The sequence below is a fragment of the Budorcas taxicolor genome, chromosome 10 (genome assembly GCF_023091745.1).
Source record: "Budorcas taxicolor isolate Tak-1 chromosome 10, Takin1.1, whole genome shotgun sequence".
Taxonomy (NCBI): domain Eukaryota; kingdom Metazoa; phylum Chordata; class Mammalia; order Artiodactyla; family Bovidae; genus Budorcas; species Budorcas taxicolor.
In genome coordinates this window covers 49148057-49652516 of record NC_068919.1, presented here as the reverse complement: position 1 = coordinate 49652516, position 504460 = coordinate 49148057, and the positions used below count along the sequence as shown (strand labels likewise).

Here is a 504460-nt window from a genome sequence, read left to right as displayed (position 1 = left end):
CCATGTTCTTTGTTCTTCCTTTGTGGAACTTCTGCAACAAATTTTACCTCTAGGAATGGTCCTGTATAACTCTTACCTTTTCTCTCATATTTCTTTCCTTTTTTGCCTTATATCCTGGAAAATTTTCTTCCTTTTATCTCTCAAACTTTCTATTGAATTTTAATTTTAGAAATCATCATTTTAGTTTCCAGCCATTCTTTCTTGCTTTTATCATCACATCTTTTTTTTTGTTTTAAAGTATGCAGTGTCACTTTTAAAAAATATCTGAGGATATTAGCAGGAGGGTTAAAATATTTTCCCTCTCTCTGTGTTAAATTATCTCTATCTCTGCAGTTTTTCTTAATGTTTAACTTGATCTCTTTTGCATTACAGGTTTTTCTCAAATACCTAGCATATCTTGGTTTTCAATAAATGTTTTAAAATTATGTAGTATAAAAACTAAATGTTTAAAATTATATAATATAAAAACTTTAATGTGTAAAAGGATGATGTCTACTGCCAGGCAGATGTTGGCAGATGGACCTTTTAGTATTTAAAGTGAAGTAGTTAGTGTAACGGAGAAGGCAATGGTAATCCACTCCAGTACTCTTGCCTGGAGAATCCCGTGGACAGAGGAGCCTGGTAGGCTGCGGCCCATGGGGTTGCAAATGTCGGACACGACTGAGCGACTTCACTTTCACTTTTCACTTTCATGCATTGGAGAAGGAAATGGCAACCCACTCCAGTGTTCTTGCCTGGAGAATTCCAGAGATGGTGGAGCCTGGTGGGCTGCCGTCTCTGGGGTCGCACAGAGTCGGACATGACTGAAGCGACTTAGCAGCAGCAGCAGCAGTTAGTGTAAGCTATCACACCAACTACTTAACTAATTCAATCTGTTTTTTCTTTTTTTTCTTTTAGATCTCCCTGCCCTTGTTTTTAGCCTAGGACTTCAAAACCTAGATACTATGCATTCTATTTTTTAAAATATATTGTATTAGTATTTATTTGGCTAGGCAAGGGATCTTTTAATTATGTCATGTGGGATCTAGTTCCCTGACCAGGGATTGAACCCAGGCCCCTGCATAGCGAGTGAGGTGTCTTAGCCTGCCTGTGTGCTAAGTTATTTCAGTCGTGTCCAACTCTTTGCGACTGTATCGACTGTAGTCTGTCAAGGTCCTCCCTCTATAGGATTCTCCAGGCAAGAATACTGGAGTGGGTTTCTATGCCCTCCTCCAGGGCATCTTCCCCACCCAGGGATAGAACCTGTGTCTCCTATAGCTCTTGCATTGCAGGAGCTTAGCCACGGGACCACTGGGGAAGTCATGCTGTACATACTTCGTGTGCTGAAGAGAGGCATAGAGAGTTTTCATCGTGCCACATGTAGACTTACTCTCTTAGTTTTCATCTCTACATTTTTTTTTTTTTTTTTTTGGCCTCTCTTGTCTTTGGCCTGAGTCCGTAGTCTCTGGTGTATTCGGCAAGGTGCACTAGCTGCCTAACTAGTGCAGCCCCTCAGGTAGTATTTCATGGTGTAGATTTTTCTTCACTCTGCTCAACAGTTAACAGCTCTCGCTCTGATTTCTGTCTTCCAGATATTTGGTGGAATAATTTGCTTGGTGATCACCTGCTCCCACTCTTGTTGTTTTGGGTTTGTACCATTTTGATTCCTTTGCCATTTGTTAGGTGATATTGGGCACGATAAACACACATGACTAGTCTGTTATTCTTCTACTAGGAAGAAATATTTAGTTAAATAACTTTTCAGAGGGTATTTTCTGTATGAAAAGTCTCTAAAATGTACCTCTCTGATGCTAGAACTTTAGAGGTTCTGAGAATTGAACTTAATGTTGAGGTGTTTAAGTATTTTTGATTCAGTAGGTGGCACTCTTTACTAGTTTAACTCAATCCTAAATTAATGTTTGAATTTCAGTTCAGGGTAGAAAGATTTTATTTATCCTTATAATCCAAATAAATATGTTTTCAGAATTGGGTTATCAACTCTGACCAATTTATATTTTCACAACTTAAAATGTTTGAGTTAAATTTCAAAGTAAAGATCTGAAAAAAATCAAAAACTAAAATCTTCAACATTTCCAAATTTCTAAAACAGTAGTGTTAATAGTGACTTATGCTCTATCAAAAGTTAAAAATAATTAAAATCTTACCAGAAGTACTGAGTACTAAAGACATTCAGATTCAAGCTGTTAAATATTTTTATTAACAGGTTCATTTCATTCTCTTTTCTTCTCTATCCTTCTTTCTGAATATTCCCCCAATGTATCAGTGTTTTAAATGTACTGATATATTTGTACAATCTGTAGAGTAAACAAAGCACAATATCTGTTGTTGCTGCTGCTACTGCTGCTGTCGCTTCAGTCGTGTCTGACTCTGTGCGACCCCATAGACGGCAGCCCATTAGGCTCCCCCGTCCCTGGGATTCTCAAGGCAAGAACACTGGAGTGGGGTGCCATTTCCTTCTCCAATGCATGAAAGTGAAAAGTGAAAGTGAAGTTGCTCAGTCGTGTTCGTTCGACTCTTAGCAACCCCTCAGACTGCAGCCTACCAGGCTCCTCCGTCCATGGGATTTTCCAGGCAAGAGTACTGGAGTGGGGTGCCATTGCCTTCTCGTACAATGTCTGTTAACAATCCTATAATCAAAAATCATAGTCAGGATACATGTTGGCAGTTAAGTAAATACTAATACAGTTTAGGGAAACATTGAGTGCTTTTGGAAAACTTTATATATTCTATTAATAACAAGAAAGTACAGAGAAACATCTTTACTTCCTGTTCCGAATTTGCAAATAATTTACCAGTCTGGAAATCATTCTTGAAATTGTAATCTTCAATGTTCACATAAATCTTATTAGGTCTGAAGCAAACCATGAAATTTTAGAGCTTTAAGGGACTTCGGAGAGCGTAAGTCTAACTTGTTTTATTTATTACTTACAAAAGTGAGCTCTTTAAAAACTATGGTTTTCAACAACATTGGAAAAATATTCTAAAAAGAGTTAAAACAACTTACTGTAAAAGTTCACGGGTAAATCTGTGACCAGCTTTGACAAAATATGTAAAAAATAGTAGTAGTGAGAAGACTAAACTGCTCTGAGAACTATTATCAGTCTGTCTGGAAACCTCAGTGTGATGCTAGGCTTACGTAACCGTGGGTGAATGGTGACTTTATCTTTTATTTTTCTACCATTTTATTTTAAAAATATATTGTTAGGACTTTCCCAGTGGTTCAGTGGTTAAGACTCTGAGCTTCCAATGCAGGGGTATGGGTTTGATCCCTGGTGGGGGAACTAAGATCCCACATGCCACATGGTTTGGCCGAAAGATTAAAATAAATAAAATTAATATGAAGAGGAAATCTTAAAAAACTAAAAATAAATAAAGACACTTTAAAAATACATGCTGCTGCTAAGTCGCTTCAGTCGTGTCCGACTCTGTGCGGCCCCATAGACAGCAGCCCACCAGGCTCCCCCGTCCCTGGGATTCTCCAGGCAAGAACACTGGAGTGAGTTGCCATTTCCTTCTCCATACATAAAAATATACTTTCACAGAACCACGTGGCCTTAAATATACACAGAATTTGGCCAGATAGCCAGAAATATTTCAAGATACTTTAAGTTTCAATTGCTTGTCTACAAACTTCCAGGCATATTATGTGTCCTTGTTAGTCCATAATTTGTTACTTTTGTTTTTCAATATCTGAGCCACACAGATAATATTAGTATTTGACCACTTCAAATATATCTTGAAGGTTGCATTCCAAAGACAATCAGAGAAACTTTAAAAAATGATAATACTCATGAAGATTATTCTATCTTTTGAAGTTATCATTCCACCAAAGAGCTCCCCAAGTTTTCAAAATTGATTCCATCGACTTCAGAACTGTTTAGTAGTAAGAAATAAGTGGAGCGCCTAATGACTCCTTACCTTCTGTTCCTATTTTTCTGTCTCTGTCTCTCTGTGTATGTATAATAAAGATTGTAATCTTCAAACTAACCACAGTCTGTTTGCAACCTTATTGTCTGAAATCAAATTATATATATAGAATTTTAATGACGACTTGCAATGCCTTAGCTAAATCAGCAGTGCTATGGAATTTATAAAATTTTCCTTTTAGTTTCAGATTCCAGTGATCCCTTGGTGCATCAACAAAAAAGTAGAATGTTGTGAATCAGTAAATGTTCTGATGAGTGCATCTCTTAGATCCTTTTAATTCTTCCCAAAGCTTTTTATCTGAGGAAATATTTTAGTAAATATTTCAACAAGTTCCCCTAACCCCCTATCTCATTGCATTAAATCTCCAATCTTTGCTTCCTTTTTTTTGAAAGAGCTCACGAAGCTGACCACATAAGCATACTCTCACTTTCAAACTTTGTCCAGTTATGAAGTATTTATGCAATGGATGGCGGGCATACCAGCCTTTCCCTCTGACTTCAATAATTTGGAGAAAATTTCTTTTTTCCCCACTTATTGCAGCTGATCCATTAGCACAGTTCAGTATTTCCATGTTTAGAACCAGCTCCTCAAATTCTTATCTACCAGATATTACGCACTACTAGCCCATCTGTGCAGGCTAATTTGGTAAATATAATTTTGCTGCAGTTCCTGACAAACAGAATTTGGTTTGAAATGTATATGTTGGATAGCCCTGATCTTTCCATAGAAAATAAAGTTAACTTTTTTGGAAGAGTTCAAAGATTTAAGACTAAAGATTTATGTTTTCTTAGTGTGAAACTGAGACTAGGACCCCAGTCTTCTTTTTTTTAAATTTTTTATTGAAATATAAATTTTTTTTAATTGAAGTGTAGTTGGTTTACCACATTGTGTTAGTTTCTACTTTTGTGTATATATGTAAGTGTGTATATGTGTAACTGTGTATATGTATAAGTGACTCACTTATACATATATATATATACACACTTTTTTCCATATTCTTTTCCATTATAGTTTATCACAGGGTATCGACTCTACTTGCCTGTGCTGTACAGGAGGACCTTGTTGTTCATCCAGTCTATACACAATGGTTTGCATCTGCTAATCGCACACTCCCATTTTAGCCTTCTCCCAAACCCTCTCCTCCTTAGCAACCACAAGTCTGTAGAACTCCAATCTTCTTATTCAGTAAGTTCAATAAATATTTTAATCTTAGTTTTTTTGGGACAGACACATGTCTGTATAAATAATTATAGTACTTCTAATAGAAATATATGCAAAGATTGAAGAGAGTACCAAAGTTGTAATGATTATTTGGTCTGTTCTGGGAGTGAGGAGAGAGGTATGGCAATGTTTCATGAGGAAGGCTTTGAGGAATGGGTAAGAGTTTGGTGAGCAGATGAAAGTGGGGGTGGGGTCGGGGAGAGGGTGAGAATATTTTGAAATAATGGATAGTAGGTGCAAAGGCCGGAGAAGGCAATGGCACTCCATTCCAGTACTCTTGCCTGAAAAATCCTATGAACGAAGGAGCCTGGTAGGCTGCAGTCCATGGGGTCGCTAAGAGTCGGATACGACTGAGCGACTTCCCTTTCACTTTTCACTTTCATGCATTGGAGAAGGAAATGGCAACCCACTCCAGTGTTCTTGCCTGGAGGATCCCAGGGACGGGGGAGCCTGGTGGGCTGCCATCTATGGGGTCGCACAGAGTCGGACACGACTGAAGTGACTTAGCAGCAGCAGCAGGTGCAAAGGCAGGAAGATACTGGAACTATATATTTTTTCTACAGAATGCAAGGAGTTTGAGAAGTCTGCTTAAGTCTAAGTGTGGACAGGGAGTAGGGTCATAGAACGAGGTGGTGTGAAATGACCCTGGAGAATCTGGATTTGGAAGAGTTTTATTTGCCAAGTTAAGGATTTTGGATTTTATCTTGAAGCTGATGGAGGGTTATTGAAGAATTTTAACTTAGTGTCTCAGTTTCTGCCACTCTGATAGTGGTTGAAGGTGGAGGCGATGCTGGCAAGAGTAGACCCATAGAAACCAGGAAACTATTGTGTGTAATTCAGATGAGAGATACTTCCCACCTCTATGTGAAAATCGCTCAGTCGTGTACAACTCTTTGCAACCCCATTGTTTATACAGTTAGTGGAATTCTCTAGGCCAGAATGCCAAAGTGGGTATAATCTGCCACTATTCCCTTCAATACAACCCCTGGCACCTGTCTTTCCTGTCAGTCTCACCCCTTTTCTGCTCTGGGCTTCCTGCCTTTGATCTGTTGCCTCTATTGTCTGCCCTGCCATCATGTTAGTGACTATTCTGAGTTTTTTTTTTAAATCTCTCTCTTCTAATTACTCTCCGTTCAGCAATTTCCAAATCTGATGTCTTAGTAGATGGCCTTACTTCATGTTTTGCAGAGCTATCAAGTCCATTCTTTGAGCAAGCCCTCAACTTGTTCCCTGAAGCTAACAAACTTAATTCATTTATACAATCACTTCTCCCTCTTCCCTAACTGTTTCAGTGAAAGGAATATCCCTTCTCTTATCCAAGGCTAATTCTCCCATCTGAGCTTTGAATCTCATTTCTTCTGCCTCAACTGAAAATTTGTTTATTTCCATTCACCTTTCTCATTTCTCCTTTCCCTTCAATTACCAACATGATTCAAGTCTCCCCTTTTTAAATTCCATATGCTGCTAGATATGTATCTTTCCTTTCCACTTACTACAAATTTCATTAAAAAGTACTGATTCTTGTATAATTACCCCATTTCATCCTTTCTAAACCAGGACTTCTAAGTTGGAATATTATTAACATTTTGGTTTAGATAATTCTTTGCTGTGGGAGGCTGTGCTGTGTATTTAGCATCATTCCTTGTTTCAGACCACTAGATGTCAGTAACATCTACCTAGTTGTGCTTATCTCCTGCTGCTGCTAAGTCGCTTCAGTTGTGTTCGACTCTGTGTGACCCTACGGAAGGCAGCCCACCAGGCTCCCCCATCCCTGGGATTCTCCAGGCAAGAACACTGGAGTGGGTTGCCATTTCCTTCTCCAATGCCTGAAAGTGAAAAGTGAAAGTGAAGTCGCTCAGTCCTGTCCGACTCTTCGCGACCTCATGGACTGCAGCCCACCAGGCTCCTCCATCCATGGGATTTTCCAGGCAAGAGTGCTGGAGTGGGGTGCCATTGCCTGCTCTGAAAAATATCTCCATATAGCATCAAATAATCCCTGGGAGTGAAAACCAACCCCAGTTGAAAACCTCTGTTCTAAAATGTAGACAAGTTGCTGAAACTGCTCCTACTTACTGATCTCCATACTGTGAAACTAACAGACATGTCATGTCCCTCACCGTTCACTTCTTTATTGAAACTTTTTTCCTCATTGGTGCTGTTTGTTACATGTTTATCCCTTTCTTTCTGGCCCACGCATAGCCTTGTGGGACTCTTTCATTTTTCAGCTCTTAAAATGTCAGGCTTCTCTGTCTCCTCTCACTTCTACTCTGTGTGGCCTCATCAGAACTATTCTGGCTGTCACACTCTGCGTGAATGAGTCCAGATCTCTGTCTTCAGCCCAGACCTCTCTCGTAAGCTTCAAACAGCTTATTGGAATCTTCACTTTGGGTAAATTCAACTTGCCCAACATAGGAAGTAATACTTTCCTTTCTCTCAACCTCCTCCCTTATCCTAACTAGTTGAAAGGTCCAGACCCCAAAGTTGGGTTTTTCAAGCCTTTGTCTGTTTCTTGAATGGTGCCACCACCCAAGCATTCACCATAAATCTGGAAGTCTCTGAGATTCCCCTCCTTCACCTTCTATAACCACGTAGTTATTCATTCTTCTTATTGTTTCTGTCCCTGCCTGCTCATTTCTACTACCCGCACCCCTTTTTACCTGCAATTCTGACTGGTCTTTGCTCCTCTCTTCTTGGCCTTCTCTGTCTGTCCTCTACTTGCCTTATAGAATGGTGTCTTTAATCAAATCTGATTATTTCTCCTCTGATTGATACCCTTTAACAGCTTCTCATGGTTTGAAATATAAAATAGTTAAAATTCCTTTTCCTAGCAAAAATCTTAATACATTTCTGTCTACTTTGCTTCCCTTATCTCCTGAGACATTCTTTGCAGGATACATTCAGTAGATCTTAGTAGAGAATTTGTTTCACGATGTTTCAACTAGAGGATTCTGTAGCTTAGCATTGCTAATTTTTCTGTGGGCAATGCCCTATTTTGCTTTATGTAACTGTCTTATTTATGTTGCAAAATTTAAAGGTTACCTTCTCTTGGTTTGACTACAGTATTCTGTCTTTGTGTTCTCAGAGCATGAGTATGTCATCCTATACCTTCCACATTATATTGTAAATAGTGGGCTTGCTTTCTGGGTCTTCTCAAATACTTCAAGTAAAACAGTGGTCATGTATCTAGTACTCACAATGCTCAGCACAATGTCTAGCACATAGTAAGTACTTGATAAAGATTTGTTATACAAATGAATAATACCAAATATACGAAAGACCTGAACTGGTACAGAGTACAGAGAGGAATGGGTGGATTTTCAATATTTGAAATGTTTCATTGGCAGAATTGGAAGTACTTACTGCCTGATTAGAGGTAGGGAGTGAGGAACAGAGAGTTATCAAATATGACCATTATGTTCCTCATTAGATAACTTGGTCCTATTGAAAGAGACAGTGAAACCTGAGATGGATGAGATTTAAACACTATATATGTACATTCATTTATTTATTTTGGACAAGATGCATTAGAATTGCCTGTGAGACATAACCAGTAAACAGCCATATGGGTCTGGATCCCAGTTAGCACTGTGCAACAGAAGTATCACATGAGTTACTAACATAGTTTAAAATTTTTAACCTGCTTTTGATTTTTAAAACTTGAGGTATAATTGACATTTTCTTTCTTTTCTCCCCCACCTTCCTTTCTTTTTGGAAACAGATTTACAAAGTTCAAATCAATTAAACACCTGCTATTTTCATCACCGAAATTTTTTTTTAATTTTTAAAAAATCACTGCAGATGGTGACTGCAGCCTCCTTGGAAGAAAAGCTTTGACCAACCTAGACAGCACATTTAAAAACAGAGACATTACTTTGCCAACAACGGTCCATCTAGTCAAAGCTATGGTTTTTCTAATACTCATGTATGGATGTGAGAGTTGTACCATAAAGAAAGCTGAGCGCGAAGAATTGATGCTTTTGAATTGTAGTGTCGGAGAAGACTTGAGAGTTCCTTGGACTGCACGGAGATCAAACCAGTCAATCCTAAAAGAAATCAGTCCTGAATATTCATTGGAAGGACTGATGCTGAAACTGCAATACTTTTGCTACCTGATGCAAAGAACGGACTCATTGGAAAAGACCCTGATGCTGGGAAAGATTGAAGGGAGGAGAAGGGGACGACAGAGGATGAGATTGTTGGATGGCATCACCTACTTGATGGACATGAGTTTGAGCAAGCTCCAGGAGTTGGTGATGGGCAGGGAAGCTGGGCATGCTGCAGTCCATGGGGTCACAGGGTTGGACGTGACTGAGCGACTGAACTGAATGGAAAGATTCTTTTTCCATATAGGTTATTACAGAATATTGAGTAGAGTTCCCTATGCTATTCAGTAGGTTCTTGTTGGTTATCCATTTTACACATAGTGGTGTGTACATGTCAACCCCAAACGCCCATCTATCCCTATTCCCAACCCCTTCCCCTAACCTCTAAGTTCACTCACTGGAATTTGAAAGGAAGTTTTACTGATTCCAAGGCCTACATCCCTTTTGCCTACAGCCTATTAATGCACGTAATGAAGCATCTGTTGTCTCCTGATTTTTATAAAATAAGAAAACATATGATTGTACAGTTAGTTCCCAGGATATCTATTACCATTTTTTATCTGATTTTGAAAGCAAATTCATCTCAACGGTGATGATCTCATTGGTAAGGATGATTTGAGTACCATTTGCTGTGACAGACTAAACCATGGCGTTTTTGTTCGTTACCTTAAGTATAGTTATTAATTCTGTGGTTGTAACTTTCAGTTATGAAAAAAATCAACCAAGATGTAGTCAATATTTTGTTTAATACTGAATGCATTTCACAAATGAACATAAAACGGGCTTTATGACTTCGTTAGGTTTCGGCAACAGACTGATAAGGCGAGTACAAAGGGGGAGGGCCAGCGAAGAGGGAGCCGGACGGTGAGAAACAGGCATCTGAGCAAGCGCAGAAACAAACATGTTAATGGAGGATTGAAGGCTACTGCGCTCTCACTTTGCGAACTGTCGTAAAGCTGTGAGTGTCGTGCTTCCTCGGTAGAGGAGGGATTGGTTAGGCGGCGGCGACTGGAGAGCAGCAGCAGTGGCGGCGACGGTGGCGAGGTGTTCGGTCTGCGCAGCATAGAAACGCCCGCAGTTTCGGGGAACGAGTTCCCGTGGGACCAAATTAGGCATTCTGAACCCAAGCCGGGTCAGCTGGGCCGAACCAGGCGCTGCCGCTGGTACAGTTTTGGTGGCGGTGACAGACGCTGCTCTTGACCGTAGGGGCCTCTTAGGCCAACATCTGAGGCGCAGATCACTGGCTCTCGACGCATCCTCTTCCCCGCTCACATCTCCTGTCTTCCTTCCTGGGCCAGCGATTCCCAGAGCCTGGGAAGAGGGTGGCTAATGATTCAGGTGAGGGGGCCGGGGGGAGGGGATCGATTGGAGGCCGCGCGTGCGCGCAACGGGGGAGGGGCCGGGCTGGAGGGGAGAAAGAGGAAGGGCTGCGGCCGCGGAAGGCTGGGGTCGGCGGCCGGCCGGTTACTGCTGGCTCCGTTGTGGCTTAGGGTCGAGGTTTCCGCGGAAGATTTAATTGTGTTTGACAGAGCGTTCGTCTACAGACACACCCACCCTCCTCAGTAAAGGACGGTGGGTGAGGGGATTTCTTTCCCCTTTTTGACTCTCTAGAGTCTTAGGACAGGGGCTGAGGACTGAGGCGTGGGAGTGCGATTTGACAATGGAGTGATGAAGGTAACCCGCACCCGGGGAGTTGGAGGGCGCTAAGGCAGCCCTGACGGTTAGGGAGTTGCCTCCTTCTGTGATCAAGGAAACGTAGACCGCAGAACAGCAGAAATACAGACGCGTCAGATTTTGTAAAGAGTTGGTTGGCTGGCCATTAAAAAAGCTTAATATTTTTATTATTATCATAATTTTTTTTTTACAGAGTTTATCAGAGCCGGTAGCAATGTTGTTGTGGAAATATTTGTTCTGTGCTGCAGAAATGAGGTTTGTCACATAGTTCTTAAATAGGTTAGAGTAGATCTTTACAGATAAGTTCTTAACTCAGGTCTAAGTTTTAACATTTAAAAAAATACCAGGAAGTATAGGGTGTTCGTTTAATTTGTTCGTGTTTGTAGTGTGGGGTGACTCCATTGTATTGCATGCTTTCCTGTTTCTTGATTTACGTGCAGGATGAATTTAGAGCTCTCTGGGGAGATAAGATGCCAGCTGACATAGATTTCATTTTATAGTTCATAACGCTTTTTGTACCTGAGTTAATCCAAACTTATTTCATTTGGTGTTTTATGTTTAATTTTCTTGTTTTAGGGATCTCTTCAACCAAAAAGCACAGACTGGGAAAAAGATAACTAAGGTTCCATTTCCTTTCCCATTTGTGTTTTTTTTTTTTTTTTGTCATTGCTTTCAAATGTTAGTATGTGATTTGGATATCACATAGAAGTTTTAAAATACTAGTTTCACTAGAGTGAAAGTCTACATTTTGATACTTTGTTACTGTATGTTTTTGGTAAAAATTTTCATGTCAGTGTAAGCAGTGTTGTTTTTCATATCAAACAATAGCGTTTAGTTGTGTTTATGAGACAGAACAAGTAGAACCCTTTCACTCGGAAAAGAATCTTAATTATTTTTTCATGCCTTGCTTTGTTTTACTCCCGTCCATCTCTTGTCATTTTAACCTTGGACAAATGACATCTGTCCTGTGCATTTATTTGCCTCTACAATTCCTACTAGTATTCTAGGAACTGACAAGGGTATTTATGAATAGGTCTGAATAATATTGTAGGGAAACTAGGAAGAGTAGAGCCTCTTCTTGTTTATCAGGGTTGCTGTATCTTATGTGTATGGATCTTTCTGTCACTTTCCCCCTTAGTGTCTTTTGGTCACTTGCATGTTCTTCACTGGAGTTGGTTTTTGAAGAAAGATATAGTAAGAAATAATTTCGTTTTGAATGCATCATAGTGGAAGTTTCACCTTCACAGGTTTCACATCAGTACTCAATTTCTGCAAGTAGTTGAAAAATAACTATACTGATCTTTAATATAAGAAGTCAATAATTTACTTGTTTAAAATGAAGGAATGATCAGCAGATACTTCTAAATAGTTATTTTCACTTTAAAATGTAAACTGAAATAGAAACTTGATTGAATCAAACCAGTTAGTTTTTTTCAGACGTTTATTGTATTATTTTGTCAAAAAGGGGTTTCTATAACATGCTTTACTTAGAGTATAATTATAGGTGTCCTTGTTTTGACTTTTCCTCTGGTGACTAGGATTTCAATAGGAAAAAAAAGTGACATTACTAAAAATGATGGTAAAGAATATTATAACTTGATATTAGCATTCTATGAGTGACATTATCTTATGAAAGAGTATAGGGTTGGAGACAGGAGATATGGATTTTAGATGTAGCTTTGCTTTCTGTTCGTTAGGTCTGTGACTTTGTATGACCACCCTGGGCCTCAGATCTCTCTCAGCTGTCAAATGAGAAGTGTGGGGCAGATAACTCTAGTTTTCTCCAGGTCTCAAATTTAATGGTTTGCATTTTTAGTTAGGTGTTTTTAGTATTAATTGTATTCATCATGACCCATTCCCCAGAAAGAAATGCTATCTGAAAATGTAAAATTCTTCCATGGTATATGTATATTAGAGATGGGGTGGGGGAGGGAGAAGAAAAAAAGCGAGTGAGCTGTGGTCTAAATAATACTTCTGTCACGTTGTAGATATTAACTCCTAATTTAATAGCTCTCATATGATACTAAAAAACATGAAACTTTATTTTACTCCTGGTAATGTGCTTTAAATCATTCTGAATACATTTTCTTTCAGAAACCTGTAATCATTGTTCAGTAAAAGTCCAGAAATGCTTTTGAATGCTTTATACCTCTAATCTTTATTTGCTGTATCCCATAGTGTCTTGGTAACAGCTGGCCTGGGTTTCTGCAGGTACTCAATTTATATCATGATGTGAGCAGTGAGCTACAAATGTTTAAAAAAATACTAAACTGAACTTTTACTGCTTTGCTATTTAATCATTAAGTAAGTATTATTGATTGTCTCATGTTATTGACATTATTCTTGGCCTTCAGTGAAGCAGGCACTCTGCCTTCTTGAAGTGGATGTTGTATTAGAGGAAATAATAAACAGAACAGCATTATGTAGTGGTAAGTGCCATGAAGAAAACAGGGGCATATAATGGAGAATGAATGAAAGTGGGACTCTACTGTGCATTGAGAGGTTAGAAAGGGCTTTTTTTTTTAGAGGTAATATTTGATTTGCAATCAGTGATTAGAAAGAATCAGCTATAGTGGCAATCTGGAGGAAGATGGCTGCAGACAGAGGGAATAGTAAATGCATTAGATTGGGTTTGATTCTAGAGAATCTACAAGTGTGAATTAATTAATTGGTTTGTCTAATAGAGTTTTTCACAATTACTAATAGACAGTAGTAAAAAGGTTAAAAATATTTATGTGTAGTGACCAAATGTAATGTGTTGACATTATTTAAGTCCTGACTCAAACCAATTGTAGAAAGTAATTTCTGAAACACTTAGGAGGAAATTTGAATGTAGATAGCTGTTAGATGATATCAAGGGATTATTGTTAGTTTTTGTGAAGGATACTAATGGCATTATATTTGTATAAGAAAATTCCCATTTATAGAGATGAAAACTGAAGAATGAGGAAGAGAAATAAGATGTCTGGTATTTGTTTAAAAGTATTTCAGAGCGAAAAAAAGATGTGAGAGATGAGTGCAGATGAAGCAATTGTGAAATATCCTGATAATTGTGTTGGAGTGGTAGGTATATGCATAGTAATATTCTGTGCTTTTGTGAGGTTTGAAAATGTTCATATTTTAAAATGCATTTAAAGTAATTGATAGCCTATTTAGATGTCCTCTCCTTTTCTTTCTCTTTCTCTCAATTTTGAGAACATGTAGACTTTTATTTCTCTTTCTAAACATTGATCATTTATTCAACAAATATGTCTGCTGTATTTCAGGCCCTGTGTCAACGGTTGAGTTAAAACAAAGAGCAGGACCTTAAGGCCTGCCTGCAAAGGAGCTTATGGTTTGCTGGATGAATGGAGAATCCCTCATTGTGGTCTGTGTTGACATGAAGTCATAGATTTCTGTGTTTTCCTGAGGGTATACAGGATCAGCATCTTAGTGTTTATGTGGTTACTTAAAAAGCATCTTTCTTAAGACTTCCTTGGCAGTCCAGTGGTTAAGATGCCACACTCCCAATTTGAGGATGGGAGTTGGTGGAACAAGTTCGATCCCTGGTGGGGGAACTAAGATCCTACATGCCATACAGAACTGCCCCCCTCCCTCTCAACCCCCCAAAATTTGTTTTGTTTTGTTTTTCTAGAGAATTGAGAGTTTAGGAAGTTCTATATGCAGCAGTGTGCCAGTCTGAGTCACTGTTGCATTCATTTCTCCTGTTTGTATGTGTTATAGGGCGTCAGAATAAATAATTTTTTAAACCACCTTTTGACATCCAATATGCCTCTATTTAAATTTTTTAAATTTTGAAATAATTTCACACTTAGAGAAAAGTTTTAAAAAATGGTACTGAGAACTCTTCAGTATTCTTTAGTCAGATGTACCATTTTTAAAATTTTGTCTCATTTGCTTTAGTGCTCTTTTCTGAATCATTTGAAAATAAATTGCGTGTATTATAACCATGTCTCTAAATATTATTCTTTGTGTATTGTATTCTTTTGCATTATCACAATACAGTTAATGAGATTCAGGTAATCTAACATTATACTATATCATTATCTAATCTCTAGTCTCTATTCCTGTCTTGTCCCTTTCTCCCAGTAATAGTAGCATTTGTACCATTACACCATTGGCTGAGACAGTAAAGAATCTGCCTGCAATGCAGGAGACCTGGGTTCTATCCCTAGGTTGGGAAGATCTCCTGGAGAAGGGACTGGCTAACCACTGCAGTATTCTAGCCTGGAGAATTCATGGATGGAGGAGCCTGCCAGGCTAGTCCATGGGGTCGCAAAGAGTCAGACATGACTGAGCGACTTTCACACACACACAGCGTTTCCCCCATAGGATTTGCGTCAGGATTGCCAGCTGCATTTAGTTGTCATATCTCTTCAGTCTCCTTTCATCCGGAACAGTGTCTTAGGCTTTCTCTTTCATTGTGTTAACATTTTTGAAGAATAGAGGCTTATGTATGTCATAGAATATTTCTCAGGTTGGATTTGTGGATGTTTCCTCATAATTAGTTTTGGGCTATGCATCCCCAACTGGGGATTTTATATCCTTTCCAGGGTATGATTTTGAAGTACATGCCGTTGGCCTGCCCCTCAGTGGTGATGTTAGTTTTTTAGTTTCTGATCATGGTGGTGTTTGGTTTCTTCACAGGGGTGTATAGTTATTATTTTTCTCTTCACCTAATAAGCAATCTTTGGGCATAACTTTGAGATAGTGCAGATATCCTGCTACTAATCAGATCTGTATCTTCATCAAATTTCCCTCCTGTATTAACATCCATTGATGCTTCTTGCCTGTACTGATGTTTACACTGATGGTTGCAGAATGATTATTTTCTGACTGTTTCTTTTATGTCAGTAGGCATTCTGTTTTAAGGAAGAAAATCCTTTTATCTCATTGATATGGACTTATGTACTTCCTGTCTTACTCAATGGTTTATACTCTGTTACTGCCTTTATTTATTTTGTTGCTCCGATTGTCTTGGATTTGCCCTGTGGGAGCCTTTCTTCCCTGGCTTCTTTGTCTTTTTGATATACTCATTTTTTCTGGAGTATATTCTCTCTTTTTGCACAGCAAAATGTTCCAAGTTTAACTTAACATCTTTTCTATCTCAGTCCTGGATTCAGGCATTCTCCAAGGAGCCCTGGGTCCATATAGTGGGGAATGCAGTTTGCTTTTGAGTTACCTATTTTATATGTAGAAATAATCACTTCTTCTGATCAGGACATCTTATGAGACACTATATTTAACATTGACTTTGATAGTGGGTTTATGAAGTAATTACATAAGTCAATGGCACCCCACTCCAGTACTCTTGCCTGGAAAATCCCATGGACGGAGGAGCCTGATAAGTTGCAGTCCATGGGGTCGCTAGGAGTCGGACACGACTGAGCGACTTCCCTTTCACTTTTCACTTTCATGCATTGGAGAAGGAAATGGCAACCCACTCCAGTGTTCTTGCCTGGAGAATCCCAGGGACGGGGGAGCCTGGTGGGCTGTCGTCTCTGGGGTCGCACAGAGTCGGACACAACTGAGGCGACTTAGCAGTAGCAGCAGCAGCAATTATATTTACCATAAAGCTATTCTTTTATTCTTTTATTTTCTTTTTCAAATAAATAAGTTATGATTTGATTTTAATTGTGGTCAAATGAAATAGAAGGAAAAAATGAAAGATTATTTTATGTTATTTGTGTATGTGTGTGGATATGGATATGTGGGGGGAAGGTTTAACCACTTAACTGTTAAAAATGACTCAAGATTTACATACTTAACTGTTTTTAACTGAGTTAGACATTCTGGTCTAAGGAAATTTTTGCTTTTGAACTAAGCTTTTAATTTTTTTAAACTAGCTTTTTAAATGAAAATATTTTTGTTATAATACACAATAATATTTATATAAGAGTGAAAACTCACAGGCACATTATTCCAGGCATTTGCTGTTACATCTTGGTGTATTTCATAGCCATTCTGTCACCTGTGCCTAGGTATTTGCTTTATTTGTCTTTTTAGCTTGTATTCTTCCATTCAATATTTTGAATGATTTTTTATTTTTGAACCAATTAAAATGTACATGTTTAAAAGTTCCAAATGGCTTATAGTGAAAAAACAGCAGTCTCCTCTGCCACTTCTCCCAGTCTCCTAGTTCTGCTTCCTAAATGGGAATATTTTCAGCTCTTAAAAAAACTTTTTTGCGTATATTGACCTTTATATTTATATAATATGCTTATATATATACTTAGCCACTGTAAGATGTCAGTTTACATTTAAAGAAAATAATTTTCTAATTTTTTAAGATAAAATACATACAAGGAATACCAAATTCACATAGTACAAAGGGTATACAGGGAAAGATGTCTCCTTACCATTCCTGTCTTCCTACCATGGAGTTCTTTCCCCTGGAGATTTAGTTCCTCTTTTATTTTATATGTATCTCCAGAGCAGCAGTTCTCAAAATGTGGTCTGTGAAGTCTTGAGAGGATCATCAAATGTTTCAAATTACCTGTTGGTTTGAAACTATTTCATAATACTACTAAATTATTTGCTACTTTACTCTGTTGACATTTGAATTAGTGGTACAAACAGAGTGATGCATAAATCTCCTGGTCCTGCAGTGCATATCAAGACAGTGGCAAAAATTGTACCAGTAGTCATATTCTTCATTGCTTTACATTTTTGGTTGGGGAGGGGAAAGCTGGTTTCATTTAAGAATATCCTCCATGAAGCAGTAGAGGTTGTTAATTTCATTAATCCTGATGCTTGAGTAGATTTTTTTTTAATATTTGTTGTGACAAAATGAGAAGAATGTTATAAGACACTACTGCTGCATACCAAACTATGATGTTTGTCTTGAAGAAAAATATTTGTGTGATTGAGGTGTGAGCTAAACTAGCTAGCTGGTTGTTTTTTTTCATGGAACACTATTTTTACTTGAAAGAGTAACAAACTATAGTTATTTAAACATGGATATTTGTACCTGTTTTCTCAAAAACAAATGAAGTGAGCCTGTCACTTGGACCAGCAAAATTTATTGCCATATAAAATTAAGGCTTTCAAGCAGAAATTAGAATTTTGGAAAACATATCTGCCACTATGATCTTCGCAACTTCTTAGGACCTTGCTGATGAAATTGATGATATTAACATGTGATTTTTTTTTCTTTGCTATCTTACAGTGAAGTGTGTCAGTGTTTGGAAGTGTGCATAACGCAGTGGACCATCTGTTTTCAAAAGGTCCATGCATGATATTATAAAATGTTGCGGATGTAAGACCTACTTAAGTGAAAGATAGAGCAATAGATTTTAAGTGAAATGGTCTGAAAAGTTTAATTGATAAGGTTGCAGAGTCCACTTTGCAACTTACTGTTATAGAATTACACTTTTTAAGTTTTGGCTTAATATCAAAGAAGGATAATATCCACACTTACCTGAAAATACTATTAAAAATATTCTTCCTTGTGACTTTCCTAGTTGTCCAGTGGTTAAGAATCTGCCTGTCAATGCAGGGGACAGGGATTTGATCCCTGGCCTGGGGATATTCAGCATGCCTTGGGGCAGGTAAGCCAGCACTGCAACTGCTGAAGCCTGTATGCCCTAGAGCCTGTGCTCTGCAATAAGAGAAGCCACCGCAATGAGAATCCTGTGCAATTAGAGGGCAGCTCCTACTCACCGCAGCTCGAGAAAGCGTGCACACAGCAGTGAAGACACAGAGCAACCAAAAATAAATACATAATAAAATTTAAAAAAATTCTTCCTTTTATCAGCTACATATTTGTATGAAAATAGATTTTCATTTTAGATTGAATACAGAAGCAGATATAAGAATCCAGGTTTCTCTATTGAAGAGATTTACAAAAATGAGCAGCAGTGCCACTCAGTTTTTTTGGAAAATATATTCATAAGTGTTACTTATTAGCATGGAATGGGTTTATTGCTGTTTTTAGAATTAAAATTTTAAAACATTTGCCAACTTTTATAATATTATACTGAAACATACAACCCACATAATAAAAGCTCTTTAGGTTCCTCAATTATTGTGTAAAGGGGTTCACAAGTCAAAAAGTTTGAAAACTGCTGCTACAACTGGTTAACGTGGAGGATTAAGCAGTTTTTTTAGCCTTTTTTTTAGAAAAAATTTGTCTACATTGGGTCTTAATTGTGGCATGTAGGAGCTTTGTTGCATCATCTTCCGTTGCGGTGTGTGGACTCTCTAGTTGTGGCTAGCAGGCTCAGTAGTTGTGTTGTGGCTTAGTTGCCTCGAGGCATGTGGGATCTTAGTTTCCCAACCAGGAGTCAAATCCACATCACCTGCATCGCAGGGTGAACTCTCAACCACTGGACCACCAGGGAGGTCCCAGTATTAAGCAGTTTAAAGCCTTACCTTTTGACTGCTTATGGAAAAGGAGTTTACACTTCTTTCTTTACTGTTTCTCCTAATATAGTTGAATCACAATTTTAGATTATTTTGCTTTATTGTTTTTGTTTTTTTAAGAACATACTTCATATTCCCTCTTTTATTGTATAAATATCAGTTTAACCTTTTACCATAAGAATATAAATGTTTTAAGAGGACAAAGGCGGACTTCCCTGGTGACTCAGTGGTAAAGAATCCACCTGCCAATGTAGGAGATGTGGGTTCAGTTCCTGGGTCAGTGAAATCCTCTGGAGAAGGAAATGGCAACCCACTCTAGTATTCTTGCCTGGGAAGTCTCATGGACAGAGGAGCCTGATGGGTTGCCGTCCATGAGGTTGCAGAAAGTCAGACACAACTTAGGAACTGAACAACAACAGGGCAAAGATAGCAAGGGTTTATGTCCTTCGATTTTAGGAAATATTTTTATGTTAGCTTTCATAACTTCTTAGTCGTTTTTTCCTCTTCTGTTTTTGTAATTGCTGTAAAGTCAGATGATTGTGTTTTGTTGCTTTTCCATACTTGTTGTTAGTTTTGTGTGTGTGTGTTTTAAAAAATACTTTTACTGACAGTTTAGTGGGGATTGCATGGAAATTTGAGATACATATATGTGTATAATTTACCATGTTTAAATGTGAACTTTTACTTTGGTAAATAATAACAGTATTACTAGGAGCAGGTTATATTGTTGGTATGCAAATGGGCTTTTTTCTTAATTCTATTGGTTCAATCATATTTAAATATATGAATAAATAAAGCTTTTTAAAAATATATGCAGTAAATATGTTCATAAAACCTTTTTCTACTTTTAACATCTGTATTCTTTAATACAAAGTAGTCTTATTAAAATCACGTGATAAAAAATTTTAATTACAGAATTTCTGCAGATTGTGATTCATTTTCAAGGATTTAATTGTAATTTCTCTGAAATCACATTTCTTTAAAGACCTATATATAATAACAGATAAAAGTGGTCATTTTATTTTCATAACCACCTTTCTGCCTGCCATTCCTCTATTTGCCATTATCCTTATTCTCCACTTCAGGAAATCTTATTTTTGCCTGTGTGCTCAGTCATGTCCGACTCTTTGCAGCCCCATGGACTGTATAGCCCACTAGGCTCCTCTGTCCTTGGGATTTTCTAGGCAGGAAAACTGGAGTGGGTTGCCATTTCCTTTTAAGGACCAGCTCTTAAGCTTCTGTGGTTTCTCCTCCAGAATCTGTATCCTTTCCTTTTTTTCTTCTGTAGTATTTTGTGCTTTTCTTATCTTTATTTAGCAGTTATTTCATTTTATTAAAACTTAAGCATTCCCTCACTTTGGAGGCTGAGTTCTGAAAATCTTCATGATAAAGAGAAGAAATTGTGGTTGAGTAACTTGGCACCTCACTCCAGTACTCTTGCCTGGAAAATTCCATGGACGGAGGAGCCTGGTAGGCTGCAGTCCATGGGGTCGCTAAGAGTCGGACACGACTGAGTGACTTCCCTTTCACTTTTCACTTTCATGCGTTGGAGGAGGAAATGGCAACCCACTCCAGTGTTCTTGCCTGGAGAATCCCAGGAATGGGGGAATCTGGTGGGCTTCCGTCTATGGGGTCGCATAGAGTTGGACACGACTGACGCGACTTAGCAACATAATGATTATCGGAGAAGGCAATGGCAACCCACTCCAGTAAGTACTCTTGCCTCGAGAATCCCATAGACGGAGGAGCCTGGTAGGCTATAGTCCATGGGGTCGCTAAGGGTTGGACACGACTGAGTGACTTCACTTTCACTTTTCACTTTCATGCATTGGAGAAGAAAGTGGCAACCCACTCCAGTGTTCTTGCCTGGAGAATCCCAGGGACAGAGGAGCCTGTTGGTCACATAGAGTCGGACACGACTGACATGACTTAGCAGCAGCAGCAGCAACATAATGATTATATGTAAAAATAAGATCTCAGAACTGAAGCATTGAGTGAACATGTAAAAGCCCTCATAACAATACATTTAGTTTTTAAAAAGAGAGACCAAATCCAGCAATTTTTGTAGGAATTAAGATCCAAGTGTTTGTGTCAGACCTCTTTAGGCAAGTCATTTGACTTCCGTAGTTCTCAGTTCCCTGGAGATAATAGTTTTTAGTGAGAATAAAATGAAATAAAAAGATGGCCTGTAGTTTCTTATTGGCTTTATCTGACCTGGCCCTTGACCACTTCTGATTGCCTTGTATGTCATCCTCTCTGGTTGATCCCACTCCTGTTCTTTGTACATGTTAAGTTTGTTCCTGCCACATGACCTTTCCTTACTATTCCCCCTGCTAGGAATGCTCTTCCTCCAGAGCTGTGTAGCTTGGCTGACTGGTGGCTGGTTCCTTCTCATGATTGTGTCTTTTAGCTTCTTATCTAAGACACTGTTGATAGTTAACCTTTACTATTTGTTTTGTTTCCTTAAGAGCACATATTTCTAAAATTATCTTGATTATTTATTTTCTCCTTGTGTCTTGTTTGTCCTCATTTGCATGCAGATTCCTTAAGAAACTTTCTATATTCCATTCACTGCTGATCCCTGTGTCTAGAACTTGTAATGGGCTCTCAATAAATATTTATTGACTGACCACAGTACATAAGTAAATGGTAACTAATATACTATCAGTGATATTGTATCTCTTAACATGTTAATAAAGTGCTCTAAATTTCATTTCTGTTACTTGGGAGTTGTTTCCAGATCCTGATCTGCTTCCAGATGTTTGGAATTTAAAAGTTTGGGTAGCCTAATCTGTTATTATCCTGAACTGAATTGGTCTTCCTAAAACCTTCTTCCTAGACTTGGGTTTACCCATTTTATTCCTGTGTAAGTGAATATTTTTCCTCATGGATAGCAGTTCTGGGTAGCAGTTCTAAGGCCTGGACTTATTTTTCAGTCATCTGCCTTTATTTTGAACAAATTTCAATTTAAAAGATTTTTGTTCTTTTGCCTTCCGTCATCTTTACTGATCCCTAGTTGCCTCTCAGTTGCCACTGTCTTCCATAACAGGAAGAACTCACAGTTTACGTACACTAAAGCTAAAATCCTGAAGATTGCCTCAAAAGTATATGCGTAAGTGAAGTTTAGACTTAACATGTATGGGAATCCATATTAGGGTTAGGATTTCTGTGTTTGTAGAATGTGAAATTCTTGGAACAGGGTAGTGTTTTAACTATCTTTTAAATTATCACCTTGAGCAGTTACTGGTAGCAAAAAAAATTCAGAAGGTTCTTTTGAGTAAAGTGACTGACATTAGTATACTGGATAGTAACTCCTTGGTTTCCCCAAACCAGTACTCTAGGATTATTTAATAGCTTGCTAGTTTTGCTTTTTGCCACAAAAGATTTTCACTTGCTATCTGAATGCACAGATTCAAGGAAGACGAAAATGTCAGTTAGTCCAAATAACCTTGGAAATCCCTAAAGTTGCCCATAAAATGTAAAATACAGATACACAGTCTCTAAAAGCCCCAAACATCCTATTTTTCCTTCAGTATTGGAACAAATTGTGTTTCATTGTTAAACACCAGATGAAGTAGTAGGCTGTGTTTATGGTCCATGTTCTAGGAAAAATAAATGGCTCTAAACATTAGAATCTGACAGCACAGCAAGATGCTTAGATCATGAGAGGCGCATGGAAAGTGAGACCAACTAGAAAGAAGTAAAATGTTTCGTTTTTGTGTCCATTTTGGGCATTTACTTGTTGAGCAGAATAGCAGGCATGATCTACATGGTCTAATTTCTTTTTCTTCATGAGGTTCAGTTTATATGATGTACACTCTAGAGGTGTTCCCCCATCCACTTTTCAGCATGTCTTTACCTTCAGTTGTAAAATGTCAGTTTTTCTCTTATGACTCTTTTTCTCATTCTTGAGAACATCATATTCTTTAATGAATATTCTCCAGGTTCCATATTTTGATCTAGATCACATCGATAAAGCAGAAACAACTTTTATCAAAGTATATATCTTGGAATTCGCTCAGGGAGAAATTGTACCCTTGGATACTGTTGCTCAGGATGTTAGATCTTACATTCTCAATGCAACGGACATCTTTTCTAATCTAGTTTTCTGTTTTATTTTGTTACCCCAGTCCTTGTTTTCGGGCTTTAACAACTCAGGGTTTCAGTCTGATCAACGAGGAATTTGAGGTTCTCTCAAATAAGACTGACTTTTGAGGTGGGTGTACCTACAGAATTGAAGGCCTGCAAAAGAAAAAAATCATGGCAGGGAAAGATTGTGGACTTTTTCTGCCAAGATGATTGCTTAACATTTACAACAAAACTTTGAGGTAAATATTTCCATTATTTAGGTGAGGAAATTTAGGCACAGAATGGTTAGTAATTTGATGAAGGCTCATAGCAATGATGCGGTTGAAGGGATTTAAGTTCATTAGGTTTTGAGTCAACCTAAGAAAGGAATTCCAGAATTCAGGAGCTTAACGTGTATTTCTGTATGGCCTTTCAGGAAAACATTAAGCTGTATTTTTTCTCCGCTGGGCATGGCTGTTGTCAAAAGAGAAGGAAAGATGGTGTGATTATGAGGGACTTAATTTTTCTGTGCTTTTTCTGTGTATTTCAGATTTTTTATAGTGAACACATTTAAAAAATCAATTTAATTGAAGTATAATTTTATAAAAGTATAAGGTACATATTTTACTGTACAGTTCAGTGAGTTTTGGCAAATATATACATCCATGTAACCAACACCCGTCAGGACATAAAACATTCCATTACCCTAGAAAGTTCTTTCTTGTTCCTTTGCTGTTAAGTCATTCCTAGCTCCTGTCCCAGGCAACCACTGATCTGATTTTTGACATTATAGATTAGTTTTGTTTGCTCTAGAATGTCATATACATACGAATTATATAATATTACTATTTTGTGTCTGGCTTCTTTTGCTCATCAAGTGTTTTCTCGCTAGCATTTTACTGGGGAAAATTTCAAGCATATTAAAGTTAAAAGAATTGTACAGCAAATGCCCATTTCCCTATTACCTAGATTCTACAGTTACCAATTTGCTTTTTTGTTTTATCACATATCCTTCCGTCTATCCATTCCTGTAATCATTTACCATTCAAGTCAATTGCTGTTTGGCTTTGTATTTTAAATTAAGTTTCAAACAGTGCATTTTACCCCTAAACAAATTCAGCTTCCATGTCATTAACTAGAGTTGAATACTTATATATAGTTCTTTGTTTTTGAAGTAAAATTTACATATAGTTAAATGCACAAATATTAAGTGTACCATTTAAGTCTTGTCAAATGTATACATTTGTGTAATCAAAATCTTATGAAGAGAGAGTACATTACCGTCACCTCAGATAAGTTCCTTCATGTACCTTATGTTCAGTTCTTTCCCAGTCCTTTGTAGAATACAACCACTGTTTTGATTTTTATCTTCCATTAAATTTGCCTAACCTAGAACTTCATGCAGATGAAGTTAGTATAGGTATTTTGTATCTGATTTCCTTCCCTTGGCAGGATGTTTTTGAGATTCATCTATTATGTTTACTTGTTTCAGTAGCTCCTTCTTTGCTGCTGTTACTGTTGCTGTTTGGTATCCCATTGTACCTATATATCGAAATTTGTTTATCTTTTCACTACTTGGAGATTTGTTTTTCCCACTGTTTGGTTATTATGAGTGAACATTTGCATACAAACATTTTTGTATACCTGTATTTTCCATTCTAGGTGTGGAATTACTGAATCATAGGTTAGATCAATGTCACTTTATTTGAAGCTGCTTTGAGTTGTAGGTGGAGTTCCAGTTGTGCCACGTCCCTTAACACATGGTGTTTTGGTCTTCTTAGCCTGTTAGCCCTTTTTGGGTGTAGAGTTGTATCTTGTGGTTTTAATTTGCATTTCCCTGATAATGGAAAGTATTGAGCATTTTTTTGTGTACTTACTGGCCATTTGTATATGTATATGTTTAGAAAAATGTTAAATATTGTTTATCTGTTATTTGGTGGGCTTGTCTTACTGAGATGTAAGAGTTTTACATATATTCTGGATTCAAGTTGGCTGTGTATTTGTGTGCTACATACATGTAAATTATGTGTTGTTGTGTTGTTCAGTTGCTCAGTCATGTCCGACTCTTTGAGACTCCATGGAATATAGCACACCAGGCTTCCCTGTCCATCACCAACACCCAGAGCTTGCTCAAACTCTTGTCTACTGAGTTGGTGGTGCCATCCAACCATCTCGTCCTCTGTCATCCCCCTTTCCTCCTACCTTCAATCTTTCGCATCATCAGGGATTTCCAGTGAGTCAGCTCTTCACATCAAGTGGTCAAAGTATTGGAGTTTCAGCGTCAGCATCAGTCCTTCCAATGAATATTCAGGACTGATCTCCTTTAGGATTGACGGGTTTGATCTCCTTGCAATCCAAGGGACTCTCAAGAATCTTCTCCAACACCACAGTTCAAAAGCATCAGTTCTTCGGCACTCAGCTTTCTTTATAGTCCAACTCTCGCATCCATACATGACCACTGGAAAAACCATGGAATTGGAAAAGACCCTGATGCTGGGAAAGATTGAGGGCAGGAGGAGAAGGGGACGACAGAGGGTGAGATGGTTGGATGGCATCACCGACTCAATGGACGTGGGTTTGTGTGGACTCTGGGAGTTGATGATGGACAGGGAGGCCTGGCGTGCTGCGGTTCACGGGGTCACAAAGAATCGGACGCGACCGAGCGACTAAACTGAACTCTCATCCATACATGACTACTCTAAAAGCCATAGCTTTGACTGTACCGACCATTGTTGGCAAAGTAATGTCTCTGCTTTTTAATATGCTGTCTAGGTTTGTTATAGCTTTTCTTCCAAGGAGCAAGTGTCTTTTAGTTTCCTGGCTACAGTTACCATCTGCAGTGATTTTGGAGCCCAAGAAAATAAAGTCTGTCACTGTTCCCATGATTTCCCCATCTATTTGAGGTGAAGTGATGGGACCAGATGACATGATCTTAGTTTTTGAATTATGTGTATGTACGTGTAATTTTATCTGTCTTAAGCTTGCTATCTTGACTTTTTTCTTAATGGTATTAATGGTATCTCTAAAGAGTAGGTTTTTATTTTGATAAAGTCCAGTTTATCAGTTAAAATGTTTAGTCTTTTTTGTGATCTATGGAATTTTTGCCCATGGTGTCGTTATGTACATTTTCTGCCCATTTCTTTTCAAAGTGTTAGCTTTTAGGTTTAAGTCTGTGATCTGAGTTATTTTTTTGTCTCATGTGAGGTAGGAGTTGAAATTTTCCCCATGTAATTCACTGGTTGTTCTACCACCATTTGTTGAAAAGACTGTCTCCTTCCCTATTGTCTTGGACCTGTTGTTGAAAATCATTTGATGATATGTGTGAGGTTATTTCTGGACTTGCCAGTCTATCCGTATGCTAATAGCACCCTGTTTTGATACAGTTGGCTTTAATGTCATCTTGCTGTTTGTTTTCCACTTGTCCCGTCTCTTCTGTTCCTTTTTCTCCCTATTGCTTACCTTCTTTTGACTTTTTTGAGAGTCTGCCTTCAAGGAATAATAGTTTATTTCACGTATAATACAAGAAACTTAAAATGGTTTATTCTGTTTGCTTCCCTCCTGTGCTTTGCACTATTATATTGACCTGCATTTTACTTTTGCATGTTATTAGTTTGGGGAGAATTTCTTTGTTGAAATTTGGGAGTGATGTCTAGAGAATTATCCTTGTGAAGGTGAGTATCGATGAGGAAAATGCTGGTAGAACTCACTTTTTCTCATTCTACTTTCATAAAAGTGACCACACAGTGATGATTTATGAAAATCATGAAAAATTTAAATTTGATCAATTCAGAGCAGAAAACTTTCACATTTAAGGCCCCAAAAAAGGATGGTTATATCATATATTCTTTTTGTAGAACTAGACCAGAATTACACCTTGGAGCATTTGTAAGTGACTGTCTCTGAATTATGCAGTTATTGACTTTAGGGAAATTATTCGGTGAAAAGTGTAAAAATTCCTCTCCTATGTTTTTAATCTATATATAAGGTAAACTTAGTTGTACTTAATATTAAAGTTTTTACTTTTAAATAATTTTGCTCATCTCATTCTAAACTTTTATTTTCAGGTCTTTATTTTTGTTAGTCAGTTTATATTTAATTCTTTTTCAGCTTTGTGTCACTTGAGACTAGGGTGAACATTCCATTTATGTTTTCATGTGAAATCATTGCTGAAAACAGCTTTTAGAATTCATGGTGTAGGCTAATTTTTAATTATACATCTCATTTTATGTTGCTGATTATCTGTACATTTCCAGACAAGTTTTGGGACTGTTCTTTATTCTGTTTTAAATGTGTTCTAGCTTACAGTTCTTCTCTGTCTACTGAAGGGTAATGAAGTTGAGACTGTGCTGCCTGATGAGAGTGGTAGGGAGCTTAGTGTTACAGGTAGAGGTTAAAGGAGAACATAGGGCTTTAGTTCTTGTGAGGTAGATTCCTCTGTCTCAGATTAAATTCAGAAAACTTCTGGGAGAAATTTTGTAATTCTGTGGACCTTTGTCTCTTCTTTCATATGGTGATAAGTATCCCAAGAAGTCATCTTGGACTTCCCTGGTGGTTCAGTGTTTGAGAATCCATCTGCCAATACAGGGTATATGGGTTCCATCCTGATCTAGGAAGATCCCACATGCTGCGTGGCAGCAAAGCCCATGTGCCACAGCTACTGAACCAGAACACTGCAGCTACTGAAGCCCTTGTACCTAGAGCTGATGGTCCACAACAGGAGAGGTCACCATAATGAGAAGCCCAAGCACTGCAATGAAAAGTATCCCCTGCTCACCACGACTGGAGAAAATCTTTGTGCAGCACGGAAGACCCAGCACAGTCATAAGTAGATAAATAAATGAAGTCATGTTATTTTCTTCTTTTATTCTTAACAGTATTAATAATTCTAGACATAATTGTTTGAAGTGAAATGGCATCTTTGAAGATTATATGCTGTCTTTCAGAAGATCATGTGTTGTCTTTCAGATCACTGGTTTTTAAAATTTTGTAGGTGTACTTCATCATTAAGTATGTAGTTCATTCAGAGAACTTCTACTGTGGAAAATAGGGTAATCAAGTCTCATTTCTTGCCATTTCACTTTTCCCTTTTATTCTTCTGAAAAACCTTCCTTGGTACAGCCTCCCCTTCAGAATTGAATTAGATTCTGCTTCAGTGTGTTCCAGTGCATACCTCCTTCATGACATTGTATTTTAATTACTTACTGATAGGTTTCTCTGTCTGCTGCACTTTTCTTGGGCTCCAAAATCACTGCAGATGGTGACTGCAGCCATGAAATTAAAAGACGCTTGCTCCTTGGAAGAAAAGCTATGACAAACCTAGATAGCATATTAAAAAGCAGAGATATTACTTTGCCAACAAAGATCAGTACAGTCAAAGCTATGTTTTTCCAATATTTTTCCAAAGTTTTTCCAGTAGTCATGTATGGATATGAGAGTTGGACCATAAAGAAATCTGAGCACTGAAGAATTGATGCTTTTGAACTGTGGTGTTGGAGAAGATTCTTGAGAGTCCCTTGGACGGCAAGGAAATCATAACTCATCAATCCTAAAGGAAATAATCCTGAATATTCATTGGAAGGACTGATGCTGATGCTGAAACTCCAATACTTTGACCACTTGATGTGAAGAGCTGACTCATCAGAACAGACCCTGATGGTGACAGATTGAAGGCAGGAGGAGAAGGGGACAACAGAGGATGAGGTGGTTGGATGGCATCACTGACCCGAAGGACATGAGTTTGAGCAAGCTCTTGGAGTTGGTGATGGACAGGGAAGCTTGGTGTGCTGCAGTCCATGGAGTTGCAAAGAGTTGGACATGACTGAGCGACTGAACTGACTGAACTTCTTAAGGACAAGTCTATGTCTTATTCATCTTTTGGGACAGTCTAGCACATTAAGATATTTAGGAGAAGTTTATTGCATGGTGTATTTGTTTGCTACGGCTTCCATAACAAAATACCACATTCTGGGTGACTTAAACACCAAAAATCTATTTTGTCACAGTTCTGGAGAGTAGAAGTCCAAGAACAAGTGTGTCCCTATGAGTGTTCAGATTTCCTCTTTTCATAAAGGACACTGGTCAAATTGGATTAGGGCCCACTCATAATGACCTCATTTAATCTTAATTGCTTCTAAAGAAGTAAAAGGGACCTATATATAGTCACATTTTGAGATACTGTGGGCTAGGATTTCAACGTATGAATTTAGATGGGACACAGTTCAGTCCATAACACATGAATTCTTTGATTTGGTATACATTCTAGCTGAAGAAGATTCGTTATGGTCTAACGCCAAACCAAGCTTGTCAAGGTTGGGACCAAAGATTTCCTAGTTTGCATAAGAAGAAATGGCTTAATTCTGGTGTTTTGTCTTAATGTATTGTAGTATCTATTTAATGATTAAGACACTGCAGTGTTTAGTACTTGGAAGTACCACCTAACTGTTCTCCTGTAATAAGTTTTCTTTCCTTTATTCTTTATATCACAAAAACATGATAAAACACACAGTCACACACAGTATATACTTAGTGATTAAGACACTGTAACATTTAGTGCTTGGAAGTAGCTCCTAGCTGTTTTCATGTGATATGATAAGTTTTCTTTCCTTTATTCTTTATATCACAAAAGCATATTAAAACACAGTCACACACACATCTGGACACATGTGTGCTTTGTGTATGTATTGATTGTTAATGTATGGTTGCTGAACACTTGAAGCCAGGAGATACATTTATTAATTGAAGTATTTGGCTTCCCTGGTGGGTCAGTGGTAAAGAATCCGCCTGCAGTTCAGGAAACCTGGGTTTGATCCTTGGGTCTGGAAGATCCCCTGTAGAAGGAAATGACAACCCACTTCAGTATTCTTGGCTGAAGAATACCCGGGACAGAGGACCCTGCCAGGCTATAGTCCATGGAATCACCAAGAGTTGGAGAATCGGATATGACTGAGAGGCTGAGCATGCACTTGGTAGTGTCTATGTGTGTTGACTTTGTCTCCTGGTGTGGAGTTACAAAAGCAGCTTTTCAAAAGTACTTCTAAGTGTTTTTTAAAAACTTAGAAAGCTTTAAGGCAGGCTTGTTGTAGGGCATCCAAATAGGGAAGAATCATTAGGTTCTTCTGTTCTATTCTGAACTTAAAAATGAACTCTCTGGATGCAAAAAGAAAGGGTATCATCAAGAAACCTGCAATGGACAAAGAAGTGTGTTTGAGAACGTCTGCTTACAGACATTGCAGTCTTCTTAGAGCCTGTTCCTCTCCATCATTTTCATCTTTGTTGCTGTCATCATCAATAATATTTGTATTATTTTGCTGTAACTGCTGTTATTTCAATCTTTTCTTTTCCATAATGCTGAAATTTTGGGTAATGATTTGCAGACTGTCAGGGCAGTTAAAAGATTAGGAAGGTTGGAACCTTTTTCCAAATTGCTTTTGCTGGACTTGGGTTCCAAGTAATGGAAATTGGAGCTTTTAAATCTATTTCTTCCTTGAAACTTTATTAAACATTTTAGAAAATGGATGCACCTGGATCATGCAAAGAGTTTATTGTTGAATTATCTTGGAAAACCTGATTTGAAATAGTAACTGTAGCTCTCTGAAAAGGTTTTAGTCAGAACAGCAGAGTTCATCCTTGTAACAGTTAAAGAAAGAGTCAGTGATACTCACAGGTTTTCTGAACTCTCCAGTTTCTTGTCTTAAAAATTCTATAGTTCAGCCTTTGTTCTCCTACTTATACTTAGCAACTTAAATCTGAGGAATGATACCCACTAGGGATTAAAGTTTTTAAATAACAAAGCTGAATCTCTTTCCTTTTTTTTCTATTTGGTTATTTTGCTCTCTGAATTTCTCAAAAAAAGACATTATAGATAGAAGTCACCTGTGTTTTCTTTATCATTTGAAAATTTGCATTTATGAATATAGTTTCATATTTTGAAGATAATTTGTATTTTTAAAAACTTTATGCTTTTACCATTTTTGTGAATTTATTTGCAGTTTTTTTTGTACTATTGACATTGTCATCTTGTACATTTTCAATAAAAATTAAGATATTGTTAGTCACAGTTGACATGTAACCATGTTAACCATGGTAAGCAACTAAAAATTACCCATATTATTATAAATATGTCTGAAACTATGCTTCTTTTATTGAGAACAGTCTGTCTTCTGGAGGGCTCAGAATCATGATTTAGAACATGAGCTTTTATTCTTTGCTTTATTTCAGTATTGCCCTCAGAATCTTTTCACATAAATAATGTTATTTAATCTAGACAGACTGCTGACTCTTTAGTTATTGGGACAAGTGCTTTAGTTCTTCTGTCTTTTCATTTTTAGGTGCTGCCACCAGTATTACATCTGTTAAATCCAAACAATACTTATTAATATTAGCTTATTAGCATTTAATATAAAATAATATAAAAGCTTATTAGTATTAAATATGAAACAATAGTTTCTGAGTATTTAATTGCCTGTGACCTTCCTGATAATTATTTTTAACCTTCATAGAATCTCTTCCCTTTAGGTTCTGTTCTCAGGAGTTAAAATTACTATAAATCTGACTTCCAAATAAATGGAGTATTTATTTCTGCCTTATAGAAAGAGAAAAGGGGAGTTATTTCAACATGATAAAACTTGAGTATTTTATGCAAAGGAATTATAAGTTACTGAATTATAAAAGATATAGCATATTTTAACATGAGTATTTGCTTGGGTGGGAGTATGAAATTTAGGACCAAGTGTGGTATCAGCAAAAAACAACATTCATTGCAAAATAGCATAATTCTGTAGTGTTCTACAGTTTGTGGTTCTGGCTCACTTGTTGACCAGTGCTCTGAAAAAAATGTTGAAGGCTTCAAGGTCATATTTTGGTATTTTGACTCAAGTTTGGTTGATGCTAGATATGCAACCCTTGTTTTGGTAAATAAGTTCTCCTTCCTTCACATGACCCTCCACTCCTAAAACTACCTTTTGCCCCCATCACTGCAAAGCATTCTCCCTGGTCTCTTTTTGTTTTCCTTACATGTTTTTTATTGTTGTATCTTATTTATATTCTGCCCACAGAACCATAAAGCCCATCATAGGTAGTGATTCTTGTGTATGCACTTTAACTGGTCATTGCATTTGCCTTTGACGTAGACTTCTAGTCATTCTTTAATTAATAGAATAACTGGGCATACACTGTATCAGTGAGAAATTTTCATTTTGACTTTCTCAGCCTACCATCATTTGAATCCACCCTACCTATCTTAAATAGTATTTCCTGCTTCTCACAAGGATGTGCTCACTGCTTTGTTGAGGTTCTCTTCAAAGAGTTTTGCATAAGTTACAGTAATTTTTATTTTTGTATTTTTTATTTCTCCTTCTTTGGCATCATTCAACATATGTGACTGTTTATTCATAAGTAAAAGACCAAATCTCTTAAAATTACTGACAAAAATTAGTTCAAAATGTTAAATGTGCTCCGATGAAGATTTCAGATCTTATTTAGCAGTATAGTTTAATTCTACATTTAGCTCTTGCATATTATTAAATTTTGATAAGATATTAGGCAAGTTAAAAGCAGATATCTTTCCACTTGTATGTCTTTTTGTTGGCCTCTGTCACTTTAAAAAATAAAGAATTCTCAATTCACCGAGTTCCAATCGCCAAGGAAACCTGGAGGCCATTTGAAGTTCAGTTTTGGAAAGTGAAAGTTTAAATAATAGTAATCTCTAAGAGTAGTTTGTAAATTTGAAGCCTTTTGAAAGCTGACAGATTGATTACTTGAATGCAAGATTGTGGAGGTTTGTTTTCCTTGCACATTTTTTGACTTTTTACTGATACTTTTCATTTAACTCAATAATAACAGTTATTATACTTTAATTGGTGAAAGATTTTGTGAAATGCTTTGATGATGGATTATTACTTTCCAAGCATGAAAATTTTCCTCATAGAGATAAGTTCAGAAACAACATGCCTAGGACTGTAGAGTAGTATCATTAACTAAAAAGGATAATCAATTCTCAAATTTGACAACTTCATTCAAATTTGCCAACAATTAATTAATTGCCATCTATCAGTTTCTGCCTTATTTTGTTATTAAATCGTCCAGGACAGGTGGTCATTTCTGGTCACTAAAGAGAAATTTTATGCTTAGCCAAGATTCTCATAAAAATCATACTATCATATATTTGATTTATATAGAAATCTGCTAATAACAAAGTTGTGTCCTAGTCTAGAGGAAAAATAGAATATAGTCAGTTCTTATTTTTCACTCCTTTAAAAATTCTTGTACTTTGGTTTCAAAAGTGGCAAATGATCATTTTATAAAAATTCAAACCGTGCAGAAATTTGTAACATAAAAATACATATGCTCCTAACCCGTGCTTTAAATCTCCATCCACAATTACAGTCCCAAACTAAGTGTATATTTCTCTGTATTTTCTCCATGCACGTATAAACATAAGTTGTTTTACAAAAAAGGACAGCATTTTAACAGACTTATTTGCAATCTGCTTTTAAAAAATTATCGTACAGAGGCTGCTTCATTTTCAAAGCCTGCATAGCAGATTATTTTATCAACTTTAAAATAATGGCTGTATTTCCCTGTGCTGTACAGTATATCCTTGTAGTTTATTTATTTTATATAGAGTAGTTTGTACCTTTTAATCCCCTATGCTTGTCTTGCTCTCCCTCCTTCCCTCTCCCCACAGGTAATCATTACTTTGTTCTCTGTATCTGTGAGTCTTATCTCTATTTTATTATATTCACTAACATTGTTTTATTTTTTAGGTTCTACATATAACTGATAACAGAACATACCCTAATTTTGTCTTTGTTGTAAAATTATTGCTTGATTTTAGAAAAGGAAAAAAAAGTTTGAGTTCAGATTTGCCCTTTTACTTCTACCCTCCTTAGTTACACACATAGCCATATAGTTGCTATTATTTTTAATTAAATGTTATTTGAAATTTCCAGTGAGCAAAATGATGAGAAACTGAATGTAGACAGTGTGAATTTGAATTAATCTTTAGGTAAAATTTTAAAAATTTATCTTCTAATTTGTAACAGAGCCAATTTGGAGTGTTTGCTCATTTAGAAATGTGGTTATCTCTCCACTTACGAGGAGTGTGTTGTACAGTTCTATAGTTTATTGCATATAGGCCTTTTTTTGTCGATTCTTTCATTTTTTTCTTGATAGAATATATTTTATATAACAGGTAATTAGCAATATCTTTATATCTCACATTTCATGTTGTAATAAGAATTCCGGAGTCCCAGCCAGCCATGTTAGACATTTGTGCATTGTACCCTATAATTTGCAATACTGCCTTCCTAACCAGTTGAAACTGACTGCCAGATACTCTTCAGACTTGGCAGGGTAGATACACCCTACATTTTGCTACTGGCCATAATAACACAATCATGACTACAGCAGTAGACTGTCTATAATATATTGAACTCCACCCGGTTTGTACTGATAGGAGACCTAAATAGGTCCTAGCTGATTTTTTCTGTGATGACTAATACTTAGGGATTTTAGAGTACTTTAAACAAGACAAACAAGAAAATCATTAAGTTCACTGAGTAATAGAAACCTATTATTTGAAAGACATTTAATTTCTCTTTTTCCAAAAGTAGTATGTCTTGTATTAGAAATTAGGGAGCTGAAGCATCTTGCTCCTCAGCTAATCCTCCATAGTAAAGGAGAGTTTCAAATATTTTTTTCTTAAATTTATTTTTTAACTGGAGGAAAATTGCTTTACAGTATTGTGCTGGTTTCTGCCATACAGCATCATAGAATTTTTAGCGTTCATTGGTTTTGTGCCAAAAAATCTTTGTCCTTTTTTTCTATACTTTAAGGTTCTGTAGGAACAGATGATTTTATGCCTTTCTTTGACTCTGAGGATTTCATTTATTTTTGCTTATAAGGGAAGACCTTAAACATTGTGTACCTTATGTGTATAACTGCTGCTCTGAAAAAGGAATAACAGCCATTATGCTAGGCACTGTGGTAGGTACTCTCATTTAACCCTTAAAAGTACTTTCACAAGGTCAATACTACTATTGTCCCAATTTTATAGAGGAGAAACAGTGTTAGTTTAAATAATATGCCTTAGGTTACACAGCTAGTCACAACCAGAGACTTGAATCCAGGTCTTTGTAGTACACAAATGAAAACACTTAATTTTGGTTGACTATTTACTCCTTTTTGTCAGTGATCCCACTTAAATGTGGATTACAAGCTTCCCTTTCACTCAGTATCTTTTGTTGTTCAGTTGCTAAGTTGCGTCCTATTCTTTGTAACACCATGGATCGCAGCACGCCATGCGTCCCTGTCCTTCACTATCTATCTCCTGCAGTTTGCTCAGACACATATCCATTGAGTCGATGATGTCATCCAACCATCTCATCCTCTGTCATCTCCTCCTCTTCCTGCCTTCAGTCTTTCCCAGCATTAGGGTCTTTTTTAATGAGTAGGCTCTTTGCATCAAGTGGCTGAAGTATTGAAGCTTCACCGTCAGCCTTTCCAGTGAATATTCACAGTTGATTTCCTCTAGGATTGACTGGTTTGATCTCCTTGCTCTCCAAGGGACTCTCAAGAGTCTTCTCTAGCATCACAGTTTGAAAGCATCAATTCTTTGTCACTCAGCCTTCTTCCTTTGGGCTTCCCTGATGACTCAGCTGGTAAAGAATCTGCCTGCAATGTGGGAGACCTGGGCTCAGTCCCTGGGTTGGGAAGATCCCCTGGAGAAGGAAACATCTACCCACTCCAGTATTCTGGCCTGGAGAATTCCATGGACTATACAGAGGGTCTCACAGAGTCAGACATGACTGAGCAACTTTCAGTTTCAGCCTTCTTTGTGGTCCAACTCTCACATCCATACATGACTACTAGAAAAACCATAGTTTTCACTATATGGACCTTTATCAGCAAAGTAATGTCTCTGCTTTATAATAGACTCTCGGTTTGTCATAGCTTTTCTTCCAAGGAGCAAGCATCTTTTAATTTCATGGCTGCAGTCACCGTCTGCAGTGATTTTGGAGCCCGAGAAAATAAAGTCTAACTGTTTCTATTGTTTCCCCATCTATTTGCCCATGAAGTGATGGGACCAGATGCCATGATCTTCGTTTTTTGAATGTTCAGTTTTAAGCCAGCTTTTTGATTCTCCTCTTTTCACCTTCATCAGAGGCTCTTTAGTTCCTCTTTGCTTTTTGCCATTAGAGTGGTGTCATCTGCATATCTGAGGTTATTGATGTTTCTTCCAGCAATCTTGCTTCCAGCATGAGCTTCATCCAGCCTGGCATTTCACATGATATACTCTGACTTCCCTGGTGGCTTAGAGGGTAAAGCATCTACCTGTAAATGTGGGAGACCCAGGTTCGATCCCTGGGTCGGGAAGATCCCCTGGAGAAGGAAATGGCAACCCACTTCAGTACTCTTGCCTGGAAAGTCCCATGGACGGAGGAGCCTGGTAGGCCACAGTCCATGGGATCCCAAAGAGTTGGACATAACTGAGTGACTTCAGTTTCACTTTCTTTTCACTCTTCTAATAAGATAAATAAGTGGGGTGACAATATACAGCCTTGACATACAGCCTTGGCATACTCTGTTGTTCCATGTCTGATTCTAATTGTTGCTTCTTGACCTGCATACAGGTTTCTCCAGAGGCAGATAAGTTCAGTTCAGTGGCTCACTCGTGTCCGACTCTCTGCGACCCCATGAATCACAGCACGCCAGGCCTCCCTGTCCATCACCAACTCCCGGAGTTCACTCAGACTCAGGTCCATCGAGTCAGTGATGCCATCCAGCCATCTCATCCTCTGTCGTCCCCTTCTCCTGCCCCCAATCCCTCCCAGCATCAGAGTCTTTTCCAGTGAGTCAGCTCTTCGCATGAGGTGGCCAGAGTACTGGAGTTTCAGCTTTAGCATCATTCCTTCCAAAGAAATCCCAGGGCTGATCTCCTTCAGAATGGGTTGGTTGGATCTCCTTGCAGTCCAAGGGACTCTCAAGAGTCTTCTCCAACACCACAGTTCAAAAGCATCAATTCTTCGGCGCTTAGCCTTCTTCACAGTCCAACTCTCACATCCATACATGACCACTGGAAAAACCATAGCCTTGACTAGACGGACCTTAGTCGGCAAGGTAATGTCTCTGCTTTTGAATATGCTGTCTAGGTTGGTCATAACTTTCCTTCCAAGGAGTAAGCGTCTTTTAATTTCATGGCTGCAATCACCATCTGCAGTGATTTTGGAGCCCCCAAAAATAAAGTCTGACACTGTTTCCACTGTTTCCCCATCTATTTCCCATGAAGTGATGGGACCAAATGACATGATCTTCGTTTTCTCAATGTTGAGCTTTATGCCAACTTTTTCACTCTCCTCTTTCACGTTCATCAAGAGGCTTTTTAGTTCCTCTTCACTTTCTGCCTTAAGGGTGGTGTCATCTGCATATCTGAGGTTATTGATATTTCTCCTGGCAATCTTGATTCCAGCTTGTGTTTCTTCCAGTCCAGCGTTTCTCATGATGTACTCTGCATATAAGTTAAATAAGTAGGGTGACAGTATACAGCCTTGACGTACTCCTTTTCCTATTTGGAACCAGTCTGTTGTTCCATGTCCAGTTCTAAGTGCTGCTTCCTGACCTGCATACAGATTTCTCAAGAGGCAGGTTAGGTGGTCTGGTATTCCCATCTCTTTCAGAATTTTCCACAGTTGAAGCGGACATAGATGTTTTTCTGGAATTCTCTTGCTTTTTCTGTGATCTAGTGCATGTTGACAGTTTGATCTCTGGTTCCTCAATTTGATCTCAGTATCCTTTCAGTATATCTTTTTCCTTAATATTTTCCTGAAGTTCTTAAATTCATTATAACTTTTTTGATTATTAGTGTAATGCCTTTATTTCCTCTAGCTTCCTAGAATATTTTGGAGATATAAAATATCTTTGTGTTGAAATGTTCCTCTTGGTGGTTTGGTTAGTTGGTTAGTTCTCTACCCTAAGTCATTTGAGGTCAAGTTTGTACTGGGAGGGTGGGGCACAAGCCTTTTGCATTCACAGAGTAAGCCTTAGATGAGATAGTCAGACTGTGTGAACTCTTAAATGTAAACTTGGTGCTCTCTGCGCTTCCTGGTTCCTCTTTACCCTTTCAGGGGAGATAGTGATCCTGAGCAGACCTCTCCTAAGGCAACTTTCAGAGTCTGACAGTTCTAAACTCCATTGTCCTATATCTTCATTATCCTATATTGCTTTCCTTTTTTTTTCCCATTTAATTATATGAAAGGGGCTGCTGGGCTTCCCTGATAGCTCAGTGGGTAAAGAATCCTGCAATGCAGGAGGCCCCAGTTCAATTTCTGGGTCAGGAATATGCACTGGAGAAGGCTTAGGCTACCCACTCCAGTATTCTTGGGTTTCCCTTGTGGCTCAGCTGGTAAAGAATCTGCCTGCACTGCCAGAGACCTGGGTTGGGAAGATCCCCTGGAGAAGGGAAAGGCTACTCACCCCAATATTCTGGCCTGGAGAATTCCTTAGACTGTAAAGTCCATGGGGTCACAAAGAGTCGGACACGACTGAGCGACTTTCACATATGAAAGAAAATAAAGAGCAAACTTGTTTCTAGTTCATTTTCTGAAAACTTCTAAAACTTTAATAGAAAAATCAAAATTATCTTATGTATTCCTTTTAAAATTTTGTTCCTTTAGAGTTCTGTAAAATTATTTTTATTTAAAAATTTAAAATATTCTGTTAATCATAAAAAAGTATATTTATCATTGGTAGTGAAGGTTCGTACCAATAATGATGACTCTTTCTAAACTTTATCACTGTGTTGAAGTAACAGTTCCTAAAAGTTGTATTGATAAAATTAGTGGGTTTTTACCCCCATTATTAAACTTATACCGTCACATAAACTTAATTTATAATGTAAATTGCCAAATCCTAACCCTAATTTTTAGTTTTAAAAGTTAGCCTTTTTAGCTGTTATCTTCTTTCATGCAGGACTTACTACTCATTCTGTATCCTAAACTAATATCAGGAGTAATTGGTATGCTGCTGTTATGAATAGCAGTAAAGTGATTAAATCAAACCAGTACAAAGAAGAACTAGTATTATGGTTTCAGTATTGAAACACTGTATAATATCAAACCATACATAATCGGGCCAAGGAACTAGATATATCTAGTACAAAATTACCTTTATAAATTAGATCAACCAATAATTTTTACAGAAATAAAATACTAGATGGTAACCTTATTAAATAAGTAGTTCAGAGCATTCTTTATTGATCTTTTGTGTCAATTTTGTTGCTTTTTTAGTTAAAAGATATAGAATTGATATTTATTTCTTTTCCTGACCTTGCTCCCCTTCTTTTTCTTAGTTCAAAGTAGAGCATACATTTGTACTCCCTTGGTGGGAACATCTTAGGTAATAGGGAGTGTTAATATTGCATCTAAGGACTGCGTGACAGTGGAGAGAACAGTTACTGGCAAACAAATGCACATACCACGTGCTGCACCATACTTACTTCTCTCCCTTACTCCCTTCCCACCTTGAGTTGAGCAGACAAAATTCACCAAAAATCAGAGCAGAGTTAACATAAAGAGTTAATTATTTTGGCCTTGGGGCATAAACTAATGGAAAAGAAATTGAATTTAGTAAATTATGCTGTGAATCATTTCTTTGTAACTTCTCCTACGGATTCCTGTTCTCAGAATTTATCTTGTTCTTTTGGCAGATTTTTATTGCCTCTCAGGATCTGCTTTACCAAGACCCAGAGGGTGATTGTAACAATCTGATGGCTTCTTAATTATGGCTTTACTTTTTGACAACAGCTTTATTGAGATATAATTCACATACCATACACATCTCACTTTAAGTGTACTGAACTCAGTGGTTTTTAGAATATTCACTGAGTTGAACAGTCATCAAAGGAGTCTTTAAATAAGTGGTCTTCTATGACTTTTTTTTTTTTTTAGCATAGTGTTTTTGAGGTCCGTATAATGTTGTAAAGTGAATCAGTATTTCATTTCTTTTGATGACTGAGTGTTAATCAATTTTGTGGACTTCCTTATTTATCAGTTGATGGACATTTGTTAACACTTTTTGGCTCTTGTGAATGGCTATAATGGTACTATTAATATTTGTGTATAAAGTTTTGTGTGGATATATATTTTCATTTCTCTTGGGTTATGCCTTGGAGTGGGAGTGCTGGATCATATGATAACTCTGTGTTTAATCTTTTGAGGAACTGCCAGACTACTGTTCCAAAGTATATGTACCATTTTACATTCTCACCAGCAATGTGTGAGGGTTCCAGTTTCTTTACTTCCTTGTCAACATTTGTTATTATCTGTAGTTTTTATTGTAGCTCTCCTAAGGAACCTGCTTGAATCTTGAATCATATATACCTGTGCCTTACTGTGACTTGTTTTTCTTGCATTTAATTATGGTGATTCTTGTATGACTGGCTGCCTCTTACAGTTTGCTCATTGCTCTACACATATGTAAACCCATCTTTTGTTCCTCCTTTACTGCTGATACTGCTGAATTCCGGACAGGGCTTGATTGGATACAACACTACCTGCCCTTGAAGAAGATAGAGATTTTGATAGCTTCATATAGAAATAGGTTATTTCAATTTTTAATCGCTGTCTTCTCTTCATCTATTTGATAATAGTTACAAACAAAAACATATACCTGTGACATTGTTTATTCCTGTGACTGTCAATTGTGGAGAAGAAAACTCTTGCTACTAAGTATCTATCTGGTTTTCCTCTTTTTTCTGGAAGTAGTTTACAAAGTGGGTGTTAAGTACAAAAATCCATCTATGGTGTTAGAAGTTAGGATAATGGTTAAAACTCTTGGTGGGTGGAGTGACTGGAAGCGGATTTCTGGAATGCTAGTTATCTTATGTTTTTTGATCTTGGAGCTAGTTACATAAGTGTGTGAGAATTCATTGGCTGTAAACTTAGAATACATGTGTTTTTGTTATACTTCAATAAAATCTTAAGTTAAAATTGTTAACATTTTTTAAATCATTTTTAGCACTAGTAAAGATCTTCATTTGTATTAACTACCTTTTAAATGAGTATATATACGTTTTAAAAAATTTATTTGTTTTCAATTGAAGGATAATTGTTTGACAATATTGTGTTGGTTTCTGCTATAATCAACATGAATCAACCATAGGTATGCATATGTCCCCTCCCTCTTGAACCTCCTTCCCACCTCCCATCCCAAGAATGTATTCCATTTTGAGTCATGATATTTAATACCTTACATTATCACCATTCTTGTATATACACTGCTTTGGTATAGATATTTTAATTTCAGGTTCTCTTGTTAGGGCTTCCCAGATGTGCAGCTCATAATTTTAGAGATACAGTGATTTAGGTTTTTAGATTGGCTGTAGAGAGTTTGATTTTTATGTTCTGCTGTGTTGCTTTAACTGAGTGATCTGAAGCAACTCAGTCCTGGCTTTTTTCTTTCTATATGTATCTACAACTTCATGAAATGTAGTAGTTGTGCCTGCTGTCTGTTGGTGAGTTGAATCTCCTTAAGATACTAGAGTAGTGTGAAGGAAAGAACCATGAAAGAGAAGCTATATTCATATTCATTATTTATAGTAATCCATCTATCACAGTAACCATCAAGATGTACAGAAAGTATTTGATATAATTATAATTTATATATTATATAATTTATATATTATAATTTAAAATGTGATACCAAAAGAAAAACATTGACTAATCAAAGTCTTTTGAATTCTGATCTTTTTATCTGTTTTTACTATAATAGGGTTTGGAGAAGTTGTTTGATTTTGACCAAATACATTATGCTGATGATGTTAGGAAGATACAATAAGATCAGCTTTTTTGATATAAGTTTTGAAGTGGACTTATGTTCTATGGTCTTTACTCTGTTTCTAAAAATTGGATCTGTAAGAAGTATCAGAGAAAAAAGACTTGTTATAGCCATTTTATATCCTGATGAGAAAAAGGCATTTCTGCCCTGTTACAGGAATATTCGTGCTTCCCAATTGACGCTTGTGATAGAGAACCTGCCTGCCAATGCAGGAGACTTAAGAGACGTGGGTTTGATCCCTAGGTTGGAAAGATCCCCTGGAGGAGGGCATGGCAACCTACTCCAGTATCTTTACCTGGAGAATCCCATGGAGAGAGGAGCCTGATGGCTACGGTCCATGGAATCACAAAGAGTTGGAGAGTCAGACATGGTTGAAGCAACTTGGCACGCATGCACAGGAATATTCTCAGTGGAATATGAGAACTCTTTAAATATTCTAATAAAACACATTAACAATCTTTTAAATATCGTGTTGTGTCTTCTAGGCCTTCCTTAAAGTTTCCCATGTCTCAATGGACTCCTGAATATAACAAGCTGTACACCTTAAAAGTGGATATGAAGAGTGAGATTCCTTCTGATGCACCAAAGACACAGGAGAGTCTGAAAGGGATCCTGTTGCATCCAGAGCCCATTGGGGCAGCCAAAAGTTTTCCTGCTGGAGTTGAGATGATTAATAGTAAAGTGGGGAATGAATTCTCTCATTTGTGTGATGATTCTCAAAAACAAGAGAAGGACATGAATGGTAACCAACAAGAGCAAGAAAAAAGTGTTGTTGTGAGGAAGAAACGCAAAAGCCAGCAGGCTGGCCCTTCATACATGCAAAATTGTGCTAAGGAGAACCAGGGAATATTAGGATTGAGACAACACCTAGAAACACCAAGTGATGAAGATAATGATTCCTCTTTTAGTGATTGTCTGTCTTCTCCTTCATCTAGTCTACATTTTGGAGATTCTGATACTGTGACTTCAGATGAGGATAAAGAAGTCTCTGTAAGACATTCCCAGGCAATTTTGAGTGCTAAAAGTAGAACTCACAGTTCACGGTCCCATAAGTGGCCTCGGACTGAGACAGAATCCGTTTCAGGATTGTTAATGAAAAGACCCTGTTTTCATAGCAGTTCATTAAGGAGACTTCCATGCAGAAAGAGATTTGTGAAAAATAATTCCTCACAGAGGACACAGAAACAAAAAGAGAGGATATTAATGCAGAGGAAAAAACGAGAAGTGTTAGCCCGAAGAAAATATGCATTGCTCCCCAGTTCTAGTAGTTCCAGTGAGAATGACCTCAGCAGTGAATCCTCTTCCAGCTCATCAACTGAAGGAGAAGAAGATTTGTTTGTTTCTACCAGTGAAAACCACCAAAACAATCCAACTGTTGCCTCAGGTAAAAATTTTGTTCCTTAAATTTAGTATAGCATGGAAGCTATTGGATTGTGTTTGTCCTTATTTTCTTCTACATTTGGTGATTTCATTATATTTAAAAGGAATATGAGGCTCTATTTTATGTTTAAGCTGTACAAATAACCAACTTTATTTAGTCATGACTCCTCTTCTGAGATACAAATGTTTAAATTTTCTAAAATTTTAAATAGAAAATTGTATATTTTTCAATTTTTCTGACGAAAATGAAGCAAGAGATTTTATTGAGGGTTGTTTTGAAAAAATTTTCATTTTATACTTATCAGATTTTATTTTATGAATTGTTGATTTATGGTACAGTTTCTTTTTTTCTTCTATAGTGCATCTTTAATATGATTACCTTTTATGAGTGCCTTTTTAGATAGCTATGTGACAGATTTCTTTTACATTCAGCCACAGTAGGGACAATTCTGGTCACTAAAAAAGACACTTATTTTTCATTAAGTACTCTATTCTTACTGTTTACTATTCTTTTGTCGTGTTCTTTATAACCAAAAAATAATTTCAAGCATTTGAGAGGTAGCTTTTATTGTGATACTGAAACACAAACTTTTAGTCCTGACAGTGCTCAGTCAAGCCTGTGATTAGTCCGTTAAAAATGGATTAATCATTATCTAGAGTGCACCCCTCACCACAGTAAATGTTACATTTAATTGGAATAAGTTTATGTGTAGTCTCTAAAGTAAATGTTACATACAAACCATTTTTACACTTCATAGTCACTTAAGGTAGTTTGATGAAGTGAGCATTGAAGAGTGAAGTCTGAACTGAAGTAAAAGATTACTTTCTTGTGAAAGTATAAGGAAAATGTGATTTGAGAGAGCTTGATTTTTATGGGGCAAAGATCATGGTTTCCAATTACTGGCAGAACTTTCCCAGTCTTTGCCTGGTGTCTTCCTGTTGAGAGCAAAGCCTGCTAGCCTTCTCTGCAGATGACCATTTCTCCCCCTTCTCTCCTATATGGGTCCCTTCCTTTTTTGAAAGACTCCCTTTCCTCTTCTATGTTTATTTTTCTATCCTTGCCAGAACACTGAAATCAGCAACTTTGTTCTTAATTTTAGTCTTAGCTATGGTTAGTTCGTTATTTTTTAAAACCTACCCAAATACTTGTTTTTAAAAAATTTCATTGAGATCACCTGAAAGAAGGTTACAACAGCCATTCCTTGAAGTTTCTTGAGAAAGAGGGAAGTGATGATAGGAATTGTCTTGCTTAAATGTCACATTTTACATTTTCTCAGGTAATTGGAATGTGAGGACTAGTTTGGGGGGTAGGAGTAACATAATCTAGTGTCTGCTTGAAATTAATGATACAGCATGGTTGGTTATGTAAAGCAGAAGTTCCAAGGAACTGATATTTGTAAGGAAGCATAAGAGGAGAGTAAATGTAGGTCTGGATCAGTGTCTTTATCTAGGAAGAAAGGAGTTCGTATACCTTCAAATACTCAAGATAAATTCAAACTCTAATTCATTTAAAAATCTTGTTTAGTACTGTTGTTGCATGTGGGTTTTTAAACTTTCTTGTAAGAATTTCATTATTTTCAAACATTACCCTTAATGGTTTGCCTCTGAAAACACAGATCCAAAAGTTGAAGCCAAGTACTCCTGATGTTTTCTCGTTTCTAGACCAGAATTTTATTTTATATTAGTTTTTAATAATAATATTCATTTGGTGTGAAATTTTAGAAGTTCCAAGAAAGTATAAAGTAAAAAGTAAGTTTACCTCTTCTTAGATTCCAGTCTTGCTACCCAAAAGTAATCAGTTAGCAGTTTCTTACTTCCTTCAAAAAATGTGGAAGTACATATAAATAAAGATAAGTGATGTGGGTTTTAAAAATATCAGTATGTATAGTTACTTCATTAAAAAAAAAAAGCTACATAGTATTCCCTTTGTATATGTGTTCCACAGTTTATTTAATCAACTTATTTTTGTTGATATTTGCTAGTCATCAGTATTCAGCATTCTGCATGCATATTTTACATGTCTAAGTAAGCATATCTTAAGGAATAATTTGAAAAGTATATCACAGGGTGTATGCACTTTAAAATTTGGTAGCCGTTGTTGCCAGGATGCCCTCCAAGGAGTTTGCCTCAAGTTCTTCACTCCCCAACAGTGGAGGATATCATGATAGTAAAAATACCTAGTATTGGGGACTTCTAGTAGTCCCATGGTTGGGATTCCGCCTGCCAATGCAGGGGACACGAGTTCAATCCCTGGTCCAGTAAGATCCCACATGCCACGGGGCAGCTAAGCCTGTGATCCACAACTACTGAGCCTGCAAGCCACAGCTACTGAAACCCAGGGCCCAGAGCCCGCTCTCCGCAGCAAGAGAAGCCACTGCCACAAGAAGCCTGTGCACTACAACAAAGAGAAGCCCCTACTCGCCGCTACTAGAGGAAGCCCATGTGTAACAGTGAATTAATCCTATGGACAGAGGAGCCTGGTGGGCTACAGTCGCAAAGAGTCGGACACGACTGAGTGACTTCACTAGTCCAAATAAGTAAATAAAAATTTAAAACACACCTAGTATTTGTTGGGTATTTACTCTGTGCTGGTAATGTTCTGGGCTTCCCAGGTGGTGCTAGTGGCAAAGAACCTGCCGGCAGTATTGGAAATATAAGAGGTGTGGGTTTGATCCCTGGGTCAGGAAGATCCCCTGGAGAAGGGTATGGCAACATACTCCAGTATTTTTGCCTGGAGAATCCCATGGACAGAGGAGCCTAGTGGGCTATAGTCCATAGGATCACAGAGTTGGACATGATTGAAGCAACTTAGTACGCGTGCACAGTAATGTTTTAAGTGCTTTATATGTCTTCTCATTTAATCCTCCCACTCGTTGGAGGTAGATTCTGTCGTCATCATCTTCATATCATAGGGAAGCATTTAGAAAACCATTTTAGAATAATTTATATACAGAAGAGTTAAATATTGATAGGACTTAGCTGTATTGTCAAACATTTTTTTTCTTTTTTCCACTTTATTGTATTTTTTATTAATCTTTATTTTCTAACTTTTTATTTTGTATTGGGGTATAGCCGATTAACAATGTTATGATAGTTTCAGGTGAACAGCGAATGGTGTATTGTCAAAAATTTTTAGTGCTCTCAAAAAATTGGATTCTTTAGATTCTTTGAGGTAGGATTTTCTTCTAGATGTATTTTTAGTCCTGGCTTTTTGACTCCAGGTCTAGTGTGTTTTAGTGTGTGTAAACAATTTGGGGAGGATTTATCTCCTGAACTTAGGTAATATGATTTGTAATGTGGATGGGCATTATCTGGAGTACTGGGACAACTTTTTCATAATGCTGTTCATTAGCGCTTATTGATTATTACTGTAGTGAACTGATGGAAACAATGTTTTACATGTTAAGTCTTTTGTTTAACCTTCAAACTCTCTTAAGGCAAAACTGTTGTAGATAATTAAGGGGTTTTGCCAGATTACCAAGAATGAGTTATTTAAGTCAGTACTTTATATTGTATAACAAATTAGTTCATATGTAGTCAGCAGATTTCTGTATAATCCCTATTTGCCTTTTGCTTTATCATTATTGTCTTTTAAATTTATTAGAGCTCTCTATTCAAGCCTAGAAAACCAAAATGATACACAACTTGAGTTGTTGGACATTGAGTTATCTCCCGTTGCCAATTGGGTAGAGAATTTATACATCCTGTTTTGTTCTCAGTATTTGCCAAGAACTTCATATATTTTAAAATAACTTAGTGGCAGCTAAGTTTTAGAGAGCTATTATTCAGTGTGCCTTCTCTGAACTGCTGTTTAAATTTTTATTATATAATACTATAGGCTTTGGTTTCTCCCAATTAATTGTGCTTTTGAGGATCTCCTTATTTTACTAACTTTAAATTAAATATTTATAGATTCTATTTCCTCCAGACTTGAAGGAAATGTAAATACCATGTATGTCCCCAAATAAGAGAGCTAGAATATGTCAGTCCCACTTGCCTACTGAGGAGAAAAGTTCTGAATCTCTTGAAATATATACATTTAGGTCTATAATTAAAGTAGTAGCATATCTAAAGTAGTAGTTTTAGTCTTAAAACTAAATCACTACTAATTTATTTGCATATATAAAATGTTGAATAAATATCAGTTTAGAAATATTGCGTGTCAGTACCCATATTTCCTTATAATAGGAATTATAATAATAATAATTATTATTATTATTCACATCACACAGGCACCTTAGGTACCAGTGACTTGGTAATTGCTAGAACCACATTTTAAGTTGGACAGTTTTCAAGATCATATTATTCTCATCTTTGTGTAAGATATAGCACTTGCTGACTCCATGAGTGATGCTGTACTGGAAATTTTATCCCAAACTACATATACCTTTTTTCCTTATATTATGATTGGAAAATCCCTTTTTCGTAGGTTTTTTGGTTTTGTTTTGTTTTATATCTCATAGGTGTACACTTTATTTACAGCTTTTAAAAATGTATCCAACAGGTGTATGTTCATATTTTGTGACTGTACTCCATACTGTATTGACTTAAGGGTTTTACAAGTGTACTCAGCTTGTAAAGATGCTCAACCCTTGGAATGGTAAAGTCCTTACACTGTGAATTATATCTAAATTCATAAATATTTCTTTTCTAAAAATAGCAGTTTTTGTTGTTATTTTATAATTTTTATATGGGAATTTTCACACTTTTAATATAAAAATATATAAGTATACAATGAACTCCTACATATTCAGAATCTAACTTCAGTTTTCAACATTCTGCCATTCTTATTTCATCTCTTACCTCTCACTTTTTTTTTTAATGGAGAATTTCAGAACAGTTTCTGACATCATACCATTTAATTTGTTTTATATACTACATATTTCCTACAGATTGGTAGATCTAAAAGCTTGATTAGATTCAGGTTCAGTTTAGCAACATTTCCTTGGTGATGCTGTGCACTTTCTGTTGTATCACATGTTAAAATTGGTGAGAGGGTTTAGATTGTGTCATCCTGATCCTTCCACCATAAAATTTCCCATCAACATTTCATAAAATACTTTTAGCAGCTTTGATGATCTTATCTAGATACATTATTTCATTAAGGGTTCTAAAATGCTGACTTCCTAATTCTGTCATTCTGTTACATTTATTAACTGAATTCTCTTAAAAGGAAGAATTTTCTCTACATCAACTAATCGGTTACTCTGAAATGTAGGTCATACAGGAAAGGTAAGACAAATGCTTGAATCTTAACCTTCATTTGCTATTTTTTCAGAATAAACTCTAGCAATATTTAAAGAGATTTTTCATTTTCAAGTACCGTTTTGAGATCATGGATTTTGGCATAGTTGATGTATTGCAGTCTTCTTATTCTTTTTGATGTTCACATAGTTTCATCTTTGACCAGTGGGAGCATTTTCAAGTTGGTCTGTGTCCTTCTGATACCACTCAAGTAAACTTTGATAATTTCCTTACTCTCTGATTTCACAAGATAGTCCAGATTCATCCTTTTCATTTCCTGTCCCAAACCTGGAACTAGTCATTCCAAGTACTCCTGATTGCTTTTTATTGAGAAATGATATTTAGAAGCTATACACTGGGAACTAAAACTGTTCATTTTTCTATTGGGTTATCACTGCTTTTCATCTTTCTTAATGGATGTGGTTTGTAAAGATTATAGAAAGATAAATCATTAATTCACGTGACTATTTCCACTGAAAATTTAGGATTAGGGTTTTTATGTAAACTTGTGTTTTACTTTTTGATCTGTTTACTCTTACATTGAAAATCTTGATTCTTAACAATATTCACTTTTATTCTATACAAACTATAAATACACAGAAGTAAACATTCATATATGAATTTAAATGAAAATACTTAAAATTATTACTAACAATAATTCTGTTGAATATAATACAAAATTTTTTCTGTGTGTTTCTTTGTTGCCCTTGGCTGGTTTTCTGTGTGGTTATGCCACCAATTTAATATGCATTTAGGATCATTTGTTTCATGGTTGCTTCAAGGTTTTGTTTTTTTCTTTTAAAGGATTTGTAAAAATTTTTAGTTTTGCTTTTTAATTCTTTGAAGCACATACCTGGTTCTGAAGTCAAAATCACTGCAGACAGTGACTGCAGCCACAAAATTAAAAGACGATTGCTCCTTGGAAGCAAAGCTATGACAGACCAAGACAGGGCATTAAAAAGCAGAGACATCTCTTAGCTGAAAAAGGTCCATATAGTAAAAGCTGTAGTTTTTCCAGTAATCAGGTATGGATGTGAGAACTGGACCATAAAGAAGGCTGAGCGCTGAAGAATTGATGGTTTTGCATTGTGGTGTTGGAGAAGACTCTTGAGAGTCCCTTGAACAGCAGGGAGATCAAACCAGTCAATCCTAAAGGAAATCAACCCTGAATATTCACTGAAAGGACTGATGCTGAAGCTACCTGATGTGAAGAGCCAACTCATTGGAAAAGACCCTGATGCTGGGAAAGATTGAGGACAAGAGAAGAGGGTGACAGAGGATGAGATGGTTGGATGGTATCACTGACTCAATGGACATGAGTTTGAGCAAACTCTGGGAGATAGTAAAGGACAGGGAAGCCTGGCATGCTGCAGTCCTTGGGGTCACAGAGAGTCAAACTTAGCGGCTGAACAAAATCAAAACTTTTAAATAAGATGCATTCACTGAGGTCTAGTTTTCCATCTCTGCCCTCTTCCTGTCTTTTTCTCGCTAATAGTCATTTCACACTATTTTTGTCTTCGTTTGTTCCATTTTTCTCTTCAAAAAGATTAGCAAATGTATATATGTGTGTGTATATATGTTTACATATACACATCCTCCCCTTACTCACAACATAGCTCTTTTTTTCACTTAACAATATATTCAATTGTTAGAGTATAGAGATATAATAGAGGAATAAAAAATGGATATGATATGTAGGCTTTCATTCCTCTGTTCATTCCTTTTCATTCCTCTTTTATTTTTTCCACAGGTCCACAGTACTTGTTGTATAGTTATATCCTAATTTGTTCAACCACTCTCCTATTGATGAACATTTTGCACACTTTTGCTATTATGAATCAGCTTGCAATGAATAGCTCTTTGTATATGTCATTTGATAGTTTATGCCATTGTATCTTTGGGATAGAATTCTAGGAGGGGATTATTGGGTCAAAGACAAAAGAGTATGTTATTTTTAAAGTATGGCCAAATTTCTCTGTGAAGATTGTAACCATTTTGGATTCATCATCGTTGTATGAAAGTGCCTATTTCCCCAAAGCCTTTCCAGCAGCATCTGTTATCAGATTTTAATTTTTTGGTCCATTTGATAGGGAAAAAGTAGTATATCAGTGTATTTTAATTTGCATTTTTTTATGAGTAATGTTTGTGTGTCTTCATGTATTTAAAATTATTTGCATTTCTTTTCTTGAGATCAGTCACTTCATTTGCCTTTTTTTCTCTCCGAAAATTGGTTGTTATTCCATCCATTTTTAGAAGTTTTCTATGTATATATTAGAGAGTTGTATTCTGTATCACACATTTTCCTCAAATTTTTCTTTAGTTTTTGACTCTGCAGTGTCAAAAATTGTTTTGGATTAGTCACATTTATTGACTGTTACTGTTTCTGTGTTTTTGATCGTAATTAGTAAAGTTTTCCCCACTCCAAGTTTATAAGGGAACTAACCCATTTCCCTCTGGCCCCTGTATTGTTTACCTTTTTTTTCCCCCCTTACAAAGTGCAGATCTATTTGATGTTTACAGTGTGAAGAATGGATCCTTTTTTTTCACGTGACTATCCAACTGTCCCAAACCAAACCGTTTAAAATGTTCTTTTTCCTACTGACTTGAGATGTCACCTTTGTCGTATGTTAAATTTCCATAAGTATTTGGATCTATTTATGGAGCTTTCCTACTATTCCATTGGTCAGTCTGTCCATGCACTAGAAGCACAGTTTTAATTATAGACTCTTTCATAGTTTCCTGATTATTTTCTCCTGTTTTTTCCTCCAAGTGAACGTATAATCAACTTTTTATTTGAGGATGGTGGTAGTGGGGAGACACATGACGATATATTTTTTGGAATTGTATTTGTAGGCTAACTTAGAGTGAACTGACATCTTTAAGATTTTGAGTGTTCCTATTCCAGAGTATGGAATGTCTTTTCATTTACTGAAATGTAATTTTGATCTTGCAGGGAATGTTTTGTAGATTTTTTATCAGCTTTATTGAGGTATAGTTTACCTATCATAAAATTTATCCATATTGAGTATACAGTTCAGTGACTTAGTAAACTTAAAGCTGTACAGCCATTGCCACAGTACAGTTTTAGAACATTTCCATTAATCTCAAAAGACCCCACCTACCTGTTTACAGTTAGTCTCTGTCCTACACTTACTTCCTCATACAACCTCTAATCTGCTGCTGTCTCTATAGCCTTGCTTTTTCAGGACATTTCATAATACTATATGTGATCTTTTGTATCTGGCTTCTTTCACTTCCCTTAGTGTTTTTGAGGTTTATCTGTGTTGTAGCAGATATCAGTAATTAGTTTCACTTTGTTTTTATTTAATTCTATTCAATTTATTACTTAGTTCCTTTATAATATGCCATTGTATTGATAAGCCACATTTTGTTTACCATTTGTCAGGTGGTGGACATTTAATTGTTTCTAGTATTTGACTATTGTAAATAATACTATTTGTGAACATTTGGGTACAGATTCTTTGTGTATGTATATGTTTTCATTATTTTGAATAGATACCCAACAAAAGCTCCCTAAGAAGAAGAGTCAAAGCTATTAAAACTTAAGTAACTTTGTGACTACAAAAGACAGGAGCAGTAGCAATGGCAACTGTAACAGGAAGATTCTTTTGATAGTAACTAGCATCAGCTTGTTGAGTATGTGTTACATGATGATATATTTTATATAAAGAGTCTGAGTTCAGATTTGGAATTAGGTGTTAATTCCAAGTGTTGCTTATGTTTGTTTGACAAGTCATTTAAACTTTCTAAGTTTCAGGTTCTTATGGAGCTAGACAACGTAGAATATTAAACATGGGACAGAGTATATGCTCACAAATTGGAAGCTCTTCTTGTTATTGGCATCATACCAGACTTAAGACACAGAGAAATGAAAATAACAAGTGATATGGAGGGATTCTTGAAGAAGTCTGTGAGAGCAACCATTGTTTTTGTTACCAGTGTTACACTATCCAGGTTGTTACATTTTATTTTTCTCATGAAATACAAATAAAATAAGTAAACTTAAAAGAAACAGCTAAATCACCTGCAGTCCCATCACTTTTAGTTAAACTAAAATTTCTTGTCATTTAATATTTCTATGTGTAAAAGACAACATAAAAATGAAATTGGTTCAATAAGAAGTGACCTGTTGATTTTTTTAAAGCTTTCTTAGGGTTAACTTTATAATTTCAGGGATATTTCCTTTAAATTTTGTTTTAAATAATAGTCATTCTAAAGATACCCAAATCTTGCCTAATTGTGATGTTATTTAGTTGCATGATTTTTGTGTAGTGTGTTCAAGTAATGCTTATAAAGGTTCTTTTTGGAAAAATTACATTTAAGCAAATAGAGGAGCAGTGCCTAAATGATTTACTTATATAACTTTTAGTTATACAACCTCTATATTCATAAAAATGATACAAATTGAATTTTAATACAGTAGCAAAGCTAGCTTTGTATCATTTATCATTGGATCTGATATTTCACTTTGCTTAACTATGTGAAAGGTGTTTAATATTACCTGTCAGGCTGTAGTCCATGGGGTCGCGAAGAGTGGGACACAACTTAGTGACTGAACAACAATGTTAGGTGATTTCTTTACAGGCTTGTAAAGAAATTTCATATATACATACCATGGAGGGAACACCAATAAAGTTGATATGCAGATGTAGCTTTTCTCCATGTAAAATGGTAATGTCTACTTGATAGTTTAAAATAAGGAAGTTTTTTTTTTAGTCCATGGTGTTTTATTTTTGTATATAATACTTTTAGTTCTAAATATATGATTGCTGGGAGCTTTTGTCTTAATCTGTATCATGTATGAGATTATGAAGAATTAGAAAAGTATTTTGGAAATTGAATTGAGAATATTAAGTAGACACTGAAGTGCCGCCATTTTGTTGTTCTCTGTGTATAAGATATTTATGATGTTAAAAATACAGTTAGGGACTTCCGTGGTGGTCCAGTTGGTATAAGACTCTGCCCTCGCAATGCAGGGGGCCTGGGTTTGATCCCTGGTCAGGGAACTACATCCCACATGTTGCAAATAAAGGATCCTGCATGCCGCATCTAAGACCTGGTGCAGCTAAATAAATATATTGAAAACAATTAAAAAAAGAGAGAGAAGGCATCTCCTGGTTTCCCAAATGTAAAACAAAACAAGCAAACCAGAAACAAAAAAACATTTGACCTGAACATGTCTATGTGTATAGTCTTTAGGACTTAGAAACTACTTTAAAATTTTGCACATCTCATAGTTTTCAAATCTTAATTTTTTTTTTCTATTTAGTGGATAGAACAATTCACAAGTATTTCAAAATAGAAATGTTATGGAATATTTTTATAACTATTTCTCCAATCATAACATCTTTCATTGTCTCTATGATTTACTAGTGCTTGCTTTGTTATCCTCTTTGGAGTATCAGTATCAGAGAATATGTTATATATCTAATCATGGACTTGTAACCTCCTCCAAATACTGGCCAGCTTTTGAGGTAGTGCAGATATTTGATGATACAGCTATATTACAGATGAAATTCTAGGTCTAGAAATGGTGCCTCAGGTGAAGGAATGTAGACTGCGTAAACTCCACACTGAGAAAAATGTTGAGCCATTTGTTATCATGTGGTAAGCAAGCGTTCTGTCAAAACTGGATAAAATTGAATATAACTATCAATGGAATACCAACATACTAGTAGAAAATACAATGAGAAAAAGGTACCATGTTTACAAAATCAGCAAAGAGAATACAGTGTCTAAGAATAATCTCAATGTGAGTACATTTGGCTTCTCTGAAGAGAATTATGTAACTTTATAGAATTACATTTATAATCAAACCATATTCTCTGTTGTTTTAGGGGTTTATAATTATGATATTGGTAGATGTCAAGATAGGATCTTGGATGGAAGTATATATGTTTTAGAGATATCAGCGCTTTTAAAATGATGTCTAATGCCACCATTCCAGTCCAAATCGCAGGAGTTTTTCTCTCCCTTTGATTTACAATCCTGAAGAATAATTAAGAAAACCTGAATGTACTAGGTATCAAAATAGAATTATTTTAGTCCTTTCATCAAATGATGTTGGGACAATTATAGATCTACATGCTCAGAAGGTGAATTTAGACCTTTTATATCATGTCAGACACAGAGATTAACAAAATGGATCACAGACATAAATGTTAAGAGCTAAATTACACAATTGCTAAAGAAACATACAAATTCTCAGTCACCTTTGGTTATACAGAGGTTTGTTTAAACAGTCACTAAAAATGTGATCCATTAAAGAAATTGCTGACTTGGCGTTTCATCAAAATGAAAGACTTCTTTTCTTTTTAATTTTGTTTATTTTTTAATTGAAGGATAACTGCTTTACAGAATTTTGTTGTTTTCTGTCAAACCTCAACATAAATTAGCTATAGGTATACATATATCCCCTCCCTCTTAAACCTCCCTCCCATCTCCATCCCCATCCCACCCCTCTGGGTTGATACCGAGCCCCTGTTTGGGTTTCCTGAGACGTACAGCAAGTTTCCGTTGGCTATCTGTTGTCCATATGGTAATGTAAGTTTCCATGTTACTCTCTCCGTACATCCTACCCTCTCCTCCCTTCTCCCCATGTCTGTAAGTCTGTTCTCTATGTCTGTTTCTCCATTGCTGCCCTGCAAATAAATTCTTCGGTACCATCTTAAAATGACAGAGCTTCATAAGACACCATTAAGAAAATGAGTATATAAAGAGCTTTTATAATCCAACACAAAAGTCCAAGGTAAACATGAATGAAAGATCTGAATTGATATTTTGGCACAATGGCTAATAAGCATTTGAAGAAATGCTCAACATCATTAGTTATTGTAGAAATGAAAATTAAACCACAATAAGATACTACTATATATGCACTAGAACAGTTATAAAAAAGAGACAATAATAATTCATGGCAAAGATGTAGACAAACTGGAGCCCTCATTTTCCTGGCAAGGATGTGAAGTTGAACAGTCTCTTAGGAAAACAATTTGGTACTTCATTAAAAAGCTAAACATAAATTTATGATAGTATTTAGAAATTGCATTCCTAAGAATTTACCCAAGAAAAATGAAATCACATGTATACAGTGAAGTACATGCATTTATTTATAATAGCCAAAAGTGAGAAAAATTTAGGTGTCCATCAATAACAAAAGAATGGATAAACTGTAATGTATTCATATGATAGGATGCTTACTCAGCAGTAGAAATGAACTGTTGATATGCTAGAAAGATGAATAAATCACAAAATAAGTATACTTAGTGAAATAAGCCAGGTATGAAAGTATCTATAATATATCACTCCATTTATATTGAGCTTTTAAAAATACAAATCAATCCATAATGACAGAAAGCAGGTCAGTTGTTGTAGGGGTGGTTCAGTCACTAAGTTGTGTCCGACTCTTGCTACCCCATGGACTGTAGCCCACCAGACTCCTCTGTCGTGGGATTTCCCAGGCAAGAATAGTAGAGTGGGTTGCCATTTCCTTCTCCCTGTTGTAGGGGTGTAGGGATGCAGATAGAGGGATGGTGATTGACTGGAATAGGGCTTGTGGGATCTTTTTAGGTATTGGAAATATTTTAAAACTGGACTGTGGTGATGGTTATGCTTCATGAATGTACTAAAGTCAGTGAAATGTACACTTAAAGTGGATGAAATTTTAAGCTCTCAGTATCCTTATTATTGGAAAATTCTTATCTCAAACATGTCTTAGAAATTGTTGGCTGACCTTTAGACAGGTGTTAGTAATGAAGAGAAAAGACTATTTTAAAAAAGATAGTTTAGCCCTAGATTTATGGAAAATACAGCAAGAAAAGAAATGGAGCGTAACTTTTATCCTTTTTTTTTTTTTTAATTTGACCATCTTAACCAGTTTAAAAGGTCCAGTTCAGTAGTTTTAAGAATATTCACATTGTTGTGAAATGGATTTCTGGAACTTTTTCTTCTTGCAATCTGAAACTCCATACCTAATTAACAGCTCCCTTTTCCTTCTTCCCCCCTCAGTCCTGGTAACCACCATTCCACTTTTGAATTTGACTACTTTAGACAGTCACCCATAAGTGAAATCATACTGTGTGTGTGTGTGTGTGTGTGTGTGTGTGTGTGTGTGCACGACTACATTATTTCATTTAGCAGGGCCAAATTCTAGTAATAATCTTATCTAATGCCATAAGTAAAAATTAGTTCTAGGTGAAGTAAATACTAAGGAAACACACTGAACCCAATATAATGTCTTCTAGATAAGGAAGCACTTTCCAAGTAGAATACTTTAGAAAAGATTGTGTACAGAAAAATTAAAGATTTTGTAGCATAAAACTAAAAAGTCACTGTGTTTCTTAAAAAATACCATATCACACAAATAAAAACAACCCTGAAGAAAGTGTGCAGAGAGTGTAGTGTCTTCATTTTATATGTTAAAGGGTTACTATCTTACAGAATGTGAATATCTTACATAAGATCTTAAATGACTTCTTCCTAATATTACAGTGTTAATGTCCTTATATGATTATGCAAATTCATATGGAAACTACTGAAAGTTTGAAAGCATAAACAAAAATCATAAGAAGAATTAAAAATGAATATGTATAGATTAAGAAAGGGAATTCCCTAGTGACCCATTGGTTAAAAATCCACCTGCCAGTGCAAGGGGTTTGATCCCTGGTCTGGGAAGATCCCACATGCCTCAGGGCAAATAAGCCTGTGCTCCGCAGCTGCTGAGCGGGCACTCTAGAGCCCACATGCCACGGTTCCTGAAGCCTGCGTGTCCTAGAGTCCTGTGCTCTGCAACAAGAAGAGCCCCCTCAGTGAGAAGCCTGTGCACTGCAACTAGAGGGTAGTCCCTGCTTGCTGCCACTAGAGAAGGCCTGCGCGCATCAATGAAGACCCAGCATAACCAAGAATAAATACTAAATAAAATTTTTAAAAAAGAGTAAGTAACTTTTCACTATGTGTGGTGAATTCTGGTTTTAAATACTTTGATTTGACAGATAAAATTTTTACTTTTGTGACTAATTTCTGTCAAAATTTTTTGTCTATAAGTTAGCTGACAGGCATATGCCCTTAATTTTTAAAATTGAAGTGTAGTTGACTTACAATGTTGTGTTCGTTTCTTCTGTTTGGCAAGTTGATAACATTACACATGTATATTCTTTTTTTTCTTCTTCTTCTCCATTATGGTTTATCACAGAATACTGAATATAGTTCTCTATGCTGTACAGTAGAACTTTATCTCATATACCCTTCAAATGTATTTTCTTTCTAGGAAATATTGATGAAGATGTTGTGGTGATAGAAGCTTCCTCCACTCCCCAGATCACTGCCAATGAAGAAATTAATGTTACCTCAACTGACAGTGAAGTGGAGATAGTAACAGTTGGGGAAAGCTATCGGTAAGATTTTAATTCCTAGTTGTATATTTGAAGTTTTAAGTATAAATATTTAGACACATTTGTGCTGCAGATATTTTCATTGTTTTACTTTTTTTTTTTTTAAACCTAGTGTGAGTATGTGGTTGTTAAACCAGGCTGAGTTAGATTCATCTGGGAAGATTATAAAATACATATTGTTGCTGGATCATGGCCCAGACCAGTTGAACCAGAATCTTAGGAATCAGTATTTTTTAAGCACCCCAAGTATACAGTGAGAGTTGAGTCATTGCTCTGGATAAATATTGATTTTACTTGGTGTTTTATAAAATCGAGTTTGTTTTATGATTCAGAGTTCACAAACTCCTGGTTTCTCATTAATACCAGTGATGTTTATGCTTTTATATTAGGACAACTTTGTATGAAACCTCTTTTAAAATTTTTTTGTCCTTCACTCAGTAATTTGTTATAAGCTCTGTAATAAAAAATGAGTGGGATATCCTCATTTGTTTTGATAAATAATTGAAATGACATTGTCCTTTTGAGAATCACTTTGACCAAAAAAGAGAGAGAGAGACCCTAATACTGTATTCATTTTGGCCTTTAGATGGTTACAGATACTGGTAAAGGAAGCAGTGAACTGGTCCTCGCTTTCATTTCATGCACAAAACTAATCTATGGATGAACCTTAATTTTTGTCTTGGAATGAATTTAGAAATGGATTCTAAAATGAATTTAGAAATTTAGAATGAATTAAAAATGTATTTTAATGTTACTGATTAAAAAAAAATGTTCATGTTGCAGTCATATCTGAACTGCTTCTTAACACTTTCTCATTGGAGTACTGCTCTAATGGCATGGAAGAGAGCACTCTATAACATGTCCTTGTTTAAATTTAAATGATTTTCCCATACTTGGAGAAAAATTGATACTCCATGGTATATGCCATTGATACCTGTGACTGCCCATAGTGCTTGATACAACATTAACTTGATTTTTATGAGCTATAATGATTGTTGAAACTAAGAACCTGTTTTCTTCATGGAATTGAAGAGCTTTCTTACCATGCAGATGTTTAAATATTGAAGCAAATGCATTCACATAGTGGTAGACAGTGCTCTTGAAAAAGACATGCATGCTCATTACTCATATTTATTTTCCTTATGGTTACATAGAACACGAACTTTGTTACTTCAGGTGGCTCCTGGCCCTTCCTCTCTAAGAGAGAATGTATTCGTGTTTCAGATCTCCTTGTGTCAGGATTTGATAATTGCCACTAAGGCCTCTCTGAAACTGTCCTTATACATCAGGCTTTTTGCTGGTACTTCACTCAACATTATATTTGGAGTTAGTATATCCTGTGAAGTTTTCACCAAAGTACTGCAAAGACCTGGAAGTTTCTTCAGCTATTAACAGTTTATCAGAAATAATAGACTGCTCAGTTTCATCAAAGACTCTTGGTTTCTCAAGAATTCATTCTCCTTATCTAAAACTATTTCATCTTGAAATATTTGTTTATCCTCATGCCTTAATATGTACAATTCTTGCTGGAATACACTGTCTTTTTTTCTTTTTTCTTTTAATCTGTGTCTCAGGATTTAACCTCTATACTCCTATTACTTGAAAATTTAATTTTACAATTTGAAGTTCTTTCTAAACTTCTAGGCTCTATGATTGCTGAGGCCATTTTCAGCTCAGTTTGAACTTTGGAGTTCTTCTCTGAACTTCTCTGTATGAACTTTGAGTGATCAATCTCATACACATATGACTACATGTTAGTGAATCTGGCTCACTTTTTTCCATACATGCTGACATACATGCATAGAAGCATATAGGCAGTTTTACATTCATTTGGGGCAGGAGGAAAAACCAACTTTGTAATAAACCCCATCTTCCTAAAACATTTATTTTTTTCTCCTTGGTTCCTGAGAACTGCATATTTTATACACTGTCTCTGTACCTTTAATCCAGATCATTACAGTGAATCCTTTACAGTTTTTTAATAATAAAATATATGCCTGTAAGTAATTTAGTACAATACACATAATTAAAAGATGATAAAAGGCATTCAGTATTGAGGGTTTGTAGTTATATGCCTTTAAAGCATAAAGTGGCTCAAACAATGATGTTATATATAGCTGCCAAAGTATAGTTAGCTGCAGTAAACTAGCTACAGCTATCCTTACTTCTCCTGATAGCAGGAAATCTCTCTCGTACTTCAAATCTCTTTTAGGACAGTCCCAGAAACAACTTGGTTCTGGACTCCCAAAGCTGAAGATCATGTGAATGTTATTAAATGTTTAGAGTGTTGATATTTTTGTTACTATATCTATGGTGAATAATTTAGGTATTAACATAAAATGTAAATGATTGATTATAACCCAGGTGACTGTTCAAAGTACACCTTGAAAAGAGAGTAGCATTCTTGAAACAGAATCCTATATTTTTACATCAATGATAGGACTAACATATTTTTTGTTTTCTTAGGTCAGTTGGTTGGTGAACATTTATTAAATATTTAATTCAGTAGATGTTTATTGAGTGCTCGGCATTATGCTAGTCATAATTTAAAATTCTGTTGTGATTATCTCTCTGGAGAATTCTTGCATGAAGAATTTCGTAACTTATTTTGTAAGAAAGGCTTATGATTTCTTAGGTGACTAAAAATTTTGTTATTTAGGTCTCGGTCAGCCCTTGGACACAATAGATCTCACTGGAACCAAGGTTCAAGTTCTCATACAAGTCGACCACAGGAGCCACGGAACCGCAATAGAATGTCTACTGTTATACAGCCCTTGAGGCAGAATGCAGCAGAAGTTGTGGACCTTACTGTTGATGAAGATGGTAAGTTGGAGTGCTGCTGCTGCTGCTGCTAGGTCACTTCAGTCATGTCCAACTCTGTGCGACCCCGTAGACGGCAGCCCACTAGGCCCCCCCCGTCCCTGGGATTCTCCAGGCAAGAATACTGGAGTGGGTTGCCATTGCCTTCTCCAGTGCATGAAAGTGAAAAGTGAAAGTGAAGTTGCCCAGTAGTGCCGAACTCTTAGCGACCCCATGGATTGCAGCCTACCAGGCTCCTCCGTCCATGGGATCTTCCAGGCAAGAGTACTGGAGTGGGTTGCCATTGCTAGCAGTGTGAAATTATGAAGACAGTTTAGTAAAATGAAATATCTTAGTATGTTAGAAACTCTTATTGCTACTTATTATTGATAATAATAATATGTCAATAATATTAAATTACAGAGAAGTTGGCAGATATCCTAATGTTATTTTTCAATTGATAATATAACCCCAGTTTGTAAGTTGTGTCTAAAAGTTCTTTCTGGTTATTGTTTCACTGCTTGGTAGTTGTTTTCTTAGAAAAAATTATTTTTACAAGTGGTAGTTTGATCTATTCTCAGACTTATGTGTTACTTCGTTTATAATATTGCTGTCATACTTTACTGTGAAAAATAGAAACAGTTTTAAAATACAGAACAGAAAAGCAGTGTAACTGAGTTTAAATGATTAATACTAGTTTTTTGAGATGTTGAATTTGCTTTTATAAGTTACGTTATCTTTCAGTGTAATAATATGGTTACTTTATGTGCTGCTTAGCTTTAGCGTTTTGTTTTGACTTACAGGGCTTCTGTAGCTCAGATGGTAAAATACCTGCCTGCAATGCAGGAGACCCTGTTCAGTCCCTGGTTCAGGAAGATCCCCTGGAGAAGGGAATGGCAACCTACTCCAGTGTTCTTGCCTAGAGAATTCCATGGACAGACCATGGGGTTGCAAAGAGTTGGATATGACTGAGCGACTAAGATTTACACTTCACTTCTTTGGCTTACATACAGCTACACCCAAGTAACTGAGGAAACAATGCTAGAGTTGGAAAGCAGAGGTTAGGAAATGTGGTAAGCAGGTATGAATATATGAATACATTTGTGAATTTTCCCTCAAATTGAGAATTATCTTCAGATACTGATAGTTATATCTTAGAAGGAAATGGTTGGGAACTCTGCTTAATGAACTGTGATAACCTGAATGGAAAGGAAGTCCAGGAGGGATGAGATATATGTATATGTATATGTATGGCTGATGCATTTTGCTGTACAGTGGGAGCTAATACAACATTGTAAAGCAACCATACTCCAATAAAAAATAAAAAGAAGCCCTCAATCATAATGTCCTTAATATTTGGTAAGCTATATATGGATTGGATTCTTTACCATCCGGGCCACAAGGGAAGCCCATTAGTTTTGGCAGTTAGCTATAAATTAGATGAAGAATACATTTGCTAGGTCAGAAGAGTTAGGGGCCTTGTGAAATCAACTCTAATATTGGCTGTTGGCAGTTTGGATGATCATAACTTTCAGAGTACCAGTACTTTGGAGTTAAGGTGTTTATGAAGAGAGAATTTCTTCTCAATGTCTACATTTCAGTTAACAATGTCTTGGTTTTTATTTTGGAAGTACCATGAATCATCTGTAAGAAGTGGTTAATATAATAGGGATTTATTAAAGATTACCCAATTAAATATTGATGACTCTTTTGGAAACTTTTTGTGTTTACCCATGTGACACCTGCCATCTAAGTAACTTTTTAATCCACTTGAATTTAGTTCAAACAGAATACTTTAATGTTAAAAGTATTCCAGTGATTAGTAGACAGACTCCCTTCTCTCAGGGTAAGGCTTCCATCTTACTAAAAGTAAATCTAAAACATAAGTTTAGTGGTTCTTACCTGGTGACCGTTTTGTGTGCCTGGAGACATTTGGCAGTATCTATACACTTTTGATTCTCAGAGTGGAGGGAGAGTGCTACTAACATCTAGTGGAGGCCAGAGGTGCTGCTAAACATCTTATGATGCAAAGGACAGCCCACCTCTAAGCCACTCCCACCTCCAGTCCAGAATTATTCAACCAAAAAAGTCAATACCTCTGATTGAGAAACTGAGATAAACTATTGGCAAATAAACAGAAGTTCCTTCCTCTCCCTTTTATGTTTAGGCAAATATATTTCTTTAAGCATCTGAGATATAGGGTTCCATATAGACTAACAGGCACTATTTGTGTTTCAGTAATCAGTCTCCTGTACTGTATGGTATAGAATGGTTGTCTTCACATTCTATTCTGTATCACTTTTAAATATCTTCTTTGCAAGTCTAATTATTGTGACTATGCTTTGGACAGATTTATTCCCATTATTGATTATTAAAGTCATGTAACAATTGGAGTCTAAAATAGAACTCATTCATAAGTTAAAGTCTACCTGAAATTTCTTTCAGTTTCTACTACAGAAACTTTAATTTTTATTAGAAAGCACTGATAAAAATATTTGCAAAAAAATTGGGGGAAAACATACAAAAAGACATGTGAAAAGTTAAACATATTAAAAATCACAGCTAATGTTTATTAAATAACTTCCATTTGTAAAGCATCATCTATAAGTACTTCATATGTGTGATCTCTGTTCATCCTAACAACAGTTCTATGAAGAAAATTTTGTACTTTACTAGTTCTGTAGATGAGGAAATGGAGAGTAGTTGAGTAATTTCTCCTGGATCAATCTGTCAGTGGTGAAATCAGAATTTCTATCCAAACCGCTTGACTCTAAAATCCATAGGTACCAGAGAAAGTACAATTTGTGTGCTGTTCTAACAGCCTGTGACAATGTGTGTGAACATAGCAGAGGGACTTTTCCTTTACCTTTCTGTGATCAGAAAACTTACATGGTCCTTACCCAAAAAACTATGTTAGTCCTTTGAATTATTGGAATATGCACACGTGTTTAAAAATACAGTAACATTTCATTTTAATGTTGATTTAATTTTATGAAAGCTTTTCTTTTTAAACTATATATTTATTGTACTTACAGAGGGTTCACATTTTAAGTTTAATAGCTATAAAAATATTAACTTTCGTTAAAATATAACCCGTTGCCTAATTTGTTTTGAAATGCTAAGTAACCATTTTGTATTTTGTAGAACCTACTGTAGTACCAACCACTTCTGCGAGAATGGAATCACAAACCACAAGCGCTTCCATTAACAATTCAAATCCATCTACCTCTGAGCAGGCCTCTGACACTGCTGCAGCTGTCACTAGTAGCCAACCCTCCACAGTGTCAGAGACTTCAGCTACTCTCACAAGCAATAGTATGACTGGTACTTCTGCAGGAGGTATGTTTAAAAAATAAAAAGGGGCGGGGAGGGACTCTTTGTTAGAAAAAGAATTGTTGTTATTAAGATTTTAGCTGTGTTAGCAAGAGTATATTCTTAGAATAAACATCATATGTTAACAAAGTGGTCTGTATTAGAATTAGATTATGACTTCATATTTGAGTTTCTGTGTGCTATGTTACCAGAGTATTATAGCTCAACTGAAAGAGATGGGGGAGAATTGAATGGCTGACACCAAAAATACAGTCAACAAAAGAAGAAAATGAATAGGACTTGATCAAAATTTAAAATTATTGTAAATTAAGGGTAATTATAAGAAAGTGAAAAGATAGCCAACAGAATGGGAGAAAATATTTGAAAATCATATATTTGATAAGTATCTGGTATCCAGAATATATAAAGAACTTGCGCAGCTTAACAGTAAAAAGAAAAACAGCCCAGTTTTTAAATGGGCAAAGAATGTACGTAGCCATTTTCCCAAAGAAGAAGGTCATTCATATAAATGACCAAGAAGCACATGAAAACATTAGTTATTAGGGAAATGCAAATCAAAACCAGAATGAAATTCTACTTTACTCCTACCGGGATGCCTATAATTAAACAAAACAAAAACAAGAAACAAGAAATCAGAGGATGACCGGTGTTAATAAGGATATTGAGAAATTAGAACCTTTATTAACATCTGGTAGGAGTGTAAAATGATAGGAGACACTCTGATGGTTCCTTAAAAAGTTAACTACGAGGTTACCATAAGACCCAAAAGTCAACTCCTAAATACATATCCAAAAGAATTGAAAATAGGAGTGGGAGTTTTAAGAAGCTTGATGATGTCCATTTCCCCAGTTTTATTGTTTATTCTTTTGGTGTCATGTCTAAGAAGCTATTGCTTAACCCAAGGTTGCAAAGATTTACTCTTATGTTTTAAGAGTTTTATAGTTGTAAAAAAGGGGAGAAATAAATGCAAGAAGGGCCCTCTGGGGAGTTAAGGGAATATGATGGTGCTGATTGTGTGCAGTAGGAGCTGATGGTCTTCTCACTAGTCCTAGAACAATTTCCTTCTTGCAGCAACATGTTTCCTCCTTCATCCCTAGGAGTTTGGGATTAAAATATATACACTTTGATATATAAAACAGATAACCAACAAGGACCCACTGTGTAGCTCAGGGGAACTATACTAAATATCTTGTAATAATTTATAAGGGAAGATAATGTAAAAAAAAGAGGACGTGTGAAAGTGTTAGTCACTCAGTCGTGTCTGACTCTTTGTGACCTCATGACCATAGCCCACCAGGCTTTCTCTGTCCATGGAATTCTCCAGGCATCTGAGCCACCAGGGAAGCCCACCCACTCCACACCCCAGAAAAGAATATATATATATATGTAAATAACTGAGTCACTTAATACCTGAAACTGATAAATAAAAATTTTTTAAGAGAGAATTTTATAGTTTCAGCTTATAGATTATTTCTTAAGTTTCAGTTAGCAGTGCTATCTCTGATTCTTTCCTATCAGCTGTTTGACTAGATCTTAAACTAGTCTTTTTTCTCTCCTGAATGATGGCACAGAGATAGGAACTTGCTGTTTACTAACAGAGACATCATAGACCCTGTAGGTCGTAGATTGCCTCTATCACCAGTAATAATAGTAATCACCGTTAATAATGAAACCACCATATATTTTATATCAATTTTTTTTGCTTTTAATAATATGTTTAATTCTTATATCCTTATAAATTAACATTGAGCAGATTGGAAAACTGTGTCTGGTTTAGATCTCCCTCCCCTGGAAACTAAAGGTGAACCTTGAGGAAACAAGATTTCCTAGGAATATCTTTTAAATACTGCATTTTTTGAAAAAGAAAATGTAGGCAGAAGTGAAATGGGCTTTTATTTCATTTATAGACTGCACACTCTTTTCTGGTTGCATTCTGTACCTTGTGTTTAACTAGATGTTATGTGAAACAGTACCAACTTTATTTCAAGACAACTTTGAAACAGTCCTAACTTTATTTCAAGAAAACTTTATCTCAAAGCTTTTATTTATGTACTTATTTTTTTAACACACTTGTTTAGTTAGGATTCACATTTAATCTATTAAGTGGTAACATCATTGCATGAGTGGACCCTCTCCATGATATTTATTCTATCTTTTTATGATGGCCCTTTTAATAGACTTAATCATGTTACATTTCTCTAGACTAGGAGAATCTTTTTCAAGGCCAAGTTGTTCCTCTGTATAAATCTGATAAAAGCACATACAGATAGACTGTATTAGGGGCATTCAGTTCTGCTGGCTTCATTTCCTTCCAGGACTGTAGAATATCATTCACCTATTTTCTTCATATCCTGTCTTTACTTTGCACCTTCTTGCATATGTCCAACCTTGAATCACTTGAGCTGTCTAGCTTCTCTCTTATTCAGGTTTCTAAATGGGGCTGATAGAAATCATAGAACCATGCAGATCAGTGCCTCCTGAATTTATGGATTCAAGTCTTGGGGCTGTTGGTAATAAGTTGTGATAGTATGATACCTCAATTAGTTCCCTTCCCTTTCCTTCCCCTCAGTGTCTATTCCAAAATTGTCTTATTTTCCTTAAGATTCTCATTTCTGGGGGTGGAAGGAGGATTAAAAAAATAAATGAAGGTTCTCATGCATGAATACTTGTAACTTCTAGCCCCTTTAATAAAAACTTTTTGTATGTTTATACCTATCTATATCTCCTAACTGCTGGTCTCTTAACTCCCTTCCTGTAGCTTCCAGTTTCTTTGTCTATGCTCTTCATGCTATTCTTTTTTGTGTCCTTGACCTTGTTTTAGTCTTGCCTGTGTGTTCAGCATCTGTGCTGGTTTCATTCCTTTCATACATGTACATGTGCATTTGTGTTAAGTCTGTGTACACCTAAGGGATCTTCTTCACCTTAAACTCCCTCATTTAACTTTAACTCCTTTTAAAACAAACGTGATGTTTAAAATCTGGCAGTAAATTTTCTTCTCATCTTCTTTTCTCCTAGAACTCTATTCTCATCCCTTTTTTTCACTGATCCATCTCATAAGTGTAGGTGTTTTCACCTGCCACCAGTAGTCAATGACTCACCATTTTGTGCTTCCAGAGTGCTCTCCTTGTTTTAAACTTTCATATCCAGCTTCCCCTCCTCTGGGCCATTCTGCAATCACCTCAAACTCAGCATGCCTCCAATCAGCTTATCGTCTGTATGATTTCTCAATGTGTTCCTAGCGTATGCGTACATATCTTGTGTATTCATTTATTCAGCAAACTATTTATTGATTGCATGCTATGTATCAGGCGCTGTTCTAGACACTGGGAACACAACATAAAAAGAGCTAACAATTGTAGCGGATAATAATAGCTAACACCTGTTGAACTCATAATATTGGTTAATTATTTATAGTAGCTCTGACTTTTGTAATAACCAGGGAAGCCCCATGAGACAGATTCTATGATTATTCTCATTTTGCAGGTGAAGTAACTTATCTAAGGTTTTATGACAGTAGAGCCAGAATTCAGACCTACAAAGTCTAGCTTGAATCCTGTATTCTTCTTTATGCCAGGATATCTCAACCTTGGTATTCTTGTCTTTGGGCTGGACAGTTCCTATAGGGGCGGGCAGGCTCTCCTGTGCATTGTAGGATATTTAGCATCCTTCTTGGCTTCCACCCACTGAATAACCATTAGTGCCCCCTCCCCTCCAGTTGTGAGAGCCAGAAGTATCCCCAGTTGTTGCTGGATACTCTTTGGGGGACAGTGTTGTTCTATACTGTACTAGAACCCAGTGCTTCTGTGACAATACTGGTTGATTTCTTTTTAAATTTTCTCTGTGCTTGATGATGAGCTCCTTGAGGACCAAAGATCAGTCTTCCTTTTTTTAGCACTAAGCTGCTCCCATGCAGGCATGCCTCTTTTCCCTTGTGAGGTTAGCTTAAATTTAGCAAGTGCTTATTGATCTGCCTATGTTGTAGTTTGTTTCTAGTTGCTAGAGATAAAACAACAAAAGCAGACAATATCCCTAAATTATTTTAATGATCAAGACTTTCCTTTTTACTGTTGTATTTTCCAGTATCTTCATAGATCCTTAGCCATGTTATTATTATATGTAAGACTTGCCAAATAAATGAATAAATGCATGAGTACATCTCAGTATTCTTTCTTGAATTACAGTAAAAATACTTTAACCAGCTTGATGTCACTGTGATGTGGAGTTAATTTCTCTGATGTAGGTTTGTGATGATCTATTTTTAGTGGACACTCAGTAGGCTAATTTTAATTTTTAAAAAGGGCAGGGTTTATTTACTTAATCAGATATCTTTGTATTTCACTTGCTCTGGCAATTTTCTTTGGTTATTAACTCTTGAACAACAGGAGATTCAGTTGTCTTTACTTTGGATTTCTACCTTGTTTGAGCAACAAATAGCTTCTGGACTGTAGGAAAACAGATATTAATTTAATTGGAAGTCAAAACTGTACCCTAAGAAGTAGAGCTATAAAGTCAGTCCTCTTTTGAAGGGCATACTGTTAATCATTTAACCCCTTAAATATATATTCAGCCTTAAGGATATTATAGTTACTGTGCTTCCTCTTCTCTCACTCTGACCTTTGTTTTTGGAATAATTGAAGATCAAGAGGGCAAGTCATTTTTAAACAGATAAATGTCGTATCTATCACTTTGGTCACGCAGTCCCTAGGTCTCTTGCTCTGGTTACAGACTCATCTCCTGAGTCTTAGAGTTTTTCGATTTGTAAAATTAATGTGTCACAGCTGGAAGGAACCATGAAGGTCATTTAGTCCATCCACTTAATGGATTTAGTGTCCTAAAGGTATTTTCTTTTCTTTTCTGAAGTAACACATAATAAATGACATTTACTTGTGTAACATTTTGACATGGAGATGGAGATATAACCCCAGAAATGTTGTAGGAAGTGAAGATCGGATAATAATGATATTGCTATAAATATTACAGCCTATAGAAAATAGCTACTTTTGATTCAGCATAACTAAGATAGCTGTTGATCATAGTCAGTTTCTAGTATGCCAGTTGTGATTCTGTCCAGGTTACTCAAGAAATTTGAAATGCAAATGAATGAAAGGGATGTAGTTATCAAACTGACTTTGAATCTGCTATCATTTATGTTTTAAAAGTGAACAACTTGTTTCCTTTTTATCTTTTTTGTTTTTCTTACAAATTACTTGTGATGTTTAACCTCTCAACTTGTGATAACAAGGTAGTATTAATTCCAGGAGGCTACTGGAGATTAGTGTAATTCTTTTCTATCTGAGTTTACAGACTCCTGAATTCTGGTTCTCAGGTTAAGAACCCATACAAAAGGGCTTAGGAAATTAGCCCAAATAGGCCAGAATAGGAACTTGAGGGGGGGAAATAAAACAATATTCAGAGATTTAGAATAGAGATACTGCCTAACAGGGTTTAGGAAGAGTTTAGGTTTGCCCAGAAGAGACTCAGCAACAGCAGAATAGGACATGTTTAGGAGGGCAGACCCTGGAGAATTACAGGAAGGTGTCATCAGTCAGAGCCACCCAGATTCGTTTATGTGAGTCTTTAAATTCCCTTCATTGTTTTAGCCAGTTTTGGTTAGATTTTTTGTATTGTTTATAAATAACTATAAGATTCCTAATTGGTACATTGACCCAGAAGAGAATAGGTTTGTATTGTGAGCCAAATAGGAGTAGGGTACCCCTGGTATTGGTTATTCTAGAAATATGACTGGAACACAGGTGTACTCTAGAATCCTAAGAATTCTGAGGAGATGCCTCATGAGTCATGTGAGGGAAAGGAAGGACAAGGCTTTGGGTTTTCTATTCCTCTAATGTTTATTTTTTAAGTAAAAAATGTATCTCCATTTTTATCTTTTTTTAATTTGCACATATGTAATTTGAGGGAAGGGTGCTTTTTCTTAGGGGAGTTTGAAACACTAGGATAAACCTTCTGGGGACACATTTGCTTTTCTTCTGGCCTGGAAGAATGCACCTTCAAAGTAACTCTGGGCATGCAGCAGAGCATAATTAGGGCTCAGATGTTTCGTACCCAGAAGATTATTATCTTTTCTAAGAATAACCATGCAGGATAGTTACTGCTACATTTAATAGGTGAGAAAGAGATTAAACAACTTTCTTAAGGTCGCATTACTCAGATCAGACAGGCTCAGGATTAGAATTTAAGCTCATCTGACTTCATGCTTTTATCCCACTATTCAACTTTGATTCACAAATTTATTACAGGAGACTTTTAATTTTCAACCAGGTAGAATCTTGCCATTTCTTTTGTTCTACTGGGTTTGAGGTTAGAGACCAGAGAAAGGGAAAAAAATTGGAAGTTAGTAAGACTTAGCCAGATATGCTCTAGAGTTGGATGGTTATATCTTTTAGAAGTTAAGATTTTAAGAAGTGACATAGTAGTCTTCATTATATAGGAATGATTTATAGTATTAAGAGTATTTGTTGTATATAATGGGAGGACTCCCATGATACTTTGGAGTTTTTAAAATGCAATTTAAAACTAATAATTTATTTTTAAAAACTAATAATTTATCATGACCTAGGAAAAGGTGATTTATTGCCATATTTAAATGTCTTGGTAAATACAAGCCTCTTGAAGCTTGGAAGAAAATCCCAGTGAAGACCACTGCCTAAATTTATAGGATATACATGTTAAGAATGTGATTATATCACATTATTATTTACAGATACTTGAATTCACTAATCACTTATTATTCACCTGTTTTTACGCATTTATACACAAGGTTGCTCAGTTGGTAAAGAATCTGCCTGCAATGTAGGAGACCCGAATTGGTCCATGGGTCAGGAAGATCCCCTGGAGAAGGGAATGGCTACCTTACTCCATCCAGTATTCTTGCCTGGAGAATCCCATGGACAGAGAAGCCTGGTGGACTACAGTCCATGGAGTTGTGAAGAGTCAGACATGACTGAGCAGATAAGCACACACACGTATTTTTTACACAGTGATACCTGATCATTTAATTGATCTGTGCATTTTTTCATTTCAAGATGACTCGAGGAGAACTGCATCTAATGCTGTAACAGAAACTGGCCCTCCTGCAATGCCTAGGTTACCGTCCTGCTGTCCCCAGCACTCACCCTGTGGAGGGTCATCGCAGAATCACCATGCATTAGGACATCCGCACACAAGTTGCTTTCAGCAGCATGGCCACCATTTTCAGCATCATCACCACCATCATCATACTCCCCACCCAGCTGTCCCAGTTTCTCCTTCCTTTAGTGATCCTACTTGTCCTGTGGAAAGACCTCCACAAGTACAACCACCTTGTGGAGCAAATAGTACTTCTAGTACCAGCTACCATGACCAGGTATGTGGAATTTGATGAGTTCTTCTTAATTTTTTAAAATTGCAGTTCCTGCCGGAGAAAAAAAATCTAGTGATAAAGTTTATATACCAAATAAGTCATTCTTTTTGCCCCTGCAAGAGTGGTGTAATTTAATGATCTGTGATTTTTTTAAATTAAATATTTAGGATTTTCTCATTTTTTAAATGATTGCAACCAATTGAGGGACCAGGGATGTGGATAGTTGAATACTATTTTTTATTCTGGAATGTTTTTCAGTGTTTTTACTTAAATATAAGTGGATTTAATGTTTAGGATTTCATTTCAAAGGTGTTGAAACTGTAGTGTCAGCCTCATTCATGAGAAATTGGGGAATTCTCCCAGTTTTTTCCTCCTCTACCTCCTCTTCTGGAGCCTCCTGGTAATCTCCACTCATCTAGAAATAAACAGACTTCTCAGCTGCAAAACCATACAGGGAGGAACCTCTTGTTTCTCAGGAGCAGATTAGGTTTTTAATTTCTGGGAAATTGAAATATCAGCAGAAAAAATTATCAGTAATTTTTTTTGCTAATTAAGTAAATTGGTTGATATTATTAGTGAGTACTTAAAATGTCAATAATGTTAAATTCGTATTGGTGATCACATGGAGTAACTAAAGTGAGGTATTATGTGCTATTTTAATTTTTGCTGTGTTGTTTCTGTATATAATTGTGATGTAAACCTGGGTGGTGTATACTTTAAAAAACAAAATGGGTAATATAAAATGGTAAGTGACACATGTGTTTAAAAAAAATGGGCTAGAAAAAGTTAAAGTGAAATTCAGAGTAACTGCTCCACTGTACCCTCTCCTCTTTCCTCAAGTACTTTACTTGCTGCGTCTTTTAAATTTTTGATGATTATCTCTTCTGGTTCTGACAAATTAAAATTAAGAAAGTGAAGTGTTCCCTTAAGAAGAAGAAACTAGCTGCTGATATAAAAAAAAATGGAAAGAGTTTAGTAGGAAATGTGATTAAAGAGATTTTAGGTGATGTTTTGGCTCTGGTAACAGCAGTTTTAAGTACTAACATCTGTTGGTTGACTACACCTGTTCTACCTTTCGGGCCTAAAAAAGCACCTGAGTGACTTAATTATAGGTAGAATCTCTTTTTTTGTTTTATGTCAAATATAGGTGTAACCTACTGATCTGTTTCTCTCTCAAGTGTTAGTTGCTCAGTTGTGTCCGACTTTTTGTGACCCTGTGGACTGTAGCCTGCCGTGCTCCTCTGCCCACAGAATTCTCCAGGCAAGAATACCAGAGTGGGTTGCCATTTCCTTCTCCAGGAGATCTTCTCTAACATCTATCTCTAAGTAGAAGTATTTGGACTATACACAAACCTTGAGGAAAATCAGCAGGATCAGGCATTCAATAGTGATAATGGATATGACGCTAAAGAGTGAGGTTTTGGAGATATGAACGGTTTGAGATTCGTGTAGCTCTTTGTAGGACTCTGAAATTAACCGCATGTACATGAGATAGCCTTATATAGTCTACATTTGAGACCTGTGTGGACATAGTAGGAAGCTGAGGAGAAGGAGATTGATCTTAGAATTTATAATTGTGTGGTGTCTCATGATTGTCAGACTGTAGATAGGCAGAGAAAGATTGGGGAGGATTAGTCTTAACAACAGAGAAGTTTTAGTAGTCACTTAACTCTATCATACTACTCCTTTGGGTGTAGCTTTCTCTTTCGATAGAATAGTTTAATTAGTGTTATGCATTATTTATGATGTAAAGGGCTTCTCTGATAGCCTAAGTTGGTAAAGAATCTGCCTGCAACGCTGGAGACCCTGGTTTGATTCCTGGGTTGGGCACATCTGAGGGAAAAGGGATAGCCTACCCACTCCAGCATTCTTGGCCTTCCCTTCAGGAAGATCCCCTGGAGAAAGAAATAGCAACCTACCCCAGTATTCTTGCTTGGGAAATCCAATTGACAGAGGAGCCTGGTGGGCTACAGTCCATGGGGTTGCAAGGACTTAGTGACTGAACAGCAAAAAAGTAATGTTTGCTATTTCTGTACCATCTTGCTTAACCGCTCTTTTCCTTCTAGAAGAATTGAGTGAACTCTTAGAATTGTGAAGAAGAGGGTTCTCTCTGTTGGTTTTTTCCCTCTTTTTATTCTCTACTGTTAACTTTACCCTCGGTTGCTTCTACGAGGACCTTCACCCTACTTTACTCACACTTTGAGAGTTTTCTTAATCACTGACTGGAGAAGAAGATAGAAAATTTGCTCACCTTGCTAGTATGTTAATATTCCAGTCCATTTGCCAAATTTTAATCTAAATAGGAAATACACAAAGGATTTGAATCATCAGTAATAATTCACAATCTTAAAATATTGTTCTTAAACCTTATTCAAATTAGCAGCTGATATTTGCCAACTCAGAAGAAAGACGTCAGACATGTACTTAATTGATTGTAGACACGTAATATACAAGAGGAAAGTAGTTCTATTGTCCTTCCCTCATTCTGTACCGTCTTCCTCCTTCCCTTTTAATATCCAGAGTTTCTTATGTTTCTATTATCCTCTGAACAGGGTGGCCATTGAAACCACAAAGACCACTCTGTCTCTAAAAATAATAATAATAAAATAAATTTTTAAAATATACTAAGACCGCTATGGTTCCTCACTGGACTGAGTGACCTGGGCCTCTAATAAATGCATTACCCTAGCTTTCCTCACCTCTAGCCCCTCAGCTTTCAATAGTGAACAATCCCTACATATGATTCTGTATATAACATCTTCATTTTCTTTAATCATATTTTAAAAATTGCACCTGTACTGAACACTAAGCAAAGGCTTATGCTTAAAATACTTAAGACTATAAAGAAGCAATTCTGTTTCTGTTATCTGCTCTAGAGTAGAAGGTAAAGTGTTTTCCTTAGGACTTTTCAAAGTGCTGTAGTAGGGATGGAATTTAGACTCTTTGATTTTTCAACTTGGTAAATGATCCTTCTCTAAAATTACCTTACTAATAAAAGTAATCATGGCTTAATTTTTTTTAAGTGAAAAAGATTGTGAGGCAAAGCTAACTAATGGTTTTAGCTTGAATAATCTTAGACCCTTTGTTATCTTGGATGTTTTCACTATTTGAGTTTTAGTTGAATCCTTGCTATGTACAGTTTAAAAATGAGACAGATTTTTACCTGAAACCTTAAATGTTTTCAGTGGCATGATTATATGATTTCTGAAGGAGTCCTAAATTACCAGTGAAGAGTTTGGTGTAAAGGAGGATATCAAAGTATGATTTAAAAGTTTTTCTCTTAAGACCTAGTATATAGAAGATAAATAGATCTTAAAATAATACATTAACTTTTGTTCAAGCACTATCACATGCTTGGTTATTTAAAATTGATTATAGTTTTTAAGTGGATAAGCACTATAATTTTTACAATCCAAGATACACATAGTATATTTTGGTGCTCAGTAGGTCTTCACACTCAAAATTTTACCAGTTTCAAATTTATTGATTCTATTTTTCTAGATTACGTTGAGTACTTTTACAGTATACCATAAACAATGTTTTGACCAAATTTTAGAAAGATAAAACATAGTTCCTCTTTATACAGCAGGCATTGCCAGTAGACCTGAGCAGCAGTGGTATCAGAAGTCATGGAAGTGCTGGTTTTCATGGAGCATCTGCATTTGACCCCTGCTGTCCTGTTTCTTCTTCCCGAGCTGCAATCTTTGGCCATCAGGCTGCTGCTGCCGCTGCCCCGAGTCAGCCATTATCAATAGATGGTTATGGATCAAGCATGGTTGCCCAGCCCCAGCCCCAGCCCCCTCCACAAGCCTCACTGTCATCTTGTCGACATTATATGCCACCTCCTTGTAAGTATAAATTTAATAGGCAAAGAACTTAGAGGCACATAAATGAAGCATTGTACTCTCCTCCATTTAATAACCTTTCAGTAATTCTAATTTATAAATTTCTAGTATTTCCTTGACCAAAAAGTGGAGTGCATTTTTCCCATTTCATCCTTCCTTCACCTCATATACCTAAAGCGGTCTTCTTAAACAAAAACGGCAGATGTTGTTTTAAAAGGTCTGGGAAAATAATAAAAAGTGTCATATTTGTCTGATATACATTTTAACATTTATGTTTTAATATCTGTCTATTAGAAGTACATTGAATGGCACTTTAGATTCCTATAAAAGGAAATTTTAAGGAATTTATATCTATCCTTTAGTATTAAAAAGAAATTGGAAGGTTTAGTAGTTGTTTCTATGCATAGGAAAGTAAACTTTTAAGAATTCTGAAACTTAACTGAGATACAGGAGAAAATTCCTTGACAGAAAGTCAATTGTAGAAAGGTTATCTGTCCTCTTTTCATGCAAGCAATTAAGATAGAATCAGATATAACTTTTCTAAGAAATTGAAATCTATAAGATACAAGAAATGGGAAATAACCTTAGGCTGTGTATTTATTGCTTTGTTAAATCATAGGCTAATAATCAGATGGAAACTTATTAAATATTTAGATTTTTTTAAAAAGCACTGAAAATTCATGCCAGGAGTAAAGCAAAACATTGGCAAGGAAATTTGCTTTTGTCCCCTGATTACATACGAGGGATAATGTTCAGTTATTTATCTTCTTACAATTCTAGTCCTATAATTTCAAAAATCTGTGTCCAGCATATACAGCTAGAGTCAACCCAGAATTTGTACAGTGAAATCTGGTGATACATCATTTATCTTTTCAAGAGTGCAAGTTTTTGCAAAGCATTAACCAGCGGACGAATTCCGTGTGTGAATGCTGAAAGGATGTGCAGGCTGTTCTGTAATAGTTGTTGATATTCATCTTTCATTTATCATCTTTTATTGGAAATTCAAAATGTGTGGTTTTCTTCCCCCTCCTCTTTAAAAATAATATACTGAAGCAGTTTTTAAGTGTATCCTTTGCTTTTTTATGTCCTAATCTAAAAAATTAATGTTTTCTTTTTATCATAAAAGTAACTTGTGTACACCTTAAGAAATTCAAATCACAGAATAATATAAAATAAGAAGTTAAAAGTCCTTCTCCATTCTTCCCACTAATCCCAAAACCTCAGTGGTAGCAACTGTTTTATAGTTCATTATAAACCCTTTCAGAAATTTTCTTTCTCTGCACATGTTATTATAACACATCTCTTATTATGACATATCTCTCCTTTTTTAAAAAAAAAAATGGGATCATATCAAACAGTATTTCCCTCTTTTTCATTTTTTATTTTTAAAAAATTTAACAATATGTCTCAGATTTTTGTAAAATATAAAATTCTAGCTCATTGTTTTTAATATCCTCATAATATTCCATTGTATATTGAATTATTCCTCAGTTGATGAACATTTAAATTATTTGTAGTTTTCTACTAGTCTGTAGGGCAACTTCTAGGATTGATATTGCTGGGTTAAAGTGACATGCTAAACTTTTAAGAAACAATATCAAGAACAATTTTGTTTGTCTGTTTATTTTTACTGGCAAGAACACATAATACAGAGAAGGGAAATGGTCTGTGGGAATGCAGAATATGTCACCTTTATACAATGATTAGTAATTATTTTGTTTAGATAAACAGTGCATTATAATGATGGCTGACATTTTCACCACACACAAAAATTGGCAACTATGTGAGGTGATGTATATGTTAATTAAACTGATTGTGGTAGTCATTTCATGTGGTATATTGTGTCAAATTATCATATTATACACTTTAGATATATTGTTTTAATTGTTAATTATACCTCACTATACCTCAGTAAAGTTGAAAAATGATTAATGAAGGGTTATAATAAATTGATTCGTTCCAAAGCAAAACTTTAGCATTTTGTGATATTTTGGAATATTATTTCTTGTATAATTATTTATAGAGTTAGAGAACCTTGCTGTGAAACTGGGCAAAATGCTCTAAATTTGAGGAAGAATAGTTAACATTAGAGAACTTAGTGACTTCTTTTTTGATGACTAAGAATTACTGAGCTTTGTGACTTCTTAGAGTAAAACACTGATTTGAAAATACAACTTTTAGAAAATTAGTTTAAAAATATGTCTCACAACTTAAATTGAGCTCAGTGAAAGTTTCCTTTAAATATATGCTAACACGTTTTCCTCTGAAGTATGGCTGAATGAGTCTGTGGTTACCTAACTTTCACCCCTGCTGCACGAATCAAAGCAGTTAAAAATTGAAGGTAATCTTTCTGTAATGAAACTAGAGAAATGCTATGGCTCCATACCAGGCTACCAATAAAATCTTAAAAATAAAATGAAATTAGGGCTGAAATCCATGGAGGAGACAAACTTACTTTTAGACCTCAAACTGATGCATATCTCTTAAGAGTAAGAGAGAAAAGTATTCCTTTAAGGGACCTTTCAACAGTCATTTTGCAACATAAAGATTCAGATTGAAGAAATGGGTGAAACCATCTTGATAAAGGCTGATTTTCATGGCAAGTTGCTAGCAAATATGCCCTCTACTTAATATATAGCACAGGAAAAATAGCATGGGGCAGGGAGAGAAGTACAGTGGTGAAAATACATGTTTACAGGCGTGCCTGGGACTTGCAAGTTCCTTTCCTCTCCATAGTGCTATATAACCATTAATGATGAAAGAAAACATGGTTTATGCGTTTATAAATATATAATTTATACATTTGATTTTACAAAAGCAAAACACTTATGGCAAAGTAAAATTGCCAAGAGACAATTTGGAAAAATGTTTATACTATGACAATGTTTATACTATACTTTTTCTTATGACAAAGCTCCCATGTATACAAGGAATACTTATAAGTCAATAAGAAAAAGGTGAATTATAAGCTAAGAATGTGAATAGATAATTCTGGGAAGAAATATAATTGATTAATGAATACAAAATTTTTTTCTGATTAGCATGTAAAAAATGTGACAGTGTAATTAGTCAGGAACTCTCATGTACTGTTGATGGTAATTAATTATGGTAAACTTTTGGGAAAGGTGTTTTGTCAACTAGTATCTGAATTTAGATCAAATGGCCAACATCTGCTGGATCCTAGAAAAAGCAAGGGAATCCCAGAAAAACATTTACTTCTGCTTCATTGACTACACTAGTGGATCACAACAAACTGTGAAAAGCTCTTAAAGAGATGAGAATACCAGAGCACCTTACCTGCCACCTGAGAAACCTGTATGTGGGCCGAGAAGCAACAGTTAGGACCTTACAAGGAACAACTGACTGGTTCAAACTGGGAAAGAAATACGTCAAAGCTGTATATTATCACCCTGCTTATTTAACTTATATGCAGAGTACATCATGCAAAATGCTGGGCTGGATGAAGCACAAGCTGGAATCAAGATTGCTGAGAGAAATAACCTCAATAATCTCAGATGTGCAGGTGATACCACCCTAATGGTAGAAAGCAAAGAGGAACTAAAGAGCCCCTTGATGAAGGTGAAAGAGGAGAGTGAAAAAGCTGGCTTGAAACTCAGCATTCAGAAAACTAAGGTCATGGTACCTAGTCACATCACTTCATGGAAATAGATGGGGGAAAAAATGGAAACAGTGGCAGACTTTATTTATTTCCTTGGGCTCCAAAATTGCTGTGGATGGTGACTGCAGCCACGGAATTAAAAGCACTTGCTCCTTGTAGTAATAGCTATGACAAACCTAGCCACTATGTTAAAAAGCAGAGACATCACTTTGCCAACAAAGGTCCATATAATCAAAGCTATGGTTTTTCCAGTAGTCATGTATGGATATGAGAGTTGAACCATAAAGAAGGTTGAGCACCAAAGAATTGATGCTTTTGAACTGTGATGTTGGAGAAGACTCTGACAGTCCCTTGGACAGCAAGGATATCAAACCAGTCAATCCTAAAGGAAATGAACTCTGAATATCATTGGAAGAACTGATGCTGAAGCTAAAGCTCCAATATTTTGGCCACCTGATGTGAAGAGCCAATCTTTCCCTGATGCTGGGAAAGACTGAGGGCAAGAGAAGGGTGCAACAGAGGATGAAATGGTTGAATGGCATCATTGACTCAGTGGACATGAGTTTCAGCAAACTCTGGGAGATAGTAAAGGACGAGGAAGCCTGGCGTGCTGCAGTCCATGGAATAACAAAGAGTCGAACATGATCAACAACAGTAATCTGAATTTAAATTATTCTTTCAGACTCAGAACTGCTTATAGGAATTTATGCTATAGAAACTTTCTGTGAGTGGTGTGTATGAATGTGTGCCTTTGTGTTCAGACACTCGTGTACATGGGCATGTATGAAAGAGAGCACAAGGGGAATTATACACAGAGATGTTTATTGCAGCTTTGGTCTGCTTCCAGTTTTTATCAATGGCGATTTCTTCAATAAATTTTGGTGCCTTCTTGTAATGAAGAGAAGGAAATGGCAACCCACTCCAGTGTTCTTGCCTGGAGAATCCCAGGGACGGGGGAGCCTGGTGGGCTGCTGTCTGTGGGGTCGCACAGAGTCGGACACGACTGAAGTGACTTAGCTTAGCTTAGCTTGTAATGAAATGCTGTGAATGAAGTAAAGCTATATATATTGACTTGAGAAGATACCTATGATTACTCAAAGAAGAAAGCAGGTTGCCAAACAAGACTAAGCAGACTCAAGCATTGATAAAGTATTTATAAAATAAAATACACTAATATGTTTGTAAAGTATAACATGAATGTGTTATGGCAATATATGTTTAAGGTTGTGGTGCTTGTGCTTTTCTTACAGATGCTTCTTTGACAAGACCACTTCATCATCAAACCTCTGCCTGCCCCCACTCTCATGGAAACCCTCCTCCTCAGACTCAGCCTCCACCTCAAGTGGATTATGTTATTCCTCATCCTGTTCATGCTTTCCATTCTCAAATATCGTCTCATGCAACATCTCACCCCGTGGCACCCCCACCTCCAACTCATTTAGCCAGTACAGCTGCACCAATCCCTCAGCATCTTCCTCCCACACACCAGCCAATTTCACACCATATTCCAGCCACAGCACCTCCAGCACAAAGACTGCACCCTCATGAAATGATGCAGAGGATGGAAGTTCAAAGAAGGAGAATGATGCAGCACCCAACGTATGTTCTACGTTTTTAGAAAGATAATCACCCTTTATTCTTTGCCTTCTATTTCCATTGGCTTTTAAAACTGTGAAGTCTTCAGAAGCGATATAGCTATACTTAATCCTCAGTTCACTAGGAAATTAATTTTTTACTAACCAGAATGTCTTATCCTGAGTTGTAGGTGCTGACATAAAATTTTTATATCAGGTTATTTCATATGAAAAGACTATAAAAACAAAAAGAACTTTTTGTTTTCTTTGGAAAACTCAGGATCTGATGTTCTAATTTGGGGCAGTGTACTTTGTTGGGCTTATTCTGCCTGCCTATTAAAGTTATGCAGGAAAATGGCTACTACATTGGTTCATCTATATATTGTCTGTAGCTTCTTTTACACTACAAAAACCAAGTTGAGTAGTTAGAACAGAAACCATGTGGCCTATAGAGCAAGCAGTATTAAGTATTTGGCCCTTACAGAATGTTTGCAGACTCTTGATTTAATCAATGATCTGGCTCTTGTGTAACTTTTTTCTTTAGTTATATAATTTAAGGTTATATTTAGAATCTGTGACTATTTTTGTCATTTTAATACAGTGCCTCTTTATATAGAAAGTTGCCAATTAATATTTCTCTCTTCCAGTATCTAGAAAATTACTTGTTCTGAATCATTAAGGTTAAACATGAAAACTCTGTATATGTGTTTGAAACTAGTAGAAAATGAGAATTAAACTATAAAAATGAATCTCTAGAACTGTTTTTTTCTCAAGTGCCATTCGTTTAGAACTTTGTTACCATTTACATTTGTAAATTTGACAGACTTTAGAAAGAGAAAATATAGTAAGCTGGACTGATGAATAAAGAGTGTGAATAGAAGTAATACCAGTTTCCCAGATGTGTTGACATGTATTTGCATGTGTTTGAAGAAAATGCACAGGTTAAATTTTTTCCTTAGAAGTTTTTTTTTTTAACTTAGAAGTTTTATCCATTAAAATGGATGAGTATTATTATAGCAGAAAGATGAAGCAAGGTAGTTTCCATTTCTTCTGTTTTATATGTTTATATAAACAACTTCCTTGTGTCTGAAGCATATGCTGGAGTATTAATTTTTTAAATTTTATTTTCATTTAGTTCCCGTTATTCTATTTAAAATATCTGCCATATTATAAAGATACTGTTTTTTCCCTTGGATGATATTTGGATTGGAGACATTGAAATAAATGAGTAGTGAGAATTTGTGGGACTATGGTTTCTTGATTTATTGTTAATCATTAAGTTTATTGTTACAGAGTTAATTTCAAGACTAATCTATAGATGTTTATAATATTGATACTAGATTGTTTTTTTTCTACATTAAGAAATAACCAATTATTCAATTATTTCCAGTGGTCTTTTTGTGTTCTGTGTTTCCAGGCGGGCACATGAACGCCCCCCACCCCATCCACATAGGATGCACCCAAATTATGGTCACGGGCATCATATTCATGTGCCTCAGACTATGTCCTCACATCCTCGACAGGCTCCGGAGAGATCTGCCTGGTCAGTATATTATTTATTTCAGAGCTGTGATCAGTTTCTTGTGGTAGAAAAGGTTGGAAGAGATATTTTGTAGGGGAAGGGTAATGTGGGGACTTGCCTGGTGGTCCAGTGGCTGAGACTGGACTTTGAATGCAGGGAGTCTGGGTTCGATCCCTGGTCAAGGAACTAGATCTCACACGCTGCAACTAAGAGTTCGCATTCCGCAAGTAAAGATCCCACACGTCACAACAAGATTGAAGATCCTGAGTGTTGCAACTAAAACCTAAGCACAGCAAATAGCTAGATATATAAATTTTTTTTAAAGGATAATACAGAGAAACTGAATTACAGCTTAGCTGTGACTCACTGTCTCTGGGTGAGTCATAAGAGACTTGGGGAGGAAAGAGTAGCAACTTGAGTTCTAGGGCAGGGAACCCTGTCAAACTGGAATAGAACTTTTTTGTTGTTGTTTCTCAGAGATCTACCATCAAAGTAAAACCCCTAAATTTTTCATCGTCTTTATCCAGCACCCCCACCTTTGTACTCAGGTTTGCTGTACCTCCCTTAACCCCTGCTATTGATAAGGGAAATTCAGCCTGGATCCTCCAGGCTTGAGTTATTTCCTAGAGAAATGGAGGCAAATTTGCATTAATTTTCTTTCTGAATCTGTTGTCTATAGGTAGCTATTGAGATCTTGATCCACAGTGACTTTTCAGACAGAATATAAAATGAGAATAAATAAATGAAGATTTGATATTTACCAGTTTTACTTTCTAAAATTTTGTTTACCCTTGCTGTATAAGGTACGGAAGTATTTACTCTTCGAATTATCCTTGATGCCAACAATCCAGAGGCACTATCCAACAAACAAAAGACCTGGGGGCAATATTCATATAAACCAAAAAAGTAAACTCAATTGTATATGCTTCTTATAAAAAATCAGACTTTTAGATTGGAAGGAACCTTAGGGCCACTCATATGTCCTTCCTTTGTAAGGTGTGAAACTGGATACAGATGCCTTGCTCCTCATGGTCACAAAGTTGAACCTTTGAATTTTGGTTTCTAAAATGAACTTGAAATTATTAGTTTATCTTTTGGGCTAAATTATCTTTTTTTCTCAGCTAAGTAAGATAAGAATCTTCAGATGACATTAAAAAATGTAAACATACTCCTGCATTTCTGTTGATAATAGACACTGTAAGGATGTCTAACATTTAAACTGTTCTCCTTTGTCAGGGAACTGGGAATTGAAGCTGGAGTAACTGCAGCTACTTATACACCTGGAGCATTGCATCCTCACTTGGCCCATTACCATGCACCACCTCGGCTTCATCACCTGCAATTAGGAGCTCTACCTTTAATGGTAAAATAGGAAGATTTCAAAATTCTGACATAGTTGCCTTCAAAAACTGTTCTTCCTTTTCTAAATTATGTTTTGGAAATATTTTAAATGTATTAGTTGTTAATAGGTGTTTCAGTAGAGGATTAGAATTATTATTATTAGATTGAAATTGTGCTATAAGAAGATATTAGATACAGTAAAATATGTGTTTGTATCTGCAGTGTTACATATACTCTTCTTGATGTAAAAAATGACATTTTTTATACCAACAGTTTATACCAACATGATAATCTTTATCCGCTTTTAGTGGGATATCTGCTTTATCATCATAAATGGTAATGGGTCTGTTCTGATGCATTCACACTTTATTTTCTGATCAGTAGAAAGACTCTACTAATTCTCTGTAACTGATTTGAGCAGATTCAGATTTTGTTGATACCAGTTTGAGTTCTAAAGAGCAAATTCAGCAAAAATTGAGTTTTCTTTTCACATAATACATATTGCATAATACCGAGAAGTGAGTAGTTTTGTAGGGGTAGAAGTATTGAAGAGAAGGTTTCTAAGACACTTTACTATACATGCAACTTCTAAGCAAGCTTTGAAATTGAGAATGGTACTCTTAAAGTGACTACATCATGTAAAGAGCTTTCAGATATCATATTGCTATTGCTATTGCTATTGCTAAGTCACTTCAGTCGTGTCCAGCTCTATGTGACCCCATAGACGGCAGCCCACCAGGCTCCCTCGCCCCTGGGATTCTCCAGGCAAGAACACTGGAGTGGGTTGCCATTTCCTTCTCCAATGCATGAAAGTAAAAAGTGAAAGTGAAGTTGCTCAGTCGTGTCCGACCGTTAGCGACCCCATGGACTGCAGCCCACCAGGCTCCTCTGTCCATGGGATTTTCCAGGCAAGAGTACTGGAGTGAGGTGCCATTGCCTTCTCCATCAGATAGCATAAGCACAGGGAAATCCAAGTTGCTGTTTCTAGATCTTAGGGGTGAAGGTTACTCAGCAATGAAATATGTGCACTGCCAAGAAACTAGAACTCAGGCTTCATTGAAAGAGTAATGTCTTGATCATGTTTATGTTGTTAGAATGATTTAATCAGATTGCACCTAAATAGACCATCTCTTCAGTTGTGTGGAAAATAGGTTTCATGATGGAAGCAAGGACGCATTATAGTAGAAGAGATGAAAGTTGATGAATGCTTGAACAAGGGCAGTGGCAGTTGACCTAAAAATGATGGGCTCTGTTTGAGTAATATTTAAGATGATTCCCAGATATCTAGCTTTGGTTGTTAGGTGTATGTTTGGTGCTGCCATTCACTAATTTGGAGAATATTAGATGAGAATTTAGGGAAGGGGTTAGGTGAGTTAGATTTTGGACATATTGAATCTGAGATATATGTGTCAGGGTGGACTGTCCAGTAGGAAGTTGGGTTTATGGTCTGGATCTCCAAAGAATAAACTGGTCTTAGAGTTAAAGATAGGTTGTGATCTGTCAATATAAAATATTACATGTGTCACATGTCTGTCATATTACATGAATCCATGGAAGAGGATTAGACTTCTAAGAAAAATGTGCAAACTGATGAGAGATTGAAAGAACCTTGGCCAATAATAATAATGTATTTAAATGATAATACTGTATTTCAGGGCCTCCTGGGTGGCTCAGTGCTAAGAGGAACCTGGCAGGCTACAGTCCATGTGGTCACAAAAGAGTCAGACGCAACTTAGCAACTAAACAACAACAACAACAACAACAACTGTACTTCAAACAAATAATTCCAAGAATTGGCTAGGGTAATGAGGAGAAACAGTTAGAATAATGTCAAAATAATATGGTCAGTAGTGTTTCATCACAAAAAAGTAAAGTTTGAAAAATGTTGAATGCATTTGGCATTAGAGTGATTTCTGGCAGCTTTTGTCAAAGTGATTTCAGTAATGGTGAGGGATGGAGGCTGGGGTGCCTCTTAGATCACAGTAAGGTAGGGAAAGTTAAAATATGTGGAGATTGAATATAAACTACTTGCCTTATAAACTTGGCTGTGAAGGGAAAGTGGGAAATAGCATTGGCATTTAGTCCACGATTGATTGTTCCTTGGTGGCTCAGATGGTAAAGAATCTGCCTGCAATGCTGGAGACCTAGGTTCAGTCCCTGGGTAGGTGCAATCCCCTGGAGAAAGGAATGGGTACCCACTCCAGTATTTTTGCCTGAAGAGTTCCATGAATAGAGGAGCCTGGCGGGCTCTAGTCCATGGGGTGGCAAAGAATCGGACACAACTAAGTGAGTAACACTCTCTCACTATTAGGATTAGAGAGACAACCTGGGTTTGGAGAAACTTGAAGGTAATTTTAGGTTTAAGACGAAACAGTGGTAACAGGGAGGACTTGTTTGAAGACATACAGGAAAAGGGTGGGTAGCAGTTAAGGATGGTCCAGGTTGGGGAAACAAGAGAAAGAGGGAGCAAATGATAGAGCTCACCTTTGGGTAAGAGAAAGAGGAAGCTTATCCCTAAAAGTTAGAGAAAGGAGGCTAGAGAGGGTTACAAGAGACGTGCAGGTTTTAAGTAATTTGGAAGGCCTGAGTTCCTTTCTGATTTTTTCATTTCTCTTGGAGATGTGTAGGAAGATAGGTTATCTGCTTAGAGCTGGATACTATTGATCTTGATTATAAGGAAAGTTGCAGATACTTAAATAATAGACTATTTAAAGGGTAAAAATTATTGCTTATTTTAAATGCTTTTCCATGTGTGAACTGTCTTTTAAAGCTGTAAAACATGCTAGAAGTGTATTATGATTTAGTAGAAGCCACATAATTCTGGAGATTTGTTTATAAAAATGCAAGAATGGTCTTAGAATATCCCTTTCCTAACACTACGGTCAGCTCTTGTTATTCATGGTAGTTAATGTACTGTAGAGTTACTGTGAATGCTGACAAAATAGATATTGAACCATTATTCCCAGGGTAAATACAGCCCTAGGTTATTGCAAACCTCCAGTCCCAACAACCAATGCATAACCTTGTTGTAATGTATTTTTCTGTTTAGAGACACCTTGTTTGGTATATACTGTTGATTCATTGACATTGAGCACATGGCCAAGCTCATGATACCATAACTCATGCCTGAATGAAGCTTATGTACACATATTTTCTCCATAAGGCATGTCACAGCCTTCTTGCACTTAGGAACCCTAACTAATAATTAAGCATTATGTTTGGGGATCAGTTTAAACAACAGAATGACCTATACAAAGTACAAAAATGTGAAAAACATTGCAAAAAAGACACTTGTTTACAGTGTAAGAACTGAAACAAGTGGGCAGGGTCTTCTTCCTCAGCTGGGAGCATGTATTGGGTAACTTAGATTTTTTTGCTGCTCTGTGCAGGTCTATGAATGACTTGTGAGAGCACAACTATTGATTTTGGAGTTACAAACAAATTCTGTCAAGTAGGTGAGCTCACAAATAAGATTGTGAAGATTGACCTTAGCTAACAAAAAATTAGAAACTGTTAAACTTTCACTAATAGAACCAAACCAAAAGAGCAGCCAAAGGTGCCTTTGTTATTCATGGTAGTTAATGTACTATAGAGTTACTGTGAATGCTGACAAAATAGATATTGAACCTAGAGAAAGGGAAATAAAACTTTTATCCTGAAATTAAGTTTTGTTAGAAAATTTTATGCATTTCTATTTCTTAATACTGTATAATAAAGCTCTCTGAAATTGACCAGATCTTTTTTTAATATAAATTTATTTATTTTAATTGAAGGCTAACTACTGTATAATATTGTATGAAATTGACCAGATCTTATGAAAATTTTGCTCTGTATATGTTTAGGCTACTAAGAGCATCATTCTTAGGTTTGAGTATTCCCTACTTAGGATTCTTTGTGCAAAATAAATCAAGTAGAAGAGAATCTGTTATCTCATGGAACTGCTGTTTCTATTTTTTTCCTTCTGATGATAATTTAAAAGTTATTATAAATGAGATCATTTTTGAAGAGGAACCTGTTAACACAATGCCGTTTTAGGAGTTATGTATACTTCCTGAAGTTGATTTTTTTGAGAAGCTATGTGGAGAAAATTGAGTATCTGAATTATTCGATGGCAGCAATAAAACTTGAGCCTGTTCTGAATTCATTTAGCTTACCTGTTCTCTTCAAATAGGTTCCTGACATGGCAGGCTATCCTCACATTCGTTACATTTCATCAGGCTTGGATGGAACATCATTCAGAGGTCCTTTCAGGGGCAATTTTGAGGTATGTAATAGCATTAATGAAGATATTTGCCACAATATCTGTAATGTAAAAAGAGAGTATGTGTAATATTAATAGTTACAAGTATAGGATTGCTGCAGTGACTGAGAATCAAAAGGCAGTAACACATCTATATTGATTCTAGGGATTATTATAGAAAGATTTATTAGTAATATTAATCTTAGCATCAGAAATTACCCAAATATTGAAGAAGAGTAATTGAAAATATCTAATAATAGAAGAATGTAGAAATTTATTTAGTTCAGTCGTTCAGTCGTGTCCGACTCTGTGCGACCCCATGAATCGCAGCACTCCAGGCCTCACTGTCCATCACCAACTCCCGGAGTTCACTCAGACTCACGTCCATCGAGTCAGTGATGCCATCCAGCCATCTCATCCTCTGTCGTCCCCTTCTCCTCCTGCCCCCAATCCCTCCCAGCATCAGAGTCTTTTCCAATGAGTCAACTCTTCGCATGAGGTGGCCAAAGTACTGGAGTTTCAGCTTTAGCATCATTCCTTCCAAAGAAATCCCAGGGCTGATCTCCTTCAGAATGGACTGGTTGGATCTCCTTGCAGTCCAAGGAACTCTCAAGAGTCTTCTCCAACACCACAGTTCAAAAGCATCTATTCTTCAGCGCTCAGCCTTCTTCACAGTCCAACTCTCACATCCATACATGACCACTGGAAAGACCACAGCCTTGACTAGACGGACCTTTGTTGGCAAAGTAATGTCTCTGCTTTTGAATATGCTATCTAGGTTGGTCATAACTTTCCTTCCAAGGAGTAAGCATCTTTTAATTTCATGGCTGCAGTCACCATCTGCAGTGATTTTTGGAGCCCCCCAAAAATAAAAGTCTGACACTGTTTCCACTGTTTCCCCATCTACTTGCCATGAAGTGGTGGGACCAGATGCCATGATCTTCGTTTTCTGAATGTTGAGAATTTTATTAAATAAATATAAATATCAGATAAAGAACCATACCATTAAATGTGCTAGAAGAACCTTAATGCTTCTTTTTTTTTTTTAGTAAATGTAGTACGTGAAACTGTGCTCAGTGTTTGTGGCAGCCTGGATGGGAGGGGAGTTTGAGGGAGAATGTATACATGTATTGTATGTGCCGAGTCCCTTTGCTATTCACTAGAAACTATCACAGCATTGTTAATTGGCTCTACCCCAATACAAAATAAGAAGTTAAAAATTTTTTAAATGCACTAGACTTATATGCTTTACTTAACCCATGTGATGCTTGTAATACATTAGAATTTAGTGATAACATTCTTTCTATAAATTTACTCTTTGCAATATATCTGGGAAATAAGTACTATCAGTTTTTTGACTAGTACATTGTTTTTGATAGTTCTGATATTCTCATGGGTAGATGAATATAATTTATTTAACCATTCTTCTAGGAAAACATTTAGGTTTTGAAAATATTTTTTCTACTATAATCAATGCCTAATGCTTTTTGACTAAGCTTAGTTTTTAGAGAAGCATTGCTATAGAAAAACAAACCTAAGTAATTCAGTTTTTTGCTAAATATCTTTGAATTTTCTGGAAGAACAGATCATTTAGATATGATTAAAGTTTTGTTTCTTCATGTCAGTTTGGAATTTGGAATCAAGAATTATTGTTTGACTTGTTTCTCTATTTTACTGCAGTGACTTCATCTTCTAGATGCATACATGCTTACTGACTTATATAGGATCATGTCGTAATACGTTGCTCTAGTCTACCAAGATAACTTTGTCATACCACTTCAGTTAGCTGAGAATTAAACAGCCATTTGCCTTACCATATATGGGTTTTGAATACTCTATTTACATGGCATGTTTATAAATATGGTACTTTATTGCTTTCACAATACTGATTGTGCTGTTCAAGGAATAATAATGCTGGCTTTTAATACTGGTTATTATTCTTCTTCAGGAACTTATTCATTTAGAAGAAAGATTAGGAAATGTTAATCGTGGAGCATCCCAGGGGACAATTGAAAGATGTACATATCCACATAAATACAAAAAGGTAAGCATTTATTCTGTGAAACATCTACATTATTGTTGAAATGCATAACATTTAATATCATGGACTTTTTTCAAGTTTGTGGAATCTATCAACTACATTTTTTTTATTATTAAAACAATATATGCATACGGTTAAAAAATCTAAAACTATAAATTGAAGTCTGTTACTCTAATGATCCTAGTTTTCCTTCCCAGAAGAAAAATCATGCTTAAAGATTTCTTAGGTAATCTTCCAAGTATTTTTAATAATGTGCATATATATTTTTTTTTTCTTCCACTTTTGAAAATAACTCAAAGGGGCTAATATGCATACAGTTTTTGTCCATTTTCTTTTTATTCTATATCAGCACCTACGGATGACCTGTATTCTTACTAATAGCTTATACAGAATTCCATCCTATAGTGGTACCATAATTCAGCTAATCAGTTGTTTGGATGGGAACTTAATTGACCTACATTTCTTACATTCTACCCTTATATCCTTATGTAGCGTTACATCTAGATGATGTGCAGTAGGCATGTTAAATAAATTTCTTTCAACAAACAATGTTCTATACTGTAGAGACTAATGAAGTTTGAAAATGACTGTTCGTTGTATTTTTCACCCTTTTCCTAAGATTATTAATGGGGTATTACCATTAAATGTAAGTCCTCTCAACTGTTTAAGCTAAATACTATAACTAGCATTCATTTTTGAACATTATCTGAAACATTTATTAATGAAATGAAGTGTATCTGGCTGTGCCTCATGATGGGACAGAATAGTATATATGATCCTGATTGTGGGTTAGAAATGATAGATTTCAGACTAATGAATATGTTACTTTTAATTTTGATACTGATTATTTAAGGGTCTTACGAGAACACTTTGTTGATAATAGTCACTTAATTCATCCTTTAATTCATGGCAATTTTATCTGGGAAATATGTCGTGGGTGAATGTATGGTTTTGTTTGTTTTGTTTTTCAAATAAACACGAACTTTACTCAGTTGTTCAATAATGTCATCTCTACTAACAAGGTAACAACTGATTGGTTCTCACAGAGGAAACTGCACTGCAAACAAGATGGGGAAGAAGGGACTGAGGAAGACACAGAGGAAAAATGTACTATCTGTTTGTCTATTTTAGAGGAAGGTGAAGATGTGAGGTAACTAAACACTAATTATCTAAAATTCATTGTCAAAACTGGACAAGAGATTTTATTTGAGGGAATTCTCTTGTCGCCCAGTCGTTAAGACTCTGCACTTTGAGCTGCTTGAGGGTGCTGATTCAGTCCTTGGTTGGGGACCTAATCTCCCACAGACCTGCAATACAGCCAAAATAAGAGGAATTTTATTATAAAGCAGACCAGAAACCAAATAAAGATTACTCCTAGCGTACCCTGTTACCAGTCTCTGATATGTAGAATTGCCTTCTAATAGTGAATAAAACAGTGAAAAGATTAAGTTTCTGTATTAACATCAAAGAGAAATATACTACCTGTTTTAGGGCCACACCAAGACTTGGCCAGGGGGATTTTGTGGTCAATATTGTCTTATCTGAATCTTATAGGACGGAGAACTTGAGAGACTTTGGAGGCCAAAACGTGTATATTAATGTTTCTCCAAAGCTTACAGAGAGGGATCCAGAGTAGCTCCATGCAGTATGTTTTGCATCATCATTTATAAAGTGATCTTGTCCTAAAATTTCCTCTCAATTTGTAGGCTGTTTTCTTCTTGCAACTATGTGATTTAGAAAATGTTATTATGCTAACCAAATATTTTAGACTTTTCTTTTTATAATCTGTTAAGTAACTGTTTTGTTCCTATTCTGTTTTTGCTAATGTAACATAATCCCATATGAAGCAAGTTCTATAACATATATAACAACTGTATCCTATTTCTTCAGTTGACTAAGAGAGAAAAAAAAGTTACAAACTTTTATTGTCTACTATATCACATAGAAGGTTGTTTGGACACTGTATTTCCAATGAAGATTTATAAATATAGATAATTGTTTTTTACAGTATTGGCAATACTGTCAGAGAGTAATTAGAACACCTCTTTTTAGCTGTTTTTACAAAATATGAAATCTGAAATGTACAACAACTCAACAGTGGTGGAAGTTGAAATTGACGCTTAAGTCAGTAACCTTTATTCTACCGTTAGGTTTGATGTTAGCGTGTTAGTGCATGGAAGCTTTGTTTATTTCTCCATTTCTAATTGATAGTGTAGTGTACTAAAGCAAACATATCTCTTTAATCTGCTTTTAGAAGAGTAGCATAGTACGATATAACATGAAAATAATCTCATGAAACAATATTAATAACCTTTAATCAATCATGTACTTTAATGTGTTAAAGAGATCCTCTAGAGAGAAAATAATATTGCATATTAAGACATTCCTTAATTAGTATAATATGGCTGCTGTGTGTTTACAGAATTCTTTTGAGAGAATTAAGTGAGAATTTTTTGGAAAGTGCTTCATAAATACAGTGATTTGATATTAAAAATATATTTACAGTATTATGTTGTGGGGAACATATTGCCAACTCTAATAAATTGGCAGCTCATGTATAGAAACAAAGTTGGAATAATTGTTACTGTGGTGGTTCTTAAAATTCTTGAGATTTTATATAATTTGATTCTTTAGCTGTGACAGTTAATTATCTTGGTCATTAATACATTACATTGCCCAAAGTATTAATTTAATGTAGGTATATAATCTTGAGTAGGGAGGGTTTGTTTTTTTTTAATAACAGAAGAGAAAATGTTTAGTAACTTCAGAACATTACTGAAGTATTGCATGTATCATTTGTTTAAATGCCACTGCACTTGTCATAAAATTAACTTTTGCTTTTTGTTTTGTTTACTTATAATAGACGCCTTCCCTGTATGCACCTTTTCCACCAAGTGTGTGTTGACCAGTGGTTGATCACCAATAAGAAGTGCCCCATTTGCAGAGTGGACATTGAGGCCCAGCTGCCAAGTGAAAGTTGACACCATGTTTCAGAACTCTTCCCCTCCCTCTCATTCCCACCCTCCTGGTACTGCAGTCAACCAAAGATGGCATGACTTACCTGCGCAGATTCGGAAGCCTTGAACTTAAGAGTGCTGGCTCTGCTACATGGTACAACTAATGCTAGACCTACAGTTTATGTATACAGTTGATTTTGATGTATTTATAAAAGCTTTTTTTTTTCTAGATTTGACATTTTTCCTGTATCATTTTACTGTATTTTTGCATGGTTCCTTGTATTGCATTTCTTTGCACATATTATGGGCTTGTGACCCTAAACTTGCAGGCAAGATTAGCTGCTTTAGTAAGTAGAATTTTGTGGTCTTTTTGGTTTTTACATAGTACCAGGTCTTGAGAATTATGAATTTTTTTATCCATTACTAACGTTTAATTTAATCAATCATGTACTTTAGTTTAATGTATAAAGATCCTCTAGAAAATGATAATATTGTGTATTAAGACATTCCTTAATTAGGACAAAATGGCTGCTGTATATTTACAATATGGAGTTCTGAGTTCAATACCATCCTTGATACCGGGAACAGAATACAAACCATTTTCAATCAGATGCAGGTGGTACTCACATCACCAGAGTGATCAATAGAATTCTTCTTGGTGTATCCTTTTCCTTTTAGCACAATGCAGATAGAGTTGAATATTAATACCATACATTTAGACTGCTGTTCCTATTGTATTTATCTTTTTCCTCCATCATTTAGAACTTTATTTCCCAGATTCAATTTTTGCTGCTGTGAAACAGCTCTGATGAACACTAAATATTAATTTCAATTAGCTGGATTGTATATACTTGCAGATTTAACAAAATTTTAGGGAAATTGAAGAAGACATGTAGAATTTCATTCAGTCTTCTGCTAAGCACGCATAGTAAAGATATCTGCTTACATTGATTTTTGTAAACACATTTAGTCAGGATTTAGAATTGCAGTCATTGGCAGGTATCTATGCATTCATAGAACTTCTGAAGGTCCCAGAATCACTTTTAAAGGGATTTTTATTAGTTTAAAGATAAATAAAGTCAGCTGAATCTACATGTCTCTTGTTTTATTTCTCTTTAAGCTTGAAAACAGTAAATCTGCAGATACTGTGAGGCACAAATTATACTGTCAACCTACTGTTGCTCTGGTTTTAGACTCCCACTTCATACATTACCAAGAGTCGATCACTGATTTAAAATTTTTAATTTCTATAGTTAAGATTTACTGCATAATATAGAGTATTAAAGTTAAGTTAATGTACTAACATTTCTCTTTTGGAGAAAGTTTTAATCCACTTCAGGATGCATATTATCAAGATACTTTCATATACAGGATAGCCTAATTTTATTTGTCTAAATATGCTTAATATGCCCCAGATTGCAAATGCATCAGTCAGTAACATCACTGTCTGTATGTGGAAGACATGTTCCCATGGATCATATGTGAAGATGTCGATAAGCTTGCATTAAGCCACCTGCTTTGTAAGTGGATTGATTAATAAATAACTTATATTTCTATTGTCTTTGTGTTTCATAATTCATTTTTATAAAACTGCCTACATTGAACATTATGGGATTCAAAAACAGTGATCTCACTCAGGTTGACATTTGCCTAATTTTGTTTGTATTCATTCAGTTATGGCTACTTGCCTTTTTTTTGTATTAGTAAATGTTACACTGAGTAATTGTCAATATCAACATGCTTCAGCATAGTTGGTGTTAGAGATCAAGGGTGGATTATGGTTAAGAAAATTGGATATAAAATAATACAATTAATAATACTAGCAGCAGTTGTGGAAGGGTTGTGGGAGGGGTGGCAAGACAGAATGAGAAAGAGAAAGAGAGACTTAGCCATATTACTGGGGAGAAGAGCTAGTAGCCCATATTCTGCTGGCCTAGATGTAGGACTTTACCACTGGAAAACCTGTGGTCCAGGCCAAGGGATAAAATGGGGAGAATTCTACACAACGAAGTCCTCTTGATGCTCCCCAAAACACAAATACATACAGATTTCTCTGTTTTTTTATTACATCAGATTTAGATGCACAACTAAATTGTTGATTTGTTTAACATTTGCTACTGATTTTTAAAAAATATAAACTATCATTACTTTAAAATTTACTTTATGCAAGTATTTGTGGCATAAACCTGAACTATGTAGGAGCTTATTAAGCTACTATAGTTAGTTGCAGAAAAATGTGATCAGTGTTGAACCAAATATGGAAGGAAATTTTTAGTATTTTACCTTTTTGTGCTTTGTTTTGGTGTCTTCCATATCCTGCTACATTTTATGTCAAAGTGAAAATTTCAGTGATAGCTATCCAAATTCTTTAAAACTAAAATTCTTTTGTCAGCAAATCCTAATGTTCATTTTTGTTAATATGGAAGTGATAAAGTGATACTTGAAGCATTTTTCTTATCTGGTGATTTTTAGCTGCTAGCATGTTTCATCATTTGAATCATAACAATTTGACAGGAAACTAGCTCTGTTTTAAAAATGCTATTAACATTTGTAACATTAAAATGTTGACTCTGGACATTTCATTATTTTTCATAAATGAGAATAACTTAGTTTTGTAGCAAATGCATCTTGATTTTTTTCAATTTTCATTTTATGCTGGAGTATGGTTGATTTACAGTGTTTTGTTAGTTTCAGGTGTACAGCAAAGTGATTCAGTTATGTGTATTACATATATCTTCTTTTTCAAGTTCTTTTCCCATGTAGGTTATTACTGCATCCTGATTTCTACTTTAACTTTCCAGACTTCTGGAAACACAGTAAATTTTCTTGCTTATTCAAGACTTAACATGTCACAATATTGGATGTATTAAGGTTGAAATATTTTCTCTCAGGTACAGATTTCACTCATCTCCTTGAAATAAGAGTTACAAAAATAAATGTTATCAATTCTGTGATTGTGCCTTCTGGACACAATCTCATCTCTCTCCTCTGTATCCTGTACAGATTCACAGGCTACACAGTTGATCTTTTGAAATTTTGAAAAGAATATAGTCTTTGGTGTCAGAAAGACTTGGGCTTTGAATTGTGCAACTTTAAAAAAATTAAGCTTTCTGAGCTCCATCATTCTTAGCTATAACAGAAATAGTTTGTTATTAGAATTGAATGAGATGAGTATAAAGAGCTTTGCATATATGATATACTTAAGAAGTAAGTTCTCCCAATGCTTGCTCCGTTCCACCCTACCACCCAGATTCGCTTGCCCTTGAGAACAAATGATAGCAAAGGCAGGTGCTGGACCGTAGATCAGTGTTTACTGCAATCTTTCTCTTACTGGGTTCAACCAACTGATTACTAGATAAGAATGAACAATCCTTTTCAGCCCTTCTCTGGTAGGTTGGCCTTTTTTCTTCTACCAGAGGAATGGAAGATTCAGAGCACGTGTGCTTTCTTCCTTTGCCTTGAACTCACATGAGGCACATAGTTGCCCATAAAAACCATCTAATGCTGTGTTTTAGGTTACTGCCAGTGGATCAAACTTGGCACAGAATATGAAACCATTCACCCTTTCTGAGCTAAAAGAAAATAAATATTATGGAGAAATTAACAGAATTCCTCAATCTCTCCTAATTTTTCCCATCAAATTGTGTTATATAGAGATCTGCTGCCCACTAACGGTTAACTAAGCACACTACTGAGCCACGTATGTTGTATTAGCTGCTTCTAAGCTTTTTTCTTAGGCTGAGAGCTATGACTGTAGAAGGTGTAGGTTTCCAGGGGAAGCTTTTGATTAGCCCAGACAAACCGCATTTCTCTTGTAATCCTTTATCATCACTGCAGAGAATGGTTCACTTCAGTTCAGTCGCTCAGTCATGTCTGACTCTTTGCAGCCTCATGGACTGCAGCATGCCACGCTTCCCTGTCCATCAACAACTCCCAGAGCTTGCTCAAACTCATGTCCATCAAGTCGGTGATACCATCTAACCATCTCATCCTCTCGTCCCCTTCTCCTCCTGCCTTCAATCTTTCCTAGCATCAGGGTCTTTTCCAGTGAGTCAGTCCTTCACATCACGTGGCCAAAATATTGGAGTTTCAGCTTCAAGCATCAGTCTTTCCAATGAATATTCAAGACTGATTTCCTTTAGGATTGACTGGCCTGAAATCCTCCTTGCAGTCCAAGGGACTCTCAAGAGTCTTCTCCAACACCACAGTTCAAAAGCATCAATTCTTCAGCACTCAGTTTTCTTTATAGTCCAACTCTGACATCCATACATGACCACTGGAAAAACCATAGCTTTGAATAGACAGACCTTTGTCAGCAAAGTAGTATCTCTGCTTTTTAGTATGCTGTCTAGATTGGTCATAGCTTTTCTTCCAAGGAGTAAGTGTCTTTTAATTTCATGGCTGCAGTCACTATCTGCAGTGATTTTGGAGACCAAGAAAATGAAGTCTCTTACTGTTTACATTGTTTCCCCATCTATTTGCTATGAAGTGATAGGACCGGATGCCATGATCTTTGTTTTCTGAATATTGAGTTTTAAGCCAGCTTTTTCACTCTCCTCTTTGACTTTCATCAAGAGACTGTTTAGTTCCTCTTTAGATCTGAGTATCTGAGGTTATTGATATTTCTCTTGGCAATCTTGATTCCAGTTTTTGCTTCATCTAGCCCGGCATTTTGCCTGATGTACTCTGCATTGTTACATAAGCAGGGTGACAATATACAACCTTGATGTACTCCTTTCCAAATCTGGAACCAGTCTGTTGTTCCATGTCCGGTTCTAACTGTTTCTTCTTGACCTGCATACAGATTTCTCAGGAGGCAGAGGTGGTGTGGTATTCCCATCTCTTGAAGACTTTCCACAGTTTGTTGTGATCCACACAGTCAAAGCCTTTGGCATAATCAATCAATAAAGCAGAATGGTTAGATTCACTGATTTTCATTGTGTGCTACTCCAAGTCAGTTTTACCTTAGGTGGCAATATTCAGTATGTATGCAGGGTGGGTGGGGAGACTTTTAAAATGAAATTCTTTAGATTTTTACTGATCTATTTTGTTATTTAGAAAGAAAGAGATTGGCTTCTGCCAAGGCCTATGTGGCTGGTAGAACAGGTCAAGACACTCAGATTTCCAAGCTGGCCCATAATATGGGATGCTCCAAACCTTTTATCCTAAGGATTCTGTTTTTTAGATTCTCAGGAGCCTCTTTAAGAAGAGTTTTGACAAGAGAATTGGAAGAGATGTGGTAGTCTCCCAGCTTGCCCTTAATAAGGGATGGATGTGTTTATTGAACTATCTAGACTACCGTTCTATTAGTGTTTGCTTAGAGAATAAGTTATGATGTTCCTAAGGTTCTCCTTTACTGTTAGCTACACATGCCCCAAATCCCAAAGCTTTATATTACCTTCTATTGCTTGGTAACCATGAAACTTAGTGGCTCAACCTTAAACATTTTAGTTTCTGTGGATCAGAAATTTGGAAACAGCTTAGCTTGATGCTTCTGGCTCAGGGTGGCTCGTGAAGTTACAGTCAAGGTGCTAGCTGGGGCTGCAGTCATCTGAAGTCATTACTGGGTCGGGTTGATCTCTTTGGAAGATGGTTCACTCACATGGCTGATGATGGGAGACTTGGTTCAGTATTGGTTGTTGGCCAAGGGACCCCACCCCACTTCCTTGTTATAAGAGCCACTTCATAGGGCTGCTCAAATGTCTTCACAGCAGGGTAGCTGGCGACCACAGAGAAAGAGCAAGGAGGAAGCCACAAAGAGATTTTTCATTTAGTCTGATGTAATATTCTCATTTCTGCAATATTATATTCATTAGAAGCAAGTTACGAATTATAGCCTCTACTCAGGAGAGTTGACTGGGTTCCAAAATTTGAAGGAAGGTATAGCAAGAATTTCTGTACATATTTTTAAAATACTACAGTTAGTAACTGTCTTATCCCCTATATCAAGACCCAGTCTCCAGACCTTGGACTTCTGTGGCCAGAAATTCTATGAGACCAGTTCAGTGCTTCCTAGGCTCTCAGTTACATCTGATCCATGGTTCAGCACTAAGTAAACTGTGCCCTCAGAAAGCCAAATGCAAGAACATGGCTCAGGCACTAAAGTTTCCTGTGTGAAAAAATTTCCAAGAATAATGTTTTTGAGATTCAGCCTTTACAAATAATTGTAAATCCTACCTATTGTGCTATGTTTTCCTAAGCTGTGACACCATAGTAAGCAATAAGATACAAGACTATTCCAGCAAACAGAAAAGCTTATTTGATATAAGGATTGCGAATACTGCCAGGTAAATATATGTTACCTGTTATGTAACAAACCACACCAAATCTTAGTGACTTAGACACAGAATTTATAATTGCTCATCGTTTTAAAATGTGGGCAGAGCTGGGCGAGGATAGCTCATATCTCGTAGCTCAGTGTACTGTGACTTCTGTGTTCATGTGACTGCATTCATTTGGGAGCTCTACTGGGATGCAGTGTCGTGTGGCCTCCCTTCAATGTCTGATGCTTTAGTAGGGTTGGCTGGAATAGCTGAAGACTCACTGGGCACTTCTCTCTCTTGATGTGGTCTCTCTAGTGAGGGATAGCTAGAGCTCTGCACATGGTGGGTCAGAACTCTAAGAAGAAACCTCCAGGCTTCCTAAGACCTCAGTCTGGAACTGCACAATATCATTTCTGCCATTATCTGTGAGTCAAAGCAAGGCTAGTCCAGATTCAAGGGAAGGGGAAATAGACTGTGTCTATTAATAGCAGCAGCAGCAAAAAAAAGAATTATGAGCATCTTTAATTTATCACAGTGAGAGAAAACTTGCTATTGCTTTGTTAGAATTCCTAGTACAGACTTCCTGAACACATTTATTTTTTCCCCCCAAGTCAAAGTTTATCTTATGTGGTGGTGGTTTAGTTGCTAAGTTGTGTCTGACTCATGTGACCCCAGGGACTGTAGCCTGCCAGGCTCCTCTGTCCATGGGATTCTCTAGGCAAGAATGCTAGAGTGGGTTGCCATTTCCTTCTCCAGGGGATCTTCCTTCCCCAGGAATTGAACCCAGGTTTCCTGCACTGCAGGCAGATTCTTTACCAGCTGAGCTACGAGGGAAGCCCGACATATGGAGAAGCCATATATGCAAACGGTCTATTCTCTGAAGTGTAATCATGAGAGGAATCAGTGGTGGAGGAACTTTGACTTCCTTATGCTGATAATTGAGAAAAAGAAATTGGAGATAGCTAGGTGCTTCTTTTCCTTTGACTGCCCTATCTTTGCATAATTTAGAAATTCTTTCTGCAGTGTTCTTGATAGATGGTTATTGTGATAGTTAATTTACTGTGTCAGTTTGACTGCACCATTGAGTGCCCAGACATTTGGTAAAACATTGTTCTGGGTCTATCTTTGAGGGTGTTTCTAGATGAGATCAACATTTGAATCTGTAGACTGTGTAAAGCAGTTTGCCCTCCCTAATATAGATGGACCTCATCCAATCGGTTGAAGGTCTTAACAGAACGAAAAGACTCTCCTCTTCTACTCCCGCACCCCGTAAGTAAGGGAGAATTCTCTTCACTACTTTCAAGTTGGGACGCTGATTTTCTCCTATCTCTGCACTCAAACTGAGACCTAGGCTCTTCCTGGATTTCTAGTCTACCAGCCTTTGCGCTGCAACTACTGCATTGGCTCTCCTGAGTTTCCAGCTTGCAGACAAGATTGCAGGACTTGTGAGCTTTCATAATTGTGTGGGCCAATTCCCTATCTTTCTGAAGAACCTCAACTAATCCAATTATGCCTGTAGTTATATTCTTCCAGGGCTGATGAGGTCACTACTTATTGTAGGAGCACATTTTTTTTTGTGAAGTGTTGAAATCATTAATTATTTTAAAAAGTCATTAATTCTTTTCCTTTGTTAGGTGTTCCTACAGTGTAGGATCCTATCCTATATTTTGGAGCAGTGTAAAAATAAGTGATTTCTTGCTATATGCTAGCTCTTCAGATACTAGCCATCTTGATTGATTTGGGTCTTTTCCAAGTGGAATATCCTTAGAACCCTTTTGTTTAAACTGGATCATAAGCCTCTTATCTATTGTCACCATTTTGGGGGGTATTTCTAGTGGTAAAGAATCCGCCTGCCAATGCAGGAGATATAAGAGACACAGGTTTGATCCCTGGGTTGGGAGGATCTCCTGAAGCAGGAAATGGCAACCCACTCCAGTATTCTTGCCTGGAGAATCTGATGGACAGCAGAGCCTGGTGGGCTACAGTCTACACACACACATACAAAATGATACCTGAAAGTGATCATCACTCCAGATGTGACCTGAGCATTAAAGAAGTACAGAATTAACCTGAACTTACTCATGCTAATGAGTTAGGTCTTAGAATGGTGGTATTTTCTAAGGGTGCACAGGTTTCCTAAACAACAGGTGTGAAAATGGAAAGAATGAGTTGAAAAAGGAATACAAACTGAAGTGAAATGAGACATAGTCTTCACTCTTTCTACCTTCTGGGTGAGAGTGGGATTGGCTCTCATGTCCCAATTGGCCTGCATACCCCACAGGCACAGTTTAGCCCAGCATGGGGTTGGTTAGTGAAAAGAAAGCTTGATATGCCAGCTGGGACATTCTCTGCATTCTGTAGCTCCTCAAGATTTCACCAAAGCTGATTAGGATATGAGACAAAAATTAGAGTGTCTTACAATGTTTATCTGGAATAACAGAAAAGAGAAGATGCATGAATAATTGAACAGTATATTAAAACTTGAGTCAGTGGTTTATTATCCTCAAGGGACCTCATTTTTATACTCACCTTCTAAAGATGAGTAAATTATACTGTTATCGTTTCATGGACCTTATACCTTAAGCACCATGAAGGCAGGAACTCAGGTTTGTTTGTTTCAATCTTTTGACAGCATCACACAGCATGTGGAATCTTAGTTCCCCAACCAGCGATTGAACTGCAACCCCTGCATTGGCAGCGCAGAATCTTAACTACTGAACCACCAGGGAAGTCCCAGGGGCGCAGTTTTTAATGACCACCCTTTTTTTCTTCTAATTAGCATGCTCAGTGCCTTGCTTATACAAGGCATTTAGTAGATTAAAAGAACAAAACAAACAACAACAAAAAAGCTTGGATAATCCACAAGCTTGAGGTCCAGATTTTAAAGAATCCTTTTGAGTGGAGGCTCATAATAGAAAGGTGTTTATTTCTACCTCTCTGGGTCTCCCTGCTACTGAACAGACAACAGACTGGGACATAACCATACACCCTGCCAAGCCATCAACAGATTCAGTTCAGCTCAGTTCAATCTCTCAGTTGTGTCTGACTCTGCAACCCCATGGATTGCAGCATGCCAGGCCTTCCTGTCCATCACCAACTCCCAGAGCTTGCTCAGACTCACGTGCATAGAAATGTCTCTCATACCTGTTTTTTTTTCCTCTACATTCATACAAATCAGATTTTTAGTTACATGTCAGCTAGGAAAACTTTTTCCATAGTCCATTCTTCATGCTGCCCCAAGGGGCAGCTTTCTAAAACAAAGTTCTAAGCAAATCATCATCGTTCAAAACTTTCCATGGTTTCTCATTTTCTGGATCTTTAACATTTAGCAGCTTTATCTTTCGGTTCAGTTCAGTCGCTCAGTCGTGTCCGACTCTCCGAGACCCAAAGGGCTGCAGCACGCCAGGCCTCCCTGTCCATCACCAACTCCCAGAGTTTACCCAAATTCATGTCCATGGAGTTGATGATGCCATCCAACCAACTATTCCTCTGTAGTCCCCTTCTCCTGCCCTCAATCTTTCCCAGCATCAGGGTCTTTTCAAATGAGTCAGCTCTTTGCTTCAGGTCGCCGAAGTATTGGAGTTTCAGTTTCAACATCAGTCCTTCCAATGAACACCTAGGACTGATCTCCTTTAGGATGGACTGGTTGGATCTCCTTGTAGTCCAAGGGACTCTCAAGTCTTCTCCAACACCACAGGTCAAAAGCATCAGTTCTTCAGCGCTCAGCTTTCTTTACAGTCCACCTCTCACATCCATACATGACCACTGGAAAAACCATAGCCTTGACTAAACAGACCTTTGTTGCCAAAGTAATGTCTCCGCTTTTTAATATGCTGTCTATGTTGGTCACTTGGTTACTTTCCTTCCAAGGAGTAAGCGTCTTTTAATTTCATGGCTGCAGTCACCATCTGCAGTGATTTTGGAGCCCCCCAAAATAGTCACCAACTGTTTCCACTGTTTCCCCATCTATTTGCCATGAAGTGATGGGACCAGATGCCATGATCTTCATTTTCTGAATGTTGACCTTTAAGCCAACTTTTGTACTCTCCTCTTTCACTTTCATCAAGAGGCTTTTTAGTTCTTCACTTTCTACCATAAGTGTGGTGTCATCTGCATATCTGAGGTTATTGATATTTCTCCCGGCAATCTTGATTCCAGCTTGTGCTTCTTCCAGTCCAGCGTTTCTCATGATGTACTCTGCATAGAAGTTAAATAAGCAGGGTGACAATATACAGCCCTGACATACTCCTTTTCCTATTTGGAACCATTCTGTTGTTCCATATGTGGTTCTAACTGTTGCTTCCTGACCTGCATACAGGTTTCTCAAGAGGCAGGTCCGGTGGTCTGGTATTCCTATTTCATGAAGAATTTTCCACAGTTTATTGAGATCCACACAGTCAAAGGCTTTGGCATAATCAATAAAGCAGAAATAGATGTTTTTCTGGAACTCTCTTGCTTTTTTGATGATCCAGTAGATGTTAGCAATTTGATCTCTGGTTCCTCTGCCTTTTCTAAAACCAGCTTGAACACCTGAGGTTCGCGGTTCACGTACTGCTGAAGCCTGGCTTGGAGAATTTTGAGCATTACTTTACTAGCATGTGAGATGAATGCAATTGTGCAGTAGTTTGAGCATTCTTTGGCATTGCCTTTCTTTGGGATTGGAATGAAACCTGACCTTTTCCAGTCCTGTGGCCACTGCTGAGTTTTCCAAATTTGCTGGCATATTGAGTGCAGCGCTTTCACAGCATCATCTTTTAGGATTTGAAATAGCTCAACTGGAATTTCATCACCTCCACTAGTTTTGTAGTGATGCTTCCTAAGGCCCACTTGACCTCACATTCCAGGATGTTTGGCTCTAGGTGAGTGATCACACTATCGTGATTATCTGAGTCATGAAGATCTTTTTTGTACAGTTCTTCTGTGTATTCTTGCCACCTCTTAATAATTTCTGCTTCTGTTAGGTCCATACAACTTCTGTCCTTTATTGAACCCATCTTTGCATGAAATGTTCCCTTGGTATCTCTGATTTTCTTGAAGAGATCTCTAGTCTTTCCCATTCTATTATTTTCCTCGATTTCTTTGTATTGATTGCTGAGGAAGGCTTTCTTATCTCTCCTTGCTATTCTTTGGAACTTTGCATTCAAATGGGTATATCTTTCCTTTTCCCCTTTGCTTTTCGCTTCGCTTCTTTTCACAGCTATTTGTAAGGCCTCCTCAGACAGCCATTTTGCTTTTTTGCATTTCTTTTTCTTGGGGATGGTCTTGCTCCCTGTCTCCTGTACAATGTCATAAACCTCCATCCATTGTTCATCAGGCACTCTATCAGATCTAGTCCTTTAAATTTATTTCTCACTTCCACTGTATAATCATAAGGGATTTGTTTTAGGTCATACCTGAATGGTCTAGTGGATTTCCCCACTTTCTTTAATTTTTTAAAGTCTGAATTTGGCAATAAGGAGTTCATGATCTGAGCGAGAGTCAGGTCCTGATCTTGATTTGCTGACCAGATAATCAGATAATCAATCAGATAACCAGCCTGATTTCGGTGCTGGCCATCTGGTGATGTCCATGTGTAGAGTCTTCTCTCGTGTTGTTGGAAGAGGGTGTTTGCTATGACCAGTGGGTTCTCTTGGCAAAACTGTATTAGCCTTTGCCCTGCTTCATTCTGTACTCCAAGGCCAAATTTGCCTGTTACTCCAGGTGTTTCTTGACTTCCTACTTTTGCATTCCAGTCCCCTATGAAAAGGACATCTTTTTTGGGTGTTAGTTCTAAAAGGTCTTGTAGGTCTTCATAGAACTGTTCAACTTCAGCTTCTTCAGCGTTACTGGTCAGGGCAGAGACTTGGATTACCGTTACTTACTTGTATTACCGTTAATTACTTGGATTACCGATATTGAATCATTTGCCTTGGAAATGAACAGAGTTGAGACTGCATCCAAGTACTGCATTTTGGACTCTTTTGTTGACTGTGATGGCTACTCTATTTCTTTTAAGAGATTCCTGCCCACAGTAGTAGATATAATGGTCATGTTAGTTCAGTCCACCCATTCCAGTCCATTTTAGTTCGCTGATTCCTACAATGTCAACATTCACTCTATCCCAGACTGAGGAATCTTAGTGTTTGAAGAGTTCCCGTTTGGCAGTCCAGGCCCTAAACATTTGTGTAGGAATCTCAGAATCTGTCTCAGACTTCCTTTTGATGGTTGGAAGATACTAGGCAACACCTACCTAGAAACATAATAAGTCCTGCCAAACCAAGCCACTCACCATGTCTTCAATCATGCCAGTCCAATATTGGTGGTCTGTGCTTTTGCTTAGGGTGCATTCTATGCCTGGAATATTCTTCCACACTCCATATTCACCTGATATGCATATATTTGAAGCAGTACTTGACCAAGAAATGAAATAAAGCTAATTGATCATGTAGAATTTTACCATACTGCAAAAGACTGGCCTTCAGGAAATTTATCCTCGGTTAATTTTCTATTCAGTTCTCTTTGATGACTCTTTCAGCTTTTGCCACTCTTTCTGCCAAATGTAAATAGGGAAAGTGAAAGTCACTCAGTCATGTCCGACTCTTTGCCACCCCAAGGACTATACAGTCCATGGAATTCTCCAGGCCAGAATACTGGAGTGGGTAGCTGTTCCCTGCTCCAGGGGATCTTCCCAACCCAGGGATTGAACGCAGGTCTCCCACATTGCAGGTGGTTTCTTTACCAGCTGAGCCATCAGGGAAGCCAGTGAGAAGACAATGGTAAATACAGAGGAAAGACTTTGAAATCAGACTTGAGCACACACTCTAGCTCTGAAACCTATGAGGACTGTGATTGCAGCCAAGACATACAACTGTGCTGAGTCTTAGTTTCTTTATCTGTTAGATTGGAACACATGACAGATGTTAGCTAGACTCATTGTGATCCTTTTGGAATATATACAAATATTAAATGATTATATTATACATCTGAAGCTACTATATATCAATTATACATCAATTTTTAAAATGCCCCCCAAATTAGGATAATACTAAAAACTGGGATCTAAGGACTAAGAGGATTCTATGAGAAAGTTTATTTAAATTAGTTTATAGGAAGAGTGGTCAATGTTATCTAAGATAGACAGGAATAGGAAATAAAAATACAGGACTACAATGCATTAAACAAGAGATTGAATCAAAAAGTTTATTTGTAAGGTTCTAGGTTAGCTGCAATGAGGGATAAGCCACAAGAAATAGTACCTCTACTTTATATGAAAATACAGTATGTCTAATATAAATTAAATTATTAAATTTTAACAGTGTCAAATCAGTTTATAAAAGTGCTTTACCATTCATAACATTTCTGTTTACAAAGCCCTAAGAGTCGATAAGGATTGTTTTATAGTTGTAGCTTTTGATATCACCACAAAAATATAACAATAAAGAAAAAGTATAATTTTACTCACAACCCCAATGCCCTAAACATCTATTTTCCCTTCCCAATACTTTTTCACTGGATATCTAATTTTTAGTTTTAGGACGATGGATACATTAACATCTTCTCATGCCACTTAGTAGCTGCAATTATTTCTGTTTTACCTCAGATATTCAGATGACACCATCCTGATGGCAGAAAGCGAAAAAGAACTAAAGAACCTCTTGATGTAAGTGAAAGAGGAGAGTGAAAAAGTTGGCTTAAAACTCAACATTCAGAAAACTGAGATCATGGCATCTGTTCCCATCACTTCATGGCAAGTAGATGGGGAAACAATGGAAACCGTGAGAGGCTTTATTTTGGGGGGCTCCAAAATCATTGCAGATGGTGACTGAAGCCATGAAATTAAAAGACACTTGCTCCTTGGAAGAAAAGTTATGACCAACCTAGACAGCATATTAAAAAACAGAGATGTTACTTTGTCAACAAAGGTCCATCTAGTCAAAGCTACGTTTTTCCAGTAGTCATGTATGGATGTGAGAATTGGACTGTAAAGAAAGCTGAGTGCTGAAGAATTGATGTTTTTGAACTGTGGTGTTGAAGACTCTTGAGAGTCCTTTGGACAGCAAGGAGATCCAACCAGTCCACCCTAAAAGAAGTCAATCCTGAATATTCATTGGAAGGACTGATGTTGAAACTGAAACTCCAATACTGTGGCCACCTGATGTGAAGAACTGACTCATTTTAAAAGATCCTGATGCTGGGAAAGACTGAAGGCAGGAGGAGAAACAGACGACAGGTGGATGGCATCACCAGCTCAATGGACATGAGTTTGGGTAAGCTCCGGGAGTTGGTGATGGACAGGGAGGCCTGGCATGCTGCAGTCCATGGGGTCGCAAAGAGTTGGACACGACTTGGTGAGTGAACTGAACTGAAGAGGAAACAGGTGTAGTCATGTTAGATCCAAGAGAAGGAATTTAATTCAGATCGCTTTATTTAAGGCTCATTAGTACCTCAGTTGGAGAAGGAAATGGCAACCCACTCCAGTACTCTTGCCTAGAGAATCCTGTGGACAGAGGAGCCTGGTGGGCTGCTGTCCATGGGGTCGCACAGAGTCGGACACGACAGAAGTGACTTAGCGTGCATGCATGCATTGAAGAAGGAAATGGCAACCCACTCTAGTATTCTTGCCTGGAGAATCCCAGGGACAGCGGAGCCTGGTTGGCTGCCGTCTATGGGGTTGCACAGAGTCGGACACCCCTGAAGCGACTTAGCAGCAGCAGTACCCCAGTAACAGAGAGATAAACCATTTTTTAAAGAGTAGGAGTGATGGGAAATCTTGCTCAAATTCTTAGATGGAGCCTATCATCAGAAGTCATTTCACTACCTTTACTGTGAGCCTTTGACCCTTCCTTTCCTCTCCTCTTTCCCCTTCCTCTCCCTTTTTCTTTCCTGTTCCTCTCCCTTTTTCTTTCCTCTTTTCTTGTCTTGACCTGATCCTCCCACCCTGCTGCCCAAAGCTGGATCACGCTTCAATTGTCTTTCTCATTTTAAAATCTTCAGCACATCATAATTTATTCGACAAATATTTACTGAGCAACGATCACAACACACACGAAACAATGTGCCAGGTTCCGCAATACAATGAAGAGCTTACTTGAATCACAAGTCACATAAACCGCATTTATCATTTTTTCCCATCTCCTAAGAATCTTTGCTTTAGAGTTAACGCCACAATTCCCGCTGCTTAAGCACACGTTTGCATCTCAACCACCTAACACAGCGCAGCCCTAAATGACCCATAGGCGCCTGTTCCACGACCTCGGCAGGCCAATCCGACCTAACTTCAACGCAAAAGTTATGGAAGAAGAGGAAATATCAGAAATGGTATTTTAAGGGTGTTCCCTAGAACCAACTTCCGCGCACCCTGTACAAACGCAGACATCCGTAATTGAGGTCGCGTCAAAATCCAGACAAGGCGTCCTAAGTCTGCTTTTCCAATGAGGCGTTTTATTTTTGTTTATCTTAGGAGCCGAGATTTTTTTTAAATACACCAAGCAGAAAAAAAACCATGTTGTTATGACAACAAACGGGTCTGGAAAATTCAGCCAATCTGCATGCGGAAGGGCCTCTTGACTAGCCAATGGGAAGAGTGCGTGGTTCGTAGGGCCGCCCAATGGGGGCGCGAGCGGCGCGGTATTTGAATCCTGGAACTAGGCGACTTCTCGAAGATCCCCAGCTTGCGGGCCCGGAGCGCAGTCGTAACTGCGCGGCGGAAGCTAGTGCTCTCTGTGTCCAGTCCGCGTCCTTCCCTGGGCGGGGCCGCCACTCTTGCCTGTCCGTTTCCTCATGGCGCTTCTCCGACGCCCGACGGTGAGTGGGCCGGCGACCCTCCGCACGGTCCTGGGCCCGGCCGCGCTGCCTGCTCTGCCGACTGTCTCTTCTCTTTCTCCTCGGCTTTGAACTTCGTCCCAAGCTGCGCCGTTTTCCTCTTCCTGCGGGCGGCCTGGGCCCTAGGGCCTGGCCGGCCCTGAGGCCTATCCCCGCCGGCTGACTTCTCGCCTTGCTTCCGCTCTCCCGGTGCTGGCTCCTGGCCTGGCCGTCCCTTCCGCGGGGCGAGGGGAGTATAGGAAAACGCCTCGGGCCTGGCACTTGTCAAGTGAGTCCCTGGAGCGCTGGGCCTAGGACTGGGCAAGCGGTCCCCGAGAGCGCTTTGTTGCTGAGTTATCTAAATACAGCTGCTTGGGGTTTTCTTCCTCTTTCAGTCCTTGCCAGCTAAGGAATCAGCTGTGGGGAAGGGGAGAAAGACGAAGAAATTCCGCAGGCTGAAAAATATTTCAGATGTTTAATCAAGCAACAGCTATGGCTGTTTTTCAAATTTTGCACATTTCACTTTGTATGAGTTTCCTGTTTATTTCTGCACACGAAGTCTTACAAGGCTAAGTTCGCCAATGTATGGGCTTGCCCCTTTAAAAAAGTAATTTCCTTTACTCAAGTGTAATAGAGATATTATTTGGAGCCATATGGCAGACTGAAAGAAGGTCCAAATTCATTTATTTCATCTTTGCAAAAAACAAAGCATTAATGGTAGTTTGGAATTTTCTATGGGTTTGAATCGTACCTGGATCTGTTTTTTTCCTTGCTGAAAAGTAGAGGGCCCTGACACACCTGAGCTCCATCCTCCTGGCTGTAGGCTTGTTAAAAGCTGCTGATTTCCCCTTCCAAATGGATTGACCTAGATTACCACTTCAACCCACAGGAAATTTAAAACACTTTTTAAAACTGGCAGTGACTTGAACAGTGTGACTTTTGAGGATCCTAATAAGTTGAATACATTCTGTATTTAACTGTAACACTTTTGTGAATCTGAGTCAAACTGATAAGTAATTTTTGTCTAAACTACCCCATAAAGTGCTTTCATAGTTAAATTCCCTTCTATTCAGGTAAGGCTTGCATTTTCCCCTGCCCATTTGTCTATTCTGGTAGGTCCATTCAAATCCTCTGTTGGAAAATATGTTAAGATTAGGACCCCTGATTATCAAGAATAGTACATGCTGTTTTTTTTTCTCCTGAAATGTTTATCACATATAATAAACTTTTCTATGTAAAACTTTTCTTGTTTTTACTAACAAGTTTCTGTTTCTAAGTGCATTCTGTCTAACGCATGTCAACAATTTTTATTTCATACAATTCACACTTTCTCTGAAGTTGAGGTAAAACTATTTTACCCATGAAAACTTTTCTTTCTAAATAGCCCTAATAAAAGAGAGCTTACATGCTATGGCACCCTCACAGCTAAAAGGCTGTCTTTAAAGATGTTGCCAATCTGAGCACTTATTTGTAGAATCAAAACCTAGTTTAGGTTTTAAACGTCTGGCTTTTAAACAGCTTTTTAATATTGCATCTTAATTGCACCTGTTACTCATCTCTGTCCAGGAAGTTTTTTAAATAGATGGCATTCATATACAGGGTCCATATAGGAAGCTCTTAGTGGGATTAAAAAAAAAGTGAATGAGTGTATTTGCCTAATTTAGAGTGATGTTATAAATAGAAAGTAGCATTTTTAGACTTCCTAAAATTTACCTTTCCTTCTCGCAGATAGACCTCAATAAATTCACCATTGCCAAATCAATTCTGAACCTGAGGATCTGACACCAGCAAAGTATTGTAAATTATCTCAACTTTGAATAATTTTTTTCCTTGTGTGTGTTTTTTTTTTTTTTTCAGGTGTCCACCGATTTAGAGAATAATGACACAGGAGTTAATTCTAAACCTAAAAGTCATGTGACTATCAGGCGGGCAGTTTTAGAAGAAATTGGAAATCGGGTTACAACCCGAGCCATACAAGTAGCTAAGGTAACAACTGTGAGGGCTGCACCTCTGCACACTAGGCTGACCCTGTAGAGCACTCAGTGGCAACACAGGCTGTCTTGCCCTCTTCACATTTCTTTTTCATTTCAGAAAGCCCAGAACACTAAAGTACCTGTTCCACCCACCAAAATAACAAATGTCAACAAGCACCCGAAACCTACTGCTTCTGTGAAACCAGTGCAGATGGATGTGTTGGCTCCAAAGGTAGGAAGTTCTGAATTTACAAGCATACTTAACAGAGTAGCCAGTTTGGGGCTATGGTGTAAGGGCACCTTTATCATCACTGCCGCTTTTGAAGAACATTGATAGCAGGAGCTCTGCTTTAAGACAACAGTGTAGAAAATGAACATCTTTGTAGTAATTAACATAATGTTATGACCTTGAGTAACAAAGTTAAATACCTTAATACCTAAATAAATTTCATGATCTCAGAGGAAAATTTGATAGATTTTATTAAAAATAATTCACTATAAGAATGAACTTGGCTGCAAAGGTGGTGGAAGCTTACAATTATGAGACCTTCACTCATGGAAGAACAAAGTAATGCCAGGATGGTATCGAGAGATTGTAGTCTCCATGACTGGTTAGTTCAATTAAAGTTAGAATGGTAGTGGACGCACTGGCCTGTTCATCTTCCACCATCTTCTAGTTCATGCATGCTCTCATTCATAGATTACACAAAGTCATATAATTACAGTGAAGCAAGCACTGTTGTAAGTGCTGACAATACAACAATGACTACTCTTTCTAGTTCAAGATATTTATATAATTGTTTGCTTGAAATTTTTTGGTAAAACATTGGACATATTGGAGAAATAGGTTGAGTACTTACTATACACATCCAATTGTGCTAAGGCTGTGTTAAGACATCTTGCCTTGAGGAGACTTATCTAGAGGGGGCATTTGTACCTGAAAATTAAATCTGTAATCCGAGGGCGCGATGCTTGGTACCCACAGGCAATGGATGACTGAATACAGTGTCCCATCTAAAGGAGGGAGAGAATCATGGGGGATGGAGTGGTCAAGGCAGACTTGCTGAAGTAAGTGGGATTTTTAGGGATAGAGAAAAGCTGATAGGAAAGGTGGAAACAAAGCATCAGTGGGGATCAAGGCACCAAAGAGGGGATAGGCCTATAAGTTATGTCCTTCAGGGCAAAGAGTCAGCAAGTCTAAGTTGGATCAGAAGGTTTGTGTGAGGAGGCAGGCAAAAAGTTGGACAGAAGATCGCAGTTGGATTTGAAGGCCTTGGAATTTGGGTTATATCCCATTAGGCAGAGGGGAATGTATGGAAAGTTTGGAGGAGGAGATGAAAGCAGTGATGAAAGCAGTGTAGGGTGACCATGGAAGGGATATGTTGGGTGTCTTGGGCCGATGGTGTCTTGAATAAGCCTGGATCTCTCCTAAGTGCCCGCCCATTTACCAGTGTCAGTGTGGGTGCTAAGAAACAACCTCAACGTGCTGGGATGTCCCAGAACTCCTTTCAGGGACATCATTCTGTATTCAGAAGGAATCCTTTGGGTATGCTGCTTGGAGTGGAGTGAGACCCTTAAGCACTAGAGTAGTTAATCCTGAAATTTTGGGAGAAAACTATGTTTTTGCTGACTCATGAGGCTTTGGCAAACAGTAGTTTGAAGGAAGGAAACAGGCTTTCTGCTAGTCTCTTGTTTGCTGGGCACTGGGAAAACAAGGTGAGTGAACCAGCTTCCTGTTCCCAGGAGGCTCCCAATCAAACCCGGAACATCAAAGTGAAGGTGTGTGCTGTAATACGTTGTGGCAGAGGCAGATGCGGTCTTAGGAGACATACTAGGGAGGGGCGGCTAGAACTTCGGAGGTGGCTTTAGATTTACAAATCTGCTTGAAACACTAAATGTAGTGATGGTCATTATTCACGGATAAGAATAGTTTATGGTCTAACTTTCCCTAAAACAAAAACTATATATAAAAGGAAATGAGCACGACTATTCATATTAAAAGAAGTGTCTTTTATTTTTAATTATACGAGAAACAGGGATAAGCAAGACAATACAGACATGGTAGAGTGCATAGAATAACGGGTCAGTTCATTTTTACTATTCTCCCCACCCTCAAAATTCTACTCCATTGCATTCCCTAAAGGTAACCTCAGTAGTTGACTTCGTCTTTCTGCAACTGAGTGTGCTTGTGTATGCGTATATACACAGTTACTGCTGCAAATCGCGAACTCTGATTGGAATCAACAGGTTTTCTTGGAGTCCTTCCTTATTGCACTGAGTTGATATTATCTATTATAAATCTAGCAAATAAAAGAACCCTGGGGCTTCTCTGGTGGCTCAGTGGTGAAGAATCTTCCTGCCAGTGCAGGATGTGGTGGTTCGACCCCTGGGCTGGGAGGATCGCACGTGATGCGGAGCAACTAAACCTGGGTACCAGCAACAAGAGAAGCCACCACAGTGAGAAGCCTGAGCACTGCAGCTAGAGAGTAGCCCTAACTCCCTGCAGCAAGAGGAAAGCCCGCGCAACGAAGTCCTAGCGCAGCTCAAAGTAAAGTATAATTTTAAAAAATAACTCTGTTTCAACAAAACTTGTGTAAATACCTATATATTTGCATGTTTATATTTTATTTATTTATTTGGCTGCATTGGGTCTTAGTTGTGGCTTGTGGGATCTTTTGTTGCTGCGTACAGCCTCTCTAGTTGTGGCAGGCAGGCTTAGTTCCCCCTGGCATGTGGGATCTTAGCTCAGCAACCGGGAATTGACCCACATCCCTGCACTGGCAGGTGGATTCTTAACCACGGGACCACCAGGGAAGCCCTGCATGTGCATGTTAATCGGCTCTCTTAACAGACCGACTCATTAAATGTTGGTGCTGGGAGAACTCCGGTAGCCTTTTTTCATCTCCACACATCCTTTGGCAAAGAACCACATCTCAAGTTCAGCACAGTCTCACAACTTTATTATTTCTGAGCCTGCTTTTCAGTTGTCTCTGACGACTCACGGAACTCATTCATCACCCTAATGTGAAGCTTTTGCTCTAGGACCACTTTTGTGTTGGACAGCCAGTTGATCCATGTTATCTTTGCATGCAGCAGGCACTGGACAGTTTGGCCAGTGCACAGTTGGCTCACAGAACTGAGGTTAGTATCTCCACAGGCAAGCGAGATCTTAGAAAGGATTTTATAATAATTCAGTTACGTTGGAGTCCAAAAGGAATGCTTTCAAGAAATTCTGAATTAAGGCCCAGAGCAATTATCCTTGTCTTATCCTGGTGGCTTTATGGATATGACTGAACTTAGGTGTGCTTCTGAGTAGAAACAGGTGAATATTCAAGCTGCTAAGGCATCTGAAGTACATAACTTCTGTCTTCTTCTTCTTTAAAATTTATTTTTATTTGTTTTTAGCTGGATGATAATTGCTTTGCAATGTGTTGTTGGTTTCTGCTGTACAACAGGTGAATCAGCCATAAGCATACATATATCCCCTCTGTGCACCTCCCTCCCACCTCCACTCCACCCCACCCCTATAGGTTGTTACAGAGCGCAGGGCTGGGCTCCCTGCGTCACACGGCAACGTCCCGCTAGCTGTCTCTCTCTCCTGCATGGTGATGTGTACATTTCAGTGCTATTCTCTGTCCTGTCCTCTCTGTTCCCCCGCTGTGCCACAAGTCTGTTCTCTACGTCTGTGTGTCTGTTCCTGCCCTGCAGATAAGTTCATCAGTACCATTTTTCTAGATCCCATATTTATGCATTAATATGCGATGTTTGTTTTTCTCTTTCTGACTTATTTCACTTTGTATAACAGGCTTTAGGTTTGTCCACCTCTGTTCATCTGACTCAAATTCACTCCTTTTATGGCTGAGTATATTCCATTGTATATCTGTACCACAGCTTATTTATCCATTCATCTATCAATGGACATCTAGGCTTTTTTCATGTCCTGTTTATTGTATTAATAAGTAGAGCTGCAGTGAACATTGGGGTATACATGTCGTTTTGAATTGTGGTTTCCTCAGGGTATATGCCCAGTAGTGGGATTGCTGGGTCACACAGTAGTCTTATTTCTAGTTTTTAAAGGAATCTCCATATTGTTCTCCATAGTGCCTATGTCAATTTACATTCCCACCAACAGTGCAAGAGGGATACCATTTCTCCACATCCTCTCCAGTATTTATTGTTTGTAGATTTTTTGACGATGGCCATTCTGACTGGTGTGAGATGGTGCTTCACTGTGGTTTTGATTTGCATTTCTCTAATAATGAGCGATGTTGAGAGCATCTTTTCATGTGTTTATTGGTCATCTGTATGTCTTCTTTGGAGAAATGCCTCCAAAGAAGGTCTTTGCCAGTTTTCTGATTGTGTTGTTTTTCTGATATGGAGCTGCAGGAGCTGCTTGTATAGTTTGGAGATTAACTCTTTGTCAGTTGCTTTGTTTGCAGTTATTTTTTTCTCATTCTGAGGGTTGTCTTTTCATCTTGTTTATTTCCTCTTCTGTGCAAAAGCTTGTAAGTTAAATTAGGTCCCATTTGTATAGTTTTATTTCCATTAGTCTAGGAAGTGGGTCAGAGAGGATCTTGCTGGTGATTTATGTCAGAGTGTACTGCCTATGTCTTCCTGTAAGATTTTTACATTTTCTGGTCTTACATTTAGGTCTTTAATCTATTTTGTGTTTATCTTTGTATATGGTGTTAGGAAGTATTCTGATTTCATTCTTTTACATGTATCTGTCCAGTTTTCCCAGCACCATGTGTTGAAGGGGCTATCTTTGCTTCATTGTATATTCTTGGCTCCTTTGTCAACAATAAGGTGCCCATGGGTGCGAGGGTTTATCTCTACACTTTCTATCCTTTTGCATTGGTCTGTATTTCTGTTTTTGTACCAATACCATACTGTCTTGATGCCTGTAGCTTTGTAGTATACTTCTGTCTTCTTAAACCAGGCTTCCTGGTACTGATTGCCGCTCCTGGGGAGAGTAATGATGATTATCCCTAAAAAGGAAACCTTAAACTGAAGCTGCACATATTTATTAAAATGCACATCTGATTCCAGTCACTCTTGCTCAGTGCCTTCAGGGTATTCGCTTCCTTTTGGATGAAATCTACACTCCCTAGCCGGGTTCTCGCTCACCTTTCCAGTCTCTTTCTGTCACCTCATACGCTACGCTCTCCATTCTCAAATCAGTGCTCAGTCCCCAGACTTGCCTTTATTTCTTGGCTTCCCCTGGGACTTTGTACTCATGTGCCTTTGCCTGCTCAGTGAGTTCTGCGCTCTCTGAAGAGCTTACTGGGTTTCTCCCTAGGACCTCAGGTAACTTTTCTTATTCCTTCTAGTAGTTCTTAAATTCTTAAGTAGATGAGGTATACCTGTATACCTCTTGCTCACCTGGCCCTTCCTCAATTCAAGACCTTTTGTTTAAGAGGGAAGGGCATGATTTGAATTGCTACATATCCTGTGGCTGTTGCTGTTTTCTTCTCCAAGACTGGAAACTGTAACCGTTGAGCTTTTATGTAAGTTAAATTTGTTTATTATCCTGCCTTCTCTTTCTTTCTATATTTTATTGTTTTAATATATATTCTTACAGCCTAGCAGTCCTAGGCTATACTTTGAGAAGTACCTCTTATCCTTAAAAAAAAAAAAGTGATGGTTTATTTATGCTTCATTACTAAATGCTTGTTTTAACTCCATACAATTTAAATTTGTGTGATTTTTTTTTTTTATAATCACCCAGTCATGATAAGAAAATAAAATACTGGGTGTCTACTTGCTCAGTCTTTGCTTCCTCCTGTTTTATTCATAGGCTGGAATGTGCTTTCCTGCTTTTTCATTGTCAAATAATTTCTCAATTTAGAATAAATTAGTTGATCAGAAGAAAACATTACACTTGCTCAAGAGGGCACTGCCAAAGTGAACTATCAGTTCTAGGAATCTCTGAACCTAAGTGTCTAAGTTTCTTACACTCAATATTTACTGAACCCTACTATATGTCAGGGAGCCTTCCCAGGTCTAGCAGTGGTAAAAAAAAAAAAAAATCCACCTACCAAGAGACACAAGACATGTGGGTTCAATCCCTGGGTTGGGAAGATCCTCTGGAGAAGGAAATGGAAACCCAGCCCAGTATTCTTGCCTGGGAAATCCCGTGGACAGAGGAGGCTGGTGGTATAGTCCAGTGGGTGGCAAAGAACCAGACATGACTGAGCAGCTATGCCAACAAAAGTGTGTCAGGGATGACATAGGCATTTGAGAGGCCTTAGTGGGCAAAATCAGTGTGAATAGATGTAAGGTCATAGAACTTACATTCTGGTAGAAGTAGAAAATAATATGCATAATATATAAATAAATTCTGTGATATATTGTTGTTCAATCGCTAAGTGGTGTCTTGACTCTTTTGATCCCATGAACTGCAGCACACCAGGTTTCTCTGTCCTTCACATCTCCCTGACTTTGCTAAAACTCATGTCCATTGAGTCAGCAATACCATCCAACCATCTCATCCTCTGTTGCCCCCTTCTCCTCTTGCCCTCAATCTTTCCCAGCATGGGGGTCTTTTCCAATGAGTTGGCTGTTCATATCAGGTGGCCAAAGTATTGGAGCTTCAGCTTCAGCATCAATCCTTCAATGAATATTCAGGGTTGATCCTTTAGGATTGACTGGTTTGATCACCTTGTTGTCCAAGGGACTCTCAAGAGTCTTCTCCAGCACCACAGTTTGAAAGCATTAATTCTTCGGTGCTTAGCCTTCTTTATGGTCCAGCTGTCACATATATACATGACTGTTGGAAGAACCACAGTCTTGACTGTATGGACCTTTGTTGGCAAAGTGATGTTTCTGCTTTTTAATACACTGTCTAGGTTTGTCATAGCTATTCTTACAAAAAGCAAGTGTCGTTTAATTTTCTGGCTGTAGTCACTGTCTGCAATGATTTTGGAGCCCGAGAAAATAAAATCTGTCACTGTTTCCACTTTTTTCCATCTCTATTTGCCATGAAGTGATGGGACTAGATGACGTAGTCATAGTTTTTTGAATATTGTGCCAAGTTTTTTGAATGTTTTAAGCCAACTTTTTCACTTTTCTTTTTCACCATCATCAAAAGTCTCAAAAAAAGAAAGTCTCTTTAGTTCCTTTTCGCTTTATGCCATTAATGTGGTATCATCTTCATTTCTGAGGTTATTGATATTTTTTCCTGCAATCTTGATTCCAGCTTGTGCTTTATCCAGCCTGGCGTTGTATGGTTTACTCTGCATATAAGTTAAATAAGCAGGGTGACAATATACAGCCTTGATGTACTCCTTTCCCAATTTGAACCAGTCCGTTGTTCCATGTCCAGTTCTAACAGGTTTCTGAGGAGGCAGGTAAGGTGTTCTGGTATTCCCAGCTCTTTAAGAATTTTCCACTGTTTGTTGTGATCTACACAGTCAAAGGCTTTATTTTAGTCAATGAAGCAGAAGTAGATATTTTTTTGGAATTCCCTTGCTTTTTTTTGTGATCCAGTGGGTGTTGGCAGTTTGGTCTCTGGTTCTTCTCTTTTCTAAATTCAGCTTGAACATCTGGAAGTTCTCAATTCACTTATCATTGAAGCCCAGCATGAAAGATTTTGAGCATTACCTTGCTAGCATGTGAAATAATTGCAGTTGTGCAATAGTTTGAACATTCTTTGGCATTGCTCTCTTTGGGATTGGAATGAAAACTGACCATTTCCAGTCCTGTGACCACTGCTGAGTTTTCCAAATTTGCTAGCATATTAAGTGCAGCATTTTTACAGCATCATCTCTTGGGGTTAGAAATAGTTCAGCTAGAATTCCATCACCTCCACTAGCTTTGTTCGTAGTGATGCTTCCTAGGGCCCACTTGACTTCCCATTCCAGGATGTCTGGCTCTAGGTGAGTGATCATACCATTGTTGTTATCTGGATCATTAAGACCTTTTTCATACAGTTCTTCTGTGTATTCTTGCCACCTCTTCTTAATATCTTCTGCTTCTGTTAGATCTATACCATTTCTGTCCTTTGTAGTATCCATCTTTGCATGAAATGTTCCTTTAGTATCTCTAATTTCTTGAAGAGATCGCTAGTCTTTCCCATTCTGTTGTTTTCCTGTTTCTTTGCATTGTTCATTTAGGAAGTCTTTCTTATCTCTCCTTGCTATTCTTTGGAACTCTGCATTCAGATGTGTATATCTTTCTTTTCTCCTTTGCCTTTCGCTTCTCTTCTTTTCTCGGCTATTTGTAAGACCTCCTGAGGCAACCACTTTGCCTTCTTGCCATTTCTTTCTCTTGGGGATGGTTTTAATCACCGATCCTGTACAATGGTACGAATTTCCATCCATAGTTCTTCAGGCACTCAGTCTGTCAGATTTAGTCTCTTGAATCTATTCGTCACCTCCACTGTATAATCATAAGGGATTTGATTTAGGTCATACCTGAATGGCCTAGTAGTTTTCCCTACTTTCTTCAAATTGAGCCTGAATTTTGCAATAAGGAGCTGATGATCTGAGTCACAGTCAGCTCCCGCTCTTGTTTTTGCTGACTGTATAGAGCTTCTCCATCTTCAACTGCAAAGAATATAATCAGTCTGATTTTGGTATTGACCATCAGGTGATGTCCTTGTGTAGAGCTGTCTGTTGTGTTGTTGGAAGAGGGTGTTTACTATGATTGGTGCATTCTCTTGGCAAAACTGTTAGCCTTTGCCCTGCTTCTTTTTGTACTCCAGGGCCAAACTTGTATGTTTCTCCAGATATCTCCTGACTTCCTACTTTTGGATTCCAGTCCCCTATGATAAAGGACATTTTTTTGGTGTTAGTTCCAGGAGGTCTATGTAGGTCTTCATAAAATAGTTCAGCTTCAGCATTAGTGGTTGGGGCATAGACTTGGATTATTGTGATATTGAATGGTTTGTCTTGGAAATTAACCAAGATCATTCTGTTGTTTCTGAGATTGCACCTAAGTACTGCATTTTGGACTCTTTTGTTGACTATGAGGGCTACTCCATTTCTTCTAAGGGATTCTTTTCCACAGTAGTAGATAAAATGGTCATCTGAATTAAATTCGTCCATTCCCGTCCATTTTAGTTCACTGATTCCTAAAATGTAGATATTCGCTTTTGCCATCTTCTGTTTGACCACATCCAATTTACCTTGATTCATGGACTGAACATTCCGGGTTCCTATGTAATGTTTTTTTACAGCGTCGGACTTTACTTTCACCACCAGACACATCCACAACTGGGCGTTGTTTGCCTTTGGCTCAGCCACTTCATTCTTTTGGAACTATTTTCTCTGTTCTTCCCCATTAGCATAATGGACACCTACCGACCTGGAGGGCTCATCTTTCATTGTCATATCTTTTTGCGTTTTCATAGTGTTCATGGGGTTCTCAAGGCAAGAATAGTAAGTGATTTGCCATTCCCTTTGCCAGTGGACCACATTTTATCAGGCCCTGACTTGCAGGGACATGCCCTTCAGCCACCTCATGTAGCTGGATGACATGCCCTGTGCCCTGGTTGTCCCCCTGCTGGTCCTCATTGAGTGTGTAAACCTTCACTGGCCATTGAATGTTGGTCAATGTGCCGTCTGGGGGCCAAAGCAAAGGCCCTGCTGGAGTCGCCAGGGAGGGGCTCTGGGAAAGGCTGGAACTGATGCTGAAGGACGCCCAGGAGTGGCGGGCACCTCCACCTCACTGCTGCCATTGGCCACCCTGGGGCCGTTCCATCACCCAGGAGCAGAGGGCACCCTGGCCTCTCCTCTGTGATATATTAGGAGGTTATAGATTCGTTGGGTAAAACACTAGAGAGATGAAACGTGTTTGTGTTGGGGGGGCATTGTAGAGACAGATGGCAATTTTAAATAGGATAAATCTAATTGAAAAGGTAACACTTAAGCCAAACTTGAGGAAGTACGTGAGGGAATTACCCATGTGGCTACAAGAACTGAGCCTTCCCGGAAGAGGGAGCCTGCTTGTGGTGAGGGAGGCCTGACCAGCAGGCTGGTGAGGAGCAGACAGTGGGGAGAGAAGTAAGAGATGGATTAGCAAGGGAAGAGGGAAAGGCCTACACTGTGAGGACCTGGGTTTTCGTTTTGAGTGAAATTAGAGTTTTTTTTTTTTTTGCCTAAAGTACATTTTTAACTGAAGGATGAGACCATTTTTAAACAGAAGAGTTTATCTCCAAACACTTCATCTACTTGAATTATTCACCTCTTACTCTGAAATGTTTTTGTTGGGGCTTTATTATTTATAAAAATGCATATGATGCTTTTAAACCAGTTGCCCCTGCATTTGTGATCAAGTCTCCTCCTAAGGTAGTGACACATGCGGTTTCCCCTGTGGATGCAGGGTCCTTCTCCCACACCTCAGGACATCTCCATGAAGGAGGAGAACCTCTGCCAAGCTTTTTCTGACGCCTTGCTCTGCAAAATTGAGGATATTGATACTGAGGACTGGGAGAACCCACAGCTCTGCAGCGACTATGTAAAGGATATCTACCAATATCTAAGGCAGCTTGAGGTGAGGGGGCCTTTGTGGTTTGGTTGTACAGCAGTGTGGAATCTGCCACACAGCTGGGAAGGAAATGAAATTCGCTTTTTTTTTTTTAACTTAAATTTATTTTTTATTGAAGGTATAGTTGAATTATAATGTATTAATTACTGCTGTACAGCAAAATGACTTGGTTATATATACATATATGTTCTTTCTTGTAATCTTTTCCATTATGGTTTATCACAGGATATTGACTATGGCTAAAGCAGGACCTTGTTGTTCACCGAAGTCAGGTTTTTAAACTTTTCAATTCCACCAACAGGTTCTGCAGTCCATAAACCCACATTTCCTAGACGGGAGAGACATAAACGGCCGCATGCGTGCCATCCTGGTGGATTGGCTGGTGCAAGTGCACTCCAAGTTCAGGCTGCTGCAGGAAACGCTGTACATGTGTGTTGCCATCATGGACCGATATTTACAGGTGAGCACGCTGTGGGGACTCTGCGCAGAAGAAAAGACCAAAGGCCAATTTATGAGATGCCAAAGAACTTCAAGTGCTAGGAAAGGCTGTAGTTCAAGCATGTCACACTTCCAGGAATGCTGACCATTGCTGTTAGGTCAGCCTGCTGAAAAGTGCCCAGAGGAGATGCTGTCTCACCACAATCATTCATCAAAGGAGATAAACCAGCAGATGGTCTGAAAGTCCATCTGAAGCCCATGGTGGCTTTGGAGGCTGGTTCTCCAGGCCCACTTGCACAATTTCCATAGTTCAGTACTCTTTGGTGTTAAGCTCTCTTATATGAAAAATGAAGAGTTTTACTAGAGAACTTAATAGTTTCCAGCCAGTTGTAGCATTGAATCACTGTAGAAGAGGGAGGAGACAGTTTTCTTAAAAGGGTTGGAGGGATCTGTGGGGAGTATACTCAGAGTGTGAGGTCTAAAGCAAAGAGGAAGGTAAGAAATGAAGCTGAGAGGCAGAAGTAACCATCAAAATATCTACCAGTAATGCAAGAACACTGACTGAGAAGAAATGCCAGACCTTAACCTCTAGTGTGTTATCTACCAACTGGTAGTCCTGCAGGTAAGGATTTATTGATTTATTTTCAATTAATTTATTTGGCTGCACCAGGTCTTAGTTGCAGCATGTGGGATCTTTAGTTGGAGCATGTGGGGTCTGGTTCCCCAACCAAGGATTGAACCCAGGCCCTCAGCATTGAGAATTTGGAGTCTTAGCCACTGGACCACCAGGGAAATCCTAAGGTTTTATTTATTTGAAGTCAACATTTATAATATAGGTGTAGGTCAAATACAATGCTGCCCAAACAATACAGTAATAACTGTCTTGATAATAATGACCCTGAGAGTCTGCAAAATGCTAAGCAACCATAGAGCCATTGGTTTTCATTGTCCAAAAATCCTCAGTGGTATAGAAAGCATTGTCATATTTTTGGCAGATTTTCAATAGTGAGAGTTAAAGCAAAACACACAAATTCCTAGTTTAAAAATAAAAGTCAAGAGAAGCACTTACACTCTAGATTTAGATTTCCTCTGACACTGAAGCATCTCTGGAAGGGTCTTCAGGCTAAATAATAAGTGTACTTTTGGTGAGGATTAAAGGAATGCTTGAGGCCCCCCTTCCTTGGCCCTCCTCACCTGTTAAACGCCTGCTTTTTCGGTTGGCCTCATCATGACTCAGACCATGCTGAGTGGCCACACTGGGGCTTCCCCAGACACTCAAGCCAGGACGATGCGTGCAGAGTACTGCCTGGGAGCTTGGTCATCAGGCTAATTCTTCCCTGTTAGCAATTCACCGATCTAGGGCTGGTGTCTGCATCTCTTCTCAGGCCATCTAATTGTGAGGGAAAAAATATGTACTGCCCAGGATTTTTGTGAGGATTCCATGAGATGATTGAATCTCAGCCCTGTGCCTGGCACAGAGCGAGCACTCCATGACAGGCAGGTGCCACAGGCTGTGGTGGTAACTGTGGTCAGTGCTGAGGTTCCTGGGCTTTAAGAGAGGTGTGATCAGGGCTGATGTGGGCTTCTCCAGGATTTGGTTTCCTCTCACTTTCCTCCACCCAGAGCCCCCGTTCTCCTTGGTTAAGACTTCTGACACATTTTTCTTCGTTAGGTTCAGCCAGTCTCTCGTAAGAAGCTTCAGCTGGTTGGCATTACGGCACTGCTCTTGGCTTCCAAGTATGAGGAAATGTTTTCTCCAAACATCGAAGACTTTGTTTACATCACTGACAATGCTTATACCAGTTCTCAAATTAGAGAAATGGAAACTCTGATTTTGAAGGAACTGAAATTTGAGCTGGGTCGACCGTTGCCGCTACATTTCTTAAGGCGGGCGTCGAAAGCTGGGGAGGTAAGTGCCTCCAGTTCTCTAGGAGACTTTATTTTGCTGTTTGTCGTCTCATCCCAGAAATGATCCAATGAACGGAAAGCTTATGAGTTGATAGGAAGCATTTCTTAGATAAGTCTTAACACTTGTCAGTTCTTCAAAGACTTTATGTTCTGTGTTTGTAACATGCTGTGGAACAGAGCAGTGCCTGGGAAGGAAAAGAGAGTTCAGTGGCTTTGAGTTCCTAGGTCTTCACCCAGAATTTTGCAGGAGAGTAATAACAGCTGTGCTTCTTTCCATTTCCGGCTGTTTTTTTGTAGGTCGATGTTGAACAGCACACTTTAGCCAAATACTTGATGGAGCTGACTCTCGTTGACTATGACATGGTACACTACCACCCTTCCAAGGTGGCGGCAGCTGCTTCCTGCCTGTCCCAGAAGGTTCTAGGCCAAGGAAAATGGGTGAGTATTGAGTTTAAGAAGAAATGTATTAGCTATATTTTAGGGCCTCTTGATATGAAATGTATTAGCATTTTCACAGTGCTGTCCTTGAAACAGCTGTTAAAATTCCACAGGCTTAAAAGAGCTGCTGGAATGATGCAGGTGGAGACTGGAGGACTATGCCGTGGTATTTTACACATGTTGTGTTACAGCATCGTCAAGAGTGAGGAAGGCCACTGAGAACTGATACAATAAGATTTCTGGGTTATTTTGTTAAGTGAAACAAGCAAGTTGTCAAGCACATAAGACAAAGTAGGGCCAAGACCTGACCTTGTTTAGATGGGTAAAGATGAACTGAGCCACTTTCAGGTTCATTCAAGTAGTCAAAGATGTCATCTGCTCCTTGGGTTCTTGTTTCGAACACCAAAAAGGATAGCAGTGAAACATAGGGGGCGTTGCCTGCGGTGAGAGTCAGAGGAGCGCTTTTGTGGACGAGCCCGCTCTTGACCGCCACTAAACAGTTTTATTTATTTATATATATTTTTTAAAAGCACTTATTTATTTGGCTTCACCAGGTCTTAGTTGCAGCATGTGGGATCTAGTTCCCTGATGAGGGATCCCCTGCACTGGGAGCACAGAGTCTTAGCTGCTGGACCACCAGGGAGGTTCCTGTTAAGCAGTTTTAGAGTTCACAGACAGCAGAGCAAACACATTAGCTGAACCCAGGAGGCGATAAGACCCCATCTTATCACAAGATCACAAAGCCAAGGCAGATCCATGTGGTTCCAACCTTTGTCTGCATGGCCTGTGATGGATACGTGCAAGATTGCCAGGGCACCATGGTGAACCTGTTCCTCTATACAGTCGATAGAGTTTACATTTTACATAAGAAAGAATGGAAATAAGAGAGAGGGGTTATGTATGTGTGTGATGTATTTGCTCATTTTTCAAAAAACATATAAATGGAAATGAATGAAGATGGATACCTCTGAGTGTGGGTATCAGAGTAGAAGGTTGAGGGTGGGGAAGCAGGACTCCTGGTTGTAATTTTTTATTAGCTTGTATACAAGAGTAATGTAACTATTTTGACTTTTGAATATTCTGTGCAAATCCTGAACTGGAATTAAGCAAAAAAATGTTACTATATATTCAGAGTGGTAACAGAGAGAATAATTAATTCTGGTAGCTTTAGCATTCTGACTGTGCATCTATAGTGGGATGTGAAGGTCAACAAAACGAACAAAAAAGGTCACATATTTAAAGCTTTCTTAGGAGGTTTACTAATCTGTTAATAGGAGATTAATAGTTGTCTGTTATAATTCTGAAACTATGTTGTAGGATAAAGCAAATAAGAGTAGAGCTTCCTTGGTGTCTCAGACAGTAAAGAGTCTGCCTGCAATGCGGAGACCCAGGTTCAATCTCTGGGTCGGTAAGATATCCTGGAGAAGGGAATGGCAACCCACTCCTGTATTCTTGCCTGGAGAATTTGACAGAGGAGACCATCTATGGGATTGCATAGAGTTTGACATGACTGAGCGACTAACACTCAAAGCAAATAAACATTCATGTTATTAAGGATGAAAACTCTCACTGTAAGAAGATAAAATGTTGTTAACAATTAAAAACAAAAGGAAAACCCTATAATATTAATTCGGTTTTAGAAACATCAATAAATCCATAATGAAAGGACCAGAAAGAGTGATAACTCAGTAGCAATGAAGATGCCTAGTGCTCACATCTTGGATACTCAAGGCATGACCCATTAGGAACTAGAGCTCCTTTGAGAAATAATCTGATTTCAGAACTATGGCAGGGGGAAGTACATGGTGAGCCTAGAGCAGTTTATAACAGGTAGCAAGCAAATTCTCAAACATCAGTGGGGGTACATCAAAAGAGGACATAGAAACTGGCTTGGAAGGTTTCCTTCTGACTACAGTTGAGCATTAAAAAGAATTATGATCCAATAGATTATAATGTATTAAAAAATGCATGAGTCCATAATGATAAAAAAGGAAAGAAGGAAGATGAGGAAGGGAAGGAGGGAGTTAAAAAAAAATTCAGTAGAAAGCCAGCTAATTAGAAATAATGGTAGAGATAGAAACCCACCATTTTTAAACCCCCAGTGATAACTGATTCCAGCAAGGATCATCAATTGATGCTTATAAGCATTAAGTAAAATAATTTTGGAGAACAAGATTCATATTGTTCTCCAAATATCACCCCTCAGTTGCATAGTGATTCTGAAGAAAACCTGTATCTTTGACAACCTGACTTGACCTCCTTCTCATGCAGTAGGAAGTATGCATTTTCCCCTATAGAGAATTCATGTCCAAAATGTTGGATATGAATCTAGCCATCAGGAAACAGACAAATACAGAATGTGGGACATTTTCAAACCAACTGGCCTGGATCCTTCAAAAAAGTCAGTGTCATTTAAAGCCAAGAAAATGGGAGTTTGAAATTAAACACCAAAGACAACAACAACCAAATGGACTGTGTATACCTTGATTGGACCCTGGATATATATTTTTTTAAAAAAATCTGTAAAATATATTTTTGCAGCAATTGGCGAGATTTGAATATTGACTGTATGGTATTATGGAACTGTTGATGTTTCTTATGTGATAAAGTTATTGTGGCTAGGGAGGAAAATATCAATACTTTTTAGGAGATACTTGTGAAACATTTAGAAGTGATGTGTCACGGTGTCTGCAACTCACTTCCTTTTTATAATTTATTTTTATTTTTGGCTATGCTGGGTCTTGTTGCTGTATGCGGGCTTTCTCTAGTTGTGGTGAGTGGGGGCTACTCTATAGTTGTGGTGCACAGGCTTCTCACTGCAGTTCTAGGGTGCACATATTCCAGTAGTTTCAACTTGTGGGCTCTAGAGCGCAAGCTCAATAGTTGTGGCACACGGGCTTATTTACAACACAGCATGTGGAATCTTCCAGGAACCAGGGATCGAACCTATATGCCTTATATTGGCAGGCGGCTTCATAACCCCTGAACCACCAGGGAAGTCCTACGACTCACTTTCACATGGTTCAGCCATTTGATGGCTTAAAAAATCACATACAACTTTTGCTGAACCATGTGAAAGTGAGTTGCAGATGCTATGAGTGAGTGGCAGGGGAGGAGAAGAGGAGGAGAGGAAGTGGTGAAGTATTAAGAACTGATGAATCTGCACAAAGAATATACAGATATTCATTATTTTATTCTTTCATTTTTTCTATAGATTTGAGATTATTTGACATAAAAATAGGAGGCAAGGATGGGGAGGTGGGAGGGAGGTTTAATAGAGGGGCATATATGACATGAGTTTGAGCAAACTCCAGGAGATGGTGAAGAACATGGAAGCCTGGCGTGCTGCAGTCCATGGGATTGCAGAGTCAGACAACAACAATGGTTTATTAACGCTGTTGTATAGCAGAAACCAACAAAACATTGTAAAGCAATTTTCCTCCAATTAAAAAAAATAAAAAATAAACACACACGAAATTGGAGACAAAAAAGTCACTGGTCCATGTAGGACACATGATCTTGGTACCAGTGGCCCATTTTAGTCAATTAGAGCTGCTTCCTTGGCTCTCAACCTATCAAGTGTAGGCCTCCCTGTTTACTGGCAGTTAATATCAAAATGCCAGTAGCTATGTGTTACATCAGATTCACTCTTGCTTACTATTTTTTGCCTTTAAACTATTTTAGGATTAAGGTTATTGTGGTTTATTTATTGTGGTTTATTAAGGATATTGTGGTTTATTTTCCCAATTGTACATATGAAAGTGGTGTGTTTTAGCTTTTAGAATTTTATCACAAACTGAAATCATCAGGTTACATATCTTCATGAAAAACAAGTCTTACTCTCAGTCAACAGCTGTCTTTTTTGCTTAAGTTTTGTTCTCTGGGAGGCTGGGTGTACATGCTTCTGAGTGCTGTGGGTTTTCTCGTTCTTAACTATGAGGGCCCAACAAGAGAGCCCTGTGTGTTGTGTGCTCAAGTTGCTTCAGTAGTGTCTGACTCTTTTGCAACCCTAACCCTATGGGCTGTAGCCCGCCAGTCTTCTCTGTCCATGAGATTCTCCAGGCAAGAATACTGCAGTGGGTTGCCATGCCCTGCTCCAGGGGATCTTCCTGAACCCAGGAATCAAACTTGCGTCTCTTGTGTCTCCTGCATTGGCAGGTGTTCTTTACCACTGGTGCCACCTGGGAAGTCAGTTCTTTTGGGTTTCATAGCTTAGATTGCTGCTTATGGCCCAGTTTATTTCTTTTTTAAAAAGATTTATTTATTTTTGGCTGTGCTGGGTCTTCATTGGTGAGCGTGGGTTTTCTCTAGTTGCGGCAAGCAGGGCTACTCTCTAGTCCCTGTGCATGGGCTCCTTATTGCAGTGGCTTTTCTGGTTACAGTGCGTGGGCTTAGCTGCCCTGTGTCATGTGAAATCTTCCTGGACCAGGGATTGAACCCGTGTTCCCTGCATTAGCAGGTGAATTCCTTTTTTTTTTAATTGAAGGATAATTGCTTTATAGTATTGCCTTGGTTTCTGCCATACATCAACAGGAATCAGCCATAGGTATACATATGTCCCCTCCCTCTTGAACCTCCCTTCCACCTCCCACCCCATCACACCCCTCTAGGTTGTCACAGAGCCCTGGTTTGAGTTCCCCGGGTCATAAAGCAAATTCCTACTGGCTATCTGTTTTACATACGGCAGTGTGTATGTTCCCATGCTTCTCTCTCCGCATTTGTCCCGCCTTTTCCTTCCCCGCTCGCTGTGTCCGTAAGTCTGTTCTGTATGTCTGCATCTCCATCACTGCCCTGCAGATAGGTTCACCAGTACCGTCTGTCTAGATTCCATATGCATGTGTTAATAAACAATATTTTGTTTTTCTCTTTCTGACTTACTTCACTCTGTATGATAGGCTCTAGGTTCATCCACCTCATTAGCACTGACTCAAATGCTTTCCTTTTTATGGCTGAGTAGTTTTCCATTGTACATATGTACCACAACTTCTTTGTCCAGTCATCTGTTGGTGGATATCTAGTTTGCTTCCATGTCCTAGCTATTGTAAATAGTGGTAGCAGGTGGATTCTCTTTTTTGTTTTTTTTTTCAAATTATTTTAATTGGAGGCTAAATACTTTACAGTATTGTGGTGGTTTTTGCCATACGTTGACATGAATCAGCCACAGGTGTACATGTGTCCCCCGTCCTGAACCCCCCCCCCCCCCACCTCCCTCCCCACCCCATCTCTCTGGGTTGTCCCAGAGCACCAGCTTTGAGTGCCCTGTTTTATGCATCGAGCTTGCACTGGTCATCTATTTTACCTATGGTAATATGCATGTTTCAGTGTTATTCTCCCAAGTCACCCCACCCTCTCCCTTTCCCACATAGTCCAAAAGTCTGTTCTTTACATCTGTGTCTCTTTTGCTGTTTTGCATATAGGGTCATCATTACCATCTTTCTAAATTCCATATATATGTGTTAATATATTGTATTGGTGTTTCTCTTTCTGACTTCACTCTGTATAATAGGCTCCAGTTTCATCCTTCTCATTAGAACTAACTCAAATGCATTCTTTTTTATAGCCAAGTAATATTCCATCGTGTATATGTACCACAACTTCCTTATCCATTCGTCTGCCCATGGACATCTAGGCTGCTTCCATATCCTAGCTATTGTAAACAGTGCTGCAATGAACACTGGGGTACATGTGTCTCTTTCAATTCTGGTTTCCTCGGTGTGTATGCCCTGCAGTGGGATTGCTGGGTCATATGGCAATTCTATTTCCAGTTTTTTAACACATCTCCAGACTGTTCTCCATAGTGGCTGTACTAGTTTGCATTCCTACCAACAGTGTAAGAGGGTTCCCTTTTCTCCACACCCTGTCCAGCATTTATTGCTTGTAGACTTTTGGATCGCAGCCATTCTGACTGGCGTGAGATGGTACCTCATTGTGGTTTTGATTTGCATTTGTCTGATAATGAGTGATGTTGAGCATCTTTTCATGTGTTTGTTAGTCATCTGTATGTCTTCTTTAGAGAAATGTCTGTTTAGTTCTTTGGCCCACTTTTTGATTCAGTTGTTTATTTTTCTGGTATTGAGCTGCATGAGCTACTTGTATATTTTGGAGATTAATTCTTTGTCAGTTGTTTTGTTTGCTATTATTTTCTCCCATTCTGAAGGTTGCCTTTTCACCTTGATTATAGTTTCCTTTGTTGTGCAAAAGCTTTTAAGTTTAATTAGGTCCCATTTGTTTATTTTTGTTTTTATTTCCATTACTCTGGTAGGTGGGTCATAGAGGATCTTGCTGTGATTTATGTCAGAGTGTTCTACCTGTGTTTTCCTCTAAGAGTTTTATAGTTTCTGGTCTTACATTTAGATCTTTAATTCAAGTTTATTTTTGTGAATGGTGTTTAGAAAGTGTTCAAGTTTCATTCTTTCACAGGTGGTTGACCAGTTTTCCCAGCACCATTTGTTAAAGAGGTTGTCTTTTCTCAATTGTATATTTTTGTAGCAGGTGGATTCTTCACCACTGAAGTCCCCCAGTTTATTTCCTAATCCTGAACCTTTTTCCCTGACTGCCAGGATGGATATCTGGGCTCTCAGCTTCCCACTGGACGCTGCCAAGCTGGGCTGTTAAGTGGGGACTGAGGCGTGCCCTTATGGTCAGCCCTTTTGAGGCTGTTTATACGTGTCCCTCTTTCCTTCCCCTTTCAGTGTGGTGACAGAGGCAAGCCTGAAAGCTATGTTAGTTGAACTAACCTACTTCCTGTGCAACCTTCTTTAAAATGTAATTATTTGGGACCTTCGCCATTTGATTGAGCTGAGAGTTTTTGTAGTGTCTTAACTTAGTCCAGCTCAGAGCCAGAGTCATCCTGGGTTTACTGGCAGCTTTGTAAATACCATGATAGTGGTTGAGGCTGAGGCTGAATTTCCAGCAGGGAAGGATATTTTTATAGCTTTTACATCACTAATGTCAGCATATGTAAGATGTGCTCTCCTAAGGGAGAGGGGATTTCATCTCGCGGCTGCTTTGCGCTGTGTTCCAGAACCTAAAGCAGCAGTATTACACCGGCTACACAGAGAGCGAGGTGCTGGAGGTCATGCGGCACATGGCCAAAAACGTCGTGCGTGTCAACGAGAGCAGGACCAAGTTCACCGTGAGTACTCTTCCCGCGGCTGGTCAGACTCGAGGTTACGGGTTCAGGGTGTGAGAGGGTGGGTGTGTATGTGTTTGCATCTTCATGTAAATACTTGGGCATGTGTGTGAGTCTGTTTCACACGTTATATTTCTCTAGTAGACCAGGGGCTGGAGCATACTGATAAACCCCGAGAGCTGACGGCCTTTACAACAAGGTAGACAGGCTCCCTGTGTCCAGCCCGAGGCAGCTGTTCAGTGTATTACCCGTGTCCCACCCAACTTTCTGGGGAAGGCGCACCACAAGCCGGGAATGCTGGCCGGCACGTAAGGGCCCAGCTCGAGTGGCCCTGTGGAAGGCTTGCGTATTCGGGTGACCTCACGCAGGGCCTTTGTCCAGCATCTTTTAGGACAGTGACTGAGAGGGACTGCCCAGGTGGCACTAGTGGTAAAGAAGCCACCTACCAGTGTGGGAGACATAAGTGACGCGGTTCAATCCCTGGGTGGGAAAGATCCTCTGTTCTTGCCTAGAGAATCCCATGGACAGAGGAGCCTAGTGGACTCCACTCCATAGGATCGCAAAGAGTTGGACACAGCTGAGCAACTAACACTATACAACACCTGAACAGCAAGCCTGGTGAAGGAGGCGAGGCAGGCAGCCCATTCAGGAAGAGTCCTGGGGGCTGGCGTCTGTCTCTTTATGGCCCATCTGAGAGGAGAAACCAGGGGAGACAGGGTGCTGTCCTGTGCCTGTGTGATGCTGAATATCAGGGCTCACCCAGGGTCTGGTGACGAGAGCAAGACATCTATACCGAGTGTCCTCACGGTCAGGCGTGCGTCCTCCCTTGTAGCTTCAGCATGACTGAGCACACCAGGGAAGCAGTGTGTTTTTGGTCCTGAGTGTCCTCTGGGACCTGAGCACCAGTTACCACTCATCTTTATGGCCAGTTACTGCTCCAGTGCTGGTGAATCTGTTATGTCCCAGTGGCACTAGATAGGATAAACAGCTCCTATCTCTACCCCTTGTGAGAGAAAGCCTGCTCTCTGGACCTTGAAATCGTTTGTTCCCCATCACCTGTGCTACCAGCTGGGTTTTATCCATTCCTAGGCATGGCAGGAAACTGCTCTAGAGCAGTGGTCACCAACCTTTTCAGCACCAGGGACCAGCTTCGTAGAAGACAATTTTTCCATGGAGGGGATGGGGGGCATAATTTCGAGATGACTGAAACACAGTTACTTTCATTGTGCACTTTATTTCTATTATTTTTACATCAGCCCCACGTCAGGTCATCAGGCATTAGATCCCGGAGACTGGGGACCCCTGCCTAGAGCACTTGTGAACTTTAGTGGTTTGGCATCATCATACCCTTTGGAGATTGTGGATCTGGCCCTTTGATACTTGTAAATTAGACTAGGAATAAGGTATAAGGTTGGGGGCATCATGGGGGGCTCCTGATGTGTGCTTAACCGCAGATGACTTCTGCAGGCTGTCAAGAATAAGTATGCAAGCAGCAAACTCCTGAAGATCAGCACGATTCCTCAGCTGAACTCAAAAGCCATCCAGGAACTTGCCTCACCTCTGCTGGGACGATCCTAGGCTCCAGAGCCCTGGGGAAGAGTGTGTCGTCTGTGCACTTTGTCTTGCTGATCTGGAATTCCTGAGTTTGTATATAGTCCCCTGGTCTATCGCATGAAACCTCTTAGACCAGTTTTCTAAATGTATATTGAGGAAAAATAAAGCTATCGATTTTCTTAAGGTATCCTGTGTGTTTGTGTTTGGGTATTCTATACTGAAGAAGTCAATAGAAGCCTTGCTATGACTAATTTCTTTTTGAGCTGTTATGATTGTTATATTTAGATGTGGGGAAGATTTAAACCATTTTCTCAGAGAAAACTAGAACTTTGCTTCAGTGAATACTCAACTATTCCTAAACTATGAATATAAGAGTATTGGTTCATCATAGAAAATTTAAAATGGGGGAATAACCATGACATTCTCTTTCAAGATCATACTTATCTATCCTCTAATTCCTGTACAGGAGCACCTGGCCCACTAGGGTGATGGCTTCCAGACGTAACCCTCCTAATGTGTTTCACTCGAAGGCACGGGTTGAGACCAGGAATACCAGTGCCAAGGGGCCACAGCTGGAAAAAGGAAGCAGGCCTGTGACATCTTGTTAAAGGTGAAACTTAGGATGCTTGTTTGTTCTAACGACATTATGGTTTACTTTTTTTCCCTTTGGTGGGCATTTGATTATATTTAATACTGTTTTCTAAGAGGGAGTACATTCTCAGTCTCCAACCACTAACCTGAAAAAGAAAAAACTCTCTTATAGCAACAGCTTCCTAAACTACTAGTTCAACAAGATGATCATTGATTTTCTGAGGGACAGGAGTTAGATACATTTGGGAAACATTGCAAATTCATGTAACATTCATAAAGGCTCAGAAGCTTTGCACTAAGCTCATTTAATGTGGTTTCCTCAACCTCGAATGTGTTAAAAGCTGCCTCCTGCAGCACCGAGGTCCACAGGTGCCTGGCTCTGTGCTCAGCTATGGTGTGACGCTGCCCCATCCCGGGAGGGCTGTCTGACTCCACAGAGGCCTCACCCCTCTTCCTGGGTAGGCCAGGCTGCCTGGCTAGTAAGCCTGTAAGTTTCAAGCATGGAGAGGAACTGGGTGTCTTTATATGTTGTGTCTTAGTATAAAGTTTTATAAATATCTCTTGTTGAGTTAGTGACGCTTGTTCCCATGGCAGCCTTAGACCCACTTAGTCACTAGTGTGAATGGTGACGAAGTGAGACCTTGAGAGGGAGATTTCCTGGCTCTGAAAAGCAGTTATTTCCCAGGGACACTTCAGCTCCAACTTCTCATCAAGAAAGGATGGGTTTTTCTAGGCATATTCTAAAGACATTTTAGAACTTCTTTATTACATATTTTGCTTAGTTATTTTATTAATACCCTGACTCAGGAAATTCATACTTCCAGGATGTCATTAAAAAAACAACAACAGCCAAAAACCTTTTAAGATATTCACGTGCCAACCAGGCACCTAAAACTGAAGTGTTATAAATGTGAAATAAGCTGTAAAAGTAGAAATCATATAACACCTTAAAAACACTGAAATTAGACAATGAGATGATGGAACCCCAGTATTTTAAAAGCTAGGCTGCTTGGGTAAAAATGTCCTTAGCAGCTGTGGAACCTCTGTGCTTGTTTCTGTCTGTAAATTGGGGATACGAGCATCTACCTTAGGGCTTCCCTGGGGGTCCAGCGTCCAATGCAGGGCATGTGGGTTCATTCCCTGATGGCAGAAATTAAGATCCCATGTTTTGCCATGGTGTGGCCCCCCAAAAAAGGTATCTGCTTCACAGTGTTGTACTCAAGCATGTCAAGCAAGTATGTGGAGGTGCTCAAATGTGAGTGGCTGTTAGTTTAAGGTTGATGGTCTTGTAAAGAGATGGACTCTGGGCATTCAAAGATATATTGTACATAGTTCTTTTTAAAAATACTTTTATTTCACAATGTTGTATTAATTTCTGTACAGCAGGGAGATTCAGTTATACATATATTGATATATTCATTCTTTTTTTAATATTCTTTTCAGTTATGATTTATCATAGGATACTGAATGTAGTTCTCTGTGTTATGCGGTAGGACCTTGTTGTTCATCTTTCCATTCCATATGTAATAGCTTATATCTGCCAATCCCACCCTCCCAGTCCATCCCTTCCCCAAACCTCTCCCCCTTAGCAACCACAAGTCTGTGCTCTACGTCCGTGAGTCTGTTTCATAGATAGGTTTATCTGTGTCATATTTAGATTACACGTTTGAGTGGTATCATATGGTATCTGTCCTCTTCCTGACTGACTTCTCTTAGCACAATAATCTCTTGTTGCACCCGTGTGGCATTATTTTGTTCTTTTTTTTGGCTTAGTAGTATTCCATTGTATATATGTACCACATCTGCTTTATCCATTCATCTGTCAGCTTATTTCCACATCTTGGCTATTGTGAACAGTGCTGTTATGAACATAGGGGTGCGTGTACCTTTTTGAATTGTAGCTTTGTCTGGATATACGTGCAGGAGGGGGATTGCTGGATCAAACTATAGTTTTCTGGGGAAACTCCATACTGTTTTCCAGAGTGGCTGTACCAACCTATATTCCCACCAACAGTGTACAAGGGTTCCCTTTTCTCCACATCCTATCTAGCATTTGTTGTTTGTAGAGTTTTTAATGGTGGGCATTCTAATCACTGATGTGAGGTGGTACTTCATTTTATTAAATAGTTTTGATTTGCATTTCTCTCATAACTAGTGGTGTTCAGCATCTTTTTATATGCCTGTGGGCCGTCTGTAGACATTGAGAAATGTCTACTAAGGTCTTCTGCCTGTGTTTTAAATGGCTTTTTTTGTTGAGTTGTATGAGCTGTTTGTGTATTTTGGAAATTAGGCCCTTATTGGTTGCATTGTTTGCAAATACTTTATCCCATCCTGTAGGTTGTTGTTTTTCTTTTTTATGGTTTCCTTTGCTGTGCAAAAGCTTGTGTTTGACTAGGTCCTATTTATTTTGCTTTTATTTCTATGGCCTTGGGAGACTGACCTAAGAAAACATAGGTACAATTTATGTCAGTGAATGTTTTGCCTATGTTCTCTTCTAGGAGTTTTATGGTGTTATGTCTAATATTTAAGTATGTAAAGTATTTTGAGTTTATTTTTGTGTATGGTGTGAGGGGTGTTATAACTTCATTGATTTACATGTAGCTGTCCAGCTTTCCCAACACCACTTGGGGAAGAGACTCTTTTTCCCCATTGTATATTCTTGCCTCCTTTGTCAAAGATTAATTGACAGTAGGTGTGTGGGTTTGTTTCTAGGCTCTGAGTCATATCTGTAAGGTTTTGTTTTTGTTTTTAGGTTTCTGATTTTTGAAAGATATTGGCAGTTTAAAGGTTAACAGACTATCAAACACCTTAATATTTGTTTAATTGAAGACAAAGACTAAAAGCATAGACCTTGGGGTTAGATCAGGGTTCCAGTAGTAGCTGGTTCTAGTTGGGCATTGTCCTTGCACTTTCTCATTTGCAAAGTGGACATTTTAGGCTAAGAGATGCTGGTTAGCAGGGTAGGTAGTCCCGTACACTGGGAGGGGAAGGCATCAAGATGGGCTGGGAGGAATAAAAGTGAGACTGGCAAGGCCTTGGGAGACAAAACAAGGAGGGATGGGGGCAGCACTGCAGAGTGGCCCCCATTCTCATGACCACAAAGGTGAGGGATCCAGTGAAACTGTTAGGTCTCCACCAAAGATATACTGTGTGTGCTCTGCTCCCACACCCGGACTTTACTCCCAGAACTCCCCCATGAAACCACCCAGGAAATCACCTATACCAGAGGCAGGACAAGCCGGGCCTGCCCAGCAGCACACATGTCTGGGGAGCTGAGGGGGAATCATGTGGGAGAGGATTTGGGTTGTGTGCACGTCCTGCTCTGCAGGGAGCCTGGAGACTTAAGTTCCATGGGTGCACAACCTTGCTCTCCCTCACTTGTGCTTGTGAGCATCTCTCCCTGGAAGGAGGCATGGCTGTGAGTGAGCTCTCAGCGCTGGGCCAGCTGCTCTGGGCAGAGACTATCCCCAGCAAGAGACTCCCAACCCCTGCATCTGAGGCCACAGGACTCAGGTATGTGCATTTTGAAGGGAATGTCCTTTAAATGGGAAAACTGCGCTCCTCACCCCTTACTGCCTTCGTGGGGCAGACTTGGTGACGGGTCAGGTGTGATGGGGGAGGTGGGTATGGGTGGTTGCACCCCTGCTGATAGGGGAGCAAGCTCATAAGGCTCAGCTTTGCCCTCTTCACGGGTGTCAATCTTGCTTTCCCAAACACTGTGCAAAGTTGACCCTTTGCTTAATGTTCTCAGGAAGCCAGGTGTTCTCCCTGCCTGTGGCATCCTCTGCTTATTACCACCTCTGTCGTTCTCAAAACATGGCCATGAGGCCAAAAACTCTTCCTAATACTAGGATGTTATTTGCTTCTTTTTTTATTTTTATTTTTTACTGTTTAATCTGTCAGTAGTTTATGGTGGAATCTTCCAGAGGCTATGTGACATGTGATGATGGAATGTGTGTGTTCACTGGTGTTTTAAAATGTTCTCAGTTTGAATTTCTAGTATGGTAAACACTGATGACTACAACCCACAAAAGCAGAGGTCTTGGAGGTCGTTAATAGTACAGAAGTGTGTGAAGGAGTTCTGAGGCCCAAGGGTTTGGGAACTGCTGGTCCACTACCAGTCTGAACACCTCTGCCCTAGGGTCCAAGTTCAAGCTTGCTTCTGTGGCTCTTGGTTACTTTGTCGTTAGCTGAAGGGATCTGTCGCCTTTTCATAATGTAACAGTTTCTACTGCTGTACACACAGGCCCCTTCTCCTAAGTAGGATGACCAGTTCTAGGAGGTGGGGATGGCCCCTCACCCTCTGCATGTTTTATTAAGTGGCTCCTGTACTAGCCTCATGTCTATCTAAACAAATGGCAGGCCTGGCTGGATCCACAGATGAGAGAAACCCAAGTTTAAGTCTTTACCTAGAAACGTCAATACCGTCACCAATTCAGGCAATGCCCGAATTCCTGGAGCCTGGCCCCAGACTTCGGTGTCTGTCACCACGAGCCCTGGGCACAGCCTCGTGTGGGCGTTGGGCCTGGGGCTCATGGTGACACCAAGGCGATCTGGACGGTCCTGCTCCTAAGGAGGTGGCCTGGCCTTGGGGCTGTGGGGAGTCTGTGACGCTCCTCTGTCTCCTTCCTCCTGCTCTTCAGTGAGTCCAAGTGAGTGAAACTGAAAGTCCCTTGTGAAATACAGAGAGTGTTAGTGTCAGTAGAATCACCTTTCCTTATGTCATCACGTTACGGCTTGCTTTTCCTTTCTTGAGTGGTCATAAAATGGAACTGAAATATACTTTAAACATTGTTAGCAAATGATATTTGCTCTCTGCTCTTGAAGTAGAATTATTTGCCCCAAATTCAAATACATTTTCCCCAAATATGTAATCCCTGATAATTTTTTTCCCTTGGACCTGGAGACCCCAAAATGACAAAAAGGGACGTGCCATCAAATCCTACTTTCCCAGGAGCTTAAGACCAGCTGTGGCAACCAGGAGAAGAGGTTGTGACTGTTCCTTTGTCGGTGGACACAATACTGTTGTTTCCAACTTCTCCCTGCTGTTGCAGTGAACACTGCCTCGTGCTAGCGCTGCGTTACTTAAGTGCCACAGACCAGGTGGCTTACCCGCAGAAACCCCCGGCCTCACCACTGTGGGGGCTGCAAGCCCACAATGCAGGTGTTGGCAGGGCTGGTCTCCTCTGTGGACCATGAGGCTCTGTTCCAGGCCCTCTCCCTTGGCTTGTAGGTGGCTGACTCTTCACTCATCTTTTCCCTCTGTGTTGATCTGTGTCTAAATCTCCTCTTTTTATCAGGATGGTAGTTATATTGGATTAGGGGCCCTGCTGATGACCCCATTTTAACTTAGTCACCTCTGTGAAGACCTGATTTCCAAGTTAGGTGCTGGCGTTTAGGACCTGAACATACCTTCTCCTGTGGAGGTGGACGCAACCCAGACACAGGTCATGAAAGAGCAAGGTGGTTCACTGATTCTTTATTTTGGAGGGCAGAGGAGGAGACACGGAGTGGGGGCAGAGGAGAACTCCCAACAGGTGAGGGCTGGGAAGGGTGTGCAGGGACTGAGCTAGGAAGCAGTAACACTGATAGTTCTATAGTCAGAAAGGAGTAGTGCACATCTGTAAGTACCTGGCGTGAGTCTTGTCATAAAACCTATCTTAAGAGTAAGTACAGTGGGATACTACTTAGTACATTCATACATGTTTCTACCATCTTGAGATTTTTATATATACAGTATATGATCTGTTGTGTGTGTGTGTTTTTTTTTTTTTTTTTATAAATGTACAGCTTGAAAAAAAAAAGATCCTTCTCATAATAGATACAGCATTAAACACGAAAACCAACATGGGCCAGCCACATACCAACTGAAGACCCAGAGAGAGCCTGGCCCACAGCCCAGCCCCCGCCCTGCTGCCTGGCAAAATCAGCAGCACCCATGCACCTGTGGGCTCAGCAGGCCCTTGGCATCTGCATGGGAAGTGCCCGCTCCCGCCAAGCCCCCCTGCGCCTGCAGAGCGCGGGTCCCCCATGAGGGCAGGTGGCCGAGGACTGTGCATGTCAGGTAATGAAGAGAGGGATGAGAGAGATGTGCTCTTTAACTAAAGGCACTTGTCAGCGGCCACCCACGGCCGTTCCCCTGGGCCCGGTGAGCGAGCAGGTGCTGTTTTGATAGAGCTGGCAAGGTCTGCGTGGACCTCGCTGGTCCTCTCACCAGGTTTAAATAGAATAAATAAATCTTAGTGGGTGCTTGTTTTGCCCTCCTGGGATCCAATGGAGTGACACTCCCTGTCTCCAACCCGGCTCTGCGAAGTCCTCCACGGGCAGGGGCCCGAGGAGCTCCAGGCCTCGCAGAAGCAGCTGCTCGCTGTGGGTGGGGAGGAGGGCCCCCACACGTCCCCTCCCACGTGTGCCTGAAGCTCCTTCGTCCCTAGCGTCGGAGTCTCTGCTTGCCTCAGATCTTGGTCACGTAGTTGTTAGGGAACAGGCCCTGTTTACCACGCAGTCGCCCCGTCCACCAGCCAGAAGGATCTGTGGGGACACAGAGATCGTGAAGGTGAGTCGGGGCCTCTGTTCCCATAGCTGCTCCCACAGGCAGAGGAGACTAGGCTCCATCCATGTTCTTTCTCATGTTCTTTTAATGAAAATCAGACGTGCAGATGTGCCTCACAGGCCCCCTTCCAGAAGAACCCACTGCCCAGTTGTGAGGTTTCGCTGCCCATCTCTAGTGGTTGGCCCCGTGGGATCTTCCTGCCTGTGAGATGGGCCAGCTGCTGGGCTGGCAGACTGTGAGGTCAGCTTGTGGTCTGATGACTCTAATCCTGTGTCCCCCCTTTTCTTTCCCAACTCACCTTTCACACGCCTTATTCCACCTCACCATCTTTCTGGGAGAACTGATCTGCACCACTTCACCATCCTTACTTCCCAGCTTAATCCCAGTCCCTTACCAGTAATAAGTATTTGATATATATTCTTCCAGACCTTTTTCTATGATTATAAACACACATTCATTTTAGATAGGTCATTCTATATCTTACTCTTCTGCATCTTGCTTTTCAGTACTCAGTCATCTTTCCATGACTGCATCCCATTTTTTAAACAGCTGCATCATAAACCAAAATTTGTATACCATTCTCTTATTTTTTGCTGTTAATGCAATAAATGTCCATACATAATATCTTTATGCCCATGTGTAAGTAGTTCTATAGGATAGATTCTTGGAGCAAAGAACATGGACCTTCTATTATCCTTTAAGAAAATCTAATTTACTTTTTGTGATAGATTATCCTTTTGTACTTTTGAAAGTGCACGTGGAAGTATTAACAGTGAATCCAGCCACCCAGATCCCTTCTTGGAGGGCAAGCAGTATTACCTATTTCTTGCACTTTCTTCCAGAGATAGTTTATGTCTATAAAGGCAAGTATTTATTTGAAACAAACAACCGTTTGTATACAAATGATAGTGAAAGTGTTAGTCGTTCATTCGTGTCCGACTGTTTGGACCCTATGGACTGTAGCCTGCCAGGCTCTTCTGCCCATGGGATTCTCTAGGCAAGAATACTAGAGTGGGTTGCCATTCTCTTCACCAGGAGATCTTCCCAACCCAGGGATTAAACCCAGGTCTCCTCCATTACAGGCAGATCCTTTACTGTCTGAGCCAGCTGCACTTCTTCCAAAGATATAGTTCATGTCTATAAAGTCAAGTATTTGTTAAAAAGCCAACAACCTTTTGTATATAAATGATAGCATACTATTGTGTTCTGTACTTTAACCTTAATAATATAGACTAAAGATCATTTCACATCTGTATATAAAGAACTTCTTTCTGTATTCTATAGATATGCCCACTGTTCATATCACTTGCTTAATTTTAATTCTTGTTGGCCTCTTGTTGATTAGGAGTTTTTTTATATACTAGTGAATCTGTCACATGAGTTACAAATGTTCTTCTTCCCCTTTTTATTAACTCTGACATAGTATTTGAGCAATTGAATCAAATGATTATTTTACAGTCTTAGCTTTCTATCACTTTTAGAAATCCTTTCCCACACTGACACTATTAAGAAAACTCTCCTATACTTACATCAAGGACTTCTGTGTTTCTTTCATGCATGTAAGTATTAATTTATTTGTAAATGACCTTGGGGGAAGGGGTTAATATATAAATCCAAAGTAACAATTTTGATAAATACTGTTAAATTTCCTTCCCAAAAGCCTATTTCAGCAGTAAATAGTGAAAGAAGGTACCTATTTCCCTGACTAAACACAGACATTACGCTCCATACTTTATTTGCAGTGACACAATCCAGAAAGTTCTAAAAATTGAAAGTTTTCTATAACCCATCTGATGGCCAAACTTGACCTGAACTGACATGGGCTTGTTTATGACGTCTTTGACTGAGCGTGAAGGCTCTTAGTTTCCACAGCAGAAACTGGCTGATCTAAACTGCTGCCCTGGGAATTGGAAGGGGGGTTATATATCACATGATGTGTATCTATATTACATGATATTTATATATACTCCATTATCAACTTTGCAAAAGCTCTGATTTCTGAATCTCAGTTTACTCAAAGGATTTGGATAAGGGAATGTGGTGGGTTCTCTCACATTTTAATCTTTGCTGACATCACAGGAGGCTCTGCTGTGCACTGACTGCCCCGATAGCCGTGTCCACTCTGGGGCTGGATTATTTGTATTATTTTCATAGAGGAGTTATTTATGTATGTAAGACATTTTTTTCCCTAGTCTATTTTCTATCATTTAACTTTCCCAGTGCTATTCACCACCTAGGTTTCAATGTAGCCTTTTTATGAGGTTAAATCCTATATGGTTTTTGAGTTTGACATCTTCCATAGGAAGATTTTTCTCACCCAAAGATTAATATAATATTCTAGGTTTCCTTCTAAGACTTATAGTTTAGTCATACATTTTCAGATCTTTAATTCATCTGATATTTATTTTGTATATGAAGCATACAGCAAACTTTCTTTTCAAAATGGAAAGTAACTCTATCCTTTCCCCTGATTTCAAGTGCCACATTTATCATCTATTAAATACCTATACACACAGGGGTCTGTTTCTGGATGCTATTCTATCCCTTGTATCCGTATGTCAATTCCTGCACTGTTTAAAGTAAAGCAATACTTTATAGCATGTTTTGATAACTTTTAGGACTCTATATTTTACACAAATATATAATTGTTTTAATTATACCCACTGTGTTATTTCTTACGGAGAAGGCAACGGCACCCCACTCCACTACTCTTGCCTGGAGAATCCCAGGGATGGGGAAGCCTGATGGGCTGCCGTCTATGGGGTCGCACAGAGTCGGACATGACTGAAGTGACTTAGCAGCAGCAGTAGCAGCAGTGTTATTTCTAGAAAACTTTGAAAATATTGAGAAATGAAAAGAAAGTAATTCTGAAAAGAAAGTTCAACTCTTAAGGGAACACTATAACATTTTCTACTTTTAAAAACATTAAAAAATTTTTTCTATTCCATGTGTTTTATATTTTTACAAAAATGAGACTAGTTCAGCCTCTAATTTTTCCTTTTCATCATGAACATTTTTCCATTTCAATAAATGTTCTGTACTTCTACATCATTCACATGCATTTTTGCATCTAAGTTCACTGAGTGGATATGGCAAACCTTACTTAACTAATCCCTGTCACTGGCTATTAGGTCATTTCCCGTATTTCTGCTGAATAATGCTGGTGATAAAAATCCTGTTTGTGTCACTAAAAGTTTATTTCAATACTTATTTTTATTCCAACTTTTTGAAGACTATTAAATGGCTTAAAATATTAACACCTGTAGAAAACCAGGTGGTTAAAAGGAGATTAAAAATAACACCCAGAGGCTGCTTAGGAGGACTTTGGTCTGGGGACCTAGAATTCTCCTGGGAGTGAGAACTGGCCACCTCTTCTGGAAAGCGGCCCCTGCTGGGGAACCACTGTCCACTCGGATTGCCACTGCTCTGTCCCGACTCCTTGGATGGCTCTGCTCTGTCTTGACAGCTTAAGCCCGGCACCCAGGGCTTCCGTGACCAGGCCACTCTGGCTTCCTTTCATCTCCTGTGACATCTCCTTGGGGGTTCCTCACCGGGGTCAAGTGTCAGCTCATTTTCCTAAAATGGCCTGCTTTTTCTAGCCTCCAAGGCTCCTCTCTCTGTGCCCCCCCCCCCCCCCCCCAGATGTCATTCCCATCAGGGTACTTTTTCTAACATCCTAAGTTAGGAGTGATCTTTGTTTTTCATGCTTCCATAAGCAGTAATGTTTGTGTTAACATATCTTCTCTACCAAATTAATAAAGTATTCAGCCGCACCCACAGACCAGACCATTTTTATAGTGGATGTTACAGGTTGTCTCCCTGGCTTACATTCCATCTACCTTCAGTCTGAGAGGCCATGACATCTGGGTAGGATAGCCCTACCTACCATATCCTAGGGCAGTCCCCGCCAGGTCTAGCCCACTTAGGGTACAGCATTTGCCTTGCTACAGAGACTGATTCAGGAATGGGCACATGACCACTTTGGTCCAATCAGAGTGAAACCTAGGCTTTCTATCCAATGGCTAAGAGAAGTTTCAGAAGTAAAATGGATTTTAGACATGGTTTGATCTGTTGGCCTAGAACTGATGCAGTCTTTCTGCTACCATGAGGAAAAACAGCCAGAGGAGTGAAGAAATACAAAGGAGAGAGCAGAGCTGGCAGGAGTGTTGAAAAATTAAGCTGGAGTTTAATTCCAGTTCAATCAGCCTGAAGCCTGACCTACCTCTTCAAATTTCAGTTAGAGGAGCCCATAAATTCCGTTCACATTTAAACTAGTTTTTATAGCCTCGTGACTGTCTGCTCTTTGAGCCTATCCCAGCCAGCCATGCACTTACCTTCTTTGATAATATCGATAATGTCATTGGCATTGAAGCTGAGTTCATCTGTGTCCTGAGCATCATAGGCATACAGAGCCTTGCACTGTGGCACCTGAGGCTTGGGCTTGGGCTGGGGCTTGGGTCTGCCCCCCGCTGGGGGAGGCCGGCTGGTGGTTTGTCTCCGGGCCCTGTGGAGAGAGTGGAGGGGGTGAGCTGGGCCCCAAGAGGAGGCAGTAGCCCTGTGTGCTGGTTTGGAGCCTGGAGCCAACACTGCTCAAGTTCAAATCTAGCCCCATCCTTAGAAGGACACGTCAACCTCTAAACTTTCTTGGAGAATAAAACACCCTTCCTGACAAGGTCGGTGCAAAAACACGTAGTTAATTCTGCATAAACATTAGCTGCTGTTGCTGTGTTCTCAGCATAAAAGGAAATATGTAAGACAAGTTTATAAAATATATTTACACATCTAAATAATATGACAGCCATGTATGTCCTCCCCTCACCCCCAGCTGTGAAACCAGAACTCTGCCACGGAAGCCTACAGGTGCCTCCTTTCAGCTGCAAGCCCTCCCACAATGAACCCCTAGCTTGCATTTTATATTAATTCTGCTTTGCTTTGTAGTTTTACCATGCACATAAGTATCCCTAAACATTAGGTACAGTTTACCTGTTTAACTGTGTAAAAATCACACACTGCTATAACCTGCTCCATTTTCTACCCCCCTGGCCACAGTGCACAGCTTGCAGGATCTTAGTTCTCTGACCAGGGACTGAATCCAGGCCACAGCAGTGGAAGCACCAAGTGCTAACCACTGGGCCACCAGGGAATTCCCTCACTCGTTCCATTTTTGAGATGAACACTGTTGATGCATGTAGTTCTGACTCATTCACTCTCATGGCTTTATATTTACTATTCCATTCCATGACTATGTCACCATTTACTTATCCAGTCTACTGTTGGTGGTCATTCGAGATAATTCCAGTTTCATTACAGAAAAATGCTGCTGTGAATGTTCTTGTGCAGAAAATTTATCCAAAGTAACGTCTTAACATCAGCACTCCTGACGCTGTGGGTGTCCCGATCCTTTGTTGCAGGGGGTACCCTGTGCCCTGTAGGGGGTTAAGCATCCCTCACCTTTGCCCCACAGATGCCAGCACCGCCTCCACCTGGTGATGATCACCAGAGATGTCTCCGGTGCTGAGGCCCTAATCCAGTTTTAAATGTATTTAAATGTCTTCTAGCTTTAAATGTATTCCTTCTACAAACTATGCTTCCTCCAGTCACCATTCATGCCTTGTCTCAAAGGCATGGGCCTAGTTAGTGAGATCTTGAAACATGTCTGGAATAACTCTTATTAAATATGTTCATCAAAAGCATTTAGAGAATGCATTTAGGAAACAAATAGAGCAAACACCCCCATGCCCCTTTAAGGACTAACTAAAGCGAAGCCTATGCTCATTTGCTTCTGAAAGAAACTGAAGACTTCTAAGAGGGGCTGGACTGAACTCAACACAGTGGGGCTGGCTGTTAGGTCTGGTCAGGCCTGTTAATACCTGTGGAAGGGCGGAGCAAAAGGCAGGGTATTTCCTGGGGCCTGAGTTCTGGAGAGAAAAAGCACACCTAGTTTTGAGGCGTGCGTGTTCTGAAGAGGCCAGAGCCTCACTGTCCTCGCTGAGGTCCTGTGACAATAGATGCTACAGGGTGCTGATGAGCAAGTCAGATCATGAGGGGGTGGCTGAAGGTCGGGGGATACTGGCTGCTAGCTGTCCCCAGCAGGGGTGGGGTTCCTTGAGTGCTTCCCGGGTCTCCCTATGTAGAAGGGAGCAAACCCCAAGGTAACTCAGGCTCCACTCTTCTCACATCAACCCCCATGCCCACCTTGCCACCCTCTCCAAGCACTTTTATAGAAGAGGAAAGATGTCGTATAGATCGTTAGCATGACATCATTTCCTTCCTAGTCTTGGAAATCCCCATCGCCTGCTTGAGAAGGCAGGCTGGCTGGATAAGCAGGTTTTTAATTAAGTAACCTATATATTAGAGATGTGTCAGCATTTGGTTAATAAGAGCCATTAGCCTGGATACCAGAAGTCTTCTGATTTCCCAGCAACGAGGAATGGGGCGGGGAGGGGGGGTGTGTGTGTGCATTTAGAACACCCTGGGAGGGAGGAAGCCTGCAGCCTGGCACTTCCAGGGAGTGGGGTTGGGAGGGTATGTGTGCTCATGCACACTTGTGCACACATGTACACTCACCAAATACTCATAGATGGAGAGCTGGCCTCTTTTTTGTCCATGGAGAGAAACCTACCACCATTAATGTAGGTGGTTGGGGTGTCTGGAGGCCAAGAGTACTGGGACTTGGGTGCATTCTCTGGGCAGGGGGCCCTCAGCATAGACGCAAAGCTGAGTGACTCTCTGAAAAGAAGGGCCAGCCGGCCTGCAGCCTTCCCAGGAGTCTCCCTCCTCGCTCCTCTGCCCACCTGCCTCCAGCTTTGGCTGAGGTCACCCAGCTCCTCCCCTTCATGTCACTCCTGCCAGCTGCTTTCTTTCAAGGCTCCCTGAACACCAGCACAGTGTGTTATTAGTTTACCTCACTCTCCACTGAGCCCTCAACAGCTTCCCCCTGCCCTTGGCTTATCAAGTCCCTGCCAGGTGTGGCCCCACTCGCTCCCAGCCTCTCATCCCACTGCAGGCCACGCTGGCATCTTCCTGCCTCTCTCCATGCAGTCCGAGCCCTGGCTGTGTTTAGGAACCCTGTCCACATACTCCTAGTCTACATCCTATTTGCTGGTGACAAATATACTTTCCCCCCCTAAGATCAGGAACAAACAGAGATGTCAGCTCATCAATACGCACTGGAGGCTCTACAGCCAGGGCGATTAGTCAAGAAAAATGAAAGGCATACAGATTGGAAAAGAAGTGAAAAATACCTCTATTTGCAGATGAGATGAGCTTGCACGTAGAAGAGCCCAAGGAATACGCTACAAACTACTACTAGAATAAAAAGATACAGAAAGACTATAGAACACAAGATCAATATACAAAAATCAGCTATATTTCTAGGAACTAGCAATGAGCAATCTAGAAAAGGAACTGACAGGACAATTTCAGTTACAATACACAAAGAGAATATTACTTAGGAATAAATTTAACAAAAGAAGGATGATTCTATTTACATGAAATGTCCAGAAATAACTAATCTATTCCGACAGAAAGTAGATTAGTGGTTGCTGAGGGCTAGGGGAGGGAGGGATGACTGCTAAGGAGAAGAAGGTTTCCCTCTGGGATAACGCAAATCTTCCTAAATTAGATTATGATGATGGTTGTATACCCCTGACTATACTAAAAGCTGGTGAACTGTATTTTGAATGGCTTGATGTTATGGTATGTAAATTATATCTCAAGAAAGCTGACTCAAAAGTAAAAAAGTAAGGGGCTTCCCTGGTGGTCCAGTGGTTAAGGATCTGCCTTGCAATGCAGGGGGTTTGATTCCTGTTCGGAGAAGATCCCACATGCCGCTGGGCAGCTAAGCCAGAGTGCCACAGCTACTGAGCCTGTGCTCCATAATTCCTGAAGCCCTCATGCCCTAGAGCCGGTGCTCCACAACAAATGAAGTCACTGCAACGAGAAGCCTGTGCATGGCAACTAGAGAGTAGCCCCTGCTCTCTGCAGCTAGAGAAAGCCGGCACAGCAACAAAGACCCCACACAGCCATACACAAATATTTCTTTAAAAGATACTTGCACAAAAAATATTTTTAAAATAAGTAAATTGCATGGGCCCCTCGGGCTCTGCAGTGCACTCTAAATACCCAGAGTCAGCTCAGCCAGCTTGTGTACAAGCAGCTGCTGGATGTCCCACCCAGGAACTGGGACACAGTGGAGGAGGGGATGGAAGACCATTTAAACACCTGTGTGAACACAGCCACTGTGTGGTCTTTGATTCCAAGCCATCAGAGCCTACTTCCTCAGAATAAGTCATCAAAGTAAAACCTCAGGGATTACTGAGGCATTGGGTTCCCGTGGACAGTGGACATTGGCCTGATTGTCCCAGGCCCTGGACAACAGCTGCCATGCAGTGTAAGGTCATCTGGTCGTGTATCTCTTGGCTGAATGGGGCTCACAGTGCTCCACAGTTGGGAGGGGGAGATTCCAGAGAGCTCTGAAATGGGGCACTGTTTGCTGGGGAGCAGCAGTATCGACGAGGTGGGCTGTGCTTGATGGGGAAAGGACCTGGGGGTGGAGAACAGCTCGGCATTTTGCATCAGGAAAGGGGCTGTTTAGGCGATCCCAAGGTCACCACTGTCTGCCTCTGTAACCAGGAAAGGGGACAACTGTCCAGTCAGGCAGCACCTTCGCCAAAGTGAGCCCTCCTCCTCTCCGGTCACTTTTGCCCCATTCTCACATCTAAGCATGTCCTTGCTCTTCTTGTGAGTGTCAGCAGAGGAGGTGTGGTCTGGGAACCCCTGCCTGGAGCTCTGGGAAAGATACCATGCTGGGCATTTTCAAATGTTGCTTCATTTAGCCTCACGACACTCCCACGAGATCACTGACGTGGGTTCCTGGAATTTCCTGCTGGCTTCATCAGCAAATGGCATGATGCATACGCGGCAGGCTCCCAGAGCTCCAGCCACACTGATTTTTCTGGCCCCATGCTCCCCGGCCCACACAGAGCACTGCTAATTCCTACTCAGCCTTTGGATCTTGTTTCAGCCCCTGCAGCATCCTCTGGTAACCTGTGTCTGCTCTGAGCAGGGGGTAGGTGCACTGGGGACAGGGGCCTGGGCTACCTGTCTCCCTAGCAGGACAGCAGAGTCCATGGAGGTGGCTGTTCTCACCACAGTCATCCCTGGACCTGGTGTCAGGCCCAGGAAGACTGTGTGGCCTCAATCTGCACGTCCTGCAGGAGTAGTATAAGGGACTGTGGCTTGAATCGGAGTCGGTGCACTGGGTTTGAGGCCCAGTTCCGACACTGGCTGGCACATGACTTGGATCCATCACTTCACATCTTTAGGGATGTCTTCATGGGTTAAAAAGAGGGAATTCTGGCAATGGCCCAGGCCCTTTTCCTAATTCTAAGACAGCTTTCCAGAGTGCTTTTAAGATCTCTACTGTCAGACCAACCACAGAACACAGGACACCTGCCCCGATGGGGTGATCACTGGCTCTTTACTAACTGCAGTGCGGACCTGGAAACCATCACACAAATCAGTCAGAACAGCCCTTTTCCTGGCTGGCTTGGACTCAACTCAGACTATCTCCTTCCACCACTAGGTGGCGATCCTGTGCAGTCAATAACGAGGAGATGACGGCTCCTTTCTACCAGCTACCAGAAATTAAGGACACCTCTCACAGTCATGAAAAAGGGATTCAGACTTTCTTACCTAGCAAACAAGACCCTTGTGCCCAGTGTGCAGGAACTGGCTTCAACCCAGCCTGTGAGAGCAGGCTGTCACACTTTCAGAAATTATGTGGGTCAGTTGTTAAAAGAATCGTTAAAGATGAAATCTGTGGTGTTGAAGACTTGAGAGTCCCTTGGACAGCAAGGAGATCAAACCAGTCCATCCTAAAGGAAATCAACCCTGACTATTCAGTGGAAGGACTGATGCTGAAGCTGAAGCTCCAATACTTGGGCCACCTGGTTCGGAGAGCCGACTCATTGGGAAAGACCCTGATGCTGGGAATGATTGAGGGCATGAGGAGGAAGGGGGCGAATAGAGGATGAGATGGCTGGACTCAATGGACATGAGTTTGAGCAAACTCCAGGAGATAGTGAAGGACATGGAAGCCTGGCGTGCTGCAGTCCATGGGGTTGCGAAGAGTTGGACGTGACTGAGTGACTAAACAACAAAGATGAAATAAAAAACATCTCACTGAATAAGTTAAATTAAAAGCAACGGCAACAAATACTCAGAATTTAACCCTCCCTAACTATTTTACCACATTTTACATCTATCCATGCTATTAATGTCTGCTGCCTACATGACGGTGGGAGATTGCATCTCCTCCCAGCTCTGCGACCAGTGGGGGAGTCACCCTGGTAGCTTGAAACGGGCCACACAGAGAGGGGAAACTAACAAATGTTACAGCTCTGTCGGAAAGACTAGAAAAGTCTCTCAGAGCACACCACTGTCCCTCCTAGTCACTCACGTTTACTCGTCTGAAAGCACTTAGACTAGTTTCATTTTACAGTGAATATGCAGGATGTTATGGGGCTTCCCTGCTGGCTCAGCGGTAAAGGATCTGCCTGCCAATGCAGGAGACCCAAGAGATGCAGGTTCAATGCCTGGGTTGGGGAGATTCCCTGGAGAAGGAAATGGCCACCCACTCCAGTACTCTTACATGGAGAATCCTATAGACAGAGGAGCCTGGCGGGCTACAGTCCACAGGGGCTCAAAGAGTTGGACACAACTGAGCGACTAAACCACAACAAGATAGTTTTTGGTAGTGCTCATATTTTGATATTTGTATTCCAATTAAACCTCACCTGATTGAAAACTGTGTTACTGGGATAATGGGGGTTGGAGCAAGAATTTCTGAATCAAAACAACAAAGTTATTTTTCCTATTGCCACTTCAATAATAAAGGTTCTCTGTGTGCAGATTTGTATGGAGTTATAAAACTCCACATCACGGAGCAAATCCGGTTGTTTCATTATATGTAACTCTGGCCTAGTGTAAAGTAGCTTTGCTGTTACCATGTGACCCATCATTTCAGTGTAATCTGTATAGTCGCCCCTTCACATCCAGGAGTTCTGCATCCCAGATGCAGATACAATCAACTGCAGGTTGAAAATATTTGGGAAAAAAATTCCAGAAAGTTCTGAAAAGCAAAACTTGAATTTGCTGGGCAGGGCAACTATTTCCATAACATTTACATTGTATTCAGTATTACAGGTCACCCAGCGATGACTTAAAGTACACAGGAGAATGTGCGTAGGTTATATGCAAATACTATGTGCCTGCTCAGTCACTCAGTCGTGTCCAACTCTCTGCAATCCCCTGGACTGTAGACCGCCAGGCTCCTCTGTCCATGGAATTTTCCAGGCAAGAATACCAGAGTGGGTTGCCATTTCCTACTCCAAGGGATCTTCCTGATCCAGGGATCAAATCTGTGACTCCTGAGTCTCTTGGATTGGCAGGTGGATTCTTTACTACTAAGCCACCTGGGAAGTTATAGTAAGTATGTTTCTTATGGACCACAGATAACTGAGCAAGGAGATCTAGGCAGCCTGTCGGGCTCCTCTGTCCATGAGATTCTCCAGGCAAGAGTGGGTGGCCGTTTCCTTCCCCAGGGCGTCTTCCTGACCCAGGGATCGAGCCCGCATCTCTTGCATCGCAGGCAGATTCTTTACCGCTGAGCCACCAGGGAAGCCCTTGCAAACACCATGCCATATTATACAAGTGACTCGAGTATGCATGGATTTTTGTATCTGGTGTGTGTGTGCGTGTGATGGAACTAATCTCTGGTGGATACCAAGGGACTGCACACATTTACCACTTTACTGTGTTTATCCTTCATTAGAAAAAGCAACACATGAAGAAGCTTGGTTACACCTTGCTTTTACATCAGGTCTTTTTCTGAGTAGGGTGTTAGACATCTAATGCAGTCACAGCATAACCCACACCACAAAGTTTCCTGAGTAATCAGGCACATCACACCCAGTTGGCTTTGTGAAAACCTGCCTGTTTCAGTGCCTGGGGAGGCCAAGAGGTGCTAGGCCCTGAGACACCGGATGCTGACCGACCGATGAGCCCTTGCAGACAGCTGTCCAACCTCACAAGGGGCCAGAAGCCCACAAGAACACAAAACGCCAAGTGACATCAATGACGTAAAGACAGGGACTGTTCACACCCTTCATGGGATATGACTTGTTATGGTGACTGGAGCAAAGGAGGTTTAACTCGAAAAAGACTGTAGAATAGCATAGCACAAGAAGGAATTTTGGATTTTATTTCCGTTATTGAAACACAGCTAGTATCCACTACAGTATAGCCTCTCAGCTTTGTTCTGCTTTTGGTCTGAGGCCAGAGAGCAGCATGGCTTTACACATGCAGTGGTCAGAGAAGGGGGAGTGAGAGGGATTGTCTCCCTGACTAGTCCCCTTGTCTTGGCTTCCCTAGGTTGCCCCATCACCCCTCCCCAACCCCATTAAAGCCAGCAATTCCTGAAGCTTAGCCCCTCCGTAGCCTAGAGCTCTATGCAGGCCAGAGGGTTGAGTTCTTGTGGATAAAGCCACTGGGCCAGGGGACACCCACTTTTCAACCTTGGTAGAATATTCATATTTCTCTGTAAGATCAAATCACATGAATAACAGTCATAAGATAAACACAAATAGGACTTTCCTGGTGGTCCAGTGGTAAAGAATCCACCTGCCAATGCAGGGGACACAGGTTCAATCCCTGGTCCAGGAAGATGCCACATGTCTTGGGGCTTCTAAGCCTGTGCGCAGCCACAGCTACTGAGCTCATGCACTCTAGAGCCCGTGCTCTGCAACAAAGGAAGCCACCGCAACGAGAAGCCAGTGCACCTCAGCTGGAGCACGCCTGCTGCTTACCGCAGCCAGAGAAAGCCTGCACGCAGCAACAGGGACCCAGTGCAGCCAAAAACACAGATAAACTTTCAAGTGGCCTTATATAATCGCCACAGAACTGTGAATGGGCTTTAAATGTCTATTAACTGGTTCTATGAGCCATGGACGGAGGAGCCTGGTGGGCTGCAGTCCATGGGGTTGCTGAGGGTCGGACACGACTGAGCGACTTCACTTTCACGCATTGGAGAAGGAAATGGCAACCCACTCCAGTGTTCTTGCCTGGAGAATCCCAGGACGGGGGAGCCTGGTGGGCTGCAGTCCATGGGGTCGCTAAGGGTCGGACATGACTGAGTGACTTCACTTTTCACTTTCATGCATTGGAGAAGGAAATGGCACCCCACTCCAGTATTCTTGCCTGGAGAATCCCAGGGACAGGGGAGCCTGGTGGGCTGCCGTCTCTGGGGTCTCACAGAGTCGGACACGACTGAAGCAACTTAGTAGCAGCAGCATGACACAGATGAGGACACCAAGGTGTGGGAAGATTAAATGATACATGTGAGGTTGTCGGCCGGTAATTAGTGAGACAATCCGTGTGCCCAGCAGGTGGCATACAGAAGGCACATGGTTCAGTCAATAGTCAACAAGTGACCTAGGACTCACGCCCAGCCTTGGCTACTGTGAACCTGGCTTCCTCAAATGGCCAGGCCACATTCTGTGAGCTTCCCTGCAGCCCCCATGCCTCTGGGGCACCTGGGTGTGCCTATGTCACTGTGCCAGTGAGAGCTGGGATTAAGCTTTCAAGCATCACGTCTTTGTTCTGCAGATGTGAAATTTATGTCTCAAAATTCCAAGAAGGAAAATAATGGCATTTTATTTCATTGGCTCTTTAAAATATGCTCTGTTCCAAAAGGTTGAATCTATAAACATTACTGGAAATGTGGGAATGGATGCCAGAAATTCCTAGGCTTCGTGTCTGCCTGGGCCAGGATATGGCTGCTGCTCCTGTAGACTATGGGTTAAGAAATATTGCTATTGGACACTTGTTGGAAATTTTAAGCCCCTTGAAAAATATGACTCCATTAGGAGAATCTTGTCAGCAGACACCCAGGCAGCATTTACAGTTTTCGATCGATCTCTCTTTTGTGGCATGGCCAGAAGCCCAACCACTGAGCACTTTCAATATTTTTCTGTTTCTCCACCTTCCAGTTGGATTCATCTCTGGAGTATCTTGAAATTTCCTGAAGTGGTCCTCCCCTGAAATGGACCACAGGATTAAAAAGGCCAACAGGAAAAAAAAAATTTCCAGTCTGGGTTTTAATGCTTCCAGTAATGAACTGGAGGTGGGTTATGTACATCTCAGTTACAGGAGGGAGAATATAAGGTACACTGATTGGTAAATCAAGTGTTCCTATGGAGCCAGAGCAGAGCCCTGTGAATGAAATGTTTATATGATTCTTGTGTTACCTGTCCTCTTTTCCTGAGAATCAGGACAGATTTTGAACCTGAAACAGACTGTTGAAAAGGTATGCTAAGGGACTGTAAGATGATAATTCTTTCTATATCTTAGTTTTCTTGGATAATGATTATGACGATGACAACTAACATGGCGTGGCAAGGGTAAAGAATCCACGTGGGGTGGGAATTTAGCGAAGGTGTCATGCTCTCTCCTAAAGCAAAAACCCAGAACCCAACTAACTGAGCCCAAAACAAACTGATAAAGACTTTCTTGAATTAACTTGAGGTGCTAATTACACCATTTGATTTTATCCACATTACATGATCCAAAAGAAATGACTGCTTATATTAAATATGTCTATAAAGAAAAGTACATTGGGGCTTCCCTGGTGGTCCAGTGACTCCATTCTGTTACTGCAGGGGGCCCAGGTTTGATCCCTGTCAGGGAACTAGATCCTACAAGCTGCAATGAAGGTTTGAGGATCCCTCTTGCCACAAGCAAGACCCAGTGCAAATAAATAAAATTTTAAAGTGCATTGGGGGTGGAGGAGGGAGGGAAAGGAAAGATGAACCTAAGAGTTGAAAGTCCAAGGAGACCTAGAAGTAGCTTCCCTTTTATAGGCTGGTAAATCCAAGGGCGTCATTTGAGGCAGTGATGTAAACAGGAACTTCCATCTTTGTGGAAAGGAACCAGCTAGGGATCCTACAGTTCCCTGTTTGCTCAACAACCTCCCACAGGAAACGCAACTCATGTTTTCTTGGCAATGAAGAACTGTTAAATGTAGGTAATCACAAGGGCCCTGAGATGCCTGTCTAAGGTCTTTGGCCACATTAGAAATTATTTTAGCTTTGACTTGATGTGTTTTAGAAAAGAAATACTAAGCAAAAGCTCAGCTGTTTGATCAGGGTATGACTTCTTAAGGAAGAATCTGCATCACTGCAGATGTACAAAGAGGAGGCTGGCTGAGATGTTATAGCTATGGGACTCAGTGTGCCTCATGGGAGTTTTATACACAAGTTTTATACAGAGGAAAATCTTACTGTCTAGTAGACAGGAGTGAAGGTTCCCTCCTTCCAGCCTCACAGCCACTGCCAAAATAGCATCACGTATGCCTGATCTTTAAGCTTAAAGGTGGCAAAGGTGTGACAAGACTGCAATAGGGAACAGCACAGCTGCGGGCTGGAAGGGAGCAGCCTCGGTTAGGACGCAGTGTTCCTCAGTTGCCTGCATCTTGGCTGGCAGATGCTCCCAGCTGGCTGGTGTGCAAGTCTGCAACTTGCAAAGCAGCCTGGAAAGACGGTGTTGCTTGCCAAAACCAAAGCAAGTGGGAAGCTAGCAGACAGAGTGAAGAGATTTGGTGCATTTTGCTGACTGGTTTTAATCCCCTGCCTACTTTGGGAACTCAAACTGGGCCCGGGAAGGCTTGTTTGATTATTTTAGTTTCATCCATCTGAGTAGTGTAGGTCTGGAATATGGAGTAAGAATCCTGTTGCTGCAATAGCACCCCTCAATTCACCTTTACACAGAAACTTCCCTGTTTTTATCAAAATTATTTGATAAAAGTGGTTTTCAAAATGTGGTCCCTGGATCAGCAGCATCACCATCAACTCAAAACTTGTTAGAAATTTAAGTTCTTGGGCCCCATCCCAGTCCTACTGAATTAGAAATGCCAGAAGTGGGCCAGTAAGTTCTCCAGGTGACTCTGGAGCACATTAAAGTGTGAGAACCACCTCTTTAGACCAAGTCGATTAGGCAAACTATGATCATGAGAACTGGAGGGACAGAGCTTCATATGCAGGAGTGGTGGGAGCAGGGAGAGAGACGTCATAGAAAGTGGCGGCCACTCTCCTGCTGGCCATTTGTATAAAACCAAGGTGCTGGGACTTCCCTGGTGGTCCAGTGGCTAAGACCCCGAGCTACCAATGCAGGGGGCGCAGGTTCAACCCCTGCTCAGGGAACCAGGTCCCACGTGACACAACTAAGACCCTGCATGTCATAATTAAGAGCCAGCACAGCTAAATAAATATTTAAAACCAAAGTGCTTTCCTCTCTGAAGCCCAAATGAGGGAAGACTTGCCAGGGGAAAAGGAACGTGAGGAGAGAACCTGGTGAGATCTGGGAAAGTTCCTAAGAGTCTGTTGCCTTTGATAAGGCCTCAAGTGAATGGGTGGCTCCCCGACCAAAGGAAGGAGCTGTTGCTTCTCACCCAGCACTGCTCTAGTTTGTACATGAGTCTCCTGATCACACTCAAAAGTTCTTTATTATTCTATAGACATGGAGAGACTAGACAATGGAGGTGGGCAAGAGGGAGGGGAAGAGTGGGCTGCAGCAGCCCCATTATGGGGTTCAGCAGAGAGAACTATTCCACCACTGAGGATCGTGTAAGAGATTCTTGCCAAGAGTCAGAGATTCCTTAAAAGCCACTAGTTCACATCAACAGATAAACAGATAAAGAAGCTGTGGTACATATATACAATGGAATGCTACTCAGCCACAGAAAGAACACATTTGCATTGTAGCGAGGTGGATGACCCTAGAGCTTGTTCTACACAGTGAAGTGAGTCAGAAAGAGAAAGACAAACATTGTTTATTAATGCATATATACGGGATCTAGAAAAATGGTACTGACGAACCTATCTGCAGAGCAGGAATAGAGATGCAGATATAGAAAACGGAAAACTTGTGGGCGCAGCAGAGGAAGGGGAGAGTGGGATGAACTGGGAGAGCAGGGCTGACATATATACACTCCCATGCGGGGAACAGACAGCTGGCGAGAGGCTGCCGCGTAGGACAGGGAGCTGAGCCTGGCGCTCTGCAGTGACCTAGGCGGGTGGGGTGGGGTAAGGGGGCAGAGGCTCAAGGGGAAGGAGATAAGCGTACACATAGAGCTGATTCACGCTGTGGTACGGCAGAAACCAAGACGACACTGTGAAGCAATTATCCTCCAATTAAAAACAAATGTAAAAAGTCACTAGTTCGGCCATCATGAGACAAAAACCGCTTCATCACCACCATCACCGTCACCACCATCTTCATCATCAGGCTACAGCTGACCGAGCAGCCAGCTACGTGCCTGGAACCATGGTAGATGTTTTATTTAAATTCTCTCTAGTCCTCCCAGCAACCCTGTAAGTTTGGTGGTATTACACCAGTGTACAGATAAGCAGAATGCAGCCCGGAGAAGGTAAGAAGCAGGTCCAATATTAGTTAGCAGGGGCTGAGACAGGATTCTCACCCTTCTCGTATATGACACAGTCACTCTATAATACTCCTGTCTGTGGTTTCCATCTGCCCTGTGACTAAATACATGCAGGGACCAGGTGCTCCTTACATCCTAGGGCAGTTCATCTTTAGGCCACTGGAATGCTTGCTTTGTTTATCGGTGCCAAAATCTACTTCCTGGCAGAGTTCACTCCCTTGTCTTGAAGCCAGCCCTAGTTACATGCCAGGTGACGCCACAGGACACAGCCAACTCCTTTTCCCCCACTGATAACTCTATCTGCACAGAGTTCCATGAATCTTTACTTCTTTCAACTAAAAAGCTGGTTTCTGTCCTCCCCTCTTCTGTTCTAGAGAGGCAGACAGGCTCTTATTTTAAAGCCTTGACAGTCTGTATTCATAAACAAACCTCTACACCTCATAGAATGCTGGGATGGTACTCCTTATGTTGCTAATGACTCTTTGAGCCACTGTGTTTATGAACCTTTAGCAGAGACATAAATCAACACCCTCATTATTCCTCAACCATCCCAGAGAGCAAAATAAGTCACAGAGTGATTCAGTCTCAGGGTGGAAGGGAATCCCTTTTCTAGTGTTTCCAGGATAAGGCCTTTGACATCAGCTTGGTTGTACTTTTCAAGATGCCAACCTAGAGCCTCACAGCCCCAGGGCTGGATGAGGCTAGGTGACCACACGCAGGTGCAAAACTCATCTTGAGAATCACACACAGATGACGCCCCAAGTTCTTGAACCCTGGTATAACTGGTGGAGATGGAGGTCACAAGGGTCACTCACAGGAGGTGGCACTCTTACCCAGCAGCACCCTGGTCTGGGACCTTGAGGAAATCCAAGCTCTCCAGCACCTGTGACGCTCGGTCCGAGCCGATGGACTGCTGCTGTGGCAAAGGCGGGCGTGCCATGGATGTGTACAGGCTCTTCTGATTTGACCTCTGGTTCCCAGCAGCATAGGGATATGGCACAAACTGGTTTTTAATGACTCCATTCTGATGCAATCCTAGAAAGAGGAAAACAGAAGAAAACAAAGCTGAAAATTTCTGATCCTGTGCTAAAAGGCTCTTCAAACTTTTCCTCTCTATTAGCCAAGAGTGAGTTACTTAGCTTTGCTAGGCCTCAGTTTCCTCATCTAAGGGCATAACTGCTAATATATATTGTGAAGAATAGACCCAAGATGTTGTAAACTCCCTGGCAAATGCGTGGAACAGAGCAGACTCTCATGTGTGCTTGTTGAACTTGACATTAGAACTACCAGGTGTTCAGGATTTCAAAGCCAACGTCAAAGAAAGGTAAGCTTCTGACTAGTTGGAAGGCACATTTTTGGGTCTAAGAAAAATGATGAGGTTATGATTCAAAAGGGCTGGCAGGCAGCTGTTTAAACAGCTGGACATCCATTTTCAAGGAGTCAGTCCTGGGTGTACTCTGTGAGAGCCAGTCATGGGAGACGGAGAGAGGAGTCCGCACAGGCAGGGGAAATGTGGCCACTGGTTGGATTAATCTGAACAGAGCAAGCTCTCCTAGTCAAACAACCATTCCTAGTCAAGATCACATTATCCGGTAAGTGATAGATTACTGTGCTGGGCTCCAAACTGCACACCTTGCCTGAAAGGGGAACTGTTGTTCTATGTTATATATGCAGAAGCCCTTATCTCTTCTCTCACTGACAGGTTTGGGCAAGAATGAAGGGGAACAAGGCTCCCCAAGGAGCCACAAAACCTTTTCCATCCCAATTAAGAGAACAACTCTTTGGTACCAGTGGGATGACACTTAGCTTATAAAGGGGAATTGAGGTTCAGGTTTTGCCTGCCTCTGATAGCTACTTGACCTCGAACAAGACACTTGATCTTTCAGAATGTCAGCTCAGTTCAGTTCAGTCGCTCAGTCATGTCCGCCTTTTTGTGACCCCCATGAACCTCAGCATGCCAGGCTTCCCTGTCCATCACCAACTCCCGGAGTCCACCCAAACCCACATCCATCGAGTCAATGATGCCATCCAACCATCTTATCCTGTGTCGTCCCCTTCTCCTCCTCAATCCCTCCCAGCATCAGGGTCTTTTCAAATGAGTCAGTTCTTCCCATCAGGTGGCCAAAGTATTGGAGTTTCAGCTTCAGCATCAGTCCTTCCAATGAATATTCAGGACTGATCTCCTTTAGGATGGACTGTCAATTTCTTCATTAAAGAAACAAGGAGCTTGGTGAAACCCCACTTGCTGCCCAAGTCACCAAGGACAGCCAAGGGACATCCAGAGTGGGACATATTCTAGGGCCATGACACTCAAAGGGGGTCCCACAGATGAGCTGCTCTGTGCCACCCATGAACCAGCTACCCTTGTAAGTTCAGAAATTAAGAGCCAGCATTTAGAAATGTTCGGGGCAGTTTCACAGATATATCTCATGTCTGCTGAATCTAATAAGAAATTTTGGCTTGAATTTTGATTGTTTTTAAAATCCTAGTAGTTTTTATTATAACTTACAAAAGTATAGTTTGTGATGGGTTAAAAATTAAGGGAAAAAAAACAACACAAAAAACTAAACCAAAGCTAAAAAAAACCCCTAGCTTTTGATCCTTCACCACAGAAAGTGTAAGTACTGACATAAGGGACTTGGGTCTAATTGCCTCATTTTACTGATGAACAAACTGTCATGTACAGAGGTTGAGAGCTGTGCTCAAGGTCAGGTAGTTGATCTGAGGCGACTCTGGCCAGTGTAGTTGAGGCAAATGAACTTTCCAGGTGGTCTGGCCAAGATTTTGCACGGGTGGCTGGCGCATAAGTAGTAACACAATACTACATGGTTCTCTTAGGTTCTTTTGTGCTTGGATTTCCTTCAAGAATAAAGGCAGAGAGGAGGAAAGACAGCCGGGCCAGGCAGGATGGGGACTCCAAGAGAGATGAGAATTGGCTTCTCACTGGTAGGCACCGTTGTCCATACTGAAGCACTCAACTATGTGATTCCAGGGCAGGGGACTAAAGAAATGCTTCTTACTGCTTATTTTGGATGCTGCTACAAATAGATTGCCTTGTCTGGCATGATCTGAGTCAAGCGTGGTCCAGAGATGACCCTTTTAAGACCTATAACACTAAACTTATTAACATCAAGCATTCTGGAGGCAGTTTCCTATTAACAGAATTGTGAGCGATGGAAAAACACTTGTGAATCTGGAGAGCACTCTTCCAATACTAAACAGATTTTAAAGGGCAAAACTGCTTACATTTATTTGGGTTTGGATTTTGACTTGCATGCTATATGTTTATCAGTTAAACAATGAGAAAAATGTAACATAAGATCTAAAAATTTTTTGGTATCAATTTTGCAATTCTCTCAGATATTACTTTATTTTTTTGGAGCCAACCTCCTAGATCCTATCTGGCTAAGAATAAAGACTTTCTATTTCTTCATTCAGCTGTTAACTAGATGCAAAGTATTGTCAGCGTTTGGCTGGAGCTGGGTAGTGATGGTGGGGTTATACCTGCAAACTCCAGTTTCCATTAAGGCAGCATCCTACATCTTAAAAACTGATGACATTCTGGTTGCCATGGGCAGTGAACTCTTCTTCCTCTTACTGATGTAGGAAGCCTTTCCTAAGGAATTAATACTTCTAGGCAAATCGCTAACTTGGCTACAGTGCGGTCTCACAGGTTCATACACAAGTCCCGTGAATTTTAGGGTCACAGGTAGGGCCATCATGTTGGGAGGAGGACATCTGACACTGAGACGGCTCACGGCTGGCTAATATGTTGGCATCTGTTGGCTAATGCGTTTCTTCCTCAATGCATTTTACACATCTGGGTCTCGCCTACAGCACATGCTAGGCTTACCTGGTGGCAGAGGGGCAGCTCTCATCGGGTAGTTGGCATTGTGAGTCCTGCTGGAATAATCTCTGCTTTGAATTGTATTCCTTCGGGTAGGACCTGAAATAAGCCAGCAAGATAAGGTCCAGATCAGTGCTACTGGCTGGTTTTTATGGCTCCTGATGGATTTTTGCTGGTGGAAAACTTTTGAGAAGTTTGGAAGGCAGGTCTCTGTGGGATCTATAGGAGACTGGTTGCAGGGTAGACAGGCTCTGTGAGGGGCATGTTGTCCTGGCAGCAGCTGGATGGGAGGGGCCGGAGGATTCGCTGACAGAGGGAGAGATTTGGAATGTCAGAGACAATGGCTCTACAAAGAATTATTAATAAGCATACAAAGGGGTTTCTATTGTTGTTGACTTTGCGAAGAGACAGATGGGTCAAATGAGTGTTCGCACTCATGTTCTGCCCAGAGAGCACAGAAGCTGAGGCTGTGTTAGCTGCATACCACGGTCCCTGGAGTGGACACCGCAGCTCCCCCACCTCTGCTGTCGTCCAGAGCCTTCCTCACCAGAGTTTGTGCTCTACAGTCTTTGAAGGAAACACAGAGATGCTGAAGCGGAGAAGCAGACTGGCACCCTTGACATGATGCGCAAGCATCAGAAAATAAGCAGTGCTAAATGGAGCCCTGTGGGGCCAGAATGAGGCCCGGGGAGGCGGGGCGACTGCGGCCCAGACGAGACCTCTGCAGAGGCGATGTGCTGGAAAGAACTACAGTCAATAAGGTCTCGAGTGGGACATGAAGGAGAGTGCGATTAAGCCAGCTGGAACAGGGCTGCAGAGGAAATTCCTAGTAAAGAGGAGAGCAGGAAGCGGCAAGGTATGAACAGCACAGCGCAGAGGAGCCGGGTATCAGGTCCTGGGGTGAGGGGAGGAGGCCAGGTGTGGGGGCCCCCCTTCCTGCCCTCCCTGTCTCATGGAGATACGCTCCAACACCGTATTACACAATGGCTCACTTCGAGGCCCACTGAGCAGCGCTCTCACTCATCCTCTGGTTACCCATAGCGCTCCTTGGCCCGGCCCTGTGCCCTGGGGTCTGAGCCAGTGACTGCTAGGCTTCTGCACTCGAGTCGGGTTTGGTCGTGTGGGAGGCACTGGCAGGAGGCCGGAGTGCCAGAGGGGACAGGAGTTGGGGTACTTTTTTTTTTCAAATTTAAGTATTTAATTTACATTATTGTGTTAGTTTCTGATGTACAGCAAAGTGATTCTGAAACACGTGCTTTTTTAGATTTCTGGGGTCTCCTCTACATCCTACATCCTTAGGGTAATAGTAGCATCTTGGATTTCTCTGCCTGAGCCCTAACCCTGTTCCCTTCATCCTGCCCACATCTCTGTAAAGAGTCCTTTTATGTAAGCGTCTTCAAAAATCCCACCTAAATGTGCTGTCTTCTGCAAGTACTCACTGCTACTCAGACATACACCATTTTCTGAGTGGCTACTTTTCTGTGCTGTACTAGTGAGTTACATAGTGCATGCCAGTGTGCACTGTAGACAGAAGCCACGAAGGTCCATTTTATACTTGGCATACTCTTCATTGGGTATACATGCGGACTGTATTCTGTAAGGGTGGCATCTAAAAAAAAGAATCATAGGCCAGGAAAAGGAGTCGAACTATAGAGTGTGAGTTAGTGCGCATGTGTCTCCTAATGAAACAATTCAAAGTGAAGGAGGGAGATATTAAACGTGATGCACTGTAACGGAGCGAACCCTTGTAAGGAGTTGATAAGTGTGGTCAATGTCTTTAACACTGACACAGAGGATGAAGTTTGTATTGTTGACAAGACTGGACTGGAAAAGGCTGGGAAATGTAAAGCTGACAAATAGATTTGTTTTAAACATAATTAATACTGTAATGCCAGGAATACTACACATAACTACTAAATGATTCAGAAAAGTTTAACCTGCCCATTTGCCTTGACGTTGGTTTAGTCTGAAACGTTTCAATCAGAAGAAAACCCCAGCCGCAGGAAGCGGTCAGTGTACTGGTTCTTTGGCCTGCAGATCTGTGCAGTGTTATGAGCATTTGGTGGGAAAAGAGTTTAACTTGGAGAGAGGGTGAGCAGGGGCCAGGCAGGTAGCCCAGCGGCCCAGCAGTGGCCCCGCCCGTGGGCCCGTGCACACTTACGGGAGTTTCTGGGCAGCCCGGGTCCGATGCTGACCTGCAGCACTTTGTTGCTGGGCTTGAGGATGGCCAGGTCGCCAAAGCCTTGGTGGAACTGCACTTGCCGGGAGCCCCCTGCACTCCAGGGACCCCAGTTCTCCTTTTTCAACTTGATTTCAAGCCTGTGACAAGCGTATATGTTCAAATTAACAAAGAAAGGGAGAGAAGCAGGGAGAAAGTGGCGTTCACAGACCCCAGCCTGAAGTTGCTTTGTAAAGCAAGACAAGACTGGATCACGGGAACCAGTCTGGGGCCCAGTGGACGGGCATGGCACATGCTGAGCCACCAACCAGAGGCAGAGAATTGGGGGCCCAGCCCCTGGGAGATAATAGCTGGTAAGGGAGGTGCCCCAGTATTAGAGCATGGTCAGGTGGAGACAGATGGGGACAGAAGGAAAGGCCACCCTCCAGGCCACACCTGCTGTGCTGCCTCTCCGATTGCCCAGGTCTGTGGGTGAGGAGGACTGAGAGATGCCAGACAGGGAGCTCAGTCTCCTTTGCACAGTATGTGGCTAGTATTTTTAAGTTTTTTTTTTTAATTATTTTTTTAACTGTTTTTTTTTGTACTGGGGTATAGCTGATTGACAATGTTGTGATAGTTTCAGGTGGATGACAAAGGGACTCAGCCATACATACACATGTATCCATTCTTCCCCAGACTCCCCTCCCATCTAGGCTGAGAACGCGGCTACTATTTAATTAAGTTCTATTCCTCCACCTTCACCCCCACCCCAGGAAGGAAAGGACACTAGCAGCCAATACCCAAATAAAAGGGAAGTTTAATCACAAATGCAAAACTCCCCAGCCAGTTTTTTTATTTCCTATGTTGCCCATATGCCTACATAATGCAATTCCATATTCTGCTTTTTTAACCTTGTATTTTTATTTTGTAAGACAGAAAAACCATAATTGCCAGTAGCTGCCTATTCTTTTGAGCAGCTTGGCTTATACATATTCTTACTTTTTTTGAGTTACTCCCTTTATCCCAAATTCTCAGACAAAAATAACTGCCCCTGGTTCTCATGGCCAAATTGTTGTTTAAAAAAGCTATAATGACTTCATTCTACTTCTAGTGTCTATTTCACTTCAACCGCAGCAGGATGAGTTATGCTAAGTTCCCCCACTCCTGGAACGAAGGCTTTACTTTGGCCTTGCTTGTGAGTAGGAAGAGTGGAGGGTATCCTCGTTTTATAGATGGGGAAATTGAAGAAGAACAAAAAGCCAAATAAATCACTTGGCAAACGTGAGACTAGAAGTTCAACAGTCTGCCAATGTCTGGCACATATGACGATGTTATTAACGTAAACGAAGGTGAGCCCGGACACAGGACACTGGCCATCCACAGCCCCGTCTCCAAATGCCCCACCAGCAGGCTGTGCCATGCACTTGTCTAGGGGATTTAAGCCCCAATCACTTTCTTCTGCTTCAGCCTTACACTGTTTCTACCTGTTCTGCGAAATAAAATATTCCTTCATTAGTAAGATACAAAAATCTGCCTTTCTTGACCTCACGTTGGTGACCTTTGCCCAAGGGATAAAATATACCATTCAATGAAGTCATCTCACAGAAATGCAAAAGTAACCTTCCCAAAGTCCATGGCAATCACCCTGACTGTCCTCTGCAGGCCGTATGAGTCCACAGGAGAAGCCAAGGCCCCAGAGCTCCTTAGAGCCACCCAAGCCAGTCAGACCCCACCCCTACTCCACAGTGGACCCCAGCAGTGAGATCAAGGCCCCAGATCCCAACTTACGTGTTGCTAAATTTCAGAGGTAGTTGCTTCTGGGTTTTTTCCTCATAACGCTTTGCTAAGAGGCTCAAGAACTCAGTTTTGAAGACAGATTCAAGCAAACTGTCATATTCTTGCTCATGAAGAATAAAAAGGTCATCCTGCATAGTACTGCAAAGAGATTGTAAAGATTCAATGAAAGTTGCAGTTTTGTTGATTCCGTGATTTTTTTCCCACCCTTTTTTTAATCCTGTAAGATAGCACTAAATTTCCACCATCTTCCTCTGCTACTGAAAATCTTTAAAATAAAACACAACAATGAAGTACAAAAATAAAATCCCTAATATCTGCTTTTAAAAGAAGTTTATAGTCTACCAACAGCATAATCAAAATATTCTCTCACATGACTTTTAAAATCAGGAAATTAAGGACAATTTAGTCTGTATTTTTAAAAATCCATTTTCAAATTCAACTTCTATGTTCTTAAAATCATAAAAACCCAGAATGTTATGAATGTGGTAAAAAAGGGAGAATTCCCCTTAAGTCCCAAGTCAGCAGAATTTAGGATATGGTTGCAGCTACTGTAATACATCCTAACTTGAAGAGCCGTAAGCTCCGTTATCAAAAGAGAAACCAAAGTCCTACGCTTCATAGGCACGAGTTGGAAGCCTTTAGGTATTCAGTGCTCTGCTAATACTGCCTGCTAGATGCATAAACACATCAAACTGCAGAGAAATGAGAGACAGGTGTACACACAGCAAGCATAGTCCCCACCCTCAGGGTGGGTCAGGGAAAGGACATGCCTTTGTGGGAGTTCCTTGTTTGGACAGGGTAGGGCTGATGGGGAAATTCACACACACAGTGGATGTTAGGAGCTGCAGGAAGAATGGAAGAGAGAGGGTGAGGGGCAAAGCCAGAACTGGGGAATATGCTTAGTGGTAAGGGGACTTTTCAGACAGTTCCTCTCCAGGCCCAGCCAGAGTTTGTGGAAATCAGAACACATATACACTTGAGAATTTTTCTTCCTTAGTTGCTAGATGTATTGCTCAATTGCTCACCTGAAAGAGGCCACCACCCCAAAGGCTTCATTATATACAACCCTACCATTACCTCCTAGCAACACTGTCATACATCTAAGACAACCCTCCTAAGAATGACGTCTCATTAGGGACAGTAAGTGTTTTTCCAGGTACTAAAAACAAAGTAAGTGAACTCACTTCAGTAAACTGACCACAGAGATTAAATTTTAATCTCTCCAAGTACAGGAAATACCAATGACATGGTTCTATCAGTAACACAGGAGCTGTTCCTGTGTCCTGCACAGGGGCCCCCAGGGCTGGGGCATCAGTAGGATTATTGCACTGTGACATGACCACACAGTGAGGCGAGTGCAGAGGACTGGGGTATAAAAAATCTCTGAAAGTGAGGAGCCTTCTTCCATGGAGTCTGATCCAACTAAACAGCAACTGGGCTTCCCTGGTGGTTCCGAAGGTAAAGAATCTGCCTGCAATGTGGGAGACCTGGATTCGATCCCTGGGTTGGGACGATCCCCTGGAGGAGGGCATGGCAACCTACTTCAGTATTCTTGCCTGGAGAATCCCACGGACAGAGGAGCCTGGCAAGTGTTAGTCCATGGGGTTGCAAAGAGTCGGACACAGCTGACTGACTAAGGTTACAAAATAGGGTCTCTCTGTTCAGTCACAGGAATATGACAAGGTGGGGATGGGCAGTCCATGGGACCAGAAGTCTTCCTTGAGTAGAAAGAGCCTTTGTGGATGATCCCAGGCTTGTTAGGAACCTTCTCTCTCTGTTCCAAGGCAGGGAGCTAATGACTTGTACCTTATCAAGCCAGTAGCTACAGCCACAGCTCCTCACTCTAAACCCTCAGCCCCTCAGTCTTTCTACAAGAGCTTTTAATCCACAGGAGGAAAAATGTATAAGGTAGGACCACAATAGAGTTGGATTGCAAAGGCACAGTATGACAGCATTCATAACTGCAGGGGAGGAATGGAGTAGAGTAACAGCAAGATACCCTCACCAGGAAAGAGGAGCCCGGCCCTTCACATCCTGCTTACTGAAGACCAGTAGACCAAACAGCTCTTCCTGGATGTGAAGTCAGAACACTTCACAGGCATGTTGGGACACATAATGGCCATTTGGGTGGAGCATGTGGCCATTACTATTACCTCAACAGTGTTTCCAAATATAAGAAAAAGCAATTCAGGGCCAACATGACAGTTCTACAGTGCCTGGGAGCCAGGCGTCTACTCCTCCTCCTTACAGGTATGATCAGAAAGTCATACAAGTCATTTCTGCTTGCACCTCATTGGCCGGCATATGTCACATGGTCACACCTAGCTGCAGGGAGCCTGGGAAATGCAGTCCTTGGTTGGCTGTCAGCTATTGTCATGTAAAGGAGAGAATGGGTATTACGGGACAGCTGAGAGTCTCCACTCTACCTCCTTGCTCACAGATTTACCCATCTTTGGAGTTGGAGTCTTTTCTGAGAACAGTATACCTCAGAAGGTACGGCCACAACACTCCTATAATCCTCCTGTTTCTAGGTAGATGAAAACTCTGGAATTGTTTTAATTACTTCAACGACAGCAATTCCAAACTCCAAAAGGCACTTGTGTAAAAAGCTGCTCAAAACAACTCTCCCAAGTCATTTGGAATTAATGAAATAAAGTCCCAGTATCCTAGCGCAGGGCTACGAAGACCTCTGTGTCAGGAAGGAGAGTTACAGATGGGGAAGAGGGCAACAAGAGGCGCCGCTGTTTGGTGTATGGGGTGGAGTGAAACTCCCGTTTCAGCTGCTGGATTCACGTCTGGGCATGTCCATTTGCCTGGCTGGCCTTTAGGCGGGACAGTGATTATTCGACTGGATTATTAAAGGAGTCCAACATAAGAAACCTTGAGTGGTTTAATGTGTGCAGACTATTAGGAGTTTCATGATCAGGAAGAAATAAAGCCAGCAGGCCAACACATCAAGGTCAATTATCAGCATGAGTCTGGAAATGAGAAGAGACTGTTTGGACATTAGGACTTTAACCATCAAATTCAAGAGCCCTTCCCTTTGGTGATCGGAGTCAGAAAATCAGGAATTCTCTTCACCCAGGCCAGAGCGTCAGCTCATTCTCCTTGCCTCAGCCCAGGTTCCTAGGTCTGAAAACAAAGCTTTTACACCTTGTTTTTTCCCCCTAAAATATCAGACTTATTTTTGGACTTCACCTCCGTCTTCTTCAATTGCTCAAGTTGCAATTCCTTACAGATGTTTGACGTAGGAGCTTATGTTGAAAGAAGCTTAACTAGTCCCTGGTTTGGCTCTTGATTGGTTCTTTATCCTCTCTTTCTGTGGCTTATTGTTGTACAGCTGACCACACTAGAAATGCTTGGTTTACTCCCTTAACCAAATCTTCTTCATAAAAATGTTAGTTACAAAACCCTGGGTAAAGTTTTAAAGGAGTTTTTTCTTTTTTTTTCTTAAGCTGAAAAAGCAATTTCAGCTAGGATGGCCCCTGCTTTTATTTAAACTCTCAAAATGAAATGTTTTCTGCTTATGAAATAGATACTCCTTTAAAAAAAATTATGTTTATTTCTTTATTTTGGCTGTGCTGGGTCTTTGCTGCAGCACTCAGGCTTGCTCTAGTTGTAGCGTGCAGGGGCTTCTCCTGTTGTGGCAAATGGTCTTATTTGCATGTGGGACCTTAGTTCCCTGACCAGGGATCAAACCAGATTTGCTTACCTTTCAAGGCAGATATTTAACCCTAGACTACCAGGGAAGTCCCCAGTGCTCCTTTCAGTAAACTGAGAACTACAAAGGTAAAAATTAAAAGCAGAAGAAAACAAGCCTTATCCAGAACTCTACCACCCAGAGATACCAGGAGCACCAGTTTGGGAGCCTACTTAATTTCTCTGAGAAAGTGCAGATACATGTGGTGTCAGGCCTCCTGGGAAGAGCTTCACCCAACCACAGGGGAAAGGCTCAGTCCCATTTTTGTGTCCCAGGAATATCCTGGAAACCAATCTCTCCACACTTGTAAGCTGTGTGCCCCATGTTTACGCAGGGCATGGCTCCTCCTTCCAGAACGCCCCGAGGCAGGGACTGTGTCTCACCAACTGCAAATCCAGAGTTGAACACAAGGTTGGTGGTCAGTTCAAAAATGCAGAAAACTTCCAGCTTCCCAGAGCTCAAAATCCATAGGAAGTCAAGATTTCAGGAAAGCATCGGGTCAGCAGAGCAGATCCCAAGTGAAGGAGGCTGTTCTTATTGCCAGAGAGTTAGGACAATTAGGCAACGAACCATTTTTAGGCAAGAATGTCATGCCCAGGAGTGCTGGGGCCTCTGTCTAAAGCCCACTCCTTCTAGGCTGACTTTCCTAGTATGTACAAGTACTGGAAATCTACTGACCTACGCAGACAGCCCTGAAGCTTTTGATCTTAGGTTTCTGGGGGTCAGCTATGGGAAAGAGAAGGACTACTAGAAGCTTCATCAGAGAGAGCTCCATATAGGAGATTTTATGTTTCAAACCTCATGAGCCAACAGGAAGGCCAAGAATACAGGCCATTGTACCTCCTGACCACTCTTCCAGCAAACTGAGTTTTTCAAATAAGAGCGAGACGAGGTCAGTTCCTTGATGGCTCAGCAGGTAGAGAATCTGCCTGCAATGCAGGAGACCCGGGTTTGATCCCTAGGCTGGGCAGAGGCCCTGAAGGAGGGTATGGCAACCCACTCCAGTATTCTTGCCTGAAGGACTGAGGAGCCTGGCAGGCTACAGTCCAAAGGGTTGCAGAGTCGGATACTAAGCACACACTCACGGGCCAGTGAGGTATTTGGACAAGCAGCAGCTCTTGAAGGAGCCTGCAGAAACGATGCTCGGCCTTCCATCAGCGGTCCCCTCAAAGGCTTAGAAATATGATGCCCCAAAGGCATCAGACATCAGGAGTGTGGCACCTCCCGATATTCTCACCACATCTCCATGAAGGCAGAAATGCAGGCTGTCAGTGTTCAGCCTTTTATTTAGATAAGGAGTTCTCCTTTCCCTGTGAGTGACTGTTATCATCACAGCTCTCTGAGATATTGGGCCTAATCTATTTTTTTTTCTTGTAAATTAAAAAAAGTTTAAAAAAAATTTCAATTATAATTCAACTAGATATATTTCAGTACACTTATAAAAGGTAGAGACTTCTAAAAATATGATGTCTATTGAAGTATTAGGAAACACTTTTTATTATGGAAAATTTCAAGTATATCAAAAAGTAGAGTAGCAGAATGAACCACCACATGTCAGGAGTTTTCAACGATGATCAATCTACAGACAGTCAAATTCATCTGCAGTCTCATTACCCCCACTCCCACAACATCAGCTAGGTTATTTTACAGCAGCGTATAATCATATTATTTTATCATCAAACATTTCAGTGTCTATCTCTAAAAGATAAAGCCTTCTTAAATATAAATGACCACAATATTATTACCACACCTAAAGGAATAAACAGTAAATCCTTCATACAAAATACTTGCCACGTTCCCTGGCAGCTCTGACAGTAAAGAAGCTGCCTGCAATGTGGGAGAACTGAGTTCAATCCCTGGCTTGGGAAGATCCTCTAGAGAAGGGAATGACAACCCACTCTAGTATTCTTGCCTGCAGAATTCCATGGACAGAGGAGCCTGGCAGGCTACACTCCACGGTCACAAAGAGTGGGACACAACTGAGCAACGAACACTCATAACACACTTGCAAAATATTTAGTTATTTTACATTCCCCAAATTGCCCTGTATATTTTCTTGTATGGTTGGTTGGTCTGAATAGGCAGCTGTGAGCCAATTTGGCCTCCCCAGTAGTTATAAGAGTTAGGGATGGGCTGAAAGATCAGGTTTGTAGGACACTTTGATAGTCTGAATTAGAAGCCATTAGGTGATCATTCTAGCCAACAGTCAAGAAGTAAGTCCCATGAAGTCTTCAAAACACACATTACGACTCTCTTCCCAAAATGCAAGACAACTGTTCAAATTTTTCTCTATACTAATACTGAAATATATTGAGAATACACGTGTACACACACCCACACAGATACGTTCTCCTGGTACCACAATCAATTTCTCCTCTATGTTTGATTCTGCACACTCTATCTGATTGCACTTCTATTGGTTTAGATTACTAGCCTATCCCAGTGGCTGAAAGAAATGAGGCAATGGTTATTAATCCTGGCAAACTGGGGCTCAGTGACTGTAACACACAGAAATAACACCTTTAAATGACTCAGGCTCTTTTTCCCTCCTAGAGTCAGAACAAATTTCAGGCTAAGTACCTCATTTTATTACATCCTCCAATAAGGAAAGGCCACAAGGAAGCAAACATCCAGACCATGAATACTAAAAAGAAAGTGGAAAAAGAATCTGATCTTAACTGTAAGACACTGTATCCCCAGAAGCTGTGAAAAAAGAAAAAGAGACAGGGAAAAAACTTGAGTGTGAATATCCCACACCTTGATAAGCCTCAGAGACTTGATCAACAAGACACTGAGTGTCCAAGTGCCAGGTGCACGTGTAGATATACAAAGATCAAGCGCCGCTTAAGGCCTCTGAGGGCTGCAGACACACCTAGGCAGTAGTAACTGTGAGAACAACACTCACTCTGAGTAGTGAGCACTTGTGTCCCAGAGCTGTGACTCCTGGGCTTTCAACTGTCAAGTGTGCCCAGCACGTTTTAGCTCACTCAGCTTAGCCCAGGTATAAGCCCTTGTTCCCATGCAAGATAAAAAAAGAAGCTTCCACTTGGATTCCTTGGACCAGCAAGGGCAGTCTCGGGGCCCAGTAACCAGGAGAGTGTGGTCAGCAGGTCGTGGCCTGGTCAGTGAGCTGCATGATCAGAAAGACCTTTGTGAAACCAGACAGTGCCTAGAGTGTGTCTGTGAAATCCATGGCACTGAGAACCACCTGAGGTGTGGCTGCAAAGAGCTGCTGATGAACACATCTGCTTACCAGTTCCACCGCATCTTCAACTGAAGTGTTTTAAACACTTAACGTCACTGCCCTGCCTGGCTCTTTATCAGGAAAATTGGGAACAGACAAAATCAGAAACCACAGTGACATAGGCAAGAACAGACACAACTTAAAATCTGCTTTGGATGATCGCACTGGAGCCAGGCTTTTGTAGCCTGGTAAATCAGTTTCCTGTGTGCACAGAAACTCTGCTTTTGCCTACAAGCAGCGATTTTGTCTTGTGTGTGGAGTAACAGTGTAGAGCAGTCCTAATTCCAAGAAGACGCACCTGCAGGTGACCAGAACATCTCTAATATTTTAATACGATGGCAGCCCTAAGCTTGCCCTGGCAGAAGTTGAGGCATCCTCAGAAGGGTCCCAGGACATGACTCAAGGAGGAAGCCTCAAAGGGGCCTTTCTTCCTCTTTTCTTCGCCTTCTGTGGCGTGAGGATTTCCTCTCATCACAGGGAGGATTTGGGGAAGTCTCAGCATATGCGGGTCCTTGCCATTTTGTCCTTTACTGTGCCCATCTTTGCATGAAATGTTCCCTTGGTATTTCAAATTTTCTTAAAGAGATCTCTAGTCTTTCCCATTCTATTGTTTTCCACTATTTCTTTGCATTGTCCCCTTAAGAAGGCTTTCTCATCTCTCTCTGCTATTCTCTGAAACTCCGCATTCCGTTGTATCTTTCCCTTTGTTCTTTGCCTTTTGTTTCTCTTCTTTTCTCAGCTATTTGTAAGGCCTCCTCAGACAACCAGTCAGCCTTCTTGCAATAAAGGACAGAAATGGTATGGACCTAATAGAAGCAGAAGAGATCAAGAAAAGGTGGCAAGGATATGCAGAAGAACTCTACAAAAAAGCTCTCAATGACCCAGATAACCATGATGGTGTGGACATCCTGGAGTGTGAAGTCAGATGGGCCTGAGGAAGATTTCTACAAATGAAGCTAGCGAAAGTGATGAAATTCCAGCTGAGCTATTTCAAATCTTAAAAGATGATGCCGTGAAAGTGCTGCATTCATTATGCCAGCAAATTTGGAAAACTCAGCAGTGGCCACAGGACTGGAAAAGGTCCTTCATTCCAATTCCAAAGAAAGGCAATGCCAAAGAATGCTCAAACTACTGTACAATTGCACTCATTTCATAAACCAGAGTGCTGATGGGAAGAGCAAGGGTGCCTACCTGTGAACCTGGAGTTGAAGGGAGCATTTGGCAATGACCCCAGGGTTACAGATTATGGAGACCAATTTGTATTCCCCCTCACCCCCGGGGGAATGAGCAGGCAGAGGGGCCTCAAGGAGTCCAGAGATCCTTCCTATCAGGACAATCCAAGCTCACAGCAAACTAAAAGCAGCACTGATGACCTAGCGGCCACCTCTGCTCAGGCTTTTCCTGGTGAAATGGGCTAGGCTTTTCCTGGTGAAATGCCCTCTTCATCAGGGGCAAGGTGGGCTTGGGGGCAGGACTCAAGAATGTTGACCCCCACCTTCAATAACAGCAATTATGCCCTGTTTGTTTCACAGACTACATTTTTTTTCCCCTCAGATTTTATGGGAGCAAAGGATCTGAGTATCCCTTGACTAGAGGAGCAGATCAGAAGGTAGCCTTTTCTTGTGATTGTAGTACTGCCTGAGACCCAAGAAGATCAGCTCTTCTCAGGGAAGAAGAGAAAACTGGGTTCTCTTCATCGTCATTTTTACAACTGGGGAGCCTGACGCCGCGTCTCTCCAGGCGGTGTTTGGAATAGCAGATGGCAGTGTCGTGCAGAGGTGGGGCTCCCCGTCGCCACCCTTGGCCACCTACCTGAGGGACACAGACAAGATCCTCTCCATCTCGATCCTCCGCTTCAGTACCTCCTTCACCAGGCCTTTGTCTGGACCCTGTTTGACCTTTTCTCGTCCAATCAAGTACAAGCATTTTGGAGTCAGAAGCAAGTCTCGCTTTACGCTCTGTAAGGACAGGTGTTTTAGAAAAGTGCCAGAGTGACAGTAGTCTACACACAGGACATTGGTGACCAGGTGAAAGGAAGCCGCTTCAGGCGGTGAACTTTCACCACGATCGGAGGGGGACTCCCTTTATCATCCAACTCTTTCGAGAGCAAAAGAACATGTTACTTATGATTGTTAGGTTGACATATACAAAACTGCTGATACTTGACTCTCTTTAACTTATAAAAATGTTAGACTCACGTGGATCCACCTAAGGGATCAGGGCAAACCAACATGCAGGGTGACCCTACCAATGGTCTGCTCCAGGATGTTTCTCATAGAGGGGTCCCTCAAGGGACCCTGCATATGTAATGTTTGTGAGTCCATTAAAGTTTTACTCTTTAAAATTGATACATTTTCATTTCAATGGTAATCCTTAAAAATCTAATACAAATGTACTGTGTTATATCCAAACAATACTGAGAGACTTAACATTCATGTTTGTATTCAAACCTGCCACCAGAGCCAGCTAGCACCATATTTAGTTTGTAAGCAGTGCTTTGGTTTTGGCAAAACAACATCATCCTTCTTCTGAAATTATTATTGTTCGTTCTTTATTTTTTTCCCCGACCAAAAACCAAACAAGAAATAACTCACATAAAAAGCTCTTAATGGCCCATAATTTATTATGGCTTCAGATTTCACTATTAGGGTCAAAATTTTATTAGGCAAAAGAAAAAAGACAGATGTCTAAAGAAAGAGGTTAAAAAATCAGCTGTCCTCCAGTGGCTCTGTCAAAGCCCCGCATAGTCATTTGCCCAGGGAAAATGGATAAGAACACTTCACTTTATATTCTCAATCTTTTGATCCAATGAGTCTACTCCTAACAATTTACTCTAAAAGCATAAGTAGACAAATGCACTAAGCCATGTGAAAGAATGCTCACAGTATCCTTTTATTTATGATGGTAAAAAAAAAAAGTCACGAGAAGAAATTAAGAAGAAACTGGCTCAAAATAATAGTGAAGCAACTGTTGAATGGGATACTATGCAGGTAAACAAAACAATGTATAAATTGTTATGATATTAACATATCTATTAATATAGAAAGTTCTCCCTGGTGTATTTTAGGAGAAAACCAATGCAGAACACAAACCAGCATTAAGGTAGATTTCAGTTTTGTAAACTAAATATACAAATGTATGTCTGCATGAAAACGTTCTACAGGAGACACACACAATGTTAATAGTGATTGTTTCTGGGTATAGGTGGCTATTTTTCTCTTGGCTTATCTGCATTTTCTACATTTATCTACAATGGATATGTTCTGTTTTGGTAATCCCAAAAGCAAAATGATGAGTTATTTTTAAAACTAAGGAACCCGTTTGGTGGCTCCCAGGGCTGGGCAGGCAGCACGCACCTTGAACCTCCTGTCGTACTTGGTCACTGTGTCTGCAAAATCGATCTTCTCCCTCTTGCCCACAAACTGCTGGAGTTCCGGGTGCTCCTCCATCCCAATGTAGTCCCCAATGAAGTTCCTGTTAATACTGTTTCTCCGTCTCTCCTTCTTATTCAACAGAAGGTTGGAGGCTGCAGTTCCCAAAAGGGCAGAGAAGGGAGAAGGATCAGTTCCCTACAAGGAGGAAAATGCTCCGTGTGGAAAGACACAGAGAGACTCCTAATGAATGCAAGGCTGCAATGCTCAGTATGTGCAAAGTACAATGAACTTGTAACTTCATCTAAGCTCAAAAATATTCTTGAGATTTGGTAAATGAATGAAATAAAATGACTATAATACCCTCTTCTCTCATTTGGACATATTTCTTCCGGGCCACGAATTTCCTCCATGATTTCTGTATCACTCGAGCATACCCATCGTACTTTCGCTCCCTCATTTCTTCTAGAAGAAAGAGCTGTGAAAAGAGAGAAGACAAGTGTGAGTCAGTTCACAGGACCTGAACATTACTTTCTTGGATATTTCAAGGACACTCAGTTTAGTCAAGGACACAATGGGAAGCAGCTTCTCAGACTCATAAACAAAGGTGAAAAAAATGTATTGCTTATGGTCACTATAACTTTTACATGTAAATATACAGAGACGAGATATTTTAAAAGCTAGTTCCTTTCCGGTTGCTGGGTCTCTGCCGTTGCACGCAGGCCTTCTCTGGCCGTGCTGAGCGGGGCTACTCCTCCGTGCAGTGCACGTGCTTCTCGTTGTGGTGGCTTCTCCTATCGTGGAGCGTGGGCTCCAGGCACACAGGGCCAGTGGTTGTGGCACATGGGCTTAGCTGCTCCACAGCATGTGGGCTCTTCCTGGATCAGGGATCAAACCCACATCCCCTGCACTGGCAGGTGGATTCTCATCCACTGTACCACCACATAAGTCCTTATATATATTTTTCTACTAAAAAAACATGGTGGAAAATAGCTGGATCTGAGTGTATTCAGTCGGACCTTAATGATGGTGTCTGCCCTACCTTGTTCCTAACCTCTGTAAGAATCAAATGAGTGATTCAACACACACCCATTTATTTCCCACCTTGATCCAAAGAGGACATTAAGTGGCTAGATCAAATGAGCTCACGGAGGCAGCTTTTAGTGCTGCAATATAAGCCTCGTACTAGAATTTTCCAGCTTTTGCAGAAAGCTCGTGCTGCTGTGGAAGGAGGGCTGCCCAACTTTTGGTTCCATGAAAGTACAGACTTCCTGCCTCACAGAAATCCATAGGGAGTCATTGGGCAGAGGATAATAACCAGTGATTGGAGCTGGACTTCTGATGTGTTAATAAGGACTTGGATTCACCAAGAGGGGCTGAGGCTGATTTGGTTAAGGGCTCATGTCAGACACTGGCAGGTCTTGAGACTCAGGTCATCTTAACGATGAATACTGTTGTACATGACTCACCAAAGCTCTAGAGTGACGAAGACACCAGCAAACAGCTGTAATGCCCACAATGGATCAGGAATCATTCTAGATGCTTTACACACATTACTTCATTCAACCACTCAGCAACTACATGTACCGCGTATTTGCATTATCTCCAACTTAAAGAGAAGAACATCAGTACTAAGACTGGGCGGAGCTGGAAAGTGAACCGAGGCCTTTCAGGTTCTGCCAGGCTCCTCCTCACTTGGACATAGAATCATCTGCTTCTAATCAACTCGTAAAATGGTGGCAAACTCTCATTCACCTAGGAAGTAGTTTACATGACTCTCTAGGAATAAAAAACAGACCAATAAAAACCCAAAGTAATGATGACGGATGTCTATGTAAAAACATTCCAGAACTAAACAAGCAAATTTGGTTTGAAGGCAGCTGGGCTTGATTTGTTGTCTCGGTTTATCTGGGTTTGTACCCTGGAGCAAGTGATCTCTCCTCCTGACATTCAAGTTCTCCTTCTCACAGCTCTACCTCAAACTCAACGTATCAAGAGAGGGGCACTTCATTCCACAGCCATCAGTGCCAAACAATAAACAAAGGTGCATATTTCAAGAACAAAAGATTTTTTCAACAACTGGCCAGAATGTTTAAAAATCTGAGCCCAGCAGTTGCCTGGAAGATTATCCATTGGTGTTTTCTTTTCTGTGTTGGGTTTCTGAGTAAGTCTTGTTTTCTTCTTCTTTCCCAGAACTATTTTGAGAGCGTCATAGAAAATATACTTGTGACTCAGAAAGGATGAAGAGTCAACCAATTCCCAACTTCCTATAGACCAGTTCAAAGACGAGCTGGTTTTTAGGTTCTTTCCAAAAGCCATAGGGGTTAGAAATCAGGGAGGTTCAAGAAGAAAGAGAGAGAAAGGGAGAAGAAGAGAGAAAAGCAAAAACCACGGACACACATAACAAAACCAAAGCAAACTCTCTCATGCCTAATGTGGGTTCTCAAAGCAAACGGGTTATTTTGTAAATTCAGCACATTTAGTATAAAAGTTAAAGCAAAATCACAGGTTAGATTTTTAAAAACCTTTTTTTTGGCCATGTCTTTCTTGCGCCATGTAGGATCTTAGTTCCCCAACCAGGGATGGAACTCATGCCCCCCGCAGTGGAAGCGTGGAGTCTTAACCAATGGACTGCCAGGGAAGTCCCTAAAAAACAATTTTTGTAAAAGTGTTTGCAATGTCAGGGCTAGAAACGGATGGAAGAGCAATGCGGGGAGGGGACAGAGTAGTAATGATGGGTGTGTGTGTGTGTGTGTGTGTGTGTGTGTGTGTGTGTGTGAAAAAATGGGGGAGAGGAAGAGTCAAGTGAAGGTAAAAATGCAACTGAGAGGAAAACATGGAAAAGAAAAACCAAAAATAAATCTTGATTTGAAAGTAAAATCTCAAAGCTCTACTGAATCAGGAAAAAAAAAAGCATGAAAAACATTGAGGCTGTTTCTGTGAAAATTCAGCAAGTCGAAAAAGTAAAAACAGAGGAGAGGGTATAAAACAGAAGAGTTCTCCATTGTACCGATAAATCACTCCAGCCCGTTTTAGAAAGAACAGGAACTGTTCTGTGGGTTGCTTAATGGTGTATGACACAACATTTTCATTTTATATTTGGAAATGAAATTGCTGTGAAGCTACAAATATCTCAAAGTGGAAAATGCTACCACAAACTTTTCATATGGGTTCTATCGATGTGTGCCACTTATTATTTAACAGCCTTTAAAGTAATTCAGTTACAATTATTAGCATTTCTGATCTCAGGATGATCCTGGGAGGCAGGCAGAATAGCAGTGATGGGGCCCCTTCTAGTGGAGAAAACGCATGGCAGGACCAGAATCTGCCTAGAGTCAAGGGTTTCCGTTATGACCAACACTGCAGGTTCTCTTGGTGATATGGTGACTACTTTTGCCAAATTCACCACCAACTCTTTTTTTTTTTTTTGGCTACTCCACATGTCATGCAGGATCTTAGTTCCCCAACCAGGGATCGAAACTGTGCCCCACTGCGGTGGAAGCAAAGAGCCCTAACGACTGAACCAGCAGGGAAGTCTGTCTCCATAGACTCTTGAAAATAGTCTTGTGATTATTACAGGAACCTCAAGAAATGGTGACACCCACCCCCATTAGTTCCAGCAGTTTCTCCAGCTTGAAAATTGTCTTCATTTTTAAGCTGAAATTGTCTTCATTCCACAGCCCCAGAGCTATGGGGCAGAAGGACTGAGGGGCTGTGTTGGGTTCCTGCTCAAACTGAGAACTTCCTGTGAACAATCATTCAGCTCAGGGTGATCACATGCTCCACAGGAAAGATTAAGAAGTTCCACTAAATTAATCTGTGGAAGTCTGATAAGTTTGTAAATTGTAAAACCTTTGTGTTTTGAGTTCCTTACTGGTAAATATCTGTATCCTTTAAGACTGGAGATTTCGCCTTCTATCTGTTGGTCTCCTCAAAGTCCTTTCTGGGCTTCCTCACGGTCTTCAAAGTACAGTCCTGGGAATTCTCACTCCCAGGCTCTGCTCCGCCTTTGTGTGACATGCTTTCTTTGGTGTCAGCCAGGTGAGGATGTAGGTTAACCCAAGCCTCCTTTCTGGGCAAAGAAGTACCTATTAGCTGAGACACTACTGGACACTGAAAATAACTGCTGGGCACCTCCTCTGAGCCACTTTCCTCCTGAAGCTCTGAGTACACAAAGGCTCATAAACAGACCCTGACCTCAAGGCAATGACCACCTAGAATGGGAGGGATAAGTACTAAAGAAAGCTCTTGTGATGATAGTTTTGTATCCAAGCTGAGGACTCCAAAGGTGCTAGGGTGTGGGGCATGAACCACACAGACTCGGAGTAGCGGAAAGCCTTCTTTGAGGAACTGACATTTAAGACATGAAGCACAGGAGAAGTAAAGAAACCAGCCTCGCTGTGTGGAGGGGGCTGAGAGGGGGGCCGCAGGGAGAGGCGTGGCAGGGGAAAACTCACAGATTCGGGGGCTTTGATGAACACTTTGCTCTTCCCTAGCTGGAACTGGTCACTGTCCATGTTGACGGACTGCAGCAAGTGCAGGACGCCTTGTTTCTCATCCCCCTTCCATGAGGGCCACGTGGCTTTTGTCAGGATGGCATACCTGTGAGGAAAACAGGGAGAGAAGGATCAGGCTTGGCCTGGACGCCCCCAAAAGGCACCCGGTGCTGCTGGAGTCCTAGCCATCCCCTTGCCTCCCTTCCGAGGCTCAGGCGTAGACCTTGACAACTGCAAAAACCCACTGGGTCTGGTAGGCCCATTTCAGAGCCGCCACCTACTCTTTCCTTCTCCAACTGTTTCCATGCTAACGCCCTGGAGAAAATCTGCTTTTCCTTTCTACCACTGTCTAAAAATAGCATCGCTGAAGGTCACCAACGACACCCTTCTGGCAAAATCAAATGGTCTTTTCTCAACACTGATTTCCCCTGATTTCTTGGGAGCACTTAACAGTCAATGTGAAGAGTTTTATGGAGCTCCCCATAAGCAGCTGTTATGATTACGATGGATCGGCTTTCACCTGTGGAGCTCTCTGCATCTTGAGTCAGGAGGCCCTGGTGACTGGTCCTCAGCTTTCTCCAGTCTCATTTCTGCTTTCTCTGGCTCACCCCACTCCTGGGAGGATGGCCTCCTCTTCCTGCACACAGTCCCTCTTCAGAGGCTTCGCCCATGCTATTCTCTCTGGCAGATGTGCTGGTCTCCAAACCCCTCAGAGGGCTGGCTCCTACTCAGCGGTCGGGGTGTAGCGGGGAGGGTCCGGACTTCAACGACGCTTCCATAGAAACCTTTTTGGACAACCCACGCAAAAACTGTCCCCTTTGCTATTTTCTCTCATAGAAAATAATATTTTGCCTTCAGAGTATATATCAATTTGTAATGATAGTCATGTCTGTACCTATTTGGGTAATTTATGCCACCCCCATGGGGATAGGAGCCACGAGGGGATGTCATATCTGTGGGGCTCACCCCACACATCTGGCACCTGATACAATGCCAGGAACACGGCAGGAAAGAGTAACCTGTTGTAATTAAAGGGTGTTCTCTGCATCAGGTGTTGTTCTTGGTGCAGTAGATTCCTTTATCTCTATAGCAACCTCAGTCAGCTGGTTTTCCCATTTTGCAAAACAGGAAAGAGAGGAAAATAGAGAACTACCCAAGGCTACTGAGCTAGCAGACGTCAGAGCTGGGATTTGAACCCCAAGCTGTTTCTTTCATCACAGCAGTACATACAAGACATGGATTAGTATGCGTGTAAACCTTTCCTTCACAGATGACACAGTCTACTACATATGTCTATGTTAGAAACATGATAATTACATAGTGAAAGTGAAAGTTGTTCAGTCCTGTCCGACTCTTTGCGACCTGATGGACTGTACAGTCCATGCAATTCTCCAGGCAAGAATACTGGCGTGGGTAGCCTTTCCCTTCTCCAGTAGATCTTCCTGACCCAGGAATTGAACCAGGGTCTCCTGCATTGCAGGCAGATTCTTTACCAACTGAGCTATGAGGGAAGCCCTATTATATAAGAGGCTAACCTAATAGGGGAGACAGAAGCCCTATTATATAAGAGGCTAACCTAATAGGGGAGACAGAAGCCTACTACAGACTCGAGGTGGAAGGGAGAGAAGGATGGCGGGAAGGAGGGGAAATTAGAGGAGAGTATGGGTGAGGAACTGGAGGGTGTGTTCTATGTGCAGGCACATCTGGAAGATGAGCAATGAATGGGCCCAGGCCACTAAAGAAGCCCCCCTCCTCCTCTGTTCCCAGAAGCTACTACGAGGAGTAGACTCACTAACGGCATCAAAGGGAGAAGGGAACCTTGACAAGGAGAGTGGCTCTGCCTTCAGGATCCTGGGCTCTTTAAGAGGATACAACCAGGCACATCACGCGCACAGAGCCGGCTGGTTGGGACTAAGGGGATTCTAGGGACCCTCTCTGCTCCTCCTAAATATCCACGTTCTGCCTGATAATATAAATTTCCTTGAGAAGCAAATCCTGCTGCTGCTGCTGCTGCTAAGTCGCTTCGGTCGTGTCCGACTCTGTGTGACCCCACAGACGGCAGCCCACCAGGCTCCCCCATCCCTGGGATTCTCCAGGCAAGAACACTGGAGTGGGTTGCCATTTCCTTCTCCAATGCATGAAAGTAAAAAGTGAAAGTCAAGTCGCTCAGTTGTGTCCAACTCTTAGCGACCCCATGGACTGCAGCCTACCAGGCTCCTCCATCCACGGGATTTTCCAGGCAAGAATACTGGAGTGGGGTGCCATTGCCTTCTCCTACTGTATGTAAAATAGATAATCAACAAGGGTCTACTGTATAGCACAGGGAACTCTACTCAATACTCTGCAATAACCTATATGGGATAAGCATAGCTGAATCACCTTGCTGTACACCTGAAATTAAAACAACATTGTAAATCGACTATACCCTAACATAAAATAAAAATTAAAATAAATATATAATTTTAAAAGTGTTTTCATCTGGTATAATTAAAAATGAAAAAGTTTACTGACTGGTTTTAAAAAAATTACATGATGGAGTATGTTCAACACAACCTTTAAATTCAGAGTGTTGTTAGGGACAATTTAATCACACAAGGCCTCTGATAATTCAGTGCACACCCGATGAGAGGCTTCCAAGAAACACTAAGAGAACTTCCCTGGTTGTCCAGTGATTAAGACTCCAAGATCCCAATGCATGGGGCGTGGGTTTGATCCTTGGTCTGGCAATTAAAATCATGCACGCTGCAAGGCACAGCCAAAAAAAAAAAAGAACAAAAGATACACTAAGAATTCCTTTGATTCTGAGATACTGTGGGGCCAAGATGCCTGTAATTCACAAAAAGAAGGGCCTGCAAGGTCCAGTGAGGAAGGTGAATAAATTCCCCTTAAAAGGCTCAGTAGAATTTCAGGTACGTATAAAGTCCTTGGTGGAGTTTTGGGGTATGGTCTGGAAAACTGTCATCAAAATCCAGAATATGGCTCTGCTGCTGCTGCTGCTAAGTCGCTTCAGTCGTGTCCGACTCTGTGCGACCCCATAGATGGCAGCCCACCAGGCTCCCCCATCCTTGGGATTCTCCAGGCAAGAACACTGGAGTGGGTTGCCATTTCCTTCTCCAAGGCGTGAAAGTGAAAAGTGAAAGTGAATTCACTCAGTGATGTCCGACCCTCAGTGACCCCATGGACTACAGCCTACCAGGCTCCTCCGTCCATGGGATTTTCCAGGCAAGAGTACTGGAGTGGGGTGCCATTGCCTTCTCCATATGGCTCTAGATCATAAAATTTCTCTGATAGATTAATGTGAATTCTCCTATTCACTAATTAGAGATAAAAAGCTTAAAAAAGAAAATGTCTACCTGAAGCCACATAGTAGCCTGAGTACATTTCTTACATGGCATAATAAAGTCGGCTACACCAATTAAGCCTCATAGAAATGACTGACAGCAGAGATGCTACTGGGGGATCTCAGTGGTGAAGAAGTAGTAATGTGTCTGCAATCTAAAGGGAGGAGAAAGAAAGCTCATGCAGGGTATGGGTGCAAAGGGAAAGAGCAGACCAACAAGGTGACACGTTTCTTCTAAGAGTGTGATTTTGCTTGGCTTGATTTAATCCAATCAAAATGATAAACCAAAGTATTTTTATTGTGCAACTACAAATAGGTACCTCTTTGCAATTCACATCAATCCCCTATTAAAATAATACTGTATTTCTCTCTCTCTTGTTTTAATAGTACGGAACTTGGTTTCCAGAGACTTTTTCTTCTCCTTTTTCCTGACAAGACCTATAAGAGTTTGGGTCTGGGTAAGACATGGGAATTGCCTGTCCCTTTGACCATGGACCACTTGTGGTGGTTCCCTTTGCTTTTAGGAAGACTGCCAGCATTCTCCTCACTTCCTTAGAGACCAGAGCATAATTCTAGTACAAGGTTCTCTCACTATGTAAGTACACCCAGTTCAGTCATGTTTCTCCAGGACATACTGGTAGGAATGGGTTCACAAGGCAATGGGATGCTGCCTAATAGGTGCCTATGATAATTTTGCAGAGATGAGCCTAATGACTTACACCCCTTTCATCAAGTGGTTTCAACTTAAGACCAATATTTCATCCCAGGGCCTTTGCACTGGCTGTTGTCACTGCCTAGATTTCCCTTCCTTGCCCCTAGGCTGCAAGGCTCCTTTAAAATCTTTTAAAATGTATTTTTGGTTGTGCGAGGTCTTTGTTGCTGCTCACAAGCTTTCTCTGGTTGTAGCAAGTAGCGGCTGCTCTCTAGGTATGGTGCGCAGGCTTCTCATTGTGGTGGCTTCTCTAGTTGGGGAACACAGGCTCTAGGGTGAACGGGCTTGTGTAGTTGCGGCACATGGGCTCCCAAGCATGAGCTCAGTAGCTGTAGCCCACAAGTTTAGTTGCTCTGAGGCATGTGGGATCTTCCTGAACTGGGGATTGAACTTGTGTCCCCTGCACTGGCAGGTGGATTCTTAACCACTGCACCACCAGGGAAGTCCTGCAATGCTTCTTGTAATTGCCCAGATGACCAATCCAGTGGTTCCTCCCCAGAGGAAACACAGCCCAAACTTGTGACCTCCAGCTTCTGATACTTGGATTTAAGGATGTGTCTGACCCCCAAGGACACTAAAAAGTCCTGGGAGCCAACAGGACAGTCGCTACACTCCGTGCTTGAGATAATAAAGGTATAAACTGATTCACTTACTCACAGTGGATCACAGGATGAGAACGTGACTGTCAGACTCTGGACAAATCCTGTTACAATCCCAGACTCATACACCTTATGGAAAACAGCACTGTCTCTGGAAAAATATTCCTTGCCCACTGACAGATATATGGCCTTGTAGCCATTTTTGAGTAGGAGACTAAACACATACTTTATACTGAAAAACAAGTTTTCTTTCTGAACTCTGTATTATCCTCCCAGTACTTTCAAATCAAAACAAAACAAAAAATATGACAACATCAAGAGTCTGCTTTGTGTAAGACGGGGAAGCCCGTCTGTCTCTTCTAAAAGGAAAAGCCCACAGCAGGAGCGCTGAGCAGGAAGGCATCTAAGGATAAAATCATTTCAGAAAAAGACGCTCGACACAAAGGGCATAACAGATACGCACTAAACGCTGACTCTGGAAGGCACACAAGAAAGCACCACTTGTGCAGCCATGCAGCTAGCCTGGTACCTGAGAGAGGTCCGGATATTAGATCCAGGTCATGTCACAGCTCATTTAAGGAGCTGCTGCAAACAAGTAACGCAGCCTGCTCAGGGCACCCCAGACAATCTGGCCGAGAGCATGGACTTCCTGCTCCCCACAGAGTGGCGGAGCTCACAGCACTGCCGATGGAAGTCAGGTTTGTCAGACTGTTTTTAAATAATATGGAAGGAAGGGATCGGTTTCTTAAAAGAAAAAAAAAGTTTAAGGTAAAAAAAAAAAATCGGATCCATTTTCAATAGCAATGTCAATTAGAGAGAATCTGAAAATATCGGATAAAGAGTTTTTAAGCACAGGAACTTCCCTGGTGGCTCAGTGGTAAAGAATTTGCCTGCCAATGCAGGGGACACGGGTTCGATCCCTGCTCCAGGAAGATCCCACACGCTGCAGAGCAACCATGACCGTGTGATACAACTGTGGAGCCGGTGCGCTAGAGCTGGTGAGCCACGACTCCTGAGCCCATGGGTTACCACCACCAAGGCCTGCACACCTGGATTCTGCGTTCTGCAAAAACACAACCGCTAGGAGAAGCCCGTGCACCACAGCAAAGCGTAGCCCCACTCTCTGTAACTAGAGAAAGCCTGTGCAAAGCAACAAAGACCCAGGGCAGCCGAAAATGGATCAATGTTAAAAAAGAACTTTACATAAAAAAGAAAAAGTTTTTTAAGTCTAGAAAAAATATTGAAGGAGAATAATACTAGAAACATTTTGGAATTGTTGAGGGCAAGCCTTTTGAAATTAAAGCAAGTCAGAGGAAATACTTCTTATTCACTATGTTCTGTATTTAACTTTCTTCCCTCTTAATTAAAAAAGGATATTTTCAAAGAAGTGCAGTTCTGCGAAGAACCTTAATGATAATCTAAGCCACGGTTCTCTCAACTGACTTTGTCTCCCCAGGCCACATGGGGCAATGTCCGGATACAGTTTTGAGTGTCACAACTAGGGGAAAATAAGGGTGGGATGGAGGCGTTGCTGGTACTACTGGCATCTAGTAGGTAGAAGCCAAGAAGGTTGCTAAACATCCTACAATGTCCAGGACAGCCTCACACGAGGACTCATCTAAACCAAAATGTCAATAGCTGAGGTTGAGAAATCCTGTCCTAAGCTAGTGCCGGCCATCTGTTTAAAGAAGAGCAAAGTCTTTCATAATTAACATCTCAGGTGTTGGTCAGCAAATGGATACTGCTACAGTGAGGCAAGAGCACTCCAAATTTATTTTCTAATCTTCCTAAAGACTTCTTTTCACATTGCTGTGTTTACGCTAGAGATGTAGTGGGCCTTTTAAATCAGAGAGCCCTGATGGTGAATTTTATTCCTAGTTTAATCAGCCTCCAAAATCATCAGCAATCTTGAATGTGTGGGGAGAAAAATCAATGAAGTTTTACTGTACAGAACGATCCACCCTTTGGCCAAGCCTCTCCTGACCTTCCACATCAATGACCTTCCACAGATGATGACCCACACTGATAAGCGGTAGATTAGCCATCCCTATCTCCCAGCAGAAGAAACAACATCCTCAAAGGGAAAGCTACTCTATTAGAAATACTGGATCTCAAAGATGGCAATTAAGTTCTTCTCCTTCCTAAACCTCTTTGTCACATAAAATCTGAATTAAAAAATGTTCTTATATCCTGGTCTTGTATCATATACCAGGAAGACATAATTATTTTCTGATTAAAACAGTAAATATGGCTTCCTTCTTTCATAAAGGAAATTAAATAAATGTAGAACATCAGTGAAACTCCACTAATTTAGAATCACTAGAGAAATTAGAATCATGTAGTATTTTAAGAACACTGCAATTTTATCCTTTTTAAAAACAACACAAAGTAAGAACAATTTAGCACAGATCTTGCCAAATGTACTTTAATAGAAATATAAAAATCAGTTTAACTTTACGTTTGGACAAAAAATTTGAGGTTAAATACCTTAAGCTATTAAATATTTTTCTGAAATTGTCTCCACACTACTAATTTGCTCAGTCAGTTAAATGTCAGTCTCTCCCCATGTCACAGTTACCATGAATTTCTGAACTGATGTATCACTCTCAACAGACAAAATATTTGATTTTACTTAAAATAAATGATGCTTTAAAATGATTTATTCACAATAAATGATGCTAAAAAGAATTGTTATAACTTAATACTAGAAAGACAAGTAATTTAAAAGTGATCAGAGGACTGGACAGACATTTCTCTAACGGATAATAAGCACATGGAAAGATACTCAGCAATATCTTCCATTAGGGAAGTACAAATCAAAACCACAGTGAGAAACTACTTCATACCAACTGGGATGGCTAGAACCAAAAAGCTGGATGATAACAAATGTTGGCAAGGATGCACATAAACTGGAACCCTCAAACACTGTTGGTGGGGATGTTAAACGGTACAGCCGCTTGTAAAACATAGAGCAGTTCGTCAAAAAGGTTAAACATAATTACCATTTGATCTGGCAATGCCAGAAATAAAAACATATGCCTACATAAAAATGTGTATGTGAGCACTGATAGACACATTATTTGTTATTCATAAGAGCCAAATGTGATGTCTATCACAGCATTGTTGGATATACAACTCTATGAATATATTAAAAGCCACTGAACTGTATACTTCAAATGAGTGAACTGTATGATATGAGAATTATATCTCAATAAGCCTGTTTAAAACATAAGAGTCCCAAGTCACCAGTCTTACCTCTGCAGGAATTTTTGAAAGACACGCCGATAGGCGTAACCAGCTCTCCTCACTCGAATGTTCTCTTTGAGGCCCAGGTATTCTACTTGATGCTTTACCCTATAAAGGAGAGAGGGAGCCAGGATGGGACTGGATAATCTTTTCACCCTATTCTCCTACCCACTATACCCACAAACTCGCAATTCCACATTTCAGGGACGCATATTAAAAAAGATTATAAATTATAATAATCTGAGTCTGAGCTGGCCCTCAGGTTATACAATATCCACACATATCTGGTAAACCAAAGGGGTAGAAACCTGAGTCAGGAAAATAATTTTCCTTTTTCCCATCCTCCAAATCCCAAACTCACCATCGACCTTTTCTCCATTAAGGAAATTACACATGATGCTGTCAATTAGAGATATCTGCTCATTTTAAGTCTTTTACACAAATACTGGCTACACCCCAAGCTTTGAAGCAGGGAATGCATCACCCATTGATTCAAGAAGAAATGTTCCTTCCTCATGAATCACATGGAAAACAATGCATCTTGCGTGAAAGCATTGCTCCATTCATTACAACTTCCGTCATTAGGAAATTTTTGTCAACTGGACAACTGGTTCAAAGTATTAATATTGTGTTATGTTTAAAATTCCATGTTTTTTACATATTCCTGGAGCACCATCACTCCTCAGTAAACATCCACCAGGCTGGCAATACCTGTTGTTCTCCTGAGTAAGCCGTCTCCTCCTTTCAGAAGGAGTCCTCTTTCAAGACCGTCCTCAGCCATTAACCCAAGAAGGTTAGGGCCAGAGAACTCCACCAGGGCAGTAATTCAGAATCCAGGGCAGGCAGTTTGCCCAAAGCCAAATGAAGACACATTTCCAACAGGAAAAGAAAAATAAACTACACGCCATAAACTTGTGGAATGAGTAACCCTGTCTGCCGAGAACTTCAATTGACCGTGTGATCCCTGCCGATGAAGCACACTGCCCTTCCACGGACCCTGACGTTTCATGCTCACAGATGAAGTGAAACCAGGCGTGCTCAGTAGCTCAGTCCTGTCCGACTCTTTTTGACCCCAGAGATCACAGCCCACGAGGTTCCTCTGTCCATGGGACTTTTCTGGGCAAGGAAACTTAAGTGGGTTGCCATTTCCTCTTCAGGGGATCTTCCCGACCCAAGGATCAAACCGCAACTCCCGTGTCTCCTGCAATGCAGGCAGATTCTTTACCACTGAACCACCGGGAAAGCCCCAGAGCGAAACCATCTGTCACAGTAAACCTGAACCAAGACATGAGGGCGGATCCCAGGATGCCATCCTACTGGAAACACAAATCAACATTTGACCTAGGAACACCTTAGTCTTTGTAACACCAGTTTACAAGAGTGTATGTTAGGAAGGTCTTCACTGAAATTCAAATAAGGGATGTGATGTAAAAAAAAAAGAAAAAGCAAGCTAGGGGGGCACCATTGGGGGAAAGTCTATGAAAATTTACTGAATAAAATGTACCACTGTCTTCATTTCTCCAGTCTTTGATATTCCAATGACTCGGTTTGGATTTTGAGAAGGTGGCATCATGATTGAGGAACTTCCAACCAGCAGCTACTGCAAGATATCTGCATTAGAGAGCCTGCCAGCAGAGCGGAATACGTGGGGCAGGGAGGAGCGTGCCAGGGAGGTACTGCATGTGAGGATGAGTGAGCTGTTTTCAGTCATGATTATGTTTGCTGGGAAGGGAAGCTGGAGTGAGTCTGAAGTAGGGAGCAGGGTGGGCTCCAGCACTTCTTAGCAATTCCTCTGCTTTCTAGACTCTTGTAATTTATTTCTGAGGCTGCTGATGACACCACCCTTCTACTCGGTGTGTGTGTGCATGAGATGTGAGTGTGGGTGAGTGAGCATAGGAGTGAGGAAGAGACGGGCAGAGGCAGGATGACAGACACAGGGGAACAGATCTGGGGGTGTTCATTCTGTCTGACCTAAGGCATCCCTCTCTGGCCTGACCCTCTTATTTAAAGAGGAAGGGACTGAGGACTCAGGAGATGAAGTGTTTCACTAAAACCAGTTGGTGACAGACCAGCACAGGATACAGTTCTTCCAAATCCTAGGCTAGAACTTAGCTCTAGATCAGCCGTTCTCCAAATATGAGGCCCAGACCATCATCACTAGCATCACTTGGGGGCTTGTTAAGAATGCACACCCCCAGGCCCCACCCCAGCCTCAATGACCCAGAAACTCTGGGAATGGGGCCCTGTCATAAGCCTTCCAGAGGATATTCTGATGCATACTCAAGTTTGAGAACTAGTGTCAGAAGGCAAAACCCCCCCGACATTTTCCATCTGTTATCCTCTTGACATCAAAGGAAAAAGTGTGTAACACAGTTCAGAAAAACAGAGGGCAATTTAAGCACATCCAGAGGAATGACCAAGAAGGGGCAAGGTTGGATTCCACATCCAGCACCTTCAAAGGAATGGCTGGAGTGGCTAAGTAATGAGTTCATGGAAGAGAAGATCCCAGATAAAACGTGGCAACTGCCTTGAACTAGCAGAAGAGCCATCACACAGAAAAGCCCCAAGAATGGTTCTTATGGCCGAATAGAGTAAAACCGACTTAGAGAAGGGCTGCAGTGCCAGCTGGTGGCAAGAGGTATCCAAAGGTGAGCTGATGACCCAGGAGGAATGGGTTTCCCATCAGAGCATGAATGTCATTTACAGATAATATTGTAAGAGAGTCTTAGATTATTTTAAATCGAAAAATTTTAGTAATCCTATAAAAAAGATGTTTTAGGAATCCGCATTTATTGATGAGATTATTCAGAATATTGTCAGATAACCAAACAGAAGGCTGCCACATCCCAGCAGCACCTTAAGGTGAGAAAAAGAGTCTTAGGCTGCACCACAAAGTGTGAAAATACCAAGAAGGATTTGCAGACAGCAAGTGCTTGCACCTGGGAGTTTTCCTTCCTATTTATCTTTTCCTCCCTGGAAATGATCAAGCATTGTCTGTCTGCTGTGGGCTGGAAAGGGTCTTGCTGGGGAGATGGGAAATGAACCCTCCAGGCCCCTTAGGGGAGGTGATGAGCAGCTAGGAATTTTCATCCTGGTCTTCCCATTGGAGTTTAACCTTGACTACGTCACTTGATACCTAGAAGAGTCTATGTTTTTTCCAAGAGAGAAAAGAAAAAAGGAAAAAAGATAGGCATTCCAGCATGAATTCTAGTATGAACAGGAACACCAGTATGCTCAAGTCCATCTCATCTGGTGACGGTGGTAGGACTTTTCTCTCTAGTCCAAGTCACTCACAGGGTCCCTCTTCAGCCCTGCTTCCCGTGTTCCTATAGACAGGAGGAATTTCCCCAGCTGGATGCAAAATCTATATTCTCCAGTCATCATCTTAACATTTTCCTACTCAATCATCCCCCTTGTATCCTGCAGAGGCCACATCCCTAAATGGCAGGTGTAGGAGGAATGTGACGTAGGACTCCTCGGAAGCCAGGGAGGATATGGCTCACTGCTTACACGCCACACATCTCCCTTGAGCTGGTTCCCTCCTAGAGTCACGCTGCTCATCAGCACCGGGCTTGGGGGATTACAGAGCCTACAGCCCGTCTGCCCACATAAGCAACTAAACGACTGATCGTTTTTTAACTAGCTCTGCAGAACCCCACCTGCAACCCTGAGCTCAGCATTCCAGGCCACATCCTGTGGGTGCTGACGAGGAGCCGAGTGCACTAAGAATGTCTACACAGGGCCGAAACTAATCTGAAAACCATCCTGACTCTGTTGTGCTGAGGTTTGCTTTCTTTTTTCCATTTGCCCCCGGACTAGCCAAGATCAACATTATAAATCGCTAATTCTGAACTGAAGGGCAGCGCCAACATTTCAGGAAAAAACAAGGAGGGGAAAATGATATATACATAGGCTTCTTCCTGAAGTTAAGACATGAAGACATAAAACACATCTGAAGATGACTGAAACTGCTCCTGCTTGGAGCAGAGGCCGGATGGCCTGACTTGAGCAGTGGGAAAACAGGCTGAGGCTGCCCTTGACCTCCACCTGTGCCTTTGCCATACCTGCTTTCCTCCCAGTCTTTGGGCTTCTTGGTTTCGTTGGGTTTGATGCAGCGAATGTAGTGAGGTGTACATTTCATCAGGGTGCTCACGAGGTCATTGGCTTGTTTCTGGAAAGGAAGAATAACATCATTTAGAAACATGGAATGTGCTCTAAAGTAGATCAGCTTTCCAAGGAGACTTGTGTGCAAACGTACAGCTAGAAATTCATCCTCATGAAGGTTTGTTCATTAGATTTAACTCAGGGATACTATACTTTCTCAAAGGTCTACTGACTGTTACGGTGATCTGAACACTCACAAGTGCATTTGAAATTAAATTTTTGACAACGATGAGGCCTTTTTAGTATGGTTAATAAAATAAAAGCAAAAAAGAATCCCCCAAACCCAGTATATCCAGACACATAATTTTTAAGAGAAATAAGAAAGCATGCTAATTATTAACAACTTTAGTTAATTTCATATCAACTGAGGGCTTTTGAAAATACATTTTTCTTATAAACTCTGGAGGGAGAGGTGGGGCACAAATTATCTGCAAGAACAAATCATTAGAACCCCCTGTACTCTTTCCAGGCAATCCAACCAATGAAGAATCATCTTAATAAAATGATGGAAAGTCACAACTAAAAGGTGGGAGACACATAACAACTTCAGAATTCATAAACCTTTATTATGCCATTTCATTCATCTTTTTCCTCAGCACGTCTTTTTACAGACTTGCTGACCTGGAGCCCTTTTAGTGTAGCAGGAAACTTACTCCTTCACAAACTAAAATGTTTGATGCAAAATCATTCCTCACTACCTGCACACTGGGCACCCATAACGGAACTGGGTTCAAGCAGAAAAAGCCACATAAATAGGGTTAAAATTGCTCATGACATATTTCAAATCATGAGTATCTCAAATGAAAAACACATCAGAGCCCACATCAGTATTTCTATCCCCACAGCTGAGCACACCCCGTGGATCCAAGAACGGGGCACACACAAACTCTCATTCCAGGCAAATCAGCGTGAAGAGAGAAAACCTCTAAAAGAAAATAGAGGATCTCTAAAGCCAGAAAACCATTACCAAGTCAGCAGAAGAGACTTGCCTGCAGTAGACAACCCTCTTTCAGTTAGGACTTTTGTATTTTCAAGGGTTTGGGAAATCCGAAACCCTTGAGAAAAACTCCAGTGTATTTGAAGCAAAAGTTCTCTATTTAGATATGCAGAATATGGCATTATTTGCAATGCTTGGAATTCAGAGCAAAGGTGCAGAGGCTATATGACCAAAGCAAAGCTCCGTGATAAAAATGTAAATTGACTTATCTTCCTTGTTGATGAGAGACTGCATCTTTTTTTTAAATCCTAAACTCTTATTTTTAAGAATAACTTGGCACACTATTTAGTCCTAAGCACTTAAGAGCATCTCTTTTCAACCTAGCAAGTTGAAAACACAGGGGAAAGTTTGACTTGAGTTTATATGCCACTTGACACAGTTCTTTCCAGCTCAAAATAGTAATGTACTGAAAATGCTTCACCCTGTGGATCCAAGAACAGCCACACACAAACTCTCATTTGTAGACACATGGATTTTCTTATTTATGACTCACGATTATCATTTCCATTTTTTAGATGAGAAAACGGGGCCTTAAATAAAGTACTGCTCGAGATGACACAATTAGTAAGCAACAGCAGTGAGGCTTGAACCCAAGTCTGTGAGCTAGCAAGTTTTTCCCCTAACCACAATGCCTTCCTCCTTCCTAAGGAAGATAATGAATAATTTATTGTAATACCAAAAGGAATTAACTGGGAGGGCTAGGATTAGATAGAAGCCTTTAGGTTGTGGCATAATTAATTTGAGCAAACAAGAATTTATCTTAACCATCACAATTATCCTGTACTTAGCTATGGGTCAACTGTAGATGTCCCCAGAGGTGGTAGGGAAGCCACAGTTTGAATTTACTCTGACTCCAGACAAGAAGAGCCCATGACTTAGAACAGAAAGCTTCCAAAGCTACTTGCTGAGCAGAAGTGGCCATCAAGATATGCAGACCAAACAGTAAGCAAAGGTGACACTCCTTAGGGGGACAGCTCCTCCTTCTACCCTCCACATAGACTGTTAGCAGGTCTGAACTAGGATCCTGGCTCTGCTCTTTGCAAGCTGTCTGACAAGTCACTCAATTTCTTTGGACCACGGTTGCCCATCTGTAAACTAAGCAGAACTGGAATACTCCTACTGCCTCAATCTGCAGGTTGGAATGGATGTTCAATGTCTCTCGGTCCAATTAGCTCATGGCACTTGCGTCTCCCGTCACTCTGCTCCGTTAGCGGCCAGGCCCACTTAGATAAAGCTGCCAGTCCAGTCTACTTTGCCGACTCTGAGCTCCATTCTATCTCCCAATAGTATCAACCTTTGGCTCTAATTTCAAAACTGGTCCCTTTTAGCCATGACAACGTAGAATTTAGGAAAGCCTCAACAATCGCATGTTATTAAATGAAGAATATGCTTTACAAACAAAGATAGTGGAAGTTCTCACCAAATATTCTATAAATTAAATTCTACAGAACACTCTCACATTTTAAAGAATTAGAATACATAAAATATCCAATATTAAAACTACCTTGAACACTGTTTTTCTTCTAAGGAACGCAGGATCCTTTTAAACACTTATACCTCAGAGATATTAAGATGATATGTAGCTACTATATATAAAATAACCAACAAGGACCTCCAGTATAGCACAGGGAACTATACTCAATATTTTGTCATGATCTATAAAGGAAAAGAACCTAAAAAAGTTGTACACATATATGCGTAACAATCATTTTGCTGTACATCTGAAACTAACACAACATTGTACATCAACTATACTTCAATAAAAATTTTTTTTTAAAAGATGACGCTTAGCATCTGCAAAATACTGAGGATATGAAAGATGTAAGAGATTGGGCCAGAGCTATGCAACTCTAAGAGGTGGCTTATGAGACATAAAACAGGGAGACCCACTCTTATGTGGAGGCAGAACATCAGACAGCCAGAGGCCACATGGTTCACCAAGAAGGGACCACTGGATGTGAGAATATGTAAAGTCCAGGCTCCCTAAACAAGCTTGCTGACTCCCCCAACCATAGCAGTCTGGGACATTCTGAGTATGCCTGGAAGGGGGCAATGCTGAGCATTCAACTAGATAAGAATAAGAAGGAGCCAAAGGGTTCAAGTCTTCCAAGCAGAAGAAAAATGCCCCTGCTCCCGCCCTCCTTTTTATAGGAAATAAGCTGGACTGAGAATCCAGACCACTTGAAAGTGAGTCACTGCAGCCCTGATGATCTGGGGATGTGAATGTGTGACAGTCTTGTGACCAGAGTTTCCAGCCTAAAGCGAATCCTCTTCCAGGACCCAGAAGTGACGGCGTGAGTCAGAGCCGAGCACAGAGGGCAACATCTGGGGCTTTGTGAGAACTGCACCTTCTCTCTGCCCCAGGGAACTCCATCCAAACTCCGTCCCAGGACATTCTATGTCTCCAGTTCCTTGAACAGGATTGTCCTTCATCCCCTAGTGGACTCTATCCTCTAACTCAAGACCCAGCTTGCATCTGACTTCCTCCACAAAACCTGAGGCCCCTCTGGATGGGATTGGCCTATTGCTGCGACATTACAGTGTTTGTGTCCTCAGAGGCTAGGGAGGCAGGCTTCCATTTTCCTGAACTTCAGGAAAGAGAAGAAAAAGCCAGTGAACAGAACGGACAAGAACCACCGCCGTATGCATGCGGCTGGGGTTACCGAGAAGGGGGAGAAGGGCAGGTAGGATCTGGTTGTACAGCTGGTGGGGGGAGGACAGTCCAGGTGGGGAGTCAGCACAGGCGCATCGAGTGTCCACTGAGAATTATCTAGAGACGAAGCAGCACGGGAGAGAAGGAGGGGACAGATGGAGGATACGTAACGTGAGAGCATATGCTTTCCTGTTTCTTCTGTTTCAGGCAGTGTGTGCCTTAGATGGATTATGAAATTAATTACCACGGTATCCCCCCTGAGATCAGGTACTAAAATCTCTACCAGAGAAGGCAAAAGAAGCACTGAGAATTTAGGTAATTTTCTGGCAATCATGTAGTGAGAGATTTGAACACTAATGATGAACCCCAGGACCCTACTGTTAATCACTTGATGATCCCATTGATTATAAAGACAGGGTGGTATTTAATTGGTATGATTCTTTAAAAAAGCATTTTTAATATGCACACTACTATATGTAAAATAGATAATCAACAAGGGTCTACTGTATAGCACAGGGAACTCTACTCAATACTCTGCAATAACCTATATGGGATAAGCATAGCTGAATCACCTTGCTGTACACCTGAAATTAAAACAACATTGTAAATCGACTATACCCTAACATAAAAGAAAATTTTAAAATAAATATATAATTTTAAAAGTGTTTTCATCTGGTATAATTAAAAACGAAAAAGTTTACTGACTGGTTTTAAAAAAACCAGTCAGTAAAAACATGATGGAGTATGTTCAACACAACCTTTAAATTCAGAGTGTTGTTAGGGACAATTTTATCACACAAGGCCTCTGATAATTCAGTGCACACCCCATGAGAGGCTTCCAAGAAACACTAAGAGAACTTCCCTGGTTGTCCAGTGATTAAGACTCCAAGATCCCAATGCACGGGGCATGGGTTTGATCCTTGGTCTGGCAATTAAGATCATGCATGCTGCAAGGCACAGCCAAAAAAAAAAGAACAAAAGATACACTAAGAATTCCTTTGATTCTGAGATACTGTAGGGCCAAGATGCCTGTAATTCACAAAAAGAAGGGCCTGCAAGGTCCAGTGAGGAAGGTGCATAAATTCCCCTTAAAAGGCTCAGTAGAATTTCAGGTATGTATAAAGTCCTTGGTGGAGTTTTGGGGTATGGTCTGGAAAACTGTCATCAAAATCCAAAATATGGCTCTAGATCATAAAATTTCTCTGATAGATTAATGTGAATTCTCCTAGATTCAGCACAAAGCCATTTCCTCTTAGAAAGTAGCTGATTATCATCTGCTGACTATTAAGCTACGAGGTACTTAATATCCCTTTGGGGTTTTAGTACAGCCAAGTCAAATCCAGCTAGCATCCTGTAAGCCTTTCTCGAGCAGCAACATCACTTCTGGCCATCTTCTGTAACCAATCTGTTGCATCTCACTGACCTCAGCCTGGCCCAGGGGTATGGTTCCCGAGTCCCAGAAAATCCTACCTCTTACAGGAATCCATAAATTTCCCAAAATAGAACAAACCTTTATTTTGCTTCCGGCAGTAGTTGGGCGCCCTTTCTTGTCAGCTTGCAGATTTTCCGGAAATAAAGACTTTATAAAAGGTCTGGGGAAGAAAAGAGAGAATGGATTAACAATCAGCAAGTACCTCGGGGGCTGGAACACCTTCTTCCATAGAGAAGTGAGAGTCATCCAGAAGCACAGAACCTTGACTACAGAATGGCCACCTGACTCAAAGCACAGGCCATCAAGACAGGAAAATAAAGCAGTGGACAAGAGGAACACTGAGAAAGAATTCTAAGACAGAAACATCTTGGAAAATAAAGTTGGAAAAATAAAATTTTAAACTCTGCCTTTCATGTTTCCCCACCCACTATTATTGAGACACACCTTGGCAGCAGGACACAACAGAGGGGGCTGAGTGTGAATTTGCTGAGTTAAATAAGATAGGCCATAGCAGGAGGATGTGTGTGAACTGTCCAGATTCAATGCAGATTCTGCTTTGCTCTAAAGCAGGGTTTCTCAGCCTTGGTGCTAAGGATACTTGGGATTGGATAATTCTGTGTTGGGAACCCAGGGGTGGGGTGAGGGGTGTGCTTTACACATTATGGGATGTTTCACAGTATCAGTGGCCTTTGCCCACTAGATGCCAATAGGCCACTCTTTCTATCATCCCTTCCTTCAAGCAAAAGACCCTGACGAACTGTGCTTTTGAGTATGAGCAATTTTAAGTGAAGCTAATTCACTAATGCTTTGCTGGCTGAATGTGTCTTCATTAGGAAGTGTCACTGGGCTGCATCTGTTGATATGCCTGCCTCAAAGGGCACGGGGCAAGGACAATGTCTTAGTCACTGCAGTGCGCCCAGTGTTTGGAGCATGACCTCTACCCTGAACACAGTAGGCGCTCAATAAATACTCGCTGACTGACTGACTGATGGAATGAACGTGATCCATGTAAACTCCTCCCAAGTGACTTACTCGTAGCAGTAATAGTGCTAGTGGCTCAGTTGTGTCCGACTCTTTGTGACCTCATGGACTGTAGCCCGCCAGGCTCCTCCATCCGTGGGATTCTCCAGGCAAGAATACTGGAGTGGGCTGCCACTTCCTTCTCCAGGGGATCTTCCCGACCCAGGGACTGAACCCGGGTCTCCTGTATTGCATGCAGATTCTTTACCATCTGAGCCAGGGAAGGCCAAGTGACTTACTGGGCATCATGAATTTTCCAGGAAGTCTCCCCAGCAATAACCTACTTTTAACCTCACCAGACACAATTATAGATTTTTACAGCACATGTGTTTTCTAAACAATAGACCATGTCTACACGACACAAGTTTTAGATGGAAGCATCAATAGCTCTTGAAGTTGGCAGTAATTTTAATAATTTAAAAAAATCTCTGAAAGCATGTCTGCACCTGATTATCATAAACCCCACAAGCCAGGACTTGTGGTTTATCTGACCTTTTAAGAGCAAATAGATTTTTATGTTTTATGTTTTGAATGAAGAAATCTCTGAAGTGAGGGGCGTGAGTGCCAAGGAAGTACAAGCCTGGGAAGATGCGGGCTGGGGAGGAGTGGAGGCTGGCGGGAGGGGTAGAGGATTAAACAGAGCAGAAATTTGAACTGTGGACCAAAAATGAAACTTGATTTTTGCTTTCATAGAAGTCAGGCCCTTTCTAGAAAATAATCATGCTTGCAACTGTTGATTAAAGCAGTTAACCCTGATATTATGATATCTGAAGTAAGAGACTAAAAGGACATTATTACTTGGAGGAAGCTCTAAAACTTGTAAAAACTGGAAGACTGTGCAATATTGTATTTGTCTGGCATAGAGAGGCTTGATCATGAAAATGATGCCTGACATCCGTTACCCAGGACCATGGGGACCTTTGCAGGCAACAGGGAAGGAAAGGACATGGCAAAGCTGGTCCTAAGTGCTCTAGCAGCTTGCAAGGGGGTGGGAGGGTGGGCGGTGCGTGGTGTTCCCACTGCTTCTATGACCATAGCTTAGTCAAGGTCTGGGGAGTTAAAATGGATCTCTGAGTGTCCTTCCCTGGGTTCTCGAGCCACTTCTCAAGTGCTTCAGCAACTCAGGTTAACTTGGGTGTAGCTAAGCCATTAGCATTTTTAAAAACTGAGTGACTGAGGGGAATTCTTAGGATGATATTCCAAGGGCACAGTTTCACAGAACCAGACTATTCCACTCATAGATGACGTGGCTATCCCAACCCAATCCCAGGATGGGCACTTCTTCTAGATAAAACCATTGAACATGATGAAGCTGGAGACCCTGAAGGGCTTGCAGATGGCACTTAGAATGGGGGGTGGGACGTATTAGGGATAAGGGAGAGACTAAGATTGGGGGGATAACTATTTTAAGAAGTCAAATTGTCTAACGATAACTCAGACCTAACAGCACAAGGAAGCAAAATGATGACATTTATTTTTTATTTTTTTATTTTTAAAAAATATTTATTTCTTTGGCTTCACCAGTTTTAGCTGCAGCCTGGGGACTCTTAGTTGTGGCATGTGGGATCTAGTTCCCTGACCAGGGACTGAACCCAGGTCTCCTGAATTGGGGGCACCGAGTCTTAGCCACTGGACCACCAGGGAAGCCCAAAATGCTGACATTTAAACATCACAAGTTTGTCCTAATACTAAAAAATGATCAAACCCCTGTGTCAGATAAGGCAAACACACTTACTGCTCACTGCTTTGCATAAGCTCGATCAGATCCATAAAAAGCACATCACGGTTCCGCTCACAAAAGCCATCCATGTCATAGGATACCTTGCCAAGAATGGAAAGAAATCAAATTTTATCTTTTAAATATTTCATTGAACAAAACATCCAAGCCAGCATGGCTATCTTTCACAGAATATGCGTATTTTCAGATGTAACAAATGCGCTTTCATCCTGATATGCCACATTAAGGCTGTGCATGTTCTACTTGCTAGATGACTTAGCTGGTGATGGCCTGGAGATGCTGATTGCATACACGATCCAAAAGACATCGCCAGGCCCCCAGCTCTCACGATTACATAGTCCTTCTACAGATATACGGGTGTGTAAATAATACACTGAATTCTTTCCCTAAATTTTAGCTAAGATGGAATAAAATGAAACTGTGCACACTAAACCACTGCAATGGGCCATGTCATGTGAGGCTTTTTGATTTCTCCCATGAATGGTGTTAGATCAATTTAGCTATAGCCTCATGCTCAACGATCCTCCCTGGTTAACAAGAGATTAATTGGGATGAAGAGTGAGACCAGTGAATTTCCACAGTACTGTGAAGTCTCCAAATATCACGACCTCAGTTTACTTATCTGTGTATCACCAGCCTGGTAATGCAGTAACACAGAGTACTCATGCATTTTATAAGAACAAACCCCTGGTCCTTATTTATACTCCCAAGGAAGATGGGCAAGTAAAAAAATGCAGGCTTGCCTAAGAGGCAAGATGAACACTCATTCCTTCGGCAGTTAATATATATGCTGATTCATGCTTATGTTATATAAGGGTGATTCGTGTTAAAACACACGCAGCAGTGTATACTATCTTTTGTTTGTCTCTCCAAATATTTCATAAGCCCCATGTTGAATGAATGAATGATGGGTCAATAAAACACAGCGAGGCAGATAAAACTATATGGACACTTTCCAGTTGCCTCATGAGAAAACAGATTACAGACCCAAAGGCTTAATACAGGTAACTTCCTTTTTGTTGAACCCCTGCTCCCTGGCCATACCTTCCCAGCATAATGGTGAATAATGAAGCCTTGGTTCCAGCTGTTGAAGTGCTCATGGTTCCCAATCTGCATCTGCAGTTTCTGGAGCAGTGTCTGGTCCGCCCCCTCACCCACTGCGTGCATCGTGGCACATACATCGTCCAGAATGCTCATGATTCCAGGAGGGTTCTGATGGGACCAAGAAAGCAAAGCCCCAGTTCACTGACTGTTCTAAAACATACCATGTTCATTAGGTCCTTCCTTAAGCAAGGAAACAGCTCCTGAGACTTAAGATACCATCTTGGAAGTCAGTCTTTCCCTTTGAGGAAGGATGCTATTAATAATCCCAAATGGGAGCCACCTCTTAGATCTAATGATAGAACAAAATCCATTTTCAAAAAGAGAAGTTCAACTTCCCAAGGTTCTATTCAAAGTCATACACAGAATGATCATTATCTGCTCACTCTTATTGTACTAGGTTGATTTTTAAAACTCTGAAGAAAACCATTTTTCTTTGACCCTAATTCATTCCTTAATGTTTGTTTTCAGCTTGTTACCCATATAGACATAGATAATACAGTTACATACTGGATACATTCTATCATATATCACTTTTTCTGCATAGCACTAGTTTATAAATAATCCTCCTGCTTTACATAGTCTTTGTACTTATTATTTTGATGGCTATATTTCCCTGCTTTTGTATGCTATAATTTATTTAAGGACTGAATTCTCTATGAATGTTTTCATCATTTCCAGTTTGGGACTTTACAGTACTGTACAGATGTGTCTATGCCCTTTTATTTTCTTTTGAATAATTTCTAGGGCTAAAGTCCTAGAAGTTGTATAAATGGTCTGGAAGGCAGGGCCAATTTTGTCTCTTCATACACTATGCCATCAACATAAGTGGTAACTGTCTCCTCTTAAAATTCAGTAATGACTTCCCTTCATAAATTGACAATGTGCTTATATACACATGTATATATTAACTGTAAGAATAAAACCCTGCTTTCACACATATACGTAGAAGCAAAATAAATGTAATTGCTAAAACTCTCTGCATCAAGGATTTCCCTGGTGGTCCAGTGGCTAAGACTCCACACTCTCAATGCAAGGGGCCTGGGTTCAATCCCTGGTAAGGGAGCTCGATCCCACATACCACAACAAAGGCCAGGCACAGCCAAATAAGCAAACAAAAAACACCTCTCTTCAGTCAGAGCTCTCACTCTCTCTATTCTAATGCAATGATGGAGAGAACAAGAACTCTCTTGGTGTAAACCTGTCAACAGTGAAGAGACACACCAGACCATACTTACAACTTTGTTTTCAATGAGGTCACATACGACTTTGTTATTAAAGTAATCAATGGGTGTCCATCTAATGCCTTCTTGCACATATTCTTCCTGTAGGACAGAAAGCAGGAATTCTCATTGACTCAGTGAAGACCAGCTAGAGTTCAGCACAGATGGATATCACAGGCACATAAATCATCAGGAAAGAAAAACCTGGATCTCTTCCATAAAAACTAGCAATACTAATATTTTCTAAGAGGAAGAGGAAAAGAGAATTTCATTGCTTGGTAATTTTTATGTTTGGTTAGAACCATATAAAATTGCTTCCATACAATTGTTTTTGACATACAAAGATGGCAATTAAAAATGGCTTAACCCATAGGTCCAGTTTTGAAATAATCTCTTTGAACTTCACAGAGAACAGAAGTACAGATTAGCATCTAGGTACTTAGAAGGAAGGCCCCTCATTCAGGTCAGCTGCTCATTAACCATGAGGAACACCATCACATGCTCCTGGTTTTCCTTGTTCCTCACCAGTCCTGCTTTGTTAGCGTCCTTTGCTGGCTCTCCCCTCTACCCCCTGATCTTTATATGATGGGGGCTCTCAGGGCTCAATCTCCCAGCCTTGTCTTCTCAACCTTATGCTCTAGGTAATTCCAATCAACTCTGTGGCTTAAGATAACACCTATAGGCTAACAACACCTGAAAGTGTTTCTTTAGTCTAGGCTGGCCCCGAGTTCCAGAGTCACATGTACGTCATATCCTGGGATTCCCACTCAGAGGGTAACAGGCCTCTCATATCTACCACATTCAGCAGCGCTCTGGCCCTACATGCCTGTCTCCAGCCAACTGCTCTCCCCCTCATCTTACCGTTCAGCAAACAGTCTCCCCACTGGTCCTGTTACTCAAGCTGCAAAGGTAGGAATCATCTGCGACTCCTCTTTCCTCAGCTAATTATGTTGAGAGCAAGTCACACTGACTCATTCTGCAAAATATATACCAAATCTGACCCCCTCATTAGGGGATCATGTCCCCATCTCTGCTGCAGCCATCACTGTCCACGCCTCACCATTCTTGCTCAGTCTCCCTGGGAGTCTGGTTTTGAAACTTCCACTCTTGTTGGTCCTCCCCTGCCTCAGCCTGCCCTGTCTAAGTGCAAAGAGTCAAAGCCAACTGGTCAAAAACAAATCAGATGGCATCACACTTTACTGAAAATCCTTCAATGGCTTCTCATCATACTTCCTCTGAACTCTTCGCCATGCCCTACCAAGTTCCTCTGTGACCCAACCTTCTCCCATCTCAGTCTCCACCATGTCCACTCTTGGGGTTTGGCTCTAGCTACTCTGAGGAGTGGAAGAATTCCAGGGCAGAGTTTCCTAGGAAAACTATTGATCACTGGTGTTCCTAAGCAGACACATGAACACTTCCATGAATAAACATTCTTCAGACAGCCTCGGGTGTGTGCGGTGTGGGTTGACTGTGTCCCCCAAGATTTTGTGTCCATCTAGAACCCTAAAATGTCCAGAAATAGGATATCTGGAGATATAATTAGCTAAGAATCTCATAATGAAATTATCGTGGATTTAGGGTGACCCCTAATTCCAGAGACTGGTGTCTTTCTAAGAGAAGAGAATGAGATTTGGACACAGGGAGAAAATGGACACAAGAAGACACAGGCAGAGACTGAAGGCATGCTGCCCAAAGGCAAGGAATGCCAGGAGCACCTTGAGCTGCAAGAGGCAAGGAAGAATTTCCCCTATAGTCTCTGGAAGGAGTGCTACCCTAGCAACATCTTGATTTTGAATTCTGGCCTCCTGGACTGGGAGAGAAAAAAATTTCTATTGTGTTCAGCTATCTGGTTGGTGGTACCTTATTATAGCAATCTAAGAAATCAAAAAACAGTAGGCACCAGAATAAAAGGGAACTTGCACTGGACTTTCAGTAGGCAGTATAAACAAGGCAAGTAACCTCAAGTCAGAATTTAAATACCAGCTTTGTTAAAGACACATTTATTTTTATGTTAGATTGGGAGCAGAGCAAATCCGAGAAAACCAAGTTTTCCTTTGGAACACAGTATATGCCATAGGCAATTGGGGTTGGAATAGGTTTCCATTTGCACTTGGTCAATGAGTCATAGAGTAGTAAAAACAGCCAGTCATAAGTCCAACTTCACAGCATCATTTACTTACAGAGAAAGAAAATACAGCAGATGGTGTTTATACTTCAGACTAAAATGTCACAGTGGCATATGGTTTTTCTGCCTGACTCTATTAAGTACATTTTCTAATAAAAAAAACTATAATCTGAACCTATTACCAAAAGAGAGACATCTATACCCTTCAAAACAAATCAGAAACAGAACAAGATGAAGGAAGAGGACTGCTCACCTGTTCTGCCTTTAATGTGAGTTCAATAAAAATCTGCTGTAATTTTTCATTAACAAAATTGATACAAAACTGCTCAAAGCCATTTTTCTGAAGAAAAGAAAAAGACAAAGTGTTACTTTTATGTACTTGTTTCTGCAAAATCATTTTAAAGTCACTTCTTGAGTGATTTAGTGAAAAGGCTTAACGGAAATGTTGGCGGCATCAGTAGAAACAGCATGGTTTATATTTAGGAGATACTAATTTAGTATAGATACATGAAGAACTCAAAAAGGCAAAAGTGAGCCACAATGATATTTTTTTCATTGCCTAGAATTATTTCTTTCAAGCCAGGTAAAAAGCATTACCCTTCTTTCTCATCAATTACTCAAGCTGGTCTTACCTGAAATATTTCAAAGCCATAGATGTCTAGGACGCCAATGTTGTATTCCTGGTGGTCCTTCTCCATTGCTTTGTTGATAGACTAGAAGAAAGTAACCAGCATGGTAATTAACTCCTCTCACATTCATATTAATAATGGGCATGCATGGGGATAAGAAAAGCAGATACTACTGCCTATGGAAACAGAAGCAGACAGGAAGACAGATGAATTGCTCCTTAAAAAGGCCTCAGTGCAATGTCAAGTTTGTGGGAAAACCACCAGAATCTTAAAAAAAAAAAAAAAAAAAAGTAGCATGGTAGAAAAAGAAAGTTTGCTTCATGATGAAAACCATTCATTTCTGGCAGAACTAGTTTTTCTCAGGAAGTCTTGAGAATTAGAAAATATCATCTTGGATGAGTGAAGTAAAACCTGTTTCACAAAAAGAACCAATATTGCAGAACTTGTAAATATTCTTTCCATTAACCCCATCCAGTATAGGCATACATAAGAGATACCGTGGGTTTGGTTCCAAACCACTGCAATACAGCAAATATCACAAAAAGTGAGTCACACCCTTTGTTTGTTTCCCAGTGCATATAAAAAAGATGCTTATACTACACTGTATGTAGTTTATTAAGTGCAGTCTTTTAAGTAGCATTACATATAAAAAATGTACATACTTAAATTAAAAATTACTTTATTGGTAAAAAAAAAATGCTAGCACCTGAGCCTTCAGCAAGTCATAGTAGTAACATCAAAGATCACTGATCACAGAGTACCATAACAAAAACGGCACTGATAGGTTTGTTCAACAGAGTTGCCACAAACCTTCAATTTGTAAAAAAAAATGCAGTATCTACAAAGCACAATAAAACAAGGTATGCCCTGTAATCAATTAATGATCATCTAACATAATATGGTCAGAGAAGGCAATGGCACCCCACTCCAGTGCTCTTGCCTGGAAAATCCCATGGATGGAGGAGCCTGGTAGGCTGCAGTCCATGGGGTCGCTCGGACACAACTGAGCGACTTGACTTTCACTTTTCACTTTCATGCATTGGAGAAGGAAATGGCAACCCACTCCAGTGTTCTTGCCTGGAGAATCCCAGGGACGGGGGAGCCTCGTGGGCTGCCATCTATGGGGTTGCATAGAGACTGACACGACTGAAGTGACTTAGCAGCAGCAACATAATATGGCAGGAATGTCAACAAGACAGTCTTTATTCTCAGAGGCAACTATGGACAGTAATGCCATTAGTTAGTATTAAAGTGATGGTAATGAAAAGCGACTTTACATGGATTCAACATTCACCAGGCTTTGGGAAGGGCTTCCCAAGTTTTGTTTCATTTAGTTCTTGCTACAATCCTCTTAATGACACTGATAACATCATAATGTATAAAACCACACTGGATAAGAGGAAGGGTCTGGAATTCAATTTAAGTAGTATGATGATTCGGGTGTTCTTGACCACTGTGAAGAGAGATGTGTAATCAATGAAACAGATAATGATGGAGGTGGGGTATAGGTTAGAGGGGGTTAGTCAGGCCTGCAGGGGAGGGAAGAATGTAAGAGAAAAATTCCTGGGGATTGAGAATAACTGGAGGAATTTTTAAGTACCAGAGTTGTTTTCCAGGCAAAGAAAATGACATTCATCTTTTATCAACCAACAGGTAATGATGTATAGCACTTAGCCCAGCACCTGGCAAGGAGTCAGGGCTTAATAAACATCAGCTCCAATTAGCATCACTTACACAGGGCATCTGCCCCATTACACCACACAATCAAGGGAGGACAGAAAGGAAATAAAGTGGGAAGGCCAGCACTGGAAGGTTCACTGAACAGAGACAAGAGATGTAGGTTTTAATCCCAGTTTAGTACAACCCTCCTGCTGAATGGCCTTGGGTGAAATCACCAACACTCGAGGCTAAGATTCCCTTGTCAATATAATGATGGGCCTGGACAAGGTAAAGGCATGACTAATGTTTTGTATAACCCTGACCGGATTCCTAAGCAATCTTACCATTAATATAACCATAGGAAGTACACAGAATATTTACCCTACCCTACTCTGATCTACTCAACCCTAAATACACCCAACAATACTTTAAGCCTTATAGATGTTGCCTGGAGTGAAGCACAGACTTTTGGGATCTAAAGGCCAGCCTGTTGTCCCCTGACTGGGGTTCCCACGGGGTTCTTTCTGGCTGGAATAAATAAAAGGTAGCAGAGTGAAATAGCTGGAGATCTGCCAAATTACCTGGGTTTAATTCCTAGGTTTATCACTTAATAGTGGTGTGACCTTGGGGAAGTTCCTGAACCTCTCTGTGCCTCAGAATTAGCTTATATGTTTAATAGAGATAATAATACCTAAGTCACAGAGTTGTAAGAATTATTCTTTTTCTAAAAGACTTAGACCAGTATCTGGCACGTAGTTAAGTGCTATATAAGTGCTTGCTATTATTGTTCTAATCATTTACAAGCTACAGGGATGAACACAGACTGTCACTAGCAGTGACAGTGCTGAGACTAATTTTCAGAATCTATAAGTTATATACATATATAAATATGCATGTATATGCATATTTAGATATAATATCTGTATGCTTACACCATCATTTTATTTTATTTTTTACACCATCATTTTGAAAGTCTGTGGTAGTTTAAAAAATATATCCAAGAAGTCTTTGACACTCCTCTCCCCCCAAAATTGGAAATTAAATCTTCTGCTCTTAACCATGGGCTGTCCTTAGTCACTTGATTCGGATGAAGAGAAGCTGACAGACTGGCAATATCTGAGGCCAAGATTAGGACATCAAAATCTCTGCAGCTTCTTCCTTGCTCTTTCTCTTACGCATTCTAGATGAAATCAACTGCCATGTTGTGAGGATATTCAAGCAGCTCCAAAAAAGATGCCCATGTAGCAAGGAACTGAGGCATCCTGCCAATATGAAGATGCCATCTTGGAACCAGATTCTCCAACCTTCGTCAGGCCTTGTAGTTCTAATCAGCATCTTTTTGCCCTCTCATCCCTGAGTCAGAACCACCAAACTAAGTCACCTCCAAACAGCTGACCCACAGAAACTGTGAAAAAATAAATGCTTACTATTTTAAGCCACTAAGTTTTGGGTTAACTTGTAATGTAACAATAGATGACAAATACAACATTCCAAACCCTTAAGCTGAAAGATTACGACAGTGGGCCTCCTCTTTTTCTGGTCTGTAGTTTTAGCTTTACTAAGTATTTTGTCCACAAGAAGCTGTTACCATATTAGAGTTTTGCTGGACAATACTAGAAGTAAAAGTGGAAAAGTAAATCATGGTTCCAGTGTGAGGATAAAACACGGAGGAGCGAAGTGATGATCACATAAGGAATGAGCCAAAATGTGGAAACAAAGCTCTGAGATGTTTCACTCTTTACGTGACATTAGAATATGGAGCCCCAGCAATGTCGATCTGTGTTTACTTACATCTACCAAGAAATCAAACACCCGGGCATGCAGGGCCTTGGCAAGTGCGTCCCTGGTGTAACAGGCTTGCTCTACGTTGAGGGTCACGTGGATAGACTCTGACTTGCCTCCCCACTTGCTGTCCATCTGCCGGCTTGTGAGCTTTTCTTTCAACCGGTCCTGGTTGATCCCCAAGAGATAGGCAGGAAAAGCCAAAACTATACAAAACAAAACAAAAACATGACTGTCTTTCAGATTTTTAACAATTCCTCTCACAAATACATGACATGTGTGTGCACACATGCAAGATACCAACCACCATTAGCCTCCAAGATCTTTCACTGTAATGAAGACAGTGTATCAGAAATCTTACACACATCCATCCACTTTAATTTTTCCCAATTTTTCTATTACATGAGTCAATTCCTATGACGACGAAGACTTTCAATAATACAAATCAGTGATCCAAGAAGGGTGGCAAACCAATCCCCCCTACTGAGATCACAGCCAAATGCCTGAAATGGACATCTTTCCAAGTCTGCAGCAAGACAGCCTGGAAGGAACTAAATGAAGAAACATTTTTTTGGCTCCAAATACTGTTTTTCTTCCTTTTTGGTACAGTGTTTTCATAGAATCATCATTCCCAGCTTGAAGCACCTGATATCATCAAACTTATAATGATAACAAATCACATAATTATTGAGCGCTTTCCATGTGTTGGGGTACTAAAGACAGAGGACAGGATATAAAATACTTAAGAAATCTTGAAGACAATTTAGATGGGGCAAAGACAGTTTACCAAATAAAGAAGCCTACAAAAAGCTGAGTATACGACATGGACAGACAATAAAGCCCTGGAGGATTTAGGACAGAGAGATATTACTGTTTGCTGGGGTGGTCAAGGAAGATGTGGGATTTGCTGGGGGAAAGGGAGGGGCTAAAAGGCTGAACAGGGTTTGTACAAACGCAGAGGAAGAAAGAAGAGGGAGAGAGGGGAGTGGGGTGTGCAAAGGCAAGCATGCCGGGTAGGGGAGACACAGCTGAGGTGAGCACTGGCTGGAGATGAAGGTCGAGGTAGGTGACGAAAAGATTAGGATGAATTTTAATGGTGGAATTGAATGGTAGGGGATATTTGGTCTGGAGTCAAAGGGGGCTGGATGGCTTCTAGAGACAGATGTTACCAGATTTACCTGGGGCAGTGTACAAGCAATGGAGGGGATTGTAGTAGTCACACCACAGAATAAACACCCCATACTAAAGACATGGCAGTTGGCACAGCTTGTGGTCTTCAGATAGAAAAGGTGAGGTTCTCACAGCTCAGCAAATTGTCTCAAGCCAAGAATCTCACCAGGAGGGGGCCCAGAGATACAAACATGTTTTCTTGACTTTTTGGTCAAATTACTCTAATATGAATAAATGACAAGCATGAGATTCCTGGACGTGAAAGAATGCTCAGAATTTTTTCCAGTACGAACGAAAGATTTTTATGAACACAAATCAAAATTCTGGACTTGGATATGAATTCTCTTTTTCTGCATAAAGTTTTGCCAAAATTCTCTGATAAACGGATTTTTATTAAAGACCTTATGATAATCCTCAAAAATCATAAAGCTCCCAATAAAGATAATCTGTTTGAATTTCACAGATGGCAATGGAATGTAACAGGCTAACATTTCTCCGTATGTACCTTCCAATGAGATTAAGTCAGTGAAAGCATTTTGAAAAAGGGCAATGCCAGAACAAAGTATTTATTATCTATGTGACTGTTCCACAGAAATGCTCTGACAGGAGAGGGCTTCCTTCTTCAAAGGGCATGTGAACAAAATTAAACACACTAAAATTTGCCAATGGCCAATTTCTTTTAAGTTTAGTTTCACCACACATATGTTTAGGAATCTGGATGTGTCTTCTGCCAAAATGAAAATTACCTTGCACAGAACAAGGACATAAGATGCCTGTAAATCACATGGGCAGCTTTGTGTGAGAATCAAAAGACACTTACCAAAGTGTCTGACACCGAGGAGACCTTCATTAAGGAAAAACTACAATGTTAGTTATTTTCACTCTCACCAGGCAGACAGCATGTAGGTGAAACATGGGCTTCTCCCAAGCCCCCCAATCATGCTAAACTAGGGATGCAGTTAAAATGGTTGGTAGCAATGTTTATGGCATTACCATTATGCCACAGCTAAAGAAACACAACAATATGGCATAAGTCCTTGGGTCCTTGAGATGAAATAGACAAGACTGACAAGGAAACAATATCCTTCCAGACCTCCTATCTCTTAAGTAGAAGAGGGCAAAAGTGAAGGACCCCAGGCACTTGAAAACCAAGGCAGGGAGTTTTGGCCAAGAATCTGAGTCACAAGCTTAGGGAAACAGCTAAGAAGTCTAGAGAGGAAATCTAGTACTTGCTTTTCCAAAAAATCCATGCCATGCTTTTCAAGTATAGTAACTTCTTCAATGGTTGCCCTGGTGCTAAAACTGTAGGGCTGCTCATATTAACTTCATTCCAGCTGTGAATTTCTATGAAGGTATATGCAAGAATGGCTGGATAGGAGCGGCAGTTTGGAAGTGCAGAGGCTGGGGGAATGGGTTGGGAAGGAGAGAGCAAGGAGAAAGCACTGATTAATTTTAAAAATGCTGACGTAACTCTGGTAGAGTTAAACAGAATTATGCAGGGCATAAAAGAACCCACTAGAAAGAATGTTTTAGCACATTTTGATAATGAGGATAGATTTCTACTACTGCATTCAAGTGTAAAGCAAAGTTGGATTGAATTTTTCCATTTAAGCAGAGGGAATATAGAGAAACCAAAAAGATGTAACAAAACAAAACTCCCTGTTACAAATTCAAAAGAAATGGCAAAGTAAATGTGGTTTATCAGTCTTGGGTGCTGAGGTTCTATGTGGTTTATCAATCTTGGGTGCTGAGGTTCTATGTGGTTTATCAATCTTGGGTGCTGAGGTTCTATGCTTTCCAGCCCACTAATAACAAGGCAAAGAAGGGGTACTGTCACTTTACTCCTGTGGTTACTTAAGTAGTATTTTTATTTCCTTCAACAAAGTTCTCAAGCTAATTTGTATTTAATATTCTGCTTTAGTAGACTAGTTGCGATGAAAGTCTTAACAATTTTTTTTCCTACAATACAATAGCTAAAAAAAGGCTGCTTTCTTCCTTTATAAAAACATTGACTAAGCCTTCCCTCTATAAATGCATTCCATGTATTAAAGTCAAATATGAGAAAGATAACACAAACCAGGTTATCCACTTTAAGTAATTGGAAGAGTAACAGGAAACCGTCTTTATGTCCATCAGCAGATGACTGGCTCAATAAACTAAAGTACAGTCAGGCAGTGGAATGCTAATGCAGCTTTGAGAAGGATGGGGTTTCCTCATTTTCAGCAATGTGGATGGACCTGGATATTGTCATACAGTGTGAAGTAAGTCAGGCAGAGAAAGACAAATATATGACATTGCTTATATATGGAATCTTAAAAAAAAGGGTACAAATTACAAAATTAGAACCAGAGTTACAGATACAGAGGACAAACTTATGGTCACCAGGGAATAAGAGAGGGGGAGAGATAAACTGGGCCATTGGGATGGACATATACACACTACTACCCAGGGAACAGAACCAATCAGAACCTACTGTGTAGCACCGGGAACTCTACTCTGTAATGACCTATACAGGGAAAGAATCTAAAAAAGAGTGGACACATGTATATGCAGACCTGATTCACTTTGTGGTACACTTGAAACTAACACATTGTAAATCAACCATAAAGCAAAAAAAAAAAAAAAATTTTTTTTAAATCAAGCTTCTTAATGAATTGCTATAGAATAATCTCCAAGATACAACGTGGAATGAAAAATCACAGAGCATGTTATAAACTCCAACTAATGTAGAATAGTAGGGAAAAAAAGAAGAGATATGAGTAGTTTCTTAGGAACACAGTATTCCCCTGAAAGGAATACAAGAGATTGGAAACAGTGGTTCCTACTACAGAGGGGAATAGTGAACGTGAAATTTGTTCAGTCATGTCCGACTCTTTTCGACCCCATAGACTACATAGTCCATGGAATTCTCCAGGCCAGAATACTGGAGTGGGTAGCCTTGCCCTTCTCCAGGGGATCTTCCCAACCCAGGGACTGAAGCCAGGTCTCCCGCACTGCAGGCGGACTCTGACTAGCAAATGGGTAGATGTGAGAACTGTGATCATGTACTGCCCTGACCATGTTTAGGTATTACCAACTGGGAGAAAACAGCACGACTGGGAGGAGGACCTATTTCTCTATTCAAGCTCTTTGGCTTCAAGAATAGCCCTTCTCTGATGGAGACAGCCCCACACCACTTTCAATCAGAGGATCGCATGGCAGTTGCCAATCCTGGGTTTTACCCAGTTGGCTGAGGAGGCTTCTTGGCTCAAGCATCCAGGAAAATACTTGCTGTGTCAAAGCCATGACCTTTCCCTCCAGCCTAAAGGGTCAGTAAAGGATTGTACTATTTAAGAAAGCAACAGAATTCCAGTGTACGTGTATAGAAACTGTCAAGAAATCAGAAAGGTCGGTGATGAAAGGCAAGTGTTCATGACCCTCCTGGACACATACACACATTTGTTAAATGTGAAGGATAAAGCACATAAAGTATGAAAACATAGTTATTATTCTTGGGCTGTGCTTCTAGATTTCATGGATACCCTGTGCATTTATTGTTTTCCACCACACTCCCTTCCCTGGTAAACACAATTCATGTTTCTCCTTATCAGACAGACATCTAAAGTTAGCAGAACTTCCCTCTTTTATCACCAAAGAGAACAAAAATATAAAAAAGAACCTTATTTGGAATGGAAAGAGCCTCACTGCACTGTCAGCAATGAGTAGGATACTATTTATTACTGGGCATCTAAATTTATCATCTTGGAAGAATGCTGAGAAAGGAAGAAACATCTTCCTGGGTGGTTGAAGGATGTGTGGGTTCTGAGAGCAGCCTGGAAAGCTGACCGATGACAAAGAGGCTAAAGTCACACGCCACAGCGGCTGTAGCACAGCGGTGTACACAGAACCAGTAGTGCGCCTCTGCAGGGAGCACCTGATTCCTTCTCAAAGGGTAAAAGCGATCATCTAGGTCTTCTGACTGCTACAGAGGGGCCATTAAAGACATCATCAGCAAGATCAACACAACAGTGTCCATTTTTTACCCCCTTGTTTTCAGAAACCCAATCTAATCCAACCCATGGGGCAACTTACAAACCTGTGAGCTATCCATATTTACTTACATCCTGAGAGAAACTTCAGGTGAATATCAACCCTAAAGATCAGTTACAGAAAAGATTTTTAGTAGGAGACAATTCTAATTCTCATTAAAGTATAGCTTGATTTTTAAACCTCCATGTAAAATTCTGCCAGGTTTCCCCAAGGTTAAAGAGAAAGCAGAACAGCTTCCTCAGCAGTCCCTAGTGTGGGTGCACAGAAGAGGCCTTTCAGTTCTGCCACAGCAAGACCTGCCAGTCTCCTCAGCCTCTCTTCCTCAAAAACCCAAAGCATAGGAAAGTGGTGAGTTCTTCTGATCGGAACTAAACACTGTATCCCCTCATTTGGCAACCGTGTGCCCAAACCACTCACACTCTTCACTCTCCACGGCCGCGTAATTGCCCACTTCCTTGAAGCTGATGTTTCCCAGGTGGAGAATCCCCGCCACTATCTGTAGCACCAGCGCCTGCTCCTCCGCAAAGATCCCAATCACGTTCATGGCGTGCTGGAAGAGGGGACAGAAACGACCCAGACAAGTCGGTCACTAGCTATGGAACACATCAGAAAGAAACCAAAGCTTGGATGGGGCTGTGCAGTTACACAAGGCTTAGTCTGCGACGGCAGCTGGAAGTCACCATAAGACATTTTCACTGACCAACGCCCTCTCACACGTTCAAGTCTCAACATGGTGCTGGAAAGGCAGTTCAGTCTTGAAATTTCTTTTTTGTGGTTTGGTCATTCAGTCATGCCCAACTCTTCTGCCACTCCATGCACTGTAACCCACCAGGCTCCTCAGTCCCTGGGATTCTCTAGGCAGGAATACTGGAGTGGGTTGCCATTTCCTTCTTCAGGGGATCTTCCCGACCCAGGGATCGAACCCACGTCTTCTGCATTGCAGGCAGATTCTTCATCACTGAGCCACCAGGGGAGCCCAATAAATAACCTGCCCAGTGTGAGCATGCAATCGTCTAGAAATACATGTGAGAAGGCTCTGGAGGAAAGGTATTCAGATGCAGGGGCAGCTGCCCCGTCAACAAGTCTGTTCTTGTCTCTTAATTTTCCCCTTGTTGCCACCCTCTCCCTCTAAGGGCACCAGTCTGCTTTCCAGCCACTCCAAACTCTCACAGATTTTTCTCTTCATTGGGAGGGCTGAGAGTAAATTGTACTTGCAAAGGGATCTTGAAAAATTCCAGGAAAACCAAATAAAAACATCATTAGAAGAGCTTTGTTTCTGAGATCCACTAAATTCAAATAAAAGGAAATGAAAGGCCTGAGTCTTAGATACCCATATCTTAAGGGGGCTCTTTTCTAAGACCACTGCAGGCCTGTCTGCACGTTTTCTCCTACCTCCTCTGAGGCCATGTCGCCCCTTGATGCCACCTTCTTTCCTGATACCTGGGACACAGTCTGCCCCTTTCAAGCACAAATGTCAGCCCCCTGCCACCTGAAACTGTACCTCCAATTGCCCATTCAGTTTTCCCACTTGGTTTGGGATCCAGGCTGAGGGATGAGCCAGGCTGGTACCTGACTTAAAGGGCAGTGGTGATGCACTTCCTTGAGGCTAAATGGGTGAGCAGTCCACCTCTAGAAGGTTCTATTTTTTATTTTTAAAATTTCTTTTGGCAGCACCACATGGCATGTGGGCTCTTTGATTTCCCTGACCAGGTTTTAAACATGTGCCCCCTCCAGTGGAAGCATGGAGTCTTAACCACTGGACCACCAGGGAAGTCTTTAGGAAGTTCTAGATTGATTGAGTTAGTAAGTTGTTTCCCCAAGGATGTGAACCCTCAATAATATACCTGAATTCACAGTGTGTACCATAACGTACACAACATGTTTAAAGAATGGAGTAAGGCTTGCCCTCTGACCTGTAAATACTGAGGTGGAGATGAGACTGAAGGTGTTCTAAGATTTCTAAAACTGATTTTTTTTTTCAATATTTATTTGGCTGTATCGGGTCTTAGTTGTGGCGTGTGGGACGTAGTTCCCTGACCATTGAACCTGGGCTCCCTGCATTGGGTGCCTGGAGTTTTAGCCACTGGACCACAAGGGAAGTCCCTCTAAACCTGATTAAGATCATAATTTTTGGTTTGTCTTTGTAAGGAAACAGCTCAACAACTGCTTAGCTTTCGGCAAACAGGTATGGTAAATATATTACTGAAAATAGTTTTTATGTGAATCAGAATACCTACAGAGGGGTAATGATGAACTTTTTTATTACCCATGTTTAATCATTAAGTGGTCATCTGGCAACTGGGACGATGGCTATTTAAGGGTGTTTACATGTGTGTTTTAAGAAATGGAGCACTTCCAGCAAAAAGAGGTGATGTTTCAGGTTGCTCTTTGCTTTGTTCACCTCCCCTGCCCTTTCTGCCATAGACAATGCCTGGTCTAGATGCCAGATCATGCCCGGCCTGCACCAGCACTTACCAGGGTTTCCTGAAACTCCTTCTTGTCATCAATGCCATCCACCTTGTAAGACCCCGAGAGGCTCAGGTAGTAATAATAGTCCATGGTGGTGATGCCCAGGCCATGCTTCTGCTCTGGGGAGGCGCCCTCGATAAGCTGGAGCAAGAGAAAGTGGCATGTGTGTGGTGGAGCCTATGGATCAGGCAGGTACCACACGGGTCCCGCTACCACCCACCACCCCTGGAGTCAGGTGATCAGACCTTCTACCCCTGCTTCCTAAATGGATGGATGCTCCTGGTCTCAAAAATACGAAGGGGCTTCAGAATATCTGCTCTCTGTGCAGTAGCCCCAAATCATCTCTGCAAATTCTAGTTCTTAACTCTGATTAGACCTGCAAGGGCTGAGAATTTTCCCTTATCTGACATATTGAACTGCGCAGTTACACTGGTGAGATCCCTTGGAACAGTGGAAAGCAAGCCAGATTATCACTACTTTGTTCCTGCTCAAATTGCACATGGCTCTTTTTTTTATTTTTGGTGGAGTCAGACTCTTATTTTTTATTTTCTTAATCAGAGTATATTTGTTTTACAACCTTGTGTCAGCTTTTGCTGTACAACAATGTGAGTCAATGCACATGCCTTCGTAAAGGGCAGCTGGACTCTCCATGCTTCTCACAGCACGGTGTATATTCAAGTACAGCCTCGGGTCCCCCACGCTGGTGTCCTGTCCCTTGGCTTTCTGTTCTATCTCTGGTATCTACCTTAGTTCTGAGCAAGGGCCCTAAAGGTGTGCGAGAAAATGTTCACCAATCCATTTTCTCTCTCTCTTTTTCTGGCTATGCTATGTGCGTTTCTCTAGGTGCAGCAAGTGCAGACCTACTACCTAGTTGTGGTGCCTGGGCTTCTCATTGTGGTGACGTCTCTTGTTGCAGAGCATGGGCTCGGTGTTTGTGGCACCACGGGCTTAGCTGCCCCACAGCATGGGGAATCCTCCTGGACCAGGGATCAAACCTGTGTTCCCTGCATTGGCGCGTGCATTCTTTACCACTGGACCACCAGGGAAGTCCTCAACAATCCATTCTTGAGGTGGGGGTGAAGAATGAATGCGTAGCAATTGCTAACTTTGGTGGTGTAAATACTCCTACCACGACTGATTGCCAACTACCCAGAAACGTCACTGAAGGAAGAAATGCACACAGTCCATGCAAGCCAGCGCCAGCCACCACTGGCCCCCACCCTCATCCACACTTCTTCATCTTGGTTTAGTTCCTCATGTCATCCCAGCTTCACACCCTTAAAACAGGGAACCTCATCTCCTTTATGGAGAAGTTCTTGGTCATCCTATTATATCAGGTTCCCTTAGGTTCCCCCCATCTCCTTAAAATCTTTTTGTGCCATTCTCTTCCTTTTTCTTTCGGTTTGGTTTCGTTTTTGCTAAGGAAGAACTTCTCCCATCTCTGTCTCAGTCTTCTCCCTGCCCACATCATGTACCCCCTTCACCTGAAGGTTCAAACATCCCTTTCTTTCTCTCCAGCCTACAGTCACGTGCTTCTTTGTCTTCTTTAGAAGCTTTTCCTTGACTCTGAAATCCTTCAAGCTACAGAGTCTCCTTCCTCTCCTTCCTCATCTGGTTTCTTCCTCCCCGTCACCATTCTTATGGAACAGGCCTCATGGCTGCTTTGCAGCGGCTGAAGCCACCAGGCCTTGCTTGGTCCCCAGGCCCTTGCCTCATCCCTCCCCCCAAAGCTCTGAATATGTGATCCTGCCCTGCACCCCCAAAGCTTCCCCTGGCTTCGGTGACACTGCAGGACCTCTGACTACTTTCCTGGCTCCTCAATGCCTCCCTCATCCCACAGGTGGTCTCCAGGTCCCCAAGTCCTAAATGGGCATGGTTTTTCCCGCCACATTCACTCCCACAGGAGTCTTACCTATTTCACAGCTTCGACTATCGCTTTTACGTCAGAATCTTAAACTCTGTCTTACCCTGAACTCATCACTTCCCCAGTCTCCAGGCTGGGGTTTTCCAACTTGTGGGCAGAGGATTCTGAAGGGGGGTAGGGCTGGCATTTATAGTACAGCATCCAGGAAATAATTATGAACTTCTGTCCAGTGCTCAATAAATAATATAGTATGTGTAATACATGAAATTACTTTTCAAAGACCTGTACATGGTGCTTTGATGAATACAATTAAAAGCATTACTGAATAGACAGAAGCTTTTGGTCATTTATAGATATTTTAAACCAATAGATTCTAACCAGAAGAATTGTTTGCCACCACCTAACATGTTTATGGAATTGAAAAGACTGAAATGGAAGCAATCAACATAGCTTAACTTCCTTCAAACTGAATAATCATCAAACTCTAACAAAAAATTAAAAAAAAAACAAACAAAAACTAAGTTGCAGCCAATTCTTCAAAGAAAATCTAATGTAGGTCCCCGGTATATGAAGTACTAATACAAAAATCCATACATTAAAAAAATTGTTTATGGTATCATTATACTTTCAAATACTTAAAAAACATTCAAAACAATTATATTCCAATAAAAATCAATCACCATTAAAAAAACATTTAAAAAATAGTTGAAACAAATGATTGCTGAAGCCTGGAACATAATTTAAAAGCATCCGGCTGACTGCTCTAACATCAAACTCTCCATGGCTTCCGAGAGTCTAAGCCAAAACTTTTTGACCGGGGAAGAAATACCTCAAGTCTTTTTTCAAGTGTTTCTTCCCACAGTTCACCTTTTGGAGACCTCTACCCTTGCAATCTGGCTGCAGCCTGGCTCATTCATTAGCTTACCTGTCCCCTCCCCTCCGTCTCTCCCATCTCCCCACCTCCTCATCCCTCCCTCCTTGCTTCGTTCAGACCATCTGACTCGACCTGAGTCAACCTCTCCTCCACACCATCTTGTGCCCCCTTAAAAGCTCTCCTTATTGTCCCAGCTATATCTCCCCTCGTGATCTCCTATTTAGCCAAGAATCAAACATCCCTACTTTTGTTCTGAAGTGTGTCAACACTTTATTGATTATTTTACTTTAGGGAAATTGTTGTCTTCTCACCCCAGCTAGACCTTATTCTGCCTGCAAGTAAGGGCATCCTCACAGTTCTTTCGCACATGACTTGCACATCCTGCGTTAATAAAGACTCAAGGGCTGGCCAGACTAGACTATCTCACCCTGAGGACCTGAGGACCAAGAGAAGAACATTTTAAATGTGGAGAAGGAACAGAGAAGTAGGAAAGAAATAATATAAAGGAAAACCTGGTAAAATATGTGAAAACTCCGCTCGCCAGGGTTCCTCATCACCACGCGAGATTTTTCCAGAAGGAAGTTGGAGATCTTTCCACCATCTGGTTCCCCACCTGGACTGAACTGGATTTCAAAGTATTTTCCCTGCAAGAAAATTAGGGACTTCCTTTAATGGTCGGTGAACAAAAACATGATGTTCTAAACAGGCTTGGGATATAGCATATAATTCAAGGAAATTCATTAATGAAAGATATGTTCTGAATTATTCCCAGTTCTGGTCTAGACTTCCTCACCGTTTCCTATCAGACAATAACCTGTGCCTTTGTCCAATCATACAATTCTGTACTGAAAGAGAGAATCTATCATTCTAACCTGACTAAATATGGATACACTCACTATATTCCTTCCCCTTTTCCCTTAGTAGGTGCTTGTCTGCTAAACCAGAAGCTATAAAGAATAGGACAGAAAAATCACATGGTCCCCTTGATCTAACAAGAGTGAACTCTGCCAGCCTCTTTCAAAGGAATCAAATTTCCCCTCTGAGAGACTTATTTTCATGGCTTTGAGCAAAAGCAATTTCTTTTTATCCCAGGAGCATCTAATATGCTAACACGAAATAAAAGTACTTTTATAAGTTCTTTCCAGCTAGCTGTGGGTGTGGGGATTTTTGTCACTGTTGTTCTTGTTAACATTTCCTTTTAAATGACTGCTAATAGGGAACAAAAGAGAATAAAACCCTGGACTGTAGCTGAAAAGGTGTCCAGATTTGTTAAGTAAATAATTTTTTAAAACTACAATTTAGTTTCTCTTCAGTCCTCAGAAGGGTCCAGGAGTGTAAATTTAAATGAAGAAAAAGATGAGAATGTGGGTTTTAGGGAGTGGTGTGACCTAGGGTCAGACTGGAGAGCATGCCCAGCCTAACTGCATTCGCATTTAATATTTTTTAAATGTGTATGCTGATGAAGTGCACCATCTCAGGGATGAAGCCTGCCAAGCCACAAGTCTCCGACCAGAACCATAAACTCACTAAGGAGAAGAAAAACACACTGCGTGTTTTTCCTCCTGTGGATAGCACCTAGTACTGCTATGTTCCAGCTAAGTGAAGGTCGATTCTGGGTATCAAAAAAGCTACGAAAGAAAGCCACAGTCTAATTGTCTATATTTGTCTTAATCTGCTGACTCTTTCCTCTCCCTCTCCCAAAAATAAACCCCCAGACAAACATCCCGAGGCAGCAGACATAGAGGACCACAAACGACTGCCCTCCCGAACCACAGCGGTTCACGGCAAAGCCTGCTCAACAAGACCCCTCGTGCCTCCTTCCGTGGCCATCCTTCTCCATCCTTCCCTTTGGGCATGTTCTGCAGGGAATAATTCAGTGTCCATTTGCGTCCGACCCCACCACACCACCCCATTCCCTATCAATCTGGGGAGAGGGATGAAACAAAACAGGATGTCAAAGCCACGAAGGGCAGATTTGGTCAACGGCAAACTCTCAAGTCCTTCTGTTAATCGTTCACAACCTTGGCTGCCCACTAGAAAGATCCTGGGAGATCCTCTAAGAAATACTGCCCGATGCCATTCCAGGCAAGTAAAGCAGCTGCTAGGGCCTGGCACCCAGACACAAGCAGCTGTGAGAGGCCTGGCTGGCTTGTGTTTCTGACTGCGCTGGATCGCCACCGCCGCGTGCGCCGCTCTCCTGCTATCACCGCTGCATGCGCCGCTCTCCTGCTATCACCGCTGCATGCGTCGCTCTCCTGCTATCATCACCGCTGCACGGGCCGCTCTCCTGCTATCATCACCGCCGCACGCGCCGCTCTCCTGCTATCACCTCCGCACGCGCCGCTCTCCTGCTATCACCGCCGCACGCGCCGCTCTCCTGCTATCACCGCTGCATGCGCCGCTCTCCTGCTATCACCGCTGCATGCGCCGCTCTCCTGCTATCACCGCTGCATGCGCCGCTCTCCTGCTATCGCCACCGCCGCATGCGCTGCTCTTCTGTTGCGATGCGAGGACTTCTCATTGCACTGACTTCTCCTGGTGGGGAGCACAGGCCCTAGGGTGTGTGGACTTCAGTGGCTGTGGCCCCTGAGCTGTAGAGCTCACGCTCAGGAGTTGCGGTGCATGGGCTCAGTTGCTCCGCAGCATGTGAGACCTTCCCAGATCTAGGACCAACCCATGTCCCCTGCACTGGCAGGTGGATTCTTAACCATCGGATCACCAGGGAAGTCCACCTGGGTGTTTTTCATATGTGGCCAAGTTTGAGAATCACTACTCTAATGTAATGGGAATGCTTATGCACAACTCAAAATTGTAATTTAAAGAGCAAAAATCCATAATGAGAGATCAAAAAGTTCAGTTTTGTTGTAAGCAGCCTGAGGGAAGGAGGAAACTATATAAAGAGAGGACACAATATTTTAATTCATAAATGAAAAGAAACCTCAGTTCTTAGTAATGTTTTACTTCTTAAATTAGGTACTGGGTACCTCAACGTTCACTGTTTTATTTTAAAATAGTGTTTGAAATATTTCATAATACAGTTCTTGAAACTTGAATAGATTTGTAAGTGGAAACAGATGAATTTTGATGATTCCCACTGCAAGTCCATTTGAACTAAAATTACCCATAATCCCACCCTGAAGCACTTCTACCTCCTCCTACTAATCACTATTATAGTATATTCAAACATCGATCTGCAGATACCTTAATTATGCTTTATATAAATGAGCATTTTAAAATAAAAATGGGACCATATTATAGATATTGTCCTGTAACCTTTTCAAAAAATTAATATATTACGGATATCTTTCAAAATAAATTACTATTAACAGGGAACATGGATATTCTAACCTAAAAGTATTTTGGGTCAAAGACAATGAGCATTTTAAACTTTGATAAGAACTGCCAAATTGCTCTCCTGGGAGAAGATGTCAGTCTTTAACTAATAGTGTCTTCCTCCTTAATGTTTCACCATCTGAGAGACCGAAAATGATACATGGTTTTAATTTACATTTCTCTCATTACTAATGAGCACATCTTTTGATGCCCCATCAGATTCTGCTGTGTGTACGCCCGTGTGCATATGTGTGTATCCGTGTGTGTGTGTGTATCCGTGTGTGTATGTGTGTACTACCTTTCTGTACGCTTTTCCCACCATTCCATCAGGGTTGTATGAAATTCTGTTATCAGAAAAACAATAAATTCTGGGTATTTTTGCTTTTCTTTACAAAAACTGATTGCTATAGCCTTCTTGTCCAAAGACAAAAGAATAATTTATATTGGAAATATCAAGGGAAATATTGATTTGGTTACTTTTCTGCTCCGTAAGGAAGGCAAAAGAAGGAAGTTGGGTAGCTAGAGAGTTAAATTTGCTCAAATCCTTATAAAAGGCAGATTGAGATTGACAATCAGGGAAGAAAAGATCCAGTGAAAATTTCATTCACATCTTCTTTCCTGTTTCATTACCTAGAAACTTCAAAATAACATAGCCCTGGCATTGAACAGAAAAACTAGAGAAGAACAAATGAGTAATAGTTCAAATAGTATTAAACAGTGAGGAAAGTAAGGGCAATTCTGACAGATAAAACTCACCAGGGAGCTTAACAATTACTCCATGAAAACTGAGTAAGAATTCTCTTGGAAATAGAAGCTTCCTTCTAAAACAGAAGGATAAAAAAGAAATTGCTTTTCTCCAAAATTCTCACTTATTTATTTTAAAATGGAACAGAATCCACATCACAGATGGTTCCCTAAGTGCTTTACTGCCAGACATAATCTATGGTTGAGATAAGATACAAAATCTACATAAATCAAAGCTACTGAGCAAACATTCACTTCTCTGTAAACGTGGCTTTTTGTCAAAGGGAATATATTCATATTCATCCTTGCCAGCTTTCCAGTTCACCCCCTCGGGAGACACTCAGACAGAAAAACGTCTAACTAGGCATTCAAGGCATTCAGCTGATATTTTCATTACTTTTGGTAAGCAGGCCAGTTAGGAGCACCATGTAGGCTCAGGTCAGTCACTCTGGCATGTCATTATGTTACAAGAACATGTGAAACACACACACACAAAGCCAAGAGGGGCAGGGTAAGCAGTCAGCTCCTTCTGGCCGACAGACAGGAAGAAGTCTCTCTCTAAGGTGCCGGATCAAAGTTCCCCTCCAGGGTCCACAGATCTACGAAGCAAAACAAGGTGACAAGACCTGGGTCCTTCAATTGGGAAAGAAGGCCTTTTCTCTAGTGCCCAAAGCAAAAAAACTTCTCCAAGACCAAAGCTGACACTTCCACTTTCCTTAGGAAGGCAACTTTAAGTTGAGAACTAGCTTCAGAAATTATCTTATTTATATCCCCAAGGCTCAAAAAGGACTTGAGTCAAAGGGTGAATTGAAGCCGGACAGTTCACAACTAGAGAAAAGTTTAAAAAAGCTCAAAAAGGCAACCTCCTGATAATGTGTGAAAAACCCCTATTTCCTTGGGGACACAGAACTTAAATCAGGAATGTCAACAACACCAATCAGGTGGCACTCTCTATCACAGGAAAGAAACTCACAAATCGGCTGGAGTTGTTGTTCCGGACCGTCTTGGCATTCCCGAAGGCCTCCAGCAGCGGGTTGGACTGCAGGATGATGTCCTTGACGTGCTGTTACAGCAGAAAGACCGAAGTTAGGACGACGTGAACACCTACCCGGCAGTGAAAGGCCAGACTTGCCCGAGGACCTGGCTCCTGAATACGGTGAGGGTGGGAGGACTCAAATCCCAGTCCCTGGGATTTCCGGAGGATTTACTCTTTCCTCTCAACAGACCTGGCCCTGTTGGTGTGGTCGTGTCTTCCAGCTCCCCTGGCTTGATGCAGGATTCCCTGCAGCCAGGGGGCCACCACAAATCAGGATCTATGAATGTTCGCAGACTGGGTTTCCAGATTGGATGGTGCAGCTTTATCCTGTGCCCCCTGGTATATCGGGGAACATAAGAAGAAGGGGTCTCTCCTTGTCTTCTGATCAGATTCTTAATCATCACTACTCCTGTTCTACTCAACTTCTGTCCCCACCTATCGCATCCCCCTCTTCACTGCAAATGAGAGTTACCTTGAGGGAAATTAAATAGTTTCTCCTCTCCTAACAACATTACAGACACACACACCTGTGCTTCCCAAATTTTCATGTGCCTGAATCACCTAGAAATCGCGTTAAAATGCAAATACTGACTCAGTAGGTCTGAGGTGGGGCCCAAGAGTCCACGTTTCTAGCCCTGGTGTTGCTGGTTTTGTCTGTACAGAGCCCCATTTGAGCAACAAGGATCAACACTGGATTGGGTGGAACAATTCCTGGCCTATTGGAGGGGAAGAATTTGGTTTTCATATACCCCAATTCAGTGTCAGACTGAAAAGTACAAAACACCCCATGGGCAAGACAGCTCAACAGATATGAGTTGATGTTGGAGAAGGTTTTGAACCAGTGAGTCATTCCTTGTACTTCTAATTATTCACATGCTATGGTTAAACATGTTCCAGAAATAACAAGTCTTTGGCTTGTGCTCTTTAGCTACTGACTAATTTCAAGCCAAGAGTTCTGTATCATTGTCCTCACAGGAAAACAGGAAGAGAAAAATCAACATTAAACGTCTGCAGTCGGGCCACTAGGTCGTCGTCCATAGCAAATCAGACGAGATGAAGGCACTAACCACTAATTGACTCTGCAACAGCCAAAGTGCTTCTCTGGCACCCCCTGAACATTCTGAAGGGCAATGAGAACTGGAATTCCATCCACTGGGCACATGTCATTAGCAATGGGCACAGAGAGCAAATTATGGGTGGTTCCTCCATGGAATCCATTTCAGAGTTTAGAAAGGTATTTCTAAGCAGCCTATTTTCCTTTAAAAAACTCATGGATTTATATGAAATTTGCTTTTGTTCGTAAAATAATTTTGACTTTGTGGGTCTTCGTTAATCTTTTGTACTTGTTGTTTGCTGGCCAAACATCCCTACACCATTCATCAACACTGCACTTTCTTGTAGGGACAGAAAAAAAGAAAAGCTCGTCTTTCCCTCTTTAATTACTGACTTTTAAACTGAAAACCTTTTGCATGTATCCATCTATCTATTCATCCATCTATCCATCCATCCACTATCAAGATGGCCAACAGAATTTCGTGGCATGTGGTAAGCATACAGGGGGAAAAAAGAGCAAATTAAAAGAGCAGCCCACACACAAAAGAGTATCCTGGATTTCTTGCTCCAGGTCCATCTTCTAGAGACAGGGTATGGTCACACAAATGGAGAAAAACATATGGACTGGACCACATCAATTTAAGTCGTAGAGTTGTACTCGCTGTCCAACATGGAAGCTGCTGAGCCCATGCAACATGGCCAATCCCAACTGTGATATGCTGTAAGTGGAGAACACACACTGGAGTCCAAAGATTTAGGATGCAAAAGAAGGTAGAGTATCTCATCAATTCATTAGTAATTATAGGCTGAAATAGTATTGGGGATATAGTGGGTTAACTGAAAAATATATTTTAAAAGTTAATTTCATTTGCTTTTCACTTTTTTATGTGACTACTCAAAAATTTAAAATTATGCATGTGACACCCACCATCTTTCTATTGGACGGTGCTGCTCTAGATTTTCCTTTCATTCAGTATAGGAGGCTACTCTAAGACCTTTCTACTCTACATAAGGAATACTGGCCTCTGCCTGAAGCATTCTGATTCCCCAGGACAGAATGGAACACTATTGATTTAGTAGACAAAGCCATAGGAAGAGAATTTCGATGTGTCTTTTTAAAGTCTACAGCTGACCATGGCAATAACATCATATTAAATGATTCCAACTAAAAAATTAATCTTCAGGGTGAAATCTACCTTGGATCATGACTTCTAATTTTAAAAAAAGTTCCCAGAGGTCTGTGCAAGTGATGAGCACTGTGAGTTCGGGCAGCTCCTGTTGACCTTAGCCTTCATCACCATCACCCGCTGCTCTCTGGGGACAGGCTTCCCCAGTCCTGCTTATGCTGCTTTCACTACCATAGTGAGTAAACTAAAGACAGGCGAGGCTGCATCTGCCCCTTTCTTCATACCGTCCTCTTGAATCTGCCCCTTCTGTGCCATACTGTGTGTTAGCTGATCAGTCGTGTCCGACTCTTTGCAACCCCATGGTCTGTCCATGGAATTTACTAGGTAAGAATACTGGAGTGGGTTGCCATTCCCTTCTCCAGGGGCTCTTCCCAACACAGGGATCAGATCCGGGTCTCCTGCATTGCAGGCATATTCTTTGCTGTCTGAGCTACAAGGGAAGCCCATCCTTTTCTTTATCCCTCTCCTGTGTCCTCCTTCTTCTGGGTTTCCCCCCTTCTCCTAATGTTTTCCGTTAATACTCTAATCCTTCTTTCTTTTTTTCCTTTCTGTATTTTAAAATTTTTACAAATTTTTTAAATGGGAGATGAATTCACATGGTTCAAAAATCAAATGTTCACAGCCACTCTCACTTTCTGAGATGGTCAGCATGCTGCCTATGGAGTATATATCTTTCTAAATAAATCCACCTCTTACCTATCAATAAAATAAAAAATAAAAAGTTCACAAGGGTCTACATGGAGAAATGCCTCTCCCCTAGTCTCCCAGGTTCCTCCTGGAGAAATCACTATTATCGATTTCATGTGTATCTCCCTGGAGCTATGTTATACATATCTAAACAAATGTTTTATAAATACATGCTCTTTTCTCTTCAAATGGTAGCACATTATATACAACATTCAGAGCTTTGCTTTTCGCAATTCATGATATATCTTGGAGATCAATCCTTATCAGTACATGAAGCTTCATTTTTATGGTTGCATAATATTCTAGTCTATTATGAACCACAAATTATCTCCCGTCACCAACTGATGAACATTTGTTTCTAGTCTTCTCCATCATCAAAAATGCCACATCAAAGAACTTTATACATGTATCATTTTGCATACATTTCAAGACACCTAAATGATAAATTCTCCCAAGTAGAACTGATGAGTCAAGGGTGTCTGCTTATAGGTTTGAAAAGCTTTGCTGACATGTCCTCCACAGAAGTGCACTAGTTCATGTTCCCACTAGTAACGTGTGAGAGGGCCAATGCCCCTATATTTTTAACAACAGAGTGTTTAAACACCAGAAAAAATTTGTTATTCTGACAGTTAAGAAACAGTTTTCAATGTAGTTTTAATTTGCATTTCTCTTCCTATCTTGGGAGTGAGCATATTTTCATGTTCTGAGTGAATGAAAGTCGCTTAGTCGAGTCTGACTCTTTGCAACCCCATGGACTATACAGTCCATGGAATTCTCCAGTCCAGAATACTGGAGTAGATAGCCTTTCCCTTCTCTAGGAGATCTTTCCAACCCAGGGACTGAACCCAGGTCTCCTGCATTGCGGGCGGATTCTTTACCAGGTGAGCCACAAGGGAAGCCACGTGTTTTATGAGTCATTTATATTTCCTTTTCTATGAGATGGTTTTTATGCCCTGTGTTTATTTTCCTTTTGGATTTGTAACCTTTTCCTAGACTGTATACAATATTAATTATACAGTAGGCATCTCCATCTCATAATATGCTGTTTCTCTGCAGATTTTAAATTTCTTGGTTATAAAACCAGTGTCTTCTCTGTGGAAGAGAAAACTGTTTTCAAACAGCAAACGGAGCCTTGTCCTCTGGCCCAGCACCAAGTCTCAAAATGGGCCACAGCATTAACTCACCTGGACTTTGGGGCCTCCCCCAGACACCCTGGAGATGTAACTCATGATGTATTTGGCAGCCACTGTCTTTCCAGCACCACTTTCACCACTAAAGAAAGAAAGACAAAAAGACTCACCTATGAAGTGGCTCATGACCAGCTCCCTCTCCCCTGAAAAGACTCCCACTCCCAAACAAAACTGAAGAAGAAAATTGGTAAAAAGGAACTCGGTTAAAAAATCACAGAACTGGTTGAGACTAAATCACAACCAGTGATTTAATCACAGTTAAATCACAGCAGGATCAGGTTACCTCTGTGACTTGTATGATCACTATTAACATGGTGTGTGGGCTGGGGGCCTGATAATCACCACTGTGATGGGAGAGACCGTCCAGCATTCTAAATGCCCAATAATAGAAGACACGATTAGGAAATTACATATCAGAAGGACAGACTAAACAGATTACAACTGACAGCAAGACTGTAAACATGGGGGGTTGGGGGGTGGGAATGAAGCACATAAAGTAATGTTATGTGAAGTAAATCAGATTCAAATTATATGTGAAAAACTGTAAAGGAAAAAAATCACATTAAAAAAACAAAAAAGCCTAGAACTAGAACCACAAAAGGTTAGCAGAGGTTTGGTAAAGGAAAAGATACCCTGGGAGCCTTCTTTCAGCTCATTATTTTCTACACGTTTAGTAATCATGTATTTCTTCTTAATTAAAAACAAAAAAAAGTAGATATGCTCAGGTTTCAAACCATGTGCCATGAACTGAGAACTGATGCAAGCAACTTTATTTTCAAGTTCTAAAATTAAATGATGAGGTAATATTAATCACATCCTGCATAACAAAGACTGCTTCCGCTTGGTGGCCTTACTGCATGGGGAAAGCCTTTTGTTAGCACCATAGAGTCAGATCTTCAAAAACCCCATTTCTTCCTTCAAAATCCCCTTGAATTGATGACGACCTCAATTCAAAACAAGCTTAAGTCAGTCAGATTTCTCATCTCTCTACAGGTGGCCTTTGTGTTAGCATGACAGAATTAATTAGAGGAAAAACTCTGTATTGTGTAAAATAATGATGAAATTTAGTATGAAAAATTGAGGGTGCTGTGAGTTCAAATGACATTTTTTGTGTTTGAATTTCTTTGGACTAATATATGTTTAGTTAGAGAGATTATGGGAAAGAATAAGAGAACCATCCTCTGTGAGGCCCTCTAAAGGTCTAACTCCATCAACAAACTCATTCAGCATCCTAATATTCAGTTCCTGACTTCCAGGTCACATGAATACGGAAACCAAACTGATATTTCATAAGATATGGCGGCAAGTAGAAAGCCAGTGAGCCTCGGATGCTGTGTCACGCCGATCACAGAAGCCATGCTTACTCACAGGCACAAGTAGGTATAATAAATATTTCAGTGCCATGAGGAAGTTATCTGTTCAAATGGCCCATGTGATCAGAAGATTTATACCCCAGATCCAAGGTCAAAACATGCACTCTCACTCATTTGAAGCATAGGTTTTATCAACAATGAAACTCCATTTTCTAATGTTGTAAATAATGTGAACATTTAAGGATACTGGAAAGTCCAAGAGTACAATGGTACCACCAGCCTACCCACATCTCATGTCTCCTGCATCAGCAGGTGGTTCTTTACCACCAGCGCCCCCTGAGAAGCTCATATAATATCACACAGACATAAAAAATGAACAGAAAACTATGTGGCAACACAAAGGCAATGCAGTTACTGTTGAGTGGCAACATAAGCAGAAGACACTACCTGTGACAAAAATAATGTATGGACAGGAACCACAACGCAACAAGGCAAAAAACAGCTCTGACTTGTTGGGCAGCTGCTTTTCGGGTAACTCTTGTTTCTTTTGATGTAATTTCTCTTAATGTTTAAAGTTTTGGAAGAAGCAACTAACCACATATTTCATATTTTTAAAAACAGCATTTCCAGAAAAAGTGAGATTATACATCACAATGATAATCAACAAGATTAATTTCTTTAGATTATTTCTATGTCACAAGTGAAAGTGAAAGTGAAGTCGCTCAGCCGTGTCCGACTCTTTGCGACCCCATAGACTGTAGCCTATCAGGCTCCTCCATCCACGGGATTTTCCAGGCAAGAGTGCTGGAGTGGATTGCCATTTCCTTGTGACATAGAACCTGGGTTCGATTCCTGGGTCGGGAAGATCCTCTGGAGAAGGAAATGGCAATCCACTCCAGCACTCTTGCCTGGAAAATCCCATGGACGGAGGAGCCTGATAGGCTACAGTCTATGGGGTCGCAAAGAGTCGGACACGACTGAGCGACTTCACTATTCACTATGTCACAAGTAAACAACTTTCATATTTAGGATTCCTTAGAGAAAGCTGTGTGTATGTGAAAGAGAAAAGAAAAAAAAATCCTATTAAAATTACTGTACACTTTCATACAGTGATGCCCCCACTCTTTCTCTGGCTAATACTGTGATTAGACATAAAATACTTTGTATCTTTTGTTGAAAGGGAAAAAAAGGAAGAATAATGAAAGTGACTCGTTTCATATAATAAGTAGGCCGGGCACAATAATAGAACATCTACATTCTCAGTAACTGTGATATTTTTCAGAAGATTTAAAATAATTAGTCTGGCTGAACACTGATCGGAATTTTCATTTCTTGGTTTCAATTTACAGACCCATAAAAAGAAATTTTATTGATCAGAGGCCAGTACTTTGCTCAGAATATGGTATAAGAATGGAATGTTACATAATTACTTGAAGCTTACAATATATATATAACGGTAATTATGTTGTCCCTTTGAGAGAAAAAACTTTCTTTCCCTGGACTAAAAACCCACATTAAAAGAATGTGAAAGTATCAGATTATATAGCATACCTGAAATTATCTGCTTTGCATCTCACAACAATGAGAGCAATTTGCTCTGCTTATGATTATAAGCAACCTTTCTTAATTGTCTTCATTGGACTTTCAAAGTGGACCAAAAAATACTCTAGAAGTGTATGTGCTTTAAAATTAGAAAAATGCCCCAGTGGTCCCTAAGTCCAGTAGCCTACCACAGTCCTCAAAGTACTTAAGGAAGGGCCCATGTCTGGTCTGTCTTCAGACCTGCTGAATCCTAGTCTCCAAGCACAGGGCCTAGAAATAATTTCTAACAAACCCCCTAGTTCTTATATTGCTGGCTGGGAATCCACTAAACAAATGTAAAACAAAGTCAAGACAGACTTCACAGGAAACATCAATTCAAAGAGGAAATAATGTAATGTTTCTGTGTGCATTCAATATAGAAATGGAAACATTTGCTAAAGTATCAAAGAAATGGAAAGAATGTTCAGGGTGAGGGGGGACTATTTACAATGATATACTAATAATTGGATTCAGAGACTATATTGCTATTCTTAGACTGAAAGTTATTCTTCACTTAATAATGAATGGCGTTTTCAATTCACTTCAACTGATTCTAACAAATTTAAAAATATCTCAGCCTTATTTTGAGGGGAGACATCTCATAGAATAAGTAGTCACCCATTCTATCTCCCCCCTTGCTAGTCTCAAAAAATTTCTTCTGGTTCTTACCACACTAGCTTTTGTTCCCTTATAACTGTTCAAGTTAAAGTAACTGAAATGTTGCTCTGCCAACTTTACATGTACTTGCACTTTATAAAGGATAAAAATTTTAAACAGAAATCGTATGTGCATTTGTTTACCCAGCAAGCACTAAATGCCTCCTCATGCTAAGGGCTGGCTGGGGCTGGAATGAGATGGGTCTCCTGGAATGAGAGGAGCCTACTGCACCAGGGGAGGTCAAATGTACTGATGCTGTGGTAACACCATGGAGATACGGGTACAGTTTTAGGGATTTCTGAGTACGTATTAGGAAAAGATTCCTAAAGAAATTGATAAGCTAAGTCAAGTCACACTACTTACATCTCAAGTTAGCCGGGTAGGGGAGGGACTGAGGGAGGATGTGTGAGTAGGCAAGGATTAGAGGGTGACATTCCTGTCTAGAATGAATGGCTAAGATAATGAAGTTACGAAAATCCCCACTGGGTCCTACTTTCTTAGACCTGACTTTATATATGTGTGTGTGTGTGTATACACATATACATATTATATTAAACTTGATTCCTATTTCAGAAGGTATAATCCAAGGGTAAAAAACACAGTGATAGTTAAATTTTTTTTTGTAATTCTAGAGTTATAAAGGATAGACATATTAGTGACTAAAAGAATCTGGAGGATGAGAAATAACACAAGTTCCAAAGGAGATTAGAAAGTAAAGTAGAATGTCGCAGTTTTAGTTTGCCTATCTGAAGGTTTCCAGAGCTGGAGAGAAAGGGGTGATGATGATCTGTCAGAGCCTGTAGTAACACTGAAAAATATAAGCCTCAAGTACATACAATGGCTGAATGCATAAAATACAAAATCAAGCAGAAATGACTGAGAAAATGATAAAAACTCATTAACATCACAAGGACAAATAAGACCGACTTCTTCCAAATCAATTAGAACTGTCAAGCAGACAAAATGATCACCTAGAGCCTGCCAAGAAAATGGCCCCAGGGCAATGCTCATCTTGGCCCAGGCCTGATGCAATAGGAAAAACCCAGTGTTTAGTCTGAACATCAAGTTTGAACCCCAGCTCAGCCACTTGTTAGCTCTACAATTCCTTTTACTGTTACTACAGTAAAAAGAATTATTTATTAAAACAGATATCTTAATACATCACTCCTTAACAGTTAAAAAAAATTTTTTTTGTGTATTTCTTATTCAACAACTTTCCCTGCACTCCTCAGTGGAGGACAGGGAAGCCTGGCATGCTACAGGCCACAGGGTCATAAAGAGTCAGATACAACTTAGCAACTGAACAACATTAATCCCCATTTTGCAGATGAAGTGACTGAGGCTTGCAGAAGTCACACACTTTCTACAGAACAGAATAACGAGTTTGCCCTGTGACTCAACACCAGAGACCTTTTCACTGCACCCCATTACCATGGGTGGTAACAGATGACTAACCAGACAAGCTGACACCTTCTGGCTCAAAGCAGCAAAGTGGAGAGAGTGTAACAGTGGAGCCAGGCAGTCCTGGCTTGGTACATGGCCTTGTCACATTTCAAATGTGAGATGCTTAACATGTTTCGTTACCTCTCTGAGACTCAGTTACCTGATCTGCAATAAAGGGGGTAATAATACCTAGTTCGTTGTTTAGTCGCTCAGTCGTGTCTGACTCTTTGCAATCCCACGGACTGTAGCCCACCAGGCTCCTCTGTCCATGGGATTTCTCATGCAAGAACACTGGAGTGGGTTGCCATTTCCTTCTACAGGGGATCTTCCCGACCCAGGGATCAAACCCACGTCTCCTGCATTGGCGGGGGGATTCTTTACCACTGAGCCACCAGCAGAAGCCCAAATATCTAGTTTCCTAGGTTGTAAATGATACAAGTAAAGGATGTTAAGATACAAAGCAAGTACTTGAAAGGGGGTTACTATTATGATTATAGATAATATATAAACTAGTGAATGAGTTGGGCTTCCTGAATAACACACTTCAATTCAGGGTGGTAGGTAAGATTTTCAGGGAATCTGGGATGAAAGGATAAACTTGAGCCATAGTTCTTCAAGACTGCAGACAGAGGGCAGTCCTCACACAGAATCCCATAGTCAGGGTGTGAGATGACTGGGCCTCCCAAAGCCAGGCCAGAGGGACAGGGAGTTTCTAAGGACGCTGGTGCTGGGATAAACAAGAAATTGGAAAGAGTTCCAATGCTAACAATAAAAGGCTCCTGAAATACATCAAAGACAGGAAGACAGCTCGAGAATCCACGAGACACTTGATAGTGCTGAGGCAGACAGCAGAGATAAGACATAAGTCAAATATCAGAAGTGATCTAATTTTTTAAATTGTTTAAGTCTTTCATCTTTACTCCTGCAAATCTTAGGGATTCCAAACTCAAAATGTTTCTTGAAGCAGACATTGTCACTATTGAATCTAAGATTGCTGAACTGTCTCTTTTTCCTCTACCAAAATTCTCAAATTCAGCCACTAAATCTTATCGATGTGCCTCATGTCTTTATTTGTTCTTTAAAAAATAGTTCTTTGTCACATGTTCAGGATACAATCTAACACGACTTTGCAAACTGGTGTTAGATACATTAAGGACAGAATAAAAACAGCTGCTTAAGAGTATCTCAAGCAAAAATATTAGAAACTGGGGAATTTCCTGGTGATCCAGGGGTTAGGATGCTTTCACTGACACGGGCCTGGGTTTGAACCCCAGTCATGGAAGTCAGATCCTGCAAGCCTCACCATGTGGCAAAAAAAAAAAGAAACTGCACCAAATGTGATGCTCTCAGATCAACATCATATATATATTTAATGCACTAAGACAGCTGATGCAGGCCAAAAGTGACAGGAATTCACTTTTGATGGCAGCACTAAAGCTGCCACATAAATATTCTCCAAGATCCCATTAAGTCTTTACAGAAGTCAGTTGGCAAGGGCTCTGGCTAGAGTGCCAAGGTCTAGTCTGATGATACAGAGATAGTAGAGAATAAGAGAAAAACTTGTCACTCTTCCTTCTCATCCCGTATTATTTTATTAAGTACATTTGCATAGATGTCTCCAGTAGGTCTAAAGCTACCACAGGCATGACTCTAAAACACAAATCCAAATTCTGGATTCCAGAGCACAGAAGACTACTGGGCTAAGCAGATTTGGGTTGCTCATTTACTGGGTTCACTGGTGTCTGCCTGTGTCTTCAGGTGCTCATCGTGGACAAGGGATGATACTAAGGGAGCTATTTGTAGCTTTCTGTTGGCACTGCCTGGCATCCACACTCACTTTCTACTCCTTTACTCCTTCACAGGGTTATGGAAGATCACACATCAGTTTCCTCTTTGCCTTTCCAACTCAGGTCAGGTCTTCATCATCTTACATCTAGACCTCCATATTTGCTCAAGAGTCCCTCTCTTTTCTACCCATAGACTCATCTTTGTGAACCAGCCTCCTGTGGTAGCATGTCTCTGCTCAGAGGCCTGCAAGACATCATTGAGGCCCGAAAGCTTGTCTGTAGATTACCCAGCCTGTCATTCAAGGAGGTACATGTCACTCAATCAACCATATCTCCCCAAATCAACCAATCTTGCATTACTACACAAATGCCATATGGCTGTCATACAGAGACAGAAGGGAGAGACCCATTTCTGGCCCTCAAGTAATTTATAAGGACCATTCGTCAATGTAAATTTTCTTTAACCACCACACTGATGTCCTCCTCATGTTCTCCCCATTATATGGTTTGGGCTTCAGAATTTGTCAAGCCATCAATGTTTTCTTCATTCCACCCATCCTATATGGAAGATTCAACCCAAATCCCAACACCTTGGTGACACTTTTGCTATTTATTTCAGTCCAAATCAATCTCTCCCTTTTCTAAATGCAAACAGCACTTAGAGCTTATTTCAAGCTTCAAAATGATAAACATGTATTATATGCAACAGAGAAACATAAATTTCTAGTCAGCAAGGATTGAAAACCTACTGAAAATGAGTGCATGCAAATTTTAAAAAGTGATAATAATATTAACTAGGTGGTATAAAACTCTGAGTAGAGAACACAGGCAAGACATTCTCTGACATAAATTGTACCAGTGTTTTCTTAGGTCAGTCTCTCAAGGCAATAGAAATAAAAACAAAAATAAACAAATGTGACCTAATCAAACTTACAAGCTTTTGCACAGCAAAGGAAACCATAAATAAAACAAAAAGACTGGGAACAAATATTTGCAAACAATGTGATCAACAAGGGATTAATCTTCAAAATATACAAACAGTTCATGCAGCTCAATGTTAAAAAAAAAATCAAACAACCCAACTGAAAAATGGGCAGAAGACCTAAACAAACATGTCTCCAAAGAAGACATACAGATGGTCAACAGACATGTGAAAAGATGCTCATCGTTGCTAATTATTAGAGAAATGCAAGTCAAAACTACAGTGGGGTACCCCCTCACACTGATCAGAATGGCCATCATTTAAAAAGGCTACAGGTAACAAATGCTGGAGAAGGTGTGCAGAAAAAGGAACCTTCCTATACTGGTGGTGGGAATATAAACTGGTGTAGCAACTACGGTGAAAAGTATGGAGGTAACCTAAAAAACTAAAAATAGAGTTGCCATATGATCCAGCAATCCTACTCCTGGATAGATATCCAGAGAAAACCATAATTCTAAAAGAAATGTGAACCCCTATGTTCTTAGCAGCACTATGGCAACAAGTATTCATCAACAGAATTGATAAAGAAGATGTGCAAGTATGTATGTGAACACACACACACAATGGCATATTCCTCAGCCATAAAAAGGATGAAATAATGTCATCTGAAGCAACATGGATGGACCTAGAGAGTATCATACTAAGTGAAGTCAGAAAGAGAATACTATATGATATCACTCACATGTGGAATCTGACATACGACACAAATGAACACATCTACGAAACAGAAACAGACTCACAGATACAGAGAACAGACGTGCTTGCCAAGAGGGAAGGGAGGTAGGGGCGGGAAAGATTGGAGGTTTAGGGTTAACAGATGCAAACTAGTATAAATAGGATGGATAAACAATAAGGTCCTACTGTATAGCACAGGGAACTATATTCAATATCCTGTGATAAACCACAACGGAAAATAATATTTTTTAATATCACTTTGCTGTAGAACAGAAATTAACACAACATTGTAAACCAACTATACTTCAATATAATTTAAAAAACATATATTAAATAGGTGGAAAATTAGGGGTATATGAACTGCTACTGAAATTCAAAGGATGAAGAATCACTGGGTTGAAGTCGATGAGAACAGCCTTGGCTGGGAAAGTAACTCCAGACAGGGACAGCAATCTGGGTGAGAGACAGAAACAGCTCATGGAACTCAATATCAAAAAAACAGACAACCCGATTTAAAAAATGGGAAGAACTGAATAGATGCTTTTCCAAAGAGGAAATGCAGATGGCCAACAGGAACATGAAAAGATGCTCCACGTCACTAATCATCAGGGAAATGCAAATGAAAAACACAATGAGATTTCACCTCACACCTGTCAGAATGGCCATCATCAAAAAGAACGCAAAGAACAAGTGTTGGCAAGGATGTGGAAAAAAGGGAACCCTCGTACACTGCTGGTGGATATGTAGATTGGTGCAACCACCGTGGAAAACAGTATGGAGATTTTTCAAAAAGCTAAAAATAGAACTACTCTAATAGAATGACCCAGCAATTCCATAATTCCATTCCTGCATGTGTATGTATACATATGTATGTATATATGTGTGTGTGTATATATACATATGAAGTGAAGTGAAGTGAAAGTCACTCAGTCATGTCTGACTCTTTGTGACCTCATGGACTATACAGTCCATGGAATTCTCCAGGCCAGAATACTGGAGTGGGTAGCCGTTCCCTTCTCTAGGGTATCTTCCTAACCCAGGGATCGAGCCCAGGTCTCCCACATTGCAGGTGAATTCTTTACCAGCTGAGCCACGAGGGCAGCCCAAGAATACTGGAGTGGGTAGCCTATCCCTTCTCCAGTGGGTCTTCCCAACCCAGGAGTGTCTCCTGCATTGCAGGCAGATTCTTTACCAGCTGCCAGGGAAACCATATATATATATATGGAGAAGGGAATGGCAACCCACTCCAGTACTCTTGCCTAGAGAATCCCATGGATGGAGATGCCTGGTGGGCCACAGTCCATGGGGCCACAAACAGTGGGACACGACTGAGCAACTAACACACATATATAGATATACCATCAATTACAGAAAGCTAAAAAGATGCATGTATTCCAATGGTTACTCCAGCATTATTTAAAACTGCCAAGACACAGAAACAACCTAAGTGTCTGTCCAACAGATGAACGGATAAAGAAGATGTGGTACACATACACAATGCAATACTACTCAGCTACACAAAAAGGATGAAATTTTGTCTTTGCAGCAACCTGGGTAGACTTGGAGAGCATCATGCTAAGTGAAATAAGTCACATAGAGAAAGACAAATACTGTACAATCTCACTTACATGTGGAATCTAATAAACACACAAAACTAGTAAATGTAACAAAAAAGAGACTCACAAAGAGAACAAACTCGTGGATCAGTGGGAAGCGGGGAGGGGAAAGATGGGGTAGGAGAATCAAGGGGTATAAACTGGTATGTATAAAGTAAGCTACAAGGATATATTGTACAGTACAGGAATATAGCCAATTTATAGTAACTGCATAACCTTTAAATATTATAAATCACTATATACCTATATATATATATTACTGTACATCAACTACACTTCACCTTAAAAAAACAAACTCAAAGCCAAGACTTAGATGGAGGTCTCTGCTTGACAAAACAGCCTGTCTTTTTTCTTGATCTCTCTCTCTTAAAATTCAATTTGCTTTTCTGGTTGTTCAGGGAATTTTCTGGGGGTTCAGGGGTTAAGAATTCCATTGCTAATGCAGGGGACATGGGTTCTCTCCATGGTCTGGGAAGATTCTGCATGTCTTGGAACAACTAAGCCTGTGCGCCACAACTACTGAGCTTGTGCTCGGGAGCTTGCAAGCTGCAACTACTGAGTCCATGTGCCATAACTACCGAAGCCCACGTGCCTAGAGCTGGGCTCAAGAGAAGTCACCACAGTGAGAAGCCTGTGCACTGCGACTAGAGAGTAACCCCCCAAGAGACGAGCCCAAGCACAGCAACGAAGACCCCATGCAGCCAAAAATCTTCTAAGATAAATAAAAATAAAATTCAATCTGTTACACTGATTTCTATCCAGAAATAGTCAGCTGCCAGTCCATCCTATCACTGCATTCACCTCTTTAGAAAACATAAGATTGGGAGGAACTGATAATATTGGTTCTGTGTACAGCACTGTCCCATCTAAGAGTGTGCATTTCATGGCTCTCACTTCGTAATGTACAGAAATACTGAATCACTATGCTGTGCATCTGGATCTAACATAGTGCTGTGGGTCAATCACACTCCAATTTAGAAAAAATCGTAGGGGAGGGAGGTGGGATGGGGGTTCAGGATGGGGAACACATGTATACCCATGACTGATTCATGTCAATGTATGGCAAAAACTACTACAATATTATAAAGTAATTAGCCTCCAATTAAAATAAATAAATTAATTTAAAAAACATAAAATTTTTCTTGTTACTTGAATATAATTTTCTTTTAAAATACTTTTTTACTATAAATGTATCTGGTCTTCATTTCATTTTCTTCTATACCGAGATTTAAAAATGCATAAAATATGTATTGTCATGGAAATCCCAAATATTTCTCTCTAAAGTGAAATGCATTAAACAAAAAATATTTATATACATGCATTATTTAATAAAATGTTTAATAAATCAGATTTTAAAATAAATGAATAATTTATTTTAAAATTAAAAATAGATGAGTAAAAAATAAAGGGTATTCATTTCATCATGTGGATAAGGTCATATAGCAGGGAAATCAGAAGGTCAAAGTCTAAAAGGAACACAAGAAAGATTAGATCATCATTAATTTTTAATTTTCTAATTAAATGATACTAAAAATTCCTAGTCTCTCCAGATATGGCAGAAGCCCTTTGCATAAGGAGCAGACTTCTTTTCCAGCCTCCAGGAAGGCTGGTTTTGTTTTCTGTTCACAAATGCACTCAGGCAGGAGCCCTGGCCGAACCCACACCCAGCTCTGCCATGTCATGGCTGCAAACTTGGGTTTCTCTACCCAGAACAGTATTCCTCTGCCTTCCAGTTCCCTGAGCATTATTTGGAAGAAAGGGTTCCAAAACTCCCAAACCTCAGAGACCTCAGAAGTCAATCAGTTCACTCACAAGGAAGAGAGGACCAGACAACTGTTGAATTTGCTGCCCAGGATCACAGAGTGGGTGAGAGTGAACCATGGCATGCCAGAGGTAGCAAAGCTACTTTCTCAAAGCAGACAAAGCACAGCTCTTGGGTAATATAGAATTAACAGAGAGAGGTCAGGCTTTGGGGAGGTAATTCTCTAGGGCCCTGAAACATCCTTCCTGACAAGAGAGTCTCTATTTGCCTGGGAGATTTGGGAACTGGACAAAGGTTTATGAGAAGAGATTTTGAAAGCTGCATCTAAGTTGTGATTCCTGGAGGACATGGAGACTATACATATCAGCCCAAGTCTTCAGGAGGGGTGGAGGCTACAGGTCAGTCATGCAGGCAGTATATGACTGAGCCCAAATAAAACCTCTGGACACCAAAGGCCCAGGTGAACTTTCTAGTTGGCAGTAGTGTTGTCAGTTCCCACCCCATACCTGGAAGGATGTAACACTGTCCATGGCTCCATGGGGGGAGGAAGCCTGGAAGCCACACATCTGGACCCCTCCTAGACCTTGCCCTTGTGTCTCTACTTTTTCCTGGTTCTGCTTTGTATCCTTTTGCTCTAATTAAACTGTAACCATTAAGTCCAGGGCTCTCGTGACTTTTGTGAGTTGTTGCAGTAATGAAACCAAGGAGGTGGTGGGAACCTTGCAACCTGCAGCTGGTGTCTCATGGAGAATTGTGCCTTTCACATGTGAAGTCTGGCCTGACTTGGGTGGTTAACGTCAGAGGTCAAAGCAGCTCCCTGTCCTGCCATCTCCTGTATCTCTGCCAGCACAGAGACTGCAGTAGAATTCCCGGGGGCAGGGCTTTCAAGTCTTTGCCACCTGAACACTGAAAAGAAGGCTCCTAGAAGTGGGCACATGTCCTGCCTCAGAGCAAGTGTCTCCTGTGGGTCCAACTGAGGAGATCCGAGAGAGAGAGAAAGGTGAACTAGGAAAAATGGAAGCAGCTTCGAACTGAGGAAACTCATGCAACAAGACCATTCCTTTTCTTCTCATCTTACTAGGGGCCCAGAAGAAAGGAGAAAGGGCAAGGGAATATGTTAGAAAACTCATCCTATCCTCTCTCATTTAACCCCACCTCTCTACTGGCCAGTGACTTCCACTTGGGAACAAACAGAACCATTTCCGATTCAGCAACCAGACTCATCTCATCAACACACAAGTGTTCCTTCCGAAAGGCTTAGCCTGAAGCTAATTAAGAATTTAGATCTAACTTTCAATTTGCAGAAAATTGAAGGAAGTAGAGAAATGAGACCATGAGGAAGCAACTGGACCAATCTAAAAGGTGTCTATAGGAAAACTGGGTTGTTCTCTTAACTAAGTCAATGGGGAAAAAAAAAAAATGGGAGAAAGGAACTCTGGTAAGACCAAAAAAGTGACTCATCACCAAATGTAGCCAGTGTTCCTTGATTTACATAAACTGGCAAGAAAGGACATGTTTGCAACAATTAGAGAAATTTAAATGTGGATTGCTTATTTATTATTTAGTTGTGATACTGGTACTGGGGCTAAATTAGAAAATATTTTGAGATACATATGGAAATATTTGGAGATAAAATATTATGAAGTCTGTATCTTAAAATGCCTCAGTGTTTTATAGTTTTGACTCTGGAGCCATGTAAATAGTTTAAACAATTTTAAAACAAAATTAAAATGAAAAATTTAAACTTCTAAAATCCAAAATGAAATACAGGAACCTAATTGAAGGTCAAATTGGCATGTTAATGACACAGAAAAGTATTATGTTAAATGACTTTTAAAATCCAATATTTTGACTGTACATCCTAAGGACATAAAAGAAAAAAGAAATTTAAAAGTGAAATAGTATTGCTACAAATAATGTTGGTATTGTTATCTTAGAGCATTAATAGAATTATTTATTTGCTTTACCTCATTATTTACTGTGCAATATATCTTTTGTAAATATACACTTATTTAAGTATAAGTATATACTTAATTATTTGTAATTTTATGCACAGACATAGTATATAGCACAAACAATTCTAACAATATCATCAGGAACCAAGGTTTTCAGAATAAGAGAAATGGCATTCAAATATAAAATCCAAATAAATACAAACTCTATAATCTTACAAATGAACTGGACATTATCAGTGTGAATTGATGTTTCATATTTTTCTTAAAAAGTTCATATTCCTTGCTTTTGTCCTCTGAAAAGAACAAGAAGCACCATTAACACACAGCAGTGAGCACTCTTCATCAGTAGATTGATGGTCTCTAAATACTGTTTCCCATTCAAATGAGCCAGGGCTTTCTGATGAAATGGCTGAACCTAAGGCTTGGCAGAAAATGTACAAGATAAGCCTGGAACATCTTATACAAGAAAACTATCAAAGACCACTGGAGTCGTATCAAAGGGACAAAGGAGCCGATACAAAGGACTCTCACAAGCCAAAGTTAGGACTATTTGAACCTAAAAGAAAAACTGCAGTGTAGTTAAACAGGTATGGTATTTAAAACCCACCAATATAGAATGATACTTAAAACAAAAACATTATACTTTGGGAGGCTGCTAGGGCATCAACTTATTGCTTCAAAAATTAGTAAATAAAAATAACAAGTCAATTGGGAACGCATGTACACCCATGGTAGATTCATGTCAATGTATGGCAAAACCAATACAGTATTGTAAAGTAAAATAAAGTAAAAAAAAAAAAAATAACAAGTCAAGCTTTTTATCCAATTTTCCCATCTAGATTGTATTTTATTATAAACAAATGAAAACTCCAATTAATAAATTAATTTAGAAGGAATACAATTAGAAAATTATTTTCCAAACATTAATTAAATGATTGTGAAATGAGAATTTATAATGGATGGACTCAATGGAAATCTGAACATCACAAAAAGTTGGCCAAACAGGCATTAAGTGCAAGGCATCAGTGATGGAGCATTTTTGCTAAAAAATTGAAACTGAACCTAATCAAGCTTTCAAAGCCTGTCAATTTACAGGAAATATAGGGGCAAAGTCATGGGATGCAACTAGCTATTACCAGGTGGCAGAAAATTCTACAGGACAAATCTTTTTCTTTAACAAATAAACACCAAGAAAACAAAAAGAATAAGAGAGAAGTATTAACGATTATAAGACCTGAGAGACATACAGCTAAGTATGAAACATGAGCCTTTGAAACCCAAATAAAAATAAATCAACTGTAAAAAAAAAAAGAAAAAGAATTTATAAGACAATCGTGGAATTGGAATACCAATAATATTAGATCATACTGAAGGAATTACTCATTTTTTTTCAGTTGTGATAAGAATGGTCTTTTAGAGGTATACCCTGAATTATTGACAAATGAAATTATTTTCTACCTAGGATTGAATCAAGTGGGGGCAGAATGGGAGGACTAGGTAAAACAGGGTTGGCCACATATTAATAAATGTACAAAGTAGATGACAGATAAACAGGGCTTATTGTAACACTTTTTGTAATTTTGTGTATGCTTGTAAATTACAAACAGGATTTTTTTCCTTTAATTTTCATTTAAAAAATTAAGAATTAAAAAATTAAAGCACTAAAAAGACGAACAAAAACAACAAAATGTTAACAAATGGCAAGTTCTAAGTGATGGAAATATGGATTGCTTGTGTTTTCTGTATGTTTGAAAATGTTTGTAACAGTAAACAAAATTGTAAAAGCAGCAAAGACTCAGAGCTGGGTCAGGTTAAAAGGATTGCGAAATATAGCTGTGGATGCCTAATGCTGGCTTTGACCAGTAACGCCTTCAGAAAATTAAAAGCAAATAACAACAACAACAACAAAAAAAAAAAAACAAAAAAGTTCCAACTTGAAATATTAAGGAAAAAGGACCTAGGAAAAAAGGACTCTAGCTGACAAACTAGTGACACATGCTTACTATACTTGTAACATAAAGGATCTCCAATCCAGAGTAAAACCACAATACAATCCCAAATGGGAGGGGAAGTGTCTTGAGATTTTTATTTCCAGGCCTGATGACAATCAGAGAAAGAACCATGTGCCCTTAATGCTTCAAGTGACACGGGTACAAAAAGCAACCTCATGGAAGCCCGAAGCTTTATGATCTGAAGTTATAAAAGATACCAAGGCAAAGCTAACAGGCTACTTGTTACTCAGACACATTAACCAGACTCTGAAATGAGCAACTATTGCAAAAGCACTGCTGCTGACAGCGTCCTGTGCACAGCATGGTCTTGGGTTCCCTGGACCCAAAACTGCTCTTCTCCATACCTGATGATGACACACTGGTTCTCTCTGTCAATTATCATATTTCTGTACATATTATCTGCAAGAGCATAGATATGCGGTGGGTTCTCATACTGTGCCTAGAAAAGCAAAACAAAACAAAACCACGGTCAGACAAAAGCAACACATTTCTTCTCTTCCTTTGGAAATGAACATGCCACTGTATAGTCCCCATCTTAAAGGCTGCGTAATACAAGAATCATAAAGTTGCTAAGGTCCTGAGGTGGTACCCTTAACACAATGAAGATGGAAGGAATTTAGAAGGACTTTTCTGTAGGCCTATGAGTGATTCAGCCTTCAGACATGACCCACGGTCTTCAGGTACTCCAACACCACGCCCTTCTACCCGCAGCACGCCTCTGCAGGCCACATTCCATGTGTAAAGGTCTCTGAAAGGTATTTGGGCAACAGGTCTTAGGAGAGGCCTACTAAAAACCTGGATCTGACCTGTACTAAATCAGAATTTCTACATTATTTTTGTTTTCCCTAAGAGGCAAGTTGGAGATCTTGGGACCCTAGAGGAAACTGAGACTATTAGAATAAAAGGAAAAAAACTTATTTTCCATAAGAAGAAGGCAGAAGGTGTGGTTCTTTAGAGGGATAAACAGGACTGACCAGTTTGCTCCATCTCAACATGGAAAAACAAAAATTCCTAGCACACCAAGAGAGTGGGTTTGTACTTGAGTCTCATGGGATATCTGAGCTATGCATAATATAAATCCACCAGTAAATTCACTGTGTCAGGACGACTTCAGCCCTGCTTTCTTCCATTTCTTGGCACCACTTCTACCACTCCCACCAAAGTCACTAAAAAGAAAAACACTTCATATGGTGGAAAGCTGGAGAAAGAGCACCGCTTAAATTTAAGACTGTGTAACATAGGAGAGTGAGAAGAAAGTCACATCCAGTGTGAGAAGACATTTAGACTCTGTCTTCCCTTCTCTGGTCCCCATCTCTACAGGGGGATAACAAGGTCCACGGTATCCACGTCTCACAACGTAGCTGAGACGACGCACGGCAAAGTAATTAGCAAAGGTCAGTGAAACACAGAGGTAAAGTAGAATGTACTGCACCCCAACTTTGAGTCTTATTATACAACAACTTACTATATCATAAGGGGCCTGCCCCAGAAATGGCCACTCATCGCAAGCTCTGGCGGATCAGAGCTGAGCGACGAGGAGGAGGGGTGACTGCTTTGATGTCTGCACCCAAGTTAAGCACCGGTGTATGCAGCGCCCATGGCTCCCTATGTGTGAATAGGGGCCCCAGGAGGGAAACTGCTCAGTGAGGTCTAAAACTCATTCCTGAGACTGTTGAGCTGGATAATTCTATATAGGGACAAAAATATGTCATTCCTGCCTTCATTTCACAGTCAAGGGATGGGACTGCAGGATGCTCATTCACGATTACATTTAATACCTCTCTGGAAATAGAGGAAAAGGAAAGAGAACAAGGGAATTCCCTGCCAGTCCACTGGTTAAGACTCTGCATTTACTGCCAGGGACACAGGTTCAATGCCTGGTCAGGGAAACTAAGACCTCACATGCCACATGGCATAGCCAAAAATAAAAATAAAAAATGGAAATAGAGTGGAGTGAAAGCTGTGAGCAGTGGAGGGAAAGGAGTGGGCAAGTCATTGCCCAGTAAGGCTGCAAAGCCACTTAACTAGTTATACTTGGCCTCTATGTATCACTATTTTTCCAACTGGTTTCTCATCTCTGGGCTCATGGTATTTTTCAGCTACTGATGAGAATTATCCCTGGAGGAGGGCATGGCAACCCACTCCATTATTCTTGCCTGGAGAATCCCTTAGACAGAGCAGCCTGGTGGGCTATGGTTCATAGGGTCGCAAAGAGCCAGAAACAACTGAAGCAACTGAGCATGCATGATGAAAACTGTAGCGTAGCCATTTCCTCTACCTGATTCTGCCCTTGCCTGAAAACCCCTGAAAGTCACTGAGACCTGACTTCAGTTCCTAGCTCCAACACTCAACAGATTCAATTACTTCACCTCTATGAGCCTCCGTTTCCTCATCTGTGAAATAGGCACACATAGTAATACACAGCCAGCATCCAGGGCTGCTTTATTACTGTTGCAAACATAAACATAGGACCTGGCACTAAGTAAATACCAATTTTGCAACATTCTGTTGCCATCAGCAGTTAAAAATAAATATATTTTTTAAAATTCTAGAGCATTTCTTTAGAAAGAACTCTTCAAAAGATGAATGGTCTAAAAGGGACTCATGTGAGAACGCTTTTCAGAGAACTGGAAAGAAACAGCACGAACACACAGCGCTTCCATCCACCCTGCCTTGGCTGTCACTGCAGACTCCAAGCCAGCTCCGTCCCGGCTGCCCCAGGGCCCTCCCGATCAGGGCGCCAGGGCAGGGCCCAGCCTCTGCCGACAGTGTTTCCCTTGTGCTGGGCTCCCATAAAGGCAGCATTATCAAAGGTCTTTCGCGTGGCAGCCTCCTTCGGCTCCAGCTACCAGCACCATTCATCTGGCAACAATGGGGTGGGCTCTTGCTCTGGGTAAATTGCCTTCCACTTCAACTGATGAATTTGTGTGGGCTCCCTTTTGTTTGTTTTCCAGGGGTCAGGATTAATGAATGCTCTTGTGCTTCTGCTGCAAAGGAAAGAGGGAAGGAAAAAGATGTAGAGATGGGGAGGCCTGGGGAAGTGATGAGCCAGAGAATGAAACATATGAATTAGGATTACAGATTCTATTTTTATGTCACAACTGAAATGGCTACGGAGCTGGATCTGAACGAAATAAAAAAAGATTTGCTTTCCATGTTCTAGTCATAGCCACGGTTTCAGTGATTTGGAGAGAATGGTTCCCATTGCCCAATTTATATTTTTTACCGATTACTGAATTTTTTACTCTTTAGAGTTTTGTGACGTATGTGGAAGGAGGAAGATGCCTGAAGCTATAAGTCCTACATTCCATTAAACTAACATTGTATATAATGTTCCAGTATTAATAGTCCTATTCCTTTTTTGAGCTGTACTCTAAAGAGCAGCACATCATTTAAAAAATCAAACAATGTCACCTATTTAAGCTCCCCAATAAATAATTTATATAAGAAAATGCAAATATATGGCCAACTTCAATTGCCCATACATCATAAAAGCCCCAAACACTGCAGTAATTTATGTGGCATGTAACTTACCGCTCCTTGGTACATTTCAATTTCCTTCTCCCCAAAATATGGCATCTGTTTGAAAGGGTTGACTGAGATTAATACGGATCCTATATATGTCTGAATTTAAATCCAGTTAAGGTCTATCATTAATCTTCACAGCTACACATTTTTCGAATTAAGCAACCAGATGTTATCAAGAATTCATAATGATTGTCCCAATGAAAAGCTCATGGGCTTGTTTTCTAAAAGATTACAAATAAAGACAAAAGCAATTACCAAGTAGTTCAGGTTTTGTTTTTCAGGAAGAGTAATGAACTTAATTACCAAGGTGTTACAAAAATAAATCATTACTTTAAGTGAATTGAAACGCATTTTCTCAAGACTGGTGACATGCATGGCTAGGGATAAAAAACCAAATGATCAAGGACTAAAAAGAGCAAATATTTTTTCCTTGGTATCTCTTAGGTATACTGAGAACATATTCATTTATTTGTTTAATAAACAGAGGGATATAAGATGAACTGCACAGTCCTGCTCTTCAGAAGCCATGGAGAACTGAGTTGTACCCATAAGTAGAATTCATAGCAGAAAATTACAAATGCATATAGATCAAGTTTTGGAGAAGGAACCTGGAGAAGGCGACCCACTCCAGTCTTCTTGCCTGGAAACTTCCAAGGACAGAGGAGTCTAATGGACTATAGTCCATAGAGGTACAGTTCATGTGTCCAAGAATCGGACACAACTGAGCATCTGAGCATAGACCAGGTTTAGGGAAGAAGGTGTTATTTATGTATGGGAAATTCTGGAAGGCCCCTCACAAGAAAACGTATTACTTATGTCCCCAAAATGAAGTGCTATTATAACATACAAAATATTTCCATTTATCATATAACAACCAACTAGTTTGAATTGGATGTCTACAACTTGCCAGGAACTGTTACATATGCTGGGGATATACAGCAGTGGACAAAACAGAGAGAACTGATGTAAAAATACCATTAAAAAATGCAAACATCAACAAAAAACAAACCATATATAATACTCAAAACGGTTTCTTTTAATCAATGACTTCTAAATGTTTAGAAATTTTGCAGTTAAGAGTGTAAAGCTGGGACTTCCCTGGTGGTCCAGTGGTTAAGACTCTGCCTCATAATGCAGGGAATGCAGGTTTGATCTCTGAAAGCTGTGAGATTTCCTTCCCCAAAGGGACGTTTATATATTAGGACCTGAGTGTCAAATAGAGCAACACAATGAAGTTTGATCAGATTACCAAGCTCCCTATGCCCAGTTCTATTCTATTCTGGCCTTGGGCAAGTCTCATCTCTGAGTGGTGGTGATTAGATGATGGGGTAAATAGAACCTACTTGATAGGTTTTGTTATGAGAATTAAGCAATACAGTATCAAATGCTCAGCACAATGTCTGATATGTAGTAGAGGCAGTTTCCTTAATTCATATACTTCAAGATGCTCACCGTGTCACCTCTGAGAAGCAGTGTTAGTATTATTGAACACAAATGAGTCAAGTGTGGAATGGATCATATAATATTTAAAACATAATATTTATACATGAAGGGGAGAATGGGGAATGATTTGGCTGCAATTTTGCTTGCTTTTTCATTAAACAGAAAGATTTTCAGATTCAAAAGGGCTGGACGTGAAATAGTGGGTTGGTCAAAAAGTTCATTCAGCCAATCCAGTGGCAGTAGAGAAGATAGGTCCCTTTGCACAGCACACCCAGAGGCACCCTGCACTGTTCAGGCACAGGGGCAGACCGTGGCACTGAAAGAAAACGCAGATGAGGCGGTGAATAACTGAAAATCACTCCAGAATTATGGAAGAGGGGCCAAGAGAAAACGTGGTTCCAAGTGCCAAAGTCAGAGGAGGCCAACAACAGATTAGAAGCTGACTTTTTTTGAGGTAAGATTTAGAGCAGGTTTATTGTTGGATTTAGTAAGCAGGTCATCAGTGTGCGTGGTGTTGCAGCCAAGACTCAACAAGTGTTGATAAAAACAAACATTGATAGAACACATACATGTACAGATGGCATCAATCTAAGTTCCTGATGACAACCTGGATACTATTTTAATCCTATTTTACTAGGAGGAAACTGAGGCAAGAGAAATTTTCAATATTCAGAAAATACAGCATTGCTATGCTCACATTCATTTCAGAAGAGGGAGATGTCTACGCCGACATCTGGAGAACGGGTGCTTCTTCCTTAGCTGTAAAGGGACTACTATGAAGGCCACCTGAATGAACTGATCATTGCACTCAGAGAATAAAGAGCTGCTAGAGGGGGACTGGCAAGAGCATACTCATTGAAAAAGACCCTGATGCTGGGAAAGATTGAGGGCAGAAGAGAAGGGGGCAACAGACAATGAGATGGTTGGATCAGATTACCAAGCTCCCTATGCCCAGTTCATTGGGAGATAGTCAAAGACTGGGAAGCTTGATATTCTGCAGTCCATGGGTTCGTAAAGAGTCAGACACAACTTAGTGACTGAACAACAGTGAGGAGACTTACTTGATAGTCCCGTGGTTAAGACTTTGCCTTCCAATGCAGTGGGTGCAGGTTCCATCCCTGGTTGGGGAGCTAAGAACCCACATGCCCTATGGCCAAAAAGCCAACACATTAAACAGAAGCAGTATTGTAACAAACTCAATAAAGACTTTAAAAATGGTCCACATTAAAAAAAAAAAAAATCTTAAAAAAAAAAAAAACAACAGTTGCTAGAGGACCTGAGCCATAGCAGCAAATTTGGAAAACTCAGCAGTGTCTATAGGACTGAAAAAAGTCAGTTTTCATTCCAATCCCAAAGAAAGGCAATGCCAAAGGATGCTCAAACTACCGCACAATTGCACTCATCTCATGCTAGCAAAGTAATGCTCAAAATTCTCCAAGCCAGGCTTCAACAGTATGTGAACCATGAACTTCCAGATGTTCAAGCTGGTTTTAGAAAAGGCAGAGGAACCAGAGATCAAATTACCAACATCCATGGATCATCAAAAAAGCAAGAGAGTTCCAGAAAAACATCTATTTCTGCTTTATTGACTATGCCAAAGCCTTTGACTGTGTGGATCACAATCAACTGTGGAAAAGTCGGAAAGAGATGGGCATACCAGACTACCTGACCTGCCTCTTGAGAAACCTGTATGCAGGTCAGGAAGCAACAGTTGGCATTGGACATGGAACAACAGACTGGTTCCAAATAGGAAAAGGAGTACGTCAAGGCTGTATATTGTCACCCTGCTTATTTACCTTATATGCAGAGTACATCATGAGAAACGCTGGACTGGAGGAAGCACAAGCTGGAATCAAGACTGCCAGGAGAAATATCAATAACCTCAGATATGCAGATGACACCACCCTTATGGCAGAAAGTGAAGAAGAACTAAAGAGCCTCTTGATGAAAGTGAAAGCGAAGAGTGAAAAAGTTGGCTTAAACCTCAACACTCAGAAAACTAAGATCATGACATCTGGTCCCATCACTTCATGGCAAATACATGGGGAAACAGTGGAAACAGTGGCTGACTTTATTTCTGAGGTCTCCCAAATCACTGCAGATGGTGACTGCAGCCATGAAATTAAAAGACGCTTACTCCTTGGAAGAAAAGTTATGACCAACCTAGACAGCATATTAAAAAGCAGAGACATTATTTTACCAATAAAGATCTGTCTAGTCAAGGCTATGGTTTTTCCAGTAGTCATGTATGGATGTAAGAGTTGGACTGTAAAGAAAGCTGAGAGCGGAAGAATTGATGCTTTTAAACTGTGGTGTTGAGAAGACTCTTGAGAGTCCCTTGGACTGCAAAGAGATCCAACGAGTCCATCCTAAAGGAAATCAGTCCTGAATGTTCATTGGAAGGACTGATGTTAAAGCTAAAACTCTAATACTTTGGCCACTTGATGTGAAGAACTGACTCATTTGAAAAGACCCTGATGCTGTGAAAGATTGAAGGCGAGAAGAGAGAGGGATGACAGAAGATGAGATGGTTGGATGGCATCACCGACTAAACGGACATGAATTTGAGTAAACTCCGGAAGTCGGTGATGGACAGGGAGACGTGGCATGCTGCAGTCTATGGGGTCACAGAGTCAGACACAACTGAGCAACTGAACTGAACTGAACCCAACCTTGGTTCTCCAATAAATAAATCTGGATTGGGTTAACATAAGAACTCCTATAGGAGGCAACATTTTTTTTTTTTTTAACTGTTAATAATCTGCTATGTTGCTATGTAAAAAGACACAGTCTTGATTTTCACTAAGTAGTCTATATAAATTCTGGCAAGGAGATGTTCAGAGAAAAAAAACTTTTGGAGTATTCTAGACCAATCATGAATGAGTCGTGAATCAGATTGGAAGAAGGATTTCAGTAGGGCTTCTCATGGGAAGTATTATTTGAGGGGGGACTCCTGAAAAGCAAAGTTTGGTTTGAAATGGATAATGTAGGTCTTATCTATGCTAAGTAGCTACAAATTTACTTAAAGTAGAATGGAGACAAGAGAATTTGATTTGGAATTTAAAGGAAACAAACATATTTTTCCCACCTCCCTGTGTCTGCAGACACCTCAGCTACTTTCAAGAGGGCACAGGTCTTCTACTGGGTTGGGCCACGTTCCAGATAAGTCCAATACTCACTCCCACTCCTTGCTGCATAATTCAGGTGTGCCTTTGGAAAAAGCTGTTTCATCACTGTCTCTACCCACAGAACTTTTAGCTAGAAAGGTGTGGCCCAAGGCTAACTTTCAAATTGTATGTAGATATACAGGGCTATGATTTTTTAAAAAAGGAAATAAAATAAATGCCATCTTATTATTGCCAACAGAATATGCAAGACAGAAGAGAGCCAACAGATCTTTAATTGACTGGCTCCCAAATGTTTGTCCATGGATCCATAAGCTTTCACTGATCCGCAACAAGAATGACAAAAAGAGAAAGAGAGCCCTCTATTTTTCATAAAGTCCAATTTTTTCAGTATAAAAGCCATCCTTTACTCTTAAACTATTTCCTTTCTGTTTGGGGGTGTTGAAATATTCTTTCTTTTATGAAATGTGATGGTAGCGCTGCTTCTATAAATCTGTTTTTAATGGTCTTATAAGGAAAAGTTTAACTTTTTTATATTTAAAATAGCTCATACTCTATTTTATTTTTTAAACTTTAAACTTTTTATTTTGTTTCAGGGTATAGCCGATTAACAATGTTGTGGTAATTTCAGGTAAACAATGGAGGGACTCAGCCATACATATACATGTATCGATTCCCTCCCAAGCTCCCCTCCTATCCAGGCTGGCCCATAACACTGAGTAGAGTTCCATGTGCTATACAACAGGTCCTTGTTGGCTATTCATTTTGAATATAGGAGTGTGTATATGACCTTCCCAAACTCCCTAACTATCCCTTCCCCCTGGCAACCATAAGTTTGTTTTCTAAGTCGCTGAGTTTCTTTCTGTTTTGTAACAAGAGTTTAACTTTTTTAAAAAACATTTTAATAGCCAGTGAATTCCCTCTAACTGCCCACACTGATCTAGTCAACCTCCCTGGATTCAACACTGAGGTGGCGCAGGGAGGTGAGGTGACGTGTGAAGTCACATATGTGGAAATGATGGAACTTGAGCCCCTGGCTCTGGCCATCAGACCCACATTCATCTCACTGCGCGACATTCCCCCCCAACCCCAACATGAACTGACAGCAAAGGGCCAAACCTCACTTGGAACAAGGGTGCTGCTTTGAGCTCTGGTTGGTTCTGGCACAAGTGTCTCAAGTCCTAATTGAAGGGTTGAAAATGCCAAGCACACTTGAGTGTGGTCTTTGAGGAAAAACAAGTTTGGAGAAAGCTGGACCCAATGAGGCCATCGTGCTTTGTTCGAGAACTATTTTTGTCAGCCCACTGGCTATAAGTGATGTCTCACCAAGCAGAGAGCGAACACAACAAGGTTTCCCTCCTATATTTGAGAACTGAAATTGTAAGAAGGGTGGCAACACTTCAGAAAATAGACAGGAAATGAAACCTTCCTGGTCTTAGGATAAATAACTGAAAAAATGGATTTTCCTTGGTTGACAATGCTCACATTCTCTAAGCAGATTTTTTTTCTACTGTGGAACAAAGAAATGTGCAGTCAGCTTGAATGCTTTAACCACTGATCATTCCAAATACTGACCTTCAGCACAAGACAATGTGCTGCTATTAGATGCAGAAGAGGTCAAATGAACAATATTATAACTTAATCTAAAATTGAATCTCTTCTTGTCTTCACTATTGAGCTTAGAAGAGAGGGAGAGGAAACTCATTTACAATACCAATGGGACCCTATCATAATAATATTCCCTTGGCATTAAACTGATTTATCTCCTATTAGAGGAAAAGATTTGCAGTTAGACCCTTGGCATTATTTCATAAACATCCAAAAGAGCCACCAAGCTTCCTCAAAGCTGAAAGCTGCTCTGTGCTATTGCCGGAAAGCACACTGATGTCAAATTTCTCATATACTGAGTGGGCAGAGATTTCTACAACAGAAAGTCTATTAGTGGTCAACTAACTCATTTCCTTGGTAGAACACATGATTAGTCAGTCATTGATTCAAAGACATTAATTCAAAGACTGGGAATCAGCCCCCTCGGTGTGAGTCATTTTAGAATTCTGCTGTCTGAATATAAAAAGCAAGTCTTCATAGTCAACAAATTTTCAACAAACACTTAATATAATGCACCATGCCAAAAATGATGTGGGAAAGAAATAAACAATGCAGGATGGTGACATTTTTTAGCTAAAATTAACAAGAAGGCACATGCATATATACACATGTCTTGTTGTTTGGTCCACCAGGGAAGCCCATACATGTCTATATGTGATCAAACTGGTTAATTAAGAATATATTAAAAATATATTAGGTTAATAGGAGCAAACCTTATATGGTGGGATTCCAAGGGATTTTACTGTTCTCCTTTCTAGTTAACCGCATTTTGTAATCATTTAAAATGAACATTTATTGCTATAAAGTGGTTTTTAAACTTTAGTTTTTAAAAGAGAAGTAAAGGACACAATCCCTGTTCTTAAGGAATTTCTAGTGTTTTAGAGGTAAATGACCATACAGGGAAAAGCAAGTCTGTCTGGGTTGATGATGGACTGCTGCTGATAACCTTTTTTTTCTTTTCTAACCCAGCTAATCAAAAACCATGTCTACATAAATAATGAGCCCATGTTCTAAGAACATTCCAATAAATAATGAGTTCAACTACATTCATTGGAAATTAGCCTTTTATGGGCTTGTCAATAAACCTATCCGCCCTTTAAAAGTTTCTATGGTAAAATGCATCTGAATGTCCAAAAAGTAACTTTATAATTGAGTTTTGGAACATAATTCAGAAATATGAGAGAACTTGTACACTTGCCTTAATGAATGATAATAATAACTAACACTAATCATGTATTTACTGCATTTGTTATTTCAATTCGCCCTAAACAGCCTCATGTAGGAGTTTTTATCATCACTTCCATTTTGCAGGTCAGGAAATCAAGGAACACAGATCACAAAACTTGTACAAGATCACCAAGCTCATGCAGATTAAGGCTCAAAACCAGGCTGTCCAGATTCATCCCAACTCTTTCTGGTCCATCATCGGCCAGTTTCCATGGGTCTTGCACACAAAAGTTATTAAAACCTTTTAATGACAAGCCTAGATAAAGTGAGCAAATTTCAACTTTTTTGCCAAATAAAATGAAAACTTACAACTGCACACAACTGCTTCCATACAATTAAAGGAAGCTCTGCACAGGTATCCAGGAGTCAGCAAATGTTCCCTATAAAGGATCAGAGATTAATTAGTTCAGGCTTTGTGGATCACAGAGTCTGTTGCAAATACTCAAGTCTGCCACTGTAGCATAAAAGCAGTGGCAGACAATACGTAAGTTCAGTTCAGTCGCTCAGTCGTGTCAGACTCTTTGCGACCCCATGAATCGCAGCACGCCAGGCCTCCCTGTCCAACACCAACTCCCGGAGTTCACTCAGACTCACATCCATCGAGTCCGTGATGCCATCCAGCCATCTCATCCTCGGTCGTCCCCTTCTCCTCCTGCCCCCAATGCCTCCCAGCATCAGAGTCTTTTCCAATGAGTCAACTCTTCGCATGAGGTAGCCAAAGTACTGGAGTTTCAGCTTTAGCATCATTCCTTCCAAAGAAATCCCAGGGCTGATCTCCTTCAGAATGGACTGGTTGGATCTCCTTGCAGTCCAAGTTACTCTCAAGAGTCTTCTCCAACACCACAGTTCAAAAGCATCAATTCTTCGGTGCTCAGCCTTCTTTACAGTCCAACTCTCACATTCATACATGACCACACGAAAAACCATAGCCTTGACTAGACGGATCTTAGTCGGCAAAGTGATGTCTCTGCTTTTGAATATGCTATCTAGGTTGGTCATAACTTTCCTTCCAAGGAGTAAGCGTCTTTTAATTTCATGGCTGCAATCACAATCTGCAGTGATTTTGGAGCCCCTCAAAAATAAAGTCTGACACTGTTTCCACTGCTTCTCCATCTATTTCCCATGGAATGATGGGACCGGATGCCATGATCTTCATTTTCTGAATGTTGAGCTTTAAGCCAACTTTTTCACTCTCCTCTTTTACTTTCATCAAGAGGCTTTTCAGTTCTTCTTCACTTTCTGCCATAAGGGTGCTATCATCTGCATATCTGAGGTTATTGATATTTCTCCCAGAAATCTTGATTCCAGCTTGTGTTTTTTCCAGTCCAGCATTTCTCATGATGTACTCTGCATATAAGGTAAATAAGCAGGGTGACAATATACAGCCTTGACGTACTCCTCTTCCTATTTGGAACCAGTCTGTTGTTCCATGTCCAGTTCTAACTGTTGCTTCCTGGCTTGCATATAGGTTTCTCAAGAGGCAGGTTAGGTGGTCTGGTATTCCCATCTCTTTCTGACTTTTCCACAGTTGATTGTGATCCACACGGTCAAAGGCTTTGGCATAGTCAATAAAGCAGAAATAGATGTTTTTCTGGAACTCTCTTGCTTTTTCCATGATCCAGAGGATGTTGGCAATTTGATCTCTGGTTCCTCTGCCTTTTCTAAAACCAGCTTGAACATCAGGAAGTTCATGGTTCACGTATTGCTGAAGCCTAGCTTGGAGAATTTTGAGCATTACTTTCCTAGCGTGTGAGATGAGTGCAATTGTGCGGTAGTTTGAGCATTCTTTGGCATTTCCTTTCCTTGGGATTGGAATGAAAACTGACCTTTTCCAGTCCTGTGGCCACTGCTGAGTTTTCCCAATTTGCTGGCATATTGAGTGCAGCACTCTCACAGCATCACCTTTCAGGATTTAAAATAGCTCACCTGGAATTCCGTCACCTCCACCAGCTTTGTTCGTAGTGATTCTTTCTAAGGCCCCCTTGACTTCACATTCCAAGATGTCTGGCTCTAGATGAGTGATCACACCATTGTGATTATCCGGGTCATGAAGATCCTTTTTGTACAGTTCTTCTGTGTATTCTTGCCATCTCTTCTTAATATCTTCTGCTTCTGTTAGGTCCATACCATTTCTGTCCCTTATTGAGCCCATCTTTGCATGAAATGTTCCCTTGGTATCTCTAATTTTCTTGAAGAGATCTCTAGTCTTTCCCATTCTGTTGTTTTCCTCTATTTCTGTGCATTAATCGCTGAAGAAGGCTTTCTTATCTCTTCTTGCTATTCTTTGGAACTCTGCATTCAGATGCTTATATCTTTCCTTTTCTCCTTGGCTTTTCACCTCTCTTCTTTTCACAGCTATTTCTAAGGCCTCCCCAGACAGCCATTTTGGTTTTTTGCATTTCTTTTCCATGGGGACGGTCTTGATCCCTGTCTCCTGTACAATGTCACGAACCTCAGTACATAGTTCATCAGGCACTCTATCTATCAGATCTAGGGCCTTAAATCTATTTCTCACTTCCACTGTATAATCATAAGGGATTTGATTTAGGTCATACCTAAATGGTCTAGCGGTTTTCCCTACTTTCTTCAATTTAAGTCTGAATTTGGCAATAAGGAGTTCCTGATCTGAGCCATAGTCAGCTCCCGTTCTTGTTTTTGTTGCCAGTATAGAGCTTCTCCATCTTTGGCTGCAGAGAATATAATCAATCTGATTTTGGTGTTGACCATCTGGTGATGTCCATGTGTAGAGTCTTCTCTTGTGTTGTTGGAAGAGGGTGTTTGCTATGACCAGTGCATTATCTTGGCAAAACTCTATTAGTCTTTGCCCTGCTTCATTCTGTATTCCAAGGCCAAATTTGCCTGTTATTCCTGGTGTTTCTTGACTTCCTACTTTGGCATTCCAGTCCCCTATAATGAAAAGGACATCTTTTTTGGGTGTTAGTTCTAAAAGGTCTTGTAGGTCTTCAACTGTTCAACTTCAGCTTCTTCAGTGGTACTGTTTGGGGCATAGACTTGGATTACTGTGATATTGAATGGTTTGCCTTGGAAACGAATAGAGATCATTCTGTCATTTTTGAGATTGCATCCAAGTACTACATTTCAGAGACTATTTTGTTGACCATAATGGCTACTCCACTTCTTCTGAGGGATTCCTGCCTGCAGTAGTAGATATAATGGTCATCTGAGTTAAATTCACCCATTCCAGTCCATTTTAGTTCACGGATTCCTAGAATGTCAATGTTCACTCTTGCCATCTCTTGTTTGACCAGTTCCAATTTGCCTTGATTCATGGACCTGACATTCCAGGTTCCTATGCAATACTGCTCTTTACCGCATCAGACCTTGCTTCTATCATCAGTCACATCCACAGCTGGGTATTGTTTTTGCTTTGGCTCCATCCCTTCATTCTTTCTGGATTTATTTCTCCACTGATCTCAAGTAGCATATTGGGCACCTACTGACCTGGGGAGTACCTCTTTCAGTATCCTATCATTTTTCCTTTTCATACTGTTCATGGGGTTCTCAAGGCAAGAATACTGAAGTGGTTTGCCATTCCCTTCTCTAGGGGACCACATTCTGTCAGACCTCTCCACCATGACCTGCCCGTCTTGGGTTGCCCCGCGGGCATGGCTTAGTTTCATTGAGTTAGACAAGGCTGTGGTCCTAGTGTGATTAGATTGACTAGATTTCCGTGAGTATGGTTTCAGTGTGTCTGCCCTCTGATAACCTCTTGCAACACCTACCATTTTACTTGGGTTTCAAAACAACCAGCATAGCTGCATTCCAATAAAATCCTGTGATGGGTGGGGTTTTGTCTGTAGGCAGTGGGCTTCCACACCTGATCAAGATGCTATTATAATGTGCTTAATGAATCCAAATATATCTATTAATACTTAAAAGCAGGGGTGTAGGGATTTAACTACCCAGATAATTGGTAAAATTTCCTATGGTAAACAAGAAACAGCACCATATTGGTTAGAAATATACAAGTACCTCGGAATAATGTTTATTAGCATAAATACCTGGTAAGTTGAGCTCCTTCCTCATCAGTGATGGAAATGATGCAAAACTACTGCTGCCTATTTACGGGTACTTTTATCTAAGAGTAAGAGGAGCGGTGTAAGCAATACACAGAAGCTATGGATGTGAAGACTTTACCTCCCCGAGGTTTAGAGGTTAAAAACTAAAAGCGTATGTTACAATGGTTGCAAAGACTCCACTTTTAATGGCCATCCAGAACACCACACCCTCAGACGACACCAACAGCATCACTACCAAGAGCATAAACTTTCTGGTACTACTCTACAGATTTTCACAGACCCCTGCTGGTCTATGACCAACCCTACAATAATTATACTAAAGTAACTTTACATAGTTGCACCAAACAGAACTCCTGAATCCTGTAGGAACTTAAGCAACTATCATAGCTCTCTATGAAGTTTATAATGAAGTCAACACATTTGAATCAAATTTCCATTCTGAATGCTTTCCAGTCCTACCCAAAATGGCATCTGGCAAGCCAAGACTGAAACATATAGTACAACTCAAGAATGTCAGACATTGTCAGTAATTGATCTTAGCGACTCTTATTTCCTTTAGTAAAACATAAGAATGCAGAAAAACAGGCAAAATGGCATATTTTTTGCATGAGGCAATCTTTTTTAAACCTTTTAAGTCTGGACTTATCAGTCTCTGCTTTGCAATTAGGGAACACTACTGATAGAATTCTGCAGATCAGGACATTCTTTAGGAAGAGTGCAGGTTTTAGACACCACGTGCCTGGCTAGAGCACATCAAAGGTATGGAGCCACGGACTGAAATAGAGAATACTGGCTTCATCTTTTTGTTTTCCCCACACAGTGTGGCATTTGGGGTCTGAGTTCCCTGACCAAGGATTGAACCTGTGCTCCCTGCAGTGGAAGCACAGAGTCGTAACCACTAGATCTCCAGGGAAGTCCTTGGCTGCATCATGATTTTGATGCAGGAACAAACTTTAAACTAAAAACACCAGGAAAGTCTTTAGCCCCATAGCACTGAAACACATAATCACCATATGTAAAACAGACAGCTAGTGGGAAGTAGCTATAAAACACAGGGAACTCAACCCAGTGCTCTGTGACAACCTAGAAGGATTGAATGGGGGGAGGGGGAGAGGGCAGTTCAAGAGGGAGGTGTGTTAGTCATTCAGTCGTGTCCAGCTCTTTGTAACTCCATGGACTGTAGCCCACCAGGCCCCTCTGTCGATGGGATTCTCCAGGCAAGAATTCTGGAATCAGTTGCCATTCCCTTCTCCAGGGGATCTTTCCAACTGAGGGACTGAACCTGGTCTCCTGCACTGCAGGCAGATTCTTTATCATCTGAGCCATGAGGGAAGCCAAGAGGGAGGGGATATATGTACACTTGTGGCTGATTCAGGCTGTTGTATGGTAGAAACAGACACAAAATTATAAAGCAAATGTCCTCTAAAAATAAATTTAAAAAGGAAAAACAACTTTAGCACCATCTTTGGCCTTCCCGTAACCTGAATCAAGAAACAAAAAGTACAAAGCCACATTCTGAAATAGTGAAAATGACTTGAACACATAAGCATCAGTTTGGAATTTCAGATGGTCTCTTACTTAGATGTCATCTTACTAAGATGACATGTCCAAGGAAACCAGTAAAGGATACAAAAATGTAGTCATCCATGTATCTCTTCTTTAGATTCTCCACGATAGCATTCTCTGTGATCTTGGAGAGCAAGACCATGTCATCCACACCACTGTGCTTGACATTGTGGCTCTGCCAGTGGTACCGGTAGGCTCCTTTGCTTCCCTGCAAACGGAACACATACAACTATGAGGATGGTTTATTTTTCTCCTGGAGGGAAAAAAAATGATCACTAAGTTCCCAAATATTCCTTATATCAAATAAGAACATGCAAAGCAAACAAATATCTTGCTATCTAGATTCAGATTTCAGCTTTGCCACCTAAATGAAGCGGGGGAAAGTGATCTAAGCTTTTGTGTCACTTAAGCTTTTCTTTTTTAAAAAAAAGGGAAAAATAAGACCCAGTTCACAGAGTTGTTGTAAGGATTAAATAAAACAACATGTAAAGCACCATGCACTATCCAGAGAACGGCACAGTAAATGATCAATAGGCTTGGATAATTCCTTCAAGCTTACTGTTTTGTAGAACTGACTGACAAATAAGCAATGAAATAGAAACATTCCAGACTTGTTTTGCAAATTATATGACAGAACTCAGAAGTAGAAAGAATACATATCCCACAATAGTTACATCATGTGATCATAATTTCTCAAGCCATCTGAATTGCTTTCCATCCATAAACTTATCACTGTTGATGCAATATTAATTTTCCACATTCAAAGATCGGCCTTCCCAGGTAGCTCAGTGGATGAAGAATCTGCCTGCAATGCAGGAGACACAAGAGAGGCAGGTTCGATCCCTGGGTAAGAAAGATCTCCTGAAGAAGGGCATGGCAAACCACTCCAGTATTCTTGCCTGGAGAATCCCATGGTCAGAGGAGCCTGGTGGGCTACAGTCCATAGGGTTGCAAAGAGTCGGACACAACTGAAGTAACTGAGCATACACACACACATTCAAAAGATAAGCTACATTTTGATGACTGATCATACATGGAAATGGACCAGATGGTCTAAACATGAACACAGAATGTTCATGTTATGTCCCATGCTATGGACAGAAGAACCTCATCTGATCCCATGGCCTCCTTGGCTAGGTAGAGCCCTTGTCTGCTTACTGGATTTACAACTTAACACCAGGGGTGGCTCTGAGCACCAGATAGGATTTCCTATCACTTGGCATTTCTGTCATGGGATCCCCATGTGTTGGGCTATATGCCATGCCCTGGGGTTAAGGGCAGATGGTACATCATGGTGGCTGCACTCGGACACTAGATATTCACCAAATTATTCAAAATTTGTGCGTCAGCAACAGTCAATATGTAAACATGTGCAAAATGGGTGTTCCAGGAGTGGGTGGAGAGTCCTTTGCCCCAGGAGAGAGAGAAACCACTTCCTGGAGAAAGTGCCATGAGAAATGAATCTATAATATTTTGAATTTCCCAGACAAGACGAGACAAAGAAGGATGTTCATTATAATCTACACTCACAGGCAATTAAAAAAGCCAATGCATATGAAATAATGACAAATAACACATGACAAGTTATTGGAAGGCTCTTTCTTCCCTTGGAGTTCTCCACACTCTCTACTGGACATGTCACACACTGGACCAGGATGGTGGGCACTGAACTGAACAAGATTGGCTCCTCTCCCTCCTCAGGAATTCACTTTTGGGGGGAAGTTTACTTTTGTGGGAGGGAGTCTGAATAAAGAAGAAAAAAATTTCTGAACGAGGGAGTCTAGAAAGGCCACCTGTCAAATGTCAAAACTAGGATGAGAAAAGGCAATAGGCTCTTTGAGAGAAGGGGGAGGTGGAAGGAAACAAGATAGGTAACATTTTAAATTTCCCTTTAAAAAACTACATAATGTTTTCTCTGCTGGAGATATGGGCCCTTTGATAACAGCAAATTCTAAGAGTTTCTGGGAGAGCAATTATTATAAATCCAGCCAAGGAAGTGGCCATCATGGGAAAAGCATAGCGCCATGGGTTCAAGCTCCAAAAAGGGGTTCGGGAAGGCTTGCCACCCATGCTGCCTTGCAGAGGGAAACCATTACATGATATATTTGACTTTCTCAGAATCATATGCAGCATCAGTTCTACAAAATTACCTCAAACCTCACCACTCTCTTTCCTCTTGTGTCAAAACAAAAAGCACTGGCCACAGGATGACTCACTGGATCTCAGTCGAAGGTCCACAGTCTATTTCCAACCAGATAAAGGTTCCTGGAGACTCCACTGCCCTCCCTCCTTTTCCAGCTTGAATATTCTTTTTGGACACCTGCAAAACTTACTATGCAGAGAAAACTAAGCTCCTGGAGTAACTAACCAGTATGTATGTTTCTTTTCAACACCAACAATTATCCATGTACTTAAAAGATGGCCAAAATGTTGTTTTCTCTCTAAAAATAGAAGCAGAGTTGAACAAAACAGGAGGGCTACTAATAAGTTATAGATGTCTACAAAGGGCAAGAAATGGAGGAGCTCTATGTCACAGTGTATGTGTTTGTACTGATCCACAGAAATGCCTTCTCAATGTGATCCAAGTCCGTCTTGGAGTCCAATCTGTCTTTTCTCTCTCTGTCACTGCAGAGTGATCCATTACTGTCTGTCTCAACTCAAAGGCAGTGTCCTCTTTCTACTGGCAGTTACTCCCCAGTACAACAGAACTCCTTGTACGGAGTTTCAAATATTCCTCCACACAAAAAAAGTTCCCCTGGCTGGTTCTCCAGACTTCTATCTACAAGAGGATAAGGAACCAATAGAATGACTGACAGTTACTATTAGCAAGGCAGTGAGCCATTCGATTCGAGAGCAACACTGAGAGCGAGAGGGAGCAATCGGAGCTTTCGGGGGGAAGGCTGACCTGTCCAGAGTGCCAAGGGCAAGGTCAGAACCCAGGCATGGGGAAATAAAAGCTGGGAGAAGGCTGGGCTAGGCAGTTCTAGCAGAGGGTGAGAACTGGATCAGGGAGCCTGGAAACCAAACAGGGATGCACAGGCTTCCAGTCCAGCCCAGGGAAGCTTTCTGTTTTCCTGTAGGGGACCATACACTTTAATCACACAGTGACTTTCCCAGAGGCCTTCCTTGGAACACAGTCACTGACAGCGAGTAAGTGGGGAACAGAGTGGGAAGTGGTTGTCATCTTACAACCCTGGACAATATCCTTGGAAGCAGAAGCTGAAAGTTGCCATCAGATCACAAACTATGGTCCTCGAATTATGTGGATAAGAATGGCGCTCCTGGGGGCACAGAACCTCAACCCCTTTGCTTCTTTCTCCTGCCCCTGACTGGGAGGGGAAGGGCAGGACAGGCGGCCACACCTGCTGGGGGAGGACCTGAGGGTCGCCCCCATCTGGGTGAGGAGGGACATTTTTCCTCATGGCCAAGGTCCAGGCTACCAGGCCAGCACCTGACTCCACTTCCTTCTCTTCTATGGGCTTTCTGGGTGGGTAACACCTTTTTGTTTCCCAACCAGAAAAGGAAATATTTGAATAAGTAGGGGCACTCAGCAAGGTACTTCATTTCCTAACAGTTCTTGGTGAGTGAAGCACTGTTGTACAAAGGACAGGAATGTGGTTGCTGATGCCCCAGCTAAAAAATGATAATAATGATAATAACAATGATAATGATGATAAAAGGTTACTCCTAACCCTGACAACAATTACAAGTTCTGAAACAGAAGGACTTCCCTGGCAGTCCTGTGGTTAAGTCTCCATACTTCCAAAGTAAGGGGCATGGGTTCGATCCCTGGGGTGGGAACAAGGATTCCACATGCTATACAGTGTGGCCAAGAAGGAAAAAAATATATATATGAACGAGATACTTCCCACTAGGTAAAGATTGAGTGCAGATTTTCTCAGGTCCATAGTTACTTTCTAATTATGAATCAGCTGATTAAAAAGCACGGATTCATATTCAAGTTTTAAAACGTGGGGTTCACCCACATCCACATAATGGCCTGGTTTACTCCTCACATTTAAGAGGTGGCGCCAAGACACAGAAGTACCTCACGTGGAGGAAGAAGCCAGGGCACTGATTTTAAAAGGCGGAGTGCCATGAACTGGTGTGTGTTCAGCAGGGTGGGGACCGGGATGAGCAAAGGTGAGTCAGTGCACAAAGGCAGGTACTGTCCTGAAAGCCAACCTCCACTCCCACAAAGAGGCCCCGGGGCAGCCCTGCCCACAGCGGGGGCGCTGCCACACTCTCACTAGTGTCTCTGAGCACTTTCCTTCTTTGGTTCATCCCGGAGGGAGGAGATGATCATATAATGGGTAACTTTACTTCTTCAAGTGCCCTTAAGATGCTCAGGAAAGGGAGGCTATCAAACATGCTGAGTAAACACAACAGGCTCAGTGCTGGGCAGGGTCTAGGGGAGGGGTGGCCACACACACGCTTGCTCTCCTGTAGGGAGAGTATTTGTTGTTTGTCAGTCACTTGTGACCCCATGTTCTTCACTGTCTCTTGGAGTTTGCTCAAACTCATGTCCATTGAGTCAGTGATGCCATCCAACCATCTCATCCTCTGTCGTCCCCTCCTGCCCTCAATCTTTCCCAGCATTGGGGTCTTTTCCAGTGAGTCAGCTCTTTGCATCAGGTGGCCAAAGTATTAAGAGTTTTAGCTTCAGCAACAGGGCTTTGAATGAATATTTAGGGCTGATTTCCTTTAGGATTGACTGGTTTGACCTCCTTGCAGTTCAAGGGACTCTCAAGAGTCCTCTCTAGCACCACAGTTCAAAAGCATCAATTCTTTGGCACTCAGCCATCTTTATGGTCCAACTCTCACATCCATACACAACTACAGGAAAAAGAATAGCTTTGACTATATGGATCTTTGTCAGCAAAATAATGTCTCTGCTTGTGAATACACTGTCTAGGTTGGTCATAGCTTTTCTACTAAGGAGCAAGTGTCAATTAATTTCATGGCTGCAGTCACTGTCTACAGTGATTTTGCAGCCCAAGAAAATAAAGTCTGTTAATGTTTCAACTGTTTACCCATTTATTTGCCATGAAGTGATGGGACCAGATGCCATGATCTTAGTCTTTTGAATGTAGAGTTTTAAGCCAGCTTTTTCACTCTCAAGAGGCTCTTTAGTTCTTCTTCACTTTCTGCCATAAGGGTGGTGTCATCTGCATATCTGAGGTTATTGATATTTCTCCCAGCAATCTAGATTCCAGCTTGTTCATTCAGCCGGAGGAGTTCCACGTGGTCACGGGAAGGAATCTGTCTGTGCTGACTTGGAAAGTTCTTCAAGACCCACAGATGTGTAAAAATAGCAGTCAGTATGTGAATTAAGTATTGAATGACTGCAGTAAGTATTCAATGACACATTAAAAGACATGTATTGTAATTGTTTTCTTGAAAGATACACAAGGTCCCATCAGGCAGCAGGCCTGGGGAAAAAAGGTGACATTTACTCTTCATTTTAAACTTGGCAGCACAGTGTACTTTTTTACTGCTATTTTGAACCATATGCATGTGTAAGTAAAATTTAAAAATAAACAAGTGCTGGGGACTTCCCTGCTGGTACAGTGGATAAGAATCCACCTGCAATGTAGAGGACAAAGTTTCGATCCCTGGTCAGGGAAGATTCCACATGTCGGGCAGCAACTAAGCCCATGTGCTGCAGCTACTGAGCATGCACGTGCAACTACTACAGCCTGTGTGCGTAGAGCCCGTGCTCCACAACAAGAAAAGCCTCTGCAATCAGAAGCCAGTGCACGCAACTAGAGAGCAGCCCCTGTTCACTGCAGCTAGAGAAATGCCCCCACACAGCAAGAAAGACCAGTGCAACCAAAACTAAGTAAATTAATTAATTAATACAAAATAGAAGTGTTGAATACGATGCCAATGAAATCAAGCATTTTCTGGGGATGGTGATTTCCAAAAAACCTAGGACTAGAATGCCCCCAATGTTATAAGCAAATCACCCCCAAAGAGAGAGAAACCATATTCTTATCATCAACAACGGACAATGGGTAATGCCCTGGCCTGCGGATGAGCTTAACTTGTTTTTTAATGGGATTTTCTGACCCAGTGACTCATAACAGGAACGGCATGGACATCTAATTCTCTGGTAGATGTTCCAATCTTTTTAATTGACAGTCTGGGTATTCTACTTTTTGCAGTTCTGCTGCTTGACTGGAATAAAACACTTCCATTGCAAATGATGGAAAAATCAACCATAAATATTTGTTTGTCTATGTAGCGGGCACAGTCAGCCAGCACTGTGTTTTAACTTCATGAAACGTAGATCACTGCCCGCTCCCCCGCCTCCACACACACATACACTGTTTTGGTGGTATGAAGACAGATGTCTGAAGCAAGTATGTACCAGTGCTGAGCTGCAATGAACAAAGCACAAGGAAGGGGAGTTTCTGGAAGAGCAAGGGCTAGGGGTGAGAACGGGCAGTCAGGAGCCCACAAAACTCCTAATCCCCTCTGTCCTTAACGTAACAGGGACTGATTCTTTCTGAACCCATAAATATATGCCGAAGCTTTATGGTATCTCAATGGATTCTCACAATACCCATAAGACGTGAATATTACAATCATGCCACCACTGTTTTACAAATGGGTAAAGGGAGGCCTGGGATTATAACATACCAAGTTGCCTCTGCTTGGAGAGGCTGAGGATGGGAAAGTCCATGGGAGGTTAGCACACAGAGTAGGAGGCCCAGTGAAAGTAGATGTGTTCATTAGTTTCACTCATGTAAAGGCTGAATATTTGTGCAGCATTTCCACATACATGGCCTCAGTTAATCCCTATGACAAAGGACCAGGGTTGAGACCTGTCATGGGGATTTCTGACTTCCTTTTCTTCACTCTTTCTGCTATACCACAGCTCACTTCCAATACCACTATCAAGGCCAAGTCTGGACACTGGCTCCAGGATCACTAGATCCAGCGGTTTCTAAGCCAGGGTTGGCCAGAGTCACCCTTCCTCACTAGAGCAAACCAAGACACTGAGTGCAGAAGGGGATGCTGTTAATAATAAAGCTGGAACAAGAGGCATCAACTGGGACTGCCTCAGGCTGCATGGTTGCATCTGTGACCAACTTGATCCCAGAAAAATCACAGGCAACTCTCAGAGACCAGCCCTCCCAGCAAAATCCTCAGGGTCTCCCACAAATCACTAAGCCTCTCTGAGGCTCTCAGGGCCTCTCAGCGGTCTGCTCAGGAGAAAAGAGGTTCCTGACACTGCACTGCCCCCAGAGGATAATCACACCAATCTCAAGTCCTTCTTGGGGTAGAGTTGGCTTTACATGATGACATGATCGGGGCATAGACCAGTCTGGCAACAGTGTCTGGGCTAACTGAGTAGGGGAGAGAAAAAAAGGTTTGTAAGGAAAAAAAAAAAGGAGAGAGATGGTAAGGTGCCCAAATTTGGTTTAATTACAATCATCATATTATTAATACAGAATGGTATCTGTGTATGGAAAACAGTTGTTAAAATGATGTGGTTATTTACCTAAGTGTAGTTTCTGTACGGTTTTACTTCTCTACTGAGTACACAATTTATAAAACGTATGAATTGAAGTGAAGTCACTCAGTCGTATCCGACTCTTTGCGACCCCATGGACTGAAGCCCACCAGGCTCCTCTGTCCATGGGATTTTCCAGGCAATAGTCCTGGAGTGGATTGCCATTTCCTTCTCCAGGGGATCTTCCCAACCCAGGGATCGAACCTGGGTCTCCCAAATTGTAGACAGACGCTTTACCGTCTGAGCCACCAGGGAAGATCACATATACACACATATACAGTTCTTTTCAGTGAAAAAATTAGATAAGATGCAAATAAGGGATAAATACTTTGTACAATGAAATGAAATCTATGTATAAATGACACTTTTCCCATCTTCTCTTGTTATTCTGTGTTAGTTTGTTCATCCCAGCTTGCAGCTATAGTAAACTCTTCTTTAAATAACACTGGGCTCCCAGGAAAAGAAACACCCTTTCTTTCACTTACTCTAACTGAAATGTGGCTCCCAAAAGGATCATTTTTTATATCAGTGAACAGTTCAAACCTAACATGGTATAAAGGAACAGTTAACATATTCCATCAATTCTATCAATAAGATGCATTTTTTCATATTCTTACAATGTGACATTAGAATGTGTCCTATAACCAATGCTGTATCACAGATTAACTCTTATAATCAGGAGCATCTTAGGTTTGATAGATTATGGCACAAGACACTTCTGAGAAGCCAGGCCCCATTCTATGCCCTTTACAAATGTGGGGTCACTGTTTAAATCATCAAAGACATTATGAAGCTTTGGTTCTTCTGGAAGCATCGTACCATGTACTAATGTCATGTTAAGAACTGTGTAGAGGTTTTACTGGTGAGGCTGATCAATTGCCCAGTTCTAGAGGGTTTGCTGTGACAATTTTTGTAGCTTTTTCCCCACCCCCATCCCAAACAGGATACGGGTGAGAGTCCTGGATGACAAGCAGCTCATATTAAACTGTCCACATCAGGTCGCAAGTTTGCAAAGCAAGGTAACCTCCTCTTCAGTTTGTAAATGTATGTTAGTCGCTCAGTGGTGTCCAACTCTTTGTGACCCCATGGACAGCAGCCCACCAGGCTCCCCTGTCCATGGAATTTTCCAAGCAAGAATACTGGAGTGGGTAGCCATTTCCTTCTCTATCAGTTTGTAAAAGGCATGTTCAGCTTGGATCTCTTCCAATCTAAAAATCCCTTCAGTATTTTTTTTAAAAAGTGAAAGTGAAAACTTCCCTGATAACTCAGTTGGTAAAGAATCCGTGTGTAATGAAGGAAACCCCAGTTCGATTCCTAGGTCGGGAAGATTCCCTGGAGAAGGGAAAGGCTATCCAGTGTAGTATTCTGGCCTGCAGAATTCCATGGACTGTATAGTCCATGCGGTCGCAAAGAGTCGGACACGACTGAACAACTTCTACTTCACTTTCATTAAGATCACTGAAGCAGGAACCCTGCCTCCCTCACCACTGCCCACAAGTGGTATGTCCACCCAGGGGATTACAATGAGCTCTGGCCTTCATTCATATACACTCTACTCCAGTGTTTCTTAAACTTCATTTTCAACCCCTTTAACAACTTTCCTACATCTGCTGCTGCTGCTAAGTCGCTTCAGTCGTGTCCGACTCTATGCGACCCCATAGACGGCAGCCCACCAGACTCCGCCATCCCTGGGATTCCCCAGGCAAGAACACTGGAGTGGGTTGCCATTTCCTTCTCCAATGCATGAAAGTGAAAACTGCAGGGGGTACCAGTTCCATCCCTGGTTGAAGAACAAAGATCCTGCATGCTGAGTGATGTGGCCAAAAAATAATGAAAATTAAGAAGAAAAGTACACACATAGACACAGGGCCCTTACAGTATACCTTGCTGCTGTGTCCCTCGCATGAGGGTCCCACTGCCATTCTCTACTGAGCTTATTCCCACCAATTTCAAATCTAGCCATAAAGAATTTAAATGACTTCTACTTCCTAGATGTATTTTTCTCTGCTGTGAACAATCTCACATGGCAAGGCCAGATCCCCCTTTTGACAGCAGATGAGAGGCGAGGTTTCATTTTTACAAGTAGAAACTGTTTTGTATTCATGTTCCAAATCCCCTGCATTTTCCATCAGGGGTCCCCAGAACACTCCTCTAGTCCTCTCACCTGGGAAAACAGCCACACATGGGACATTTGATCAGTCCTCTGGAGTAATGGCTTGTCCTGAGGCTGACAAGGAAGTTCTCTCTTGGGCACCTATGATTTACTCTTTCTCTCTTGGGAAGTGCTTCCTGCAAGGATTACCTGCACTGTTCCATCCTTTTCCCCTTCAGTCTCTAGGGTAAACTAGGATAGTGGCTCTCTCCTCTGGGAAAAATACTTTTCTCACACAACAGCTAGTTCTCATTACATACTAGCACGGTTCTAAACATTTCATACATGATCATTTTTTCCCCAAGCATGTATTTTTTAACTGAAGAAAAATTGCTTCACAATATTGTGTTGGCCTCTGCTATAGATCAACATGAGTCAGGCCTACGTATACATATACATGATAATTTACTTAATCCTCACAACCTCATCAGGCAGGAGACTGAAGCACGGAGAAGTTAACTATTAATAACTTGCCCAACCGCAGCAGCTGGGCTTCAAACCCAGGCCAACCAGCTTTCTCTGCACTTAATCATTATACGTACTGCGTCTTGTAATAAGGTAAGTGACTGTTGGAAACGGCAATAATCCTAGTGTCCGTAGTAACTGTTTTATTGAATGTTTACTGCTTGCCACATATCAACTTTTTTTTCCTCCACAGAACAACATGAAGTAGATACTTTTATTATTGGTACACAGGGTACCCTGTGCAAAGCTCAGCACCTGGGAGTCCACAGAGGAAGTAGTCTGGTCATTGGCCTTGAGAGCACATCTACTCCTGGCCATGTTCCCAGCCTGCAGATCAGTGCCTGGCATGTAGGCATGCTCAATCAGTACTAGTTGGGCCAGTGAATTCCAGGCAGCTTTGGTTCATCTCAGAGCTAAACAGTATCTCTGCTGTATAGCACAGGGAACTCTGCTCAATGTTATGTGGCAGCCTGGATGGAAGGGGAGTTTGGAGAGAATGGATACATGCACATGTATGGCTGAGTCCCTTTGCTATCCACCTGAAACTGTTACAACATTGCTTCCCCCACCCCAAACTACAACAATGACAAAGTCTTTGGGGGGTTGGGGTACGGATTCTCCTTCACTCTTTTTTTGAATTTTATCTTTATTTATTTTTTAACACTAAAAACATTTTGTATCGGGGGTATAGCTGATTAACCATGTTGTGATAATTTCAGGTGAACAAAATGGCTATACTCCAATACAAAATAAAATGTTTTAAAAAAATAAAAATTAACCATAATGTAAAAAAAAATAATAAAGAAGTCTCAGCCAAGGAGGACAAATCCAAAAATAAATAAAGAACTAAATATCTCACAGCGGCAGCAGTCAGAGGGGGACAAGGTGGGGGAGAGGGGCTAGGGTGGGGGTCGGCCCCAAGTAAAAAACTTTCTGAAGCTTTCCTAATGCTCCTGGCCCAGAAGATCAAAGGGGAGAGAAGTGAAGTGAAGTGAAGTCGCTCAGTCATGTCCGACCCTTCGCGACACCATGAACTGTAGCCTACCAGGATCCTCCATCCATGGGATTTTCCAGGCAAGAGTACTGGAGTGGGTTGCCAGTTCCTTCTCCAGAAGTTGCCTCTAAAGATAATTCTCTCTTAACTGTCCACTGTCAGCCAGGTAAGGAAAACAGGCTACTTTTGACCACAGGGTGAGGACATTTCAAGCTACAGAATAAATCAAATGGTTGAAACTCCATTATGTGACAAATGCTCATTTTACTTCTGTCTCTGTTTATATTTTAATCAAGCAACCGAAGAGTCACATTGATGTCAGGCTCTGTCTTTTCAGCTGCAGCTCTGCTGGTTTGACAACATGACAAGCATTTATCAGTTCCTTCAGGGACCTACCTGTCATCACTCGTGTTTTCAAGGAGTTAATTACAATGAACACACTTGGGTTCAAGTATAGGCTCTACCTCCGTGACCTTTGGCAAGGTCAGTTTCATGGAATTTAATTCTTCACAATTCAGGTAGTCTATTAAATACACAGGTTAATGTGATTTAGTTTTTGCACCTCTACGATAGGATTTTGTTTTCTTGGTTAATGAATCTATGACCAAAAGTCCTATCAGACAATGTATCCTAATTTTTGGTTTGAAAATGATAGTCCCTGAAGCAATGGTAGCTGTTCAGTAAATTTCTTAAGCTGAATTAAGAAATCAAAGTAATGATGCAGGCAGACCAGCTAGAAATACTGGCATTGACGGCTCTTGTTCATACTATTAATTGAAATGGAAATAAAAACAGGGAGATAATTGAGCAATTCCTGTCACTTAGAAATGAACTATTACTCTGTACTATGAAATAAATTCTAATTCAAACCCTGTTTTGAGGAAAAAGAAAAATATGCAAAGATTTAAAAGACTTCAGTAGAATGGATATTGACCTGATTAAAAACAGTCTTCCAGGACTCACTATCATTCACAGCATCTTTCTGCACTGATTACAAAACATGTATTATTTATGTCATGCAAAATGGCAGAGGTATGACAACACAAGAAAATCAATTCATTTGGTGTTTTTTTTTTTAAAGTATAATTTACTTTTTCTGAAAAATGAACTGTTTGGGCATATATAAATGAGAAAACCCAGGATGAGTGTTTCAGAATGTGGTAGATGGGGGGAAGGGCCTGGAGTGTGATCAAGGGTATCTTGTGGGCGCCAGACAGTTTTTGTCATGAATTAGCCATGGGGGAGACTGAGCCCAGGATAGAAGCCAAGCTCAGGGATGAGAGGTGTCCCCCAAGCACCACAGTCACTAGCCAACAATGAAGAAAGAAATACAGAATTGAGAAATGCCTTCAGCATCTTCTCCAGGTTTTGGCAAGGGCATATCTAGACTCTTTGCCTGATCTGGCCTGACCTGCTGCACAGAGATGTCATGTTCCTCCAGGGGCAAAATGCAGCCATAAAGTGTTGGTGTAGGGTACAAACCAGACAGGCTTCCCTGATGGCTCAGTGGTAAAGAATCTACCTGCAATGCAAGAGACATGGGTTTGACCCCTGGGTTGAGAAGATTCCCTGGAGAAGAAAATGGTAACCCATTCCAGTATTCTTGCCTGGAAAACCCCATGGACAGAGGAGCCTGGTGGACTATAGTCCACGGGGTTGCAAAGAGTCGGACACGACTGAGCAACTTCACTTTCACCCTTCATCTATACATATAGCTGATTCACTCTGATGTACAGCAGAAACAACACTGTAAGGCAACTATATTCCAATAAAAAATTAATTAAAAAACTGGATGGCTTGAGTCACGAACAGATGGCTTACAGGTAAAAAAGTGAAGGGGTTGAAACAAACTACAAATGAAGAGGCATAAGGACGGGGCACAATACCTCTACATTTACATTCTGACCTGAACATTTTATAGCTGGAAGGGGCCTCGCCTATCCATCCACCAGTCCAAAGTTCTTACGTGCAGATAAGGAGGCTGAGGCCAGAGAGGGGGAACATGTCTGCGGTGCTAGTTACTTAGAAGAGAACCAGGGCTAGAATTTGGGCCTTCTGGCTCCCAGTCAGTGGTTGGCTCTCTACCACCAGCCCCTCCCCAGCAAACCTATATGTAGCAAAGGTTTTCATCACCTACAGAAGTTCCAGGAAAAACAATCAAAAGAGTCTAGGTATTTAAATATTTTAAAGCTCTCAACTAATAAACATGATCATTTGTGAACCATGACCTTTGAGCAATCAGACTGCATCAGGCCACTGGTATCCATCCAGATAGTAAATATTTAAAGAGCTTAATTTCTTCTTCGTTTTAATATTAAGGTAAATCTGAATCAAAGTTTTAAAACCTTCTCTCCAGTGAGTTACTTTGCAGGCAAAGGTGCACAGACCTCACACTTTGGGGATCACTTTCCTAGAACCCCTTGCCTTCCACCCAAGATATGGGGGGAAAAAAGTCAAAGCATTGGCTTAAAAAATTGAAACAAGTAGGTAAAGGAGAAAGGCAATCTCCAGAAAATGGGGGGAAATGACCACAGAAATTGGAAAGTTGTAATCTAACTAGAGATCCCTGGAGAATTCCATGGCACTTCTTCCAATAGTAATTTTCTTCTGCCAGAACAACTAAAATTGAAATCAAAACACAAGTTAACCATATCTGACTTGATTATGAGGTCAGGGGGAATCACACCAGCTTAAAATTCACAACTCCGTAGAAAAGTTTCTGTGATCGCTACCCATTGCTCATTGTATTCCATGAAATACACTACAGCATCAAAAAGGCAACCCACCTCATTAAAAAGTGTGATCCACAGTGTTCAGGAGCAGGGAATGAGCATGGCTTTTCTTAACAACCTACTATGTGCTAAACACTGTTAGGTGCTTCATTTCATCTGGTTTCAAAAGAACTGTAGAATTGGGGATGGGGAGTACTATGATCTCTGTGTAAGAGATGAAAAAATTGGCCAGAGACAGTCATGGAGTCCAGATCTGTACTGGTGGGTTTACAAACCCACAGCAGCTTCCATGGAGGCCCTGGAAGTCAAACGAAATGTATTCCCCACTGTGTGAAAGTGTGTCAAGGCAGCTGTTCTCTGATAACAAGATTTCAAAAGTAGCACCTGAAACTGCCTTTTAGGTCCCCCTGGCAAGATAGATGAAGGAACAGAGATCACTACTCTCAACAGCGGCGTTTTAGGCATGGATAGGGTTGACTCCCTGACTTCTCTGGTGGTTCAGATGGTATAAAGAACCTGCTTGCAATGCAGAAGGCCCAGGTTTGATCCCTGGATTGGGAAGATCCCCTGGAGAAGGAAATGGTAACCAACTCCAGTATTCTTGCCTGGAGAAGTCTACAGAGAGAGGAACCCGGCAGGCTTCCTGGGGCTGTAACGTCCACGGGGCTGCCAAGAGTCAGACACGACTGAGTGACTAACATTTTCACTTCACTCTCACAGGACTGATGGCTACAAAGATAACAGGTGTTGTGAGAGGCCAAAGGGTTGGAGCCATCCTGCAACACTGCGCCTCTGCCTTCAAAGGACTTCCTATAGCCAATTTCAAGGCCAGAGCCCCACACCTTCAGTAAGTCTTCAGGCTTCTCGTTCAAAATCCTTTGGGGAGTAGACAGATGAGGCATGGTTTCCTTGTGTGACAAAGGTGCCTCTCAGCATAGTAAGGACACTCAGGTTGAAAATAACCTCACAGAAATCCTCACTCTGACAAAATAGGCAAGATAGACATGAACTGCCAAAATGGCCCCAGCTAGGGATCCGCAGGGGAACCTGCTCCAGAGCTTCTGAAGCCAGGCGGCAGCTGCTCCCAGCCCTGCAAAGTTCTTCCTTGTCGCAGGGATGGGAATGAGGGTTTAAGGGGGCTGGAGCTGACACGTAAGTGATCCCAAAGGAGGAGTAACCAAAATCACTCTGTGCAAGAATTCAGGCAAAGCTAGGCTGGCGGCTCTCTGTTTTAGGTAGAGACGAGTATGCCCACCCGGTTACAGAGAAAACCGTGTGCTCACTTTGGGGCAGGACAGTGAATAGAAAATAGAGGTCAACATCACTGCCTCACAAAGAGGGCTATGCTCAACAACTGCCAGCAAGACCACAAGTGGATTTGCAAAAACATTTGCCTGGTTTCTGGTTGCAGAAGTGGAGAAAGGATTTGTACTATGCTTTGCTCCCAAGTGCACAAAAGTCCCTTTCTACCTGAACCCTGAGACCCAAAAAATGAGGAAATGTAGTGCCAGCAGTTCTAAGGGTCTCGCTGGCTGTGACCCCTTCTCTTCCTGGGAGTTGGGCCAAAAGCACAGTATTACTTACTGATCAAATAACCAATACCCAGAGATACCTGGGAGTGAACACACACAGCAGTGAAGGTTCATTGGAATCAAAAGCAAAATGGAATCACCATTTGCTTGATGGAGGTTGGCTGGGTTGAAGATACAGAAGTATCTTAGCTTTGCACTTAGAAAAAAAAAAATCTCATTTCATTTTTTTTTTAAATTCAGTGCAGCAAGAAGAGTACAAAGGTTAGAAAAGAGAGAAAGAGCTTGCAACCCGGAGAAAGATAAAAGGCAAATGATTTAAATTAAACATACGGGAAACATTAAAGAAGGCATGGACATAAAACAACCCTAGAGATATAAACATACAACAAAGAAAAGTTGTTTGATCAGAGGGCAAGCCGTGTGAATAAATAAAATACCATAAATGCTCTAAAGGAAAAAAAAAAATTAAGAAAGAGAAGAGTTTTCTTTCAACTTCCATTCTAAGAAAACCACAATTCTTTTTCTTGGTACAACTATAGCTCACATGCTTAATATATAAATTCAGCTTTGAAAATACCTCTGTTACATTCTCTAGTTTTTGCTTTTTAAAAACATGTAAGTGAACCAATCATTTTCTATCGCTGGGTAAATTCTGTTTGGTGGGTGGGTTTATTTTGAGTAGCTGTGAATAAAGGCAAGGGTGATTTGATTTTCTGTCATTTAAATTTTTCTCCCTTAAAAAAAATCTACAGGAGTCCAAGGCAAAAGAATCCGTTTTGAAGAGTAGTTTGAGTATTTTTAAACAAACCCACTTTGTGTTTCCTTTGTCTCTATATCAAAAGCCTGTATCACCTTTTCTCAAAGATATTTCCACAGCACTTCCTGGCCAAGTTTGTACACCCCTATGGCATTATTACTATTATTTAAACTTCCATGAAACGCACTTCAACTGGCAGGCATATGCATTGTGAAATTAAAAGTGTATTGTCACAGAAGAAACAAAACTGAAGTTGGACGCAAGGATGGACAACAATGTGCAATGCCACAGATGGCAGCGGGAGCCTAAGACACTGTGTGGTTCCTTTCTATTCTGTTTTGCCCCATTGTGTTCTGAATAGACAGAATCACTGCCCGGCTTCGGGGCCCAGCCACTGAAAGGCCCCATTGTAAGTGATATGCTTTCCAGAGCAGAGTGAAGGTTGCTGTAGTAACCTTCACTGAGAATTTCCTGACCAGGGTGATGAAAATCTCAACTGAACTGTGACAGGATTACAGTTACAAACAAGACTGCAACATGAACAGGGGCCTCTCCCCTAGAAGGGGGTCTTCTCTTATCTGAACATAACCCGCAACCTGCTGCCTAAAGCATATCCACATAGCCAAAGAAGGGACTGAATTTCTAGCAGTCAGAGCTTGAGGAGTCAACTGTACAGTGTCCTCCCAGGGCTGGGCTGGGGGCGGCAGAGGAGGGGAGGCAATGGCAGTTTGCAGATCAAGGTGGGCTACACAGTCCATGAATGCTTTAGCTGCTGTGTTTGCTGGACGGAGAATGCACTTTTCTAGTGCTGAGCAGAGAGGCATGGGTACCCATAGTCCAAATACCACAAAGAAGAAATCTGCACTTGGTTGGGAGAAAACAGTGCAGGATTCAGAGAGAGCCCCCCTTTATATGAAAAAAAAAAAAAAACAATCACCCCCAATTTCCCAGATGGAACACTAAACAAGAATGAAAACCCCAGTGAGCTCTACCGATGGCTCATTATATACCAAGCAACATTCTAAGCTCTTTTACACACACTGCATGTGTGCGTGCTAAGTTGCTTCGTTTGTGTCTGACTCTTTGAGACCCTATGGGCTGTGTAGCCCACCAGGCTCCTCTATCCATGGGATTCTCCAGGCAAGAATACTGGAGTGGGTTGCCATGCTCTCCTCCCGGGGATCTTCCCAACCCAGGGATCAAACCGCGTCTCCTTTGTCTCCTGCATTGGCAGGTGGGTCTTTACCACTAGGACCACCTGGGAAGCCCTTACATGCATTACATCATTTAATTGTCTCAGCAAACTTAAAAGGTCGGCATTATTATTAATCCTCATTTTAAGGATGAAAAAGCACAAAGAAGTTACAGCCTTTGACCCAGATTATACCATGAACAAATATTCTGCTTCCAGAATCCACACTCATAATCCCTTTTTGACTCAGCTTTTTCATATAGGCACTGGGCATTTGGATCTGGAGTTCTGGAGCTCAGGAGCAAGAAATGGGCCAGGAGTCCACCATTGACTACTATGAGTTCTCATCATAGGTCTGTGCAGGATTGAGCAGAACAGGGAGCCAACAAGAGATAAGAAAACAGAGGATGAGAAGCATTTTATCCATTGGTTCATTCATTCATTCCTCCCAATAGTTATGTGCCTACCAGGAGCCAAGCACTGGGGTAGCACCTACAGACCATTCAGACAAAACTCCAGCTTTTATCAAGCTTCCTTTCTCATTAATGAGGCAGAAAACCAACAGATAGAGCGATAGGAAAAACAAGGGGTGGCTGCGGGAAGGCCAGAAGGGCAGGCACTTGGCACTGGAGACAGGAAACAGGCAGTCAAGATGGGACTGCCCATCAGAGGGTGCAGCCCAGGTCACACAGGAAAACTGTCTTCCTTCCAAAGGGAATGAGCCCAGACTACTTTAGTCAGATCCCCATCCAGTAAAAGAAATAACACCGCCTCTTATTTGTAGGTTGCTTTCAGAGTCTCGCTACCTCTCTGCACATCATGCCATGTGAGTTCTAAAGCAGTTCAGCCAGCCAGGCAGGCAGGGAGCAGGAATAATTATCTCCATTTTATAGCCTGGACAGTCTGCAACACTTCCCTGATACTTTAGAGAACCCCAAAGGAGTGGTAGAGACACGAGGAGGACCGAAAAGTAAATTTCAGGTTGGGCTCCCCAGCTTTGGGGACTGCCCCTCTGTTTATCCGTCTAGTATGATAATGGCTATGTCATTTATTGCTGGGTTATTATTAAGCTGGGCTGTGAGTCGTTCTGTGTGCTGGATCTCGCCTACTTAAGAAAGAAAGAGGGGGCAGGAGGAGGGAACAAGAAGCAGAGGCAGAGCCAGGCTGCTTTTAACTGAGAGACAGAGAAAAACAAACAGCTCTTTAAAAACACAATCTCTCAGCATACTTAAAGGTAGCAATTCCAGCCTAAAAGCCTCTCTGCTTGGTAATGCACCACCCTTCAGAAAGGGCAAAATTATCAAGGCGTGGAAGCTCAGGAGATGTCAGGCTGCGGATGAAGGCCATTCCATGCCAACTTCTAAGTAAGACGAGGAATTACAGTCATTCAGCCCACAGCCATTTCCCATTTTAACTGATGTTTCCTGTTTTCTACGCTGGGCATCATAAGAATATTCAGAACCAGATTGGGAGTTCACAGGCCGTCCCTTCACTGGGGTACATTCTTTTCTGTTCACTCATCACATTATGTGCAACATTACAACCCAAAACAGATCTGTTTTCATACTGACCTCAGTCTGCATCCACCATTATTGTGGCTGAGAGAAATCTTGGCTCTTTGGGGCCGTGATGCCAAGAAGAACAATCTCACCTAGCAGTTCCCTGGACTTGTTGCCCTTCTGGACCTGCAGGTTGGTGTCTCAGCAGGAATTGTCCACATGTACCCATACGATTTAGGAGTATGGATGGGGGACAGGCAGGGGCTGGAAGTCGCATTCCAGCCCTTTCAGCTGATTGCTAAACCATCCCAGGGTAAATGAGACAACCGGGCATTTTGTTCAGTTTGGTTTTGATGGTAGGATGACAAAAGTATAGTTTTTAAAAACTCTTTATTTTGAAGTAATCTCAACATTTCAGAAACCATTTTTTAAAAAAGAATTCTTATACTCTATATCAATCTATAACATTTTGCCAATTTGTTTCCTCTCTCTATATATAGTATAGTTTTTTTTTAATCTACACTATTTAAAAATAGATGCATCATGCCCTTTTACTCCTTAACACTTCAGTATGTATTTCTTAATAAGGGAATTTTCTCATATAATTAAACAACTTCCAGGAATGTCACATTAATACAATACTTTTTATCCATGTCAATATCCTAATTTCATCAATTATCCCAATAATGTCCTTTGGCAAGATTTTCTTTTTCCTGGTGCAGGATCACGTATTGTATTTAGTTTTCCTATTTGTTTAGCTTCCTTTAATTTCCAACAGCTTTTCAGCTTTCCTTTGTATTTTATGATGTTGACATTTTAAAGAATTCTTATTTTATAGGATGGCCCTCAGTCTGGGTTTGTGTGATGCTTCCTCATAATTAGATTCAGCTTTTGTGTGTCCCGTGCTCTTGCGTCCTTCTCGGGATATCACGTCTGGATTGACATCATGTTTGTGGGCGGTATTCATTTATATCACTTCATTAAGTACTGTCCCATTTCTCCACTAATTTCTATTTTTCCCTCCTCTGGTAACTACTAAGGGATTTGTGGGGAGATACTGTGCGACTATGTAAATATTCTGTTCCTAATCAAATTGTGACAACCAGCTTTGACAAAATTAAAATTTCAAGCCCAGTTATTTGGCACTCAGAGAGAATGCATTGCTCTCGGAACCTGTGTGTCTCAGACAGACAAGGGCTACCGAGTATCTCTGTGGGTGTCTCAGAGACAGGGTAGCTGGCTTCCTCCCACCTGCTGGGTTCCAGACAGGCTGAGGTGGCTGACTTCCTCCACCTGTGACACCCAGTTCCACCCCCACAAGGTGTGAAATAATGCCTTCCTAGAAGCTGAACTGAAAACCAGAAGTATGAGTCGAGGTGATTCTTCTTGGCCCAGACAGCCCCATGGAAAAATACATACAAAGAAATCAGGCCTGTCCATATGCAAAGCTGCTACATGTGGGACGTGTGTCCCTGGTTCCCGCCATCAAGGTGCCCGTGCGTCTCATCCCCACCCTAATCCTGCCCCATCCTCTCATTAGCTTCAGTGCCACTGAACAAATTACTGTTTAAAAGGTGGAAGTGGGGTCAGTCTTTTTGGACCAGGGAGCTTAAAGCAAGGTGGGGATGAGGGAGTCAAGGGCAAAGAATGTGTGTAAAAAGGATGAAGTCCAACCAGACAGTTCAAAGAGGTGGCCAGCAATTGTTCTTGAGCCACAAAGAGGGCAGACCTTCTTTAGGCCTGACCTCCCATTCCAGACATTCTTGTTCCTATGAGGGAGCCTGCTTCCACCCGAGGCAGCCAACATTTTCTTTTTGCTAAAACTCACTGTGTGGAAATAATTACCCCAGAAGGCTTCCCAGGTGGTGCCCTTGGTAAAGAATCCTCCTGCCAATGCAGGAGACTCAGGAGGCTTGGGTTCGATTCTTGAGTGAGGAAGATCCCTCGGAGTAGGAAATGGCAACCCACTCCAGTATTCTTGCTTTGAAAATTTCGTGGACAAGGGGAGCCTGGTGGGCTATAGCCCACGGGGTCGTAAAGAGTCAGACAGGACTTAGTACACACATGCTCACGATTACCTCAGAGGGCTTTATTATACAAGAGCCACCAGTAGATGGCCACTTCCACAGCTGGAGTGACTGGGACAGAACCTTGGGGAGGAGCCAGAACCGTCTCTACAGCAAATTAGCTTACAAAGGAAGACCAGGGAGCTTATTTGGTGACCAAAGATTCTCCTCATCCTGTCAATATTACACAAGCTCATACCTGAAATGCACATATAGGCTAGTGATTTTTAACAATGACTGCTGAAACACCGCTAGAAAAATAAAAGTTCTACACCTTTCAGGTAAAAAGTTTACATTTAAGAATTTGCTTCTCCTAACTAGAGTAATGAGCTGTAAAGTACTGATAGATCCTTTAAAATTTCTAAAAGATTCATAAACATAAATGAGATTTGGCATCGATAACAGTAATTTCAGAGATGGCATTCTTTAGATAACAACTGCTGTGTAATCTTTTCCTTGAACCTCATCCTACATTTTTTACTTATTCAGTCATTCCCTGACTGAACCATTTTAACTCCATCTATAACAGCTGTGCCAGGTAATGTGTCAAGCCCTGGGGATACATTAATTTTTTTTTTAATATAGAAAGGTTTACAAATTAACTACCTAAGCATGCAGCAGTAGTTCCAGTGTGAAAAATGGACTTTGTTGGCACAACGTTCAATTCTTTCATTGCACAAAAACACAAAATGGGCACGTGACTACCAGAAAAAAAAGTGTGAATACACAGTACACCGAAGTGTGAAATATGACCCCTGGCTGCCAGGTAAGCTGAGAAAGGCATACAAATCATTTATCTTTGTGGACAACTGAATTCTAACCTGATGACCTCATTTCAAGAACTCTGCAATTTCATTTCAGAAACACCAACCCAAGCCTTGTCAAACAACAATCAGCTCTAACCTATTCCATTAAGTGACGTTGACCAGGTTTTTTGTAAAAATTGCTCTCTTTCACCTCAAATATTGCTTAAAAAAACCCCTCAATGCTCAGCTGTAAGACTCAGCAATTTGGTGTGAGGTATGTGATACTGTCTCTTGCCTGGCACGAGGTTTTAAATATCCTAACTGGAATCCCTAAATCTTTCATGTAAGAGCTTTGTCACATTTACTTTGTGGCCACTGAGAAGCTGAACAGGCCTTTGAGCAACTGTTGCCTACAGACCAGTTAGCTGGTTTATAATTTGTCCCCAGGTAAAGCACTAAATTAAATACCTGAGCTTTGGGTCCCCTTGAATGTCTCCTATATAACGGAGGGCAGTTCTTTCCAGCCAGTAGGTCTGGCAAGACCAGTCCTTGGAGGGAGGCTGAGAGTGACTGGGTGTTCCTGTTCTCAGGGCTCTGGCCACTCTGCCCACGCTGAAAGCTGTCCTTTTTCCTATGCCTTTACGGGCAGAAGACTACACCAAAAGTTGAAAGCATCAATGTCTTTACCACCACTCTCACCCACCCATCCTTCCCACCCACCCCTTTCTCTGACTTAATCACAGGAGGAAGTGAATCTACCCCTGATGCTGTCACAGTTTTTGAAATCTGGAAGTGGGTCACATGATGTAAAAGGAAGTTGATGCTGGCTGAAGACAATAAGCTAGCTGGCACATCTAGAAACCCGTGTTGGCTTACTAGCTATAAATCTTCCAGGGTTCTAATTTTAAAAGACATTCCAAAAAAGCTCATCTTGGGTTGGAGGTACGGTTTTCAAGAACTGGGGCAGACTTTTTTTTGAAGTGCTCATAGACCAACTTTAAGGCGATATTCAAATGACAAAATCATAATCATTAAAAGAGTAATAGAAATAAACTTTGAGAGGGCTTATTTTATACCTTCCCCCCGCCCACCCTCTCTTTTCATTTTAGCAGTGACAGCATATAAATCCTTGGGATTTCTTTAAAATTTCTCCTGAGACTTCCTTGGTGGTCCAGTGATTAAGACTCTGCACTTCCAATGCAGGAGTGCAGGTCAGAACCCTGGTCGAGGAATAAGACCCCACATGCCATGGCGCACAACCCTCCTACTTACCCCTCAATATATATGTCCTTAATTAAGGACCTACATCAGTTGATGTACACAACAGTCTAGGAAGCATTCTCTTTGGAGGAAAATGTGGCCTCCAAATTACTATGTATATTGATATTTGAGTACTTAAAAGTAGGTCAGTACCCCATTTGTATTATGGCAACCTGGCAGTCACTAGAGTTTACCTTTTCATTTCTCTGAAATGCCCTTGTTCCTAGGAAATCTTACCACAATTGGCTGCAGTCTTGAAAAGCCACCCTTCATTTGTGATGCACTCATGATCCTCAGAGATTTAACAGGAGCCTGGAAGTGGGGGAAGGCACTTAGGATCCTTAGGCAGTGTTTTCAGGGCTCAAGTTGGAGGCTCTCATTTATAATTGAGAAGATTCTCTTGGATGCTGGAAGGAATAAAGTAAGTAGCAACCACTCTCAGCGCTTGAGCCGACTCTACGGTCACTACGTCCATATTTTGCCATGACCTGGCAGAGAGGGAAAGCCCAGGAGTGGGAGCCTCAAGAATGGACTCAGACTCTTCTTCTGCCATTTTCCGGCTGGGTGGCCTGGGGACTTACTTAAAACTGTCTTGTTCCCACCATCTCAGGGTTGTTAGTGAGGGATCAGTGAGATAGAAGACAGGAAGTCCTTTGTAAACTGGTAGTGCCATATAAATGAGTTACTGTGATAACATCAAGAGAGAATGAGGATACCATTTAATTCATTAATTTCTATTTATGCCCTCACACTATAAATACTTTGCAAAATGTACCTTCCCCCCTCCTCAAACCTATTTCTAAAAAAACACGAAAAACACCTAAAAGAAGGGTAAAATTGTCCACTGCTCGGCAAAGGTAAAACTCCCATTGGAGGGAATGGGGATGGGATCTGGCTCACCCCCCAGGCAGATCCTGGGCAGAATGAGCATCTATGCCGGGAAAGGTTAGAAACGGAACACCTTGAAGTGAACAGAACATCAGCCAATGAAGAGGTCAGTTTGCTAGTGAAATAAGACTTAGTACGTGTCCAGACAACCAAGGCATTTCACTAAACGCCTGGAGAGAACAGTTAACCCCAAATTCAGTTTCTGTATAACTGTCGTCCAGGCGTTGTGTTTGATTCTTTGCGACCCCGTGGACTGTAGGCCACCAGGCTCCTCTGTCCGTTAACAGAGACGTTAATCTGTCACCTTGCAATGGCAGCATGCTATGAAAGGACACTGACAAGAAAAGAGGGACAGGGTAGTGTGTGGGGTAGTGACAGGGGGTGGGAGACGGTGGAAAAGGCCAATGTTTACAAGTGAGGTCACCTTCGCGAAAAGACCGCAGCAATCATGTAAGATCACTCAATCTCGTTTTCCTCATCCATGAAAAGAGCCTCAAAACAAACCAACCAAAATGATGATAGGACCCTTAGTGTGTTCAGTCATTCAGTCATATCCAACGCTCTTGTAACCCTATAGACTGCGCCTCACCAGGCTTCTCTGTCCATGGGATTACCCCAGGCAAGAATACTGGCATGGGTTGTCATTTCCTCCCCCAGGGGATCTTCCCAGCCCAAGGACTGAACACACATCTCCTGCACTGGCAGGTAGATTCTTTACCACTGAGCCATCGGGAATCCCCGAGCCACGGAGAGGGACGTGCAAAACCCAGGACCCATCTCAATGGCTGGGTTGGACTTGCTGTCTCAACATTTTGTTGTTGTTCAGTTGCTCAGCCGTGTCTGACTCTTTGCAATCCCATGGACTGTAGCACGCCAGGCTTCCCTGTCCCTCACCACCTCCCAGAGAGATTGCTCAAACTCATGTCCATTGAGTCAGTGATGCCATCCAACCATCTCTTCCTCTGTCGTCCCCTTTTCCTCCTGCCTTCAATCTTTCCCAGCATCAGGGTATTTTTCCAGTGAGGCGACTCCTTGCATCAGGTGGCCAAAGCATTGGAGCTTCAGCATTAGTCCTTCCAGCGAATATTCAGGGTTGATTCTTTTTTTTTCTTTAGGATTGACTGGTTTGATCTCCTTGTTGTCCAGGGGACTCCCAAGAGTCTTCTTCAGCACCACAGTTCGAAGACATCAGTTCTTTGGCACTTAGCCTTTTTTATTGTTCAGCTCTCACTGATTCTCTGACTCAACTCTGAGTCCTATGTGGTCAGGGAAATCTGTCACTTTTTCTTTGAACTTCCAGAATCTACCAAGCACAGTGCTTAGCACTCCTCAGTTCTTGATTGATCTTATTAAATTTATAATTGACTGATGAGGTGTACAGTGCATTATAAACTGAATACACAAGGTCTATGTATGTAAAGGTATGATATTGAAGGCAAATAAAAGATGTTTGCTAACCCAAAATATAAAGTGATATTGGAAGGTAAGAACACTCTACTTCTGCCCATGAGAGAACGTTTGTGGTAAGAGCACTTATAACTTTAGTCTGTCACCCTAGGCCATCTCTAAAGTGGAGAAAGGAAACACTCTCACCTGTTGTCTGGTGAGACTGGTCCTTAGCATCATTCCAAGCTACCTACCATAGTAACTGATTCTCACATAAAAGAAAATGTGACATCCTGGTTGGTTTTTCTAGAAACCAGTTTAACAGGTAAACTCTTTGCTGCAAAGAAAGCCTTCAAGACTTTCAGACTCCAATCAAGTCTAACTCTGACTGGTAGAATCAGCTGCCAACTTGATGACATCTATTGTCTGAAATATAGAAGCGAGAGGCTAGGGTGCCTTCTAGGCTTCTATCTGGAGTAAGTACTGTACTCACAGCTAGGTTATGACTTCAAGTACGGCCACTGAGGCACAAAGATCTCCTTTAATTTGGTTCTGTAGGTGGCTCGCAAGAGTGGTGGTACAATTTATCACACATGTGAATGGCACAAAATCAGCACTCAAATACAGCTTGCTATACTGAGGCAGTCCTTTGGGCCCGCTCCCAACTAAATAACACAACCAGGAATATAATTGTTTCTTTCCTGAATATATGGCACTTCACAGCTAAGAGTCTTCACATGCTCCTATTGGAGCGGTGGCTCAGGTCCAGTCAGTCCTCCATAGCCACAGATTCAACCAGCTGCAAGCCAAAAATGTTGGGGAAAAAACAATTCTAGAAAGTTCCAAAAAGCAAACTTGAATTTGCAACATACTGGCAACTATTTACATAGCATACACACTGTACAAGGTATTATAAGCAATCCAGAGATGGTTCAAAGTACATGGGAGGATGTGATAGGTTATATGCAAATACAATGCCATTTTAAATAAAGGAACTTTTTGAGGATATTAGTATCTGCAGAGGTCCTAGAACCAGTCCCCCAAGGAAACCCAAGACAATTGCAGTTGTAAGGCAAGCATCTCTACTTCCATTTTCTAAATGAGGGAAGTAATGGTCTTGTACTTGGTCAAGGTCACACATAAAGCAAAAGACAGAGTGGATTCTTACTCCATTGCTTCAGGTAACCTCTTTTCATCTCTTCACAAATCTGGGGTGATAGTGATCCTGAGAAATAACAAGCTGAAATATGTCTTGGTTCCAGAGATTTCCTTTATGCTTCAGAAGCCCAATGAAAATTTTATAAAGGTTATTAAGGAAAAGGGTTATCTTCTAATTACTTAGGTATGACACAAAATATATCATAATTTGACTTTTGCCTTTTTCATTTTCTCTATTCAAATGACTGTTGTTATCTTCTTTTCAGAAAAACTTTCTTTTCAAGAGGGCTCTGTTGAAACTGCCCTGGTTTGGATAGAAATGCCAAGGGATCTGCCTCTTGGTTAATTCCTTCGCACGTACAGATACAAGAGGACTATGAATGCAAAATTACTTACTGATAGAATTAAGTTATAAACTGAGCTATTCATTGACCCTGGCTCAAATCATATCTCAGAAAAAACAGAATTTGTCATTATTTTCCCTGTCATAATAAAAATTAAATCCCTTAGATTTGTAAAGTGCTTTGTAATTTTAAAAGCACTTACCCATATATTCTTTCACTTAACCTTCACAACCTGGTAAAGTGGATATTACCACCCTCAATTTATAGATCAGGAAACTGAAGCTTTCAGAGGTTAGGAAACTGGCCTAAGGTTGCAGTCAAGTCTCCTTTAAATGAACACAGATTTTCTAAATGTACAGGACAGTATTACTCCTTCCACTATACAATATGTTGACACCTTAAAGTCAGACGCCGCCAAGTTTATACATGGTTGCACAAGCTGGCTTCATTATTCATTGAGGGGAGGGAGAGTAGGCACCATGGGGAACAGAAGGACCTTCTCAGAAAGAAGGCACCAGAATCTCTTCCAGGATGGGCTTGTGTTGGGTGGTTTTTAGGGAGCTCTAAGGAGGCAAGGGTTTGCTCTAGACTGGGTGCTGTCAGAAAATATGGTGATTCTAGGATTGAGTATCTCAATAAATGTTATTTACAGTGAGCAGTGATGAGATGACCAAGATCATAAAATGGTAAAGTAGCAGTGGCTACGTCTATTAGTCGGGGGTGGAGGGGGCAGGGAGTTAGTGAGGATGCTTGGTGGGTATAGTGGGTTGTATAGGAAACGTATTTTGGTCTGTGCTTAGAGGAAATTGGGCAGTGGCCTTGCCTGGCCTCACTTGAACATGGTTTCAGAGAAATCTTGTCTGAGGCTGGTGCTGTGTGAACTTGTTCCTGTCCAACAGGAGAACACAGCCTCTCCCTGAGTGCCGGGCTGGCTTCAGCAAGCAGCACACAGGATGAGCTGTATCATGCCAGGAAGTCAGCACTTGCTTTTTCCTCTCTTAAACAACTGCCTCTGAGCAGCCTTCATATCAAACGGAAAGTCCAAAAATCGCTCAATGATAATTTAATTCAAATGATACCTTTCCTTGTGAAACCAAAAATACAATCAGCACTAAACTACCCCAGGAACTCCCTAGCAGACTGGGTAAGCACTGAGTCACAGTTTCTTGCATCAACTCGTCTCCTCCTCCCTGCAGATTTCTTCCCACCTGAGCCATCAGCTCCCGGGCAGACAGGAGGCCGAACTGTGTCGGCTCCTGTGATTGTTCCCCAACACGAGGCTTCCTTTTCTTGAGCAATACAGTCTCTGGCTTTTAGTTGGGCACACAGCTGCTCACAGCAAAGAATTCATTCCCAGATTCTTGTGTGTCTAGGTGTGGCAGGTGACGGAAGTGGAAGGGATGTGCGCAAGCCCTAGCACACATCATAAAGAAGGGCGCGGGTGTGGCCCCCCTCCCCCTCCCCCTCTTGCTCCAAATTGGCAGGTGGTGGCCAGAGTCCATAAAGATCAGCGCCACACCCTAGGGGTGACAGAGTGGAAAATGGGAGGGAGCCTGCACCCTAGACAGCCGGAGGGCTCCACGCCAACCCCGTACTGCCTACATCCCAGAATGTGAGGTGGGAAGGAAGTCAATACTCATACCTGTAACAATCAATAAATCCCACTGGTAATTGCATCTGTATATTCTCGGGCGGGGCATTCTACACCCCCACCAACAGTTAAATGTAATAAAATTAAATTTAACCCCAGAAGTTCTTCTAGAACACCAGAATACAGAAACTGTTTATAATAATGGTGTACATTGCTTTTTTTTCTTGCTATGCTTACTAATTGTTTTATGAGTGAACTTATGGTTTACTTTATTACACAATGTATTTCTAATTTTTACCTTTTTGTCTCATTCTTTCCCAATAATCCAGAGCCCTTTGGTTGAGGCATAAAAGGCATACACAAATATGTTTTAATGAGCCTTGAAAGACTCTGTAATACAATCGTATTTTATAACCTCTACTAACCTCTACTACTTTATCTGTTTACTTCTCATCTTCCTGTGAGATAGTCACATTTATGGATGGATGAAAATATATACACCTCAGCTAAACTGCAAACTACTATGAGATTGCTCCCCAGATTGGCAAACTCTCAAATGGAAATTTGTGAGTGCCAAGAGTTTAAATATATAAAAATGCCTTTGTTTGTAAAAGGCCTCAAAGGACTCTTTTCACATCATATCCCCTCTCACATTTGTAAAACCATCTGCAATTTAGAAAGTGCTTTCATACTCATCATCTCGAAGTCCTTATAATCAGCCTGGATATTTGTAATCTACATGTAACAAACAAGGTGTTAGAAGTTCTCAGACTGTGAGTTACTTGCTCAAGAAGCCATCCATCTGAAAAACCCTGTGGATGGCCCTTTGGGTTATGAGCAATGTGGCAGCAAGCTTTCGAGTGCCTGCATCTGCACCTCGGGCTAACATCTCCATGGGAGGGACCCTGACGTGGACCTCCAATCAGGGGCCTGACGATGGGCTGTGAGCAGGTAGAAGGGGCCCTGGGGAAGCACCGCTATTGGGGAAACGCAGGCCAGCACAGAGACAGAAGGTGAAGGGGCAGACCTCATTAAAGCATCATTCCCACTGCTTTCTAACTTCAGAGTGAAACTAAATCCAAGAGGATGTCGCTCAGGGGCCCTGCCAGAGGGACCTGAGCAGTGGCCGCACGCCAGTGTCTCGGGCAGTCCTGGAGTCCGGGTGAGCCAATGAGATCTGCAAGCAATTGCATTAATACCTTGGGAAGATGAGGTTCTGCGAATCATTTTCTATTGGAAGGAGAACAAGCAGAGGTCCAGCTGACAGATAAGAGCAGCTGGGACAGGCCAGCGTGGGAAAAGGACAGAGAGAGCAGCAGCTACCGCCTCCTCAATTTGATCTACATTCATAAAAATTATAATGCTGACATTTCCATTGCACCTTCACTCTCAAAGATTTGCTTCAAGCACTCCCAAACCCCTGATCTAGCCCTCTGGATGAGTATGCAACTTTTCATGGATTCCAGTGAGTTTAAAGCAAACCCTCTCTAGGAATTCAGTTGTCATCTATCTTGGTTTTGGTTGGGCCATGCAGCATATGGGATCTTAGTAGCCCAACCAGGTGTCAGAACCTGCAGTGGGAGCCTGGAGTTCTAACCACTGGATCACTAGGGAATCCCATAACTTATCTCTTCTTTATTTATTTATGCTTTATTTCCAGAGGAATAGAATGGCAAAGAGCTCTGGCCCCAAGACCAGAAAACCTGGAAGAAATGAACCCCTGGGTGGTTCGACGGTTAAGACTCCGCACTGCCAGTGAACACTGTCTGATGTTCATCCTCACAGTGATCTTACAAGAAGGGGGTTATTGGGCCACTGTTAATGAGAAAATGGAGCTTTGCAAAGTTGAGTGTCTCATGTAAACACTAACCCCACTCCCAGGGGGGAAAAAAAACCCAGGAGGACTTAAATTCAGTTCTTCTGACCTGTCAAGGGATTTTCCACTGGCCAAGGTTGTGAAAACGAAATGAGACGACAGATGCAAAAGTGTCTACTGAAGGGTGAAGAGAACATTATGGGGCTGATGTCAGGACCTGGCAATTATGTTCACAAAACGTCTGAGTCTCCCTGGCGGTCAGTCAGTGGCCCAGTCTCAGGCTGAAGAAAATGGCCGGGAATGGACTTGAATGAAGGGCCTTCAGGGTTGTGCCCACGTGGCAGGTGAGTGGCTGCCACGTCCTGAGACAATCACTCCCTACAGACTTCCACGGTTGCTCTTCACTTTATTCCACATCATTTCCAGTTTATTACTCTCCTTTCCAGCACAATAAAGCATCATTTGAGTTCCTTGGGAACAGACAAAGAAAAAGAAACTTTTGTTTCTAAGGCTTTGTTTATCTTTGCCAAAAGAATACATATATAATATATAGATAGATATTGAATACTTATACACATATAAAGACACATTTTCCAACAGGCTAAGAATGACACTTGAGTCGTTCCTGCCCTGACACCCAATCCTACTGGCTCTACAATGGACCTGTTCCCCCAATCTACTCGCCCCCTCTCTATTCTCACGGCCATGGCGTACTTGACCTCATTATCTCTCACTTGCAGGAGCACCCTAACTGGCCTTTGTAATCAGTTCATCTGCTGCTACTTCGGTCCTGTGTACCCTCCCTGCATAAATACTTAAGTGAACTGTTGGCATTATTGGAGGTGGAGGCAACTTTTTAACCCTCCCCAGGAACACATTACACAGGTGAGTTGACTAGCTGGATACAGCAGCAAGCCCACTGCTTCCTTGAGCCCTAAAATAATAAGAGGTAGCAAGTGTCTGCCATGGGTTGAATCACGTCCCTCTCCAAGAAAAGATATGTCAAAGCCCTAACCCCCAGTACTTGTAATGTGACCTGACTTGGGAAAGGGTATTTGTAGAGGTAATCAAGAGGAGTTGTTGTTTTAGTCACTAAGTCGTGACTCACTCTTTGCAAGCCCATGGACTGTAGCCCAGCAGGCTCCTCTGTCCATGAGATTTTCCAGCCAAGAATACTGGAGTGGGTTACCATTTCCTTCTCCAGAAGATCTTCCTGACCCAAAGATCGAATCTGCATCTCATTGGCAGGTGGATTCTTTACCACTGAGCCACCAGGGAAGCCTTACGAGGAGGTTATTAGGTGAACCTTAATCCAGGATGACTGATGTCCTTAAGGACAGACACAGCTGGGAGAAGGAGAAGGCCACGCGATGATGGAGGCAGGGACTGCAGGCTCCCCTAGAGCCTTCAGAAAGAGCACAGTCCTATCGAGTTTGGATTCTAGCTTCTGAAGATGAGAGAGAGTGACCTGTTGTCTTAGGCCACCTGGCTTTTGATAATGTCACAGCAGCCCTAGGGAACTGGAACAGTAGCTAAAGAAAGGTGAGGAGAGTCAACTATCAAGAAAGCAGCCTTCAGACTTCCTGGTGGTTCAGTGGTTAAGAATCCACCTGCCAATGCAGGGGACACAGGTTTGATCCCTGGTCCGGGAAGATTCCACATGCCCTGGGGCAACTAAACCTATGTGCCACAACTACTGAGCCTGCACGTCCAATAGCCCACGCACTGCAATAAGAGAAGAGCCTCTGCTCACTGCAACTGGAGAAAGTTCAAGTGCACCAATGAAGTTCCAGCATAGTCATAAATAAAGAAAATCTTCAAACCAAAACAATTGTTCTTCCCAAGTTTGCCTCTGCTAGTTTCTTGCTGTCTCCATAAGAAGCCAGGGGCCTCTACGGTTATGATTCCAAAGGACAAATCTGATTATGCCCTTCTTTAACAAAAAACAAACGTTTATTTTTTATAGGACAAACTCCAAGCCCCTAATACATCATACAGGGCCTTCACAGCCTGGTCCCAACCTACTTCTCCAGCACAATCGCCATCATTCCCCCTCCTCCTGACACTTCTTGCAGGCTGACCCCTCCAACCATCACACCGCCCTGGGGTCCAGTGACTGATTCTCATGCACAGTTGACAACAGGCGTGGTGATGACAACCACCCAGCTGGCCTCAAGAGTGGTCCTGGGCATCCACCATCCTGAGCCAGGCCATAATGTCCTTCCTATAAAGACCTAAGTCTGGGCAATGCTGAATCAAGCAGAAGGATCTGGGGCTTTGAGCACAGAAGTCAAAGGGCTCACACCTCAGAAATGTAATCTGGTGGGTGTCTCAGGCCGTATCAGTTGGTGGTATTCTATTTCTTCTCTGAATGCACTTGGAACCTTCACCAATCAATAAGTGGTTGAGTTATCTACAGTGTCCTTAACCCTTGCAAGGGGCAGGGACACAGAGTACATAAGGCCTGGTCATGTTCATTCATCAAATGTGTTCAGTCTCGATGGGGAAAGCACTAACAAGTAACGTGCTCATGACGCAGGCCAACAGGTTCAATTCTACAGCTCAAGGAGCTCAGAGAAGGGAAGTGACAAGTATGAGCTGGAGTAGTCAGGAAAGGGCAGGTGAAGGAATGGGAACTTAGGCTGGGCCTGCCAGATGCAGAGGGTTTGATTGGTCAATGGGAGGAGGGGTCTTTCCAGGGACAACACAAATGAAGGCACAGAAGCAGAAGGAGCAAGTCAGCAGTGCTGCTGGGGAAACCTAGTAATCAAAGTATCATTCTTTTTTTTTCAAGGTACATTTTCCCTTTGGAATTATTCATTGATCTGTAGGATGCCACTTTGACACTTTTTTTAAAGCTGCACCACACGGCTTGCAGGATCTTAGTTCACTGATCAGGGGTGGAACTCAGGCCCTTGGCAGTAAAAGTGCAGAGCTCTAACCACTGGACAGCCAGGGAATTCCCCAAAGCACCATTCATGATTAGTCTAGTTCACAAAAGAGACCTCCAGACAGCAACACCTAGAAACTTATTAAAAATGCAAAGTTTTGGCCCCACCTGAGACCTACCAAATGAGAAGCTCTGGGGGTGAGAGTGGGACCAGCAATCAGGGTTTTTATGAATTCTCCAAGTGATTCTGATGCAGGCTAAAGTTTTCTGAGAAGTTTTTTGCTCTAGGGAGAAGACATGTTACAAATAAGCTTATCATTATTTATTCCTACAGAGGAAACTTTCAAATCATCTGGAACTGGAGTTCATTTTATTTACTTTCTTCTTGACATAACCTAAATGGTGGTCCAGCAATGTGTAACAAGCACCAAGGCAGAGACTCTGTGTGTGCACCTGAGTATGTGTGTGTACACAAAGACCAATCCGTTGTCTGTCGGCAAATGACTGTTAATGTGCATCTGAGAAAGACCTAGAAAGATTATTTTAAGGAAGCAACACAGGACTGATGTCACAGTCCTATGAGACAAGAAATTTTACATACTGAAGTTGAAGAATGTGACTTGATTATGGTTACCTAGTAGCCAGGAAAATAATAGGAATATGCTAGACACAACTGCTTCCCTTGTCACCCCATTGTTCTTTTGCGATCACATGGTCATCAGCTCTTCTATTTCCATACACTGGAGATGAGATCTGAACATTCTTTAGTGTTTTAACCTTCTGTACTTGAGGGCCACTGACAATTCCCTATTTTCACCACTCCTGCCAAATGGAGGTTGGGTTTATTTTTATTTGTGTTGGGTCTGAAGCTCCTCGTTAAATAAACTAGGACCCCGTATCTGGCCAATGCATCCAAGAGAAAAACCGAAGGAATTAAAGTGAATTGTAGGGAGAGAAGGAGGGGGAAGTTCCCTGGAAGTCTAAAAGTAGGAAGCAAGGATGGTATTTTTGGCTTGGGACTTTCTGTACCACATGAAATTATGAGAATGACTTAATTGTTCCTGTGCATTTGAAACCCGAGAGAGACCATCATGGCTGGGTTACACCCAGACGGACCGGAGAAGGACTTAGACAGGGTGGCCTCCTGCCAAAGAAACCTGCTCTGCAGACAGGAGTGACTGAGTCGTTCATGTTTTCAGGGCCGGGCTGTCTGGTGACGGCTGGTTTTGCTCTCTCCCTCAATCTCCCTTGAGCAGACAGGGTGCTGCATTACCAGGGGCTGCCAGTTCAGGGGTAACTGGAAGGGCAGTGGGCTGCAAAATGCCTGGGTTCTGGTCCTTCCTCTATCTAACGGCTTTTTTTTTTTTTTCCAATATTTATTTACTTGGCTGTGCTGTGTCTTAGTTGTGGCAGGCCGGCTTTCCACTGCAGCGTGTAGGCTTCACTTTAACTGTGGCTCTACTTGGGCTTAGCTGCCCCGTAGCACAGGGGATCGAATCTGAGGCCCCTGCATTAGAAGGCAGCTTCTTAATTACTGGACCACCAGGGAAGTCCCTCTAGTCCCTCTAGTGCCCTGAGGTAGCAACCTTAACTTCTGCTTCCTCATCTGCTGAAAGAGACGGACAAACTATGAGCCTAAGCTATTTCATAAAATAACAAAGAGAAAAATAAATGACGAAACAGGTACAAAGAACATCCTTTGGAAAGTGAAGACTGTTATGCTATTGAGAGTTACACTTGGACTCTCTGGTTTCACATAGCATCTTTCGCATCCTTCTTCTTAAAATGGGCACCTATTTGTTTGCCTGACCTGCTCCCTTTCTGCAGGAGATGGCAGTCATGATAGTCAATGCCATCTTGCCACCTGACTCCAGGAGGAGACCCCTGAGCCAAGTAAGACCAATCAGATTCTCATATCCAGAAACTGATAACAGAGAGGCTTAGAGATGGAGCTGCCAGTGGCACAGGCTCATTATGCAACCCCAGTGGCTCTCATGGGGCCATTTTTCTCCACAGGGGGCACTGGGCACTCTGGATTTCGGTTTGGTTGTCACATTGAAGAAGGCATACTATTGGCATCTGATAGGTGGAGCGCAGGGATACTGCTAAACCCCCCTCAACATGTAGGATAGCCCCTCACAACAAAGAATTATCAGGACCAAAACGTCAGCAATAGCAAGGATGAGAAACCATGCTCCAAAGAGGTGGTTGAGAGGCAAATGCCTACAGGGTCCAGGTAGATAATGAAAGAATGACTCTGGCAGTGAGGAAGCTATGCTGACTGCAGGGACAGGATCTGAAGAGGAGGGCAGCCACTATGCGGCTTCTATTCACCCTAGGAAATGAAGAGTCCAGGTTGCCAGATTCCATCTTTTTCTAGAGAAGCTGGAAATCTGGATTTTCACATGAAATCTTTGATTTTTAAATTCTAGTTCTTTTTTTTTTTTAATGCATGGACCAAATGAATGCATCTCCAGGCCCAATGGAGGCTAGGGGCCAACAGTTTTCAACCTCTGACCTGGAAGAAGATCCAAAGTCTCCTTCACAGCTCTGTGAAGCTAAACAGCTTCTCCCCTTACTTCCCGGGATGTTGTGAGGCAGCACAGGATGTTATATCTGTCTCCCAAAGATTTTTACTAGTACACACCCCTGTACCTCTCTCTCCCTCTCTCACTCCTTCTGCTATATCTTTTCTAAAATGTTTGTTTATTTGGCTGTGCCAGCTCTTAGCTGTGGCATGTAGAATCTAGTTCCCTGACCGGGGATCAAACCTGGGCCCCCTGCATTGGGAGTATGGTGTCTTAGCCACTGAACCACAGGGAAGTCCCTTCTGCTTCATCTTTGACCTGATGCGCCATCTCCACCCAAATAAGAATTTGAATCTCTCAGGGTTGAAAGGAACCTTAGAAAAAAAATCTAGTCCTGACCTTCCAAGAAAAACATTTGGCCAATTACTATACTTAATTTCTTCATGCCTCAGTTGCCTTATCGGTCAAATAATAATGGTACTTCACTGAGCTGTTAGCAAGGCTGAATGACTTCATACTATCACCTCAATCTCTCCTTGAATCCTTTGCCTTTGGAAATAATCCTCCAATGCTACTGCTGCTATTAATAAAAGTAATAAAATTAGCACACCTTAGGTCACCACTAGTGGTGAAGAACATGCCTGCCAACGCAGGTAGACGTTAAGAGATGCATGTCCGACCCCTGGGTCAGGAGGATCCCCTGGAGGAGGGCATGGCAACCCACTCCAGTACTCTTGCCTGGAGAATCCCATAGAAGGAGGAGCCTGGCGGGCTACAGTCCATAGACTCGCAAAGAGTTAGAGAGGACTGAAGCAACTTAGTACACATGCACAGGTCAAGATTAATGTTAACGTTTGTCTGACGCTTAGCATAAAAACTCACATAGGGTGGAACTTGAGCATGAAATCAGACTTTCCCAGAACAAATAAGCCGTGTCTCATTGGCTTATTTGAGACACATTATGTTACTGAAACACATTCTGGAATGATGTGTGGATCTCACAGAATATTTTGTATGCTGATGCCTGGAGGGACAAGTCTTAAGGTGATTTGGCTTACGGTGATTCTAAGAAGGGGCATGAATAGCAAGAGGGAAAGTGAGCCAACAGAGAGCAGCAAGCTACCCAACCTGCACTTGCAAAAAAATAAAAACAAAAGCATACAAGAAAGTCTTGGGCCAGAGTGCAGCAATCTCTCACTGGCTAAGGAATTTAGTGAATGCAGGGCTATGGCAAATCTAACCTGTCACAGGGCTGTGGCATTCTCTGCAGCAGCCAAGTCCTTCCGGCCTGAATCCTCGCCAAGGCTACTTGACCCTCATAAAAATCCTTAACAGTGGAGTGGGCACCATTTTTTCCCTCTGCCTTTGAAAAGTTTCCTTGACAGCACCCATTACAAAGAGAACAGGGTCTGCTCTCCAGACTGGAGGCCAAAATGTTAATTAACTTTTACCCTAGTCTGCCAAAAAAAAAATTTGTGGGTAGTACTCTCTGTTTCCAGCAGTATTAGAGAAGAGAAAGAAAGGAATGGAATGGAAGTGAATAAAATCCAGAAAGAATTCTGATATTAAGACCAAATGATTGCACACGCTTTTCTACCCTTGTCCTTCCTACTTTATTTCTGATCACTTTTTGCCAAATAAACTGGTCTTTCAATGACAAAGTTCATTTCATCACGTGTATATCAAACACTGGTTCTGTTGCTTTCCACTGCAGAATTCACAAAGGATTTATGTGAGTTCTTCTGAGTTCATTAGCAATTATTTTTCATTATTTCTATGAAAGTACCATGCTAGGTAAGTAAGGTATCATATAAAGCAAATAATATACATTAAAAATTAAAACTATACTAGGAAAATAAATCTGAATTCAGTCCAAGTACTTGTTAAAGTGGATATGATTAAGATATCACTCATATATGCTAATAGTCAACTTCCCATGGCTTTATCAGTAGCAAAGCTCCCCAAATAATCTCAGGAACCCGAGAGTATTCTACAGCATTGGACTGCATTCTTGCTACAAGTGGTTTTGTCCTAGGGAGAAAAGCGCATCTGATATTTGCAACTTGGAAATGCCAAAATGCTCTCCACCAATCTTTTTAATAAATACGTATTGAGTACCTATTACATCCAGACACCTTGCTATGAGTTGGGAGATGGAGATGAACAAGACAGGTACTTCTCTCATTTCCCTTGGGGCTTACAGTCCAATGAGGCATAAAGACAGGCTAAAAACAATTCTAAGAATTTGATAAGAGTCATGTACAGTAAGGCATGTTCTTCTCATCCTCTTCCCTAAAGAAACTTGGAAGAAGGGAGCTGAGAGAATTTAATCTGATATGAATCACAGAAATAGTCCAGAGTCTTGGGGCGAACCCTAAACTCATCACTCCAAGGTAACCAACAGAGGAGATGATTTGTGAAAAAAGCAGCAACAGAAACCCTTAAGAGAAGGGGAGGCAGAAGTGAGAGACAGATTTGGGATAACAACAAATTATCTGGCTTACGAGGAGACTAAGAGTACAGAAGAGTCATGGGAACGTGCCAGGAAAGAAAGCCGATGGGATATTGGGACGGGCTTGAGAGCACTGGCATCAGGGACCTTAACTCTGTGAGGCAGGTGGGGCTTCCCTGGTGGCTCATGGTAAAGAATCTGCCTGCCAATGCCGGAGATGTGGATTCAATCCCTGAGTCAGGAAAAGCCCCTGGAGAAGGGAATGGCTACCCACTCCGGTATTCCTGCCTGAGAAATCCCCATGGACAGTGGAGAGTGGTGGGCTACAGTTCATGAGGTCACAAAGAATTATAAATGAATCAGCAACTAAACAACAACATGAGGTAGTGATGTTATTATCACTCCCATTCTACAAAAGAAAAAACTCTGAGGCAGAAGTCCCAAAATTTGTCCAAGGCTGTTAGCAAGTCATGGAGCCAGTATTCCGGCACACCCAGCCTGGCTCGAGAACATCTGTTCCACATTCCATGTGTGCTGAAGATGTTAGACATGCCTTAATAGGAAACAGGAAGCCACAGAGGGTCTTTAAGCAAGGTACTATGTAATTTAAACACTGATATCAGGAATTCACGTAGTCACTGAATGTAGAATGAACCGGACAGGTTGGGGAGGGTACCTGGCACTTAATGAATGCCTCAGGTGTGTCCAGACCGCCTCAGACATATCTTACTATTTTATCTCATTACCCAACAATCTTCACTCTGAAACAGATTCCCATCTCACTGACACTGGACCTAAGTCTCAAAGTGTCCATTCATTGCTGTATGTGGTGGAATCAGATTATGAACTCGAGTGAGACTATCATGAAAGTCCCTACTGTTCCAACCACACTGTCGGAGCAAAGCTGGAGGCAAGGAAACCAGGTGGTAGATTCTTACAACTGTCAAGATGAGTGGTCCTGAGAATTAGAGGAACAGGCGGGTAGCAGACTTGATAGCTGATCAGACACTGAAATCAAGGGAAGATTGAAGGAAAAAAAAAGAAAATGACATCAGGATTTCAAACTTCCAAGACTGGAACACTTGTGACGCCATTCATAGAAATTAAGAAGTTAAAAGTAGTAAGATGTTTTTGTTGAATATGGGAGGTAGAGAATAATAGGAGCCGACCAGAATAGTGACTAAGAATACTAACACTGAACACTTACTATTTGCCAGGTACTGTACATGTACCAACTAATCTACTTCTCATAAAACGCTTTATTATTCCCATTTTAAAGTAGAGGAAAATGAGTAAGCTACCCAAGATCACACAGTGAGTAAACTGTAGAGCTGAACTTGAAATTCAGTTCATTTCTGAGAGGAACTGGACATTTCCTGCATTTCTTCTGTCTCAGAGGAGAAGGAGGACATGATAATGGATTAGAAAGACTTTCATGGCTGGATAATTCTAGAGGAGCAGAACCAGGATGAATGGATAAATGTCATAAAAAAGTAAATTTTAGCTCGAACACCAGGTTTCTGTGGTAACCTGTAATTTATTTGAATTTTAAAAATGGATTATGTAAAATTCTTTTAAAAGAGAAAAACAAAAGAAACAGTCACCCTCACATTTCTAATAAATGTAGCTGTTCAAAAATAAATAGGCTCCCTTCTAAGACAAGTTCCTAATCACATATTTAAGAATACTGTCAGAAATTGTCAGAAGGATTTCTGGACAAGGGAAAGGAGACATAACAGCATATGAGATCTCTCTTAACTGCCTGCCTTTTTCCCTTCACTGGCTGGTCACTTCTCAGTATGGCCCTTCTCCCTGGATGATGCTTGCTGATCTTCACTGAGAAAATGGGTCCTTTATGTCACCTTTGGGCTCTCCTAGTAGCTCAGACAGGAAAGAATCCACCTGCAATGTGGAAGACCTGGGTTCAGTCTCTGGGTTGGGAAGATTCCCTGGAGGAGGGCATGGAAACCCTCTCCAGTATTCTTGCCTGGAGAATCCCCATGGACAGAGGAGCCTGGCAGGCTACAGTCCATGGGGTGGCAAAGAGCAGGAAACGACCGAGTGACTAAGTATAGCTCACGTTACCTTTACAGCTTAAGAAACTGTCACGGTGAAGCTGTATCTATACCTACAAGTGGTTTTGACAAGGTCAAAAGTCATGTCAAACGTCAAGGTCACTTGACCTTGATGAGCTGCTTTTTAGTTTTAGAAACTAAGTAAGCTATTTAGTTTCATGAGCTATTTTTTAGTTTTAAAAGGTGAAATTAAAAGGAAAAAAATCCACAGCACTTTGAGACATAAAAACCCAAACCTTTTGTGGTTAAATGGTCAAACAATCCAGACCAATTGAGAGAACAGTTAAGTGTTCTTCAAGTTCAAAGTACTTACAGAGCACAGGAGAAGGAAGTCAGAGAGCCTGTGACAGGCTGAAAGGAAACTGTCCTGCTTACCTGGCTATTTTAACAACCTAAGTAGTTCTGTCAGAGGGGAAAGTGAAATCTAATTGAGTCCTGACCCAGAGTTTATTGATTCTAAGAAGCACATTGGTGGGGAGGGGAGGGGAGAAAAACACGCTGTTTTGTTTTTGCTTTTTAACATAGCTGAAATCAGACTGTATCTTAAAATTGATGACATAACTCTTTTAAGTCAATAGCATTTTTCTTTCCTAAATATACATCTTAAATGGTGCTTCTTAAAAATCGATGGCAACAGAAAATGGAAACAGTTGACAGAAAATAAAAATCAGTTTCTTAAAAAAAATAAACCAATGGAGACTTAGTTTTGATGAAATGTGGTCATTTCTGAACATGATATATAAACAGTTTCAACATGAGAATTAAAATTCCCATTCAAGAATTAAGGGTGCTACACAGTAGGATCTTATTGTTTACCCACTCTCTCCAGAAACTATATTCAATATCCTGTCATAAACCATAATGGAAAAGAGTTTGGAAAAGAATGTGTATAAATATATATAACTGAGTAACTTTGCTATACATCAGTAATTAACAAAACATTGTAAATAAACTACACTTCAACAAAATTACAAAAAATACAAAAAAGCATTAAGGGTAGCCGTGTGCACTGCGTCAGCTCTGGTGTGTGCTATTGGGGAGCGGGACTCAGGGTTAGGGGAAAGCAGCAGGGCATTGATCTGGCTGGCCCACAAGAGTTTCTGGGAGGTTGTCGCCTTGTTGTTTTAACTGGATTATAGTTCTTTACAATGTTGTGTTAGTTTCTGCTGGACAGGAAAGGGAATCAGCCACATGTATACATATACCCCGTTTTCCTTGGATTTCCTTCCCATTTAGGTCATCACAGAGCACCGAACAGAGTTCCCTGTGTGATACAGTCGGTTCTCATTAGTTACCTATTTTATACATAGTTATGTATGTATGTCAACCCCAATCTCCCAATTTATCCCACCCCCTTCCCTCCGTGGTGTCCATTCGTTTGTTCTCTACATCTGTATTTCTATTTTTGCTTTGCAGATAAGTTTGTCCACACCATTTTTCTAGATTCCACATACATGTGTTAATATATGATATTTGTTTTTCCTTTTCTGACTTACTTTACTGTATATGACAATCTTGAGGTCCACTCGTCTCTGGAAATGGCACAATTTCGTTCCTTTTTATGGCTGTGTAATATTCCAATGTATAATGTACCACATCTTCTTTATCTCTGTTCATGGACATTCAGAGGAATACAAAAAGAAGATGTGATTGTCACCTTCTATTATTACTAAGCTTCCGGGGCTCTGGTGTTTTGAATTCAGAGTTACAAGCCCATCGTGTGCCCACTGTGACTTCTCTGACCCCAGGAGCCCCTGCTGGCTGCCTGGAGGCAGAGGAAGCTTCCTAAAACAGGATAAAAACAGAATCCTAGAGACATCTGAGGTTCAAGACATAAAGGGGCAGGAGAGGGAATCTCCCCTTGTTCCACCTGTACCTTTGAATGAAGTGGGGCATCCTTCCCCGTGGCCTTGGTCCTAGAGGGCAGGACCCACATTGACTACAAATGATAAATAGGAAAAGAAGTGTTAGATGGGAGAAGGTAGGGTAACTAGATTTTCTGAGGTCAAAGAACACAGCACAAAGCCAGACAAGTACATATATCTAGGGTTTCCCTGGTGGCTCAGTAAAAAATCTGCCTGCAATTAAGGAGACCCAGATTCAATCCCTGGGTCAGGAAGATCCCCTGGAGAAGGGAAGGCTATCCACTCCAGTATAAGGTCAACCACCCTATTTTCTTCATAGAGTTCATAGCTTGGCTTCAACATCACCAAGTCTGACACACTGGCTGAGGTTATAAAAGTGGAAAAGACTTGAAAAGATAGTGGGAAAAGACAGGACCCGTGTTGGCTACAAATGATAAATGGGAAAAGAAGGCTTGGTTGGGAGAAGGTAGGGTAACTATATTTTCGGAGGTCAAAGAACACAGCACAAAGTCAGATAAGTACTTGTATCTATGTGGACAATGAGGCAGAGTATATGACAACCAAACATTAGAAAGCCCACACTAAACTCACTATGCAGTGTCCCTAGACTGTGAACACACAGAAATGCAAGTACTGGTCAAATAAGTTAAACCCTGAATGGTAGGGGATTCCCTAGAGGCCTAGTAGACTCAGCGCTTTCACAGCTGCAGGCCTGCGTTCGATCCCTGGTTAGGGAACTAAGATTCTGCAAGCCACGCAACATGGCCTAATAATAATAATAAAAGAACTGTGATTGAAGAGCTGAAAATTTTAAAAGGAAAAAAAATGTTTAATCCTGAGTTGAGTAAGAGAGAATAATCTTAGAAAATCAGGATGTCTTGTCTTGGGAATTTGGCAGGTTTAGGGGAGCGATCAGGAGACTGGAGAATCTGGGTTGCTTCAAGGTGAGAAGTGGGGAAGAAGCATCTCAGAGATGCAGACACACAGAGTTCCCCAAGTTCCCCAAACCATGAGTGTTCTCCCTGAAGCCCAGGTAGATGAGAGCTGTGTCCTGACTGTTTATTCCTATCTGAGCAACTCACACAGCAAGCAACACAGAGCAGAGCCTCAGGATTATTGATTGACGAATGCCCAAGTGTTGCACCTGCTTCAGCCTGACTGCTGAGTAAACTTTCAGACTGAGAAGGAGTCTTATATCCTAAAGATGTTAAAAGATTCCTAGGGCTTTACTTCTATCAGGGGGCAAGGAAGGTCTTGAGGAGAATCCAGCTTATTTCAACTGCAAGTCACAAGTTTTAAATAATCCTTGGATTTGCTTTTATTTTTAGCATTCTAAGACTTTTTACAAAGATATGACTTTAGCCTGGAGAATTATTAATATCTTCCCCTTTCAGCAGGGTTTCACAATCTAAACTAATTCAGTTTTCCTTTTCTATTGGGGGGGAAAAAATCTCCAAATTACATAACCAGGGATTTTGTGGAAATGATCAAAGCTTGACTGAAGGCCTTAAATTCCTGTAGTGAGTCCCAGTCAGCAGGGTGTGAGATCAGCTGACCAGCACCCAGCATCCAGAGAAACCATGAGTGGGGACGATTTACCATTTCAACTTGGATTCCCTAGTGTCTGACAGTGCAATCTAGTAATACAGCCTTTAGAAAACCGGTACTAAGATGGACCTGTCCAATCACTGTGTAAGCTTCTTACCATGAAAGCATACTAATAGTCATTTTCAAAGCTAACCTATCATACCCTCCTTATTTTTTGGTAAATTAATAAAATTAGTTAAAATTAAACTGATCGAGGCTGGGGGAAAGCTGCTGAGTGAGGAAGCTTGGTGTCTGTTTTCACCACATCTGTCCTGACCCTGCATCAGCTTAGGCAAGTTTTTGAACTCCCGGTATCTGGCCTTGATCCTCTCTCCTGTCAAATGGGGGACATGGCTGGACCCTCACAACCTTTTCCAGCTCTGACTTCTGTGACCTGTGACCAGGGCCATCCAGGAAATCAGAATGTGGAAGCATCAAGAATCTTCTCAAAGCAAAACAACTGGAACTTCCAAGGTAACAGGAAGAAATTTCAGCACACGTTCTTCATGGTCTCAGATACATTAAACACCAAACTCTAATCAAACTCAAAGATCTCATTCCTCTTCTATTGGGTATACTTTTTTATTATCAGGTGCTTATGTGGAAAAAAGAAAAACCCAGACGGCTATGTATTTCTCTCAGTACACAAATAATTCTCACTTCCTCTGGAAAATTGCACAGAATTAGTTGGGTGATCAGACTGAACCCACCTTCCAACTTAAAGTCACAAGATGTTTTTCAACATCACATTAGCTGGTGATATCTGTTGGTTTTTAAATAATTCTCTGAGTCTAAATGATTCCTACACAATCTTACACAACAGATTTACATTTTTATGATTTTATCCTTCTGATTTTGTCTATGGACCTTGCTTTTGTGTTAAAATATGCATTGCTAGGAGTTTCCTGCTGGTCCAGTGGTTAGGACTTGGTGTTTTCACTGCCAAGGGCCCAGGTTCAATCCCTGGTCAGGGGAACTAAAATCCTGTAAGCCACACAGTGTGGCTACAAAAGAAAATGAATCTAAAATAAAATAAATAATAATAAAATATTCACTGCTACTGGTTTATTTTATATCTATGCTTTAATTAAAGATGTGATCACTGCATAAACTCCTCCCTTCAACAATATGCTAGAAAAGACACTGGAAAAGGCTTCAAAAGCATCCAGTTGAGAGTCTACCTCTACGGGCTGAGTGGCTCAGATTCTGCCCACTTCCCGTCAATGTAAAAAGGGTTTTAAGACAGCAAGTCAGGGAACTCCTTGGAGAGTAAAGAAGAGGACAGCAGGAAGGTTATAAGCACTGGGATTCGGCAATCATCTAACATACCACAGGGCTTCCTTGGTGGCCCAGTGGTAAAGAAACCACCTGCCAATGCAGGAGACCCAGGTTCAATCCCTGGGTCAGGAAGACCCCCTGCAGAAGGAAATGGCAACCCACTCCAGTATTCTTGCCTGGGAAATCCCCTGGCAGAGGAGCCTGGCGGGCTACAATTTAGTGACTAAACAACAACCCTTAGGGACCGGAACCTGGTGTTGGGGAAGCTTACTGCATGGAGTCTCAGCAGTAAAAGGAACTACCACAGCCATGGTGGCATCATCTCCCTTAGCAGGGGAAGCTGTTCTTTCACTCCACTCTTTCATGGAGCATATGTGTCTCCTCTCTGTCTTGAGAGGGGAGGGGGTGGGCCCAACAGCATGGGCACTTCGGACACGAGTGCAGGAGCTCACCCCCTGCTGAAAGGAGGCAGAGGAGGAAAGGGCAAAGCCTCCCAGAGGTTCCTACCTCTGAAGGCAAGGAAGCGTGGTGGCAGGACTGCAGGGTGATGGGCTGGTTCCAACAGGAGCAGCTGTGATGATGTCTGATTCTGTCACACTACACCCAGCAGGCAAAGGTCCAGGTGACAGAGATGTCAACAAAAAGGGTGAGAGAAAATTCACCCCTGGGTATTAATCAGGCACTAAAAGGCCTTGTGGGATTTGGCCTTTGCTCAAACCAAAGATCAGAGGTAGGAGCAGAGCCGTGCATGTGCTAACACTGGTGAAGTGGCTTCAACTTGGACATAGGCTACCTCCCAGAGCGTGGCCTGGATGAAAGATTCTGTAGGAGGGAAGAGAACTTGATCCCATTCCCAGGCTCAAACTATCAAGACTTTAGGCTCTGGAAAGGAACCGACCTGCACTGGGTCGATGATTGGCCAGACGTTGACCAGACGTTTTGGGAAGGGTGTGAGAAACTTAATTTTACAACCTCTGGAAACCCCTAGAGGTGGTGGTGTTTTTTGTATCTCTCCAACCCACAGAACATGAGGTAGCATTACTGTCAGTATCTTATGAACACAAATCATGGAAATTGAAAGGACATACACAATTTCAGCTGTCCAGAGATGAGTCTGATCCAAACACAGATATTTTGAGCCAGGTGGAGAGACAAATCCCTGGCCACTTGAGACAAATCTCAACATGGTTCTTCCCAGGGAAAGGACTGCATTAGACCTCCATACATTGGGCAATCTACAGTGGGCTCCAGTGTGGAGTCTATAGCGCCTACAGGATTAAGCAGTAGGGCATGCAAACATCCAAGAAATGGAGTAAATACTAGATTGTGTATGACCATATATTCAAGAAAACAAAGGCAGAGATATAGCACACACTTAAATTCTGTGAGAGGGCACCATTATCCCCATTTACAGATGTGAGAGTTGGACTATAAAGAAAGCTGAGCTCTGAAGAATTGATGCTTTTGAACTGTGGTGTTGGAGAAGACTCTTGAGAGTCCCTTGGACTGCAAGGAGATCAAACCAGTCACTCCTCAAGGAAATCAGTCCTGAATGTTCATTGGAAGGACTGATACTGAAGCTGAAACTCCAATACTTTGGCCACCTGACACGAAGAACTGATTCACCGGAAAAGACCCTGATGCTGGGAAAGGTGGAAGGCAAGAGAAGGGGATGACAGAGGATGAGATGGTTGGGTGGTATCACCGACTCAATGGACATGAGTATGAGCAAGCTCCAGGAGTTAGTGATGGACAGGGAAGCATGGCAAGCTGCAGTCCATGGGGTTGCAAAGAGTCAGACACGACTGAGCGATTGAACTGAACTGACAGATGAAGAAACTAGCTCAGACAGATTAAGCAACTTTGCACATAGGGCAGATCAGGATCCGAACCCAGCAGTGTGCTAACACCACAGCTGCTTCATCAAGGTTCCATCAGCAGACGGTAAAGAGGGACTCAAAATGACATTTAAATATGAAGCTAAGATAAGTAATAATAAGAATAAGAATATTATCAATAATGACTATAATGACTAACATTTACTGAGTGATCAGTATTAATTTATTCATCAGATATTTACTGAACTCCTACTGTGTGCCAGGCACTGCTATAGGCATTGGGAATACGGCTTCCCCAAGGAGCTTACATTCTAGTGGAGGAAACCTCAGGCCAAATGGCGTGAGTTATTCCTTTTAACCCTCAAACAACACTGTGATGTACATACTGTCATAACCTCCTTCAGTGAGGGAACCAGACAGACCCACCCACGGTGCCATAGTTAGAAAGTGAGGTGGAGCGAGAGGGAGAGCTCCCTGGAATCTTATTACCAGTCCAATTCATTAGATACCCCAATAGCAACCCTACATATGCACAGTTAGAAGAAAATGGACCAAAGGATATAAATATCTGGAGTAGCTCCAAACCAAAAGAGATTTTGACATCTGTTCAAAAGAGCTGCAGAAACACTTTGAAGGACATCCTAGGACATCTGCAAATCAGAGGGAGGAGGAAGCCCACCCAAACTTTCCCACAGTCTAGTGTTCCTTCCAAGTTCATGGCATCACATGACTCGATATGGAAACTGCCAGCTGTTAAGCACTAGACAGGCCTCCTTCCTGTATAACCAAGGCCTTTTGATTCTATCTTAAGGTCTTTAAAAGAGCAAACCACAGTCATTCCCTCTCTTCCCAAAACACTCTCTTGATTAATGAGATCAAATGCAGCACAGACAGTCAGGACTGGTATTTCAAACATGTAACACTGGAATGCAGATTAATAATTTACTAATGATGCTAAACAAATATTGTTCATGGGGGGGAACACACCCTCCCTTTCAAATGGGAAGTTGGTTAGAATACCTCCGTACTTTAAAAAGCACACTCCCCAAAATAACCATCTTGAATTCAATATTTATTCATGCCAATGGTTCGTTTTTGAGGAATTAATCATTCCCAGCTTCAATATTCTGTTTCAGTAGAAAGTTCACTTTAGTTTGCATGTGGATTCCTGCACTCTTTGCCCAAATAAATTAATACATATTCCAGAGTCTGGGTCTGCGATCAATGAAAAACCACAGTAAATTCCTAAGCAGTAATAGATATTCCACATGGCTTGAAATGGTTGCAGTAGAATTCTTTTTTTAAGGTTAAGAATCAAAGAACTGTAATTGAAGATCTTAAAAATCAAGCGGTGGTGGCTTCTTTTTCAAGGTATCTGATGCTGACTTCAAGGATCATTTAAGGTTAACTTTTCTCTCCCGTCCCTTTTCCACTCTTCCTTTTACCAGTTTCTGGCTGAATAGTATATAGCTGGCCTTAGGTCCATGGCCTTAATTTAAAATGACACTGCAGCATGAAAAATGCTAGGCTAAGCACATGGAAAAGTAAATACTTGAGAAAAGTAAATATTCCTAAAATCCATAGCCAGGCCTTACACACTCGGGGGTTAGGGGTGCTGACCCCTGCACAGTCAAAAAATCCACGTACAACTTTTCACTCCCTCCCCCAACCCCATCAAATTAACTGGGAATAGCCTACTGTTGACTGGAAGCCTTACCTGTTACCCATAAACAGTGGATTAACACTGGCTACAAAATTATTACAATAGTACAGGCTATGCTACAATTAATTTTACGCAGTTATGATTGAATATAGCATCTTTTTTACATTTCTCTCAAGTGCACATGGCACATGTATGGTCTGTAAGTGTGTGCATAAAGTTTGATAAATTTTAACTTTTTATAATAGATTCATGTATATTTTATCATAGTAAATGATAAAATAGACTATTATCTATATTTTATGCCTTTATGACATACCTGACTTAAAAAAAATTTTTTTTTGAAATTTATGGGCTAGGCAGTTCATCCGCAAACTTTTTCAAATTGTCACAAATCTCAAAATAATGTTTCCAATATATATATTAATGGAAAAAATATATATACCTTTCACATACTGTAAATGAACCCATGCAGTTCAAACCCATTTTGTTCAAGGGTCAAATTTATAGTGTAAAGAAATAATACTGTTATAGTCTTTTGCAGGTAAGTTCCTAAAAAAATTTTGAGTCAATGTTAGGATATTTACAAATTAATACCCAAATTAATAAATGAATTGTGTTTAACGTTATAAGTGCATCTGTTCTATCTTTATGGAAATGTACAGAACAGGGGTCAGCAAATTTCAAGATGTGAGTCAAATGGCTCACTGCTCATCTTTGCAAATAAAGTTTTATTAGAACATAGTCACACTCATTCATATGTATAGTCTCTATGGCTGATTTCATGTACAGTGGCAGATTTGAGAAGCTGTGACAGAGACCATGCTGCTGCTAAGTCACTGCAGTCGTGTCCAACTCTGTGCGACCCCATAGATGGCAGGGCATCAGGATCCCCCGTCCCTGGGGTTCTCCAGGCAAGAACACTGGAGTGGGTTGCCATTTCCTTCTCCAATGCATGAAAGTGAAAGGTGAGTGAAGTCGCTCAGACGTGTGCGACTCAGCGACCCCATGGACTGTAGCCCACCAGGCTCCTCCGTCCATGGGATTTTCCAGGCAAGAGTACTGGAGTGGGGTGCCATTGCCTTCTCCGACAGAGACCATATTGTTTACCAAAATATTTATTAGCTGACTCTTTAAAGAAGTTTGTTGGCTATCATAGAAGAACAAATTGAAATCCAAATCCCAAAAGGAAAATCCCAAAGGTATGAGTGCAGCCTTGCACAGTCCACTGTGGTGCTCAGTATGTTGTGGAAGCACTGTGGGGAGACAAATATCTGGAGAAGTGGCAAGCCTGTTATATCACAACCACCTTTCATTTTAAACTCCAGTCCACAATTAATAGAAGCACATCCCTAAGCTAAGGGAAGAACTCTGATATGTGTAATCAGAGGTCAGCAACATGTCAGAAGAGGAGTGCCTTAGAACCCAGTGATGACCCCCATATTTTAGGATGAGATGAAGCAGAGGGCACAGTTTATACAAATGGCATGAAAAAGATGGGAGAGACTTCCTCTTGGATGAATTGCAATCTATTTGATTGTCAATGTCAGCCCCAAATTGTTCCTTAATGGAAAACTGTATAGACACATCATTTCCTTATCCCCAAAAACACTGAGCTGGAAAGAAATTTGAGTCCCAAGTTATCAATACATCATATCCTCCATAATTAGAAATTTACTTAGAGAAACAGTCAAAAAAGTTTTAAATAATCCTGTTGGAGTTAGACCTGTTGGTCATTTTCAACTTAATAAGAGTTATTTTAATCCAATTGCTTTTCTCTTCACCCACAGCTAGCTAGTTCCAGCTTTACCAGTCTATAATTTCACAGCCTCACTTTGCTACTGGCAGCTCTATTTTATTATTGAAGGATACAGTGATTCTCAAAAGAGGCAGAAGCAAACACAAAAACTAATTTTAAAGTAAGGATAACACAGGGATAATTCACATGGAACGAAGCTAAGAGCTCTCTTTCATTAGCCTAGAATCTAAGCTCTCAATAAAAAAATTAATTTAAATCAAAAAGTTCCTGTCAATTTTACAGTACTTTAACTTTGACCTCCTTTGCCGTTTTCAGCACGCAAATAACCCTGTGACTGGAAGTAGAAGTAGACATTATTTCCATTATGCAGATGAGGAACTGTGTTCTCAGAGGGGTTAAATCACCTGCCTCAAAGTCACGGGTAAAGAATTCAAAGTCGCCTAATTGCTGCTACTTTTCATGTGAGACAGAGTGTGTGACAGGATTACAATGTGCAAGAATTGAGCCAATGTAGTGGAAATGAGTTCTGGGTTTTTCTATAGCTCTCACAAACACATTTACCTTCTCAAAATCAAAAGTAAACTTAATACTCCTATTATGACTCACAGACCCAAATGACTGAACACGTTGATCCAGGACTGCCACTAATGGGTTGTCACTGGGGTGGTGATGTCCCTTCTCGTTAGACTAGAGATGAGCCTGAACGGCACCAGAAGTCTAGTCATAGGTACTTCTAGTTATAGTAGTCCCTGTCCAGTAAATCCACAGCAGAACTGTCATTACCCTAATGCTAAAGTCACATAAGCTAAACTTCCCCATCACTCATGTTACCACAGAACAGAAGAGATTTCAGGAACTGCCTCTCACCCTTGCAATTCCTCTCACCCTTGCAATTCTACTCACCCTTGCATTCTACTGAATCCAGCCCATCTGATTGTCAAGAGTAGCTCCATGTTGTTTTTTAATCAAAAGTAGCTCCATGTTGTTTTTTAATCAGGTATTTCCTGTTATGTAGACAAGCCTAACCTTAGCTGTCCACCCAGCCCCCACGGGCACGCATGCCCAGTCTCTTCAGTGGTGTCCGACTCTCTGTGACCCCATGGACTGTAGCCCACCAGGCTTTTCTGTCCATGCAGTTCTCCAGGCAAGAACTCTGGAGTGAGTTGCCATGCCCTGCTCTAGAGGCTCTTCCCAAATCAGGGATCGAACCCACACCTCCTGCGTCTCCTGTATTGCAGGCGGATTCTTTACTGCTGAGCCACTGGGGAAGCTCCCCTCACAATTGTACCCTAAAAAGGAAACAAGCTGGGAAGACATACGAGTCCCCAGTTCTTTCCTTTCCATGATGACTCAGTGGTCTCATTTACCTGGACTGGCCATACATGGTAGCCTCAACAACTGAAGGACAACCTTCTAAGAAATGCCACATTTCTCTTAAATCTGAAATCCTCTCTGCCTAGCCCACATCTTGCCTTACAAGTTTCTGCTTCACCTTTCCAGCTGCATTACTATCTCCTTTCTAGCACATCCACTTACCAGTTCTCTACACTAAGACTTCCTGCTACCAAACCCACACCAACCCACACACTAGACCAATTTCCCATTGATGGCATGTCCTTCCTTCTTCCTCTGAACAATCTGGTTTCCCACTTCCTTCTAGAGGTACTCTCTTCTTGCCTTAATGTCAGCCTTTGGTTTTACTTTTTTTTTCTTTATTCCTATCATGTTATTAGTTGAAAGCTGAACCACAAGAACAACTTTAATAAATACCATGTATCTAAGCAAACACAGAAATCAGCATATCCTCATAGAAAAGGGCTACGTTTTCTTCCTCTGAAATCCCCTGGATATATGCCTGAGGTAATGGGAAAGAGGATAAAAGAGACTTCCTGCCTAGAGATCAATTATAAGGACTTCCCTGGTGATCCACTGGCTAAGACTCCACACTCCCAATGCAGGGGGCCCAGGTTCAATCCCTATTCAGGGAATGAGATCCCATGTGTTGCAACTAAGAGTTCACATGTCACGACTAAGACCTGGCACAGCCAAATAAATACATTTCTTTAAAAAAAAGAAAGATCAATTACACTCATCAGTTAACTGTATGGTAGAGAATATAAAATATAAAGACCCTCTCATCCTCAAAATTTTTGTGAGCTTACAAGTAGTTAGTTTTTAGTTACTTGAAACTCTGCTCCAATAATTTCAAAGTGTTAACCTTAGTTTAGTAACTATTCACTTATGGCCATGGCAAGCATGTAAATAGGCAAAACCTTTCTGGAAAACAATTATGAAACATCTTAAAAAAGTGCAACAGGCATGAACCAGCAAATCTTGCCTCACAGAATCTACTGAACAGGAATATTTTTTTTAAAAAAAGGAGTATTAGAAGCGTTTAACAAAAATGGAAATCATCTAAATGTCTGCCAATGCTGGGTATCTCTGAGCAGCAGAGAACAGCAGCAACAAGGGGAGGAAGTGGTGACTGATGGTGACATTCAAGACACAACATGAGAAGTGCTAGGATAAAAAATAAATTCAAAAAGTCAAAAATTTTTAATTAATTTAAAAAAGAAATGCTAGGATAGAGAAAGGATGCCCTCACTCCATCCACATCATAAACAACAACCACAAGAAGACTAGAGTCTGGGGGCTTCCCTCATGGCTCAGTGGTAAAGAACCTGCCTGCCAAAGCAGGAGACATGGGTTCGATCCCTGGTCAGGGAGGATCCCACATGCCGTGGAGCAGCTAAGTCTGTGTGCCACAGCTGTGCTCTGGAGCCCAGGAGCCTCAACTACTGACCCCAGCTGCTGCAGCTACTAAAGCCCAAATACTCTAGAGACTGTGCCCCACACCAAGAGACGCCACCACAATGAGAAGCCTGTGCCCCGCAACAGAATATCCCCTCTTGCTACTTACTAAAAGTTCACATAGCAACAAAGACCCAGCCCAGCCAGAAATAAATAAATTTAAAAAAAACCCAAAAGGCTAGAGTCCGGTGAGCTTTTCCCTATACTTCTCAGCCTTTGAAAATCAACCAACCAACCAACCAAACAAAAAAACCCATAAAATGCAATTGATTATGTGACTTGCTTATTCTTGCAGCTGCTCCCAGAATGCCTTTTCTATTTGGTGTTTTTCATTCACTCCATTCATTCATTCAACAAACTGAGCTCCTAATCTATGCCAGGTGCTACACTAAGTTCTGGGGAAAAAGTGGTTAATAGAACAGACCCTCCGTCTCCCTTGGACTCATAGAATGGCAGAACTGTAAGACCTCAATGGAAGTCGGGGTCAAAGGGACCTCCACGTGCCTTCACTGCTCCCTTCGGTTAGCTCCTCTTGCTCACTCTCATGATGGACAGTATCATTTCAACTAAGTAATCAATGCCTTGGAGCCAAGCAACATCAATAGAACGCTTTGCTCTTCAAAGTTATGACATTTTAGATGATTTCTGAGATAAGATAGGAAACTGCCACAGAATGTCAACTTTTTCCATTACAGTAATAATCACTTCCATTTTTAAGTGATCAAGATTGCTGGGAGAAATATCAATAACTTCAGATACGCAGATGACACCACCCTTATGGCAGAAAGTGAAGAAGAACTAAAGAGCCTCTTGATGAAAATAAAAGAGGAGAGTGAAAAAGTTGGCTTAAAATTCAACATTCAGAAAACGAAGATCATGACATCTGGTCCCATCACTTCATGGCAAATAGACGGGGAAACAGTGGAAACAGTGACAGACTATTCTTTGGGGCTCCTTTTAAAATCACTGCAGATGGTTGAGTGAAGCCATGAAATTAAAAGATGCTTGCTCCTTGGAAGAAAAGTTATGACCAACCTAGACAGCATGTTAAAAAGCAGAGACATTACTTTACCAACAAAGGTCTGTCTAGTCAAGGCTATGGGTTTTCCAGTGGTCATGTATGGATGTGAGAGGACTATAAAGAAAGCTGAGTGCCGAAGAATTGATGCTTTTGAACTGTGGTGTTGGAGAAGACTCTTGAGAGTCCCTTGGACTGCAAGGAGATCCAAGCAGTCCATCCTAAAGGAAATCAGCCCTGAATATTCACTGGAAGGACTGATGCTGAAGCTGAAACTCCAATATTTTGGCTGTCTGATGCAAAGAACTGACTCATTTGAAAAGACCCTGATGCTGGGAAAGATTGAAGGTGAGAGGAGAAGGGGACGACAGAGGATGAGATGGTTAGATGGCAGAACCGACTTAACGGACATGAGTTTGAGTAAACTCTGGGAATTGATGATGGACAGGGAGGCCTGGTGTGCTGCAGTCCATGGGGTCGCAGAGTCGGCCACGACTGAGCGACTGAACTGAACTGAATAGCATTTTTTTCCTGTTGGTCACATAGTGGCAGAAACTGCTTCAGGCCCAAAGCAGAATCAGATGGTAGCAATAAAACTGCTACCAACTTCATCCAAATATTCTCCAAAGCTTGTTAGGGCTCTGTAAGTTGACTAGACAAAAAATCACTTGGCAAAGGCAGCAGCCCTTTCTCCTCACACTGCCAGGTCTTTTTGGCCCAGCTGGCAAGGTCAAGAATAGTAGGGAATCTGACAGAAACTTGCCCACTCTTTAACCTTGCCTATTAGAATTATTGACTCATCAGGCTGGCACAAATAACTCCATCATCATTTTGCTCTAGCCACCCATACATGTCATCTATGGGTTATACTTTCAGAAACCTGGAAATTAGTAAGCAGACATAGGAAGTTTATTTGCAAAAAACACATCTATCAACACCTCCCAGCTGTGAACACTGCTGAGGAAGTCTTAACACATCTACTAGTATAAAGATTTAACCATCTTTAATATCTCTTATAAGAAAAATACAATACTAAGAGAATATTCACACCACAATGGCCAAACTACAAAAGAGAGAAAAAAAAAAAAAGGCACTTACGTAGGACACAAGTCTACTCAGAATAACCTTTATTCATTCCTTGCCTGGCTCATGGCTTTATACTTTTGTTATTAAACAAAGTACTTTATACTTTTGTTATTAAGCAAAGTATTTCTTTTTTAAATTTGATGTTAAAATTAAAAAAGAAAGAGCAACAAGATGTGGCACAACGTGGTAGACATAGGTACTATTCTTTCTTTGTAGTGAGCAGGTGGACTGTGAAGAGTTTGTTGAAATTACTTGAAACCATTTTCAGACACTTCACTGGCCAGCACGAACTGCTGCAGTTTGAGGTGGGATCTGCCAAATACCATCAGAACACAAGATTCTAGGGATTGTGAAAGAAGCAAGTGATGATTCAGTGGCCACATCAGGAAAGCATGTTTTTTGCATCAATAGATCTGTGTGGAATATGAATAATAGAAAATCCACTTAGTTTTGAAAGTGGGCTGCTTTTTACTGCAGTCCCATCCACATGCCACATGATGATCAGGGCTGCAGAACTAGATGACACCCAATCAGGCTTGCTTTCAGATCTTTTTGAAGTCCAGCACCTGTTTTTCCTGGCTACTTGGAGGCTAGGATGGATTTGCACTTAAAACTATCACACTCCATGCCCCAGAGCACAGCCACAGGTCAACAGCCTGAGTATTTATTTACTAACAAACTTTTGGCAAGTATAAGGGGGGGGGGGGGCAGAGAAACTAATAAATGTGAATGACTTGAGAATGTAGGGGGAAAAGTTCATCATTTGAAATGATGTATGGCCCTACTTTATGTGGAGGAATGTTCCAAGTTGTCATCTAAAATATATGCAACGCTCTCTGCACACAGGCTTGCAGTGTCTTCTCAGGCGAAAATCTGGTTCTGTGGTGTGGGAATCTCACTGATGACACAGAAGGATCAGTCCTGCAGTGACTTCTATTTGCTATTCCTCTTCCCAACTACATCCAGCAAATACCAAAAGAAAAAGCAAATCCTGAAGCTCTTTCTTGGATTGAAAAAAAAAAAAAAAACTGTTCAATGTTTACTTATATCCTTTAAAATCTAGATCTGGGAATGCCATGACAAATGTCTTTTATTTTAAAATATGTGTCTTAATAGGACTTGAATTTTGGACACATGTTGGACCATCTGGAAAATTCTCTGGTACCTTCAGTAATTCATATAGCATATTTCCTAAGAACGCTCCTGTTTTAAAGCAAATCCATGCTTATAAAATCCTTACAATTATTAAATTTTTTTACAACTTACAATATACTTCCAGATACTTTGATTTGACTTTTACAACAACTCTAGAAAATGATTTATTATTATGAATACTATGAACATTTCTACTTTACAGATGTGAAAACTGAGGAAATTGCTCTAAGATTACAAAAGCCAGGCTCCCAACTATAGATTTCCACCTAATAGTTTGTCTAACCAAATCTAGTTTGCTAGAGATATGAAAAATAAGATACACAAAGGTAAGCAGTTATGACGAAACCAGCTTTATTCAGCAAAGGGTTGTAGTATCCATATCTACAGATGGTGATCTTGATGATGGTTTTTCTAAACATGAACATCCATCAGTACCATTTTTATAATGTAAAGCACATGGTTTCATTCTGCTCTTTCACATTTGGCAGAAAATAGAGCTTTAGCCTGCTGTACCAGACTTAAAGAACATCAACTACCATAACCCAAAATATCTTGTTCATAAAGTTCTTAGAGAACAAGGTAAAACCTAAGCTTAGAAACATCTTCATTCAAGTAGTAAGGCAAATAAATCACTTACTCTCCTTACATTTCTCCATCCATGATGTGGGTAATATGGTTAAATCACACTAGCTTTTCCCCTCCTACTTAACTGAGAAATGTCACCCAAGAGAGTAAATTAATCAAATTAAGTCCTTCTGAAGGAAGTGCTGCTGTGTGATTTTGCAGATTCAGTTACTAGGTGCAACTAAAGTGGCCTCTGGCAACCATTGCATTGTGAGGTGAAGCAATAGAATAAAGTCTGGGGGAACAAACTTAGGAGATGATTTAGGAATTTGTAGCCTTGTTTATTTACATCTGAGTTTCTATCTTCACTAACAGAATTTTCTTTTTTTTAACAGTAGCCATGTAAACTAGGTCAGTGTCAAAACTTTCCTTTCGCTTCAAAGAGGAGTTGAAATGTACTCGGCACACAGTCCATTCCCGACTCCCAGGTCGGTGCCCAGCAAACTTTCTTTTTCAACCTGTCGGTCAGTGAGAGGACTGACTGTATTAAATCTCAGATGGCAAAGGCACACCATCTGCTGAATTATGAAGTGGGAATTGGGAAACGGAAAACTGTTCCCTTTCTATTTTCAGAACCCTCTCTCGAAGCACGTTCCAAAAGACACTGGGCCAACTCTGCTCCTGAGTTGTGCTCGGCTCTCACCGAGCCTGCTGACCAGAGAAAGGCAACAGGGGAGCTTCAATCCCTCCTAACCTGTAACCACGTCCCTCTAGCAGGAGGTCTATGTGTGTATGCTCAGTCACTTCAGTCACATCCAACTCTTTTCGACCCCATGGGCTATACCCCATCAGGCTCCTCTGTCCATGGGATTCCCCAGGCAAGAATACTGGAGTGGGTTGCCATGCCCTTCTCCAGGGGATCTTCCCAATCTGGGAATTAAACCCACGTCTCCTGCAGCTCTTGCATTGTAGGCAGATTCTTTACAGCTGAGCCACTGGGGAAGCCCAGTAGAAGGGGGAAGGTCCCCCAAAATCCTGTGGCTACAAACTTAGGATGCCAGAGAAAAGCCATGTAAAAGGACCAAAGCCAGGAGCGAAGCTATGAAAATCTCATCAGCATTTTTATTCCAGTTACTCTATTAATTCACCTGTGGTTTTCCTCTATATTGTGTCTGTTGACACTGTCACTACGTTCATCCATTCTTCTCCTGGGTTGGGTAATCATGTTTATGATCATGACCTTGAACTCTTCATTGGGTAGACTGCTTATCTCCACTTTTGTATCCCACTGTTTGGAACATAACTACTCCATCTCCTCATAGTGCCCAGTTCTCAGTGTTTATCTCTCCAGAGCAGGTCAGTCAGTTGTGTCTGGATCTTGGAGGAGTGGCCAGATACAGGGGCCCAGCAGCACTCTCTCCTCTAGTCACCAAAGCCATATGCTTTTGGGGTGCTCCCTGCATGGACTCGGTGGGCCCCTCTGTTGTGGTGGGGTAACTACTCTGGGTGCACTGTTGGCAGGCTGACCTCTGTGGCCAGCTGGCTCCTAGGCCTTGGGGCATAAAGGAGGGTGGGGGAGCTCTCAGGGTATGCAGCACATCTTTTGTATTTATTTGGTTGCACCGGATCTTAGTTGCAGCACGTGGAATCTTCGGGCTCAGTTATGGCCTGTGGACTCTTGGCTGCGGCAGGCGGGATCTAGTTCCCTAACCGGGGATCAAACCTGGGCTCTCTGCACTGGGAGTGCAGCATCTTAGCCACTGGATCACCCAATAATAAGGACAACACCCTGTTTTTAAAATGCCAATGGCATTTTATACATCTTAAACTGAGCACTACACTCAACTCCCATTGTATCACTCCTTGCTAGACCAAAATCTTCTGGGGTCGTCCCCTCCAGTGGGTCTAATGAGTGTTTGTGAATTAATTGTGCTCCAACATAGATTTTATGTGTAATAAGAGACATTTGTTCCCCTGTGACTGATTCTCTAACCAAATGTTCAACTAACTTTCTGGTTCCCAAGTGCAGTCAGAGATAGAAAGTAACTGGGTTACTTGAGGTGGAAAATCTTTGACAAGACCTATTCTGTGCTGCGGGCTTGGTGTTTCTCAAGTTGTAATGCTTTTCTTTGACCTCTAGGCCAATGCCTCTTCCAACAGACACTGTAGGGCGGGCCTAGGGACTTTAGGCTCCCTTCCCAGGCATTCCTTATTTTGATTCATCTATTTTTCTCTTTGCCTCTCCAGGCAACTTCCTGGTCAACATCCAGGATTTTTTCCTCCCTTAAAATATGTTCACCTGGAGAAAGATGAAATTTGAATATAGAGCAACCAAAATAAAGATGTGCATAATGGAATTCAGTGTATGGTATTTACATTAGTTGAGTGGAAATAAATGTACTTGGACTTGCAGAGTATCTTTTTTCAAAAGGAAAAAGAGGTCATTGCTATATACGTCAGAACAAGGAAAGCACCAAACTCAGTCCCAAGGACACACAGAGGTGAACACAGAAGCCCGAGGAGCAAGGCGGAAGGACAGGGAGAGGTGGACAGGGCTAAGTGGAAACATGAGAAGAGAGGGCTTCCCTTGCCTTCACATGTCACTCAAAGGCCTTCTCTGTTAAGAATCTGAAAAATCCAGCCTAACATTGAAATTAAGGAATGCAAATCTTTCACATAAAACCTGTTTCACTGAGGTTTAGTTCTCTAAAATGCTGTGTTCTTGTTGCATTTTCTCTGCATAGCCTACTTTCTGTGTACCATTGAAGGGAGGAGGAAAATTCCCAAGACAGGAAAAGGTCAGACTTTGGGTGGGTCTCTATGACCTCAACTCACTGCTTTTTTACTGTGTAGCATCAAATGAAAGGAGAAGATAATATATTTACAATCATCTTTGCAAATAACTGCCCTTTTTGTACTTCTTTCTTCTAATTTACTTGGACACTTTAAGCTAAAATTAAAGCTAATTTTATACTGTTTAATTTTTATTTGGGGACAAGAATCAAGGGAGTCTATCAGAAAAGTCTTAAAGGAACATAATATTTAGATTCAATAGATACTAGCAGCCCTGAGAGGAGCCAGTTAATAGGCAAAAAGAATCACCAGGCATGAAAGAATCAAGAACACAAACTAGCATATCATTTTTAATCTGTTTTCATACTGAAGAGCTATGACCACAGCCTGCAAAATAATTTGAAGCAATTTATTTGGGGGGAAAAGGAAATTTCTAAAATGTCTAACTTTTCATGAAGGACAATCAAGAAAAAAGAAAAAAGTCTATACTACCCAGGGCAATCTAGAGTCAATGCAATCATTATCAAAATACTAATGACATTTCTCACAGAACTAGAAGAATTCTGAAATCCGTATAGAAACACAAAATATTCTGAGTAGCCAGAGCAATCTTGAGAAAGAAGAGCAGAGTTGGGGGTATCAAGCTCCCTAACTTCAGGCCATTACTATATGGTATATATGGTACTGGCACAAAAACAGACACATAGATCAATGGAATAGAGTAGAAAGCCTAGAAATAAACCTCTGCATTTATGGTTCATTAACCTAAGAAAAGGGAGGCAAGAATACACAATAGAGAAAAACAGTCTTGTCAATAAGTGGTGCTGGGAAAACTGGACAGCTATGTGTAAAAGCATGTAATTAGAACATTTTCTCACATCATATACAAAAATAAACTCAAAATGGGTTTAAAGACCTAAATATAAGAACAGAAACCACTCAACTCCTAGAAGAAATTATAGGCAGAACACCCTCTGACATATATCATAGAAATATTTTTGGGGGACCTGTCTCCTAAGGCAAAAGAAACAAAAGCAAGAATAAACAAATGGGACCTAATTAAACTTAAAAGCTTTTGCATAGCAAAGGAAGCCATAAGCAAAATGAAAAGACAAAACTGCAGACTGAGAGAAAACATTTGCAAAATGAAACAACCAATAAGGGGTGAACATTCAAAACATAAACAGCTCATACAACTCAATATCAAAAAAAGCAGACAACCTGATTTAAAAAATGGGCTGATCTGAATGGACATTTTTCCAAAGAAGATATACAGGTGGCCAACAGGCACACGAAAAGATGCTCAACATTGCTAATCAGAGAAATGCAAATTAAACCACAATGAAATGTCATCTCACACCTATCAGAATGGCCATCGTCAAAAAGACCACAAATAACAAATGTTGGAGAGGATGTGGAGAAAGAGGGAACCTAGTACTCTGTTGATGGGAATGTAAATTGGTGCAGCCACTATGGAAATCAGAACAGAGTAATTCTACTCCTGGATATTTATCCCAAGAAAATGAAAACATTAAATCAAAAAGCTACATGCACTTCAATGTTCACAGAGCATATTTACAGCAGCCAAGGTATGGAAGCAGCCTGAGCATCAGATAAACAGATAAAGATGCAGTATATATATGGAATATTGCGCAGCCATAAAGAAGGAGTAAAATTTGTTCTTTTGGCAACAACATAGATCAGCCTGATGGAGATGATGCTTAGTGAAATAAGTCAGATAGAGAAAGACAAATACTGTATGTCATCACTTATATGCAGAATCTAAAAAATAAAACAAACATGAATACAACAAACAGATACACAGACACAGGCAGCAAACTAATGGCTACCAAAGGAGAGGGGGAAGGAGGCGGGACAAACTGGCGTAGGGGACTAAGAGGTACAAATTACTATGGATAAGATAAGCAAGTTATCCGTATACATTATACAACACAAGGAATATAGCCAATATTTTATCAGTTCAGTTCAGTCGCACAGTCGTGTCAGACTCTTTGCAACCCCATGAATCGCAGCACGCCAGGCCTCTCTGTCCATCACCAACTCCTGGAGTTCACTCAGACTCGCGTCCATCGAGTCAGTGATGCCATCCAGCCATCTCATCCTCGGTCGTCCCCTTCTCCTCGTGCCCCCAATCCCTCCCAGCATCAGAGTCTTTTCCAATGAGTCAACTCTTCGCATGAGGTGGCCAAAGTACTGGAGCTTCTGCTTTAGCATCATTCCTTCCAAAGAATACCCAGGACCGATCAACTTCATATAGACTATAATCTATGCAAATTTTGAATCACTACTTTGTACTCCTGAAACTAATATTACATTGTAAATCAACTGTACCTCCATTACATTTTTTAAATACAAAAATTAAAAGTGAAAAAAAAAAGAGGCTTAATTAAGTGGACAGATGAGACACCTCTTCCCCATAAAGAGGGGAGTTTAGAAGCCACAATGCATTATTACATGTGTTTAGTCCATTGGAAGTGCTTTCCCTAAAGCAATCAGCGAATGGTACTCAAAAATGCAGTATTTGGATTTTAAAAAAACCTAAGCAGGACACGTGTGTGTATGCTCAGTTGCCTCAGTTGTGTCTGACTCTGACTCTTTGCAACTCTATGGGTTGTAGCCTGCCAGGCTCATCTGTCCATGGGATCCTTCAGGCAAGGATACTGGAGTGGGTTGACATGCCCTCCTCCAGGGGATCTTCCCCGACCCAAGGATAGGACCCAAGGATCAAACCCAAGTCTCTTGGGTCTCCTGCATTGGCAGGCAGTTCTTTACCACCAGCCCACCTGTGAAGCCCAAGCAGAGCACAGAACTTTGCAAAACAGTAGCATTAAAAAAAGCAAAAATAAACAGAACTAGATCTGACTTATGGCACCCCACTCCAGTACTTTTGCCTGGAAAATCCCATGGACAGAGGAGCCTGGTGGGCTGCAGTCCCTGGGGTCAAAAAGAGTCAGACACGACTCAGCAACTTCACTTTCACTTTTTACTTTCCTGCATTGGAGAAGGAAATGGCAACCCACTCCAGTGTTCTTGTCTGGAGAATCCCAGGGACGGGGGAGCCTGGTGGGCTGCCCTCTATGGGGTCGCACAGAGTCGGACATGACTGAAGCGACTTAGCAGCAGCAGCTCTGACTCTTACACAAACCATGTAATCTCCCTGGGATACAGCTTTCTCTTCTGAACAAGAGACAACAGAATATCCTTCAGTTGGCAAATGTGAGGTGTTTTTATTTTTTTTATTTTATTGGATTATAGTAGACTTACAATGTTGTGTTACTTTCAGTTCTACAGCTAAGTGATTCAGTTATATACATATTCATTCTTTTTTCAGATTCTTTTCTTATGTTAAATGAGAAGATAATCCACACAGAGCCCATGGTGGGCAGAGGCACACCCTCACTTACTACTGATTCCCACCCTTCCTGAGGGGGCGCTATTCTGACTTTGCATAGTCAAGAAACAACCTTTCTTACAGGTGCAACCCAACTATGACCTTAAACGAAAGCATTCGGCCACTCTAACCTGTTTTCTCACCTAAAAAATGGTAGGTGTGACGTAAGTGTCTCCAAAGTATCTTCTACCTCAAAAATTCTAAAGTGGATGGCATTTATATTCACGAGTGAAATGCCTCTAGTTTTCTTTAGTGTCATCCTTGTGCAGTATTTTTAACTGAGATTCGTTAACCCCATAGGAAAAAATTTGAAATCATTTTCTCTGCTCTGAAACTGTTTTTTAGAAAAACTGTGTATCCCTTAAAAGTGTTATAGAACTCACCAGTAAAATCATCTTGACATCTAAATTCACTTCAGTAGAGATGCACAGTATAGAAGTCTACTCAAGGATAGAATCAAAGATCCTAAATAAAATATAAGTTCCAGGAACTCTTAGTTGTCTCTGTTTTAGGAAGTCTCTAATGGTTACCTTCTCCTCCCCATAATTTCCCCAGTAATAATAAACAGGTTGTCAGTTTCCTGGACCAATTTCATTTTTTAATGCATACATTGTTTCTGTAATGATTTCCTAAACTTTCCTTTCTTATTCTTAAATTCCTAAAATATATCCTAGCATTTAATCAATGATTTTTAAAATTTTCTGTTCCTTACAAATCTTTTTTTTTTAAGTGAAGTGCAGTTGACTTAAAATACAATTAGTTTCAGATGTGCAACATAGCAATTCAATATTTTTATAGATTATTTTCTCCTAACCTTTTTTTAAAACAGAAAATCAACATTCAAAAACAAAATCTGACATTACTTATTTCAGGTGAATATAATGTGAAAATATGAAGATGAAAAAAAGTACTTTTGTGTACACAAAATACTTACTACTTGCACATGAATCTCTTGATTCTACTAGTTGTTAGAGCCCAATTGGTTAAGCATTAATTTTCAGCTTTTCTCTTAATATCAGAAAATAGAATGGCCAAACTACTTTTTATTCCCTACAATACAAGATGATTGAGGAAAAACAAGCGAAGGCAAAGAGAGGCACCAGGAATGGGACTAATTATTGATAATGAGACACTATTCTCCCATGCCCTCACTTGGCAATTGGAGGGGTATTTAATTTAGCCTGTGTGGATGCTAAGAACAGATAGCATATTCACCAATTACCAGAATCCCAAGGCTTCCTAAGTGTTATTCATGGTTCAGACAAATAGCTGGATTAAAGAGTTATATTGCAGTTTTCTCTGCTTTCACATAGAACTCCCTCTAAAACTAAGACAACAACTCTGGGGGAGATGGACCAGGCTTTTTCCAGTACTGGCTTGTTTATTTTCTGAAAGCTCCCTCCCCCCCTCCTTTTTTTGGCCACACCCTGCAGCATGCATGATCTCAGTTTCCTTATCAGAGATCGAAGCCGTGAAGCAAACTGTTTACAATAGCCAGGACACGGAAGCAACCTAGATGTCCATCAGCAGACAACGGATAAGAAAGCTATGGTACATATACACAATGGAATATTACTCAGCTATTAAAAAGAATGCATTTGAATCAGTTCTGATGAGGTGGATGAAACTCGAGCCTATTATACAGAGCCAAGTAAGTCAGAAAGAAAAACACCAATACAGTATATTAACGCATATATATGGAATTTAGAAAGATGGTAACAATGACCCTATACGCGAGACAGCGAAGAGACACAGACGTAAAGAACAGACTTTTGGACTCTGTGGGAGAAGGTGAGGGTGGGATGATTTGAGTGAATAGCATTGGAACATGTATATTATCATATGTGAAACAGATCGCCAGTCCAGGTTCAACACATGAGGGTGCTCAGGGCTGGTGCACTGGGATGACCCTGAGGGATGGGATGGGAGGGGGATTGGAAGGGGGTTCAGGATGGGGAACACATGTACACCTATGGCTGATTCACGTGAATGTATGGCAAAAACCACCACAATATTGTAAAGTAATTAGCCTCCAATTAAAATAAATAAATAAATTTTTAAAAAGAGACAGAAAAAAAGTCTTAACTGGATCACCAGGAAAGTCTTTCAAATGTAGCTAAAAACACATGGTCTTAGTACTTCCTAACACATTTGAATATCACTTTATAGTATGCAAGACACTTTTATGTAATTAGAATTATTTGATTCCTGGAGTCTTTTTTCTTACTGAGATTCTTAGCAAAAGTTTGGCTCCTACTTCTAAATCCCTCATTCTGCTAAGCAGAATTGCAATATTTCTCTCCTCTTTTCACTTTTAACTGTGCTTTCTAGATCTTTAGGAAGAGGAAGTGCATCATTGAGCATCTGGCCACTATCGGGGATCTATTGAGAAGTACAACTGCAGGGTATATCCTGCTACCAAAACATCTGGTCCAGCTTCTTCAGCCCCTTCTGCACCCATGGGCTATGAGTCTTCAGAATGATGACCCAATGGTCCAAGCCACTCTATTAATGACAAAGAAAGAACTAAGAAAAGAGTATACTTAAGACATTGGTGGCTGGTATTTTCATTTTTTAACAACAACAACAACAAAATACATTCATTAAAACAGAATGAACCAAATGCTACAATTCCTACTTAAGTAAATGAGATTCTTATTTTAATTTTGTGGGTTGTAACATGATATCCATTAAATTATTTTTAAAAATGAAAAAAAAATTAGTATTTTTAAAAGACAATGTTATAGAAAAGATCCCATTCAAACTAGGAGCAAAAGTTATAAAATACCAATAATATGCTTAATAAAAATGTAAGGGACTTTTCTGGCAGTCCAGTTGGTAAGAATTGGTTCTTCCAATGCAGGGGATGCAGGTTCAATCCCTGCTCAGGGAACTAAGATCCCACATGCCATGCAATATGGCCAGAAAAATTATATATTAAAAAAATGTGATAGAACCATGTATAAAAAAAAATAGGATTTACTGAAGGTCTTAAAAGAAAAAAACTGATGGAGATGTTCACTGTGTTTATAGATTTAAAAAGATGTGGCTATAAAAATGTTCACCTTTCCAAATTCCCTCCATAGTCTATAAAACTACAGCCTAAGTTCTAAAGAAATTTTCTTCTGGAACTTTGACATGTTGATCCTAAATTCTATCTGGAAGAGTAAATGAAGATGAATTGCCAAGAATTCATTTAAGAAGGAATATAATTAGGGAGGTCTTGCCCAAACAAACATGAAAACATATTCTAAAACTAGAATAATTACATAGTCTGGTATTGGTAACTAGTTCAAGAATAGAGAAAAGGGTCAAAGGAACAGAGATGCTAGAAATAAATTACATATGTGAATTTAATATAGGTTAGAGATGGCACTTCGGAACAGAGCATGAAGATTGCATTATTTAAAAATTTATTTTTAGAACCATTAAATATCCATTGAAAAAAGTTATATGACCCTTCATACCAGATAAGTAAATTTCAGATGACACAAGGAGTTCAACTTCAAAAATATAGAAACATTCTAGAGAAAATATGTACATGATTATCTAATTTGGGGGTAAGAAAGACAACAGGGTAAAGAACAACTACCACCACCTCCACAAAGAAAAAGACCCATTGCTTATGAATCCAGACCTCCAGTATTTTCCAGAGAGTTATAGATCAGCCACTGGGAAAGTGGAATCATTTGGAACCCTTGTGAAAACTACATTCCTGAGCCTCATCCCAAGCCTGCTGGATCACCTTCCCAGGTGAATGTGATACCCCATGATATGTCAGAGGCCTCTGGTCCAGGGTACACCACCAAAGTGGAGAAGGGGAAAGAAAGATTCAGGTTACAAGGCATTCACCAGGCTACAACAGCCTTGCCATCACTGAAGGCTCCCAGGTGTTGTACATACAATGGTTCCTCTTTTGTAAAGTCCCCTAGGAACTATTTTCCTTTTTAAGGAAGTCAGCTGTATTAAACAAATTTCTCCCTCATCCCTCTCCTTTCTTCACACCAAAAAAAAAGCCCCCAAGCCTCTTAATTTCAGTCATTTGCTGCAGCATGGCAAAAATACATCCTAGTCAGTTTGCTTTAGACATTGCATCGAAGTATGGCACAGTCATCAATTCTTAAATATCTATTCACAGTGACTCTCAGCACTGGCTTCTTTTAGAGTCACCCAGGAAGCTTTGAAAAGTCATACAGTGCACCTGAGTTCCACCCCCAGGGAACCTCGATTTCAACTGGTCTAGGATTGACAGTTTTTAAAAAGATCCACAGGTGCTTCTTAACTGGACGGAGATCACTGGCCATGCCCAGAAACAACCCCTGCTCTCTGGAGTTCCACACCTTAATAAGACACAGAATCTTGACTGCTCCAATACAAGGTAAGCTTGCTGTATGAGACAAGAGCATTCCAGACAACGTGCCACGGATCTATGGGAGAGGAGTGTGCTCAGGAAGACTTCTTTAAGGGAATGGGTTTTGTGGAGCCTTGAACTAGAAAGTTGTCTGAGACTTGGGCAGGGGAGAGGCAGCACCCAGGCAGAGGAGTAAAAAAGGATCATCAGGAAACTATTTGGTTAGTAACTACTTCATTGTCCCCATAACTCCTCATATGAACATTTAAATATATATATGTGTATGTATATATATATACTTACTATACCATGCATGTGTGGGTGCTAAGTCGTTTCAGTTGTGTCCAACTCTTTGCGACCCTATGGACTGTAGCCCACCAGACTCTTCTGTCCATGAGACTCTCCAGGCAAGAATACTGGAGTGGGTTGCCATTTCTTTCTCCAGGGGACCACCCTGACCCAGGGATTGAACCCACGTCTTTTATATCTCCTGCCTTGGCAGGTAAGTTCTTTACCACTAGTGCCACTTGGGAAACTCCCTTAGTATACTATAAGATTATAGTAAATACTATATGTCATATATATATACACATACACACATATACTATATACATATATATGCCTCCCTCATTATTTCTTGCAATTATTTTTGTCTTCTTTAAATCTATTTTTAATTTGAGGATAATTACTTTACAATATTGTGTTGGGTTTCTACCGTACATCAACATGAGTCAGCCATAGGTATACATATATTTCCTCCCTCTTGAACTTCCCTCCTACCTTCCACCCCATCCCACCCCTCTACATTGTCACGGAAGACTGGATTTGAGCTCCTTATGTCAGACAGCAAATTCCTGCTATTTCTTGCAATTAAAATCTTCCAACTTATAAGACTTTGGTCATGTGTATGAAATGGAAATAATCATGTGTTCATCATGCTTCTAGACAAGGCTGTGCTTCCTCCTCCCAGCCTGGGGATAAAGCAGAGAAGGATGTCTTTCTCCCACCCTGGTAATGCACTTCCAATAATCCATCATGTACAAAAGGGTGAACTGAACTTCTTATACTCAGAAAATTCAAATATAATAAGCCTACTTCATATTACCCAGCCAATTAGAGAGGAAGGTGATGAGACATTTTACCAAGAACTTTTCAAACAGCCAAGCTGACCTGTCCAAATTCAACAAATACATTACTAATAAACTTCATTCTGCGATCTCTCTTCCCTGCCATTTGTTCCTCTCCAAATGAGTAGATGTCAAAGTCTGAAGTTGGGCAGAGGAAGCTGAGATGTGTCTGTTTCCCTGAAACATTTCTAACCTTACTCAATTGATCCCAATTTGGATGTATTTCCTTAACAAACTGTCTTTGAGTTACATGTTGCCTATTAAGAGACTGGAGATAAGTGGTATGGTTTCCCTAAAGTCTAGTCAGCCAAGACTTGAAAAATGCTAATGTACTAACTATATTGGGGATAGTTGTCTCTAGCTTTGGGGGGAGGCGGGAGAGCCAGGAGGAGGGGTATCTAGTATCAAGCTTCAGCCTTGATAGGGTTGTGAAACTTTACATACTCTCAGGGACTGGATTCGAAGCATGCTATAATATTCAATTTTTTGGTAACAGAGTTCAAATTTGGGGCTTCCCAGGTGGCACAATGGTAAAGAATCCACCTGCCAATACAGGAGACACAAGAGACATGGATTTGACACCTGGGTCAGGAAGATCCCCCAGGGGGAGGAAACGGCACCCCACTCCAGTATTTTTGCCTGGGAAATCCCATGGACAGTGGAGCCTGGCGGGCTACAGTCCATAGGGTCGCGAAGAGTAGGACACGACTGAGCGACTTCACTTTCACTTTTCACTTTCATGCATTGGAGAAGGAAATGGCAACCCACTCCAGTATTTTTGCCTGGGAAATCCCATGGACAGTGGAGCCTGGCGGGCTACAGTCCATAGGGTCGCGAAGGGTCAGACACAATTGAGCAACTGAGCACACACACGCATAGTTCATTTACAATACCATGTTAATTTCAGGTGTTACATATACACATAACACGTATGTATATATCTGTACTTTTTTCTCGATTTTTCGATTATAGTTTATTACAAGATATTGAACATAGTTCCCTGCACTGTACAGAAAATCCTTGTATTGGTAAAACTGCTGTATTGGTAGCGTTCATCTGTTAATCTCATACTCCCAGTTCATCCCCCAGCAACATTGTTATTAATACTCAATGTAGGCTTCCCTGGTGGCTCAGTGGTAAAGAATTTGCCAGGAGACATGGGTTCAATCCCTGGGTCAGGAAGAGCTCCCATGCCTCGGAGCAACTAAGCTCCTGCGCAACAGCTGTTGAGCCTGTGCTCTAGAGTCCAGGAGCTGCAGCTCCTGAAGGTCACACCCCAGAGCCGTGCAACAAGAGAAGCCCCTGCAATGAGAAACCACCACAACTACAGAGAAGCCTGTAACAAAGACTCAGCACAACCAAAAAGGAATAAGTAAAATTATGTTTTAAATAATGCTCAATGTATTACCACCAGAAAAGAGAAGAAAAACTAATCTCATTTCCTTTTTTAAATAAATTAAACTGAAGTAGTTGCTGTTCAGTTGCTAAGTTGTGTCCGACTCTTTGTGACCCCCAAGGACTGTAGCCCACCCTGCTCCTCTGTCCTCAGTGCCAGGAAACAATGAGGGGGAAAGCACCTCTTTCCTGATCACCAGGCAGGCTCCTGCCTCTGGCTCAGGGTGGAACAAATCTACTACAGTTGCCCGAGGTGGCTCCTGAGTCACCTCCACACCCCTGCTGAGGACACACTGAGTCATGGTGGCATTAACTGCTAGGAGCATACTTGAAGTATGCAAACTGGAGTTTTAAGAACTGAGCAGAAGAAAAAGAAGGGACATAAAACTCAAAAAAGGACCAAGTTCATAGCATCCATCAGTCAAAAAACCATAGACAGAGAGAAACTAACTAGGTGATACCGTCTCTGCCCCCAGGGATCCTAGGCATTCCTTCCCAGGAGACATGCCTAATGTGCAAGCAACCATAATACTCCACATAAGTGCTATGGAAAAGCTGTGAAGGACCAGGGAATGAGGAGGGCACACAGGAACACAAAAGCCCAAAGGGAAAGATGGGAAATTCTGAGTGGTTCTGTTGTTGTTTAGTTGCCAAGTCACGTCAAACTCTGCGACCCCATGGACTGTAGCCCACCAGACTCCTCTGTCCATGCGATGGTCAAGCAAGAATACAAGAGTTACGATTTCGTTCTCCAGGAGATCCTCCTGATCTGGGGATCAAACCCGCATCTCCTGCATCAGCAGGGGGATTCTTTACTACTCAGCTACCAGGGAAGCCCCTCTGAGGTGTATAAAGAAACATAAACCATTTCTGATCTCAACGGGCTTATAGTCTCTCTGGAGAGTATGACTCATATACACACAGACAGCAATGCAGGATAACATATTATTAAGTACCAAATAAAATAAATAACTCCAAGACTTGGGCGAGGACGAGAAGAAGGAGTGATACTGGTGAGTCAAATCAAAGGTTTTCCAGGAAATGAGACTTTATTTGGACCTCAAAGTTTTTGATAAATGACAAGAAAGGGAAAGGAAGTCCAGTCATGGAAACTGGCCTGACCAAGGAGTATATTCCAGCCAGGCTATACAATATGGACATGAAAATCAGCTCATCATTCATTCATCCAATCAATTTTTACCGAGCACCTACAGCATGCAGGCTGGCTTCCTAGGTGGTGCTAGTGGTCAAGAATCCACTGCAACACAGAAGATGCAAGAGACTAGAGTTCAATCCCTGGATCGGGAAGATCCCCTGGAGGGGGAAATGGCAACCCATTCCAGTATTTTCTCCTGGAAAATTTCATGGACAGAGGAGCCTGGCAGGCTATAGTTAATGGGGCTACAGAGAGTCAGACACAACTGAGTGACTGAATGTGGGCACTATGCTAAGAGCTATTACTGCAGTCTATGCATTCGGGTGGCCCTTATCAACTTTCCATATTCCAGAAGGACTACTGGAAAATAAGAGTTGGACAGAGACAGCCTGGAATAGATTTGAGACAGAACTGCATGTTGGGCTAAAGCCTATTCTCAGTAAGAGCTGAGAATTTTTGAGTAAGAGTGACAGGTGCAAAGCTCTATTTACCAGGAAGATGATTCTGGCAATGCTGTTTCTGTGAATTACAGGGAGAAGAGTGAAGATCACTTAAGAAACTCTTGGACGGTCCCAGTGTAAGACAATGCAGATTCAAACTAGCACAACAGCTGTGAAGAGGAAGGCAGAGCCATGTGAAGACATACTCGTGGGGCTTGGGAACCAACAGGAATCTGGAAGGGAGAGGGAAAACAGACAAAGACCCTGATGTCTCCAGGCTAGGTGTCTGAGAGAATTCTAAAAGAGAAACCACTTAGGAGGGGAAGGCTAGGTACACTTCCTCCAGCCTCAGGGCTGGAATATTCTGGAGGCTGGGCACTCTAACCTGGAGCCCATCTATCTCCTGCCTCAGGCTCTCTTCAATGCGTTTCTCTCTTTTCACGCTATTGCTATTCCCCAGTCTGGATCTCAAGGCTATGGTTTTTCCAGTGGTCATGTATGGATGTGAGAGTTGGACTGTGAAGAAAGCTGAGCGCCAAAGAATTGATGCTTTTGAACTGTGGTGGTGGAGAAGACTCTTGAGAGTCCCTTGGACTGCAAGGAGATCCAACCAGCCCATTCTAAAGGAGATCAGCCCTGGGTGTTCCTGGGAAGGACTGATACTAAAGGTGAAATTCCAATACTTTGGCCACATCATGTGAAGAGTTGACTCATTGGAAAAGACTCTGATGCTGGGAGGGATTGAGGGCAGGAGGAGAAGGGGACAACAGAGGATGAGATGGCTGGATGGCATCACTGACTCGATGGACATCAGTTTGAGTAAATTCCAGGAGTTGGTGATGGACAGGGAGGCCTGGCATGCTACGATGCATGGGGTCCCAAAGAGTCGGACACGACTGAGCAACTGAACTGAACTGAAGTCTGGATCTCTTTCTTCCTTCCCCAGCCTGATAAAATCTGCTCTCAGGCAGCTTTAGAAGATTAGACAGACTAGTTCACAGTGACATGTCATTAACTGGCAAATGCAGTAGTCCTCAAAGGAACCAGTAAGAGCAGAAAGCTCAACATCAACAGCAGCCCTAGAGGAGACATCCCGAGTGGAAAGTTTTCCAGGCATTCTGCAGAGAACCACCACTCCCATGTGTCTATTCAGGACAGCCATCTCTGGAACTGCCTAGGAAAAACCTTTTCCCTCAGTCCCACCCCTGAGCATAATCCTGACATTTTTGCTTCAGCAGGATAATTAGAGACTATTGATTGCATTCCTGAAAGTTCAAGGTGTCCAACTGCATCCTTAACCTTGGGAGGTGATCTCCTGGAGGACAGCCATCAGAATTTCCCAGGAGGCGGCGTGTGTTTACAATCATGTTACCTTGCTTGGGTTGCAATGCTCCAAAGCAGTGCTTTGCAATCACCTAGAAATCTTACTAAAATACAGAATCAGTAGGTCTGGGGGTTGGGAGGACAGGGTGGGCTGAAGTTCTGCAGTTCTAACATCCCAAGTGATGCCCATGCTGCCTTGATATACTTGAGTACCTGTCTAGGATAGACAGCTCCTCTCCAAAGCAGATCTTAGATTCAGGTGACCCTGAATTTAAATCCCTCCTCTGATACTTTTCAGATGGATGACTTTGAGTAGGTTACTTCACTCAAATATTGTTTCCTCTTCTGTAAACCAAGAAAAATAATCTGTGTGTATGTGTGTGCTCACTTGTCTCTGACTCTTTTGCAATCCTGTGGACTATAGCCTGCCAGGCTCCTCTGGCCAAAAGATTTTCCGGGCAAGAATACTGGAGTGGGTTGCCATTTCCTTCTCCAGGGGATCTTCCCGACCGAGGGATCAAACCCACATCTCTCGTACTCCCTGCATTGGCAAAAGGATTCTTAACTGCAGCCACCTGGGAAGCCTAAGGGAAATAATACTTATCTCAAAAGAGGTACAAATGCTGGATGATCCAGAGGGGCTCCACAATAACTGTTAATTTCAATAGCAGATTCCCTACTCTTCAGCGGTGTAGATAACTGTTAAATTCACAGCCTAACCTCCTGCCCCATCCCCCCAATGCTAATGTCTCTAGAAGAAATTACTAAGGATGCAAAAGTCAGAAAACCCTCAGAAACTAGAAAAGCCATAGAAAAGTCTTTATCATCATGTAATCTTGCATAATCTTCATTCTGGAGTGTGAAGTCAAGTGGGCCTTAGGAAGCATTACTACAAACAAAGCTAATGGAGGTGACAGAATTGAAGCTGAGCTATTTCAAATTCTAAAAGATGATGCTGTGAAAGTGCTGCATCCAATATGCCAGCAAATTTGGAAAATTTAGCAGATGTCACAGGACTGGAAAAGGTAAATTTTCATTTCAATTCCAAAGAAAGGCAATGTCAAAGAATGCTCACATTACCATACAATTGCACTCATTTCACATGCCAGCAAGATTATGTTCAAAATCCTTCAAGCCAGGCTTCAGCACTACATGATCTGAGAAATTCCAGATGTACAAGCTGGATTTAGAAAAGGCAGAGGAACCAGAGATCAAATTGCCAACATCCGCTGGATCATCGAAAAAGCAAGAGTTCCAGAAAAAATCTATTTCTGCTTTACTGACTACGCCAATGCATTTGACTGTGTGGATCACAACAAACTGTGGAAAATTCTCAATGAGATGGGAATACCAGACCACCTTACCTGTCTCCTGAGAAACCTGTATACAGGACAAGCAGCAACAGTTAGAACTGGACATGGAACAACGGACAGGTTCCAAATAGGAAAAGGAGTACATCAAGGCTGTATATTGTCACCCTGCTTATTTAACTTCTATGCAGAGTACATCATTAGAAATACCAGGCTGGATGAATCACTAGCTGGAATCAAGATTGCCAGGAGAAATATCAATGACCTCAGATATGCAGATGATACCACTCTAAGGGCAGAAAGTAAAGAGGAAGTAAAGAGCCTCTGAAAGGTGAAAAAGGAGAGTGAAGAAGCTGGATTAAAACTCAATATTCAAAAAACAAAGATCATGGCATCTGGTCCTATCACTTCAAGGCAAATAGATGGGAGAAATATGGAAACAGTGTCAGACTGCATTTTCTTGGGCTCCAAAATCAATGTGGACAGTGACTGCAGCCATGATATTAAAAGATGCTTGCTCCTTGGAAAAATAGCTATGACAAACTTAGACAGCGTATTAAACAGTAGAGACATCGACTTTGCCAACAAAGGTCCGTATAGTCAAAGCTATGGTTTTTCCAGTAGTCACGTATGGATGTGAGAATTGGACCATAAAGAAGGCTGAATACCGAAGAACTGACGTTTTCGAACTGTGATGCTGGAGAAGGCTCTTGAGAGTCCCTTGGACAGCAAGAAGATCATCAAACCAGTCAATGCTAAAGGAAATCAACCCCAAGTATTCACTGGAAAGATTAATGTTGAAGCTCCAATACTTTGGCTACCTGATGCAAAGAGCTGACTTGGAAAAGACCCTGATGCTGGGAAAGAGTGACAGTAAGAGAAGGGGGTGACAGAGGTTGAGATGTTTGGATGGCATCACTGACTCAATGGCCATGAGTTTGAGAAAACTCAGAGAGAGAGTTAAGAACAGAGAAGCCTGGTGTGCTGCAGATCATGAGGTCGCAAAGAGTCGGACACAACTTAAGAGACTAAATAACAATGACAATCTTGCATAACTACAAACGCATCCCAAAATAGCATTATCCTTTATTTTCCCAAGTGATTTATAACATTCAGATCTACTACACAACTTCCCAGCTATGAAATTCCCAAACTTCAGTTTGCAGGGAAAGAAACCATTTTTTTTCTAAAGAGGTCAGTATACCTAGATTTAACCAACACTAGTGTATTTAAGCTTCTTCAACATTCAAATTTCCTTCTCCCAAAAGTCAGATTCCACCCTGCATTGACAATGACTCCTGAAATACATTATACAGCTGTGTGACAAACTTAGAAAAATGTATTTACTACATGAGCCAGAACAGTTTTACACTTGGAATTCTTTGTCTCAGGTGAAGAAGCAAAGCTTCTCTACATTTCTACATTTTGAAAAGCAAACCACAGCTCTATAAATGCTTAGTTTTGCCAGGATAAATATCAACATTCCCTGGCATGCATTCATCGTTTAACCCCAAAAACCAAAGTACGTGAGCCAAGTGAACATAATTACAGAAATATCTGGCTCCAAAATAATCTACAGTTTGTTGTACATATATAGTGTGTAACTTTTTTTTTAATTCTCTCCCTTTTTCTCACTTTCCCCACCCTATACCCAGAAAAACTCATAGAGAAAGCCACACCTATCACTTAGGGTGACCAACCTTTCAAAAAAACGTTAAGAGCAAACATTTAGAGCCATTTAAACCCCAAGGAAATGCCAGGGCACTGAAAAGTTCTAACTCTCAATGCAAATGAAGCTACTGGAATTTGTAAGGAGCAAAATAAACAAAACAATTAAGCTATTAGCATGTCTCGTAGGAGACAACCCGGCCTTCGGAGAAGAGCAAAGCCTGATTCCACTTGGGCAAGGTGAGTGGTGGTTAGTTTGACTACCAATAAACAAAGGAATTAAATACTCCTCTTTCAACCAGGATAGATAAAAACTTTCTCAAGAAATTTTACATAGCTCAACAAGAAAAACCTTCTTACCGTATGTTAATCTGGCAGTGATCCTTTATATCACCAAAACCTGCCTAACCACTCTCCTGCAACAGTGAAGAAAAGCCCTAAACAGAGGTCACCAGTCACACCTGATATTATAAGTTTCTGTTTGGAGATGGGAACTTTTCCTTAGAAAGGGGACTGGTGAATTTTGTCCCCATTTGTGGCTGCAGAGTTGCACCAGCCCTTAAGGAGACAAGTTGGGACTGGCTGTGTGGCCTTAGGCAATCACCCCGCCTCTTCTGATCCCAGCTGAAGGCTGGAATAAAAGGAGTGAGGGTCGGGTGTAGAAGCCCACCCAGCTCCCAGTCTCTGGTTTCTACAGAAACCAAGCTCAACTTGTTACTATCCTGTTCTAGTAAAAGAAAACACAAAAGGAAGCCCTACTGGTTTTATGTGAGGGGGCTGGCTATTTTTACCTTGGAAACATTTCCAGTTTGCAATGAGTTAATCACCTACTTTAAATCACTCATCAATTCAATGGCGCCTGCATCCCTACAACCATTCAACCTCTGTACCATTTTGGCCTAGTAGGAAGTTTGGTTCTATGCAACAAATTATCCAATGCTACTACCTGCCAGATGTCAAGAGTGGTAGTGAAAATATAAAAAATAAGCGTGACACAGCGGCCCCTCGGGGAGTTTACAGGCCAATGAGACAGAACAATAACTGTTTAAGTGTATTTATTGAAATAATATCACTCAAAAAATCTCCCATTGGTAGAAGGGCCCCAACTTATCTTGCCTGTCTCATCCATGGAGTTCCTGGTCTGCAAGCCACCCCAATCTCCTCACTCCAAGTGTTCTAACTGGTGATCACAATACATATGTTTCCAGGCTCTGTAAGTTACCAGACTTCTCCCGTTCTCTCCTGCCTCATCTTGGAGGTCCCTTCTATACTCTGGAAGGCTTAGAATACCTCACCCATCCACCTGGAGCTGATTGAACAAGGAAAACTTATACTCCACAAAGTTCAAAAGGTGCCTATCTGTCCATTTTGTTGGTTGATGAGTTCCAGTACAAAGATTTCATGAGGACAGTCTGAATTTACAGTCTGAATTTGGAGGCCCTATGAATTTCAAATATCTTCATTCACCCCGTCCTCCAAAACCACCTGCAATTTAAAGAAGAAAAAAAAAAGCCTATTGTCTGCTTCAAAACCCTGTTTCAACTCCTTCAATTCCTTCTCCCATCTACTATCTCTCCCTATTTCTCAAACATCTACACTTAGGAAAATCACTGGTAACCTACACAATAGATGTAGCTTTCTGGGAGAACTATTTTCACAGACTGAAAGGGCTGCAGGGGGAAGGCTGTCTGCCCTGTTTTCAACATTATAGCTGGCTGGTGAGTGAAGAAAGCCACGATGATGAGCAGACTGACTCCCCAGCTTTTGGTGAATGAGTGGCTCTCCTTTCAGGTGCCCTTTGAAGCATCTCTCTGCTTCTTCCCCTTTCTGTCCTCACTATTCCATCTTCCAAAGGGCATGCTGAATGAAGTGAGGAGTGACACCTACATCAGACAACTACAGTATTCACACTAAAATCAAAGCTCCAGTGACATTTGAATTGCACAGCTCTTTCATGGATCCCTTCCTCCCCTGTTTCATTCCATTAGCTGAATGGCTAAGAGCTACAGTTCACTGGTGTGCATTTTAAGAGTGCTTCACTGTATTGGCAGTTCTGCACTCTACTTTTGTCCCTCAACATAAAAGCCGAGGGAGCAGTTTGAACAAATGTGTAACTCACAGCAGAAGGAAGTGCAAGCATTTCTCCTCCAATACTACATTTTAAAATAGTACTGTATACACCAAGTATGTGTGCATGTGCGCTAACGTGCTCAGTTGTGTCTGATTCTTGCGACCCCATAGACAGTAGCCAGCCAGGCTCCTCTGTCCATGGGATTCTCCAGGCAAGAATACTGGAGTGAGCTGCGATTCCTTCTCCAGGGGATCTTCGCAACCCAGGAATCAAACCTGGGTCTCCTGCATTGCAGGCAGATTATTTACTGACTGAGTTATGAGGGAAGCACTGAGTATCACAAGTCCCAAAATGGAGGTGGAACACAAAGATGAAGAAGAAACAACTCTACCAGACAAGTGGCTGTTCAGAAGGGAAGATTAAATGTCCATAAACAGTCAGGAGATCTTTGCAGATCAACAGTTCTGGGGTTTTGAAGATATCTTCCAACTAGGAGACTCAAGAAGGTGGAAGTGGAGCTGACTTCCAAAGAGATTTAAACCATCGGGTTGGGGAAGGGGAAGGAACTGATGGCTGCTAAACATTTGCTGGAGAAAGGTGAGATTATCCAAGCCTGCAAGGGGCACAGCAAGTAGTAGAATCTGGCCAGGAGACCTCAGTGAGAGACATGGCAAAAGGGGCAGGTTAGAGCCACATTGCACAGGTGGAATGCACAGGACTCGGCAGGTGGTAGAATTTTGCAATTCATTACATCTTCAGTTCAGTTCAGTTCAGTCGCTCAGTCACGTCCGACTCTTTGCGACCCCATGAATCGCAGCACGCCAGGTCTCTCTGTCCATCACCAACTCCCGGAGTTCACACAAACTCATGTCCATCGAGTCAGTGATGCCATCCAGCCATCTCATCCTCTGTTGTCCCCTTCTCCTCCTGCCCCCAATCCCTCCCAGCATCAGAGTCTTTTCCAATGAGTCAACACTTCGCATGAGGTGGCCAAAGTACTGGAGTTTCAGCTTTGCACAACTGGGTATTGTTTTTGCTTTGGTTCCATCCCTTCATTCTTTCTGGAGTTACTTCTCCACTGATCTCCAGTAGCACATTGGGCACCTAGCGACCTGGGGAGTTCCTCTTTCAGTATCCTATCATTTTGCCTTTTCATACTGTTCATGGGGTTCTCAAGGCAAGAATACTGAAGTGGTTTGCCATTCCCTTCTCCAGGGGACCACATTCTGTCAGACCTCTCCACCATGACCCGCCCATCTTGGGTGGCCCCACAGGGCATGGCTTAGTTTCATTGAGTTAGACAAGGCTGTGGTCCTAGTGTGATTAGATTGACTATAGATTTCTGTGAGTATGGTTTCAGTGTGTCTGCCCTCTGATGCCCTCTCACAACACCTACCGTCTTTCTTGCGTTTCTCTTACCTTGGACACAGGGTATCTCAGCCTATATAAAACACACCTTTGCCAATGGTCATAAACAGAACCACTGCAAAAACTGAAGACTCACAGTCATAGCCCCAAGAGGACAGTGCCTTATTGTCTCTAGGGCAGATGATGCTCATTTCCCCCTGGCTGCTGAGTGCTAGACCCTTTTTCTCCTTGGAGGAGGAGGAGAAAGAGGGTTCCAAGATGGGAGGAGGGTGCTCCCCTTCTTTTGGCAGCCTCAATAATGTGTGCTCATTTATACAGTTTTCACTTGCTTACATTTTCTGCTCTTTGCAACCCTCCTCCTCTCAGGATGCAAGATAGATGGAGAATGTGGTTAGGGCTTGGGGGCAGAGAAGAGAAAGCTAGAAGGAAGAGGCTACCCCAACTCCAATTTTTTTCTTACACCCCAACTGCTAGTCCTACAGAACAGAAACAGAGCACGGAACTCTGCTCCAGAGTCCAGTTATTAGAGTCCAGCAATTTCCTTCTTATATGTCCTCAATTAGTTAATATTAATTTTATAATAATAATGGATCCTCATCCGGGAAACAATAAGCATTTGAGTGTTTACATAAATGTCAAACCATTATGCCCTTGATTTATATTTGAGATCTGTACTGGACATATTTCTCTTCGTGATCACAAGGGAATATAAAAAATCTAATAAAAGACTAACGCTGTAACTATTTTTACGCTTTACAACTATTCTGAAAAATCAAATTAGTTGCCAACAAATAATACCGACCATTGTTTCATGGTAACTTATGTTGGTTTAATCTCAGTAAATTGGGAAAGTATCTCTGGGAATCTTACAAAGTTATTTAACTCAGTACTTTCAACTTTCTTTCTGTGTAAAGCATTATTACATTAGCTTTTCAAACATTTCCAGTAAAAGCAGGTTTAGGAGCAAGATCCTAGACAAGAGACTTGGACTCTAAGGCCACCTCTTCTATTAACTTGCCAGGTGAACTTGATCAGGCTACTTAAATTCTCCGGACCTTAGAGAGTCATTTGGGTGGGCCATGGACCACTATAGGGACTTAAGAATTCTTCTTCCCAGGAAAAGAAATGCAGACATCAATACAGACACAAACTTCAGTGTACAATTTCCTAGACCCCCTCCTCCCTTCTCCTTCAGCTCCTTCTGAGACAACTCTCATCTCGATATTCTATGTTAAAAGGTATCTAATTATGGAAAGAAACAATTATTATTTGCATAGCCAGCACCATGATACAGGTACAGATCAGAAGAAATGAAGAGACAAATAAGCATGAATTGACCCTGCAAATCCTATCTAAATTTAGGTAGTGCCTGAGTAGAGCTAGGATTGTAGCATGGGAGGCCACCCATGCCCTGCACACCAACACTATGAATGCTGAGATATCAGCGCCAGATATTCTTGTGGACACAATGAGGCCAAGTTTTAAGGAGTCCACCCAGTGAGTAGAGATGTCTACATTATTCTGTAAAACAAAGCCCAAAAGAGTGAAAAGAAAGCTACTTACTTTGGTTACGAAATACACCCCTTCTTCCAACCCAAAGAGAAGATAGTACCGAGAGCTGAGAGCTGAGTTTTCCTTTATTTAAATGCCAGTGTGATAGAGATTGGAGAAGGCAATGACACCCCACTCCAGTACTCTCGCCTGGAAAATCCCATGGACGGAGGAGCCTAGTGGGCTGCAGTCCATGGGGTCGCGAAGAGTCGGACATGACTGAGCAACTTCACTTTCACTTTTCACTTTCATGCACTGGAGAAGGAAATGGCAACCCACTCCAGTGTTCTTGCCTGGAGAATCCCAGGGACGGGGGAGCCTGGTGGGCTGCCGTCTATGGGGTCGCACAGAGTTGGACACGACTGAAGTGACTTAGCAGTGATAGAGACAGTTAAGAAGATTGGAATAATTATGTCCAAAAAAATCAAGACACCTAGAAGAAACCTATAAACATACAACCTACCAAGATTGGATCATGAAGAAATAGAAAATCTGAACAGATCAATTACTAATGAGATTAAATCAGTAATCCCAAACCTAACAAAAGAATTTCCAAAACCAGATGGCTTTACTGGTAATTTTACCAAATATTTAAAGAAGAATGAATACCAATCCTTCTCAAATTCTTCTCAAAAATAGAAGAGGAAGGAACACTTCCAAACTCATTTGATAAGGCCAGCATTATGCTAATAAATCCTCAACAAAATACTAAAAAACTGAATTCAGTAACATAGGAAAAGAGAATTCCCTGGCAGTCCAGTGGTTAGGACTTGGCGCTTTCACTGTCAGGACCTGGGTTCAATCCCTGGGAAACTAAAATCCTGCAAGCTATGAGGGGGAAAAAAAAAATGAAGAAGAAGAAAAAAAAAAAGAATAATAATACATGAAAAGTTCATACACCATGATCAAGTGGGATTTATTCTAGGGATGCAAGGATGGTTCGACATCTGCGGAGCAATCAATGTGATACATCACATTAACAAAGTAGAGAAAACAAGTTAGGCAATGAATTTTCTCCCCATTTGTGTAGTTAAAATTTTTCCATTTAAAACGAGAAGAGAAAAATCAAAGTGAAAGTGTCACAGGTTAATGGATTTTTTTGTCATTGAAATCTGTGCACAAAGTTAAGTTAATCCTACTCAATTCACAGGTTGTTGAGGCATCCAGATAGCACAGTCTGTGGCACACAGAATAAGGAAGTGACACCAACATGGGTTATTCTGGGAACCATCATATAATCCAGAAGACATGACTTTCATCCAAGACAAAAAAGTACTTTTGTGTGTGAAGAATGTCTTTCTCCACAGGGACAATGAAGGGCTGGCCAAAAAGGCAGAATTAGGCAGTGAACAGCACTGTCCCCACCTGTTCCAAACAGTATCGGTCCACTATTATTTCCTATTTCCAACAGGCCATCCAGTCCAGTCTGGTTTGGCATGATGCACTGCTCTCCAAGTTTGGCCTTAATCATGAAATGTTTATTTTTCACAAAGCTCCCTTTAACAGAAAAAAATCATTTTTTATTTTTCTTCTTGTTGTTAGTTTCTGCTTTTGTTTTTTTTCAAAAAAGAAATATCAATTTAAAAATCATATTGAGGGACTTCCGCAGTGGTACAGTGGCTAAGAATCCACCTGCCAAGGCAGGGGACACAGGTTCTATTCCTGGTCTGGGAAGATCCCACATGCCTCGTGGGCAATTAAAGCCTGTAAGACACAACTACTGAGCTCACACTCTAGAGCCTGGGAGCTGCAACTACTGAGCCCAGGTGCTGCAGTTACTGAAGCCCACATGCCTAGTATAGCCTGTGTTCCACAATATAAGAGAAGCCACCCCAATGAGAAACCCATGCACCAAAACTAGAGTGGCCCCTGCTCGCCACAACTAGAGAAAGCCCACGCAGCAACGAAGACTCAGCACTGCCAAAAATAAACTTTAAAAGAATCATACTGAGGCTCCATAATACAAGTTCGGATTCCTTGTACTTGGGGAGAACAGGGCTTCCCTGGTGGCTCAGCAGTAAAGACTGCCTGCCAATGCAGGAGATGAGGGTTTGATCCCTGGGTCAGGAAGATTCCCTGGAGAAGGAAATGGCAACCCACTCCAGTATTCCTGCCTAGGAAATCCCATGGCCAGAGGAGCCTGGTGGGCTACAGCCCACAGGGTCGCAAAGAGTCAGACACAACTTAACGACTAAACAACAACCACAGCTCTGGGAAAGTAGCAGTGGATGCATCAGGAGCAATGGGGGCTTCTGTCATACACAAGAGTTCAGCAGATCAGCAGGGAAAACTGGATTTGCACTGAATCTATTCCTGCCTCAATGTATTCACCTGAGACAAGTTAAAAGAAAAAGTGCAAGGTGGGAACAGTATCTGAGCCCCGGGGCAGTCCTCAGCCACACTAACCCTGAGGGCAGCCATGTGACTTGCTCTGGCCAATGAGACAGTGTCAACCATGATGCAGGCCGGGGTTAAAAAATGTCTGTGCACTGTGACTCACTTTCTTGCTGCTCTTGGAAACCTTATGACCACTGCTATGTCAACAAGCCTGGACTAGCCCATTGTGAAAGAGACAGGTGGCCAAGACATCTCCACTGCCCCAGCCGAATCCGGGCCAGTTACCTGACATTTGAGTGAGGCCCTCCCAGCTGCTCCATCCCCCGTCAAGCCACCAACTGACCACAGGGAGCTGATGAGCCGATCTAGCCCAGAACTCCCCAGTTGATGCACAAAATCATGAAAAATAATAAACCTTTACTACTTCAACCATGAAGTTTGGGGTGGTTAATTATATTAAAACTTAGCAGACACAGTAAGTTGAAAAGGTGAAAAAGAGATGCTTAAAAAAAGTCTCCCCTGGTGGCTCAAACGGTAAAGTATCTGTCAACAATGCGGAAGACCAGGGTTCGATCCCTGGGTCAGGAAGATCCCCTGGAGAAGGAAATGGCAATCCACTCCAGTACTATTGCCTGGAAAATCCCATGGACAGAGGAGCCTGGTAGGCTACAGTCCATGGGGTCGCAGAGTCGGACACGACTGAGCGACTTCACTTCAAGAAAAGCTGAACATCCTGGGACAAAATTCCTAGTGAATTTTACATAACTCAGTGGGACTTACTATTGATTTGACTGTATGTCAGCTGTCATTAAAACAACCTGACATAGACCCCAAATTGCCTACTCCCTAATACTTACCTCAAGACAAAGTTTGCTAAGACTCTAGGAATGATACTGTACGGGCTTTGGAGGTGTATGAACCTCCTAAAATTAAATGAAGAATTCTGTTTATGTAGGTTTTCTTCTTCTTAATTGTAAAAAGATGTTTAACACTATGAGGAATAAAGAAAGTATTTATGCACATACAGTCCAGAATTAATACTATTTTCTACATTTGCTTTATATTTTAATAAAGCAAATAAAACATTTCTAATAATGTTAGTCTGCTCACCTCAGTTCTCTTCCTTCCTCCTCTTCCTTCCTCCTTCCCCTCTTCAGCAGCTTGAATTTGATATCTTTCTAGTCCAATTTATATTTTTAAAAGAATATACACATAAATATATACATATATATGAATATATATCCTCAAACATAGATAGCCTTGTTTTGTGTTCTGAAATTTTTCTTAAATGACTTTACACGTATCTTTCTACAATTTGCTTCTTCACTACTTACTACCCTGTGATATCTGTCCATATTGATTCCTTATTATTAATAAGTCACAGCATGTGTGCATTTCTCTACTAACGGACACTTATTGCTCCTGTCTTTTTGTTCGGTTGGGTTTTTGTTGTTACTGCTCTTGTCAGTATAAACACTGTCAGCAAACATGTCAGTAGTTTCCAACATAGTTTCAGAGGGCCTCAGGACACCCCAAATGTTAAGAATCTCTGACAATCCGATGGGAGAAAGGAGAACTGCCATAATTTGGCAGACATATTTCTGCATCAGAGCACTCCCAAGTCTTGGAGGTGCTATCTTTATCATACTCAAAGTAGCTTAATAGATACTTCTTCATTCAAATCCAAAATTTCGTGTAGCAAAGGTCCCTATCTAATTGAGACACTAAAAATAATCCTAATTTTTCTGTTGTTGAAAATTTTACATTCAGACAATACTGTCCAAATCATTCTATTACCAAGTAATATTGTGCTAAATAACCGTCGACATCAAATATTGGTCACACCAATTAAATTACTAAAACTAATAATATGCTATCCTGTTTTTTGGTTTGTCATGTACGTAAGGATTCCAGGGCTAAATTTCTTGCAGTTATCTTGTTTCCATTCTTTTCTTTAAAAAAAATTTTTTTTTCAGTTCGGAATATAGTTGCTTATTTCCCTTATTTTCTACTTTTTCATTGAGATCAGACAGCTTTCCAGTATGACTTTCTTTTACTGTTATGCTTGATCCCAGTGTGGTATCATCTAGTCCTCAAACACGGTGACATGCAAACATCCACAAAAAAGGACATTAAGCAGCTCAGACTTAAAAATGGATTTTAAATCAACCTTGATTTTCCTCGGGAGTATGTAAAATAATGAAGTGTTACACAGATATCTGGACCCAGAAATTTCAAATTCAGAGACAATATATTCAAGTGCTTTTGAAAGAACATAAAGTTAGCAGATCTGGCTCATTACATGTAAATGGAATGGTCCTAAACAATTCCCTTTCCCTCACCACAGTTTGGTTTTCTTACTGTCAAATGGCAACAAAAACCATCACTGGTGTAAGAATGAGATGAAATCACCTATAGGAAAGTCTTTTGTGTGACTTCTCTGGTGGTCCAGTGGCAAAGACCCCGAGGTCCCAATGCAGCAGGCCAGGGTTCAATCCTTGGTCAGGGGACTAGATCCTGCATGCCCCAAATAAGACCCAGCACAGCCAAATAAATAATATTTTAAAAAAAGAAAATAAAAAGAGCACCCTTTGTTATCCACTGGTCTATGAGTATCTCAGAAGCAGAGGCCAAGCTTAACTCATCTTTGATTTCCTAGGGTTACCAATGTATTTGATAAGGATTCCTACCTATCAAGCATGTATGCAAATACTGGTCTTCTCTACTTTGGGTTTCAGAGCTCCTTGTCTCCAACCACTTGGGTTCTCTGAAGAGGAACTCATAGCTGCCAAGCAGGAGTCACAGGCCTGAGCACCCACTGCTGTCGCACATTTAAGTGCCAGCATCAAAATCTCAGGGGAACACAAATGGTACCCACCTCAGGTCAAGAGCACTAAGTATGGAGTGTACACCAAGCCAGCCCAGCCTGGCTTCAGACTTTAAAACCAAAGAGAACTATAAAGCAGGTTAGGTTTAAAGCAGGTGGGGAGGCTGAGCCACCCAGCACTGACCAGCGCAGTTCTAATGAGGGCAGGGAGGAACAGTCAGCAGGGCATCTGGAAGACAGGTCTCTGGAGTCAGGACTCAAGTTGGGCAATCAGGCTATGTGGGATTCTCAAGCCACCACCAAAAACGACCAAGATGCTTACCAAGGAAAAGAATTTATAGTATAAAACAAATGGGAAAATACAGAACACAAATTGTGTATTTGCCCCACAATTACAACAACATAAAAATGATGTGCCTTTGGATAGTTTGGAAAGAAACCCAAAGACATGAAAATCATTATCTTTGGGGTACTGACATGATGGAGAATTACTCTAAATTAATTTTTTAATAATCTCTTAAAGTTGATACAGTAATAAATCAAAAATAAAGAGCAATCTTCCATCTCCAAGCCGGCTTTTTTGAAGAGTCCCAGAAAGAAAATTACCTAGTCATGCCTAGACTCTAACCCACCACAGTGGTTTGGTGGAGAAAGTCTTATTAGGCTGGGATCTGAAAACCTGGATTCTGGCACCAGATCAGCCAAAACCTCTGAGATTTTTGAAGCTGTTTAACCCCTCTAGATCTTTCTGTAAAGCCAAGCAAAAGGGTTTAGGATGGACTCTTCCAACTCTCTTCTGGGCTTTCTTCAATGTAAAATGTGTTTTCCTTTCTACAATGGATGCATTTTTAACAAACACGTCAGAACTCAAACACCCAAGACAGTGTGGCCTCCTTTGGAACAGTTCTTACAGTACTGAGGAGGAAGAACCACCTCCTTTCAGGGCCGCAGAGGCTACGTCACCTACTACTGCATATCTCCAGGATCAGTTTATTCGCCCTTTGAGGCAGAATGTAATTTCTGGCAACAGCTAAGAGGGACCAAGGCAGGTGATCAGGTTGGACACTACAGCTTAGGTCTTAAAGAAAGTAAAAAAATTTTCTTAAATGACCATTTGGAAATGCCTTAAACAATGTTCCCACGGTGGCAACTCAGAAAGGAAGACTGACTTTACCCAGATGCATAGTGTCTAAGCCCATGTCCCTATTTTTAGGGACAATCTGTATAAGTAGAACCCGCTCATAGTTCTACTTCTCTGAAGTAAGGCTGTCATAAAGATATGTACAAAAATACTTCACTAAGATGCCCCCAAATCTTTCATCTCTGCCAAAACAAATTCTGAAGTTGAAATTAAAAACACAAAATTTGCTTACCATTATTACAGAATGTGCTTACAAGGCCAAGCTGTTTATTTTTAATACCTTTGGCATTTAACCTTTAACCCTCTATTTGTTCTGTAAATACTAAGTCCCAGCATGTTAAAAAAAAGTAAAATATTAAAACCTGACCATGGAGAAACTCATTTTAATTACATACTGATGCAAACACAAGTTGCAGCATCTTTGTTAAAAAAAATAGTAGATGAGTTGAACTTGGAAAATTACAACTGTACATAATTTCTATACGACCCCTAATGAAGTTCACAATGAAGCTCTGCATTTGTATAGAGGTTTCAAAATATTTCTGCTTTTTGAAGCTGATGAAAAGAGCTTTCTTAAGTTCTTACCAAGTAATGAGAATTGGTCCTCTCCTCATCAGGAAATTCAAGGTACTCTTTAATTTCATCTCTCATGAGCTTGTGAAATTAAGTCAAGGGCAAAAGGTTGTATTCCAAGTTATATTTACAAAAATGCTCATTATCTAGCCTCAAGGAGAAACCCGGGCTTCCCAGGTGGCTCAGTGGTAAACAGTCCACCTGCTAAACCAGGAGATGTGGGTTCCATCCCTGGCTCAGGAAGATTCCCTGAAGGAGGAAGTGGTAACCCACTCCAGTATTCTTGCCTGGAGAATCCCATGGACAGAGGAGCCTGGCAGGCTACGGTTCATAAGGTCGCAGAGTCAAACAGGACTGAGCATGCACACACACACTCAAGGAGAATCCCTGAAACAGACCTTGAATTCATGAGATACAACAGGGAAAGAAGTGATAAAAGAGGTCCATCACACAGTATGGAGAAGGTAGTGCCTTTCCATCGGAGAAGGGATTTGAAGTGTTAAGACAACTTACAGCCTCACCACTCATAGCTCTACACAGGTGTTTTTAGCTAGCTCCAAATGGTAGCAGCTGAATGCAGATTGCCCCTGCCTGATAGCTTAGAAAGTCCACAGGCTGAAAATATCAGGAAACTCCTTCTCTTAAGGGAAATGGAGTGGGAAGGTGCGGATGTGTCAGTAAAAATCTAATGCCTTTATTGGGAATGTGGCTAAAGTTTAGACATTCCCACTGGTAAGTGAATGAAAGGAAGCATGGCGGTTTGTAAGAACACCGCTTTGAGATTTACAACAGAGTGGCTACAGACAGCTGACCTGTTTGGCCTCTCAGCAACCATCAGCACACTTTTAAAAACTGGCAGATTTGGCATAAAAATCTGGGTTTTCAGCTTCTCTTGAAAAAGCAGACAATTTGGTGATGTGGTCAATGTAACCACAGCCTAGGATCAAGTAATGATACCTCTTCCAATGGGCATACATTCTATATTTACTCTCCAGAGGCCAGTCTCACCCCATCAAAAACCGTATCCTGGCCCCTGCAGACATCTGAGTTTGCGTCCACTGACAAAGCTGAAATCCCCAGCAAAACCGAGGAGGAAGTGTCTTTCAGCTTCTGCAACAGCCTGCTTCCTCCACTTCTCCATCCCCTCCATCCACGGCCCCTTGGGCAGCCAAATATTTCCTACTAGGCAGGCCCACCCACAGAAGCCTGTAGACAATGTCCTGCATCCACTCTTGCCCTAACCCTCTGCCTCCATCAAAACTTTTCTGGGGACTTTCCTGGTGATCCAGTGGTTAAGACTCTACACTTCCACTGCATGGGATGCTGGTTCAATCCCTGGCCAGGGAACTAAGATCCTACAAGATGCATGGTGCAGCCAAAAAAAAAAATTTTTTTTTTTCTGGGCGTCATTCCATTCCTTTCTGGGTTTTTTGTGTGTGTGTGTGTGTGTGTTGTATTGCTTTGGCTGGGAGGCTACAAGAAATCTGATAAACTAATCAGTGGGAATGGAGTAGGTTACCTTCCCAGAAAATATGTTTAGAATGGATTCCAGGCTTTCTAAATGTCAAACATGCCATGCCTTCACTCAAAGTAACTTACCTAATTTGTAGTCAGCTTCATCAGATTTCAAGGTTCATAAGTCTATTTCTATGTATTTTTATGTATAACGTCTGCAATTTATTCACAAGTAATATGCAAGCAAAGAGAAGGGACCGTATCCTGAACATATTGAGAGGTGATGGCCAATTCAGATGTACTTAAATATGTCAGTATATCTAAGTCACAAACGCCTTATGAATCATAGCTTCTAGCTCTGAAGTACACAGCAGAGGCACACACATGGGTCTAGTTCATTAGACAGTCCAAACTTGTCATGGCCACAGAAGCAGAACTTCCTTTGTGGCTGATGATAAAGCCAGATTCTGTAAAGGAAATCTTAGATGGGTATTTTGATTAAAGTCAAAGGAGACTGTTGTGCCCTCTTAACCAATGTATATACAAAATTAGAGAGACATGCAGAGATTTTTTTTGGTGTTTTTCTTCTTTTTCCCCATTCAAGTCACCTAAGAAAAAAAAGAAACAAATTTGCTATTGCCTGGTACTGTTCTTGGTTCTCCAAAGATGGAGAAAAGTGGCCCAAAGTCCAGGAGGAAGATATGAGGCAAACTGTAAGCTGTATACTTTGTTCATGAGTCAGAGAATGGCACTCTCCCTGTGAATCACAACTGAGTGAGTCTTGGGTACAGGTGGAGAGCCTTCCTAATGTGCTACCAGATTTCCTAAGATATCTGAGAGAGAGGGAGAGAGGGAGAAAATCCACAGTACAGGTGCCAAGCTCCTGGTCAATTATACTCTCCCTAACACTGAGCCACACCCACTGGAGGCAATGTCTTCTCTTCCTGTTCTAAGCAGCTGAGGGATGCAGCTGGGCAGACAGATGTGAAACACAAATCAATGCCTCATTTAGCTGGAAGGGGGTCTTACATAAATAGTAAACATAATAACTAAAGTTTCTCACTATTGAAGCTGCCTATGCTCTGTTCTAAGGCAACTTCACAAATCTAGTGCACAGACTTAATTTTGCAAACCAGTGAAGAAATGATTCATTTCATTTTTGCCAAATTATTCTAGATCCAGTAGATGGCGTGACTGATGGCACAGCTCCTATTTCAGGACAGCCAGCTGCTTCAACTTTTCCGTCAGGGTATCGTGGCCTCAGCAACCGTATCTGATGCACTGATAGTCTCCTGGCACCCTACAGTACTGCCATCTGCGCTGTTGGCAGGGAACGCATCAACAGGTAAGTCAGACCCCATCCTTTTCGACTGACACCCTACACACGCTGGAAACAACTCTTCCTTAGAGCATGTTTCTTCTGCATCCACTTCACCATCCATCTACTTCAACAGCAATGGACTGAATTGAGTGACGAGTCTCCAAGGTCCCTAGAAAAGGCATCCCACAGTAGGTGACTCAGACAGTAAAGAATCCAGCTGCAATGCAGGTTCGGTCCCTGGGTCCGGAAGATGCCCTCAAGAAGGGAATGGCTGGCTGCTCACTCCAGTATTCCTGCCTGGAGAATTCCACGGACATAGGAGCCTGGCAAGCCGGCTACGGTCCATGGGGTCACAAAGAGTGGGACACGGTTGAGTGACTAAACACACACACACAGTACTTTTTAGCCTCTACAGCATGAAAAATGAGTCAACAAGGTAAAGTTAATTTTCTCAAGGTACCACTCAACTATTTAAATTCTGTAAGATTCTTCAAGCTCTTGACATAAAACACATTGATTTTTCTTTTTTTTTTTTGGAAATATTTAACCATGGAAAATAATTATAGCAATTCTAAAATACTTAAATTTAAGTAGCCAATTAGGCTGTGGCCCAATTTAGGTATCTCCACCCTAATACACAGTTTAAGTAAATGGTTCTCTATAAAGGTTCCAAAAATAATGTGGAGTGGGCTGACTTCTTAAACCCTAAAACTGAAAGGGAATTTTTATTTACAGATTAAAGTACCCTCTTAGGTAGAAGCAAGGGTGACATAACTTTGGACTAAGTGAAAACAAAACAAAACAAAAAGCTTTGGTCAAGGGTGCCCCTTTAAAGATTTTTGTGTGTTTGTTTTTAATCATTCTTTTGAATAAACACAGCACTGGATCAAGTGCTCCTTTTAGTTGTAAGTTTCTATGTGCCTTTGCTAATTTCCCCCAGCTCCTGCAGGATAGAGATTTTTAAATTAGTGCTGCACGGGATTTTTACTTAGCTCCACTTTCACAGTCACTTAAAAAAAAAAAAAAAAAAAAAAACCAGAAGAGGACCAGCGGAGTCCTAAGTCAGATTAGTTGAAAAGAAGCAAGTGTGGAAACTATGAAGCCTTGGGGTAAAACTTCCCCCCTCCCCTCCGCTGATGGACTGCCAATCTCTTCAAAATAGAGCCCTTGCTTTTGTGCTTTGGAAAGAAAAGTACACACCACGCCAAACCCCAAGGGCTGTGGCTAAGGTTATGGGGGGCGGGGTAGTCGAGGCGGGACATTGTGGGGTAGAGGAAAAGTCAGAAACGAGTCAGAAAAAGAGCCAGCCACTTCCATCAATTTCCCAAGTACCGAAGGAAAAAGAACAAAAAACTCGACTTCCTCCCCGGCGAACCGTCTGCTGAACACCCGAAAAGTGCCAGCCACCTCGTCCTTGGAGAAAAGGGAGGGTGGTGTTTACTCGGCTTTTTGGTGCAAAGACCCTCCCGGCCGGCGCGGCTCTCAGCTGCCCGGGGCACCCTCGCCCGCAGCCGCCTGCCCACCGCCAGGTGCTCGCCCTACCTGGCGCCCGGCTGCCTTTGTGCGGCCGCGTCGCCCCCGCCGGCGCGCGGATGCCAGCGGGACAACTGCGGCGCTGCCGGGCGGCCGGGGAGAAGCGGGGTCCGTGGCGCCGGTGCTGCGGGCGGCCGCTCCTACCTTCCCAGCCGGGAGAAAGCGATGCCCATCCGCTCCCGGGGAGCCGTGCCCCTGAACGCGGATCTCCCCGGCTTCCGACAGCTGGCAGCCATAGCCAACCGGCCTCGAAAAGTTTGGCGACGCCGAAGGCGACTTGAAAAAAAGTTTTCCTTGGCCCCCCACTCCCTCTCCCCGAGCCCGGGTGGAGGAAAAGCGGCAGGAAATCAGGACTCGCGACGTGCCGGCTCCGGCGTCCACCTTCTCCTCTCCCGGCCTCGGCAGCGCGCCCAAGGTGGGCGCCCCGCGCCCGGGCTTCCCGCCCCATCCCCGGCTCCGGCGTCCCGGGACGCCGCGCGGCCAACTCACCATGGTGACTCGCGCCGCGATCGCGCTTCTGGCGTGTCCGGCTGCCGGGGAGCTGGGGCTGGAACGCAGTCTCCTGGGCGAACTTCAAAAGTTGGTTCCCTTCGCCAAAAACAGGCTCTCGACAACCCAAGGACTCACAAGAACCAATGGGAACCCTGGGGGAACTCCATCCAGGCGGGATCGGCGGCGGTAGGTGAAGGCGAGCAGGAGGCTGCTTAGCAGGCGGGGCGCATACTGCGGAGGACCAGGGTCCACCCAGACCCAGCGCTCGCCGCCCCGCCTAGGTGAGTGCAATGCTCTCCGCGCGTCCCACGAGCTGCCCTGCCTTGCTCCTCTTTCTTCGGCCACTTACTCCGTACTCCTCTGGCTGAGCCTCGACTCGGGCAGGGCAATCTGTCCATAAATGGAGAATTCAGCTCTGGCCTGACCAATCAGGGTTTGTTTTCACAGCGTCACTCCTCAGGGAAACCGTAGTAGCCAACAAGCTTGTAGCTGTTGGAGTTTCCAAAGCCCTCTGGATCCTGTAGTCCTCCTCCACGCCAGCCTCCAAAAAGCGCTGCTGACCTGGCTCGCTCCCTCTTGCAATCCCTGAACTGGTAAGAAGAAAACCACTCTGTGAAAGAGAAGTAAACTGGAAAACTTTTTTTTTAACGCCAAAGTTAGAGTAAGTGTAGCTGAAGTGTATGTTTTTCCCATAGCTTTTTTTTTTTTTTAAGAAGAAGGAAATATTTTATCAGCATAAAAGATCAGAGTCATGGCAGCAGCCCAAAGGAAATCCTTTTTCTTTCCAACGTCTGGATTGTGAGGAAAGTCAAAAATATCGTTTCCCCCACCCTTTCTTTCACCTGAATTTCCTTGGAAAACAAAGGAAGGCTTTTTAAGGGGGAGGAGAGGAAGGGGCGTTTTTGATGGCGAAGAAATTGCACATGCACTAAGCCCAAGGACAGGGTAGAGAGGCGTGGGAAGAACGCCCACCCAATCTCAGTCAGCACAGATCTGCTGATGACAATTTGAGTTACAATCAAGAATCAGGTGGGCAGTGAGGAGACGATTGGGGTGGGGGGAAAGCAGAATCCTGAAATAAATTAGAGCAGCTGATGTTTTCAGGGTTCAGAAGTAAACATGCTGGGTCATAACAAGATAGTGCTCTCTGGATCTATGGTAGGTAAGATTTGAAAACTTCGGGGCACAGAAAAACTACCAAGCATAATGATTCACTGTGATTTGTTTTATGAACTTTGGGGGTAACCCTTCACTTGAATAAAGGATCCTTGAGTCGGAAGGGATGTTAAAAATCCTCTTGTCTGGAATGGGTAAACAAAATGTAGTATATCCACAGAATAGAATATTATCCAGCTGTTAAAAAGGAAGTACTAACAACGTGCTGCTACAACATGAACCTTGAAAATATTAAGTGAAAGAATCCAGGAAAAAAGACGCCATATTATATGATTCCATTTATATGAAATTAGAAAATCCACAGAGGCAGAAATCGATAACATTGATTTCCAGGGACTGGGGAGAGAGGTGAAATGAAGTGAAAGTCGCTCAGTCGTGTGTGGGAATAATTGCTAATAGTTGTGTGTTTCCTTATTGGTGAAAATATTCTGGAGATGGTAGTGATGGTTGCACAACTTTGTGAATATACTACAATACAAACCACTGAATTGTGCATTTTAAAAGGGTGAACCTTATAGTATGTGAATTATATCTCTGTCTTAAAAATTGAAAGATCATGTTGACCAAATTCTTGTCCTCATCTACACAGGAAGGCAAATAGATGTAATTGAATGACCTAATCATGGCCACTATGAATATAGTGGTCTCTGACTTCATCAAGCTCGCAATTTTAAAGGGAGGGAGACAAAAGATAAATTTTAAAACAATAAATAATTACAGGAAAGGTACAACTATAAGAAGAAGTAAAAGTAGTTTTGTACAAGGAAGTACCATATTTGAAGCTATAGGTTAGATAATTGATCTGAAAGCATTCCGTAGCACAGACTGGACAGGAAACCCGCGAGGCATCTGTTGAGCACTCATTAGGTCCGTACAGGCGTGATCATAGGCTAAGTATATTCGGATGTGATTCATTATTCTCAGGTAAATCCATGTCTCAGGGGCATGTCAGCTTCAAAATATGAGCAAGTATCTTAAAAACTAATGAACAGGGTATAGTAATTCAAAGAGAAAAAGAACACTAAAGCCTTTATTCCAAACATGAACTATTTCACTTCAACTTGAATATTTGTTAAATTTAATTTTTTGTTTTCTATGAATAGTCCTTCTTTTCATACAACCAATCCATGTATTACTCTTTATGTGTTGTTTGCATATAATATTTAAATAGTCATTCTAAAAGCCTTAAAAAAAAAAGACCTAATGAATAGGGAATTCCCTGGCAGTCCAGTGGTTAGGACTCAGTGCTTTCATTGCAGGGCCAGGTTCAATCCCTAGTCCAGGAACTAAGATCCCCAAGTGGGGCGGCAAAAAAAACACTAATGAACAGAGGTTACCAAAAGGGAAATTTGAACTTATTAGGAATCTATCACCAGCTTATCAGTCTTGGATTTATCTAAAACTACCTTGAAACTGTTTTTCAGTTGTATTAGCATTTAAGTGTCTTTTTATGTAGACCATTTTTAAAGTCCTTATTGAATTTGTTACAATATTGCTTCTGTATTATGTTTTGGCTGGAAGTTATGTAGTATCTCAGAGAAGGCAATGGCAACCCACTCCAGTACTCTTGCCTGGAAAATCCCATGGATGGAGAAGCCTGATCAACTGAACGACTTCACTTTGACTTTTCACTTTCATGCATTGGAGAAGGAAATGGCAACCCACTCCAGTGTTCTTGCCTGGAGAATCCCAGGGACAGAGGAGCCTAGTGGGCTGCCGTCTATGGGGTCGTACAGAGTCGGACAGCTGCCGTCTATGGGGTCGTACAGAGTCGGACACGACTGAAGCGACTTAGCTGAAGCAGCAGCAGCATGTAGTATCTTAGCTCTCTGACCAGGGATCGAACCTGCACCCCCTGCATTGAAAGGTAAAGTCTTAACCACTGGACTACCAGAAAAGTCCCTGAGATTTTTTTTTAAGTGCTTACTTTTATTTGCCCTAATAGTCTCTTTCCAGTTTCCAGAAGAAGTCCCAGCTCTAGTAGGTACAACTTTGATGAAGATATCTGCTTGTGTTCATTTTTCATGATTATGTAATATAATTCTTTCCAAAATGAAATATAAATATATAGATTAATGGTTATGTCTAGGCAGTACTTAGAATATGAGATTTCATGCAAATAAACTTGAATCTGTAGTCTGGCTTTTCCACTCAACTGTCTGTAAGATTTTAATTTCTTTGAGCTTCAATTCCCTTAACTATAAAATAAATTGATGTAAGTCTGGAATGAAATGTGCACAAAGATGGCCAACAAATTTTGGTTCCCTTCTCCCTTCATCTACATCATGCATTCTAGGTTCTGGATTCAGACCTGGATCCCTGAGTGAGATTAGACAGTCCTTGGCCGTCTGAATGCATGCCAAGTCCTTCGAGGGGCTGACTATGTGTGCCTTTTTCTTCAAGGAGAGTTAATATTAATAGCTTTCATCAAATCCTCAAAGATGCCATGACTGCCAACCATTAGCACCCACAGCTCCTGATCATATTAGTTATCCCTCTCTGGACTTTTGTCTCTATCATTGCGCTTTTCTTGAGATATAAGGATTAGAACTGAGTTTGTTACTAAAAGCACAAAAGTTCATTTGGATTAGCAAAGCAGAATCCACTAATTCACAGTTTGAGCATGGAATACAGAGTGTGATGATGTGGAAGAGCCTATAATTTCATGAAGAATCCCTTTAAGCTCTTGTCTGCTCCATCCTCATTTTAGGAAGATTCTTTGTCACTTTTGGTTGGGGTGACATCCTGGTTTACGTGGGAGTTGTTTAGTCTCTGAGTTGTGTCTGACTCTTTGCAACCCCAGGGATTGTAGCCCACCAGGCTCCTCTGTCCATGGGCTTCCCAGGCAAGAATACTGGCTGCTGCTAAGTCTCTTCAGTCGTGTCCAACTCTGTGCGACCCCATAGATAGCAGCCCACCAGGCTCCCCCATCCCTGGGATTCTCCAGGCAAGAACACTGGAGTGGGTTGCCATTTCCTTCTCCAGTGCATGAAAGTGAAAAAGTGAAAGTGAAGTTGCTCAGTCGTGTCCAACTGTTTGCGACCCCATGGACTGCAGCCTACCAGGCTCCTCCATCCATGGGATTTTCCAGACAAGAGTACTGGAGTGGGTTGCCATTGCCTTCTCCTAAGAATACTGGAGTGACTTGCTATTTCCTTCTCCAGGGGATCTTCTTGACCCAGGGATCAAACTCATGTCTCCTGCACTGGCAGGCAAATTCTTTACCACTGAGCCACCTGGGAAGTCCTCTACCTGGGGGAGCCCTGGTTAATGCCTTTATCTCGATGAAATGATGAAGTGCACCTCTCCTGCATTCCCAAAAGGCCTAATTTGAATGATAAACCAAACTAGGTTGAATTTGTAGTCTGGCTTTTCCACTCAACTCTCTGTAAGATCTTAATTTCTCTGAGCTTCAATTCCCTTAACTATAAAATAGATTGATGTTAAGTATGAAATGAAATGTCAGACTTTTCATGGTCACCATAGATTTTTGGCCAAATTTCACCTCCCCCAAAATCCTCACTTTTTAAAATGAAAGGTTTTCCAATTTTCTTCATTTATGCCCTTTTTTTTAGAGGACTCAGTAATATCTTACCAGATATTTATTCTTATTTGAGATCGTAGTAGCAATGAAGTGAAAACTTTCGAAATTGTAAAACTCATTCTAGACACATGATGGAGCTAGTCAGATAAGACTTTATACAGAAGTTGGCATGATTATCTGCATTTTATCTGAGGTGAGATGAAAAGGAATGAAAGGAAAAAATCGAGATGAATACAAAGTGCAGATCCCCAGACAAATCCATTAGTGAAAGAAAAATCACTGCTCATGTATTTTAGAAAATAATTAGTAAGAAGACGATATAGGGCAATGAAATGAGTTTCATAAAAACATCGGAATGCATTCACAACACAGAAAAAATGTGTTAATAGGAAAATAAAGGCAGAATTCTTTAATAAGACACTAATGAAAGAGAGGCTTGTGGTCACATCAATGTGAGATCTCCTGGGTTATCAGTGTTTCTACCATAACAGGCATCATTTATTAGGTTCAAGTGGTATCAGATACTGAGCTAAGTACTTACTGTACAGTATTTTATTTTATCTTCCATACAACCTTGTTAACTTCATTTGTAGTTAAGAAGCTAAGGTAAAAATTTGAAGTAACTTGCCCAAGGTATCATCACTCAGCTACCATGCATCAAATCTATATATATTTGTTTAATTCTGAAACTTTTACTTTCTAAGCAGCAACTCTGTAACTGGAATGAACACCAGAAAGAATTTCCCCTTATGAAGGTCCAGTATGAATGGAAGCACACATTAAAATGTTACTACTAAGTCAATTCAGTCGAGTCCAGCTCTTTGCAACCTTATGGACTATAGCCCACCAGGCTCCTCTGTCCATGGGATTCTCCAGGCAAGAATACTGGAGTGAGTTGCCATGCACTTCTGCAGGGGATCTGCCTGACCCAGGGATCAAACGTGTATCTCTTATGTCTCCAGCATTGGCAAGTGTGTTCTTTACCACTAGCACGACCTTAGGAGCCTGTCCAAACCAGGATCCTGGAAAAATTCTTGCTCGTTATTTATTTATTTGTTTTTTTTTTTAATTGGCATATGGTTGATTTATAATGTTGTGTTAGTTTCAGGTGTAGCGCAAAGTCAATCAGTTATATATATATACCATCTATTCTTTTTCAGATTCTTTTCTAGTATAGGCATTATAAGATGTTTAATGTAGTCCCCTATGCTATACAGTAGGTCCTTGTTGTTTATTTTATGTATAGTAGTGTGTGTATGGAGAAGGCAATGACGCCCCACTCCAGTACTCTTGCCTGGAAAGAGGAGCCTGGTAGGCTGCAGTCCATGGGGTCTCGAAGAGTCGGACACGACTGAATGACTTCACTTTCACTTTTCACTTTCTTGCTTTGGAGAAGGAAATGGCAACCTACTCCATTGTTCTTGCCTGGAGAATCCCAGGGACAGGGAAGCCTGGTGGGCTGCCATCTATGGGGTCGCACAGAGTTGGATACGACTGAAGCGACTTAGCAGCAGCAGCAGCAGTGTGTGTATATGTTCATCCCAAACTCCTAATTCATCCTTCCCCTTTCCTCCCCTTTGATAACCGTAAGTTTGTTTTCTAAAAATATTCTTGCTTTTTTATGGGAATATGAATTGCCTTTGTACAGAGAGTTTAACTTGAACATTCTTTGTTCTTCTGATATATTAATATTGATTTGTGAAAAGGATATAGCAGAGAATTTCAACAGTGGGATAATATAATATGATGCTACTTTGGATTAATATAATTTTTACTATAACAATTATTTTACCAAAATAAAGGAACAGTAATTACTTAAACATACATTTAAATTGACAGCTTACTAAATGCACATTTATATAAATTTATGATTATATTTTCTCTGATACAAGCCAATATTTTCCTCTCTTTCTTTCTCCCAGTTTCAATTTGATTTTTACATTCAGAAGATAAGTCCTGACCTTGCTCCAGATTTAAAAATGATTGAATGTTGAGGAATACTAGTTATGATGTCCCGTGATCTATCAAGGAGTAAGGTGATCAGCTTTGCTGATAACTGAATCTCTGGAATCAACAATGTGACCACAGCCTGGTTTTCTTTTTCTCCCTTACTATCCACTTATGCTATCTTGTTGAAATTTGTGTTTTCTTTTACGTCATCTTTAATCTTTGCTGGAAAAGGCAAGGCATATGTAAATAAGCATATGCCTTTAACAAACTAAAAAATGACACATAACTGCATGAACGTTGCCTGTTTAAGCACCAAAACTTTTTTTTAACTTGAGGGAAAATTTTTATACATGCTTTATTGCCTTCTGAAAATATGCTGAATGTGAAGCAGCCTGTGCTTGAAAACTCAAGGTCATCACTATAAATATCGATTATCACACAGGGTTGTACTGAGCTGAGGTCCTAGGGGACTATTGAATGGAACCACTGTTTGCCACTATACTTTATGTCCCTGGACTGCTGTACTTGTATAGTTATCCTGTCTTTTAGTTTTTATTTTATACCCTCCATGTCAGAGACTTTTTTCTCCTGCTATCTGCTATTTCAATCTAGTCTCCTCTAGTAACAAGGAGCAAAAAAAAAAAAAAAAAGGACAGGGGTTGTTTTGTGAGGAAAATATTTTAAAGGTGTATATGCTCCAGACGTCCTTGGCAGTCCAATGGCTAAGATGCTAGGCTTCCAAGGCAGGAGGTGCAGGTTCAATCCCTGTCAGGGAACTGGGGTCCTACATACACTGTGGTGCAGCCAAATAAAAGAAGGTATATATGCCCCAGAGTCCAGGGAAAAACATGAAGGATGGTAGGGCTGTCTATGCGCTCTGTCCTTTCCTGGCTTCTCAGCAAGGATGGATGTTCTTCTCTGTCTCTTCTAGCTTCTCCCACTTGCTCATGGTTGCTCCCCCTTCCATAATTTCAGCTTGCAAAGTGTCTCTAGTTTGTCATGATCCTGGCTCAAGCCCCCAAACCATCTTTCAGCTGTACTGCCCACAATTGACTGGAAACTTCCCTCTTGGTCTCTGGATTCAAGTTCCAGGGAAAGAAAGGGAGGGAGAGAAAGAATCTAACTCAACCAGCTCAACCCTTCAAACCACGCCACCCTGTCCATAGGTCACTGGAAAGCCTATGGAAGCTCTGCTTGGACCAGGTATCTGTACAATCACATTCCAAGCAAGTGCTGTCACAAGGGTGGTGTCCTGGAGCTATGCCCTATTAAAAAGAGATGGTGAGGGTTTCCATGGTGGCTCAGCGGTTAAGACTCTGCGTTCCCAGTGCAGGGGGCCTGGGTTCGATCCCTGGCTAGGGAACTAGAGCCCATGAGCTGCAGCTGAAAAGATTTTGTGTGCCGTGACTGAGACCCAGCAGAGATAAATAAACAAATATGTAAAAAAAGAAGAGATGGTGAATGGGGATAGTCTCTAAGGAGAGGATACCCCAGCTCTGGGACATGCAGCTGTTTGCCACTCACAACTGCCTGCTCCTTAAATTCATACACAGTTGTCTCAGTGAAGCAAGGAGGGAAGTTTCACTCACCTCTTCAACAGAAAAAAAATGCATAGAGGGAATTTCCTGATAGTCCAGTGTTTAGGACTCAGTTCTTTTACTGCCACGGGCTTGAGTTCAACCCCTGGTCAAGGAACTAAGATCCCACAAGCTTCAGGAAATCAGCGCAAAAAAAAAAAAAAAAAAAGCATAGGTTTTACAACAACCATTATTTCGAATTTATTGTCATAGACCTATAAATAAATGTAGTTACATGTTTAAGTTGTGACATATGTTTTGCTTTTATTATCATGCACTTAGATGTTGTGTTTATGTATGCTTATAACTTTGTATATACACATAGATGTGTGTGTGTTTAAGATGACGTATTTTTCAAGATATTGTTACAAACACTTGAGGGGATTTAATTTTTTAAAAACAGACTTTTTTTTTAAAAATAGACTACCTTTTAGAGCAGCTTTAGGGTCACAGCAAAATTGAGGGGAAAGTACAGAAATTTTCCATACACCTGCGCCACCACGTGCATAGCTTCCCCCATTATCAACAGGGGGATTTACTTCAGTAGAGTGGTTCTTTAAAAAAAAATTTTGTCCTTTTTCAAAATTTAAATATTTGCTTTTTTATTTGACTGGGCCAGGTCTTAGTTGGGACGCTCAGGATCTTTGAGTTCTGATGTGCAAGGTTTAGTTCCCTGACCAGGGATTGAACCCTGGCTCCCTGCTGTGGAAGCATGGAGTCCTGGCTGCTGGATCACCAGGGAAGTCCCAGTAGAGTGCTTCGTGATGTTGGTCTTCTGCATGTTGGTGGCATGGTTTCCAAACCACTGCCCCGTTCACTCACCACCACAACAAACATTTGCTGAGCATTGTAGGCGCTGGAGAACTGTTAGACAAATACTCTGTCCCCGTGGGATTCACATCTTTCTACTTGCATCAAGAACATGCACAACACCACAAGGGCTTCCTACTTCAGTACACAACATACTCCAGAAAATACACACCCATGTTAGATGTATCAAATTCAAAAACAGATTTGTGGTTTTCAAGGAGAGCGTTCCATTTCCAGAGAGCTAAAATATAGTCTAAAATTCCTAATTGTGTCTTGTCTCTTATCGCTGTAATTCCAAAATTTAGTGAAAGTTCTTCAAATTTAAACTTCTCCATCCCAGCTTCCCTGGTAGCTCAGCTGGTAAAGAATCCACCTGCAATGCAGGAGACCCTGGTTCGATTCCTGGACAATCCCATGGAGAAGGAATAGGCTACCCACGCTAGTATTCCTGGGCTTCCCTGGTGGCTCAGCTGGTAAGGAATCCGCTGCAATGCGGGAGACCTGGGTTCAATCCCTGTGTTGGGAGGATCCCCTGGAGGAGAGAATGGCAACCCACTTCAGTATATCTTGCCTGGAGAATCCCCATAGTGGGCTACGGTCCATGTCGCCACAAATAGTCAGACACAAGCATAGCACATCCCAGCTGAGTGGAGCTGACTATCAAAAGCCTGGAAGGCAGCTTTCCAATTTGGGTCAGGCTGTTTACTTCCCTATGGATAGTGGATAGATTTTCCTGTCTGTAAAAACAGAGGGAATGTGGGACATCCCTGGTGGTCCAGTGGTTAAGACTCTTTGCGCTTCCACTGTGGGGGCCCCAGGTTCCATTCCTGGTCGGGAAAATAAGATCCTACATGCCATATGGCCAAAAAAACAAAAAACACAGAGGGAATGATAATGCCGCCATCATTTGTATCTCACATATTGTGAGAATCAATGAATTAAGTCATGTGAAGTGATTAGAATAGTGACTGAGGCACATGGAGTTCTCAGCATGAGTCCTCATTACTGAGGCTAAAGATCCACCACCTGATTTCCTTCTGTATCTCGATTGTTTTAAGTTTATGAGAACTGCACTTGCCCTGACTGCTACTTGCATTTGTATTTTCCTCATATTTCATACACTTTGGTAAAGCAACAAAGCTAAATGCAGCTTAGTAGGAACACAGTTGAATAAAGGCTACAAGGCTGAGAAAGACGTTGGTACAGAGGGAACCCGCTGTGAGCTGAGCTAGCAGGAAGCATTCACGTGAGATCCATCAACATGTTCCTTTGTTACCTGTCTTATCACCTGGTGCCATATAGGAAACATGGGTCAGCTACATTAATGTATGGTGTCCTTATCTGCAAAAGTGAACATACAAAGATCAAAGGCACTAGGAAATGGACTTTCCCTTTTACTATATTAAGTCTTTGGAAATCCCAAAATAGAACCAGACATAATAAAAACTGATGATAGCTATCCATCTAAGGATGTTTTAATAAGGCATTGATAACAAATGAATTATATATTTGACTAAGAATGTGACAGTTGTAAGTTTCTATAATTAAGATAGTACAATTTTGCTTCAAATGGTATAGAATGGATATAAATGTACACCTTTGTTACCTAAAGGACCTCAGTGGATTGAAAAGTATAGATATATATTATGAGCTTCCCAGGTGGTGCTACTGGTAAAGAACCCCCTTGCCAAAGTAGGAGACATAGGAGACATGAGTTTAATCCCTGGTTGGGGAAGATCCTCTGGAGGAGGGCATGGCAACCCATTCCTGGAGAATCCGCATGGACAGAGGAGCTTGGCAGGCTACAGTCCACAGGGTATTATAGCACATTAAAATATCATGCAGCTATTATAAAATCTAACTTTATAAATTTGCCCTAAAATAGTATCCCAGTTCTAATAACTATTATTTAAACATATCATTAAGAGATTTTTTTTCTTAATTTCTTTTCAGTTTAAAAACTGAGAGTGGGTATGAAAGTGGTGCCAGGGAAGAGGATACTTAGAAATAATTTATAAAGTAGAAATAATGTTTTTTTTGATTAATTTCTTTATGCATGCTAGCTAAATCACTTCAATCTTATCTGACTCTTCCAACACCATGGACTGTAGCCCACCAAGGCTCCTCTGTCCATGGGCTTCTCCAGGCAAGAATACTGGAGTGGGTTGCCATGTGCTTCTCCAGGGGATCTTCCTGACCTAGGGATCAAATCTGGGTCTCTTATGTCTCCTGCACTGACAGGCAGTTTCTTTACCACTAGTGCTACCTGGGAAGCCAGTTGCCCTATAAAGCTAGTTAAAACCATAAGCACCTGGCAGGAAAAGAAAAGGGGGGGAAAAAACAGCTGACAGAATAAAAAGTGGTTGAATAAATTAATAAAGACTAAAAGATAACTAGACTCACAATTTTGTTCACAGTACGTTATCACTGGTTATAAATTACAAAAGAAATACATGCCTCACATTATTAAATAAAGCATATGAATTCAGAATTTGTAAAGGAAAAAGTGAAAGTCTAGTCACCCATACCCTTTCCTCCTCCTGCTGCTGCTAAGTCACTTCAGTCATGTCCGACTCTGTGCGACCCCATAGATGGCAGCCCACCAGGCTCCCCCATCCCTGGGAGTCTCCAGGCAAGAACACTGGAGTGGGTTGCCATTTCCTTCTCCAATGCATGAAAGTGAAAAGTGAAAGGGAAGTCGCTCAATCGTGTCCAACTCTTTGCGACCCCATGGACTGTAGCCGACCAGGCTCCTCCATCCATGGGACTCTCCAGACAAGAGTACTGGAGTGGGGTGCCATCGCCTTCTCTGCCTACAAAGTTTTAAATATGAGAAAATGGTGAGTCCATTGGGAGAAAAGAGGCTTCAATTTTAGTGAATTCCAAGTTAGACATGCTCAGCTGGACTTAACAGCAATCTCTGGGAGAGATCGCCAGGTGTCTCTGGGAGAGATCACCAAGTATTTCTGGGAGAGACTGGCTGAACTTCAGGGGAGAGGTCAGGTCTGACATTGTCTGTGCCTTTGCAGTCTTCATCTAATTGTCTTCTTCTTTTTGATACCAAACCATTCTTTTCTAAACCTTCTCTCCTTCCTTGTCTCTCTGTTGGCAAGGCTGTGGAAAAACAGGTTTCTTCTATTTTTTTGATGAGAGTATAAATAGGTAGAAACCCTATGGAGAGCAATTTGGCACTATCTAGCAACATTACAAAACTGTACGATCTTTGACCTAGCCGTTCTGCTTTGGGGAATTTATCCAAAGATGTACATACACAATGCAAATTAACATATGTCTTCAAAGCATCATTGGTATAGCAAAAGATTGGAAACAACCCAAATTGTCCATCATTCGTGGAACTGGTGAAATATATTAGGAAACATAAAATACATAATAGAATTTTTAAAATTTTAAAAGCCTTTAAAGGACTTCCCTGATGACCCATTTGTTAAGAATCCACCTTGTAATGCAGGGGACATGGGCTTGATCCCTGGTTCAGGAAGATCCCACATGCCTCTAGGTGACTGAGCCTATTCACCACAACTACTGAACCCAAGTATTCTAGAGCCCATGTTCCACAACAAGAGAAGCCACCACAATGAAAAGCCTGGGCATCGCAACTAGAGAAAGCCATTGCAACAACAAAGACCCAGTGCAAACAAAAATAGGGTTTCCCCGGTAGCTTAGCTGGTTAAGAATCCACCCGCAATGCAGGAGACCCTGATTCGATTCCTGGGTTGGGAAGATCCCCTGGAGAGGGGATAGGCTACCCACTCCAGTATTTTTGGCTTCCCTGGTGGCTCAGACAGTAGAGAATCTGCCCATGACATGAGAGACTTGGGTTTGATCCCTGGGTTGGGAAGATGCTCTGCAGGAGGGAATGGCAAAATCCCCTGCAGGAGGGCATGGCAACCCACTCCAATATTCTTGCCTGGAGAATCCCCATGGACAGAGAAGGCTGGTGGGCTGCAGTCCCCGAGGTCACAGATTCAGACACGACTGAGTGACTAAGCACAGCACAGCACAGACATAAATAAATAAATAAAGAGAAATTAAAGGCTTTTAAAACCGAAAGAGGAATTTCTTTCTGAATTGGTATGAAACAATTCCCAAGATGCACTGAAAAGTTAAAATGAAAAGAGCAAAGTACAGAAATAGTATGTGTATCTAAGAATAGAATGTATTAATATATCAAGAATCAGATGTCTATCAAGCTACCTCTTGTGTAAGAAAACAGGGATGGGGAAATAATAGTTTGTGTTTATATTTGCATGAAGAAAATGTGATTCACATGAAGAAAATGTGGAATAGACACGAGAAACTTACAGACGTGTTTGTGAGATATGGGAACAGGGGCAGGGAAAAGACTGTATGCTGAATATGTTTCATATTACTTGAGTTTTGGTTTTTGGTTTGTTTGGGGGAGGGGTGCCTTTTGCTTTTATTTAATTTTATTGAAGCATAGTAGATTTACAATGCTGTGTTAAGTTCTGCCATACAGCAGAGTCACTCAGTTATACATATATAATCTCTTTCATAGTTTTTCATTATGGTTTATCACAGGATACTGAATATAGTTCCATATGCTATACAGTAGGACCTTGTTGTTTATCTGTCCTATATGTACTAGTTTGCATCTGCTAAACCCAAACTCTCAATGTTTCCACGTTTTGGCTATTGTAAATAGTGCTGCTATAAACATTGGGATGTATATATCTTGTCAAACTATAGTTTTGTCTGGGTATATGGCCAGGAGTGGGACTGCTGGATCATACGGCAACTCTATTCTTAGTTTTTTTGAGGAATTTCCATACTGGTTTTCATAATGGCTGCACCAATTTACATTCCCCAGCAACAGCGTAAGAGGGTTCCCTTGTCTCCTCACCCTCTCTGAAGTTATTATTGGTAGACTTTTTAAGTGATGGCCTATGTGGTTTGTTTTTTGAACCTCTGTAAACATATTACTCAAATGTTTTAAAATATCATCAAGCAAAATACGTTGTTCCATATGGCAGAATAATACAAAGGCTAAATAGGGGTCATAGAAACAAAGATTTTGAAAGTATAGAAGGGCTTCTTGGAGTGTTGGCATTGGAGCTGGCTAGCCTTCAATGTTGATTTAGAAAGATGGTGCATTAGCACAGACCTTCCGGGTTTCAGGATGCAGCACAGTGGTAAGAAGCTGCCTGCCAGTGCAGGAGATGCAAGAGACCCGGGTTTGATCCCTGGACCAGGAAGATCTCTTGGAGAAAGAGATGACAACCCAATCCAGTGTTCTTGCCTGGAAAATCCCACGGACAGAGGAGCCTGGCAGGCTACAGTCCATGGGGTCACAAAGAGCTGGACATGACTGAGAACACACACGCGCACCCACACACACACACACACACACACATGCAGGCATGCACGCACACACACACACACACACACACACACACAAGCAAAAGCGTAGGGGTATGAAAGCTAATAGAATTGACGGGCAGTGTTTCTCCCCAGGACATTTTCTCAAACTCTCTGAGAAAATAATAAGCTGAGAGTCCATTTTTGTCTCTTAGAAACTATGGCAAAATGAATTTAATTTCCCAGTTTGTGCTTGATATAAAATGCAGCTTCTCATATACTACTGATATTCCATTGTCAGGTTTGCCAGATCTCATCTACTGCTCATCTTGGAGAAAAGCCACCAAGAAAATATGAAGCTGCTATGTCACAAAAATCTAATCCTGATCCATTTTGTGGCAAGACTTAGCAGAAAATTCAAATGATTAAACCTGATTTTTAACCTCTTTAACCTTAATCATAGATAGGTCTCTTGTGACTAAGGGACTTGGGTTTGTGTAATAATTTACTAAGTGTTAAAGTCATAATAGCTCATGCATGCCTTAGTTGTATTTCTCACCTTTATATCTCTTGATGTGTATCCATGTTCATGTTTTACTGAACTGGGACCATGAAAAAGCAGCTGAAGATTAGACTAGGTGATTCTTGATGACAAGATAAAGGAAAATCAACTTTGTTTTCACCAAACCTCATGAAGTTGCTCAGTAATCCTAAAATGACTCATTTTAGTACTTACATTAATCACGTTAATCCAGTTGCCTTGAAACCAGTGCTTTAGGGAACTGAATCCAATTATGTTCAAATCAGTCACTCTTCCTCTCTCTCTCTCTCACACACACACATCATCTTTACAAAGAACAAAAAAAGAAAGCCTTGAAGGAAGTATAATAAATGTTTATATTGATGGGATTCAGATGGCAGAACCATGGATGATTTTTATTTTCCTTTATTTCCCAATTTTGTAATGAACCTAAACTACTTTTATAGGGAAAACAGAAAACAACCAAAGCACGTATTTAGAAGCAGAGAGCGTGGTGGGCCAGGGCCAAGCACACTCTCATCCCGCTCTTAGTTCATCTTCCAGGAAGCCCGGGGGAAGCCTGTGGCCCCTGCCCCCGGGTTCAGTCTCAGCTATGTGGTCATCACACAGGTGCTTTAAAGCCTTCACACAGTCAGCTCTGGGGAAAGAGAAACGAATGGTCAATATTCCTTTCACTTAGTTACCCGAATGGGCCCTTTGCAGCTTCTGTTGTCACTCCGAGATCATCTTCGCGCTATACTCAGCACCAGGTCCCATCCTTCAGTCACCCTTCTCCAAAACAACAAATCCAAATCCATAAGCTGTCTTGAATAGTGGGGAGAGTTCACTGACTTTTCTTAGAAAAGTTCAGCAAGTTCCTCAGAACATACAGAACATTTCCTTAAAAATAAAATTAGTGTGTACTTCTAATTTTTCTTCAGAATCTCTTTCTTAAGGAGGATGGTTAAGATTCTGTGCTTCCACTTCATGGGGCTCAGGTTTGATCCCTGGTCTGGGAACCAAGATCCCTCATGCCACTGGCATGGCCAAAACACAGAAGTCTTTCTCCCAGCAGTGGCTTCATCCCCTTTCCCCCTCAAGTTGCCTCCTGGGGCCTGTTGTGCCAGACATTGTTTTCTTCTTCAGCCAGCACACACTGCCCAGTAAAAAGAAAGTCAGGTTGTCAGCCAAATATGAATTGCCTCATCCTTTTCTGGCGTGCCTCTAAGGCTTCTGCGTGCGTGTGCACTCAGCCGTGTCCAACTCTTTGCAGTCCCATGGACTGCAGCCCGCCAGGCTCCTCTGGCCTGGACTGGGTTGCCATTTCCTATTCCAAGGGATCCTTCTGACTTAGGGATTGAACCTCCATCTCTTTTGTTTCCTGCATTGGCAGGCACATTCTTTACCACTGCACCACCTGGGAAGCCCCTTCCAAGGCTCCTAGTTCAATTGAATTAGTATAATGGTCCCTGGAAGCCAGATAAACCTTATACTCTTAACGTCCTGAGTGACACAGACATGGAAATTAATACAGGGTTTGTACAAAACATGTGGCCAGGAGAAGGAAATGGCAACCACTCCAGTATTCTTGCCTGGAAAAGTCCCTGGACAGAGGAGCATGGCGGGCTGCAGTCTGTGGGGTTACATGACTGAGCATGCATGAATGAGCGTGGAGGGAGATGGGTTGGTAATAAACTGATAGAACTGAGAAAACATACAAACATGTGGCCATAAGGATTAATCCTTAACTCAAAGGCCTGTATGATCCAACCACTCTTAGGAGCTAAAATAGGGCAGTCTGAAAAGTAAGACAGATGCAAGGCCATTCAGCATGTGGGCTCAGCTGGACCACTGAGCTGTGTGGGCTGTGAAGGCTTTTCTAGAAGGGGATAGGGGTGTGGTAGGCCCCAAGACAGGAGCACAAACGGAGGCTCACAAAACATGTCTAAATATGATAAAGCAAGCTAACAAATAAAACATGTTCTGTCCTCCTACCTTGACAAAAATACCTCGGGACAACCTGGAAGTCCAGATTTGAATTTAGAATTCTTGGACTCCTCAGAGTTTGTTGCCAGAACATGGCAGCATAGAGAGAGCAGGGCCTTGCTTCAGTCCTCATCCTGCTTCCCTTTCTCTTCCCTCTCTCAGCTCCAGCCCTCCTCACATCAGCAGGGATCCCTTGCATACTCATATGGACTCCTCAACCCATGTACCCAGTTTCCTTCACTGCCCTCCATACTTACTCTTTGCTAAAATTCCTTAAGCCTGTGGTGTACATACTGGGCTTGGGGTCACCATTGGAAGGACCGACTGACCTGGAAAAGGCCTGCTCTGAGCCTAGAAGCTATCTTAGGGACATTTGGGCAGAGAATTCTGGGGTTCCCACATGCTATTCTGAAAATGAGGATTAGCAAACTGTCATTTTAGCTACTGGGCTCTGAAAGATTCTACTCTGAAGGCCAGTCATGTGATCCTAGCCAGGAATGGTAGAAGGACTGGACACAAAAATTCTAGAGAGGTATTCATAAACACTAAGGCATTACATCAAGACCTGCTCTGCAGAAGACAATGCTTTAGGGTACAGCAGTTGGTGAGATGGGAAGTCCATAATATTTACCCTTCTCTGAAGCCTGTTCCTGTCATCTCCACCAAAAACACTTGGAAGTCAGGATACTATCCTGATTTTGAGCTGAATATCATTAATTTGGTAGTTGCTGTACCATCTACATTTTCAAGAGTCAAGTTACTGGGACATGCCATTGGGAGTTTGGAAAGAGAAGTGGTATAACCCCTAAATATTATGGGTTGGCCAAAATGGAGCCCAGAAGGCTAGGTTTGCATTGGGTTCTCATAATGTCATCATTAGAAAGTCACAGTTCACGCCATTCCTTACACTGTAGAGAGCCTGCAGTGTTTCCATTGAGCAAGAGAAAGCACATTGCAGGGTCTGGGAGGGGAAGTGAGGATGTGCAGCCCTCTGTTGATAATAACAAGAAATAATAATGAAGAGAAATCTTGAGGAAATTATCTCAGGACCTTTGTACTGGAGTATGACCTCCAGGGTCCATTTTGCCTCTACGTATGCCCAACATTTTGTTGTTCAGTCGCTAAGTCATGTCCAGCTCTTTGCAACCCATGCCAGGCTTCCTTGTCCTTTGCATCATGCCAGGCTTCCATGTCCTTTGCATCATGCCAGGCTTCCATGTCCTTTGCATCATGCCAGGCTTCCTTGTCCTTTGCATCATGCCAGGCTTCCATGTCCTTTGCATCATGCCAGGCTTCCTTGTCCTTCACTATCTCCTGGAATTTGCTCAAACTCATGGCCATTGAGTTGGTGACGCTATCTAACCGTCTCATCCTCTGCCACCCTCTTCTCCTTTTGCCTTCAATCTTTCCTAGCATCAAGGTCTTTACCAGCCATGCCTAACATGATTTATGGTAAATGAGCCCCCTGATAGTCATGAACTCTGAGAAATCAAATGCAAGTTCTACAGAATCTTTGTCTCTCTGAAATGACTTGGAATATGAATTTTGTGACATCACAGATAGTCACAAAATGTATGTCAACCCCTAGGTTGGATTTTACAAGAAGATAAATTGACATCCATGTAGGACTGCCAGATAAAATAGAAAACACTTTTTAAAAAACATTTTTAAAGTCTTTATTGAATTTGCTACAATATTACTTCTGTTTTGTGTTTTGCCTTTTTGTCTGCAAGGCATGTGAGATCTTAGCTCCCTGACAAGGGATTGAACTCACATTCCCTACATTGCAAGGTGAAGTCTTAACCACTGGACTGCCAGGGAAGTCCCAAGGATACTTAAAAAAAAAAAAAAATCTGCTAAACCTGGCAACCCTATATCCATGAGTCCTCAGATCTTCAATCTTCGTTGATTTCTTCAAAAACAAAATCTCCATAGTGTGTGAGACAGAACACTCAAGGATGTCTGAAGCCTTAGAGAGACGTCACATTGTGCCATAGAGATAATATAAAGAAAGACTCCCGCTGAAAACAAGAATGTTTCTTCCAGTAGAATTTTCCCATTGGGCAGACTTTGGTGTCTTCCTTTGTGGTCGTACACATCTGGGTCAGAATCCCTGTTCTTCACTACCAATCAAAAAAGGAAATACCTTGGGAGTTCCCTGGTGGTCTGGTGGTTAGGACTCAGCACTTTCATTGCCCAGGTTCCAGGTTCGACCCGTGGTCAGGAAACTAAGTTCCCACAAGCTGCGAGAGGCATGGCAAGAAAAAAGGAAGTGTTTTGAGACTTCCCTGTTGGTCCAGTGGCTAAGACTCTGAGCTCCCAATGCAGGGGGACCCTGATTCAATCCCTGCTCAGAGAACTAGACCCCACTTGCTAAAACTAAGCGTTCCAGTGTTGCAACTAAAGATCCCGCATGCTACAAGGGAGATTGAAAATCCAGAGTGCAGAAATTAAGACCCAGTGCAGCCACATAAAGAAATAAATAAAAATAATATTTAAAATAATAATAATATTAAAAAGTCTTGCAGCCAGTTAGGGAATGATACCCAAGCTATGAACACCTACTATGCGCCAAGCATTGCGTTAGATGCTTTATGTGCATCATCATCTAGTTTCACCCTCACTATATCCTTGAAGGTAAATATTTTTTAGCTTCAATGTAAAGATGAAGAATATGAAACTTAGAGATGTTAAGAAATTTGTTCCAGGTCACATACATAATAAGTAGAAAAGCCAAGATGATGGTGATGACCATGAGGATAAATATGGTGCTGAGGAAGACAGTTAACATTTGTCAAGAATATACTGTGTGCCAGCCAATATGCAGATCGAGCTGTGTTCATGAACTCATTCAGCTATCACAATCACTTTTTCTGATTGGTGCTCTCATTAACTCCATTTTAAAGATGAAGAAACTCACTCACCCTTGGTCTGCTGACTCCAGAACACTGACTCTCCGGTTAGCCAAGGCTGCCTTCAGTCTTACTCCCCACCCCGTGGGTCCTGACATCCCGTTCCCAGTGCCCCTAGCATAGGTTGCTGAGTGCCTGTGTAGACCCAGCTCCTTCTGAAATGTTAACCTTGGAATTGGTTATTGGTTCTTAGAAGGTGATGCATGGGAAAGCCTTAGCAGGCAGATGTCTGGTTGACCAAAGTCCCTACCCTAAATCTGGCAAATACTGTGTTTTCAGGGCTTGAAAATGCACTTCTTACAAGTTTCATGCAAATTACTCCCAGGAGCTGACATGTAAAACAGCTTTACATATCAGAAAAACAGCTAAAGCTGACAGAAAAACAGCTTTAGCCAAAACTATCTCAGTCTTACATCCAGGAAACACTTGATTCTTGCTGAGCATAGTCTAAGAGAGACTTCTAGCCAGTCAAATAGGCAAGTCTGGCCTTTGTACCACTATCGTGAATCTAGTTTCTGTCCAGTGGTGCTGAAGCCATAGATCCTGTCTGTGGTGCGCCTGCCCCACTGCCTCACTGCAAATTCAAGGCTGGAGAGAGAAATGGAGGAATGAGCACAAAACTACCCTCCCACTTTCTCCTTATCAGCTATGGGAAAAGGAGAGCCCTGTCGCAATGGTTACCGGGTGATCCCTGGAGCCAGGTAGGCAGAAGGTTGTTAACCAGTGTAACACGAGCGCAATCTGTTGCTGGGGAAAAGAAGATTTCATGCAATGTAAGGGAGAGAAGTCATTTTATTTGAGTTCCTGCAGCATTATTATTTTGCCTTTCCTTTTTTTTTTTTTAACATGAATTTTCTGATGACTGTATATCAGTAGATATTGCCAAGTTGGACTCTCTGACCCTTGGGCTCGAGGCTAAACTTGCAAAAGTCTCGTGGCCATACTCTGGGGAGTGAGGCTACTAGTGAGTCCTTTGGCCAGAGCTGTAAACAAGAGAAGCTTGTTCCAAGCCGTGGCATGTGACTGTGGTTTTGGAGCTGGAAAAGGAGAATCAGATGGACTATTACATGGTGAATTAACTAGTCATTTAAGCTAATAAACATTTGTCCTCTGGTAAGAGTTATTATTGAAGCTTCTGCTGGCTCAAGAAAGCCCCAAAATACAGCATAATTGGGACCTCAACCCTTAAGATTATCAGATTTGTCTAGACATTTGGGCATTATTCTGTTGATAATGTGCAATTATTTTTCAGATTTCTAAGATAGTCTCCAGGTTTAGTTCTTCTATCTAGGTCTTGGCCATTACTACTTTTGCTTATGCTTTGAAGCCTTCTTCAATAGCAAGTGAGCCAATTAAAGCAGAAACCCTTGGTGTAAGGGTGTGAAACACCTTTCGTATTTGACCACTGAAAGGCTCTGCAGGAAAAAGCTGAATTTTCAGCATAGACTTATTGCTAGAGTCTAAGGAAGAGGGTGTCACCAAACGCTCATTAACGCTGCTACTGATGAGCTGATCTAGCTAGAGACACTCACTCCTCTGATTTTACTGAAAACCATCCTGACAATCTGTTTCTGAAGCTAGTGATGGAGACACAAACACTATCAGGATTTTCCAGATTGCTTTCGATATTCCAAATGCCAAACCATCAGAGTTGTAAAAATTATTTTTGATCTGCCAAATACTGTATCAGGACATGTAGAGTAGGAGATGTCAGTTATAAAGATGTTTGTGTGTGTACTTTTCACCTTGGGGTCTGTGGGTTTATTGGTGGGGTGTTGTGTGTGCTCAGTTGCTTCAGTCATGTCTGACTCTTTGTGACCCCCATGGACCGTTGCCCACCAGGCTTCTCTGTCCGTGAGATTCTCCAGGCAAGAGTACTGGAGTGGGTTCCCATGCCCTCCTCCAGGGGATCTTCCTGACCCAGGGATCAAGCCCACTCCCCTTATGTCTCCCGCGTTGCAGCCAGATATTATGAGTGAGAAATTGCACTGGAGGAGAAATGGACCTAGTCTTAATCACTACCTCACTTAGAGGCTGTGAACTCAAGACTGGAAAGCTGCCTTTGAAGTGGTTCTCAGCATTGTGTTTGGATAAGTAAGCCTGGCTTACTTGTTTTCATGGTACAGTTTGGTGGCTATAGAATCAACCATCATACCCTCCATCAAATGGAGGGAGGAGAAGAAAGGCATATTCCCTTTCTATAAGATCACATTTGGGAAATTGCAAACATTCCCACCTTCATGTCCATGGCCAGAACTTAGCCAGGTGGCCACATCTAGCTGCAAAAAGATGCTGGGAAATAGTCTTTATCCCAAGCACCCTATACTTAAAAATTAGGGGTTCTGGGACCAAGAAAGAAAGAAGAGAATGGATACTGGGTGATATGATTAGCAGTCTTGGCCACAGACACTGAACCATGGACATTAGGAAAAGCCTTCTGAAAAAGAGGATGTCTGAGCGCAGAGTGAATGAAATATGATTAGGGCCTCTTCTGGACAAAAGGGATGTAGGAGAGGAGGAAGGGGAGAGTGTTTCAGAGGAGGGGACTGCGTGTAAGAGGCTGTAAGGGAGAGGAAGCCGGTCATGCTGGAGGGTCTGAAAGACCCTCCACCACCAGGGCTATCCCCATTCTCCAGTGATGTTCCCAGAGGCCTGGCTTTCTCCCGTGTCTCCTGCTTCATCTGATTCTCCAAGTTTACCTTGAGCGGCCATTCCCCAGGGCAGGAAAGGGAAGAGCAGACAGAACACAATACCCTTGTGAAGGATTTCTGTTTTCCCCTCAGAATAGAAAAATTGAGAATGAGAAATGAATCTTCAGTGGAGTCCTTGACGAGGCTCCAGAGTGTGTGAGGGGTTGAGGGAGAGAGCTCCCCAAGAGGCTCCGGTTTGCCCCTCCGCACCTAGGAGAGAACCTCCTTCCATTACTGTCACAAGCATGACCAACGGGACCTGTGAATTGGGCGACAAGGGGTCACTGGGGATGCAAAGCCACTTCCCAGTCAACTTGTCCAAGACTGACTCATGCTTTTACCGCCCAAGTTCATTTCTCTTCAATGTCTCCTGAATCCAGGAATGTACCTTCAAAGTATCTCCTCACTTAGGTGAGAAAACGGAGAGTTACTTGAGCTCCCCCCTCTTGCCTGCCCCTCACATCCAACCGCTCACCCACCCCATAGCTCTCACATCTGCCCCCGCCTCCCCGCCTCCAGCTTCACTGCCCCAGCCTATTCCGAGTTATTGCCAAGCGCTCCTGACTTACCGCAGTGCTTGTCGATCCGGTTGCCCTGCACCTACTCGGACCCTCTGCTATCTGAACATGCCACAGGCACGGTCATCATTCACAGCATGAGGTGAGCATAGTCCCCCTTCCTCGCCACTGTTGTCCCTGCTGGGGTTTTCTTCCTGTGTTCGGTGCAGCTCTGGGTTCTCAAGCCCACACTACTCCCACCACCCAAGAACCATTCCCTCCCATCTCCCTTCAGTCCAACCACTTAGGTCACCCTCTGGCCTGCCTCCTGTCTCAGAGCTTTCCCGCAAGCTGTGTGCTCCTGCTTTCTCCCGGTGGATGCCCGTCACCTGTGCCTTCTCTGCTCTGGTTGCTCTCTTGGGGAGGTTGTTCTTAAACTCTCAGTCTGCTAAGAACCATCCTCCCATATTTCTCATATTTCTTCCCTTTTGTACACGTGTTGCCTTGTGATTTCACACTTGCTGCTGTTTGATCAACCGTCTCCCTAGCTGGGTCATCCAATAGGGGTCCACGATTCCACCCCTGCTCTAGAACCAGAAGCACAAGCATCAATTCATGACAAGGAAAGTGGTACTCAGAACTGTGCTCTGTACCACTGGTCAAATATAGTGTGATAAAGTATCTGGTTCTGTTTATTATGAAACCCTAAGACTAGGGGAGTTTTTCCTGATTTTACCTTTTCATTAACAAGTTTACTCTGTGTCTCAATATGTGGCCACAGTGAAAAATGGAAATGCTAGGGAGGCACTGGGGGAATTTAATATTTTAAAGACAGAGATAAATCCCCAGAACATAAAGAAGTCTGCTTTTTTTGAGGAAGATACACAGGAAGGGACTTCAGACCAGTTTTTCATCTCAAGCCCTAACTCTAGCCAGGCAATAAAAGCTTTTGTGCTGGAGTCTCTTGGGTCTTCAGGATGCTACAGTCTATGGAGTCGCAAAGGAGTCAGACACGACTTAGCAACTAAACATCAACAGTGGTGGTATCATCTTAATATCTCTTAACTGCTTTGCAGACCCAGTACATTTCTGCCTCCAGCTCCAGCAGGAATTTGAGGGTTGAGGGTCTCAGGAGAGCTGCCCATGGAGAGCTACCTTCAGGAAGAAGGGTTTGCTTGAATTCTGTTCCAGCAGCCTACAGTTGGAAAAAAGCTTCACATCCATTATGCTCATCAGAGGTTACCAATTAGTGGCCTACAGTCCACATTAGCACTTTAAATGTGTTTTGTTTGGCTAAAAGGATGTTCAAAATTTTTTACCATTTGAAAATGTTAAATTCATTTGAATGTTTTTTGGCTTATACAACTCATTTCTGTTGACATGTATGTCATCTGCTCCCTTGGGAACACTGAGTTTGAGACCCTCACGGAGGTGGCATGAACAACATGAGGACTTCTCAAGTGTGACGCATGTGACCTTGGGTTAAATGAAAATACGGTTGAAAATTGCAGGCCACAGACATAGGGTCCCCAGGTGAGATACCAGAGCTCCCTCTCTATGCTTGTACATAGGAAAAAAAACCATGTGAGGACATGGCGAGAGGTGGCCATCTGCAAGTGAAGCAGACAGGTCTTACCAGAACCCAAGCAGGCTGGCAACTTGATCTTGGACTTCCAGCCTCTAGAACTGTGAACAAAGAAATTTCTGTTGTTAAAGCCACACAGTTTGTGGTATTTTGTTATGGCTGCCCTAGCAAACTAACAGGCACCTTTCTCTGGGTTATTTTATGGACAAATGCATCTGGCTAGAAAGCCCTGGGCTTCTCAGGGGTGCTAATGATAAAGAATCCACTTATCAGGTTCAAGTCCTGGGTCAGAAAGATCCCCTGGAAAGGAAATGGCTACCCACTCCAATATTCTTGCCTGGAGAATCCCATAGACAGAGGAACCTGGTGGCTACAGTCCATGGGGCTGCAAAGAATCAGACACAACAGATGTGACTTAGCACACATCCACAGAAAATCTTATCCAAGGCCTTCTTTTAGTCCAGCAATGGAGATCTGGTTAGAGCTGTAGAGATGTTTCCAAAAAAAAAAAAAAAAAAAGGAAAGATTTAGCATGCATGGCACATGGAGAAGAAATTAATTCTTTCCATGTTAAAACATTTTATATGGTAAATTTACTCCAAATCATAATAAAAGTTTTCTTCAATGTCTTCAAGACTCAATGCCAGAGAATTAATGGGGATTAGATTGTTTCTAAAGGTAAATCTTTACAAACAAACAAACCCATTTATTCTTGAGGCTGGAGAGAAGGTGAGAGACACATTGGAGAACCTAAACAGGAAATGGAAGACCCGCTGGGACAAAAAAGCAGGAGGGATCTCATTATCCCAGCAATGTGAGACCCATGGTCCTTATTTCTTCCCCACTCAGACAGAGTCACTAGGGTTTCTTGGTAGAAGGGGCTGTCCACTCTAGTGTGGAATCTGTACTAGTAGTTCAGTGAGAATATTCCGGCACCTTGAAGTCTGTTCTCTCCATAGCCAGAATGAGCTTCTATACATCACATCACTTGTCTCCCCTGCCCCCAAAGCACTCCTCCAAATGGCTTCCCATCATACCGCAAATGAAATTCATGTTTCCTGTGGCCAGCGAGGCCAACCGGTCTGGGCCCTGACCGCTGCCCCGAACTCATCTCCCAGCACCATGCCTTCCTGTTACTCCACTCTAGCTACAGAGTGGGAATGAGAAACGTGAAGGTGTGCGCGATGCAACTATATGCCTCTTTTGTCCAAGAATGTCTGCTACTTCATTCTGTCCACCATTGTCCCTAAGAACTTTAGGAAACAGTATCCTCCACACGCAAGGAAAGAACAAGCCCACCCAACTGGTCTTGAGACCACCCACCTTCCTCCTGCACTGCCTCTTTCTAGAGGCAAACTCCAGTTATCCTATTTTGATCCCAGCAGTCAAATCGGATATGACTTTCCTGGGCTCACTGAGGCATCTCTCAGGAGATAAGGACTCTGTGCACATCTTGTTGCCTCAGTCTGGTAGAGCATGTGGTAGGGCAGTCAGCTTGGGACAGTCACCAAGGAGCCTAGAGCATCTGCTCTCTCTGTGTGCCTGGCCACACATCTCCTTCCTGTCCCCTTCACAACTTGACCCAGGACGAAGTGAAAGAATGTCCAGGTACTCCTGGAAAGGAAGGGTGAAACTGTGAAACTGTTGGACACAGAGGCGTTGGTGGGCCTAAGAGACTGGAGACAATGCTATGGTAGATCTCTCTAGATCATTCTCATTAAAATGTCCAGAATGAATGTCCCTCCCAAGTCAAGAAGAGATTAATATTCACACTTACCTGTAGGGCATTCCCTACCTTTCTAGTTATGGATAAAATATAATATTCAAGAAGCAGTGGCTTTTATATTTATGGATAACCAACAAGGACCTACTATATACCACACGGAATTATGCTCAGTGTTATGTGGCAGTCTAGATGGGAGAGGAGTTTAGGGGAGAATGGACACATGTATATGTATGGCTGAGATCTTTTGCTGTTCACCTGAAACTATCACAGCATTGTTAATCAGCTGTGCTGCTGCTGCTAAGTCACTTCAGTTATGTCCGACTCTGTGTGACCCCATAGACGGCAGCCCACCAGGCTCTGCCGTCCCTGGGATTCTCCAGGCAAGAATGCTGGAGTGGGTTGCCATTTCCTTCTCCAACGCATGAAAGTGAAACGTGAAAGTCCAATATAAAAAAAAGACCATGATGCTGGGAAAGATTGAGGGCAGGGGCAGAAAGGGGTGACAGAGAATGAGATGGTTGGATGGCATCACTGACTCAATGGACATAAGTTTGAGAAAACTCTGGGAGACAGTGAAGAATAGGAAAGACTGGCCTGCTGCAGTCCATGGGGTCTCAGAGTTGGATGTGACTTAGCAACTGAACAACAGCAACAATACAAAATAAAAGGTTAAAAGAAAAAGCAGTAGCTTTGTGCCAGCTGCAGAGCTCAATGCTTTCTGCAAGCTATCCCATTTAATTGCTGTTCTGTTTAAGAGATATGCATTATCACCTTTCGTGTTACACATGGGGCGGTTGAAGCTGAGGAATGTGAACTACTTTTCTGCAACTCACATGGTTTGCAAGAAGTCAGGACCATAATGCATACTAACTAACCACTGTTATTCGGTACATTAATTTAAACCAGTTACCTACACTATTTTAAAAACAGCTTTATTGAGGCATAATTTACATATCATAAAATTTGCCCACTATAAATTGGCAATTGAATGCAACCATAACCATATTGCAGTTTCAGAATGTTTCCACTGCCCCAAATGTTTCCTCATGCCTATTTGCAGGTAATGCCCCTCCCACCCTCTGCCCTGGGCAAACATTGATCTGTTTTTCATCTCTACAAATTTGCTTCTTTAGATACTTTGTATAAATGAAATCATCCTGCATTATCTTTTATGAAAAAACACACTTGTTTTGTGAAGACTGTTTATCATTTCTCAACATTCAGTTCAGAGGTGTGCTGTGGATAAACCCAAGAAGGAAGGCATTGCACCTCCACTTCTGCAACAGGCCTGGAGTGGAAGTGTGTTTGTTAACTGGTCCTGGCTTCTAAGGAGGCTCACCTGGGTGCTGCCAGGCTGGGAGCAGAAAATCAAAGTAGGAGAATCATACCTGTTGATTTTTCTGTTTTCTTCAAACATGTGGAATCATTGATCTTAATTCAAGAACTTCTACTCGAAACAGTTTCAGGAAAGTTTCCATTTAAAAAAAAATGCAGAGAGTGAAATGAAGCCTTACAAATCTTATTGAAAAAACATAATCCAGGGGACCAACCTACAGTGCACCAGCCCAGCTTGTACCCAGTAAGGAAGCTCCTCCCTGGAAGCGGAAGCATGAAAGACAATAGCAAAGAGTCAATTCCTCTGACTCTCTCCCCGATTTCCACCCACTATGGCCATAAAAACTTAAACATTTATTTCTGCTCCAGACCTGGGTCTCCCTAGGGATCTTACTCCAGTGCTTCCAGATCCTCTGTTACTCCTGAGGTGTCTTTCTCTGAAGCGAAGACCTAAGTTCCTTTCCTAAGTGGAAAGATAAAGGAGGGAGCTAAACCCTTTCCTTCCTCCCAACACCATCCCTGTTCCTTTGAATGAAACTTCCATTCCCCCCAGGGAGAGAACAAAACCCCTGCCAGTGGGGTTAGTCATTTCCGACCCCTCTCATACCCACTTCTTTTCTCACCAAGAACAAATTCTCTCCAGAGGCGGAAAGGAGGTAAGTGGGTTTATGAAGCCCTCAAGCCAAGGTGATGCTCTCCCCTGCCCCCATCTCTCAGAAGTGTTCCTTTCTTTACCAAGCACTGAAAACAAGCCAGTTTTTTTGAAGTATAATTGATTTACAAAATATCAGATGTACAGCAAAGTGATTAGGTGGGCCTTGGAGTATAAAATGAAGCAAGCAAAGGCTAACAGAGTTTTGCCAAGAGAATGCACTGGTCATAGCAAACACCCTCTTCCAACAACACGAGAGAAGACTCTACACATGGACATCACCAGATGGTCAATACTGAAATCAGACTGGTTATATTCTTTGCAGCCAAAGATGGAGAAGCTCTATACAGTCAGCAAAAACAAGACCAGGAGCAGACTGTGGCTCAGATCATGAACTCCTTATTGCCAAATTCAGACTTTTAAATTGAAGAAAGTAGGGAAAACCACTAGACCATTCAGGTATGACTGAAATCCCTTAGAATTAAATCCCTTACAATTATACAGTGAAAGTGACAAATAGATTCTAGGGATTAGATCTGATAGAATGCCTGAAGAACTATGGACGGAGGTTGGTGACATTGTACAGGAGGCAGTGATTAAGACCATCCCCAAGAAAAAGAAATGCAAAAAGGCAAATGGTTGTGTGAGGAGGCCTTACAAAAAAGAGAGAAGCTAAAGGAAAATATACCCATCTGAATGCAGAGTTTCAAAGAACAGCAAGGAGAGATAAGAAAACCTTCCTCAGTGATCAGTGCAAAGAACTAGAGGAAAACAATAGGATGGGAAAGACTAGAGATCTCTTCAAGAAAATCAGAGATCCCAAGGGAACATTGCATGCAAAGTTGGGCTCAATAAAGGACAGATGGTATGGACCTAACTGAAGCAGAAGATATTAAGAAGAGGTGGCAAGAATAGACAGGATTGTACAAAAAAAGCTTCATGACCCGGATAATCACGATGGTGTGATCACTCATCTAGAGCCAGACATCCTGGAATGTGAAGTCAAGCGGGCCTTAGGAAGCATCACTATGAACCAAGCTAGTGGAGGTGATGGAATTCCAGTTGAGCTCTTTTAAATCCTGAAAGATAATGCTGTGAAAGTGCTGCACTCAACATGCCAGCAAATTTGGAAAACTCAGAGGTAGCCACAAGACTGGAAAAGGTCAGTTTTCATTCTAATCCCAAAGAAAGGCAATGCCAAAGAATGTTCAAACTACTACACAATTGAACTTATCTCACATGCTAGAAAGTAATGCTCAAAATTCGCCAAGCCAGGCTTCAATAGTACATGAACTATGAACTTCCAGATGTTCAAGCCGGATTTAGAAAAGGCAGAGGAACCAGAGATCAAATTGCCAACATCAGTTGGATCATTGAAAAAGCAAGAGAATTCCAGAAAAACATCTACTTTTTCTTTATTGACTGTGCCAAAGCCTTTGACTGTTTAGATCACAATAAACTGTGGAAAATTCTTCAAGAGATAGGAATACCAGACCACCTTACTTGACTCCTGAGAAATATGTATGCAGGTCAAGAAGCAACAGTTAGAACCAGACATGGAACTACAGACTGGTTCCAATTTGGGCAGGGATTATGTCAAGTCTGTGTATTGTCACATTGCTTATTTAACTTATATGCAGAATGAGCAAATGAGTGAAAGTCGCTCAGTCATCTTTGACTCTTTGCGACCCCATGGACGGTAGCCTGTCAGGCTCCTCTGTCCATGGAATTCTCCAGGCCAGAATACAGGAGTGGGTTACCATTTCCTTCTCTGATATGCAAAGTACATTATGTGAAATGCTGAGCTAGATGAAGCACAAGCTGGAATCAAGACTGCCAAGAGAAATATCAGTAACCTCAGATATGCAGATGACACCACCCTTATGGCAGAAAGTGAAGAAGAAATAAAGAGCCTCTTGATGAAAGTGAAAGAGGAGAGTGAAAAAGTTGGCTTAAAACTCAACATTCAAAAAACGAAGATCATTGCATCTGGTGCCATCAGTTCAATTTAGTTCGGTTCAGTCACTCAGTCATGTCCGACTCTTTGCGACCCCATGAATCGCAGCACGCCAGGCCTCCCTGGTCCATCACAAACTCCCGGAGTTCACTCAAACTCATATGCATCAAGTTGGTAATGCCATCCAGCCATCTCATCCTCTGTCGTCCCCTCTTCCTCCTGCCCCCAATCCCTCCCAGCATCAGAGTCTTTTCCAATGAGTCAACTCTTCACATGAGGTGGCCAAAGTATTGGAGTTTCAGCTTCAGTATCAGTCCTTCCAATGAACACCCAGGACTGGTCTCCTTTAGAATGGACTGGTTGGATCTCCTTGCAGTCCAAGGGACTCTCAAGAGTCTTCTCCAACACCACAGTTCAAAAGCATCAATTCTTTGGCGCTCAGCTTTCTTCACAGTCCAACTCTCACATCCATATATGACTACTGGAAAAAACCATAGCCTTGACTAGACGGACCTTTGTTGGCAAAGTAATGTTTCTGCTTTTGAATATGCTGTCTAGGTTGGTCATAACTTTTCTTCCAAGGAGTAAGCGTCTTTTAATTTCATGGCTGCAGTCACCATCTGCAGTGATTTTGGAGCCCCCCCAAAAATAAAGTCTGACACTGTTTCCACTGTTTCCCCATCTACTTCCCATGAAGTGATGGGACCAGATGCCATGATCTTCGTTTTCTGAATGTTGAGCTTTAAGCCAACTTTTTCACTCTCCTCTTTCACTTTCATTAAGAGGCTTTTTAGTTCCTTTTCACTTTCTGCCGTAAGGGTGGTGTCATCTGCATATCTGAGGTTACTGATATTTCTCCCGGCAGTCTTGATTCCAGCTTGTGCTTCTTCCAGCCCAGTGTTTCTCATGATGTACTCTGCATATAAGTTAAATAAGCAGGGTGAGGCCATACTCATGCACAGGGGAAGGAGGATCTGAGATGGGACTTTGAGAATTCATCACAGTAGCTGAAGGAGAAAGAATTTCAGGTATTTTCTGGTAACCCAGGACCTGCAGTGAAATGGGTAACTAATTAACCTGGGAAATGTTCCCACATCATATGTTGGGAAGAAAGAAACCTTCTTGAAAGTTAGAAATTAGTTCTGTTGTATGAATGAACATAAATCTCAGTCCCACAGGTAGGGAGGGGCGAGGACAGAGCACAGAACACTGGCTAGGATTTGCTTTGGGAAGGGTAACTGGGGCAGGGGACACACGGGAGGGAGGGATGTCTGGAGCTGTGAGGTTGTGGGGAGCCCAGAGCTGGATTTGGGGGCCTGGAAGAAGAAGCAGAATGAACCTAGGTCCTCAGCAGAAATAGTGTTATGTATGTGTCTTCCCATAGAGAACACTGGCATTCCCAGTAAGAATTCAGCTGGAAGCAAGACTAGGGGAAGGAAATTACTCCAAGTATTAATGATAATTTCTTGTTTTAAAAATATTTGTTTATTTATTTGGCTGCGACAGGTTTTAGTTGCAGCATGTGGGATCTCGTTCCCTGACCAAGGATCAAACCTGGACTCCCTGCCTTGGGAGTCTTAGCCACTGGACCACCAGGGAAGTCCCTTAGGGGATTTCTAGAACAGTCCTCAAATCCTCCAACATGACAGACTTGTCACGACTGCACGTCTCCTTCAGAGCAGGGCAGAGACACAAGTGTAGGAGAAGTGACCATCTCTCTACTTCTCTCCACCAGAGGAATCAAGTGCTTTGTCTGTGTCTCTCCTGGGTCCCTGCCTCTGGCTGGAATCTGCTGCTGCCCTTGTTTGAGTGGGTAGGACAAAAATGAGGGAGAAGAGACTCCACTGGGGAAGAGAAAGGGGGAGAATGGGACAGAGTGAGATAGGAGGGGAGCGATTGGGGGAGGGCTTTGAATTCATGGCCTGGCTGCGGTGTGTACATGGATCTAGCATTCTGCTGCCCCCTGAGTGTGGAGATGACGTTGGAGAGAGTTAGGGCTCCTGAGCGGAAAGAGGCCTCTGATGTATAGGTGGAGAGGAAAGGTTGGAGGTTTGGGGCAGATGGTGCAGCATTTGTGATAGGGAAGGAACTGTGGGCGTTTTGTTGGAACGACTTGCTGGAGTGTCGTGGATCTGAGAAGCAGTCTGGGTCCTTTGTGATGAAGAGCCATTTCTTCCAGTCAGAATTCCTGTTCCCACCCTGGAGGCTGGTTTGGGGACCAATCAAAAGCTAGTTCCAAAGACCTGCTTTGCAATCAGTGTCCTTCCTTGCACTTTCTTTCCTGCCATCTGCTATGGAGTGGCCTGAGCAGATCTCTTAGCATCAGGGGTGAGAGAACAGCTGGGTGCCCTCAGCAGAGCTGCCTCGGGATTTCTGGACTTCCCTTTTTTGGTATTAAAATTTGCCTTGAACCCAGTGAGAAAGGTCTTCTCTGAACCGTTTGTGGAGAGAAAAATCAATTAAAAAAAATTTTTTTTGGCTCAGCCATGTGGCATGTGGGATCTTAGTTCCCCCACCAGGGGTGAACCTGTGCCCTCTGCACTGGATTTCCGAGGAAGCCCCAATCAAAATTTAAAGTGAGAAAAATCGATTAAACACACTTACCCGTGTTTTAACTGTATTACCTTGAGTGAAGCCAGACACCGATCATGAGAGCAACTGGAAAGAGTGTTACAGTTTTGCTGGACTCACAGATCCCTGGGGAGAAACGAGAAGCCATTCCAGGGCCACTCAGAGAAGCCGGGCCAGGGCCGGGAAATACTGGGGCCAGCCACAGGCATAAAAAAGCAGAACCATGTGCAAGCACCTTATTGTGGATTCTGTGAGAAGGAACAAGCGAGGTTTAGCACTGGCTGACTTGAATGATTTCAGCAGGTTCCGGGGCACAGGGGCTGTCCCTGCTTGTCTGGTGCCTGGCCCTGGAGTGACTAGTGTGGTGCAGAGTAGCTTGGAGTGTGAGTGCCTGATGAGGGAGGCGGCTGGGGTGTGGACTCAGTGGACTGCTCAGAGAGAGGAGGTGAAGGCACTCTAGCCAGGCCCTCAAAACGCAGTCGTCAGTATTTGAATAAACCATATGACACTTTATGAACCTAAGGATGCAAGCGTCATTTCCTTATTTTAGTGGACGTATAAACCCAGAAGCATACAAAAGTTTCTCTGAAGTGAAAGAAGTAAACACGTTAGTTGCTCAACTGTGTCTGACTCTTTGTGACCCTATGGACTGTAGCCTTCCAGACTCTTCTGTCCATGGAATTCTCCAGGCAAGAATACTGGAGTGGGTTGCCATGCCCTCCTCCAGAATGGATCTTCCCTACCCAGGGGTCAAACCTGGGTCTCCTGCATTGCAGGCAGGTTCTTTACCACTGAGTTACCTGAGAAGACCCCAAAATCTTTCTCAGTTCAGTTCAGTTCAGTCACTCAGTCGTGTCCGACTCTTTGCGACCCCATGAAAAGCAGCAAGCCAGGCCTCCCTGTGAATCACCAACTCCTGGAGTTCACTCAGACTCACGTGCATTGAGTCAGTGATGCCATCCAGCCATCTCATCCTCTGTCGTCCCCTTCTCCTCCTGCCTCCAATCCCTCCCAGCATCAGAGTCTTTTCCAGTGAGTCAACTCTTCTCATGAGGTGGCCAAAGTACTGGAGTTTCAGTTTTAGCATCAGTCCTTCCAAAGCAATCCCAGGGCTGATCTCCTTCAGAATGGACTGGTTGGATCTCCTTGCAGTCCAAGGGAATCTCAAGAGTCTTCTCCAACACCATAGTTCAAAAGCATCTATTCTTCGGTGCTCAGCCTTCTTCACAGTAAAACTCTCACATCCATACATGACCACAGGAAAAACCATAGCCTTGACTAGTCAGACCTTAGTCAGCAAAGTAATGTCTCTGCTTTTCAATATGCTATCTAGGTTGGTCATAACTTTTCTTCCAAGGAGTAAGCGTCTTTTAATTTCATGGCTGCAGTCACCATCTGCAGTGATTTTGGAGCCCAAAAAATAAAGTCTGACACTGTTTCCACTGCTTCTCCATCTATTTCCCATGGAGTGATGGGACTGGATGCCATGATCTTCGTTTTCTGAATGTTGAGCTTTGAGCCAACTTTTTCACTCTCCTCTTTCACTTGTATCAAGAGGCTTTTTAGTTCCTCTTCACTTTCTGCCATAAGGGTGGTGTCATCTGCATATCTGAGGTTATTGATATTTCTCCCAGCAATCTTGATTCCAGCTTGTGTTTCTTCTAGTCCAGCGTTTCTCATGATGTACCCTGCATAGAAGTTAAATAAGCAGGGTGACAAGATACAGCCTTGACATACTCCTTTTCCTATTTGAAACTAGTCTGTTGTTCCATGTCCAGTTCTAACTGTTGCTTCCTGACCTGCATACAGGTTTCTCAAGAGGCAGGTCAGGTGGTCTGGTATTGCCATCTCTTTCAGAATTTTCCACAGTTTATTGTGATCCACACAGTCAAAGGCTTTGGCATACTCAATAAAGCAGAAATAGATGTTTTTCTGGAACTCTCTTGCTTTTTAAATGATCCAGCAGATGTTGGCAACTTGATCTCTGGTTCCTCTGCCTTTTCTAAAACCAGCTTGAACAACAGGAAGTTCACGGTTCACGTATTGCTGAAGCCTGGCTTGGAGAATTTTGAGCATTACTTTACTAGCATGTGAAAGTAAAGTGAAAGTAAAGTTGCTCAGTCGTGTCCTACTCTTTGCGACCCCATGGACTGTAGCCTACCAGGCTCCTCCCTTCATGGGATTCTCCAGGCAAGAGTACTGGAGTGGGTTGCCATTGCCTTCTCCAGGGGATCTTCCCAACCCAGGGATCGAACCCGGGTCTCCTGCATTTCAGGCAGATGCTTTAACCTCTGAGCCACCGATGTGAGTGCAATTGTGTGGTAGTTTGAGCATTCTTTGGCATTGCCTTTCTTTGGGATTGGAATGAAAACTGACCTTTTCCAGTCCTGTGGCCACTGCTGAGTTTTCCAAATTTGCTGGCATATTGAGTGCAGCACTTTCACAGCATCATCTTTCAGGATTTGAAATAGCTCAACTGGAATTCCATCACCTCCACTAGCTTTGTTCATAGTGATGCTTCCTAAGGCCTATTTGACTTCACATTCCAGGATGTCTGGCTGTAGATGAGTGATCACACCATCGTGATTATCTGGGTCATGAAGATCTTTTTTGTACAGTTCTTCTGGGTATTCTTGCCACCTCTTCTTAATATCTTCTGCTTTTGTTAGGTCCATACCGTTTCTGTCCTTTATCGAGCCCATCTTTGTATGAAATGTTCCCTTGGTATCTCTAATTTTCTTGAAGAGATCTCTAGTCTTTCCCATTTTGTTCTTTTCCTCTATTTTTTTGCATTGATCGCTGAAGAAGGCTTTCTTATCTCTTCTTGCTGTTCTCTGGAACTCTGCATTCAGATGCTTATATCTTTCCTTTTCTCCTTTGCTTTTGGCTTCTCTTCTTTTCACAGCTATTTGTAAGGCCTCCCCAGACAGCCATTTTGCTTTTTTGCTTTTCTTTTCCATGGGGATGGTCTTGATCTGTGTCCCCTGTACAATGTCACGAACCTCAGTACATAGTTCATCAGGCACTCTATCAGATCTAGGCCCGTAAATCTATTTCTCACTTCCACTGTATAATCATAAGGGATTTGATTTAGGTCATACCTGAATGGTCTAGCGGTTTTCCCTACTTTCTTCAATTTAAGTCTGAATCTGGCAATAAGGAGTTCATTATCTAAGCCACAGTCAGCTCCCATTCTTGTTTTTGCTGACTGTATAGAGCTTCTCCATCTTTGGCTGCAAAGAATATAATCAATCTGATTTCAGTGTTGACCATCTGGTGATGTCCATGTGTAGAGTCTTCTCTTGTGTTGTTGGAAGTGGGTGTTTGCCATGACCAGTGCATTTTCTTGGCAAAACCCTATTAGTCTTTGCCCTGCTTCATTCCATATTCCAAGACCAAATTTGCCTGTTACTCCAGGTGTTTCTTGACTTCCTACTTTTGCATTCCAGTCCCCTATAATGAAAATGACATCTTTTTTGGGTGTTAGTTCTAAAAGGTCTTGTAGGTCTTCATAGAACCGTTCAGCTTCTTCAGTGTTACTGGTTGGGGCATAGACTTGGATTACTGTGATATTGAGTGGTTTGCCTTGGAAACGAACAGAGATCATTCTGTCGTTTATGAGATTGCATCCAAGTACTGCATTTTGGACTCTTATGAAAAGGCAAAATGATAGGATACTGAAACAGGAACTCCCCAGGTCAGTAGGTGCCCAACACACTACTGGAGATCAGTGGAGAAATAACTCCAGCAAGAATGAAGGGATGGAGCCAAAGCAAAAACAATACCTAGTTGTGGATGTCACTGGTGATAGAAGCAAGGTCCGATGCTGTAAAGAGCAATATTGCATAGGAACCTGGAATGTCAGGTCCATGAATCAAGGCAAGTTGGAAGTGGTCAAGCAAGTGATAGCAAGAGTGATCGTTGACATTCCAAGAATCAGAGAAATAAAACGGACTAGAATGGGTGAATGTAATTCAGATGACCATTGTATCTACTACTGCAGGCAGGAATCCTTCAGAAGAAATGGAGTAGCCATCATGGTCAACAAAAGAGTCTGAAATGCAGTACTTGGATGCAATCTCAAAAACGACAGAATGATCTCTGTTCGTTTCCAAGGCAAACCATTCAAAATCTCTCTACTTAAGCCTAAATTTGAAGAGTTCTAAGCCATTACCTGCTCTTCCTTATTTGCATGCAGGAGTTCTTACTTAGGCCACAGGTAGATGGCTGTGCTCATTTCTCAGGAAAAGACCTGGAAACATATTGGTTTGGGAAGCCATAGCTTCCTCCCAGGTGATCCTGTCATTCTTAGGGAGATGGGGATCAAGCTGTCTTGAGGCTCTGATAGGTAGAACAATGGTGCTCCCAAGATGTCCAAAGACGTTCTTGATCCCAGAACTTTAAAATGTGTTACATGGCAAAAGGGAATCAAGGTTGCAGGTGCAGTTAAGATTGCTAGTCAGTTAATCTTGAGATGGGGCCAATCTAGTAATAGGAGTTATTCAAAATGAAGGAAGGAGGCAGAGAGAGGACCAGAGAGGTGTCATGTGAAAAAGGCTCAATCCGTTTGTTGCTGGCTTTGAAAGTAGGGGAAGTGGCCACATGCCAAGGAATGTGGGCAGCCCCTAGAAGCCGGGAAGGACAATGGAAGGGAGCCTTTTCTGAAGCCTCCAGAAAGGAATGCAGCTCCGCCAACACCTCCATTTGTGAAATCTATATAGGACCTCTTATGTATAGAATTGTGAGATAATAATCTGTGTCATGATAAGCCACCAAATTCATGGTAATTTTTTAATGGTGGGAAGAGGAGGTATCCTTAAATGACAGAATGGTTACTCCTTCAGAACCATTCTTCTGTACCTTTTGTTACTAACTACCAAAGATTTCTCTTTAAGCAGAAATAGATTTATAAAGAGACATTCTGTAGCTTACAGGAACTCTGGGAGGGCCATGGAACAGGCTAGAGAGCATACAGCCAGGAACAATGCCCAACCATACCATGGGGCTGCTTTTCTAAAACGTTTTTTAAAAATCTATTTATTTACTTTGAAAATACAGGAAAGGAAAAACCGCAATAAAGTGTGTTTTAATAAGACAGTGGACCACTTGGGCTCAGTCCTGCTGGGGGACCATCTGGGAAATTGTACAACACAATTCACAGTTGTCTCACTAGAGAATGGAAAGGGGGGACTGGGGCTTTGTTCCACTGCTTCCTGTCTCCCATTGGTTGAATGTTGACTCTGAGGAAGTCAACAGCCTCAGGTTGCAGGTTGTGTCTAAGCATCAGTTTAGTAAACTCCTTTGAGCTGGAAAGAGCTCTCTGGCAGCAAAGCAGAGCTGTGCACCATGTGAGAGATAAAAGTCTTCAGCACAGCAGAAACTGTGCCCCACAGGAGTGCATGAACTCAAACATGGGCTGAGGAGATGTGGTGTGAAACATCGATACCACCTGCTACAACCCCTCCTAAGACTAACACCTAACATCTTGCCACCCCTCTCCACCTCTCTCCACACCACATACACATAGCAAATGCATAGTATTCATCATGTGCAGGGCACTGTCATCTCTTAAGTCCTTGAGTCTTTATAATGACCCTACAGGGTACATTTCAAAGAGCTTTAGTGCTTAGAGGATATTGGAATCATTCCAAAGTGTGTTGGAACAGTTCAGTTCTAAAATGTTATTGTGCCAGAAATTACATCTTTTGCAACTATTTGAATTTATGGTGAAAATTTTGAGATGTCAAATTTAAAATGTATGTGGGGGTTTATAGTTTTTCAAAATTCTTTGTAAGCAGTTGAAGAGTCTGTAAACCACTGTCCTAGACTTCTGCATGTGTGTCTTCCCAAGTGATGTGCCCAGAATCACGGAAAGAGTTGACAGGGGGTAGGGTGGGGAGTGTGTAGTGAAGCAGCTGGAGAAGCTTCTGTCATTACCCTTGAAGAATCTTGAGAAATAACTTAAAGGAAAATCAGAACTGGAGACGTTAGAGGTTAAAAGCATGAGTGGAGCTCACTGCAGTTCCAAATGGATGAGTGCTGAGATCTCCAGCATCCTGATTCAGTAGTTTCCCATCCCCCAAATTCTGTGGATGCCGAGTCAGTGGCTCCATTGCCATCTCCCTCTCCACTTTTTTTTGGCCAAGCAGTGCAGCATGCAGGCTCTTAGTCACCCGACCCAGGGACCAAACCTGTGCCCCCTGCAGTGGAAGCTTGGAGTCCCAACTGATGGACCACTAGGGAATTCCCTCATCTCTCCTTTCATATTTACTTGGTTTTCTAAATATCATCTCCTCAAGTTTTAAGTGTTAAATTTACTCTGGGATCAACATAGCTACAGGAAAAAAAAAAAAAAAAAAGCCAAAAACTCATTCTGCTTTACCAGGAAGGCATTAAGCCTTTCTCTTCTAGGGAACCAAATGAACATTCTAGTATAAGCTTCATGGTACATTGAGGATACAATACGAGCTGGGAGCTAGTTCTAAGACTGGGCTGATGGACTAGTTGCAGAGGTGAGGCAGTGAACAGTGGCAACAGAAAACCTCCCTGATGCAGGAAAAAGGTGCTTGGTAACTTATCCAAACTGATTTTCACAATCCATCAAACTCATGAGCTGTAACTTAATGTTTCCTCTTTTAGAAAACAATATTCTCTACTTCACAGGGATAAACACAGTACTGTGATCTCTCTGGAATCTAATCTTCCCAAGAGTGAGTTAAGAAAGCTGAAACAGGTTGTTAGAATGTAGTCTGGTTGATAGCTCTTAAGTTGCAAAAGTGCTCCTCAAGACTGGTATAAGGACCACTTCACTTTTTCAGCTATTTTTTCCTCCAAATGTTATTTATGCTAACAGGAGGCAAGGTAGGGAAAACTTTAATAAATAATGTTTCTTGCTCTATGAAATATGCTGAAAGTCACTCAGTTGTGTCCGACTCTTTGCGACCCCATGGAATAAACAGTCCATGGAATTCTCCAGGTCAGAATGCTGGAGTCAGTAACCATTCCCTTCTCCAGGGGATCTTCCCAACCCTGGGATCAAATCCAGGTCTCCTGCATTGCAGGCAGATTCTTTACCAGCTGAGCTACCAGGGAAGCCCAAGAATACTGGAGTGGGTAGCCTATCCCTTCTCCAGGGGATCTTCCTGACCCAGGAATCGACCTGGGGTCTCCTGCATTGCAGGCGGATTCTTTACCAGCTGAGCTACCAGAAAAGCCCATTTCTTGCAATGATTCCTTTCAAAAACTATTTTATTTACTTATTTAGCTGTGCCAGGTCTTAGTTGTGGCATATGAACTCTTATTTGTGGCACGTGGAATCTAGTTCAATGACCAGGAATTGAATCCAGGCCCCCTGCCTTGGTAGTGCAGAGCCTTAACCACTGGACCATCACTTACAAGCTGTGAAGCTTGACCAGTGTGGAGTAGTGGTGAAAATAACTCCATCTTTTCTGACCTTCTCTAGCACTCAAAGTGTGAACCACATAATTTAGCACTGTATTACTCTCTTTCATTTCTTCCCAATGGTTTCTGGGTTTTTTTGTTGTGTTGTTTTGTGTGTGTGTGTGTGTATATATATATATCTTTTAAATTTTGACTCTAGCCAGCAAGACAAGAAACCTGTCAAGGCTAGGAATCGAGGGACTTAAACACACTTTGAGTCTCACTCCCCAATTCCCTTCCCCTCACCCCTTCACACTCCCCAGCCTGGAACTGGACTCAGAGCAAGTGCCTGGTGCATATTTGATTGATTCACAGAGAGTTTCCCTGAAATGATGACCTAGAAAATCCATTGCAAGATAAACATGGAGAATCACTCCTTGGGGACTGACATCTAAGGAACAGGACAAAAATGCTCCTGCTGGGAAACTGAAATGCAAAAAGCAAACACAAGCAGCAAACACATCACTTTATACAACTTCTGATTCTGATTCTGGCAATCCCCATCATATCCCTCTAAGTTTATATGACCAGAACATGCCCTTAGTCACAGTGTCCCCTTCTTATAGCACTGTGACCATGTGTAAGTGGGGACATCCTTCTGTGACTTTATGACACTCTGTTCTCCCTTCTGTGGTGATGAGAATCAACTCAATTGTCTATAGAAAAATTAAACAACTCTTAACCAAGGGAGGCTAAATAGCAACTGATATTTTTGGAGAGTCTCTTAAATTAGTACAGCTGAGTTTAATGGAAAAATAAACATGTTTCGTACTGAATATCTGTTGCATATTGTTGCATGCTGAATATCAGCCTAGAGAGAATTTTCCCATTTGTTTCTTCCTTTTAATCACATGTCTTCCTGGTGGTTTATATGAGTTATTATATAATCAAATAGATATTCCTTATAAATTCCAAATGACAAGACATCACTAGGATTCTTTTTGAACACAAAATTCTAGATTTTTTCCAGTGGTTCCAATGACCAGGGTTCCTGCCTCTCGAACCACTGTTTCTTATCCAGGGGAAAGAACAAAGGTCTCCAAGAGTCTGATTCTGGTGGAGTCATGTTTGCCAGACAAATGCTTCTCAGTGTTTGAGATACATGTGAATCAACCGGAATCTTGTAAAGATGCAGATTCAGTTTGATAGGCTTGTGGGTCTCCATTCTAACACAGAAATGGTGCTGGTGCTCCTGGTGCACAGACCAGACTTTGGGTATCAATGTTCTAAATAGAGTTAAGTCTCTGTGGAGAAGCAGGTCCTTGAAAGCTTGACTGAAATTGCTTGTGTGCAAGCAGATGTGGTCCCTAGGGCTGGAGGTCAGAAAGGTCCTTAAGTTTTAGATGACCCAGTTTTTTTGTTGTTGTTAATTACCATTAAAAAAAAAAAATGGAGTATAGCTGTTTTACACTGCTGTGTCACTTTCTGCTATACAGCAAAGTAAATCAGTCGTACTTATACATATATTCCCTCTTCCGTGGATTTCCTTCCCATTTAAGGATAGCCCTGTACTGAAAGCAGAACAAGCTGAGGAAGACCTGAGTTTCTGAAGGAAAATGGGTAGCTTGTTCTTAGTAGGCAGAAATGCCTACTGGCTGGGAGCTCTCCCTGGTGCTGCTTGAGACTTCTCCCCAGTCTCCTTTCCTTGCAGGATCCCCTCCTGAATTTTAGCTCTTATCCAAAACATCAATCTAAATCCTTGTTTGAAAATGTGCCCTTCTTGGACTTTGATGCTTGACTATCCCTCGTGTTTATTTCTAGCTAACATCTGGAGCCTTTGGTCCTGCCTGGGAAAAAACATTGAGGTCTTTAAGCTCTTTCTTTGGGGATAGACTCTCTAAACCATGAAACCCTGATCATTTGTCTGTCTCTTGTCTATCTATCTTGTACTTATCCATCTATCCATCCATCCACCTATTTTCATCCATCTCTGCTTTAATTTGATGTTCTTGACCAAGAAAGGAAAAGAAAGTTCTTTGTGGCTTCTCCAGGGGAGCTTCCCGACCCAGGGATCAAACCTGGGTCTCCCGCATTGCAGGCAGATTCTTTACCATCTGAGGCACCGCCAGGGAAGCCCACATTGTGGCTATATTTTCATAAACAAAATAAGATAGAGGCACATAGTATGTGCTTTGCACAGAGGAGGTATTCACTGGACACTTTTAAAAAAATGAGGTAAAATTCATGAAAATAAAATCAAGCATTTGCAAGTGTGTGATTCATGTATTAATTCATGTACAGTATACACTCATGCTTGGTGCAAGCATCTCTGTCTACTCCCCAAAACAATTAACACTTATCTTTTGAAAGCTGTACAAAAGTAAAGATTACTTGGGTGATTCAGAAGAAATTTCTGTCATTTATTAAATTCATTAGGCAAATTATTAACTCTGAAAATTGTAAATATTTTAACTACATGAATATTTTTTAATTTTTTTATTTGCTTAGGTGGTAATGATAATATTAGCTGTTATTTATGGAATGCCTACTACATGCCAGACACTTTTCATATAGCTGCTTATTTAAGCTCAGAATAACCTAATGAACTAGGTATTATTATTAAGGATAGAAAATACCCCCAAAGCTCAGAGATTTTCGTTAACGCGTGTCAAGGCCACACAGCTACCAGGTGGTTGTGCTTAGTGGCTCAGTTGTGTCCGACTCTTTGTGACCCCAGGCACTGTAAGCCGGCCAGGCTCCTCTTTCTACCAAGTGGCAGAGCTGAGGCTTAATCCAAGCCAATCTGCAGCCAGGACTCGATCTCTTAATCACAACAAAATAATACCTCATGTGGACACAGACTTATTATCTGTGACAAGTATGGATTATAAAGAAAGTTAAACTCTCAGAAAGCAAAAAAACTAGATACATGTAAACTCAAGTTTAAATGCTTAAAAACAAGCAATGAGAAAAAGCTAACAAAACACCAGAAATTTTCATGCGTGCATGTGATCACTCAGTCATGTCTGACTCTTTGCTACCCTTTGGACTGTAGCCCTCCAGGCTCCCCTGTCCGTGGGAATTTTCAGGCAGGAATACTGGAGTGGGTTGCCATATCCTCCTTCAGGAGATCATCCCAACCCAGAGAGCAAACCTGAGTCTCCTGTGTCTCCTGCATTGCAGGTGGATTCTTTACCCAGAGAGACATCAGGGAAGCCCCAGAAATCTTCGTAGATCTGTTCAAAGTTAGGGAGTTTTGCTGGAAGTTTTTCATATAATTTAATGGACTTCTATTTAATTATTCAACTGTCAGGAGTCTTTTTTTTTTTAACTTTTTTTTGGTTGCACCCCATAGCATGCGGGATCTTAATTCCCCAGCCAGGGACTGATCCCACACTTGCATTGGGAAGTGGTTAAGCTGCACTACCAGGGAAGTCCTGTCAGGATTTTAAAATCACGATTCTCTTGCATCACCCAGGTGATCTTTTCCTGGATCACCACTATCAGAAAGGAAACTTGTTCTAATGTCTTCTGTTTTAAAAAACAAAATAAAAAGTCATTCTGGTTACTTTCCTGTTTTTCTGCTCCTCTTCACTGCAAGCCTCCTTGAAAGCATTGTCTGTGGTCATTCCTTCAATTATCTCCCATCTTTTCATCAACTTGTTCAAATAGATTCCATCCCCACGACTCCATTGAAACAGCCCTCATCAACGTCTCCTTTGACCTCCATGTTGCCAAATCCATCATTCTCTTTTGGGACCTTCTGAAACTTTTTGGCAGCCTTTAACCCTGCTGACTGCAAGGTCAACACCCTCCTTGAAACTCCTCTGCCTTCTGCATCACCATACTTCCTTGACTCTCTTTCATCTACACAGGCTCCTCCTTCTCAGTCTCCTTTCTGATTCTTGGTTGTTGACTCCAGCATATAGTTTGTTTTCCTTTGTCTCAGGGCTTGGTTCCAGGACACAGACTATTCCTCATCTGCCTGTCAGTATTCCCTATATGATCTTATCTGGTCCCCTGACTGGAAGTACCAACCATATGCTAATGCTAATCCAATTATATCTTCTGCTCAAACTCTCCCCCAGAGTTCAAACTCATAGTTCCAGCATAGTTCTTTCTTGGAGGTCTAATAGGCATGTCATACTTAACATGATTAAAACTGAACTCTTGATTTCTACCCGTAAACTTGATCCTCCCACAGAGATATATATCCATCTTATAAATGGCATCAAAATTTACCCATCTGCTCAGATTTGAAAAAAAAAAAACAACCTTAATTTTTTTTTTTTCCTTCAGAATAAAAGATGCTTGCTCTTTGGAAGAAAAGCTATGACCAACCTATTAAAAAGCAGAGACATTACTTTGCCAACAAAGGTCCATCTAGTAAAACCTATGGTTTTTCCTGTGGTCATGTATGGATGTGAGAGTTGGACCATAAAGAAGAATTGATGCTTTTGATTGATGCATTGAGAATTGATGCTTTTGAACTGTGGTGTTGGAGAAGATTCTTGACAGTCCCTTGGACTGCAAGGAAATCCAACCAGTCCATCCTAAAGGAAATCAGTCCTGAATATTCATGGGAGGACTGATACTGAAGCTGAAACTGCAATACTTTGGCCACCTGATGTGAAGAACTGACTCATTTGAAAAGACCCTGATGCTGGGAAAGATTGAATGCAAGAGGAGAAGGGGCCGACAGAGGATGAGATGGTTGGATGGCATCACCGACTGGGTGGACATGAATTAGGGCAAGCTCTGGGAGTTGGTGATGGACAGGGAGGCCTGGCGTGCTGCAGTCCATGAGGTCGCAAAGAGTCGGACAAGACTGAGTGACTAAACTGAATTTTTCTTTCCTTCATTGCTAACTAATTCATGATAAGTTTAAATCTGTCTTTACATTATATTCCAAATCAGTACAATCCATCTCCCCTGTAACGATTGTAATCCACCCATCATCATCAGTTCAGTTCAGTTCAGTCGCTCAGTCATGTCCGACTCTTTGCCACCCCAAGAATAGCAGCGCTCCAGGCCTCCCTGTCCATCACCATCTCCTGGAGTTCACTCAGACTCATGTCCATCGAGTCCATGATGCCATCCAGCCATCTCATCCTCGGTCGTCCCCTTCTCCTCCTGCCCCCAACCCCTCCCAGCAGCAGAGTCTTTTCCAATGAGTCAACTCTTCTCATGAGGTGTCCAAAGTACTGGAGCTTCAGCTTTAGCATCATTCATTCCAAAGAAATCCCAGGGCTGATCTCCTTCAGAATGGACTGGTTGGATCTCCTTGCAGTCCAAGGGACTCTCAAGAGTCTTCTCCAACACCACACTTCAAAAGCATCAATTCTTCGGCGCTCAGCCTTCTTCACAGTCCAACTCTCACATCCATACATGGCCACAGGAAAAACCATAGCCTTGACTAGACGGACCTTAGTTGGCAAAGTAATGTCTCTGCTTTTGAATATACTGTCTAGGTTGGTCATAACTTTTCTTCCAAGGAGTAAGCGTCTTTTAATTTCATGGCTGCAGTCACCATCTGCAGTGATTTTGGAGCTCCCCCAAAAATAAAGTCTGACACTGTTTCTACTATTTCCCCATCTATTTGCCATGAAGTGATGGGACCAGATGCCATGATCTTCGTTTTCTGAATGTTGAGCTTTAGGCCAACTTTTTCACTCTCCTCTTTCACTTTCATTAAGAGGCTTTTTAGTTCCTCTTCACTTTCTGCCATAAGGGTGTTGTCATCTGCATATCTGAGGTTATTGATATTTCTCCCAGCAATCTTGATTCCAGCTTGTACTTCTTCCAGCCCAGCGTTTCTCATTATGTACCCTGCATAGAAGTTAAATAAGCAGGGTGACAAGATACAGCTTTAATGTACTCCTTTTCCTATTTGGAACCAGTCTGTTGTTCCACGTCCAGTTCTAACTGTTGCTTCCTGACCTGCATACAGGTTTCTCAAGAGGCAGGTCAGGTGGTCTGGTATTCCCATCTCTTTCAGAATTTTCCACAGTTGATTGTGATCCACACAGTCCAAGGCTTTGGCATAGTCAATAAAACAGAAATAGATGTTTTTCTGGAACTCTCTTGCTTTTTCAATCATCCAGAGGATGTTGGCAATTTGATCTCTGGTTCCTCTGCCTTTTCTAAAACCAGCTTGAACATCAGGGAGTTCACGGTTCACGTATTGCTGAAACCTGGCTTGGAGAATTTTGAGCATTACTTTACTAGCATGTGAAATGAGGGCAATTGTGTGGTAGTTTGAGCATTCTTTGGCATTGCCTTTCTTTGGAACTGGAATGAAAACTGACCTTTTCCAGTCTTGCTGAGTTTTCCAAACTTGCTGGCGTATTGAGTGCAGCACTTTCACAGCATCATCTTTCAGGATTTGAAACAGCTCAACTGGAATTCCATCACCTCCACTAGCTTTGTTCACAGTGATGGTTTCTAAGGTCCACTTGACTTCACATTCCAAGATGTCTGGCTCTAGATTAGTGATCACATCATCATGATTATCTGGGTCGTGAAGATCTTTTTTGTACAGTTCTTCTGTGTATTCTTGCCACCTCTTCTTAATATCTTCTGCTTCTGTTAGGTCCATACCATTTCTGTCCTTTATCGAGCCCATTTTTGCATGAAATGTTCCCTTGGTATCTCTAATTTTCTTGAAGAGATCTCTAGTCTTTCCCATTCTGTTGTTTTCCTCTACTTCTTTGCACTGATCTCTGAAGAAGGCTTTCTTGTCTCTTCTTGCTATTCTTTGGAACTCTGCATTCAGATGCTTTTATCTTTCCTTTTCTCCTTTGCTTTTCACCTCTCTTCTTTTTACAGCTATTTGTAAGGCCTCCCCAGACAGCCATTTTGCTTTTTTGCTTTTCTTTTCCATGGGGATGGTCTTGATCCCTGTCTCCTGTACAATGTCACGAACCTCAGTACATAGTTCATCAGGCACTCTATCTGTCCGATCTAGGGCCTTAAATCTATTCCTCACTTCCACTGTATAATCATAAGGGATTTGATTTAGGTCATACCTGAATGGTCTAGCGGTTTTCCCTACTTTCTTCAATTTGAGTCTGAATTTGGTAATAAGGAGTTCATGATCTGAGCCACAGTCAGCTCCTGGTCTTGTTTTTGTTGACTGTATAGAGCTTCTCCATCTTTGGCTGCAAAGAATATAATCAATCTGATTTTGATGTTGACCATCTGGTGATGTCCATGTGTAGAGTCTTCTCTTGTGTTGTTGGAAGAGGGTGTTTGCCATGACCAGTGCATTTTCTTGGCGAAACTCTATTAGTCTTTGCCCTGCTTCATTCCGCATTCCCAGGCCAAATTTGCCTGTTATTCCTGGTGTTTCTTGACTTCCTACTTTTGCATTCCAGTCCCCTATAATGAAAAGGACATCTTTTTTGGGTGTTAGTTCTAAAAGATCTTGGAGGTCTTCATAAAACCGTTCAACTTCAGTTTCTTCAGCGTTTCTGGTTGGGGCATAGACTTGGATTACTGTGATATTGAATGGTTTGCCTTGGAGATGAACAGAGATCACTCTGTCGTTTTTGAGATTGCATCCAAGTATTGCATTTCGGACTCTTTTGTTGACCATGATGGCTACTCCATTTCTTCTGAGGGATTCCTGCCTGCAGTAGTAGATATAATGGTCATCTGAGTTAAATTCACCCATTCCAGTCCATTTTAGTTCGCTGATTCCTAGAATGTTGACGTTCACCCTTGCCATCTCTTGTTACAATACACAAAATAGCTTAAAACTAGTTTCTTTGCTTTCTCTTATGTCCTCCTGTAATTCATTTTCAGAACAGCCATCAGAGCAAATCAGATCAGGTTATTCCCCTACTTAAAAGAGTCCTTTGTTTCTCTTCTCAGATTAAACTCAAACTCTTTCCTGTGGCTTTCAAGCTACTGCACACAATGAGCTCTGAATCCATTCAGTAAACAACCCTCCCTGTCCCCGCCCCCATTCTGCTTTTAAGCCACACCAGCTTTCTCTTGTTCTTGCCTGGAGAATCCCAGGGACGGCGGAGCCTGGTGGGCTGCCATCTATAGAGTTGCACAGAGTCAGACACAACTGAAGTGACTTAGCAGCAGCAACAGCAGCAGCTTTCTCTTAGCTCCGAGCATGCCAAGTCCCTTCTTGACTGGCTGTTCCTTCTGCCTGGAATTCTCTTCCCCTAGATCTTCACATAGCCAACTTTGGTGTCAAATACCAGCTTCTCAGAGAAGTCCATGCTCCTGCTGCTGCTGCTGCTAAGTCACTTCAGTTGTGTCCAACTCTGTACGACCCCATAGACGGCAGCCCACCAGGCTCCCCCGTCCCTGGGATCCTGCAGGCAAGAACACTGGAGTGGGTTGCCATTTCCTTCTCCAATGCATGAAAGTGAAAAGTGAAAGTGAAGTCACTCAGTAGTTTCCGACTCCTAACAACCCCATGGACTGCAGCCCACCAGGCTCCTCCATCCATGGGACTCTCCAGACAAGAGTACTGGAGTGGGTTGCCATTGCCTTCTCCGAAAGTCCATGATAGCCCTCCTTTTAAAATTGGCTGACATTGCTCCACATTGGTCACTATCCTATGGGTCTTTAAAAAATATATATCTATATATTTGGGTGCACAGGGTCTTAGTTGCAGTATGTGGGATTTTTGGTCGTGGTGTGTGGAATCTTTTTTTTTTTTTTCAGTTGAGGTGTGTGGATCTAGTTCCCTGACCTACATTGGGAGTGCAGAGTTTTAGACTCTAGCCTTCCAGGGAAGTCCCCCTATGGCTCTTTTAATTTTCTCCAGGAGCCTCATTACTCTAAAATTGCTTTGCTTGCTTAGTATCTTCCCCCTTTAAAAGATGAATTTCATGAGGGATAGACTACACATGACTACTGTACCCCCATGCTTAAAATAGTGCTTGTTACAGTCTAGGTTCTCAACAGATGAAGCAATTAAGAATCAGAAAAATTAAATGATGTGTCCAAAATCATCCAGTGAGTAAGAGATGAAGCCAAAATTTGAACCCAAGACTTTCACATTGAATTCTGGAGCCCGTATATTACATGATAATGCATGTAATATACATTCAGAACGCAATTATTTTCATTATCTGAGTAATAGAAAAAAGTCCCCTGGCTTTTTGTTATTTGTAAAGCGTATAAAAAGCTGACTAAAATAACTTTCTTCTTTTTCCTTGCTGTAAAACATTATTATATTCACACATACATACACAGACCTTAAATGAATACTCTTATGTATCTGGAAAATGTTTTGTGTTAATAAAATAGGCCTTACCTTGACTATCCTATTTTTAATGGGCTAAAACTGATAGGAAAAGCCATATACTGATTTTTTTGTCAGAAAGTTATTAAAATAAATTTGGAACAATTTACTATGCAGTCAATGGGTTTAGGTTCTTTTGAACAAAATTGGCTTTTAAATTAGTGTCTTATGTCCTCTGAAAAAGGTTTCATAATGCCATTCTCAAAGGGGAGAACTGTGGTTTGCTAACCACACATTTTGAAAGTGTCTGAAATAGAAATACAGAAATTATGTCCTAGAAAGAAAGGCGGTAATAAGACAAATAAATAACCTGAGGATTTTCAAAATAATAGGTACATGTATTTTTAAAATACTCTACAATTTTCTCCTCATAACTCTGGATTTTTTCCTTTAACTTTTTTGCATCAAAGAAATATATGTACTTAGTTTATAAAGTCAAAGATGCTTCAGCAACATAAATGGACCTAGAGATTGTCAGGCTGGATGATATTACTTATATATGGAATCTTTAAAACTGGTACAAATGAACTTATTTACATAACAGAACAGAGTCACAGATGTAGAAAACAATCTTTTGGTTACCAGGAGGGGAAGGGAGAGAGGGATAAATTGGGAGCTTGGGATTGGTATGTACACATGACTATATATAAAATATATAGTAAGGACCTACTGTATACCACAGGGAACTCTACTCAATACTCTATAATGATATATATAGGAAAACAATTTAAAGAAGAGGGGATATATGTATATGCATAACTGATTCACTTTGCTGTACACCTGAAACTACCACAACATTGAAAGTCAACTATACTCCAATAAAAATAATTTTTTAAAGTTGCTTCTATGATGTTTCCTGGTCTTTCACAGTTGCCTATGGACTTTCTGCCACATATGCTTTTCCTCCAATCTTTCCAATTTGGCAATGTACCAGCTTTTGATTAAACTGGTAATCAATGTTTATATTATGTCTGTTGTTCACAGCTGAGCTATGTATGGTTGTACAACTTTTTTTCTTCTCTTCATATTAATAATTGCCTTCTTTGGCCACTGCTTTAGTTCTTTTTGCACTTCTCACTAATTCATCTATAAACTTTTTGATAGAATTATAACTCCCTTCACTGTGGTGCAAACATACTAGGTAAGCGTTTTGTCTTTCTCTCACACATTCTCTCTAGCTCTCTTTCATTTTCTTGGGAATATCTTCCCTGTAATGTTCTATTTCTTGCTTCAGTCTGCACTAATTGCTCTCCATAAGACCCGCTGGATATCAGTCCTGGGATAACTTTTGTCATAATCCTAAGAATTTTCTTTTGGAGTGGATTTTCTGTTTCTTGGACCCATGTCTATTTCTTTTCGGGTTACTTTCTTTTAAAATTATTTTTATTTATTTAATTAACTTTTTAGGTGTACAATGAAGGGATTCAATTACAGATACATATATGTGTGTGTATATATATATTTTTAGATTCCTTTCCCATATAAGTTATTACAAGATATTGAATACAGGTCTCTGTGCTGTATAGTAAATCCTTGTTGTTTATCTATTTTGTACATAGTGTGACCTTTTGGTTTACTTCTCACATGGTTTACATTTCTAAGTAAATTCCTTAGGAAGTGTGCAGATGGGGTACATCTGTGGGAAGAAGCAGGTATGAAAATGTCTTTGTTTCGCCCTCAGACTCAATGGATAGCTCATCTGCATGCGGAAGTTTAGAGTGGAAACACGCATCTCTCAGGATTTCACAGGTACCGGTCTTGCTTCCAGTGTTACTGCGGTGGTGGCTTCCTCAGCCTGAACCCAGATGCGATGGCCCTTCCCTGCTCCCGCCCTGGTGCCAGTCTCAGTGCTCTGCTGAGGCAGGAGCTGCTGACCCTAGGCTCCACCTAGCCCACTAGGCCAACCTTCTCCCACCACCCACCCACTAGGCAAGCGGGCAGGTGGGAGCTCTGCTCCAGGGCACCAGCTTCCAGGCCTCCTCGTTGGCACAAGCTGACTGCTGGGGCCAGTGGTGAGCTGATACCATGGCACCCGCAGCCTCAGACAGTGATCCTGGTTAATAGGCATGTCCGCTGCCTCTGCATGGCCGCTGTGGTCTCTGCCGCTTGTGTGCCTCTCTCCATGGAGGGCTGGAGGAGGACATTCTGCAAAAGCAGGGTCCTTCAGACCAGCCGCTTTCTGGAGTTACACCTTTCTGCTTGTCTTGCAGAGGCACTCAGCAATTGCTTGGTGCCCTTAGCGGTACTGCTCAGCCATTGGTTGGCGCCATAGTGGGCCTCGCCCCTTCCCCTCCTGTATGTAAAAGTTGCCTGAATTCAGACTGAGGGAAGATGGTTTTTTGAGCTGCTGTCTGCCATCTTCTCCATCTGCTAGCTTTCTAATTAAAGTCGTTATTCCTTGTTCCAATAACAGAGTCTCCCAGTTTACTGGCCTGTCATGTGGTGAGCAGAATGAGCTTGGGCTTGGTAATATTACTACCAAGATGTGCTTCTGACTTCTGATTCTTTGTATGTGGTTTTAACAGCCTGGAAGATTTTAGGATCTTCTCTTTATCTTTGGTGGCCTGATATTTCAAAATGAATTGCCTTGATATGAGTCTTTTTTATTCACTGTCCCAGGGACTTGGTGAAATTGAAAGTTGCTCAGTTACATCCAACTCTTGTGATCCCATGGACTATATACAGTCCATGGGATTCTCCAGGCCAGAATACTGGAGTGTGTAGCCTTTCCCTTCTCCGGGGATTTTCCCAACCCAGGGACTGAACCCAGGTCTCCTGCATTGCAGGTGGATTCTTTACTAGTTGAGCCACAAGGGAAGCCCTTAAAGGGACTTGGTGACTCTTTTCAATCTAGATGATCAAGTCCCTCAGTTATGAGACATTTTCTTGTGTAATTTCTGCAACTTTAAAGGGCTTGCTATGGGATATATGGTTGGCCTGTCATCCAATACTGGTCATAAAAATGCCTGCGTTGAAGTTTTTTTTAAGCTTTACTTATAATTTTCTCTCTTTCAATTTAATAAAAGGAAACTGATATTTCTTAAGAAAAATTTTCTACAGATATCATTATTATTTCCTCCCCTTGGAAAGGGAGTAAGCTCTTCTTTGGAAAAAGAAATGTCAAACTTTTATATTAAGATTAGATAATATGTTGAGAAGGAAATGGCAACCAGCTCCAATATTCTTGCCTGGAAAAGTCCATGGACAGAGGAGCCTGATGGGCTGCAGTCCATGGGGTTACAAGACTGAGCACGTGTGCATGGGAGTGAAGGGAGATGAATTGGTAGCAATAAACTGGGAGAACTAAAAAAAAATAACAAAAACAGATTATATACTATGTATGCTTGTGTTTCAAACATATAATGAATTAACAAGAAACTTGTATTTGTCAACTCCTCAGCCATTACTGGCTACATTCAGCCTCAGAGATGTCCATTGTGAGCAGAATGACTTCAGTTTGTAGTGGGAGGAAGGAGGATAGACTAGTGATGCCATTTGCACTTTTCCCACGGCACCAAATACATAGGCCTCTTTCCATTTTCCAGGGCCTGGGTGTGTGCTTAATTTGGTTGAATCATATAGGTGGGACAGGAAGGATTCAGATAAATAGCAGAAGCTGTACTGTGACAATCTCACTCATTGTTCTTAGAGGAGACCTTGGCATTTGTATTAGGTGCAGCCAAAAATGATCTAGGATGTTGGAAATGTACATCCACTTGACTAGGACTTGATAGTTTCATGCAAGGGAAAGAGATGGTTTGGGATGTGGCTGACACCAGAAGGATAACTTAGAATTGTTCCAAGACAAGCAACATCAGAAAACAGTGTAGGGTGTGAGTCAACCAGATTAATTACCAACTTCTGTCTGCATATGTAAGATAAAATAGTTGAGCCAATATTAATTAGACTTCCACTCTTCTGATTGGGTCCTTGGAAAAAATAGTAATAATAAAATTTATATGATATTAAGTATAATAAACACATTAAAATAGTAACTTAAATGTTCTAAATTTTTTACCATGAATTAGTGCTTTTGCTCTCAATTAGAACCCAATGAAGTAAGCACTATATTACCCCCATTTTACAGATGATGCAACTGAGTCAGAGAGGTTAAGTAACTAGTCTAAACACATACCAGTAGTGTTCAGGAAGTTCACAGCATGAATCCTCATAAAGAAAAAAAAGTGTCAAGTTTACAATTTATGATTCTAAGGGGAAGAAAAAGTTGCTTCTTGAGTCTGTAGTGATGAAAACCTGCTACATGACTACGTGGGGTGGGGGGAACTACAGCTTCTGCTGCCACTGCTAAGTTGCTTCAGTCGTGTCCAACTCTGTGCGACCCCATAGACGGCAGCCCACCAGGCTCCCCTATCCCTAGGATTCTCTAGGCAAGAATACTGGAGTGGGTTGCCATTTCCTTCTCCAATGCATGAAAGTGAAAAGTGAAAGTGAAGTCGCTCAGTCATGTCTGACTCTTCGCGACCCCATGGACTGCAGCCTACCAGGCTCCTCCGCCCACGGGGTTTTCCAGGCAAGAGTACTGGAGTGGGGTGCCATTGCCTTCTCCTAGAAAATCCTAAAACTCTTTTATACTACCTTGGAAAATCTGCTATATGTACATGAAAACAAAGTATCTAAATGCTAGAGAGGAAACAAAGAGAATTATACTTGATATTTCTCTTTTAAGAGCAATTGGATAATATTAAAGTACAGAATGTGTATTGTCTATCAATTAGATCTTAAAAAATCACTCTGTGTACGTTTTGCTAGCAAGCATGCACTCATAAAGCTCTTGGTTCAGTTTCATTATTTAAGAAGGTACACAAATCCCAAAATGCTTTTGGTTCTTTGTATATCAAACTAAAGATGCTTTTAGCAGGTTCATTTGGAAAATGACACTAAATCTTCATTCTTTTCCAGTGTAGACCTGGGTGAAGGCGTAAGAATTAGAGTGTTAAAATTAATTTGCTCTCCCCCAAATAAAATTTTTTATGTTACTCTTCATATTCTCTGATATGTGCAGTTCTTGGGGGAAGAAAAAAGGGAAACAAAAACAGCATTTATTCATGATTCACTTTTCCACACGCTTTATGTACTGAAGTTTGTGATGCATTGTTCCCTCTCAGACTGATGTGGTCATCAGAAGGCCATCCAGCATCTGGTTAGAAAACAGGCTGTGGCATCAGAAGTGCCCAGGTTCAAATTCCATCATACAGTACTTCAAATTCCACACAAATAGTACTTAAACTTTTTACTGTATCTATTTAGTTTTCTCTATTACTATTTTTACATGAAATCTGACTAGGGCCAATAACATGGAAAATTGCCATTATCTTTCAAATACAGGAACATCAAATACCAACATCTGAAAATCCCACCCACGAATCAAGATTATTGCCAATTAATTTATTGATCTACGAGCCCTGTCAAATATCTTATGATGAAATTCTCACTGATAAAAATCTGCCTAATATTGCAAATCCCAACAGGAGTCTTTCTAGTTATAATCTAAACATCAGACACAGTAAATACCTTTTCAGCCACGACTCCTCTCTGCCCATGAGCTACAGATGAATTATCTGAAACTTACATGCAAACAGAGCCTCCATATTCTTTATCTGTGTATTTGTTCTTTTTAATGAAGGCAATGGCACCCCACTCCAATACTCTTGCCTGGAAAATCACATGGGCGGAGGAGCCTGGTAGGCTGCAGCCCATGGGGTCGCGAAGAGTCGGACACGACTGAGCGACTTCACTTTCACTTTTCACTTTCATGCATTGGGGAAGGAAATGGCAACCCACTCCAGTGTTCTTGCCTGGAGAATCCCAGGGACGGGGGAGCCTGGTAGGCTGCCGTCTATGGGGTCGCACAGAGTCAGACACGACTGAAGGGACTTAGTGGCAGCAGCAGCAGTGCTAAACAGCTTTGGGAATTGGACGAGACTTAGTAATGTCTTTAAGTCTCAGTTTTATTCATGGATTGTTGCAAGAAATAAATTAAATACTATAGGTAAAGCAGTTAGCCTAGGGCCCGATACATAAACACTGGCTATTATAGCATCAGAGCTAGATAGGGCCCACGTGAGGTAAGGCATTTAAGTGTGAAATTTAAGGGGGTGCCCAAAACACTCAGTAATGAAGATAAATAAAATTTTAATGCAATACTTTGAAAATTGACAATTAACACCAAAAATCAGTGATGCACAAACTATCAAAAATTTGAACAAGTACAGGATTGGTAGTCTTGATTTTTCTTTTGCCTCACTTCAATGTGGCTTAGCATGGTACTGTATAATGTATCATGTGTGTGGCGTGCATTGTTATGTAGTAGGTATTGTCATTTCTTTTTTGTTGTTGAACACAACTGAAAGTTGTCTCTTAATTCTCCTACCTGTGAGGATTACTGTCTAGTAATGCACTCACTGCTTGGCAGAGAAGCGGAAACAAGGGTGTCAGCTTATGTGGGGTTCCATTTTCTAAACTGTGCTGTCCTGACTGGTTAATACACAGTAAACAAACACGTTGGCTCAGCTATACTAAACTGAACCATTGTGACATGAAACTTCAAAAAAGCTTAAAGATTATACAGTGTGTGTATACATATATGTGTGTGTGTGTATATATATGTCTATTTTCTGAAAATTGCTTTGAGGAAAACTTTTCCAAAATCAATGTGCAATGGAATTTTCTTTGTTAAATTTTATTTTTTAAAAAGTTTGTTTATTTTAATTGGAGGACAGTTACTTTACAGTACTCTGATGGCTTTTGGCATACATCAACCTGAATCGGCCATAGATATGCATGTGTCCTCCCATCCTGAACCCCCCTCCCATGGGAAAGGAGTACATCAAGGCTGTATATTGTCACGCTGCTTATTTAACTTATATGCAGAGTACATCATGTGAAATGCTGGGCTGGATGAAGCACAAGCTGGAAGCAAGATTGCCAGGAGAAATACCAATAACCTCAGATACTTAGATGACGCCACCCTTATGGCAGAAAGCAAAGAGGAACTGAACAGCCTCTTGATGAAGGTGAAAGAGAAGAGTGAAAAAGCTGACTTAAAACTGGACATTCAAAAAACAAAGATCATGGCATCTGGTCCCATCACTTCATGGCAAATACATGGGGAAACAGTGGAAACAGTGAGAGACTTGATTTTCTTGGGCTCTAAAATCACTGCAGATGGTGACTGCAGCCATGAAATTTAAAGATGTTTGCTCTTCGGAAGAAAAGCTCTGACAAACCTAGACAGCATATTAAAAAGCAGAGACATTACTTTGCCAACAAAGGTTTGTCTAGTCAGAGCTATGGTTTTTCCTGTGGTCATGTATGGATGTGAGAGTTGGACCGTAAAGAAAGCTGAGTGCGGAAGAATTGATGCTTCTGACCTGTGGTGTTGGAGAAGACTCTTGAGAGTCCCATGGACTGCAGGGAGATCCAACCAGTCCATCCTAAAGGAAATCAGTCCTGGGTGTTCATTGGGAGGACTGATGCTGAAGCTGAAACTACAATACTTTGGCCACCTGATGTGAAGAACTGACTCATTTGAAAAGACCCTGATGCTGGAAAAGATTGAATGCAGGAGGAGACGGGGCCGACAGAGGATGAGATGGTTGGATGGCATCACCGAGTCGATGGACATGAGTTTGAGCAAGCTCTGGAAGCTGGTGATGGACAGGAAGGCCTGGCGTGCTGCAGTCCATGAGGTCGCAAAGAGTCGGACATGACTGAGTGACTGAACCTAACTGATTTATTTGTTTATCGGGCTGCATCAGGTCTTAGCTGTGGCTTGTGGGATCTTCCCTGCATCATGTGGGACTTTGTGTTGTGGTGCGCGAACTCTCTAGCTGTGGCACCCAGGCTCAGTAGTTATAGTGTGTGGGCTCAGTCGCTTCCTAGCACGTGAGCTCTTAGTTCCCTGACCAGGGATTGAAACTGTGTCTCCTCTACTGCAGGGTGGATTCTTTTCTGTTTGTTTTCTTTATTTTTAGTTGAAGGATAATTACAATATTGTGTTGGTTTCTGCCATACATTCAGCATGAGGCAGCCATAGGTATATATTTGTCCCCTCACTCTTGAGCGTCCCTCCCACCTCCCACCCCATCCCACCCCTCTAGGTTAGCAGAGAGCCTCAGTCTGAGTTCCCTGAGTCTCACAGCGAATTCCCACTGGCTATCTACTTGTCCTGGGTCAGTGTATATGCTGCTATGCTGCTTTCTCATTTGTGCCACCCTCTCCTACTACTCGTCCCTCTCCACCTCGCCCCGGCCCCAGTGTCCATAAATCTATTCTCTATGTCTGTGGCTCCCTTGCCAGGCCAGATTCTTAACCACTGGACTACCAGGGAAGTCCTTGCAATGGAATTTTCTACAGGACTCCCTTTGCCACTGAAGTGAGTTTGGGATGAATCAGTTTAATTATAGAATTATTCTAGAGCTTCTGGCCATAAGTTCTGTAGATAAATTTTCCTTTATTCCAGATTTCACTTTCTATTGAGTAGTATCATGTTAAAGCTCAGTTTGCTATTTCAGTACAACCCAGGTGGCCTTTGCCCTTCTATGTACACCAGCAGATACCTAAGTTAAGACAAGATGACATCTCCTAAGTTAACACTATTAGGAAGAATCTTCCAATATACTATGCTTCCCTCCTGGTTGTACCCTAATTATAATCACTTAAAAAACCCTTATGAGATGGATAGGTACCAACAAATTCAGAAGCAAAACATAATATTTGAGAGAATTAGCCACACATGAAGGAAAGTTATTAGCAATAAAGAGAAGTCAATTACAATTTACTCAAAGCATATAAAAATCCCTTATTTTTACAAATAAAAGAGGAAAACAAGGTATTTCCTTAATTCTAAGGTGTTATTCGGAGAAGGCAATGGCACCCCACTCCAGTACTCTTGCCTGGAAAATCCCATGGACAGAGCCTGGTAGGCTGCAGTCCATGGGGTCGCTAAGAGTCAGACATGACTGAGCGACTTCACTTTCACTTTTCACTTTCATGCACTGGAGAAGGAAATGGCAACCCACTCCAGTATTCTTGCCTAGAGAATCCCAGGGATGGGGGAGCCCGGTGGGCTGCCGTCTACGGGGTCGCACAGAGTTGGACACGACTGAAGTGACTTAGCAGTAGCAGCAGCAAGGTGTTATTCAGTTCAGTTCAGTTCAGTCACTCAGTCGTGTCTGACTCTTTGCAACCCCATGAATTGCAGCACGCCAGGCCTCCCTGGTCCATCACAAACTCCCAGAGTCTACTCACACTCATGTCCATCGAGTTGGTGATGCCATCCAGCCATCTCATCCTCTGTCATCCCCTTCTCCTCCTGCCTCCAATCCCTCGCGCATCAGGGTCTTTTCCAATGAGTCACTCTTCACATGAGATGGCCAAAGTATTGGAGTTTCAGCTTTGGCATCAGTCCTTCCAATGAATACCCAGGACTGATCTCCTCTCAGGATGGACTGGTTGGACCTCTTTACAGTCCAAGAGACTCTCAAGAGTCTTCTCCAACACCACAGTTCAAAAGCATCAATTCTTCCATACTCACCTTTCTTCACAGTTCACCTCTCACATCCATACATGACTACTGGAAAAACCATAGCCTTGACTAGATGGAGCTTTGTTGGCATAGTAATGTCTCTGTTTTTGATTATGCTATCTAGGTTGGTCATAACTTTTCTTCCAAGGAGTAAGCGTCTTTTAATTTCATGGCTGCAATCACCATCTGCAGTGATTTTGGAGCCCCCAAAAATAAAGTCTGACACTGTTTCTACTGTTTCCTCATCTATTTGCCATGAAGTGATGGGACCGGATGCCATGATCTTCTTTTTCTGAATGTTGAGCTTTAAGCCAACTATTTCACTCTCCTCTTTCACTTTCATCAAGAGACTTTTTAGTTCCTCTTCACTTTCTGCCATAAGGGTGGTGTCATCTGCATATCTGAGGTTATTGATATTTCTCCCAGCAATCTTGCTTCCAGCTTGTACTTCTTTCAGCCCAGCGTTTCTCATTATGTACTCTGCATATAAGTTAAATAAGCAGGGTGACAATATACAGCTTTGATGTACTCCTTTTCCTATTTGGAACCAGTCTATTGTTCCATGTCCAGTTCTAACTGTTACTTCCTGACCTGCATATAGGTTTCTCAAGAGGCAGGTCAGGTGGTCTGGTATTCCCATCTCTCTCATAATTTTCCACAGTTTATTGTGATCCACACAGTCAAAGGCTTTGGCATAGTCAATAAAGCAGAAATAGATGTTTTTCTGGAACTCTCTTGCTTTTTCCTTGATCCAACTGATGTTGGCAATTTGATCTCTGGTTCCTCTGCCTTTTCTAAAACCAGCGTGAACATCAGGAAGTTCACGGTTCACATAATGCTGAAGACTCGCTTGGAAATTTTTGAGCATTACTTTCCTAGCGTGTGAGATGCAATTGTGAGGTAGTTTGAGCATTCTTTGGCATTGCCTTTCTTTGGAATGAAAACTGAACTTTTCCAGTCCTGTGGCCACTGCTGAGTTTTCCAAACTTGCTGGCATATTGAGTGCAGCACTTTCACAGCATCATCTTTCAGGATTTGAAACAGCTCAACTGGAATTCCATCACTTCCACTAGCTTTGTTCGTAGTGATGCTTTCTAAGGCCCCCTTGACTTCACATTCCAGGATGTCTGGCTCTAGATGAGTGATCACACCATCGTGATTATCCAGGCCATGAACCTTTTTTTTGTACAGTCCTGTCTATTCTTGCCACCTCTTCTTAATATCTTCTGCTTCTGTTAGGTCCATACGATTTCTGTCCTTTATGGAGCCCATCTTTGCATGAAATGTTCCCTTGGTATCTCTAATTTTCTTGAAGAGATCTCTAGTCTTTCTCATTTTGTTCTTTTCCTCTATTTCTTTGCATTGATCGCTGAGAAAGGCTGTCTTATTTCTTCTTGCTATTCTTTGGAACTCTGCAGTCAAAGGTCAGGAGGGGCAGCCTTGAGGAGATACCCCTTGTCCAAGGTAAGGAGGAGTGGCTGCGCTTTGCTGGAGCAGCTGTGAAGAGATAACCCGCGTCCAAGGTAAGAGAAACCCAAGTAAGATGGTAGGTGTTGCGAGAGGGCATCAGAGGGCAGACACACTGAAACCATAATCACAGAAGCCTAGCCAATCTCATCTCACGGACCACAACCTGTCTAAATCAATGAAACTAAGCCATGCCGTGTTGGGCCACTCAAGATGGATGGGTCATGGTGGAGAGGTCTGACAGAATGTGGTCCACTGGAGAAGGGAATGGCAAACCACTTCAGTATTCTTGCCTTGAGAACCCCATGAACAGTATGAAAAGGAAAAATGATAGGATACTGAAAGAAGAACTCCCCAGGTCAGTAGGTGCCCAATATGCTACTGGAGATCAGTGGAGAAATAACTCCAGAAAGAAAGAAGGGATGGAGCCAAAGCAAAAACAATACCCAGGTGTGGATGTGACTGGTAATAGAAGCAAGGTCCGATGTAAAGAGCAATATTGCTTAGGAACCTGGAATGTTAGGTCCATGAATCAAGGCAAATTGGAAGTGGTCAAATAGGAGATGGCGAGAGTGAACATCGACATTCTAGGAATCAGCGAACTAAAATGGACTGGAATGGGTGAATTTAACTCAGATGACCATTATATCTACTACTGTGGGCAGGAATCCCTTAGAAGAAATGGAGTAGCCATCATGGTCAACAAAAGAGTCCAAAATGCAGTACTTGGATGCAATCTCAAAAACGACAGAATGATCTCTGTTTCCAAGGCAAACCATTAAATATCACCGTAATCCAAGCCTCTCCAGTGTTTTTGCCAGGAGAATCCCAGGGATGGGGGAGCCTGGTGGTCTGCCGTCTGTGGGATCGCACAGAGTCGGACACAACTGAAGCGACTTAGCAGCAGCAGCAGCAATCTAAGCCTATGCCCCAACCAGTAACACTGAAGAAGCTGAAGTTGAAGGGTTCTATGAAGACCTGCAAGACCTTTTAGAACTAACACCCAAAAAAGATGTCCTTTTCATTATAGGGGACTGGAATGCAAAAGTAGGAAGTTAAGAGACACCTGGAGTAACAGGCAAATTTGGCCTTGGAGTACGGAATGAAGCAGGGCAAGGCTAATATAGTTTTGTCAAGAGAACGCACTGGTCATAGCAAACACCCTCTTCCAACAACACAAGACAAGACTCTACACATGGACATCACCAGATGGTCAACAACGAAATCAGACTGATTATATTCTTTGCAGCCAAAGATGGAGAAGCTCTATACAGTCAACAAAAACAAGACTGGGAGCTGACTGTGGCTCAGATAATGAACTCCTTATTGCCAAATTCAGACTTAAATTGAAGAAAGTAGGGAAAACCACTAGACCATTCAGGTATGACCTAAATCAAATCCCTTATGATTATACAGTGGAAGTGAGAAATAGATTTAAGGGAGTAGATCTGATAGTCAGAGTGCCTGATGAACTATGGACGGAGGTTTGTGTCATTGTACAGGAGACAGGGATCAAGACCATCCCCATGGAAAAGAAAAGCAAAAAAGCAAAATGGCTGTCTGGGGAGGCCTTACAAATAGCTGTGTTATTATTATCGACAAGGAAAGCCACCAAAGAAAAGCCACCAGGAATAACACATATTTTACTAACTGGCTATTAACAGAATAATGTCCTGAGGTCTGAACCCCACCTTTGTTCAGTGTAAGACTTTTCTTATTTGATGAAAGATTTTTAAGAAGAAAATGGATATGGTGATGATGAAATTAGTGGCAGAATTTAGATTGAGTTAGTGCACAATGATGTATTGTGCTCTGCGTTTCTTCATGAGTCCAACAATACATATATGCAAAGGCTACTTTTTCCTATATTGAAAATGTTCACTTAGCACCAAAAACCCTTCTCCTGACCTATTCCTCACCCTCCCTGCACTTCAAATTTCTTTAAAGAGTGACCCACACGTGCTGCTGCATTTTCCTAGCAGCCAGCCTTTTCTTAACCCACAGCAGTCCGATAACTCAAAGGTCATCAGTGACCTTCTAGTCCCTAAATTTTCTTGACTTCTGTGGGACTTGTCACCTTGAATCTTTTCGCCTAGAGGCTCTCTGAGATCATCCCTAATATCTCTTATTCTTCCTCATTGTTCCCTTTGTGGGAACCCTCTTCCACTTCCTGTTTCCTAGATTTGACCATCGCTTGTGGGTAAATCCTTTGGCACTTTATTATTGGTGAAGAACATTGTGTGACACACCTCACAATGGATCCTGACACCCCACTGAGTTATAAGCCTTAGTTGAGAATTGCTGACTAGAAGATAAAGTGTTAACCACCCTGCAGGGCTCACCATATACTTGGCCTGTTTTCCAGCCTTTTTACAAATACCAGTTTGACCTATACAATCCCTTGACCTGTCCCTGGATGAGCCTGCTCACTGGCCTCAGAGAAGCCCCTTATATTGTATCTTCATGACTTTTTTTGGTGCTGAAACACAAGTAGGACCAGAACTCAGTTGTGGGAATTCCTTGGTGGTCCAGTATTTAGGACTCCATGCTTCCATTTCAGGGGACATGGGTTCAATCCCTGGTCAGGGAACTCAGATCCCATGAGTCATAAATCACTTAAAAAAATCTCTACAGCATCTAGCAAAATATATTGCACTTGTTATTTGTATTTAATAACTGGTAAACAGTACGATACCCATCAAGTTTATAAAATTGCTCTCTTTGATGAAATTATTTTTGGCAATCTTTTCCAGTATTAAATAATTTGTAATACACAGCTTTTTAATTTAATGCAAAAAATCCATTTCCTGTAATGAGTCACAATCAAACAATCCTGGAAAAACAGATAGTTCTTTGAAATTTATCCTACAGAAATAGTTTGAGCTGGAAAAAAATAAGGTAGGCTTAAATCATTGTGCACTGTGTCTCCTCAGGAGCCAAAACATGTCACCTGAACAGGGGTAAAAAAAAGGTCAGAAGTGGGAAGTCATGGTGCTAATTCAAGGCTACTATGAAACTTCAGGATTCCTATTTAGGAATTCACAGTTTGAAAGAGCTACAGTTAAGTGTCTTACTAATGAATCTTTTAAAATTTTGGATTCTATTTGTGCTATTTGATATGATTTTTAAAAAGTCAGAATAAAATGGTGTATATATGTAGCAAGGGCCCTCACTCACCAGGTCTCCTTCTTCTCTACCCTTGAGAGTGATGGAGTCTTGTGGCAAATACAGCACACAGTTATGCTTCAAAGGCGGCAGAAGTACAAGAGAGAGTTTTTTCTCTGTTTTATAGATGCTCTACTAGGATTTTAAAGATGCAGCTGCTCTCCTAGGAAGTCAGGAATGGGTGTCCTGCAGCTCTGTATCAAGGGGAAGTGGCAGAATGGAGCTGGGACCAGGGCAGAGAGTGGAATAGTAAGGGGAGAGGGATGAGGCAAAGAGGACTTTCATGTGCCCATCTGAGATGCACACCTTACTACAGTAACCCCATGTGGATAGGTGAGAAACACTTTGAACCTTTCTTGAGACTCTTCATGATGGGCTCTGGGTTTGAATGAGTACTTTCTGATAAGACCTGCACATCTTTCCAGACATAGCAGCCGGTTATGTATGTTTCAAATATATTTTCAGTGCCAAAAACTTAGTGCGAAACTGCGTGATACTGTTATCACCATGACGTAGCATTGAATTCCATATGTATTTACTGGGTGCATACCATGTGCCAGGCAGTGGGAATCAAAGGGAAAAAAGGAAAGAATAATCACTGAACTAAAGGGATGCTCCTAGGTTAGATCTTCACAGGTCTCAAGGTCATGCACTCTCCTTATGGCAATGGCAGTTTCAAGGGTGTCTGTTGTTATTTGACTGACGTGTCTCTTGCTGTAGGCTCTATGAGAACAGAAATCTGTTTCTCTTTTTCTTCTTCACCATTATGTATTAGGGCTAACTAAGCACAGTTTCCAGCATTTGACAAGCATCCAATAAACTGTTCCCGGAACGTTATGGATGCATTAACCCTTTATGGGGGTATTATTCTGTTTTATACATATGGAAACGGAATATCCAAGACCACACAGAAATCACTGCTGGAGAGAGGATTTCAGAATAGCTCAGCCTGACTCCACAGCTCAGGGTCTGTCTACAAAGTCCTACTCCTTTCCCTGGATTGGAGAGGCTGCGACCGGTAGGGTAGACGGATAGGAACACCTGTGCTGGGTAAATACTAGCGACGTGAAAGAGACGTGAACCGGAGGCGGCGAGGCGGGCATAGGTGGGGGTCCCCAACTCTGCTACATCCCGCCCACGGACAAGAAGCAAAATTCTGAGTGGATCGGCTTGTGCATCCTGCTCAGAATCCACGTTGAGAGGAAGGTGGAAAGAGTTAGGAGGCTCTGGGAAGGGGATGAGGTAGAAGGGAGGAGGAAGGGAGGTGAAGAAGACGAGTGGAGACAGATCTTTCTTGCGTTCGCGTCAGCTGCAATGAGACACCATCCCTGGTCCAGGTGGCGAGTGTCAAGGTGATTCATTAAGATGTCACTTGGCCGCCTCGAGGGTTACTTAGCTCCCCTGCACAGGTGGGGCGTCAACGCAGAAGCTGTTTTCCAGACAGTGGCCTCATAAAATAACTTCTCCCCGATGCGGAAGAAAGAGGATGTGGGGAGATAATAACGCTGTTTGTGGGAAAGAGGTTTGGTGAAGGGACGTGAGGGCTCTGAGGAGAATTACAGTGCAGCCACCACGGCTATTATCTTAATCAGGCACCATTTCAACACCTCTGCCTTCAAGTCAAGCAGCCCTACAACAGGATTTATTTTCCAATAAGCGAAATCCCCGCCCGCCGACTCGGAGTCGCTGGGCTGCGAGCTGGGTGGGAAACAGCAGCCGGAGAGGCTATTTTGGGTGTGGGAACGCGGAGGGAGGAGGGGCGGCGCCGCGGGGCCGGGCGCGGGCGCGGGGAAAGCCTCCAGCTCGGGCTGCCACGGCAACCGCGTCCAGGCAACGCGCCCGGAAGCCGCTCGGGCGGCGCGCGGCGGCTCGCGCCCCCCGGGAGCCGCGAACCCGGCCGGGCCGCGCGCCGGGCCAGGCGGCAGGCGCGCGCTGATTGGACGGCGCTCCCCGCGGCGCGGGCCCGCAGCCGGGCGCCCCGCACAGCCCGCGCTAGCGGCCGCCGCACCCAGCCGCGCCGGCGAGGACATGGGCAGCCGCGGCGCGCCCGCCCCCCGCGCCGGTGAGTGCGGCGTCCCGGACCCCCGCCCGGGCTTCTGCCGTCCCCCGTGGCGGGAGCGCCCGGGGCCCGCTGGTGACCTTGGGACGGCCCCCGGGGTGAGGTGGGCCAGGCTTGGGGGAGAGAGCTGAGTGTGGCCCATGTGACTTGCTGCCGGCGAGAGGGTTAACTGCATGCTGACGCGAAGGGATGAAGTTGGGCACCGAGCGCGACTGGCATTGCATTTTTGCGGGGGCCGGGGGAGGTTGCATGCTGGCACACCAGCAGAAGCCCCGAGGGACTGTTTGGGGGAGCTGGGGTGGAGCACACATTCCCGGGGGCAGTGTTCCCAGTCAGCTGTCCCGCTACTCAGAGCTGAGTGACCTTCGGTGGAGTCATCTCTCTGCCCCCTCCCCACCCTTCTCTCATCTTTAAAAGGAGGGGCTCGGGTTCTTTGCAGTTTCTGGGTGCTGCCATGGTACTGTGAGCTGAGAAGGGTCCCCCAAGTACTGCAGGTGCCGGACATACAAGCCTTAGCCATGTTAATTCTACCAGGAGTTTCCATTAATTTGCTCTCAAAGTGGTAAGATATGTTATCGTTTTGTGAAAGATTGTGAAGAGAAAGCAGTGGCTTGATTAGAGAGTGGCTTCTCATGATGCCCAGGTAGCCTCTTGGGTGCTCTAAAGTCGTGAAGAAAATCAGGGTTAACGCTCCTAAGTTCTTGTTTCCTGTAGTTAATCTAATAGGAAAGTTTGTATTTGAACAGGTAGAATCAAAACCCAATAGTGGCAGGCAGCAGCAAATTAAGTGAGTCATTTCTTCAGTATGCACGAGGTTGTGTGTGCGCGCGCGCGTGCTTGTGTGGCTGCGCTCACGCCCTCATCTTAAAGTCTGTGTGTGTCAGTGTCAGAAATTATTTCATAGGAGTAAGCAGAAATAATGCTCGAATGATTTGAATCCACAAAAGTGCAGCTCTCTGAGAAGCAGGGGTGAATGTTTGCCGCCTGTTCTTTAAATGAGTTGGGTTTGTGAAGGTAACTAAGCTTTTACTGAGAAACCTCCCTAGCATTTGCCCACTGGGGTATGTTGGGGGGTGGGTGGGTAGTAGTGCTCCTGAGACTCAGTCAGTTGTATCACCTCTTCTGTCCTTGACGTTGGCTGGGGCCCTTTTCTATATTCTCAGTTCATGAATTTCTCTCTTCCTGGGAGAGGGAAGGGAGGCAATGCCCTGTCTGGCTTTCTGCTCCAAAGCAAACCTTGATATTCCTTCCAGTGTGATTTCATCTGTATAAAAACGTGGTTTGGGAAGACAAGTTTTCCAATGTTAATGAATAAGCTTCTGCAAGCTTGTTTACCTGAAGGTTTAGTAATCTTAAATGGTTTACATATTAGAAATCTGATAGCATTCAGATACCAAATCATTACTGCCCAAGAATCCCGCCACTAAGCCCTAGGAATCCTTTAATGAATCACACCTCATTACCCTTGGATCCCTTAGTAACCAACTATTCAGCCTCCTGTCCTGTAGGCTGCTAGCCTGTGTGTCTCCAGCCTGCCTTTCAGTCTCTTGTTTTTGTACCTCCTGCAGCCACATGCCTTTGTGGTCATTTTCCTGCAGCTGAGTCCATCTCCTGTCCCTTCCCTAGCCCCAGAGGCTGAGTGAACAACTTCCCTCAGAACATCCCTCTCTCATCTCACTGGTGCAGGGCTGGGTTTTCTCTTGCTTCCCAGTGCCGCCTCCAAACCATTAACCCATCCCTAACAGTCTTCTCTCTTACAGTTCTTGCCATCTGCTTGTGCTCCATACCCTCCTTCTTACTGTCTGAGTCAGTGCTTGCCCAGCCTAGTGGCTCTTCAGAATCACCTGGAGCACTTAGAAAAACATGGTGCTTCGACTCTCCCAAACATACCGCATTGGGAGGACCTAAACATTTTAATTTTAAAACAAACCTTAAAAGAAGGAAGAGGAGGGGGAGGAGAGATGGGAAGGGGAAAAGAAAACTCCTCAGGTGATTCTGATATACACCCGAGTTTGGGAATTAACTACAAATTGGTGCTTGCCAAGGGCATTTGCCATCTGCCTCTGTGGGAATTGAAACCAGTGTTACTGCAACTGTGTGACCTTCGACATGTCCTAAAGGGAGCTGGTGGGGGTGGGGGGGTGGAGAACAGGAATGAGGCAGTCTGTGCTTTGGGAAAACTGGCAGAACAGGTCTTCGAATAGTTAGATATTTTCAGGAACTGATTTTATGAACCCAATCCTTGCATCTCCTCATATCTAGAAAAGCACTTAATCCCTTCATGGTGACATCAGTTCCTTGTGACTAGCAAAAAACTTTGGCAAAGATAAGTTCTTGTTTATGTGAACTCTTCCTTTACCAAAAAGTGAACTGATGTGCCAGTTGCTCAGTCAGGTCCAACTCTTTCTGACCCCATGGACTGTAGCCTGCAAAGCTCCTCTGTTCATGGGAATTCTTCAAGCAAGAATACTGAAGTGGGTTGCCATTTCCTTCTCCAGGTGATCTTCCCGACCTAGGGATCGAACCCAGGTCTCCCGCATTGCAGGCAGACGCTTTACCTTCTGAACCACCAGGGAAGCTTCACCAAAGTCATATATATTGACCTTCTCCCACTACCTCTTTGGAATAGTTTCTCAAAGCTATCTGAGGTGCTGCCCACCCCCCCACCCCGCAGTCCTCTTTCTGTGCCAAATAAAACTTAACTTGAAACTCTCACATTGTACATTTTTTCTAAGTCGACAGAATCATTTCACTTGGTGCTACAAAAAAAATTAACAAACAAACGTGATTAATTAACTTGGTTCTCTTTTCTACCTTGTCTCTCGCCGGTGATTTTGGTGTTTATGTTGAGGTTCTGTTAATTCACCGAGTTCTTGAAGGTCATTCCTATCAATGCCTGTGGCCTTAGTTTCCACATTAATGGCTCACTTCTTGGACTTGTGTAGTCATGGGAATTTTTTCCACCTTCAAGATCTGGAACTTGGATGTCAGTTTTCCTGGTGGATTTTTCCCACCTACTACACCAGACTAACCATCACTGAGGACTCTGGTCTCTTAGTCACCTGCTGTGCCAATCCTTCTATGGCTCCGTTTCTCTGTTTGGAGAATATACTTCCCAACCATTTTGGTTTTGTCTGGAATCCCAAATCCTTTGTCTTAACATGTTGGGCTTCTCATATTCCAGTCGTCAGTTCAAAATCACCCTCAACATCTGCTTTTTCTTCTCTCAGTCTGCCATGTTATCTGCCAAGTTATCACAAAGACCTTTGCACTGGTCCCACTGCAGATTTATGCTAGGTCTAATTTCACCTAGGTCTTACTTTTCTGTTAAAAAAGAAATCCATCTTTTATGAAATCCCAGCTGCATTTCTTTAGAGGTGATGCCAGACTTTTCCATTCCTTAAACATCCAGTCAGTTTCCTTCCTTTTTTTTTTCATTGATGAAATTAAGGATATTTACACTGGAGCTAACTGCCCTCTGCTTTAATGTAAGTTTCCACTGTACCCTCTTCACTACCCCAAGCATTCTTTTTTTTAATATATATATATATTAGTTATTTATTTGGCTGCATCAGGTCTTAGTGAAGCATGTGGGATCTTTTAATTGAGGCATGTAGGATTTAGTTCCCTGAGCTGAGCCCCCTGCACTGGGAACTTGAAGTCTTAGCCGCTGGACCACCGGGGAAGTCGTTAAGCATTCTTTCTTAATTCTTCTTTGACCTTCTTTATTTTCTTCATCTGAGGAAGAAAATGTCTGTCAGTCCCTTACCCAAGATTAACTTGTGCGCTCTGCATGCGGTATCCTCTGGACTTTCCCCGTTCCTTCTTGCCTCTTTTGGGAACTTGCTCCATTTGTTATTCCCTTTCTCTAATTTCTTTGGTTCCTCCTTACTCAGTCCCAGCCTTCGAGCTCCACTTTTAGCCAGATTTTGCTCAGCTCCCCCAGATGCCTTCAGACTTCCATTTCCAGCCCTGCCTTCTGAATTTCATTCAGGATTTTTTTAAAAAAGAATTTTATTTATTTATTTTTAGCTGTGCTGGTTCTTCATTGCTGCATGATCCTTTCCCAGGTTGCGGAGATCGAGGGCTACTCTCTCGCTGCCGTGCATGGGCTTCTCATTGGGGTGGCTTCTCTTGTTGTGGAGCAACAGGCTCTAGGGCGTGCAGACTTCAGTAGTCGCGGCTTTCAGACTCTAGAGCATGGGCTCAGCAGTTGTGGTGCGCAGTCTTAATTGCCTGCGGCATGTGGAATCTTCCCAGATCAGGGATTGAACTCGTGTCTCCTGCATTGGCAGGTGGATTCTTTACCACTGATCCGCCAGGGAAGCCCCATTCAGAATATAATACCCAGAAACCCAGCTATTTTGTCTCTAAAGAGCTCTTCCTCCTAGCTTCCTTAATCTTTTTTCCCTTTTTAACTTTTTATTTTGAAATAATTCAGATTTACAGAAAAGTTGCAAGATTTAAATAATTTCTGTATACTTTTCATCCAAATTCTATAAATGTAACTGTTTACCACACTTGCTTTTTCTTTCTCACGCATTCACTCTCTCTACACACATAGACGCACACATCATGCACAGACTCGCACATATATATTTGTCATTTTTCCTGAAACTTCAGAGTAAGTTATAGACATGATGCCGCTTTACCTCCCTCTCCAATATGTCAGTGTATAGTTCCTTAAAAGAGAGACATTTTCTGACACAACAAGCAGCAGAATCAGTACATTAACATTGATTCTGTTGGTACTATTATCTATTCTATAGACCTTTTTAAAGTGTCACCAGAAGTCCTAATAACATGTTTTAGAGCAAAAGAAGGGGAAAAATCACACACACACACACACACACACACACACACACACATGCCTCCTACTTGTCCAGGATCCATTCCAGGACTTTGTGCTGTTCTAGTTGCCTTGTTCACTGCTTTTATTCTGGACAGTTCCTCAGTCATTCCCTTGTCTTTCGTGATCTCGGCACTTAGGAAGGGCAAGGCTGGTGGTTTTGTAGACTACCCTTTAACTTGGGTTTGCTGTTCTCTTGCAGTAGATCCAGGTTATCCATCATCAGGGAAGCCTCCTAAAGGGAGATACTGTCTCCCTCTTGGTGCACTGACATGATTTCCGTGCTGTCGTCACGCTCTCTGTGACCTGCTTTTTCTCTCTTGGGTTATTCTGACTTTACTCTTCACACCCCTCCATGCAGCCGGTTGCTGAGTGGTGCAGCGCTCCCTGCACCATCTCCCTTAGGGTGTCCCTTCCTCCATTCCTCCTTTCTGTCCTGTTGTGGAGTCCAGGCCTCTGTACGTGGTCCTGGTGACTGTTCCTCATGGCTTACCACCAGGAGCCCCTGTACATGTCAGTTTTCACCAGTCAGTACTTCCTCTGCTCTGTCCTCGCTCCACCTTTTCTCAACCTGTGCTGCCTTTACTTGATCCACCCCTTTGAATATCCCACTCACGTGCCTGATTCTCAAATGCATTTCTGGCTGGTCCAGTTCAAACCCATCCTGCCTCTTGTCTGGAGGCAGCCCCACCCCTCAGCTAGTACGAGCCTCTTCATTCCTGCACGGTGGCTTGTCTGTTCTAGTTCCCTGTTGAAGCGAAGCTCTTGAGTGCGGGGGCTGTGTCTTATTCAGCACTGCAGAGGCTCAATGAGTATTTGTTGACTGGACTAACTGACTTGATTAAAATCATTAAGCAAAGGCGCAGGCTGACCTTAGAGTTATCTGCCATGTGGTACATGGTGGTGGGTGTGAAACCTGTGCTTTACTCCAGGAGTCAGGTGGGTGTGGGCTCAAAGTAAGGCCTCCTAGCAAAATGATGCGTAATTCAGAAAGGTATTTCCATGTTGTAAGTGGAGTAAATGATTCTCTCCCGATGACATCTTAACTTTGCATCTACGTGTCAAGACAAAGAGAGGGCAGACTGGCTTGAAAACGAGTAGAGAAACCTACCAGCATATTAAAAATGGCCCGTCTATTTCTTCACACCCAAAGTGAGCAGCTGAATGTGTGAGGAGCAGTTTCTCAGGCTCACATCCTCCCTCGAGCCCTGGAACCACCTGTTCTCTCCTCCCCATTGTCTGGCCTTCTCCCTTGCTCCCGTGAGCACTGCCTTTCTCCCTCCACGCTCCCTTCCCTGGCTCCTCTTCCTTATTTCACTCTTTCTGCCTGTTCTATCTCTTAATAAATCTGTGTTCTTCCCTCTTCCTAGTTTGATGATTTTATTTTTTGACTTCTTGGATACCATTTGACATTCCGTGGGTTTTTAACATAGAAACAGGTGAAAAAGGATAAAACAATGGCTTTGTACTTCGGTGGGTTTTTTTTAATTTTTTGATCCCATCCCCTCCAACGGTCAGGCTTCCCAGGTGGCACAGTGGTAAAGAATCCACCTGCCAATGCAGGAGAGCCGGGTTCTTCCCCTGGGTAAGGGAGATCCTGTGGAGCAGGAAATGGCCACTCGGTCCAGTATTCTTGCCTGGAAAATCCCATGGACAGAGAAGCCTGGCAGGCTACAGTCTGTGGGGTCACAGAGAGTTGGACATGATTGAGCACACACATACCCCCAAGCGTCAGAAGTTCTTGGTATTTGAAAATGTAGTTATCAGTGATAATGAAATTTTGTTTTTTCTTTGCTGCACAGTATGTGGGATCTTAGTTCCCCCAACAGGAATCAAACCTGTGCCCTTGAAGTGGAAGCATAGAGTCTTAACCACTGGACTGCCAGGACAGTCCTGAAAATGGTTTATTTGATTATCTTTCTGCTACAGCAAGAAAATTACCAGGAACATACTGGTTGATAAACATCGAAAGACCTGAAGTTTTCAGTCTCTGTTAAGGCAAAATTGGTATTTGTGCTTAACAATCTGATCGCAGGATGGTGAGTTGTCGAGGTTACTGGAACCACAGTATTCCTCCTCGTGATGTGCCTCACTGGCTGGCTGTGGTCAGCCTTTTTTCTGTCCTAAGAACGCTTTTGTGTGGATGACGTCTTTGGATAGAGTAGCTACAGAAGTGAAGGCAAGAGATTCTGCTGCTTGACTGAGTGGGGCTGGAATAACAGGCGTGTTTATGTGGGAGAGAATGAGTAGGGTTGCTTTTGCACTATGAAATTCTTAAAATTGTTTTACCAGGAAGATGTTATTCAGAAACCTCTGGTGCCTTCAGCTCGTTTTTTGTTTATTTCACATTTCTTTTTTCCCCCCTGGTTTTAATTATCTCTAGAAGAGCTCAGGAGGCCTCCCATGCTCTAAAATAGTTATAATATTAATGTGCTGAACTCAAGTTATTCCTCCAAATAAAAGAGTCTCTCACAGACCCCTGTATTCAGCAGAGAAGTCCAGCCCCTTCCCGCTGTGTGTGAGGAAAAGGGCAGAGACCGGAGGCTGGATCTTTCTTCCCATCCCCAATCCTTAGCTTTTCAGCCAGAGATTCGTGTCGGGTACAACCCCAGAGTCACGACTAGCGTTGTGTCTGTGTGAGTATAGAGTCATGATGCCTTCCCTTCTTCTGTTCCATCCTGGATGCATCGGAGGTGGAGGTGGTTTAGGAGGGAGAGCATTTACGCTGGTTTTTAATAATACTTTTTCTGTTCTAGCTGGTGCATTTGGCAGATTCCCTTTTTAACACTCGGTAATGTGTATTCTCTAATGCCTTCTCTAATGCTAGAAAGAAAAGTTGCCAAATGTAGCTGTTGATCATACTAAAACATCTGAAAGGTAATACGAACACACTTGTGGTGTGGGTGTGGGCACGGGTGAGAGCCTGTCTCAGTGCAGGGGACCCTGAAGCAGCCTGCTGAGCTCACAGCTGGAAGGGACCTTGAGTCAGCAATTGATATGTCACTTGGGCAGGGCCACCAACTAATTAGAACGATGGGCCTTAGGAAGGAAGGACCAGCAAATGAAGAAATGTTTATCAGCATCTGTGTAGGGACACTGTACTGAGCTTCCGGGGGTTACAGACTCACGGGCTATGTAGTCTTTGCTGCCCCCCAGCAGCTCAGCTGGGGAAACAGAATCCAGGAGAAGTTCAAATAACAATAGAAGATTTAAATAGCATTTCAAAATAGCTGTTATTAATAGATGGGAACAGAAACCAATCTGTTTTTGCAGGGGTTCTCCTAAAATTGTTAGCATCATTTTAAGCTGTGCAGAGTGGATTAGAGCAGCATTGTGGCCATCCCTTGGGTTCCAGGGGTCCTGGTGATTTCAGTTTCCACTCATGAATCCCTCTGGACCTGCCAGAGTCACATGTGTGCTGCAGATTTACGAGATCCCATCAGTTATGCAATGGTCCCGGCCTTGACCGGAAGGCCACTGTAAATACTTTGAATGTTTTGAAGTTCGTTTTTGCAGGGGTCAGAAATACAGCCACGCTTCACCTTTCCAGTCTCAACCGAATTCTGGTGAATGCACTAGCATGGAGGGGAAAGGAAAGAATTCTTGCAAAGTGGAATCAAGGCCATTTGCACAGAAGTAATTGAAAATATCTGTCTTGGGACCCTGTGGCAGAGTTGGGTGGGAGGGAAATCTCACACTCTCCCTGGAGCCTAATGCATTTGGAATGCTGTGCTGGTGTCTCTCACTGGGCAGCCCAGAGCCTGAAATAAGGGTGATCAGGGGCTCCATGAAGGCTTTAATGAGGGTCCTGGGCGCAAGTCTCATTTGGTGCCCACAGGTGTGTACTAGGTCACTTCAGTTGTGTCCAACTCTTTGTGACCCCATGGACTGTAGCCTGCCAGGCTCCTCTCCTGGGATTCTCTAGGCAAGAATACTGGAATGGATTGCCATTTCCTTCTCCAGGGAATCTTCCCACCCCAGGAATTGAGCCACGTCTCTTTTAAGTCTGCTGCATTGGCCCACAGGAAACAGGTACAGATTAGCAAACCGGGAGTTGTTCAGCTGATACAGAATTTCAGTTTTAGAAGATGAAAAAGTTCTAGAGATCTGTTGTACAGCACTGTGTGAGTAGTTAACACTGTGTTGTAAACTTACAAATGTTTAAGGTAAATGTTATTACATGTTTTTAACCACAGTAAAAATTGAACAGTAAACTTACTTTAACTGAACCATTTTGTCTGTTAAACCCAGGATCAGTTGTGTTTTCTTGGTTTTGATAGCTAGAAATGGGCAATTTCTGCAGTTTTTGTTTGGGTGTCTTCTCATTGGTTCATTCTTTTATGCAATAAATTTTTACTTAAAGTTTTGTCTTGAAAATAGTACACTCATTGAAATATTTTGAAAAGAAGGAAAAGTAGAATAGAAATGTATCCAGTGCCATTATTTATATATTGATTTATTTCTTTGCACTATTAAAAAAAAAATTATTGTAGTAGGACTTCGAACTTGAACCCCTGCCACAGTCTCCAGAATGGCTGAGGGATTTCTGGGTTGCTGGTGTAATGTGCTGTTGAAAAAAATGTTAGGCTGTGTCAGGTAAGCTTCATTTGCCATGGACCTAACCCACTCCAGTGTTCTTGCCTGGAAAATCCCAGGGACGGAGGAGCCTGGTGGGCTGCCGTCTATGGGGTCGCACAGAGTCGGACACGACTGAAGCGACTTAGCAGCAGCAGCAATGTGTCCAAAGAGGGACGTTTTGGTATGAGGATGCCTAGCATCCTAGAGGGAGAAGGCAATGGCACCCTACTCCAGTACTCTTGTCCGGAAAATCCCATGGATGTAGGAGCCTGGTGGGCTGCCGTCTATGGGGTCGCTAAGAGTCGGACACGACTGAGCGCCTTCACCTTCACTTTTCACTTTCATGCATTGGAGAAGGAAATGGCAACCCACTTCAGTGTTCTTGCCTGGAGAATCCCAGGGACGGGGGAGCCTGGTGGGCTGCTGTCTGTGGGGTCGCCCAGAGTCGGACATGACTGAAGTGACTTAGCAGCAACATCCTAGAGGCTGTGTAAGGCTTTATGATGGGCTTCCCAGGTGGCACTAGTGGTAAAAACCCACCAGCCAGTGCAGGAGGTGCTGGAAACACAGGTTCAATACTTGGTTGGGAAGATCCCCTGGAGAAGGGTATGGCAACCCACTCCAGTATTCTTGCCTGGAGAACCCTTGGACAGAGGAGCCTGGTGAGCTATAGTCCATAGGGCTGCAAAGAGTCAGACACTACTGAAGTGACTTAGCATGCACACATGCAAAGCCTTATAACATTCCATCCTTTGTGACTTACCCAGATTTCCCCCAGATCCACCTCATAACCATAATGCATCTACCTCCCAAAGTATGTCAACCCAGTATATTTTAATAAAGATGCTCATTTCTTCTCCAAAATTCTGACCAGGTGTTGGGAGAGGGAAACTGCCTGTCTCTTAAGTAGGAGACAGGGGATGCTTATTTGTGCACATAATTCAGAGACATTCCCCGAGTCTGCACCCTGTCTTAATTTATGGAAAGCTCTTTGACTTTCTTATCAATCTGGATACTTCGGCTTTGAAAGTCATCATCTCTGGCCTCAGTTGCACAGCCCTCTTCCTCTTCCTTTTACTGAAAACACATCATTTGGTCAGATACGGGCTCTTCACACCACAGAACAATATTAGTGATTTGGCACAGAGTGGGGTGAGTTGGGAAAGCAGCCCCAAGTGGCAAGAGCATGCAAACATGCAGAGAGGGGCCCAGGGGAGTCTGATGGGAGAGGGATGGAGGCAGATGAGGGTGGCCTGTGCACCCGGAAGGGCAGTAGGTGTCTTGTCCTTGATGACTCATCCATCCCTGCTGGCCCCAGGTTGGGCAGGTGCCCCACCTTGGAGAGGTAGAGGAGAGGGAGGTGGCAGAGGTAGAACTTAAAAATTGATGGGGTCCTCTAAATAAAATGTTTGCACCACCTAAATTATGGTGCCATGGAGTAAAGCTCTGTTTCCAGGCCCTGGTTATGGTTTTATATAGTATTGAAAATCCATTTTCAAATCTTGTTCTTAAAAAAAAAAAAATCCCTAACATGATAGACAGTAAATCTTTTCCATGTTACTTCATACTCTTTGTAACCATTATTTTAAGTAGCTATAGATATCCTTTTGAGTGGGTGTGCCATATTTTAATTTTCATTTCAGTTCAGTTGCTCAGTCGTGTCCGACTCTTTGCAACCCCATGGACTGCAGCATGCCAGGCTTCCCTGTCCATCACCAACTCCCAGAGCTTGCTCAAACTCATGTCCATTGAGTCGGTGATGCCATCCAACTATCTCATTCTCTGTCATCCCCTTCTCCTGCCTTCAATCTTTCCGAGCATCAGGGTCTTTTTCAATGAGTCAGTTCTTCACGTCAGCTAGCCAAAGTATTGGAGCTTCAGCTTCAGCATCAGTCCTTCCAATGAATATTCAGGACTGATTTCCTTTAGGATTAACTGGTTGGATCTCCTTGCAGTTCAAGGGACTCTCAAGAGTCTTCTCCAACACCACAGTTAATTTTAATTTACTACTCTTTTATTGGTGGACATTTAACCAATAGGTGTTTATAGAGATGTTAACGTTTAGATAAGATCACATATTAAGTATGGAAAGAGGCATGAAGGGTAGAGATTTGATGGAGATTAGTTACTGTTGCCTTGTAATTCTAATCTGGTGCTCCCCAGAATGTACAGGGCAAGTTTGAGTTCTGTGCATGTCCTTGAAGGACTAACAGTTTGACCCCCTTCAAGCTCATGATCTTTACAGATTTGTGTTTTTTTAAGGTGGGGGCAGGAGGAACTACTGCTTTCTTTTTCAGTGATATAATGACAACTAAATTGAAAAACTGAAGTGTTATACATTGAGTTGAAGCCTCCTGTAGTCCTCTGTTTCCCACTGAGAGATGAATATGACCCTGATTTGGTGTTGGTCATTTCCTTGTTCATCTTTAGATATTATAGATTTGGCAGGTTAATTAGCACATTTTAAACCTTTATGGTGTCATAAATGTCAACCTTTAAAATGTCATCATCATGTTCATATCCTTCTTCAGCTTGCTTTTTTACTTAATATGTTTGTGAGATTCATTCATTTTGGACTCGTCATTGTAATCCAATTTTCCCACAACTACTACTTCTTTCATTTCATGACTGTCACAGTTTATCCATCCATTTGCCTAATGATGGGTGTTCAGTTCCCCTCTCTGCCCACTTTTTTGCTCTTAGAAGACAGTGCTGCCTTAAGTATTCTAAAGGTCTGCTGTGGATGTGTGAGAAGCTTTTGGGGCAGTGCTTGGCAGTGAAATTGTTGGACCATGAGGCTTGTGTATCTTCAGCTTTCCTGGATCTTGAAGATGACTTTCGAAAGTCATGGTACTGACCCACATTCCCACCTGGTGTTCCCGTTGTCCCTAGTGTGTCCCATGTGTTTCTGTTCACACTTCACTTGCCAATCTAATGGGATTAATTGGTATTTCTTGTGTTTTTATCTCTTGCAGCAAACTAGATTTATTTCATGATTTGCTTCTACTGGCCACAACAGAGCCAATGTTAGAAAAAAAAGTGTTAAAATTCTTATTCTTCCTACAGTATCCTTTTGAGATTTTTCTAAGCAAAGAAACCATTTAGAAATCTATTAACAGACTTAAATGTTAGATTATGACATAGTTATTTTCTTCCCAGTAAGGAGAGCCACACCCTATATAATTTGGTGTCATAATCCCAGGTGACTACACCCTCTGGCAGAGGCCAGGTAATTGCCACTCTGCTGTGTTCTGTTGGTTAAGAGCAAGTCCCAGGTTCCTCCACACTCAGGGAAGGGTTTACACTGGTATGAATTCCTGAGAGTGAGGAGCGTGGGGGCCACCTACATAGAAGCCTGGCTTTCACAATAGGTACCATGTTGTGATCACCATGTTTCAGCATCGTGGTTTAAGTATTCAGCCCTGTAAGGACGTCAGAGACATTCAGATTTCAGAAGACTGACTTACCCAAGTCCAAGTCTCATCAGGGGTATCATTTCAGAGTATTGATTCATGATAAGAGTAGCTGGCTGTTAGCCTGGGCCTCGAATTTGCTGGTTCCTGTCTTCTCCTTTTGTGCACATCCACACTGGAAACTAAATGATGTGCTTGATGAGTGTGGGCTCAGGGCAGGAGGAGTGAGCAGTATCTTCTTAGTGGTCGGTGTCACTGAGCCCTGAGAGCTTAATGCATCCCTCTCCACAATAGGGTTCTTCCTGCTGCCCCGGGTTCTTCCTGCTGCCCCAGGTTCTTGGAAACACTGATCAGTTTAGCCTCTCGGTACTCTGCTTTTCCTAGACACGCTGTGTGTACCATCTCCCTTTCTGGTTGCACATTCCTTCTTTTGTCAGAATATAATTCAGTTGATTAAATTCAGCATTTTGAAATGACTTCGTTTTAGTCCTCTGTCCTTGAGACTGATTCACCAGCAAACTCTTATTGATCAGCTACGCGCCAGGTGCTGGGGGCTGAGCTGTGGATGGTACAGCTTCCCATGGAGCTCACAGCATAGAGCCAAAGGCTGACAGTGGGCCAGTGATCACAGGTGTGGTGACTGTTTGCCATGTTTCACTTGTAAACGTTGGCAGGACCTTGGGTTGTTCTGACAGATCTGCTGACTTCATCCCTTCTTGATTCTTTAGGTTTCATGGGCAGAGTCTCATCTAAACTTCAGTTTTGGAAGTAGCTTGCAATTTGCCCCTCTGACTTTTTAATACTACCTGTGTTATTTCATAGAACAAAGGGAAAATAAGAGACCAAAAAGTTGAACCAAACCCTAATTATAACTAGTATTTCAGTGTAAATATCCATCAGTCAGGAGCTGCCCAACAATGACAGTATGTCCATTTAATGGAATATTATGCAGGCATTAGAAATTGTGATATGTATCTTCATATATTGATAGAAAAATGTTCAGGATATAGTATCATTTAGGAAATGCAGGGTACTTATAGTATAGAGTAGGATGTCATTTTTTTTTCAAAAAAGGAAAAATTATGTATATTCTGAAAAGAGATCTCAAAAAAGATAAGCTGATATAAACATCAGCACTTACTGAGTGGTGATTGTCAATTTGTTCTTCATGCATTTATGTAGAGCCTAAATTTTAAAATTATTTTATTAATCATGAAAAGCATTTTTTCACTTTAAGGAAAAATGTTCTTTAAAATGTTCCAAATTTCTTCATACAAAGTGCATGTGTTGCAAGGCATTTTGTGTGTGTGTGTATGTTGCTGTGGTTTTGAAAATGTAAGTGATAGCAGCATGGTGTCAGTCCAGCTGTAACCTCAGTGTATATTTGTGCCAGGAGAAACAGCTTTGGCCCAGTGAAAGCGTGAAAGCAAGTACCTAATGATTTCCTCCACTAGCTCCCCACAATAAACAGCATCACTTTAAGCAAATGAATACTATTTGGTGAACTTTTTAGTTTTAGTTTTTAAGATAGATATATTTTCTATCAGATGTGATGAAGGGATATTAACTATGGGAGTGAGAGGAAGAGCCTTTTCTGGAAGCATATCAAGTGCCCTGAGGCCAGACTGTTCCAGACACCCTGCCACCTCCTTGTGGATGATGCCTGCTGATGAAGAAGTGGGGCCCTTAGGCCCAGGTCCCTGCTGTCTTCTTTCCTGTGACGTCAAGCTAGTTGCCTAACATTTGTAGGTCTCAGTTCCCTCTGGTTAAATGGAGGTGATAAGATCAGTCCCTTCACGAATGATTGTGAGGGTGAATTCCATTAATGTCCATAAACACGCTGCTTGAGTGCCTGACTAGGGGTCAACACCCCAAAAAGGGAGCAGCTGTTAGTTCTGTGTCCCCAACCGGATAAGCTGAGGTCAGCCTGCTAGGATCATACAGTTATTGGGGGAGCCATGCTTCAAGTAAGGACCAAGTAAGGACCCCATCACCCTTGTCTTCCATGATGGAAAGGTATGTCAGACTGTAGCCATGGAAAGGGAGAGGGGAAAGGAGAGACAGTGGAGGGAAGGAAAATGGCCCATGGAAAGGGGAAGTGAAGAAGAGGGAAAGAGAAAAAAGGAAGATGGATGGAGAGGGATGAGTGGGAAAAAAGAGAGAGAAAATCAAATGACAGGAGGCAGTGAGAGGGAAGAAGGGCTGAAGAGCGATGGGGAGAAAGGAGGAAAGGGGCCCTGGGGGAACCCTCTGTTCCTCCTCCCTCCCTGGCCCCATCCCATGCCTCCTAGTCTGGATTCTGGTGCAACATCTACCACTGTGACCTCTCCCCTATTCTGAGCTGCTCTCGCAGCTGGCCATTCACCACCCTTGAGTCTTCTATCCCTGATCACTCCTCGCTGCACCAGGACAGAGTCCATGCTTGAGCCTGGCCTCTGAGATCAGTTAGGGAACACTCCCACCTGTCTTCCTAGACATGCTTTCCACTACTCTCCGCCCTCTATCTTTTCACTATTTTTAACTATAAGAAAATCAGGGTTTTTTTTTTTTTTCCCACCACCGCGTTACAACCACTTTATTCATAAATGCTTTGCCCTTTTTTTTTTTTAAATTCTGACACTTGGTAGAACATATCAGTGCTGTATTTTAATAATAAACTGAAAAACTAAATTTTAATTTTTCTGTAAAAATTATCATTTTCATTTGTTCATGTATCATTTTACATTAAAATAATACTCTAGTGTCATCTTGCTTAGAAAAATAGAACTATTGCTTGGCAATAACGTCTCCTTTTGTCATTAAAATATCATATATATGTATCTGAAAATATACATACATATGTATGTACCTAGAATCTTCCTAACCACAAATAAGTGTTCTGGTTTAGATAACAGCATTTTCCTTTACTCTTATGTGAACCTCCAAATTCTATTGATACATTGCATATATTAGGCATTGAGATTTTGTTTTTTCTTATTTCTTTTAATTCTCCTGTCCTTGCTTCACCTATCTGTCTCTTCCCTAAATTTTCCAAAGTTTCTAACCTCATAAACTGGAGTTTGATACTGTAACAGTGAAACATGGCACAATCAAAACAGTGTACCACCTAGACCTGCCTGTTCATATTACAAACCCACTCGTGTGCTAGAGGGCAGATTTATAAAATGCGCAGGAGCTGAAAACTTAAGGCAGTGGGCAGAACTGACAGTGGGAAGATTTGGAAAGAATATTTGAGATGTCACTTAATCCAATGACTGAATCCAATTCAAAATCCGATGTTTATTATGAATTCTTACTTATTGGCAATACAGATCGCCAAAGATTGTTCTAAAAAGAACACTAACCAGCTAAGACACCTGACAGATAAATACATCTGCCACACTCGTGAAAGGGGCGCCAGTTCGGAACAGCCCTCAGTATGTGTTGTGGACTCATGCCTTGGGACATTTTCTGTCACGGAGAGTGCACAGTGCTTGGTTTGTTACAGGGAGATGTGTTATTGAAAAGCAATCTCAGGCAATGAGTAGTGGATAGACTTGTTTTTCAGAAAGGGGGTATGACTGGGTTTCTGTAGCTCAGGCAGGATAATTCCAGGTGGATGAAATGACCTTCGGAAAAGGGTGTTGCAAAGGTCTCCATTCATTCACAGGTATTATACTGAGTGGCTAATGTTGGGGTTGGAGTCTCAGTAGAGAATGATTCTTTTTTTAAAAAAATTTTATTTATTTGGCTGCGGCACATGGGATCTTCTGTTGTGGTGCGCAGGCTCCATGGCATGTGGGGCCTTAGTTCCCCAACCAGGGAACAAACCTGAGTCCACTGCCTTGGAAGGGGACTTCCAGTGGACCAGTAGGGCAGCCTGACGACTGTGTGTGATATGTTTTAGTCGCTCAGTCGTGTCCGTCTCTTTGCGACCCCATGGACTGAGGCCTGCCAGGCTTCTCTGTCCTTGGAACTCTCCAGGCGAGAATACTGGAGTGGGTTGCCATTTCCTTCTCCAGGGGATCTCCCTGACCCAGGGTTTGAACCCAGGTCTCCGGCACTGCAGGCAGATTCTGTACCACTGAGCCACCAGGGAAGCCAACTGTACGTTTAACTAAACCATATTCTTTAATGCCTTGCGTGCGTGCATGTGTGCTAAGTTGCTTTAGTCCTGTCTGACTCTGTGCGACCTTATGGACTGTAGCCTGCCAGGCTTATTTGTCCATGGGATTCTCCACGCAGGAATACTAGAGTGGGTTGCCATGACCTTCTCCACTCTAATGCCTTACTTGCTGCAGTTTCTGATACTGGAGTGCTAGTCACGCTCTCTTTGTGTAGATCCTTGTAGGTCAACTCTGTGCCCCTTAAAATTTGAGGGACTTCCCTGGTGGTCCAGTGGTTAAGACTTTACCTTCTGATGCAGGGGATTCGGGTTTGATTTCTGGTTGGAGAGCTAAGGTCTCACATGCGTTATGGCCAGAAAACCAAAACATAAAACAGAAACAATATTGCAAAAAATTCAATAAAGACTTTAAAATGGTCCACATCCAAAAGATCTTTAAAAAAGAAAAAAATATTTAATACACGCCCTTAAGTGGCATATAAGTAGGGGGAGACAGACTGCTAAACAGGTGATATATAAGTATAAATATAAAATGTAATATATAAATATAAAATATAAAACTCATAGGATAAAGAGCTGAAGAATACAGACAAGCCATATTATTGACTTGAAGGGCAGGTGGGCTCTTTCAGGATGAGGGTGAGTTTCTAGGCAGGCAGGGAAGGGAAGGGCATTTCTGATAGAGAACACAGGCAAAGCTATGATGGTAGTGAAGTGCATTGCATGCTAAAGGACAGTGGTGGGGAGTGTCACCATGCAGAAGATTAGAGCTGGCTGGAGGACATGACTGTGGTATGAAGTGGCCTAGGATGAGGCTGGGAGGAGTTAGGCCAGAGTATGTTGAGAGTAAAGGACACAGAGGTAAGGCGGGAATGTGGAAGAGAAAAAGTATGGCACGATCTCTCCATTCTCTACTTTGGGAAATCCTATTCATTCTCATCGGTTCTTTCCTGATCTGGCTGCTAACCAGGAAGAAAACAAAGCGCTCTCCCTTTTTTCCTCCCCATTTTTTTAAAAATGTTAAAAACTTGTAAACTGAGGTTTTATTGACATAGAACATTGTATTAACTCCAGGTACATAATAAAATGATTTGGTATTTGTACATACTGCAAAATGATCACGATAATAAGTCTTATGTATCAACACACACAGAGTTACAAAGTTTTGTATGTGTGTGGTGAGACCTAACAGAAGCAGAAGATATTAAGGAGAGGTTCCAAGAATACACAGAAGAACTGTACAAAAAAGATCTTCATGACCCAGATAATCACGAAGGGGTGATCACTCACACTCACCTAGAGCTGGAGATCCTAGAATGTGAGGTCAGGTGGGCCTTAGAAAGCATCACTATGAACAAAGCTAGTGGAGGTGATGAAATTCCAGTCGAGCTGTTTCAAATCCTAAAAGATGATGCTGTGAAAGTGCTGCACTCAATATGCCAGCAAATTTGGAAAACTCAGCAGTGGCCACAGGACTGGAAAAGGTCAGTTTTCATTCCAATCCCAAAGAAAGGCAATGCCAAAGAATGCCCAAACTACCACACAATTGCACTCATCTCACATGCTAGGAGAGTAATGCTCAGAATTCTCCAAGCCAGTCTTCAGCAATATGTGAACCGTGAACTTCCAGATCTTCAAGCTGGTTTTAGAAAAGGCAGAGGAACCAGAGATCAAATTGCCAACATCTGCTGGATCATGGAAAAAGGAAGAGAGTTCCAGAAAAACATCTATTTCTGCTTTATTGACTATACCAAAGCCTTTGACTGTGTGGATCACAATAAGCTGTGGAAAATTCTGGGAGAGATGGGAATACCAGACCACCTGACCTGCCTCTTGAGAAACCTATATGCAGGTCAGGAAGCAACAGTTAGAACTGGACATGGAACAACAGACTAGTTTCAAATAGGAAAAGGAGTACGTCAAGGCTGTTTATTGTCATCGTGCTGATTTAACTTATATGTGGAGTACATCATGAGAAATGCTGGACTGGATGAAGCACAAGCTGGAATCAAGATTGCCAGAAGAAACATCAATAACCTCAGATATGCAGATGACACCACCCTTATGGCAGAAAGTGAAGAAGATCTAAAGAGCCTCTTGGTGAAAGTGAAGGAGGAGAATGAAAAAGTTGGCTTAAAGCTCAACATTCAGAAAATGAAGATCATGGCATCTAGTCCCATCACTTCATGGGAAATAGATGGGGGAAACAGTGAAAACAGTGTCAGACTTTATGTTGGGGGGCTCCAAAATCACTGCAGATGGTGACTGCAGCCATGAAATTAAAAGATGCTTACTCCTTGGAAGGGAAGTTATGACCAACCTAGATAGCATATTGAAAAGCAGAGACATTACTTTGCCAACAAAGGTCCGTCTAGTCAAGGCTATGGTTTTTCCAGTGGTCGTGTGTAGATGTGAGAGTTGGACTGTGAAGAAAGCTGAGAATGGAAGAATTGATGCTTTTGAACTGTGGTGTTGGAGAAGACTCTTGAGAGTCCCTTGGACTGCAAGGAGATGCAATCAGTCCATTCTGAAGGAGATCAGTCCTGGGTGTTCATTGGAAGGACTGATGCTGAAGCTGAAACTCCAATACTTTGGCCACCTCATGCAAAGAGTTGACTCATTGGAAAAGACCCTGATGTTGGGAAAGATTGAGGGCAGGAGAAGAGGACAACAGATGATGAGATGGCTGGATGGCATCACGGAGTCAATGGACATGAATCTGGGTAAACTCCAGGAGTTGATGATGGATAGGGAGGCCTGGCATGCTGCAGTTCATGGGGTCGCAAAGAGTTGGACACGACTGAGCAACTGAACTGAACTGAACATGAGGGTGAATATAACTTAAAAATATTTGTTTATGTATTTGTTTATAGTCGTGCTGAGTCTTCATTGCGTAGGTTTTCTCTAGTTGTATTGAGCGGGGCTACTCTCTAGTTGTGGTGTGTGGGTTTCTCATTGCGGTGGTTTCTCTCGTTGCAGAGTACAGGCTCTAGGGTGCACAGGCTTAGTAGTTGCAGCCTGTGGGCCCTAGAATGCATGGGCTTCAGTAGTTGTGATGCATGGACTTAGTTGCCCCAAGGCATGTGGGATCTTCCCAGACCAGGGATCGACCCATGTCCCCTGCATTGGCAGGTGGATTCTTAACCACTGGACCACCTGTGAAGTCCCTAAATGTAACTTTATAAGTTAGTGTTTTTACCCATGCTTTTTTGTTCGTATGGTTAGTTGGCCACTTACTGAGTTGTTTCAAAGTTGCTTTAGATGTCTACTGTTTCTGTAGGATAGAAAGCCCTTCAGGGAGAGGATTTTTGTTTTATCTATCTAGGTTAGTTGACTATATAGTAGATGCCAAATGTCTCTTTGTTGTTGTTGTTCAGTGGCTCAGTCTTGTCTGACTCTGCGACCCCATGGACTGCAGCACACTCGGCTTCCCTGTCCTTCACCATTTCCTGAAGCTTGCTCATACTCGTGTCCATTGAGTTAGTGATGCCATCTGTCTCATTCTCTGTCATCGCCTTCTACTCCTGTCTTCAGTCTTTCCCAGCATCAAGGTCTTTTCTAGTGGGTTGACTCTTCGCATCAGGTGGCCAAAGTATTGGAGCTTCAGCATCAGTCCTTCCAATGAATGTCTCTTAGGTTGGGTTATTCTATAGATTAGTATCTCAACTAAGATATTTTACAACTTTAAAGCTGTAAAGATTCTGTGATTCTGAATATTTCACACTGGCCTAATTTTTGTAGTTTAAATGACAGAAATTATTTTAATACTGAAGAGGTCTTTTGGCATCATAGCTTGTTTGGCATGGAACACTTTTTTTTCTTAAATGTAATTTGTTTAAATTCAAAGTTATTTGTCTAGGAAAGGGAAAAGTTCACATTTTGAAACTCTAAAAATAACATACTGGATAGATGATGCCGAAACAATGGTTTCAATCAGAAAACCATTTCTCAATTCAGCATCTAAATGAGAACTAACTACTGAATCTTATCATAGTTACTAGGCTTTCACTGTTTTAAGGCAATTAACAGCAGTATTGAGAAACCTAAGTAATGAAATATTTTTAAAACCTCTAATTTTTTCAGATGTCTGATGCATTGTGATGATCAAATGTTCCTTATATACACCTGATGTAATATAAATGATCATATCTTATAATACAGCAAAGTTTTAATGAAAAGTATCATTTCATTCTCTTAGTAGATAGATAAATTCACCCAAATCAGATCCCGTTGATCATGTATTAGTCTATTAAGATTATTTTAAAGATAATGCTCTTAATTTGCTATGGAATTTACTAAATTTGCTGAGATAAATTTCCTAGGATAGTTTTCCGTACAGTTCTAGGGAGAAGTACAAGATTGACTTAAGTCTGTTGAAGGAACTATCTTGTTTCTATAAAAGTGGTTTTTCAAACTTGAGATGCAGATATGGGGTGAGAAAACTTTAGGAAACTTGACTCTAGCATGTACGCACGCATGTTGATCTATCCAGCAGGGCTTATGGTATTAAGTTCAAAAGCATTTTGAGTCTTGATTCTTTTCTCCTTATTTTGAGACATCTCCTGTTTCTATAATATGTAAGATATTTAATAATATAATTGATCAGCATGTCAGCATAATTTTTGATCCCTTTGGTAACTTAATAATAAGATTTGTGTATATGTATGTGTTAGTCACTTAGTCATGTCTGACGCTTTGCGACCCCATGGACTATAGCCCACCAGGCTCCTCTGTCCATGGAATTCTCCAGGCAAGAATACCTCCAGGCAAGTGGGTTGCCATTCCCTTCTCCAGGGAATCTTCCCTACCCAAGAACTGAACCTGGGTCTCCAGCATTGCAGGCAGATTCTTTATTGTCTGAGCCACCAGGGAAATCCCCAAGGTCATTTATGTTCTAGATATAAACTGTTAAATAATTTAATGCTTATTTTTTCAACAGATGTGAATTATTAGAAAGAAAATGGCCCAACGGAGCACTGTATTTCCTTCTCTTGTCACCGAGGAAAGGTATAATATATGGAAAATATGCATCTAAGGTATACTTTTTCTTTCCACCAATTCCATGAGGGCTGCTAGTGGGCATGAAGGCTTGCAGCTTCTTTGATATCCAAGAATGACTTTTCTTAAGGGCAAGAGTAGTACTGTCGTGTCCCCTCTCCAGCTTCTGGCTTGTAGGACACTATGGGCCATTCAGTGATTGTGACTGGTGGGGATTTCATGGTAGCCCTGCATTACGGTTATACTTCCGATTAACAATAAAATGTACGTCTGGAGGCTTATGGGCTGATACCCCACTAAAACTTTTAAATGAGAAGTTGCAAATTGGGTGTCCATAGGCCAAAACTGGCTCGTAGAAGTAATACATTGTTTGGCCTGGATCATCTTATTAAATACTTTTTAAATGAGTTGTTAACATTTTAAAAATCAGGTGGGGACTTCCCTGGTGGTCCAATGGTTAAGACTCCGTGCTTCTGATGCTAGGGGCATGGATTCGATCCCTGGTCGGGGAACTAAGATCCCACATGCCTTGTGGCGTGGCCAAAAATACATAAATAAAAATCAGGTGACTTCACATACAAGCCTAAAATTCTTGGTTCTTCTTGAAATATCAGATGATCTGGAAAAAAAGAATCTGCATTCCCAAATGGTTACTCATAGGTGGAACAGAATTGTGGCTCCCTTAGGTGAGGAATGCCCCTTTCAGTTTCCCAAAGTCCCTGACATGCCCTAGTGTATCCTGTGTGGTATGCTTCACTCATTTATATCCACAGCCTGACCGTTGGAGGCATTTGAGTTTGTAGCCCCTGCTTTAGGGGAAGGGGAAAGGAAAGCAGGTCCAGTGATTTTGTTAATAAGCTTTGATCCTGCAGCCTCTTGCATTGGGAGGGCATGGAGCCTGCTACCAGCACACTTGACTCTCTGTGGACCATTGATTAAAGCTGCTGCCTGTCTCACAAAGAAAACTCTTTGGGGCAGAAACTGCTTCAAATCTTCATTTAGCTTGTAAGGATAGATAATTTGCCTTTCCTGGGAAGTCTTGAATCTGGCTTTAAAAATGATTTTTTTCCCAACTGACAACCCTAGTAATGTGGGGCTCCCTTCTGTAGGCGAGTTCGAACGATGCCCCGACACAGCCAGTCCCTGACCATGGCACCCTACTCATCCGTAAGCCTAGTGGAGCAACTGGAAGACAGGATCCTCTGCCACGAGAAAACCACGGCCGCCCTTGTGGAGCACGCCTTCCGGATCAAAGACGACATCGTCAGCAGCTTGCAGAAAATGCAGAACAAAGGGGGAGGCGACCGCTTGGCCAGGCTTTTCTTGGAGGAGCACATCAGAAACATCACTGCCATAGTGAAGCAACTGAATCGGGATATCGAGGTATGGCATGCGGAAGTGTGGTGCGTTCCCACAGACAGATCTGCCCCACACCTGATGACCCTCACAGGCATTTCTGCCATCAGACCACAGCCGTCTATCTTGTCCAGTCTTAATGATTGCCAAGGAAACGGCTTGAACAAATATATTAAGTGTATTCCAGTATCTGGTAGCAGTTACTGTCAGTGTTATTTGGGTTTAATCTCTGTGTACCTTGCTGATTACTAAATCACTTTGTTTTGTTTGGCTCTCAATGGAAAGAGAGGAGAACTCGTCAGATAGTTTCCCTGTAAAACCCTTCCTGTCGTTGAAGACAGCTATTAAATCAATTACTAGGTCAGCCTTTGCTGCTTCAGATGAAATGTTTCTAGGTCATAATGATTATATATAATACAGTTGATTACTCAGACAATCTGGGGATTTGAATTGCTTCTCAGGCTCGCTTTTATTGCTCTATTTTTCTCTGAAATGAGCCCAAGAAAAGGCCAATATTGTCTATTTTTAGAGTTTGTAAATTTACTGCTGTTTATTGAGCAATCACAGGGACCACAGAATTTAATTCAGAAAGCTTAAAATCATTTAGGGCCTGGGCTGACATCACTGAACAATGTCAGTATCTTACACATGTAGTTTGAAAATATATGAATAAAAGGTATATGGCTAGATTAAGGAAAACCTTTGTCTTATGTCATGGAGATTGTATTTTAATTATGCTTCCTGAAATCAAGACTTTTTTTTTCAGTTTCAGGTTTGTATTTATTTATTTTAAGAGCTTTACTGAAGTACAATTTAAAAGCCACAGAAGTCTACCCATTGTAAGTGTACAATTCAATGATTTATAGTAAATTAATAGAATTAATGTTGTGCATCCATCAACACAGTTCAGTTATAGAACATTTCAATCACTCCCCAAATTTCTATCAGCCTTTTTGCGGGTAATCCTTCCTTCTACCCCAGACCCAGGCAGCCACTAGTGTGCTTTCTGTCTCTATAGATAATTTGTCTTTTCTGGACATTTCATATGAACAGAATCTTACAATATGAAGTCTTTTGCATCCAGCTTCTTTCACGTAGCATAATCTTTTTGAGGTGCAACCATGCTCTAGCACGTATCAGTATTTCGTTTCTCTTTATGTCTGAGTGGTATCCTATTGGACTTCCCTGGTGGCTCAGTGGTAAAGAGTCTGCCTGCAATGCAGGAGACCTGGGTTCGACCTCTGGGTTCAATCCCTGGGTCGGGGAGATCCCCTGGAGAAGGAAATGGCAACCCACTCCACTATTCCTGCCTGGGGAATCCCATAGACAGAGGAGCCTGGCAGGCTACAGTCTGTGGGATTGCAAGAGTTGGAAATGACTTAGCGACTGCTGCTGCTGCTAAGTCACTTCAGTCGTGTCTGACTCTGTGTGACCCCATAGATGGCAGCCCACCAGGCGCCCCCAAGCATACCTAACAGTATCCTAGTATATGGCTATACAGCTTTCTGTTTTTCCACTTATCAGCTGATTGACATTTGGATTGTTTCCAGTTTTTAGCTGTTGTGACTAAAGGTATTGTGAACATGTGAACATGTCTTTGTATGGAGATATATTTTAATTTTTCTTGGGTAGATGACTAGGTGTGGAATTGCTGGGTCTTGCAGTAAGCTTATGTTTAAGTTTTTTTTTTTCAATTTTAATTTAATTTTAACTTTTACTTTATTTTACTTTACAATACTATATTGGTTTTGCCATACATTGACATGAATCCGCCACGGGTGTACATGAGTTCCCAATCACGAACCCCCCTCCCACCCCATATCATCTCTCTGAATCATCCCCGTGCACCAGCCCCAAGCATCTTGTATCCTGTATTGAACATAGACTGGCTATTCGTTTCTTACATGATAGTATACATGTTTCAATGCCATTCTCCCAAATCATCCCACTCTCTCCCTTTTCCAAAGTGGCTATGCCATTTTACAATCCCACCGGGAATGTGTGAGGATTCCAGTTTCACTACTTCATCCCCAGCACTTGCTATCATCTTTCTTTTTGATTATAGTCATTATAGTAGCCTTGTGATGGTATTTCATTGTGCTATTAATTTGCATTTCCCTAATAACTAATGATGTTTTCATGTCCTTATTAGTCATTTGTGTGTCTTCTTTGGTGAAGTGTCTACCCAAGTCTTCTGCCCATTTTTAAAATTATTTTTTATTGTGGTAAGATATTTATCGTTTTAACCATTTTAAAGTGTGCAGTTCATTCACATTAATTACATTCACAGTGTTACATGCAAACCATCACCTCTGTCGATTTTCAAAACTTTTTGATTATCCCAAACAGAAACTCTGTTCCCAGTAAACAATAACTCTCCACTGTACTTTCACCTCAGCCTGGATAACTTGTATTCTGCTTTCTGTCCCTATTCTAGGTATATCACATAAGTGCAGTCATACAGTATTTGTCCTTTTGTGTCTCTGTCATTTCACTTATCATAATGATTTCCAGATTAATCTATGTTGTAACATGTGTCAGAACCCATTTTTAAATTAGGTTATTTGTTTTATTATTGAATTGTAAGATTTCTTTGTATATTACAGATACAGGTCCCATATCAGATAGGAGATTTGCAAAATATTTTCTCCCATTCTGTGGCTTCTATTTTCATTCTCCCAGTGGTGTCTTTTGAAGCACAAATTTTAATGAAGTCCAACTTACAAGTTTTTAAAAAAAATGGTTTATATTTTTGGTGGTATGTCTTGAGAACTGTTTGCTTAACCCAAGGTCAAGGCTTTTGTGCTCTGTTTTCTTCAAAAGTTGATTTTAGTTTTTACCTTCAGGTCTGTGAGTTACTTTGAGTTAATTTTCATGTAATTTTCATGTATAAAGTGAGGTTAAAGATCTAAGTTAATTTTTTTTATATGGATATCCGAGAAAAATCTATCATTTTCCCCTTTGCCCCTTTGTCAAAAATGAATGGATCATAAAATTTAAGGGTTAATTTCTGAATGCCATTGAGTGTATGGCTTTCCTATGCCAATACCACATTGCCTTAATTTTTAGCTTAAGAGTACATTTTGAAATCATACAGTGTAAGCCCTCCAACTTTGCTCTTGTCAAAATTGTCTCAGCTATTCTAGGTCCTTTGTATTTCCTTATAAATTTTAGGATTAGCTCTATTAAAAACTCTGCCGAGATATTGGCAGAGATTGCTTTGAATGTATAGGTCGGTTTGGGGAGAATTTCTGTCTTAATATTGAGCCTTCAGTGTTTCAAAGCATCAGCTCTTGGTTTTATTTTTTTCATATTTGCTTTTTTGTTTTCTATTTCATTGTTTTCAACTCTAGGTTGTTTCATTTTTCTCTGCTTATTTTAAGTTAGTTTGCTTTTCTAGTTTCTTCAGGTAGAAGCTTAGGGAATAGGTTTGAGATCTTTCTTCTTTTCTGATAATGGTGTTTAAAGCCATAATGTGGCCTCTGAGCACTGCTTTGGCTGCTTCCATGAGTTTTGATATGTTGTGGTTTTGTTTTCATTTGGTTTAAAGTATCATAAAATTTACCTTGTGATTTCTTTTTTTGATACATGTGTTACTTAGAAGTATGTTATTTAATTTCTGAATGTTTGGGGTTTCCCTATATTTAGGGGATATTTTGTGGATTTCTAATTTAATGTGGGCAGAGAACAACTTTGTATATCTTTAATCTCTTTAAATTTATTTAGACTTTTTTTAAAGGTTTTTTTGATGTGCATCTTTTTTTTTTTTGAAGTCTTTATTGAATTTGTTACAATATTGCTTCTGTTTTATGTTTTGGGTTTTTTGGCTGCAAGGCATGTGAGATCTTAGCTCCCTGACTAGGGATCAAACCTGCACCCCCTGCATTGAAAGGTGAAGTCTTAACCACTGGACCACCAGGGAAGTCCTGAGACTTTTTTTCAGCTATTGAAATGTCCAGTTTTTATTGTTGAATTGCCTATTGCTCCTTTCAGTTCTGTCAGTTTTGCTTCACGTATTTCAGGGCTTTGTTGTTACATGTGTATACATTTGTAATGTGTATATTTTCCTGATACAGTGATTCTTTTATCATTATAAGATGTCTCTCTTTATCTCTAGTAATATTTCTTGTCTTCATGTCTCTTTTGTCTGATACTAATATAGCTATTCCAGCTCTTTATGACTATTGTGTGCATAGTTGACTTCCTTTCTTGAGAAGTCTCACTCAGCTTATACCCAAGGGAGAACCTAGAGTACCACATGATTAACAATTTTCACTGTCTTTGGAGATTACAGCACACCTTTACTGAGGACAGAGATTTACTCAGAGTTGTATCCTATTGGAGTACATTGGTCTTCAGGGTTCTAAAATTTCTGGTCTATGCTTGTTTTGATGTTTAAAGAAAAGGACCATGTGTTTTTGTTTTTATAAGGGGATGGAGTTGATCTTTGTTGCTTTGGTGACTGATGGCATCCATTTCAGTTTCTTTGGATCATAGCATTTTATTTTCCCTTTGGAGTTTACCTTTTTTCCATTGGATACAGGCTAAGATGGCTATTAATCAGAGTGCCTTATCACATTTTTAGATAATGAGGATTGAAGTCCATAACACAAACCAGAGCATTGAGACTGTCACTTCCTGGAGTCTGAAACCTGAGCAGAGTGTCCCAAGGACATGAGTATCTTTCCAGCAGCTGTACCTGTAGGGTGCTAGGTAGTGGTCCTACTGCCTGGACCCTAGGAATCGCCTTTTGTCATTTTTCTCAGTCTGGATCCCCAGCTGCCCTGTTGATTGTACGCACTTCTCCCCTATAGCCTTCCAATAAATTCCAGATTTTTCACCTAAGCCAGAATCAGGTTCAGTTGCTGGCAGCCAAAGAATTCTAATGGTATCCAAGAGGCATAGAACATGTAAGAGACTGCTGCAGATAATTTACTTGTTTTCGGAAAGTGGTGTCTATATTTAGAATGATCTTTCCAGTATTATATTTGAGTGCTAAAGCAGTTTTATCCCAGAGACTGAATAATTTGGCAGCCCCAAGTTGGCACCTTCTCAAGATTGAAGAACCCCAACTTAAACATTTCCATTTGGAAGAGCGAGATATATTAGGAGGCGGATAGCCCTGCTGTACTCCATTCTGTAAAGGGTGATGGATAATATCAAAGTGATTGGGGAGAAATGACGATGCTCAAATCCCTGATCCTTCTACCAGTGGTGAGAAATGCGTCTCAAAAAATTGCAAACCCTCATGTTTCATGTTAGAAGATGGTGTGACTTCCCCATTCTTCCCACACCCAGCATTTCGCTGTGGGTACTCTGCTTGGTTCTGTTTGCTTATGTGGGTGGTGGACAGACCAGAGACTGGAAACCATCCTGCAGTACTATCCTCAGGTAAAAGCAGAGAGTGTAACTCTACTATTAGAATTTTTTCTGTCTGCAAATGAGGTGATAGTACTTACGCTGCAGCTGTGGGATATCTGGGGGGATAACTTCCCCTTTGGTAGCTGCTGTGTACTAATCCAACAATCAGAACCATTTCAATATGTAATTTCCAACTTCAGCTGAGCCCCCAGTGCTGTTTAATAGCTCCTTCATTCTAGGAAGCCTTCACCACCGGTTCCCTCCCTGGCCTCAATTCTTTTTCCCTTAATTTACCCTGGGCACCCAGCACTTGGCACTGTTACCACAGCATCTACTGAATAAGTCTGGCATTGTTTCTTTGTACATCTGTATCCCTTGATAGAGTGGGAGCCCTTCAAAAAGAAAGCAACTTTGTCTTTCTCATCTTTACATTGTCCAGCACAATGTTTGGAGCAAAATGCCGTGAATGCTTTTTAAGTGAATAAATGCCCAGTTCAGATGGAAGCCCATTGCAGATCTTCTGGTAGCAAAAAGAACTAGAAGAGACCCTGAGGTCCTTTGTGCAAACTGTGTCCTTTTCAAATGATGCATCCCAGGCCCTGGGAAGTGAAGAGACTTCTCTGAGATCTCTGTTGTTGTTGTTCAGTTGCTAAGTCATGTCTGACTCTTGTGACCCCGTGGACTGCAGCACGCCAGGCCTCCCTGTCCCTCACCATCTCTCAGAGTTTGCCCAAGTTCATGTCCATTGAATCGATGATGCCATCCAACCATCACATCCTCTGTCACCCCTTCTCCTCCTGCCCTCAATCTTTCCCAGCATTAGGGTCTTTTCCAATCAGTTGGCCAGAGTATTGGAGCTTCAGCATAAGTCCTTCCATTAAGTGTTCAGGGTTGATTTCCTTTAAGACTGGCTGGTTTGATCTCCCTGTTGTCCAAGGGACTCTCAAGAGTTTGAAAGCATCAATTCTTTAGCACTCTGCCTTCTTTTTGATCCAGCTCTCATATCTGTACATGACTACTGGAAAGACCAAAGCCTTTACTGTATGGACCTTTGTCTGTGAAGTGATGTCTTTGCTTTTTAATACACTGTTTAGGTTTGTCATAGCTTTCCTGCCAAGAAGCAATCATCTAATTTCATGGCTGCAATCACAATCCACAGTGATTTAAGAGCCCAGGAAGAGGAAGTCTGTCATTGCTTCCACCTTTTCCCCTTTCATTTGCCATGAAGTGATGGGACCGGATGTTGAAGCTGAAACTGCAATACTTTGGCCATCTGATGCAAAGAGATGACTTATTTGAGAAGACCCTAATGCTGGGTCTCTGGAGAAGACTCTTGAGAGTCCCTTGGACTGCAAGGAGATCCAACCAGTCCATTCTGAAGGAGATCAGCACTGGGATTTCTTTGGAAGGAATGATGCTAAAGCTGAAACTCCAGTACTCTGGCCACCTCATGTGAAGAGTTGACTCATTGGAAAAGACTCTGATGCTGGGAGGGATTGGGGGCAGGAGGAGAAGGGGACGACAGAGGACGAGATGGCTAGATAGCATCACTGACTCAATGGACTTGAGTCTGAGTGAACTCCGGGAGTTGGTGATGGACAGGGAGGCCTGGCGTGCTGCAGTTCATGGGGTCACAAAGAGTCAGACACAACTGAGTGACTGAACTGAACTGAACTGATGGGACCGGATGCCATGATCTTAGTTTTTTTAATACTGAGTTTTAAGCTGGTTTTCTCATTCTCCTCTTTCACCCTCATCAAGAGGTTCTTTAGTTCCTCTTCGCTTTTTGCTATTAAAGTGATATCATCTGCATATCTGAGGTTCTTGATGTTTTTCCCGGAAATCTTGATTCCAGCTTGTAAGTCATCCAGCCTGGCATTTCTCATGATGTACTCTGTGTATAAGTTAAGTAAACAGGGTAACAATAAACAGCCTTGTTGTGCTGCTTTCTCAGTTTGAACCAGTCAGTTGTCCCATATAAGGTTCTGTGTTGCTTCCTGACCCACACACAGGTTTCTCAGAAGACAGGTAATATGGTCTGGTATTCCCATCTCTCCAAGAGTTTTCCACATTTTGTTATGATCCACACTGTCAAAGGCCTTAGTGTAGTCAATGAAACAGAGGTAGATGTTTTTCTGGAATTCCCTTGCTTTCTCTATGATCCAGCAGATGTTGGCAATTTGGTCTCTGGTTCCTCTGCCTTTCTTTCTCTTAGCTCTCAGGATCTAAACCCAGACTGTTAAACTCTGAAGATGAGCCCCTTTCACTTTTCTACTTTGCCTCTTGAAAGCTCCTCTAAAACTCTGATCTTAGGTAACTAACTCTCAAATGTGACAGGCAGTGCTATTCAGTCATTCTTTGCTTTCTGAGTATTTCTACCCTTGGCCCCCCTCCCACCCCCAGGAAGAATTTCTTCATAAAACTAAGTAATTAAAGATGAAGTTCTCACTGAGTTATACCCTACCCTCTCTTTCTTTTGGTGTGAGTTCATTGAACTGCCTAGATAATGTGAGTTAATAGCAAGCATACCTAGAAATCCAAAATCATCAATCATTTAGGCTTTTGCTAATTACTTTTCTTTAGGATATGTTTTTAACATGATTTTTCTTTAATGTGTATTTAAGATGATTTTAAAAATAATTTACAATGGGGGTTTATAGTAATTTCAGTTCTTCTGTTTTTTCCATCTGAAACACATTTTAAGTAATGATTATTCTTTCCTTAACCAGACAGCACTCTTCCACTTACATATATTTTTGGAGTGTGTAGTTTGCAAATGAATAGATGATTTCCATTTTAGAGAGGGAAGTCTGAAGAAAAGCTATTTCTGGAAAAAATTACACTTTGCATATATGAGCACTACTTTTTTATAACTAGTTATAACTGTATATCAGTATGAAGTAACAGAAGATAGTTTGGAAATTTAATAGACTTTTATATGAAACACTAATTACATAGTTTTTTTAATATATTGTGAGCCTAAACATGTTTACCCAAACATAACTAAAATTAAGATGCTTAATGAGAAATCAGAATTGCCACATTGTAGCCAAACTCTGTTAAAATGAAACCATAGTGTAGATTAAAATTTTTAAAGTACTAAAAGTAAGTCTTTATTTATAAACAACATAAAATTGTAAGGATGGATGCTATGAATAGGTGATATGCACATTTAAAGCAAAGAGATATGAAGATACTCAAATTGTATTTAAATGATATGAAAGGTGTATTTTTTGTCTGTAGATTCCTAATGAATTTATTCTGTAAATTGCCTTTTTAAAAAATATTCTTTTGGCTTCCCTGGGTCTTCGTTGCTGTGTGTGGGTTTTCTCTAGTTGTGGCAAACAGGGCTACAAGATCTCTAGTTGTGTTGCACAGGCTTCTCACTGTGGTTGCTTCTCTTGTTGACAGAGCACGGGCTCTACAGCATGGACCCAGAAGTTGTGGCGCATGGGCTTAGCTGCCCCCCAGCATGTGGGATCTTCCTGGGCCAAGGATTGAACCCATGTCCCCTGTGGTGCAACGTTAAAGAATCTGCCTGCTAAGCAGGAGACACAGGTTTGATCCCTGGGTCAGGAAGATCCCCTAGAGGAGGGCTTGGCAACCCACTCCAGTGTTCTTGCCTGGGAAATCCTGTGGACAGAAGAGCCTGGTGGGCTACAATCCATGGGGTCACAAAAGAGTCGGACATGACTTAGCGACTAACAACAACCACCACTGTATTGGAAGGCAGATTCTTAGCCACTGGACTACCAGGGAAGTCCTTGCCTGGTTTTTAAGTTATTTTCATTACTGCTTCACACTGGTTTTCCAGTTCACTCAGTAAAATTTACTGGGTATTTGTTTTGTAAAAATATATCCCCACAGAGTGATTTTGTAGTAGAAAACTAAAGCTGAAACCATTCTCAACATGTACAGCTCACTTCAGGCTCCTGATGGAGCTAGTTGAATTGAGGTATGTTAATACTACATCCTGGGACTTCCCTGGTGGACAGTGACTAAAACTCTGTGCTCCCAGTACAAGAGGCCCTGGCCAGGAAGTTAGATCCCCCATGTCACAACTAAAGATCCTACATGCTGCCATGCAGATCTGAGATTCTGTGTGTTGCAACCAAGACCCAGCACAACCCAATAAATAAATAAATATTAAGAAAATACTCTATCTTGGTAAGTTTGGCTCAATAAGTCATTATGATTATCATGTGGCTCTGTACACAGTTATATACAAGAAGAAAAGTAAAATATATTGTTAAACCACTGGCCTATGTGATCCTCAAGAACTAGAAATGAATCTTAATTTATTTTTAGCACCTCTACAGTGTCTAGCACATTGTAGGAGCTCAAGAAATCTTTCATAATCAAAGGCTCTGGGGTCCTTGGTTCTTTGAAAACCCTATAGTTATTGCCCATTTTCTTTCAGCAGATACAAAGATCAAAACAGATGATTCCTGTGGGCTAGTATCTAGTAGGTGCCTGATAAATGTTGACTAAAAGGACCTATTGTTTTAATACATCCTGACTCATTGTCTCCTTGGCAGTTTGCATTGCTATATGGAGTATGTTATCAATTATGTATTCCTTAGAAACTTGCCACAAATTATCATCATCATAAATTCAGAAGAGGTAGTCAACTATGAATTATACATGTCTGGATTATCTATACTGTTTTTGATTTAAGCTCATATCAGTCCCTGGGAGCCAAGTCCTGGTAAGCAATCCATGGCCCTTTTTTTGGGAGGGGAGGGTGAGCTTTCCCTTTCCTGCCGATTTGATGGCCTAGGGAAGTATTTGGGACCCCTGTTTCCCCTCGGGCCTTTCATCATGTCTTTGGCCTTTGGGGAGCCAAGCAGTGGGGTCTGCTACCCAGCTGGTTGGAATCTGAAGACCTTCTCCTGGTTTCCATGTGCTCAGGTTTCATAATGTCCTGCTGGCTTGGAGTGTTTCCTTTGACTGAGTTGGGAAATGGGAAAATGCATCAAACCCTTATTTAATTCACTAGATGATACATAATTTTCTGTCTTAATAATTTGCAAATGGGCTGTTGAAGAGTTTGCTAAAGTCAAGTGATGAGTGTATAGGGGCCCTTATTAGCATGTCACAGCAGAGGTGTGGACAAATGATGTTAACGTATAGTTGGATAAACAGACAGGAACCTGGTTCGTCGTGAATCTAGGGCACCGTCAGTGAGGAAAGAACCTTGGCCATTGGACTTCATATAGTTACCTAAAAAGGGAATTTCAGCTGGTGGCTCTGTCGTCTCGTCCCATTGGAACAGACATATTAGTGGAATAACATTGATGATTGTCATGTGTATTAGTCTGTGACCTCCAAAGAAATAGAACCAATAGCATATATTTACGATAAGGTATTGGCTCACTTCATTGTGGAGACTGAGAAGTTCCACCAATCTGCCATCTGTAAGCTGGAGCACAGGAAAGACGGTGGAGTAATTCCAAGGCTTGGGAGCCAGAGAGACAATAGTGTGGATTCACTTCAGTCCAGGTCTGAAGACTTGACAATCAGGAGTGCTGAGGGCAGGCCAGTATCCCAGCTCAGGTAGGCAGAAAGCAAATTCCACCTTCCTTCTCCTTTTTTTTTATATTATGACACTCAATGGATCGGCTAATGCCTTCCCAAGTTGGGGAAGACCTTCTGTTTTACTGACTTCACCAATCCAAATCCTAATCTCTTCTGGAAACACCTCACAGACACACCCAGAAACAATATTTATCCAGCTGTCTGGGCATCGCATGGCCTAGTTAAGCTGACGTAATTAACTATCACATTATCCAAATTCTTTTTTTTTTTTTTTACCTCTACCCACTAGACTTGGCTTGTCATGTGGCTTGACTCTAGGGGGAGAAGATAGTGAATGGAGTTTGAATATTTGTTTAGTTCTGAATATTTGATAAAGATTTTCCATGTAAATTAACAAATTGGTGTTTTGGTGTCTGCTCTGTCTGTAATACATTTTAGCTTGTCTGTCTCCATCTTTGAGGGCCTGATCAGCTCCAGGCACCAGCTAGATAGTCTTCGAGCCTTCAGTGTAGACGATCAAATCCTAGAACATGGAGGCAAAATAATAAATTACTCAGCCATCTACTGGGAGCCAGTCCTTATATGAGGGCTAAAGCTAGGGCTAAAGCTGTGACTCAGGCATACAAGACCCCTGCTTTTAGGCTTGCTGCATGTTCCAGTGGGATTTATAGGTGTAAACCCTAAGTGGCCAGGGTAATTTCAGCCTAAGTCTAGGGCTCTGAAAAGGTAATTTGATGGAGAGTGATTGTGGGGCTGTTTTAGGTAGGGGTATAAGGTGACATGTAAACTGAGACTGGAGTGACAGAAGGGCCAGCCAGGCCAAGGTGATGGGGTGGGGGGAGGAGACACACACAGAAGAGAACATTCTGAAGAGGAGGCACTGCAGGTTCCAAGGCATAAGGTGTAAGAAGCTTGGCATGTTAGAGGAGCAGAAGGAGGACCAATGGGACTGGAGTGTCATGGGTGGAAGTGGGTGATGGGAAGCCATTATTTAATTTTAAACAAAAGAATTTAGAGAAATCATTCATATGTCTGGTTCTGAGGATACACTAGTGAATAAAACAGATAAACAACCCTTGCCCTCATGTTGCTTACAGACTGATTTGTGTTTCAGAGAGATCACTCTGACTGCTGCCTGGAGAAGGGAATGTAGGGAAGCTAGAATGGGGGCAGAGGGCATCCAGAGTGGCTTGGGTTCGGGAGTCAGGGTAGAGATGGAGAGAAGTGGATGGGTGCTAGATCTGTCTTGGAAGTGGCGCTGATAGGACTTCCTGCACATTAGAGTTAGAAAGACTTCTGCTTAGGACTTGGCAAGTTTTAGGGTCCATCAGGGCTTCCCCTGTGGCTCAGTGGTAAAAAACCCACCTGCAGTGCAGTAGTTGCAGCAGATGAAGGTTCAATCCCTGGGTCAGGAAGATCCCCTGGAGGAGGAAATGGCACCCACTCCAGTATTCTTGCCTGGAGAATCCCATGGACAGAGAGCCTGTGGGGCTGCAGTCCATGGGGGTCACAAAGAGTCAGACATGACTGAGCGACGGAGCACACACACATCAGATATCCGGGTGGACATGCCAAGAAGGCAGTTGATATATGAGGCTTGAACTCTGGGGATTTTTTAAGTCCTAGTGTGAAAATCCCATGGATGGAGGAGCCTGAAAGTGAAAGTGAAGTTGCTCAGTCGTATCCGACTCTTTGTGACCCCGTGGACTGTAGCCCACCAGGTTCCTCCATCCATGGGATTCTCTAGGCAAGAATACTGGAGTGGGTTGCCATTTCCTTCTCCAGGGGGATCTTCCCAACCCAGGGATCGAACCCAGGTCTCCTGCATTGCAGGCAGACGCTTTAACCTATGAGCCACCAGGGAAGCCTGGTAGGCTGCAATTCATGGGGTCACTAAGGGTTGGACACGACTGAGTGACTTCACTTTGACTTTTCACTTTCATGCATTGGAGAAGGAAATGGCAACCCACTCCAGTGTTCTTGCCTGGAGAATCCCAGGGACTGGGGAGCCTGGTGGGCTGCCATTAATGGGGTCGCACAGAGTCGGATACGACAGCAGCAGTGTGAAAATTGAAGAGCCATTGTCAGGAGATGCTGTCTTATTAGGCCCTGCGCTGCTGTAATTGGGTCCTTCTTCATGGGATTTTGGAGTTATATTTTCATTTCCAAGTCCTCACAAATCTGAGGAGAGTTGAAGAAAGAAAAACATGGTGGGCTGTTCTTGGTCATTCCTAGGCACCCCTAGCCTGTCTGTGCTGAGATCCCTGGCCAAGGGTTTATATCTCCTTTGCATAAAAGGCACGATAGAATGCTGTGAGGCTCACACAGGGCGGGCCTTTCCTACTGCCTCTGGCAAGGGATCATCCTTAAAGATAGGCCACATATTAGAAAAAATACATGAAGACTCAGGACATCACTTTTTCAAGGTGACTGGCCTCTTCTCTCTACTCATGTGGATTTAGACCATGTACTTCCCACCCTGTAGTCTTACTTGCTACAACTGAGCTTCCTAAAGGCATGGTTGGTGCTCAGCACATAGTTGCTCTGCAGAAAAGAGTTTCTTGAATTGAATCAGCAATAATGGAGAGTTGATGATATGCTTTTTAAAGTAAACACATCATGATGATATATTGTCCCCAAATGACAAATTAGAGAACATTTCTGGCTTTACAGAAGGATTGTTTTTCTAAGGCTTCAGCATGTGGGGGTGCTCAGTTGCTCAGTCATGTCTGACACTTAGACTTCATCATAGAATTTCTGTAAGTAATAAGCTCTAGAATGCCTTCTGTTTTCATGTAACTTTTCAGTAATGTGAATGTTGTGTTAAATTCAGACATAATTCTCTCTGGATTATTCAAAGAAAACACTTCTAATATAATATCTCATTCATCTGCATAAGAATTCTGAAAGTTAAATGGGCTTTTCTGAGCATTGAAGCACACACACATATACTCTAAGCATTAACACACACACACACACTCACTTTTTTTCTGGTTATAAAAATAATGTAAACACGTTGTGGAAAATACAAAAAAGGAATCAACCGTAATCTAACCCTAGAGATAAGCGAGGCGTTAATATTCTAGTATTATTTTTTATGCACCTTATACACAGCAGGAATCATGCTGTGTATTTATTTATACTCTTTCTTTTTGCTTAATAGTAAATTGTACACATTTTCTCTGGTTTCTAAGAGCACTCCATGAACCTCTTACTGGTTGCATAATAATATACCATGTAGATACCTTGTAAAATACTTGGTCTATGCATCATACTATGAAGACATCTTTGTGCATTCATTTTTGTCATAATACTTACTGTTTGTTTTAAGGTTTATTTCAAGAACTGGTCAAAGGTTATGAACATTATGAATATATTTTTGAAGGACTGTGCTCTGGAAGCGTTGTAGCATGAAGGCCAACTGTGCATTTTCAATTTTTGATATACATTTTAAAATTAGAAATTGACTAAAGTATTTACTTCTTCAATAGATGGAAATGGTACAATTTAAAATTTTTTACTTTTAAATAGACATCACTTTTTAGAGCCGCTTTAGGTTCACAGCAGACTTGAGCAGAAAGTGCAGAGTTGTGACTTACATACCCCCGTCCCCACATAAGCACAGCCTCCTGCACTGTCCTTATCTGCAGCATAGTGGTACATTATAATGGTATGGTTTTATTTCCTGTTTCTTTGCTTATAGAAAGACTGGATGTTTAAAAAAAGTGTCATTTATTTTTAGCACCTGTTTTGTGAATTGCACTCATGTTCTTTGCTTAGTGATTTTTTAAAAAAGATCTATTTATGTGTTTTATTTTTTGGCTATGCTGGGTCTTCATTGCTGGTTTTCTTTAACTTTGCCTGGTGGGGGCTACTCTTCATTGTGGTGTGGAGGCTTCTCCTTGCGGTGGCTTCTCTTGTTGTGGAGCCCAGGCTTCAGCAGTTGTGGGGCAGGGGCTTAATTGCTCTGTGACATGTGCGTTCTTCCCAGACCAGGGATTGAACCTGTGTCTCTTGCACTGCAAGGCAGATTCTTAACCACTAGACCACCAGGGACGCCCTGCTTGGTGACTTTTTTGATTGAGAAACAGACGAAATTATTGGTTGGAGCCTTTGTCATTTGTACAGTGTCTAATGCAGTGTTTCTTCAGGAGGGGTCTGTGAACCATGACCTTCTATATTTCTGGGCCCTTGCTTTGGCTCCCTTGGAGTGGGGTCCAGAAACCTGTGTGTTTAACAGGCCACGTGGGTGTCCTTACACACCCCAAAGATGGCTGAGAATCCATAGTCATAAGCTTTATTAGAAACAAAGATTTGAAGCATTATGTACCAAAAAATAAGTATTAACTTTCTATTAACTGTAACAATAAGCATTATTTCCTATTAAAAGAGAAAGAGCTCACCAGCACATTTTCATCAGTGGGAGAGTGTCAGAACCAGATTAGTCAGATTTCAAGTTTTCTTGCAAGATTGTGTTCTGATGACTAACATTTTATTATTCACAGGTGATTGTAAGTGGGTTTGCATTCTTCTATTCTATTGAGCAGGTTCATTCAGAAAAAGCTGGAAACTGCAGCAAATAAGATAGGTCTCGCAGTTCCAAATTCCTTTCAGTGAAATTTTTTTTTTTACTGTCCCTGTGTTACTCAGTCTATAGTGACTTCAGCCAGATTTCTGATAAAGAAAATGCAGAATCCTCATATTCCTCATTTCTGTTTTTTACAAGGAAATTTGAAAATCCTTAAAAACATGTATGTAAGTGTACTTTTCTGCCTATATGTTATACTTAAAAAATAGTTGATAGTGGGACTTCCCTGGTAGTCCAGTGGCTAAACTCTGTGCTTTCACTGCAGGGGCTGTGGGTTTGATCCCTGGTTGGGGAACTGTGTGGCCAATAAATAAATAAATTAAATTTTAAAAATAGTTGATAGAAGGGAGCACAGAAGCAGTTATGCAAGGCATAAACATATTTTCTAATGGAGCTTGCCTGTTTTTTGCAAATTGGACTGCAAATTGTCAGGATACCAGAAATCATCAAATTTCCAGAAATGGTAGCAACCAAGTAGTTATACATGAATGTATGCTTAAATGTCTAGATTGGTGCAGGAGGCCATAGGAAGGTCAGGGGCTTGGTGTGCCTTCTTTTCTATCGCCGGTTCTAGGGCCACCTTCCTGATCAGCTGGGATGGGCGGGTGGGAAGGCCTGGGGGAGCTGGCAGAGACCTGGCCTGAGAGAGCATAACAGTGAGGTCCTGGACATGGTGGCTTAGGAGTCAGAGAGAGAAGGCCAGTCTCCCTGGGCTCGAGCACCCTGTGACTGAGCTGTCTTCTGCCCTCACAGGCTGGGCAGGCTTCGGAGAGGAGGGTGCAGAGGTGCTCCCTCCTGGCTCCTCACCTGGACGCAGGCTCTGTGAGGGTACTGGCTGCACCTCCAGCTCTTCGGCTTCTTCCAGCGTACCCTTCCACTAGTCTTACTCCAGTGAGCGGAGAACAAGAAGAGATGTCCCAACTAAGGGGGCCCAGCAGCCAGAGGGAGGAAGAATAAGCACAGCCGTAGATGTCCCAACTAAGGGGGCCCAGCAGCCAGAGGGAGGAAGAATAAGCACAGCCGTTAGAACAGACTTAAATGAAGGTGGCCCTTGAGTGAAAAATAACTGGGGCAAGTTATGGACTGAATGCTTGTGGCCCCCACCCCCGCCCCCACCAAATTCATGTCTGAAGCTCTATCCTCAGTGTGATGGTATTTAGAGGTGGGGCCTTTGAGCAGTAACTAGGTTTAAGATGAGATCATGAGTGTGGGGCCCTTATGGGATTAGTGCTCTTATAAGAAGAGGTAGAGCTCCTTTTTTCTGCATGTGAGGACCCAGTGAGAAGGTAATTGTCAAGAAGCCAGGAAGAGAGCCCTCATAGTACATGCTGGCACCCAGATCTCAGACTTCCTAGCCTTCAGAACTGCAAAAATATATATATTTATTGTTTATATGCTCAGTCTGTTTATTATTTATAAGGTATTTCATTATAACAGCCTCAACTGAGTAATAAGACAGAGATTAAGGGATCTGAATACAACATAAAATTTCTTCCTTGAACTTAAATTTGTAAAAGTCAGTAGAGACACAGATGATTACTTTTATGAATTGAATTAGTTGCCTACGAGGGAAAGTAGATGAAGTGCTGAAAAATCAGTGCCAGACACAAGGGGAGAAAAATCATGAGGGGGAAGATACAAGATTTGGAGGGCGGATCCAGGACAGCCAGCTTGTGAATAATAGGAATTGCAGAATGATACAAAAAGCAGAGGGAGAAAAAAACAATAATAGAAGAATGTTTACCTGAGTTGAAGGTAAATCTGAAATGTTCAGTGAGTTCTAGGTAGAAATGAATTTTTTAAAAAATCCAGTTTTTTTCCTGATAAAAATCCTCAATTCCGAAGATGAAAAACAAGCATCTAGACATAAGGAAGGAGAAGGCAGTGGCACCCCACTCCAGTACTCTTGTCTGGCAAATCCCATGGATGGAGGAGCCTGGTAGGCTGCAGTCCATGGGGTCGCTAAGAGTTGGACATGTCTGAGCGACTTCACTTTGACTTTTCACTTTCATGCATTGGAGAAGGAAATGGCAACCCACTCCAGTGTTCTTGCCCGCAGAACCCCAGGGACTGGGGAGCCTGGTGGGCTGCCGTCTATGGGGTGACACGGAGTCGGACACGACTGGAGCGACTTAGCAGCAGCAGCAGGCATAAGGAAGCAAGGTACTTTTAGGGGAAGAAGCATCAGACTTCCTGTCAGCTTCACAGTTCACCAGGAGGAAAGGCATTAATGTCAAGAATTTCATACCCTTTCAGTTTATCACCCATCCTTCACCATGAGGGAGGAAGAGAACAGACACAGCAGGGATCCAGAGGGTCTTTCATCCAAGTGTCTGGTCTAAGGAAAATGCTGGAGGAAGGACTCTAACCAAAACACAGTGATGGTGCCCGGAGATCCTAAGATGGGGGAAAGGAAAAGGAGAAACACGAAAGATGATTGGTGACCTTTAGAAAAAGACCCATCATTTCTAATGAGAACTAAATGTATATCACAGGGAACTCTGCTCAGTGCTCTGTGGTGTGGCCGATTCATTTTGTTATACAGCAGAAACTAACATTGTAAAGCAACTATGCTCAAAAAAAAAACCACCCCAAAACCCTGTCATTTCATGTAAATGGATATCAATAAATTTAACAGAAGCGTTAAAAAAAGAAAGAAGAAAAAAAAGACAAGAAGGGCCATTCAAGCAAAATTCTAATTGTATCTCAGCTAGAAGTACTGGATTATTTTAGCAAAGAATGGTTGGTGTGGGGAAGAGCAAGAGGGAACAAAAGTAAAAATCCTTCCACGTAAGTCATCCTGGGTGAAGGGTGAAGGAGGGCAGGTGTGCTTTATGTGGAGGAGAGCAGTGCTGTGCAGGGAAAGAGCCAGGAGTAGGTGCAGATATGGTTATAAAGGTTGGGAAAGGTGAGTTGAGCCATTCATGGACTATCAGTGGCCAGGGACACTCCCCAGATAACAAAGGGGAGAAAAGGTAATGCATGGTAACCTGATTAAACCAGGCAAAACAGGGGAAAGGAGAAAGGAAACAACAAAAAGCAACATAAGTTGTAAATATAAAGTGAGATGTAACAATAAGGTCCTGCTGTATAGCACAGGGAACTATATTCAATATTCTATGATAAACCGTAATGGAAAAGAATATGAAAATGTGTATATATATGTATGCATTAATATGTATAAATATGTATATATGTATGTATAACTGAGTCACTTTGCTGTGCAACAGAAATTGACGTAACATTGTAAATCAACTACAAAAAATTTTTTTTTAAGAAGTGAGATGGAGGGACAAACAAAGACAGAAAGCAGCATAATGTCATGAGTGAGAGCACAGTCAGTGGAGCCAGACTCCTGGTGCCAATCCCAGCTTCCTCATGTATTGACTGTGGCTTTGGGCAAATTACTTGACCACTTAGAAATTTCACCATCTGTGAAATGAGGATAATAACAGTCCCTCCTTCATAGGGTGTTGTGAGGATTAAACGAGTTAACATACCTACAGCATTTAGAACAGTGCCTAGTGTAATTAGACCAAGCAATGTTTGCTTTATTCTTTATAAAGTCTAGTAGCAATTTTAATATTAGGTAAGATGAAGCAATATTACAAGCACTGAATCAGATTCAGTTCAGTTCAGTCACTCAGTCGTGTCCAACTCTTTGCGACCCCATGAATCGCAGCATGCCAGGCCTCCCTGTCCATCACCATCTCCCAGAGTTCACTCAGACTCATGTCCATCCAGTTAGTGATGCCATCCAGCCATCTCATCCTCTATTGTCCCCTTCTCCTCCTTCCCCCAATCCCTTCCAGCATCAGAGTCTTTTCCAGTGAGTCAACTCTTTGCATGAGGTGGCCAAAGTACTGGAGTTTCAGCTTTAGCGTCATTCCCTCCAAAGCACACCCAGGGCTGATCTCCTTTAGAATGGACTGGTTGGATCTCCTTGCAGTCCAAGGGACTCTCAAGAGTCTTCTCCAACACCACACATCCATACACGACCACTGGAAAAACCATAGCCTTGACTAGACGGACCTTAGTCGGCAAAGTAATGTCTCTGCTTTTGAATATGCTATCTAGGTTGGTCATAACTTTTCTTCCAAGGAGTAAGCGTCTTTTAATTTCATGGCTGCAGTCACCATCTGCAGTGATTTTGGAGCCCCCCGACATAAAGTCTGCCACTGTTTCCACTGTTTCCCATCTATGTCCCATGAAGTGATGGGACCAAATGCCATGCTCTTCATTTTCTGAAAGTTGAGCTTTAAGCCAACTTTTTCACTCTCCACTTTCACTTTCATCAAGAGGCTTTTTAGTTCCTCTTCACTTTCTGCCATTAGGAAGGTTATTATATAATGGCCATGGGCACTTTGATCTTAAATCTGTATGTGCCAAATAAAATGGCAGCTAAATAAAGTAAACAGCATTACAAATAAAAGGAGAACTTGAGGAAGACATTTTACAGTGAGAAAATTCAAGATCTAGAAGGCAAAAATAGACAAGATCTAGAGAAAATGAATAATGAGTACTTTCTTGGTGGTCCACTGGCTAAGACTACTCCATGCTCCCAATTGCAGGGGGCCTGGGTTCCATCCCTGGTCAAGGAATCAGATCCCACATGCTGCAACCAAAAGTTAACATGCTGCAACAAAGACTGGGTACAGCCAAATAAATAAAAACTCTAAAAAAAGAAAAGAAAATGAGTAATGGAATCAGCAAATTCAGTCTAATATGCAATATTGAAACTTTTGTTCTTCAGGTAGTTTTTTTGCATGGAACTTTTGAAAAATCAGTCATATGTGACAATGCAAAATTTAATACATTAAAAAATTAGGTATATTACAGACCATACTTTTGATCATAAACTAGTACAATTAGAAATAAATAATAAAAGTGATGAAAACTTGAAAATGAAGAAATTCTAAGTAATTCTAAAGATACTTAGATATCCTTAGACCAAAGAGGAATTCAAAATTGAAATTGGAACAGTAAAAACACTTTACACCCAACCTATGCACACAGCAAATGGTGTACTAAAGGGAAAATATCTTCATTATTAAGGAAGAAGTAGTTAAAATAAAAGAATGTCATGCTCATCTTTTAAAATTTAAAACCAAAAGTTAAAAAAAAAAAAGCTAGAGAATTCATAAATGCTTAGGCTGACATCAGACAAATCGGAAATTTAAAAAAAAAATGAAAGGGGAAGGATACTGTGAGAAGTCAAAAGCATTCTCTTTGGAAAGATGGAAAGAGAGTGGTTAGTGGGGCAGGGAGTGTGGAGGAGAGAATATGGGGAGTGGAGGAGGGAAGAGAAAGAAAAGGATGAGCAAAAGAATCATGAAATGTTCAGAGAAACATCTGATTTGGACTTTTGCTTTTGAGGGATCCCCTGTTCCCTAGAATTCAGGTTTTCTTGTCTGTCTGTCTCTCTTAGTGCTTCAGTCTCTGATTCTTTGCTGGTTTGGCAGGCAACATTGCAGCATGGTTGGGAGCGCAGATTCTGGAGCCAAGAGCCCTGAGCCAGTCCCAGCTAGCCACTTCTCTCCAGATGTATCAGCTCAGCTCTTGGTGCCTGAGAGACCCTGAGAGTACCTCCCTCACAATGCTGTGTGGATTTGTGCATGTCAGCATGTAGTGCAGCCCCAGGCTTCTCCCAGGACGTGCTCAATAAACCTCAGGGGTGTCCTCTTCATTGCCATCACTCCTTTGCAGATTTCCCGGGATGGATGCTCCTTGGGGTCTTGTTTTTGTGCTGGGTCACTCCATCTTTCAGCAGTTCTGCTTTCATTTAATGTCTTTTCTCTGAGATGCATTCTACCAGTCCAGTATAAATATTGTTACCGAATAAGTACTAAAAAGAATCATTAGCATTTGTTGTATTTATCGTGTAGTAGGCATTGTGTTTGGAGAAGGCAGTGGCAACCCACTTCAGGACTCTTGCCTGGAAAATCCCATGGACGGAGGAGCCTGGTAGGCTGCAGTCCATGGGGTCGCGAAGAGTCGGACACCACTGAGCGATTTCACTTTCACGCAGTGGAGAAGGAAATGGCAACCCACTCCAGTGTTCTTGCCTGGAGAATCCCAGGGACGGGCGAGCCTGGTGGGCTGCCGTCTCTGGGGTCGCACATAGTCGGACACGACTGAAGCGACTTAGCAGCAGCAGCAGGCATTTTGCTTAGTGCTTTGTATGCATTATCTTATGTAATTTCCCATAAAGTGGCCTTAAGAGTATAGTCACTGTTACCATCAACAGAGGATGAAAAGGAAGCTCAGAAAGCTCTAGACACTTGCTCAGAATCACACAGCTAGAGGGACTGACATTTGAACCTCTTTGTCTGATGTTACTCTGCTCCTTTTTCTTGATATATTACTTCTCAGATTTAGGTATTGCTTGCCTAAAACAATGACAATCAAAAAGCACACTAGGGTGGGGTAAGACCTCTGTGCCACCTTCCATGTGTCCAGGCTCCTAGTCTCAGCTTTGCCTCTGCCTATGGTGGAACCTCCATCCAGTCACCTGACATCTGAGTCTAAATGTTTTTACTGGTTAATGCAGGAGCTTGGTCTGAGTGACATCTCTGAGGTCTCTTTCGAAGCCCCTGGTTCTCTGTGGATGTGTACATCAGGTTATGCTTACGAAGGAGCCTCTTCTGAAAGGAGTTAAACAGTCTTATTTTTGCCAGAAGTATCAAATGCGTCTGTGGTATCTTGTGAGTTCCCAGATGACCTCGTTGGTGTTTTTGTGTGTTGCCCAGGTACTCCAGGAGCAGATCCGTGCCCGGGACAACATTAGCTACGGAACTAATTCTGCCTTAAAGACCCTGGAGATGAGGCAGCTCTCTGGCCTGGGGGATCTCCGGGGAAGAGTGGCCAGGTGGGTAGTCAGGTATTTGTATCTCTGTGTATCAAGAGTGATTTCTCATCAACTTCATTTTAATGGGGAATATATTTATGAAGCACCAAAGCAGTCTTTGTCTTTTTCTAGTACATTGTCTCCTTTTCCCATAAAATCTACTGGCGGAAGTTAGACCTTGTTTTGAGTAGCCCTGATTCAACTGTACTTCTGTAGTTGGAGCTGTGTGTGTGGAAGGTGATGAGCGGAGGGCTCAGCTGACCTGTGTAATTTGTTAGATTGTTATATTTATTGAGCCCAATAATACAATGTTGGAACTTATAGTTTGTACGTCTTTTTTTGGAGGGGGGCATTTTACATATCTCATTTATTAGCTAAGATGATCAGGACTAACTGATTTTAAAATTTTTATTAATAAAGTAAATCTAACATCTATTTTTTCTTATTTTAAATTAATTTTTATTGGACTATAGTTGCTTTACAGTAGTTGGTGTGTCTTTTTAAAATTTCATTTCCTCTGAGGTATGGCAGAAATCAACACAATATTGTAAAGCAATTGTCCTTCAATAAAAAATAAAAATTTTAAATCTTTTCCTTATTCATTTTTATTACCTTTTCTGAAAGTATCAGTCCATGGTAGATTGTACACTTGAAAAAGAGACCATTCGTCTCAGGTCATAGGAAGGGTGCTTTTCTAGGGACTTACTACTGAAAAAGTGCCCCATGGACCGACCAGCAGCGTCCCTGTCACCGGGGGCTTGTCAGAAATGTACAACCTCTGAAGCATTCTCGGGCCTCTTCTGCCCTCTGCTGATATTAAGAGTCAAGCATGAGTGTACATGGGAGATGTGAAGTTAACAGGCAGTTTGAATCAGCTTGCAGTGAAAGTGAGGGTGGTCTGCAGAGAGTGGCAAGGGAGGAAAGAATCCAAGGTCTCTTTGGACCAGACAGGATTTTAGGGGGTATTAGTGCCAACAAAACTTGAAGGACTCTGAATATTGGGCCTGTGAATTCAGGTTTGCTGGATGACGTCGGTCTCATGGCAGAGGGCTCCTGGTCGCCACTCTTGTGTGAGTTCTCTCCTCATCTGGGTAAACCCCAGTCTCTGTAAGGCCCATGGTGGCAGATGTCCCCTTGAGCGCCTTATGTCTCTCTCCCCTTGCACAGTACTTTCAGCAGTACTGCTTGTTAGTCCCTGATTGGATCAGGCTCTCGTATATCTGTGCCTTTGTGCTTGCTGTACTTGGGTTTCCCTAGTGGCTCAGAGGTTAAAGTGTCTGCCTGCAGTGCAGGAGACCTGGGTTCGATCCCTGGGTCGGGAAGATCCCCTGGAGAAGGAAATGGCAACCCACTCCAGTATTGTTGCCTGGAGAATCCCATGGACAGAGGAGCCTGGTGGGCTACAGTCCATGGGGTCGCAAAGACTCAGACATGACTGAGTGACTTCACTTGTTCTTATACCTGCCCTCTCCCCTTCTTTCCTAACTTCTAGTCGGCCTTTAAAGTTCAGCTTAAGTTTTACCTCCTCCAGGAAGTTTTCCCAGATCCCTTTCTCCTGAACTTACCTACCACTCTCTGTGCTGTTGAGTCTCTCTGTTGCCTTGGGGCAGAGTACGTCATCTTTTTGTAACCTCAGTGCATAGAACCAGTCTCTGGAAGACAGTAGATACTCAATAAATGTTTATTTGGATGAATTAAAGATTTGGAAAATCACTGTTAATTGGACTTGAAGTTTTTTTGTGCGGAGATCAGCTGAAAGGAAACCCCAGCTCTGTTATACCTCTCAGAATTGGGAGGATCTAAAGAGCTTCAGAGCTACAAGGCAAGAGTAGGAACTTCAGGAGAACTCTAGAAATTTTCCTAGTCACTTGAGTTGCAGATGGAGGTTGAGTGAGGTGATATATGGAAGGGGCTTAGTGTGTACCTGAGATGGAGTGAATATAGAGCAGACAGGACCTGTTATGCAGCGGCCATGAAATTATCCTTGTAACACTGGTTCTAATTACAAAATGGAGAAATTGTTTTGAAACACTTGCAGGAATTTTACATTTTTCCTCTGCAGTTTCTTATTAACGTCTCTACCCAGCTTGTTCCTTCTCTGTAACAAATGCTTTTACTCTGAAACAGTCAAAATAATGTGTTGTGAACACCACATATTTTTGCTTTATTTTAGCATTCCATCTTTCTTCTGGAATGCTAATGAGGCTTTGGTTGTTGAAACAAACTCATGTGAAATAATTCCTGGGGAAAGTTTTAACTTTCTTGTATTAATTATGTCATGGTTTTGAAAGGATATGAACTCTTCAAGTGATAGTCTTGGATTACCAGGCTGCAGTACTATTTCAGGTTTTAGTTTATAGTGTTCATGGATCCATTGGTGAAGTAATTGATAGGAAACAAACCCTGATACCTCCCTGGAGAGCCAACAGGAAAGGGCAAAGGATAATTCTCTGCAGAAATGATAGACACCCTTACTTCACTAAGCAGAACACACTTGAACAGGACTGTCTCAGAGAGTTTCCCATTCCTCCCTGACCCAAAGCCTGGAGTCTAGCTTTTCTGTTCCTACTGGGACATTTGGTCCATTTTTTGGCTTACCATCTTTATTTGTCCAGGACTCAGTAGCTTCCTCCACTTTCCTCTCTGAGATCTGTTTGCATGGTATCAGAGTTTCAGAGGAAAAATACCTGTGTACTGAGGCAGGTGTGCACATTCCCTCAGATTAAGTCCAGGTGCAAAGAAAAAAAGAAACAGATGGGATATCATCAAGTTAAAATTTTTTGGCCATTATAAATAATGCTCTTATGCACATTCACATACGAGGTTGTGTGGTCATATGCTTTAATTAATTTCTCTTGGATGTGTATACCTAGGAGTATAGCTGTTGAGTAATATGCTTTGTATATATTATAACTTTAATTAAAAACTGGATATTTAGGTAGTATATTGTAGCAGTCCTGGAAGCTGATGCCTTGGGCTTGTTTTTGTTGTTTGCTTGGTTAAGTGACTTAGCTGGCCTATGTTAGTGATGTCTGTTTCTCCCACAACATGAAGCCTCTCATGACAGGATTGATGCCGATCCTCAGAGGCTGCACAGTCAGCCTGTGATGATAGCAGTTTTTGCAAGGCTCTCTGTGACTATCTCTTTCCTTCGTATTTTATTAAGCTGCCTGCCTCTGTTGGTGTCACACCCAAATCTTAGGCTCCACTGATTCCTTGCAGATTACTCTACTGTTTTTTTCTTTGCTGTTTGCTTACTTTGTTCTTCTTTGCAATTTAATCATTTTAAAAATTGCTTTTATTGTATTATACAACCTAGTATCCCCAATATATTTCTTTTTTTAAGTTGTAGTATAATTGATTTACAATATTATGCTAGTTTCAGATGTATAGCACAGTGATTCTATTATACAAATATGTGTATATATAGATGTATATTTTTCAGATTATTTTCCCTCATAGATTATTACAAAATATTGAGTATAGTTCCCTGTGCTATACAGTAGGTCTTGTTGGTTATCTGTTTTATGTATCTGAGTGCATGAGTGCTCAGTCATGTGCGATTCTTTGTGACCCCCATGGACTATTTATAGCCTGCCAGGCTCCTCTGTCCATAGAATTTCCCAGGCAAGAATATTGGAATGAGTTGCCACTTCCTTCTCTGGGGGATTTTCTCTACCCAGGGATCGAGCCTGTGTCTCTTGAGTCTCCTGCATTGGCAGGCAGTTTCTTTACCACCTGAGTCACCAGGGGAGCCCTGTGTATGTATAGTAGTATGCATCCATTATGCTGTACTGTTTTTGACAATGCCCTAGGATGTAAATTGCTGTTTAGTCGGATTCAGTTAAACCATCACCCACAGAGATGTTATGGGGAGGGAGGTGGGAGGGGGGTTCATGTTTGGGAACACATGTAAGAATTAAAGATTTTAAAATTAAAAAAAAAACAAAAAAAAAACCATCACCAGCATTTAAGGGCTAATGACATATACATATAATCAGTTCAGTTCAGTCGCTCAGTCGTGTCCGACTGTTTGCAACCCCATGAATCACAGCACGCCAGGCCTCCCTGTCCATCACCAACTCCCGGAGTTCACTCAGACTCATGTGCATCGAGTCAGTGCTGCCATCCAGCCATCTCATCCTCTATCGTCCCCTTCTCCTCCTGCCCCCAATCCCTCCCAGCATCAGGGTCTTTTCCAATGGGTCAACTCTTCTCATGAGGTGGCCAAAGTACTGGAGTTTCAGCTTTACCATCAATCCTTCCAATGAACACCCAGGACTGCTTTAGAATGGACTGGTTGGATCTCCTTGCAGTCCAAGGGACTCTCAAGAGCCTTTTCCAACACCGCAGTTTAAAAGCATCAATTCTTTGGCGCTCAGCTTTCTTCACAGTCCAACTCTCACATCCATACATGACCACTGGAAAAACCATAGCCTTGACTAGACGGACCTTTGTTGGCAAAGTAATGTCTCTGCTTTTGAATATGCTATCTAGGTTGGTCATAACTTTCCTTCCAAGGAGTAAGCGTCTTTTAATTTCATGGCTGCAGTCACCATCTGCAGTGATTTTGGAGCCCCCCAACATAAAGTCTGCCACTGTTTCCACTGTTTCCCCATCTATTTGCCATGAAGTGATGGGACCAGATGCCATGATCTTCGTTTTCCGAATGTTGAGCTTTAAGCCAACTTTTCACTCTCCTCTTTCACTTTCATCAAGAGGCTTTTTAGTTCCTCTTCACTTTCTGCCGTAAGGGTGGTGTCATCTGCATATTTGAGGTTATTGATATTTCTCCCAGCAATCTTGATTCCAGCTTGGGCTTCTTCCAGCCCAGCATTTCTTATGATGTACTCTGCATAGAAGTTAAATAAGCAGGTTGACAATATACAGCCTTGACATACTCCTTTTCCTATTTGGAACCAGTCTGTTGTTCCATGTCCAGTTCTAACTGTTGCTTCCTGACCTGCATATAGGTTTCTCAAAAGGCAGGTTAGGTGGTCTGGTATTCCCATCTCTTTCAGAATTTTCCACAGCTTATTGTGATCCACACAGTCAAAGGCTTTGGCATAGTCAATAAAGCAGAAGTAGATGTTTTTCTGGAACTCTCTTGCTTTTTCCATGATCCAGAGGATGTTGGCAATTTGATCTCTGGTTCCTCTGCCTTTTCTAAAACCAGCTTGAACATCAGGAAGTTCACGGTTGACGTATTGCTGAAGCCTGGCTTGGAGAATTTTGAGCATTACTTTACTAGCATGTGAGCCCCTGTTTGAGTTTCCTGAGCCATACAGCAAATTCCCATTGGCTATCTATTTTACATATGGTAATGTAAGTTTCCATGTTACACTTTCTATACATCTCACCCTCTCCTTCCCTGTCCCCATGTCCATAAGTCTATTCTCTATGCCTATTTCTCTATTGCTGCCCCGTAAATAAATTCTTCAGTACCATTTTTCTAGATTCCATCTATATGCATTAGAATATGATATTTATCTTTCTCTTTCTGACTTACTTCATTCTATATAATAGGTTTCAGGTTCATCCACCTCATTAGAACTGACTCAAATGCATTCATTTTTATGGCTGAATAATATTCCATTGTGTATATATACCACAATTTCTTTATCCATTCATCTGTTGATGGACATCTAGGTTGCTTCCATGTTCTAGCTATTGTAAATAGTGCTGCAGTGAGCAATGGGATACATGTGTCTTTTTCAATTTCGGTTTCCTCAGGGTATATGCCTAGGAGTGGGATTGCTGGGTCATATGGTGGTTTTATTCCTAATTATTTAAGGAATCTCCATACCACCTTCCATAGTAGCTGTATCAATTTACATTTGCTCCAAAAGTGCACGAGCGTTCCCTTTTCTCCACACCCTCTCCAGCATTTATTGTTTGTAGACTTTTTGATGATGGCCATTCTGACCAGTGTAGGGTGATATCTCATTGTAGTTTTGGTTTGCATAGCTCTAATAATGAGTGATGTTGAGCATTGTTTCATGTGTTTGTTAGCCATCTGTATGTCTTTGGAGAAATGTCTGTTTAGGTCTTTTCCCCACTTTTTGATTGGGTTGTTTGTTTTTCTGGTATTGAGTTGTATGAGCTGCTTATATATTTTGGAAATTAATCCTTTGTTTCATTTGCTATTATTTTCTCCTACTCTGAGGGTTGTCTTTACACCTTGCTTAGTGTTTCCTTTGCTGTGCAAAAGCTTTTAAGTTTAATCAGGTCCCACTTGTTTACTTTTGTTTTTATTTCCATTACTCTAGGAGGTGGGTCATAGAGGATCTTTCTTTGATTTATGTCATCAAGTGTTCTGCCTGTGTTTTTCTCTAAGAGTTTTACAGTTTCTGGTCTTACATTTAGGTTTTTAATCCATTTTGAGTTTATCTTTGTGTATGGTGTTAGGAAGTGTTCTAATTTCATTCTTTTACATGTAGTTGTCCAGTTTTCTCAGCACCATTTATTGAAGAGGCTGTCTTTGCCCCATTGTATATTCTTGCCTCCTTTGTCAAAAATAAAGTACCTATAGGTGTGTGGGCCTATTTCTGGGCTTTCTATCTTGTTCCATTGGTCTGTATTTCTGTTTTTGTGTCAGTACCATACCGTCTTGATGACTGTAGCTTTGTAGTATAATCTAAAGTCAGGAAGGTTGATTCCTCCAGCTCCATTCTTCTTTCTCAAGACTGCTTTGGTTATTCGGGGTCTTTTGTATTTCCATATGAATTGTGAAATGTTTTTGTTCTAGTTGTGTGAAAAATGTCATTGGTAATTTGATAGGGATCGCGTTGAATCTGTAGATTGTGGTTGATAGTATAGTCATTTTTACAGTATTGATTCTTCCTACCCAGGAACATGGAATATCTCTCCATCTGTTTATGTCATCTTTGATTTCTTTCATTAGTGTCTTATAATTTTCTGTGTACAGCTCTTTTGTTTCCTTAGGTAAGTCTATTCCTAGATATTTAATTCTTTCTGTTGCAATGGTGAATGGGATTGATTGCTTAATTTCTCTTTCTGATTTTTCATTGTTAGTATATAGAAATACAAGTGATTTCTGTCCATTGATTTCATATCCTGCAACTTTGTTGAGTTCACTGATTAGCTCTAGTAATTTTCTGATACTATGTTTAGGGTTTTCTATGTACAGTATCATGTCATCTGCAAATAGTGAGAGCTTTACTTCTTTTCTGATCTGGATTCCTTTTGTTTCTTTGATTCCTTTTATTTCTGTGATTGCTGTAGCTAGGACTTCTAGAACTATGTTGAATAAAAGTGGTGAAAGTGGACACCCTTGTCTTGTTCCTGATCTTAGGGGGAATGCTTTCAGTTTTTCACCATTGAGAATAATGTTTACTGTAGATTTATAATATATGCCCTTTACTGTGTTGAGGTAGGTTCCTTCTATGTCCATTTTTTGAAGAGTTTTAATCATAAATGGGTGCTGAATTTTGTCAAAGGCTTTTTCTGCATCTATTGAGACGATCATATGGTTTTTATCTTTCAATGTGTTAATATGGTATATCACATTGATTGACTTGTGTAGATTGAAGAATCCTTGCATCCCTGGAATAAACCCAACTTGTTCATGGTGAGCTTTTTGATGTGTTGCTGAATTCTGTTTGCTAAAATTTTGTTGAGGATTTTTGCATCTATGTTCATCAATGATATTGGTCTGTAGTTTTCTTTCTTTGTGTTGTGTTTGTCTGATTTTCATATCAGGTGATGGTGGCCTCTTAGAATGAGTTTGGAAGTGTTCTTCAGTTCAGTTCAGTTCAGTCACTCAGTCGTGTCTGACTCTTTGTGACCGCATGAATCGCAGCACACCAGGCCTCCTTGTCCATCACCATCTCCCGGAGTTCACCCAAACTCACCTCCATCGAGTTGGTGATGCCATCCAGCCATCTCATCCTCTATCGTCCTCTTCTCCTCCTGCCCCCAATCCTTCCCAGCGTCAGAGTCTTTTCCAATAAGTCAACTCTTCGCATGAGGTGGCCAAAGTACTGGAGTTTCAGCTTTAGCATCATTCCCTCCAAAGAAATCCCAGGGCTGATCTCCTTCAGAATGGACTGGTTGGATCTCCTTGTAGTCCAAGGGACTCTCAAGAGTCTTCTCCAACACCACAGTTCAAAAGCATCAATTCTTTGGCGCTTGGCTTTCTTCACAGTCCATACATGAGAGTCTTGCATCCATACATGACTACTGAAAAAACCATAGCCCTGACTAGATGGACCTTTGTTGGCAAAGTAATGTCTCTGCTTTTGAATATGCTATCTAGGTTGGTCATAACTTTTCTTCCAAGGAGTAAGCGTCTTTTAATTTCATGGCTGCAGTCACCATCTGCAGTGATTTTGGAGCCCCCCGACATAAAGTCTGCCACTGTTTCCACTGTTTCCCCATCTGTTTGCCATGAAGTGATGGGACCAGATGCCATGATCTTTGTTTTCTGAATGTTGAGCTTTAAGCCAACTTTTTCACTCTCCTCTTTCACTTTCATCAAGAGGCTTTTTAGTTCCTCTTCACTTTCTGCCATAAGGGTGGTGTCATCTGCATATCTGAGGTTATTGATATTTCTCCCAGCAATCTTGATTCCAGCTTGTGCTTCTTCTAGCCCAGTGTTTCTCATGATGTACTCTGCATAGAAGTTAAAAAAGCAGGGTGACAATATACAGCCTTGACATACTCCTTTTCCTATTTGGAACCAGTCTGTTGTTCCTTCCTCTGCAGTTTTTTGAAAGAGTTTTAGAAGGATAGGCATTAGCTCTTCTCTAAATGTTGGTTAGATTTCTCCTGTGAAGCCATCTGGTCCTGGGCTTCTGTTTTTTGGGGGATTTTTGATCACAGTTATCACAATTTCAATTTCAGTGCTTATAACTGTATTGTTCATAATTTCTATTTCTTCCTGATTCCGCCTTGAAAGATTGAACTTTTCTAAAAATCTGTCCATTTCTCCCAGGTTATCCATTTTATTGCCATATAGTTGTTCACAATAGTCTCTTATAATCCTTTGTATTTCTGCATTGTCTGTTGTAACCTCTCCTGTTTGTTGATTTGATTCTTCTCTCTTTTTTCCTGATGAGTCTGGCTAAAGGTTTGTCAATTTTGTTTATCTTCCCAAAGAACCCACTTTTGGTTTTATTAATCTTTACTATTGTTTCTTTCATTTCTTTTTCATTTGTTTCTGCTCTGCTCTTTATGATTTCTTTCCTTCTACTATTTTTTTTGTTGTTTTTTTCTAGTTGTTTTAGGTGTAAAGTTAGGTTGTCTAGTAGATGTTTTTCTTGTTTCTTGAGGTAGGAGTGTAACGCTATAAATGTCCCTCTTAGAACTGCTTTTGCTGCATCCCATAGGTTTTGAGTTGTCATGTTTTCATTGTCATTTGTTTCTAAAAATTTTTTGATTTCCCTTTTGATTTCTTCAGTAACCTGTTGGTTATTTAGCAACATATTGTTTAATCTCCATGTGTTTGTGTTTCTTGTAGCTTTTTTCTTGTAATTGATAACCTAGCCTCATAGCGTTGTGGTCAGTGAAGATGCTTGACACGATTTCAGTTTTCTTAAATTTACTGAGATTTGATTTGTGACCCAAGATGTGGTCTATCCTGGAGAATGTTCCATGTGCATTTGAGAAGAAGGTGTATTCTTCTGCATTTGGATGGAATGTCCTGAAGATATTAATGAGATCCATCTCATCTAGTGTGTCATTTAAGACTTGTGTTTCCTTATTAATTTTCTGTTTTGATGACCTGTCCATTGGTGTGAGTGGGGTGTTAAAGTCTCCTACTATGATTGTGTTACTGTCAATTTCTCTTTTTATGTCTGTTAGTATTTGTCTTATATATTGAGGTGCTCCTATAACATGAACCCCTTTTATTAATGTTGAATTATTTTCTAATATAGATATATATCCCAAGGCTCTCTTACAAAATGCAGTGAAAACATGGGAACAGACCAAAATTTACACAAAGGGGACAAACAAGTTGTAGAGCAATAATAAGGTCTTCTCAGGATGATATAGGATGTTTCTCTCTGTTTCTGCTCCTGTCTCTCACCTCCTTTTTCTTTTTTTTTTAGACTTTTTATTTTGTATTGGCATATAGCTGATTAAAGGGCTTCCCCAGTGGCTCAGCATTAGAGAATCCACTTGCAATGCAAGAGATGTGCATTCAATCCCTGGGTCAGGAAGGTCCCTGGAGGAGGGCATGGTAACCCACTCCAGTATTCTTGCCTGGAGAATCCCATGGATGGAGGAGCCTGGCTACAGTCCACAGGGTCACAGAGTTGGACATGGCTGAAGTTACTGAGCATGCACATAGCCTATTAATAATGTTGTGATAGTTTCAGGTGAACAGTGAAGGGACTCAGCCATACATACATATCATAACACCTCTTGATTATGCCAATATTTTGTTAGGCCATAACACCCATATTAAAAGCTTAGTTATGATACAGTAATCCCAAGGGAATACACCCTGAGACTCCCAGTGGGTGCCTGAAACTGGGGATAGCACTGAAGCCTCCCTATATATATATACTATGTTTTTTCCGATATACTTATCCCTGTGAGAAAGTCTAATTTATAGCTTAGGCAAAATAAGAGATTAACAATAATTAATAATAAAATAGAATAATTATAAGAGTTTACTGTAAAAAATATTGTGTGAATGTGGTCTCTCTCTCAGAATATCTTAGTGTAGTGTATTTACCTTTGCAAGGTTGTGAGATTATAAAATGCCTATGTGAAGAGATGAAGTAAAATGAATGACATAGGCATTCTGTAAGTGTCATTGCTTTTTAAATGCCGTATGCTACCATGTCACAAGCTGTAAGAGAAGATCTGCCTAAGCATGAAACTCAAGTCATGTCTGTGGTTAGACATTTGGGACCCTGTTCTGGACTTTTAACCACCTCCTTGCCATCATTGATCAGACAGCCAAGAGATAGAGTCATTCTGCCACCTAACTGCTGCAACCAAGAGCTGTACCTGGAAGACAGCTGCCCAAAGACCTGAAAAGGGAAATTTTGGAATGAATACATCAGCAGTTCATCTGTAATATTACATCAAGATAAAACAGGACAACTGGTCGGAATTCAGTGCAGGTTCTTGTTTAACTAAATCTGTTGAGTCATGCCTACAGCTACATGTGAGCCTCAAGACTGCCTTTTATGATGTGTGTTTTTTGAGAAGAAAGGAAGGGGGCTTCCCTGGTGGTCCATTGGTTAAGAGTCTGCCTGCCAATGCAAGGGACACAGGTTTGATCCCTGGTTCAGGAAGACATACTATTCTGTCACTTGTTTCTTCATGACAGTATATTGTGGGCCTCCTTCCAGTATGCACATGACCTGACTGACTTTTTAATTAAATATGGGATATTCTGTTCCATGTATGTATCATAATTTAATATATTTAGCCACTCCTGTATTAATGGAAATGTGTGTTGTAGCTCTGATACTTTGACCACCTGATGCGAAGAGCTGACTCATTGGAAAAGATCCTGATGCTGGGAAAGATTGAGGGCAGGAGGAGAAGGGGGAGACAGAGGATGAGATGCTGGGATGGCATCATTGACTCAATGGTCATGAGTCTGAGCAAGCTCTGGGAGATGATGGACAGGGAAGCCTGGTGTGCTGTGGTCCACGGGGTTGCAAAGAGTCAGACATGGCTGAGTGACAGAACAACAACAATGTTGTAGTGTTTGTGTTTCCAAGTGAGACAAAATATGGAAGCCAAGCTATAGCTAGTGCAAATCTGTGAGCCATGAGCTTTAGGATCATTTTGAGACCTTTTCAAGTAACTTATTTAAATATAGTCTGTCCCTTGAACTGCTTTGTGAAGATGATAAACTGGTATGGTGTAAATTTCCATCTGACAAATTTCCATCCAAGAAGCTGTTATTTGGATTGGAAAATAATATTTTTGTATTTCATGGTAATTTAAAAATTCAGATTTCTCCAAATATAATTTAGATAATGTTTTGCTTAAAAATTTTGAGCTCAAAATTAAAAAGAGGGGTCTGTATTTGATATTGTTTTTTAGGCATCATTTGTGAGTGGGATGATTTTGAGGACTAAATGAACTAATATTTAGTTCATGCATAAGTCCATGTTTAATTCATGCATAATATTATGCATCTTGGACAGTGCATGGTACGTAGTAAATATTCCTTATAGTCATTCATTGGCAAGTATTTATTGAGCCCCTACTACAAGCAAGGCAATGTGCTCAGCACTAGGGTTTTAGTGATAGAAAAGGCAGTTGCCCTTCTTCCTTAAATGTAGTTTATATTCCTTCTAATAGGAGAGATAGACATTAAGCAAATTATTGCAAAATAATTATTTATTTTACTTATGATTCTGGTTTATAGATTTGGGGGGAGTTTCTATAGAAATGATCGTATCATCTGTATATATTGGCAGTTTAATTTCTTCTTTTCTGATCCTCATATCCTTAGTCTGTCTTTTTTGTCATCTTGTACTGGGTAAAATCTTCAGTACAGTTCATTAGAAATTTAACAATGAGCATCTTTCTCTTGTTTTCAACTTTAATGAGAATACTTCCAGAGTTTTTCCATTTTTTGGATGATGATTAATCATGGATTCATCAGATTTGGGAAGTTTTCTTGCACTCCAGATTTACTAAGACTCTTTATAATTTGTATTGAGTTTTCTCAAGTGTTTTTGCATCTATTCAAATCACAGATTTCTCTCTTAATCTGTTAATGTAAATTTAGCAAGGTGGTTACTAATATTAAAGTACAAAGATCAGTTTCTTTACTAAAAACCAATAGGAAACAACTAGAAAACATACTTAAAATGAAGATGTTATTTAAACTAAAATCAGGGAATGTGTAATAACTAGGCATATATCTAACAAAAATTGTTCAAGACTTCTTGAAAATTAAAAAAATTGGTTAAGAAATAATAAGAAAATATAAATAAATAGAAACAGGTATTATATTCAAGGGTAGGAAGTCTTTAATATCTTTAAAAATATCAGTTTTCACAAATTAATCTTCAGAATCAATGAAATTACAATTAGATTACAGAGTTTTATGGAGAAACTTGATAAGATGATCCTAATGTTTGTACATCAGTTAAGAGTCAGAAATACTCAAGATACTTATGAAGATGACCAAAGAGGGGAGAATTGCCCTACTAGATACCAAGACTTGCTATGAAACTGTAGTTATTAAGATGTTATGTTGGTGGCTTAGGGATAGAGAAATTGAACAGTGGAACAGGATAGAAAGTCCAGAATTGAACCACACATGTATGGGACTTTGATATATGTCATAGATGGCGTAGCAGATCCATGGAGAAAGAAGAGACTGTTAAGTAAATGGAGCTAGAAAATTTATCCATTTCAAAAAAGATTCATTTTTTTCCCTATCTCATATCAGATATAAAATCACCTCCAGATGAGTAAAGGACTTAAATGCTGAACATAAGACTTAAAACTTTTAATAGAAACATATAGAGAAATATCTTTTAGACCTTTTGGTAGGGGAAGATTTCTTCTTGATATAGAAGGCATTGAGAAGTTTGATTATGTTAAAATTTAAAGTGTTGCTCACCATTCTTAAATAAGAAAATGAGAAGTTACAAATGGAGGAAGACGTTGTATAGTAAAAAGTTGTGTCAAGAATATATGTACAAGTTGAGAATAATGCAAACAATCCAGTGTAACAGTGGGTAAGAGACATGAACTGACGTCAAAGAAGAAACACACATGGCCGATAAACATGTGAGGAGATTCAGTAGCATTGGTTGATACTGAAATAAAAATTTCAAAAAGCAGCAATATATGCTTTCTCACTCCCAGTAGATTGGCATCTAAAATGTCCAAAAATGCCAAGCATTAGAGAGGGTGTAGGTGCACAAGATCTCTTACCTGTTGTTTAGTGGGAGTATAAACTAGTGAGGGCTGATGTTACCTCTCAGTGCTGAACATCCATATACTTTGAGATCCATCAGTTTATGCCCAAGATAAATTGCTGAAGTTGTACCACAGGAGGGTATGTTCATAGCATCATTGTTCGAAGTAGCAAAGTCTTGCAATAACCTAAAGTGCCCATTAGTGGAAGTTTGGAAAATAAATTGTAACAAACAATAGAATGTTATTTTGTAGTTAAAATGAATAACTACTGTAGTGTTTAACAATATAGTTGAAGCTTAGCAATAAGTGAAAACAATAAGTATCAAAATATTACTTATGACATAATGGCTTTTGTAACAGTTGAATTCAACTAATACACACATACACATACTTTTAAGAAATATATATGTGTGCTACTACTGCTAAGTCGCTTCAGTCGTGTCCGACTCTGTGTGACCTCATAGACGGCAGCCCACCAGGCTCCGCTGTCCCTGGGATTCTCCAGGCAAGAACACTGGAGTGGGTTGCCATTTCCTTCTCCAATGCATGAAAGTGAAAAGTAAAAGTGAAGTCGTCTAGTCGTGTCTGACTCTTAGCAACCTCATGGACTGCAGCCTACCAGGCTCCTCCATCCATGGGATTTTCCAGGTAAGAGTATAGGAGTGGGTTGCCACTGCCTTCTCCACAATATATATGTGTGTATATATATATATTAATACATAAATAGACATGTATATGTGTGTGCAATACAGTCTTAAAAGGAGGACAAGGGAATGATGACACAGGATTTAAAATAGGAACAGTTATTTAAAAATAATGAACTGAATAAAGTGAGCCATGAATAAAGTGAGCTGCAGATGGTGATTGCAGCCATGAAATTAAAAGATGCTTGCTCCTTGGATGGAGAAGGCGATGGCACCCCACTCCAGTACTCTTGCCTGGAAAATCCCATGGACGGAGGAGCCTGGTGGGCTGCAGTCCATGGGGTCGCGAAGAGTCAGACACGACTGAGTGACTTCACTTTCACTTTTTTACTTTCATGCATTGGAGAAGGAAATGGCAACCCACTCCAGTGTTCTTGCCTGGAGAATCCCAGGGATGGGGGAGCCTGGTAGACTGCTGTCTCTGGAGTCACGCAGAGTCGGGCACGACTGAAGCAACTTAGCAGCAGCTCCTTGGAAGAAAAGTTATGACCAACCTAGTCAGCATATTAAAAAGCAGAGCCATTACTTTGCCAACAAAGGTCTGTCTAGTCAAAGCTATGGTTTTTCTAGTAGTCATGTATGGATGTGAGAGTTGGACCATAAAGAAGGCTGAGCACTGAAGAATTGATGCTTTTGAACTATGGTGTTGGAGAAGATTCTTGAGAGTCCATTGAACTGCAAGGAGATCAAACCAGTTAATCCTAAAGGAAATCAGTCCTGAATGTTCATTGGCAGGGCTGATGCTTAAGCTGAAACTCCAATACTTTGGCCACCTGATGTGAAGAGCCAGCCTGTTAGAAAAGACTCTGATGCTGGGAAAGATTGAAGGCAGGAGGAGAAGGGGATGACAGAGGATAAGATGGTTGGATGGCATCACAGACTCAACGGACATAAGTTTGAGCAAGCTCTGGAAGTTGGTGAAGGACAGGGAAGCCTGGCATGGTGCAGTCCATGGGGTCACAAAGAGACAGATACAACTGAGTGACTGGACAACAACAGCAAGTAGAAAATGATAATAATAGTGGTAGTAATAGTAATAATAATAAATTTTAAGAAGTTCAGCAGAAGAAAAATGTGGGGTATCCGGAAAGTGTTTAATTGCTATACCTGATCTCCAGGAAGGGTTCAGTAAGGAAGTGACTATTGTGCTTAGCTTGAGGGATGTATAGTACCTAGTCAGGTGATAAGGTCAAGGAAGAAGACTTCATCCAGAGAGAAGAGCCTGGGTGAAGGCCTTAAAGTAGGGAAGAAGTGAAGTAAGCTCAAAGGCCTGCAGTGTAATGGTGTGGCTGAGTACAGAGGAAAAAAGGGACAGAATATATAAGATGATGCAGGGAGATAGGTGGCTTGGGACTGACTCTTTCTAAGCGTTTTGAAGGATTTTGGTTTTATCCTAGAAAAGCAGAAAATTGTACAAAGAATTTATACAGAATTTAGTTTGATTTTTCCTTGCTCACACTTTTGTTTCTTTGGGGTTAATACCTAGATTGCAAGGCACATCGAAATATATTCATGTTTCAAGATTTGGAGTATATACTGCCAAGTTGCCCTCAAGAAGATTTGTAAAATTTACTGTTCCACCTGCAGTGTGTGATGTAGCTTAATTCTACAAACTCCAGTGTTGGGCAGTAAATGTTAAAAATATTTCCAATATAGATGGATAGTGACGTGATTGCTGCTTTGTGTCTATTTTATTATGACTATTGAAATTTACACATGTATATATGCAGTTTTTCAGATTGTGTTTCAAAATATTAAAAATATTTTCATCAATATTAATTGTTTTTATCCTAATACATTTTCGGTTATTTCCAAAGAGGATTATAGCATTTTAGTCAAATGATTAAGCTAAACAGGTTGTTCAACTTAGAGAAAATGTGAGTCATTACCAAGTAAAATCTCAAGAAGTTTGAAGTAATTGAGCTGGTAGCTTACTTTTTTCAGAGTCTACAAAAAATTAAATTTTCCAAAAATTTCCTCAGTTTGTTGTTTCTTGCATCCTACTCCTTCTCTCTGGGTGTTCTTTTCTTCTTACTGAAGCACATTATTTAATGACTTTTTCAATATGAGTGTGTGGGCGATGCATTTCTTAATCTTTGTATGTCTGAAATGTCTTTATTTTGCACTTATTCTTGGATGATAGATTTGTTCCCCTCAGTCCGTAGAAGCTGTTTCTCCAATATCTTCTGATATTTATTGTCTTCTGGTATCTATAGTGTGCTATCAATCTTATAGTCAGTCAAAAAATCATTTTGTCTTTGTTATCTGGTAGCTTTTAAGATTTTATCTTTATCTTGGGTTATATGAATTTCACCGTAGTCTGTTTAGTTTTACTTATGCCACTTGGTATTCATTGAATACTTTAAAACTCATGTCTTTCTTCAGTCTTAGAAAATCTACAGCACTCACACCTGAAATACTGCTTCTTTGCCATTCTCTCCATTTTTTTAAAAAAATTCTTCAACCTCCCTTTGACTTATGTTAGCATCTCTTTATTTGTCCTCTCTCTTTCTTCACTATTTCTTCATGTTTTGCATCTCTGTCTGGCTTTGGTACATTCTGAGCAGGCTCCTTGCTACTTTCGTATAATTCATTGATTTTATCTTCAATCATGTTTAGTCTAGAGTTTGTCAGGTCTACTAAGAAAATTTTAGCTTATTTTTAGGATTTCTAATTTTCTTTCTCTTAACCGCTTGTTCTTTTTTTTAATCTCTACTTAAAAAAAAATAAGAGTTCTCGTGATGGATGTTAATCTGTCTTTCCTTTTTGAGTACCTAACACGTATGTACTTTAAGCTCACTTGATCCGAGGCCATACATGTGAGTTGTAGGAAAGCTGGCAGTAGTAAGAATAGAAGCCACGGGGGCCCAGGCTCACGTAATTTACTTCTACCTTTAGGACCATTAGGCTTGATGTCTACATATTCCTTCCCCTCCAAGATAGTGCCCTGCCCATGTGCCCACATCTGTGGCTTGGTGTTTGTAATGGGCTGCCCAGATTGCCTGGTCCCCCAGTGACCCCTGCTTAGGCATGTCGTGTCTACTGGAGCCCAGTAGCAAGCTGACAGGTCCTTCTTAACGCAGGAATGATTGTGTTGGAACAGGACATGACTTTGCTCTCAATTCCTAGGAGGTCATTCTGTGTTTGACAGAGGCTTCATAGCCCAGATTACCACAGATACTTTGCATACCTTTAGAACTGCCAAGTCATAAGGCTCAAGGGCAAAGTACCTGGGACTGGCTGCAGAACTTTCCCATGCTCTGGAGCACACTGAAAGCACATAGCCTTATAGGTGGTTTGGTAAAATGGGAACAGTGCTTTCAGATGTGGTAGAAGTTGCCTCCAAAATCCAGAGGCCCTGAACTTGAGAGGTGGAGGGGGCACTGTAGAGTGACAGGCCACATCTGGCTCACTCTGTAAGCCTTTTGTTACTGGGCTCTCACTGCATATTCAGTTTTGTACTGATGAGCATTGTAAAGCCTTTGTTTTGTTAATGGTTACATCTCTAGTCTTACTGAGCAACATCCCTGTGGTTTAACTTCAAAACCATAATGTGAGCAGCTCTCTGAATTCATCCAAATCTCTGTTAAAAGGGATGATTCATAGTGTAGTTTCTCTGAGTGGGATCATGCACTTTATAGTATGCAAGGAAGCTTCAGCTCATGTTTTAAAACTTTGATAAGAATTTCCTTTGTTGTTTATCTGGATAGATGTGACGCCAGCATAGCCAGACTCTCTGCCGAGCACAAAACGACCTATGAGGGCCTCCAGCACTTGAACAAAGAACAGCAAGCTGCCAAACTCATCTTGGAAACAAAAATCAAAGACGCAGAGGGACAGGTATGACCTGTTTCAGGTAGCTTTTTGAAAGTGGGTATTTGTTCTTATCTAAGAATAACATGGGTTTAATTATTTCCTGCAGGAGAAACTAGTCAGGGCACTCAGCATAAGCATCCCTCTTCTTCTTCCTCCTTCTATTTCACTGGAGTGGCCCTTTGTAAGAATGCAACCCAAATGCCAAGATGTGTCAGTATACTCCTAATTTTAAGTATTCTTTTCCCTCATTCTTCAAACAATATGTTCCAGAAATTCTAACTTATATCTCCAGAACCATTTCTTAGACAGGTAAGTGATAAAAGTGTGGTTTTACAGGCTTTTACAGGCCACTAATCTCAATTTTGGATTCAGGAAATAGTTTATTCATAGGATTTATGGGCTGCCTCATCACATAGTTTGTATAAGGGGAAAGATTAGAACAAAGCTAGAGGGTTGGCTAGCTAATAAATTTCAGAGTATTCCACCTTGCAGTTCACAGTTTAATTTCTTAAAGCAAAATTCTTGGCATTTCACAGTTTGTTTTTTGGCTGCTTAGAAGTTTTCCTTTGCCATAAAGGGGCCTGTCTTCTAGGTCTTTCTCTACAATGTCTGTTTTACTTGCTGTTCTTCATTTGAAGAGAGACCACTCCAGTATTCTTGCCTGGAGAATTCTGCTTCATGGTTTTATAATAATTAATTTTTTTACAGAAACAGCTTTGGATCCTTATTGGAGGCAGCTAGGACACAAATATGTCTAATCCAATAAATTGACTAGGTACCCCCTTTTATTAGAATGAAAAAAAAGAAAAAGTGTTATTCGCTCAATCATGTCTGACTTTTTGTGACCGCATGGACTGTAGCCCATCAGGCTTCTCTGTCAATGGGGATTCTGCAGGCAAGAATGTTGGAGTGGTTTGCTGTGCCCTTCTCCAGGGGATCTTTCCGACTCAGGGATTGAACCTGCATCTCTTACATGCCAATGCCAACAACCTTGGCAGGTGGGTTCTTTATCACTAGCCCCACCTGGGAAGCTGAATAATTATGTTTCCTGAAACTTAACCTGCATCTGGAGGTAAATCTGAAACCTAATGGGTTTTGTAAGTGATAAGAATTCCATGCTTTATGACTAGTAGCCACACTAACGGTGGAAATTTCAAGGTAAAAATGACTTCTGTTTTGTGCCAGCAGGGGGAAGTCTTGGTCCTGGGCAGGAGCTGGGCTTGCTCAACAGAGAGCTCACTGCATGATGAATATTTTGGCAGTGCTGCTGGTCTTGATTTTTTTTTGGCTATGCCCTGCAGCCTGTTGGGATCTGAGTTTCCAGACCAAAGATTGAACCTGGACCACAGCAGTGAAAGCCCAGAATCTTTACCACTAGGCCACCAGGAAACTCCTCTGGTCTTGATTTTTGATGGGTGTGTGTAAAAGAATTGGAAGTGGAGAGATTAGGTGGACTCCTAAATGAATTTATTACATTAGATTGAATTTAATGCCATGGACGAAAATACATGTCACTAATGTTTTCTGAAATTACCTCTGAAAAGGTTTGATGAGATATTTACAAGTGAAGTTTCTTTTCCAGATCTCTCAGCTTTTAAACAGAGTGGACTTATCAATATCAGAGCAAAGCACCAAACTGAAGATGTCCCACAGAGATAGTAACCACCAGCTTCAGCTTTTGGATACTAAGTGAGTAATCAACTTAGAAAAATCTGTTTTGGTTGATGTTCTTTATACTACAGTTTTTTCCCCTTTTGGTTTTTATTTATTGTACAAAGTGAAAACCATAATGGGAATTCACAGGGAAAGTTTCCTTGTAGCCTGTTACCACTTTACCTTCCTAATTATTGTTTTTAGTAACTGGATAATAATCCATCTATTCATCCAATAAATATTTCTGGGCCTAGATGAACATGGCCTGGGTGCTGAGAATCTGAAGAAGAATAGGCTTTGTTCTTACCCTTGTGGAGCTGATAGTCTAGGGAGCTGATGAATGTTAATGGAATAATCACTTAAATGAGTACATGCTACGTTATTACTAAATGGTGATACATGCTTTGAAGGAAAGGTACATGATTGCGGCAGGCTGATTAATGGTTCCTGCAAATATTACCATGTTCTAATTCCTGTGAATATGTTATGGCATTGTTGTTCCATCACTCAACTGTTCAGCTCTTTGTGACCCCATGGACTGCAGCACGCCAGGCTTCCCTGTTCTTCACCGTCTCCCAGAGCTTGCTCAAACTCATGTCCATTGAGTCGGTGATGTCATTCAACCATCTTATCCTCTGTTGTCCCCTTCTCCTGCCTTCAATCTTTCGCAGCATCAGGGTCTTTTCCAATGAGTCAGTTCTTCACATCAGGTGGCCAAAGTATTGAAACTTCAGTTTTAGCATCAGTCCTTCCAGTGAATATTCAGGATTGATTTCCTTTAGGATTGGCTGGTTTGATCTCCTTGCAGTTGTAGGGACTCTCAAGAGTCTTCTCCAACACCAAAGTTTTAAAGCATCAATTCTTTGCAGTCAGCTCTTTTATGGTCTAACTCTCACATCCATACATGACTACTGGAAAAATCATAGCTTTGTCTATACAGACCTTTGTCAGCAAAATAATGTCTCTGCTTTTTAATATGCTGTCTAGTTTTATCATAGCTTTTCTTCCAAGGAGCAAGCGTCTTTGAATTTCATGGCTGCAGTCACCATCCATGGTGATTTTGGAGCCCAAGAAAATCAAGTCTGTTACTGTTTCCTTTGTTTCCCCATCTATTTTCCATGAAGTGATGGATCAGATGCCATGATCTTTGGTTTTTAAATGTTGAGTTTTAAGCCAACTTTTTCACTCTCCTCTTTCACTTTCATCAAGAGGCTCTTCAGTTCTTTTTCGCTTTCTGCCATACGTGTGGTGTCATCTGCATATCTGAGGTTATTGATATTTCTCCCACAATTTTGATTCCAGCTTGTGCTTCATCCCGTCCAGCATTTTTCATGATGTACTCTGCATATAAGTTAAATAAACAGGGTTACAATATACAGCCTTGATGTACTCCTTTCCCGATTTGGAACTGGTCTGTTGTTCCATGTCCAGTTCTAACTATTGCTTCCTGACCTGCATACATATTTCTTAAGAGGCAGGTCAGGTGGTCTGGTATTCCCATCTCTTTAAGAATTTTCCACAGTTTGTTGTGAATCACACAGTCAAAGGCTTTAGCATTACAATGAAGCAGAAGTAGATGTTTTTCTGGAATTCTCTTGCTTTTTCGATGATCCAGTGGATGTTGGCATTTGATCTCTGGTTCCTCTGCCTTTTCTAAATCCACCTTGAACATCTGGCAATTCTCAGTTCACGTACTGATGAAGCCTAGCTTGAAGAATTTTGAGCATTATTTTGCTAGCATGTGAAATGAGTGCAATTGTGTAGTAGTTTGTACATTCTTTGCCATTGCCCTTCTTTGGGATTGGAATGAAAACTGACCTTTTCCAGTCCTGTGGCCACTGCTGAATTATGGCATGTTAAATGGCAGATAGGAACTTTGCAAATGTGATTAAATTAAGGGTCTTAAGATGAGTAATGTTATCTGTGTCATCATTATTGATGTACTCTCTAGAGTCCCTGTAAGATGGAGGCAGGAGGGTCAGAATCAGGAGAGAAGGCCATGTGACAATGAAAGTGGAGATTGTCGTGTGATGTGCTTTGAAGGTGGGGAAGGGGGCCACAAGCCACGGAAGACAGGCAGTCCCTAGAAGCTGAAGAAAGCAAGGGAATGATTCTCCCCTCAGATCCGTCAGAAGGGACCACCTCCACTCACACCCCAACTTTAGTCCAGTGAGACTGAATTTAGACTTCTGGCCTTCAGGACCAAAAGGGAATAAATGTGTTGTTTGCCTGGTTGTGGGGCCTTCCTGAGGAGGTGGTGTTCTCAGTGAGAGCTGAAGAATGAATGGCATTCACTAGCCCGTGGACTCAAGGAGATCAAACCCATCAATCCTGAAGGAAATCAATCCGGAATATTCATTGTAAGGACTGATGCTGAAGCTGAAGCCAGTACGTTGGCCACCTGAAGTGAAGAGCCAACTCATTGGAAAAGACCCTGATGCTGGGAAGGATTGAAGGCAAAAGGAGAAGGGGGCGGCAGAGGAGGAGGTGGTTAGATAGCATCATCAATTCAATGGACAGAGTTTAAGCAAATTCCAGGAGTCAGTGGGGGACAGAGGAGCCTGGCATGCTATAGTCCATAGGGTCGCAAAGAGCTGGGTCTCACCTAGCAACTGAAAAACAAAGTAAACAGTGCAGTGAGGACCCAGGAGATGGAAGAGCCTGTCGTGCGAGAAGTGTGACGTGAAGGATATGGACAGTGTAGAAGGGGCTGGGTCAGGGCCTGAGGGTGGGGAATGAGGCTAGAGAGGAGGCAGGCCAGCGTACAGGACTTCACACAGTCAGGACTTCCTGTTTCTTTCTCTAGAGCAATAAGAAGCCATTGAAGGATTTTAAGCAGGTAGGGTGATATAGTCAATGTATGTTATTTTTTAAAATGGTCTTGATTGCAGTTGGAAGATGGATCACAAGGGCTGAAGCCGAGTTGTGGATTGGGGGCATTGTAGGCATTTAGATGAGAGAGATCTGTGCTGGGGGAAGCTGAGCTGTCTCGTTAGGACATTGTATGGTGTTATACTTTGCATTGTGTTTCAGTGACACTTTAAACTGGATTTGCCCCCAGTGAAACTCATCTGCTCCTCTTCTGCTCAATCATAGAACCATACACTTTTCCCTGTCACGAATCTTCATAAGCTTGGCAAATTTCCTGCCAAAGCAGAGCCCATAGTGACCATATATGTTTATTTATGTATGTTTGTATTTGACGATTATATTTTTTAGAAGCTGACTTTGTTAGAGATTTGTGACAGTTTTCTATTATCATTATTATTTTTATGGCCACACCATGCGGCATATGGTACCTTGGTTCCCTGACTAGGGGAACTGCAGTAGAAGTGCAGAGTCTTGACCACTGCACTGCCAGGGGAAAGTGAAGTCGCTCAGTCGTGTCCAACTCTCTGTGACCCCATGGACTGTACCCCACCAGGCTCCTCAGTCCATGGAATTTTCCAGGCAAGAGTACTGGAGTGGGTTGCCATTTCCTTCTCCAGGGGATCTTCCTGACCCAGGGATCGAACCTGGGTCTCCCGCATTGCAGACAGATGCTTTTACCCGGCTGAGCCACCAGGGGAAGTCTCTGGAAATTTTAAATTAATCATTCTTCCGGGTCTTCTGTCTCATTATCTCCATGCTTAATACCACTTCAAGGTCGTTGATGATTTAACAGGAATTCCCTTACAGAAACCATGTTTCCTTTCCTCTAATTATCTGTATTTATATCATTCCTGAGTTACGTCACTCTTTCTCATAGAGCCTACAAGCTTGCCAAGTGCAGAAGATCTCCTGACCCCTTCCTTCCATCGTACAGGAAGAAAATAAACATATTAGTATTTTTTTTCTGTGAATTTTCTCCTTAGGAGATATTACTAGTCAGCAGACATGAACATCTTTATTTTTCTTCCTACAATTTAAAGTCCAGAAGTCTAGACACAAAGGCTGTTCGCAGAGGAAAGGGTACTAAGCCTGGGGCCTTTGTCAGGGAGAAAGACAGATTAGAGACCCAAAGGTAGAACCCTGGTTGGATGAACTAGGGAAAAAACACACTCTGCAGAGAATTCATAAAGAAACTTACCTGTCTTAGTCTTGATTCTGAGTACAGGTGTAAAAGATATTCCTAAAACATTCTAAACCGCAGTACAACCTTTATGTAGATTTAGCCTTAGAATTCACATTACCCAACCACTTTGAAGAAACCAGAATAGACATTTTACCTTAGAATGATCTCCAGTAGTAGCCTAAGACGCCTGGCAGAAGCAAATACAAATATGCAGTCTTCAAGGCTCCCCACAGGCAAGTTAAGTTCTAAGGAACATAAATGTAAATCAGAAATTATAGACCAACACAAGGAAAAATAATCACATAAATAATAAAGTGAGAAGAAACAACAATAAGCAGAGTCAGACTCCTAAGTACTGCATATATAGGAATTATTGGATAAAATGGATGTGTGTGTATATATGTATGTATGTGTATGTGTGAGTATTCACACACACACTTTTTGAAAATATGACAAAGAAATAAGAGCTTACCAAAAATTAATAGTCAGGGGGATTTCCTGGTAGACCAGTGTTTAGGGCTCTGTGCTCTTGTTGCTGAGGGCCTGGGTTCAATCCCTAGTTGGGGAACTAAAATCCCACAAGCCACATGGTGTGGCCAAAAAATAAAAAGTCAGAATTGACAAACAACCAAATTGGGCTTCTAGAAAATATAGTCATTGAAAAGAAAATGTAACTTCCCTGACCAGGGGGCCTAACAGTGACCCAGGTGCCTTGGAGTCCAGCTTATAACTCTACCTAGAAGTGGAACCTAGCCTATTACCCCACTTTATTGCTTAGTAGAGCATTTGGCCTTGCCCTAGCAAGGAACCGAACAAACAACACTTCCTAAAAGCAGAACATACCCCATGACCCTACCTGACTAGGGAGCCAAGATAGCAATCCCACTCGACCACAAGCACAGCCTCCAGATTCACTTGACTTCACAGTACAGCTGGTGGCCCTGCCTGACCAGGGATTCTGGCCAGTGACCTTCCTTACCAGTGGTGCACAGTTAGCAGCCTACCCAGTTGTGGAGCCTGAAGCCCTATCATGGGGGTCCAACCACCCTACCAGGGAACACAGTGACCCCACCTGACCAGAGGGAATGGCAGAGTTCAGTTAGTGGCTCCATTTGACTGTGCAACCCAGCCAGCAGCCCTGCCTACCCTAGAAGTCCAGCCAGGAGAATCACGTGACCATTGAGCCCAGCCAACAGTCTCCCTCCACCTGTGCTTCAGAGCATAGGCAATAGCCCTGCCCAGCTAGAGACCTAACAGACAGCTATAGAACATCTCATCCAACAGCAGCAGAATACATATTCTTCTGAAGTACACACAGAACATTCCCAGGAGAGATCATATATTAGGCAACAAAATAAGTCTTAAGAAACTAGATCAAAGTCATGTCAAGTAGCTTTTCAAACCAAAGTGCTATGAAACCAAAAAGTTAATGACAGGAGTAAATTTGAAAAACTCACAAATATGTGGAATTAAACAACACATTCCTAAACAACCAGTGGGTCAAAGAAGATCAAAAGGAAGATTTTTAAAAATCTTGAAACAAATGAAAATGGAAACAGCATATATAGACTGTAGCCCACCAGGCTTCTCTGTCTGTGGAATTCTCCAGGCAAGAATACTGGAGTGGGTTGCCATTCCCTCCTCCAGGGGATCTGCCCGACCCCAGGACTGAGTCCAGGTCTCCTGCATTGCAGGCATCTGAGCCACCAGGGAAGCCCACCAAAACTTATGGGATGCCACAGAGGCAGTTCTGTGAGGAAGTCTGCAGTGTTAAATCCTTACATTAAGAAAAAAGAAAGACCTTGAATAAACAACCTGACTTTATACCTTAAGGAATTTTAGAAAAAGAAGAACAAATTATGCCCAAGATAGCAGGAAGGAGGAAATGATTAAGATAGACTAGAAATAAGTGAGAGAAGAGTAAACAACAGAAAAAAATTGGGGGAAAATTTAAAAAAGTAATTGTCAAGCCAAACAGACAAAACTTTCTCTAGACTAACCAAAACAAAAAGAGGGTTCAAATAAATAAAATTATAAATGAAAGAGGAGCTACTACTACAGACAGCACAGAAATACAGAGGCTCATAAGAGACTGCTATGAACAATTATATGTCAACAAATTGCATAACTTAGAAGAAATGAATAGACTCCTGAAACAAGCTACTAAGACTGAATCATGAAGAAATAGAAAATCTGAACAGACCAATGATGAGTAAAGAGATTAAATCAACAATCTAAAACCTCTCAACAAAGAAAAAGTCTAGGACCAGATAGCTTCATGAGTGAATTCTGTCAAACAACTAAAGAAGAATTAATGCCAATCATTCTCAAACTCTTCCAAAAAGTTGAAGAACACACTTCCAAACTCATTATACGAGGAGCATTATTCTGATAACAAAACCAGATAGACACTACAAGAAAAGAAACTTACTGACCAATATTTTTGATAAACATAGTTGCAAATGCTAACAGACCAATTCAACAGCATTTTAAAAGAGTCATGCACCGTGATCAAGTGGAATTTATCCCTGAGATGCAAGGATGTTTGAATATATACAAGTCAATCAGTGTGATACATCACATTAACAGAATGAAGGATAAAAACAATATCATCTCAGATGCAGAAAAAGCATTTGACAAAATTCAACATCATAATAAAGACTCCCAACAATTTGAGTATATTAATAGAGTGTATCTCAACATAATAAAGGCACATATGACAAGCCCACAACTAACATAATACTCAGTGACAAAATTCTGAAAGCTTTTCCCCTAATATCAGAGGTAAGACAAGGATACCCATTCTCAGCACTTCTATTCAGTATAGTGCTGGAAGTCCTGGCCAGAGCAACTAAGCAAGAAAAAGAAATGAAAGATACTCAAAACAAAAAAGGAAGCAAAGTTATCCCTGCTTGCAGATATTATCTTATAGAGAAAACTCTAAAGACTCCCTCAAAGAACTGTTAGGATAAATGAATTCATAAAAGCTGCTGTGCTGTGTGCTCAGGCCCCCAGGTCAGGTGGGTCTCCATAGTGGGGCAGGGCTGCTGGCTTGACTTCCTGCCCATGTAAGACTGAGAAGCTTTGTTTTTGATGATATGACCAGGAAGTGTACTTATCACTTCAGTGCATGTTCCATTGCTTGATTTAGTCCTATGGCCACACATAGCTGCCAGGAGGGCTGATAAGTGTAGTCTTAACTAGGTAGTTGTGGACTCAGGTCACATTTGAGGGTTTCTTAATAGGGAAGAAGAGAACAGATACTGCAGAGAATTGGGGACTTATACCACAGGGGAGGGGTACATTTTATCATTTTTATTGTTAAGTCACATATATTCTTGTGTACTTTTATTGTTTTCATAGTAACAATAATTCAAATGAGGAGGCAGTGGGATGTTATTTTAAGGTATTTGGAAAGGGAGAGGACTATAGGAATGGAAATTTGAGTTTTTAAAAAATTCTCTGTTTGATTTAAACTAAGAAATATCTGTATGGGACAAGAGCAATTGGCAGAACATAAGAGAGAAAGGGATCCAGGCTCCAGTCCTGGGAGAAAAGATGGAGAAGGAGTAAGAGTCCTGGGCAAGGAGGAGCCTAGAAGAGAGCCAGGCTACTGTGTCCTTTGAGCCAGGAGTAGCCTGGGCCTTTTAAACTGCAGAGGTAGGCGCTTGGAGTGGCTCTGTATGTGACGCCTTGGTACTCACGCTATCAGGTCTGCACGGGTGGGAGTACTATCACGTGCTTTTCTGTTACATCCTCCTCTTCTCCTTCCTTCTCAATTTAGTGCCAAGTGCAATTCTATGAAAAAGGGAAATGTGTAATTCTGAGTGAACTGAATTTGATGCTTACATATTTCCAAGAGATTTGATAGAGACGGAGGTTGTTTGATGTCATTTTAAAGTTGCTTTATATCTAACAGCTAATTTTTCTTATTTTAGATTTAAAGGTACAATCGAGGAACTCAGTAACCAGATTTTATCTGCGCGGAATTGGTTGCAACAGGAACAAGAACGGATAGAAAAAGAACTTTTGCAGAAAATCGATCAGCTTTCCTTGGTTGTTAAGGAAAACAGTGTAGGTGTTGATGTTCAACCATAACGTAGTTAAGTTATTCGGTGAGACCTGCAACGTTTGAATAATACCTTGTAATGTATGTTTGATTTATTTAGCATTACATTAAGCTGTTAATGCTTGTTTCTTGCCTTATAATCTCTCTCCATGGTTCATACTGATTCTTTGTTATAAAGAGACAGCACTTTTACTTGTTTGGTTAACCAAGAAAAATAATAGAAAATTTCAGTACTTTCAACTAAGACAAACCCAAATCAAGACCTTAAAGAACCAAGTTGTCCAGCTGCATTTCTAAATAAAAATAGCAATTACATACTTCATCTTAGTTTTAGTTTCATGGCCTGGTAAAAGCCGCTTTGACTAGATTTCTCCCTCCAGGCCCCTCCATCACACTGTAAACCCAGCATGAGGTGTCACAGGGCAACATCTCAGCAGAATCCAGTTTTCTTTTCTGTGTTCCTTCTCATTTCACCCCACTCTCCTGTAGGCCTAAGGTTTGCAGAAGTGCTCAAAAACCATACCCAGAAAGCCTTGCATATATAGTATTCAGTATCAGTACTTGGAAAGCAAATGCTTTTTGATTTGGCTATCTAGCCTGACCTCCCTCTCCCTTCTCTTTTCTTGCACTGCTTCCTCTCTCTTGGACTTTGATGGAGCACAAGTGACTGGTGTAGATTGCATCTCTGGCTCTGCTCTCTCTTGATGGCGAGCTGTTGAATTGCAGACTGTGCCCTGGGCACATCACGAGAGTTCTGTTATGCTTTAGCCCACTTACAGATTGGTATTTGTAGTCCTGGCCTCTAAAGCTTGCCTGCAGACCCAGATTCTCATAAGAACTAAGCATGATAGAGATAAAAGGAAAGAAAATGTTCTTTTCAACTATTTCTTTACATGTCTCCATATTTTTATCAGATCTACTGATTGATTTGTAGTCTTCTGTGTCTTTGGATCACTATTTTTATATCTGAGGTGACTTAATAACTAACACACTCCAGGATAATAGTGACTTTAATATGATAGAAGCGTATTTATCTTTCACATAAAAGAAGACTGGGTATAGGGATTGCAGGGCTGTTACGGTAGCTCATCAGTCCTCAGTGACCCATGATCTTTTTGGCTTAAGTCTCTACCAGTCCTAGAGAGTGACCCTTGCATACATAGCTCAATATGGCTGCTAGAGCTCCAGCCATTACATCTGAATTCCAGGAACAGAAGAAAGAAAGAAGAGGTTTTTTATTTATGTCTCAGCTATTTTTGTATTTTTAACTTTTCCTAGAAGTTGCCACATATGTTTATACTTATGTCTCATTACCCAGAACTTAATCATATGGCTACACCAAACTCAAGAGACAATAGAAAAGGTAATCTTTATTCTGAGTGACCTTATACCCAGCTGAACACGGGAGATCTGTTATGGAAAAAGGGGAGAGTGGATATTGGGGTGAGCATCAAGTAACCTTTTTGATTCTGTTCTCTGCAGATTGTTCTTAAATGATATTATGACTGATGTGAATGCAATACAGACTCTTTGGAGTAATCACCTGCTGTTCTTATCATGGATCTCAGGGAGCCAGTGAAAGGGACATGGAGAAAAAGCTCAGCCAGATGTCAGCCAGACTGGACAAAATAGAAGAGAGTCAGAAGAAGAATATGGAGGTACAGAGGACAAAACAAGAGGAGGAGAAGGTGCATGGGCGGATCAGCAAGCTTGAGTTACGGATGACCGAAGACATGAAGGAAATGAAAGCCGAAGTTGACGCAGGTAGGCCAATAAGGAAACAGTTCTCGCACTTCATTTTCTGTGTGATCTGAAAGTCAACTAATTAGTATTCCCCTGCAACTGCCTACAGACCTGGATAATGGAATGTCCTTAGGTAATTTTCCAAGTAGAACTAAAATATTGCTTCAACTTCAAGGACATGAAGACAGACAGACCTCGAGAGACAGGCGAACAAACCTAAAATCACTTAGCTTGCATACATAGCTTAGTGCTATCTGCAGATTCTTTTCTGATCATAGCCAAGGTCAGTATGCCTCAGAAACAAGCATATATCTTTGAGAGGGCTTTGAAGGCTTATTTTATACTGCTGGCAGTATCCCACCATGGCAGTGGATGGTGTTCTCTGCTCAGAAGCCCACAGGGCTCATTCTTCCACACTTGTTAGGAACACAGTGTCAGAGCTGATTTCAAGTTCTAAAGTGCTGCCAGATAAAGGAGGGATTAGATTTACATTTTAAATATTTATTTATTTGGCTGACCTAGGTCTTGGTGGCAGCTTGCAGTATCTTTTAGTTGTGGCATATGGTTCCCTGACAAGGAATTGAACCCAGGCCACCTGCATTGGGTGTTCAAAGTCTTAACCACTGCACCATCAGGCAAGTCCCAAGAGGGATTAAATTTATACTCTGAACTCTAGAATACAGAACTGGGACCAATAATCAGAAGTTACCTGAATGCATATTATGAAGCAGAAGTATCTACAGTTAGAAGTCTTAGAAAGACACAGGTGCTTTGTGAGCCTGGGAGTTCTTTACTGAAAGTATTTAAGTGAAGGTTGGTTGACCATGGTCAGGAAAGAGAAGACAGTCAGGTAGTATGGGAAGGGGAACTAAATTATCTCCTGATTCCTTTCTGTTCCTCTGGTTCTGTGAATTTTCTGCATGGAATTGTTCTATTTTGACTACATGAGAAGAAAAGTAGCCCAATCCCAAGAATAATTTTGTTGTAACCACCATGGGGTCTCAAGAGTTGGGCACAACTAGACGGCTAATACTTACTTACTTATTTAACCACCTCAAGTTAATTATTTTATTTAAGGAGAGGGTGCCATTAAATTTATGACTTTTAGAACTTTGTGGAGATAAAAGTGAATTTTCTTTCTTGGTGTTTTGGGCTAGTAGAGTATGATATTTGACTATTTCATTAGTGGTTAATGAGATGGTGATAAGAAATGCATATGAGCCTTTTAAAAGTTAAAAACATTTACTTTTTCTTGTTATGAAAATAGACTTCTTAGTGGAAAATCATAAAACAAGTATACTACAATGTCCTATTGACGAAACATTTTTCAATATTCAGTTTTCAAATTTCACCATTGTTTCCTTTACAGCAAGCCATCCCTAGTCCAGGTTCTCATCCAGAATCACCGCATCATATTTAGTTACCATGTTGCTTATCTAGTCTCTCTTAATCTGGATCAGTTTCACAGTAATGTTGTCATCATTAAAGAACACAGGGCAGTATTTTCTGAAATGTCCCACCGTTTGGGTCTTCTTGCTTCTTTTTAATTCACTTCAGGTTGTGTGTTTTGGACAGACATGCTGCAGAAGTGATGTGTCCTTCCCAGCGTTTTTTCTTTCAGTACTTTAATTATATCCTGCCATTCTCTTCTGGCCTGCCAGGTTTCTGCTGAAAGGTCAGCTGTTAAATGCATGGGGTTTCCCTTGTATGTTACTTGTTGCTTTTCCCTTGCTGCTTTTAATATTCTTTCTTTGTGTTTAACCTTTGTTAGTTTGATTAGTATATGTTTTGGCGTGTTTCTCCTTGGGTTTCTCCTGTATGGGACTCTTGCTTCTTGGACTTGATTGACTATTTCCTTTTCCATGTTGGGGAAATTTTCAACTATAATCTCTTCAAAAATTTTCTCAAACCATTTCTTATTCTCTTCTTCTGGGACCCCTATAATTCAAATGTTGGTGCATTTAATATCTTACCAGAGGTTTCTGAGACTATCCTTAGTGCTTTTCATTCTTTTTACTTTGTTCTGCTCCTCAGCAGTTATTTCCACCATTTTATCTTCCAGCTCACTGATCCATTCTTCTGCTTCAGATATTCTGCTAGTGATTCTTTCTAGAGTATTTTTAATTTCAGTAATTGTGTTGTTTATCTCTGTATGCTAATTCTTTCATTCTTCTAGGTCTTTGTTAATTGATTCTTGCATTTTCTCCATTCTGTTTTCAAGGGTTTTGATCATCTTTACTATCATTATTCTGAATTCTTTTTCAGGTAGTTTGCTTATTTCCTCTTTATTTATTTGGACTTCTGTGTTTAAGTTTGTTCCTTCAATTATGCAGTATTTCTCTGATTTTCATTATTTTTAAACTTATTGTGTTTGAGGTCTCTTTCCTAGGTTTCAAGGTTGAATTCTTTCTTCCTTTTGGTTTCTCCCCTCCTAAGTTTGGTGCAGACGTTAAAGCGTCTGCCTGCAATGTGAGAGAACTGGGTTCGATCCCTGGGTTGGGAAGATGCCCTGGAGAAGGAAATGGCAACCCACTCCAGTATTCTTGCCTGGAGAATCCCATGGATGGAGGAGCTTGGTGGGCTACAGTCCATGGGTCGCAAAGAGTCAGACATGACTGAGCAACTTCACTTTCACTTTCTCCTAAGTTTGGTCCAATTTTGTGTAAGCTTCACATAGGGTGAGATTTGTGCTGAGTTTTTTATTTCCTCTGATGGGCAGGGCTGAGTGACATGGTAATCTTGAATGCTGATGATTGGGTTTGTATTTTTGTCTTGTTTGTTGTTTGGATGAGGCGTCCTGCACAGGGGGCTACTGGTGGCTGGGTGATGTCAGGTCTTGTGTTCAAGTGGTTTCCTTTGTGGAAGTTCTCACTATTTGGTACTCCCTAAGGTTAGGAGTTCTCTGATAGTCTAGGGTCTTAGAGTCAGTGCTCCCACTCCAGAGGCTCAGGGCTTGATCTTTTAGCAGACTGAAACTGAAGGACTCTACTTCCAGTAATGATGTCATGAGGCAGTACTGAAATCTCTTCTCCAAAATCAATGTGAAGAAAGAAGACCATGAGCATCCTACTAATGGAGACACAGAATTTAGCTTCTTGAGTCAGAGAGCACTTAGGTGCAGACAGCACTGAGGTGGTCTGTCTTAGCATGCAGAGCCCAGGCTTCTTTCCAGGGTTTTCTCATCAGGGGTACATAATGTTGGATCCTGCCAGTGTTGGTGAAGATAGCTTTGACCCTTGGTTAAAGTGGTGTCTGTCATATTTCTCTATGGTAATATTTCATGTTTCCCTTTGTATCTGTAGGGAGACACTGTGAAGCTATGCAACTATTCTGTTTCCCATTTAACTTTTATTCCAGTACTTTGAGAATCTATTGATAATTTTTGCCCAAATCAAGGAGTACTGTCTGCTGTAGGATTTGATACAGCGCTGTTGTTGTTGTTGTTTTTAAATATTAACTCTTGTGAAATTTACCCTTTCTTAAAGGGTTTACCGCCATCTATGAAAGCATAGGATCCCTCAGGCAAGTTCTCGAAGCCAAGATGAAGCTGGACAAGGACCAGCTACAGAAGCAAATCCAACAGATGCAGAAGCCAGAAGCTCCCATGTGAAGGGACTCGGGACATGGACCTCAAAGGTGGTTTTGCCAGTGGGGCCAGAAGCTGGATACCTCTGTAGCCAGGCTGTCGCTACATTCAGAATTGTTCTGCTCATGGTGTGCATGTGCCAAGGAATGTGTTTTCATGGGTCTAAATGTTTACCTTGAGTCTTGAAAACACTCTTCTTTAAAAGGATTACATACAATTTTTACCACGTTATTCAAATTCGATCAGATATCCTCCCTCCCTGGATTTTAAAAGGCTTTTATCCCTTTCATTTTATGAATGAAAAGACTTAACAGTTTCCCTTTGATTCGTGATGCTCTCTAGCCAAGACTTTACTCTTGAAAATGTCATGGTGATTTTTTTTAAATTAAGAAACTAATTAATCATCTTGGGACTGTGTTGCTCCTCACTCTAAATTAAGAGAATGTTTTGATGGATTAGAATTCAACCTTTGAGTCCATATTTGGATTTTATTATTGTTATCTGTGCATTTCTTATATTGATTCTCTTCTTGTAAATCTTCTGTCTTTTGTAGGGGGAGGGGATTTAACACTTGGGAAAAGAATCTACCACTTATGCAATGAAAATAGTTTAAAAATTGATAACTGCCATGCAGACTACAAATTAAAGTGGAAACTTAAGACAGTTATCTAGATAATGCAAGGCACAATTATCTGTATCAGCCACCTAGTTATACCAGGTTTTAATACTGAAAGCCTTTTTCAATTATCCACAGCCTATATAGTGAGAGCCATATATTCAATAATGGAATGGTGGTAATAGCTTGTTTATTACATAATTGATTGTTCATTAATCATATGGGATGTGAAAATTTTTCAAGCTTTTTGATCTCCTCTCTAAATTTTTCCAAAATTGGCACAGAGTGCTAAAGGTTTATATACAATTATTGTAACTGTATTCTTGTGCCTTGGTTTTATCACATCAGTGCACTGTACCCTATAGAAGTTTTGCAGACAAAATAGAAGGCACAATAGTACATCAGAATTATGATGTAAAAATGGGATCCTATGTATTTTTTAAATGTTTTAAAAATTTTATCACTGTTATGATGTTAATCATTCAGTATCATTAATGGAGTAGAAATTCATACTTTTGTATGGCCAGAAAATCAAATTGATACTGCATTTATAACAATGTCAAGAAAGGTTCATTTTGAGCAATTTCGTAGATGATGGGTGTTTTTTTTCAATCGCCATATTTGATTAGTCATTGGAAACTGGCACCAGTGGTATCTGTTCACCTGTATATGTAAAAACTAACAGTGAGACACATGCCGTTCCAAACTGTGAGGGAACCCAAGAAAAAGAAAACAAGAATACTTTGAAAATTTTAAAAACTTTTTTTTGTCTGCCAAGGACTCAGGAAAATTAAAGCATTTTCTATTTTAGACTAAATCATGAATGAAATCTGTAACTGGCTATTACTGTTTACCCATATAAATTATGCTGCTAAAGTACATAATAGTTTACCCTCAGTGGCTTGACAGAGTTATTTCTTTTTAATTTGTACCTGAGAAGTCATACAAAGAATATGTCATTCAACATATATTTCCTTATTTTGTCACAAATCTTCCCATCTCTATTCAGGAAGACTGCTTCCACTTAACAGTGAAAAAAAAAAAGGTTAATGCTCTTCTGCAGTCAGAAAGTGAGTTTCTCTTTGTGCTCGAGTAACCGTGTTTATACAGTTCTCCTGGTTTAAGCACAGACCACAGCACAGACAGCCACGGCTCCTCAAGCATCTCTCTCCTCTGGGAGCCCCGAGGAGGGGGAATCAGCACACGTCACACCTGGGAGGAGGGGAACTGGCGGGGCTAAGGTCAAGGGGTGACGTGACCAGGTGATGCTTCTGTCCCCCTGTCGGGAGTTCGGCGGGGATTCGCCCCTCTGGCTGATTGAAATCAGGTGGGCACTTCAAAAAGCTACCAGTGCCTGGGCTGCTCCCCCAGACCAGCTAAGTCAGAACCTCTGGAAGGGGATGCAGGCAGCCGCATGTGTCAGAGGCCCCCAGGTGACTCACGTGTTGTGAGTCCCTAAGCTCCACGTCCTCTTTTCACCAAAGTTAAAATGAGAATCAGCTTCCCTGTACGTTCCTTTACCAGAAATTTGCAATAAAAAGAATAAAACTTCCAAATCAATGTGGTGTATGATTCTTAAAAGCCTTTTCATGGGAGGTAAATTAGGTAAAATACGGTAGAAAATCTCTTGCTTCCTGGGGAAACATTTTGGTGGTTGAAATAAAGTGCTCTGAGACCTGGCAGACCTGCTGGGACTTGGAAAGTCACAGGGAGCTGCTCCATCCTTGGGTCTCCGGAGCTCTGGGTGCCATCTCGGCTCTGGACTAATGGCAGCAGGCAGTTCCCAGCATGCGTTGTATGCCCACGTTGCGACCTTGGTGGGTATTCATTCATTTCATTATAACAACAGTGCACGGAGTTGAATACTGTTTGTTTCCGCATTTTACAGATGAGAAAACTGAGACACGTAAAGGCGAAGCAACCTCCCCCAAATCCTGCAGCTGGTAAGTGGGAGCCATGATCCAAACCAGGCAGCTTACTTCCACAGTCTGGATACCTAACCAGTGCACTCCCCTACCTCTAAAGATACAGCCTTGCTTCCCATATAACTTGGACTTGCCAGGCCACTGACTCCAACCCATCTCTGCATAACCTTACAGTTCTGCCATCTGAGTCCTTTTGCATTTTAATGCTCCAATTCCAAGAGCTTCCCAGGTGGCGCAGTGATAAAGAATCCACCTGCCAATGCAGGAGATGGAAGAGATGCAGGTTTGATCCCTGGGTCGGGAAGATTCCGTGGAGTAGGAAATGGCAACCTGTTCCAATATTCTTACCTGGAAAAATTCTATGGACAGAGTAGCCTGGTGGGCCCCAGTCCATGGGGTCACATATTCGGAGAGCACAGCCCTCGGGAGAGGCAGTCTTAACTACCTTTGCTTGGTCAGATGTCTTCCTCTGATTGTTTCACTGAAGGTGGGGTAGTTGATGCCGCAGGACTATAGTATCACAGGCATTTCATTCCCTGTCTTTAGCTGTCCAAGGTAGTGGCTCTGTGCATTTGGGGATGGGTTGTATTGGGTGAGTACAGAGCAGACAGAATAAGAAAGACAGACCCCTCTAAATTGTGGTCACCCCCCTAGGCTTTCAGCCTGGAAAAAAAAAATCACATACCACTCAGGACATCCTGGGAACTCAGTGGTAACTATGTGGAGTTTTTCTGTTACTGCTGTCTGACCTTGGGCAGTTCTCTTAACCTCACTGAGGCTCATTTTTCTTATTTGTAGAGTGGAGATTATAATAACTTAAAAGAAGGAGCTGGTTTATCACTTTCAAAATGCTGAAGTAATTTATGCAATATTGTATAGCAAGTGGTGGGATGGGCCTGGGGGATTAATATTGGTGGTGAGACATAGGAAATATATGGGGGTTCCTATTTTGGTCCAAAGTGTCCCATTATCTGTGGGGACTGTATGGGCAGTGATTAATCTCCAAAGAAAGTGATATCCTAGCCTGAGACAGGAAACAACAGTACAACCAGGGTGAAGATGTTAAGTACCCGGAATCAGCATGGGGACAATCCCTAAGTGTAGGAAAGGGCTGGGCAGATCCTTAAGTTAGTTGGTCTTATCCATGGATCAGAGCTCAGGAAAGGCAGACTCCAGGTGAAGAAGGGTGAAGGTAGGAAGGCTGAGGGTGCAGAGCCCAGAGTTCTAGTCGGGAATTGAAAAGCAGAACAGGCAGGGCTGCGCCCAAATGGCTGGTTGGCCTTTGAGACTTGTTTGTATGTAGATTGTATCAGCCCAAGTGTCCACTGACAGTTGAATGGGTAAGTAAAACCTGGTGTATGCAGACAATGAAATACTCTTCAGCCATAAGAAGGGAGACAGTTCTGACACATGCTACCACAAGGACACTATGCTAAGGGCAGTAAGCCAGCCGTGAAAGGACTAGTAGCCTATGATCCCACTTGTATGAGGCACCTGTGCGCGTGCTCAATCATGTCTGACTCTTCGTGACCCCGTGGACCGGAGCCCACCAGGCTCCTCTGTCCATGGGATTCTCCAGGCAAGAATACTGGAGTGGGTTGCCATTTCCTTCTCCAGGGGATCTTCCCGACCCAGGGATCAAACCTGTGTCTCCTGTATCTCTTGCATTGGCAGGCGGATTCTTTACTGCTGAGCCACCTAGAGAAGTCAAAGTCAAGGGACAGAGAGCAGCATCATAGTTGCCAGGGGCTGAGGGGTGTGGTGGGGAAACGGGGTTAATATCTAATCCATACAGAGTCTCGGGTGCAGAAGATGAAAAAGTTCTGGAGTTGGATGGGGGTGATGGTTACGCAACAGTGTGAATGTATTTGATGACAGAACCATACCTTAAAGCTGATTAAAATAGTAAATTTTATGTATAGTTACCAGAAGAGTATTTTTTTAAAAAGTGGATTCCTAAACCACTGAATAAAGACTTCAGGTAAGAGTGCAGCCCTAGCAGTTTTATTACAGTCTCAAGGGAGACAGTGAGCTAGAAATACCCAGCTAAACCACATCTGAGTTTTTGACCCACAGAAACTGCAGGTAATAAATATGTGCTTTTTGAAGTCACTGCATTTTAGGGTAAGTTGTTTTACACAATAATTAACACAACAGCACTCGGAAATCTTGACGGAATTATTTTGTGGAAATGTCACAAATTATGTTACAAATTGCATTGTCTGCATATATAATCTTGTTAGTACACTTTCAGAGCAGGGAATGATCTTGAAACATCAAATGACATATATACCTTATCATGTTTAATCTTTGTAATTACCCTATTAGGTATGTACTGTTATTTCCATTTGTGATGGAGCAATTATGAAAGGTCATACAGCTAATTAGAGCAGGAGCAGGGATTTGAGTCTTATCTTTCTCTAAAGCCCAGGCTGCCATTTTGCTCCAAGGCTTCCAAGGTGGCCCTAGTGGCAAATAACCCGCTTGCCAGTGCAGGAGACATAAGAGACACAGGTTTGATTCCTGGATCAGGAAGATCCCCTGGAGGAGGAAATGGCAACCCACTCTAGTATTCTTGCCTGGAGAATCCCATGGACAGAGGAGCCTGGTGGGCTACAGTCCATAGGGTTGAAAAGAGTTGGACATGACTGAAGCGACTCTTGAGAGTCTCTTGAACTGCAAAGAGATCCAACCAGTCCATCCTAAAGAAAATCAGTCCGAATATTCATTGGAAGGACTGATGCTGAAGCTGAAATTCCAGTACTTTGGCCACCTGATGTGAAGAACTGATTCATTGGAAAAGACCCTGATGCTGGGAAAGATTGAAGGCAGGAGGAGAAGGGGATAACAAGGGATGAGATGGTTGGATGGCATCACCAACTTGATGGACATGCTGCTGCTGCTAAGTCGCTTCAGTCGTGTCTGACTCTGCAGCCCCATAGATGGCAGCCCACCAGCCTCTCCCGTCCCTGGGATTCTCCAGGCAAGAACACTGGAGTGGGTTGCCATTTCCTTCTCCAATGCATGAAAGTGAAAAGTGAAAGTGAAGTTGCTCAGTCATGTCCGATTCTTAGTGACCCCATGGACTGCAGCCTATCAGACTCCTCCATCCATGGGATTTTCCAGGCAAGAGTACTGGAGTGGGTTGCCATTGCCTTCTCCATTATTGGACATGAGTTTGGGTAAACTCTGGAAATTGCGATGGACAGGGAGGCCTGGCATGCTGCAGTCCATGGAGTTGCAAAGAGTTGATCATGACGAAGCGATTGAACTGAAGCAAGTTAGCACGCACATGTGCAAGCCAACACCCACAACATAATGTGATTGGTTTAATAATCCCATAGTTTATTGGAATCATAATCCTCTCTGGATCTGTGGTCTCAATGTGTCTCCAGACTAGCAGCATCAGCATCACCTGGGAAGTTGTTAGAAATGTAACCTCTGGCGCCCCACCCCAGACCTCCTACTGCATCAGAAGCTCTGAGACGGACTCAGCAGTCTACTTTAACTGAAGTCCTGCAGAAGATTCCAATGCAAGTGAAGTTTGAGGATTGCTGCGCTAGAACTGCACTGTAATACAATAGCCATTAGTCACGTCAACCATTTAAATATGTTGTTGTTTAGTTGCTAAGTTGTGTGCAATTCTTTTGTGACCCCATGGACTGTAGCCCACCAGGCTCCTCTGTCCATGGGATTTCCCTGGCAAGAATACTGGAGTGAGTTGTCATTTTCTTCTCCAGGGGATCTTCCTGACCCAGGAATTGAATCTAAGTCTCCTGCATTGGCAGGCAGGTTGTTTACTGCTGAGCCACCAGGGAAGCCCAAATTTAAATATAAATTAGTCCAAATTAAGTAAATTTAAAAACTCAGTTCAGTTGCACTTGCCCTATTTTACATGCTCAGTAACCACCTGTGGTTAGTGGCTACAGTGTTGTCCTGTACAGATATAGAATATTTGTATTGTCACAGAAAGTTTTATCAGACAGCCCTGATCTACAGCAATAATTTCCTCATCTTTTCAACTGACGTCTCTGTCCACAACTCTGTACCTTCATTGGTCAGCCTGAAATGAGCTTTGGATCTGGAACTTCCCTCCAGCCTCATCTTTACAACATTATGTCAGTTGTCCCTGATAGAGATGATTTCCCAGGTCCTTACATGGTTTTGTCTCACCTGGCAGTTCTGATCCGTAGATCCTGCTGCCTGGACTGTGGCAAGAAGGATCCAGAGGCTGGTGCTGGACTCTGGGGGAAGAGCCAAGGCGTGTGAGCCAAGGGGCAGGGCTGCCATCTGGGTGCTGCG

The 504460-nt window shown here is 41.3% G+C and overlaps 4 protein-coding genes across 7 annotated transcripts; 3 read left to right on the top strand and 1 right to left on the bottom strand.

Moving 5' to 3' along the window:
- Positions 1 to 10295: 10295 nt before the first annotated feature.
- Positions 10296 to 93187, top strand: RNF111 (ring finger protein 111). Of its 4 annotated transcripts, none has more exons than XM_052646650.1 (14): positions 10296 to 10589; positions 42674 to 43572; positions 58099 to 58225; positions 60882 to 61045; positions 64166 to 64360; positions 71398 to 71717; positions 75301 to 75562; positions 80429 to 80777; positions 82170 to 82295; positions 83511 to 83637; positions 87787 to 87879; positions 89804 to 89899; positions 90943 to 91046; positions 92760 to 93187. In XM_052646650.1, the coding sequence occupies exons 2-14, from the start codon at positions 42693 to 42695 to the stop codon at positions 92875 to 92877; spliced, it is 2961 nt and encodes a 986-aa protein (XP_052502610.1). In that variant the 5' UTR covers positions 10296 to 10589; positions 42674 to 42692; the 3' UTR covers positions 92878 to 93187. The 4 variants fall into 4 exon arrangements, with proteins under 4 accessions (XP_052502610.1, XP_052502609.1, XP_052502608.1 ...); XM_052646649.1 differs by having other exon boundaries at positions 90919 to 91046; XM_052646648.1 differs by having other exon boundaries at positions 82143 to 82295.
- Positions 93188 to 108784: 15597 nt separating this feature from the next.
- Positions 108785 to 132851, top strand: CCNB2 (cyclin B2). Its single transcript, XM_052647022.1, has 9 exons — positions 108785 to 108899; positions 110754 to 110882; positions 110988 to 111101; positions 121193 to 121363; positions 121659 to 121817; positions 123468 to 123704; positions 124001 to 124141; positions 131166 to 131276; positions 132741 to 132851. Exons 1-9 carry the CDS (start codon positions 108876 to 108878, stop codon positions 132849 to 132851), a joined length of 1197 nt encoding a protein of 398 aa, XP_052502982.1. The 5' UTR covers positions 108785 to 108875.
- A 6060-nt stretch (positions 132852 to 138911) lies between these two features.
- Positions 138912 to 353097, bottom strand: MYO1E (myosin IE). Its single transcript, XM_052646372.1, has 28 exons — positions 352768 to 353097; positions 260525 to 260668; positions 247458 to 247547; positions 244268 to 244362; positions 228135 to 228222; positions 223961 to 224050; positions 219423 to 219554; positions 216179 to 216313; positions 214121 to 214253; positions 208514 to 208710; positions 205067 to 205147; positions 204688 to 204774; positions 202325 to 202411; positions 201030 to 201197; positions 199983 to 200068; positions 197306 to 197387; positions 192046 to 192152; positions 187991 to 188089; positions 180046 to 180190; positions 175952 to 176066; positions 175574 to 175743; positions 174030 to 174175; positions 165265 to 165411; positions 163480 to 163637; positions 161325 to 161417; positions 158305 to 158506; positions 144306 to 144475; positions 138912 to 139949 (listed from the first exon to the last, which is right to left on the bottom strand). The coding sequence occupies exons 1-28, from the start codon at positions 352768 to 352770 to the stop codon at positions 139873 to 139875; spliced, it is 3327 nt and encodes a 1108-aa protein (XP_052502332.1). The 5' UTR covers positions 352771 to 353097; the 3' UTR covers positions 138912 to 139872.
- An 87292-nt stretch (positions 353098 to 440389) lies between these two features.
- FAM81A (family with sequence similarity 81 member A) lies at positions 440390 to 497641 on the top strand. The gene is made up of 9 exons (XM_052646493.1): positions 440390 to 440436; positions 441537 to 441810; positions 442550 to 442555; positions 464020 to 464138; positions 482407 to 482536; positions 484095 to 484201; positions 492158 to 492293; positions 493857 to 494052; positions 497517 to 497641. The coding sequence occupies exons 1-9, from the start codon at positions 440390 to 440392 to the stop codon at positions 497639 to 497641; spliced, it is 1140 nt and encodes a 379-aa protein (XP_052502453.1).
- Positions 497642 to 504460: the final 6819 nt, after the last annotated feature.

What these genes read in the sequence shown, in the direction of transcription:
- RNF111 (XM_052646647.1), top strand. Translation starts at nt 42,693, where the DNA reads ATGTCTCAATGGACTCCTGAATATAACAAGCTGTACACCTTAAAAGTG. An exon ending in GTACCAGCTACCATGACCAG is followed by an intron (nt 71,718 to 75,300) that starts GTATGTGGAATT and finishes CTCTTTATACAG; the next exon opens with CAGGCATTGCCAGTAGACCT. An exon ending in CTTTCAGGGGCAATTTTGAG is followed by an intron (nt 87,880 to 89,803) that starts GTATGTAATAGC and finishes ATTCTTCTTCAG; the next exon opens with GAACTTATTCATTTAGAAGA.
- CCNB2 (XM_052647022.1), top strand. Translation starts at nt 108,876, where the DNA reads ATGGCGCTTCTCCGACGCCCGACG. An exon ending in TGGATGTGTTGGCTCCAAAG is followed by an intron (nt 111,102 to 121,192) that starts GTAGGAAGTTCT and finishes CTGTGGATGCAG; the next exon opens with GGTCCTTCTCCCACACCTCA. An exon ending in TTCTAGGCCAAGGAAAATGG is followed by an intron (nt 124,142 to 131,165) that starts GTGAGTATTGAG and finishes GCTGTGTTCCAG; the next exon opens with AACCTAAAGCAGCAGTATTA.
- MYO1E (XM_052646372.1), bottom strand. An exon ending in AGGAGTTTCAGGAAACCCTG is followed by an intron (nt 214,254 to 216,178) that starts GTAAGTGCTGGT and finishes CCCCTCTTCCAG; the next exon opens with CACGCCATGAACGTGATTGG. An exon ending in CTGCCGGAAGCAAAATAAAG is followed by an intron (nt 192,153 to 197,305) that starts GTTTGTTCTATT and finishes CTTCCTTTCCAG; the next exon opens with AAACAAGCCAATGACCTCGT.
- FAM81A (XM_052646493.1), top strand. Translation starts at nt 440,390, where the DNA reads ATGGCCCAACGGAGCACTGTATTTCCTTCTCTTGTCACCGAGGAAAG. An exon ending in CTCCGGGGAAGAGTGGCCAG is followed by an intron (nt 464,139 to 482,406) that starts GTGGGTAGTCAG and finishes TTATCTGGATAG; the next exon opens with ATGTGACGCCAGCATAGCCA. An exon ending in TCAAAGACGCAGAGGGACAG is followed by an intron (nt 482,537 to 484,094) that starts GTATGACCTGTT and finishes TTTCTTTTCCAG; the next exon opens with ATCTCTCAGCTTTTAAACAG.